Source organism: Osmerus mordax, chromosome 8, assembly GCF_038355195.1.
Source record: "Osmerus mordax isolate fOsmMor3 chromosome 8, fOsmMor3.pri, whole genome shotgun sequence".
In the NCBI taxonomy this organism is placed as follows: Eukaryota; Metazoa; Chordata; class Actinopteri; order Osmeriformes; family Osmeridae; genus Osmerus; species Osmerus mordax.
In genome coordinates this window covers 19257194-19833909 of record NC_090057.1, presented here as the reverse complement: position 1 = coordinate 19833909, position 576716 = coordinate 19257194, and the positions used below count along the sequence as shown (strand labels likewise).

The following is a 576716-nucleotide window of genomic DNA, read 5'->3' as shown; positions in this document are numbered from 1 at the left end:
CACTTCCCTTTTTCCGGATCAGTTGCTGAATTTGATTGGCTGTAACTAACAAACGGTTGCGAAAATCAAAGCTCCAGGGGATACATTTTGTGAGGCTTGGTCTGAAGATCATCTGTGGCAATTTTGAAGAAGATTCGTCAAGAATTGTAGGAGGAGTAGCGAAAAAACGCTTTTCCTTAACATTCAAAATGGCGGAGAATCTATATGACTGGGTATGACGTCATAGAGTGCGTTGAACTTGTCTTGATCCAGGGAATCCAATGATACCTCGTTTTGGAAAATGCGGCATATGGTTCAAAGGTAACGTGTGTAAACACACCTTCAACTTTGACCCATTGGTGGCGCTAGAGGGTTTGAAATGGAGACATGAAACTTGGTGAAATTGATGAGGGGACTGGTCCCAAAGACTGTGCCAAATTTCACAACTTCTGACCATGTGGTTCTAGGGGCTGCCATAGACTTCAATGACAGATGTGTAATAATAATACGTAGAAACCCTTAAGGTGGCTTTGCCGCTTCGCGGCTTGGCCACCAATAATTTTATTTTAACCTTTGCAATGTGGGGGGTCTGAGACAGCCCAACGGTTAAAAGAAAATGCTTCACTTTGTTTTTGTATACGGTAAAGTTGTCGCAATACGACGGTGGATCACAATGACTGATAGGTCAGAATGACCCGAAGATAACACAAGGGTTAACATGAACCAGAGACAGACGGGGTTCAGGGACACACGGAGCCACACAGAGCCGTACCGAGCATCGCCCCTCCGGCCGTTCATCCTCCGGTCGCACCTGGACCATCCACCGCCGCCAGCAGTTCATCACTCAGTTCTGTGTGCTTGTTATAATTATACTAAATAACTTTTCCAGAGGTATCTCTGCTATGAGTTAGTGCAAACCACTAACTTGATATTAGGCTACTCGGTGTAGAATGATGGTATTTTGGTGAAATGGTATAATGTGCTAGAAGTAGTTGGAGAGCTCTCTGTCTGCTGTCTCTGGTGTCCATTTTTACTCCTGTGTTACAGCTCAGGGTAACAATTAATTTATATGCATCTGTATGTTTCACTCATTGAACAAATAAATTATAATTCTATACTGTTTAGTTTGGCTTGACGTAGCGTCCATTATCTGGGTTGTAGGCAGGCAGCGAGGGGCGGAGCTTCAGCTCCTTCAGGCGACATGCCCCCCCAGTCTCAAGCAGAGAAGAGTGCTGATTTCCTCACGATTTCAAAGCCTTATTTAACATACTTGTCTGTTTTTTTTCATTCGAATTTGAAAGGGTAGTTAATAACACATTCTTCTGTGGTGTGGTGAACTTAAAACCCGTTTTCAATTCCACTTCACAGGATCTTTAATGAATGATTAGGTTGTACATTTTGTTGCATATTTGAGTTGTCAGATAGTAATGCAGTCTAGTCTAAGTACTCTGTGTCACTGTCCTTCTGTAGAGCAAGAGTGACATACATTGACTACGAGGGACGGTCTGATGGAGACTCAATCAAGAAGATCATCAATCAGATGAAGCCCCGGCAGCTGGTGATCGTCCGTGGCCCTCCTGAAGCAAGTCTGGACCTGTCTGAGTCGTGCAAGGCCTTCAGCGGCAAGGATATCAAGGTCTACACACCCAAACTTCAGGAGACAGTGGACGCCACCAGCGAGACACACATCTACCAGGTCAGACCTGCAGAAGCCATGCTGTTTTACTTTTCTATACTACTAGACTATACATTGCTTATATCAATAAGATTTCAATCCAGAAGCTATTTTGTATACAATACACTTTCCTACAATGTAGGGGTGTCACAATACCAACAATTCAGTAGTCGGTGCGAATACCAGTAAAATAACATGATTCTCGATGCCGATTTCGATACCACGGTAAAAAAATAAATAATCTAAGATTCCATGTACTTGAAACATTTAACTTCTTTATTAAAATACTTGAAAATATCAAAATGTAATAACAAGACATAAAAACATGTGCAATATGGCATAGAACAACATAACAAACTGCAATTAATGCTCGTAGTACAACAACTAGTGTCCCCAGACAAATTCCAGACATCTTTTCAAAAGGTACTGTGCAAAAACGACAACAGTGCAAAACAAAACAGTGCAGCCATTCAGCTAACCAGATGAACATGGTTTTTTTTTTTTTTCACAGCGTTGCACACCTTTTTTGGGCTAGTTCAAAGTTTTTAGAGAGGAAAACTAACATGTCAACATGGGCTTGGGGTAAATCGATCTCATATTTGAAATTAATTCATCTAGATTAATCACAATTAATTAGCCTAATTGCGGCAAATTTTGAGATCAGTCACTCGCAAATCGTCTTTTACATCGAGTTGGCATCGTAAAACAAGTTTGGGGGGGGTAATCGTATATTGACAAACCAATTGCATATTCATTTGTCACTTTATTAAACTAGGCTATTCCGTGAATTTTGCTAGTTTTGACATGATACTTGACAAGATGTTCTCTTTCTCTCTCTCCCCTTAACCGCTAATGTTAAAACTAATGTATAAGTTACGTACATAACATAAGCCATTGTAACATGTGCCCACCATCCCAAACATCATGTAACGTGTATTTCAGTATGACAGATTTAAAAAAACGGAAAACGTTAATTCTTTGGATGTTGTTAATATGAATCAGAACTCTCATCAGTTCCTGAGACGCAGCACCGATGTTGCTAACACTGGCATCGATTCTAACAATGGCATTGTTGCTAACACTGGCATTGTTGCCTACGGTGCCTCAAAAAATGGGCAATGTCGTGTTTTGTAATTTTAGAACCGGAAGGTTTCGGTAGTATCTGTTCTTGTGACATCCCTACTACAACGATGCCACTAAGTGCCTCGAAAAGGTTGAGCCCCTAAACGTGAGTCTTCTATAAACAGAAAGTACTGTAACAGGGTTTATCGTGTTGTTTATTCCTCTCCAGGTGCGGTTGAAAGACTCGCTGGTGAGTTCTTTACAGTTCTGCCGGGCCAAGGATACGGAGCTCGCGTGGATTGATGGCGTTCTAGACATGCGAGTGGTCAAGGTAGACACAGGTGTGCTACCTGAGGAGGGCGCCGTGGAGGAGGCAGAGGATGGCGAGCTGGCTATGGATGTGGCCCCCGATCCTGGCATGGCTGACCAAAGTGCTGTGGTGGCTGCCCAACAACGGGCCATCAAGACCCTGTTCGGGGAGGACGAGAGAGAATCTTCAGAGGAGAGTGATGTCATCCCCACTCTGGAGCCCTTACCCCCCCAAGAGGTAAGGGGGAAGTGAAAGGACGTAGGGAATAATTGTCCTTATTGAAGATGGAAAGAGGTAGTTGACCCACAAGTTAGTGACAGGCATGAGTTGCTCTCAGGACTGGTCAGATAGATAGGATAAGTAGAGATGTGAGTTGACTCACTAGAGACAGACAGACCCACTTGTGCTGATTGGAGAATAGCATCATAGAAAATTGAAAGGACAGGGTGGATAAGTAGTCAATGGTTTACTGGACATACAAAGTGAAAGATGCATTGTACAAGAGAAAGATATGTTGAGAGGAGTCCACGGACATCAGATAATCTGTTGATCATCTAATCTGGATATAAGCATACTGTGTTTTGATTCTGACTGGTTTTACCTAACCTCCAGATTCCAGGGCATCAGTCGGTGTTCATCAACGAGCCGCGCCTGTCAGACTTCAAGCAGGTCTTGCTGAGAGAAGGCATTCAGGCTGAGTTTGTAGGTGGTGTGCTGGTGTGCAACAACATGGTGGCCGTCCGCAGGGTGAGTGTCTGTCCCTCGTCCTGGCACAGTCAGTCAGCCCCACTCCCTCTGTAATGAAGGCCACTACCAGGCCGTGTATGAGGTTGAAGGAGCTGTTGGAAATGCTATGAAATTTCTGTCTGGATGGGATGTTTGTTTGGATGACATGGGCAGAAATAGAATGCCAATTCCATACGGCATGTGCAAACAAACATTCCATCCAGCCTTGTCTATGTGTAGAGATACTAGGATGGCTTTTCAAGTCTGTTGTTGTGGCTCTTCCAAATTTGCCACCAAGCAAGGACTCGGTTGAAATGACGGTATTAGTGTTGTTAGAGCACATGCTGTTTGGTAAGCTTTGTATTCAGTTTTAATTTGAGGTTGATACTGATTTGCACTTTTGTAAATGTCTTCACATACTGTCCTTCTGTTGGATAAACTGGAAGCGTGTTCTTAGTACCGTATTTTTCTGGAGTATAAGTCGCATCAGTCAACAAATGTGTCATGAAGAGGAAAAAAACATATATAAGTCGCACTGGACTATAAATGGCATTTATTTAAAACTGTATTTAACAAAATCCAAGACCAAGAACAGACATTTAATCTGGAAAGGCAGTTATTCAACTACACAAAAGCACACAAAACACAGGTTAAATAGGTGTCCGGTATGTTAACATAACACATTAACAGTTATTCAGCTACACAATAGCATAAAGAACATACCTTGGAGGCTGAATAGGCTAAATTAACATAACATGCTAGCGAGTCCAACAAGCAAGTTACCGGTTAACTAGTTCACCAAGCTCCCGATCTCATTCCACATCACTGAATCTGTTGAACTCGTCGGTTCATGTCAGTCAGTATGAATTAACATTTCAAAACATGTTAAATTATACATATTTTGTACTATGAAAAAAAAAAGTGTGACTTATGGTCTGGAAAATACGGTAAGTGTTGCATTCATGTGAACCCAGGTGACCCTTTATGTATTCCTGCATCCTACAGACGGAAGCGGGACGCATCGGCCTGGAAGGCTGCCTGTGCGATGACTACTATAAGATTCGGGAGCTTCTATATCAGCAGTATGCTGTGGTTTAGGGGGACAGCAGACACCACTGGTAGAGAGACAGAGCAGCATCGGCTGCCGTTATTCTACAGAGACATTCCGTTTTTTTACCCAGTGGATTTTACCCAGTGGACCACAGTGTACTACTCGGGCTACCTGAAGCCCCTCAGGCATCTCCAGCTGTTTCCACATCCAACCACACTGTGGATCCAGCTTGTTTTTTTCAATTTACCATGTATTTTTATAGTGAGTTTACCTGCCTGAAGTGAGAGGCAGATGCTGTCCCTGAATCACCTCATAGTGTTAGTATGCCTCAAAGCCCAGCTATGCTCCTGTTCAGGCCGGCCAAAACTGTTTATCACTGTTCCTCTGTTCCTTTTGTCATTAAAATGTTTAAAATCATCATTGTCATTTTAATAATTATTTTCCCAGTGAATTGAATCATCCTCACAGAAGTACTGTTCTGGGATGAGAGTGGAGTTTAGTGTGTACTGTATTGTTCTCCAAAAGACCTTGTCGTGTTCCTGCACTGGCTTTGCTGCCTTTTTGTGTTAGCACCAGTTGGAGAGCTGCTTCTGCCCACTTAAGTTCAACTGACACCCTTAATTCAGGGGAATTATTAGTTGTCGCCTAGTTTGTGAAAACAAATTACATGAAATAAAATTTGGTTAAGTTGTCTTCGCACGACACTAAAATCCAAATATATTATTATTATTAGTGCAATGACTATGTCCAAACTTTGTTGAAAAGGCATGTAAGATATAATGAGGTGGTTCTGTGGTAGACGAGGTTCTGAGGTTTTCTGCTTGTTTATGTCCACTGCAGCAGAGTTGTCATATTGTCTCGGTCTATTCCATTCACAGTGTTATGTGAATCCTTGGGGTGGGCCCACTTGGCCAGCTGTGGATTGTCTCTGCTATGGCTATACCCAAAACAAAGTGCCCTCCACACACATAACCATGCGCATTAAAGATCCTGTAAAGTGGAACTGAAAACGAGTTTTAAGTTTGCCAGACCACAGAATATTGTGTTATTAACAACCCATCCAAATTCGAATGAAAAAATAACACGTGAAATTAGGCTTTGATATCGTGAAAAAATCAGCACTCTTCTCTGCTTGAGACTGGGGGGGGCGTGTCGCCTGAAGGAGCTGAACCTCGGCCCCCTTGCTGGAAGGCGCCAGCTCTCTCAAGTAGGCTACCTCCGACCCAGATAATGGACGCTATGTCAAGCCGAACAAAACCGTATAGAATTAGAATTTATTTGTTCAATGAGTGAAACATACAGATGCATAAATGAAATGTTCCCCTGAGCTGTAACATAAAAAATGGACACCAGAGACAGCAGACAGTGAGCTCTCCAACTAGGCTACTTCTAACACATCAGCTACCATTTCACCAAAATACCATAATTCTACACCAAGTAGCCTAATATCAATTTAGCGGTTTGCACTAACTCAGCAGAGATACCTCTGGAAAAGTTATGTAGTATAATTATAACAAGCACACAGAACAGAGTGATGAACTGCTGGCGGCGGTGGATTGTCCAGGTGCGACCGGAGGAGGGACGGCCGGGAGGGCGATGCTCGGTACGGCTCCGCGCTGCAAGAGAAGCCATGTGTCCGCGAACCCCGTCTGTCTCTGGTCCATGTTAAAACTATCCGCTGTGAAATGGTCACTGCATTTAATCGTTTAGCAGACTCTTCTCCACTGCAGAGGCGGCTGTTGGAGTTTATCAGAAGCTTTCCATCAGCGTGGCTCTCCACAAAATCAATCCACCTATTTTTCCTTTCCTCATCAATAGGGAAATTAAATAGTGTTGCAGCGCAGCTGAAGTTTTTGCATCCAGGGAAGATGCAGTTGCGGTTGGAGGGAGACATCCTGAAGCTAGCTAGCTAGCTGATGTAGGCTACAATAACAGTACAGCAGTCAGTTATCTGACGTAGATGGGTCGAAATGACGTAGATGGGTAACTTTTTGGCCCCGCCCATTAAAACCTGATCTGAAAACGGAAGAGAAACTGTTGTACGGTCTAACTACACATTTCGGTGCGACAAAGTTTTAGCGCTTTGCACATGCTTTCAGGAACTCATTTCACACGTATATAATGTACTGAGAAGCAAATCATGGAATTGACTTTACAGGATCTTTAAGTCACCGGCCTCGTCATGTAGTCTCCTCCCTGACCGGTAAAATCGTGGCAGGCACAAACTAGTGGGGCCGTGGGTAAACAACTCGCACATGAGGGAGGTGTGGGCATAATACACATGGATGAAGGGGTTCGGCATGAATACGGATGACTGGCTGACGCACAGGCAAGCCAGTTTTATTGTTGCATAACATACAGTTTTGCACTTTAAAAACATTAAAATGTAAATGCCCTTTTTAATCCATGGCGCAAACAACAAAACTTTCATGTCTGAAATACTCCAATGAAGCTTTCTTTTTTTCTTCTGGGTGAACTTCAGTAACCCCTTCTCTGACAGGCCAAGAGAAGAGAGTGTCTCCACTGGCAGAGCGTGTGCCAGCCCTGCCCAGTCACCGCTTTTCATTTTGATAATTGACCGAGAACGCCAGAAATGTCCATCAGCTAATCCTCTTAGCTTTCATAATGCTGACTCTGTCACAGAAGACCCTGTTTTAATGTAACAAGCAGCTAAGCCTGTCTATGCGACTGATTCGCCCCAGGTCTTACTCTGCCCTCTGGAGGAAGGTGAGGGACCTGCACATTGCATCTCCCCACTACCAGTTCCAAACAATCCTCAAATTATGAGTTATGCCTACGCGTTATTGGAAGTTTTCAGACTTTCCCCTCCAACTCTGCGACCACTAAACTAATTTGAAAAGGTAGGTATTCAGAGGTAGGTATTGGACATTTAATCCTAACAGAATGCCTCGTTGGCTCTATAAGCAAACTACTCTAGTACCATGATGTAATATGTAGAGGAGTGGTTTTCTAGGAAATAAAATAATCTTTAAAATGATATTTCACCAAACCAACCTAGAATTCACAGTTTAGCTTTTGTTGATTGAGCCTTGGAGAGTATGATGTTTTGTGTGGGTGTGAAACACCCCTATATGCGGGTAGGAGGACAGAGAAGGGATCAGCCTGTGCATGTGTCTTTCCCGCCATCTCTTTCAAACGTTCTCTCTTGTTCGCTCTCTACAATACTGTAACACAAAACTCACAAAATCTTTCTTGCTTCCATTTTCTATCTGTTCCCCTCTTTATCCCGTCAGTTGACCTGGGTAATCCCCTAGTGCCAGCATCTTTCTCTGGTAACAGCCCTCAGCAGGGGAAATACCAACCCACTCACAAGACTCACGTAGGAGGGCGCTGGGTTGGACGGCTGGGTGAGCATACCCGCTCTGAATTACACCATTACTGAGGATCACCTCTTATGCAACCTGCTCTTCACACTGGCCCACAATACGGCCATACCCGCAAGCTCAAATCCACAAAGACACTTGCTGGATATTCACAGCCAATAGTACAGTTGCTGCCATGTTTTTTTTTATTTTTATCAATCAATGTTTTGGTATGTGCATTAATGGATACATGCTTGGCTGGCAGTGTGACTAAATATCTACCCCAGATCGAGAGATCTTGTTTAACTTGAAGACAGCCAAGCAGCATTTTTGTGCAGAGCAAAACCAATCACAGCAATTAAAGATCCTGTAAAGTGGACCTGGAAACGAGTTTTAAGTTCGCCACACCACAGAATAATGTGTTATTAACTACCCATCCGAATTCGAATTAAAAAATAACACCGCCAAGTATGTTAAATTAGGCTTTGAAATCGTGACAAAAAATTTGCAGTCTTCTTTGCTTGAGACTGGGGGGGCGTGTCGCCTGAAGGAGCTGAAGCTCCGCCCCTCGCTGCCTAGTGCCTACCTCCGACCCAGATAATGGACGCTATGTCAAGCCGAACAAAACCGTATAGAATTATAATTTATTTGTTCAATGAGTGAAACATGCAGATGCATATAAATGAAATGTTCCCGTGAGCTGTAACAGTAAAAATGGACACCAGAGACAGCAGACAGTGAGCTCTCCAACTAGGCTACTTCTAACACATTAGCTACCATTTCACCAAAATACCATCATTCTACACCGAGTAGCCTAATATCAATTTAGCGGTTTGCACTAACTCATAGCAGAGATACCTCTGGAAAAGTTATCTAGTATAATTATAACAAGCACACAGAACTGAGTGATGAACTGCTGGCGGCGGTGGATGGTCCAGGTGCGACCGGAGGATGAACGGCCGGAGGGGCAATGCTCAGTACGGCTCCGCGCTGCAAGAGAAGCCGTGTGTTGGTGAACCCCGTCTGTCTCTGGTCCATGTAAAAAATGTCTGCTGGGAAATGGTCAGTGCAGAGGCGGCTGTTGGAGTTTATCCGAAACTTTCCATGAGCGTGGCTTTTCACAAAATCTATCCACCTATTTTTCCTTTCATTATCAATAGGGAACTTAAATGGCGTTGCAGCGCAGCTGGAGTTCTTGCATCCAGGGAAGATGCAGTTGCGGGTGGTGGGAGACATCCAGAAGCTAGCTAGCTAGCTGATGTAGGCTACAATAACAGTACAGCAGGAGGAGCCATTCAGTGATCTGACGTAGATAGGGCGAAATGACGTAGATAGGGCATTTTTTGGCTCCGCCCATTAAAACCTGATCTGAAAACGGAAGAGAAACTGTTCTTCGGTTGAACTCCATTTCAGTGTGACAAAGTTTTAGTGCTTTGCACATGCTTTCAGGAACTCATTTCACACGTATATAATGTACTTAGAAGCAAAACATGGAATGTACTTTACAGGATCTTTAATCCTTTATCATCTGAGTTCTACCTGGATGTGGCAGCAGTAGCCCCATAGCAAATAGCTTTCAGATCATTTGGCTGCCAGATAATTACCACTGCGGTCAGAAGAATGGGAGCTGTCTGTCCTGCTGCTTGTTCTATTTGGCACAGTAAAAACGATGGTTATCTGACATGTCTATGTACAGTACCTTGAGAGCTGCCATAAACCCATTGATTCAATTGCATGTGAATATGTTTTCTCAAATAGTTTTATTATGACATGACAGTATTCAAGAAATTCTACAGTAAACTTACCAGACAATGTAATACATTTAGTAGATTTATTTAGAAAATAACAGATTAAATAAACCTAACTTGGCCACTACTTACACATACACAGCATCTGTGGTGTGAACAACATCAAATGACTTGTCTTGTAACTCTAAGACAACTTTCAAGTGTACAGACAATTCTATAATGCACTCTAGAGACCCCCTACAAATGGCTGTACTTCAGTGGTACTGTGGTCTTTTTTGTCTTAAATATTGAGTTGAGCTGAATCGTATTCTGAATCCTGCCTTTGCAACTGTAATGTTATCTTACCAGTATAAATGGGCTACACTGCTTTCTGGAATAACCTTAGTGGTTTGTATTAATGGTATTCTCTGTTGTGCATTGCAATAAGGTTACTTTTCCTTGCCTGCCCTTCTTTTATGCTCAGCAGACAGAGGAAGAATAAAGTTATTCATGTGATGCTCTTTACAAACGCACAACTCTGTCTCAGTTATACCTTCTCTCCCTTAGTCCTCTTTATTCTAGGACCAGAGGGAGTGCAATAGCATGATAATTGTACAGAAGTGGGCCCCCCCAACCCATGCCCTTGAACTAATCACTACATTCAACTTCTAAAGCTTTTGTCTAGATAAATGAAGCCATCAAAAAGTGTCTGTCATTGTGCCTGAGGAATTCACTTGATATTTTGAGGACTGTAAAATCCTGAATGGTTAAAACCTTCCTACCTTTAAGGAATTGAAACTACAAAATTAAATGTTACTTTTGAGGTCTAGGTACTGTTATGCACAGGTGATGTATATTGTAATAATTATTGTGATATTTATTGTGTGGCTTGGTATTGCAGATTATTTCAGTCAGAACGGATGATGGTTGGCTTAAGAATGCATATATTAAGCCCTCTGCTGCTTCCTGTGTGCTGTTTACTCTTCACACCCAAGCAAGCATAAAAACAAACCTGTGTTACTGCCACAGAATGCTAAACGTTGATAATAAATATTTTATTTATTTATTTCTACAGCTGACTGAGGAGGTTTTGGAGGAGTCAATTCAGCAGGTCCCTGGAGACATTTCTGCATCTGCATGTTGCTGTACCGTGTGTTTTTTGTGTGTGTTAACCTAGCCACTGAAATGAAGGGACACAAATCTGGAGACAACCTTTCCTCCCTCTCCACCAGTCTCCTTCACTCGCTCCAAACAATTAACAAAATATTAGTTACAATGCCAGCAGTGCATTATTGCAAGGTGTCTGACTTCCCCTGTCAGCTTTTCATTTGACCTCACCCTCCCTCCAACCAGACTGAAACGTGTGCTACTTCTGACTGGATAGCTTTGTTGCTGGTATAGACCTAACCACTGTTATTTATGAGATATTCCATCTCAGCCTACCCAGCTACTGAACATTCGTCCAAAAGAAAACACAGCACAATATTGTAACCTCCCCACCTCCGCTACTTGCAAATTAATTTCTGTTAGAGATAACTTGTGTCAGACAATGACTGCAAGATGCACAAATAAATGTGAATTGTGCACATGAATCATCACAATAATAGCAGATGTGAAACTAACATATCTGTTGCTAGATTGAACACACCAATTGTTTAGTATGTCACAGTCCATTGTTAAAATCCTTGACACTTGTCATTGCTGTGGAAGGACATGACACATGCTTGACATTTAGTCCCTACAAGCACATTTAACTGTTTGTGTATTTTGAAATCGCTCAGTATTATACCAGTATGCCCAATGAGGTTGCTTCTTTTTTGCTCTTACATCAGGGCCATGACCACAACAGTACACACACACACACACAACATTATCTCTACAGCACATCAAGTCAGGGGCAATGTACTGGGCCCTGCAGAAGGCAGCAGAGGTAGTGTCTGTGTGTGTCTGTTGGAGCTGACCAGGGAGGGAGAGTGTAGTGCAGTGGATAAAACCCTGTAAGCAGGCCCTGGCACTGGTCCCCGATTGCCTGCCTGCTGTGTGGACTCCGGCCTGGAGGGATTAATGACTTGGCATGGGCGTGGGTCACACATGTTGATGTGTATGTGAGTGTGTTTGTGTGTAGGCTCGAAACCCAAGCGGAGGGATGAAGACTAGACCTGCGCCTGATAAAAAATCTCACTAATGACAAATACTTCCTCCACCCTTATAAGCACATTTAGGCCCTGAGAAAACATCAGTGGCGTTTCATCCTCTTGCAGACCACAGAGCCCTTATGTGGTTGATTTGAACTCCATAGAACAAGACTGTAACTTTGGTACAGTATGGGCATGTCTGTGGTCTCAGTGTTCTGACACTCTTACCCCTACGACCTCCTTCCTGTTTTTGCTAAGTGGACAGCAGTGAGTGATGGTGGATGACAAAACAGTTTGGACCCTGTCAACTTGCCCTATAAATTGGTGCATGGCTGCAGCCGGCAGTACTCCTGCCTGTCATCTTGGCAGTAAAGGTGACCTGCGAGCCCAGAACAATCTAACATCAGCTCTGTAGCCTCTAAAGTTTAGCCATTCTAACCCTTATGAAAGAGGTATCTGTGATTTGTAATTGTGTGTTAAATAGGTGGCACTCAAGTGTGTAATTTTTAATTAGTAAAAATGTCATCAAAATTTAATTTTAAGGGGAAAGCGATTATAAGTTAAACAATGGGAATTTAGTTTCTTTATTGTGGAAGCCGTTCATATACAACTGGTTAATAAGGGTTGCCTCTGCACCCAGCAGTGGAGATCTGTGAGTCAATTTTAAGGCCCCAGGTTGTAAAATTAATGAACTAGGGTTCTCACTGACACAATAATGCACTATGCAGTGACACGCATTCTAGCATGTAGTTTTATGCACATATACATGCCACACACAACCAATGCCTAGCACCCTCCCTGAAACATTAAATGTCACCCACATATCATTGTTCTGTATACATTATATGTATGTTCATATGACAATAAGGGAACTTCATCTTGATCGATCTCTCTCATATATATATATATATATAGTCTAAAGGGTCACTTTTACAAGGTGACAACAGTTCACAGAAAATGATGGATATCTGGTGACGAGCAAGGCTTGTGTCACATGTAACATTACCACACACGCGTAACCAAGTTGAATTGGTGAAACTATCTTTTTGCATCTTTCAACTGTTAAAATAATGTGAGGCCTAAATATACATGCATGTGTAACTGAGTTGAATTGTCTTTATTTATTTTTACTTATATAAAACACTATGACTGAAAGAGAAAAAAAAAAACATGTGGGCTTTTAATTCACCACTAATGACAGACAGTTATTTTGATATTAGATGTTTGGTTTTCTCAATGCAACCATACACCAATTGTGTAATGCGTATCCCACTGTGGAGTCATGGAGGAGGCAATTCGTTCAGAACCTTAGGGTTATCAGAGAAGATTTTCAAGGCTGGTTATGGTTTCGTAAAACCAATATTCAACCTATCTGCTGGCAGACATCTATCTTTAACCTATCAAAAAGCAAACACGCTAGACATTTTTAAAAGACAGCTTAAAACCTACCTTTTTACCGAAGCATTTAAGTAATTTGATCTCAGAAGGGTTTTACTACTCTTATTAGTTATATTATTGTTTTTATAATTTGCTATTTTAATTATTACTTTTATCACTTGTATTATTGTTTTTATTGAGTTTATGTAAAGCACCTTGAGCTACATAATTCTTGTATGAAATTTGCTATATAAATAAAGTCTTACTTACTTACTATCGGATTTATGCTGCATTTCGTTGCCTAAGTACTGTACTGACAATAAAGTTGAATCTAATCTAATGCTATTGATGATATGGTTGTTGTTACTTTAATGTGTTTTAATGTGTCTACATGTTCTGTGCTGCACAACAAATTGCCTCAGAGGACATTAAAGATTTCTACTACTACAACTGCATGGTTTATTACATTGGATTTTCTCCAATGAAATATGATTGAAGTATGAATTACGTTTCAGATACTGCATTAGCCTATTTGTTTTAGTCTACCTTATGGCTGCTTGTGGATGGCCTTATCTTTAAGATTCATCCCTCATCATAAGTCTACGTTTGGTCTCAAAGGTAACCAGCCAACAATCGATTATCGATTATATGTAGCCTATGTCTGGAGTTCAAGGTGGACCTCCAGTTACAGTTGTAACAAGATGAAACTGAGAATGACCTATTGCAGCAACTATCACGTGCCTGCGCATTACAACCTCAGAAAGTTGCAGTTATCATGTGGGCGATACGTAAATTAGCCTATAACTTAAGCTACCAGGACAACACTTTGCAGTAACTGATGACTTGATTATAATTTTTTTTGGCGCCGATATAGCCTAGGGCTACACTCCGAATTTTGGAGGAGTGGGAGGTGCACAACATAACATGACTGCAACCTTAATGGGACAATTGGTAAATTCAGATTGGTTGTACTCAATTACCAGGCTGCCGGGTAAATTCTTTACACGGATTTACACATGCAGTTGGAATACTAAAGGAACAACATACCAGGGATATATCTATTCGTATAAAGTGCCATGGAAACCTGTTCGTTGAAATTCTGAGATTGCTAGCTAATAATAATGCCGAATTGATTGGAGAGAATTGCCTGCCCTTTCATTGCACGGTCGTGGCACGGAATTTTCACACGCTGTTCTCGCAATCCAACAGCTGTACAGAATTGTATAGGCGGCACATGCAAACTGTCCGCTCCACTACTTCCCATCTGAGCCCAGGCCACTTGAAATTAGGACCGCGTCCCGAGTGTGTTTTATGTGAAGCGGCGAAACAGGGCAATTCCTTCGGTCTTTCCTGTCCGCAGCGAGGCAAGGACAAAAAGTCGTAGTTTGCCGACCTGCAACCATGGCCCAGGACGAGAACATAAGTGTCTCGAAAAAAACGATTATTGCTAAAATTGTCAAAGTTCGCAAGAGGCGTGAGATGCTTGTTGTGCAAATGTTTTTTATCTGCAGTGTCCTATTTGTGGCATGGAGCATGTCATCACTGCTGACAAAGACAGGTGAGTGTTAGCCGGGGAAACTGCTGATGAACGCTGGGCATGGAGGACGCTTCAAAAGAGATGAGAATTCTGCAGTGTAATCGTGTACTCCCAAACCAGCCAGACTGGTTAGGAATGATTGGATATAGAATAAATTGTCAACTCATAGACACATGTTCAAGGACATGCTAGCTTAATATGGTTTGAATCATGCAACTTGAACTTGCATGTTCGTTTTCTGAGATTCATGCGCTTCAACAAGATAGGCTATGGACTATTGCAAGTGGACCGGTTTTGATCTAACGCTGAATGATAGCCTATGGCTCATATACCATATCATGAGGTGTGCTCCCCTGAAAGTGTTAGCTTACTTAATGAAATGTCAATGCCGTGAAGAGGCAATTTGTGTTGCCTGGGGATTATGTCCAGCCACAAGACACTCAGAAAGGCTACCGTTTATTATAATCTGCCCAGTGATATAGGTCACTGAATAACATTTTCCTCTGCGTGTTGTAACCCACCAGTATGCGTCGGTCTGTCTGTATGCCGCAGTGTGCGCGGCGGCAACGACATGTTTTTAATTTTCAAGCACGGAACTCTAGCTTACACACCTCGGACACCACGACACACCATTTCTAATTGCGATACACCATCGAATCAAGTAATTTTTCTGTTGGTCTCATTGGTGTGAGCGTTGTATTTGTATGGCAAATTTCCCTGTGCCAGGCGCATCAGTCACACAAACGTTTTGGAGCGTAGGCTTGTAGTGGGCAAATGCTCGCATCATTGCATCTTGCCCAGGGCTTCACACACCATTGAACACTGGATAAACTTAATCACTCTCCAGCATCATGCTTCGGGATCCGCATGGTCGAGAGATACAATTACGCAATGGACAATCATTTGGGGAATAAACATAGGATGCTTGTGCTGCCAGGCTGCTGATGCATTATTCACAGCTGTTCTGGTGTGTGCTCAGTGCAAACCTTTACCTTTTCAGATGGCTGATCATGCATGATGTTTGTGCGACATGCCCAAAGTACATAGGCAACGCTCACTTGCACATGTAAAAATCCTCAAGTCTGGTACATCTAATATTTTAATATTGGTTGTCTGTGTGTTGAAATATCGCCTTCTCACAAATACTTTTTCTTTATATCACATGTGAAACATGCATTGTTAGAATCATACATACTTTACACTTTGTAAAGATTATTAATGAATGAATACCTACATTTTGGATTACTTGTTTAAACTTGAGCAACATAAGCCCATCTACAAGTTGAGGGCACCAGATGATCATCTGATTTCAAAAGAAATATTGCAAATGTATTGTTTTGTACACAGTACAGTTGTACTGCTTGTGACTAGCGTGGCAATCTAGCATTCCAGAGATCATGCACAGTTGGGAGCAGCACAATCTGGTGCATCCTTAGACTGCTTTTATCCTTAGCACTCCACTTCTAACTCCATTGTGGGAGCTACACATCTGCTTCCACTTGGACCCTAGAGTATGCAATGGCTGTAAAACACCACTCTAAAGCGAATGTGTGTATATATTAGCCATCTCATATTATACTAATTACAGTAAAACCACAAGAGGCTTATACGATTATTATGCAATCATTTAGCAGACACTTATGTCACGCAATATATCATATAAGATGTGCAAATCTCTGATCTCCAAAGGCTGGTTGGTGGGGACCAAGTAGCTAACCGGTCAGTGAAGTTTAGCATATTCACTTTAATCAAGTTTGTATGACCTGCACAGTGACGATTGCTTTGCAGAGTTTTTATTTTTTATGGGTGAGGACACAAGTTATCAACAGTTTGACAGCCCTGGACCTGCCTTCCATTTGACTTTTAATTTCTGATCAATTGAAAGAAGACTAGGCACCATTCACCATAATGTCCATGTCGGATATCTGACTCCTGTTTCATTCATGTAATACAGAGCGGTTGATATGAATGTAGAGAAATGAAGGAACATGTTGTATCAGGGAGTCAGATGGCTAAACGGTGAGGGAGTCGGGATAGTAATTTGAAGGTTGCCAGTTCGATTTCCAGCCGCGCAAAATGATGTTGTGTCCTTGGGCAAGGCACTTCACCCTACTTGCCTCGGGGAGAATGTCCCTGTACTTACTGTAAGTCGCTCTGGATAAGAGCGTCTGCTAAATGACTAAATGTAAATGTAATGTATCAGCCAGATGGATTTTATCTAAATGTTTAACATTCAGGGTTAGCTTTCAGAGTGCAATATCACATCCTTTGAGGTCTTTGGATGAGATGCATGATGGGAGACACGGGTGGACAGAGCAGGTATTTGTAGAAGATGTCCCTGGTACAGGTCTTACAGGTGTGTGCAATGAAGAGTGATGGTGATTGCCAGTGAGAGAATGGAGACTGTGCAGGACAGTTTCAACAGTGTAAAGGGCAAAGAGGTGGTCGTACTCACGTAGGAGTACGTGCTTGGTGGCACAGGAAGTGACAGAGATTGATTACTGTCCTTGTTCCATCTCACTCTCCAGTTAATAGGAATATTGGGGCATGATATTTCCGTTGCTGTGGTTGTCTCTCTCTCGTTCTCTCTAGCTTGTTGTGGTAGACCCCTCTGTTTGGGGTGATATTTTACTTTTTGCCTCAAAGAGGAACATTTGTTTTGGTTAACAGCCCTATTCTTTGTAACCTATCGTATTCTGTTATGCATTATCATGGTTTTACCCTAAAGCTTAACATAGATGCATAGCATCGCCTCTCTTTGTTACCTGACTTACATTTACATTTAGTCATTTAGCAGACGCTCTTATCCAGAGCGACTTACAGTAAGTACAGGGACATTCCCCCGAGGCAAGTAGGGTGAAGTGCCTTGCCCAAGGACACAACGTCAGTTGGCATGACCGGGAATCAAACTGGCAACCTTCGGATTACTAGCCCGATTCCCTCACCGCTCAGCCACCTGACTCCCCTGACTTGCCTTGAAGCTTGGGTCTGCTGTTGTTGACCGTACCTTTTTGATATCGATACCAAAAAAGATAAAGGATTCAAGCTTAACCCTTGTGCTGCCTTCGGGTCACATGACCCAAAGGTTCATAACGAACCACCGTTGTGTTTACCCAATTTTACCAAATACAAAAAAAATAAAAAATAAAATCTTTGAACATTCTCAATGTGGGGGGTCTGAGAAAAGAAAATGCTTCACTTTGTTTTTTTATGCGGTAAAGTTGTCGCAATACGACGGTGGGTCTCAATGGCTGATGGGTCAGAATGACCCGAAGATAACACAAGGGTTAAGACTATGAATCATCTTCTGTTTGGGGTCAAAACTGAGTCTAATCTAATGAAGCTTGAAATACTAAAACCTGGTTCTATGCTCATTAAAAGCCCTTTCAAAAGCTGTTTTTAAAAACATTTATGGATTTCTGAAAAGGCCTGCGTATGGCTGATTTACACTAGTCACCACCTGCCCTTTTATTATTATCCTCCTAAAACCCCTGAAACATTTAAACCTACATTAAAGTGTAAATAAATTGAGTTTAACAGTACAATGTAACTTGTAATCAATGTAACTACGAATATGAACCCAATCCCTTTTTGGAATTTAGAAAGTGTGACATAAACATAGCTAACTTTCCTTTTAATCACATTGTCTAAGTATTGTCATATGAACTGGCTTCTTAAGGCCTGTTCACACCAAGGTTGATAAAGAGAACTATAACTGACGAAAACATTATTTACGTCCACACCAACCTCGACGATTAGCTCCTCGCAATGTTGTCTTCATTTTAAATGCGCGGGCACTTTAAATTCGGATGGATTCTGTCAGTGTTTTATAATTCATCAGCTGGGGAAATGAATAGTTTTGAAAGTGATTCCAACAATATCATTCCGCTATGTAGTTGTTGTTATCTTTGTGGTGTGGACTGTTGTTTGACATTACGTTTCAGATACTGCATTATATTTGTTTTACTCTACCTTACTGCATTATATTTGTTTTACTCTACCTTATTGCTTCTATTGTTTTAACAATTCTTAAAATTGTATCTTTATAGTTATCGTTCTTGGTGTGAACGGGCCTTTACTTGGAAGTAGGCTCTCAGCAATGATAAGATTTTCTTTTCACAATTACAGTAAGATCAGTTTTAAAATAATATGACATGGGACAACATTTCAGGGTTGAGTAATAAACAATACAATGTATTATTTGACATGGTTTGCATCCATTGTTTCACTTTGAAATGCATGTATACTCTGTAGTTCATATTCGAGACCTAAAACGGTTATATATAGGAGATTGGATATTTCAGTAGATCACATACTTATTTCTAAGCCCCTATTTGTTTGCAATTTTTTTATAACATTTCTGTGTTTCCTGGCTTTTTAGTGACTGACATTAGGGTAAAAACAGAAGTTTGCCTTATCTTTCAGGCCATGGAATGCTTGTGGAGGGGCATGCCGACCATCACCACTGGGGAAGAAGGCTTATGGCCTCAGCACTGGATAATGAGACAGCGGAGAAGAACTGCACAGAGCCAGGTATGTTTCTTAAGAGAAATTATCATTTAAACTGTTCTGTGGATGGGTCTGTGATTGTTAGGTCGCATAAGGAGATGTAACACTGTTCACCATTGTTGATTAGTCATGACAAAACACTCATGATCCTGGTGGAGTGACATGCAGTGACTACCAACAGAGCTGGGGCCTTTAATACGAAGTACGTTTTACATACCCAGAATATATTTTCGTTAGCTGACTTCAACCACAATCTCACGCATAAGCAGTGTCACAATGGTAGTTACCAACTCGTCAAGTCTACCCAGGTTATCCCAATGAGCACATGCACATAAAAGGTGCAGTGTTTGCACCAGATGACCAATCACAAACATGAACAAGTTTACCAGAGCCGCATATTTGGCATTGGATGAGCAAACGATAATATTAAACAATATTGAAGAATTGTAAAGTATAATCCAAGCCAGAAACGACACAGGTGCTGCTGCCGAAGGAAAGCTGGAAAGTTAATTGGCTTAAAATATCACTGCCCCATCATTAAGGCACAAGTAAATCTGACTATAATTACAATTGTGTATTCCATTAGATTTTTTCCATTGCTTTGGCTCAATTCTTGAAACAGAAATTACATTCTCAAAGCTCTAAGTGCATTTGGCAAAATAGCCTATATGGTTCAGCACAACTACATAGATCACCTTCAAAGGGTCATATCTCACCCAAAACAGACAACTCATCAGTCAAAACTAAATCCTTTTCTCATACAAATAGTTAGTGCCCCCAAAGTCCCTTTGGCATTGTGTAAACACTGCAGGTCAAAGTGTTTAGATGTTTTGCCAGTATGGCAGTGGACCATAGAAATATCCCTCATGTGCACTGTGCTACAGTTACTGTAGTAGATATTCTTTCCAGAATACTATGTGTATCAAACAGAAAAAAATCTTAATTCAAGAGTAGCCTACAAGGTTTCACATCACATATTGCATTCACACTGCCATGGAATTTGTTACTGTAATTGCCATACTATATTACTATTGTAATTGCCATGCTATTCTAACAATGTTGTCACCGGCAGTATTTTTCAGATGGAATCGTGATTCAAACGGTACCATCTGCTAACTGAAAATATGCCCCCAAACGCGACTTTTTGGTCTCAGTCTAGAGCCCTGTGGAGAAGCTGAATTGTGCTACGAGCAAGCTAGCCTAGCTGCTGTTGCTAGCCAAACTACACTGAGGGGATTGTTTGAATGCGCGGGAAATTAAAAACGTTTATTTTGACATAAAGTTTAGGCTGTGGCATTGAAGACAGCGACGCACCACACAAGCTTGAGTTTAAATACATTATTTAATGTGACATTGCTTACCTTACATGCAAGTCTTGAATTGCTTAAATGTATAATGCTGCTAGTACACCATGGCACAATACCAATACTTTGTATCCATGCGTCGTTGCTAACGTGTGCTGACGTTGTGACGTAGGCTAGCACTGAGTTCCCTTCATTGACACAAAGCACTTTTTGCCACAAAAACTGAATTTCAGCCAAACCGTCCAACGGAACGCAAATAAAAATACAAGCAACTCAATCGCTACCAAGACAACTTTTGACACCAACGTTGTCTATGTAGTCCAAATATTGACGTATCCTTAGGGGGGCAAAAATAAATTGATTGAGCGATTAGGGGGCAGGGGGCCTCAAGCGCTATTAAGACGCCCCTGCTGGCTGCACTGCATCTACAATTCACTAAATCTCTCTTACTAATTAAACGCCACCCTCGAATAAACGCCGCACCCAAAAAAACATTATGTAATAAACGGCGCATCGTTTAATCGAAGAAATACGGTATTTGTAGTTAGTTGACTCTACCTACCCCCGGCATGGAGCGGAGCACTACGATTACATTAGGCAGGTTCATTATTTATGAAATGCAATATGAGTAAATGCTTACAAATATCACTAGAAAGAAAAAACTTGAGGGGAAGTTTGAGTCATGGGTTCGACCATTTTTATACAGGATTGCCCAATTTCTTTGCTTTGATGCAACTGTTTCAACTACAGTTGGCTGCCACAGCCTATCACCATTTCCTCTTGCACTAAGGGAAATGAGAAGAGTACGTACATGCATACTTACTTAAAATATAAAGATAGTGTTTTTATAATTTTATTAACTGACCCACCTGCAACCGACGCAAGCACTCCTCACAATTTACACAGAAATGGTACAACAACATAGGTTCTGGACTGTTCTGCAAAAGGCCTGAGACTGTGTTTTGGATTTGAATTGTTTTGACATTTTTATTTATATTGGGAAACCACAAAGACTGTGGCTCGAGATACCGCAAAGACTGCGGCCTGTTTTCAGAAGGGTTTAATTACTTATCAGTGATGGGCAGTAACGCGTTACAAGTAACGTGTTACTGTAATCCGATAACTTTTTTCAAGTAACGAGTAAAGTAAGGGATTACAATTATAAAAACAGTAATTAGATTACTGTTACTTTCCCGCAAGCAGGCTGCATTACTAAACCATGATTTTGTTTGTGAGTGTCTAATGACAATCAAGTATGAGCAGTGCGTCGTCAGTGCGTAGTGATGGGAAGTGATTTCAAAATGATTCGTTCATTTTGACTGGGTCTTCGGGTACGAGTCTTTGGATAATTTTTCATGTGACCTGCATAGGCTCAGAAGAGGAAACGGAAAGGATTTGTTTACCTCATTCACTTTCGCGTGACTAGGTTTAGTAAGATGTGAATGATATTCGTTCACAAGTGATAATTATAGGTTTTGTTTTTATTTTTATTTCTTTTCTCGGCCACATGATAATGAACGAATCGCTCTCTGAGACTACTTGTTACTCCCGAGTCATACTAATGATTCGTTCAAAATGAACGAATCGTTCACGAACAACCAGAGGTGTCAAAGTATTCACATTCATTACTCAAGTAGAAGTATAGATACCATGGTTTAAAAATACTTCTGTAGTAGTTAAGTATCAATTCAAGCTTTTTACTCAAGTAAAAGTATAAAAGTACTGGTTTCAAAGCTACTTAAAGTATAAAAGTAAAAGTAGTAAGGGGAAAAAATGCCATTAAGGACGAAAGCTTAAGCACAGGGGTTTATAATGCACGACCCCACCTCCCCCCAAAAAAAACATTTTTCCAAATGCCATAATGACTTGTTATATTGAAATGTTTATGTTGAAATATGTGGGCTGCACCAGTTTATGCCCATTGAAAATGAACGCATTTTAGTACAATGCAAATACATTAATGTAGGCTACGTGTAGCCTACTACTTTAATGTATTTGCACTAGCATTAAAATGCGTTTCATGGAGCGGAAGATCAGATGACTAGTTGCCTATAAGTATTGTAATGCTGCAAAAATTCAAACTTCAGACGCATGTTATCAATAGGCTTTATTCAAATTGGACAGTGAGTTTGTGAAAGCCATTAGCTCGTGGTAGTCTACTTGGGTGCGCAGAGCTTGCAGCGCATTCAAAACAGACCCGGCGCTATGGGCGGGCCTTGGGGTGCTGGGCCCGCCCTGGGACTTGGTTGGGCCTGCCCTTGACGAACGAGCCAGTCAGTCACTTATCACACGTAAAAAAAATATTTCCAAAGTCCAAAACAAGGAGGAAAGGTGCCGGCTGTGGATTAAACAGTGTGGGAGACCCCACTCCCAACTCAATATATCGAAAAACACACATGTCTGCACCGAAGTAAATGAAGATGCTTGCAGCTAGGTAGCTATCTCTCGAAATACGCTATCGCTAGGTATGATAACTAACTATCTAACCGGTCACATAATTCTTTCCTGAAATAACTCACGTTACTGCTACAAACAAATTCTTAGTTTAAAAAAAAAAAGTTTAAACTTTTATTTGACAATATTGACAACACATATTAACCCTCGTGCTGCCTTCGGGTCACATGACCCAAAGGTTCATAACGAACCATCGTTGTGTTTACCCAATTTTACCCAATACAAAATAAAAAAATTATTTTAACCATTCCAATGTGGGGGGTTTGAGACAGCCCGACAGTTAAAAGAAAATGCTTCACTTTGTTTTTGTATGAGGTAAATGTGTCGCAATACGACGGTGGGTCACAATGACTGATGGGTCAGAATGACCCGAAGATAACACAAGGGTTAAGAAACTTGTCTTTACTGATATCGTCTGCGATTTCGATTCGAAGCGGAAAACACTGTGGTATCCTCTCGTGCGTCTTCATGCAGAGCTGGCGTCGCCTGCAGCCCAGCTGTCTTAACCCTCGTGCTGCCTTCGGGTCACATGACCCAAAGGTTCATAACGAACCATCGTTGTGTTTACCCAATTTTACCCAATACAAAAACAAATAAAAATAATTTTCTTTTAACCATTCCAATGTGGGGGGTCTGAGACAGCCCGACAGTTAAAAGAAAATGCTTCACTTTGTTTTTGTATGAGGTAAATTTGTCGCAATACGACGGTGGGTCACAATGACTGATGGGTCAGAATGACCCGAAGATAACACAAGGGTTAAAGCAGCCAATGGCATTCTCAGTTTCAAGTCAGCCGGTGCTGCATAACCCTAACCCAAATAATCCTAACCATAATCCTAACCCTACAGCTATAGCTGTTGGTAGGCCTTTTTCGTGGTTGCTTGATGCTGTGCTGCTGTGCTGCGCTCCGTTTCGGTCATCAGTTTTTGTTTGAAAATCAAGACAATTAAATAAATCAAATTATAAAATTATTGTCACTGTATTATTCGTTTACATTTATTCATTTAGCAGACACTTTTATCCAAAGCGACTTCCAAGAGAGAGCTTTACAAAAGAGCATAGGTCACTGATCATAACAACGAGATGGCCCCAAACATTGCGAGCAGCCAAAACATGAAGCATACATTGTGGAAATCCAAATAAGTGCAACAGGGAAGAACCATAAGAGCATGCAGTTAAACAAGTTACAATTGAACAACATGAAACTCCCCACAAGAGTGTACCTGTAGAAAAAATAATCAACAGTAAAATATTTCACAGGGAGTACAAGAATTTGAAACCGTTACAACTAACCAGCAAGAGCAACAAGTCTCTCAATACGAGTCATTGTGATCCTGGAGGAAACTAACATCAGGTCCAGCCAAGCATTCCTAAGTGCCGTTGTACTCCCGGAACAAGTGCGTCTTGAGCCTTTTCTTGAAGGTGGGGAGACAGTCCGTGTCCCTGATGGAGGTGGGGAGTTGATTCCACCATTGGGGGGCCAGACAGGAGAAGAGCTTGTGTTGGGACCGGGCGCTCTTGAGCGGTGGGACCACCAGACGGTTGTCAGAAGAAGACCGTAGGTGGCGGGGGGGGGGGGGGGGGGGGGGGGTGTAAGGCTGGAGGAGAGACTTGATGTAGTTGGGTGCAGTCCCGTTCACCGCTCGGAAGGTCAGTACCAGACTTTTGAATCTGATACGGGCCGTGATGGGAAGCCAGTGGAGAGAGATGAGGAGCGGGGTAACATGGGAGCGTCTGGGTAGATTGAAGACCAGACGGGATTAGATTGTGAGATTCTAAATAATACCATTTGTCGCCTTTTTGTGCCGGAGTTGGATTATAGGTGAAAAGTTAACCTACTATGCTACCATAGGCTGTAAAAAAAAAAAAAAGTGCCCCCCCCCCCCCCCCCCCCCGTATGGCCCCCTTGCAAATCAGTGCCTGGCGCAGGGCCTGATTCGAAAGGAGTTGTTTTTGCATCCTAACATGTCGAAAAATTCTTCCAGGGATGTAGAAGGGTTGGCTAATCTTCCTAGCTACCAACCTCATCGCTGGTACTTGGTTCGGACATTTTGCTCGAGTTCTCTTGAGTCTCTGCCACGGACATCTTCGTAGGCTACATACGTCTGCTATTTCCTTGCTGGAGTTTGACGTGATTTTGTGTCATGTGCAGCTGAGGGATCACGTATAAACCAATAGGGTGTCGGAATGGTATATGTTTATATTTCTCATCCAACCACAATCAAATTCACTCTACCCGGATGGCGCGTTTTTTCAGGATATTCTTTTTTTGTTTTTTGTTTTTTTACGATGACAAGCCGGAATGAAAACAAGCCGAACTGAAATTGGAGTAACGAGGCTATTTAAAAAAATGTAAGGAGTAGAAAGTACAGATAACTGCGTGAAAATTGAAGGAGTAGAAGTAGAAAGTCGGCTGAAAAATGATTACTTCAGTAAAGTATAGATACCCAAAATTAATACTTAACCCTTGTGCTGCCTTTGGGTCACATGACCCAAAGGTTCACAACGAACCATCGTTGTGTTTACCCAATTTTACCCAATTCAAAAACAATAAATAGCATTTTCTTTTAACCTTCGCAATGTGGAGGGTCTGAGACAGCCCGACGGTTAAAAGCAAATTCCTCACTTAGTTTTTGTATGCAGTAAAGTTGTCGCAATACGACGGTGGGTCACAATGACTGATGGGTCAGAATGACCCGAAGATAACACAAGGGTTAAGTAAGGTAACAAAGTATTTGTACTTGACACCTCTGCAAACAACACATCACTACAGTGCATGTGTATATCAACAAGAGAGAACATGGAATGCAGGAGAGAGTAGGGCCATGCAGCGTTTAATGTGTATGTACACTGCGTGGGAAGAACTTTTATCTGCAGCGAAAAATTCCACCTCAAATCTGAGCAAGCACCTAGCAAACCGGTGTCATGCCAAGGCACAGGATTTGTATCCCCTGGCTGCGGGAGCATGCATGCACTCAGAAGTGCTTAACTGCTGCACTTCGAATTCACCTCTTAAAGGGAACAAATAGCGACGTGGACGACTCGGCAGGGTTTTCCATAGTAACAAGGGACTCATTTATCTACATAAATACGTTTATTTGTCTGTTACATTAAGGTGACTTCTATCTTTTAATCTAAGCTACCTCCATCTGTCCATTCTCTGCGGGTGTGGTCTGACAAGGATGCCCCGTCTTTGCTAACCTCTCCCTCCCTGTAGGCCGTAAGGTGAACCCTGTTATCGTTTCAACCCGCTCCACAGTCTGGCATCTACACAATCTTTAGCTCATAAAAAAGAACGAGTCGTGCTAAGCTACCAAAAAAAAGTTTGTCGCTGAAATTCCAGGCGATTATCGTTGCGTCTATGTTTTATGCAGAACTAGTTTCTTCAGAGCGTAATAGGATTTTGGTGGCACGGTTCGACACGTGATCGTTCTACACCAATAAGGTAGCTGCTTTTTGTCAACATGGATGGATATGGTTGGCAAATAGAGGATGGGACCTTGCACGTTAAAGTGTTTCCTCTCTGTTGTGCCACTCCCCTGAGTGGATTCTTGTATGGTGTGATGAGGGAAATGGGCCTCATCAGACAGGGGTACGCCCCATCACCCAACAAGAAGGTATCAGGGGGTGGGTACGCGGCAGACTGGAACAGGGGGCTGTTGCTCAGGACCTGGGTGTCGTGGACAGAACCTGGATAACCCACAAACGCATCGATGACGCGCCCTGCATGGTCACACACCGCCTGCAGCTGTATAGATGGAAACAATTTCCTGTTGAAATAATCGTGGCCATGGGGCTCTCCCGGGGATTTGATACGAACATGGCAGATGTCAATGGCTCCCATGGCCCTAGCAAAAGCCCCATGCCTAGCCAGTCGGGCAAAACCCTCCGATACCTCTCTCAGCCCCTCTGCAGTGGAAGGTAACCTGATCACCCTTGGCATCGCCACGACTACACAGCCACAGACCCTATGGACAACGTTGTGCACCGTGGTGCTGGGCATGTCGAATGCCCTCGACACCACGCGGTACGACGCACCTGTTGATAGAGCAATTCACAGTTTCTGACAAATATTTGTTGAGTATATTGAGATTGAAAATGAGCCTCTTGGGCACATTCCAATGCCCGAGGGCCCAGGTAAGACGTACCGCTGGCCACCCAAAACAGAAACACCAGGACCTCTATGGTTGGCCCCCATCCATGGCACCGCTCCTGGTTGAGCAGCTGCAGCAGACCGGTTATGGAGGCTCTGCTGAGTCTTCCCCAGCAAAATAATGCCGGAGAAGGGGCACTGCCCTGTTCAGGCTGGCATACCGTACACCACCCTGAAATTGATGATATGTAAACATTGTTAAACAGTTGTTCATCAAAGATGTTATTTATTCATGAATTCATCCATCCATGACATGGACAGTGCACATTAATGAACATAACTGTAAATATCACATAATATGTAAATGATTGTACGTGATAGTTGACATTTTACTATAATCACGGATAGTATGAAACTATTGTGAGCGACTACGTGCCAGTTAGTCACTCTACTGTACTGTATTTACCTCAGGAAGGTAATGTCGACGGTAGCTAGATGCTGTACGTGGTGATTGTGTCTCGACGATAACTACATACTATAGCAGAATTATGTCACACACAGTGATAATTGACATTTTACTATAATCACATATTTCCAAAATGATGTTTTAAAAACTTACCTCAAAGGAGTACGCTGCCAGCATCTCTATCCTTGCGCGGTAGGCTCTGCGCTGACCCCTGTCCTGCTCCATTCGACACCTCTCCTCTTCCATCCACTCCTGCAGAAGCGGATGGACAATTGCAATGTTCGCCATTCTCACCATTTTTCATTTTAAAGTATTTTAAACCTTACAGTTTTAAACTAACTAACTAAAGTTTAACTTCTCTTAATAACTTCACTTAAAAACGACTTACCTTAGTTTAGTTTACATTAGCTTACCTAAAGATAGGATGTAGTCATCGCGCTGCGTGTACTTATGTGCTCGCACTAGCACGCTCTGTCAGACGGCAGTCAATTGCATCTTCCTTCAACGTACTTTGCAAATTGCATTTGTTTTCGAGAGTTTATTGTCACACTAAGTCAAGTTAAACTGTAGTGTATTTAAACTTAAATTAAGCTAAAATGTAAATTAAGTTAGATTCCTTTAAGTTACGGCAAGGTAAGTTAATAGACTGTTCGAAATCAACGGTTTTGGAGATACCTTCCCCCGAAAGGACCTGTCTCGTCAGACTCGTCTCGTTAGCGTATTCAGATTGGGCATCATGTAACTAAGTAAAGTAACTAATTACTTTTGAAAATAAGTAGTCAGTAAAGTAACTGGATTACTTTCTTGGAGAAGTAATCAGTAACTAATTACTTTTTCCAAGTATTTTGACCAACACTGCTTATAATATTGTTTTTATTGATTTTATGTAAAGCAATTTGAGCTGCAATTCTTGTATGAAATGTGCTATGTAAATAAAGTCTTATTATTACATTCTCTAGTTCAGTGTTTCCCAACCTATTTTCAGTCATGGCACCCTTAGAAAGGTTTCTAAATGTTGTGGCACCCCACCCCACCCCCAAAATGAAAAGGACTTAACCCTGCATATCCCGAATTCTCCTGATTGAGGACATTTTTTATCTCTTCCCTCAGTTAGTAGAGTCGTGCCAAAACCTTGCCGCGTGATAGCCATCGAACGGCCATATGTAATCAGGTCTGTTATGGGGTCTTGTACAGCAACAAGACCTAGACTTGGATTCAAAATTGTATTCATTTACCAGGCACTTTCATCCAAAGCGACATAGAAATGGTGCATACAGAAGTACATGGTTCTACAGTATTTGTGGTCAGTCAAGGAATGGTCTGTATTTACTAGCCTCATCATAAAGTAACCACCAGCTACCAGACATGGTGAACAAAAAAAGAATACTACAGTGCAACAATGACATGTCAAATATTGCTGCAAGCAGCAATGAGGTGGCCAAGCATTCAAATGACCCAGAAAACAGGTCAGTGTCAGAGTCAGGTGGCTGAGCGGTTAGGGAATTGGGCTAGTCATCTGAAGGTTGCCAGTTAGATTCCCGGCCATGTCAAATGACGTTGTGTCCTTGGGCAAGGCACTTTACACTACTTGCCTTGGGGGTACTTTTACTGTAAGTCGCTCTGGATAAGAGCGTCTGCTAAATGACTAAATGTAAAATGTAGAAAACGTTTTAGACATCCTAAGAACAGGGTTCCGAGTGCATGCAGCAAGTTTGGTGTGAATCCATCAAAGATTTGCTGACATACGACCCAACTTCCTGTTTCCCGGGTTAACGGCACATTTTGATTGCCTGTACCGGGCAAACGGTTTCGAAAATCAAAACACCATGTGATAGCTTTTGTGAGGCTTGGTCTGAAGGTAATCTCTGTCAAATTTGGTGAAGATTTCACAACATGTGTAGGAGGAGTAAAGAAAATACGTTTTTTTTCAGTAATTCAAAATGGCGGCCGCATCAATACGGCTGTTATCACAAGTTATCATGTGTCACACACGGGATGTCCCACGATATCATGAGACAAAGGAATCACTTAACCCTTGTTATCTTCGGGTCATTCTGACCCATTAGCCATTGTGACCCATCATCGTATTGCAACAACTTTACCGCATACAAAAACAAAGTGAAGCATTTTCTTTTAATCGTTGGGCTGTCTCAGAGCCCCCACATTGCGAAAATTATTTTTATTTGTTTTTGTATTGGGTAAAATTGGGTAAGCACAACGATGGTTCGTTATGAACCTTTGGGTCATGTGACCCGAAGGCAGCACAAGGGTTAATAAAGGCAAACAAATCATTTTTGCTTCCTGCGGCCACGCGAAACCAAATTGTATGGACATCCTCAGAACAGGGTTCCGAGTCAACATACCAAATTTGGTGTTGAGTTCTCAGAGTTGCTGAGATATGACCCAACTTCCTGTTTGGTTGCTTTGTTGCCGATTTTGATTGGCTGTACCGGACAAACGGTTTTGAAAATCTTTGGATAACTTCAGTGAGGGTTGACGATGATGTGTGCCAAATCTGGGGAAGATTGGACAACAATTGAAGGAGCAGTAGCGAAAAAACGTGTTTTCTTAAAATTCAAAATGGCGGAAATCGAAAATTGACGCCATTGACGTTGAACACGTCTTGATCCAGGGAATCCAATGGTACCTCATTTTTGAAAGTCGGTCATACGGTTCAAAAGTTACGTGCATAAACACAAGTCCAACTTTGACCCATTGGTGGTGCTAGTGCTCCAATGGGAGACATGAAAAATATAAAGAGGGGACTGTGCTTAATGTGTGCCAAATTTCACAACTTTTTACCATATGGTTCAAGGGGCTGCCATAGACTCCAATGGTAGAGGAAGATTAATAATAACTAGAGGGTACAATTTCTGGGGAAATTGTAGGGTGTGCTTGCTTGCGTCGGTTGCAGATCGGTCCGTCCCCTTAAGTTTTTCTTTTCTAGTGATATTTTCAAGCATTTTACTCATATTGCATAATTCATTAAGAACCCCCTTTGAAACAAGCTATTGTAACAACGTTGTCACCGGCAGTATTTCAGATGGAATCGCGATTCAAACAGTACCATCTGCTAACTGAAAATATGCCCCCAAAAACGTAAATAAGCTTGACATTTATTTAGGGGGAAATGGCTAATTCAAAAGAAGTTTGCTACGAGCAAGCTAGCTGCCTTTTGTGATTGTTTGAAAGCGCCGGAAATTACAAAGTTTCTTTTGACAAAGTTTATGCTGTGGCATTGAAGACAGCGACGCACCACACAAGCTTGAGTTCAAATACATTATTTAATGTGACATTACTTACTGTAAATTCAAGTCTTGATTTGCGTAAATGTACATATGCTGCTAGTACACCATGGCACAATACGATACTCGCTGTGCAACAGCAATGCACGTTGTATCCATGCGTCGTTGCTAACGTGTGCTGACGTTGTGGCGTAGGCTAGCACCGAGTTCCCTACGTTGACACAAGGCACTTTTTGCCACTAAAACGTAATTTCAACCTAAACCGTGCAACGGAACGTAAATAAAAATACAAGCAACTCAATCGCTACCAAGACGAAACTTTTGACACCGACGTTGTCTATGTAGTCCAAATATTGACGGATCCTTAGGGGTGCAAAAAGAGACGAAAATAATAAATATATATGTGAGAGGACATTGGTTGTGCTCGCCGAAGGCGTAAGCTGCAAAAACAATAAATGCAACATTAACCCCCATAGGTGCAGTTTCTTGCCAGATCGTGTAACATCAGGATTTTGAATACTTATGTTGTATGCTGAAAGAGGCCTTAACAACCCTTAATAAAAGGGTATTCCAACTATAAATGTGTTAAATTAAATAACCATTGTGAATTCTCATGGACCAAATGGTACACACAGGAAATGATTTGTATGTAATATGAATATAAAGAGAATAGCTTTTTTGACATAAAATCTATGGTACCTGTAAGACATCCTGACATTATAGAGGACTGGCCTAACATCTATATTCGACATCTAGAGGGTGACGTTAGGAGACGGATCCTTTGTCATGGAATGTGGGTGCCATATAAAGCACTTTTGTGACACACTGATTGACTGAGACTGGGTGTCCATTTCCTTATTATTGGCCACAGGTTGCAAAATCCTGTAAGTGCATTGTCAAAGCATGTATGATATCACGTATACAAATTAAATTTGATTTGATAACTTAAATGTATACTCTACATCTACTTTTGCACATTATGCAACCCATTTTTTGGATTGTACATTTAGATGTTTTTGTTTCAAGTCAAACTTTATTTATATAGCGCATTTCATACCAGAAGCATTTCTTTTTACAGCAAAATGTAAATATTTTATTGACCTGTATTGGGTTCATAAGTATCAAAGTCTGACATTGCAAATCAAAAGTAATTTGAACTCTGGAAACGGAATGAAACAATGAAAAACTTTTCCCCCCCCACCTATGTCATCTCGAAGGTGTGGTTGCAACTTTGAGGATAAATTGCCAACTGAGGTAAAGTACAGTGGTAGGAATAGCCTATATTGCCCATAAGTGACCAATGCGATAAACGTTTAGAGGCATAATTAATATGCTTATATTGTATATTTGAACGATTAGAACTACTAGAAAACAGCAAAGTTGAAATGAATAATGAATCAAATGTTTTAGTATGGATTGGCTTGTAGTATGTGATAATCCCTCAGGATTTTGATTAGTGGTTTTAGATACTGCATCACTCTTATCTGCAAGGGGGAGATGTGTGAGTGCATATACAGGAGTCAGGTGGCTGAGCGGTGAGGGAGTCAGACTAGTAATCCGAAGGTTGCCAGTTCGATTCCCGGTCATGCAAACTGACGTTGTGTCCTTGGGCAAGGCACTTCACCCTACTTGCCTCGGGGGGAATGTCCCTGTACTTACTGTAAGTCGCTCTGGATAAGAGCGTCTGCTAAATGACTAAATGACTAAATATACAGTGCATCTGTAAAGTATTCACAGCGATTCACCTTTTTCCACATTTAGTTTGTTACAGCTTTATTCCAATATTCTACACACCCCATAATGGCAGTCAAAAATTAGGAATGAAAATATAACATATATAACTAGAGAGGGTACAATTTCTGGGGAAATTGTAGGGTGTGCTTGCTTGCGTCGGTTGCACAGGGGTCCGTTTTTGAATGAAATTTTTACAACTGATTTCTGTATATTTTATATGAAAATGCATACTTATTATTTATAAAGATTAAATAGATTTAAAGGAAAACAATTTTGCTGCTCATTTACAACTGAAAATACGAGTGAAGTGTAGAATGAAATAGATGTCTTCTCATTTCCCCTGCAAGAGGCAGCCTCATCGTTGAATCAAAACGAATAAATTTGGCAGACCGGTGTAAAAATGGACCTAATCTCTATGACTTAAACGTAATTTTAAGTTTTTCCCTTCTCGTGATATTTTCAGGCATGTAGCCTACTCATTGCATTCATTCATTAATAAAGAACCCCCTTTGAAGATTATTCTACGACGTTACCCGGCAGTAGAAGAGGGAGTCGCGATTCAGACAGTCCCATCTGCTAACTGAAAATATGCCCCCCAAAATGTAAATAAGCTTGACATTTATTTAGTGGAAAATCGCTCATTCATAAAAAGCTCACTGGTAGCGATCATTGTCAGTAACAACGCAAAATGCGATATAGCCCTGTGTGGAGAAGCTGCCCCGGTAAATTGTACTACTACGGTACAGTACTAGTAGACTACTGCTGTGTTCGTCTTGGTAGCGATTGCGTTGGTTGAATTGGATTTAACGTTCCGTTGTACGGTTTAGGCTGAAATTAATTATTTTCATGAACAGATTGGCAACGTTTAGGCTGTGGCAATGAAGTTCAGGTTAGTAGTTAGATAGACTTTTGATTAAGTAAGGGGAGCACATTGCAGCATTGCAGCATTGCAGTGAGCAACACTGGTTTGAAACCACAGGTAATGATAATTTCACCCACAAATCGTTTACTTGTAATGTAATGTCGTAATAAATCCTACAACGAAAATGTATTTGTGAGGAATGTTTATTTTAAAGATTGAAAACAGATGCATCATAGACCACTGTATTATGTGTTGCCCGGGCAACAGAGGCTAATGTCATGATGCTAATGCTTCAGTGAAATAGTAGACTACCGTTTCCAAAAGTAGATGTGGGCCTACTTCCTTAATAATATCAGCTAATATTGTACATTACATTTCATAATTGTGTTTCACATCACAAAGTAAAATGAGTAAATAGTTATCACCCTGGCCTCTTTGCTTGTGGCGTTCCTGCAGCTGCCTTGCAGTAAAGCTATAGTTAGCCTAGCTATCCCCCAAGTTAACAGATGTGAAACGAATGTTCTGCTACAGGTAGTCATGCGTGTTTTCGTGACGTTAGTGACGTTAGTAACGTCAGTGACTGTGGCTAGCAAATTAGCCACCGTTAGCTTCACTTTTCACCACAAAAACGCAATTTCTACTTAAACCATGCAACGGAACGTAAATAAAAATACAACCAACGCAATCGCTACCAAGACGAACCTTTTGACACCGCCGTTGTGTATGTAGTCCAAATATTGACTGATCCTTAGGGGGGCGAAAATAAATAAATATATATGTGAGAGAACAAAGGTTGTGCTCTCGCCGAAGGCTTGAGCACACCCAATTATTCACAGCCTTTGCTCAATACTTCGTTGAAGCGCCTTTGGCAGCAATTGCTGACTCAAGTATTTTTGAGTATGATGGTACAAGCTTGGCACACCTGTGTTTGGGCACTTTCTCCCATTCTTCTTTGCAAGACCTCTCAAGCTCCATCAGGTTGGATGGGGAGCGTCACTGCACAGCATTGTCAGATCTCTCCAGAGACTCTCTACCATATAGGCCTGATTGGTGGAGTGCTGCAGAGATGGTGGACCTTCTGGAAGGTTCTCCTCTTCACAAAGCAATGCTGGAGTTCTGTTAGAGTGACCATCGGGTTCTTGGTCACCTCCCTGACTAAGGCCCCTCTCCCCCGATCGCTCAGTTTGGCCGGGCAGCCAACTCTAGGAAGAGTCCTGGTGGTTCCAAACTTCTTCCATTTACGGGTGATGGAGGCCACTGTGGTCATTGGGATCTTCAATGCTGCAGAACTTTTCTGTACCCTTAAACAGTTGTGAGAAAGAGAAAGGGCGAAAGTTGAGGTGGAAGGCTTCTCGCATGTCAACACAAAAACAATACAGCTGAGTAGATGCCAAAGAATATGCACATACTAGTACCAAAGTCTCTGAACTGTGACTTAGCAACCCAACACCATGGTGCCTCAATTTTATTCATGTATTGCATTTTTGTTCTCTTGCTTCACTCTCACCTGTTGTGATTTGATTACATCCTTTTACTTCCTGTGAACCAATGAAATAGCTGTTTGTCAGTAGGGATCGTCATACTACGCTTTTGTCCATCAATCCGACATGAAAAATATTTCATCATAAATCAGAGCATTAAAGAATCAGCATCTACGTACTGTCACGTATTTGCCTCATTTGTTGCATAGTCTACCCAGGAGGGAGTTTGGCCTATTTGTTCTTTACTACAGCTGAATACATGCATTACACAGCATTGCCCCCTTTAGGTTATTGAACCTGTGGTTCAGCAAGTGTGCTTTGTGTTTAACTGGCTGTCAGTGTGGGAGAGAGAAGGAGGAGGGGGTGTTAGAATAAAAGTGGGAGGCACAGATTAGACTAGACGTCAAACTGCAATTACCAATTGGGGAATTTGCTCTGTTGACATTGTTTTCTGTGCGCCACGCTGAATAGCAGAAATTGGCCGTATGACCTGACCCAAACGGAATCTGCGGGGTTTTTTCACTTTCTGCGGTAATTCAGGCCGAAAATCTGCGTAATAATGCGTAATAAGTATAGCTTTAAAGAGATTCAACTTTTTTGATATTTTTATTGCAACATTCCTCATGGGGAAATAAACATTTAATAAATATGTAATAAACATTAAATATACTGTATATATTTTTTATAAATACATAAATATAGATTTAACAATGAAGTGCAAGGACATAAATATAAATATAACATTTATAAACTAGAGAGGGTACAATTTCTGGGGAAATTGTAGGGTGTGCTTGCTTGTGTCGGTTGCACAGGGGTCCGTTTTTGAATGACATTTTTACAACTGATATTTCTGTATATTATATATAAAAATGCATACTTATTATTTATAAAGATTACATAGATTTAAAAGCATTTTTTTTTTGCTGCTCATTTACAACTGAAAATACGAGTGAAGTGTAGAATGAAATAGATGTCTTCTCATTTCCCCTGCAAGAGGCAGCCTCATCGTTGAATCAAAACGAATACATTTGTCAGACCGGTGTACAAATTGACCTAATCTCTATGACTTAAACGTCATTTTAAGTTTTTCCCTTCTCATGATATTTTCAGGCATTTAGCCTACTCATATTGCATTCATTCATGAATAAAGAACCCCCTTTGAAGATTATTCTACGACGTTACCCGGTAGTAGAAGATGGAATCGCGATTCAAACAGTACCATCTGCTAACTGAAAATATGCCCCCCAAAACGTAAATAAGCTTGACATTTATTTAGTGGAAAATCGCAAAATCGTAAATTGTACAATTTACCGGGGCAGCTTCTCCACACAGGGCTATATCGCATTTTGCGTTGTTACTGACAATGATCGCTACCAGTGAGCTTTTTATGAATGAGCGATTTTCCACTAAATAAATGTCAAGCTTATTTACGTTTTGGGGGGCATATTTTCAGTTAGCAGATGGTACTAGACTACTGCTGTGTTCGTCTTGGTAGCGATTGCGTTGGTTGAATTGGATTTAACGTTCCGTTGTACGGTTTAGGCTGAAATTAATTATTGTCATGAACAGATTGACAACGTTTAGACTGTGGCAATGAAGTTCAGGTTAGTAGTTAGATAGACTTTTGATTTAAGTAAGGGGAGTGCCGAACATGTTCTGTCATCGTTTGACTTCCTAAACAGCTGTGTAGTATAGATGTTTTTGTAGCGTCTCGCGTAAGCTACAGCGTTGCAGTGAGCTACACTGGTTTGAAACCACAGGTAATGGTAATTTCACCAACAAATCGTTTACTAATGTCAGAATAAATCCTACAACGAAAATGTATATGTGAGGAATGTTTATTTTAACGATTGAAAACAGATAACGCTACATCATAGACCACTGTAGTATGTGTTGCCCGGGCAACACAGGCTAATGTCATGATGCTAATACTTCAGTGAAATAGTAGACTACTGTTTCCGAAAGTAGATGTACTTCCTTAATAATATCAGCTTATACTGTACATTACACATCACAATTGTGTGTCATATCAAAAAGTAAAATGAGTAAATAGTTATCACCCTGGCCTCTTTTCTTGTGGTGTTTCTGCAGCTGCCTTGCAGTAAAGCTATACTTAGCCTAGCTATCCCCCAAGTTAACAGATGCGAAACGAATGTTCTGCCAAAGGTAGTCACGCGTGTTTTCGTGACGTAGTGACGTTAGTAACGTCAGTGACTGTGGCTAGCAAATTAGCCACCGTTAGCTTCACTTTTCGCCACAAAAACTTAACTTAAGCCTAAACCATGCAACGGAACGTAAATTCCAATAGAAGCAACTCAATCGCTACCAAGACGAAACTTTTGACACCTACGTTGTCTATGTAGGCCAAATATTGACTGAGTTTTAGGGGGGCAAAAAAAAAAAAAAAAAAAAAAAGAGAGCACACAAAAGGTTGTGCTCTCGCCGAAGGCTTGAGCACACCCAATAAAACAAGGAATATATCTACGGTATCTAACAAACATCAAACGACAAACCAATTCACATTTGCTAAATGTTTTTACATTTGAGATTTTTTAAATGATTTAAACAAAATGTGTGGTGTATGTTGAAGTGTGTGTGTGTGTGCGCGCGCGTGTTTAGGGCTGAATGCTGTTGAACTTTGCAATTAGCAACATTTTTACATTTTTCTCAGTGAGGCTCCTATGCTGATTAAGAAGCATCTGATAATGAGAAAAAACTCTACGTCTACTGAGGTAGTGGGGAGGCAAAGATGGATGGCTGCTATGTTTGCTAAGACGGGCATTCTGTCCTCTCTAGCTGCCCACCAGTCCACTGCACTGACTCCTCTGGCATCTGCGCCACTCTTCTGCAGACACCTGGTTTAGAGAGGGGATAGCCTCAACGTGGTCCTCAATGTCCTGTCTTGCCCCTATCACCTGGGCTGGATCAAGGACTGTTAATGACCTGAACAGGTCAAGGCAGGGGTGCTTCTCCAGCACGGCCTGGTGGAGCATGCTGCCATGGCAGTCTGGAACAGCTCACTGCAGGTCAGCCTGTCTTCCTCTGGCAGCTCCTGCAGCAGCTCTTTGGTATGAGGGTGCCAGTCGTCTGCTCCTGCTGTTCTGCCATACTCGAACTGCATTTGCAGGTCCTCCAGCTTGCTGGCAATGGTTTGTGCCATGGGGACAGAGGTCTTCTGCAGCTTGGTCAGCAGAGAAACTATTTCACTGCTGTGTTCCACAATGAACACTGCCTGGGCCTTCAGCTGGGCCTTTTGTTCCTCCAGCAGTTCGCAAAGGTCCCCCACACACGTCGCTGTTTTTGGTAGAGTAGCAGTGAAGTCGCTGAGCACATCAATGTACTCAGCCAAGTACTCTACAGCATGTACCCAGGCGCACCACCTGGTCTGGACAGCATAAACAGGCATTACAGAAGTGTCCCTTCTCTAGCATGAATGCTCTAAGCTGCAGACGACGCTGAGGTGCCTGACAGAACACCTTCTTCACCAGAGCACAGAGCCTGTTTACCTCACCAAACACATCCGGGAAAACCTCCAGCACCAGGTTAATGAGGTGGGCAAAGCAGGTTATATGTCTGGAGTTTGGAAAGAGACCTTCTAGGATGCAAGTGAAGGCCTTCTTCATGTAGCTAGCTGAGTCACTCACAAAAGCCCAAACTCTATTAAAGTCGACTGCAAAGTTGTTGAGACAGGAAATGACAGCCTGGGACACAGTGGTGAAATTAACTTTTTCTAAAAAAAGCCAGGTCTTCTACAACAGCTCGCTCACCCACTGGTTGGAGCAGGATGGCCAGTGCACATCTACCACAAGCATCTGTGGTCTAATCAAGGACAATGTAGATGTCCTTTCCTGCTACGGCATCTTTGATGTCCTGCTCATATTGTGGATAAAGCTCTGGCAGGTACTCTGTACGCAGGTGGGAGGGTGCTGGAATAGACCCACCCTGCTTGCAGTGTTTTTGCAGAAACGTTGACAATTTGGGGGCCTTTTCAAGTGGTATGTCTGCCTCTATTAAGGTTCTGGTAAGGTCCAAGATGAATTATTTTCTCTCTGCTGTAGAGGGGGTCTTTGCCAGACAGGAAGCCAGAGTTTGTGTTCTTGTTTGAACTAAAAAATAAAAGAGAAAATTAAAGTACAGAATTAAAGAATGTCCATGTTTTGAGCTCATCAACATGCTTATGAAGTCTCTGAGCAGTGAGCACCCAGAAACACACACACACACATATAGTCTACTAGGCTACAGACCTTTATATATGGGGTGGCCAGGGCTACTTCAGGGGGTCCACAGACCAAGACCTGAAAATGTGTGTGTAACCTTAGCCTGGCATCTAAGCAGTTATTATTAGCAATTATTAATATGATCACATCGGAGAGGGCGTTCCACATCGGAGAGGGCGTTCCCTGTGTCCATCTCCGTGAAAACGGAGTAATGTAATTCGGCCTAAATTCGGCCTTTATACTACTCCGTTTTCACGGAGACTGAGTGTGGTTAATAAACGGCAATTCCGGAACTTCATCTTATTCCTGGACGATTGTTCCTCTCTGACCTAGTCAGGTCATTACAATAGATTTCAAATGGCTAAATGATAATGTTTTTGTTTTAAAAGTGTGCTATATAAATGAAAAAAACGAAATTGAATCAACTACACCACAGTACGACAACTGCGCTGTAAGCTAGCCTACTAAGCTCTAAACAAAAACAGAGACATTTCTCTTATCTGAATCTGTTATGTAACCAAATTGCCAATATGCATCTTTTTATATGGCTCTGCGGCCCAGCAACTCAACTTTCATAACATTTTGTTCAGGAAGCCTCAACCCCAATGCTAAACCTTAAAACGATAATTGTAATATGATGCGCTAGGATATTGATTGTCAGGTATTGGATGTCTAAACCATCCAAGGTAGACTGACCACGAGCTACGAGGTTGTGAAACGAAAGTTTCTGCTCCTATAAAAGCCACAAGTCCGTATGAAGTCAACCTTGTTATTTGCGATCTTCTGTTGAAATACTACACTACCCACAATCCTAAGATAAACAACACTGACCAACACTGATCTCTGATTGGTCAAACTCGCGGTTACCATGGTGACGTTTACCGCCCCCGCGACCGGCTTAAGCGATCTGAAGGTTAGAATGTTAGTTTGAGGAAAATAAATGAAATGTACATATGCCAGTGGTGCTGAAAAACTAAAGATATCGGACAACAAAATAAAAGCTTTATTCAGTCTACCAAAAGTGACCTCTTTCTTTGGTCCAGCATCTGTAGAGCTAGCTAACCCTACCGGCGACAGATGTGCGCGCACCGCGCCACTGTCCACGGTGCTGAAATAACGCGGAGCCCATCGTATTTATGATAAGTTCGGTTCAGTGTCAGTCAGACTCTTTTTCTTCTTTGCTTTTGTTAAATAATTCAAGTTGAGGGAATGTTTGAGCTGTTTATTTTTAAGTCAGCCTTAAAGGAGTGTCCAAGGGCCCCCAGATGCTTGAGGCCGCTGCTACTAGGTTTATACTCATTCAAGGATTTTACTGACTGTATAGCCTATATAGATCAATAGTGAATACATTAAATCTGTAAGACACCACACTGAATTGTAAAAAAAAATAACATTAGTATAGCTACATCCCTTATTTAGTTGTAGCCTACACACTCTTGACGTTCTCTTAAATAGGCCTAACTTTTCGGGACTTGTAGGCTACTCTTAATGAACTGCGCTAGATTAAATAAAAAATAGCTGATTTAATAAATACACAGTAGCCTAGGCTACTACTCCAATAAATAGTTATGCTTACCTGGTCCGCCAGCCTTCTTGTTCTTGTGTCGGAGCGACCGAAGATGTTCCACAACTGTCTGACGGCGAATATATTCAATTGAGTGCTGACAGACTTTACAAAAAAGTTTTGATCCATCTTCATAAAAGTCGCCTGAAAACTCCCTGGCCCTGTCTCTTGCAGTTATTTTCGTTGATAAGTGTTTCCTTCTCAATTCTTCTGGGCTGAATCTCTGCATTTTGGCTGACGTTTGAAAAATAGAGCCGTAATATGATGTGAGAAGTTCATTTACATTTTGCCTCAGACCAATGCGTTCTATTTTAAATTCCCTGGGTTTTCGTCGGAATTCTGCGCCCGCGTATTCCATTTGGGCCTGCGTATGACCCAGCAATTCTCCAGAGAGTATCCTGTGACACTACCTTTGCCAGTGACGTCCTCTCCTTAATGTGTCGATGTCAAACTTGCAAATAATGTAATGGTTTTATGAGCATTCATCTGAATGTTCTCATGTTTCCTCAATTATATCTGAACTGCATTGGACATGTTACTGGCACATGACAGCCGTGGTGGGAGGCATTTCTGTTCACTGTCCCACTGGGGTCTGCGTTGACAGCCCTTTAAATTGAGCCAATATATAATACCTTAGCATCGGACAGATTAACAGATTAGAGGAATTGCACAAATGTACAGCATAGTCTAATGTCTGCCTGTGATGGTCTTGATTAATGTTAATGAATATCACTGGTGTTTTGTGAATGAGATGTGGGATAGTTAATGCCATTTTTTGGGCTTGATCACTGCTGGAGAATCTTTGTTTCATAATATTTTTTGACTGGTTTTAATCTACTTAATGTGAATGTAAAACTAGTTTCAGAATGCCTACATTATTATATTTTATATAGGTTGATTTTATTTCCTCATCAGAAAGTGTGTGCTCGGTGTGTGCAGTGATTGTGTGGAACTGGGCACTAGCAGGGACCAGAGGTGCCATCCACTTGCGTAGCCTCACTGGATCTAGCATCAGGCAAAGATGGATTTGATTTGCTGCAATGAATTAATGTCTTTGGATGAAGAGGATGTGTAGCGTCTATAGTCTGAATGGTTTTGCAGGGCAGTTCAGCCAGATACAGCCTCTAAACCTTACTTGTGTTGACTCTGCTCATGCAGTGAAACACCGAAGAAGGGGAAAGCGAGCGGGAGCGCTAGTTCGGCTTCGCAGACGTGGAATCCGAAAAGTGCTTCCAAGTTTTTTCCTCTCCAACGTACGTTCACTGTGCAATAAAATGGACTAACTTCAGCTACTGATGGTGAAAAACAGAGACTTTCTTTCATCTTCGGTTTTGTGCTTCACGGAGACATGGCTGTGCGATTTGATCCCGGACACTGCATTACATCTGTCAGGCTTTCAACTCATGAGAGCTGACCGGGACACTGCACTCTCCGGCAAAACCAAAGGCGGTGGTATTTGTTTCTACATCAACAGTGGCTGGTGTGTAGATGTGACAGTGATTCTGCAACATTTTTCTCCGGATCTGGAATCATTTTTTATAAACTGTAAACCTTTTTACTCGCCACGAGAATTTGCGTCACTCATTTTGGTCGGAGTTTACATGGCACCGGGTCCACAGGTTAAAGAGTCCCAACGCATGCTCGCCGACCAGATTCTGAGTGTGGAGCGAGCAAACCCGGATTCCCTTGTTATCGTACTCGGCGACTTTAACAAAGGTAATCTCAGCCACAAACTCCCTAAATACCGACAATTCATCAAATGCCCAACCAGAGAAGAGAACACTCTGGATCACTGCTACACTACAGTCAGTAGAGCCTACCACGCCGTCCCTCGTGCAGAACTGGGTCACTCTGACCATACCATGGTCCATCTGATTCCTGCATACAGGCAGAAATTAAAGCTCTGTAAACCTGTTGTGAGGACATCAAAACAGTGGACCAGTGAGGCTATGGAGGATCTGCGGGCGTGCTTGGACTGTACTGACTGGGATATGTTCACGACTGCTACCAATAGTCTGGATGAACTCACAGAGGCTGTGACATCATACATCAGCTTCTGTGAGGACTGCTGTATTCCAACACGCACCAGGGTGAACTTCAACAACAACAAGCCCTGGTTCTCAGCAGAGCTCAGAAGGTTGAGGTCAGAGAAGGAGGAAGCATTTAGGAGTGGGGATAGAGACAGATTCAAGGAGTCGAAGAACAGGTTTAGCAAGGCGGTGAGAGAGGCTAAACGACTGTACTCAGAGAGACTGAAGCGTCAGTTCTCTGCTAACGACTCTGCTTCTGTCTGGAGAGGGCTCAGGCAGATTACCAACTACAAGCCCAGAGCCCCCCACTCCACTAACGACTCCCGCCTGGCTAACGACCTGAATGAGTTCTACTGTAGATTTGAAAGACAATTGGACTGTCCTGAACTACCCCTTCCCACCCACGGGGCCTCCTCCCTCACCCCCTCTACAGTGACAACTCTCTCCATTCAGGAGGGTGAAGTTAACAGACTTTTCAAGAGGCAGAACCCCCGCAAAGCAGCTGGGCCGGACTCTCTCCTGCCACCCTCAAGCACTGCGCTGACCAGCTGTCTCCGGTGTTCACCTACATCTTTAACTACACCTACACCATGTGCCAGCCTGTCTCAAGTCCTCCACCATCATCCCTGTGCCCAAAAAGCCAAGGCCAACAGGACTCAATGACTACAGACCCGTCGCCCTGACCTCTGTGGTAATGAAGTCTTTTGAGCGCCTTGTGCTGGCACACCTCAAAGCCATCACAGACCCTTTCCTGGACCCACTGCAGTGTGCCTACAGAGCCAACAGATCTGTGGATGACGTCGTTAACATGGCCCTCCACTTCACCCTACAGCACCTGGACTCCCCAGCATCCTACGCCAGGATCCTGTTTGTGGACTTCAGCTCTGCCTTCAACACCATCATCCCTGCCCTGCTTCAGGACAAGCTCTCCCAGCTGAACATGCCTGACTCCACCTGCAGATGGATCACAGACTTCCTGTCTGACAGGAAGCAGTGCGTTAAGCTGGGAACACAAGTCTCTGACTCCCGGTCCATCAGCACCGGATCTCCTCAGGGCTGCGTCCTTTCCCCTCTGCTCTTCCCCTCTGCTCTTCTCCCTGTACACCAACAGCGGCACCTCTAGTCATCCGTGAAGTTTGCGGACGACACCACCTCATTCTCTGACGGGGATGAGTCTGACTGTAGGTGGGAAGCTGACAACCTGGTGACCTGGTGTAGCCAGAACAACTTAGAGCTCAATGCTCTTAAGACAGTGGAGATGGTTGTGGACTTCAGGAAGAATACAGCCCCACTCACCCCCATCACCCTGTGCGACTCCCCAGTCAACACTGTGGAGTCCTTCCGCTTCCTGGGCACCATCCTCTCCCAGGACCTCAAGTGGGAACTGAACATCAGCTCCCTCACCAAAAAAGCACAACAGAGGATGTACTTCCTACGGCAGCTGAAGAAATTCAACCTGCCAAAGACAATGATGGTGCACTTCTACTCAGCCATCATTGAGTCCATCCTCACCTCCTCCATCACCGTCTGGTACGCTGCTGCCACTGCCAAGGACAAGAGCAGACTGCAGCGTATCATCCGCACTGCTGAGAAAGTGATCGGCTGCAATCTGCCTACCCTCGAGGACCTGCACACCTCGAGGACCCTGAGGCGTGCGAGGAAGATTGTGGCCGACCCCTCCCACCCTGGTCACTCCCTGTTCCAGCTACTCCCCTCTGGCAGAAGGCTGCGGTCCATCGGGACCAAAACCTCACGCCATAAGAACAGTTTCTTTCCATCTGCTACTGGCCTCTTCAACAAGGCCAAGGACTCCCGTTGACATTCATTCGATTGTTTTACTATTATAAGTCCATCTAATTGCAATTCAGTATGCATAAGCCACTTTATCTCAGTATCCGATTGCACTATGTTGACCATTCACGCTGCTCATTCTATTCTTATTTTTATATATTTTTTATTTTATTTATTAAATTATTGTATTCTTAGATTGTTTAGTTCTTAGAATAGTTAAACTTTTGTACTTTTACTTACTTTAAGATCTGTATATGTTTAGTGTTTTGCACCTCCCTGCCACAGTAAATTCCATGTTTGTATAACATACATGGCGAATAAACCGAATTCTGATTCTGATTTGCTCATTTTACTTTGTGATATGACACAATTGTGATGTGTAACGTACAATATAAGATGATATTATTAAGGAAGTACATCTACTTTCGGAAACAGTAGTCTACTATTTCACTGAAGCATTAGCACTAGCATCATGACATTAGCCTCTGTTCCACGGGCAACACATACTGCAGCGGTCTATGATGCATCTGTTTTCAATCGTTAAAATAAACATTCCTCACAAATAAATTTTCGTTGTAGGATTTATTATGACATTAGATTACAAGTGAACGATTTGTGGGTGAAATTATCATTACCTGTAGTTTCAAACCAGTGTAGCTCACTGCAACGCTGTAGCCTACCAGAGACACTAGTGAGTAGCTAACAAAAACATCTCCACAGCTGTTTAGGAAGTCAAACGGCGACAGAACATGTTCGGCACTCCCTTACTTAAATCAAAAGTCTAACTTCTAGCCTGAACTTCATTGCCACAGCCTAAACGTTGTCAATCTGTTCATGAAAATAATTCATTTCAGCCTAAACCGTACAACGGAACGTTAAATCCAATTCAACCAACGGAATAGCTACCAAGACGAACACAGCAGTAGTCTAGCCCTATAGCGCCATTTGTGTCATATTTGATACATGAGTTTCAGAGACCTCTACGTCATTATCATGAGCAATACTTTCCTTAAAAAAACTGTTGCATACAATCCTAGATATGTCTTCTGCCAATTGGTAGATTTTCAATGCACTACAGGCAGTATCGGGCATTTAAATACCATTTCCAAAATGGCCGCCGTCACAAAGTGACGTTTTCGGTAGGGACGATCGTTGCTAATTTTGAAAAGTTACAGTAAGAATAACATTTATAGTGTTTCTGACTTTTCAATATGAATATTCACTGTGTTGAAGCAGCCTATAATTGCTTAATGTTTCATTCATTATTTTATAGTAAAATCGTGTTGAAAATGTATGTATCAAATATGATACAGCAGGTTTATAAAGTAATATTTTACTTTATAAAATATTTAGTTAATAAAAAAATTTAGTTTCCCGCATACCCAATATAGTGTATTTCATGATGCAATCTGGATTTTGTCATATCACAATGCCAAATACACTATTTTGTTAAATTTTTAATAAATTAAAAGTAAGGATGTCATAGTAAGACATATTTAGATTGGAATTTGTGTTTTTTATGTACAAAAACAAAGCTGTGGACCTACTTTCTTCATTTTTTGGCATTAAACCCCTGGGAAGTGTGAAACACTGTGATTGAAAATCCAAAACTCACATATTAGTTCCCAGACCAGCCATTGTTGAAACATAAAACAAGTTCATGGGAGGTGTTGACCTCCCAGATATGCTGTCTGCACTTTACAAGTTCAGCTTCTGATGGTATATGTATATTACAAAGACTGTAAAAAGGTTCCTGTTTGGGAAAAAATAACAACCAAACCACCTCAAATGTTCCAAAAGCAGTGAAAATCATTTGTTATTGTATAAAAAAAAATAGTGTTGCGATAAATACATTGACGAATATGCCTGATGTATCAAATGTGATAAAAATTAAATATCATATATGTAAAAAAAAATTCTGGATATTAGTTGATGTGTCAGGCTTCACAGGGCTAGTACTGTACTGTAGTAGTACAATTTACCGGGGCAGCTTCTCCACACAGGGCTATATCGCATTTTGCGTTGTTACTGACAATGATCGCTACCAGTTTTTATGAATGAGCGATTGTCCACTAAATAAATGTCAAGCTTATTTACGTTTTTGGGGGAATATTTTCAGTTAGCAGATGGTACTGTTTGAATCGCGATTCCATCTTCTACTGTCGGCTAACGTAGAATAATCTTCAAAGGGGGTTCTTTATTAATGAATGAACGCAATATGAGTAGGTTAAATGCCTGAAAATATCACGAGAAGGGAAAAACTTAAAATGACGTTTAAGTCATAGAGATTAGATCAATTTTTACACCGGTCTGCCAAATGTAATCGTTTTGATTCAACTATGAGGCTGCCTCTTGCAGGGGAAATGAGAAGACATCTATTTCATTCTACACTTCACTCATATTTTGAGTTGTAAATGAGCAGCAAAATGCAAATGCAAATGATGTCACCTAGATAGGAATGTGTAGACTTCTACCTTTTTGTATGAAAGCACTACGATTGCAGCTCTACGATTTTATACATGTGTGTTGAACAAGAAAACAAAGATTCATGCATTTTAAGGACTGACTGTTTAGGTTCGTAGATAACATCTTGAGTTAAGAGAGAAAAAGAGGACTACTTGTTAGCAACCCACATTAAAAGTCAGGACGTTTCATACTGTGAGAGACTGTGAGCCTTCACTCTTTGCAGCACAGTTCTTGCCTACAAACTTGTATTCAACTCAATCGAGCCTCAGAACTCTTGGTAAATTGTTACATAGTAGCATTCAGAACCAACTCAGCAAAGATTAGATTGACTTCAATACATGGTTAAATTCCTTTATATAAAGATAAAAGTGTCTGTTAAATTTTCATTTAATATTCAGCCTGATCTCAGGGATTTATCTACATGTTTGTCTTGGGCCAGGTATGGATCTCCATAGGGAATTACAGTGTCTGGTTTACTGTTTACACTGCAAGTGAGGAAACTCTGAGCTGTCGTTGCTTCCCTCTAAGTACCTTTTGCACTTTTACCTAAATGCTCAGATCCCACTGTATTTTATTGCCAATGGAGATTGCCACCCAGGAGAATGATGCCCGGTTATGCCATTTATTAGGCTAATTGATTAGATTCTCTGAATCTCAGGTTGGTAATTTGACAGTCGACGTTGGGACCATGTCGCAAGGAAATATCCTTAATCCTAAGTGGCTTGGTTTAAGTTTACAGGTAATTCTTTACTTAGACAATGTTCATGACAAACTATGCTTTTAACAAATCAGGTTATATGCTACAACCTAGGTGCTAGTGATGAAGAAAGTGTTTTGTCCGTCTCTTCATAAACGGAGTGACTAAGTTCAGTTAAGTTCTGGATTTTAATACGTATTTATCAATCTGCAGATTGGGAGAGAGTCTTCTGACCATAAATGACAACACAACACCAAGCTTAGGTCTCAACCAGGTCTCTCTCCGCTCCGAAAGCCGGAGGACCATCTTTTATAGGGCACAAGAATGTAAACATAGATTGTGACAGTCAGGCAGGAATGACGTTACAACAGTCTCAGAGAAAAAGATTCACTGCTCCCAACACATAACAACTCTCACACTAGAGAGTTCATAGTTGGAGCTCTCCTTGTAGTCATGACAAGGACCGTTTAGCCAGTACTTTCTCCTGACCCCGAACATCTATTAACCTGACACATAGACACAATATACTGTTATTAATAGCAAGCTTACATGATAAATGTACTAACTAGTATCCAATGACTAGTTCTAATGATTAGTGATTAATGTAAGCACACAGGAAATCCCAATTTCTTCCACACTAGTTACAGCTGTAGCCACCGCCATTCCCCCCCGCCTTACTGATCTTATGGGCTATAGCCTACACAACAGAATTATTACCACAAAACCAACCCACAGAAGAGCAAAAGCTGTATGGGTGCTATTATTATAGCATTCCACCCAGCTGCTAGTCCAAGCACTTGTCCTCTCAAAGTTGGACTACTGCTGCTCGCCGGTCTCCCAGCATGCGCAACCCGCCCTCTCCAGAGGATTCAAAACGCAGCGGCCCGCCTGGTCTTCAACCTACCCAGACGCTCCCATGTTACCCCGCTCCTCATCTCCCTTCACTGGCTACCCATCACGGCCCGTATCAGATTCAAGACCCTGGTACTGACCTTCCGAGCAGTAAACGGGACTGCACCCGACTACATCAAGTCTTTCCTCCAGCCTTACACCCCCAACCGCCACCTATGGTCTTTTTCTGACAACCGTCTGGTGGTCCCACCGCTCAAGAGCGCCCGGTCCCTACACAAGCTCTTCTCCTGTCTGGCCCCCCAATGGTGGAATCAACTCCCCACCTCCATCAGAGACACTGACTGTCTCCCCACATTCAAGAAAAGGCTTAAGACTCACTTTTCCGGGAGTACAACGGTACTTAAGAATAATTTGCTGGACCTGATGCTAGTTTCCTCCAGGATCACAATGACTCTTATTGAGAGACTTGTTGCTCTTGTTGATTAGTTGTAACTGATTTAAAATTCTTGTACTCGCTGTGAAATATTTTACCGTTGATTGCTTTTCCACAGGTTCACTCTTGCACTTTTTGAGGTTCATGTTGTTCAATTGTAACTTGTTTAACTACATGCTCTTATGGTTCTTCCCTTCGGCACTTGTTTTTTTTCACAATGTATCATTTTTAGGTGAGTGGGTGTATTTCACTTGTCACACTACTGACGTGGCAACTGTCATTTTCTCTCTTCAGCTATACACGAGTTCCCAGATGACCTTTTCTCCAATGATGAACGCAAGAGTGGGGCTGTTGCTCTGCACATATTGGCGGTGAGAGGGCTCTTTTGAATTGCCTGTTACCCTCTTAGCCCCGTAGTAATTTGTCATTAGTTTTCCAACTAATGACAGAGGTAGCGCTGCTGTGCTTGAGACTGGGTCGCTGGACATTTTCTTTATTAATCCCTCTCACATTAAGTAACAAGTATGAGGCTTAGATGAGGTATCATCATTGGTAAACATGGATTTGAGAATAAGAGGACGTGGGTGAGATTCATAGCCAAATACAGGGCAATCCTGCAGTGCCCCCTGTGGACTACAGAGAGCACAAAAGACAGTAGCCTCAGGAGCTGATGTCAGGCCTGATCTATCATTTATATAACTTCATGTCAGCTGTAGAAAAAAAAACAATTCTCCTCAGTGGTAGAGTATGCAGGCTCCAGATATTTGTCAAAACAATTATGTTGATCTATAGTGCTTTCTGTTCATCCTTCTTCAGAGCCATATACCCTTGCCATTTCTTCCAAGTTTCCTGTCAATGGATTTCTGCTGCATTAACCCTTGTGCTGCCTTCGGGTCACATGACCCAAAGGTTCATAATGAACCATCGTTGTGTTTACACAATTTTACCCAATAAAAAAACAAATAAAAATAATTTTCTTTTTACCTTCGCAATGTGGGGGGTCTGAGACAGCCGAACGGTTAAAAGAAAATGATTCACTTTGTTTTTGTATGCGGTAAAGTTGTCACAATACGACGGTGGGTCACAATGACTGATGGGTCAGAATGACCCGAAGATAACACAAGGGTTAAGAATTGCATGGCTTTGGCCAGTAAGCATGGCCTTACTGTCCTCTTCTCTCAAAAGGCACTCTACATGTTCCTTGCCTTGGCCATAATCTGTGATGACTACTTTGTGACATCACTGGAGAAGATCTGTGAGGTGAGAACCATGTTTTCCTAATCTTCAAAGAATGCACCATTCTTTATGCAGGATGTTTAGTATTATTGTATAGTATCCAGTTTGACAACTCCACTTTCTCTGTTCTTGTTCTGTCTGTTAGAAACTAGACCTTAGTGAAGATGTTGCTGGAGCGACGTTCATGGCAGCCGGGAGTTCTGCACCAGAGCTTTTTGCTTCTGTTATAGGTACACGCGCGCGCGCACACACACACACACACACACACACACACACACACACACACACACACACACACACACACACACACACACACACACACACACACACACACACACACACACACACACACACACACACACACACACAATGTTTGGTGGCAGGGCTGGTTCTGATTGGCTGCCTCCCCCTGCGCAGGTGTCTTCATCACACACGGTGATGTGGGGGTAGGGACCATCGTTGGCTCAGCGGTCTTCAACATCCTCTGTATCATAGGCGTATGCGGGATATTTGCCGGACAGGTATGACTGTGTACATATTTGCCTCGTGGGCAAATGTGTAGGAGCACTCCAACTGGAAAGAAAATATCCAGATAACAACATGACCTGTGAACTACCAAAACATTTTGTTTGGTCTTTGCTCTAATCAGTTCCTCTGTATAAAAATGCCTTTCAACTATAATTCGTGACAGTTATTGTTTCTGTCTCTAGGTTGTAATGTTAACTCGGTGGTCTGTCTTTAGAGACTCCTTCTACTATATCTTGTCAGTAGTGGCACTCATTGCGGTAAGTGTGGCAGCAACATGGCCTGTAATTTACTTTACCAAACTGCAATGTACTTTACATTGCAAGTGCAAAAAGACAGTTGTCTTTTGCATAAACATGACCAACTTGTGTGACACACTGAAGTTATTAGTGCCAATAAGTAGTCCACAGTTACTAGCGCACATTTGTCATGAATAGCCCAACACCTTAAGAATATTTGGTACATATTTCATGTTTTTACCTTTTTTCCAGTTTATCTACGACGAGAAGATAGTATGGTAAGTGCTTGTTTTCAATTGGACAAGGGTGATAATAATGCTGTGATACTACAATAATGATGCAGCCAATTAAAGTTTGAAGTGTGTCTAAACAATGACTTCTCTGTCAAAGGTGGGAGAGCCTTATCCTGGTGCTTATGTATGCTGGATACATCCTCATTATGAAGTAAGTGTTAAATGTTCTCTTACAGGGTACATAGTAGGGGTGTAACGATACACCAAAATCATGGTTCGATACATACATCGGTTTTGAGGGCACGGTTCGGTTCATTTTCGGTACATTGGTGACAGCGGTGGTGCGTCCTGAATGAATAGATTTATTTCTAGATAGTTTTGTGAGAAGTAAGTAGTGTTAGCTACTAGTGTTAGCTCAGCTGGTGACACGTTTGCTGAGTCTGGCATGCAAGAGAAGAGAAAGGGATAATCATATAAATAACATCTAGTCTACACATAGCAATACTGAGATGCGCCAAAGACAAGATGTGGTTTGGTGACGAGGATCCCCTCGTGCAAATCAGAGAGGCAGAAGCCATACATCAAGAGAGAAAGTGAAGATTGATTTGCCACCTTTTTTTTGCGGTGAGGGGAGTGACAGCTTCCATAGCTGGTCGAGACAATTTGAAGATGACAGTCAGAGCTCCGATGGCTATCATTATGGTCGGGGCGGCTGTGGCTCGGGGTAGAGAGGGTTGTCTGTTAATCGCAAGGTTGGCGGTTTGATCCCCGACTCCTCCTCGCCCTGTAAGACCCAAACATAAAAATAATGTCAATTTCTTTCTTAAGTCAGATGATGTAAGAGTCTTCTGATGAAGATAATGAAGGATTTATTCCAAAAATGTTTTTGTAAGTTTTTAAGGAAACGTAATAATGCAACGTTTGCTCTCATACTGTCAGAACAAATACAAAAAACAAATATAGCTGCAAGCAGCAATGAAGTGGCCAAACCGGTAAAGCAGGTAAAATGAACAAAAAACATTTTAGACATCCTCAGAACAGGGTTCTGAGTAAATGCAGCTTTTAATCCATCAAAGATTTGCTGAGATATGACCCAAATTCCTGTCTGCCTGCTTTGCTGCAAATTTTGATTGGCTGTACCGATCAAACCGTTTTGAAAATCTAAAATAATTTTGATAGTTTGTGTGAGGATTGCCATGAATATATACAGCTAGACTACAGGGAGCTAGTGACTGCGTTGTACCTAGGGATGAGTATTGATAAGATTTTAACAATTCTGATTCCTGCTTATCGATTCGATTCCTTATCGATTCTTATTGGCCAGGGGGGGGGGGAGAGCACAAACGGTGTTATTTACATTAATTTTCTTTTATATAATTTTCTATAATGCTACACACCATATACAGTATGTATACATACACATTTACATTTTGTCGTTGGTTTTCTATAGTTTCTATAGCTAAGCTATGTCAGTTTTTAGCTACGCTAGCTTAGCTATAGAATCTTCCATTTTCAGCCAAGGTCAAATCATATAATATGACAGTGTCGCTCAGTTTAATATTGGGTTAACACGACAACGCGAACATTTGCTGATAACACACGCCCTCCGATAATTAACGTGAAGTGATCAATAATGGGAGACGAATGTCGGAGCAAAAATGTATGCTTCAAACGACGAGACAGAAGATAACTTGATCGACTACATACAATAAAGGCAAATTGCTTAACACAGTGACAAGTGGTTGTGATCACTTTTGAGGAGTTTAGCTCTACCTTGGATAGTTAGAGATGAAGCACGAACGTTAGCTGCGCAGCTGCATGCATCGAACACATGACATTCCAGTAACTTCATTCCATGCTGTGTGTTCAAATGCTTCCTTTCCTCCCTTTGACGAAATATACTTTTTACACGCGTTACAAGTGGCGTTGTCATTTTGTTGTGTGAAATACAACCAAACTTTAGAACGCTTCTGTCAGCTGGTATCACAAGTTAACATGTGTCAGACACGGGATTGCCCCCTAGCGGTTAGATTACACAACCTTTTGTGGACCTCTTTGGAACAGGGTCCCGAGCACCTCTACCACGTTTGATGTCAATTCAGCAAATATTTCCTGAGATATGATCTCACTTCCTCTTTTGGCGGCTTCATCGCCGACTTTGATCAGCTTTACCGGAAAAAGTTATGAAAATCAAAAACCATGTGAAAAACCAAATTTTTGCTTATTGCAGCGCCACCTAAAGGTGAAATGGCATGACCTATTGGACCTCTTTAGAACAGGGTCCCTAGTCCTTATACCAAGTTTGGTGTCAATGCAGTAAAGAGGTGCTGATATGACCTCACTTATTTTATGGTGGCTTGGTTGACGACTTTGATTGGCTGTTCCAGTCAAAAGGTTTACAAAATCAAAAAAACATTAAATGTCTTTTGTGAGGCTTGGTCTGAATATGATCTGTGCCAAATTTGGTTAAGATTGGACAAACTCTATAGGAGAGTTAGCGAAAAAACGTTATATTCAAAATGGTGGCCACATCAATTTGATTGGCACTAACAAACGATTTCGAAAAAAAAAAAATCCATATGATAACTTTTGTGAGGCTTGGTCTGAAGATTATCTGTGGCAATTATGAAGAAGATTCGAAAAGAATTGTAGGAGGAGTAGCGAAAAAACTATTCTCCTTAACATTCAAAATGGCGGAGAATCTATATGACTGGGTATGACGTCATAGGACCAAGTAAACGATTTGTGGGTGAAATTATCATTACCTGTGGTTTCAAACCTGTGTAGCTCACTGCAACGCTGTAGTCTACGCGAGACACTACAAAAACATCTACACAGCTGTTTAGGAAGTCAAACGGCGACAGAACATGTTCGGTACTCCCCTTACTTAAATCAAAAGTCTATCTAACTACTAACCTGAACTTCATTGCCACAGCCTAAACTTTGTCAATCTGTTCATGAAAATAATTAATTTCAGCCTAAACCGTACAACGGAACGTTAAATCCAATTTAACCAACGCAATCGCTAACAAGACAAACACAGCAGTAGTCTAGTACTGTACCAGTAGTAGTACAATTTACCGGGGCAGCTTCTCCACACAGGGCTGTGTCGCATTTTGCGTTGTTACTGACAATGATCGCTACCAGTGAGCTTTTTATGAATGAGCGATTTTCCACTAAATAAATGTCAAGCTTATTTACGTTTTGGGGAGCATATTTTCAGTTAGCAGATGGTACTGCTTGAATCGCGATTCCATCTTCTACTGCCGGTGACGTTGTAGAATAATCTTCAAAGGGGGTTCTTTATTAATGAATGAATGCAATATGAGTAGGCTAAATGCCTGAAAATATCACGATAAGGGAAAAACTTAAAAGGACGTTTAAGTCATAGAGATTAGGTCAATTTTTACACTGGTCTGCCAAATGTATTCGTTTTGATTCAGCTATGAGGCTGCCTCTTGCAGGGGAAATGAGAAGACATCTATTTCATTCTACACTTCACTCGTATTTTGAATTGTAAATGAGCAGCAAAAAAAAGATGCTTTTAAATCTATGTAATCTTTATAAATAATAAGTATGCATTTTTATATAAAATATAGCCTACAGAAATATCAGTTGTAAAAATGTCATAAAAAAACGGACCCCTGTGCAACCGAGGCAAGCAATCACACCCTACAATTTCCCATTAGCGGTTAGAACCGAAACTGTACTGTAGCGAGTGGTACGTGACAGTGGAGCGAGTGGTACGTGACAGTAGCGAGTGGTACTAGGGGGGGTGATTAGTGCCCTCACTATGGGGGTTGATCAGTGCCCTCACACTCCAGAACAACATACAACCGTCGCTACGCCTGACAATCACGGACTCCGCTACGCCAAGCGTCTGACAATCACAGACGCCGCTACGCCAAGCGTCTGACAATCATGGACGCCGCTACGCCAAGCGTCTGCAATCACGGACGCCGCTACGCCAAGCGTCTGACAATCATGGACACCGCTACGCCAAGCGTCTGACAATCACGGACGCCGCTACGCCAAGCGTCTGCAATCACGGACGCCGCTACGCCAAGCGTCTGACATTATGTGGATAGCTAGGAAGATAAGCAGCTAGCTCACTATTATGCCATATCGGTATTGGCCGGGTTTCCCAGATTCGTTAAGAAGCTCTTAATGCCAAGAGCTTCTTAGGAGCGTTCTAAGAGCGTTCTAGAGTGTTCTTAGAACGCTGTTAAGAAGCTCTTAGCGTTAAGAGATTCTTAACGAATCTGGGAATCAGAATCAGAATCAGAAAGGGATTTATTCGCCATGAAAGTTTGCACAGACAAGGAATTTGCTTTGGCAGGAAGGTGCATACAATAAACATATACCTAAAATTTAAATATGTGGACTAACTATACTAAGGGTACATAAACTAGCAGTACTAAGTGGGATAAATATAAGTTGCCGTAAATTACAATATAAAAATACAAAAATACAAATATTACAAAAAATACAAATGTACAAGATACCATGTTATGGTGCAGTGCAAAAGCAGTGCTTTAGGCAATAAGTCATTTGAGTCAGTGTGGTCCCTTGGCCTGGAAACCCGGCCATTATCAGAGAATGTCTAGTATTATCATCTCGTGAGACCGGAAGTGACCATGTGAGGCGATCCTTCGATTAAAGTCAAGTTTTGTTGTCAATTTTGTCAATTAAAAGTTGTAACTAACTGTAGCACCTCTAACCTGTATTAGAATGATAGCTATATATCTATTACCTAGGCTCTGAGCAGTAATTGACAAGACTCACAAGGAGACTTTACCTTTTTTTTTTTTACAAACAGCTGGCAGGTTTATTCCACAATCATCAAGCAACACACTATTCAACGAAGTGCTTTATCTTGCATTAGAAAATCCCCCAAAATAAAAGAGCTCTTTGATTAGAAAAATGTATGAAAACAAAATAGATTGTCCTTGGGCAAATGGAAAATCACTCTACCCGGGTAGTAACCAAAATCACATTCAAGTGTTCCTTATCTGGAATCCAGAATTCGGTACCCGAGATCTGGATACAAATCTGTTCAGTCACTATAGGAAAGGATCCGACACAGCTGGCCACACTGTGTCCAAACGTTCCTCCTGTAGAATGTCGTTCACTGGGACAGGCTCGCGATCTAACGTCACTGTGTCCAATCCCGACCGCTGTAAACTACTATTGTCCAAACCCGAACGGGGTTTGGACACTCAGTTTCCGGTCTTTTTGCCAGCATTTTCTTTTGCTATCGGCAGCAAAGTGTAAGTAGTATTATTTTAGGCATACCAAACAATCTACGTGTAAAATTTCATGAACATATATGGGAGGAGTGGGAGGAGTTCGGCGAGGCCATGGAGAATGACTTCCGAACGGCTTCGAAAAGGTTCCACCATCCGGCGACTCAGGAGGGGGAAGCAGTGCACTGTCAACGCTGTATATGGTGGGGATGGTGCGCTGCTGACCTCGATGGGGGACGTCCTGGATCGGTGGAAGGAATACTTTGAAGACCTCCTTAATCCCACCAACACGCGTTCCGACGTGGAGGCAGAGTCTGGGGACATTGGGGGGGGCCCTTCTATCTCTGGGGCTGAGGTCGCCGAGGTGGTTGAAAAGCTCCGCGGTGGCAAGGCCCCTGGGGTGGATGACGTCCGCCCGGAGTTCCTTAAGGCTCTGGATGTTGTAGGGCTGTCTTGGTTGGCACGACTCTGCAACATCGCGTGGACATCAGGGACAGTGCCTCTGGACTGGCAGACCGGGGTGGTGGTTCCCCTCTTTAAAAAGGGGGACCGGAGGGTGTGCTCCAACTTTAGGGGGATCACACTCCTCAGCCTCCCTGGGAAAGTCTATTCAGGGGTGCTGGAGAGGAGGGTCCGTCGGATTGTCGAACCTTGGATTCAGGAGGAGCAATGTGGTTTTCGTCCTGGCCGTGGAACTGTGGACCAGCTCTATACCCTCGGCAGGGTTCTGGAGGGTGCATGGGAGTTCGCCCAACCAGTCTACACATGTTTTGTGGATTTGGAAAAGGCGTTCGACCGTGTCCCTCGGGGGCTCATGTGGGAGGTGCTCCGGGAGTACGGGGTACCGGACTCCCTGATCGGGGCTGTTCGGTCCCTGTACGACCAGTGCCAGAGTTTGGTCTGCATTGCTGGTAGTAAGTCGAACTTGTTCCCGGTGAGGGTTGGACTCCGCCAGGGCTGCCCTTTGTCACCGATTCTGTTCATAACTTATATGGACAGAATTTCTAGGCGCAGCCAGGGCGTTGAGGGGGTCCGGTTTGGGGACCTCAGGATCGGGTCGCTGCTTTTTGCGGATGATGTGGTCCTGTTGGCTTCATCGGGCCGTGACCTCCAGCTCTCACTGGAGCGGTTCGCAACCGAATGCGAAGCGGCTGGGATGGGAATCAGCACCTCCAAATCTGAGGCCATGGTTATCGACCGGAAAAAGGTGGAGTGCAATCTGCGGGTCGGGGAGGAGATCTTGTCCCAAGCGGAGGAGTTCAAGTATCTCGGGGTCTTGTTCACGAGTGAGGGAAGAATGGAGCACGAGATTGACAGGCGGATCGGTGCGGAGTCCGCAGTGATGCGGGCTCTGCATCGGTCCGTTGTGGTGAAGAAGGAGCTGAGTCGAAAGGCGAAGCTCTCTATTTACCAGTCGATCTACGTTCCTACCCTCACCTATGGACACGAACTGTGGGTAGTGACCGAAAGAACGAGATCACGAATACAAGCGGCCGAAATGAGTTTTCTCCGCAGGGTGTCCGGGCTCTCCCTTAGAGATAGGGTGAGAAGCTCGGTCATCCGGGAGGGGCTCAGAGTAGAACCGCTGCTCCTCCGCGTCGAGAGGGGCCAGTTGAGGTGGCTCGGGCATCTGATAAGGATGCCTCCTGGACGCCTCCCTGGTGAGGTGTTCTGGGCACGTCCCACTGGGAAGAGGCCGCGGGGAAGACCCAGGACACGCTGGAGGGACTATGTCTCTCGGCTGGCCTGGGAACGCCTCGGGGTCCCCCAGGAAGATCTGGTGGAAGTGGCCGGGGAGAGGAAAGTCTGGGCCTCCCTGCTTAGGTTGCTGCCCCCGCGACCCGACCCCCGGACAAGCGGAAGATGATGGATGGATGGACATATATGGACGTTTACATGTCTAAATAATATAGGACAGTTACTTTGGCCGAAAGACCACTCGGCGACACTCGGGCGACGATCTTTACTCTGACAAGTGTGTCTTTGTTGTCATCGTACTGCTACTATCGGTGAGCATATGAGTGTATTTCAATGCTAGCTTAACACTACTTTGTCTTGCCAATGAAAATACACGATCATGTGTGACGTGATCTGTAGTCGAGGGGAGGAAGGGATGGGGGCTAGCAAACTTTGAGAAGAGTTCAACAAAACATCCAGCAGGTGGTGGTATACAGTCAAATTGAGATTTTATCGCATAGTTTGGAGATGTTGAAGCGTGATATCTTATTGTGGAGGACATAACTACGTCCCCGGATATGTTGACAGCATTGATGGTCAGTTTGGTGACCCTGGATCAAGTTAATATCCCCAGAAAAACAGCAGCGGCCAGTGTTTAGAAGTGCGGTCGGGTTTGGACAAGGGTAGCGCACGGCTAATTTACCGGCGCCAACGTCTTTTGACCGGCTCTAGTAAAAGGCTAAGCTAACTCTACATTTTTTTAACAATATTTAACTCGAAAGGTAAGAAGTTAAAGCTTAACGTGAAATCAGTAAATCAGCTGAAAACGTGATACGATTATTTTTATCAATATTTGAAGTGGCATTTTCTCAGAATGTTAGCTAAAAACCGGTCGGGATTGGACACAGTGACGCTAAGTCGTTATGGTTTGGAACCAACCTAAATCCAGGATCAAATAAAATCAATCTGTACGTAGTAGTACAGAATGAATAAAATAATTACAATCATTTATATTTCCTTTTCCATATATGGTTATTTTCTTTTCTCAATAAACAGTTACACATTTAAAACCATTTGCTATGGTTATACAAGAACGGTTCAGCTCACCCTACAACTATGCGCCAAGTCTGTTTGACTAGAGACCATAGTTTGCATTGGCAAAGCCAAAGCATGGTACAAAATTAAACTAACATTTCCACATTTCTTATCCTAAATAAATGATATTCCTTACAGGATTAATGCATTTTCCTATCATAACTTAATTAACTGTATGCTATTTAACTATTAAACAACATGAAATAACTACTCTATTTCTCCCATAGTAATTTTCCTTCCGTAACACATTTAGAAAAATAGTATTTAGCTGAATGCTCAGTTCAGCAAAACACAAAACTCACACATTATGAACTAAATGCAATTTAACCATCTTACTATACTCTCATGGAACTCCGATTGGTTTTATTCAAATATCATGAGTTCTTAAAATCTACTATTGTCCATGGGTAGCATTACATCGTGTTAGCTAGCAATATGGTAAGCTAATGAGCACGTTGAAACAACTGAAACTCACCGGAGGTTTCGGCAAAGAAACACGGCAAAGAAACAACACAAACGTGTCTCCCACAATGCAGTCCTCGGATTACTAATAGGTTATCTTATCCACACAATACTTGATTAGAATTTACTAGATACTACACTGTTTTCTAATTTATTTTCGCCACATGAACTCCAGCTTCGTTCTAATGCAACTTGCTACAACGGAGAATCCCTCATCAAAAAACAATAAGAACCGCGCTAGCGCGCCCTCTACTGGTATCATGTAATTTGACACATGGCTAATTAACCCTTTAGTGACAGCATATTCTATGTGGGTTACATAACCAAGAAGTCGGCTATAAGAAACAATTGCCTGACACATACAAATTCAAATGGTCCAACCCCGGTACTTGGCTGCAGTAAGCCAAATATTCCTTTGCAAGACAAGATAATATGTAAACACATTTTGGGCCTCTGCATGACAAAACTCTAGGCTATCAAACCAGCAAATATACATTTTACAACACTGAAAACATTACTAGACACTAAAGATTAAGAATCCTTCAAACGTGATGCATAAAATACGAAATTAATACCAAACATGACATGAAAACTTGCTTCAAACTATATTTACACACAACACAATTTTCTATGGTAATTTCGGAGTCTAATTCAGGTCTGCCAATACAGCCCAACACTAGCTAGCTGAAATAGCCACACTTGATCATGTACTTTCATGTTTTTCTCCCATTGATAGCTAGCTAGCCACTTAGCATACAGTTGCCAACTTGAGACCGGTTATAGCTAACTTACCACATAATAGCATAGCTAACTTACCACATAATGTCAGACGCTTGGCGTAGAGGCGTCCATCATTGCAGACGCTTGGCGTAGCGGCGTCCATCATTGCAGACGCTTGGCGTAGCGGCGTCCATCATTGCAGACGCTTGGCGTAGCGGCGTCCATCATTGCAGACGCTTGGCGTAGCGGCCTCCATGATTGCAGACGCTTGGCGTAGCGGCCTCCATGATTGCAGACGCTTGGCGTAGCGGCCTCCATGCTTGTCAGACGGGCTACACGTCACACGCACTAATGTAACGTTTACAAAGATAACGTCGCCATATACGTCGCCGCTATCAAAGTTCCCTCACGTACTACGTCGCCGCCATCACCCCCATTGAGAACCAATGATAAAAAGGCTGAGACGACACACACATTGTGGGCAAAGTTAGTACGCAGTGTATGTTGTCCGAGTGTGTGAGGGCACTAATCACCCCCCATAGTGGTACGTGACAGTAGCTAGTGGTACATGCCAGTGCCTCTACTGGCACCTAGTGGTACGTGCCAGTGGAGCTAGTGGTACGTGACAGTAGGTAGTGGTACATGCCAGTGCCTCCGCTGGTACATGACAGTAGCTAGTGGTACGTGACAGCGCCTCCACTGGTACATGACAGTTACTGTTCTGTTGATAGTGGTACGCAAGTGTCTCGTGGCAGTTGCATTGGGTGTCTTGCAGCTTTTGTTTACTGTCGTGTAACTGCCCCGCGGCCATTTTAGAATAGGAGAACAGGCTATAAACTTTTATAAAAAAAGTTTTCTGCAAGCTAGTTCACTCGTGTAAAGTAAACCCATGTGTAGTCCTCTGGTTGCCATGGATAATACAAACAAACTTTGTTAACGAATCATAAACGTCATCAACATGCGGCGCGACGATCTGAACAACTATTCCGCCAGTACAATCAAAGAACTTATACCAGAGCCCAAAGGTTTGTTTGTAGTATCCATATACGATATATACAACTATTTCGTATTATATCAAAAGTACGTTTTCTTGCTGTACCAGTTAACAGAAACAACACCATGGTATTCAATTTAAAAGCTGCTACTTTAGCTTATTCAGAAAGCTAGTCTCAACAGCTCCCTCATCTAGCTAGCTTTGACAAAAAAAATCTGACAAAGTTTAGTTTGAGGGCGTTTTGTCTGAGAATGACGCTGTTTAGTTTGAGAGCGTTTTGTCTGAGAATGACGCCGTTTAGTTTTAGAGCGTTTTGTCTGAGAATGATGTCGTTTGGTTTGAGAGCGTTTTGTCTGAGAATGACGCAGTTTAGTTTGAGAGCGTTTTGTCTGAGAATGACAGAGGTTTTTCTGACACTGAAGCCGTTTCGCCTGAGTCTGACGACTTTTGGTATGAGACTTGACGCCTTTTGGTATGAGACTTGACGCCTTTTCGTTTGAGTCTGACACTTGAGTCTGAGATCTGAGGATGTCCTAAATTGAACACCGTACTACTACTGTGTTCGTCTTGGTAGCGATTGCGTTGGTTGAATTCGATGTAACGTTCCATTGTACGGTTTAGGCTGAAATTAATTATTTTCATGAACAGATTAACAACGTTTAGGCTGTGGCAATGAAGTTTAGGTTAGTAGTCAGATAGTTTCACCTATTGAAATTATTTTGATTTAAGTAAGGGGAGTGCCGAACATGTTCTGTTGCCGTTTGATTTCCTAAACAGCTGTGTAGATGTTTTTGTAGTGTGTCTCGCGTAGGCTACAGCGTTGCAGTGAGCAACACTGGTTTGAAACCACAGGTAATGATAATTTCACCAACAAATCGTTTACTTGTAATGGTTCACGAAGTCCAACTGGCTATCTTTCCCTGCCCCAGCATATCATATACAATGCAATTGAAAACACTAGTATCAAAAAAGGGTTGAGCTTGTTCTCTCGTGCGTCAGGGAGTTGTTCTTGCCTACGCGCGTCCCACCTGCTCGGGTGCCATCTCCACCCAGTTTCAAGGTTGTTTCTGAAAATGAAGAGATAGAGACACAAAGAACAGCCTGCTTCCCACACTCAGTGTGAGACCCAATGTTTAAGCACAATGCATAACTTTAATAAGCACAATATATTCTTTAATCCCTCTTTTGATCTCTGAAAACACCAGAGATCAATCAACATAGCCCGGACCAACCACCGCCTCCTCGTCCTGGTCAGCCAGCCCCAGCAACGGCATTTGGAACCCCTTCGTCGGGTTCTCCACAGCCGAGACAATGATCCGGTTGCACATGGACCTGATACACGGGATACAGCAACAATCATGTTGATATTGATATAGCACACTCTTAAGTAAAATAGCAGAAACCTTCTTAGTCCAGTACAATTCTAGTGTGGTCAAGCAGTATCACTCTTGACCTAGTCGTAACCCTCTTTTCCGAACGGTTCACTGCCCCTCCTGGCCCTTCTCCACCAACTCCTGGAACGTATGACTGGATTCTGGAGCAGCACAACACATGCTCCAGTGGTACCACGTACTTCCTTTCCCCAGCACCCTTAGGGCGTGCAAGGTTCTCTCGATGACCTTGAATGGTCCTGTCCATAAATGTACAACAGGCTTCCCCGAACATCGGATGATGTATTGGGGCAGGTGGGATAGGGTCTTCAAGGGGAAGGGGGGGGGGGCAGACCACTCATAGGTCTGATGAGGCATAGGGGCAGATGGGGCAGGGTCTCCAAGGGGAAGGGGTAGATCATCCAGTGAGAAAGGGGGGGACATGGTCTCCAGGGGAATGGGGCCTTAGAACAGGGGTTAGGTAGTCAGACCCGCCTGACTCGTCCTGAAGCAGAAAAGAGTTACAGTCCCAGCATCACCTTATCTCCCAAGATCAAGCAGTAACTGAGTCAAATGAGATGCGAACAGTCGAACACCAATGATTAAACACAGATATTGAAATCAAGAACCCATTCGAGGATTTAACCCTTGTGCTGCCTTCGGGTCACATGACCCAAAGGTTCATAACGAACCATCGTTGTGTTTGCCCAATTTTACCCAATACAAAAACAAATAAAAATAATTTTCTTTTAACCTTTGCAATGTGGGGGGTCTGAGACAGCCCAACGGTTAAAAGAAAATGCTTCACTTAATTTTGTATGCGGTAAATTTGTCGCAATACGACGGTGGGTCACAATGACTGATGGGTCAGAATGACCCGAAGATAACACAAAGGTTAAAGTGGATATTTTTAAAGTTCAAATAAATCCCTCCTTTCACACCCTTTTAGGGTGTGACAACAAACACAAATAAAAAAAATATCCCATTACTGATTACACAATGTTGACATACAAATCAACAATAATGATGAGACTATGCAGCATTATGGCCAAGTGGTGAGGACACACTGGACACAGTGGGAAAACCCTAATGATGTTATAGGAGAAAACCCACCGTCACTCCGCAGAGTGGACATTCGACATCCATGTATCCACGGCAGACCTGGACATACTCACAGGCCCCCTTCACCACATACGTACAACTTCAGCCAAGCTTTTAGAATTGTAATAAAATAAAATAAATTCGAAACATATAGAAAAACCAGAAATTAGACAGGATATTTTTAAGTTTTCATAAGATTCCTCCTTTCATTGATAACTTTAATCAATACCCAATCTCCTCGTTTGACTCCTCCACTCTCTGGTTTACTGCTTCACCTGGAACAGAATTTAGCAGAAGATATCTCTTTTCTGGTTAGCATTTTTTATAAAATTGGTTAACCATTTGATTCGCCTCTTCATCATGCTATGTGAAAGGTTTAAGTTGTGGTATTACATATGATCTCCAATAAATCAATTCAAATGGTGTTATGCATCTGGTATAGGACTGGGAAAGACTTCAATTCACATAGTAAACATACTGTATCTATAATTACCAGGCAGTATTTTCCCTTCAGTTTTCTTATTGTTGAGCAAACACATGTAACAGCATCTAATAACGAGCCCCCATATTCAACTCCTATTAGTCATGCCTAGAAATGACAATCTGTTTCTTTGTTCCCTTCTTTAGAAAATCAACTGTTAGTCTAATTTCTTTCACTCCAAAAAACCTTTTCTGTCTTTTAAAACAGTTAAGTTTAAGACCTATATTGTTTTAGATTCTCTATTTTACCAAATCACAGCTCTTTTTATCAAAGATATGATAAAAACCAATTTTCATTGTCAAACCAGAATCCGTATGCTTCTTAAATGAAATATAGACTAAATAATGTTCTTAATGTAGCTATTAACCAAACATTTTTACCAAATATATTTTCTATAAAGGTCAGATAGGTAGAACTTCATAACTCGTTTTGCTGCAGTTCAAAACAAGCCAATTAGCTCAAACCATCATAACAACAATTTATCAGACTTGTTGAGTCTTCCCAAATTATTTCATAACTGAATGTTATAATAACCCTCTTCATGCACTAATACAATTTTTTAATACAACATTATCACAGCCTAACTGTTTATCCCAAACAGTATGCCAGGCTCTGATAAAACTCTCAAATAAAACTTAAAACCAAATTACACAAATAAAAATACATTTTGTTATTTTCTCTTTCTCATTTTTAACCAAATTACATTCCTCAAACCATTCTCTGACCAACACAGCTGTTTAGCGTTTACCGTCTATTCACTTAATTTTGCTCTAGTATAACTCTTCCAATTGTATTAGAACCAATTTATAAACCAGGGGTATACCCTCTGGGATAACCTTTGTAAGATCTCAACGTAACAGACTCTTTTAGCCCCCACCTTTCTCCATCTCTCCTCTGGATTTCTGTAACTTCTTGGTCAAAGGAAAAAACACACCACACTCCTCTCTATTTTTATTCAACTCAATCTGACTCCACAAAAATATACAGTGTTCAGGGACTCTAACCCTTGGAGAGGACTCTAACCTCCCTCTTGACAAAGACAACGTGTTCAGGGACTCTAACCCTTGGAGAGGACTCTAACCTCCCTCTGGACAAAGACAACGTGTTCAGGGACTCTAACCCTTGGAGAGGACTCTAACCTCCCTCTGGACAAAGACAACGTGTTCAGGGACTCTAACCCTTGGAGAGGACTCTAACCTCCCTCTTGACGTGTTCAGGGACTCTAACCCTTGGAGAGGACTCTAACCTCCCTCTGGACAAAGACAACGTGTTCAGGGACTCTAACCCTTGGAGAGGACTCTAACCTCCCTCTGGACAAAGACAAAACTTAAACACGGTTGATTTCCCACCACTGTTGGTTTGATTAGGTACAATGAAACATAGTAATCGTCTAAATTTGGTTCTCAGTTCCGAATAGCAGTACTTTGAATTAACAGGTGTCTGCTTACTTTTTTTTTGTTGAGGCGCCTCTGACGATTACGTCTGCCTCCTCGTACCGGTGTATGGGTCTTTCTCCCGATCCGTCGGTCGGGCCGGAACCCTCTGGACTCCCTCTTTTCAGCGTCGGGGTCACCAGTTGAAGGACTTAAAATGTATGTGTCAAAATCAACAAGTACAGAGCTCTGGGGTTGTCTAAGTTTCCCTACCCGCAACAGAGTTTGGGCTGGTTCACGAAGTCCAACTGGCTATCTTTCCCTGCCCCAGCATATCATATACAATGCAATTGAAAACACAAGTATCAAAAAAGGGTTGAGCTTGTTCTCTCGTGCGTCAGGGAGTTGTTCTTGCCTACGCGCGTCCCACCTGCTCGGGTGCCATCTCCACCCAGTTTCAAGGTTGTTTCTGAAAATGAAGAGATAGAGACACAAAGAACAGCCTGCTTCCCACACTCAGTGTGAGACCCAATGTTTAAGCCTGAGCACACTTCTAAGTTCATAACTTTAATAAGCACAATGCATAACTTTAATAAGCACAATATATTCTTTACTACCGTTTCCGAAAGTAGATGTGGGCCTACTTCCTTAATAATATCAGCTAATATTGTACTTTACATTTCACAATTGTGTTTCACATCACAAAGTAAAATTAGTAAATAGTTATCACCCTGGCCTCTTTACTTGTGGCGTTTCTGCAGCTGCCTTGCAGTAAAGCTATAGTTAGCCTAGCTATCCCCCAAGTTAACAGATGCGAAACGAATGTTCTGCTACAGGTAGTCACGTGTTTTCGTGACGTTAGTGACGTAGTGACGTTAGTAACGTCAGTGACTGTGGCTAGCAAATTAGCCACCGTTAGCTTCACTTTTCACCACAAAAACGCTATTCCTACTTAAACCATGCAACGGAACGTAAATAAAAATACAACCAACGCAATCGCTACCAATTCGAAACTTTTGACACCTACGTTGTTTATGTAGTCCAAATATTGACTGATCCTTTGGGGGGCGAAAATAAACAATAAATAATAATAACATATATGTGAGAGAACAACGGTTGTGCCCTTGCCGAAGGCAAAGCACACCCAATAATAATATTTGAGAGAACAAAGGTTGTGCTCTCGCCGAAGGCTTGAGCACACCCAATAAGTACAAAAATAGTATATAATACACTGCTACTTTAAGTAACATGATAATACTATACTTTTTATACTAAGTATACTTACAAAATAAACTTGAAGTATACTTCTTTTTTGTAAGGGTAAGCCTATTCATATTGCATTCATTCATTAATAAAGAACCCCCTTTGAAACTTATTCTAACACCGGCAGTAGCTATCTCAGATGGAATCGCGATTCAAACAGTACCATCTGAAAATATGCCCCCAAAAACGTAAATAAGCTTGACATTTATTTAGTGGAAAATCACTCATTCATAAAAAGCTCACTGGTAGCGATTATTGTCAGTAACAACGCAAAATGCGATGTAGCCCTGTGTGGAGAAGCTGCCCCGGTAAATTGTATTACTACAGTACAGTACTACACTACTGCTGTGTTCGTCTTGGTAGCGATTGCGTTGGTTGAATTCGATTTAATGTTCCATTGTACGGTTTAGGCTGAAATTAATATTTTTGTATTAGACAGATTGACAACGTTTAGGCTGTGGCAATCAAGTACAGGTTAGTAGTCAGATAGTTTCACCTATTGAAAGACTTAAGTAAGGGAGTGCCGAACATGTTCTGTCGCCGTTTGACTTCCTAAACAGCTGTGGAGATGTTTTTGTTAGCTAATACTGTCTCGCGCGTAGGGTACAGCGTTGCAGTGAGCTACACTGGTTTGAAACCACAGGTAATGATAATTTCACCAACAAATAGTTTACTTGTAATAAATCAAATCAAATTTATTTGTATAGCCCTTTTTACACGCAAGCATGTCACTTAGGGCTTCACATATGCCCATAGAACTGCCCCTCAACCAACCTAAACCCTCAAGGAAGACAAGGAAAAACTCCCAGAAAAACTCAACAGGAGAAAAAAATGGAAGAAACCTTGGGAGGAGCAATTCAGAGAGGGATGTCCTCCTCCAGAGACGGTTGGTGAGAGAGAGGAGCAGAACACAGGCTAAACATAGTCATACAGTGTCGATGGGTTTTTAAAACACCAAAATCCATTGTTCAACTTTATAGATGTAGGACAGGACCGGGAGACTCGCGACCAGGTCCAGCGTTGGCTGACCGACGACCAGGCAGGTGCTGACAACTCAAACCCCCCACACCACAATATATACCGTAATATAATGGCTTAATAAATCCTACAACGAAAATGTATTTGTGAGGAATGTTTATTTTAACAATTGAAAACAGATGCATCATAGGCCACTGTAGTATGTGTTTCCCGGGCAACAGAGGCTAATGTCATGATGCTAATGCTTCAGTGAAATAGTAGACTACTGTTTCCGAAAGTAGATGTACTTCCTTATATCATCTTATATTGTACATTACACTTTACATTTACATTTAGTCATTTAGCAGACGCTCTTATCCAGAGCGACTTACAGTAAGTACAGGGACATTCCCCCGAGGCAAGTAGGGTGAAGTGCCTTGCCCAAGGACACAACGTCAGTTGGCATGACCGGGAATCGAACTGGCAACCTTCGGATTACTAGTCCGACTCCCTCACCGCTCAGCCACCTGACTCCCTACTTTAGTTATCACCCTGGCCTCTTTGCTTGTGGCGTTTCTGCAGCTGCATTGCATAGCTATAGTTAGCCTAGCTATCTCCCAGAAGTTAACGAGCTGCTAAACTAATGTTCTGCTAGAGGTAGTCACGCGTGTTTTCGTGACGTTAGTGGCGTATAACGTCATGTCAGTGACTGTGGCTAGCAAGTTAGCCACCGTTAGCTTCACTTTTCGCCACAAAAACATAATTTCAACTTAAACAATGCAACGGAACGTAAATAAAAATACAAGCAACTCAATCGCTAACAAGACGAACCTTTTCACATCGACGTTGTCTATGTAGTCCAAATAGAGGCATCCTTAGGGGTGGGAAAATAAACAATAATAATAAATATATATGATAGAGAACAAAGGTTGTGCCCTTGCTGAAGGCAAAGCACACCCAATAATCACCCAACAGTCATATTTTGATGAATCAGAATTTATAAAAAACTCCGGGGTCCATTGTTCACGTGCAATGGTAGTCCCAAAAGCAGTTCCTTTCCTCTGAAAAGCAGAGATGGGGATTGCACTTTCTGCAGAGCATATTAGAATATCCTTTTATGCCGTGTCTGCAACGTCTCTCGTTGTCTTCACCGGGAAATGTGCGACCATGTCCCTGCGCAAATCCGTTGGTGGTTCACATGCACTCTTGGCTGGGACCCCATTTGGTGGACCCCCATTACCTGAGGATGGTCTCTTCTGAGCAGTCACAGGTCTCTGAGGTGTCACAGTTATCAATGTCAAAGGGCTCCCACTTGCTGAAGATGGCCGCCCTCTCCTTGGTGTGTTGACAGCTGTTTTTGTCAGGATGAGAGAGGAAGCTAGTTGCGCCTGAAACAGTCTCCTGTTCAACATCTTTTTCTTGGGGATATTGAGAGCCTTGCAGTCCCGTTTGTAGAGGAGACATGCGTTGATCACAGCAATGATAATAGTGTGCCAGAAGATGTAACTGTATCAGCGGCGCAATTTCATGAGGAACTTGTATTTGGCTCCAAATGAGTCCAGCAAATCCACACCGCCCATGTATTTGTTACATTTACATTATATTTAGTCATTTAGCAGACGCTCTTATCCAGAGCGACTTACAGTAAGTACAGGGACATTCCCCTGAGGCAAGTAGGGTGAAGTGCCTTGCCCAAGGACAAAACATTTTTGCACGGCCAGGAATCGAACCAGCAACCTTTGGATGACTAGCCCAATTCCCTAACCGCTCAGCCACCTCACTCCCATTAACCCTTCGACTGGGCTCCGGAACATGGCAGCATGTGTTTCATGTGCTCCGGGACACTACACAGGCCGTCCTACTGGGCTGGGATTTTCTTTGTAAAAATCACGCCCTTATTGATGTTGGACGGGCCCAGCTGCAACTGTGGGGCATCAGTGTCCCCCTGCTGACGGGTAAGGACATGATCCCCACCTGCTGTATTGTGTCGCTGGTTTCTGGATTGACTATTCCCGCTCTGAGTGAGACAATAGTGTCTGTAAAGATCAGTCCGCCTGGTTCTGCTGACTTAACCCTTGTGTTATCTTCGGGTCATTCTGACCCATCAGTCATTGTGACCCACCGTCGTATTGCGACAAATTTACCGCATACAAAAACAAAGTGAAACATTTTCTTTTAACCGTTGGGCTGTCTCAGACCCCCCCACATTGCAAAGGTTAAAAGAAAATTATTTTTATTTGTTTTTGTATCGGGTAAAATTGGGCAAACACAACGATGGTTCGTTATGAACCTTTGGGTCATGTGACCCGAAGGCAGCACAAGGGTTAAACTGTAGCGACTTTGTGGGCTACTTAGAACCCAATGTGCATGAGACAGCTGGACTGGTTGTGGCGCACACTGTGAAGAATGGAGTCACAGCTACCCGTGTGCTTAACCCCACATGTAATGACTTAACACTCAAACACGGAATGCACTTAGGTGAGTTTTACCATGTGGAAGAGTCAGATCTCACTCCACTTCCTCAGAAAATTGTAAATTTTGGCAAATACAAACATACCAGTGCCCGCTATGTCACTAGACGATTCTCCTATCACTGAAAAGGAGAGAGCAGAACTAAGCTTTTACATAGGTTAGGTGGTGTTTTCAATGCATGCAAGGAAAATACAGGGAAATGAAACATTCCAACGGATGATGGAACTTGTCCTGAGATGCCTACCCTGGCAGATGTGTATGGTCTTCCTTGACGATATTTTGATATACAGCAACACGTTTGAGGCCCACCTCTCTAATCTAGAAGAGGTGTTTGCCAGATGGGACTGACTTCTTTCACCATCATTACGGATCTTCGGCCGTTACTGGGCCTGCGTCATATGTCTATTGACAATGATCCATCTGGCCGGAGGTGTAGGTGGGTACTGGAGCTGGATCCCCTGCACTGGGTCATCGAACACCGAGAGGGGGTTCGTCATGCTAACGCGGATGCTTTGTCCCGCCGGCCAGTATCGACGCACGCCAGGGAGGACAATGGTGTGACTCATGTGAATGCCGTTGACTCGGGACATACCTAACCATCCGGGGACTTTCCATACTCAACAGGAAATTCTGGATGGCTTCCCTACCTCTCTGCCCATAGGCCAATCGCAACCAACTTTAGACCGGTCGGTGGACTTGGGACCAGTGAACCTGCAGGCGTTGCAGCAGTCCGACCCAGATATCTCCATGGTGTTGGACTGGATTGAAGGGGTTGCGCTGAAACCACCCCGCGGCCGTCTGAGGGGGTCGTCTGTGTGTCTTAGGAAGTTATGGACTGAATTTAGTCAACTCGCAGTGATTGACAGACTTTTGTGTCGGTCTGTGCACTCTTCACCAAGGGGTGAAAATTTAGTGCAGACTGTTGTTCTGTCGTCTCTCGTACCGGAGATTCTGCAGCACCTCCACGGCGGGGCTGTTTCGGGGCATTTCTCTGCAGAACGGGTGTGGGAGAAAGCTCGTAAAACATGTTATTGGCCGTCTATGTTTAGATACATTAAACGACGGTGTGAGCAGTGTGAGGCTTGTCAGACTCTACGGTTTCCTGTCCCTAAACAACGGGCCCCAATGGGAGGGTCTCTGGCCAGTCACCCTTTTCAGAGAGTGGCGGCGTACATCTTACAGTTGCCGGTGACAACTAAGGGCAATAGATATGTGCTTGTAGTAGCAGACTATTTCACAAAGTTTGTTAACTTGTATGCTCTTCCCAACCAGACGGCACAGACCGTGTCTGTTTGAAGATGATGTGCTGGTGCACGGGATTCCTCAGACTTTACACAGTGACCAGGGTTGGCAGTTTGATTCCAGGCATCCAGAGCCTCTGTCGTCTACTAGGGATAAAGAAAACGCGCACCACCGCCTACAATCCGAAGTCGGATGGCATGGTGGATTGTCATAATCGTACCCTGATTGACCAGCTGGCCAATAGGCTGCTGTCACATGGGGGTGAGTGGGACTATTTTCTGAGGCAAGTGGCTTTTGCTTATAACACTTCGAAACCCCATTTTACCTTGTGCATGGGAGAGAAGCATGAGTTCCAGCAGATGTGTTGGTGCCTCTGAGACTGTTCCAACTCTCAGGTGCCCAGGATGCAGGCAGAGTTTGTGTCCTTTATGGTAAAGGGGCTGGAGATTGCCTTCGGTGATGCAAGACTGAACTGTGCGATGGCCCAGGAAAGACAGAAACTACTATGATGTGGAGGTGCGTCATCGGCCATATGAGATGGGTGACATGGTGTGGCTGAACAACCTGACAGAGAGTCGCATGAAGCTGGCGCGTCACTGGAAAGGACCTTATAGGGTTATTCAGGTGCTTGACTCACACCGGATTGAGAATCCTTTGGACTATGATGACCGGGAGCAGGTTGTACACTACGATAGATTGAGGCGATACAACTTTCCCGTAGCCCCGGGGCCCCAGAAGGTGGCGCCTGTTTCTTCCCCAGGCTTTGCTCCTCCTGCCACGCAGACGGAGCCCGTTGACCTGGTGGGCGAAGGAGGGATGTGTACAATGCCTGCTGATTCTGACGAGTAGGCTCGGGTGACGACTCGGACCGGGAGGACAGTGCGTCCCCCTGGTCGTTTTGAGGACTTTGTGTTGACCTGAGAATTGTTCTTGTTGTTGTTCTATTATGGGGGGAGGATAGATATACTATGTATGCATATGAGGTTTGTGTGTATGTATATTTGTGATTTTTTTTCTTTCTTCAGATGTACTTCTGCCTGTTGGTTTTGTCATGCCCATGCTGCTCTGGGGCGTAGTGGGGCCTCTTTCAGGGGGGCCTCCAACTTCCTGTGTTATGTGTCAGTGTTATCTGGTATGTTTGGGGAGTGCGTGAATTGTCATCTGTATGTCTTGGGGTGGCCATTGGTGTCTGATTCTATTGTATTCTATTGTTTTTTTTGGCTGCCTGCTGTTGCATATGTTCCCAGGATTTGTGATCTGTTTGTCTGACTGTTCTGTTGGAACGGGGACGTTCCATGTTGAGGGGGGGACGTATGTGACAGACCTTTCTATGTGTAACGGGAAAGGGGGGCTTTTGTCCTTCAGGAGTTCCGTAGGCATGTTGCTACGGCAGTTAGGTGAAGTAAGTGGAGGGCTGTTCGAATGCTAAGTCTGAGAGAAATACAGTAAACAAATACAAGTTGTGCTTGAAGACCGTGTCCGTATATAATTATTTACACAACAGTAAGTGAACCCACAAACAGATGGCTACAACATTATACAAAATATGAAAAAGAAAAAAATAAATATAATACTATTGCAAAGTGCTGCCTGGTAATAATTTATATAAAATATTCTCATGTAAACAAAACGGTCTTAGATCCGCTGCTATAAAAACTCAGATGGCAGTTGTTATAGCTTTGGCCCGATCTGAATTGCTAGGGAGAGGCTGCTTGAATGCCGAAGTCAGCTGTGTTTGCACTAAGGTTTTTAGTTTTTTTCTTGTAGCAGTGATATTCACACTTGGGTGGTGCCGTTTCAGGTGAGTTAGCATGTTTGTCGTGTTGCCGGAAACGTAGGCTACCCGATCTTAGCTGAACAGTGTCGGTACTACGGTGTTCATTTTAGGAAATCCTCAGATCTCAGACTCAAGTAAGTGTCAGACTCAAACGAAAAGGCATCAGGTCTCAGAAAAACTACTGTCAGTCTCAGACAAAACGACGTCAAACCAAACGGCGTCAAACCAAACGGCATCAGAAAAACCTCTGTTAGTCTCAGACAAAACTGTCAGAAAAAAGTTGTCAGAGTTAGAGGCAGCTGTTGACTACCTTCTGAATTAGCTAAAGTAGATGGCAGCTTTTACAGTGAATACTGCTGTGGTGTTGTTTCTGTTAACTGGTACAGCAAGCAAACTATTTGTGATATAATACAAAATAGTTGTTTTCTGCAAGCTAGTTCACTCGTGTAAAGTAAACCCATGTTTAGTCCTCCGGTTGCCATGTATACTACAGTGTTAGAAAGTGAAGTAGCCTAATGCAATTGACATTTTTATGAACATTTAAAATGAATGCCTCCACTTGTCGCTAACATAACTTCGCTAGCTAGACAAACATAACAAACTAGCAGTAGGTCTGTGATAGTAGGCTACACAACATTGTTTGAATCGTTCCTTCATGGTATACGTTAATGGCGATTGTTTTACAGCCACAGAGTAATTCTGAAATAGCAATTTTACATTGAAACTGTGCATAGCCCTAGGTAGGAGTAAAATTTAAGATTAATTATTAACATTTACCCACAGAATTTATGTACTGAAGCATCTGACAGCATTGTCCAGAAGCCAAAATTTGAGAGGCTCAAAATGTTGTGTAGCCTACTATCGTTTGAGTCTGATACTTGAGTCTGAGATCTGAGGATGTCCTAAAATTAACACAAAGGCCGTGTTCACACTTGACTTCTTTTTTCAACTGCCAGCGCCTTTTTTACATGCAACCCTATGGGAAAAGGAAAAAGGCAGCCGCCTTTAAAAAAATGGGCGCAGGGCACAACGCTTTTTTTTATTTCAATTTTCTCAACTTTTCAGAAAAGCGCTGGGTGACTACTTTTTTTCTGAGACTGTCAGAGGTTTTACTGACGGCATTTGGTTTGACGCGTTTTGTCTGAGAATGACGACTTTTGGTCTGAGACCTGACGCCTTTTCGTTTGAGTCTGACACTTGAGTCTGAGATTTTAGGAGGATGTCCTAAAATGAACACCGTAGGTACTGTTCACACCAGACGCGCATTTCTCCGCGCCAGTCACCAAGCCTTTCAGCCAGAGAATGTCTAATATAGAGCTCCGGTCGTCACGTGACTTTACTGTTTACGTCGCCATTTTGGCAGGAAAGTAGTGGCAAAAATAAACGGCGCCAGCACGGATTTAAACCTGTCCGAGTTCACTGCGCAGTTATAAAGCAAAACTTGATCAATTAAACATTAGTGATCCATATAATGCTCCCAGAGTTATTTTTACGAGTGAAACGAAAGGCTTCCCCGACCTTCTGTATCCAGATATTTACAACTCTCTAACTTTCATTCATCCTACCCTGCATCCATTTATATCCCTCCAGGCTTTTGTAGGCTTTCAAAGACTCTAATCAGCTGGATTAGTGATGAATATTCAGCTTTGAAGTCTACCGGCTACAAATTGCTATGTGTAACGTTAATGCAGTCAGTTTTATATTTCTATAGCTAGCTAGCGTTAGCTAGTCTGTAACGTTCGTCAACGGTTAGCTACTAACGTTGGCTAACGTACATTATACCAGTGCACTTTTCACCACAAAAATGCCAGTACATATTTATAACAGATAAGTAATTCCAAGAGACTGAATGATCCTCAGTTGAAGCCATGGGTGGTTGTCAGGAATTATGGGGTTCTTCTCTCTGGATCTTAGGAATCCTATAAAATGCTTTTCCCCGATGGTTCAGGCATCCCGGCGCACAGCAGCTATCCACCATGTTGAATCAATGTTTATTGAAATAGGCAGATTAAACTATGTATAATATGTATGTAAGTATATATGTATGTACACTCTGGCGCTCCACTTGGCTCTCCACTTTCCTGCCAAAATGGCGATGACCGGTGCATGCTGGGATTGCGTGACGTCAACTCCTGGAGCTATATAGGGAGAACTGCCACTTTCGGGAAACTTCCGGGTTCTGAACTGGTTGCAGTTCCACTCTAGGTCCATATGAGGGCACTAACGAGCTAGTGCAGAATGAATGGAGGTCTATGGAGCTATACCCCTCAAAATCCACTTTTCTCAGGATATCATTTTTTGTTTAGTAATTTGAATTCTGAATTCGAAAGGGGAGGCAAAAAAAAATACACACTGCTGAGTGTTAGATCTTTTAGAAGTCGCCTTTCTGTTCTAAAAAGCCTTTTTAAATGTCAATGACGTCATACACATCATACGACCAGAGATACTTCTTTACGGCAAGCTCTGGACACTTCCTTTTTTCTCTCGAGGCATCGACAACACAGCTGACAGGTTAGGCTCTCCCCATAGATATATATAAAGGGTAGATGTCTTACGGCGGAGTCTAGAACGTCTGCACATGGCAGCCATCTTGCTACAGTCAACTCGCTCACCCATTAAATTGTGTTGGTGCTACATGTACTTTTTAAATGACCACAACTTGCTCAATTTCCAACCAATTTTTTAACTTTTTTTTTTTAATCAACGTCAGAAATGTCGTTATGCCACTGCATGCTTATGAATAATTATATATATATATATTTTTTTTATAGAATAGAAGTGTGCAGTGGCATAACGACATCTCTGACGTTGATAACAAACCAAACAGTTTAAAAATCGGTTGGAAATTGAGCAAGTTGTGGTCATTCTAAAAAGTACATGTAGCACCAACACAATGTTATGGGTGAGCGAGTTGACGGTAGCAAGATGGCCGCCATGTGCGGACGTTCGACTACGTTGGCCAGCAACGCGGACGAGACAACAAGCCTTTATATATATCAATGGCTCTCCCTGTAAATACACATGCTAGAAAGAGTTTTGGCTTGCTAATTTTGTTGCTAATGCTTTGACATTCTGATTCTGCTTCGGATGCTATCAAGCGGGATCTCTGGTCGTAGTCAGTCCTTCACTAACCAATCAGCATTCATTAGCAGAATGCTAGCGTATTATGGGCAACAACGACTCATCTTGTAAGAAATCGAAAAGACATAAGTACTCGTTCATTCAACTTTCGAACTATAATCCATGTTGAACATGCAAAAACTACAATCAAATCTGAGATTTCTCAGCGACAATCAGGTGAAAGAGACAAATTTAGCCGTTTAGCTCCATAGACTCCCGTTCAGCATGCGCTCGCTCGCGATCACCCCCAATGGAACTCTGGTGGAACTGCAAACAAATTCAGTACAATGGGGCTTAATAGGGAGTGGACAGACTCTCCTTAACCCTTGTGTTATCTTGGGTCGTTCTGACCCATCAGTCATTGTGACCCACCGTCGTATTGCGACAACTTTACCACCTACAAAAACAAAGTGAATCATTTTCTTTTAACTGTTGGGCTGTCTCAGACCCCCCACATTGCAAAGGTTAAAAGAAAATAATTTTAATATGTTTTTGTATTGGGTAAAATTGGGTAAACACAACGATGGTTCGTTATAAACCTTTGGGTCATGTGACCCGAAGGCAGCACAAGGGTTAAACAGTCTCTGCTTTCAGCTACTCTGAGCTTTACGCTGACATGATACATAAACTTATTTAGCCTATGTTGTCTTTATAAAATTGTTGCTGGGGGTCATACAACTCCTTGTGCTTTTCAACTTCGAGAATTAATTTGATGTCATCCATCTCCTTGAATTTCTCACTGATTTTAGTAATCGACTTGGGGGTTCTCTCTCGGTAGACTATGTCTGTACGCGTGTGTGTTGTGTGCAACGCGTGACAACTCGTTTCTCTCAAACAAAACAACTACGGGCATGCTAGATCAACAGATCAATCCGTTTATTTTCATTTATTTTCATCAGGGTAACCACATGTAAAGGTCGTTCGTTACCAACATTGTGTAGTTAGGTTTAATATAGGGTGAATATTGGTAAAGTAGGCTTTGTAGGCCTCCAAAGTAATATAACAAAAATCATTATAAAGTTTACAACTTTACAAATGTTCACCGTAGTCTACAATTGATGTAGTAAATTCTTAATAACATGTTATTAAGGCATTAACTAATATGGTGTCTTTTATCATCCTGCAGCCGATTTCACAAGTGTCTCGCAAAAGAATTAGACCAGCTGCCGAAACGATCGCAGCGTAAAAGGCGGCGCTTCCAGGCGCGTTGCAGCAGATCGCAGGCAGTGTGTCCCAGGTGTAATGCCGTTTCGCCTGAGTCTGACACTTGAGTCTGAGATCTGAGGATGTCCTAAAATGAACACCGTACGGCACACTGCCCTTGTTTTATCCACTTGTCTTTCTCCTTTGCAATATTTGACTAGAAAGCCGAAGTGTTCCCAAGCAGGAGACTTTAGCGACAGGGGAGGGTCTTGAAGCTCCGGTTTATCGCTTGCGGTAGCCATGACGCACACGGGCTGCATGTGTAGTTGCCAGCAGAAAATAAACCACTCAACTTCCGTTCTGGGAACTCACCCGTGCACAGCCCTGTACCGAACCGAACGCCCTGTACCGAAACAGTTCACTATAAATACATGTATCGTTACACCCCTAGTACATAGTGGGTGAAATAAGAGGATTATAGCTATTTTCATCAAGAATCCTTTTAGAATGTCCTTTCTGTCACGGCTCACGCACAGAGGTAGACCCAGATGCAGATTCAGACACTGTAGGTAGCTTCCAAGAACAAGAGGGTTTATTTAAGGCAGAGTAATCGGGGACAGGCAGGTGATCGGTAAACAGGCTGGCGGCGAAGGTACAATCCGGTATCAGGTAGAGTAGTCGTGGACAGGCAGGTGATCGGTGCACAGGCAGGCAGCGAAGGTACAATCCGGTATCAGGTAGAGTAGTCGTGGACAGTCCAATTGAGGTCTAAGCACGGGAAATCTGAGCACAAGGCAGGAACAGAACAGGTAACAGGTACGCGGGAACGCTCGGTAGAAACACACAAGACGAAGTGGCACAGGACAAACATAACCCAACGGACTAAATACCCCACTAACGAGCAGACAAGACTAAACACACCTGGAGGGGGCGGGGCCAAACAAAACAGGGGAACACACACACACACAGACGTGTAACTTTCTCTACACAATTTTTGGTGGTATTGCAGAAAAGATGGCACCTTGGAATGTTTAATGCTGCTGAGATTATTAATTGTAATACCAATGTATGACAGATGTAGAGCAGCTTTGTAAATATGTAAGTTGTATTGATGTGGGTGTTTGTGGTAGATAAAATCCTTGAAATCACCAGTATAAAAGCCCTTGGCTATTATGATTTAATGTATCGCTGGCATTCGCATAACTAGACATGTAGCCATATACAGATGTGATAAACGAGTTGTGTGCATGTGTCATGGTCAGGTCACTCCCATGGTAATCTGTGTGTGTCTCATCTACAGCTTGCTCTCTCCCTGCCCATAAGAGTTTAATCTTTCCCTCTGCCATGGCTAAGAAAACAGGCTTAGTTGTTTCACTCTTCTCCTATCTAATTTGGAGGGGAAGGAGTTCTTTCTCCTAGATGGGTTCTCAGGCTTACATACACTGACCGTGTCAGACTTGTTACCACTGTTGTCAGGCTTACACACACTGACTGTGTTAGATTCCTTACATCTGAGGTCTACTCAGTGTTTAAAACAATTATATTATAATTTCATTTTTTTTAGCTTTGCATTTATTTCATAAAATATGCTAAGTATCTTTTGACTACTTGGCCTAGTGAATAGTTGTGAAAGTAATGTTTCTGTGACTTTTCTCAACACAATTGTCCAGGTTTAACTCCAGCATGCAGAAGTTCTTCGTAGGAAAAGGGGGCAAGAATGTGGCTAACGGTAATGCGGCAGCCAGCAGCGAGATGGAGGATGGTAAGGCTTGTTCTGATAGTGTGTGTGTGTGACCCACTGTTGCCACTACTCCCAGTAGGTAAGGCTAACTAGACAGGCTGCAAATGAATAACCTGCATTTAGGACCTCAGACCCCCAAGCAAAAAAGCATCGAGTAACATTCTGAGGGGATGAAATGAAGGCCATGTTGAAATGGCATGTTTGGAGAAATGGAATTGTTGACCCACTGTTCCTTCTGGTAATGGCAAAGGCTAATGTGGAGGACTGCTTTCTGTCAGCAGAGTGGTTCATCATTTTTACCAATAGACTCCAAAGCTAACTTGTGCATTTTCTTTTGTCTGCTCCCTTCTCAAATGTCTGTGCACAGGTTGCTTTCCTTTCACTCATATAAGTGCCTGTCTCTTTAGCCTTGCTAAACCCAATATTGCTTATTAAGTGTCATGAGTTTTTCTGCATGTTAGCTTGTCATATTCAGCGGTTTTATATATATATATATATATATATATATATATATATATATATATATATATATATATATATATATATATATATATATATATATATATATATATATATATATATATATATATATATATATATATATATATATATATATATATATATATATATATATATATATATATATATATATATATATATATATATATATATATATATATATATATATATATATATATATATATATATATATAGTGTGTGTGTGTGTGTGTGTGTGTTTGCACCTTGTGTGTGTGTACAGACACACACATATAAGGTGTAATACATGTCACCGGTTAATATGCAAAGCACACGGTATCGCCTGTACACGCCTGCGCGATGATATCAAACCTCTGCACGCACGCAAGAACTTTACATTGACTTTCAGTTGACACAGGCGTTCACACATCACGCTGGCGTTGTGCACACGTATTTTATTGACGTGTGAACAATGTGTACGTGTTGTGTACACTACACCTAACATACGCCTCGAATACGCAAGGCCTACGTGAACACTAAAGGCTTATATATGCTTCTGCGTTTTTCGAAAAACGGACACATGGGAACGCCCTCTTCTCCGAGGAACGCCCTCGGAGAGCCCCGGAGAGCTCGACGTGCACCTCCTATCCGTCGTGAGCGACGGAGAGCTACGGAGACCCCCTTGGCTGTGATTGGTCAGTATTAGGAATCGCTTGCGTCAGGGGCGGGGTTGCCGGGATAAACAGGACGAACAGAATCCTTTGACCGCCATTGTTGTAAGTTTTCACAATTTATATTTCAGCATCAACAGTACATGTAAATCAGCTTCTGAATTAAAATGTGACGAGAAATGGGCAGTGTAGTTGCTGAAAATGTGCGTATTTTATTGATGAAACGGCTAATTTGTAAATTTGCTCCTACTTCTCAATAACCTAGGTAAATAAACACTCCACGACGATTTACAAAAAGACTTTGCGCCACCTACTCTTCTGGCGGTGAATTGTTTTCAGCACCCACAGCCTACGGAGAACCATAAACGCAGTCTATCCGTCCGTATCCGTGCGTATCCGTGCGCCCGCCCATCCGTAAACGGAGACGCAGAAGCATATTGCGGCCTTAAGCCTAACTGTTTGATAGATATTTAGTCGTGCGCACATGCAGGTGTTGTGTGCTTTGCATACTGACACCATTGCACAGAAATGCCTGCGAACACCTACCCGCTTAGACGCATGAGATCTTTCAGCGTGGGTGAGATCGCTGTTTTGAAATTCATGTTTTCGAACATGAATTACAGATTGACCTAAGGCAAGTTAATTTTGGGACAATAAGTAAAAGAGAAAATGAGAAAATGGTTCTGCGATTCTAGTGATGAGGATGTTCATCACTGAACAAAGTATTCGAAGCACATATAACACGTGCCTATACGCACGCCTTATCAAATGTAAGATGCACAAATTACGTCTGTTTATGCGCACACCAAATTTTCTATCAAACTGTAAGGTGTAGTATTCATTTCGCACTTTCTAAATCTCGCCAGAGTAGCCCACACGTAATTCACCCGTATCAGGTACGCGTGAATGCACTGTGTGCAGCTACGCTGACACAAATTAAACCCCATACGCACCCCCCCCCCCCCCCCCCCCCCCCCCAAAACTACTGCACCAAACAGCCCTGACCCGCTGAGGCAAGGACTCCACTAGACCTTTGAAAGTGTATTGTGGTATCTGGCATCAATATGTTAGCAGCAGTAAGTTGCAAGGAGGGGCCTCCATGGATCAGATCAGTATTATTCACTTCACCCAGGGTTTTTCCTGGGTCAAAATGGGTCTTCGGTGCTCCAAAAAAATATATATGTGTATATATTTCTTTTTTTATCTTCCTTTTTCTAATCAATGTATTTCTTCCCGGGTGTTTTGCATCCCCCCCCCCGCCGAAACTAAACCTATATTTCGGAACAGGTTAATGTAATAGTCTAATAGCTAATGTAATAGGGCACATATTTTAGTCCTATTTCCCCTAAACAATAAAGTTAGGCTACTTAAAGACACCTTACACTCATAAAGTATGTTCTAAATGGCATAAATGCTGCCAATTCATAATTGACGTAACAACTTATTGTAAATGGTCAGTAGCCTAGTCTATCGATTAAGGTAGGCCACTCTAAAGCATGTACACTGTCTGCTTCATTTGATCTTGATAGGCTAAGCATTCTGTAGAAAATAATAACAATAAACCCACTTTTTATTAATTAAAACTCCTTCAGCATAATAATGCACCTGAAATACAAACCTGAGCAAGGGCAGCAATCGCTATCGAATCAACAGACATGTGCAATTTAGCTAGCAGGGGAAGAATACAAACAACGAAAATCACCAGTTAACTTGATTTAAATTTGCAATAACTATAGACTTATACAATAACAGGCTTAAATGAACTGACAACATAAGTTATACGATTTACAGTTCTCAAGGACGCACACACGCAATCTCAACTGCGGTGTGAAGCGTGTGTCCGTGCAATTCTCCGACATGCACTCTAACAATCACTGCTGATAGACGGCCTAAAATGTTGTACAGCCTGATATCTGATACCGTGGCGGCAGAAATGTAGCCATAGAGGAAACACTGCACTATATATTATCATTCCAGGTTAAGAATACCAATGGAGGCTGCGTTGGAAATCGTAAATCAAACTTTTGTCAGCATTTTGAGTGGAAATTTCATTTGCATTTGTACAGGTGTATTTGTTCACGTCAGGCTGGCCCTCGCAGCGGAATGACAGTTTAGTGGCCACTCTGTCCATTCACGCACCTCACAGTTGCGTATTGATCAGACAAGAAGACACGCTTATCAACTCGATTACTATTGATCAAAACAGAACTAGGGTTTGGCTGTAGCCTACTTGAGAACATATTCGCTGACATGCATTGCACGCGTGATGAACACAGCTTTTTTTCTTTTCTTCATCGCAGACTTTTTTTGGCCTTTGGCGCTCGGAATTTGTCATTGGCGCTCGTGAAAACGGCTTTGGCGCGCGCCAACATTTTCTCTATGCAGGAAAAACCCTGACTTCACCTGTCAGTGGTTGTAATGTTATGGCTGAGACGCGCGCACACACTACATGGCCAGAAGTATGTGGACACTTACACATTACACCTACAGGAGTTTTTATGGCCTCCCATTCTAAATCCATAGGCATTAATATGGAGTTGGTCCCCCCCTTTTGAGCTATTACAGCTTGCACTTGTTGGAAGGCTTTCTACAAGATTTTTGAGTGACTGTATTCATCCAGAGGAGCATTTGTGAGCTCAGACACTGATGTTGGACGAGAGGGCCTGACTCGCAATCTCTGTTCTAGTTCATCACAAAAGTGTTCAGTAGGTTTGAGGTTAGGGCTCTGTGCGGGCCAGTCAAGTTCTTCCACACCAGACTCATCCAACAATGCTATTCTAGCATTGCTTTGTGCACTGGATCATGCTGGAACAGAGAGGGGCCTTCCTAAAACTGTTGCCACAAAGTTGGAAGCATAAAATATACCCAACTGTCTTGGTAAGCTGAGGCATAAACGTTTCCCATCATTGGAACTAAAGAGCCTCGGCCAACCCCAGAAAAACAACCCCATTCCATTATTCCTCCTCCGCCAAACTTTACAGTTGGCACAATGCCGTCGGGCAGGTAATGTTCTCCTGGCATTTGCCAAACCCTGACTCATCCTTCCCTGCCAGAGAGACAAGTGATTTGTCACTCCACAGAACACGTTTCCACTGCTCCAGAGTCCAGTGACAGCGTGCTTTATACCACTCCATCTGACGCTTGGCAATTGTGCTTGGTGATGTAAGGCTTGCGTGCAGCTGTTTGGCCAGCACAGGTTTTGTGCTGATGTTAATGCCAGAGGAGGTTTGGAACTCTGCAGTTATGAGTGCTCAAAGCTTTGGTAACTTTTACACACTGTGCCTCAGCACTCTTTATGGGGGTCTGTCACTTTGTGGCTGGTTGCTGTGATTCCTAAACACTTCCACTTTGCAATAATACCACTTACAGTTGAATATCTAGGACAGAAGAAATTTCATGAATTGACTTGTTGCAACGATGGCATCTAGTTACAGTACCACACATTAATTCAGTGAACTCTTTCGAATTTCCCATTTTTTTCATATGTTTGTAAAGGCAAACTGCATGGCTAGGTGCTTGATTTTATACACCTGTGGCTATGAGACTGAAGGAAACACCTGAATTTAATGATTGAGGTATCAGTGTGTGTGTCTTGACATGCCGACGATACTGTGTTTTATATAATATAAAGATCAAATTAAGCCTTTTTAGACTAGTGCACAAATAACTGGAATTGAGTTGAACTAGGCATTTTACAGCGTAACATCAACAACCATTCAACGCTTCACACAGTGTGGCATCCTTTTACACAAGGTTTTCGAAACGCTCTTTCTCTCTCCTAGTCAAGCCCAGTAGAGCTTACAGTCGTGGCTCTGTGGTGATGGTAGATGAAATTATGAATACCAGCCCTCCCAAGTTCCGCTTCCCTGAGGCCGGGCTCCGGATCATGGTCACCAGCCATTTTGGCCCCAAGACCCGGCTCCGTATGGCCAGTCGCCTTATCATCACTGAGGTATTGTGGGGGTGTTTGTGTAAAGATGTACTCATGTTTGACTTGATAGGTCTGTAATGATTTGCATTGTGCTGTTAGTCACATGGTGACCTGTCCTCTGAAAGCGACAGAAGCTGGTCCAGGCCGCCAATGGCGTGGAGACTGCAGTAATTGATGGGAAAGTGGACATAGAAAACGGAAACGTGCCTGAAGACAAGCCCAGCGAACAAGAAGAGAATGACACCATATCTCCCTTCCATGTGCCAGGTTTGTGTGTACACTTGATGTTTTGTGATGTTTCTTTGTGTATAACTTTTCCAAGTATAATAATTAAACTTTTTATTGCAGTAGTTCATGATATACAGCAGGCAGATGAACCTAATCCTAACCAACCAAATATATAGCTTCCAGTTCAATACACTTGGTGCCCATAACCCAAATTATCCTTACTTATTAGAATACTTAGAATTGACTAATTGCCTTGACTAATTATCATTCTCCCTTCACATTTGAACATGGCTGTCATATTATCTGTCATTGGGAATTGCTTCCAACTATAAACAAGATCCAACCCCAGTAGACAGGTCTAATATCAGCCTCACGGCTGACTTTTTCTCCCGTTCTTCTGTTTGTCCTTTAGCGGGCATTGGTAGTAAGTTTAAGTGGCTGATCTCCTGGCCCCTGCTGCTGCTTCTCTTCTTCACTATCCCCAATTGTGGAAAGCCCCGCTGGGAGAAGTACTTCATGCTCTCATTCATCCTTTCCACTGTCTGGATTGCTGTCTTCTCCTACTTCATGGTGTGGATGGTGAGTTGCACCGTTGCAGGTGTGTGTGTGTGCGTGCAAGCTCTCACAATTGTTTTTTTTGTAGGTAACCATAATTGGGTTTACACTTGGCATTCCTGACGTCATCATGGGCATCACTTTCCTGGCAGCTGGCACTAGTGTTCCTGACTGCATTGCCAGTCTGATTGTTGCTCGGCAAGGTACACATCAATCTACTCTGTTCTTTGTCTACTATGGTGTTTGTGTGTGGATATGCAAATCATTTATGTAGACAGTGCAGCAGAAGATCAAGCATCTGAAGTACATATTTATACAGTAATGATTACACTAACAATACTTTCAGTGGTCAGTCAATGACTGTTCTGTATTTATTAGTCGTAAGTAACCACATCTCAGCTACCAGGCATGGTGAACAAAGAAGAATAACACAGTGCAACAATACTATCTGGATTACAGTAGCTAGCTTTAGTGTTTGTATGGTGAACAAACATTTGATACCAACTGAGTGTGTGAGACATACACACGATACACAGGTCTGTCAGTCAGGTCCAAAAGTCAGAAGCTCTTTGGAACATAGTGCAAAACGTGATAATCCCAACATGATTTCACATGAAATTGCATGCCAGCTCGAGTACATGCTGTCATTAAAGCAAAACGGGGATGTACCAAATACTAAGATTGTGAAATTCATGGTCATAGTCCAGTAAAACAAGATTCAACTTGTTACTTAAGCTAGCTATTCACACGTTTGGCTGCTAGTATTAGCAGTGCTTTTATTAAACATTAAGTCGCGCTGCTACAAATTCGGCTCAACACCTTTATCAAGCTGATATTATAATTTGTCATTAATATTAGTATTTAGAAACAAATGCTTAATTTAAGTATTTTGACTTGTGGTCTCAGACACTTGGACCCTACTGTGTACAGTGTGTACACACACTCATTTGGGTATATACAGCAGGGGTGGCCAACCAGTCAGAGACTAAAAGCCAATTTTTTTTACTGTGTTACTGCAAAGAGCCACATCATACACACGGGCACACATGAACATCGCCCCTCCCTTCCTCACACGCACACACATACATGCACACAGACAGACAGACACAGACCTCTGCTCAGCCAGTTTTCCTGTAAATGTCACACACCAACATGATGACAAATGGACTTCTACCGTATTAAGACCACAGGCCAGTCATTTTCAAAAATGAACATTGTGTGCACTGTCTCACACACACAAACTCTCAGTTCAACCAAGTCCACAAATACAAATATAACAATTTACATCCAATCATGGCTGGCGCTCCATCCGTAGCTATTGCAGTTAGCTTCGGTATGAGCAGATTTGCTTTCACAAATGCAGCCATCATTGTTTCTTTCAAATCTATGCCACGTGTTCTGTCTTTTAATGGCACAATATCAAGGAGTTCTTCTTTGATCACACAATCGTTTGCCAAAGACCGTGCAAATATTGCCAACTGAGGCTTGTCTTGTATGTCACAAGACTCATCCAATGCAACATTAAAATACTCGCATGCTTGGAGATCAGAGTGCAACTGTGATTCAATAGCCATGTTAATTTCCAATATTCTGTGTTCAACAGTTTGGCGAGACAGTTGGACATCTGATACCATTCGTTTTAGTTTGTTGTTTTCAGGAGACAAGATTTCAACGTCTCTGAGGCATTTTTTAACGAACTCCCCTTTATTGTATGGCTTTTTAGCTTGTACAATGTTCCAAGCCAGTTGATATGATGCAAGTGTGGTGGAATATTTTAGCGGTACTGTGCATTTCGAATAGTCAAGATGGCCGTTTCAATACAATTTAATTAGTTTGTACAAACACCAGAAAACAGAGTACTCTGGGCCTCATGTACGTACATTCGCAAACGTAGCGTTATTAGCGCCATAGCCAACCTGCACGCTGTGATACTTCAGTTTCTTATATACTAGTGTAATAATTGGAACAATACGCTGTTCCTATTGGTCCAGAAGACGTTCTCAAAAGTTAATAAATCCGTTTATATACCTCCTGAAAGTTCGCAGAGGTAAATAAACGTTTTTACGGACCTAGCAACAAGCGATTGCCTTAGAGATGTAGCAACTGACCTTAACAACGTGGCATCTGCTCGGCAACAAAGTATCCTAAATTGCCTAAAAAACCCTAAAACAACCAAATATGGTTTTTGCACAGGTCCGCAAATGCCCCGCAAACGCTTCCCGTTTTAAAGAAGTATCTGAAGCAGACAGAAGACGAATTTATGTTGTTGATATGTTGCGTTGGAGATGTTGTGACGTCACCAGTGCCAGTGCAGCTGATTGCTCTGACAACATGGCGTCTGCTCCAGATTCGACGTGTTTGATTTGGGATCTTCCCACGTATTGTTGTAATATATAAGAAACCAAATGTTAACTCCTCAACAGGTCAGCAAACCCTTTGTCGCCTCGATTTGTTCGAATGAATCTCGGTTTACAAAGGCGTTTGCAGACCTGTTGAGGAGTAAACATTTGCAGTTTACGTCGTATTTACGAAACCTGCAGGTCATTGGGTAATCAGCGCCTTTCTCCGCCCACTATACCGTACATTGCAAGCATTTAAACGCGCAATTGAATGGGCCTCCTTCTCTCTTTCTATCATGGATCAGCCACCAAAGTCAAAACAGCAATGACTTTCAAACTTTTGGTTTGAAATGATCCTGATTCCAATATTTGTAATATAGCGAGGAGTTTAAAAATCCTGTAAAGTCAATTCCATGATTTGCTTCTCAGTACATTATATACGTGTGAAATGAGTTCCTGAAAGCATGTGCAAAGCGCTAAAACTTTGTCACACCGAAATGTGTAGTTAGACCGTAGAACAGTTTCTCTTCCGTTTTCAGATCAGGTTTTAATGGACGGGGCCAAAAAGTTAGCCATCTACGTCATTTCGACCCATCTATGTCAGATCACTGACTGCTGTACTGTTATTGTAGCCTACATCAGCTAGCTAGCTAGCTTCAGGATGTCTTCCTCCACCCGCAACTGCATCTTCCCTGGATGCAAAAACTTCAGCTGCGCTGCAACACTATTTAATTTCCCTATTGATGAGGAAAGGAAAAATAGGTGGATTAATTTTGTGGAGAGCCACGCTGATGGAAAGCTTCGGATAAACTCCAACAGCCGCCTCTGCAGTGGATAATGGCTGCAATGGGAGTCAGGTGGCTGAGCGGTTAGAGAATCGGGCTAGTAATCAGAAGGTTGCCAGTTCGATTCCCGGCCATGCAAAATTGACGTTGTGTCCTTGGGCAAGGCACTTCACCCTACTTGCCTCGGGGAGAATGTCCCTGTACTTACTGTAAGTCGCTCTGGATAAGAGTGTCTGCTAAATGTAAAATGTAAATGGATAAGAGAGTCTGCTAAATGACTAAATGCAGTGACCATTTCACGGCAGATAGTTTTAACATGGACCAGAGACAGACGGGGTTCGCGGACACACGGCTTCTCACAGCTCGGAGCCGTACCAAGAATCGCCCTCCCGGCCGTTCCTCCTCCGGTTGCACCTGGACAATCCATCGCCGCCAGCAGTTCATCACTCTGTTCTGTGTGCTTGTTATAATTACATTACATCATTTTTCCAGAGGTATCACTGCTATGAGTTAGTGCAAACCGCTAAATTGATATTAGGCTACTCGGTGTAGAATGATGGTATTTTGGTGAAATGGTAGCTAATGTGTTAGAAGTAACCTAGTTGGAGAGCTCACTGTCTGCTGTCTCTGGTGTCCATTTTTACTGTTATAGCTCAGGGGAACATTTAATTTATATGCATCTGTATGTTTCACTCATTGAACAAATACATTCTAATTCTTTACGGTTTTGTTCGGCTTGACGTAGCGTCCATTATCTGGGTCGGAGGTAGCCTACTTGAGAGAGCTGGCGCCTTCCAGCAAGTGGGCCGAGCTTCAGCTCCTTCAGGTGACACGCCCCCCCAGTCTCAAGCAGAACAGGATCTTTAACAACTGCTGGAATGGAATGTGAACGCTGAGTCGGATATTCGATGTAATCTTTGATTTCTTCCAGTAACTGTAATATTGCATGGCTGCTTAATCTGTAACGCGTAATTATTTCGTGTTCACTCAACTCAAAAAGTGTGATCCTTGTGGCAAAAATCCTTTGGCCTATGTCTTCGTCTTGCTCGGCTTACGGTTGCCATTTCACCAGGAGGCATATGCGCATCCTGGTTTACGCCTGTTTTTAAAAGGCGGAGAATTTTCACGGCAAAATAGAGGTGCGCTTTCACAGGCGTTTTTTGTACATATCGCACAATACATAATTAGTCGCACTTTACGCATCCCCTCCCATCTCTTTATGGGAAACTCCCACTTTCCCCTTGACCTTCCCGTGAATGCATATGCATGACACGGAAAAGCGCAATTTGCCATTTTCAGTACCCTCGACAGGCAGTATGCGCTTTTACCTCAGTGCGGCATGTTTGTACATACCTCTCCTTTCCACAGGTACGCTTGCACTTATAGCTGTTCATGTTGTTTAATTGTAACTTGTTTAATTACATGCTCTTATGGTTCTTCCCTTTGGCACTTACTTTGGTTGTTCACAATGTGTGCTTCATGTTTTGGCTACTCGCGATGTTTTTTGGCTATCTTGTTGTTATGATCAGTGACCTATGCACTTTGTAAAGCTCTCTCTTGGAAGTCGCTTTGGATAAAAGTGTCAGCTAAATAAATAAATGTAAAATGTAAATGTAATGTACCTCTCCATGCTTTTATGCGCAAATTGCGAAACAAATACGCCTTAAGTGGGCGCAAAAGCCTTAGTACATGAGGCCCTCTGTGATCAGTCATGACCGAAGGACATGTTACAGGTCGTTCGGTAGAATGATAAAGAACATGAGAAAAACACTGCCTTATAGGAACTGAGAACAGATGTTCTTAGATGGTCAATCAATCAATTCAGCGGTCTCCATAATTGGCTAGCACTGGTCAGTGACAGTCTAAGACAATATAACCCCCAAGCCAAGTGTCCCACAGTCCCACAGTCGTTTGATACAATCTCCTTGGCCAAAATGTCAGAGCAGCTGGGTCAACTACCCAATCCCTAGGTCACGAGAACCGAAGGATCCCCCAACCGCCAGGCCTCTGGCTCTCAGTTAGATATAGGTCATAAATACCTTAGGACAATCTGCTAAACTCATCCTACAGAGCATGCATCCTACAGAGCCTCAGTTTCTTACATTTCACTGTCTATATAAAACACATACATTTTAACTATGTCCTAAAATTCTATCACAATTCCTTTTTTTTTTTCTTTTTTTTTTACAAGATGAACCCGAACAGTCCATTAAGAAAAATAAGACTCAAACATCAACATAAGCATGCAATAAAACTCAGTAAAGGCATCAGAATCAGAATGGGTTTTATTCGCCATGAAAGTTTGCACAGACAAGGAATTGTATCAAGTTGGAAATACAATCACTATTTTGAGTATTTGTCAGCTAAAGATGGAAATATCAAGGTTCGTTGTACACTCTGTGCTGGTGGCGACAAAGTGCTATCAAGCTACAAAAACAAGACTTGAAGAAATATTTGGAGTCGCAGCACTGCACAGTCAAACTTATAGAGCCGGTTGTCAATAGGTGTGTTCGACTTCATGCAGCACCGGCGGTGCCGACAACCGGCTGCCTTGAAGTTGAGAATGCCATTGGCTGCTTCAAGTCAGCTGGGCTGCAGGCGATGCCGGCACTGCATGAAGTCGATATATAACAAGCACACAGAACAGAGTGATGAACTGCTGGCGGCGATGGATTGTCCAGGTGCGACCGGGAGGAGGAACGGCCGGGAGGGCGATGCTCGGTACGGCTCTGCGCTGCAAGAGAAGCCATGTGTCCGCGAACCCCGTCTGTCTCTGGTCCATGTTAAAACTATCCGCCGTGAAATGGTCACTGCATTTAGTCATTTAGCAGACTCTTATCCACTGCAGAGGCGGCTGTTGGAGTTTATCCGAAGCTTTCCATCAGCGTGGATCTTCACAAAATCAATCCACCTATTTTTCCTTTCCTCATCAATAGGGAAATTAAATAGTGTTGCAGCGCAGCTGAAGTTTTTGCATCCAGGGAAGATGCAGTTGCGGGTGGAGGGAGACATCCTGAAGCTAGCTAGCTAGCTAGCTGATGTAGGCTACAATAACAGTACAGCAGTCAGTGATCTGACGTAGATGGGTCGAAATGACGTAGATGGGTAACTTTTTGGCCCCGCCCATTAAAACCTGATCTGAAAACGGAAGAGAAACTGTTCTACGGTCTAACTACACATTTCAGTGTGACAAAGTTTTAGCGCTTTGCCCATGCTTTCAGGAACTCATTTCACATGTATATAATGTACTGAGAAGCAAAATATGGAATTGACTTTACAGGATCTTTAAACCAATTGCAAACGACAATCAAACTTTCAACGACACTGCACTTTGCGTACAGCTCGGAAATGTCTTTGGTTGTACGCAGAACGTGTGTCCTCTCCTTCCGTCGCCATGGACCCACAATGCTCTCCCCTCAATTATCACCGCTGAATTTGTAGTCAAGAGAATTTGGAATGATCCCTTTCACCCCGGATCTGTCCAGGATTTTCCATTTCAAATCCATCACCATATCTCCTTCACCTGCCTGTGAATCTCACACAAAGTAGACTGCAAGAGGTCGCAAAGTGACAAACAATCACATTCTCACAGAGGTCAGTTAAAGGTAACTGACTTGTCGTCTGACTTAATCTTCAAGGTCCCGTTCTCTCATTCAACTGAAGTAATTAACACCATGTGGACTCCTATAAACACCTACACAACTTCCTTATCCAAGTGTGACCCATATCATTACATATTGTCAAAGAAAAATCCCAAGTATAATCTTAATTAACAAAAGCTTGAGCACTGACCCCAAATCTGCCTGAGAAGTCTAAAACTTCTTCCCATCTAACAACCATCAACAATCATTAAAACAGTATCTCTTCTACAAAATGTAACTCTACAAAATCCATCTATCAATACTCAAATGGTTTCTCTAACCTAAACTGTGAAGCTTATCATGTTTAAATTCCTTTTCCCATATTACTTGTCCCACATGGCACTGACAAAAGGACTATGCATACTTGATATCACACAAACTTTAGAGGCATGATCTTTCCATGTGATAACTGAGCAAAATCTCAAGATACATGTTTTATGCAGACCATACAACCAACCATACAACCTCCATTTTTATTCTCCTTTTTCCAAAACGTATTTTCTTGTGGTTAACCCAAATTCAAATCTATTTTAACCCTTTAGGAACAGTTAAAATTAATACCTTTTCTATTTTAGATTTCTCTTTCTTTAATCTAAATTTACCAAATCAAATCTGTCTTTTCAAAGACATGAGGACAACTATCACCACTACCCCAAAACAGAATTTAATCTGTAAGATTCCAAAATGAAATATAGACCATAACAGTTTCCCAATGTAGCCATTAACCAAACATGTGTCCCATCTATATTTCTATATAGGTTAGATAGCTAGAACTTAATGGGTGTTTTGCTGCAGACAAAACAATCAGTAAGCCCCAACCCTTCATAACCATAAAAGTTTATAAAATCATCAGACTTGATGATACTTCCCAAATCATTTCAAAACCAAAAGTTATAATAACCCTCTTTATTAACCAATACCATAATAAAAACAACCTTTCTAAGCCTAACTGATTATCCCAAACATTGTACCAGGCCCTGATAAAACACCCAAATAAAAGTATATTGTAGTTATCTTTTCTTTCCCATTCTTTACCAAATTTGATCTAATACCTGTATCAAAACTCTATTAAATCCCAAGACTTCACTATTTTGACCTAGAATGTTTAGCCCATATACTTCTTCAAAGAATATTCATTGTTCCCTTCTCGACACATAAGTGTGTAAAACAACCTTTCTAATCACGTCTTCATAACCCTTTACATATATTTCCTTAAACAACAGTAACATCTGTGAACTCCCACAAAAACAAAAATGAAATAAAAACCATCGATTGCTTCCATGTCAATGGATATTGACATTTAAGTTTCCTGACTTGTTTGTAAGTGGGTTCCTCACCATATGAGAGTGAAATTAGCAAATGTAAGATTTATTTGTGACGGAAACCAGTTCAAGCCCAAGCTCCAGTTCTTCAGCCTGGCCTAGGCTGCAGGAGCAGCCCAATAAACACCAGGCAAGGCCCAGGCTTCAGTAAGCTGCAAATGGCCAGCTACCAGCGCCTGTAGGAGCAGCTGGCCACCATTGGGCAGCGGCCAGCCACCACTGGGCAGCAGAAGCAGCTAGCCGCCGGGCCTAAGAGAAGCCAGCCACCACCAGGCAGTAGCCAGCCTTCACTAGGTAGCAGAAGTAGCTAGCCACTAGGCCAGCCACCACAGGGAAGCAGCCAGCTACCACCAGGCAGCCAGCTACCCACCACCAGGTAACACCAGCGAGCTGGAAGCAGCTAGCCACCAGGCCGGGCCTAGGAGCAGCCATCCACCATCAGGCAGCAGCCAGCTTTCACCAGGGAGCGGCAAGCAGCTAGGGAAGATGGCTGGAGGAACAAGAAAGAAGCAGGGCAAGAACAACAAGAGTGATGAACAAGCCAGTGAATATGAGGGAGAGGCCTCCTCTCCGGCTGAAGAGGAGGCTGAGCTGGTCACCATGGTCTCTGTCAGAAAGCTGATCAACCAAATGCTGACACAGCAGAAAGACCATTACGTGGAGATACTGGACAGACAAACTGATACCTTTAATAAGTTTGTCAGGGTGATTCTGGACTCCACCAACGAGCGTATTGACTCTATGAACAGGAATGTACAGGAGATCAAGAACAGTATTCATTACACCCAGCGAGAAGTAGATGAGATTAAAGCGAATGTATCCAAAATCTCTGGTGACCACAACACCGTTGAAAATGGTATGCGCACCATTTGTGACAGTCTGGTCACGTTGGAAAACAAGGCTGACTATCTCGAAAAGCAGTCGAGAAGAAATAATTTGATTTTTGAAGGGATTGAGGAATCGGCACGGGAGAGCTGGGCTGATACTGAAGGTAAAGTCCACAACTTAATCTCTGAAAAATTTAAGATGGATGCTGGAGCCATGCATATTGAAAGGGCTCACCGCAGTGGAAAGCCAGATCACAGAGCTGAGAAGAAGCGTCCCATTGTAGTCAAGTTCTTAAACTGCAAGGACAGAGAGCTAATCTTGAGGAGCAGAAAGGAACTGAAGAAGACCGCCCCTGGGATTTACATCAATGAGGACTTTTCCGAGGCTGTACGGCAGAAACGAAGAGATCTTCTGCCTAAACTTAAGGAGGCATGGGATAGAGGGGACATTGCCTACTTAAGATATCAGAATCAGAATCAGAATGGGATTTATTCGCCATGAAAGTTTGCACAGACAAGGAATTTGCTTTGGCAGGAAGGTGCATACAATAAACATATACCTCAAATTTAAATATGTGGACTATCTATACTAAGGGTACATAAACTAGCAGTACTAAGTGGGATTAGAATATAATTAAATATACAATAAAATATAAGTTGCCGTAAATTACAATATAAAAATATAAAAATATAAAAATACAAAAATACAAATATTACAAAAAATACAAATGTACAAGATACCATTATTGTAATGCAGTGCAAGAAGCAGTGTGTTTTAAGCAAGAGTCATTAGAGTCAGTGTGGTCCCTTGGCCTTGTTGAAGAGGCCAACAGCGGAAGGGAAGAAACTGTTTTTGATGTGATTGCCTTGTGACCCACCCACCTAGGGAGCGAGGGGCTGTGTCGCCTCAGCACTTGCCTGAATGAAGAGTGGGTATGTAGGACTCAGAGATGAGGACTTTCTGTTTTTTATTTATCTTTAATGTCTATTAAACTACCGAAAAAAGGTTTGAGGTTTGCTCATTTAAATGTCTGTAGTTTAAAAAACAAGGTTCAAGAGCTATGTACTATTTTACACGAAAATGATATTCATATTATGGCTGTGTCAGAGACTCACTTGGAAGAAGCCATAGGGGATGCAGCTGTTTCAATTCAAAGTTACAATATATTTAGATTTGACAGAGACAGGTATGGGGGAGGTACTGCTTTCTACATTCAAAATCATATTCCAGCCAAAATAAGGAAAGATGTAGGTATGGTTGGAGTAGAAGCCTTATGGCTCCAAGTTCATATCCCACATCTGAAACCTATATTGACATGCTGTTGTTATAGGCCACCATGCTCTAATGCTGAATATCTGAATAACATATGCATGATGCTGGAGAATGTAACTGATAATGAAAATAATATTTACATACTCCGTGATATGAATATAGACTGGTTGTCCAGTAATTGTACATTGAAAAGGAAGTTGAGCGATGCAGCCACATTATGCAACTTATCTCAAGTCATAGGTGTACCCACAAGAATTAATGTCAATAGGGACGGAATGGTCACGTCAACGTGCATTGATCACTTTTTTACAAATTGTTCTGAAAAATGTTCTAAAGCTGTGTCGGTTCCTGTGGGCTTCAGTGACCACAATATTGTCGCTTTAACTGTGAAAACAAAGGTTCCTAAAGCAGGGCCTAAAGTAATTCATAGAAGAACATATAAGACCTTTTTAGAAAATGATTTTATTGCTGATGTAGAAAATATCGAGTGGGATACTGTGCTTGAGAAGATGCATGTAAATGCTGCACTGGACCACTTTATGAATTTATTTTCTGCAGTGTGTGATAAACATGCTCCAATTAAGAAACTCACTGTTAGATCACTTAAAGCACCTTGGCTGGATGAGGAATTGAGAAACTTGATGAGAGAAAGGGACCTACTGAAAAGACCTGCCATCATGTCAGGTAATGTAGCAGATTGGCAAGCCTACCGCTCACTAAGAAATATAATAACTAAATTAAATAGACAAAAGAAAAAATATTACTATCATTCTAAATTTGAGGAGTGCCATGGAGACAGTAAAACACTTGGGCAGAAGTAAAATGGCCAAAACACCTTCATTTATTGAACTGAATGGAGAATTCATTACTAAACCATCTGATATAGCAAACTACTTCAATAATTACTTCCTCAGTAAAGTGAACACACTAAGAAATCAAATGCTGCCTGTGAGCGGTGGGCTGTACAAAGCTATAATAAAAAATCATATTATGTGTGGTAAGGATTGTGTGTTTGAATTCAAGCCAATCAGTGCTGATTTTATGGTTAAGATACTTCACACAATCAAGTGTGATAAACCTTGTGGGTTTGATAATATTGATGGCAGACTGCTTCAGTTATCAGCTAAATCAATTGCTAAGCCTGTAGGCCATATTTTTAATTTATGTTTTAAGGAATGTGATTATCCTGATTTGTGGAAAATTGCAAAGGTTACTCCTCTGTCAAAAAACAGTAGGGAGCCATTTATAGGTTCAAACAGTCGGCCTATCAGCATCTTACCTGTCTTGAGTAAACTTTTGGAGGGAATTATATTTAAGCAGATCCAGCAATATCTTGCAGAAAACAACATTAACTCAGATATACAGCATGCATACAAAGCAGGTTACTCTACAAGCACTGCACTGACATGTCTTACTGACGAGTGGTTCAAACAGATTGACATGAAGTCAGTTGTTGGGGTGGTGCTCTTGGATTTCAGTGCAGCCTTTGATATCATAGATCATGAGCTATTACTCATGAAACTGTCGGCGTATGGATTCAAAGATTCCGCTATTGATTTATTGAATGGCTATTTAGTGAACAGAAAACAATGTGTTATGTTCAATGGCTCCCTTTCAAATATTGAGACACTTCAGTGTGGAGTTCCTCAGGGAAGCTGCCTTGGCCCCCTTCTCTATTCTATTTTTGTAAATTACACAAATTAGATTATTATTTTAGGTATTTAAGAGATTTCAGGTATTATTTTACTTTTAATGTAAATGTTGTTTTCTAAGTCTGTGTTTTTGTGATAATTGATCATGCTGTACTGCATTTTATGTATTTATATTGTATTGTAATATTTTTTGCCTGGACCCCAGGAAGAATAGTCTCCACCATGGTGTAGACTAATGGGGATCCTTAATAAATAAATAAATAAATAAATATCAATATGCACGTGCTGAAATCAAATGTAGATATTACAGTAACCCCATTCACATAACACAAAACCGAAAGCAACATTTCCAGATAAATTCAATACGTAAACAATTTCTTTTCCTTAAACAACATAAACTGACATTTCCGTTTGAACACATAAAAACTTTCTATAAAAGTTTCAATAACCTGGGATTGTAATTATTAAATTAATCTTGCTTTTGTTGCCAAAACTGGCCTTTACCAATTATCTGACCCAAAATTTAGCAGCACAATATTATTCAATATCGAATCAAGCTCATAATATAGAAAATCGGTCTGTACATTCCAAATCAACTCGTAGGGTAACTCACGTTTTGTTAAGTTTGACAAAGAAACAGAAACAAACATGTTTTCAAACCAATACATAAATTTCTCTTTTCAACGTCAAATTCTCTTTCATACTAAACTCCTCAAAGAAAGTTTGGAAATGTTATTTTGGTCGGTTATTCCTCCCCTTCAATAATATCAATTGGTGTTGTATTTTATATCGCTGGAAAGCCTGATTAGTCACCTTTACAATGAGGTACAACCTGTAAGGATCGTGCATTTATGGAATGAGCGACACAGCTAACCGTGTGGGAAGCGGCCAAAAGAAATATGCCAAAATCCCCTGCAATATTCTTCTGTTGGTATTCACTCTCGTTTTGTGTTGCTTGGTGGATTGGATGATTGCACTGGATGGTTCCTGTACCATCCAGAAAAACCTGAGTCTGTGGGGAAATAAATGAAAAACTCCCCACACTATATGGTTCTAATATTTCTTCATCTCTGACTATACCTGCCTCCACCCAATCAGAAAAAACCCTCCAATCGGGTTTAAATCTATTCTTTTCTTTTTCCTTTTTTTCGTTACTATACTTTTGTTTACATACATTATAATCAATGTTTTTTTTTGTAATTTTGGCGTTAATCTAGATTAATCTAGATTAAAATGGCTAATTTGAGAAGCCATTATAATCAGAAGCCACCTCCCGGAAATGAGTCTCTGCAGGTTGGGATGTCTGCCACTCTGTTAAAAACATTTTGTGTTCATCTTCATATTTTCATTTTGCAGAGCATTTTTGCCCTGCCATTTTCAGAGCGAACTTGACACCAATTGTTTACATTTACATTTAGTCATTTAGCAGACGCTCTTATCCAGAGCGACTTACAGTAAGTACAGGGACATTCCCCCGAAGCAAGTAGGGTGAAGTGCCTTGGCCATGGACACAACGTCAGTTGGCATGACCGGGAATCGAACTGGCAACCTTCGGATTACTAGCCCGATTCCCTCACCGCCCGATTCCCTCACCGCTCAGCCACCTGACTCCCTACATACATAATACAATTTAAAAAAAACACTAAATTCAATATGAATGTAAGAACTCGGGAGCTTTGGGTTGGCCAGTCCTGATATACAGTAATTACAGTAACTACAGAGGGTACAATTTCTGGGGAAATTGTGGGATGTGCTTTGTGTTGGTTGCAGAGGGGTCCGTTTTTTTTTTTTAAGACATTTTTACAAATTATATTTCTGTATATTTTGTATAAAAATGCATACTTATTATTTATAAAGATTACATAGATTTAAAACATTTGTAAAACATTACATTTGTTGCTGCTCATTTACAACTCAAAATACTAAGTCAAGTGTAGGATGAAACATTTACATTTATTCATTTAGCAGACGCTTTTATCCAAAGCGACTTCCAAGAGAGAGCTTTACAAAGTGCATAGGTCACTGATCATAACAACAAGATAGCCACAAAAACACTGCGAGTAGTCAAAACATGAAGCACACATTATGAACAACCAAAGTAAGTGCCAAAGGGAAGAACCATAAGAGCATGTAGTTAAACAAGTTACAATTAAACAACATGAACCGCTATAAGTGCAAGTGTACCTGTGGAAAAAACAAGCAACAATAATAAAAACAATATATCACAGCGAGTACAACATTTTTTAATCAGTTACCACTAACCACAAGAGCAACAAGTCTCTAAGCAAGAGTCATTGTGATCCTTGAGGAAACTAACATCGGGTCAAGCGAACCATTCCTAAGTACCGTTGTACTCCCGGAACAAGTGCGTCTTGAGCCTTTTCTTGAAGGTGGAGAGACAGTCAGTGTCTCTGATGGAGGTGGGGAGTTGATTCCACTACTGGGGGTCCAGACAGGAGAAGAGCTTGTGTTGGGACCGGGCGGTCTTGAGCAGTGGGACCACCAGGCGGTTGTCTGAAGAAGACCGTAGGTGACGTGTGGGGGTGTAAGGCTGCAGGAGAGACTTGATGTAGACGGGTGCAGTCCCGTTCACTGCTCAGAAGGTCAGTACCAGGGTCTTGAATCTGATACGGGCCATGATAGGTAGCCAGTGGTTGTCATCTCATTTCCCATGCAAGAGGGAATGGTGATAGGCTATAGCAGCCTCATAGTTGAAAAGTTTAATGAAAACAAATATATTGGGCAATCCGGTGTAAAAATGGTCTTAACCTCTATGACTTAAACATCCCTTTAGTGTTTTCCTTCTAGTCATGTTTTCAGGCATTTACCCTCCTCATATTAGCCTGGTCCTACCAGACTCTCGTACATTTCATTTTTACAGAGAGTCTGGGCTCTCCCAGAGCCTGTTTAACCCTTGTGCTGCCTTCGGGTCACAATGAACCATCATTGTGTTTACCCAATTTTACCCAATACAAAAACAAATAAAAAATATAGCTGCAAGCAGCAATGGAGGGGCCAACCTGTTGCACTCATGCAACACACCAAGTTTGGTTGAAATATATGTTTTTAAGAGTACTGAGAGTTCAATGTTATTTTTCTGGTATAACACTGCAGGCCTCCTCTGCACCTCATTTTTGAAAATGGGTCATACGGTTCAAAAGTTGCGTGTGTAAACACAAGTCCAACTTTGACCCATTGGTGGCGCTAGAGTGCCAAAGTATGGGACATGAAACTTTGTGAATTGGACCAGGGGACTGTCCCCAATGAGTGTGCCAAATTTCACAACTTTCGACCAAGCGCTTCTAGGGCCTGCCATAGACACCCAGTCTTAATAATAATAATAATAATAATAAATATAGCTGCAAGCAGCAATGGAGGGGCCAAGCAGTCCAGAGCAGGAAATGGCCTCCATAGCACTTGTGCAACAATTAAGTCACAACAACCTGTTGCACTCATGCAACACACCAAGTTTGGTTGAAATATATGTTTGCGTTCAAGAGTACTGAGAGTTCAAAGTTATTTTTCTGGTATAACACTGCAGGCCTCCTCTGCTCCTCATGGGAACGATGGAACCCAAGTCTGGTGACAATCGTGCAAATGGTTGCTGAGATATGCTCTTGCGCCTCGTTTGGCGGCTTTGCCACCGCTTTTGATCGTCTCTACCGAACAAACGTTTTTGAAAATTGAAAATTCATCTGATTCCTTTTGTGAAACTAGGTCTAAAGATCATCTTTGCCAAATTTGGTAAACATTGGACAAAAATTGGGGCGTGCAAAAGGTTTTTACACTTTTCCATAAAATCCAAAATGGCGGCCACGTCCATTCGAAGTTTATGAAATGTTATTAATAGTCAGGCTTGATATCTCACAAGACATCAAGAGACAAAGAAATTACTTTATTAAGGTAAAAACTTCAACAGTTATTAGCCAAAACACGTTTATGCTTCCGGCCACGCCCCCTTTTAGTCACATGACACAATTCTTGGAGGACATCCTTAGAATAAAGTTCCGAGTAGGCGTACCAACTTTGGTGTCACTGCCTCAAAGAACTGCTGAGATATGGTTTCACTTCCTGTTTGGCGGCTTTTCTGCAGAATTTGATTGGCTGTACCGGAAAAACGAATGTGAGGATCAAAGTTCTTTTCAATAACTTTTGTGAGGCTTGGTCTGAAGATCATATCTGGTAATTTTGAAGAAGATTTGACAAAATTTCTAGGAGGTGTAGGCTTTCAAAGGTTTTTGATAAAACCGGAAATATCGGAAAATCTATAAACCGGAAATTGACGCCATGGTGTGCATTGAATTCGGCTTGATCCAGGGAATCCAATGGTACCTCATTTTTGAAAATGGGTCATACGGTTCAAAAGTTGCGTGTGTAAACACAACTCCAACTTTGACCCATTGGTGGCGCTAGAGTGCCAAAGTATGGGACATGAAACTTTGTGAATTGGACCAGGGGACTATCCCCAATGTGTGCCAAATTTCACAACTTTCGACCAAGCGCTTCTAGGGCCTGCCATAGACACCCAGTCTTAAGAAGAATAATAATAACTAGAGAGGGTACAATTTCTGGGGAAATTGTAGGGTGTGCTTGCTTGCGTCGGTTGCACAGGGGTCCGTTTTTGAATGACATTTTTACAACTGATATTTCTGTATATTTTATATAAAAATGCATACTTATTATTTATAAAGATTACATAGATTTAAAAGCATTTTTTTGCTGCTCATTTACAACTGAAAATACGAGTGAAGTGTAGAATGAAATGGATGTCTTCTCATTTCCCCTGCAAGAGGCAGCCTCAACGTTGAATCAAAACGAATACATTTGGCAGACCGGTGTAAAAATTGACCTAATCTCTATGACTTAAACGTCATTTTAAGTTTTTCCCTTCTCATGATATTTTCAGGTATTTAGCCTACTCATTGCATTCATTCATTAATAAAGAACCCCCTTTGAAGATTATTCTACGACGTTACCCGGTAGTAGAAGATGGAATCGCGATTCAAACAGTACCATCTGCTAACTGAAAATATGTCCCCCAAAACGTAAATAAGCTTGACATTTATTTAGTGGAAAATCGCTCATTCATAAAAAGCTCACTGGTAGCGATCATTGTCAGTAACAACGCAAAATGCGATATAGCCCTGTGTGGAGAATCTGCCCCGGTAAATTGTACTACTACGGTACAGTACTAGACTACTGCTGTGTTCGTCTTGGTAGCGATTGCGTTGGTTGAATTGGATTTAACGTTCCGTTGTACGGTTTAAGCTGAAATTAATTATTTTCATGAACAGATTGACAACGTTTAGGCTGTGACAATGAAGTTTAGGTTAGTAGTTAGATAGACTTTTGATTTAAGTAAGGGGAGTGCCGAACATGTTCTGTCGCCGTTTGACTTCCTAAACAGCTGTGTAGTGTAGATGTTTTTGTAGTGTGTCTCGCGTAAGCTACAGCGTTGCAGTGAGCTACACTGGTTTGAAACCACAGGTAATGGTAATTTCACCAACAAATCGTTTTCTAAAGTCAGAATAAATCCTACAACGAAAATGTATATGTGAGGAATGTTTATTTTAACGATTGAAAACAGATAACGCTACATCATAGACCACTGTAGTATGTGTTGCCCGGGCAACACAGGCTAATGTCATGATGCTAATACTTCAGTGAAATAGTAGACTACTGTTTCCGAAAGTAGATGTACTTCCTTAATAATATCAGCTTATATTGTACATTACACATCACAATTGTGTGTCATATCACAAAGTAAAATGAGTAAATAGTTATCACCCTGGCCTCTTTTCTTGTGGCGTTTCTGCAGCTGCCTTGCAGTAAAGCTATAGTTAGCCTAGCTATCCCCCAAGTTAACAGATGTGAAACGAATGTTCTGCCAAAGGTAGTCACGCGTGTTTTCGTGACGTTAGTGACGCAGTGACGTTAGTAACGTCAGTGACTGTGGCTAGCAAATTAGCCACCGTTAGCTTCACTTTTCGCCACAAAAACTTAACTTAAGCCTAAACCATGCAACGGAATGTAAATTCCAATAGAAGCAACTCAATCGCTACCAAGACGAAACTTTTGACACCTACGTTGTCTATGTAGGCCAAATGTTGACTGAGTTTTAGGGGGGCAAAAAAAAAAAAAATATATATATATGTGAGAGAACAAAGGTTGTGCCCTTGCCGAAGGCAAAGCACACCCAAATATAACTGCAAGCAGCAATGGCGGATTCCTCCAAACATTGCAAACCACTGAAAAATGTATATTCTTTACAAATTGTCACTGTAAAATTCCATAATGCAGACTTACCAATGGGATACCAAATCTGAAATGCAATACCATCAAGATCCACAAGGGCTTTTATTTCAAGCCAAGGAGTGAAGGGAGGGGGCTTGGTGAGCCTACCCATTCCAGAAAGCCTTGTATCTTTGTGTATCAGGGCGTGGCCTGTAGCGTCACGTATGGGTGATATTGGGCCATTTGTGGTGTGGTAGTTACTCTTGGCCTATACTATCAATGTTTCAGGATTTTGAGAACTTTTTACCATTGTATACAAAATCGGAAATGCAATACCATCAAGATCCACATTGGCCTTTGCTAAAGACCAAGCAATGAGTGGGGGCTTGGTCAGCCCACAATTGCCTGAAATGTTGTGTATGCGTCTCGTCAAGCTTGCGCGTGTGTCAAGGGAAAGGCTGAGTGTGTAAGAATGTGGAGCGCGCGCGCTGAGGAGCAGGGGAGACATTTCATTGGAAATTTCCTTAACAATTAGCTAAGCATGCATTTTTCAAATATTCACCAAAAATCACCTTTTCATCTTACAGTCAACTTTTTCTGAGATTTGTGTACTAAACATTCTCAAGAGTCTTCATGAACTTGTGATTGTATCAGAGTATCAGTTTTGCACCGGCGAATGTGTAAAGAATTATTTAAGCGTTAGAAATAAATTAGATTTCCTTTATTTAAATCATTTCTGAAGATATTAATTTGCCTCTCACATGGGAACATGATGTAGTGTCTTCCACGTGACACACCAAGTTTGGTGTTGATATTTCAAAGATTTGCAGAGATTTGATCCAACTTCCTGTTTGGTTGCTTTGTTGACGATTTTGATTGGCTGTACCGGACAAACGGTTTTGAAATTCATAAATCTGTTGAAGAATCCAGTGAGGGTTGCTCTGACGATGATACCTGCCAATTCTGGGGAAGATTGGACAAACATTGTAGGAGAAGTAGCGAAAAAACGTGTTTCCTAAATCTTTATTGTACAAAAAAATCCAATATGGCGGCCGTTATAGGTTATTGAGGCTTTTTTGTTCCTCATGAGAAATAAGGCATATCTAATGAATTTCAGAATTTTGGGACAAATGGGATGCGAATGGCATCACTTTGTAAATGGACAATTGGGGCTTGGCCGTAGCGCCACCTATGGATAATGGTGCGTCATTTGTGGTGTGGTAGTTACTCCTGGCCTATACTATCAATGTTTCAGGATTTTGAGAACTTTTTCTAAAATGCATTACCATCAAGATCCACAAGGGCCTTCACTTCAAGCCAAGGAATGAGTGGGGGCTTGGTCAGCCCACAATTGCCTGAAATGTTGTGTATGCGTCTCGCCAAGCCCGCGCGAGTGTCAAGGGAAAGGCTGAGTGTGTGAGAATGTGGAGCACGCGCGCGCTGAAGAGCAGGGGAGACATTTCATTGGAAATTTCAAATATTCACCACAAATCGACTTTTCATGTTACAGTCAACTTTTCCTCAGATTTGTGTACTAAACATTCTCAAGAGTCTTCATATGAACTTGTGATTGAATCAAAGTATCAGTTTTTGACCGGCGGATGTGTAAAGCATTATTTTAGCGTTAGCGATAAATTCAATTTGCTTTATATCAACCATTTTTGGAGATATGAAATAGCCTTTGCACATGGTAACATGTTGTAGTGTCTTCCTTGTGACATACCAAGTTACGTGTTGATATCTCAAAGATTTGCTGAGATTTGACCCAACTTCCTGTTTGGTTGCTTTTTTGCTGATTTTGATTGGCTGTGCCGGACAAACGGTTTAGAAAATCAAAACGCCATGGGATAACTTTTGTGAGGCTTGGTCTGAAGATCATCTCTGGTCATTTTGAAGAAGATATGACAAAAATTGTAGGAGGAGTAGGCTTTCAAAGGTTTTTGATAAAACCGGAAATAGAGGAAAATCTATATAACTGGAAAGTGACGTCATAGGGTGCGTTGAACTCGGCTTGATCCTTATGGAGGAATCCTAATAAAACTAACAATAACAATAGGTTTCCTCCTTACGGAGGAATCCTAATAACTAGAGAGGGTACAATTTCTGGGGAAATTGTAGGGTGTGCTTGCTTGCGTCGGTTGCACAGGGGTTTTGAATGACATTTTTATAACTGATATTTCTGTATATTTTATATAAAAATGCATACGAATACATTTGGCAGACCGGTGTAAAAATTGTACTTAGAAGCAAAACATGGAATTTACTTTACAGGATCTTTAACTCCAGTCAACAAATCTAAAACTATCTCCCCCAATAATTTTTGTTCGATTCTCAAACCTGGCTCATATTACTAGCCTTTTCCTAGATTTTTTTGTTTGAAACCAATCCGAAATGGGTAAACTAGCACCCAATTTATTTACTTACGTCAAGAAAAGTTGCCTGTAAACGCGCTGAACCCTAACCCTAACCCTTTGACACCAACATTGTCTATGTAGTCCAAATATTGAGGGATCCTTAGGGGTGGGAAAATAAATAATAATACAGAAATAAATGTATATGAGAGAGAACAAAGGTTGTGCCCTTGTCGAAGGCAAAGCACACCCAATTATTAGCACGTGTGGTAAATGAGTAAAAAGGGTTTGAAAACATTAATCTTTTGGTAATTTCGTAATTTCACACTGAAAAAGATTAGAACAATTGTTGAAGTAAATCTATTGAGAAAAAAGTATTATCAAGAAGTTGTTTAACAAAATCGTGTGTGCCACAATTATTGGATTTAATACTTGCATTTAATATTTTGTACATCCTTTCTTTGCCAAATCAACAGTCTTCTCCTGTAACATCTATTGAGGTTGGAGAAAACAGAGCAAGGAATGTGAGACTCAGAAAACTCAAACTCTCTCCTGTTCATCCAGGGTCGTCTTTCATGCACTCGTCTTCAACTCAGGCCACAGGTTTTCAATGGGGCTTAGATCAGGGGACTGGTCACCGTGGCAGAAGCTTGATGTTGTTTTTGGGTATGTTTGCTATTCAATGTAGCCTGACGTTGTCATACTCATAATTCTAGTCAGAATATGAGTCTGATACTGTGAGTATGGGGCGTGTTTCAACCGAACCCTGAAAAAAAATGCCTCTTCGCTCAATTGGATAGACCTACAACCAATCAGAGCAACGTAGTATGTTAACTTTTACCGAATCCCGTAGGAAGGACGGCAAAAACATATTTTCCATCGACAAATGCCTTAATCGCGTTTCTCTGTTCTCTTTCAAAATTAATGCGCTGTCGATGTCTAATAAAACAGACTCGAAGGCAGAATGTATACATCTCAGCTCTCCAGCGGCAGCCATGTTTGTTGAAAACGAATTCAACCCAAGTGCTCTTTGGTGACGTGGTTGATTATGTTACTGTTGATCATCTGTCCATCATCGTATAAAGCCCGCCCTAACAATTTGATTGGTCCAAACAGCTCTTGTTCGGACATAGTTTTTCCCCAACCGAGTGACCCCAGACCCAACTTCCCAACCAAAACTGTTTTGTGGGCGGGGCTAAGTTCGGCTGGCACCCAGGCTATATTCAACGATGACCCAGTTTTAGTTTAGTGGCAGAGTTTCAGATTTAAAATGTTTTTGGTACCGTATTTCTTCGATTAAACGCTGCAGCGTTTATTACACAATGTTAATTTTTGGTGCAGCGTTTATTCGAGGGCGGCGTTCAATTAGTAAGAGAGATTTAGTGAATTGTAGCTGCAGTGCGGCCATAGACAAACAAAGAATAAACAAGGAGGTCAAACACAAAGCCTAGTGTAAATTTGAAGCCGGGCTTTTAATCGGGAGTACAAGTGCAGTATGAGTGCGGCAACTCCCATTCTCATTGGCTATCAATTAGGTGTGCGTTGGTAGTACTTTAACAAGTCTCAAATACAAGTGTTCTACATTGTGTAGAAATCTGAAGTAGCATGCCGGAACTTACTTACACATTAACTTTCAAACAGAAAGTTGTGCAGAAAGCACTCACCAGCAGCAACAGATCTGTACACGCGAACTTGGGGTTAATGAACTAGGTAGGCTCTCCTGCCAAAGTAAATTCCTTGTCTGTGCAAACTTTCATGGCGAATAAAAACCCATTCTGATTCTGAAAGGCGAATTTGCGAGTGACGAATTACATTTTATATTGTACACTTGTGATTTAATAAATACTGTGTTTTAATTAAACCAATTAAATAACCATTTTCTGATTTTTTTGGTGTGGTGTTTAATCGAGGGTGGCGTTCATTACACAATGTTCATTTTTGGTGCAGCGTTTATTCGAGGGCGGCGTTTATTTGAGTGCAGCGTTTAATCGAAGAAATACGGTATTTCAGAGTTCATGATGCCATCTACCGTAACAAAGTTCCCAGGGCATTTGGAGAAAAAACAGCCCCAACATTACAGAACTATCTAAGCTCCGGCCTCCATTAACTGCTAGGTAAACTAACCAAAAGTACAGGAGTTATGTACCCCTACTAGGGAGTCAGGTGGCTGAGCAGTTAGGGAATCGAGCTAGTAATCAGAAGGTTGCTGGTTTGATTCCTGGTTGTGCAAAATGACGTTGTGTCCTTGGGCAAGGCACTTCACTCTACTTGCCTTGGGGGAATGTCCCTGTACTTACTGTAAGTCGCTCTGGATAAGACCGTCTGCTAAATGACTAAATGTAGTAACTAGGGTGTACACTCACAGAAATATTTAAGCCTAATCTTTTAGATTTATGTAATTTAATTGCATATAGAATTTCCATTCATTTACATTACATAGTTTGAATTTAAACAAACTAATAAACTTAATATGATTTGTATTTGTCAATGTAATAAAATGTATTAGTTTGAAATGCATAAAAGCAGGTTTATGTTAATAAAGACTATTTGTTTGAAATGCATTATAGGCGGCAGGTTTACAGGATAAACCCTATTTATTCAAAATGGATAAGATGCATGTACTTTTTATTAATACCCTAAGGATTTTAAATCCCATAAAATTTATGGTAAAAAACTGGCAGCTGTGGTTGCCTGAAATCTACTGTAAAAAATATGGTTGAAATGTTCTTCTGTTAACAGTATACTTAAAAGTGAACTGTAACATTTACAGTAAAAACTGGCAGTTGTGGCAACTACTTTTTTATTTACATGTATTCATTATTTAAATACCACAAAGTCAATACATACTTTGGATGTTGGCTTCAGCTTGCAGAAGAAACATTTTGAATAATTACAATCTTTACCAGAAAGCCACACATTCAATAACCTTAAGACAATGCATTCTACAGAATGGATTAATGAACCAAATTCTTGGGTTAGGGTTACATTTAGTCATTTAGCAGACGCGACTTACAGTAAGTACAGGGACATTCCCCTGAGGCAAGTAGGGTGAAGTGCCTTGCCCAAGGACACAACGTCAGTTGGCATGACCGGGAATCGAACTGGCAACCTTCGGATTACTAGCCCGATTCCCTCACCGCTCAGCCACCTGACTCCCCGGGTTAGAACTTTGTTATGGGCAGGGGGTGAGGGGTTCGGACAGACCTTCCCCAACTGCAAAAAAAAAAGATAGGAAACACTGCATAAGTACACATATAAACATAACTATTGCTATAGCCATCCTTTTCTAAACCAAACACTGCAATCTAAATGAAAACCCAGGCCCATTCCAACCTATTGAGTTTACAGGCTTACAATAAACAGCCTGCTTTAAAAGCATTTAGGACACACAATATGCTATAACTTACTTTAACTTAATGATGGATTTACTGGATTTGATTATTCAAAATAATGTAGTACGGTATTAACTGCACAAGTAAAACATAAGTACGCACACGGATTACTAGCAGATAAATTGGATGACTGCAGATATCTTACCGTTACAAAGCAAAAGTCACGATCCTGGCAGGCAGAGCTGAGTTGAAATGGTGGAAAAGAAAAACGGTTGGGAAAGCGCGAAATCTGACGTCATTTCCACCTCAAAACGATTTCACTTCCCGAAAATTGCATGTAAACCAATCTCATACGTTTTAACCACTTGAATCTTGCTTGTTTCACAGTTGACCATATTTAAAACATTTTAGTAAGTTTTAATTGATTATGTTTAATATATTTAAGAATTAATAGACTTGTGCTAATTCAAAGACATTTTAATGAATACATTTTGAGACAATGACTATTTAAATAAAATCTAATAGATGTAAATACTTAATTATAAAATATGCCATGATTCATTTCTGTGAGTGTATATTCCTCACCTACACACCATTTCTCCTGGAAATGAACCGTGAGACAACATTATACCAAACTTAACCAAATAACAAGACAGATCGGACCGAAGCAGGTATGAAATGGTACAGTGACTGACGAAGAGTTGAGGTTTGGTTTGAGTCCTGGGGACTGTGCAGGCTTTTCAGGTAAATTGATCATGTGCTGAGCTTCATTCTGAATCTTCCTTGTGACATGGGAATGACGCATCCAGTGTCCATGTGGTGACGGGTAAACTTTAATGATGAAAGGGTAAACTGGCTACGAGAAGTTTGCATCTGGTCAGAAATAATGTTGATCTTCATCTGATCAGACTAATTCTTATGTCAAATCCTGCCATCAAATGAAAGTGTTTGAATGGCTTTTTTTGGTACAATAAATAGTCATTGCAGATGCCCTTACACCAAGGAGCTAAAGAATTTGCAATTTTTTCACTCCAACCCTGTTTGTTCAAAGGACTACAGTTTACTGGATCTTTTTTGTCATACCTTTCTTGTAAGCCTAGTCATACCATTCTTGTACAGAGACACTGCTGTACTTTGAAATCCCCTGGGTGATGGATGTCTCTCAGTTACAGACACCGGCAATCACACCATGATAGCAGTCACTTAGGGTACACGTTATGTACATGTAATATCCCTCATGTTTGATCAAACTGAAACTGAATTTCTTAATCCTCTTCAACCCTTTGCAAAGCAAGCCACGGCTACATGACTCACTGTTAGAGCTGAATGCCTCTCTCAATACAGGACTTGGCGACATGGCGGTTTCCAACACAATTGGCAGTAATGTGTTTGACATTCTGGTTGGACTGGGTGTGCCCTGGGCATTACAGACCATGTGTGTCAACTACGGTTCAGAGGTAAGTCTTTTATTATGGTAGTTTTAAGTACCATACCATTCATAGTAAGTTGTGTTGTAGAGCTACATTAGTTAATGGTTTGGCAGCAAAATGAACATTGGAGGCTTGAGGAACTTAAATTGTCAATAGCTTTATTTGAATGAGCTCTGGGGTGCTTACTCCTGTTTTGAGAGAGGGAGTGAAAATAATGAGTTGTTGAGGACGAGTCTTTGACCCTCTCTCAAGTTTTCTTCTCTCCCACACACCTTTTTTCTTTCTGTTCTCTAGGTGATGATCAACAGTCGTGGGCTGCTATATTCTGTAGTGCTTCTGCTTGGCTCTGTGGCTCTCACGGTGAGCTAAATGTCACTGGTTCTTAAACCAATGTGGAAGTCAGCTATGTATTCCATTGTGGCTATGGGTGTGGAATTGAATTCATGAAAACGACTGCAAACTGTGTTGTAATTCTTTTGACTTTCAACAACAACAACATGCAGTTTGCCTTTTCAACAACCATGTTGCTTAAAAGCTAAGCTAAAGTCAAGGACATTTATGAAAGTTGAGTAAACTTTCTTCCGTTCACAAGCGCGCGTGTGTGCGTGTGTGTGTGTGTAGGTGTTGGGGATTCATCTGAACAAGTGGCGTCTGGACCTGAAGCTGGGGATATACGTTCTGGTTCTTTACGCCGTCTTCCTCTGCTTCTCAATCATGATTGAGTACAACGTGTTCACCTTCGTCAACCTGCCTATGTGCCTGGATGAGTAGACCGTTCCTCTGATCCGAAATTCTCAGCTCAGACACCAACCTACCCCCCCCCCCTGCCATACCACACCTCATTTTCTCCTTCCTTCACTACTGTCATACAGGCTCCTCCCCTTGCCCTGGGTCATCCCTCTATAGTACCCAAATTTATATAATCAATCCCTGGAGCACAAAAACACTTTTTAGTAGACCTTCAGTCTACCTCCCACGAGCAAGGTAGAGAAATAATCATCTCCTACAACCCATGTCACCAATCAACTATCTTCCATAAACCACCCACCAAATCTCAAACTTTTTCTGAGCCTCCCACCGTACATGCTATTTTATCCATATAAGTAGAACTCACCTCTGACCTATTCCTCTTTCTCAACTCTATTCCCTCTGACTGGGAGGAGGAACTTCTCCTCGGCAGCTCTCCTCCTCCATTCCAGACCAGGGCTCATCTGACGTGGCTGCATCTGGGATGGACACTCTTCATTCTCTTCCTCTCATTTTCCTACCCACAACAAACTTCTACTAATCTGCTCCTTGGCTTTTTCTCTTTCACATTTTAAGAAGGACAGTTTGTCAGGAAGCTTTGTGTGAAATGAGCCACACAACAAGTCAAAGCTATCTGTTAGAGCGTGTATGTATATGCAGCACTTTTTTATTATTTATTTAAAATGGTGACTTGTATGAAATACAAACACAGCTTGTTGCAATCATAGGACACAGCCCTGTTTGTACAGTGAACAAATTGCACATGGAAATGCATTTCTTGCTTTGTGCTGTAAGGAGATTTGGCCCTTAAAGGGGTGTCGTCTGTCTGATGAAACAACTCCATAACCTGTTGTGTTGAAGCTCAGATTTTTTTTAGAAACTGATCTTTTCAAATCAACTGCACAACACTAAAGAAAAAGAAAGTGCTCCAAGTCTTAGGGGACAGTCTCATTTTGCTACCGTTGATGGTGAATTATTTGTCTACGTCTTGGGACAACAGTGTGGAGGTGTATAGTCGTACAGATTCAAAGAACTGGACAGATCTCCTCATCCTCTGTCTGCTCTGACCCCCTCCCGGAACCAGGGGGCAATGTAACCCACCTGATCTGTGCAGAAGGGGTTAGAAGGGGTCTCAACCACAGCCAATCGGTTATCAGGGATACTCGGAGCCTTGCAACTCCAGGAGGTGGCAGTGGTGGTATTCTCTTGATGTGAATTATATGTAGATATTGCACTTTAACAAGCAAGCAGTCCTCTCATTCTGAATCATCTAGTGCTTCCCTCTGTATGTATGTGTGTCTGTACAGTGTATTTGTATGTTTCCGTGTGCATGTGTGAGAACAGCAGTGGTATTTGCAGACTGCAAGCCCCGCCAGGTCTCTCACACCAGCCTAAAAAAAAGAAACCTCCAACAACGTGAGCACATCCGTCTGTTTGCAGTGCATGCTGGGACATTCAATGCTACTCCGCAACAGCAGAGCGGTGGCTGAGGGTGTCTCCATGGAAACAGCCCGAGCCCAGTTCACAAAACCGGCAGCTACAAGCTACACTGCAATCTAGACATTTGACATCATGCAAAAATGCCTGCGGGGAGTTTGGAACGAGGTTAAGAGACTGAAGTTGAAATGGGGGGAAGGGAGGATTGAGTTACTGTTGAAAACATGTTGTCTTGCCAATGTGGCAGTAGATCTTGTATATGCAATCTCAATGTATGTGATGGAAGGGGCCCACAGAGGTTGCCATATTGTTAGGGGGATCCTGTGAAGGCACCACAATGGGGACATTTATGTAAGAATGTCACAGCTCACAGGTACGGAAGACAGGACGACAGAACCAGGAAAGCCCTGTATTATGAGAAGCAGAGCAGTACGGAGTCCAACCCTCTTTCACAAGGGCATTAATCTCTCAACTACTATTCCAGCTGAGGAGCAGATTCCGGCTGAGGGACAGACGCAGGCTACATGTGGTTTACCCCACTGTCCTCTGGACTCCTTCCATACTCCACCTGGAGAGGAAACTTTGGAGACTTTCTCATTTTATGTTGATGGACTCAGACCAGGAGCATACTTTCTCAGTTGCACGGACCTCCTAAGCTGCTACTCTGTGGGGGTTTGATTGCCGCACTCTGGAAGGAGGTGATTGCACAGGTCCAACAGGCTACCAGAACAGTAACCTGCCTCCTTCAGACACACACACAAACCCTTTGTACAACCTGAGTGCTCTCTTTATGACTCCACCCTCCACCACGCTCAATATGTGTACTGCTTGACCTTCAACTTTGTCCCCCCCTCACTGGGTTTTTTCCTCCTTAGATGTGTGAAAGGGTATTCTCTACCAGTGCCATTCTGAGTATCGTTAATTTATTATCACAATTGCTGCATTCTCAATCTTTTCGGTGAATCTTCTGTACATACATACTATATATTTTTGAACTTCTATGATGTGCAATCAATGCTCACTTTGGCCCTTGGGCAGTGTACTGTACCTATGTTGATTCAGAATGTGGAATGTTTGTGGTTTTGTTGATTTAGTATATTTCAGTTAATGTTATTGGTTTGAGCAGGTGGGTGTAATGTGTGGTCACATTCCTGTTTCCAGGTCTAGAGAGTAATGACTGTAAAGCAGGTAACACCGATCCTCTGTTTATACCCCTCATCCATCACACACCACCACCATCGACTATCTCACCGGTTTGCTGCCGCATATGTTTATTATCAAATCTCTTTTTAAAAAGGTAGAATTCAGATGCCATAATTGTTGTAGCTCTGCATAATAGATTGTATGGAAACGTGTACAAATAAGTGCACACACATAGACATGTTAAATAAGGCAACTGAACATGGAGAGGGACCGTATGTAATTCTCTTGAATGAATGCGACCTGATGCACTGTGAGCTCAATGTGATGTGGAAGTAATTTGTCAACAATAATAATGAAATAAAACAATTCTAAAATATTTATTGTAAAGTTAGTTACTATGAAACATTACTGAGGACATCTGTATAACTTATATGAATGTATTGTCTTGCTATACTGGACATATCCAACTGATGCATTTTACTGTAAAGCAATAATGTGAAAAAAATAAAATGGCAAAATAATTCCTGTACATTAATCTCAAGTTCTTGGTTCTGAGTTTATTTTTGATGTACAATATGTTGTATTTCTAATACAAGTAATAAGAATACACAATCAATTAACATAATAGGGTTGTTACTTACTGCATTTTAGCAGAAGTCGATTTTGATCCGATAATCTCTAGTCAGATGGCTGAGCGGTTAGGAAATCGGGCTATTAGTCAGAATGTTGTTGGTTCGATTCCTGGCCGTGCAAAATGACGTTGTGTCCTTGGGCAAGGCACTTCACCCTACTTGCCTCGGGGGAATGTCCCAGTACTTACTGTAAGTCGCTCTGGATAAGAGCGTCTGCTAAATTACTAAATGTAAATGTAAATATTGAAATTCACCTGACCTGAAAATAACCTGATGGCCAGTGGGTGGTGCTCTAAGAGAAGGATATTCTGTCAATAAAAGAACAAATGGTATAGAAGTAAATGTTATAGAACGTATACTTTTAAATGATAAACTCAACTAAATTATTCAATGTAAAAATAAAACGGTTAAAGAAACCTATTCTTTTTATAATAATTGTATTTTTTGGGTCAAGGTTGGTTTTAATGTAGCTTCAAACATTCAATGGTTTGTTACATATACAGTACCTACCTTATTACCAGATTAAACCACTCTGTAATTATTCCCTTAAAATGGATGACCACATTCCCATCTCTATGCACATGCAGCCTTCTGGACAGAGCAGCAAGGCCCAAGTAGGCTGTGGTGCTTTTCTATAATGAGACACCCTCTTGGCTAGCATGCTGCAGCTAACAAGCTTTCCTATCTCAGCCCTGATCTTGTGCTCCAATGAGTTCTTTTCTCAGTGCCGCCTAGCAAGTACTCTGTTTGGGCAGTCCATCCCTGCAGAATTGTCTATCCGTTCTCTTCCTTACAATACTTCTACAAATCCTGGCCCATGGATTTTGCCTTATCAATGCTCACGCTACAGTTTTGACAGTAGCAACAACTGCGCTTTTTCCTGACTAACACCTTGTTGACAAAGTGTTTAAGACATTATGTTCCATATATTGTATGTGCTCTGTGTGTGTTCTGTGTTCACATGTTCTGATATCACATGTGTTTTGCTGCCGTGTTCTTGTTTTGCCTAAGTAAAGTCTGTGTTCCTGCTATCCTGCGTAATCTCTTTTCTCTTTGGTCCATCCCTCCTACGCTCACCGTTACAGAGGCACATTCATAATGTTCCCTTAAGGTCATTCAGAGGTACTGAATGTTGCCTTTTTGGGACATTACAGGTACATTCATAATGTGTGAATGGGGAACGTTATGAATATACCTATAACGTCCCAAACAGGCTGTGACAGTCAGTATCAGTACCTCAGAAAGACCTTAGGGAACATTACAAATGTTTTGTACATCATGACATTTATCCCCTATTTACACTGGACGCGTCTGTGGCGCGGTACGCCTGCCACGCGACTGTCGCGGCTGATCGCGGCCACTCTAGTCAATGGTGCAGTTCAAACCAGATGCTCTGCGTTTCAGAAGCGTCCCAGATGCGGGCCTTCACGCAGCTTCGCGAGAGAAGTAGCTTTTCTACTTTTGACGCAGGTCGCGTCCAAGCCGTGAAGTTAAATATAAAATACGTCAGAAAATCGAGGGCCTGTTCCATAAAGCGAGTTTACCAAATACAAATCTCAAATACTTTGGGGGGGACAATTACATGACATTTTCTCAAGAGCAATTTCTGAGGGGGGACACCGAAAACAGTGCTGTAACACATTACCTACGTTGTAATATATATTTAGGAACCATAATGACTAGGCCTACTACAGGATTATTGATAGGCAGTTACTGATGCATGTTGTAATGATTATTTTTTTAAATTTGTGGGCCTAAATAGACTGAACAATAGCTAGAACCTACTAGTGGAAGTTTACGGACTCGGTACTTTGAATCTCGTTCATTAATAAGAATCATTTTTTCGAGTCATTCGTTAATTTCAAAAAGGGAGGGGGGGGGTTGCTCAACATTTGATAACCAATTCTCTGACCTGAATACGGCCACTATTGCAAACATATACATATAAACAAATACTTTTTAAAATACATTTCCCGCAATTTTCCACAAGATTCCCAGGAAACAGGGGAAGAGTCCAGGTGGACTCTGATATTCCAACTCCAACTGATATTGCAGGACTACTGCAATGTCCTGCAGCTCATTCTGGGCAATGGGACCATCATGCAGGGCACTCGCTGCAGCTGGTGGAGGTGAACCAGTCGACCCTCTCACAGTGGTTCAACCGCAGGGTGAAGAGGCAGGATCTGGCTGTGCTGCTACAGGGAATAAACTTGCCAGGTCCTTTGTCTGGCTGCCGAGCCTCTCCCGCCTGCCAACGTCGGCCCCTGCTGTTGCTCCATCTCAACACCAGGGAGCAGCTCACATCTACCACCTGCCACAGAGAATAGCAGGGAAGGCAAAGACCAAGAGGCAGGCAACTGGTGCAGCCCCAACACCACCTCCAGCGGTTCGATCAAGGCTGTTCACTGCCGTAACCGTGCCTTCAGCCGCCCTTGGAGTCCCCACTCCCATCCCTATCATGCACCCTACCCATATGGCCCCTCGCCCTGCTGCCATCCACACTGCGCTTTTTGTTTCCCAAGCCCCTGGTATGAGGCCACCCTCTGCCCCCTCTCCATTGATGGTCCCCCAAGCCCTGCATTTTGTCCCACCCTCTTCCTGCACCACCCAGCTTCATCCTGCTCCTGGTCCAGCTCCCTGTGCCTACCAGAGGAGAGTGGAGGCCAACAAATGCTGGAAGTGTGGCCAGAACAGAACAGCACAGACTGGCCACTGCCAGTATAATGGGACTGTTTACTGCCACTCAGCAGAGACTCTTTCCAGAGAGCAGTGGCTGGAGGAGCAAAAGAAATGTTAATTATTTTTCCCTGTGTATATAGTTTTCATTGTGTAAATAGTGTAATTGGGTGTGCTCAAGCCTTCGGCGAGAGCACAACCTTTGTTCTCTCACATATATATTATTATTATTATTTTTATTTCTTTTTGCCCCCCTAAAACTCAGTAAATACTTGGCCTACATAGACAACGTAGGTGTCAAAAGTTTCGTCTTGGTAGCGATTGAGTTGCTTCTATTGGAATTTACGTTCCGTTGCATGGTTTAAGCTTAAATTAAGTTTTTGTGGCGAAAAGTGAAGCTAACGGTGGCTAATTTGCTAGCCACAGTCACTGACGTTACTAACGTCACTGCGTCACTAACGTCACGAAAACACGCGTGACTACCTTTGCCAGAACATTCGTTTAGCATCTGTTAACTTGGGGGATAGCTAGGCTAACTATAGCTTTACTGCAAGGCAGCTGCAGAAACGCCACAAGAAAAGAGGCCAGGGTGATAACTATTTACTCATTTTACTTTGTGATATGACACACAATTGTGATGTGTAATGTACAATATAAGCTGATATTATTAAGGAAGTACATCTACTTTCGGAAACAGTAGTCTACTATTTCACTGAAGTATTAGCATCATGACATTAGCCTGTGTTTCCCGGGCAACACATACTACAGTGGTCTATGATGTAGCGTTATCTGTTTTCAATCGTTAAAATAAACATTCCTCACATATACATTTTCGTTGTAGGATTTATTCTGACATTAGAAACCGATTTGTTGGTGAAATTACCATTACCTGTGGTTTCAAACCAGTGTAGCTCACTGCAACGCTGTAGCTTACGCGAGACACACTACAAAAACATCTAGCTACAGTACACAGCTGTTTAGGAAGTCAAACGGCGACAGAAAATGTTCGGCACTCCCCTTACTTAAATCAAAAGTCTATCTAACTACTAACCTGAACTTCATTGCCACAGCCTAAACGTTGTCAATCTGTTCATGAAAATAATTAATTTCAGCCTAAACCGTACAACGGAACGTTAAATCCAATTCAACCAACGCAATCGCTACCAAGACGAACACAGCAGTAGCCTAGTACTGTACCGTAGTAGTACAATTTACCGGGGCAGCTTCTCAACACAGGGCTATATCGCATTTTGCGTTGTTACTGACAATGATCGCTACCAGTGAGCTTTTTATGAATGAGCAATTTTCCACTAAATAAATGTCAAGCTTATTTACGTTTTGGGGGGCATATTTTCAGTTAGCAGATGGTACCGTTTGAATTGCGATTCCATCTTCTACTGCCGGGTAACGTCGTAGAATAATCTTCAAAGGGGTTGTTTATTCATGAATGAATGCAATATGAGTAGGCTAAATGCCTGAAAATATCATGAGAAGAGAAAAACTTAAAATGACGTTTAAATCATAGAGATTAGGTCAATTTTTACACCGGTCTGCAATAATGTCACGAAAACACGCGTGACTACCTTTGGCAGAACATTCGTTTGGCATCTGTTAACTTGGGGGATAGCTAGGCTAACTATAGCTTTACTGCAAGGCAGCTGCAGAAACGCCACAAACAAAGAGGCCAGGGTGATAAATATTTACTCATTTTACTTTGTGATATGACACACAATTGTGATGTGTAATGTACAATATAAGCTGATATTATTAAGGAAGTACATCTACTTTCGGAAACAGTAGTCTACTATTTCACTGACATATTAGCATCATGACATTAGCCTGTGTTGCCCGGGCAACACATACTACAGTGGTCTATGATGTATCTGTTTTCAATCGTTAAAATAAACATTCCTCACATATACATTTTCGTTGTAGGATTTATTCTGACATTAGTAAACGATTTGTTGGTGAAATTACCATTACCTGTGGTTTCAAACCAGTGTAGCTCACTGCAACGCTGTAGCCTACTGTACCCGAGACACTAGTGTGAGTAGCTAACAACAACTCCTCAGCTGTTTAAGTCAAACGGCAACAGAACATGTTCGGCACTCCCCTTACTCAAAAGTCTTTCAGTAGGGAAACTATCTGACTACTAACCTGAACTTCATTGCCACAGCCTAAACTTTGTCAATCTGTTCATGAAAATAATTAATTTCAGCCTAAACCGTACAACGGAACGTTTAATTGAATTCAACCAACGCAATCGCTATCAAGACGAACACAGCAGTAGTCTACTAGTAGTACTGTACTGTAGTAGTAGAATTTACCGGGCAGCTTCTCCACACAGGGCTATATCGCATTTTGAGTTGTTACTGACAATGATCGCTACCAGTGAGCTTTTTATGAATGAGCTATTTTCCACTAAATAAATGTCAAGCTTATTTACGTTTTTGGGGGCATATTTTCAGTTAGCAGATGGTACTGTTTGAATCGCGATTCTATCTTCTGCCGGTAAAGTCGTAGAATAATCTTCAAAGGGGGTTCTTTATTAATGAATGAATGCAATATGAGTAGGCTAAATGCCTGAAAATATCACGAGAAGGGACAACTTAAAAGGACGTTTAAGTCATAGAGATTAGGTCCATTTGTACACCGGTCTGCCAAATGTATTCGTTTTGATTCAGCCTGTCAGCTGCCTCTTGCAGGGGAAATGAGAAGACGTCATATTTCATTCTACACTTCACTCGTATTTTGAGTTGTAAATGAGCAGCAAAAAAAAGATGCTTTTAAATCTATGTAATCTTTATAAATAATAAGTAGGCCCGATGCATTTTTATATAAAATATACAGACCCCTGTGCAACCGACGCAAGCAAGCACACCCTACAATTTCCCCAGAAATTGTATCCTCTCTAGTTTAGCATATAATTTGCCTATATATAGTTTGAATTAGTTGTTGTTGTTGTTCATTGTCCATTTTTGCACTTGTTGATAAATGTTTCTATTTATTAACAACCATTTGTTGGTCAGTCCGTCTTTATTTCCCAATCACTACTCTTTCTAGACAAGTCTACAAGAAGTACGAGCAGCAAAAAGTGCTTTGAGTGAAACGCTTGCTTGCGCATGTTGTTTTAAAACATTTAATTATACGGATCATGCAAATGTTGATATGGTAAGTGCAAAAACAAAAAAGGGTGTTGGAGTAATATGTAGTATCTCCATCAAGCTTAAATTGTTACATTTTGATAACATAAACATTTGGGGACTCAAGTGGTTGTTTATAAAAATAGTCAAAGGTGCCGTAGGTGGGACACGAACCGCAGAACATTGGTTCCATTCTACCTCTGCCCCACGCTGTAAAACTCTGCTTTTCTGATGTTTTTTGTATTTTCTAAAAATATAATGGGTTAAAAACGTAAAAATTATGAATAAGGACTCTCAAGTTTTCCCCTTTCTCCCTTTCCCCTCTTTTTTCCTCTTTTTCTTTCTCCCTGCCTTCTCCCTCTTCTTCCCCCCTCAAACAGGTGACTGTTCCCCAGCTTTAGCTCAATGGGCTGAGACGGTGGTTTAAATCTAGCCACAGCCTTTGGGCCTGTCATGCCTTTGGGCCTCCCACCACGCGCATTACTCGCTGTGTGTAGGGCACCAGAGGCCTGTTCCATAAAGCGAGTTTACCGAATAAGCCAGAATAATGTCAGTTAGTCTGACTCATTTCTAGTTCATTTGGTTCCATAAAGCTAGGTCAACGTAGTTCGAACTCGGTAACTTATGCTTCGAAACTAGCCTGGTCCGGGTCAGCCTAATTGTCAGGCTTAGATCGTGTTCTTGCTTAACCAGACGTTCCTGTAACACTGACCCAACGGGAAAACGATGATTTACCACAGACATTCTCATTTTCTTATTCTCATCAGTGCAATATGTAGGCTACATTTATAGAAAATCAACTTAAATAGCCGACATAGGCTACAACATTTAGCCTAATGCATTATTAAACAATGGACAGCTGGATTGGACACACACTACGAAGAAACATAAAAGCAATAACAAAACAGGCAGAGACATGGAACCCACAAGGCAAACGGGGTAGAGGACGACCCAAAAACACCTGGAGAAGGAGCACAAAGCAGGAATTCAAGAAGGGGCTGACGTGGAAACAGCTGGAGAGGATGGCTCAGGACAGACGAGCAGTGTGCGAATTATACAATGACAATCGGGGGGTCAACTCAGTGCCCCCCGGAACGAAGTTTACCCCTGCCGCCACCCCAACCAAGTAAACGGCAATGGCACACACAAATTAAAACTACAAACACTATTGTAGTAATTTCTTTCTGAAATAAAAAAGTTGATCTTTACAAAACTACCAGAGAAACATATCTGACTGTTCATCACAAAATACGGTAGTTGGAAATCTCTCCAGATTCTGACAAGCAATGAGACAGATAAATTAAGCTATCTTGCTTGATACAGAGCTAGCGATCGCTATCTTTTAAGTTGGTGGGTGGTTAACCATGTTTCTATCATTAACATTATTGTGAATATTCTACAGCTAATTGCCATTACAAATACATTCGTGACAGATTTTTTGGGGTCGCTGGGACCGCTACGTAGCTGAGGTGATTGAACCAGCACTGGTCACTCGTGCTGTTTCTTGAGTTGTATTGGGCACTTGTCACTCTCGCTGTGTTTATTGAGTGAATTTTGACTAGATCAGTCAGTGTACTGTGTGTGATATTCCCTGCCATAAAGTCAACGTTTCTGTGTATTGCCAAACTGTTACTGAATGAATATGGTAAATATATTGTAATATTTACGATTACAGGTAAGAACGATATATAAATGTATCGACCCCCCCGACCTGTGGTTTTTACCTCTTTTGGGGTGGTCCGAGCCTTAATCGGGGGGGTCAGACCCCCCAAAACCCCCCGTAATTCGCAAACTGCCAGACGAGGGTGGAAACAATTAATCAATGGCCTATGTTCCGAGAGGAATACAATGGCCTAACTAACTAACATTATTAAACAATTATGAACAATGCTTTGATGGCTACACACCATAGCCTTTAAATGTATGGATATGGTAGTTTGTGATTTCAAATTTTTAGCCATCAGGCATAGGCATATATCTCAATCTACATTAGCCGAGTATAATTATCATAGCTATATAATTGTTAACAGTAGCCTACAATTGCAAAACAAACCTAAATCCATACCCTCCATTTCCCCGACACAAAAACCATGTTAAAAAGTTCGGCTACTGGATAATGTATTGATTAATAGTAGGCTATTTATTTTAAACGATGTCAAAAAAGTAAATTTACATGTGTTTAGAGGGTGTCTGTTTTTTAATCAACGAAGTAAAGGTCTAAAAATGTCCTCGGCCTACGTAGCCTATCGTTCAGGTCATGAACATTTCATGGCATGTCATTTTATTTTGATGAAGCGGTGGATGAGGGCGCTGTCATTGTACACGATTTAAAGGGAACGTTCTTTCTGGAAGAAGTCACGTGGCCGTGTGCATTGCTTTTGCCGTGGTGGATTGTATGATCCATGTTTTACCTCTCGGGCTGCTTAAGAATAGGGTGCACGCGCAATTAGCTTGACTATTTAAATCTGACTTGAATTAGTAAGAGTGCCTGAGCTGAAATTGGCCTTTGTGGAACCGCTTTACAGTACGTGTCCACTACAGCGTTTTTTAACGCTCTGCACTGCTTGCCTTCCCACAGTACACCACGCTCAGGGGCGTGTTAGACTAGTTAATACAGAGTTGTAGTTCACTAAGGTCACTGTTGTAGTCATGGCCAAGCGTGCAGACTTAGGTATATGTACTCACAATATCAATCCAAATACCACTTTCAAACAACATTAATACTGAAATTTTACTAGTGCAAGATTACAGTAGAATACATGTTACGCCACCGGTCACTCAACCAGTCATTTGTAGGCTGGGCTAGCAAGCTAGCAGTGGCACAGAACAGTCACGTAATGTGACAAGACTGAATTTAAAACTATAAAAACACACTAGGGACACTGATAACGTCGGCAACCCTGCACCATGCATTATTAGTTTAATGTAATCTTTAAATTCAGGCTTGTCACATTACGTAACTTTGTTCTGAACAGAACTGGGTGTGCAGACACATACGATAAGTTTCTCCTCCATCTTGAAATTGTAAAACCTAGAAATGTTTACCATGACGAACAGTTGTTACTAAAAACTAATACATGCATTTGTTACGTCCCGATTGGACTATTGCAATGTGTTGTTCTCTGGCCTCCCAATTACCCACCTAAAAAATTTACAGCGGGTGCAAAATGCTGCTGCTAGACTATTGACCAGATCAAGAAAGTTTGATCACATAACATCTACTCTTATCTCTCTACACTGGCTCCCTATCCAAGCCAGAGCTGACTTCAAAGTTCTACTACTAACATACAAATCTCTGCATGGATTGGCACCACTGTACCTCTCCGGTCTCCTTGCACCCTATTGCCCCGCAAGGACACTTAGATCTCAAAATGCCGGCTATCTGGTGGTTCCCAAAGTTAAGAAAAAGACAGCTGGAGGTAGGGCGTTCTCATATAGATCACCACAAATTACCCGTCTCAATTAAGGAGTCTGATACTGTTTCGACATTTAAAATTAGGTTAAAAACGTTATTGTTTAGTCAATTCTACGACTGTTAAAGGTAAGTATGTTACTAGTTGGAGGCAATGGGGGACGGGTTGCTTCCATCCTTATTCTATAAGTATAACTTATTTTAGAGTTCTCTTCCCCTGGAACAGATTTCATGTTCCAAATGGGGGGGGGCTGTCGCTGTCTTGGTGTGTGGGGTTGCATCAAATTCCCCTTTTTTGCTCTGTTAAATTGCTGCACCAGTCCACACTTGACCGGTGGGGATCTCATTCTATTATGACTGTAACTGTTATCTGCTCCTGGCATCCTCTAATCCCTGCTCTCCTCTCTCTGTCCCCCCCACACACATCCCTTGTGGTGTGGGGGGTTTGAGTTGTCAGTACCTGCCTGGTCGTCGGTCAGCCAACGCTGGACCTGGTCGCGAGTCTCCCGGTCCTGTCCTACATCTATAAAGTTGAACAATGGATTTTGGTGTTTTAAAAACCCACCGACACTGTATGACTATGTTTAGCCTGTGTTCTGCTCCTCTCTCTCACCAACCGTCTCTGGAGGAGGGGATCCCTCTCTGAATTGCTCCTCCCAAGGTTTCTTCCATTTTTCTCCTGTTGAGAGTATTTTGGGAGTTTTTCCTTGTCTTCTTTGAGGGTTTAGGTTGGTTGAGGGGCAGTTCTATGGGCATATGTGAAGCCCTCTGTGACATGCTTGCGTGTAAAAAGGGCTATACAAATAAATTTGATTTGATTTGATTTGATTTGCTACGTTACAAGAAACCAATCCGATTGGCCAACGCTAGCGTTTTCACGCTCCTCATTTACATAAAGTTGATAAAAACCAACTTGCAACGCTCCGCTCCGCTCGCCTTCCCACAATGCGATACGAGAGCGTCAACGCCCGATTTCATTGAAAATGAATTGGAAGCCACGCTCCGCACCACTCCGCTCAGTGGTCTGTTGGATTGCGCCTGACGAAGTTTGACAGTTGGCTAAAAGTCAACCTTTTTGGAAATGGCCTCGAAAAGACAGCCAGAGTCAGGAGCAGAGAAAAGAAAGAAGAAAAAAATGTGAGATGATGCCCATGCATCACTTGCAGGTAAGTTTAATTAATGTTTAATCATTCTTAATCAAATCAAATTTATTTGTATAGCCCTTTTTACACGCAAGCATGTCACAGAGGGCTTCACATACGTCCATAGAACTGCCCCTCAACCAACCTAAACCCTCAAGGAAGACAAGGAAAAACTCCCAGAAAAACTCCCAACAGGAGAAAAAATGGAAGAAACCTTGGGAGGAGCATTTCAGAGAGGGATCCCCTCCTCCAGAGACGGTTGGTGGGAGAGAGGAGCAGACCACAGGCTAAACATAGTCATACAGTGTCAATGGGTTTTGAAACACCAAAATCCATTGTTCAACTTTATAGATGTAGGACAGGACCAGGAGACTCGCGACCAGGTCCAGCGTTGGCCGACCGACGACCAAGCAGGTGCTGACAGCTCAAACCCCCCACACCACAAGGGATGTGTGTGGGGGGTGGGACAGAGAGAGGAGAGCAGGGATTAGAGAATGCCAGGAGCAGCTAACAGTTACAGTCATAATAGAATGAGATCCTCACCGGTCATTCTTAAATACATGCTGCTAATGTAATGGTTAGCCTATGCATACACTCCGTGTCAGAGCCGGGACTCGAACTCGCCTCCCCCGTGTGAGGGTCCGACTCACACTTCTTGAGCCACTGGAGGATGGTGAACCCAACAGTAAGACGCACTTAGAACTGGAGATGCTGAATATGTTTTAATCAGTTTGAGCAATAATCCATAGGTAGGCAAAGAATAGCAAAAGTAGTACTCAAAACAAACCAGTCCCAAAAGGACGTTCTACAAAAATATTTCACAGGCAACAGAAAACACAACTTTGGAGAACTTACTTAGGCACACAAATACTAGTTTATAAATAAGTAATAAAGGTGGAGAGCTCCTTGGCTGCATGCTTTCAGTTTTAAATGTTTATAATAATTTTCGGTATAAGATTCCTTTTTCTTCGTATTTCTAAATTAATGCAAGGTCAAATGCTGAGATATGTACAAGGAGGAGCACGTGGTCAAGAGGAACATACAGACGACGAGCAACCAACTACAAGCAGTTCACGAGTTCAGTAATCACACCATTGATTGAATAGATAGCTTTTATTGAACTTGGGCTGGTAGCAAAGCCAAGCCTAATGCGTTGTGGTACAGGCTGGTAGCAGAGCCGAGCCTGAGGCTGGTAGCAGAGCCAAGCCTAATGCAGGGTGTCGCAGGCTGGTAGCAGAGCCGAGCCTTGAGTGGTTGGTGGAGGCTGGTAGCAGAGCCGAGCCTGAGGCGGTTGGTGGAGGCTGGTAGCAGGGCCGAGCCTGGTGCTGATGGAGGCCGGTAGCAGAGCCGGGCCTGGTTCCTGGGAGGATGAGAGTGTGATTAGGGGATGCAGAGATGGTGGAAGTGATGTGGATGGTTCGTGAATAGGTACCGGGTATGGACTCGGGGTGTGGCGGAGAGTCCTTATGGGTCACGGCCGAGCAGCGGCTCAACCGGATCCCCAAAGGAACACTCACCTACGGGCTGCTGCGAGGCTGATGAGCGCTTGAGTGTGGTGGAGATCGGGGAGGTTGGTCCTGACGTATAGGCGGTATGCCTGAGAGGACCAGCGACCCAGAAGCTGGATAGTGTGGTCAGCGACGCCCTGGCTAGAAGCAGAGGAGGCGGCGCCGATTCTGAAGGAATGTGCGGAATAGTGTGTGGGGTCTATGCCTGATTTGGTGAGGATGAGGCGGAGATGATGGTGGAACCAGAACCGGGAGGCAACGAGTCCTGATTCCGTGATGAATAGTGGGCTGGATGGGTGGGCGTGGCTGCCGGATTTGGAGTGAATGAGTTTCTGTAGAGACTCGAAGGGGCTGAGAGGAGAATTGAGGCGGAATAGGAAGATGGGGACTGTGGGCCCGCTCTGATTGGTCTTGCTGCGTTTCAGAGAGAAAATGAGTGTCGGGGGAGTGTAGGGTGATGTCAGAGACGCATGGGTGAGCAGAAGGGTCGAAAGTGGAGGAGGTGGACGTGAATTCGGAGCACCTCAGAAAGCCAGGAGGAACATAGCCTCCAGGGTGGAGTCAGTGGAAGGGGAGGAGTAGCCAGACCGCAGTGTGGTGATGCAGGCGGCTAGTAGGTCGGCGGTGAGGGGGAGTCGTGCAGAGGGAGAGCGGGGTTCCAGGCGCTTCAGACCCTTCATGAGAAGGGAGGTCTGGCTGTTGGAGATGGCTGTGCAGGGGGAACCGGAGAGCAACTTGCAGAAGAAGTTGATGCCGCTGAGGTATGTGTGGATGGTGGAAGTGCGGATAGAGAGGTGCGCGTGAGCGTATGAGATGAAGCTGGTGATGGAAAGTAGGTTGAATGAGGGGAATGTGAGGTGGTGAATGGTGTGGAAGGACCTGAAGCTTTTCCAGGCTGTCCAGTAGGTGGAGAGTGTACGGGGTGACAGACCTTGGAGGATGACGTCCTGGGTATGGAGGTGGAGGTCGTGGAGGCTCTGATTATGAACTGATGTGTGACTGAAAGCCAGGTGAGGCGACGGATGAAGGGCATGGCGGTGATGGAGTCTGATCGGCCTTTGTTGATCCAGGAGACGACGGCAGTGTTGTCGGAGTGGATGAGAATGGATTGGCGTGACCATTCATGGCCCCAGAGGAGGGCGGCGATGATGGGGTAGACCTCGTGAAGTGCAGATGAGGGGGCCAGTGAGGGAGAAGGGCAGGAAGGGAACTCGGAAGGCCATGGGGAGGAGAACCAGCGGCCGTTATAATAGCAGCCGAAACCAGAAGAGGGGGCGGCGTCGGTGAAGAGCTGCATGTCGTTGGGGTTGGATACGAGATCGTTATAAAAGAAAGTGATGCCGTTCCAGTGGGAAAGGAGATGATGCCAGAGCTTCAACTCCATGAGACAGGAAGCGTCCAGTGTGATGGTGTGGTGGAGCGACTGTACGGATGAAGCCAGGAGGAGGAGGTGGGAAATGAAGGAGCGGCCTTGGGGGATGATGCGGAGGGCGTAGTTCAGATGGCCGAGAAGGGAGAGGAGTTGGCGCAGGTGGGGGTGATCAGGTAATTGGAAAGAAGGAGGGTGATGCGGTCCAGTTTGTCGGTGGGAAGTGAAGCTTTGAAAGCCACGGAGTCCAGTGTGATACCGAGGAACTCCAGTGTTGTAGCTGGCCCTTCTGTCTTTTCCAGGGAGAGGGGGACACCCAGTTGTGAGAACACCGTGGTGAGAGCATGGAGGCCTTGCGCCGGTGGGGATGAAGGGGGGCCGATGGTGAGGAAGTCGTCCAGGAGATGGACTAAGAAGGGAACCTTGGACTCGTTGAGGAGGATCCAGCAGAGTGCTTCGGAGAGGCAGTCGAATAAGCGTGGGCTGCTTTTGCAGCCGAATGCCAGTCGGACGGCAAAGTAGTAGGAATCCTCCCAGCAGACCCCAAGAAAGCCCAGTAGTCTGGGTGGATGGGAAGGACCTTGAAGGCGGTCGTGATGTCGGCCTTCGCCAGCCAGGCGCCGTGGCCGGCCAGGCGGATGAGGGAGATGGCGTGGTCAATGGTGGTGTAAGCCAGGGAGTAGTCCGGGCTGGGGATCAAGCTGTTAATGCTGGGGACGGGTCCGCGACGGGGAGCAGAGAGGTCGATCACGAGCCTCTGCTTGCCCGAGTACTTCCGGGTGGCGACGTCGATGGGGCTCACCCGGTAGACAGGGAACGGGGGAGAGGCGAACGGGCCAATCATGAAACCCTGAGACACCTCCTTGGCCAACAGGGCAGAGACCACGGCGGGGGCCTCGAGCGCCGAGCGGAGGTTTGGGCAGGCAAAAGAGCAAGCGGGCAAGGACACCAGGCCGGGGGAGAAGCCAAGGACCAAGCCGTCCAGGAGGAACCGCACAGCGGCGGGGTCGGGGTGGCGGCGGAGGGCCGCAGCCAGGGCAGGGACGACGATGGGGGTGGACAAATGGGCAGACAGTCAGGGGGCCGGCCGGCCGGGGGGGTCAAGGAAGCAGGAGGAGCGGGAGTGGGCCCCACCGCAGAAGGAGCAGACGTGGAGGCTCCGGCAGGATGACAAGGAGCAAGACCCGGCGTTGAAATTGTTGCAGATCATGCGCCCCTTTTGCATCAGGATGGGGCGGCCCTGGCGGTCGGTGCCCGCAGGGCCGGACATGAGAGGCCGCGGGGTGAGAGGAGGAGAAGGCAGGCCGGGCGGGGGGCCGCGGGCAGGAGCCGAGGGGGCCGCAACCGTGCACTCCAGCGACGGATGAGAGGGGGCGCCGCACAGGGAACAGGGCAGGGCGGACCGGGCGGCGAAGACCCGGCAGTAGGCCTCGCTGTCCAGCACGCCCCAGTAGGTGGACTCATTAAACTGCTGCAGCCGCCCTGCGGCCTCGGAGGCAAACCGGACGTGGTAGGTGTAGAAGCCGGAGCCCCCGAACCGCAGGGCGAGCTGCAGGACCAAGGTGAGGTAGTCGTCCAGCTCCGCACGGCGCCCGGGAAAGGAGGAGCAGATGACGTCCCGGTACAGGGAGAAGGCGTAGGCGAACTCCGCAGGTGTGAGCTCCCGGCGCCGGGCGGGGTCGGGGTGACGAAGCAAGACGGGGCCGCAGGTCCCGTCGATGGTACGGGGGGCGGAAACCTGCGAGGGGAGGAGAAGGTCAGCCAGGTCCACATAGTTACCCAGCAGGATGGTGGCCCTGAGGGCAGAAGACACGGGGGAAGGCCGGGAGGCAGAGGGGGCCGCGGGGCGGACCGGGGGAGGCGCCGTGGCCAGCGTGAAGGGAGGGGCGGGCAGGGGACCTGCAGGAAGGTCAGCAGCCAGGGCGGGGGGGGCGGCCGGAGCGGAGCCATCTGCACAGGAAAGAACAGAACACACAGTCAGGGGAGCAGGGCCCGGAGCAGGCGCGGCCAGAACGCCGAGGGCGGGACCGGCGCTCCAGCCGGGAGGGAAACTCCTCGTCGGATGGGTGGAGGTCCAGGACGTCCATGAGGGCGGGAGGCGAACAGCCGGAGCCGGTAGAACGGGCGAGCCGGACCGCAGCGGAGCGGGAGCAGCAGAGGCGGCGGCGACGAAGCAGGTAGCAGAGTCGGCAGTCGGCAGGCAGAGCAGCAGCAGCGGGGTGCATGAAAAGTCGAACGACAAAAACATGCTAGCACAAGGATCAGAGCAACGGAAGACACTTTATACAAGCCTCGTAATTGATACCGGGAGTTTGGTCGCATTCTTCCGTGCTTTCGCTAGGCTGATGCGTATGAAGTTGATTGGAGTTGGTGCGCATTCTTCCGTGCTTTTGCGATTTGCTTGATTGGAGTATAGGAGGAGTCTTGGTGCGCTATCTTCCTCCCGAACTTTAGTTAGTTAATCTAACTCCCTTTCAGGCACACATCAACCCCAATGGGCCAGCAGGTCTGTAGACTCCACAACAGTACCAAGCCCTGATCAACCACCCTCAACAAGCAGTTTAGGGACAGATACACAGCAGAGAACCACCACCTCTGAATAGGTGTTACATTGTAATGCTGCTATTGTATCATTGGTATGGAGTTATATGTTTGGTAATAAAAAGTTAAACTGACGAAAACGTTTTTTTCTCGGGGGGCGGGGGGGGGGGGGGGCATCATAAAGGAATAATGCTTAGGGCACCAAAATGGCTAGCAGCGGCACTGGTCATGATACTGATTATCTGTTTAGTTAAACAGGAATCCAGTTACACCACAGTAGCTGCACAATCATTACGGTAACGCTGTTTCATTCTGAGGGGATTACTACACCATTACTACATCCCTTCATCTAGACAGCGCATCAGATTTTTTGCATCATGTGTGTAGAAAACCTACATTTGTTGTAGATGTGTAGGATACATGTCTTTCAAAGCAATATTTAGCAAAAATTAATACAAGACAATATGGCTGAATTCAATGTCCACATTGTCTATGTGTCAATGACTGAATTACAGCTGCTTAAACTTTGTCCCAAAGCTGACCAAAGCTAATATACTGCCCTTTCTATTCATATAATCTCAACAGTTGATGTGTAGCAGATAGGATAGAGATACAGTGGCCCTGAAGTGCAAAACACACCCACTAATACGAGTACATTCCCCAAATGAAAACACTTTCCCCAAATACGAGTCAACTCCCCCCAAATATGACAGAGTTATGTGGACCAGGATAGTTGTTTGGCTATCGATTTTTATATTTAACACGCAATTTAGACTTTTGCATAAGTACTTCCAAATGCTTTGATAGACAAACAATTGTCCTGGTGCACGTAACTCTGACATTATCGCATTTCGTACTTCTGTCGATCAATTTCTTATTTCCTGTTAGTTGCTGTGCATCCAATCAGCGACGAAACTATACCTACCCTGAGTTACCCTTGAGTTAATGTAATGGCGTTTCCCATTTGGGGGAGCGTGTCTTTGTATTCGGGGGGAGGTGAGCAAGTCATCCTATTTGGGGGGGAGTTGACTCGTATTTGGGGGGAGTGTTTTCATTTGGGGGATGTATTCGTATTAGTGGGTGTGTTTTGCACTTCAGGGCCACCGTATAGAGTCCATTGTCCATCTCTTGACCTTCTACAATGTACATTTTTATAATATTTTGCCATTTTGAGGAGGAACCGCATTGCTGCTTGCAGCTATATTATATATTATCATTATATTATATATAAACAATATAAACTTTATTTTGAGTATAGATCAGTTAATATTTTTCATTTTGACAATGAATTAATGCATTTACTGACAATCCATGATATCTCAAATTGAACTGTGAAATCTTTTTACTTGTGTAAACAAAGCACCATTAAGTTAGCACCAAATCAATTGCAGTAACCAACATCTTCATCACCGTATCACAGGCATTGTACTTCTATCCATAATTCTAAGAATCTCTATGAGTTTGTATGTGTCACTAACTAACCGACATCTTAATCATCGGCTGCTTCACGGGCACTGCACTAGTACAATCAATGGGAAAATCACTTGAAAGTATAATAACACAAAGAATATAATTTTAGTTTTAATCTAAGCGTTATAAAGTTTATTTTGGTTTGCAGTTTGTACCCTAAAAGTTGCTTATCCTTCGGGTAAGACGTTGTGGTTTAGTGCCATATTTTTAGTTACAATGTTTTCTTCATTTAAATGTCTGACACAATGAAAGTGGAAAAGTTACATTTAATATTTTGTTCATTTTATCCAAAGCGACGTACAAATAGTACATATACAAAGGTAAATTATAGAAGATCAAGGATCAGAAGTGCATAGTTCTACATATCTCGGTGTTCAGAGTCAAGGACTAGTCTGTATTTACTCGCCGCATCGCAAAGTAACTACATCTCAGCTAACAGGTGCGGTGGACAAAAAAATACCACAGTGTAGTAGGTACTACTGTACTACAATACTACAGTAATAGTACAACAGTGTAACTACAGTGAAACATCAAACGTCTAAATTGCCTAAGTATAAAGCAACAATAATGTCTCAACTATGTAGCTAGCTGATTAATGTATAGTGAACAAAATAATAACACTATAGTACAATAATAACATATAAATTCCTCAACTACAGTCTTACAATGACGTCTCTATTACAGTAGTGCCTATGTCACAGGTGTAGTCATGCGCTTGTCAGTATTGCATCCTCCCGATTTTGCCCACACCAGGGTTTGAACTACAAATGTATCGACCACCCTTATATACACTGCTTTAGCCAGCTACGCCACCAAAAACATCCTTTGATGGCATGGATATTACACAGAGGACTGAGTTGAATCAACTTGGTTCCTCCTAGTAAGAGCAGTGGCTAGTACAGTGCAACAGAGGGGGGCAGGTAACAACATATCTTAAGTGCAACATCAACTACTCCTTAGGGCATTTCCAGACAGTGTAGCAACAGAATCACAAAAACAAAGTGCATTGGTGGAACAAAGTCTTGGGTATCCTAAGAAGAAATGATCTGCAGAGTGCTGCTTTCAGTGCCCTTAGGCCGAGGATAAAAACAGAGGTTAGACTTGAGGAGGAGCATCTGGAGACCATGATGGAAGGATCGTAGGGACGGTGAGGTGCGTAGATGAACGGGGAGGTAATTCCACCACTGTGGAGAATGGAAGGAGAGTCACCACATGTTAGGAGTACGAAGACCCATTTTCTTTGTGCTAATGTTGCAACCAATGTTGCAGAGCGAAGCGCCTGAGTCGGTACGGACGGTTATAGGTAGAATGGATTACTTAAATAACTTTAATATAAACTACAGTTAGGTCCATAAGTATTTGGACATTGACACAATTTTCATCATTTTGGCTCTGTATACCACAATGGATTTGAAATCAAACAATTCAAGATGTGCTTTAAGTGCAGACTTTCAGCTTTAATTTCAGGGTATTTACATCCAAATCAGGTGAACGGTGTAGGAATTACAATACATTTTATATGTGGCCCCCCCCTTTTTAAGGGACCAAAAGTAGTTGGACAATTGGCTGCTCAGCTGTTCCATGGCCAGGTGTATGTTATTCTCTCATAAAGGGAGTTCGTTATTTCATTGACAAGGAGCAGATAAAAGGTCTAGAGTTCATTTCAAGTATGGTATTTGTGTTTGGAATCTGTTGCTGTCAACTCTCAATATGAAGTCCAAAGAGCTGTCACCATCAGTGAAGCAAGCCATCGTTAGTCTGAAAAATCAAAACAAACCTATCAGAGAGATAGCAAAAACATTAGGTGTGGCCAAATCAACTGTTTGGTACATTCTTAAAAAGAAAGAACGCACTGGTGAGCTCAGCAACACCAAAAGACCCGGAAGACCACGGAAAACAACTGTGGTGGATGACAGAAGAATTCTTTCCCTGGTGAAGAAAAACCCCTTCACAACAGTTGGCCAGATCAAGAACACTCTCCAGGAGGTAGGCGTATCTGTGTCAAAGTCAACAATTAAGAGAAGACTTCACCAGAGTAAATACAGAGGGTTCACCACAAGATATTTTGAGACTCACCATTGGTGAGTCTCAAAACCAGGAAGACCAGATTAGAGTTTGCCAAAAAACATCTAAAAGAGCCTGTACAGTTCTGGAACAACATCCTATGGACAGATGAGACCAAGATCAACTTGTACCAGAATGATGTGAAGAGAAGAGTATGGAGAAGGGAAGGAACTGCTCATGATCCAAAGCATACCACCTCATCAGTGAAGCATGGTGGAGGTAGTGTTATGGCGTGGGCATGTATGGCTGCCAATGGAACTGGTTCCCTTGTATTTATCGATGATGTGACTGCTGACAAAAGCAGTAGGATGAATTCTGAAGTGTTTCGGGCAATATTATCTGCTCAGATTCAGCCAAATGCTTCAGAACTCATAGGACGGCGCTTCACAGTGCAGATGGACAATGACCCGAAGCATACTGCGAAAGCAACCAAAGAGTTTTTTAAGGCAAAGAAGTGGAATGTTCTGCAATGGCCAAGTCAATCACCTGACCTAAATCCAATTGAGCATGCATTTCACTTGCTAAAGACAAAACTGAAGGGAAAATGCCCCAAGAACAAGCAGGAACTGAAGACAGTTGCAGTAGAGGCCTGGCAGAGCATCACCAGGGACGAAACCCAGCGTCTGGTGATGTCTATGGGTTCCAGACTTCAGGATGTCATTGACTGCAAAGGATTTGCAACCAAGTATTAAAAGTGACTTGATTTATGATTATGTTAGTTTGTCCAATTATTTTTGGTCCCTTAAAAAGGGGGGGGGGGACATATAAAATGTGTTGTAATTCCTACACCGTTCACCTGATTTGGATGTAAATACCCTGAAATTAAAGCTGAAAGTCTGCACTTAAAGGACATCTTCATTGTTTCATTTCAAATCCATTGTGGTGGTATACAGAGCCAAAATGCTGAAAATTGTGTCAATATCCAAATACTTATGGACCTAACTGTAAATGTAGTAGATGTTTCCCTGCTCCAACACACCTGATTCAAATGAATGGGTAGTTATCAAGCTCTGTGGAAGCCTGATAACGACCATTCATTTGAATCAGGTGTACTTGCATTAGTAAGCATTAATTACATCAGTGAGTGTTTATAAAATTACATATCCATTAAGCATTAGTGTATATTAAAATAAATATGTGATATAAATCCATCATTAAAGCAAATGTAAATATGTTGTTAATCATTAACTTTATAAATGGTATAAAATAAATTCTTGACTTGGCTAGACCTCATATCCTCATTTTGTAGTTCTGGTTGGGAACTATATTTCAAAGAATAGTAGTATTAGTAGTATAGTAGAAAATTAATAGTAGAAAGTAGTATTTTAAATATGAGAATACAGGTATAAAACCTAGAAGTGAACCTAATAATTAAGAACAAATACTTTGTAACTGTGTTTATCAGTTCTTAACGTAGTGTCTATATCTAGCTTAAAGGCAGGGTAGGCAATGTTGTTGAGAAAAACTTTTTGTCATATTTGCCGAAAGTAACTTTGTAGTTGTCTTGATAGCAACCAATATATCTAAAGGTTTGAAGGTAATATGAAATCATTTCGACATCTGTGGGCGTCGCAATACTGTAATAAACACGACCAATCATTAAGGGCTACCCTGACTATTGATTGGACCGGCTACCTGTCTGTCTACCTACCTACCTGAGCGCACTCTGCCCCTCCACTCAATGCTTGTCACTGTAGTTTTGTGAGAGTGGCTTTGAAGGTAGGAGGTGGGATATTTTGGTTTGAATCCTGTCAAAAAGAAGCTAAAATAGCTAGCTTCACACAACTTGCCTACCCTGCCTTTAATGTTTAAACAAGGGTTTACAATCAACAATGAATTATGTTTCATGAATTATGAACTTACTATTAACTAATTCTTTGCAAATGTTTCATATTACTATCTATTATGAAGTGTTACCAAATAGGCAGTGTCTCTTATGGCCATGAGTGTGGCTGTCCTCTCTGTGTTTGTTAGGGTATACCACACACATCTGTCATGTCACAGGCACATTAGTGTTGGATCCAGCCCAAGGTATACATTTAGTGCTGGAATAAAGATTCATGAAATGTGTGCACAGACTATTATATTTGTGACTGTGAATTGCTTTCTCAGATTGTTTGCATAACTCTTGATTGAAACCATACATATAGTTGCTGTATATGATCCGTATTTTTGGCTAATGTTTCATACTACCAAGGGGAAAATATTCTATGCATTCAATGCATCTTTGTCTTAAAATTCTAAAAGCAGAATGCAACATGTAGAATGTTGACAAAGTCCCAAAAACAATGCCTGTTTGATAATGTTGACCAATTTATTTACGTTTGTAAATATGAGTATAATGACTAGAGCAATTCAAAATTATGATTATAAAATCATTATTAAGCATGTAAGTGCACTTTAGAAAAGGGTGCTATTGGGCAGTAGAACTGAGTGCAACAGTGTACGGATTCTAAATGGAATTTGGAGGGTATAGTAGAGCAACAAAGCAAGAGAAAGCTAACAATTCAGAAACGTGAGACTGGTCAACAAGGGGAAGCAAAAAAGTTTATCAAAGGCACCCACAGGGATCTGAATTCATCTTATGAAGATGGAATATTTTAGCAGTTATGGACCCAGAATAAATCATTGGTGGAGAGAAAAGCTTTTTGACGACCCCATTACATATGGAAAGGGCACAATTAATTACTTGATGCACAGGCTAGGTGATTTATGAATGAATCTCAAGCTAAGAGGGTCCGATAGGTGATTTATTGCAGTGTCGGCTAAAGGAATTAATTTTATTCCCAAATGTGTCATTGTTTTTTCTCTTTAAACACTTGTGGTGGTGAGATTTATTTCAACAATAGATGCATTTTAAGAGAACACTCAGAGAAGACAAGTAACAAAAAATAAAAGCCATAATTCAACATAAACAAATATTTAAAATGGTACTATGCTGTCTCTCTTTCTTTATTCTTTCTCTGAGTGTTGCTCTTTCTTCAGTCAGTGGTTAAGGGCACTAAGGTTACTCCAGCTTGGCTCCAAGTGCTGGTACAGGTAATTAACCTTAGGAGTTTTGAGCACTTTTGTAGGCTTATTTTGAAAAGTGTATTATTAATATTAGTGTGTGTGTAACATTTGTCTGTTTTCAGTGAATTTGCTAAGAGTTTGAGGCAAGGCCAGCTGTGGCTGTGCAGTGCATATATAGACTACTCTGGGTCACTTCCTTTTTTTCAGACCTTCCTCTGATACCCTGATAGCCTTTCACCACTAAAAAATAACATGACACTTAACGAATAACACCTAAGATCAACGTTCCACATGTAGACTGACTGTTGACAAATGTAGGTCTGCAACTGTCTTTTGACAACACTATGTTTTTCATCAGATTTTATCAAATTTGAAAGAAAACTTGTAAAGATGCTCAAGGATTGGGGGCCTGAAACAACCATTCAAAGTGAGCACTCTCACACTCACGCAATTGTTCCGTTCAAATTTGACTCTGAGTATTGAGATTTCAGTTTCATAAGCTAACAGTACAGACCCATTTTAGTAGTTTTTTTTCAATACATTTATTAAAACATCACTGGCCTCAAACATACAAGTAAGATAATAATGTACATAATAATAACACCAATAATAATAATAATATGAACAAAGCTTTAATTAGAAATTGTTCTCCCTCAATTGGATTGTACATGTATCCTTTTATTGTTCATCATTGAGGCAATGTCTGCACTTTTCTGCATTCTCTGAATTCAAGGCTTAGTTGTGGAGGAATGTACAGTAACAGAAAATTAAAATTAAAATTCCCATCAGTACTGACATCAACACAAATGAACCTCTCTTGCACTCTTTTACTAATTGCATTTGTCAACACAAGTACAAATACAATTTGAAATACACACACAAACACGCACACACGCTCAGACTTCTAGAGTAGATTGTAGAGCTCTGATGCGTCCTGTTGGTTGTAAAGTGTTACACTGACAGAGGTCGCAAGCTCCAGATCCATTCTCAGCCGAACCAAGCAGAGGCTGAATTCTAATATTTTTCGCCACCTTTTACACACTTTAACACAAATAAACCCTAATGATTGATTTTCATGACAATCCCCTCCTGGTCTACCACTTCAAATACATTTTCTGTTCAAGGTGAGAGGTACTCTCAGTTGATTTCAAAAGAAAAGTTGTTTCCAAAATATTTGAAGGAACGTATTGTCCAATTTACACAATAAAGGTCACCGAATGTAAAGATAATTTCTGTTACTTAAAAAAAATGCAGTACAATAAAAACATCATATCCTTTTACTCAGAATAAAGGGGAGTGTAACCATCCAGAAACAGGCTAGGCTGGAAATATTCCACTGGTATTTCCACAGTTTACGTTCTCCTGACAGGAGCAGAAAACCATCCTGTTACAAACATTCCAAATTGAATCTGAGGGCTCAGTAACTCAGCCACAGCCGTGGTGTGTACCTGGTGAATCCAGTGCTGACGGTTATGTGTCGATGATGTCCTGGGCAGGCGAGGGTTCGTGGGGCAAGCTTGTGGCGTTGGGCAGCGGTTGCGTGTGGCTTATCGAGTTTTGCTGCAGCTCCAGTGCCATGGCATTCTGAGGATGAGGGAACTCCTTTACCTGCTTACGGTACTCCAGGAACGTCGAGACCTTGGTGGCAATAGCCACCACGTTCTTACCAACAAAGATGGTGGAAACACGGCTGTCCTGGAAAAGCACCATGTTGACACCACGAATGAGGATGGTGACCACATTTATGGTGACTAAACTGAGGACAGGGTATAGCATCATCTTCTGTGGCGACACATGCTCGCCCTGCATGCTAATCTCACTGAGGGACACACAGGGCAAGATGAGCAGCAGGATGTAGCAGTAGAAGAACATAAGGCCCTCTGCCCAGATGGGCAGGCCCGTCCGCTGGGGCTCCCACAGGTTGGCCTGGATGTCAAGCAGGTCCAGTAAGTCCAGAGCTACCCAGAACAACCTGCCCCGCATGTCCTCCTTCTTCCGGAACGTTCTCACATACTCCATGCTGTCCAAAGCAACCAGGACTAGGTAGAGACCTGGCACGCATACAGACAGCAGCAAGGTGAGAGCCTTCCGGGCTACTGTCTCGAGACTTTTCCTGTCCGCTTTGCAGTTCTGGAAGACGAAGTAGAGCTTGATCTCCAAGACAAATATGTAGAGGAACCAGAGGATCATGGCATAGCCTCGGCGGGCGGTTCGCACCTCAGCGCCCACCCACACAGCCACATAGCGCAGCACAATGAGGAAACACACATCTCCTACCAGCACAATGATACACACGCCGATCTTCCTGGGGCCCTGGTTCTGCTCCACCAGGTAGGCGTCCATAAAGGCCATGCTGGTCATGATGACAATGGTGGTGAGACACACGTGACGTTTGTCCGGGGGCGGCAACACCATGGCGAGGGCGCCAGCTGTCTCTATCTCTCAGTCCACAGCGTTGGGATGTTGAAAAGAGCAGTTTAGGAAAGGGACACACTTGTGTCAGGTAAAAATGTTTGGTACAGCAACTCAAAGTGTTTGCAGAAGAGCATGAGTCATTTAGTTCTTTGAAATGGTCTGTGCTGACAGGTGATCCGTTTCAGGCCATGCGAATGCAGGAACATTCCCTCATTACTCAGCGCAGTTCCATTGATTCTGCTCATCCACTAAGCAGCAACCAGTATGAGGGCTGATGTGCCATGACTGAGATGGGGTGCTAATCCACATTAAGCCAGGGAAGAGGAGGCTCACACAGGAGGCTTGTGGTGAGGGCTGTGTGAAGGGTATGGGTCACACAGGTTAGTTCTTGTGTGTCGGTGGCCTTGTGGGGAACAGCAATGTAACGCAAGTGTTTGTTTATGTGTGTGGAGGTTAAAGCTCAGTGTGTGCCAGGAATCACACTGCAGATTAGGACTGGGCACTGTGGTTCAGTGTATGTGTTCAGCTCTTTACTGTGGTGCAGTGTGTGTGTGGCTCCTTTTACTATGGTGCAGTGGTCTGTATGTGTGTTTGTGTGAATGAGAAAGAAGAGGCCAGATCCCCAGCAGCCATAAATCACAGAGACAGTGGGTCAACGGCCCGTGGGGCCCTGCGTCCAACGACAGCTTCCCCGGGGGGAGGCTCTTACACTGGCCCACAGGTGCATCCTCTCCCCCCTTTGTCACGTGCCAGCCAAATCACAGCCTGGAATAGAGAAATTGAAAGAGGGGGAGATAGTGGGGTACAGAAAAAGAGAGGCAGTAAGATGGAAGAGAGAAAGAGAAACGGATGGAAAAAGAAGGAGAAAACATTGTCAGATGACTCAAGTGTTGCCAAAACCATCCACATGCAAAAAGACAAGTAATATAACCTGGCTCTAAATACAGCCTGGTCTTTCTTACTTTATTATAAGAAGGATCAGGGACGGAGCCAGACGTTGTAAATATTAGGGGCTTAGCCCAAATCTAGGACCTAGTCAAGGTTTTATTTGAACTTAGAGATGGACTTCCACAGGTTATGCGAGTGCGTGCAACATGCATAATGATAGTTTTTTGAGCTTTATGTAATATAAACATTACGGTGGACTCATATTGTCGAAAATTACAACCCAAATTTTAACTAAATATTTTCTGGATTTTTTAGAAAACCAAAGCCCCAGAGGCCACCATATAAAAAATATATAAAAAAATATATATTTTATGGTCAGAGCCTAAAGGTCTTCATTGACAAATTCAAATACAATTTTGTAATTGTACACCATTTCAATGACACTACAGCTTTCAATATTGATATCCGTGTGCAAATCTCTGGGAAATACATTTTGTCTAATTACGTCCTCTCATGGCATTGAATTATTCCTGGAGAAGTGTCAAGTTTGACCTGTTTTGTATTCTGTATGTATGTGTTGAGACGCATGACAGCTAAGGTCACAGGGGCACTCAACAGTCTGCTTTGACATTTACAGCTCTTTGTAAAAATATTATGGATGCCAGGCATTTAGCATTGGCAGCAGTAGCTGGCCTTGTGCCAACTTCCTCCATAAATATCCTGCTATATGTATAAATATTAGCTAGGAAAGAGAACAGGAAGTGAAAAACTGATGTGGGGTAATTGAGCAGTAATGTCTCCTTTCATGTAATGTATGTGCCACAGTCAAACTACCACAGTCAAACTACACCAAGACATGGTTACGTCTTACCAAAGTTCAAAGAAGTATGTAGGTATTTAGGAATCTGGATTGATTAAAATCTTTCCTTTGAGACTTATCAATTGAATGTTTACAGATAGATAGTCATGTCTTTCCTGTGTAAATGCAGAACCAATAACATTAACCTTAAGTGACAATTTTTCTTGTACTTGGTTTGGGAAACATATTATTATAGATTACAGTATACTTAAAAAACACTTTGTTTATACTACTTCATCACTATATGCCTACAATACTATGACTGGAGAAACTAAAAAGCTCATGACTTTATACTTTTGAGTTGGTGTGTCCTGCAAGGTCCACAGAATTACTACCTAATTTCGTAAACACCTCTAAAAAAACCTCTACCTCACTTTGCTTTTAAACTGGAGACTCCAAATACAGAGAGTTGCTTCGTGCAAAAGTAGTGTAAATAAAAAAATGAAAACATTCAAAATTCAAAGACAGTGCTCTTGACTTTTAACTTTGAGGTGTCCTTCGGTGTGCTATCAATTAGGGTGTACAATTTAGTATTCCAAGCAAAAACAATCCTGAAATGTAAAGTTAATTAACATGCATACAAAGTAATGATGTCCAAGATTATCATCATGCTATGTTATTGACAATAGGAATACATGTTAGTAGCCTCCATAGAGACATATGGCAATGGCTGGGCCAAAGGGAGAGAGAGACTTGCCTACATAACTCCACCTTGCCATCTGTGAGTACATGCTTCAAATAGCACCTGGTGCTAAACCAAGCTTGCGATTTATTAGTGAAACTCTGTGCCACTTTCCATTATCTTAATCTGATTAGATCTGCAAAGGGTAATGTATAAATGTGTGGAATTATTTTACATGAATATGTGAAAATATTGTCTGTAACTAAAAGAAGGTTGTGTGCTGTTATCCAATCCAAAGTTATTGCTTTTGGAATTTGTGCATAAGTATAATATATTGTATAATATATATTGACATTAAACAGCTCTTGCTAAGCTTCTTTTGGAAAGCAGCTTTTTAGAGAAGTACGCAGACACCATTAGCCTTCTTTAAAATCCCAGTGCGTTTGAAGGTTTAAAAACTAATATGTAGAACAGTGAGTGAGAGATTACATTTTTTTAAAGGTGATTAATTGACTGATTACGAGAATGCTGTGGGTCATTAACATGCTATAAGAAACAGTGCTCGGCATATACATCCCATCATCATCATTCAGATTACATTAATTCTGAATGGACTTTCTGATTGTTGCTCTAATAAATGGATTACAGTCAGAATGATGATATGAGTCAACTAAATTGGATAATTTGGCTCTCTTAGGAATTAAGACACCAACCATTAAAACAGGAATCCTGGTGGTGATTTTTGTGACAGAGCATGGGGCTTGAAACAGATAGTCTAATTAACTTTGAGAGTTTTGGAGGATCATTAATATGACACAAAAGAAGATAATCAAGTCAATAGCCATAGCAAAAGGAAGTATGTGATGCCTTGAATGATTACATAATTATTAAAGACACCTATGGAGCCCTTACCTGGATCTCCAGATGGTTTGTTAAAAATCATCCAAACCATCTGGGAAGGCACAAAAAAGAAAGAAGCTTGGAAGACCATCTGTCTATCACTGTCTATCACAAGCTAACTTCAACCACGCCCGTAGCTGCCAGTAGTTCCCCATAGGACGCTGATTGGTCAACTGTCTTGATGTTGTTGAGAAGCACTTTTTTCCATATTTTCTCAAATAAACTTCACATCCTGATAGCAACCAATAAATCTAAAGGTTTGAGAGTAAAATTAAATAAATCCGATATGTGTGCTTCGCTGTAATAAACGCAACAAATCATTAAGGTCAGACTGGCTCTAATGATCTACCTACCTCCCAGCAGTAGTCAGGCAGCATGTTCATGTGTTTTGGGGGTGTGATATTTTGGTTTAAATCATTTCAAACTAATGCAAAAATGTCTAGGTTTGTAAAAGTTGCCTATCCTGCCTATGACGCATTCACGCAGTCTGCACATTTTTGCCAGCTGTCATTCCTTTTTTTGGCAGCAAAAACTGTTTCTTTTCGTCTGTATTACTTGTTTGAATTCTTCGTATTTATGTAATATCATAATTTGCTCTTCTTGAGTGAAATATGCAGTTCTGCCCTTTTCCATGTTGCAAACACCGCCCCTTTTATGTGTAAACACCCATGGGTAGATTGGGGAAACCTGGGGTGATTTAACAATTTGATAACCACTAGTGACATTGCCTATGCGGCATTGCAGTTAGGCTTCGCGAAGCCAGCTAACTAAAAGATATCAGTGTTTCCTTCTGTCTGTCCGAACAACAATCCCACTATATATAAACCCACTATTAATTACATTACCTTAATGCAGTGCAACTACTTAAGCATAATAATGCACCTAAATACAAATGTGAAACTTTTCACTTTGTACAGTGTAAGTCTACTTAGTGAGTAGCCTTTCCTCTGTCAGTTTAGCAGTGAGTGAACATTACCCAATACAAAATTATGCCTGTTAAACATAACCATGTGTTTCCTATTCAGATCCAATACTGAAATATAGCTGCAAGCAGCAATGCGGGTTCCTCCTCAAAATGGCAAAATATTATACACATTTACATTGTAGAAGGTCAAGAGTTGGACAACCAGAGAGCAAAATGTATTAATACTTGGCAAATAACAGCTGAATGGAGATTCGAACTCAAGAACATGAGCTTGCAAGTCAGCCTCTCTATCCTCTCTGCTACACATCAACTGTTAATGAATAGAAAGGGCAGAGTATTATTGTGTCCTTGGGCAAGGCACTTCACCCTACTTGCCTCGGGGGGAATGTCCCTGTACTTACTGTAAGTCGCTCTGGATAAGAGCGTCTGCTAAATGACTAAATGTAAATGTAAATTAGCTTTGGTCAGCTTTGGGACAAAGTTTAAGCAGCTGTAATTTCGTCATCTTTTGACATTTTAAGGTGAAATTGCGCATGGTATTTCAGAATGATGTCATCCTGTTTAACTAAACAGATAATCAGTATCATGACAGGCCCAAAGGCTGTGGCTGGATTCAAACCTGTGACCATGCACATCGCAGTGCACTGCCTCAGCCCATTGAGCTATTCTCAGTGTTGAGAAATAGAACGGTCAGTTACTATTTTTAAAAAGTACGCTGTTTCTCCTGTGGCAAGCATTGTTAGATTTGGCCGAAGTTTAAACAGCTGTAATTCAATCATGTTTTGACATATCAAGGTGAAATTGTGTATGGTACTTCAGAATTATGTCATCCTGTTTAACTAAACAGATAATCAAAATGATGACAGAACCAGAGACTGTGGCTGGATTTAAACCTATGACCTTGCACTTTGGAGTCCACTGTCTCCCATTGCACTAATCTCAGTGTTGGCAGTTCCTTTGGTCAGTTACTGTATAAAAAAAGTAAGCTGTTTCTACTGTGGTAAACATTATTAGATTCGGACAAAGTTTAAACAGCTGTAATTCAATCTTATTTTGACATATCAAAGTGACATTGTTTTTGGTACTTCGGAATGATGTATTCTTGAACCCTATTATGTTTGAAAAACCTATCAGTCAAAATAAAATTTGATTTATTGACACAAAGATATTGAGGCAATGTGGACATTTACATAAATACACCCCTTTCAGCCATTTTGTATTCCACACATGTATTCTACACATCTATAACAAATTTCAAGTCAATTGGATCTATGGTTCATGAGGAGAATGAAGGTTTCGAAGGTTGTACCCAATTTGGACAGTACAGCTAAATCTATCTTGGCGGACCTTATGGGTCCTTGAGGCTCCCCAAGAGACATTTTCAGGCATTTTGGAGCAAGGGGAAATCACGTAGACTTTGGGCTTGGCTTATAGCGCCACCTATGGGCATATGTGGACCTTTAGCGGTCAGGGAGTAGTGAGTGACCTGTTGTAAATATAGCTGCAAGCAATGGCGGATTCCTCCAAAACATTGCGAACCATATAAAAATGAATATTCTTCACAAATTGTCACTGTGTAGAAAAATCCATGCTGCAGACATCATGAGTTCTATAGACTTTTTTGTTCCCCATGAGTAATAAGGCATGCATACCAACGTGCAGACATTTAGGACTTATGGGGTGGAAATGCCATCACTTTTAAAATGTACAATGTTTGCGTGGCCTGTAGCGCCCCTATCGGCAATGGTCTGCCATTTGGTGTTACGTGTGGCCTAATGTGGACAACATTTTACCAATGGGATACCAAATCTGAAATTCAATACCATCAAGATCAACAAGGGCCTTTGCTTCAAGACAAGGAGTGAGGGGTGGGGGCTAAGTCAGCCCACCTTAGATGTGTGTGCGTCAGGGCATTGCCTGTAGCGCAACCTATGGGCAATGGTGGCCATTTGTGGTGTGGTAGTAACTCATGGCCTATACTTTCAATGGTTTATAATTTGGAGAACTTTTTACCATTGTATACATAATCGGAAATGCAATACCACCAAGGTCTACAAGGGATTTTACTAAGTGCCAAGGAGTGGGGGTGGGGGCTTGGTCAGCCCACCCTTTTCCAAAAACCTTGGAGGTGTGTGCGTTTCGCCAAGCTTGCGCGTGTGTCAAGGGGCAGGATGAGTCTGTGAGAATTTAGAGCGCGCGCGCTGAGGAGCAGAGGGAGACAGCTATTTGGAAGAAGCCCTAGCAATTAGCCAAGCATGAATATTTCAAATATTCACAATAAATCTACTTTTCATCTTACATTCAACCTTTTCTCAGATTTGTGGACTAAACATTGTCAAGAGTCTATATATGAACTTTTGATAGAATCAGAATATCAGTTTTTGACCGACAGATGTTTAACGCAAATGTTTGCGTTAACGATAAATTAGATTTCCTTTATTTCAATCATTTAAAAAAAATGTAGTTGCCTTTGCACATGGTAACATGTTGTAGTGTCTTCCTCGTGTGTGGAACAGATCAAGTCCCCAGGGCATTGTGAATTTTTTTTTTACAGTTTTAGTAAATGTTCATAATTTGGCAATTCTGTAATATATTCCTTATTGCTTCCCAAACTATAGAAAGACATGTATCCTACACACGTAGGGCTCAGATATGAGTCGATCGGTATTACGGTTCACAAGGAGAAGAATTTTGTAGGTCTGGACAAATCTTTATTGTACAGAAAAATCCAATATGGCGGCCGTTACAGGTTCTTAAGGCTCTTTTGTTCCTCATGGGAAATAAGCCATGTGTAATGAATTTCAGAATTTTGGGACAAATGGGATGCAAATTGAATCACTTTGAAAATTGGCTAATTGGGGCGTGGCCTGTAGCGCCACCTTCTGTCAAAAGTGGCCCATGTTTGGTATGGTAGTTACTAATGTGCTGCAGTTTCAACATGCCAAATTTCAAAAAAAATTACAGTACCGGTCTAGGGGCTGCCATTGACTCCCATTGCACCAACTTAATAACAATACCACCAATAACAATAGGGTTCTCCTACCGGAGGAACCCTAATAATAAAACGAACAATAACATTAGGAAACCTAATAAGAATACTAACAAAAACATTAGGTTTCCTCCTACCGTAGGAACCCTAATTACAGAAATTGCATAACATCTAACAAATTGTATCAGTAACATCAGACATCCTTTGACACCTGACATCTCCCAATCCAGAAGGAAACCAATATTTTTGTAAACAGAATTGAGGCTCCAGAACTCAATTTACCATAAGAAACTTAAGTCATCATGCATGCATTCATGATGATGTAAAAATCCTGTTTATATTTTTTTTATTATCAGCTGCTTCATAGATCCTTGCTGCCAGATCCAGGGTCAGGCCAACCAGTGGCAATAATGCAACTATTTACAAGAAAAGGAAAGGCTCCCTGGAGCTTTTTTACATAATCTACAGATGTAGCGAGCACTAAAGCTGTCCGTTTGTATTTTTTTAACTAAGAGGGACAGTTGTCTAGGTGTTAGTTAACTTAAAGATATTTGCTCTGTTTAATTTGGTGTGTGCACTTTGTCTATTACACTTGTTTGTAAGTCAACAAATGTGTTTCCACTCCTTTCTCTCCTTAAGGATACCACATCTTAAAGTTTTAGCAATTGTTGTTTTGACATTTTATTTAGCTAGGTTAGCCTTGAAATATTATTTTATTATTTTGATGGCAACACATTTTTCATCCCTTAGACCTTGTAAAGTCCGCTACCTTCCTTGGAGGCTCTGTGTCCTCAACCCCAGTATCTATTTACTCACAGAAATGATAAAAATCTATTGTAGCGTCATGAGAAGAGCTGACTAGAGCAGGCAAGAGTGAGGCAGTGCAACAGGGTGGGAAGGACCACGCAAAAACAGGTTCCACAAGAAGAGGGCACTTTATTTTCCAGGAGCAGACCAAAAAATAAACTCAGGCAGGTTCCTGAGACAGTCCAACAAAAATCCACAAAAGTTAAACAAAAATGACTTTCCCCTTCAAAGCCGTCCTTCACTCACCCAACAGGGCTTAGTATGCCACCTGCTTCTCTCTGGTCCAAACTAACCAGCCGTGTGGCCTTTGTCTCTCTGGTTTCTTCCCCTGCTCTTTCCCCTCCCCCCTTTTCTAGTCCTAACTTAATTAGGTGGCTCACACATCTACACCTGTCCACTTGGTGAGGGATTCTGGGAGATGTAGTGTGGGCCATTGCCACCATTTTGGGGTGTTGCCACCTCTCTGGTCCAGGGATGTAACATCCCTCCACTACCTGTCCCCTGGTGATGTCACACTATATATTGTACTTATGGGTGAATGTCTATACCATATATTAGTCAGCTCCAGTACAGTACTGTCTTACAGAAACACCATGGCTTTCTAAATGACAAAAAATATCTGAAAATCAACCTCACAGTAGTGGGACAACAGCTTGATTGGACTCTATCTCTAGAGAAGTCAGTTTTGTCTGATATTTATGTCTGGCGATCTTCATTAGGATGAAGATCTATATGTGGGCATGGCCCTCTGCCATCTCCATCATCTCAGCAGGTGCTCTTTGTATCCTTTTGTGTTGGCAGGAGCAGTCAACGCTCTGATAATTTTGTGAGAAGTGGCAGGTTTATTCTGAATGCAGCAATATGGTACACATATACAGTACATGTACGCACGCACGCACACACGGATAGCTATTCCCTTCTTAATGTCTCATTGAGAGGGAAGATGCTGACAGGAATGCAATGTATGCATTGCATCTTTATCTATACCATCATTTCCTGATCACATGCTGTAGCCATATGCTGATCACAAACCTCTTCTGTTGTTTCTACTGCTCCATAACTGGACTGCCTTTTTCAGAAGATCACTTTTTAAGTTAGCCCTTCAACATGCTGGGTGTGTGACACGTTATATCAATATAATAAAGTTTATATATATAAAAATTTTATATAACATTTAAACAGATATGGCAAAAGTACACACAGCCTTCCCTTAAGTAGAAGTACCGATACTCATGTTTAAAATACTATAGAAAAAGTTGAAGTACTGACTACACCTTTTCACTCAAGTAAAAGTGAAGAAGTATGGGCTCTGACATACACTTAAGTAAAAAGTAGCCATTACTACTACCTGTTTTAGTGTCACGCTGGTAACTGGACCTCACATAGAGTTGCCAACTTTATCACTATGAAATACGAGACAAAATGTTGCTTGCCGCAGCAGTGTGAGGTTTTGTGTAAATATAGGCCTACAGTGTATTGTTTAAGCCATTTGTCATAACAAAAGCTATTTGGCGAATTGCCTCATTTACTTAACGTATGCTGATGCGCGTGAGGGGGACCTGTGATTGGATGATGACAGGTGTCTGTGATCATTCTGAAGTGTCATGATCAGCACTGCTACTGTTGCTGTTGTGTCAGTCAGTGGTTAGATCAGCGTAGCAGTCAATAAAAGGGACAAGGGAGGTAACATATGGGGACAACTTAACTACGCCCAATATAAGGGACGTCCCTATAATGAGATTGATAGGCTGGAATTTGGACAATAGTTGCTGCAAGCCTCTTATAATCAACCAATTGGTGTGCGAGAAGGCAGGACTTATGAAGAGGAATGCAAATATGTGCACACACACAATGAAGCATTAGACCAGATGCACATCATCAGGTAGATAGTGGATGTACGTCACCCTATGGTTTGTGAAAAGCTTCAAAAGAAAGAAAATTCAAATGACCACCACAATCCTAACTCTATAGATGCACAAACAAGGTTTATTCCAGTACACAGCTTGTACACCTGTTACACCTTTGATGCAAAGTTTGTCTCCTTCATAAAACAAGGTTGACTTGGAAAAGTCTTATGTTCCCCGAGGGATCCTGTGGGGGTACTGTGGGAGTATGGGGAACCGGAGCTGTTGCTACTAGCTATCCAGTTGAGAGCTGTGGGAATGCCTCGGGATCCCCCAGGAGGAACTGGAAAGCATTGCTGGGGAGAGGGACGTCTAAACCCTGTTAAGCCTGCTACAACCGCGACCCAACCCCAAATAAGCGGAAGAAGATGGATGGATGGATAAATCACAAAACACATTGTTTCTGCATCGGTAGAGTGTCGAAAAAATTGAAGATTTAAGCTTTTATTCTGTATAAAATTATACTGTGATTAGCTTTGTGTGCAAAGAGAGGCCTACCCCCAAATCTGAACTCTGGGAAAACAAACAAGACCCTTATCTTGGAGCTGAGGACTAAGAAGAGGGGGTTTGTTTGTTTATTTAAAGCTCCATACTTTGAAGACCTCCTTAATTCCACCAACACGCTTTTCCGAGTCTGGGGAGGGGCCCTTCTATCTCTGGGTCTGAGGTCGCCGAGGTGGTTAAAAAACTGGATTAGGTCCGCCCGGAGTTCCTTAAGGCTCTGGATGTTGTAGGGCTGTCTTGGTTGACACGACTTTGCAACATCGCGTGGACATCAGGGACAGTGCCTCTGGACTGGCAGACCGGGGTGGTGGTTCCCCTCTTTAAAAAGGGGGACCGGAGGGTGTGCTCCAACTTTAGGGGGATCACACTCCCAACCTCGGATTCAGAAGGAGCAATGTGGTTTTTGTCCTGGCCGTGGAACTGTGGACCAGCTCTACACCCTAGGCAGGGTCCTGGAGGGTGCATGGGAGTTCGCCCAACCAGTCTACACATGTTTTGTGGATTTGGAAAAGGCGTTCGACCGTGTCCCTTGGGGGCTCATGTGGGGGGTGCTCCGGGAGTACGGGGTACCGGATTCCCTGATCGGGGCTGTTCGGTCCCTGTACGACCGGTGCCAGAGTTTGGTCCGCATTGCCGGTAGCAAGTCAAACTTGTAGTGACCGAAAGAACGAGATTGCGAATACAAGCGGCCTAAATGAGTTTTCTCCGCAGGGTCCGGGCTCTCCCTTGGAGATAGGGTGAGAAGCTCGGTCATCCGGGAGGGGCTCAGAGTAGAACCGCTGCTCCTCCGCGTCGAGAGGGGCCAGTTGAGGTGGCTCGGGCATCTGATAAGGATGCCTCCTGGACGCCTCCCTGGTGAGGTGTTCTGGGCACGTCCCACTGGTAAGAGGCCCCGGGGAATACCCAGGACACGCTGGAGGGACTATGTCTCTCGGCTGGCCTGGGAATGCCTCGGGGTTAAAGAATATATTGTGCTTAATAAAGTTATGCATTGTGCTTATTAAAGTTCTGTCTTATGATCTGAGAAGTGTGCTCAGGCTTAAACATTGGGTCTCACACTGAGTGTGGGAAGCAGGCTGTTCTTTGTGTCTCTATCTCTTCATTTTCAGAAACAACCTTGAAACCGGGTGGAGACGGCACCCGAGCAGGTGGGACGCGTAGGCAAGAACAACTCCCTGATGCACGAGAGAACAAGCTCAACCCTTTTTTGATACTTGTGTTTCAATTGCACTGTATAAATATATGCTGGGGAGGGACAGATAGCCAGTTGGACTTCGTGAACCAGCCCAAACTCTGTTGCGGGTAGGGAAACGTAGACAACCCCAGAGCTCTGTACTTGTTGATTTCCAACTGCTGCATTAAAGCTGATATTATCGGACCTCTGCGACTCCAGACCACTCTTTCTAGAACACAGATTTGTGTCATTGAATACCATCATTACATATTGGAATAGACACATAGACTATGAATCCTTCAAATGGTGACCCCAACGCTGAAAAGAGGGAGTCCAGAGGGTTCCGACCCGACCAACAGATCGGGAGAGAGACCCATACACCGGTACGAGGAGGCAGATGTAATCGTCAGAGGCGCCTCAACATTAAAAAAAGGTAAGCAGACACCTGTTAATTCAAAGTACTGCTATTCGGAACTGAGAACCAAATTTAGCCGATTACTATGTTTCATCGTACCTAGTCAAACCAACAGTGGTGGGAAATCAACCGTTTTTGTGTTTTGTCTTTGTCCAAGGGGAGGTTAGAGTCCTCTCCAAGGGTTAGAGTCCCTGAACTCGTTGTCTTTGTCCAAGGGGAGGTTAGAGTCCTCTCCAAAGGTTAGAGTCCCTGAACTCGTTGTCTTTGTCCAAGGGGAGGTTAGAGTCCTCTCTAAGGGTTAGAGTCCCTGAACTCGTTGTCTTTGTCCAAGGGGAGGTTAGAGTCCTCTCCAAGGGTTAGAGTCCCTGAACTCGTTGTCTTTGTCCAAGGGGAGGTTAGAGTCCTCTCCAAGGGTTAGAGTCCCTGAACTCGTTGTCTTTGTCCAAGGGGAGGTTAGAGTCCTCTCCAAGGGTTAGAGTCCCTGAACTCGTTGTCTTTGTCCAAGGGGAGGTTAGAGTCCTCTCCAAGGGTTAGAGTCCCTGAACTCGTTGTCTTTGTCCAAGGGGAGGTTAGAGTCTTCTCCAAGGGTTGGAGTCCCTGAACTCGTTGTCTTTGTCCAAGGGGAGGTTAGAGTCCTCTCCAAGGGTTAGAGTCCCTGAACTCGTTGTCTTTGTCCAGGGGGAGGTTAGAGTCCTCTCCAAGGGTTAGAGTCCCTGAACACGTTGTCTTTGTCCAATGGTGGTTAGAGTCCTCTCCAAGGGTTAGAATCCCTGAACACTGTCTATTTGTGTGGAGTCAGATTGAGTTTAATAAAAATAGAGAGGAGTGTGGTGTGTCTTTTCTTTGTCCTCTCCGGTACAAGAGGGTTACAGTCCCTGAAAAAGTAATATTTGTGTGGAATCGGGTTGAGTTGAACGGTATTTTAAAACAGATCTGTTGTTCTTTATAAATAAATAAATAAATAAATCCACTAGGTGTCCTCCAAGGACCATAATTGCCTTTAGTGCAAAGTCTAACAAGTTTTCAAATTGTGAAATCACTCACTTTTATCAATCTCGTGCTTTTTTCTTTGACCAAGAAGTTACAGAAATCCCGAGGAGAGTTGGAGAAAGGTGGGGGCTAAAAGAGTCCCGTTACGTTGAGATCTTACAAAGGTTATCCCAGAGGGTATATCCCTGGTTTATAAATTGGTTCTAATACAATTGGAAGAGTTATACTAGAGCAAAATTAAGTGAATTGACGGTAAACGCTAAACAGCTGTGTTGGTCAAAGAATGGTTTGAGGAAATGTATGTGAAAAATTATGAGGAAGCAATTGGAAAGTTACATAAAGGATTGGTTTAGGGAGGATCATGGAAGGTTATGAAATAAAACAAGACCGTTTTGTGGATGTGAAGAGATAATTGGTTTAAACGCTGATGTTTTGAAGAGGAAACTATGAATATACTTTGAAGGTATATGGGATAACATTTTAAGTCAAAATAGTAAAATCTAGGGTTTTTAAGAGTTTTGATAAAGTTATTAGATATAATTTGGTTAAAAATGAGAAAGAGAAAATAACTAAATGTACTTTTATTTGGAGTTTAATTGTAATTTGGTTCGAAGTTTTATTTGAGAGTTTTATCAGAGCCTGGCATACTGTTTGGGATAAACAGTTAGGCTGTGATAATGTTGTATTATGAAGAGGGTTATTATAACATTCAGTTCTGAAATAATTTGGGAAGACTCATCAAGTCTGATAAATTGTGGTTATGATGGTTTGAGCTAATTGGCTCGTTTTGAACTGCAGCAAAACGAGTTATGAAGTTCTACCTATCTGACCTTTATAGAAAATATAGTTGGGAAAAATGTTTGGTTAATAGCTACATTAAGAACATTATTTGGTTTATATTTCATTTAAGAAGCATACGGATTCTGGTTTGGCATAATGAAAATTGCTTTGATCATATGTTTGATAAAAAGAGCTGTGATTTGTTAAAATAGAGAATCTAAAACAATATTGGTCTTAAACTTAACTGTTTTAAAAGACAGAAAAGAGTGAAAGAAATTAGACTAACAGTTGATTTTCTAAAGAAGGGAACAAAGAAACAGATTGTCATTTCTAGGCATGACTAATAGGAGTTGAATATCAAATGATGATGTATGGTCTTATTAGATGCTGTTACATGTGTTTGCTCAACAGTAAGAAAACTGAAGGGTCAATACTGCCTGGTAATTATAGATATGTTTACAGTGGATTGAAATCTTTCCCAGTCCTGTACCAGATGCATTAACAACATTTGAATTGAATTATGGAAGATCATAATTCCACAACTTAAACCTAATGCTCACGAGAAAAGAGATGTCTTCTGCTAAATTCTGTTCCAGGTGAAGCAGTAAACCAAAGAGTGGAGGAGTCAAACGAGGAGATTGAGTATTGATTAAAGTTATCAATGAAAGGAGGGATCTTATGAAAACTTTAAAATATCCTGTCTTATTTCTGGTTTTTCTATTTGTTTTGAATTTATTTTATTTTATTACAATTCTAAAAGCTTGGCTAAAGTTGTATGTGGTAAAGGGGGCCTGTGAGCATGTCCAGGTCTGCCGTGGATACATGGATGTCGAATGTCCACTTTGTGGAGTGACGGTGGGTTTTCCCCTATAACATCATTAGGGTTTTCCCACCTTGTCCAGTGTGTCCTCACCACTTGGCCATAACGCTGCATAGTCTCATCATTATTGTTGATTTGTAAGCCAACATTGTGTAATCAGTAATGGGATATTTTTAAATTTGTGTTTGTTGTCTGGAGGGATTTATTTGAACTTTAAAAATATCCACTTTAAATCCTTAAATGGGTTCTTGATTTCAATATCTGTGTTTAATCATTGGTGTTCGACTGTTCGCATCTCATTTGACTCAGTTACTGCTTGATCATGAGATAAGGTGATGCTGGGACTGTAACTCTTTTCTGCTTCAGGACGAGTCAGGCGGGTCTGACTACCTAACCCCTGTTCTAAGGCCCCATTCCCCTGGAGACCATGTCCCCCCCCTTTCTCACTGGATGATCTACCCCTTCCCCTTGAAGACCCTGTCCCACCTGCCCCAATACATCATCAGATGTTCGGGAAAGCCTGTTGTACATTTATGGACAGGACCATTCAAGGTCATCGAGAGAACCTTGCACGCCCTAAGGGTGCTGGGGAAAGGAAGTACGTGGTACCACTGGAGCATGTGTTGTGCTGCTCCAGAATCCAGTCGTACGTTGCAGGAGTTGGTGGAGAAGGGCCAGTGAACCTTTTGCTATTGCTACGAATGTGAGAGTCCGGAAAAGAGGGTTACGACTAGGTCAAGAGTGATACTGCTTGACCACACTAGAATTGTACTTGACTTAGAAGGTTTCCGCTATTTTACTTAAGAGTGTGCTATATCAATATCAACATGATTGTTGCTGTATCCCATGTATCAGGTCCCTGTGTAACAGGATCATTGTCTCGGCTGAGGAGAACCCGACGACGGGGTTCCAAATGCCATTGCTGGGGCTGGCTGACCAGGACGAGGAGGCTGTGGTTGGTCCGGGCTATGTTGATTGATCTCTGGTGTTTTCAGAGATCAAAAGAGGGATTAAAGAATATATTGTGCTTAATAAAGTTATGCATTGTGCTTATTAAAGTTCTGTCTTATGATCTGAGAAGTGTGCTCAGGCTTAAACATTGGGTCTCACACTGAGTGTGGGAAGCAGGCTGTTCTTTGTGTCTCTATCTCTTCATTTTCAGAAACAACCTTGAAACCGGGTGGAGACGGCACCCGAGCAGGTGGGATGCGTAACCCTTTTTTGATACTTGTGTTTCAATTGCACTGTATAAATATATGCTGGGGAGGGACAGATAGCCAGTTGGACTTCGTGAACCAGCCCAAACTCTGTTGCGGGTAGGGAAACGTAGACAACCCCAGAGCTCTGTACTTGTTGATTTCCAACTGCTGCATTAAAGCTGATATTATCGGACCTCTGCGACTCCAGACCACTCTTTCTAGAACACAGATTTGTGTCATTGAATACCACCATTACATATTGGAATAGACACATAGACTATGAATCCTTCAGGGTCCCCCAGGAAGAGCTGGTGGAAGTGGCCGGGGAGAGGGAAGTCTGGGCCTCCCTGCTTAAGTTGCTGCCCCCGCGACCTGAACCCCGGACAAGCGGCAGATGACGACAACGATGACGACGGTGTTTGGTTTGGCCTCTGTCGCTTTGCTGAGTAGCAGATACTGCTATTTTTTTTAACAGCCCAATATATTTTTTTCCGTCACTGTAACATAATTAAATATTGATAACAATTTTTGTCATGTTTTAATGTAAAATATAATGTGCAGCGTTCCCAATGAATGGAAATAAAAAAAAAATTTTGTGCACAAGGACTTTGAGCTTTACTCACATTTTAAAAAACACAGCTATTATTTTGAACACAACTGTAAGAGCAGCTCTATTTATGGAACAGAGTGGCATCCTCTTCGGAAATACAAGGAGCACTGATCTTGATCTCATTTACCACACAGTAGAACAAAAAACAAAGGAACGAGCAGCACAGACTAATATGTTCTGAGAGTGCAATCTGGACAATACCCATTCCTCTTTCTCCAATTATATTTATTATTTACAATTATTTTTCTCCAGTTTCCAAATGTGATTTTCACTGTGAGTTTCATTAGAGATTAAGAGACAAAGATTAACTGAGAATTAGTGATTTATAAAATCAGTGTTGGTGGTTGGACCTTGCCAAAAAGAGTCTAAATTACTCAAGTCACGATGACCATTTAGCAGTGTTATTATGACATGTCATGATATGAAGAAAAGTGAGGCGGTAGTTTGTCCTAGTTTTTTCGTAATAGCCTTTGACAGAAGCAGGATTCTTTTTCCAGTATCCTGTTGATAGGGAATTTAATAATGCATAGTGAAATACACCTTGGGGGACCCTTACCCCCAATAATTTACGTCTCAGGAGAATGCCATAAGGTTAAGGGACAGACTCAGGGTGACCCTAACCACTGACATAGGGTCAGCTTTAGCTAACTGAATGCATTACTGTGGATGGCAAGATTACTCAAATTTAGCCAAGTGAATATGGCCTATTTATACATTGTTGGATCTCAATATGTAGAATTCCACTGGATTAAAATACATTGTTAAATTTAATTGTGCAATAACTTGGTTATTGCTTAATGTTTTTTTGTTTTTTTTACATACTTGTTTGTTTTAAGACAGTTTGCTGTTAGTTTTTTGCAAGCGTTGGGACTTAAGTTGGGAACTTATATTGCCATAGGCAACATAAGTTCCATGTGCTCAGCGGCGTTTAATTATGGCCTCACAAAGTTTGATGTTCTGCATTGTGATGACATTGTTGTCTAACGCCTGGGACACACTGGCTGCGAAGCTCCTGGACGCGCCGCGCAGCGCCACGATCGGCCATGACTGTTCACACCAGACGCACATTTCTCCGTGCCGGTCACCAAGCCTTTCTGCTACTCTGAGCTTTCCTTTATGCTGATATGGTACATAAACATGGCATTGGCTATATCCCAGCATTTATCCTTATCCATATTGTCCTTGTAAAAATTTTGCTGGGGGTCATACAACATCTCCCTGTGCTTTTCAACTTTGAGAATTCATTTGATGTTGATTTTAGAAATCAACTTGGGGGTTCTCTCTCGGTTGACAACTCGTTTCTCTCAAACAAACAAAACAACTACGGGAATGCTAGCTCAACAGATCAATCTGTTTATTTTCATTCGTTTTCATCAGGGTAACCACATGTAAAGGCCGTTCATTACCAACATTGTGTAATTATAAAGTCTACAACTTTACAAATGTTCACCGTAGTCTACAATTATTGGAGTAAAAGCTTAATAACATGTTTTTTTATTCAAATATATCAACTAATATGGTGTATTTCATCATCCTGCAGCCGATTTCGCAAACGTCTCGCGAAAAAATTCGACCAGCTGCCGAAACGATCGCTGCACTTCGCAGCCAGTGTGGTCGGTCCCATTTGATAACATGGCCACCGAAAGAAAAAAGGCGGCGCTTCCAGGCGCGTCGCAGCAGATCGCAGCCGGTTGCAGGCAGTGTGTCCCAGGCTTTAGCCTTGATATAAAAACCTTGATATATAAGACTAGGGTCTATTTGGAAGTCTTTTTTAAATGTTCCTTTAAAGTTACAAATGGCTCTTTATGGCAACATTTTGTTTTCAAGTATATGCATAAACAGGAGAGGTGAACAAAACATGCAAGCCATTCACTAACAGATAATGATTCCTAATTACTAACAGCTTTAAAACTACTCTACTCCACTACTTTTTAAAATGATACAACTCTATGACATGATCTGGTCCAGGTGAGGTGACATCATCAAACATATCTGGATAATATAACAGACAACACAGAGCATTCATCCTGGAGCAGACACGCTTAAAGGATTGCAGTTCTGGTAATTGGGTTTTGTCTACGCTGTCTTAGAGTGTCACTGTCTGACAGTGTTAATTGGGCTCTGTTGCTGTCTGTCTCCTACTGTTCCCCTCCAAGGCTGAGACCACTCCTGCTGTGTCACACCAGAGCTGGACAACTCCAGAGCTGTGGAGGGATTTCAAAGCTGAACTATAATGGCAGTGTTAAAGAGAGAGAATTCACGAAGCAGCACTAGATAAAGGAACTGATGCTTTCACGTGCAAGGGCTCAAACAGACTAACGTACACCCAAATAAATAATAAATCCACATATGCTTTCACGCACACATACACACACAATAATGGAGACAACTCTCACACATCTAGGCTGAAATGTTAAGTATTCACCAGGGGAATATGCCCCAATTCTACCATTTCTTCTTCTTGACTGGACTCAATCCACAGCTCCTTATTGACTTTTCTGCTTCTTGCTGTATTTCATTGTGTTTTGGACCAACTCTTAAGAGATAGCTCTGCACTCCTGAACCTTTGCTGTTAAGATAACACACATTTATCTGAGATGTTGCCTCTTTTGTCCTTTGCAATTATAATGCTCAGCTCAAGGTCTTCAATATAGTGGGCCGCATAATGGAAATGTGTAACATACCTACTGAAGCCACAGAAGGTATGAATGAGTAATATGAAGTAAAGAATGAAGCACATTTTATTGCATTTCACAATCATGACAGGGAGATGTAGCTTCTAAAAAAGACTTAGCTCCATGGCTAATAAACACTTTTCCCTTGTCTGCAGCCAGGTCTCCATGGAACTCCATGGACTCAAGATTTAAGAAAAAAAAACTCACAAGTAATATCCCACGCTTATATATCAAGTCAAATAACCCCAACCGTCTAGTTCTCTGTTATAGATTTTTCAAATTAGTTATCCCTCATCTCAGGAATTGTTGGCTGTGGACATATCTAGTAATAAATTATCTTTATCCGATAACACACTCTTACCCGAACATGTTTCCATGATATATAACAACATCTTGTGTGTCATAATGCACTATTACTCCACTCAGAACTGGGTACTAAGAGCTGCGTCCGTGTCATCAACCAAGATTAAAACCATAAAACCTACAGCAAGGGGATGAAGTGACATTTCACCAGACTGTAAAACTGCATGACCTGATCACATTTTCACCCTGTCAGTTCCCTGCTAGCGGAAAGAGCTTTGGTTCAAGTAGGTATTTGCATTGTGGTAACCAGGAGCTCGCTCAGGCAAGGACCACGTTTGACCGAAGAAGGAGAGCACAACCAGGCACGGTTTAACCCAGGTATGGTGTTCACCAAACATAAAAAACAAAAAAACTTCCCAGGGGAAAGAGAGGTCCGCTGCCAACCTCCGTCTTGCTGTGACCCTCTAGTCCTGTTTAAAGATCCCATGACATGCTGTTTTTGTATGCTTTTATATAGGCCTCAGTGGTCCCCTAATATCTGAAGTCTCTTTCCCGAAATTCAGCCTTGGTGCAGAATTACAGCCACTACGAGCATTCCCACAATGAGCTTTCCTCAGGATGTGCCATTTCTGTGTATGTAGCTTTAAATTCTATGAGGAAGAAAGAGGCGGGGCTAACTGCCATTCTTCGGTCGTTTGCAAGCCATTATGTCTCTCGCGTCGCACGGTCGTAGCTCACTTTCTCATTAGTGGGCCAAATTGTCTGTGCAGGCAAAGCAGAGAAAGGGGAGGTAACCTTCCCTATTATGACGTTATTATTATTCCCTATTATGACATAATAGGAACATTTTCAAAACCGAGCGTTTCATTTTCTCAAAGGCGGAGAAGAATACCCAGGGCTTGGTTTACACCTATACCTATGGGGGACCAAAGGCAGGCTCATAAAGTGAAAATGTCATGTCATGGGACCTTTAAAGAGGGAAACAACGTACAGTTAGGTCCATAAGTATTTGGACATTGACACAATTTTCAGCATTTGGGCTCTGTATACCACCACAATGGATTTGAAATCAAACAATCAAGATGTGCTTTAAGTGCAGACTTTCAGCTTTAATTTCAGGGTATTTACATCCAAATCAGATGAACGGTGTAGGAATTACAATACATTTTATATGTGGCCCCCCCTTTTTTAAGGGACCAAAAGTAATTGGACAATTGGCTGCTCAGCTGTTCCATGGCCAGGTGTATGTTATTCCCTCATAAAGGGAGTTCGTTATTTCATTGACAAGGAGCAGATAAAAGGTCTAGAGTTCATTTCAAGTATGGTATTTGTGTTTGGAATCTGTTGCTGTCAACTCTCAATATGAAGTCCAAAGAGCTGTCACCATCAGTGAAGCAAGCCATCGTTAGGCTGAAAAATCAAAACAAACCTATCAGAGAGATAGCAAAAATATTAGGTGTGGCCAAAACAACTGTTTGGTACATTCTTAAAAAGAAAGAACGCACTGGTGAGCTCAGCAACACCGGAAGACCACGGAAAACAACTGTGGTGGATGACAGAAGAATTATTTCCCTGGTGAAGAAAAACCCCTTCACAACAGTTGGCCAGATCAAGAACACTCTCCAGGAGGTAGGCGTATCTGTGTCAAAGTCAACAATTAAGAGAAGACTTCACCAGAGTAAATACAGAGGGTTCACCACAAGATATTTTGAGACTCACCATTGGTGAGTCTCAAAACCAGGAAGACCAGATTAGAGTTTGCCAAAAAACATCTAAAAGAGCCTGTACAGTTCTGGAACAACATCCTATGGACAGATGAGACCAAGATCAACTTGTACCAGAATGATGGGAAGAGAAGAGTATGGAGAAGGGAAGGAACTGCTCATGATCCAAAGCATACCACCTCATCAGTGAAGCATGGTGGAGGTAGTGTTATGGCGTGGGCATGTACGGCTGCCAATGGAACTGGTTCCCTTGTATTTATCGATGATGTGACTGCTGACAAAAGCAGTAGGATGAATTCTGAAGTGTTTCGGGCAATATTATCTGCTCAGATTCAGCCAAATGCTTCAGAACTCATAGGACGGCGCTTCACAGTGCAGATGGACAATGACCCGAAGCATTCTGCGAAAGCAACCAAAGAGTTTTTTAAGGCAAAGAAGTGGAATGTTCTGCAATGGCCAAGTCAATCACCTGACCTAAATCCAATTGAGCATGCATTTCACTTGCTAAAGACAAAACTGAAGGGAAAATGCCCCAAGAACAAGCAGGAACTGAAGACAGTTGCAGTAGAGGCCTGGCAGAGCATCACCAGGGACGAAACCCAGCGTCTGGTGATGTCTATGGGTTCCAGACTTCAGGCTGTCATTGACTGCAAAGGATTTGCAACCAAGTATTAAAAGTGACAATTAGATTTATGATTATGTTAGTTTGTCCAATTATTTTTGGTCCCTTAAAAAGGGGGGGGGGCCACATATAAAATGTGTTGTAATTCCTGCACCGTTCACCTGATCTGCCAAAAACCCATACTGGAATGTTGGGCTCCTAAACATCAGATCTCTATCCACAAAGGCCGTTTTGATTAATGATCTAATGTCTGAATACAGCCTGGACTTGATTGGACTCACCGAAACCTGGTTAAAACCTGATGAATATTCCCCCCTGAATGAAGCATCGCCTCCGGATTTTGCGTACTCACACATCCCTCGTGTATCAAAGAAAGGTGGTGGTGTTGCTATGATATATAAAGCTAGCTTCAACCTCAGCTCTTCAACCTCAAAATCTGTAAATACCTTTAAATCATTTGAAATAATTTGCATGAAACCACCAACTATTTTAAAAATGAATAATGCTACTACTCCTGGCCCCCCTCCCTCATTTTGTATAGTTACTCTATACCGGCCCGTATTCCCTCTTCCTGGAGGAATTTGCAGATTTTAGTGCTGATCTTGTGACATATACTGATAACGTCTTGATTATGGGTGATTTTAACATTCATGTGGATGACCCAAAAGATCCTTTAAGTAAGGCCTTTACTGCTCTAATGTATTCCACAGGTCTCACTCAGGTGGTTTCCAAACCTACCCATCTTCACTCGCATACATTGGATTTAGTTCTCACGCGGGGAATTAAGATTAGTGACGTCATTGTCCACCCCCACAATCCTATATTATCAGACCATTGCCTGGTCACCTTCAAAATGGACCTCTGCCAGAGCCTTGGAGGCACTAAGAATATTTTTACTAGCCGCTGCATAACCCCAAACACAGCTCTGGAACTGGCTAATATTCTACCCGCTGCACTAGAAGTCCTTGACGTCCCAAATAAATCATTAAATACTAAAACGAGGGATCTGAATTTGGTTCTTCAGCTATCCCTAGACTCTGTTGCCCCTCTCTAACCAAGGAAAAGAGAGGACAAGAAACTGACTCCATGGTATTCAGAGGAAACCCGCACTCTTAAGAGGTCCACTAGAAAACTAGAACATAAGTGGCGTACCACTAAATTGGAGGTTTTCCGCCTGGCCTGGAAGGACAGCCTAATGGAGTACAAGCAAGTCCTCATCAGGTCCAGATCAGATTATTTCTCTAGGTTGATTAGTAAGAACAAACACAACATTAAGTTCCTATTTGATACTGTTGCAAGTCTCACTAAGAAAAGTACACTCTGTGTTAGTTCAGATTTCTCTCCCAATGATTTCTTAGATTTCTTTGACCAAAAAATCTATGCAATAAGGGACAAACTACAGACTAGTCCTGGAGGAGTGGCCATCAACACTGAACTTTCCCCTATACCAAGCATGCTGCATGTTGAGGCTCTCACTCACTTTAACCCTATTTCTATGGAAGCGTTCATCGAGCTGATAGACTCCTCGAAACCCACTAGCTGCCTTCTCGATCCCCTCCCTGCTAAACTCTGTAGGGAACTTCTCCCTATTATTGGACCACCCATGCTTAGTATTATTAATGAATCTATTGTAATTGGCCAAGTCCCCAACGATTTCAAACAAGCTATTATTAAGCCCCTTCTTAAAAAAACAAACCTGGATCCAGGTTGTCTTAGCAACTACAGGCCAATTTCAAATTTGCCATTTCTCTCCAAAATTTTAGAGAAGGCTGTGGCACAACAGCTCACTGAGCACCTCTCCTCAAATCAGCTTTATGAACCTCTCCAGTCTGGATTTCGTCTCCACCACAGCACTGAAACTGCATTAGTCAGGGTAGTCAATGATCTACTGTTAGCCTCTGACGCGGGTTCTATCTCTGTCCTGGTTCTTCTAGACCTAAGTGCAGCTTTTGACACGGTGGATCATGAGATTCTCTTGGAACGTATGGAGAACTATGTTGGGATTTCTGGTACGTCACTTCAGTGGTTTAGATCGTATCTATCTGATAGATCACAATATGTCCACTATGATGGCTGCTCATCCAGGAGCTCCACTGTAAAATACAGAGTACCACAGGGTTCAGTTCTAGGCCCTATTTTCTCTCTATATGCTTGCTGCCTTTAGGAAACATAATTAGAAGCTCTGGGGTAAATTTTCACTGTTATGCAGATGATACTCAGCTATATATGTCTATAAAGTCTGGAGAATTTCCACATGCTATGGAAAAATGTGTTTCTAGGTTGAGAGCTTGGATGACTGCAAATTTCCTTCTTCTAAATTCGGATAAAACCGAGGTTCAAATTTTTGGTCCTAAAAAATATAGAAATAATTTTCCCAATCTGACCTTAGACCTAGACGGCGTCAAAGTCTCTCAAAGCCAGCTAGTAAAGAATTTAGGAGTCACAATGGACCCAGACCTTTCGTTTGAGTACCATATTAAGCAGATTACCAGAACTGCATTTTTCCATCTACGTAATATTGCCAAAATACGAAAATTTCTCTCAAAGGATGATGCCGAAAAACTAATACATGCATTTGTTACGTCCCGATTGGACTATTGCAATGTGTTGTTCTCTGGCCTCCCAATTACCCACCTAAAAATTTTACAGCGGGTGCAAAATGCTGCTGCTAGACTATTGACCAGATCAAGAAAGTTTGATCACATAACATCTACTCTTGTCTCTCTACACTGGCTCCCTATCCAAGCCAGAGCTGACTTCAAAGTTCTACTACTAACCTACAAATCTCTGCATGGATTGGCACCACTGTACCTCTCCGGTCTCCTTGCACCCTATTGCCCCGCAAGGACACTTAGATCTCAAGATGCCAGCTATCTGGTGGTTCCCAAAGTTAAGAAAAAAACAGCTGGAGGTAGGGCGTTCTCATATAGAGCACCTCTTCTCTGGAACAAATTACCCGTCTCAATTAAGGAGTCTGATACTGTTTCGACATTTAAAATTAAGTTAAAAACGTTATTGTTTAGTCAATTCTACGACTGTTAAAGGTAAGTATGTTACTAGTTGGAGGCAACGGGGGACGGGTTGCTTCCATCCTTATTCTATAAGTATAACTTATTTTAGAGTTCTCTTCCCCTGGAACAGATTTCATGTTCCAAATGGGGGGGGCTGTCGCTGTCTTGGTGTGTGGGGTTGCAGCAAATTCCCCTTTTTTGCTCTGTTAAATTGCTGCACCAGTCCACACTTGACCGGTGGGGATCTCATTCTATTATGACTGTAACTGTTAGCTGCTCCTGGCATTCTCTAATCCCTGCTCTCCTCTCTCTGTCCCCCCCCACACACATCCCTTGTGGTGTGGGGGGTTTGAGTTGTCAGCACCTGCCTGGTCGTCGGTCAGCCAACGCTGGACCTGGTCGCGAGTCTCCCGGTCCTGTACTACATCTATAAAGTTGAACAATGGATTTTGGTGTTTTAAAAACCCACCGACACTGTATGACTATGTTTAGCCTGTGTTCTGCTCCTCTCTCTCACCAACCGTCTCTGGAGGAGGGGATCCCTCTCTGAATTGCTCCTCCCAAGGTTTCTTCCATTTTTTTCTCCTGTTGAGTTTTTGGGGAGTTTTTCCTTGTCTTCCTTGAGGGTTTAGGTTGGTTGAGGGGCAGTTCTATGGGCATATGTTAAGCCCTATGTGACATGCTTGCGTGTAAAAAGGGCTATACAAATAAATTTGATTTGATTTGGATGTAAATACCCTGAAATTAAAGCTGAAAGTCTGCACTTAAAGCACATCTTGATTGTTTCATTTCAAATCCATTGTGGTGGTATACAGAGCCAAAATGATGAAAATTGTGTCAATGTCCAAATACTTATGGACTTAACTGTATATCATCTGTCGGCTGTAGCACCGACCGTGGTTGCTCTGCCCCCCTGCCTCCCTGTACTGGCTAGGGGTGCAAAACGAGCCGCAAAAAAACGAACCGCGGTTTTGCGGATCTACGAGAAAACACAACCTAACACCCCTACTGTCACGGCCACAGCCGTGCCCCCCCCGGTTTCTGTTTTTTGTCCTGCCCTAGTGTTTCCCTGTCATTGTCTTCACCTGTTCTCGTTAGCGTTATTGTGTCCACCTGTGTGTCGTTTGGTTCTGTGTATTTAGGTTTCTGTTTTGTGTCCAGTCTTTACCATACCTGTCCGTGTGAGTACCCTATCTGTTCCCAGTTTTTGAGAATAAACCCTTGTTTCAACCATGCCTCGCATCTCTCGTGCATTTGGGTCCTAACCCTTCTCACACCCTGACACCTACAGCCTTTCCCGTAACCTTTCCCGGAGAGTACCTGTCCAATGAACTGTCAGTATATCAATAACAAGTCACGTACTGGAAGGAACTGGAGAGCAGTGTTGCCAACTTAACGACTCTTGCTATATCTAGCGACTTTCCAAACCCTCCTGGCGACTTTTATTGTCAAAAGCAACTACCGACAAATCTAGCGACTTTTTCCGGTGTTGTTGGAGACTTGCTGGTGTTTTAGAGACTGATGTGAAAGCTGGGATCGTTTTGCAGTACTGTCCTCAACGATGCTGCCATGAGCTCCTCCGCCGTCCCAAAGCACTCACAGGCGGTCAGTCTCACTATAGCCTCGCGCAGCACTGCTATTTTCCTTACTGAGGAGTTGGCAACACTGCTGGAGAGGCAAATCATACGAAGCTAGGCACGTTTAAAGTATGCTTACGGTAATACATATAACATGATGGGACATCTACACTGGATATACAGAAAATACACCGAAAATACAGAGAGATCACTGAAATTGTAATGTTTTTGGCAATACAAACTGAACCGTGGGCTTGTTGAATTGTTGCACCCAGAGTATAGGGAGTGCAGGTTGGTACCAGTGCCAGTGTGTGCTTGTGAGTATGCATGGCCATGTATCTGTTTATCAAGGGACAATGGAAGAGACAATGAATGACATTGACAAGTTGCAGCATGCTGTTGTACATTCCTCCCTCTCCCAGGGACAGCGGAGAAGATCACTGATAGCAGATCTCTAATTGCTGAGGGAAACTCTGGCCATGTCTCTGTCTGCTCTCCCTCTCCTGCCAGTAACTACGCACCCCAGAGCCCTAATCAGGGCATCTAATTAGAAGCCTTATCTCTATCCATCTCATGCCTCTGCAGCCCCACACTACCAAGGAGGGAACTAGGGTGGGAAGCAATGTGGCAGAAAAGAGGTATGGAGAGATACAGGACAAGGGACAAAATGGTGCTCTGGAAGGGAAGGAGGAAAAGGGAGGAGTAGAATAATTTGGTCCCACTGAGAGAGAAGGATGTATAGGGAATGACAACATTTGAGTATTTAAGTTGGTTGAGACAGAACAAGGGACCAAGAAGAGGGGGTGAGAGAAGGTTAGAAGGATGTATAGGGAGATGCAGACATAGAGGGAACCTCTGCATCCATCTCCACTGAACGTCTGTGCTGTCTGGGCACCTCTTCAAAATCAATTTAAGAAATTACCATGCAGCCAGAGTTCCATCATTAGGATTTTATAATTTCATCTTCCTCCTCCAGTGCCTTTATCCCCTGGCCTCTCAGTTCATCTCTGCAGCATAGCCCTGGTGAATAATTAACTGTGGCCGTGAGTAGGAAGACGATAAGCAGCACACACACTCCATCTTTCACACGCGCACACACACACACAAATGCTTTTGCTGTCGCTAACATGCAAGCTTTTGCACTCTTTTCTCACTCACATACAAATACACTTGCGGGTAAAAAAACTGATGCGGGTTATCATTCATATGCACACAGCCACACACAAACACAACCATATCATCCACACACTCCGACCCTCTGTCTGCTCTCTTCTATTCCCTCCTGGCGTTTTAGCAGAGATCAGAGAGAGCAGAGGGAGATGGAACGGGGGGTGGGGTGGGTAGGGCAAAGCTGCTCTGCATCTTTTGCTGTTCTTGATCCCTGCGTGAGTGGGCTAGCTTGTCTGGACAGTGGGAAAGAGAAGGGGGAAAAGACGTGCCGGATAAGGCAGCCCCCAAATGTTTTCTTTTCTCTTGTCTTACTCACTATAGGACATACTGTAGCTCGGTGTGATGCTGCAGTACCTCACCAAAGGGATTTGGCCTGGCAACTCAGTGGCACACAGAGGGGCAGATGCTTACCTTTTATATGTTTAATTATACACTCACTTGTGTAGGTGAGTTACTGTGTCTTAGGTACACCTCGCTAACACCGGGTTGGACCCCCTTTTGCCTTCAGAACTGCCTTAATTATTTGTGGCATTCTTTCAACAAGATGTTGGAAACATTCCACAGAGATTTTGGTCCATATTGACATGATAGCATCACGCAGTTGCTGCATTTTTGTCGGCTGCACATCCATGATGCTAATCTCCCGTTCCACCACATCCCAAAGGTGTTCTATTGGATTGAGATCTGGTGACATTGGAGGCCACTGGAGTACAGTGAACTCATTGTCATGTTCAAGAAACCAGTTTGAGATGATTTGAGCCTTGTGACATTATCCTGCTGGAAGTAGCCATCAGAAGATGGGTACACTGTGGTCATACAGGGATGGACATGGTCAGCAACAATACTCAGGTAGGCTGTTGTGTTTAAACAATGCTCAATTGGTACTACGGGGCCCCAAGTGTGCCAAGAAAATATCCCCCACACCATTACACCATCACCACCAGCCTGAACCACTGATACAAGGCAGGATGGATCCATGCTTTCAAGTTGTTTACACCAAATTCTGACCCTACCATCTGAATGTCGCAGTTGAAATTGAGACTCATCGGACCAAGCAACGTTTTTCCAATCTTCTATTGTCCAATTTTGGTGAGCCTGTGCGAATTGTAGCCTCAGTTTCCTGTTCTCAGCTGACAGGAGTGGCACCCGTTGTGGTCTTCTGCTGCTGTAGCCCATCTGCTTCGAGGTTCAACGTGTTGTGCGTTCAGAGATGGTATTCTGCATACCTTGGTTGTAACATGTGGTTACTGTTGCCTTTCTATCATCTCGAACCAGTCTGCCCATTCTCCTCTGACCTCTGACACAACTTCCTCTCACTGGATATTTACTCTTTTTCGGACCATTCTCTGTAAATCCTAGAGATGGTTGTGCGTGAAAATCCCAGTAGATCAGCAGTTTCTGAAATACTCAGACCAGCCCACTTGGCACCAACAACCATGCCACGTTCAAAGTAACTTAAATCTCTTTTCTTTCCCATTCTGATGCTCGGATTAAACTTCAGCAAGTTGTCTTGACCACGTCTACATGCCTAAATGCATTGAGTTGCTGCCATGTGATTGGCTGATGAGCTTTTTGTGTTAACAAACAATTGAAGAGGTGTGCCTAATAAAGTGGTCCCGGTGAGTGTACGTCCAGGTGATCAGTTATGAGGCACTGGTGGATAGCTACAACACTCCAGCCCATCTCACACACTTTTGGGAATGCTGGATTGTTAGTATTGCAGGACTGTTGTACTCTATATCTATTTATTTTTTTGATTTGCCTCTTGACTACAGTATGCTTTATCATTTTAATTGTATGTCCAGCATACTTTATAAACAAATAATTATCTCTACTAGTACACCTAAAATCTAATCCTTCATAAGACTGTTTAAACTATCAGACTACACGTTTTGATGGCCCCTAAATGTTTGCAGATTACAAATTAGAAATGGTGTGCGGAAGATATAAATTATGCACATTCCCCAAAGTGTTGACTAATTGAAACCATTAGAAACCTGACACTGCTTGTTCATTAGTTACTCTGTGTATTTATAGGGATCGTTTGTTTGGGGGAAAAGCTCCAATAAAACCTGAGCTTGTCATTGTAGTAAGTGAGTTTGATGAAGTTGGAACTTGGGAGCTGTAGGATTGAGTGGGATAAGGGGGGAGGCCCCCCACAGACCCATACCTCAACTTCCCCAAGCCTGCTCACTCATCCCACATTGACATCTGGTGCTAATGAAAATAGCCACCCATTATATGCGAAAGCAATGAGACCTTCATAAGTCTGTAGCAAAACAAATGAGAGAATGACCAATAAACCTTTTATGAGATCCGTGATCACAGAAAGCTGAAATATTGTAATTAGTGTGAGATGGACTTACTCGTCAATGTGGCTAGCAGAGGCACTACAATAAGAGAGTCAAGCAGGCTCTCCTGTGTAGTATCATATAGTAAGAACAAACTAGAGAGGATACAATTTCTGGGGAAATTGTAGGGTGTGCTTGCTTGCGTCGGTTGCACAGGGGTCTGTATATTTTATATAAAAATGCATCGGGCCTACTTATTATTTATAAAGATTACATAGATTTAAAAGCATCTTTTTTTTGCTGCTCATTTACAACTCAAAATACGAGTGAAGTGTCGAATGAAATATGATGTCTTCTCATTTCCCCTGCAAGAGGCAGCTGACAGGCTGAATCAAAACGAATACATTTGGCAGACCGGTGTAAAAATTGACCTAATCTCTATGACTTAAACGTCCTTTTAAGTTGTCCCTTCTCGTGATATTTTCAGGCATTTAGCCTACTCATATTGCATTCATTCATTAATAAAGAACCCCCTTTGAAGATTATTCTACGACTTTACCGGCAGAAGATAGAATTGCGATTCAAACAGTACCATCTGCTAACTGAAAATATGCCCCCAAAAACGTAAATAAGCTTGACATTTATTTAGTGGAAAATCGCTCATTCATAAAAAGCTCACTGGTAGCGATCATTGTCAGTAACAACGCAAAATGCGATATAGCCCTGTGTGGAGAAGCTGCCCCGGTAAATTCTACTACTACAGTACAGTACTAGACTACTGCTGTGTTCGTCTTGGTAGCGATTGCGTTGGTTGAATTCGATTTAACGTTCCGTTGTACGGCTTAGGCTGAAATTAATTATTTTCATGAACAGATTGACAAAGTTTAGGCTGTGGCAATGAAGTTCAGGTTAGTAGTCAGATTGTTTCAACTATTGAAAGACTTTTGAGTAAGGGGAGTGCCGAACATGTTCTGTCACCGTTTGACTTGAACAGCTGAGGAGTTTTTGTTAGCTACTCACACTAGTGTCTCGGGTAGGCTACAGCGTTGCAGTGAGTTACACTGGTTTGAAACCACAGGTAATGGTAATTTCACCAACAAATCGTTTACTAATGTCAGAATAAATCATATAACGAAAATGTATATGTGAGGAATGTTTCTTTTAACGATTGAAAACAGATACATCATAGACCACTGTAGTATGTGTTGCCCGGGCAACACAGGCTTATGTCATGATGCTAATACTTCAGTGAAATAGTAGACTACTGTTTCCGAAAGTAGATGTACTTCCTTAATAATATCAGCTTATTTTGTACATTACACATCACAATTGTGTGTCATATCACAAAGTAAAATGAGTAAATAGTTATCACCCTGGCCTCTTTTCTTGTGGCGTTTCTGCAGCTGCCTTGCAGTAAAGCTATAGTTAGCCTAGCTATCCCCCAAGTTAACAGATGCGAAACGAATGTTCTGCCAAAGGTAGTCACGCGTGTTTTCGTGACATTAGTGCAGACCGGTGTAAAAATTGACCTAATCTCTATGATTTAAACGTCATTTTAAGTTTTTCCCTTCTCATGATATTTTCAGGCATTTAGCCTACTCATATTGCATTCATTCATGAATAAACAACCCCTTTGAAGATTATTCTACGACGTTACCCGGCAGTAGAAGATGGAATCGCGATTCAAACGGTACCATCTGCTAACTGAAAATATGCCCCCCAAAACGTAAATAAGCTTGACATTTATTTAGTGGAAAATTGCTCATTCATAAAAAGCTCACTGGTAGCGATCATTGTCAGTAACAACGCAAAATGCGATATAGCCCTGTGTGGAGAAGCTGCCCCGGTAAATTGTACTACTACGGTACAGTACTAGACTACTGCTGTGTTCGTCTTGGTAGCGATTGCGTTGGTTGAATTCGATTTAACGTTCCGTTGTACGGCTTAGGCTGAAATTAATTATTTTCATGAACAGATTGACAAAGTTTAGGCTGTGGCAATGAAGTTCAGGTTAGTAGTCAGATTGTTTCAACTATTGAAAGACTTTTGAGTAAGGGGAGTGCCGAACATGTTCTGTCACCGTTTGACTTGAACAGCTGAGGAGTTTTTGTTAGCTACTCACACTAGTGTCTCGGGTAGGCTACAGCGTTGCAGTGAGTTACACTGGTTTGAAACCACAGGTAATGGTAATTTCACCAACAAATCGTTTACTAATGTCAGAATAAATCATATAACGAAAATGTATATGTGAGGAATGTTTCTTTTAACGATTGAAAACAGATACATCATAGACCACTGTAGTATGTGTTGCCCGGGCAACACAGGCTTATGTCATGATGCTAATACTTCAGTGAAATAGTAGACTACTGTTTCCGAAAGTAGATGTACTTCCTTAATAATATCAGCTTATTTTGTACATTACACATCACAATTGTGTGTCATATCACAAAGTAAAATGAGTAAATAGTTATCACCCTGGCCTCTTTTCTTGTGGCGTTTCTGCAGCTGCCTTGCAGTAAAGCTATAGTTAGCCTAGCTATCCCCCAAGTTAACAGATGCGAAACGAATGTTCTGCCAAAGGTAGTCACGCGTGTTTTCGTGACATTAGTGCAGACCGGTGTAAAAATTGACCTAATCTCTATGATTTAAACGTCATTTTAAGTTTTTCCCTTCTCATGATATTTTCAGGCATTTAGCCTACTCATATTGCATTCATTCATGAATAAACAACCCCTTTGAAGATTATTCTACGACGTTACCCGGCAGTAGAAGATGGAATCGCGATTCAAACGGTACCATCTGCTAACTGAAAATATGCCCCCCAAAACGTAAATAAGCTTGACATTTATTTAGTGGAAAATTGCTCATTCATAAAAAGCTCACTGGTAGCGATCATTGTCAGTAACAACGCAAAATGCGATATAGCCCTGTGTGGAGAAGCTGCCCCGGTAAATTGTACTACTACGGTACAGTACTAGACTACTGCTGTGTTCGTCTTGGTAGCGATTGCGTTGGTTGAATTGGATTTAACGTTCCGTTGTACGGTTTAGGCTGAAATTAATTATTTTCATGAACAGATTGACAACGTTTAGGCTGTGGCAATGAAGTTCAGGTTAGTAGTTAGATAGACTTTTGATTTAAGTAAGGGGAGTGCCGAACATTTTCTGTCGCCGTTTGACTTCCTAAACAGCTGTGTACTGTAGCTAGATGTTTTTGTAGTGTGTCTCGCGTAAGCTACAGCGTTGCAGTGAGCTACACTGGTTTGAAACCACAGGTAATGGTAATTTCACCAACAAATCGTTTTCTAATGTCAGAATAAATCCTACAACGAAAATGTATATGTGAGGAATGTTTATTTTAAGGATTGAAAACAGATAACGCTACATCATAGACCACTGTAGTATGTGTTGCCCGGGAAACACAGGCTAATGTCATGATGCTAATACTTCAGTGAAATAGTAGACTACTGTTTCCGAAAGTAGATGTACTTCCTTAATAATATCAGCTTATATTGTACATTACACATCACAATTGTGTGTCATATCACAAAGTAAAATGAGTAAATAGTTATCACCCTGGCCTCTTTTCTTGTGGCGTTTCTGCAGCTGCCTTGCAGTAAAGCTATAGTTAGCCTAGCTATCCCCCAAGTTAACAGATGCTAAACGAATGTTCTGGCAAAGGTAGTCACGCGTGTTTTCGTGACGTTAGTGACGCAGTGATGTTAGTAACGTCAGTGACTGTGGCTAGCAAATTAGCCACCGTTAGCTTCACTTTTCGCCACAAAAACTTAACTGAAGCTTAAACCATGCAACGGAACGTAAATTCCAATAGAAGCAACTCAATCGCTACCAAGACGAAACTTTTGACACCTACGTTGTCTATGTAGGCCAAATATTGACTGAGTTTTAGGGGGGCAAAAAGAAAAAAATAATAATAATAATATATATGTGAGAGAACAAAGGTTGTGCTCTCGCCGAAGGCTTGAGCACACCCAATTATAACTAGAGAGGGTACAATTTCTGGGGAAATTGTAGGGTGTGCTTGCTTGCGTCGGTTGCACAGGGGTCTGTATATTTTATATAAAAATGCATAGGGCCTACTTATTATTTATAAAGATCACATAGATTTAAAAGCATCTTTTTTTTGCTGCTCATTTACAACTCAAAATACGAGTGAAGTGTAGAATGAAATATGATGTCTTCTCATTTCCCCTGCAAGAGGCAGCCTCATCGTTGAATCAAAACGAATACATTTGACAGACCGGTGTAAAAATTGACCTAATCTCTATGACTTAAACGTCCTTTTATGTTTTTCCTTTCTCGTGATATTTTCAGGCATTTAGCCTACTCATTGCATTCATTCATTAATAAAGAACCCCCTTTGAAGATTATTCTATGACGTTACCGGCAGTAGAAGATGGAATCGCGATTCAAACAGTACCATCTGCTAACTGAAAATATGGCCCCCAAAACGTAAATAAGCTTGACATTTATCGCTCATTCATAAAAGCTCACTGGTAGCGACGCAAAATGCGATATAGCCCTGTGTGGAGAAGCCCCGGTAAATTGTACTACTACGGTACAGTACTAGACTACTGCTGTGTTCGTCTTGGTAGCGATTGCGTTGGTTGAATTTGAATTAACGTTCCGTTGTACGGTTTAGGCTGAAATTAATTATTTTCATGAACAGATTGACAAAGTTTAGGCTGTGGCAATGAAGTTCAGGTTAGTAGTTAGACTTTTGATTTAAGTAAGGGGAGTGCCAAACATGTTCTGTCGCCGTTTTACTTCCTAAACAGCTGTGTAGATGTTTTTGTAGTGTCTCGCGTAGGCTACAACGTTGCAGTGAGCTACACTAGTTTGAAACCACAGGTAATGATAATTTCACCCACAAATCGTTTACTTGTAATCTAATGTCATAATAAATCCTACAACGAAAATGTATTTGTGAGGAATGTTTAATTTAACGATTGAAAACAGATGCATCATAGACCACTGTAGTATGTGTTGCCCGGGCAACAGAGGCTAATGTCGTGATGCTAATACTTCAGTGAAATAGTAGACTACTGTTTCCGAAAGTAGATGTACTTCCTTAATAATATCAACTTATATTGTACATTACACATCACAATTGTGTGTCATATCACAAAGTAAAATGAGTAAATAGTTATCACCCTGGCCTCTTTTCTTGTGGCGTTTCTGCAGCTGCCTTGCAGTAAAGCTATAGTTAGCCTAGCTATCCCCCAAGTTAACAGATGCAAAACGAATGTTCTGCCAAAGGTAGTCACGCGTGTTTTCGTGACGTTAGTGACGCAGTGACGTTAGTAACGTCAGTGACTGTGGCTAGCAAATTAGCCACCGTTAGCTTCACTTTTCGCCACAAAAACTTAACTTAAGCCTAAACCATGCAACGGAACGTAAATTCCAATAGAAGCAACTCAATCGCTACCAAGACGAAACTTTTGACACCTACGTTGTCTATGTAGGCCAAATATTGACTGAGTTTTAGGGGGGCAAAAAGAAATATAATAATAATAATATATATGTGAGAGAACAAAGGTTGTGCCCTTGCCGAAGGCAAAGCACACCCCATAATCAGAATAAGAGAAGTGTCAGAGGCTTGACAGATATTGATTGGTGATTACATCCCATGCTGTAATTTGACAGAGCCTTGTATTTAAAGTTTTTATATGTGGTCAACCGTATTCATACCCCCAGGCAGTGGCCCATTCTGGGAGGACCATATTTGCATCCACAAACTGTAAGACCAGTAGACATACTGCAGGACCATATACACATAAACATACTATTGGACCATATACACTTACTATAAGACCAGTGCACATACTGAAGGACCAGAGACACATTTATCTTAAAGCGGTCTCAGATAAAGAGGTACGGCCAGACTGTTTGAGAGGTAGCATACTGTGTGTCGAAACAGTCCTTGTAAATGGTGGTCAAAATGAGGTATAAATGACCTTGAAAAAAAGCTGGTTGATGTGGGTTACTTCCAGACGTGCTTGCTGTCAGTCAGCATGCCACTATCATATTAAGCACATCCAATCACCTCTCCTACATTAACAGGACCTGGAAGTCACACTCCAACATAGCTCCTAGTGCGATACACTATGCACTTTGCTTTTCTTGCATCTACCAACCCTGCATCCCCTCTGGGTTCTGTCTTGCTATCTGCAGGAGAAATGTCTGCCATGGATGTAAAGACATAGTCAGTTGGGATTCTCGGCCGTTGCAAGCAGAACCATATGGTACAGTCAAAACTAAGTATCTGTACTGTCAATAAAGTGTAGCCTATACTAATAGTCTTCCTGTCTGAACCATTCATCATAATTATACCATTGTGGCCTCCTTGAAAAAACATTTAAAGACAACTGTTCAAATTAACTACTAAGAAATTATTTTCAAGTTTTCATGGTCCACTTAACTTCTTAAAAGAAGGCTCTGCTCTTGACAAATGAGACAGCTCCACATTCAAACAATGTAGCAGAGTCACCTACATCAGACCCCACGGAGCCAGCTTATCCTGTTCACACCACCCAAATCCAATCAACATTAATCAACCCATCGTCTCCTCTGAAGGAAAGAGGGAGAGGGGGGTCACACCAAATAGCTCCCCTACTAGCCTAGACAAATCTCAAAAAGTGTTCAGTGGTGCCAACAGACAAACCCAATCAACATAAATCACCTCTTTGTCTCTTCTGATCAAGAGGTATAACCAAGACAACAGATTTATCAAAAAACTGGCTTTTATGGATACTTTTGGACAAAAAGGATCACAATTGACACAATAAGGATTATGGGAATTGATTTGTGACATGTGCTTTTCTTTTTATATTTTGTTAAGTCAGTCAATCTTGGTAACCAACATGCAACTCACTGACTGACATTACCTCAAACTCAGCCTCATAGGAATTCTTTCACAAAAGAACCTTTCCACAGACCTCGAACGACGACCTAGGACTTCAGAACTCCACAGGAAGCCCCTTTTTTACCCACAGATCTACACACAGACAAACCATAAATACGTTTTTGGTTTGATTTGGTTGAGTTTGTTTTAGGTATTTAAGGCTTATTCATCATTGCAATTTAAATATGGATTAAAGGATGCATTGGGGATTGAGCATAACTATTTTGTCATCAGCATAGTTGTGCTTTAGGGGGTATTCTAGGTAGCGGGTTTAACAAACTGTCAGCCTAACCCTGAACTCTGAGTTGAGTTACTCTAAAATGGGAAACTCAGACTTTTCGGTTCCAGAAAAGCTGATTTGAAGTCAACTCGGAGTACGTCCTCTCTGAGTTAAGCGCAGGCATGAGAATTATTAAAAGCCAACATCAATGGAGCTCCGATACTAGGATCCACCATGACACCGGGCGACAAAAAACGTCCTACTTCACCACACTTCAGATATAAGTTTTATTACGTGTTTATGGTCAATCTGAGCATATAGCCTATTCCAGGGAAAAAGCAACACGGCTGTAGCAGAGTATACAATTGGTGTGGCAGGGCTCCAGACTGCGACCAAATAGTCACATTTTGCGACCAAATAGTCACATTTTGCGACCAATTTTTGAGACAGTGCGAGGTGTGCACAACGTCAGCACACGTTAGCAACGACGCATAGATATGATGTTCTAGTAACGCCTGGGACACACTTCCTGCGATCGGCTGCGATCTGCTGCGACGCGCCTGTAAGCGCCGCCTTTTTTCTTTCGGCGCCCATGTTATCAAATGGGACCGACCACACTGGCTGCGAAGCGCCGCGATTGCCTGCGACCGCCAGCGATGTGCAGCGATCGTTTCGGCAGCTGGTCGAATTTTTTCACGAGACGCTTGCGAAATCGGCATCAGGATGATGAAATACACCATATTAGTTTATATATTTGAATAAAAAATATGTTATTAAGATTTTACTCCATTAATTGTAGACTACGGTGTACATTTGTAAAGTTGTAGTTTTTATAATTACACAATGTTAATGGTAACGAACGTCCTTCCTACATGTGGTTACCCTGATGAAAACGAATGAAAATAAATGGATTGATCCGTTGAGCTAGCATGCCCGTAGTTGTTTTGTTTGTTTGAGAGAAACGAGTTGTCACGCGTTGCACACAACACACAGGCAGACATAGCCTACTGAGAGAGAACCCCTAAGTCGATTTCTAAAATCAGCATCAAATGAATTCTCGAAGTTGAAAAGCACAGGGAGTTGTTGTATGTCAGCAACAATTTTACAAGGACAACGTAGATAAGGATCAATGCTGGGACATAGCCAATGCCATGTTTATGTACCATGTCAGCGTAAAGGAAAGCTCAGAGTAGCTGAGTGTGAACAGCTTTTGCTCAGTCGTAGCCGATCGTGGCGCTGCGCGGCGCGTCCAGGCGCTTCGCAGCCAGTGTGTCCCAGGCGTAAGACAGCGATATCAGCGAGCCCTCAGCATTAGTACCGTAGCTAAAACTCTAGGAAAGTTGAGGCTATTTTTCGCTAGGTTCCTACGAACATGTCTTAATCTGCCAGACAAGTGGGATTCCCTTCGTTCTTTTGGTGATCAGTTTCACGAGCCCTTCTTACCAGGGTTCTAAATTAACTTTTTGGATCACCAGCCAATGTGGCTGGTAACTTAATCAGAATTTCCACTAGCCAAATTCTTTCCGGTGAAAATAAGAACAATTATGAGTTTCAGTGAATGCATTTGATCATTTTATTAACATTGTTGGCATGAAAAACACAGAAAATGAAGTAAAATGAAGCACAGAAGTATGATGCAAGGGTATGTGAAATCACCAACACGTGACTAAGTAAGGACACGATTTATTGTAAATGGCTAAAACGTCCATTCGCGTCATGAGATTGTCTCCTGCCCATGCATTTACAGTAACGTTTTGTCCTAAGCAGGCATTAATTAAACTGACCTAATATACTCTTTATTAAGAACAGTGTATTTACATTACAGAAGACTGTGGCTGTAAGCAACATAATCTTTCTCATGCGTAGACTACATGCGGCAATCCTTACAAAACATGACAACATTTTCATTGTCAAACACAAGCCATTCCCGACCCGTCAGCCCTTTGGCATTACATTTTCTTTTCTTCGTTTCTCTAGTGCTATCAATATCCTCATCACCTGCCTCGTTCCTCTTCTTGCCCCCAGAAGTTTGTCCTAACCACCGCTGCATTAAGTTAACTTTTTACTTTACTACTCTAGCTAGCTCTTATTACCTTCTATGATCCGCTATGCTTCGTTTTACTTCTTCCTTGTGTTTTATGGTGGACGCTCCGTTCGTTTCCACGGTTTCTCGTTCTAAAAATAGTCATCTATGTTATTATCTATCCTCTTACAACTGATTATTAATATGTGTATAATATATCTGAACTATTTTTGTGAAATATCCCTGTGACATATGGTTTATATGTTTTTCTCTTTTGCTACATGTGGGGGCTAGCATTAAGAGTGGAGCTAGCAAACGGGAGACTCACCAAACTGTGTTTCTGTTGGTGTGCTTACACAGGTGTGATAACGTTTTAATTTACCTTTCTTAATATAAATGTTACATATCTCTTTCCTGTTTGATATATGCTGGGAATTAGCATTAAGAGTGGAGCTAGCAAACGGGAGACTCACCAAACTGTGTTTCTGTTGGTGTGCTTACACAGGAAGTAAATATAACGTCTCAGCAACGGTTGTCCACGGGTCACATTTATTACACAACGCAGAAGTTACACCGGGTAACTTACACATGGTATCAGAAATAGGGCTGTACAAAATTTTAGGACGTCTATGTGATTGTTAGAGTGCATGTCGGAGAATAGCATGTCACGCTTCACACCGCAGTTGACATTGTGCGTCTTTGAGAAGTCGTATAGCTAACTTGTCAGTTAATTTAAGCCTATTATTGTATTAGTCTATATTCTTGCTAATTTAAATTAAGTTAACTGGTGATCTTCGTTGTTTGTATTATTCCCCTGCTAGCTAAATTGCACATGTCTGTTGATTCGATAGCGATTGCTGCCTTTGCTTAAGTTTGTATTTTCGGTGCAACTATGCAGAAGTAACTTTAATTAATAAATAGTGGGTTTATTGTTATTATTTGCTACAGAATGCTTAGCCTATCAAGCTCAAATGAAGCAGACAGTGTACATGCTTTCGAGTGCCTTAATCAATAGGCTAGGCTACTGACCAACGTCAATTATTAATACGTCAATTAATAATTGGCAGCATTTATGCCATTTAGAACACTTTATGAGTGGAAGGTCTCTAAGTAGTACCTTATTGCTTTAGGGGAAATAGTACGAAAATATGTGCAATATTACATTAGTTATTAAACTAGGCTATTACATTAACCTGGGGGGGACAGACAGACAGACTTATGTCGTTGTTGTAACATTCATTCTTCCACAAATGAAAACACTGATCAACCATAAAAACAATCGTAATGAAAAATATGAAATATGATATATAAAACTGAACAAAACAGAATAAGGAATAACAGATTAAGGACACTCAGTCCTCACTGTCAGTGTCAGGACAGTTATCTTCCAGTTCCTCAGTTTCTTTTGTGTTGGCACAATTACAACAACGACATATAAGTCTGTGCAACACAGTCCTGCAGAAAAACATGAACATCTGCCTGTCTCACACGCAATTTTGCGTGTATCACATGCAAAACACTGTCAGGGGCCGAATTTCTGTTACATGCAAGGTCCCATCCTCTATTTGCCAAACATATCCATCCATGTTGACAAAAAGCAGCTACCTTATTGGTGTAGAACGATCACGTGTCGAACCGTGCCACCAAAATCCTATTACGAAACTAGTTCTGCATAAAACATAGACGCAACGATAATCGACTGGAATTTCAGCGACAAACTTTTTTTTGGTAGCTTAGCACGACTCGTTCTTTTTTATGAGCTAAAGATTGTGTAGATGCCAGACTGTGGAGCGGGAATCATTTTCTAAAAGACTTTTCGTGGTTCACCTTGCGGCCTATTATGTATCATCATGTAATGCCTCATGTATCACCGGCCAAACTGGCTAGTGAGTATTTATTAACACCCGCCAAAATGAATTTTTAACCCGCATTTGGCGGGTGTTAATTTAGAACCCTGCTTCTTACCCTGCGTCATGGAGCCGAGCAACTAAATACTTATTTAGCACTAGCGTTGCTACTGTATCCCTGCCTGTGTTTGCGCTGTTATACTCGGCATGTATCGTGTCGTGGTGTCAGAGCTGATTGAAAAGCGCATCATACATTTAAGTCATTTAGCTAAAACTTGCATGTACAGTACGTAATGTCACATTAAATAATGTATTTAAACTCAAGCTTATGTGGTGCGTCGATGTAGGCTACATCAGTTGTAAAAATGTCAGCAAAAAAACAGACCCATCTGCAACCGACGCAAACACACCCCACAATTTCCCCATAAATTGTACCAGGGGCGATTCTAGGATCAGACCTTTAGAGACCCCAATGAAAATGTGACATGAATACAGTGCCTTGCAAAATTTCTAAACCCCCTTGCTAATATAAATTCCTAATTTCACTGGATAACAACTAATACATTTATGTATTATTATGCAAAATATTGAATTAATGAAAAAACTGAGGATGTCCCTTTCTTCAGGAACTACCAGCATCAAATGATAATAAACAATATATTTTTTTATTATTTTATTATTATTTTTAGGGGTGCCGACATGACATTTAGGGGTGCTTGAGTGTAGCGGAGTTAATGATTTCACTTGCCATCACTGTCACTGGTTAATGATTTAAATATTTATTTTATAGAAATTACTATCACGGATCAACTTATTTTTGCAATGCTTTAGATCTTATTTACATTAGTTTATTACGGAGATTTATTGTAAAGGTGTGGTTGCCATGGAGACCTGGTTGTGTGTATAGGGGGCGGCTCTGCTGCGCCCCTACAGACTTTAGCGGTGAACCCCGAAACTATTTACAGTCTGCATGTGCTGTTTTCATGTTTCGTGTGTTCATTTCGTGTTTTTCTTATAATCGCCTTTCTATGGGTATTCTGTAACGTTTTGCTAGCTTCATTTAGCCGTATGTTAATTTAGTTTATTTCATTGTTTTACATGGTGTTTACTTTTTATTCATGGTCAACATGTTTAAATGTATTACATTTTCATTTATTCTAGCATTTGGTGACTGGCTGCACGGTGCTAAATGACTTATGTGTTCATCACCAGTGAAATAAATGGTTGGAGCCAAAGAATAAGACTACGTGTCATAAATAACACAACGCATGAAGAGTAGAAATCCACTACAATGGTGCCGTGACCCGGATTTCTGTTCATCTGCTGACGGCGCTCTCAACGTGAACGGACGTCTCGGGGATTTCTAGCCTGTGTCTCAGTTTCTCCCTTGGGACCGTGAGTCGCAATTGGGAGTCGAAAGCAATTCTATATATATTGTTCTCTGTAGGCAATTTTTTGGGGGTTTGTTTTCTGGTCTTAGGTGTAAAAACAAAACAATTATGGATGAGCCTAATGTGTCAGGTATCGGTAGGGGCACTAAAATGTGGTTTAGTCAAATCACCCCTCTAGGTGCACGCTCTGGGGAGAAACCTGTTACATCTACACCTCACCATGCGAGGGTGGATGATATAATGTGTGATGATGCTTGTGCTGCTGCACATGTAGGAGAAGAGGAGCAGTATGCACCTTCTGCTGAAGATGTTGATCATGTCCCAGTTACTGCTCTTAGTGACTTAGTGAAACAGATAGGGATCAGTATCGGGGAAAATATTGTTTCATGTCTGAAGTCCATTCCAGCAAGTAATGTTTCTTCCACAACTGACTTTTCTAAGGTTAACCTGACAGTTAATAGCGGCCGTGATAGCTATGATCCACATCCTTTCAGGGGAGACAAAACTGACAGTCTTACAATCTCTGAGTGGGAGGAGTCTGTTAATGTGTATCTGAGTAAGAGGGGCATTGAGCTCTGTGACCAGGTCGGGGAGGTGTTGAACAAGCTACGAGGGAGGGCGCGTGATGTTGTGAAAGTTGGGCTACGTAGTAAACCCTCTTTAGACTTGAAATCAGGCCCACAACCTGTGTTTGATATTCTCAGACAACACTTCAGCGACTCTGTAACCTCTTTCATGCCCCTTGCTGACTTTTATGACACAAAGCCCTACCCCACTGAGACTGCTGTTGACTATTGGATTCGGCTTAACAAAGCCATTGACATTGCGGTAGATGGACTGGAGAGGCAGGGAAAGACACTTGACAACCCTACACGTGAAAAGACAGTTATGTTCATCACCCATTGTCCTGATGCGGAGTTATCTCTAGTCTTCAGCTGTAGACCCCTGGAGAAGTGGACCGCCTCAGATGTTCAAACAAGGCTGGATGAGCACCACCGAAAAAGGCATCTCCTACAGCGTCAGTCTATGGGCCCAGTTGACAGTCTGCAGCCCACTCTGCCTGCCAGGGTCCTGCACAGCCACGTTCAGAACACCGAGAGCACTTCCACTACTCGACCACAGGCAGAGAGAAGACCACTGCCCACGGAGGGTCACTCGCTTGAGCATGTCATCACGCTTCTTGAACGCTTGCTGCAGCGGGAGTCCTCACAGCGTTCCACAAGCTGGACTGTGGCAAAGCCAAGGAATTCGTCCATCGCATTCGTCTGAGTGACAGCAAACCTTTCAGGCTCCCATATCGCCGCCTGTCACCATCGTATTACGAGAAGCTAAGGGTTGCATTGAGTGAAATGGAGGAGTGTGACATCATCAGAAAGTCTACAAGTGAGTACGCCTCGCCCCTTGTCTGGAAAAAGAACGGCGACCTGCGGCTCTGCACCGACTTTCGGTGGTTGAATGCCCGCACTATCAGGGATGCACACCCCTAACCTCATCAGGCTGACTCCTTGGCTGCCCTTGGAGGGAATGCGTTTTTCTCGACCATGGACCTAACCTCTGGCTACTATAACGTGAAGGTCCACGAAGAGGACAAGAATTTCACAGCGTTCATCTCTCCATTTGGGCTCTACAAGTTCAACAGACTGCCGCAAGGGTTGTGCAACAGCCCAGCCACATTTATGAGGATGATGATGGCCATCTTCGGTGATCAAAATTTCTTGAGCCTCCTGTGTTACCTGGATCACGTACTTGTGTTTGCTCCAGATGAGCAGTTGGCGCTGCAGAGGTTGGAGATGGTGTTCGAGAGGTTAAAGGAGCACAATCTAAAGCTTGTGCCCAAGAAGTGCTTCTTCATTAGACCATCTGTGAAGTTTCTTGGGCATATTGTGAGGAAAGATGGCATCTCTACTGATCCTGAGAAGGTCAAAGCCATTGTTGATCTGAGTGAGAAGGATTTGATGGAGAACGGCACCAACATTCCTTCGGCCTCCAAAACCAGATCTTTTCTCGGAATGGTGGGATTTTATCAGCAGTTCTTTGAGGGATACTCCCAAATTAGCAAGCCTCTGATCGCACTGACATCTGGCGTGAAGAAGCCTCGACGTGCCAAGGGACAAAGGAGCCGGCCTGTGTCCAAGCAACTTTTCTCTGCTGATTGGACACCAGATGGTAGTGGAGCATTCAATGAACTGAAGAAGGCCTTGTTGAATAATGCCACTCTCGCACATCCCAACCTCGGTGAGCCATTCCTCCTTTCAGTCGATGCCTCCTCTAATGGCCTTGGGGCTGTGTTGTCTCAGTTGGTCGAAGGTGATGACATCGCACGTCCCATTGCATTTGCCAGCAAATCACTCAACTATGCCCAGTCACGCTATCCAGCTCACAGGCTGGAATTCCTCGCTCTTAAGTGGGCTGTTTGTGACAAATTCAGCCACTGGTTGAGAGGCCAAAGGTTCACAGTATGGACTGACAACAACCCATTCACTTATATTCTCACTAAGCCGAAACTGGATGCCTTTGAACAGAGGTGGGTGTCGAGGTTGGCCCCATATGACTTTGAAATCAGATACATCCCCGGGCCTAAGAATGTGGTAGCGGATGCCCTTAGCCGTGAGCTATTTGTGCGACCCAGTGCACTTCATCGCCTTACAACAGTCCCCTATGGTGTACTTCTGGAAGAAACAAATGCCCTGGATCTTGACTGTGTGCAGGAAGCTTTCCGTTTGTCCTGTGATCCACTGAGCCGGCTAAATATGCGTCATCCTTTGCCAGTGGCCTCAAACAATGCAGCTGCGGTACTCCAGCATCCATGTGTCACCTCGCAAGCAGTGTCGGCAGTTTTGGAACATTCCTTGGAACAGGACCGTGTGCCTTCCCACGCTCTCCTCTTGCCACAGCTTATTCAGTCCATCCAACCACCTGAGCTGCCTGGTTTCCGTCCTCTGCCCAAAGACGAACTGTCAGCCATGCAACGTGCTGACCCCTGTTTGAGTCGGGTGCTTCACTTTGTGGAACGTCAGAGGAGGCCTTCAAGACGGGAACGCCCACATGAAACTGTTGAGGCTCTGCGACTCTTCCGACACTGGGAACAGCTCACCGTCAACATGGGGGTACCGTATCGCACTTCCAAAGATGCGGTTACAAAGAAGAGGACTTTCCGCTACGTCGTGCCCTCAGCTTTGAAAGAAGTTGTTCTTAGGGGCGCACATGATGAGGCAGGTCACCAGGGGCAGAGGAGGACGCTATATCTGACAAGACAACGGTTCTACTGGCACGGGATGGACAGGGATGTCAAGGGGTACGTGCGGCGCTGTCGGCGTTGTGTGGTCAGCAAATTCCCTGAACCTGAAGCTATGGCACCACTCGAGAGTGTTAGGACCTCCAGACCGCTTGAGTTGGTGTGCATTGACTTCTGGTCGGCTGAGGACTCCTCCAACAAGTCTCTTGACGTGCTGGTAGTGACTGACCATTTCACAAAGCTGGCCCAGGCATATCTCTGCCCCAACCAGTCAGCTAAAGCTGTCGCCCGACAGCTTTGGAACAACTTCTTCTGCATCTACGGCTTTCCGGAGCGAGTGCACTCAGATCAGGGTGCACATTTTGAGAGCAGTCTGATAGCAGAAATGCTCCAAGTTGCTGGTGTTGAGAAGTCCCATACAACGCCTTACCACCCCATGGGTAATGGAGCGGTGGAGAGGTTCAATCGCACGCTTGGTAATATGATCAGAACCCTTCCACCGAGACCCAAACAGCGATGGCCCCAGTTACTGAGATCTCTCACCTTCTCCTACAATGCCACAGTCCATGAAACCACAGGCTTTGCTCCCTTTCAGCTTATGTTCGCGAGGACTCCCAGGTTGCCTGTGGACATGATGTTTGAGTCGGTGCTTATGGATGATCAGGTGGTGGATTATGATGCCTATGTGCAGTGTCTCAGGTGTGACTTAACAGAAGCTATAAGGATTGCTCAGGTTTCCACCACAAAGCAGAAGGAGAGGCAAACTGAGCTGTACAATCGTAAGCTGATGCACCTGTGGATGTTGGAGATAGAGTCCTGTTGGCTAACAATGGAGAACGTGGTCGCCGGAAGTTGGCTGATCGTTGGGAGAGCCACCTCTACACTGTCGTGGAGAAACAGGAGAACACTAATACCTTCAAGATCATGAACGGTGAAACAGGGTAAGTGAAAGTGGTCCACAGGAATCTTATTATGCCAGTGGATTTCCTGCCTGTGTCGACGGAGCCTGAGGATTGTGGCTCTTCTGTCAGTGTCCCGACTGTTGTGGAGGAGTCTGTTCTGGGTGCGGGGGATGAGTCTGTCGTGCTTCCTGTAAGTGGACCTGAGGAAAGGACTGTCTCATGGATCTCTGAGCTACCAGTGCCTGCTGGAGATGGGTTGACTGCTATGGTGATGTTCCTGCTGCTGCTGATGTTGTGCGTCCTGTCGGCGGGTCAGAGGCCGCGTCAGACTATCCAGCCGAGACTGGACCTGACAAAACGACCCTGACTGCTCATGACAAACCTGACCGGTCCTTCTCTTGTGACCCTGCTGTTGACGCTGTCTGTTCTGTGGACTTGACTGACTCTCGGCCTGCTGTCCCTTCTTCTCCTGTTAATTCACTGCTTAGTGATACACGTTCTGTAGTCACATCAGGGGTTGAACATTCCTATTTCAGTGACAATGTACAGGGATTGAGAACGAGGTACGGGAGGGTTGTTAAACCTGTTGTTAGGTTTATTGAACACCTGCGCCAGAAAGTTGTTGCTGATGTTTAGAGCAATTTATGTTGGGTACTTGCCTTTGTACATACATTTGTGTTTATCTTTCTGCTGTAGTCGAACACCTGTAAGTGGTAGTCCTGTGGATTTTAGGTGGTTCGGGATTGTACTGTTTGGATGATGGATACTTGGGTAGTTGGGCATGTTTTCCTGTGGGTGTTGGAAGGCTTTGCTACCCTTTCACATTCTAATTCTTAAGGAATGGTCTATCTGACTGGAATTCTGTGTATCTTTTATTGGCGCGGTACTGTGTACACGAGGAATTGTGTTTTCTTATTTTGCTCTGGTATACTGTTGGTACCTGGTGTGTTGGTTTTGAGGTCGTCCCGCAGTTCCGTCTCCCTTCTGTGTTCTTTTGTTTTGGATGTGCAAGTGAAGATCAGTAGGGGGGAATGTAGCGGAGTTAATCACTCATCAACTTATTTTTGTAATGCTTTAGATCTTATTTACATTAGTTTATTATTGAGATGTATTGTAAAGGTGTGGTTGCCATGGAGGATTTGCTGGCATCCATGCTCTGCTGCGCCCTGCAGACTTTAGCGGTGAACCCCGATACTATTTACAGTCTGCATGTGCTGTTTTCATGGTAAGCTGCCTAATAGTAGCTCCGTTGTGTTTTTCTTATAATCGCCTTTCTATGGGTATTCTGTAACGTTTTGCTAGCTTCATTTAGCCGTATGTTAATTTAGTTTCTTTCATTGTTTTACATGGTGTTTACTTTTTATTCATGGTCAACATGTTTAAATGTATTACATTTTCATTTATTCTAGCATTTGGTGACTGGCTGCACGGTGCTAAATGACTTATGTGTTCATCACCAGGTACATTTTGTGTTGAGATAAAACCATTGACAGTCTGCATGTGCTGTTTTCATGCATTTGGTGACTGGCTGCACGGTGCTAAATGACTTATGTGTTCATCACCAGTGAAATAAATGGTTGGAGCCGAAGAATAAGACTACGTGTCGTAAATAACACAACGCATGAAGAGTAGAAATCCACTACATGAGCACCCATAAAAAGGGTCTTAAATCGCCACTGAATTGTACCCTCTCTAGTTACATTAATAATTGCATTGCAGGTTAATATAAGCCGTGCCCCTAAATTTTCTGCTTGCGCTCATTGACATTGATAAGTCCTTGTTTGTTGCAAGATCTGGAATGGAAATCAACCTTTCTTCCCACAAACTCAGTCTCTGCATGAAGTCAACGATGGGGTGAGTGTTTTCACTTTGTCTCTGATGTGTATTGTCTTTGATGGAAGGACCTTCGCTATGACTTAAAAAACAACTGTTTCTTTACCATAATGGCGTATGGTAAAGTCTGCACATGACTGTGCAATGGCACCGTAACTGTCACCCTTTTTCCATGCCAGGCGGTGAATCAGGGAGCCACCGTCAAGGACATAACTCTCAGTTGGTGGGATGGAATCCAGGAGAGTTTTGTTAGATTTCTTACTTGAGAACTCAGTGACTGCCTGCGCTAGTTGGGGCTTGTTGGCTATACAGAAGATTTACTTTCCTTCGAACAGGCTTGCAGGAAATGAGCTCATCATTACATCTTCCAGTGAAAACTGTTCAGTTTTCGACATGATCAGGAACCGTTGGAACAGCAAAGCAGGTTCAATGATTCGGTCTTGGGCAACTTTGATGGTGTAGCCCCCCCTACTGCAAGACTGCGGAAAAATACTGTTCCCAGGGAGGAGGGGTGGTGGTGGGGGTGGTTTACGTAGTCAAAGATGAATTTTGTTTGAGCAAAATGGTATACACTGTGCTGCCAACAACATTTCAATGAGGCACGCAATATCAAATGTCAGTATTGTCTTCCACCATCTTCTGAATTGCTGAAAATTGTGAATTTAGTTTTGTTGGGTTTAGTATAATGTCACCTCTATACTCAAAAACATCTAGGATGCATTACATATGTATTACTTTATTCAAATTGAAATGAGTGACCATTTTAGAGTGTTCACACACAGGCCTCTGTTCGGGCTAATTAAGAATGAACTTTTACATTGAATGTCAAGTCTATGTAGGGAGTCAGATGGCTGAGCGGGTAGGGAAGAGGGCTAGTAATCTGAAGGGTGCCGGTTCGATTCCTGGCCGTGCAAAAAGAAGTTGTGTCCTTGGGCAAGGCACTTCACCCTACTTGCCTTGGGGGTAATGTCCCTGTACTTACTGTAAGTCGCTCTGGATAAGAGTGTCTGCTAAAAATGACTAAATGTAAATGTATGTTTTAGCAACAAAAAAAAAAGGGTATGTGTCCAAAAACACGTACTGAGTAGGAGTTACATGACATAGGCTAAATCGTTTACATCTCTGGTTCACCCCAAACAAAGATAAAACCTTACAGTAATCTCACAAAATCATGTATTCCATAAGTATGTAATCATGTCAGTGCAATTTAGACAAGTCCAATGGATTCATAGACCCAGAAAACATGAGGTTAGACACCAAGATTACTTGGCTAGGTCAAATAATGGAGTTAGGATATTTTAAGGGTTTACAGCCCATCTAGGACACCATCTTGAAATTTACACCTTTCTAGTGGTCAAACTTTGGTTAAATTTTAGTATTTTAAGAACACCTAATACTACAAAAAACAGCTGAGAAACCCTTTGTTACAATTTTTTTAGGGTTAGGTGTTTTTTTTTCATATATGCAGCCGCTGAAGTCCATACATTGAACATTTAACCCCACTGTTCATTAATATTAGAGGAGAAAAAGTGGTGGACTTAATAAAATAGCATGTTCAATGTTATATTAAATATAAAAACAGACTACAAACAGGTAAGGCATATTTTGCTTAGGTCTATACGCTAGTGATTGTAGCCTCTACGTCCCCTTGGTTTTAATCATATTCGACGTGATACAAAGTAAATATCAGTTGGTGCCTATTTCAAGTTGTAGTAGCAGTTACCCCCAACAGAATGCTTTTGATCACAGAATGATGATGATGATTACGATGACGAAGAGACATTGACTGCTGCTGCAGAAATGGATGCAGAGAATTATGTATGGTAGTAGTTACTGGTAGTTCTCTCCCCATGTACTTGTATTTACAGGCTTGTGTGAAATTGTCAGTTACACTGACATTATGAAAATAATGAATATAAAAACTATTTGCACATTCTGATCCTGTTGAACAGAGCATGGATGCTGTATACAGTGAGATGTTCATTTAATGGCAGGTGAATTCTGCATGTGGAACTGTGAACTTTAATGTAATCTTATGTATTCCCAGTCACAAGTAAATTAGTTGTACAAACTGCACCTCATAAAGAAAGTGCCAAAAACTGACCAAGAGATGGTGTAGGCCTATTTAGGGTAGAAGATAAAAGGCTAATCTTGAAAAAGATTAGCCTATGAATACTAATTGTTGACATTTGCTGAATTTCTATTTTGACCAAGAGATGATGTATTTAGGGAAGAAGAATAAAGGCTGATCTTGTAAGGCTATCAACCTGCCCCCACCTCTCATATGGTAAAATATGGAGTTACTGGATGGAGTCTCAACTTGATGGCTCTCACACATCATTGTGTAACTTACTGTAGCATTGCTAGTCATATGTTAAGTAAGGGTCAAGAGTGTGGTGTGATTGGTTGTTCTTGGGTATAAAAGGAATTGTGAAGCATTGTTTTGTGGATTCTTGATCTCCTGAGACCTTCTCCTAAGCTCTGGCTCGTCCTACTCCTCCTTCCTCACCTCTTGCTTTCTATCTCTGGTTTACAATACTCATGGTAGAGTGAGAGTTAACCTTCATTGATTTCATTAATTTGCAATATGATTAAATGATTATTTTATTTAACCTTTTGTATTATTTAATATTGACCCCCTACAATCTTGAAATAGATTTGCTGAAACACCAGTTACAGGACAGTCACGGTACATGGTCAAAGGTGAATCATGTAAATTTCAGGAACAATAGCCGATAAAAATACTAATTGTTGGATTTCTATTTGTAGGCCATGAAGAAGACCAAATACAATTTCAATTATTTGTCTTTATTTCAGTGCCAAAAAGCATTTGACCGGTTCTGAGTGCACGTCCACGGTGTCTAACATTAGCGATCTAAGGGCTGAGAATGTTGCTAAAATAAACTAGAAAGTGCATTTCCTGCTGAAAATACATTGGAATGCTGAAAGCTGAAATTCTTTTTTTTAAATTGCTGAAAATATAGACATGAGAAAATACCCACAAGCTGAAATGAATTTAAAAAATGTGTGAGTCACACAAAAGAGGCAGTGTGGAAACGGACCTGCATCATCTAACAATGCTAAGAGCTTAAATACAATGCGGGAGAAGCTGAAAGCTGAACTGTTAAACTGTAGAAGTAGAATATTTGTTTTAGTAGCTGAAATTATAGTGCTCTTAGTCTTTAAATGAGACGAGTTGACTGAATAGCTCTGTCTTATGACTCCACTAATCGATTAATACCAATCACTTGTGTAAGAGACTGAGTCGCGTGTGTGTGGTTGCCACGGTGATGGTGCAGCTATGATTGCTAACGCGCTGAGGGCGAGAATAACAGAAATTGAGCTAGAATCCACACCTCAAACAAGTTAACATAGACGCAAAACTATACATCTTTATACGTCTGTGCGGTCAGAAATACGACTCTACCGGCAGTTTCAAAAACGTGTAACTTCTGCTTTCTCTAAGAAATGTGTCACCAGATTTGCATTGGTCTCTATGGGGCAAGAGATGGACCTTGTCTCGCTTTCGTGGGGCTCTGAACAAATGTGTACGTCTGTTGGATTCCACAGACAACTGTCTACGACCAACAGCGGACATCCCAAGTCTCCCGGAAGTTCCGGAGAAGCCACCTCCCGGAAATGAGTCTCTGCAGGTTGGGATGTCTGCAACACAAAATTTGCTATCTATTGATCCAAAAATGAAGCATGAAGAGTGAAAATTGTGGCAATGCTGGCAAACTAGAAATACTTTTTGAAACTGATTTCGAAGCTCCCCTTTACTCTGTTTCAGTCAGCTCTCACATACAATGGATGTAAATCTCAGAAACGTTTTGAAAAACTCATGAAACATAATCAGTGATATTGAAAAAAGTTGAATAGATATCAAAAAGATGATTAAAAAAAATAGTTTAGGGTTTTTTCAACATTTTAAAGTTTAAGTGGTGGCTGTAGCTGAAGGATTGAGGAAGAAGAAGGATTTGAAAGTTGAAGAAGTTTAAGAGGATTGAGAGGATTTGAAAAAAAAAACTCCATTGGAAAACCATGTTAAAATAATATGAATATTGATTTATATTAATTCAAGCATAAGAGGTACAAAGCTGAAAAGTCATAGCACCCATGGCCTGAAACTGCTGATTTTTTTGATATCTTAACGGTTTTAATAGCTGAAGATTTGAAGGCACTGAAAGGTGTCGCAGAAGAAATAGAATAATAACTAGAAAGTGCATTTCCTGCAGAAAATGCATTGGAATGCTGAAAGCTGAAATTATTGTTGGAATGCTGCTTCAGCATTCCAAGTATTGTTATTTGAATCTTTAATCAACTTATTATTTTTCTTCTATTTCTTCCGTGGCACCTTTCAGCGCCTTCAAATCTTCAGCTATTAAAACCGTTCAGCTATCAAAAAATTCAGCATTTTCAGGCGATGGGTGCTGAGACTTTTCAGCTTTGTACCTCTTATGCTTGAATTAATATAAATCAATATTCATAATATTTTTAACATTGGTTTCCAATTGAGTTTTCTTTCAAATCCTCTCAAACTTCTTTAAACTTCTTCAACTTCCAAATCCTTCTTCTTCCTCAATCTTTCAGCTAGAGCCACCATTTAAACTTTAAAATGTTGACAAAACCCTAAACTATTATTAAATAATTCAGCTTTTTGATATCTATTCAATTTATTTCAATATCACTGATTATATTTCATTTTCAAACCGTTTCTGAGATTTACATGGGTGTGTACGTTAAAGCCTAGAGTGCAGACTGAAGTGTGTAGCTGGAGTGGAGCTTCGGATGTCGTTGAAAAAATATTTCTAGTTTGCCAGCATTGCCACAATTTTCGCTCTTCATGCTTCGTTTTTTGGATCAATAGATAGCTAATTTTGTGCTGGTCGTAGACAGTCTTTTGAATCCAACAGACGTACACATTTGTTCAGAGCCCCACGAAAGCGAGACAAAGTCCAACTCTCGCCCCATAGAGACCTATGCAAATCTGGTGACAAAATCGTCAGAGAAAGCAAAAAGAACAAGATTTTGAAACTGCCGGTAGAGTCGTATTTCTGACCGCACAGAAATATAAAGGACATCTCTGGTTTCGGCAGAGTCTTGGGTCTCGGAAAATATCCTTATTTTTTGGATTGGACGTATAGTTTTGCGTCTAGCTCAACTTGTTTGAGGTGTGGATTCTAGCTACATTTCTGTTATTCTCTCGCCCTCAGCGCGTTAGCTATCATAGCTGCACCATCACCGTGGCAACGACAGACACGCACCACTCAGTCTCTCACACAGGTGATTGGTGCGTTTACTTGACCATGAGAAACCCGATTACTAGCAATTGTCGGTTCATGCCAATAATACGATTACTCCGTTTACATGTTTAATTAGTTTGGCGATTACTCAATAAACGCGTCTGCATGATTCTTTTGTTTTAATCGTTGTATGCTCCACGGACAAAACTTGCACCATCATCCTTCTGCAACAAAGTGTCGCCGTGTCTTCCTGTATCGGCCCTACTGCTGTATGTTTCATTCAATCAACACATTGAATCCTACTAAGAAAGCCGAGTAAACGCACTCAATGGTAGGCTACATCTGATACTGATATTACTATCCCAACTATAATTTCAGCTGTTTAAACGATAATATTCTTGTTACGACTAAATAGCTATACTTCTTCTGTTTAACAGTTCAGCTTTCAGCTTCTCCCGCATTGTAGGCTATTTTAGCTCTTAGCTTTGTTAGATGATGCAGTTCAGCTTCCACACTGCCTCTTTTGTGTGACTCACACATTTTTGAAATTCATTTAAGCTTTCAGCTTGCGGGTATTTTCTCATGTCTCACTATTATACTTTTTAAAATATTAAAGATCAGGTAAAGTGGACCTGGAAACGAGTTTTAAGTTCGCCACACCACAGAATAATGTGTTATTAACTACCCATCCGAATTCGAATGAAAAAATAACACCGACACCTATGTTAAATTAGGCTTTGAAAACAGCAGTCTTCTCTGCTTGAGACTGGGGGAGCGTGTCGCCTGAAGGAGCTGAAGCTCCGCCCCTCGCTGCCTAGTGCCTACTTCCGACCCAGATAATGGACGCTATGTCAAGCCGAACAAAACCGTATAGAATTAGAATGTATTTGTTCAATGAGTGAAACATAGAAATGCATATAAATTAAATGTTCCCCTGAGCTGTAACAGTAAAAATGGACACCAGAGACAGCAGACAGTGAGCTCTAGGCTACTTCTAACACAGTAGCTATTTCACCAAAATACCATCATTCTACACCGAGTAGCCCAATATCAATTTAGCGGTTTGCACTAACGCATACAAGAGATATACCTCTGGAAAAGTTATCTAGTATAATTATAACAAGCACACAGAACTGACTGATGAACTGCTGGCGGCGGTGGATGGTCCAGGTGCGACCGGAGGATGAACGGCCAGAGGGGCGATGCTCGGTACGGCTCCGCGCTGCAAGAGAAGCCGTGTGTTGGTGAACCCCGTCTGTCTCTGGTCCATGTTAAAACTGTCCGCCGTGAAATGGTCAGTGCAGAGGCGGCTGTTGGAGTTTATCCGAAGCTTTCCATGAGCGTGGCTCTTCACAAAATCTATCCACCTATTTTTCCTTTCATTATCAATAGGGAACTGAAATGGCGTTGCAGCGCAGCTGGAGTTCTTGCATCCAGGGAAGATGCAGTTGCGGGTGGTGGGAGACATCCTGAAGCTAGCTAGCTAGCTGGTTAAGGCTACAATAACAGTACAGCAGGAGGAGCCATTCAGTGATCTGACGTAGATAGGGCAAAATGACGTAGATAGGGCATTTTTTGGCTCCGCCCATTAAAACCTGATCTGAAAACGGAAAAGAAACTGTTCTTCGGTTTAACTCCAAATTTCAGTGTGACAAAGTTTTAGCGCTTTGCACATGCTTTCAAGAACTCATTTCACACGTATATAATGTACTTAGAAGCAAAACATGGAATTTACTTTACAGGATCTTTAAGGTTTTTGTGCAAATTATTCTCCCTTTAAAAGTAATGGTAAATCCTTTCAAATCATTGTTGGAATGCTGCTCCAGCCCCTTTCAAAAATACCTTTCGGTTGCTCTGAAGCTTCAGCTTATAACTTTCTAAAAAAAAAACACTATTTTCAGCTTTTTTAGCATGGTCAGCTATCCCCATTCAGGTTTTCAGCATTCTCACTGCTGTTTCGCAGCAACAGCCTTTTCTAGTTTTTTTTTTATTGCTGAAAATACAGAAATGAGAAAATAACCGCAAGCTGAAATGAATTTCAAAAATGTGTGAGTCACACAAAAGAGGCAGTGTGGAAACTGAACTGCATCATGTAGCTGAAATTATAGTGCTCTTAGTCTTAGTCGGTTCAATCCAAGATGGCGCCGATGATGGCTGCCTCGGTCGTTAGGTGCGCTCTTTTTTGTCTTGTTTTGTCTGTTAATTCAGTGTTCTGCCAAGATTTCCGGGGTTCTCTAACTAGAGAAGTACTTCTAAACATCAGGACTACAACCCACTTTTCTGCTTCCAGCGGCGGAATTAGTGGGAATTATAGTCAAAGCCACCCTCGGCTTTGTCCTAGCAGCGAAGCGCCGTAGGAGAGGCAAACGAGCCGGTGCTCTGGTGCGACTCCGTCGGCGTGGGGCACACACAGCGTTACCGGGGATATTTCTCTCCAACGTGCGTTCACTGAGCAACAAACTGGATGAACTTCAGCTACTGGTGTGGAAAAACAGAGACCTTCATTCATCTTCCGTTTTGTGCTTTACGGAGACATGGTTGAGTGAACTGATCCCAGACTCTGCGCTACAGCTAGCAGGTTTCAAACTGCTGAGAGCGGATCGTGTCCCTGTGCTCTCTGGCAAAACAAAAGGCGGTGGTATTTGTTTTTACATTAACAGTGGCTGGTGTGAAGATGTGACAGTGATTCTGCAGCACTGTTCTCCTGATCTGGAATCATTTTTTATTAACTGTAGATCTTTTTACTCGCCACGAGAGTTTGCATCATTCATTCTGGTTGGCGTCTACATGCCTCCGCAGGCTAGCGTCAACGAGGCTCAACGTGTGCTCGCCAGACAGATACTAAGTGTGGAGCATGAAAATCCGGATTCCTTGGTTATTGTGCTAGGCGACTTTAACAAAGGCAATCTCACTCAAGAACTCCCAAAATATAGACAATTCATCAAATGCCCTACCAGAGAAGGAAACACCTTGGATCACTGCTACTCTACAATCAGCAAAGCATACCATGCGGTCCCCCGAGCAGCACTGGGTCACTCTGACCATACCATGGTCCATCTGATTCCTGCATACAGGCAGAAATTAAAGCTCTGTAAACCTGTTGTGAGGACATCAAAACAGTGGACCAGTGAAGCTATGGAGGATCTGCGGGCGTGCTTGGACTGCACTGACTGGGACATGTTCCCGACTGCTACCAATAGTCTGGATGAGCTCACAGAGGCTGTGACATCATACATCAGCTTCTGTGAGGACTGCTGTATACCAACACGCACCAGGGTAAGCTACAACAACGACAAACCCTGGTTTACAGCTAAACTCAGAAGGTTGAGGTCAGAGAAAGAGGCCGCGTTTAGGAGTGGGGACAAAGACAGTTTCAAGGAGTCGAAGAACAGGTTTAGCAAGGCGGTGAGGGAGGCTAAACGACTGTACTCAGAGAGGCTAAAACACCAATTCTCTGCAAACGACTCTGCTTCTGTCTGGACAGGGCTCAGGCAAATTACCAACTACAAGCCCAGAGCCCCCCACTCCATTAACGACTCCCGCCTGGCCAACGACCTGAATGAGTTCTACTGCAGATTTGAAAGACAATTGGACAGTCTTGAACTACCCCTTCCCACCCAGGAGGCCTCCCACCTCCCCCCCTCTACAGTGACGACTCTCTCCATTCAGGAGGGTGAAGTTAACAGACTTTTCAAGAGGCAGAATCCCCGCAAAGCAGCTGGGCCGGACTCTGTCTCTCCAGCCACCCTCAAGCACTGTGCTGACCAGCTGTCTCCGGTGTTTACCTACATCTTTAACACCTCCCTTGAGACATGCCATGTGCCAGCCTGTCTCAAGTCCTCCACCATCATCCCTGTGCCCAAAAAGCCAAGGCCAACAGGACATAATGACTACAGACCCGTCGCCCTGACCTCTGTGGTAATGAAGTCTTTCGAGCGCCTGGTGCTGGCACACCTTAAATCCATCACTGACCCTCTACTGGACCCCCTGCAGTTTGCCTACAGAGCCAACAGGTCTGTGGACGATGCAGTTAACATGGCCCTCCACTTCACCCTACAGCACCTGGACTCCCCAGCATCCTATGCCAGGATCCTGTTTGTGGACTTCAGCTCTGCCTTCAATACCATCATCCCCGCCCTGCTTCAGGACAAGCTCTCCCAGCTGAACGTGCCTGATTCCACCTGCAGGTGGATCACAGACTTCCTGTCTGACAGGAAGCTGTGCGTTAAGCTGGGAACACAAGTCTCTGACTCCCGGTCCATCAGCACCGGATCACCTCAGGGCTGCGTCCTGTCTCCTCTGCTCTTCTCCCTGTACACCAACAGTTGCACCTCCAGTCATCCGTCCGTCAAACTCCTGAAGTTTGCGGACGACACCACCCTTATTGGGCTCATCTCTGGTGGAGACGAGTCTGATTATAGGTGGGAAGCGGCCAACCTGGTGACCTGGTGCAGGCAGAACAACTTAGAGCTCAATGCTCTTAAGACAGTGGAGATGGTTGTGGACTTCAGGAGGAACAAAGCCCCACTCACCCCCATCACCCTGTGTGACTCCCCAGTCAACACTGTGGAGTCCTTCCGCTTCCTGGGCACTATCCTCTCCCAGGACCTCAAGTGGGAACTGAACATCAGCTCCCTCATCAAGAAAGCACAACAGAGGATGTACTTCCTTCGGCAGCTGAAGAAGTTCAACCTGCCAAAGACAATGATGGTGCACTTCTACTCAGCCATCATTGAGTCCATCCTCACCTCCTCCATCACCGTCTGGTACGCTGCTGCCACTGCCAAGGACAAGAGCAGACTGCAGCGTATCATTCGTACTGCTGAGAAGGTGATTGGCTGCAATCTGCCTACCCTCGAGGACCTGCACACCTCGAGGACCCTGAGGCGAGCGAGGAAGATTGTGGCCGACTCCTCCCACCCTGGACACTCCCTGTTTCAGTCACTCCCCTCCGGCAGAAGGCTGCAGTCTATCAGGACCAATACCTCACGCCACAAAAACAGTTTCTTCCCTTCCGCTGTTGGCCTCTTCAACAAGGCCAAGGGACCACACTGACTCAAATGACTTCTTGCTTAAAACACTCTGCTTTTTGCACTGCATTACAACATGGTATCTTGTACATTTGTATTTTTTGTAATATTTGTATTTTTATATTGTAATTTACGGCAACTTATATTTTATTGTACATTTAATTCTATTCTAATCCCACTTAGTACTGCTAGTTTATGTACCCTTAGTATAGTTAGTCCACATATTTAAATTTTAGGTATATGTTTATTGTATGCACCTTCCTGCCAAAGCAAATTCCTTGTCTGTGCAAACTTTCATGGCGAATAAATCCCTTTCTGATTCAGATTCAGATTTTAATGAGACGAGTTGACTGAATAGCTTTGTCTTGTGACTCCACCAGTCGTGGAGCCAGAGGGGTGGCCGGGGTGGCACTGGACCCCCCTGATATCGGACTGGCCGCCCCAGGTGCCACCCCAAAATGTCATTTGCTATCCCTGGCAATTGGATGCTGATTGACATTTAATTTATCTTGTTAAAATAAGTGTTTCTTTTGACATCTGGCAGCGCATTTTTTCAAATCGGGGATATTTCCACAGTTTACCAGTCAGTCACACATCACTATGCCAGGGAAATCCCAACATTTATGCAGTAATTTAACTACATATTCACATCGTTACACTGGGCCGCAGAGCCATAGAAAAAGATGCATATTGGCAATTTGGTTCCTTAACAGATTCAGATAAGAGAAATGTCCCTGTTTTTGTTTAGCACTTAGCACTACCTTAGTAGCTAACAGCGCAGTTGTCGTTTTTTCATTTTCATTTATGTAGCACACTTATAAAACAACAATAGTATCATTTAGCCATTTGAAATCTATTGTAATGACCTGACTAGGTCAGAAAGGAACAATCGTCCAGGCATAAGATGAAGTTCCCGAATTTACGTTTATTAACCACAGGCTACTAGTAAGCCAAACAGCTGTTTGGCCCTAGCCCACGCTAAATAAAAGAAAGGTAGCCCACAAAACAATAGTGACCGTCACTTGTGAAACTCAGACGTAACAGAAAGAACAGACGCTAAACCTGGTCTTAACTTCGAATGCTCCATCCCCCCTGCCCAACCCCCCTCCATGCCCCTTCGCCAACCACCAGGATGCCCGGCATCCAAACATTCCGGGCATTCCCGTGATTGGCACACAGCAGGTTGATTGGCATGTCGGACCCTGCGAACACTACCGGTACACAACACATCTTTCTGTGTGGGTCGCTACACTATTTTTGTACTTTAACTGGTAAGATTCCTTGATGAGATGCCTTATCAATCTATTAACGTTACAAAAGATGAACACTGCAGTCAGATAGCTACTCTGTTTGCTATTGTATAATGCCTGTTTGACATACGTATTTCAGAGTAGGGCTCGCCATGATCTAGTAACTTAAAGGCTGGTAGTTGATTGAAAATAATAATGGGGATATGTTTAAGATTGAGATCGGACTCAAATGTGGGTAATTGGATGTATAGGCCTACATGTTATTTTTGCTTAGGGTTCAATTCAAACACTAGAAAATGCATTTCCTGCAGAAAATGCGTTGGAATGCTGAAAGATTCATTAATTTATTTTTAATTGCGGAAAATACAGAAATTAGAAAATACCCGCAAGCTGAAAGCTGAAATGAATTTCAAAAATGTGTGAGTCACACAAAAGAGGCAGTGTGGAAGCTGAACTGCATCATCTAACAAAGCTAAGTGCTTAAATACAATGCGGGAGAATACGTTTGAACGTTGTGAAGCAATCGAAGAAATTGTTGAATTTCAAGAGGCAGTGTGGAAGCTGAACTGCATCATCTAACAAAGCTAAGAGCTTAAATAGCCGACAATGCGGGAGAAGCTGAAAGCTGAACTGTTAAACAGAAGAAGAAGTAGGCTAGCTAGTCGTAACAAGAATATTATAGTTTTAACAGCTGAAATTATAGTTGGGATCGTAATAGTAGTAGCACATTGTAAACACACATTGAGTGTGTTTACTCGGCTTCCTTGGTAGGATTCAATGTGTTGATTGAATGAAACATACAGCAGTAGGGCCGATAAGCCTACAGGAAGACACGGCGACACTTTGTTGCAGAAGGATGATGGTGCAAGTTTTGTCCGTGGAGCATACAACGATTAATAAAAAGACACATGTAAACGGAGTAGCCTAATCGTATTATTGGCATAAACCGACAATTGCTAGTAATCGGGTTTCTCATGGTCAAGTGAACGCACTCAATGGCGTAGTAGAACAAAACAGTTCCATTAGCAATAGTAGTAAAAGAGATATTAAAGAATATATTGTGCTTATTAAAGTTATGCATTGTGCTTATTAAAGTTATGAACTTAGAAGTGTGCTCAGGCTTAAACATTGGGTCTCACACTGAGTGTGGGAAGCAGGCTGTTCTTTGTGTCTCTATCTTTTCAGTTTCAGAAACAACCTTGGATCTGGGTGGAGATGGCAACCGAGCAGGTGGGACGCGGAGGCAAGAACAACTCCCTGATGCACGAGAGAACAAGCTCAACCCTCTTTTCATCTTTCTGTTTTAATTGCACTGTATATTATATGCTGGGGCAGGGAAAGATAGCCAGTTGGACTTCGTGAACCAGCCCAAACTCTGTTGCGGGTAGGAAAACGTAGACAACCCCAGAGCTCTGTACTTGTTGATTTCCAACTGCTGCATTAAAGCTGATATTATCGGACCTCTGCGACTCCAGACCACTCTTTCTAGAACACAGATTTGTGTCATAGAATACCATCATTACTTATTGGAATAGACACATAGAAAAATGAATCCTTCAAATGGTGACCCCGACGCTGAAAAGAGGGAGTCCAGAGGGTTCCGGCCCGACCGACAGATCAGGAGAAAGACCCATACACCGGTACGAGGAGGCAGACGTAATCGTCAGAGGCGCCTCAACATTAAAAAAAGGTAAGCAGACACCTGTTAATTCAAAGTACTGCTATTCGGAACTGAGAACCAAATTTAGACGATTACTATGTTTCATCGTACCTAGTCAAACCAACAGTGGTGGGAAATCAACCGTTTTTGTGTTTTGTCCTTGTCCAAGGGGAGGTTAGAGTCCTCTCCAGGGGTTAGAGTCCCTAAACTCGTTGTCCTTGTCCAAGGGGAGGTTAGAGTCCTCTCCAGGGGTTAGAGTCCCCAAATTCGTTGTCCTTGTCCAAGGGGAGGTTAGAGTCCTCTCCAGGGGTTAGAGTCCCTAAACTCGTTGTCCTTGTCCAAGGGGAGGTTAGAGTCCTCTCCAGGGGTTAGAGTCCCTAAACTTGTTGTCTTTGTCCAAGGGGAGGTTAGAGTCCTCTCCAGGGGTTAGAGTCCCTAAACTCGTTGTCTTTGTCCAAGGGGAGGTTAGAGTCCTCTCCAGGGGTTAGAGTCCCTAAACTCGTTGTCTTGTCCAAGGGGAGGTTAGAGTCCTCTCCAGGGGTTAGAGTCCCTAAACTTGTTGTCTTTGTCCAAGGGGAGGTTAGAGTCCTCTCCAGGGGTTAGAGTCCCTAAACTCGTTGTCTTTGTCCAAGGGGAGGTTAGAGTCCTCTCCAGGGGTTAGAGTCCCTAAACTCGTTGTCTTGTCCAAGGGGAGGTTAGAGTCCTCTCCAGGGGTTAGAGTCCCTAAACTCGTTGTCTTTGTCCAGAGGGAGGTTAGAGTCCTCTCCAAGGGTTAGAATCCCTGAACACTGTCTATTTGTGTGGAGTCAGATTGAGTTTAATAAAAATAGAGAGGAGTGTGGTGTGTTTTTTCCTTTGACCAAGAAGTTAAAGAAATCCCGAGGAGAGTTGGAGAAAGGTGGGGGCTAAAAGAGTCAGTTACGTCGAGATCTTACAAAGGTTATCCCAGAGGGTATACCCCTGGTTTATAAATAGGTTCTAATACAATTGGAAGAGTTATACTAGAGCAAAATTAAGTGAATAGACGGTAAACGCTAAACAGCTGTGTTGGTCAAAGAATGGTTTGAGGAAATGTATGTGAAAAATTATGAGGAAGCAATTGGAAAGTTACATAAAGGATTGGTTTAGAGAGGATCATGGAAGGTTATGAAATAAAACAAGAACGTTTTGTGGATGTGAAGAGATGATTGGTTTAAACACTGATGTTTTGAAGAGGAAACTATGAATATACTTTGAAGGTATATGGGATAACATTTTAAGTCAAAATAGTAAAATCTAGGGTTTTTAAGAGTTTTGATAAAGGTATTAGATATAATTTGGTTAAAAATGAGAAAGAGAAAATAACTAAATGTACTTTTATTTGGAGTTTAATTGTAATTTGGTTTTAAGTTTTATTTGAGAGTTTTATCAGAGCCTGGCATACTGTTTGGGATGAACAGTTAGGCTGTGATAATGTTGTATTATGAAGAGGGTTATTATAACATTCAGTTCTGAAATAATTTGTGAAGACTCATCAAGTCTGATAAATTGTGGTTATGATGGTTTGAGCTAATTGGCTCGTTTTGAACTGCAGCAAAACGAGTTATGAAGTTCTACCTGTCTGACCTTTATAGAAAATATAGTTGGGAAAAATGTTTGGTTAATAGCTACATTAAGAACATGATTTGGTTTATATTTCATTTAAGAAGCATACGGATTCTGGTTTGGCATAATGAAAATTCCTTTGATCATATCTTTGATAAAAAGAGCTGTGATTTGGTAAAATAGAGAATCTAAAACAATATTGGTCTTAAACTTAACTGTTTTAAAAGACAGAAAAGGTTTTTTGGAGTGAAAGAAATTAGACTAACAGTTGATTTTCTAAAGAAGGGAACAAAGAAACAGATTGTCATTTCTAGGCATGACTAATAGGAGTTGACTATCAAATGATGATGTATGGTCTTATTAGATGCTGTTACATGTGTTTGCTCAACAATAAGAAAACTGAAGGGTCAATACTGCCTGGTAATTATAGATACAGTATGTTTACTATGTGAATTGAAGTCTTTCCCAGTCCTATACCAGATGCATAACACCATTTGAATTGATTTATTGGAGGTCATATGTAATACCACAACTTAAGCCTTTCACATAGCATGATGAAGAGGCGAATCAAATGGTTAACCAATTTTATAAAAAATGCTAACTAGAAAAGAGATGTCTTCTGCTAAATTCTGTTCCAGGTGAAGCAGTAAACCAAAGAGTGGAGGAGTCAAACGAGGAGATTGGGTATTGATTAAAGTTATCAATGAAAGGAGGGATCTTATGAAAACTTTAAAATATCCTGTCTTATTTCTGGTTTTTCTATTTGTTTCGAATTTATTTTATTTTATTACAATTCTAAAAGCTTGGCTGAAGTTGTATGTATGTGGTGAAGGGGGCCTGTGAGCATGTCCAGGTCTGCCGTGGATACATGGATGTCGAATGTCCACTCTGTGGAGTGACGGTGGGTTTTCCCCTATAACATCATTAGGGTTTTCCCACTGTGTCCAGTGTGTCCTCACCACTTGGCCATAACGCTGCATAGTCTCATCATTATTGTTGATTTGTATGCCAACATTGTGTAATCAGTAATGGGATATTTTTAAATTTGTGTTTGTTGTCACACCCTAAAATGGTGTGAAAGGAGGGATTTATTTGAACTTTAAAAATATCCACTTTAAATCCTTAAATGGGTTCTTGATTTCAATATCTGTGTTTAATCATTGGTGTTCGACTGTTCGCATCTCATTTGACTCAGTTACTGCTTGATCATGGGAGATAAGGTGATGCTGGGACTGTAACTCTTTTCTGCTTCAGGACGAGTCAGACCGGCGGGGCTGACTACCTAACCCCTGTTCTAAGGCCCCATTCCCCTGGAGACCTTGCCCCATCTGCCCCTATGCCTCATCAGACCTATGAGTGGTCTGCCCCCCCCTTCCCCTTGAAGACCCTGTCCCACTTGCCCCAATACATCATCCGATGTTCGGGGAAGCCTGTTGTACATTTATGGACAGGACCATTCAAGGTCATCGAGAGAACCTTGCACGCCCTAAGGGTGCTGGGGAAAGGAAGTACGTGGTACCAGTGGAGCATGTGTTGTGCTGCTCCAGAATCCAGTTGTACGTTGCAGGAGTTGGTGGAGAAGGGCCAGTGAACCTTTTGCTATTGCTACGAATGTGAGAGTCCGGAAAAGAGGGTTACGACTAGGCCAAGAGTGATACTGCTTGACCACACTAGAATTGTACTGGACTAAGAAGGTTTCCGCTATATTACTTAAGAGTGTACTATATCAATATCAACATGACAGTTGCTGTATCCCATGTATCAGGTCCCTGTGTAACAGGATCATTGTCTCGGCTGTGGAGAACCCAAAGACGGGGTTCCAAATGCCGTTGCTGGGGCTGGCTGACCAGGACGAGGAGGCAGTGGTTGGTCCAGGCTATGTTGATTGATCTCTGGTGTTTTCAGAGATCAAAAGAGGGATTAAAGAATATATTGTGCTTATTAAAGTTATGCATTGTGCTTATTAAAGTTATGAACTTAGAAGTGTGCTCAGGCTTAAACATTGGGTCTCACACTGAGTGTGGGAAGCAGGCTGTTCTTTGTGTCTCTATCTTTTCAGTTTCAGAAACAACCTTGGATCTGGGTGGAGATGGCAACCGAGCAGGTGGGACGCGGAGGCAAGAACAACTCCCTGATGCACGAGAGAACAAGCTCAACCCTCTTTTCATCTTTCTGTTTTAATTGCACTGTATATTATATGCTGGGGCAGGGAAAGATAGCCAGTTGGACTTCGTGAACCAGCCCAAACTCTGTTGCGGGTAGGAAAACGTAGACAACCCCAGAGCTCTGTACTTGTTGATTTCCAACTGCTGCATTAAAGCTGATATTATCGGACCTCTGCAACTCCAGACCACTCTTTCTAGAACACAGATTTGTGTCATAGAATACCATCATTACTTATTGGAATAGACACATAAAGATTTAGAATCCTTCAATATTCTCAGCACTTTGCAGAGTCACCTCTTGTAAATTGTATTAGGTTGAAATACTATCAAACTCTGTCTTGTGACTCCACTAATCAGCTAATCACCTGCGTGAGAGACTGAGTGGTGCGTGTCTGTCGTTGCCACGGTGATGGCGCAGCTGTGATCGCTAACGAGCTGGGCAGAGAGAATAACATACATTTACCTAGCATCCACACCTCAAACAAGTTAACCGAGACGCAAAACTATACGTCCAATCCCAAAAATAAGGACATTTTCCGAGACCCAAGACTCTGCCGAAACCAGAGATATCCTTTATATGTCTGTGCGGTCAGAAATAGGACTCTACCGGCAGTTTCAAAATCTTGTTCCTTCTGCTTTCTCTGACGAATTTGTCACCAGATTTGCATTGGTCTCTATGGGGCGAGAGTTGGACTTTGTCTCGCTTTCGTGGGGCTCTGAACAAATGTGTAAGTCTGTTGAATTCCACAGACAACTGTCTACGACCAACACAAAATTAGCTATCTATTGATCCAAACATGAAGCATGAAGAGTGAAAATTGTGGCAATGCTGGCAAACTAGAAATACTTAGTGATGGGACGTATGGCACTGACACATCGATGCTTGTGTCGCAAAACCAATACGCAGTTTCGAAAAAGTGTTTTGGAGCTCAAATTACGAAACCACGTGATAGATGAAGTTCAATGCTTCAAACGTCACGAACTGGTTCAAAGTTTTGCTGCTCTTCTGAACCAGAGCCATTGAGGGAACGAAGCCACCGATTCTTGTCACAGTTTACAATAGGCCTACATATCACAAATGTTAAGAATATGAAAAAATCAGTGTAATCTAGTTTAATTGATATAAAAACCGTATCGTATAAAGTCTGTCCACCCGCATCGACAAGTAACGGCTTTTTCGGTGGTGTAGCTGGTTAAAGCGTTGTACGCCAATGTAATAATGATGCGAGTCTAGATACCTGAGTTCGCGCAACAGTGCAGGGAACCTCGGAAGATATTCTTTAACTTTTACTGTGAGAAAATGACATAATTCTAACGGCCTGCAGATGTATCACAACATTTTAATGTGTGATCACTAATATCGGATAAAAATGAACAAATTCAGCCTTAATTAAAATATTAAATAACGTAGGGTAGTCTACCGTCGGAGACAACCACTACGCCCCATTCAGCCAGTTTAAACGGCTGCTAGATGACGCTGTTCACTTTCAATGCGCCGATAGTTCGGCTCTTTGGGCCGGCACAATCCGGAAGAAACACCAAAGTTTAACAAGGCATAGTTCGCCCATCCCTAGAAATACTCTTTGAAACAGATTTCGAAGCTCACCTCCACTCTAACGGTGCGTGTCCACTACAGCGGAGCAGCGCGGAGCGTCGGCTTTCAATTCATTTTCAATGAAATCGGGCGTTGACGCTCGCGTATTGCATTGTGGGAAGGCGAGCGGAGCGTTGCAAGTTGGATTCTCAACTTTATGTAAATGAGGAGCGTGAAAACGCTAGCGTAGTAACGTAGTAACTGTTGCTCATGGTAAACATTTCTAGGTTTTACAATTTCAAGATGGAGGAGAAACTTATCGGATGTGTCTGCACACCCAGTTCTGTTCAGAACAAAGTTACGTAATGTGACAAGCCTGAATTTAAAGATTACATTAAACTAATAATGCATGGTGCAGGGTTGCCGACGTTGTCAGTGTCCCTAGTATGTTTTTATACTTTTATATTCAGTCTCGTCACATTACGTGACTGTTCTGTGCCACTGCTAGCTTGCTAGCCCAGCCTACAAACGACTGGTTGAGTGACCGGTGGCGTAACATGTATTCTACTGTAATCTTGCACTATAAAAATTCAGTATTTCTGTTGTGTAAAAGTGGTATTTTGATCGATATTTAGAGTACATGAACCCAAGTCTGCACGCTTGGCCATGACTACAACAGTGACCTTAGAGAACTACAACTCTGTATTAACTTTTTCTAACACGCCCCCGAGTGTGGTGTACTGTGGGAAGGCAAGCGGTGCAGAGCGTTAAAAAACGCAGTAGTGGACACGTACCGTAACGGTGCGTTCACACTGCAGCGGAGCGGGCGGCGCAGGGTGTCGGCTTCCAATTCATTTTCAATGAAACCAGGCGTTGACGCACGCGTAGGGCATTGGGGGAAGGCAAGCAGAGCGGAGCGTTGCAAGTTGGATTTTCTCAACTTTTTGTTAATGAGGAGCGTGAAAACGCTAGCGTTAGCCAATCGGATTGGTTTCTTGTAACGTAGCAAAAATTTCTAGGTTTTACAATTTCAAGATGGAGGAGAAACTTTTCGTATGTGTCTGCACACCCAGTTCTGTTCAGAACAAAGTTACTAATGTGACAAGCCTGAATTTAAAGATTACATTAAACTAATAATGCATGGTGCATGGTTGCCGATGTCGTCAGTGTTCCTAGTGTGTTTTTATAGCCTACTTTTAAATTCAGTCTCGTCACATTATGTGACTGTTCTGTGCCACTGCTAGCTCGCTAGCCCAGCCTACAAACGACGTAGTGGACACGTACCGTAAGCGTTTCAGTCAGCACTTTAGACTCTCACATACACACCCATGTAAATCTCAGAAACGGTTTGAAAAACTCATGAAAAATAATCAGTGATATTTAGTGATATAATCAGTGATAAGTTCAATATATATCAAAAAGCTGAATAAAAAAAAAATTTGATTAGGGTTTTTTCAACATTTTAAAGTTTAAATGGTGGCTGTAGATGAAGGATTGAGGAAGAACAAGGATTTGAAAGTTGAAGAAGTTTATGAGGATTGAGAGGATTTGAAAAAAAACCTCAATTGGAAAACCATGTAAAAAATATTATGAATATTGATTTAGATTAATTCAAGCATAAGAGGTACAAAGCTGAAAGGTCATAGCACCCATGGCCTGAAACTGCTGAATTTTTTGATAGCAGAATGGTTTTAATAGCTGAAGATTTGAAGGTGCTGAAAGGTGTCGCGGAAGAAATAGAAGAATAAGAATATGAAGAAGTTGAATAAAGATTCAAAGAACAATACTTGGAATGCTGAAGCAGCATTCCAGTAATTACAGATTGTGATGGGAAACGGTAACGTTAACTTAGGTATTCATCAGGGAATTAAAGCACATCGAATCGCAGTCTTAAAATCCTCTCCCGGCGTATAACTAAGCGAATTAAATTTGTTAGAGATTGGTCGTCTGAACCAGGAAAGGATATCCCATGTCTGCCAACGTTATCAGGCTCAGAAAGTGGGAGGGGATAGGTAGAAACGCAGTTTGTCATGGAAAACATGCAAGCGAGCAGGTTAGGTTCACAGAGTAAGTTACCATGGACACTGACCAAAAGTTTTTGTTACCTCTCTTTCTGGAACGGAAAACCCGGAGTATGCCTCTTTTCAGGGTTAACCAACTCAAAGTTTTCACTAAACCCGCTACTTGGAATACACCCCAGGTCTCATCAAGACAGTATTACATGTCTGTCTTAATGAATCCAGAACTTTTCTTGCCTCATCTGTTTTGACAACTTTGTCACCTAAGTTAAGAACCAAAACAATTTGTTCAGCTCCACTATGTAGGCTCAAAACTGAGATCACACCTAATATGAGACGAGTGAACTTGAAGAATAAGCGCTTTGGGAGAATCCCCTTTAGTCTGGTGGTAGATTAATCTAGGAAAGTTACAGCATATGTAAAAATTTTAAGAGCAGAGATAGATGCAAAATAAAGAGCAAAAGCAAGGGAGGGAGAGAAACAGACAGGGATGCAAAGTGAAAGAGACATTTTTCTAAAAAGACGAAAGATGGGGAGAAAGAAAGATATAGAGAGACTGGCTAGAGTAGGATAGATGTGTGTTTTGCCTTACGCTGAGGGTTTTCATCCATGTTGGCTTTGAACTGCCGCAGCCCTCTTTTCCTGGATCTCAGATTAAACAGTGGGTCCCAGCCCCGCCACACACTGGTAGTGAGCTATGGACCAGTACCAACCCCTGGTCTGTCTCACTCAATACCCACATAAATGGTCTACATGAGTTATAAGGTGCACTGGAACATGTTGTCACTTTGTTGATGTGTTTCAAGAATTGAGTGTGCAAATTTGGTTGAAATAAGCTTACACCAGTGGAAATAGTGTTCAACTTCAAATGAGGTCTTTGGAATGGGCTAGGTGTAAGTTGTTTCATCTTTGTTTATCGATGTTTTTTTGTGGTTTTCAACTAATTACTATGGGGCTCTGTTCTAAGAATACCTATTAGTACCTTGCTGTGTTTAGGAGTACAACATGTAACAGCTAGGAAAACATGCTCTTCACTGAAGTGGAAAACACACAAACAGGCACACAGCCACACATAGCCATCCACATGCATGTCCACACACAAACATAAATATACACAAATACACAATTTTGTATTGTCAAATCTCTCTGACCCCACTTGTGAAAGGTTAATAAGTACATGTGAGTGTACAGCACTAGTGGCAGCCTGTGTGTCCTTGTGTATCTTATTCCTGACAGGACTGATGTCAGAGAGAAAAAGAGAGCGAGAGAGAGTGAGGAGGGCCTTTGGAGTTTCCAATGACACAGCCATAGCCCAGAGGCAGCAGCTGCTGCTACTGAGCCTCCACAACAAAAGTGGCGCAGACTGATTTCCTCCTCGCAACCAACAGAGCAACTACTACAGTCCACCAGCACCCCGCCTTTACTAGCTTAGCATAGCCCAGTTAAACCTAACCTTACAACCAGTATGCAAACCAGTCCAGCGCTATTCCTGGTAAGCCTGGCTTAGCCTGACTCTCTCCATCTGCCCATCTCAAACACAGGACTAACGCACAGGGCTACAATGTACTTTATTGTTGCTGTGACAGCAGTGCGCACACTGGCCTGAGACAGACCATGGGCAATCATGTTCTACAACCAGGTCAGGGAGTGTCATACAACAGGGTTAATTCCCTTTTGCTGCCCCCCTTAGCCCCTCTACCATCCAGTCCATCTTTCCCCTCTTCCCTACCCCAGCCTAGAAATCATGCAGGGTTGTTGAAGGACAGCAGGTGACCAACAAAGGGCAAGAGGTGTGAGTGTGACATGGATAGGTGTGTGTGTGAGAAAAAGGGAGAGAGATTGAGAGGTGTGCATATTTGTGTGTGTGAGTCCTCATGTATGTGTAGGTATGTGTGTGCTGTAATTAAATCAGGCTGGCCCCCTTTGACAGCATTGTACAGAGAGAGGGAGATGGCAGCCTGACACTGTGGACCTTACTTAATTACACCAGAACACACAGTGTAATTATACACAACTACACTTGCCCAGCAAACTGTCTTTTAGTCTCACTGAGCCAGAACAAACAATAGATTATTCTCCTCTCCTGCCACTCCAATCACATTCCTTAAACATTCTTGGAACATGACTTGTATACATATGAAAAAAAAATTATGAAGAAAAAATCAATCAAATATCCCATTCGATTTACAATGTAATTTAAGCATAATATAACTCAGTCTTAGTACAGGCTTACTTGTACCATAACCACTCTCCCTATTTTACACACAGCAACTCTGTTCCATCATCCAGTTCAACACACAGACACACACACACACAGAACATTTACAAACCAGGCTAAGCCCATTTGCAGACGTCCTCACTGTGAGATCTACATTCGTCTTGCGTCTTAAACGGCATGGCAAGAAGGGGCACCAGACGGCCTGGCCCCTTCCTCACCCCCAGAGGAGCCTGCTGCTGGCAGCCAGCTGTCAGTACCCCCCACCCCCTCCCCATGCACACACCCTGGGTCACCTGTCCTCCTCTGCTTCTATCCCAGCACACCAACCACCAGGACCCACGGCCAGCGCACACACACACTCCCAGGCATGACAGGAAACTGAGCAGACACATATAAGTATGAATATTATGTTATGTTATGCATGTAGCCTGTCTGTTGGCATTAAGAAGAAGCTGTGGCAATGCGGCGCCTTGCTCGTCACACACACGTGAGCAGACTTGCACATGGATGCACAGCAGACATGAACACAAGCGTTAAGACACACACACACACAAACACACACACACACTGAGACACTGATAAATGCATCATTCCAAAGCGTATCGTAAATGAAACTACCACCATGGAATTAAGTGGTATGGTAATGTCTAAAGCCACTATTAGCCACCAGATCACCAGCAAACCTACCATGCTCTGTCTGTGAATATTCCTCAGTTCTAATTCCTCTCCTTCCTTCCCTAACCCCTGGACACAGCACACCAGGCCCTGGGTAAGGTAGAGAGCTACCAAAGAATCAGCCATAAAAATACATTAAGCAGCTACTGGGCAGGTATAAATGAATCACAGTATTGAGCTATTCAAGATGTGTTATTATATGAAATAGCAGACATAGTGGAGGTATACAATTCTATAGTCATGTCATGAAGCCAACATCATAAGTCATGAGCCAATTACAGAGGCAAGAGGGCTAATAGTAGGGCATAAGGCACAGTATAGAGAACAGAACAGTGGATGCCTGAGAGAGAGAGAGAGAGAGAGAGAGAGAGAGAGAGAGAGAGAGAGAGAGAGAGAGAGGAAGGTCCTCTCCCCTCCACACAAGGCAGGGCACACCACTTGAGCTGATTGATTTCCCATCAGTTCTGTATCTCTGATAACTGCATGCCTGGAGGGCTGCAAGGTCTCCAATATTTCACTGCAGCCTCCACTCGTGTGGCTGTGTGTGTGTGGGGGGGGGATTCTTCTGAATGACAGAGAGAATGGAAGTGTGTGTCGGCACATTTAGAAAACTGAAAAGCTGAGCTGGATGTTCTCTTACCTCTCTGTAGTAACATTTGTGTATTCTCTATGATACCACGATCTCTAAAACATGCTTCATTAATAAGTTTGATATTTTGGTACAGAATTAAGAAGTATATTTTCCAAAGGAGTCCAAAAGCTAAACTGAGTCTGTAGCCCATGGCCCTTTCCCCCCTTTGCCTCCACCACACTATTGTACATTACGGTAGTTATTGATTCTGTGTGCCATTTGGCTATATTGATTGGAGTGGACGCCATTATGTCAGGGAGATTATAGCTTTCCGAAGCACGCTGTCTGTGGAGCAGAAAAGCAGTGGTAGAGAGAACAGATGAGTTGAGCCAATCCCACTTACTGCCCTAGATGCCACAAAAACTGTGGGTTTCAGATAATGATAGCAAAACACAGACCAAACATAAAACTATACCCCAGCCACACATCTCTCCGTAACCACCCAAACAAGCAAGATGTTCAAAATGAAAGGTGGCGTGAAGGAGTAAGCATTCTGGATGTACTCTCTTGACGCTTTGTAAATGTGGCTCATTGCCGTTCAAGATTTTCTGTGACAGCCATTGGCATTGGGATAGATTTCATTAGATCATTCCGAGTGAATTGACTACGCTGAGGAGATGGGGAAGGAGGAAGGCACTGAGAAGGATGTGTGTGTGTGTGTGGATTGGTTGGATGGGGGGCTTCTCTGACTTACCCTGCTCTCTGATGATCAACCTGCCCTCTGATGATCAACCTGCCCTGTATTTATAGCAATGCTAGATTTAGTTGCATTTTTCTCGCATGCCCCTGTAATTTTTAAGAGACTCATAAATGCAGGTTCCAGGCATGAGAGAACATAACCCATAATAGAGTAAGTGATGGTAAATCACTGGACCTGCAATATTTGTAATGAACACTTTTCATCCTGCCAGGTGTCATACATGCCTACAGTATGTCTGATAGTAACCAAAAGTAACCATCGAGTTACATCACAGTCTGTTTAGTAAAGAGATTGCCTAAGGCACTGTACCAATAATGGTATAGAAATGATTCTCTCTAGATAAAAGCATTTTCAGTCAAACAAGTTTTATGCATTTCATACAATCCATGAGGAAACCACCCCGTCAGTCTCCCGTGCCCCTTGGCCATGATATTTCATTTTAAAGTTTATAAAAGCATTGAGTGAGACATGTCATTGTGTCCACACTCAGTGGGTGACATATTTCAATTATTATTTATCCATTTATCTATTTTCCAATTACATTTCAGCAGATTATTTGACAAAACAAATAACAACCCAAGGTTAATAACAGAGATTCTCAAGTTTGATTCTCAAGGATGCAGGGAAGCCTTTGGAACAAATGATTTGACTTCTTACTACACTAATATGGGTTCATTCACGTTATAAAGGGCTGCTAAAGCATTCGGATTGAAAGGTTTCAACATGTTCCCACATTTTAGTCCAATCAAAGAGAAATGGATGGTATATTTATCAAATATATTTGATTAAATACATCAGAGATAGGTAAATGTGAATGAGGCACACAAGGTTATGGGGTCCCCAAATTCCATTGTATCCAGCATCATGGGAGTATCACAAGGTGCATCATGTGGTCAAATATCATGAAAAACAGATGGACAACTGTCCTGTGGGCTGGAAGGAACTGTACATTTTGAGTAGTGAATGTTTCTGGTATCCGGCTTTGTTTTTTAAACTAATTACTGTAATATCAAAAATAATGTGAGCTCAGCGCACCTCTGGTCAAATACAGATTTTGGGGAGGGACTCCTCTGGACTTCTTGCAGAGATAACATTTCGAACCCCAACACTAGTTAATTTCCTATGCAGACTGAGGCACGAGCTGCTGCTGAGTGGACACGCGCTGACTCCTCAGAATAAATAGCTGCCTTAAATGAACGGAGGACAGTTCTTTTCTAATCCCCCAACGGAGGCACACGTTATATACATGGCCACTACAGGGTGCATTTACCATCAAACAAATACGCACGTCATACGGACAAAGGCTATACAAGAATCACTAACTCAATATCCGAGCTGAAAGTGTGAGATGGGGGGAATGTAATATCTAACAGTAAACTTGGAAGCGCAACGGCAGGTTTATACTGTAGCCTCGGTTACTGCAGCGATCGGATTCGGCAAGACGAGTCTCGACACCTATATAGATATTTCTAATCAACCCATTGACCTATAGCAAATCATCGCCTTTGTAGATGTTTGACCTAGTACTAATTTCTACGAAGCAATATGCATATAGATCTTCACCACAATACACTTTCTAATTAGCAGAACAAATCCGAATGAAGCCAAAAAACGAATAGCTGTTGAAAATGACTAAAAAAAATGTAAATGTAAATGTTGATCTGTTGAACAACTGTATTCAGCGGTTAGGTTTACCTCTATGATTAGTTGGTGTCCAGGGAGCGGAATTTCCCTATTCCTCGGCCGGCTCTGGAAACAGCTTTTAATCCGCCGAGAGGCACACAGATGTGGCTAAAACGCAGTCCGACTGATTTAGCCGTAAATTACGTTAAAGGAAATCCATTTCAGCAACCTGCATATGTAAAAGCCAGGAGAGGAACCCGCGAATTTGCGAGTTGTAAAACCGACGTGTTATGGCTTGCCTATATCGCTCTACGGTTACGGGCCGGTATTGCCGGTCTAATTGGCGTTTCTTTCCTATTTGCTTCTTTCCCGGATATGGCCTCTCTCTCTTCTCTGCCTCTCTAACTGGTTGACTCTCTCTCCCGCCCGCGCACCAGGGGATTGGATTTATAGTCAATTTGCTTATGTAGGGTAGGGAGACCGTCTGTTCCGCACACCCCTGCCCTTTCCCTTTGCCTCTCTCCCTTTTTATTAGAGCAACAGTTTCCTGCGGAATCGCCAGTGGTAAATGACGGTTAGATACACCCGTGAAGAGGCGAGGGAATCAGATGCTCCTTCCCTGGGGGTGACGACACTCTCATTAGCTTTCCGAGCCACACAACTATAGAGCCACAGACTGAACGCCGCCGACCGCCAACAACACTTCCTCCAAAAATCAAGAAGGGATTTTGGCTTGTCATTAAACGTATTCAGAAAACACACTCTCATGCTCGCATCACATTAAAAATAATTTCTCTGATTGAGGCTTTCATGAGCCAATCAGTGTAAATTAGACTGAGGAAGAAAATCTGACTTGAATGTATAAATGGGTGAAGAAGAGAGGAACAGAAATCTGTACCTGGCGTAATCAAAGGGAATACTGATTGATAGGTCATGATATGGAGGATTCTCTCTGATCACAACTCACCTGCATTTATTGTCACTGTTACACAATCCATCTTTTAAGTGATACTAATCATTTATGTGAACAGAAGAGGCATGTTTCTTTGTCCACTACTCTAAAATCATGATTAGTATTCTTGAGTAACCCTGAAGAAAATATGTATTTCACACCCCATACACTCACTGTGACAGCTGCAAGGGACCCTCCAGCGGCCAGCACCACAGCAGCAGTCTCTCCAGACTTGCCCTAATTTGAGTTTGTGCTCAGAATTTGAGTTCAGCCTTGGGGATCATCAGTCAAGAAGCTGGTGTAGGTTAGCGTGTCATTGGCTGCATGTGTCTGGTTAGCTTACCAGGACTTCCTCCAGCACTGTTAATTCGTTATTTTAACCACCTTTAACTCCTTGTTGCCATATAGTTGGACCAAATTGCTCTATGGCTTAGCCCAACCAGATTAGTGTCTGTGGTGACATCATGTTTTTTTCCCCACATAAGTGTGATTTGCCATGCTCTCAGCCCAACCTTTCTGCCTCATTACTGTCACAGACACATCAGGGGATTGGTGCTCTAGTTAGTGTATGTAAAAAGAGAGTGTGTGCATTTGTGTCCAAGTGGGTCTGTTTCTTGTGTCTTTGTATGTGTGTGTTTCTGCCCACAAAACTGTGTCTCTGTGGGGAAAAGTGTGTATGTTGGTGTCTGAATTAACATTATTTGCTGCTCTCTTGTCCTGTGTGTGTGATGTAGTTTGTCTAGTAGCATTGCACTGTATTCTAACTCACTATATAATTCATGTCTCCAAATACTCTTTCTGGCTTTTCTAACTTCTTAATTACTCCCTTTTTTTAGACTCACTTTGTTTATTCTGTGCACGGCTTTGATTCCCCTTGCTTAATGCAAGCACCAGCTCGTCCCAGTCTCAGCCTTACCCTCACTCCCCAGCTCATCCCAGCCTCAGCCCGAGCTCCAGTCCCAGCCTCAGACCCAGCATGTGGTTATGAACTGATCGAGGGTAACTACTGTAGTGCAGCCAGATAGATGGAGACTGCAGCTCTCCCCTATCCCCAGGCACAGCTATACAACAAGTAGACACTATAGTAGACAGCCAGACAGGGCTATAGAATTTTCTTTTTGAAAATAGCAAACACTGTCATCTGTGCAGTGTGTGCACATAATATTGTGTGTATGTGAGAGTGTGTGTGCGGTTATCTTTCTGTCTGTTTGCTCTTTACATTCCATATCACACCCATGTTATGTTAACTACCCAAAAAATTGTTCTTAGCAGCCAGCCATAAATAGTCTCAAGATAAACTAGGCAACAAGCTAAAAAAGAGCCAAGAGTTGCTGAAAGGATGTTCCTCCCTTTGCTCAACGTCCCTCTTTACTTCTCTCCCTTCATCTCTGCCCAGTTGTTACCTGCCCATCCTGCTCTTCCCTTCTCCATGCCATTATGTGACAGGGCAGGCTTGGGCAACGTGTTAAGTATGTGTGTGTGTTGGGGGAGGGGGTCGTTGTATGTTGAGTGAGAGGAGGTCAGTGTGTGTGTTTGCATTGGGTATACAGTCGACATATTCTACAGTATAGTGTGCTCTAATCTTATCTGTGCTAGGCTGGTCAGTGGGTACATTTGTGTACCCATTTGCAAATTGTATTTGCAGTAAATCGGACACGTTAGGAATATACTTTATTACAAACAAAAAAACTGTTTCATGTGGTGAGTTATGGTTTGTGAAAAGCCTCAGAAGAAAAATCGAATGACTGTGTACTGAAAAAACGTTATTTGAATTTCCTTTGTTTTTAAGGCTTACCAAAACTAACCAAGTAAAAAAATAAATAAACTATCTGCATAATTCTATTCAGTGTTTAATATTTGTCTTTTTTGCAGTAAGTGATGAGGCGTTGCCATGAATTGCACATGTATTCATCATTGCACAAATTTCATTGGAATCATTGACTGCAAAACCGAGTTTACCTTGTCATAGTTGAATAAAGACAGTTCAGTGGGTAAAATGGACATACAGTGAACCTCAAATTACATTGACACCTCTTTCCTATGCAAATCTCACAATAAAAAAATGTAGCTGTAAAACAGTCGGTTTCGAAAAAGTGGAGCCAAAGGTGGCTCCACCTTTTTTGGATCTGGTCTGTACCTTTTTTATGTGCGTTCGACCTCATGCAGCGCCGGCGTCGCCTGCAGCAGCCCGGCTGACTTGAAGCAGCCAATGGCATTCTCAACTTCAAGGCAGCCGGCTGTTGGCGCCGCCGGTGCTGCATGATGTCGAACACACCTATTGTCACGCCGCAAAATTTAGATCTCAGACCAGACCCCCACCCCTCGCCCCTCGGCTTGAAGCAACGGCCGCGGTGGATGTAGGTGGTATTGCATTTACGGTTAGGCACCCGGCTCTTCCGGTCGTTTTTATTATATTAACTCCAATCAACATTTACAAAACTATCTCCCCCAATAATTTTTGTTTGATTCTCGAACCTGGGTCATACTATTAGCTTTTTCATATAAGAATTTTTCCAGATTTTTTTAAACCAATCCGAAATGGGTAAACTAGCACCCCATTTATTTGCTTACATCAAGAAAAGTTGCCTGCAAATGTGCTCTCGGATACGAACAGGGGACGAGCACAAAAGGGAACATCAGCAAATTGCTGATTTACCTGAGCTGAATGAGAACAAGGAGAAAGGACTTGATAATGTACAGGACTTGATAATGTACAGTTGCCTGCCTTTATTGTAGCAAGTTTTACAAATGGTTGCACACATACATGACGGTTGTTTGTAGAGTTTATTTCTGTTATTTTAAAGCAGATTTAACCAACTAATGTGTTCATTTTTGTAATGAACGCATATTATGATCATGGCATGACAAACGTAATTATATAAATATAGCTGCAAGCAGCAATGGGGTGGCCAAGCAGGTCAGATGACCCAGAAGAAACTTTTGACATCCTCAGAAGAGTGTTCCGAGTACACGCAGCAAGGTTGGCGTGAATCCATCAAAGATTTGCTGAGATACGACACAACTTTCTGTTTGGCGGCTCTGCTGCCGATTTTGATTGGCTGTACCGGACAAACGGTTTCGAAAATCAAAAATCATTTTGATAGTTTGTGTGAGGATTGCATATACTATAGCTTGTAGCTTGACCAGAGGTATCTACCTGGCTTCCTTTGCAGTGGCTTACAGTGTCGCTAAACAGAGAATAAGAGACATGACAAGCTTGTTGGCTTTGGCTGGATTCGAACCTCTGACGTTGCCGTTGCCAGGACACCAACTTATCCTAGTGAGCGATTCTCAGTGCTGCAAATCACAGTTCAGTTACTGGGTAAAAATATAAGCAGTTTTTCCTGTGGCAAGCGGTTGTCCGATTTGGCCCAAGTTTAAACAGCTGTAATTCAGTCCTATTTTGACATGTCAAGGTGAATGTGGTCTGAAGATAATCTGTCCCAAATTTGGTAAATATTTGATATATTTTGTAGGAGGAGTAGGACAAAAACGTTTTATTAATTCATTCAAAATGGCGGCATCAATTCGGCTGGTATCACAAGTTAACATGTGTCAGACATGGGATCGCCCCCCTAGAGGTTAGAGGACACATATCGACAAAGCACAATAAATCTGACTCTTCTTGAGTATAAATCCCCTGAGAATGATAATTGGGTGTGCTTTGCCTTCGGCAAGGGCATAACCTTTGTTCTCTCACATATATATTATTATTATTATTATTATTTTTATTCTTTTTGCCCCCCTAAAACTCAGTCAATATTTGGCCTACATAGACAACGTAGGTGTCAAAAGTTTCGTCTTGGGAGCGATTGAGTTGCTTCTATTGGAATTTATGTTCCGTTGCATGGTTTGGGCTTAGGTTAAGTTTTTGTGGCGAAAAGTGAAGCTAACGGTGGCTAATTTGCTAGCCACAGTCACTGACGTTACTAACGTCACTACGTCACTAACGTCACGAAAACACGCGTGACTACCTTTGGCAGAACATTCGTTTCGCATCTGTTAACTTGGGGGATAGCTAGGCTAACTATAGCTTTACTGCAAGGCAGCTGCAGAAACGCCACAAGCAAAGAGGTCAGGGTGATAAATATTTACTCATTTTACTTTGTGATATGACACACAATTGTGATGTGTAATGTACAATATAAGCTGATATTATTAAGGAAGTACATCTACTTTCGGAAACAGTAGTCTACTATTTCACTGAAATATTAGCATCATGACATTAGCCTGTGTTGCCCGGGCAACACATACTACAGTGGTCTATGATGTATCTGTTTTCAATCGTTAAAATAAACATTCCTCACATATACATTTTCGTTGTAGGATTTATTCTGACATTAGTAAACGATTTGTTGGTGAAATTACCATTACCTGTGGTTTCAAACCAGTGTAGCTCACTGCAACGCTGTAGCTTACGCAAGACACACTACAAAAACATCTAGCTACAGTACACAGCTGTTTAGGAAGTCAAACGGCGACAGAAAATGTTCGGCACTCCCCTTACTTAAATCAAAAGTCTATCTAACTACTAACCTGAACTTCATTGCCACAGCCTAAACGTTGTCAATCTGTTCATGAAAATAATTAATTTCAGCCTAAACCGTACAACGGAACGTTAAATCGAATTCAACCAACGCAATCGCTACCAAGACGAACACAGCAGTAGTCTAGTACTGTACCGTAGTAGTACAATTTACCGGGGCAGCTTCTCCACACAGGGCTATATCGCATTTTGCGTTGTTACTGACAATGATCGCTACCAGTGAGCTTTTTATGAATGAGCGATTTTCCACTAAATAAATGTCAAGCTTATTTACGTTTTGGGGGGCATATTGTCAGTAAGCAGATGGTACTGTTTGAATCGCGATTCTATCTTCTGCCGGTAACGTCGTAGAATAATCTTCAAAGGGGGTTCTTTATTAATGAATGAATGCAATATGAGTAGGCTAAATGCCTGAAAATATCATGAGAAGGGAAAAACTTAAAATGACGTTTAAGTCATAGAGATTAGGTCCATTTTTACACCGGTCTGCCAAATGTTTTCGTTTTGATTCAGCCTGTCAGCTGCCTCTTGCAGGGGAAATGAGAAGACATCATATTTCATTCTACACTTCACTTGTATTTTCAGTTGTAAATGAGCAGCAAAAAAAAAATGCTTTTACATTTACATTTAGTCATTTAGCAGACGCTCTTATCCAGAGCGACTTACAGTAAGTACAGGGACATTCCCCCGAGGCAAGTAGGGTGAAGTGCCTTGCCCAAGGACACAACGTCATCTGGCACGGCCGGGAATCGAACTGGCAACCTTCTGATTACAAGCCCGCTTCCCTAACCGCTCAGCCACCTGACTCCCATTTTAAATAAATCTATGTAATCTTTATAAATAATAAGTAGGCCCGATGCATTTTTATATAAAATATACAGACCCCTGTGCAACGGACACAAGCAAGCACACCCTACAATTTCCCCAGAAATTGTATACTCTCTAGTTATTACCATTATACTGTTAGACAGCTACTGTGGCATACCTGGCTTCACTAAACAGATAAACCAGTATCATGACATGCTTGACGACTGTGGCTGGGTTCGAACCTATGACCTTGCACTTCAGAGGAACCCATCTTATCCCAGTGAGCTATTCTCACTGCAGGGAAATGCTGTGTTCAGTTACTGTATAAAAAAAAGTAAGCAGTTTCTCCTGTGGGAAGCGTTGTCAGATTTGACCCAAGTATAAAAAGCTGTAATTCAGTCCTATTTTGACATGTCAAGGTGATTGTGGTCTGAAAATGATTTGATTACATGTCCATGAAAATAGGAGCAACGGCGAACAAGGAGTTTGTTTTTAATGAAAATTCCAAATGGCCAACGTCCAAAATGGCAGACACGGGACAGTGTGATATATTTCGAGTTAGTATGCCACTTAGAATCAGAAGAGACCAATCTTGTGATTTATGACAAATCTGTAAAGAAGTTATGATGCAAGAAATCCGATGCACTGGCTAGATGTAGCATCACTATATATCGACAAAGCACAATAAATCTGACTCTGAGTATAAATCCCCTGAGAATGAAACATTATCGTGACCATTATGATTATACTGCTTGACAGCTACTGTCGCATACCTGGCATCACTAAACAGATAAACCAGTATCATGACATGCTTGAGACTTTGGCTGGATTCGAACCTACGACCTTGCACTTCAAAGGAGCCCGTCTTATCCCAGGGAGCCATTTTCAGCGCTCAGAATTGCTGTGTACAGTTACTGTATACAAAAAGTAAGCCATTTCTCCTGTGGCACGCGTGGTCAGATTTGGCCCAAATTGTTGCCCCAACAGCTGTAATTCAGTCCTATTTTGACATGTCAAGGTGATTGTGGTCTGAAGATAATCTGTGCCAACTCTGGTGAATATTGGATACATTGTGTAGGAGTAGGGAAAAACGTTTTATTAATTCATTCAAAATGGCGGCCTCATAAATTCGTCTGGTATCACGCATTAACATGCGTCAGACATTGGCTCTCCTAAGATATCACGAGACATAGGAATCACTGAAATACAACAACAACAAATCAACAGTTGGTCAAAACACAATTTTGCCTATTGTAGCGCCCCCTAGAACTCAAATGGCCCTACCTTTTTCGGACCTCTTAATAACAGGGTCATGAATCCATACACCAAGTTTGGAGTCAATGCATCAAAGATTCACTAAGATATGACCTCACTTCCCTTTTTCCGGATCAGTTGCTGAATTTGATTGGCTGTAACTAACAAACGGTTGCGAAAATCAAAGCTCCAGGGGATAACTTTTGTGAGGCTTGGTCTGAAGATCATCTGTGGCAATTTTGAAGAAGATTCGTCAAGAATTGTAGGAGGAGTAATGAAAAACGCTTTTCGTTAACATTCAAAATGGCGGAGAATCTATATGACTGGGTATGACGTCATAGAGTGCGTTGAACTTGTCTTGATCCAGGGAATCCAATGATACCTCATTTTGGAAAATGCGGCATATGGTTCAAAGGTAACGTGTGTAAACACACCTTCAACTTTGACCCATTAGTGGCGCTAGAGGGTTGGAATGGGAGACATGAAACTTGGTGAAAGTGATGAGGGGACAGGTCCCAAAGAGTGTGCCAAATTTCACAACTTCTGACCATGTGGTTCTAGGGGCTGCCATAGAATCCCATTGCAGATGTATAATAATAATAATTATAAGAAAAGGTAGAAACCCTTAAGGTGGCTTCGCCGCTTCGCGGCTTGGCCACCAATTATAAGAAAAGGTAGAAACACTTGAGGTGGCTGCGCCGCTTCACGGCTTGGCCACCAATAATAAATATAGCTGCAAGCAGCAATGGCGGATTCCTCCTAACATTGCGAACCATTGAAAAATGTATATTCTTCACAAATTGTCACTGTGTAAAAACATCCATGCTGTAGACTTACCAATGGGATACCAAATCTAAAATGCAATACCATCAAGATCCACAAGGGCTTTTATTTCAAGCCAAGGAGTGAAGGGAGGGGGCTTGGTGAGCCAACCCATTCCAGAATGCCTTGTATCTTTGTGTATCAGGGCGTGGCCTGGCACTTATGGGTGATATTGGGCCATTTGTGGTGTGGTAGTTACTCTTGGCCTATACTATCAATGTTTCAGGATTTTGAGAACTTTTTACCATTGCATACTAAATCGGAAATGCAATACCATCAAGATCCACATGGGCCTTTGCTAAAGACCAAGCAATGAGCGGGGGCTTGGTCAGCCCACAATTGCCTGAAATGTTGTGTATGCGTCTCACCAAGCTTGCGCGTGTGTCAAGGGAAAGGCCGAGTGTGTGAGAATGTGGAGCGCGCGTGCTGAGGAGCAGGGGAGACATTTCATTGGAAATTTCCTTAACAATTAGCCAAGCATGCATGTTTCAAATATTCACAATAAATCTATTTTTCATCTTACCGTCAACTTTTTCTGAGATTTGTGTACTAAACATTCTCAAGAGTCTTCATGAACTTGTGATTGTATCAAAGTATCAGTTTTGCACCGGCGAATGTGTAAAGCATTATTTTAGCGTTAGAAATAAATTAGATTTCCTTTATTTCAATCATTTTTGAAGATATTTATTTGCCTTCTCTCATTGGAACGTGATGTAGTGTCTTCCACGTGACACACAAAGTTTGGTGTTGATATTTAAAATATTTGCTGAGATTTGATCCAACTTCCTGTTTGGTTGCTTTGTTGACGATTTTGATTGGCTGTACCGGACAAACGGTTTTGAAATTCAAAAATCTGTTGAAGAATTCAGTGAGGGTTGCTCTGACGATGATACCTGCCAATTCTGGGGAAGATTGGACAAAAATAGTAGGAGAAGTAGCGAAAAAACGTGTTTCCTAAATCTTTATTGTACAAAAAAATCCAATATGGCGGCTGTTATAGGTTCTTGAGGCTTTTTTGTTCCTCATGAGAAATAAGGCATATCTAATGAATTTCAGAATTTTGGGACAAACGGGATGCAAATGGAATCACTTTGTAAATGGACAATTGGGGCGTGGCCGTAGCGCCACCTATGAATAATGGTGCGTCATTTGTGGTGTGGTAGTTACTCCTGGCCTATACTATCAATGTTTCAGGATTTTGAGAACTTTTTCTAAAATGCATTACCATCAAGATCCACAAGGGCCTTCACTTCAAGCCAAGGAATGAGTGGAGACTTGGTCAGCCCACAATTGCCTGAAATGTTGTGTATGCGTCTCGCCAAGCTTGCGCATGTGTCAAGGGAAAGGCTGAGTGTGTGAGAATGTGGAGCGCGCGCGCTGAGGAGCAGAGGGAGACATTATATTGGAAATTTCGTTAGCAATTAGCCAAACATGCCTGTTTCAAATATTCACCAAAAATCTACTTTTCATCTCACAGTCAACTTTTTCTCAGATTTGTGTACTAAACATTCTCAAGAGTCTTCATATGACCTTGTGATTGAATCAAAGTATCAGTTTTTGACTGGCGGATGTGTAAAGCATTATTTTAGCGTTAGCGATAAATTCGATTTGCATCATATCAATCATTTTTGGAGATATGAAGTTGCCTTTGCACATGGTAACATGTTGTAGTGTCTTCCATCGATATACCAAGTTTAGTGTTGATTGTTGATATCTCAAAGATTTGACCCAAATTTCTGTTTGGTTGCTTTTTTGCCGATTTTGATTGGCTGTGCCGAACAAAAGGTTTAGAAAATCAAAACGCCAAGGGATAACTTTTGTGAGGCTTGGTCTGAAGATCATCTCTGGTAATTTTGAAGAAGATATGACAAAAATTGTAGGAGGAGGTTTTTGATAAAACCGGACATGGCGGAAAGGGTGACGTCAAAGGGTGCGTTGAACTCGTCTTGATCCAGGGAATCCAACGGTACCTCATTTTTGAAAATCGGTCATACGGTTACAAAGTTGCATGTGTAAACACAAGTCCAACTTTGACCCATTGGTGGCGCTAGAGTGGTCTAATGGGATACATGAAACTTGGTGTAGGTATAGAAGGAACTGTCCTTAATGAGTGTGCCAAATTTCCAAAAAATGTATCGAAGGGTTCTAGGGGCTGCCATTGACTCCCATGGAACTAGAATAATAATAATAATAATAAAACTAATAATAACAATAGGTTTCCTAATTGGTGGCTTCGCCGCTTCGCCACCAATTAGTTATAATATCGTGGAATGTTACGGCGTCATTATAGATTGTTGACATGTTATTATGGAGCAAAGACGAATATTAATAAATCATGTCTGATAACCAGAATCAGAATCGGTTTTATCCGCCATGAAAGTTTGCACAGACAAGGAATTTGCTTTGGCAGGAAGGTGCAACATTAAACATAGGAATCTAAAATTTAAATATGAGGACTAACTAAGGGTACATAACTAGCAATACTAGCAATACTAAGTGGAATTAGATTAAAATAAACTATACAATAAAATATAAAATAAAATATAAGTTGCAGTAATTTACAAAAAAAAAATACAAATGATACAAGATTGTATTGTGCAGTGCAAAAAGCAGTGTGTTTTAAGGGCATTGAGTCATGAAGTCAGTGTGAACCCTTGGCCTTGTTGAAGAGGCCAACAGCGGAAGGGAATAAACTGTTTTTATGGCGTGTGGTATTGGTCCTGATGGACCGCAGCCTTCTGCCAGAGGGGAGTAGCTGGAACAGGGAGTGACCAGGGTGGGAGGAGTCGGCCACAATCTTTCTCACTCGCCTCAGGGTCCTCGAGGTGTACAGGTCCTCGAGGGCAGGCAGATTGCAGCCAATCACCTTCTCAGCAGTGCGGATGCTACGCTGCAGCCTGCTCTTGTCCTTGGCAGTGGCAGCGTACCAGATGCTGATGGAGGAGGTGAGGATGGACTCAATGATGGCAGTGTAGAAGTGCACCATCATTGTCTTTGGCAGGTTGAATTTCTTCAGCTGCCATAGGAAGTACATCCTCTGTTGTGCTTTCTTGGTGAGGGAGCTGATGTTCAGTTCCCACTTGAGGTCCTGGGAGAGGATGGTGCCCAGGAAGCGGAAGGACTCTGTCACAGTGTTGACTGGGGAGTCACACAGGGTGATGGGGGTGAGTGGGGCTGTATTCTTCCTGAAGTCCACAACCATGTCCACTGTCTTAAGAGCATTGAGCTCTAGGTTGTTCTGGCTGCACCAGGTCGGCCGCTTCCCACCTATAATCAGACTCGTCTCCACCAGAGATGAGCCCAATGAGGGTGGTGTCGTCCGCAAACTTCAGGAGTTTGAAGAACGGATGACTTGAGGTGCAGCTGTTGGTTTACAGGGAGAAGATGCTGGTGAGTCCAGGTGCCGTAGGGTGAAGTGGAGGGCCATGTTAACTGCATCGTCCACAGAACTGTTGGCTCTGTAGGCAAACTGCAGGCGGTCCAGCAGGCCTCACCCTCCTGAATGGAGAGAGTCGTCACTGAAGAGGGGGAAGGTGGGAGGCCTCCTGGGTGGGAAGGGGTAGTTCAGGACTGTCCAATTGTCTTTAAAATCTGCAGTAGAACTCATTCAGGTCGTTGGCCAGGCGGGAGTTGTTAGTGGAGTGGGGGGCTCTGGGCTTGTAGTTGGTAATCTGCCTGAGCCCTCTCCAGACAGAAGCAGAGTCGTTTGCAAAGAATTGGTGTTTAAAGGCCGATTTATACTTCGTTTTTACGGAGACGGACACAGGGAACGCCCTCTCCGACGAGGAATTCCCTCTCCGTGCCCTTTCCGAGCCCCTCGGAGAGCTCTACGTGCACCTCCTGATTTTCCTGACTATCCGTCTGTCCGTCCGTCATTTTACGGATACCCCTTGGCTGTGATTGGTCCGTATTAAGAACCGCTTGCGTCAGGGGCGGGGTTGCCGTGATAAACAGGACGAACAGAATCCTTTGACCGCCATTGCTGTAGGTTTTTACAATTCATATTTCAGCTAAACAGTACATGTAAATCAGCATCTGAATTAAAATGTGACGAGAAATGGGCAGTGTAGTTGCTGAAAATGTTCGTATTTTATTGATGAAACGGCCAATTTGTACATTTGCTCCGACTTCTCGATAACCTAGGTAAATAAACACTCGACGACGACTTACAAAAAAACGTTGTGCCACCTACTCTTCTGGCGGTGAATTGTTTTCAGCACCCACAGCCTTCGGAGTACTATAAATTCAATCAATCCGTCCGACTCCGTCCATCCGTCTGTCCGTAACGGAGTTGGAGAAGTATAATTCGGCCTTTAGTCTCTCCGAGTACAGTCGTTTAGCCTCCCTCACCGCCTTGCTAAACCTGTTCTTCGACTCTTTGAAACTGTCTCTGTCCCCACTCCTAAACACGGCCTCTTTCGCTGACCTCAACCTTCTGAGTTTAGCTGTAAACCAGGGTTTGTTGTTGTTGTAGCTCACCCTGGTGCGTGTTGGTATACAGCAGTCCTCACAGAAGCTGATGTATGATGTCACAGCCTCTCCAGACTATTGTACCAGTCAGTGCAGTCCAAGCACGCCCGCAGATTGTCCATAGCTTCACTGGTCCACTGTTTCGATGTCCTCACAGCAGGCTTACAGCGCTTTAGCTTCTGCTTGTATGCAGGAACCAGGTGGATCATGGCGTGGTCAGAGTGACCCAGTGCTGCTCGGGGGATCGCATGGTATGCTTTGCTGATTGTAGAGTAGCAGTGATCCAAGGTGTTTCTCTTCTCTGGTGAATTGTCTGTATTTGGGGAGTTCTTGAGTGAGATTGCCTTTGTTAAAGTCGCCTAGCACAATAACCAAGGAATCCGGATTTTCATGCTCCACACTCAGTATCTGTCTGGCGAGCACACGTTGACGCTAGCCTACGGAGGCATGTAGACGCCAACCAGAATGAATGATGTAAACTCTCGTGGCGAGTAAAAAGATCTACAGTTAATAAAAAATGATTCCAGATCAGGAGAACAGTGCTGCAGAATCACTGTCACATCTTCACACCAGCCACTGTTAATGTAAAACCAAATACCACCGCTTTTCGTTTTGCCAGAGAGCACAGGGTCACGCTCCATTCTCAGCAGTTTGAAACCTGCTAGCTGTAGCGCAGAGTCTGGGATCAAGGTCAAGGTAAACTTTATTATCCACAAGTAGGAAATTCATATGGTCACCATTACACGCTCCATTGTTAGATAGCCTGCTGCATACAAATAAAAACATAAATACATAAATACAAAAATAGTTAACATTGTAACATATGTAATATATTAAAATAAAAAATAAAGTAGCTGAATGCTAGCTGATTGTTGTACAGTCTAATTGCTGTAGGCACAAAAGAATTGCTGTACCTTGTGGTCCTAATTTTCCTTTGCAGTAGTCTGCCACTTGACCTGTTGCTTTTTAAGAAATTCTGATGAAGAGGGTGGGTTGAATCATTTATAATTTGTTTTGTCTTTTTAAGACTAAGATTGTTGTACAATTGGGCTACAGATACCTGATCAACTCCAATGATCTTACTGGCTGTTTTGACAATTCGTTGCAATTTATTCTGATCCTTAATATACATGTTACCAAAGGCACAAATAAGACCAAAAGATAAGACACTCTGCAAGAGAGCTTTGTAAAACATCTGAAGAATACAGCTGTCTATTCTAAAATGGTTAAGTTTCCTCAGCAGTTCATTGATCTGATCCAGGAACTGGATCAGTTAATTCAGCCATGTCTCCGTAAAGCACAAAACGGAAGATGAATTAAAGTCTCTGTTTTTCCACACCAGTAGCTGAAGTTCATCCAGTTTGTTGCTCAGTGAACGCACGTTGGAGAGAAATATCCCCGGTAACGCTGTGCGTGCCCCACGCCGACGGAGTCTCACCAGTGCACCGGCTCGTTTGCCTCTCCTACGACGCTTCGCTGCTAGGACAAAGCCGAGGGTGGCTTTGACTATAATTCCCACTAATTCTGCCGCTGGAAGCAGAAAAGTGGGAAATAAATCCACAGGAGTTGTAGTCCTGATGTTTAGAAGTACTTCTCTTGTTAGAGAACCCCGGAAATCTTGGCAGAACACTGAATTAACAGACAAAACAAGACAAAAAAGAGCGCACCTAACGACCGAGGCAGCATTCATCGGCGCCATCTTGGATCAAAACCACAATATTGTTAGAACTTTATGTCAGTTAACACCACCACGATGGCACTAACAATAAGCTAGTAATAGAAAGGAAAACTCATCATCATTATAATAGTAACATAGGTATAGGCTTAATTTAGCTTGCTTTGCTGAGCTAGGACGACGCAGCCATATTCAAGTTTACAGTTTCTTTAATCCGAAACAATACTTAAGCAGTCAAACTAAAAACACAAAGCAAAAAGAACAACGTATAGGCCCTGCACGTATAATAGTACAGTACCAATAGTATTGATTTTCATAAACTTCAGATGTGCGTCTTGATCGGACTTGTACCATATTCTGACAGTTTTCTGCAATGCCTTAGCTCCAGCTCACAAGCTCGCTACTGGTTGTCGCAAAGTATGACGTGTACAGCTAGTTGCAAGAGTGCACGAGTCTCAGAGCTAGGAAAAAGGCGAGCCACTGTTCTACGCTAGACCGGAAGAGCCGGAACTGGAAAGATGGCGTGGTCCGGTTTTGCACTCTCGCTTGCCTCACTGCGCCACTGAGCACTTTTCATAGAAATGAATGGGGACGCCATCTTGGAAGACAGAAGTAGCTGTGTCTATTAATATATAAGTCTATGTCTCAGACACTGGTTTAGCTACGCGCTTCTCTGTGGACTTCCACGAGAATTACAAAGATGAAAGTTTGTATGTTTTTCAAGGATATTGAAAATGAACCAACAGTATTAAATTCAGTGTTCCAGGCTGTACAGGGAATGCTGACACTTTTCATAGTCTTCCCAAGGAACCAAACACTCAACGACGGGCATCTTATATAAGAAGATCCCTGTGAAGTTTGACACTCAATTATTCATTTGCTCTAACCATTTCACCAAAGACAGTTTTGAAAACCTTTAAAGCAGGATTTGCTAAGCTGCTGTTTCTGAAGAAAGGTAGCCTGACGTTGTCATACTCATAATTCTAGTCAGAATATGAGTCTGATACCGCTCCGTTGGGCTGTGAGTATGGGGCGTGTTTCAACCGAACCTGGATAGACCTACAACCAATCAGAGCAACGTAGTATGTTGTTTGTTGGAAACAAATTCAACTCAAGCGCTCTTTGGTGATGTGGTTGATTACGTTACTGTTGATCATTTATTGCATTTATTGATGATTTATTGCTTAAAACACACTGCTTTTGCACTGCACCACAACATGGTATCTTGTACATTTGTATTTTTTGTAATATTTGTATTTTTGTATTTTTATATTGTAATTTACGGCAACTTATATTTATCCCACTTAGTACTGCTAGTTTATGTACCCTTAGTATAGTTAGTCCACATATTTAAATTTTAGGTATATGTTTATTGTATGCACCTTCCTGCCAAAGCAAATTCCTTGTCTGTGCAAACTTTCATGGCGAATAAATCCCTTTCTGATTTCTGATTTCTGATTTCTGATCATCTGTCCATTATCGTATAAAGGCCGCCCTGACAATTTGATCGTTTTTCCCCAACCGACCGACCCCAGACCCAACCAAATTATTTTGTGGGCGGGCTATGTTTGGCTGGCACCCAGGCTCGAAGAAAGGTGCTGTTCCGACCGTATGCTCATCACAACCGCAAGCTATAACCCAGATAGCACACGTCTTGCCGACGTCGGCTTGAGATCGAAACGTTGTGTTCTATTCATAACGTCGGATAAGCATCGGCAAATGATCGGATTTCTTATCTCTGTGCTCTATTTAAATCGTCGCAGATACGACGGCTCATCGTCGGCTCGCGTGGATGCCATTATGAGCATCCACGCTTTTTAAACCGTCATTTATCTTCACATTAGAAGGAGCAATATTATTCGTTGTTAGGTAAGTAAATGGAAGTAGAAAAATATCAAAACGTTTTGCGATAAGTATTGCTTGTAGCCTATGCCTACAACAATGTGTAAAGTTACTGTAACTAGAGAGGGTACAATTTCTGGGGAAATTGTAGGGTGTGCTTGCTTGCGTCAGTTGCACAGGGGTCCTTTTTTGAATGACATTTTTCAACTGATATTTCTGTATATTTTATATAAAAATGCATACTTATTATTTATAAAGATTACATAGATTTAAAAGCTGCTCATTTACAACTGAAAATACGAGTGAAGTGTAGAATGAAATAGATGTCTTCTCATTTCCCCTGCAAGAGGCAGCCTCATCGTTGAATCAAAACGAATAAATTTGGCAGACCGGTGTAAAAATTGACCTAATCTCCCCGGTGTAAAAATTGACCTAATCTAATGACCTATTTTTCCCTTCTCGTGATATTTTCAGGCATTTAGCCTACTCATATTGCATTCATTTATGAATAAAGAACCCCCTTTGAAGATTATTCTACGACGTTACCGGCAGTAGAAGATGGAATCGCGATTCAAACAGTACCATCTGCTAACTGAAAATATGCCCCCAAAAACGTAAATATGCTTGACATTTATTTAATGTTCCGCCATTGTTATTAGATCTGGACGAGCGGAGCGCTTGGACCCAGAAGAGGCTAAATGTCACGTGTGACGTCAGACTTAACAACCGAATAGCGCGCACAGTAGCCTACAGTAATTGCGCCAACATGTTTTAGCAGACGGACGCACAACGCTTCGAAAGCGATTCAAGTCCTGTCCTCTACTATAGAGGACAAGTGGAACAAAGAAAATGCAGAGAAAAATGTATGATATGTTTAAAAGAAAAGTCCATAGCAATGAAACAGAAAACCCAGGTAAAGTTAGCAGAATTCAATTCAAGATGAAGATGATTCAGAAGACGATTCAGAGGAAGTTCAAACCCAGGAGTCACAAAGTCAGGAGAATGAAATAACTGAAGGATCTTCAGGAAGAAGTACAGCAGGACCAGGTGATAATGATGATGTTAGGCCTACCGCTTACCCCTCAGTATGGAAAAAAGAACAGTACAAGCAGTTCAAGGAAAAAAATGAATGGTTGTATGCTAAATCAGGAATGCTTGGCTGTACCCCATGGCAAGAAGTGAAAGATCTTGGTGTCATGGCATCCAGTGGTGTCAATATTGCTAATCAGTGGGCTAAAGGAAAGATAGCCCCATTTGGTACATCAAGGGATGTTCAACTTTCATCACTGCGAAATTTTTTTTGTGAACATAGACAGTCTGCAGCACATAATGAAGCGATTAAAATTCAACTAACTGCAACAAAAAAAACATACTTTTGAGCATGAATGTCGCCAGTGAGGAGGCTACATATGAGACCACTGCAAGAGTATTTAGGACAGCTTATTATGTGGCCAAAGAAAGCAAACCTTTCACAGACTTCGAGAGCCTAATTGACCTGCAGCATGCCAATGCTTCTGATCTAGGCCGTGTTTTGCACAGTAAGACTGTCTGTGTTGATATAATTCATCATGTATCTTCACAAATGAAAACTGCACTTCTGAAAAAGATAATAGAAAATAGATGCAAGATCACATTACTAGCAGATGAGTCAACCAGTTCTGGACACAAATCATCACTAATTGTGTTTTTGAAGACCAGTGTTGATGGAAACATGGACCCCGTTGCCTTTCCTTTGGTCCTGATTGAGCTGGATAGTCTGCTGCCCATATCAAAGACAAGATAATGACTTGCCTGTTCAAGAATGGTTTCACTACTGAGTTGCTGCAGGAAGTCTTCATAGGGTTTTGCAGTGATGGGGCCAATGTAATGTTAGGTGTGAAGTCAGGTGTGGGGTAGCTGCTCCAGGATGACTTCCCAGGCATCATGCTGTGGCACTGCCTTAATCACAGACTGGAGCTTGCTGTGGACCAGGCACTGGACTCAACAGGGGGAACAAAAGACTTTCAGGCATTCCTTGACACCCTGTATTCTTTATATAGCCAGTCACCGAAAAATGTGCGACAGCTGAGTGAATGTGCTCACAACCTGCACATCACCCTCAACAGGATTGGGAGAGTGTTCAGTGTCCGCTGGGTCGCTTCTTCATGTAGGGCAGTCACAGCTGTATGGCAGTCTTATCCAGCCTTGGCACAACATTTCCGGGAGGCATCAGAGGACACTTCCAGGGATGGCAGAGAGAGGGCCAAATTCAAGGGGCTGCTTACAAAATTGTGCTCTGTTAATTTCCTGACAAGTCTTGCACTGATGTTAGATGTTCTCATTGAACTGAAGAACTTGTCAGAAATTCTTCAGGACAGGAAGACCACACTTCAGAAGGCCCATGACATCATGTCACTGTATGTGAAACGTATCGAGAGCCAAAGTACACACCCAGGCCAACATGTTGTTGAAGCAAGCAAGGCAGAAGAAATTATGGAATTCAAGGGAGAAAAGTTAGGTGTTGGCAAGTCCCCCATCATTGACTCCGTGAAGCTCATCAAAGCAGTAGCAGAGAGTATGAAAGACAGACTCTTCACCACCACAGCAAACAGGGCACAGGCCAGTGTCAAAGCCACTAGGGGGGGTTCTTAATGTTGCGGGACGGTAGGGATGGACTGGGAGTAAAAATAGGTCATGCACATTCTGTTTGATGTGATGCTAGTTCATGAGAACGCTAGGATACTTAATGCGAGCACGCGTAGCACGCAAGATCTTTTTTTTTTGCCTTTATTTGAGCACAAAATTGTTTTTTGAGCTTTATGTAAAATGAACATAGCCGTTTTTCAATTGGTAAAACCTTGTCTAGTGAAGGTGATGTCTTTTTGTCTCTTAATTTTTCAGCCCCACCCTTACGTTTCTTAGCCTGGTTTTCCATTGTTATCCTTCTCCCGGTGCTCCCGATGGCCAGTCCGCTACTGCGGGGCTGGGCTGTGCCGCGGTGGTGAATTTTCAAGTCATATCATTGGAAATTCTCGTGCTGTCAGGGGGTGCTACAGCACTCCTAGTTCCCACGGCCATGATAGTGACGTTTCACATTAGCTACCACTATTGACAAGGGCAACCGTCTCATTAAACACATCAGATTTGTGCGCCCCACCGGCAGCACAAATGCATACTTGTCTAAAATTAGGTATTTTTTGGAATCAACTTTTCGCTGGGTTTAGAGCACGCCATGTTTTTCGCTAAGGAAGAAACAGGTACTGTTAGCAAATCGATTAGCCTGCGTTGTTGCGAATGACACACACAACCTGACCCACAGAGGTTGCAACAAACTTTCAGTGAGTGAGTTGTCATGGTGATTACAGTTATTAAAGCTCCTGATTGGACCTTTGTATTGGACAAGTAAGATAGAAACCACATTTAGTTGGAACAAAAAGATGTGCCGGTTAAAATGGAAACGTTCCGTCAAAATGAATTCATTACATAATAATATATCGGTTATAGGTCCGGGTCCGGATAGGGAACCGCCTGGGTCCGGACCCGGACCGCGGTCCGCCAATTAGTGACCCCTGTCCTAGTGAATGCTTGATAAGTAGACTATAATACAGTAAATAAACAAATTAATAAATAATAAGGCTAAGTGAAATTTTCGCATTAAACCTATATCATAGTACCACCAAGTAATAAAAACTACTTTCACCCCTGAAATTAACCAATGGGCCGCTGTCAGTTCGTTATGGGCCGGCCCGACCAAAAACAATTAACCAATGGGCCGCTGTCAGTTCTTTATGCGCCGGCCCGACCCCCCCAAAAAAGGGCCTATAAATCATATCGGTGATTTGTCCCACCTGGGCATTTGCCCGGTATGCCAGATGGCCAGTCCAGCCCTGCATATACATGTTATGTCAAAGCGTTGTATTGTAATAAGTAACCTAGGCATACACACACATAGGATAATACATTCTGGTTTAACAGTTATATGTCAGATTTTTTTTCTTCTAATTTCGGCAGTTATTGTAACCAAGGGAGTCAAGACAGAGTCGGAGGGCGGCGGAGACCAATCGAAGACGCGGAACTGTAGGAAAAACGTATTTATGTTACTCTGTTCTGTTGTTCTCTCTTTCTGTGATGGATTTATTTAAGAGCTTGATGGCATCAACATCCAGTCTGATAATAAAAGATCATTAACCCTTGTGTTATCTTCAGGTCATTCTGACCCATCAGTCATTGTGACCCACCGTCGTATTGCGACAACTTTACCGCATACAAAAACAAAGTTAGGCATTTTCTTTTAGTCGTTGGGCTGTCTCAGACCCCCCACATTGCGAATGTTAAAATATAATAATTTTTATTTGTTTTTGTATTGGGTAAAATTGGGTAAACACAACGATGGTTCGTTATGAACCTTTGGGTCATGTGACCCGAAGGCAGCACGAGGGTTAACTTGAATTGTGTTACTCCATTATTACATTTACATGTATGCATTTTAGCAGACGCTTTTATCCAAAGCGACTTCCAAGAGAGAGCTTTACAAAAGTGCATAGGTCACTGATCATAACAACGAAATAGCCCCAAATATTGCGGGTAGCCAAAACATGAAGCATACATTTTGAAAAACCAAATAAGTGCCAAAGGGTAGAACCATAAGAGGATGCAGTTAAATAAGTTGCAATTAAACAACATGAACCTCAAAAAGTGCAAGAGTGTACCTGTAGAAAAGCAATCAACAGTAAAATATTTCACAGCGAGTACAATAATCCTTTAACACCAACCAACAAGAGCAGCAAGTCTCTCAATAAGAGTCATTATGATCCTGGAGGAAACTCGAATCAGGTCCAGCAAATCATTCTGAAGTACCGTTGTACTCCCGGAACAAGTGCGTCTTCAGCCTTTTCTTGAAGGTGGAGAGACAGTCAGTGTCTCTGATGGAGGTGAGGAGTTGATTCCACCAATGGGGGGCCAGACAGGACCCCCAAACACAGACAATCCAGGTTGAATCAAGTAGCTAGCTACTGCTAATAGCCCATTTTTGGTGGTCAAGCATATTGTTTTTCATTGTCTCCTATAATCCTATCTGACATTTCAGATTGGTTATGGATAGTGAAATATTTGCTGTCTGAGAGATCCGATCTAAATAAATAAATGTAGTTAAGAGGAAATGGGAAGTAGGTGATGATTTTGGTCGCTAACAGTTATTAGCTATGCTAACGTCTCCTGTAGCTCTAGCATAGGTAGAATGTGTGATGATTTGGTTTATTGGCAATGGGGATAACGTGATTTCATTTTCCTGACTGTGTTTCATTCGAATAAATAACCTGTGTTGTCATGCAAATCTACAATTCACAATGCATGTTTGGCTATGCTGCGTCTTTGCTCTGCAGCTTCGCTCGTTGTAAACCAACCAATCAGTGTGCGACTCACCTATATATTCATGAGCATACCATAAAAAGGAGAAAACCTCTCGTTTCATTATAGGGCTATTTCACAGGGTGCATCAGGGCGCATAGAACAGCACCTGGGCCATTTTCAGCCAAACCAACATTACATTCCCTATTCGGAGACCTTAAGGAACAGTGTGAAATACCCTACAAAATCAGTCAATGACCCCTTTAAATTAGACAGCTAACTAACTAATTAATCTAGCTCATTTAGCCACATATGTAGTACATGCCTGGCTGGTCATTGCCACTATATAGCTAGAGTACCCTGCTCATATTACAATGAAACACCAAGTTTGTACGAAGGATATTGAACTTCTAGCGTTCAGCTTAAGGCCCTATCACCTGCCTAGAGAGATACATCAAATCAGACTTTTTGTTGTGTATATCGCACCCTCTGCCGATACACAAGTTGCTGCTCCTACTATCCATGAACTTGTAGCTCAATCGGAGTCAGAGGTTCCAGATTCTGCTAACTTTGTATTGGGAGATTTAAATTAATGTAGCCTAAAGGAGCACCTACCCACATACCAGCAATATGTCACTTGTTCTACCCGCGACACATCCTGCCTCGACCGGTGCTATGGAAATCCAGGACACCTTTTACTCTAAAGCACTGCCCGGCTTAGGGAACTCGGATCACAACATGGTCAAACTGATGCCCGCCTATGTGTCTAGGCTGCGGCGTGAGAAAGTCAGAAAGGTGGAGGTTAAAAGCTGGACTGCTGCTGCATCCGAGGCACTTCAAGATTGCTTAGAGCGCACGGAATGGAACATAGTGACCGACGGGACCGAAAACGTCATAGATGCGGTGCTTGCTATCTCGGGGTACATAACTTTCTGCGAGGACGCAATCATTCCCAAAAAGACTGTTAAGATGTTTCCTAACAAGCCCTGGGTAACTCCAGAATTGAAACAACTTCTTAACCAAAAAAAGCAACTGTTCAAATTGGGAGGGAACAGAGACGAGAAAAGGGCTGTGCAGAAAAACATAAAAGGCATGATCAGGGACTGTAAAGCAGCATATAAACGTAAATTAGAGAATTTTTTTAGACATGACGCGAGGAGAGCCTGGCAGGGGGTCCAGGCAATCACAGGATATAAGCCTAAGAGGCATCTTAAAGCAGTGGAAAATGAACTTGAAATGGCAAATGACTTGAATGATTTTTATTGTAGATTTGATATTCATGATTTTACAGCTGAACAGGAACTGGTTTATAAAGAAATCAGTAGTATGAAGTGTGTGGATATGGTCATTTCTATAGACGATGTTAAGTCTTACTTTAGACATGTGAATCCCCGTAAGGCTAGTGGGCCTGATGGTATTAGCAGCAGGACATTAAGGGTGTGTGCGCAGATCAGCTGGCACAGCCCTTTCTGTTCCAGTCAATAGCCAACAAGACAAATTTAACTCATGTGTCTCATCGTTAAAAGCCATAAACACAGGGGCACCACAAGGGTGTGTTCTGTCCCCTATTCTATACACCTTAACAACTGCCAAGCAACCATCTCAAACCACACTTTTTTTTAATATGCTGATGATACAGCATTAGTGGGTTTTGTACAGTCCAATGCTGCATCCCTAGAAGGCTTCGAGAGGGAGGTGCAGGGTTTTATTAATTGGTGTACAGATAATTTCCTTGTGGTTAATTCGAAGAAAACAAAGGAGCTGATCATAGATTTTAGTAAAAAGGGAATTATAGTTCCACCCATACTCAAATGTAAATGGTGTAGTAGTAGAGCGGGTTACAACATACACATATTTGGGTGTTGAAATAGATAATAAACTGACTTATAATGAATGTGCACAAAATAATTCCAAAAAGTTGCAGAAGAGGATGTTTTTTCTGAGGAAACTTATTTTGACAGTTTTTGCTGTATAATAATAGAAAATGTACATCTTACTCCAGAAGAAATGTATACCATTTTCTGTTTCTAAGCATACTTCTTTAAAGTATATCAAAAGTGAACTATTTTCAAAGCATACTTAAAAGTACATCAAAAGGGAACTATTTTCTAAGTATACTTCTTACAAAAGTGAACTATTTTCAAAGCATACTTATAAGTATAGCAAAAGTGAACTATTTTCTAAGTATACTTCTTACAAAAGTGAACTATTTTCAAAGCATACTTATAAGTATATCAAAAGTGAACTATTTTCTAAGTGTACTTCTAAAAGTATATCAAAAGTGAACTATTTTCTAAGCATACTTCTTAAAAGTATATCAAAAGTGAACTAAAAGTGTACTAACCACATTTTAGTATACTTATAGTATACTTTAATATACTTATTTTTTGTAAGGGGTGTAGATGTGACAGTTATTCTGCAGCATTGTTCTCCGGATCTGGAATCATTTTTCATAAACTGTAAACCTTTTTACTCGCCACAAGAGTTTGCGTCACTCATTTTGGTCTGAGTTTACATGGCACCGGGTCCACAGGTTAAAGAGGCCCAACGCATGCTCGCCGACCAGATTCTGAGTGTGGAGCAAGCAAACCCGGATTCCCTTGTTAGCGTACTCTGTGACTTTAACAAAGGTAATCTCAGCCACGAACTCCCTAAATACAGACAATTCATCAAATGCCCAACCAGAGAAGAGAACACTCTGGATCACTGCTACACTACAGTCAGTAGAGCCTACCACGCCATCCCTCGTGCAGCACTGGGTCACTCTGACCATACCATGGTCCATCTGATTCCTGCATACAGGCAGAAATTAAAGCTTTGAAACCTGTTGTGAGGACATAAAAACAGTGGACCAGTGAGGCTATGGAGGATCTGTGGGCGTACTTGGACTGTAATGACTGGGATATGTTCACAACTGCAACCAATAGTCTGGATGAACTCACAGAGGCTGTGACATCATACATCAGCTTCTGTGAGGACTGCAGTATTCCAACACGCACCAGGGTGAACTTCAACAACGACAAGCCCTGGTTCTCAGCAGAGCTCAGAAGGTTGAGGTCAGAGAAGGAGGAAGCATTTAGGAGTGGGGATACAGACAGATTCAAGGAGTCGAAGAACAGGTTTAGCAAGGCGGTGAGAGAGGCTAAACGACTGTACTCAGAGAGACTGAAGCGTCAGTTCTCTGCGAACGACTCTGCTTCTGTCTGGAGAGGGCTCAGGCAGATTACCAACTACAAGCCCAGAGCCCCCCACTCCACTAACGACTCCCGCCTGGCCAACGACCTGAATGAGTTCTACTGTAGATTTGAAAGACAATTGGACAGTCCTGAACAACCCCTTCCCACCCATGAGGCCTCCTCCCTCACCCCCTCTACAGTGACAACTCTCTCCATTCAGGAGGGTGAAGTTAACAGACTTTTCAAGAGGCAGAACCCCCACAAAGCAGCTGGGCCGGACTCTCCTGCCACCCTCAAGCACTGCGCTGACCAGCTGTCTCCGGTGTTCACCTACATCTTTAACACCTCCCTGGAGATATGCCATGTGCCAGCCTGTCTCAAGTCCTCCACCATCATCCCTGTGCCCAAAAAGCCAAGGCCAACAGGACTCAATGACTACAGACCCGTCGCCCTGACCTCTGTGGTAATGAAGTCTTTTGAGCGCCTTGTGCTGGCACACCTCAAATCCATCACAGACCCTTTCCTGGACCCACTGCAGTTTGCCTACAGAGCCAACAGATCTGTGGATGATGCCGTTAACATGGCCCTCCACTTCACCCTACAGCACCTGGATTCCCCAGCATCCTATGCCAAGATCCTGTTTGTGGACTTCAGCTCTGCCTTCAACACCATCATCCCCGCCCTTCTTCAGGACAAGCTCTCCCAGCTGAACGTGCCCGACTCCACCTGCAGGTGGATCACAGACTTCCTATCTGACAGGAAGCAGTGCGTTAAGCTGGGAACACAAGTCTCTGACTACCGGTCCATCAGTGCCTCCATCACCATCTGGTACGCTGCTGCCACTGCCACTGCCAAGGACAAGAGCAGATTGCAGCATATCATCCGCACTGCTGAGAAGATGATTGGCTGCAATCTGCCTACCCTCGAGGACCTGCACACCTCGAGGACCCTGAGGCGTGCGAGGAAGATTGTAGCCGACCCCTCCCACCCTGGCCACTCCCTGTTCCAGCTACTCCCCTCTGGCAGAAGGCTGCGGTCCATCAGGACCAAAACCTCACGCCATAAGAACAGTTTCTTTCCATCTGCTACTGGCCTCTTCAACAAGGCCAAGGACTCCCATTGACATTCATTCACTTATTTAACTATTATAAGTCCATCTAATGGCAATTCAGTATGCATAAGCCACTTTATCTCTGTATCCGTTTGCACTATGTTGACCATTCACGCTGCTCATTATTCTTATTTTTATATATATTTTATTTTATATTTAAATTGTTGTATTCTTAGATTGTTTAGTTCTTAGAAATAGTTAAACTTTTGTACTTTTACTTCATTTAAGATCTGTATATGTTAAGTGTTTTGCACCTCCCTGCCACAGTAAATTCCGTGTTTGTATAACATACATGGCGAATAAACCGAATTCTGATTCTGATTCATGTCAGAAGTCAGGGACACAGAAGACATTCCTGTGTGTGCTAGTTTTAGGATCAAATAAAGTTGTGCTATAGTTTTTGACAGATTCACCAGCCTCCAACAACAGGCAATCACCCACCACAAAGTGGTTTTTTGTTTCTTTGTTTGAATAAAACATTCAAACTTCCTGCATGTTTGGTGCTGTAGCGTATGCTTTTCTACTTTACCCACATTATATGCATCCCAGTCCCAGATGTGATCCAGTAGATAGTGTAAAGTGTGTCAAATCTAGGTGGAGATGAATACAAGGTTAAATGCCATACCAAGTTGTTTGTAGTTTATTGATAAGAAATGATGCAATAAAACAATGAATACAACACACCATGTCTTTAGTCTAGAAAAGTAAAACAGTCAATGATACAAGTGCAGCTTCACAAAGTAAAGAGTCACAGATGGAGAAAACGAAGGCCTTCGTCAGAACTATCTTGAAAGAAGTCAAGCTCATCTGTTCTTAAAAGAATACATTGATGCCATTTGGAATATATGTTTAGTACTGTTATTACACATATTTATGATTGAGGTGGTGATTGATGAAGCAGCATTAGATTAGCAGTATAGATATCATTCCTTCACAATAGCACACGTTTTGATTTTGAAATCAATACAATGTTTTTTTTATGGTACCATAAAGTTGTTTGCGACTATTGGCCTACTGTGTTTGGATCAGTCACACAATCGTTGCCTGCAACTGGAAGTTGAAATCTGCGTCTCTATCTAAAAGTCTGCTAAATGAAACCGAGAAATTCTCTCCCCTTTATTTGTATGTTTATGATATAAATGTGGTTCTAGCCAGCTAATTTAATAATTTAAAAACAATATTTTGTGATAATGTTCGTAATGTTCGCCATACGTAATGCTAGCCGCAATGCTAATTTCCGCTATGTTAAACACTATTGATTTATGCTAAAACCGAAGTTCAATGTAAGTTAGCCTGTAAATATAAATAGCCTACAGTATCCTCCGACCAGCTGTGGCGCTAATACCTCGGATACACATGAAAAGAGGGGCCTGAGGAGAGAGTTCCGGCTTCAGGGGCCTGAGGAGGGAGTGCTGCAGTTTGACCCTATTGCTTTGATGACGGACTTGAACACGTCGTTGCTTGATTTGAAACTGCCAGAGTTCATTATGTCAAATGTAGACAAGTGACGTGCTATCCCTGCCCTAAGTGCGATGTAGATTGCAACAGGGGTTATGCGGAAAACACTTCCGTATTCGGTAAAACAGACATCATCACTTCCAGTGTTGTCGCCCAACTGGTTTCATTCATCACAAATTCACAAACATATTACTGGCGATTTTCAAGTCTGATCTCATATTTGCTGCGGCGAATATTAAAGTATGAAAGTATAGGCTACGTGCGCACTATATTACATCCATTCATGACAAAATAAATGGCGACAAAATAAAACATTTGCAGGCTCGCATGAAGTGGGATTCGATGTTACCTAAATCGTTACGTATTTAATAACTACGTTGGCCTTCGGGTAACAGCTTGTTTTGGCTTCTTCTGAAACAACTGGTTCCCATGGACACTACCCGAATAAAGGCTACTAATCACGTATTTGGGGTTGTTTCGAGGCAATAGCCGTATTTTCCACGACATCACAGCTCCTTCTGACACGACATATTAAAAATTCATACTAAGAACGTCACTGCTAACCCAGAAAATACGATCAAAATAGCCTCCGCGTAACCCTTTGAAACACAACATGGGTCTATTCGTTTCCTATGCGATTTCGTGTATGGCTGAGTGTTTCTTCGCTGTATCTTTTGAAATCAATTTCATAGTTGTATATGTAGCGACCACTACATTACAGCCATTCACGCCATAATAAATGGAAGTTAAGTAAATAAAACTTTCGCAAGCTCGCATGAAGTGGGATTCGATCCCACGAGCAAAAACACGTAGCTCACTAAAACCCACTGCTTTACCTTGCGAGCTATTCCAGCTCATAAAATGGTTATTAAATCGTTAAATATTTACTAACTACGTTGGCCTTCATGCAACATGTTGTTTTGGTTTTTCTGAAATAACTAGTTACCATAGACACTACCCGAATGTAGGCTACTAAACCCATATTTAGGGTTGTCTCGAGGCAATAGCCATATTTACCAAGATATCACAGCCCCGTAATGACACCACATACTGCAAAGTAATACTTAAATTGTCGCTGTTAACCCAGACAATACGATCATCTTAAATGCGAACACTGCCTGAGTAGTAGTCTATACATGTGGTAATATTCTACCCGCAACACAGTAGGCTACTTAGTGTCGCATGCATTTGTGAATAGCATACAGGTAACTTTGTGAGGTTTCTATGATACAATTGTATTTTGTTTCTAACAAACACACAACACATGTCAACATCATATTTCCTTTATTATGTGAAGCACTACACATGTTGTGTGAAGTATTATAAACAATTATTTAATTATTTAATTGAATATCCCTTCCCCCTAACATCAGCACCTAGTTTGGGTTCATCCAAAACAGCTGGTTATCTGTTATCTGGGTTAAATTGCTATGATTGTCAAAATTAGGATAATGTTTGAGCCCACGTTTCTATATCATTCCACTTATCATAGGAGTCAATCAATCAATTAAAGTAATTGCACATATCTGAACAGCACAATTGAGCGAGTATAAATGGGGCAGGTGAAAGGTTCTTTTCTCAGGAGCAACAGTGGGTTGAGGGTTTTTGCACTAAGTCAGTTCAGTTCTTCAGTAAGTCAGTTCAGTTCGTTAGTAAGTCAGTTCAGTTAGTCAGTTCAGTTAGTCAGTTCAGTAAGTCAGTTCAGTTCGTCACTAAGTCAGTTCATTCTGTCAGTCAGTTCATTCAGTTCAGTCAGTCCAGTTCAGTCAGTTCGTTTAGTCAGTTAGTTAGTTAGTTAGTTAGTGAAAGAGCAAATATGGATCCTCAAAAAGTCAAAGAAATTGTTTCCCTGAAGATGAGCAATATCTATCCTCCAAACTCCACCAAGAGTGAGAGATATGTTTTGAAAAGAAGGGCAGAGAGTTATCAAGTCATTGGTAAGGCAAACCACACAACAGCACTTTACCCATTGCATTATAACATTTTGAAATATGTTTAAATGTTAATGGCAATGTGTCCCTATAGATGGAGAACCAGTGCCACAGGAAGCAAGATGAACAGCAACATCGCCTTGCAAAGGTTGTTCTCACTCCACTGCAGGCCAATGATCTCTTTGTGGCGTTTCATGCCAGTGCCATTGGGGCTCACCGTGGAGTAGACAAAACCTTGCATGCCTTTTAGTGATGGGTCGTTCGCGAACGATCCGGCTCTAAGAGCCGGCTCTTGAAGGTGAACGTCGGGAGCTGGCTTGCATATCTGAAGAGCCGACTCTATTTTTAATAGATTAATACAGCCTATAAAAACTAAATGATTATGAAATAATGAATTTTAATTGTATTTAAAATTATTGAATAATTCAAAGAACAACAAAAAAATACTTGTAGGCTTAAAGGCGCACACGATCATCCTCACATTCTGTTCCTGTCAATCCTGCATGAGGGAGGGCCGAGCCAACTCACACACAGTCAGAGAGTAGTCAAAACTCGGAGGAGAGCCATGACAAATCAATGCATTTTTAAAGATATGTGGTTATGGTCGAGTATGATTTCATTTAATAATTTAATTCAAATTGTTTTCACACCTATCATAGTCAAATTCATAGTTAAAACATGTATTTTTTAAAGAGCCGTTCGGGAGCCAAAAGAGCCGGCTCTTTTAAGTGAGCTGAGCCATACGAGCCGGCTCACGAAAAAGAGCCGGAATGCCCATCACTAATGCCTTTCATCTACGGTATTATGGCCTGGGATGAAGGCAGACATCACAAAATGGGTGAGTGGATCATTCATCCATATTTCTGTGGCACCCATGAAAATATGTAGCCTATATATTTCATGTGTGTTGTCAAAGGTTTTACTTTGTTAGATTGCCCAATGTGATGTGTCAGAAAAAGAGGACCTCTATCAAGGAGAAAACCCAGAACAAACCCATACAGGTGAATTATCATTAAACATGTTTCAATTAGTTTTTGAATGTGTCTTGGAGCAGTGAAATATCTAAAACATGCAGGGCAGGGAGGCCCAGGATCAGGTTGTAAAACTCTAAATGTCACACTTATGCTTGCATTGAAGGTGTCGGAGCCCTTTGAGCTTGTGGGGATGGACCTTGTTGGGAAACTTAAGTGCTCCAATACTGGAAATCAATACATGTTTGTGATGGTGGACTACTTCACCAAATGGATCGAAGTATATCCATTAAAAACCAAAAAGGCAGAGGAAGTCACGGATTGTATTGTGGATTTATTTTATAAGTATGGCGCACCCAAACAAATCCTCACTGACCGGGGCAAAGAATTTGTCAACAAAGTAAGTTGAATTCTGAGATGAAATTCTACTTTTGTACACAGCAACACTAGGGGGGAAACAAGATGGTGTCGCAGAACATTAATATTTTTCGTGTTCATATCCAATGCATATTTTAGATCAACTTGGACTTGTGGGAAAAGCTTGGTATTGTCAGAAGCTTGCGTGCACCATACCACCCACAAACAAATGGTTTGGTTGAAAAGCTCAATGGCACCATTCAGGGGTAAATCATGATTTTTTTCCTATATAACCTACACCATCTCTTATTGTAAGGAATTACTGTATGTTTTCCAATTTCAGGGCTTTGAAAAAATGGTACAGGACAACCCAAGTGACTGGGACAAGTACATCAAAACTACAGTGTTTGGACTACAGACAAAAAAGCAAATGACCACTAAGTATTCACCATATTTTTTGATGTATGGAAGAGAGGCCCGTTATCCATCGCAAATTCCAGACAAGTGGCAGGTATGATGGCATTTCCCTGCAGTAGCAGCTGATTTGGCAACAATATCTATGTATCTGCCTTAATGTGTGCTTGTTTAACCCTTGTGCTGCCTTTGGGTCACATGACCCAAAGGTTCATAACGAACCATCGTTGTGTTTACCCAATACAAAAACAAATAAAAATAATTTTCTTTTAACCTTCGCAATGTGGGGGGTCTGAGACAGCCCAACGGTTAAAAGAAAATGCTTCACTTTGTTTTTGTATGCGGTAAAGTTGTCGCAATACGACGGTGGGTCACAATGACTGATGGGTCAGAATGACCCGAAGATAACACAAGGGTTACATTTTTCTACACCAATGTTACAGATAAGTGATGAGGACTTAAATGCACTAGTGGAGAATGAGGATCTTTGCAGCCGGATAGCTAACCTGGAAGATGTGTACCCTAGGGTGGAGGCGAACATCAAAGAGAGACAAGAGAATGTGCGGAAGAGGAAGCTTTCGAAGGGGGAAGATGACAGCTTTATGGTGGGGGATAAAGTTCTGAGAAAGAACATTCGTCAAGAACAGAAAAGGGGAGTCAGACTTACTGGGTCCATTTGAAATAACAAAAATCGATGACAAAGTGCTGATCTGAAAAACCATAAAGGAAAGATCATGGAAAAGATCAACATTGACCACCTAAAAAAATATGTGGAACCACAGCCACGCATCCCAGCCAAATGGATTGCCACTGCTTCCACTCCTGCAGAACCACAGCTTAGCCTTGTCAGCTGTGTCACAGTTCCCCAATCACCCACTTTCACACCTAGTCCACAAACAGACCCCTTGTCCTCTGATCTCAGCAAGATGGTCGACTCAACTGACAACAGACCCTCAATGTCAGTCACTCCAAAGGAATGTAAGTATAGATGCAATTTATTTCTAGCGACAACATACTGAATACATGCAGGAGTGTCATGTCCCACAGTAGGACTTGGGATTTTTCGGAAATTGATGCTGCATTCAATTACCATTAAGGCTTATATCTAGAGGACTTGTCAGCGCTTTGCCGAGCATGTGGGACTGCAAGCCAAAGTTCAGAAATAAATAAAGAGGCGCATGATAACTGGGTAAGTACAAACTTAAGTTCTGTTACAATTGTATTGTATTACCAATATACTTCATGCTTCTCTTTAGATCCAGTGTACAACATGCCTTTGGTTTCACTGGCTGTGTGTTGGGAAGCTACCATTGGGGCAGGACTTCCATTGTCCTTCATGCACTCTGTAAAGGTCCGGCCTGCCATGGCACTGCAGGAACCATATTATTAGATGCATTATTCATTGGCAGCAGCACTATTTTACAGTTGTTCTCAATTGTTTACACACAAATACTGGTACTTGAGACAGAATGACCACAACATGTAACTCATGCACCAACCCCATGAACCAATTCTGCTAAACTACAAGCACAATTCCTGCTTTACACTTAAATTGCAGTTCTAAAACACACTTTTCAAAACACTACACACAATTCTCTGCATTTGGCACAATTTTCATTAAGAAAAGCTTTTGTTTTCACAAGGAACACACTGCCATTCAAATATGCACACTGACTCATCGCATGGACAAACACCTGTCACACAGTTTTACAATTAGCAATCAGAGCTTTAGCATAAAAGGGCAACAGGTGACCTCTTCTGTTTTTGAGCAATGGATGCCAACATTGGAAACAGAGGCAGAGGAGTGAGAGTAAGAGGAGGAGGACGGGGAGGACGAGGATGAGGAAGGCCAAGGACCATAATCTCTGATGAGATCCGAGCCGCTTTGGTTGACCATGTGGTCAACCATGGTCTAACAATGAGGGAGGCTGGGCAAAGAATACAGCCAAATTTGAGCAGGTACACTGTAGCATCCATCATCCGGACTTTCTGAAATGAGAATAGGTAAGAAATCTACTCTCACTACAAAATTGAAGTAGGCCTACTGCATATCAATACAGTACTCAATGAGTACAGTAGTACAGTATTGCCTGTGGATTGTTCTGTATGACTGTAAAAATAAAGTATGTTTCAAGTATTTGGAAAATGTATTCCTACTTTGTATTCCTACACAGTATTTACAGTATTTTACTATTTGTTTGGCAGAACTGAAAGATTACCAACACAAGGTGATCGGGAATGTCTTCTGTCTCCTGAACAGGAAACTGAAATCTTGAACATGGTCCTTGAAAATAACGCCATAACATTACGGCAAATACAAAGAAAAATAATAATAATGTAACTGTATACACTATACAGTAAATGATTCTGTTTTTTGTATGTAGACCACTGTATGTGCAACTTTGTGTTGGTTGGGATGTACACTGTGTACATTGTTTTTCTGGGAAAAATACGTAAAACAAAAATTTGTTACCGTGTATTTCTGTGTTCTGAGTATAAAAATAATATTTTCAAATATTTTACAACACACTTATGTATGTACTGTCTGTAGTAAGTGTAACACTGAACAAAAAAAGGCCTAACTCACTATGATGAATGAAGAAGTGTTTTCCATTCATCATAGTGTTTTACATTGAGCACATTAGTGTTGAAATGGTTCTTATAAATGTCTATTCATATGATGGTTTGTGTCTGTCATTTGAAAACAAAATACCATTTTGAGATTAAATAACATTGTTTTGAATGTTAAGTTTAATTTTGCAGGAGAAGTGAGGGGTTTTGCCCATTGTGTGTGTGTTTTTTTGATTTGTGTGTAGAGTTCTGAGAGTATGAGGTATGCATTCAGAAAATGTGTGTAACCAATCGAGAAAAACTGTAATATGTGGAAGAGGACCGTGGAGGCGTGCAGCGTTGCGTACCAATGTACCAAATATTTACGCTCGCGTGCTCGCTTTACAGTTTTTCACAATTGTTAACACACTTTTCTCAAAACAATAACGGCTTTCTCAAAATTGCACACACAAAACTGAAAACCTCACACACAAAATGCTAAACCTGACACTCCCTTTGCAAGATGACTCTTTGCCATCAAATCTCTTACCTGTTCACAATGCAACTTGTGTTCTCATTTGGTACACACAGCCATATTTTCAAATGACACACACATACCATTCATAACAGTACACACAATAAGCATTTGCTGCACACTACCAAGAATTCACAGCACACAGTAGTGCAAAATTGAAAACACACCATACGAATGACTCTGGGGAATGGCCATTTCAACTTTTGTAAAATGTCTCAGTGTAGGCCTAATTTTTTCAAACATAAAACAGCACACATATGCGTCAAAAAAAGTTTTATGTCTGAACAGTACAGTACTGTCAATGGGCCTGCTCAACCCATTGCAGCACACAAAGTGATGTTTCCATCACGCTGGCCAGGGACCTCAACAATGGCGCGCTGACCAATGACATTTCTGCCCCGGCGCCTCCTCTTCACCAGGTTGAATCCAACCTCATCAATGAATATGTATTAATATAGCTCATTAGCTCTGTCATGCTCCTGGATCCGCTGGAACAGACAGCATGGTAATGCAAGTTATAGTATGGACACAGATGGGTCAGCAGTGGGCTACAGTTAGACACTGTAGAAAAGGAACTATTGGATTACAGGTACAATACATGCATGTGTCAGTGCTGAATGTATGGGACTTACAAGCACAAACTCTTACCGTAACTCCTTGATGTGGTCTGTGTTTCAGTCGAATAGGACCCTGTACACCTGTTTCATCCACATGGCATTCCTGGGGCATTCCATTCCCCCATGTTTCTGAATGTGGCATGGTCAGCCAGGATCCTGGTTTGTATCTGTCGGAGTGTGACAGTGTTGTTTTCACTAACCATTTTCACAATGTCAGTCTCCTGTTCGGCTGTGAAAGTGCATGTTCTTCCTCCACGGTGTGGTTCTCTTTCAGTCCTGCAAAATACAAATACAGTGAGCACACTGTATTCTATTGATATGCAGTATTTCAGTACACAAGGCAAACATAATTCACACCTGTTCTCCATTCTAAAGGTTCTAATGATGGCAGCAACTGTGAAGCGGCTGAGATTTGGTTGGACCCTCTGGCCAGCCTCCCTCATGCTCAAACCATGGTTGAGCACATGGTCAACCATGGTGGCCCGAATCTCAAAACAAAGGCTCAAGGCACTTTTAATGCTGCAGTCCTGATCGCAAATTGCTCACCAGACCTGAGTGTTTAGAGATTTTAATATTTGTGTGTTGTAGGTTGATGCTTTGAGACTTTACTTGAGAAGTGTGTGCAACAACTGAACATTGTGTGTAGTGTTTTGACAACAAGGTGATGTGTAATTGACATCAGTGTGTAAACAAGGAAAGTCAGAGTCTAATGCAGATAAGGGAGTGTGAAGTAGTGCCAAATTGGGTCGAGCAATTGGTACATGAAGTTAAGGTTGTGAAAATTGTGCCAAATTTTTGCTTTTTGTGTGTTAACAATTGTGAAAAACTGTAAGTGTGGAATTCCTTTCTAGCAAATCAAACCCAGAATACGTTGTTAAGCCCCGAATGTTTACAACGTATGGCTCCGCGCCTGATTAACACTCAGATCGATAAGCAGTCTCAAAAATGGTAGCAACATAAAATATAATACGATCCCTTTCCGTAATCATGATACCCCCCAAGAAGATGTTCGATGCACCCCTAGTCAAAGCAGGCTGCATCCGTGCCAGCTAACATCACAAACCTCACCAAAGAGAAGCAGCTCCAGCCATCACATTAGGGGTGAGTTAATTAAATATTTGACCAAATATAGCAGGCACATTTTTAAGTTGATAATTCTGTACGGCCCCCGAATGATTTTATAAATATCCAAATGGCCCTTGGTAGAAAAAAGGTTCCCCACCCCTGATTTACAATGTTACTGGAAACATTGTTTAAGTGCTAGCTAGCTTGCAGAAATTGTAACTATTACAATACATTAATAATAAAAATAAGCGTAAACACTATAAATACAACATGGACCATAGACAACTCTGTATTCCAGCCGGCACAAGACCGGTTACATATAGTGCGGGTGGCATTTAATCTTTCACTCGGCCTAAAAAAAAGGGGGGAAAAAATAACCTATTGTGTGCAGTAGATTAGATCATGTCAGATCTAGAAAACGTATCGGATTTTTGCTTAATGTGTGTAAAAGTTGTATTTTGTCTGCACACTTTGCCATGACATCATACGAACTACAGCAGTGACTTTAGAGAACTACAACTCTGCATTAATCTGTCTGACACGCCCCCGAGCGTGGTGCACTGTGGGAAGGCGAGCGAAGGCGAGTACGCGAGGGTTGGAAAGTTACCGGACTACTTGCGGAGTGCTACGAAAGACGTAAATCCGAGTCAAGAAGGCAACTTCCCTTGACAGCGGTCAATTATTATGGAGAGAGATGTCTCAAAAGTATTCGTAAATGCAAGTACCATGATCCACAAATGTTTCACGATTTACAAATGTGTTTTGCGATCCACAAAAACAAAATTCTTATTTGTGATTTGTAATTTGGCATTTACATAAATGTGCTATGATTTGTACACATAGATGTCCATTCGTGAATATATCGTTAGTAATTTCTTTAAATACTTAACATTTCGTGTGTGCATTTCTCATGGTCTGTCACTTGTAAATCTACAATTTGCGTGTGAAGTGTTGAATCTGCATTTGTGGGTCGCCCAATACACGCGTGCAATGCTTCTTCCAATGACGTAATTTTGAGACATTAGGTGCGTTCGACATGGACTGACTTCATGCAGCGCCGCAGCCGGCTGCAGGCGTCTGACTTGAAACAATGAATGCTGGTTAGACTTTTTGTCCCGACTTGAGACGAGCGCATTTTCTAAAGAGCAACTGTACGGGTTCTAATGACGACACAGCTATTTCATAATTGGCCAGACTCACACACGACAACTTTGACGCGTGTTTTGTCATTATTCTGACACCTTCAGTTTCGCCAATGCTCAAATCCGGACCAAACAGTTTAATTTAATTACAAATTTGTTGAAGAAAGGGTTTTAGTCCGCCTCTTCACTAACAGAAAGACTATACGTTTAATTATAACTAGAAAGGCATTTCCTGCTGAAAATGCGTTGGAATGCTGAAAGATTAAATGATTTTTCTTAAATTGCAGAAAATACAGAAATGAGAAAATACCCGCAAGCTGAAATGAATGTCAAAAATGTGAGTCACACAAAAGAGGCAGTGTGGAAGCTGAACTGCATCATCTAACAACGCTAAGAGCTGAAATACAATGCAGGAGAAGCTGAAACCTGAACTGGTAAACAGAAGAAGAAGTAGGCCTAGGCTAGCTAGTCATAAAAAGAATATTATAGTCTTAACAGCTGAAATTAAAGTTGGGATAGTAATAGCAGTTAGCAGATGTGTGCATTGAGTGCGTTTAATCGGCTTTCTTAGTAGGATTCAATGTGTTGATTGAATGAAACATACAGCAGTAGGGCCGATACAGGAAGACACGGCGACACTTTGTTGCTGAAGGATGATGGTGCAAGTTTTGTCCGTGGAGCGTACAACGATTAATAAAAAGAATCACGTAGACGCGCTTATTGAGTAATCGCATAACTAATTACACATGTAAACGGAGTAATCGTATTATTGGCATAAACCGACAATTGCTAGTAATCGGGTTTCTCATGGTCAAGTAACGTACCAATCACCTGTGTGAGAGACTGAGTGGTGCGTGTCTGTCGTTACGGTGATGGTGCAGCTATGATTGCTAACGCGCTGAGGGCAGAGAATAATAGAAATGTAGCTAGAATCCACACCTCAAACAAGATAACCTAGACGCAAAACTGTACGTCCAATCCATAATCTAAGTATATTTTCCGAGACCCAAGACTCTGCCGAAACCAGTGATATTCTTTATATGTCTGTGCAGTCAGAAATACGACTCTACCTGCAGTATCGAAAACGTGTTCCTTTTGCTTTCCTGGTGCGTGTTTGTTTGGTTGCCACGCTGATGGAGCAGCTGTGATGGCTAACGAGCTAGGCAGAGAGAAAAACGAACATTTACCTAGCATCCACACCTCAAACAAGTTGACCTAGACGCAAAACTATACGTCCAATCCAAACAGTAAGGATGTTTTCCGAGACCCAAGACTCTGCCGAAACCATAGATGTCCTTTATATTTCTGTGCGGTCAGAAATACGACTCTACCGGCAGTTTCAAAATCTTGTTCTTTTTGCTTTCTCTGACGATTTTGTCACCAGATTTGCATTGGTCTCTATGGGGCGAGAGTTGGACTTTGTCTTGCTGTCGTGGGGCTCTGAACAAATGTGTACGTCTGTTGGATTCAACAGACAACTGTCTACGACCAGCACAAAATTAGCTATCCATTGATCCAAAAACGAAGCATGAAGAGCGAAAATTGTGGCAATGCTGGCAAACTAGAAATATTTTTTCAACGACATCCGAAGCTGCCCTCCACTCTAAGCGTTTCAGTCTGCACTCTAGGGTTTCACGTAAACACCCATGTAAATCTCAGAAACGGCTTGAAAAAGTCATGAAACATAATCAGTGATATTGAAAAAAGTTGAATAGATATCAAAAAGCTGAATTATTAAAAATAGTTTAGGGTTTTGTCAACATTTTAAAGTTTAAATGGTGGCTCTAGCTGAAAGATTGAGGAAGAAGAAGGACTTGGAAGTTGAAGAAGTTTTAAGAAGTTTGAGAGGATTTGAAAGAAAACTCCATTGGAAACCCATGTTAAAAATATTATGAATATTGATTTATATTAATTCATGCTTAAGAGGTACAAAGCTGAAAAGTCATTGCACCCATGGCCTGAAACTGCTGAATTTTTTGATAGCTGAACGGTTTTAATAGCTGAAGATTTGAAGGCGCTGAAACGTGCCACGGAAGAAATAGAATAAGAAGAACATGAAGAAGTTGAATAAAGATTCAAAGAACAATACTTGGAATGCTCTCGCAGGTCGTTTCATGCAGCCGCAGTCCATGTCGAACACACCTAATCTTTTCGGTCTTTTGCGATCGACACACAAATAGATTTTGACTTGTAGTGATCGGGAGGTTATGCCTGTTCTGATGATAAACCATGTTATATTGTTGGTTCGAGGTGCATTGTTTGGGTCTCCTCTCCCTTGTCTTCTGTTTGTGTCTTTGTTTCTGTTGCAGGATGCCAGGCAGGTACAGGAGCTGTGATTGCTGCAAGGGCACACCTGTGATCTGTGCCTTGGTCCTAAGTTGTGCCCTAACAACCTGGGTCTCTCCATTACTAGCAGGAACATCACTGTTTGCCTTTTAGTTTGTAGTGATTCTCTGAACTTGTACTGATCTCACACCCATTCCCTACAATACTAATTTACATGACCCTCACATCCAACCTTTGTAAGCACTTTTTATTGAATACATACACTGTTATCCTTATTTCCGTGGCTTGTAATTTCCTGAAGTTCCTAAGTATCTATGTAATCTTTCTATGAACCCGGTTATGACAGCTTTAAACAAGCACTGGTTGGCTACACACCTCATGCCGGGCTTATACAGATGTGTGTATTGGCACTTTGAAAGGTTTGAATTATTATTTGAATGTATATTTGTTATATCCACTGCAACAATATACAGTTTGTAGTATATTCCCAAAATGTGAATATACTACAAACTACCTCCCGTGGTTTGCTGCGTTTACGTCAGTCATCATGGTCAATCAAGTGCTGTTTGCTCACTTTATTGCTGACAAACTGGACGCAATAGAAATTCCTTTTTTTTTTGGCACAAAATCAAAATATTTTATTAAAATGTTCAGTTTAATCTGGATTTGAGCATAAGCAGAACTGCAGGTGTCAGAATAAACACAAAACATGTCGTGGTTGTCGTGTGTGAGTCTAGCCACTCATGAAGTAGCTGTGTTGTCGTCAGAGCCCAATGAACCTCTTTGAATTTTAATTGTGCATCCCTGCCCTACACCATGAACTAACAATGCTCAGCTGGCTTATAGTCTGTCAAATGAGTTATAGTTATTGGTGTTTTTTGACATACAAAGTTAATCTTCTCTTGCCTAGTACATCTGATTACAATGAATGGTAGATAGTTCCAGAGGGTATGGAATCGAGTCACATGACTTGGAAACGAGTCAAACTCGATTAGACTCAACTTCACAAAATCAAAAAAAGACTTGCAACTCGACTTGGACTTTAACAACAGTGACCGTTGTCTTCACTTTGACTTAAGCTCTTTGACTTGAAAATACTTGATACTTTCCCCCAAGCCCAAAGAAGAAAAAGTAGTCTGTTATTTTTAAAAGTATGCCATGAATTAATACATTTCCTGACATTAACACTAAATTCCCAGCAGCAATTCGACACTTAATTCAGAAACCACAGCATATTAAAAAACAAATAACTTTGCTACAGTAGCTAATGCTAGTTATTTAAATCAACATCTGATTCGGAATGAAGCCATTTACTTGTATATATATTTTACATTAAAATATAAAGAAATATGTTATTTATGCTCGGCTTAGGGCTAATAACTGCTGGACAACCACCTGTCACATGACTCCAGTAACAATGATCAAAAGTTAGTACTAACTTTCTGTCAATAACTTTGCCCAAAAGTGAATATGATCTGACAGTATTGTTTAACCAGACTGGTGTGTTAGCCAGACCCCTCTTTGTCCCCATATCAATAATATGATGATACTTTTTGAACTTATTTTAACAAATAAATGCAAACTTTGAAAAGCATTCATGATTTGTGTAACTATAATATTCTTTTACTCTGTTATCGATATGGTATTACATTAGGTGAAGAGCGCATAATGACTTTAAACTCAAAGTTTAGGACTTGTGACTTGTCAGTCTAGACATGGGACATGCCTTGGGACTTGGCTTTCTTGAATTTGGACTTGACTTGGGACTTTAGTGCAAAGACTTGAGACTTACATGTGACTTGCAAAACAATGACTTGGTCCCACCTCTGGCTAGCTCAACTAGATAACATGGATAGTGTGCGTCTAGAAAGGTTGTTCCTTGGTTAATTCAGTCATTACACACAGTTTGCTAGGTACTGTACTGTACCAGCTGCGCCAACGAAGAGCGAGCTTCTCACTGGCGCGGGTGGTCTGTACTTATACTGAGGAGTGAGTTTAGCCAATCCACATAGGCTACACTTGCAAGCCAGCTATCTATAAAGGATCCAAAAAGCAATTGTCAGGCTGGTGGTATGACGAAGAAGCTGGTGGAGAGATGCCCAGGCTGATGCAGCAATGGCAGGTTGGTAAGTGGGGCTGGTGGAGAGCTGGGGTGGCTATAATATTACATAATATGGAATGTTTATTGTTCCCCCCAAAAATCACTTCAACATACTGTTTGTGTAGGAGCAATGGCGAGACTAGTGGAGCGATTCAGATGCTGGTGGAGCAATGGAGAGGTTGGTGGAGCTTGCCATTCCTGTAAACGGTGGATCAATGACGAAGCTGGTAATGAAGGACTGAAATTCTTTGTGTCTATTCCAATATGTAATTATGGTATTCAATGACACAAATCTGTGTTCTAGAAAGAGTGGTCTGGAGTCGCAGAGGTCCCATAATATCAGCTTTAATGCAGCAGTTGTAAATCATCAAGTACAGAGCTCTGGGGTTGTCTACGTTTCCCTACCCGCAACAGAGTTTGGGCTGGTTCACGAAGTCCAACTGGCTATCTGTCCCTCCCCAGCATATATTTATACAGTGCAATTAAAACAAAAAGATGAAAAGAGGGTTGAGCTTGTTCTCTCGTGCATCAGGGAGTTGTTCTTGCCTACGCGTCCCACCTGCTTGGGTGCCGTCTCCACCCGGTTTCAAGGTTGTTTCTGAAAATGAAGAGATAGAGACACAAAGAACAGCCTGCTTCCCACACCCTGTGTGAGACACCATGTTTAAGCCTGAGCACACTTCTCAGATCATAAGACAGAACTTTAATAAGCACAATATATTCTTGAATCCCTCTTTTGATTTCTGAAAACACCAGAGATCAATCAACATAGCCCAGACCAACCACCGTCTCCTCGTCCTGGTCAGCCAGCCCCAGCAACGGCATTTGGAACCCCGTCTTTGGATTCTCCACAGCCGAGACAATGATCCGGTTGCACAGGGACCTGATTAGGGATGGGTATCGAGAACCGGTTCTTGTTTAGAACCGGTTCCCAGTGAATCGGTTCCTTGGAAACGTTAGCAAAATTTGCGCATGCGCGAACTTTTATAGTTTATTTTTTGATAATGGAAGATGACCAAAAGTTATCTAATACCACTGGAACCAGGGCCGGAGTGGGGCCACTTTTCAGCCCGGGAGTTTCAGGCCCAAGACCGGACCTTTTTTTTATATACCAAACAGTGCTGGATGCAGCCTGCTTTGACTGGGGGTGCAGTGAACATTTCTGGGGGGTATCATGATTACAGAAAGGGATCGTATTATTTTTTATATTGATACCATTTTTGAGACTGCTTAACGATCCGAGTGTTAATTTTTGGGCCATTATTTGACCGCAAAATAGTTTTTTGAGCTTTATGTAAAATAAACAGACGTTTTTCAATTGGTAAAACCTTGTCTAGCGATGCCATCACTCCGGCCCTGCTCCCATCCATCCTCCCTGATGCGTATCGTTACGGTAGACCCGCCCGTCCTAGCTATCGGTAGCCGATCTGGGAAAACTTTTTGGAAAAGACGGGCTATGGACCCAACCAACTCTATTTGGGAGGGGAGAACTCCCTCACATGGTACAACCCATGCTGAGGATGAGGTGTCAGAATGCGTAACGTGTGTAGCCTACTTTAAGAGAAGATAGACTAACGTGACAAATGTCAACAAAAAAAAATCCTCAACCGGCCCAAAAGTGAAGCGGCCCACCGGGAACTCTCCCGATTCTCCCGATTACCCACCCCGGCCCTGACTGGAACGTTTGATGATATCACATCAAGGACAACCATGTTTTTTGATTTTCCTATTCTCTCCCTCTCTATATTTGATGCTGTCCTCTCTAAGTGTCGAAAACAATATGGAACTCATCACAGATGCCTCCAGCTTTGGTGACCATAAATTTCAAAGCAAAAGTAAAGGTGTGGAAATGTCTTGACAGGTGGATCAAGTTTCTTTAAGGAGACTTTTCTCACCAATACTATGAAGTCGATAATGATGGCGTGTGTTTGCGGGTGGTATCTGGACCTTTTTTATATATTTGTGGACACAACTTCAGCAGCTCAGTCCCAAGTTTTAAGTGGTACTCTTCCTCAAGTAACCGTCTTTGTCAACCAAGAAGAATGCAGAGTTGGTGTTCCCATGCTGGAGTAGCTCCTCAACTCTGAACCCCCGGTGACACCCATACTCATGACAGCTTTGATTGTCTCATCTTTGATGTCTGCTTTGGAAGCCAAATTCAAGGTGGTCTTTGTCAAAGTAAACTTGACTTTACTAATGGAGTCTGAACACTTTAATGTTGTTAATAGTTCTGTTAATGTTTTCTGTTATTGTCTATAGTTGCTGTTTAATAAGTGAATGGAGGGATTCACTACTCTTCTGTATATATTTAAGTTATTGTCTATAGTTACTGTTTAATAAGTGAATGGAGGGATTCACTACTGTTCTGTATATATTTAAGTTATTGTCTATAGTTACTGTTGAATAAGTGAATGGAGGGATTCACTACTGTTCTGTATATATTTAAGTTATTGTCTATAGTTACTGTTTAATAAGTGAATGGAGGGATTCACTACTGTTCTGTATATATTTAAGTTATTGTCTATAGTTACTGTTGAATAAGTGAATGGAGGGATTCACTACTGTTCTGTATATATTTAAGTTATTGTCTATAGTTACTGTTGAATAAGTGAATGGAGGGATTCACTACTCTTCTGTATATATTTAAGTTATTATCTATAGCTACTGTTGAATAAGTGAATGGAGGGATTCACTACTGTTCTGCATATATTTAAGTCATTGTCTATAGTTACTGTTGAATAAGTGAATGGAGGGATTCACTTACTACTGTGTAATGGCTTTGTGATGACTGAAAATAAAAGTTTGATCACAACAGAAATGTATCTTCCTAGGCTTCGTTTGTGTGTTTTGTGTATAAAAGTTTCTGATAAATACATCAACTTAATTTTAAATATTCATTTAACAGTTATTAGTATCATCATTGTTTTGTTATTAACCAAACAGTGATTAGGTGATTTCCCCAAAAAATATATAACCACTTGAATTTCTGGCAACAATTTAGTCAAACCAGAACCCTGGGATTAACTTTTATCCCATATACTATATATGTCTATAGAAATAGAAATATAAGGTTTTAATTGTGATTCCTGATATACCTCAACATTTAAAAAACATTGGTGATGTAGGTCTGGGCCATAAAAATTCCTTCCTTCTCTTTTTCTCTCCTTTTTTCTCTCTTTTTTCATTTTTTTCCCTCTTTTTTCCTCCTTTTTCTTCTTCCCCCCTTCTCCCCTCTCCTTTCCTTTCTTCCCCCCCCAAGGTAGACGAATGTTCCCCAGCTTTGGCGCGACTCCCTCACCGCTCAGCCACCTGACTCCCTATACATACAATGAATGACACGTAAATAACGTACACCAAGCAAATACAGACTCAATCAACATACCTCATTGACTGCATGGCTTGTTAGTTCTTCCACGCAGAAGCTTCCCACAAGGCCTTGCGCGAAGACTTCAAAATAAAAGCACTTTACTCTCAACCAAATAGTTACCAAATAATTTTTTTGCCACTTTCTTTATAGCAAATCAGAATACTTACACTCTTCTATGACCTTATAATCATGGTCATTGTGAACATTGTGATCACCTCAGAAAATCTGTAGCTTCAAGGGTTTATATGTACACATATTTAATGAGATATTGCCTAATTTGCATATTCTATTTTTAAGCCAAAGTGTAATACAAAAAGTATTTCTCTTAATATGCAGATTAATCTGGTAGAAATGTATGAGGATATATATAAGGGGAAAAAAGTCCCATTCACCTGTAGTGGAATAATAGTGTCACCTGTTGTGGTCATTTTCAGGACTTTCGTCCCGGGTAGAGATTTTGGCACACATCCCACGTTGATAAATGGGGTCATATTAGTCAATAACAGTTGAGATATTCTCCGCTAAATGAAACACATACATATCTTACCCAGGACCTACACTAGTATGATAGTTTAAGTATGTGGTAAATCAAGCAACAAAGAAGGTGACTGCTTTCACAGAAGGCCTTATTTTATTTTGGCTCCACGTTATGTATATTTTGTTAATTGTCTCCAGTTAATAAGAGCACAATTAGGGGCCGGGATGTGGGAGCCGAAAATAAGTTATATTGGTAAATGTTTCTTTAAGAGAAAGAACTTTGAAATTGTTTACGTAGGAAGCATGTTTTGGGTTTTATCAAGTAAGGGCTGAGCCACGCAGCTTTCTTACCGCAGTACCATTCTTTTGATGTGAATAACTTTATTTAGAACATTCCTTTAAAAAGAAGACACAAAACTGTATTTAAGGCTGTTTATTCCTTTTGCATCGGAGTCCTTTGGAAGTCAATACATCATCCAATGGATGTACACGAGTAATCAAAGAGAACGTATAACTTCAGCCTCAATAGGCATTGTTTAGAGAATGAGGTTACACATTTGGTAATTGTGTCTAAGTGATTAAGAAAAACAGTTATTCAGTGTAAACAATTATCAATGATGTGTATGTTTTTTGGGGGACAAAATAATGCAACGTTAATAGGACCTTATTGCAGGTTTACAAACTGGGATGTTTTTATATTATCATGAACTAGGGGTATCAACTAACCGACATCATAATCACTGTCTGCACCATGGTTATGGTAGTATAAATAAAGCCCCCAAAAGCCCCCCCAGAAAAACAGAGGTAGGGCCAGGGTGTCTCCCTGCCAAAAAGCAGCCCATTCTCAGGTGTTTTGACTCATTGTCCATCTGCCTCTCAGCTCATCATGGTCTTCCACAGTGAGTCAGGAGATGGAGGTGCACATAGAGGGAGAAGTAGATGCAGGTAGAAAGGGAGAGGGGGTGAAGGGAAGGGGAAGTGGGGAGAGGAAAGGGAGGGGGGTCTTAACCCCAGTATTCCTTCAGATCAGCCAGCAATAGCGTGGATGTGTTCCAGCTAAAACAGTTGAACTTCCCTGCTGCAATGGAACAAGACTTTATACCATGATGAAACCTACTGCAACATAGTCAGATGTCTTTTCCGGTTGTTTGATTGTCTACCATGATGACAACAGTCCATGCTCTGTGTGGCCAGCAGTGCATTAACATCCTTAACAATCCTGTGGCATGCTGTAACTCTTAGGGGTTGTAGGGGTGTAACTTGTAGGGGTAGAATCAGAGTCCAGAATAAGGACATGGAATGGATAAGAAAGAAAGAGAGGAGCAAAGAAAAGATGATGATGGAGGGGAGAGGAGGAGAAAACGGAATAGAGTGAAGAAAGCTTGTGAGACAGAGAATAAAGGAAGTAGTAAGTAGAGGAAGTAGCTGTGATACGAGACAGAGGAGACAATCTGAAGAGGAGGATGTGCAAGTTATAAAGGCTGGAGAGATGACGGAGATGTGGAGAGCCAACCTGCTCGTGTGTGTTTGCCCAGGGGCAGCGTAATGATAGATTTACACAACTCTCAAACGCTGACCTTTCAGTCTTGCCAGAGCAGCAGAAGACACCCACATTCCTTTTTATCTTCCCCCAGCCTGAACCTCCTTCCTGGGCCTGACAGAATCCAGAAGAGACTTGCTCTCCCCACCCGCCTCCTGCACTCACTTTCTGTTGATTATGGGAGAGTTTTGGGCTGATTGAACCACCAAGCTGCTCTTAAAGTAGAACAGAGAAAGAGAAGGAATGTGTGGGTTATTGGTGCCAGTTCTTCAGAGATGATCTCTTACCAAGAAGGGATTCATCATTTCACTGCTCCGAGAAACCCCTCTGAATCCATGCTGGAACTAGAAAATCGAAATACATTTCAGGAGATGTCTTGTAGATAACATTAGGAGCTTTGGAGCTTTATTTTCCTTTTTTTAATCTTACCCACTATCTACCCCTCTACCCAACACACACAGAGACACACATGCTCATGGCAAAGTGAAAGTTGTTCCAAGGCTGCAAATGCCTTCGAACAACAAAATTCAGCTTTATCAGCGTTTGGGTAGGTTGCCTATGGTGTCTTGTCTACAGAGAAAATGTGACGTTTTAACTGAAGACCCGCCTTGATGAGAGGTTTGACGGACTGCATTTTCATGTTCGTTTCATGTAGTTTTCATTTCCATTTTCAAATAGTTAGAAAGTGCATTTTGATTTTAATTGAGACTCAAATAATGCTTGCACAAATGGAAAATTAGGTTACATTGTGTATACTGCATTTACATTTGGATAATTTGAATATAGTCCATTATACACTTACATATATTTAAAATGATAATGCAATATCAGAAATGCATAATCATTTGAATATAGTCCCCTATGGGATTCCATAGATGTGAACTGAACATTTATGCTGTAATGAGGACTAGACGGGGGTTGGATCCAAGCGCAGAGTATATTTAGAGTGGTCAGAGACAGGCAGAGGTCATTTCACAGGCTAACAGGGCAGTATAGGAAATGCAAGTGCGTTGGTCAAGATACAGGCAATGGTCGATGTAAACAGGCAGACTGGGCAAGATGGGTGATCCAAAGACGGGCAAGTAAAGACAGGGTAAGGTCGAGACACGGTTTGGCACAAAGTTTAGAGTAGGTGAATAACTCTAGTATCGAACTTACAAAAGAACAAGACTTCACACAGGACTGTCAGGAATATTTATCTATCAAGCATTGCACAGTCAGTCGGTGAACAAGTTAAGAAAGCTTTATTGCTCGCGGCCGGCCCACAAGGAGACAAAAACATCACACGCCATTGTGCTACAAAGTTTGTCTGGTTCACAAGTCTTCAGGTAAGACCATTTATTGGTGAGAAGTCTCCTCCCCTGCATATCAGCTGTCAATATGATCAATCCCAGAGACAGAGTGCGCGTTCACGTGGAAACTTACAGAGTTCTCCGACCCTAGGCTTGACCATATGATTCACTCAACATAGATAAGGTTTATTGCGCCTCTAGTATGATAATGGTCAACCTAGGTCAGTTTGTTTATGTAAGCCTAGTGTCATCTATAGGTCATGACCGATGCATGGAATGCAATTACTCATGCAATGAACGCTGTATCTGGAGAAGGGCGCAGAACTGATGAAGTGAAAATAAATGGTTTAACTTTAATCTGAATTCCGAAGCAAAAAAACTTATTTCAAAACATAGCCTCGAAGACAGTTGACTGTTACAAATATCCATGAGGACTGCTCTTGGTAGCCTTAGGGTTAGAATCCCAACAGGTACTCTTCATTCTCTGCAAATAAATCGGTATGGTCACGGAAGATGCGTTCCCTCCTCAGGGCACGATCTGCAAAATTTTGCAGCAGCAATAAATACGCCATTGTGTGATGTTTTCCTAGTGTGCGGAATAAGCCTACTTTGTGCCTATAAATACTGTGATAAGTCACTTATTATTGGATGGCAAGGTTCCCCGTTAACATAATTGATGTGAATTGAAGGCAAAGCAAGGCCTAGCACAATTCATACACAATGGCAATTCAAAGTGCTTTACAAATGAGCCGAAGTGTAAGTGTAGTGTGTATAAAAACAAACAAACAAATAATTATGTGTAAAATAATGAAAATTATTAGTTGCAAAATTATAAAGGAGAGAAATATTCTATTTTAAATTAGAACGGACGAAAACGGTATAACTACTTATTTTGCAAAAACATGTCAGCTCTCAATTGTGTGTAAGAGTGCTCTTGGGTGTGCGTAAATTCTGTTCTTACCTAAGAACAAATCCCAAATAAGAAAACATTGATGAATGCCAGAATCTTCGTGAAAACTGCATAAGTGGGATTTAAGAACAAATTAGTTTGTAAGAACATTTGGTGAATGAGGCCCAATGGCCTACATTCCCTTTTATACCTAAGATAAAATCAGACCACATCTTGACCCTCATTTATCACCATACATGACTGCCAATGCAACAGGAGGTCATTCAAGTCTTTAGCATGTAAAAGGTGATGCAAGGTGTCTTCCAGCCTACACACACACACACACACACTGTACAGGACTGGCATATATAGACAATTATATCCTCTGTAGTAGCTTCACATCACACCTCCTGTCTTTGTTGCATAATCCGAGACAGGATTGTCCAACCCCATCATTAGAATGTGATGGCAGGGGCTGGTTTCATGGGAGTGTTTGTAGTTATCGTTTGGCAGAATTTACTTTGTACCGCAAAAGTAATGATAGTCAAGTCTACTGAAGATAGCTATTGGTTGTTGAGAATATTGATCAAGATTATGGAAGGGTATCACAGGTGCAGACTGCACTTGTGTAAAAGGACTCATTTTAGAAGTGTTGTGCATCAACAATCATTAATGGTTTGTAATGCATAAGAGATGATAAAAACATAGTAAACAAATGTAGCACCTATAATGGTTAAACAGTGTGCTAAGGACCAATTCTAGATTCGAAGGGAGCAGTACTAAGATTGGGTTATATAAATAAACAGACCACAGTATAGATTTAGATTTGCCAGCGTGCTTTATCTTGTAATATTTTACCAATGGATATCCCTTATCATTTAAACCTTTTAGTTTGATTTGGATTATGTTAATCCATATGCAATTTAAATCTGTTTTGATATATATCTATTAAATTCTATTTTTCCCATTAGTTTTTCTTTTAAGTATTCTCCTAATTAGCTCTAAACATGAGGAACCGTTCAGCTAATCAATTGAAAACACTTCATATGTACTCACAATAGACTGTAATATACAAAAACTATTATGAAATCAAAACATACAATGCCAAATCAGTTCAAAATCAGCCAGTCGCTGTTTTGCAACCCTTCACTGTGCAGTCTTTCGATACAAACGTTGCAGTTCTTTTATGTGCCGTCTTCTTCCGCTAGGGAGGATTCTATGTGTGTCTCGCCATCCTGGTCTTCCCACATGCAGTGGACCATTCAATTCCAAAGAAACCAAAATAGGCTACTCTTAAAGAGACATCACACATATTTTGACTGTATCAAGCCTATTGTTAAACCTATTACGTTATGTTTTAACTTATTCAAGTTATACAAACGTCTAACACACACACACTTGAGTGCACACACAGAAACTCTCCGTTTAGTATTAGAATGTAAATGTGATTATGTTAGCTTTCCCCAACATATTTATCTGTCAGCTCAGCAAAGGCTGACCAGCAAATGGCATAGAAAGGAAAGAAAACTGATTATCCCCAAGTCTGTAACCAGATGATTCAATAAACAGTAATTGATAAATGGAGATGTGGATAGATGTAATTGTGCCTCTAATTCTGATAATTGGTTTAATATGGAGAAATGCTGAAACAATTCATATGATAACCCACTCCCTGGCAGGTTCGAATGGGCTAGGTGGATTCTGTTGTCAGAGAAAGAATTTCTCAGCCTCTTTGGTTCTTGTGTATCTCCTTAAAGCCTTCTTGCCTTGAGAATTCTTCCTAATGCCTCTCACCACTGGCTGGATGCTGGCCCGACAGCTGCCTGTGGAGTTGATGGGGTTCAGAGGTTATCTCCTTGTCTGATACGTTGAGATGAAACCCTCGTGTCACACTGCTCTCTTTAGAGAGGAAAGAAATGGGACAGATTATAGAAGTAGGGTTAATTTGAAGAAAGAAATTCAATGTGTTTCTGTGGTGTGTGTTTGTGTATACTTATATGTGTGTGTGTGAATCAGATTGTGTGTGTGGGCTCCTGCTATATGTGCCATGTGTGCATGTGTTGCTGTGCACCCGCTACAGAGACGAGAAAGACAAAGAGCCCATTGAGCCATGTGCATGGTGCTCCCTGCTAGGCACCCATTAGAAGCAATGGCTCCTATTTTCAGCACTCTCCTGCTCTCATTACTGGCTGCACACAGGAGACAGAATATGGCTGACATTTAGCCATTATCCTCTGCAAGCGCCCTACCCTGTCCTATCTCCACCATGTTAATCGACTGTGTTATAAAGCAGGTTAAAAGACCATAGCCAACTGCATTATTGATGACATGTAAACATTGTCAAGGAGAGGATTTATCCATAAATGTATCACAGCGGAGCAAGGAGCTTTGTTTGTTGCTGAGGAAACAGCGAAAGAGCCAGTCCACCCAGCCAAAGTCAAAATGTCCATGGTAAAGTAATTAACATGGAAGGCCTCTTTGACCTGACTGCAAGTGGGTGGGAAGCTGAGCCTTGACACATAGCCTACACACTAGACATGGCTAGACAGGCCTGCCACACTGCATTAGCCTCTTCAAATCTTGTACAGATGGGATTACGGTCTCTAGTCTCTGGCTAGGTTTTTTAAAATAGTTGACTTTAACTTTTAAAACACTCATTATATTGCAATTGGGATTTTAAGTGCATGAGGTAAATTAATATTTAAAAAGACCCCAAAAGAATGTTAGCTCACCTTCCACCTCACAGAATTTACCAAGTGTACTGTACTATTAGGCCTACTGAAGATCTGTCCCCTCCATCTTCATCTTGTGTGAGAAGTTGCCCCAAGTCTTCACTCCAAGTCTAAAAACAGGATTAGAAAAACAATACCTGATTAAAATGACCTAATGAAGAGGTCTGTCTTTAAACCACTGATCCGTTAACAACAATTAAAGATAACGATTACTTTATTATTTCTATACTGTTTGAAATGTTCTGAATATAATAAATAACGTTTGATCTATACCTTGCAATATTAAGCTTGTGAGCACATGTCCAGGAGAAAAATATGCCTATCTATTAAAGATCCTGTAAAGTGGACCTGGAAACGAGTTTTAAGTTCGCCACATCACAGAATAATGTGTTCTTAACTACCCATCCAAATTCGAATGAAAAAATAACACTGACAAGTATGTTAAATTAGGCTTTGAAATCGTGAAAAATCAGCAGTCTTCTCTCCTTGAGACTGGGGGGGGGGGGGGCGTGTCGCCTGAAGGAGCTGAAGCTACGCCCCTCGCTGACTAGTGCCTACCTCCGACCCATATAATGGACGCTATGTCAAGCCGAACAAAACCGTATAGAATTAGTATTTATTTGTTCAATGAGTGAAACATACAGATGCATATAAATGAAATGTTCCCCTGAGCTGTAACAGTAAAAATGGACACCAGAGACAGCAGACAGTGAGCTCTCCAACTAGGCTACTTCTAACACATTAGCTACCATTTCACCAAAATACCATCATTCTACACCGAGTAGCCTAATATCAATTTAGCGGTTTGCACTAACTCATAGCAGAGATACCTCTGGATAAGTTATCTAGTATAATTATAACAAGCACACAGAACTGAGTGATGAACTGCTGGCGGCGGTGGATGGTCCAGGTGCGACCGGAGGATGAACGGCCGGAGGGGCGATGCTCGGTACGGCTCTGCGCTGCAAGAGAAGCCGTGTGTTGGTGAACCCCGTCTGTCTCTGGTCCATGTTAAAACTGTCCGCTGTGAAATGGTCAGTACAGAGGCGGCTGTTGGAGTTTATCCGAAGCTTTCCATGAGCGTGTCTCTTCACAAAATCTATCCACCTATTTTTCCTTTCATTAGAATTAGTGAACTTAAATGGCGTTGCAGCGCAGCTGTAGTTCTTGCATCCAGGGAAGATGCAGTTGCGGGTGGTGGGAGACATCCTGAAGCTAGCTAGCTAGCTGATGTAGACTACAATAACAGTACAGCAGGAGGAGCCATTCAGTGATCTGACGTAGATAGGGCGAAATGACGTAGATAGGGCATTTTTTGGCTCCGCCCATTAAAACCTGATCTGAAAACGGAAGAGAAACTGTTCTTCGGTTTAACTCCACATTTCAGTGTGACAAAGTTTTTGCGCTTTGCACATGCTTTCAGGAACTCATTTCACACGTATATAATGTACTTAGAAGCAAAACATGGAATTTACTTTACAGGATCTTTAATTATGTTTCTTGTACCATTGATAAACTGTCATTATACCGTTTTATTATGCCTGCATAGCAATAAGTTGGGTCTTTGCAAGGTGTGACTAGGAAAGGCCTGTGTCGCTGATATAAGTCAGAGGTCACAATATTACCAAAGTGTATAATGCCATGCAACTGTGAATGAGGAAAATAGGAGCGACAAGACCATTTCTAGGAGCCCTATCTCAAGACCTAAACTAAAGCTATCTGGCATTCTGTGTCCTTTTTCAGTGCCTGTGAAGGCAATGTTAATCATATGGTATCCTCCCATATTGTGATACCACATACTCTCTTGATTTCCTGTATTCATTGTCCAGTCTTCTGTGATTCTCAACTTGAATGTAACACCTGCACCTTACATTTGTAATAAATACATTGATTTTGTATTGAACTCATCTTAACTATTCCTTTCATTGACTTGGCACTTTCAGAGAAATTGGGTATTATCTTATACGTCTTCACTAACCAACTAATTAAATATGACTAATGTTACAGGAACTGCAATAAAATCACATTGTCAGGTTTGGCATTGAAGTAGGTGAGACTGAGGAAGATAAACTTTGAAACAGAAAGTTGGGCTGGATGGCAAAATGCTGAACTTGAGGCGGCATGTTCCACCTAAGACCATGGGTTTGGGAGTTTCTAAAAAGAGAGAGTCAGAAAGTCAGAGAGAGAATTAGAAAGAGACTGTGCAAACAAGCTCATGGCCAGTCACCATGGTAACAATTTGACATGCAGCTGAGATACCTGCTACCAACATAGGAGGTTTCACTACTCCCCCATAATTCATTTTACAGATGTGTGTATGCTATTGTAAGTGTGCACTCCTGTGTTGTTTGTGCATGATATTGGCTAAAGTTTATTAATTTAAACCAACATATTATCAACCTTGTCTGTGTATAGCGTATCCAATCTATGATTGAGTTGGATTCATTTAGAATGTATAATATTGCTTTTGTGTGTGCCTGTAAATTTCACTTGACATTTTTCAAGATTTTTTGTATGTGGGTGTGTCTATGTAATTTGCTCTTCTGTTGATGTGTTTTTGTAACAACAGACATTTCAGATTAAAGGCCTAGCATAGTCTACAGGCACAGAGTATGGCATCTCATTTACAGCTATTAATTTTCCTCTTGAAAACATAGTCACAAAATACCATGGAAGGACAAAGTAACTGTCACATATTCTGCTTTAGACTGACCAGCAGGTATGTAAGGTTGGGCAGGGTAGATTTCCACAGCTATACAGATCACCTTGGGTTGGAAACTTAACCCTTGTGTTATCTTCGGGTCATTCTGACCCATCAGTCATTGTGACCCACCGTCGTATTGCGACAGATTTACCGCATACAAAGACAAAGTGAAGCATTTTCTTTAACAGCTAGGCTGTCTCAGACCCCCCACATTGCAAAGGTTAAAATAAAATTATTTTTATTTGTTTTTGTATTGGGTAAAATTGGGTAAACACAACGATGGTTCGTTATGAACCTTTGGGTCATGTGACCCGAAGGCAGCACGAGGGTTAAGTGATCCTGTCCCTAGTGTTGTTTTTGAATCAGAATGGGTTTTATTCGCCATGAAAGTTGGCACAGACAAAGAATTTGCTTTGGCAGGAAGGTGCAAACATTAAACACATAGGAATCAAACATTTTAATATGAGGACTAACTATACTAAGGGTACATAACTAGCAAACTAAGGGTACATAACTAGCAATGGAATTAGATTAAAATAAACTATACAATAAAATATAAAATAAAATAGAAGTTGCAGTAATTTACAATATAAAAATACAAATATTACAAAAATACAAATGGTACAGGATTGTATTGTCCAGTGCAAAAAGCAGTATTGTTTTAAGGGCATTAAGTCATGAAGTCAGTGTGAACCCTTGGCCTTGTTGAAGAGGCCAACAACGGAAGGGAAGAAACTGTTTTTGTGGCGTGTGGTATTGGTCCTGATGGACTGCAGCCTTCTGCCGGAGGGCTGAAATAGGGAGTGACCAGGGTGGGAGGAGTCGGCCACAATCTTCCTCGCTCGCCTCAGGGTCCTCGAGGTGTGCAGGTCCTCGAGGGTAGGCAGATTGCAGCCAATCACCTTCTCAGCAGTGCGGATGATACGCTGCAGCCTGCTCTTGTCCTTGGCAGTAGCGTACCAGATGGTGATGGAGGAGGTGAGGATGGACTCAATGATGGCTGTGTAGAAGTGCACCATCATTGTCTTTGGCAGGTTGAATTTCTTCAGCTGCCGTAGGAAGTACATCCTCGGTTGTGCTTTCTTGGTGAGGGAGCTGATGTTCATTTCCCACTTGAGGTCCTGGGAGAGGATAGTGCCTAGGAAGCAGAAGGACTCCACAGTGTTGGGAGTCACACAGGGTGATGAGGGTGAGTGGGGCTGTATTCTTCCTGAAGTCCACAACCATTTTGGCGGCCTGTTTTAATTTTAGTTTTAGTCTAGTCTTTGTGTCAAGCTGTAATTTGAGTTATTAGTTTTAGTCACTTTCTTACTCTTTTTAGTCTAGTCAAGTTTCAGTCGACTTATTAAAGTCTGAGAATTTTAGTCTTATTTTAGTCAGACTTATTCATGACTATTTTCGTCTAGTTTTAGGCTACGAAAACTGCTGACATTTTAGTCTAGTTTTAGCCTACTAAAACTGATGACATTTAGTCTAGTTTAAGTCAATGAAAATTGTATTTTTGTCTCTTTTTATTCAAAACAGAAGTAGTCTAAGCAGTAATCTCGGGAGGCATGTTAACGCCAAAACCATTTGTTTAAATTAGTGCTGTCAAACGATAAAAATATTTAAAGGCCATATTGCAGGTTAAACACTACTGTTGATTAATGGGTACATGAAGCACTCAAGATATGTATATCATTTAAAATATCTCCAAATGGTGTCTCCAAAGGGTTTCACAAAATGGTGTTAAAGACCAGTTTTTGCCGTTTTTGGTGTTAGCATTAGCATATTAGCGCAAATCGGCGATGACGTCACGTTGGGGAGTCGTGGAGGAGAGAAGCCTCAGCCTAGCACTATAACTATGGCGACTGACTGGGATGAAGAAGAGATGGCAAAAACCACTAATGTGTATGATGGCCCGCAGCCGTATAATTTCGAACCAAGTAGACATGAGAGGACAAATGAGGAATTGCCGAGACCTGATGGCCGTCAAAGCCAATTAAATGGATGGTCCGAGGAGAATGAGTGGAGAGTTGGTGAAGTGTCCTGGTGAGTTGCTATCATTTAGCAACACAGCAACAATCTCTGGAGTTATTCTACGAACAGCAGTGCACATATACAATTTTTTTTTACTGTAAGTGAATAGCACCGAGTGAAAGTCAACGTTTTCTTTATATCTAGTGACAGTGATCATTCAGGGCCTGACATAAAAAAAAAATTACGTTTCCGTTTCCCTTTTCCATGCACAAAAGTCTCGTCCGGGTAAAGATTGTGCCTTTGATCAACGAAGATGAGCTGTAATATTATAGAAATGATAACAATTGAGGTGTTATAAAAAAAAATATTTGTTACATTAAACATTTACACAATTTTTGCAGAATGAAACACTTTCTGTTATGTACTGTATTGCAGCTTTGTCCCAATATCTCTACAGACCGTGCAGCTAATTTAATGCTCAACACTTGAACGGGGGCTTATTACTTGAAAGAGGAATTACTGCGTCTTCTCAGTTACACTATCAGGGCTTGGAAATACTGTGACTTGCAAACGTAGGCAAATGGCTAGTAGAACATAACATTTCATAATCATTTCAAGACCCAGTGAAATGTTATATAAAGCTAGCAAACTAACGTTAGCTAGCATCGCTAACGACATTGGCTGACTCAACTTCGGTAGGCTATCCTCAGTATTTGCAAGCTGGCCAGTGCAAGTACAGTAACATGTCATTTTATTTTGTTTGAGTTTAAACTTGTCCAGTGGGGCAGGTACATTTCTCTGCCCTACAAGAAAATCCACTTGTCCCGGACAATCATGTCGTTAGCTGTAGTTCAGATAAGTAGACTAGTACTACATTTACATTTATTCAATTAGCAGACGCTTTTATCCAAAGCGACTTCCAAGAAAGAGCTTTACAAAGTGCATAGGTCACTGATCATAACAACGAGATAGCCACAAAACATTGCGAGTATCCAAAACATGAAGCACACATTGTGAACAACCAAAGTAAGTGCCAAAGGGAAGAACCATAAGAGCATGTAGTTAAACAAGTTACAATAAAGTAAAAAAAAAAAAAGCAACAATTATAAAAACAATATATCACAGCGAGTACAAACAATTTTAAATCAGTTACCACTAACCACAAGAGCAACAAGTCTCTGAGCAAGAGTCATTGTGATCCTTGAGGAAACTAACATCGGGTCAAGCAAACCATTCCTAAGTACCGTTGTACTCCCGGAACAAGTGCGTCTTCAGCCTTTTCTTGAAGGTGGAGAGACAGTCAGTGTCTCTGATGGAGGTGAGGAGTTGATTCCACCACTGGGGGGCCAGACAGGAGAAGAGCTTGTGTTGGGACCGGGCGGTCTTGAGCGGTGGGACCACCAGGCGGTTGTCTGAAGAAGACCGTAGGTGACGGGTGGGGGTGTAAGGCTGCAGGAGAGACTTGATGTAGACGGGTGCAGTCCCGTTCACTGCTCGGAAGGTCAATACCAGGGTCTTGAATTCGATACGGGCCATGATAGGTAGCCAGTGGAGAGAGATGAGGAGCGGGGTAACATGGGAGCATCTGGGTAGATTGTAGACCAGGCGGGCCGCTGCGTTCTGAATCCTCTGAAGAGGGCGGGTTGCACATGCTGGGAGACCAGCGAGCAGCGAGTTGCAATAGTCCAACTTGGAGAGGACAAGTGCTTGGACTAGCAGCTGGGTGGAGTGCTCAGACAGGTAAGTAAGTAAGTAAGTAAGACTTTATTTATATAGCACTTTTCATACAAGAATTGCAGCTCAAAGTGCTTTACATAAAATCAACAAAAACATTAATACAAGTGTTGATCTAAAACGTTTAACAAACCAAACTACCCGCACTCTATCTGCGGTCTCTCGAATCCATCTTAGATCCGAGCTGCCACTTGCAGTTTCTAATACACAAACATGACAAGGGGGTAGACAGGACGAGCATAACATGAGGAGAGAGGAGGAGAGAAAAAGGCAACACCCAGACAATGCTCCTAGAGGAGTACAGTGTGGGAACAGACAAAAACCTCAGCACATAAGCACAACAACATTTACAAAAACACGTGACTTGCAACGGGGAGTGGGGGGGGGGGTAGACAAGCAGCATCTGGACCTGCAGCCATGGTAGGCGCTGGACACAGACCCGCCAGACACCCTGGGGAAACAAGCAGGCGAAGGCGTTGGATGGGGGTGGGGGGGTGGTGATATCTGTAGTAGGTGAAAGTTAATGTGTGAGTAGGTCTGGGTTGGCGCCCTCGACCTTGGCCAAAATCAGTCCGATTCTCCCTATGCAGATTGTGTTGGCCAGGAGACATCCTTGGTCATGACCCGGGCAGAGACCAAACCACAGATGTCGGTGGGGGGGGGGGGGGGAAGGGAGGAGATAGATAGTCTCGCTTCAGCGCTCTCCAGGGGAGTTGTTTTCCAGCGACGGCCTTGGCCAAGGCCTGTGCTGGTTACGGGGCCGAAAGTGGATAAGATTGGGGTAGTTGTTTTGACGAGTAGCCGCAACTCAATTTTCACGTCCACCCTTCAGGAAGGTCTCCATGTCCTCCATCTTCCTTTGCAGAGCCGCAAACTTATCCCTGTTGTAATCAATGCTGCGTTGTAAGTTCACAGTCTGAACTCCAACAACTCTGCCCACCGCATCAATCATATCGGGCAGCCTAACGGGGCTTTTGATGGCTGCAGCCGTTTCCTTAATTTTCCGATATACAAAGCCAGCGCCTATTCCAAACAGCAGAAAGCCTGTAATCATGGTTCCGAATATGAAGATGTCTTCAACGTCCTCCACGGAAAGCGCCGCTAGACACACGACACGCCAATTCTCCCACGCGTCCATCGTGTAGCCAGCTGCGAACGTCCCGTCCGGACAGTTGGGTTCCCCCGAACCCGAGCTTCTCTTCGAGAAGATGGTGTCAATAGCATTGAGAGACCAGCTAATTAATTCCATGCTTCTAGTTTCGGAGAGTGATGATGAGAGAGTATCTTGAGACAAGACAAGACACAAGACAGGTATCTCCTGATCTTCCGGATGTTGTAGAGGGTGAATCTACACGACCTGGAGACCGCAGCAATGTGGGCCGTGAGGGAGAGCTCGTCGTCCATGGTAACCCCAAGGTTCCTGGCAGAGGATGAAGGGGTCACCGTCGCAGATCCCAGGGTGATTGAGAGATCGTGGGAGATGGAGGGTTTAGCCGGGATGATGAGAAGTTCTGTTTTGGCGAGGTTCAGCTGGAGGTGGTGCTCGGTCATCCAGGCGGAGATGTCTGTGAGGCAGGCCTCAATCCTAGCTGAGATCCCCGGATCGGTCGGGGGGAACGACAGGTACAGCTGCGTGTCGTCAGCGTAGCAGTGGTAGGAGAAGCCATGGGAGGTGATGATTGGTCCAAGTGAGGTGGTGTACAGAGAGAAGAGGAGGGGTCCAAGGACGGAGCCCTGTGGGACACCAGTGGAGAGCTGGCGAGGGCCTGACAGTTTGCCTCCCCAGGAAACCTGGTAGGATCTTCCCGACAGGTAGGATGAGATCCACTGGAGTGCAGTGCCAGTGATGCCCATCTCAGAAAGTCTGGCGAGCAGGATCTGGTGGTTAACCGTATCAAACGCTGCAGAAAGGTCCAGCAGAATGATGACGGATGACCTGGAAGCCGCTCTGGCAGACTGGAGGGCAGTGGTGACTGAAAGGAGGGCAGTCTCTGTGGAGTGGCCAGTCTTGAAGCCTGATTGGTTGGGGTCAAGCAGGTTGTTCTGAGAGAGAAAGTTAGACAGTTGGTTAGATACAGCACGTTCAATTGTTTTTGAAAGGAAGGGTAACAGTGATACCGGTCTGTAGTTCTGGAGGACGGCAGGGTTAAGGGAGGGTTTTTTGAGTAGAGGGGTAACTCTAGCCTGTTTGAAGGCAGAGGGGAAGGTGCCAGAGGTAAGAGAGGAGTTTAGGACATGGAGAAGAAAAGTTATGATGGAGGGGGAGATGGTTTGAAAGAGAGGGGAGGGGATAGGATCAAGGGGACAGGAGGTGGGGCGATGAGAGAGAATGAGGTCAGAGATCTCTGCCTCAGACAGGGGAGAAAAAGAGTTTAGACATTTAGTTGGGTCAGTCATGGAGGGTGAGAGGGTAGGAAAGGTGGGTTTAGGGAACCGACTGCTAATGTTGGCGACTTTTTTCTCAAAGAAGGAGGAGAAGTCGTCTGCTGAAAGGGTGGAGGGAGGGGGTGGGGGAGGTGGGTTAAGAAGGGTGGAGAAGGTAGAAAAAAGTTTGTGGGGGTTTGAAGCAGAGTTAATTTTGTTCAGAAAGTAGAGGGTTTTAGCACCAGTTATGTGAGAAGAGAAGGATTTGAGGAGGGAGTGATACTTATCAAGGTCCAGACCGCCACCAGTTGCAGTGTTCTCAGGGCTGATCCATGTCTCTGTCAGCGCAAGGGCATGAAGAGAAGCATGAGATGCAAACGCTGGGATGAAGTCTGCCTTGTTCACAGCAGACTGGCAGTTCCAGAGCCCTATAGAAAGAGAGAGGGCAGGTGGAGAAGATCTGGATAGGTAGTGAAGGTTAGAAGTTGACCGTATATACTTTGTGATATATCTACGTCTACGGATAGTGTAATGAACGGGAATGCTGATGAAACACATGCTAGCTATGAATATGTTCTAGGTGGATTAGAATACAAATAGGGTGATGCTTATCAGAAGAGGTGATCCGCCTCGTCGGCCATCCTCGGTGGACTCCCGCAGGTAGACTCCCGCAGGTAGACTCCCGCAGGTAGACTCCCGCAGGTAGACTCCCTGTCTTTGTTCGACCGAGTCTTCGTGCACCGAGGCTGCCAGACGAGGCTGCCTCTGCAGTGCTAATCGCCTAAATATGCTAAAGGCGCAGCTGACAATGGCCCTAATTATGTACACAAAGCCAGGGTCTCACTCGGTGGCAAGTACCCTGAAACTCGATCTCTAGCTAGCTACCTATTGACCAATTTACATTTACATTTAGTCATTTAGCAGACGCTCTTATCCAGAGAGACTTACAGTAAGTACAGGGACATTCCCCCAAGGCAAGTAGGGTGAAGTGCCTTGCCCAAGGACACAACGTCAGTTGGCATGACCGGGAATCGAACTGGCAACCTTCGGATTACTAGCCCGATTCCATAACCGCTCAGCCACCTGACTCCCTAGCTGCTATACCCTTACCCTCTGTCATTGAGGCAAAGTTTTAGCAAAACACAAATGAATGAAACAAACTCTGGTTACTTACAGTCAGATGGCAGTCACGAAGTACACTCAGTAAGACACTATTCGCTCTGAATCTGATTACAGAAGTCAGGGCTGATTTAACCAAATTCTACAATGGCCCTAATTATGTAAACAAAGCCAGGGTCTCACTCGGCGGCAAGTACCCTGAAACTCGATCTCTAGCTAGCTACCTATTGACCAATTTAGCTGCTATAACCTTAACCTCTGTCCTTGAGGCAAAGTTTTAGCAAAACACAAATGAATGAAACAAACTCTGGTTACTTACAGTCAGATGGCAGTCACGAAGTACACTCAGTAAGACACTATTCGCTCTGAATCTGATTACAGAAGTTGGGGCTGATTTAACCAAATTCTACAATGGCCCTAATTATGTAAACAAAGCCAGGGTCTCACTCGGCGGCAAGTACCCTGAAACTCGATCTCTAGCTAGCTACCTATTGACCAATTTAGCTGCTATACCCTTACCCTCTGTCCTTGAGGCAAAGTTTTAGCAAAACACAAATGAATGAAACAAACTCTGGTTACTTACAGTCAGATGGCAGTCACGAAGTAAGTATCTAGTATCTAGATCTAGAAAGAAGACGTCATGCTAGCTATGGGCTAGCTATGGGCTAACTTGCCAGTCCCACCTAGAAATCCCCCCAAGATTATCCCTAATTAAATATTTCCCCCGACGTTGTAAACACATTTCCGATTAGATGTCCCATGTTTTGATGGTACTAGCAGAGACCATATTAGACATTCTCTGGTACTAGCCTAGTGTTTATTTCTAATCAATTTCAATGACCCTAAGCGGGCTTTGGTCGGTCGTCATGCAATGCATTGTGGGGGAAAGAAGAATCATTGCAAAAAGTAGCTACTTTTTCGTATTATATTCCGTTTTGTGTCAACCAACAACATCAAATACAATGGATAACAGTTTAAATGTTTATTACCAACAAGCAAATAGCGCAAATTCGTTGGACAAATAAACCTGCCATATGGCCTTTAATCGAGATTAAATCGCATTAATGTCATAATTAACTCGCAATTAATCGCACATTTTTATCTATTCTAAATGTCCCTTGATTTCTTTTTGTCCCATAATTTTTTCAAATTTTAATGCTCTTTTCAACATGGAAAAGTGGATCGGCTTGGTTAGTGAAATGTTTTTTTTTATTGAAAACAACAAAATCGCCTGGCTTTGACGAGGGGGCGGAGATTTTGCATCAGCTGTGTGCTTGGCCATCAAGTGGTATTTCAAACTGGATGTGCTGCGATGATAGCTGAGTTCACAACGACAAAACACACAGATTACTTTGGTCTTGTCAATGGAACCATTTGGCAACTTTTTAATAGTAAACTTTCCATTAAGAGTCTTATTGGCATCCATTTCAGCATCTCGCACTCACCAGCCACTCAAAACGTAACGTTAGCCTACTACTCTTAGCCGTCTCGCAAGCCCAAACAAGTCTGTGCGGCGTGCCTGTTGTTTTTTCTAACGTCACTGGTTGTTGCAACAGCATGTGAAAAAAACTACAAAGTTTGCTAGGCCCAAAAAAACGTTCATCTCGCGATAAAAAAATTACGCCGTTACAATGGGTTTGCGTTAACGCTGTTAGTAGGTGCGTTCGACATCGACTGCATGAAACGACCGGCGAGAGTTGCCGCAGTCGGGGAGAAGTTAAAAATGCCTCCTTAAAGTCGGACATTACTGCTTCTCGTGGTTTGCTGCGTTGACGTCAGTCATGGCCGATCAAGCGCTGTTTGCTTACTTTATCGCTGACAAACTGCATGGTTGCGAATTTTATTGTTTTCGCATTAGAACTTGCAAGAACCAATGCACTGAAATTTGCAGATTGATAATACAACCAGAACTCAATTAATCTTAGTCTTTCCGTTAGTGAAGAGGCGGACTAAAACACTTTCTTCAACAAATATTTCATTAAATTAAACAGTTTGGTCCGGATTTGAGCATTGGTGAAACTGAAGGTGTCAGAATAAATACAAAACAAGCGTCAAACAGAGCCATAGAAAGAGAGAGTTGCGACATGCTTTGATCTCGCCGACACGTGGTCACGTGGTTAAAGTAGCTCGCTGTAGTTCCAAAAACCCCACTGCTGTCAACCTGTTTGAATGGTTTTCAATGCAACTGGCTAACGGAAGTCGCTTTCTCAGGCAAATGACTAATGAAACTAGCCTGGTCCTAACCAGACTCTAGTACATTTCATTTGTATAGAGAGTCTGGCATCGCTCCATTGACAAGCGTTGACTTCCTGGTAGGCGGGTACTCTGTTGAAGTTTAAAACTATTGGATCTGCCCAGAGCCACTCTGATCTGCCATAACCAATCGCTAGCGTTCGCCTTAGCCAATTCCTTCACCCTACTGTAACAGAGCTAGCTGCCGTAGCTGGAAAATAAAACCGTTTCCGAACCCCGTGGGGAGGAGGGCCACAACATCATGGCCACCAACAAAACTCAGCAAAACTTGTTCTTGCTCTGGCTTTAGCTTATGGATTTTCGGCAGCGTTGCCACAACGGACTGAATGGCTTCGCTCGCATCTTTCTCCGCCGCCATTACGGAACTACAACACAAACTAGCGCACGACAGCCACTCCCTCTGTTCGCTGATTGGCCGGTAGAAAATTAACCTGAGACATCTGACTTACTTACCTCATGGCCAGACCTAGTACAGAAGCAAAATCAAAATTGAGCAGAAGTACGTAGGAGGGCAGAGCCAGGCTATAATGAAACTGGCTCGGTTAAAGAAATCCGAGATTCTGGCTATCTTCAGCAGAAAAAAAAGCAGTCCTCCCTGACGTTTTTGGTGTAGAATGGAGTGAAATACAACATTGTGAACACTCACTGCCAGTGAAACAGAGGAAAAAAGCTAGAGCTTTTTTTCACGTGGTTCCGGTAGCTCGCTGTAGTTCCAAAAACCCCACTGCTGTCATCCTGTTGGAATGGTTTTCGACGGCACAGACAGCAGCACCATCTCGATTCACGGACATTTTCGGTATGTTAACACATAATATCAATTGGTCACTGGTGTGTTGTATCATGTATATGTCTGATACTTTATAACATTTATGTATATTACATTAACTTATAATACATAAAGCAATATTGTGAAGCAGAGAATGGCTATGCTAGTTACTATACTGTATCATACTGTACATACCAAACAGTAGCCTAATGAGGACTATATTGTTTCACTTAACGTTTAACCTTCGACTGTTGAAGTAAATATGACTTGTTAAACGTTTTTTTATTCATCAGCCCACTTACAATTTACCACATTAACAACACTTATTTTTGTAGTACTTGATGCAAGTTGAATCTAACCATTATCACCAACAACAGCTCAATTTAAGACAAGAAAGGAGTTTGGTAAATAGAATAGAATATACAAGGCAACCAATTGCATTCAATAAAACATTTTATTGTACAATATGTCCAATGTTCTTCCACTCCTTTTGTTTGTAGTGATCCGGTGATCTTCTGGCTATGATACACGTAGCTTACTCTCTAGCTAGTGTAAGGCTGGGTGTCAAACCTGCCCCCACCTCTCATATGCTAAAGTCTGGAGTTTCTGGACGGTCTCAACTTAATGGCCCTCACACCCCATTCAAGATGTGGTCTGATTGGTTGGTCTTGTGTATAAATGGAATTGTAATGCATTGTTCTGTGGATTCTTCATCTCCTGAGACTTCTCCTCAGTTCTGGCTTGTCCTACTCCTTGCTCACCTCTTTCTTTCTCTCTGATTTACAATGATCATGGTAGAGTAGGTAAGATTTAAAGCTTTCATATTGTAACATGTTTGCCTTGTAATTGATTTCATTCATGTGCAATGTTATTAAATGCGTATTTCATTTAACCATACTTTGACCATTCTTGCTCTGATTTAACCCATAGAGTCAAATACCTGGAATTCTACTGGTATTGGCATGATTTGGTTCATGCTAATACACTGTTCAGTTTCCCATCTTCCTTTAACCAATAGGGGAATTTGTTTTGGTTGTTTGGCCAATATTTAACCCCCTACAGTTTTGGTGACCTTGACTATGTGATATGTTTCGAGCAATTCAGTTACAGTTTGGTATACCGGCGTTTCAAACCATGGTGCGGTGAGTAGCATTTACAAATGTACATTAATTGTGTTCCGCCTGGTTCTGTTGGTAGAAGCCTATTACTAGTTTCTGATATTAGCTCCTGCATGAAAAGAACAAAAAATGGAATGGGAAACTGAAGTTAACAAATGACTTAACCTGTGGGAAGAAGTTAGCGTTAACCGAACGTTATCTGAATTGGACAAGAACGGTCTTAAAACTGATTTTACGCTAGCTGAAATAATTGAACATTGGTGAACTGTAGGAGTCCATAAAAAGAAAGCAGAAAAGAAACAAACATTGAAGATTACTGTACATTTAATTGGCAAATGTCTTCTCAACTCTGTCCTCAAAGCAGCGACCCCTTTTTGTGCCACAAGGCAACACACCGCTAACAACAGCAGTGAAGAGACCAGCCATGCTGGCTCACATTCTACTACTGAGTGTTCAGACACAGACAGTGGAATTGGTGCTCAAATTCCCAAACCGCGTTCTACAAAGAACCGTCGTGCTCCTGATCCGCCACGCATTGCTGCCATAAAAATGGTGACAGAGGCAAAACCCAAGCCCCAGCAGCCCCCTCATATACAGTGTAACTTCTGTAAAAGACAAGGACACACCGAAATGCGATGTTGGGATCTTGGTAGAAATATGCCTATTCCACCCACACGCTTGTTTTATGCTAACAACAAAGTTAGATTTTGTCATGCTTGTCTAAGAAGTGATCACACTGAGTCCAAATGTTGGGATCTGGGAAAGGGTAGGCCTCCCCCATTGTTCATGCAGCATAAGCTGAGCCTTTATCAAGACAAACAAACCTTAAACTTTTTAACGTGATTACATGCAATTCCAACTCTCTTTTACATTTACTTAATTCAGGTCCAAATTGTGATATTGCTTCATTCCTACTGTATTACCCCTGTGTTTAGTCTTTGTTGTAGTTCAAAGATTAGTTGGGGACAGTTTATTTGTTGCTGCTCCAGTTCCTTTAGCTGCATATGCATAGTGCATATGGTTTGTCCATCCATGAGTTCCTATGTTGGTTTGTGTGGATGAGTATTGGGTATTGTGGATCAGTATGTACCTTTGTGTGTTTTATAGAGTTGGTGGTAAATGTTCTAGGTTTTAGCTAAACTCACAATGGTTCCTGACCTGCAAATGTAGATTGGTATAACTTGTATTTTATTGCTGTGTAATTTATGTTTTGTTTATTTTGGACCCAAGAACACTGTTTTGCTTTAATTGCCATTTTCATCTATGCTAGATGATATGTTTGTGTACCTCTCATCTATCAAAAGGGAGGACTGTTCACCTATTTTTTCCATTTGAGTTTTAGGACACTGTCTCACTAATTTCCATTTGTATCCAATCCGACTCTCTCAGACCCCAGACCACTCCAAACGTCACTCCAAACTTTACCATTTTCATTGTTAACCAAGTGCTGCGCTCCAATTGTGTTCTGCTGTAACAGGACAAGAACTTAAGTAGCAGGAATATGCTAACCAAGGGCACATCTGCATGCCAATACAAAGGTTCTTCCAAGTGATCCTCTGAGCAATAGCCATGATCCAAAAGTGGTCCTCTGAGCAATAGCCATGATCCAAAAGTGATCCTCGGAGCAATAGCCATGACCATTAGAATCTCAATGCTGACCTGTCTGCAATCAAGTTCCTTTTTCCTATGGGTGCAGGTTATCACACGATGAACACTGCAGCTTTTGCCTGTGCTTTTGTGTCCAAGAGGGAGGATTGTAAGGCTGGGTGTCATACCTGCCCCCACCTCTCATATGCTAAAGATTGGAGTTTCTGGACGGTCTCAACTTGATGGCCCTCACACCCCATTCAAGATGTGGTCTGATTGGTTGGTCTTGTGTATAAAGGGAATTGTAAAACATTGTTCTGTGGATTCTTCATCTCCTGAGACTTCTTCTCAGTTCTGGCTTGTCCTACTGTCCTACTCCTTGCTCACCTCTTTCTTTCTCTCTGATTTACAATGATCATGGTAGAGTAGGTAAGATTTAAAGCTTTCATATTGTAACATGTTTGCCTTGTAATTGATTTCATTCATGTGCAATGTTATTAAATGCGTATTTCATTTAACCGTACTTTGACCATTCTTGCTCTGATTTAACCCATAGAGTCAAATACCTGGAATTCTATTGGTATTGGCATGATACACTAGCTACAGTTAAGGCCGCAATATGCTTCTCCAACTCCGTTTACGGATGGGCGGGCTTACGGATACGGACGGATACGGACGGATACGGACGGATACGGACGGATACGGACGGATACGGACGGATACGGACGGATACGGACGGATACGGACGGATACGGACGGATACGGACGGATAGACTGCGTTTATGGTTTCTCTGTAGGCTGTGGGTGCTGAAAACAATTCACCGCCAGAAGAGTAGGTGGCGCAACGTTTTATTTAAAGTCGTCGTCGAGTGTTTATTTACCTAGGTTATCGAGAAGTCGGAGAACATTTACAAATTAGCTGTTTAATCAATAAAATACGCACATTTTCAGCAACTACACTGCCCATTTGTCGTAACATTTTAATTCAGATGCTGATTTACATGTACTGTTTAGCTGAAATCTGAATTGTAAAAACTTACAGAAATGGCGGTCAAAGGATTCTGTTCGTCCTGTTTATCACGGCAACCCCGCCCCTGACGCAAGCGGTTCTTAATACTGACCAATCACAGCCAAGGGGGTATCCGTAACTATCCGAAATGACGACGGATAGTTAGCACATCAGTGCTTGGCCCGGCATTTTCCGCATTAGCTAAGGGATGCTTTGCGTTTAGGTGGTATTTGAGACTGGAAGAACTCCTACAGTAAACTAATTCCGCATAGCACAAGGTGCAAACAACCCTAGTCTTGTCGAGGTTTCCATTGGGAAGCTTCTTAAAAATACATTTTCCCTGAAGCAAGCCAGGCGGCTTCATAGCTGCATCCATGTTAGAACGTCACGTTTGATGTGATAATTTCATACACAAGGCATACACACAGGTTCTAAGACTCGTTCTTGCCCCCTACAGTGCAATTCGGCTAGGTATACATCCGCGCTAAAATATCAAGGTGAAAGTCATCATAGCTTGCGTAGTATAGACCCAGCTCCCAACCCAACTTTGAGAATAGATTAACGGCGATATTTTTTTTAATCGCCCGATAAGAGTCTTGCGTTAACGCAGCGCGTTAACCCCGATAACGGCCCACCACATGTAATGTTTAAATTCAGGCTTGTCACATTACGTAACGTTGTTCTGAACAGAACTGGGTGTGCAGACACATACAATAAGTTTCTCCTCCATCTTGATATTGTAAAACCTAGAAATGTTTACCATGACGAACAGTTGCTACGGTACAAGAAACAAGAAACCAATCCCATTGGCCAACGCTAGCGTTTTCACGCTCGTCATTTACATAAAGTTGAGAAAATCCAACTTGCAATGCTCTGCTCGCCTTCCCACAATGCCATACGCGAGCGTCAGGGCTAGACTGGGAAAAATCGGCCCTGGCATTTTTGGGCCAGGCGGCCCACACCCACACAATCGTTCTATTGACGATTTGGAGGCCATATAGTACACAATGTCCATACTCAAGTGCAAGTAAGAGTGGAAAGCTGGATGGCCTTTGAACAACATTGGATTATTAATGCAGGCATCCGCCTGTAGATCTTCTTAGCTTTTTTGCGCCTCCCTTGCGCTTTCGTTTCTCCATTTTAACGATGCCAAACGATGTTAGGCATTAGCCAACAGCTCGTGTCTTCCTGGATTTGATTGGGTCAGGCGAGTGCCAATTAAGGAAATTAACCAATGGGCCGCTGTCAGTTCTCTATGCGCCGGCCCGACCAAAAAACAAATCCAATGGGCCGCTGTCAGTTCTTTATGGGCCGGCCCGACAAAAAAAAAAATATTTCTTTTTTAAAATATGTTTTTTTTTTGTTTTTTATAGCGATTCGCCCCTAAAGTGCGTCGGCCCACCGGGCCAATGCCCGGTATGCCAGATGGCCAGTCCAGCCCTGGCAAGCGTCAACGTCCGATTTCATTGAAAATGAATTGGAAGCCGACGCTCCGCTGTAGTGGACACGCACCGTAAATGTTGCTTACGTTAGATACTAGACCTACAGTCTACAGAATTGTCTATCTGCAATTCATTGTTGCTAGCTAACTAGAGAAGACTAACTTTGTATGCCAACGAACACCAATAGCTAGATCTAATTTGACAGACTGGGAATTCTGCTTTTAGCCAGCTGGTCCGATTATTTTTGTGATTTGTGTAAAACTGGCAATCTGAGTGAGACTGCGTCCCCGTTACACTGTTTTGACGTCGTTAGCCTTAGTCAGACTCGGGTCGGTCACTAGTAGTGTGCACAATGTTGTATTTCACTCCATTCTACACTATAAATGTCAGGGAGGACTGCCTTTTGTCAAGCCTGCTGAAGATAGCCAGGATCTCGGATTTCTTTAACCAAGCCTGTTTCATTCGTTATTTGCCTGAGAAAGCGACCTCCGTTAGCCAGGCTAGTTTTGCCCGATCACTAGGTCAGGCTATTTAAAGGTATCGGGGTCAATCCCGATACCTTTAAACGCGGAACGTACCGCTACGTAGCTACACTGAGGTGATTGAACCAGCACACTGCCTGGTCACTCGCGCTGTTTCTTGAGTTGTATTGGGAACTTGTCACTTGCGCTGTGTTTATTGAGTGAATTTTGACTAGATGGCTGTCAGTGTAATACTGTGTGTGATATTCCCTGCCATAAAGTCTAAATTTCTGTGTATCGCCAACCTGTTACTGACTGAATATGGTAAATATATTGTAATATTTACGATTACAGGTAAGAACGATATATAAATGTATCGACCCCCCCGACCTGTGGTTTTTACCTCTTTTGGGGGGGGGTCCGAGCCTTAATCGGGGGGTCAGACCCCCCCACCCCACCCCCGTAATTCGCACACTGAGTCAAGCCCTTTCTCCTTGTTCTCATTCAGCTCAGGTAAATCAGCGATTTGCTAATGTTCCCTTTTGTGCTCGTCCCCTGTTCGTATCAGCGAGCACATTTACAGGCAACTTTAATTGACGTAAGCAAATAAATGGGGTGCTAGTTTACCCATTTCGGATTGGTTTCGAACTTAGAAAAAATCTGGAAAAATTATTCTATTAAAAAGCTAGTTGTATGAGCCAGGTTCAAGAATCAAACATTTTTTTGGGGGGAGATAGTTTTAGATATGTTGACTGGAGTTAATAGAATAAAAACGACCGGACGAGTCAGGTAGCAAATCAGAAATGCAATACCAACTACATCCACCGGGGCCGTTGCCTCAAGTCGAGGGGCGAGGATCTGGTTCAACCCCATTCATTTTCAGTGTCTCAGAAGCAAGTTAGCTGGTAAATTGATGAAAATCCTGCATTTTTTCATATTTCATATTTTCAGTGTAGCTATGTAGCGGTACGTTCCGCGTCGTGAGAAAGTTCAAGAAAGCCAAGTTAGTTATCTAATACCCCCAAAAAATCTGTCACGAATGTATTTGTTATGGCAATTAGCTGTAAAATATTCACAAGAATGTTAATGATAGAAACATGGTTAACCACCCACCAACTTAAAAGATAGCTATCGCTAGCTCTTTATCAAGCAAGATAGCTTAATTTATCCGTCTCATTGCTTGTAAGAATCTGGAGAGATTTCCAACTACCATATTTTGTGATGAACAGTCAGATATGTTCCTCGGGTAGTTTTGTAAAGATCAACTTTTTTATTTCAGAAAGAAATGACTACAATAGTGTTTGCAGGGTTTTTCCTGCATAGAGAAAATTTTGCCGCGCGCCAAAGCCGTTTTCCCGAGCGCCAATGACATATCCCGAGCGCCAAAGGCAAAAAAAAAGGCTGCGATGAAGAAAAGAAAAAAAGCTGTGTTCATCACGCATGCAATGCATGTCAGCGAATATGTTCTCAATAGTATGTTTCAAGTAGGCTACAGCTGAACCCTCGTTCTGTTTTGATCAATAGTAATCAAGTTGATAAGCATGTCTTCTTGTCTGATCAATACGCAACTGTGAGGTGCGTGAATGGACAGAGTGGCCACTAAACTGTCGTTCCGCTGCGAGGGTCAGCCCGACGTGCACGAGCACGAATACACCTGTACAAATGCAAATGAAATTTCCACTCAAAATGCTGACAAAAGTTTGATTTACGATTTCCAACGCAGCCTCCATTGGTATTCTTAACCTGGAATGATAATATATAGTGCAGTGTTTCCTCTATTTCTACATTTCTGCCGCCACGATATCAGAAATCAGGCTGTACAAAATTTTGGGCCGTCTATCAGCAGTAATTGTTAGAATGCATGTCGGAGAATTGCACGGACACGCGCATCACACCACAGTTGAGATTGCGTGTGTGCGTCCTTGAGAACTGTAAGTTGTATAACTTATGTTGTCAGTTCATTTAAGCCTGTTATTGTATAATATGTTTTTTTTTTGGAGAACCGAGACCCATTTTGACCCTGGAAAAACCCTGTGTTTTTAGTTTTAGTAGTGCGTTTGTGTGTGCAATTGCCGTTTACTTGGTTGGGGCGGCGGCAGGGGTGAACTTCGTTCCGGGGGGGTCACAACTTTTTATGACAAAAACTGTAGTAAAGAAAATGGGGAAACAGAAATTTGCTAAAAAACCGTGTTTAACAAAGGGAATCCAAAAATCATGCAAACGGAAAAATGCATTATATAAGCTCTTTATTAAAAAAATAACTAAAGTAGCAGAGCAAGCATATAAGTTATATAAAAACAAACTGACTAATATTATTAGAAACAGTGAGAGAGTATTACAGTAAAACATTGGATTATAATAGAAATAACATAACAAAAACACGGAAAATATTAAATAAAATAGTAAGAAATAACGTTGGAAGGACAGAATGCCCAACCCATTTTATGACAGAGAAAAGTATAATTATAAGGGTTAAGGAGCAAATTGCAAATGAATTTAATGATTTTTTTTGTCAATGTTGGTCCCAGTCTGGCTGGGGAGATTGTAGGAATTGATAGGAAAAGTAGAACGGAAAGGGAAACGGGTAGTGTAAATAAGCAATCAATGTTTATAAGAGGAACAGATGGAAAATAAATAATTGATATTGTTAAATCATTTAAAAATAAGAAGTCAACCGACTGGAATGATATTGATATGTCTGTGGTAAAACAAATTATCGAGTGTATTGAGAAACCCCTGGTACATATATGCAACTTGTCTCTTCAAAAAGTTTTTTTTCTAATAAAATGAAAATCGCAAAAGTCATACCCATATATAAAACTGGAGATAGACATACCTTTTCAAATTCTAGGCATGTTTATTTGCTTTCAGTTATCAAAATATTGGAAAAATTATTTTATACAAGATTAAATTATTTTGTTATAAAATACAACATATTAAGTGAAAAACAATATGGGTTTAGAAGTAATAGAACAACCTCACATGCATTAATAGAATTTGTGGAGAAAGTATCTAACGCAATAGAAAATAAACAATATACAGTTGGGGTATTTTTAGATCTGAAAAAAGCATTTGACACTGTTGACCTTGACATCTTACTAAAAAAATGAAACATTATGGCGTAAGAGGGGTAGCTCACTCTTGGATAAGTAATTACTTAGAGAAAAGGCAACAATATGTCCAAATAGATAATTGCAAGTCAAAATTGGTGCAGGTAACATGTGGGGTTCCCCAAGGCTCTGTGCTGGGCCCATTGCTTTTTCTGTTATACATTAATGATATATGTGAGGTTTCCAAAGTATTACATTTAATATTATTTGCGGATGATACAAACTTATTTTGTTTTGGTGACAATCTGAAACAACTTGGATTTGGATACAATGGAAAAAGAAATGTAACTTATATCGACAGAATTTCTAGGTGCAGCCAGGGCGTTGAGGTGGTCCGGTTCGGTGACCTCAGGATCGGGTCGCTGCTTTTTGCAGATGATGTGGTCCTGTTGGCTTCATCGGGCCGTGACCTTCAGCTGTCACTGGAGCGGTTCGCAACCGAATGCGAAGCGGCTGGGATGGGAATCAGCACCTCCAAATCTGAGGCCATGGTTATCGACCGGAAAAGGGTGGAGTGCAATCTCCGGGTTGGGGAGGAGATCTTGTCCCAAGTGGAGGAGTTCAAGTATCTCGGGGTCTTGTTCACGAGTGAGGGAAGGATGGAGCGTGAGATCGACAGGCGGATCGGTGCGGCGTCCGCAGTGATGCGGGCTCTGCATCGGTCCGTCGTGGTGAAGAAGGAGCTGAGTCGAAAGGCGAAGCTCTCTATTTTCCAGTCGATCTACGTTCCTACCCTCACCTATGGTCACGAACTGTGGGTAGTGACCGAAAGAACGAGATCGCGAATACAAGCGGCCGAAATGAGTTTTCTCCGCAGGGTGTCCGGGCTCTCCCTTAGAGATATGGGGGTCAGGTGGCTGAGCGGTTAGAGAATCGGGTTAGTAATCAGAAGGTCGCTGGTTCGAATCCCGGCCGTGTCAAATGACGTTGTGTCCTTGGGCAAGGCACTTCACCCTACTTGCCTCGGGGGGAATGTCCCTGTACTTACTGTAAGTCGCTCTGGATAAGAGCGTCTGCTAAATGACTAAATGTAAATGTAGAGATAGGGTGAGAAGCTCGGTCATCCGGGAGGGGCTCAGAGTAGAACCGCTGCTCCTCCGCGTCGAGAGGGGCCAGTTGAGGTGGCTCGGGCATCTGATAAGGATGCCTCTTGGACGCCTCCCTGGTGAGGTGTTCTGGGCACGTCCCACTGGGAAGAGGCCCCGGGGAAGACCCAGGACACGCTGGAGGGACTGTCTCTCGGCTGGCCTGGGAACGCCTCAGGGTCCCCCAGGAAGAGCTGGTGGAAGTGGCCGGGGAGAGGGAAGTCTGGGCCTCCCTGCTTAGGTTGCTGCCCCCGCGACCCGACCCCCGGATAAGCGGAAGATGATGGGATGGGAAAAAGAAATGGTAAAACTAAAAAATGTGTTTGATTCGAATTAACTAACATTAAATATAAGTAAAACTAAATTTATTGTATTTGGTAATCGTTCATTGAATACAATAGGTAAATTAAAACGAATACAATAATGATTAATGAAGTTGAATTAGAAAGGGTGTCAGCTATTACATTTCTTGGAGTAATTATAGATAACTTAAATTGGAAGCCCCATATATCTTATACTAAGAACAAGATTTCCAAATCAACTGCAATATTATAAGGTTAAATATTTCTTAAATGAAAAGTCATTATATACTTTGTAATGTTCCCTTGTGCTACCATACATTACTTATTGTGTGGAAGTATGGGGAAATACAGTTAGGTCCATAAGTATTTGGACATTGACACAATTTTCAGCATTTTGTCTCTGTATACCACCACAATGGATTTGAAATGAAACAATCAAGATGTGCTTTAAGTGCAGACTTTCAGCTTTAATTTCAGGGTATTTACATCCAAATCAGGTGAACGGTGTAGGAATTACAACACATTTTATATGTGCCCCCCCCCCTTTTTAAGGGACCAAAAATAATTGGACAAACTAACATAATCATAAATCTAATTGTCACTTTTAATACTTGGTTGCAAATCCTTTGCAGTCAATGACAGCCTGAAGTCTGGAACCCATAGACATCACCAGACGCTGGGTTTCGTCCCTGGTGATGCTCTGCCAGGCCTCTACTGCAACTGTCTTCAGTTCCTGCTTGTTCTTGGGGCATTTTCCCTTCAGTTTTGTCTTTAGCAAGTGAAATGCATGCTCAATTGGATTTAGGTCAGGTGATTGACTTGGCCATTGCAGAACATTCCACTTCTTTGCCTTAAAAAACTCTTTGGTTGCTTTCGCAGTATGCTTCGGGTCATTGTCCATCTGCACTGTGAAGCGCCGTCCTATGAGTTCTGAAGAATTTGGCTGAATCTGAGCAGATAATATTGCCCGAAACACTTCAGAATTCATCCTACTGCTTTTGTCAGCAGTCACATCATCGATAAATACAAGGGAACCAGTTCCATTGGCAGCCATACATGCCCACGCCATAACACTACCTCCACCATGCTTCACTGATGAGGTGGTATGCTTTGGATCATGAGCAGTTCCTTCCCTTCTCCATACTCTTCTCTTCCCATCATTCTGGTACAAGTTGATCTTGGTCTCATCTGTCCATAGGATGTTGTTCCAGAACTGTACAGGCTCTTTTGGATGTTTTTTGGCAAACTCTAATCTAGTCTTCCTGTTTTTGAGACTCACCAATGGTTTACTTCTTGTGGTGAACCCTCTGTATTTACTCTGGTGAAGTCTTCTCTTAATTGTTGACTTTGACACAGATACGCCTACCTCCTGGAGAGTGTTCTTGATCTGGCCAACTGTTGTCAAGGGGTTTTTCTTCACCAGGGAAAGAATTCTTCTGTCATCCACCACAGTTGTTTTCCGTGGTCTTCCGGGTCTTTTGGTGTTGCTGAGCTCACCAGTGCGTTCTTTCTTTTTAAGAATGTACCAAACAGTTGATTTGGCCACACCTAATGTTTTTGCTATCTCTCTGATAGGTTTGTTTTGATTTTACAGCCTAACGATGGCTTGCTTCACTGATTGTGACAGCTCTTTGGACTTCATATTGGGAGTTGACAGCAACAGATTCCAAACACAAATACCATACTTGAAATGAACTCTAGACCTTTTATCTGCTCCTTGTCAATGAAATAACGAACTCCCTTTATGAGAGAATAACATACACCTGGCCATGGAACAGCTGACCAGCCAATTGTCCAATTACTTTTGGTCCCTTAAAAAGGGGGGGGCCACATATAAAATGTGTTGTAATTTCTACACCGTTCACCTGATTTGGATGTAAATACCCTGAAATTAAAGCTGAAAGTCTGCACTTAAAGCACATCTTGATTGTTTCATTTCAAATCCATTGTGGTGGTATACAGAGCCAAAATGATGAAAATTGTGTTAATGTCCAAATACTTATGGACCTAACTGTACATATAAAAATATAGCTGCAAGCAGCAATGGGGTGGCCAAACAGGTCAGATGACCCAGAAGAAACTTTCGACATCCTCAGAAGAGTGTTCCAAGTACATGCAGCAAGTTTGGTGTGAATCCATCAAAGATTTGCTGAGATACGACACAACTTTCTGTTTGGCGGCTCTGCTGCCGATTTCGATTGGCTTACCGGACAAACGGTTTCGAAAATCTAAAATCATTTTGATAGTTTGAGGATTGCATTGACTATAGCTTGTAGCTTGACTACAGGTAACTAGCGACTGCAGTGTACCTGGCTTCCTTTGCAGTGGCTTACAGTCTCGCTAAACAGAGAATCAGAGACATGACAGGCTCGTCGGCTTTGGCTGGATTCAAACCTCTGACGTTGCCGTTGCCAGGACACCAACTTATCCTAGTGAGCGATTCTCAGTGCTGCAAATCACAGTTCAGTTACTGGGTAAAAATATAAGCAGTTTTTCCTGTGGCAAGCGGTTGTCCGAGTTGGCCCAAGTTTAAATTTCAATCCTAATTCAGTAATTCAGTCCTATTTTGAAATGTCAAGGTGATTGTGGTCTGAAGATAATCTGTGCCAAATCTGGTGAATATTGGATACATTGTGTAGGAGTAGGGAAAAAAGTTTAATTCATTCATTCAAAATGGCGGCCTCATCAATTCGTCTGGTATCATGCGTTAACATGCGTCAGACATGGGATCTCCTAAGATATCACGAGACATAGGAATCACTTAAATACGACAAACAAATCAACAGTTATTGGTCAAAACACAGTTTTACCTATTGTAGTGCCCCCTAGAGCTCAAATGGCCCTACCTTTTTCGGACCTCTTAATAACAGGGTCATGAATCCATACACCAAGTTTGGAGTCAATGCATCAAAGATTCACTAAAATATGACCTCACTTCCCTTTTTCCGGATCAGTTGCTGAATTTGATTGGCTGTAACTAACAAATGGTTGCGAAAATCAAAGCTCCAGGGGATAACTTTTGTGAGGCTTGGTCTGAAGATCATCTGTGGCAATTTTGAAGAAGATTTGACAAGAATTGTAGGAGGAGTAGCGAAAAAACATTTCTCCTTAACATTCAAAATGGCGGAGAATCTATGACTGGGTATGACGTCATAGAGTGTGTTGAACTTGTCTTGATCCAGGGAATCCAATGATACCTCGTTTTGGAAAATGCGGCATATGGTTCAAAAGTAACGTGTGTAAACACACATTCAACTTTGACCCATTGGTGGCGCTACAGAAACTATTAGAAACTGCAAGTGGCAGCTCGGATCTAAGATGGATTCGAGAGACCGCAGATAGAGTGCGGCTAGTTTGGTTTGTTAACCGTTTTAGATCAACACTTGTATTATTATTTTTGTTGATTTTATGTAAAGCACTTTGAGCTGCAATTCTTGTATGAAAAGTGCTATATAAATAAAGTCTTACTTACTTACTTACTTACTTACAGGGTTTGAAATGGAGACATGAAACTTGGTGAAATTGATGAGGGGACTGGTCCCAAAGAGTGTGCCAAATTTCACAACTTCTGACCATGTGGTTCTAGGGGCTGCCATAGACTCCGATGGCAGATGTATAATAATAATAACTAGAGAGGGTACAATTTCTGGGGAAATTGTAGGGTGTGCTTGCTTGCGTCGGTTGCACAGGGGTCCGTTTTTGAATGACATTTTTACAACTGATTTCTGTATATTTTATATGAAAATGCATACTTATTATTTATAAAGATTACATAGATTTAAAAGCATCTTTTTTTTGCTGCTCATTTACAACTCAAAATACGAGTTAAGTGTAGAATGAAATATGATGTCTTCTCATTTCCCCTGCAAGAGGCAGCCTCATAGCTGAATCAACGAATACATTTGGCAGACCGGTGTAAAAATTGACCTAATCTCTATGACTTAAACGTCCTTTTAAGTTTTCCCTTCTCGTGATATAATCAGGCATTTAGCCTACTCATATTGCATTCATTCATTAATAAAGAACCCCCTTTGAAGATTATTCTACAACGTTACCAGCAGTAGAAGATGGAATCGCGATTCAAACATTACCATCTGCTAACTGAAAAAATGCCCCCAAAAACGTAAATAAGCTTGACATTTATTTAGTGGTAAATCGCTCATTCATAAAAAGCTCACTGGTAGCGATCATTGTCAGTAACAACGCAAAATGTGATATAGCCCTGTGTGGAGAAGCTGCCCCGGTAAATTATACTACAGTACAGTACTAGACTACTGCTGTGTTCGTCTTGGTAGCAATTGCGTTGGTTGAATTCGATTCAACGTTCCGTTGTACGGTTTAGGCTGAAATTAATTATTTTCATGAACAGATTGACAAAGTTTAGGCTGTGGCAATGTTCAGGTTAGTAGTCAGATAGTTTCACCTATTGAACGACTTTTGATTTAAGTAAGGGGAGTGCCGAACATATTCTGTCGCCGTTTGACTTCCGAAACAGCTGTGTAGATGTTTTTGTAGTGTGTCTCGCGTAAGCTACAGCGTTGCAGTGAGCAACACTGGTTTGAAACCACAGGTAATGTTAATTTCACCAACAAATCGTTTACTTGTAATGTAATGTCATAATAAATCCTACAACGAAAATGTATTTGTGAGGAATGTTTATTTTAACGATTGAAAACAAATGCATCATAGACCACTGTAGTATGTGTTGCCCGGGCAACAGAGGCTAATGTCATGATGCTAATGCTTCAGTGAAATAGTAGACTACCGTTTCCGAAAGTAGATGTGGGCCTACTTCCTTAATAATATCAGCTAATATTGTACATTACATTTCACAATTGTGTTTCACATCACAAAGTAAAATGAGTAAATAGTTATCACCCTGGCCTCTTTGCTTGTGGCGTTTCTGCAGCTGCCTTGCAGTAAAGCTATAGTTAGGCTAGCTATTCCCCTAGTTAACAGATGCGAAACGAATGTTCTGCTACAGGTAGTCACGCTTGTTTTCGTGACGTTAGTGACGTAGTGACGTTAGTAACGTCAGTGACTGTGGATAGCAAATTAGCCACCGTTAGCTTCACTTTTCGCCACAAAAACGTAACTTGAGCCTAAACCGTGCAACGGAGGGTAAATACAAATACAAGCAACTCAATCGCTACTAATACGAAACTTTTGACACCTAGGTTGTCTATGTAGTCCAAATATTGACTGAGACTTAGGGGGGCAAAAATAAATAATAACTAGAAAAGGCTGTTCCTGCGAAACAGCAGTGAGAATGCTGAAAACCTGAATGGGGATAGCTGACCATGCAAAAAAAGCTGAACATTTTGTAGAAAGTTATAAGCTGAAGCTTCAAAGCAACCGAAAGGTATTTTTGAAAGAGGCTGGAGCAGCATTCCAACAATCATTTGAAAGGATTTACCATTACTTTTAAAGGGAGAATAATTTGCACAAAAACCTTAATATTTTAAAAAGTATAAAAGTGAGAAATGAGAAAATACCCGCAAGCTGAAAGCTGAAATGAATTTCAAAAATGTGTGAGTCACACAAAAGAGGCAGTGTGGAAGCTGAACTGCATCATCTAACAAAGCTAAGAGCTAAAATAGCATACAATGCGGGAGAAGCTGAAAGCTGAACTGTTAAACAGAAGAAGTAGGCTAGCTAGTCGTAACAAGAATATTATCGTTTTAATAGCTGAAATTATAGTTGGGATAGTAAGAGCAGTAGCAGATGTAGCCTACCATTGAGTGTGTTTACTCGGCTTTCTTAGTAGGATTCAATGTGTTGATGGAATGAAACATACAGCAGTAGGGCCGATACAGGAAGACACGGCGACACTTTGTTGCAGAAGGATGATGGTGCAAGTTTTGTCCGTGGAGCATACAACGATTAATAAAAAAGAATCATGTAGACGCGTTTATTGAGTAATCGCATAACTAATTACACATGTAAACGGAGTAATCGTATAATTGGCATAAACCGACAATTGCTAGTAATCGGGTTTCTCATGGTCAAGTAAACGCACCAATCAGCTGTGTGAGAGACTGAAGGCCGATTTATACTTCTCCGTTTTTACTAGTGATGGTCCGCTCGGTACTGCGGTGTCGATACTGTCCCGACACATTCAACACTCACTGCATCGAAACAACATTTCGAGACGGGTTTTGAACACACATACGGTCACGTGTCAACGTGTTTCGAAACGTTTTGTGACGTGATCTTGAACGAAACCTGTCAAAAGACTCTGACGTGCCAGGGTATAAAATGAGGCGACAAAGCCAAGGTTTTGAATGCGTGAGACCTTGGTTGAGATATTTTAGAGAGTTTGAGACAGTTAGAGAATGTCAGAGACAGTTAGAGAACGTTAGAGAAAGTTAGTTACTTGTGTGCCATTACCGAAATCCTGTTTGTTTATTTGTCTGTTTGTGTGCTGTTGTGTGTATATAAAAAAAATATATAAATATATATATATGAACAGGGATGGATGTAGTGGCGGCTAAACGCACGTCTGCGCACATATACATCTGCGCTGTATATGGTCTGTGACCGTCCAATCAATGCGTTGCGGCTGCGGCGGAGACACCAATCAGGATCCACGAAGGTATGTATATGTAAACACACGTTGTGGATTAGCCTACCTGTTCATAATGGATATATTAGCCATGGATATCAGCCGATTTTTGAAGAGACCATCGAGTGCTCCCACTACCACAGATGCCTGCAAAAGGCCTCAAGTACAGAGTAAGATCAATTCACGTTTGTAAACGTTGTTTTGGTTCGCACAACATCGCATTAAGAGAGGGACAAACGCTAGCGGCTAGCCTAATAACGTGCTTTCAAATACGATGATGCAGGTACAAGTCAACCTTACTGGTTCCATCTAAATAGGCCTAATGAAACGTAAAGTCGAGAAGTCGGAGCAAATTTACAAACAGGACGTACAGAATCATTTGTCCGCCATTGCTGTAAGTTTTTACAATTAATATTTCAGCTAAACAGTACATGTAAATCAGCATCTGAATTAAATGTGACGAGAAATGGGCAGTGTAGTTGCTGAAAATGTGCGTATTTTATTGATGAAATGGCTAATTTGTACATTTGCTCCGACTTCTCGATAACCTAGGTAAATAAACACTCGACGACGACTTACAAAAAACCGTTGCACCACCTACTCTTCTGGCGGTGAGTTGTTTTCAGCACCCACAGCTTTCGGAGTACTATAAATTCAATCAATCCGTCCGTCTGTCCGTAACGGAGTCGGAGAAGTATAATTCGGCCTTGAGTGGTGCGTGTCTGTCGTTGCCACAGTGATGGTGCAGCTATGATTGCTAACGCGCTGAGGGCAGACAATAACAGAAATGTAGCTAGAATCCACACCTCAAACAAGTTAACCTAGACGCAAAACTGTACGTCCAATCCAAAAAATAAGGATATTTTCCGAGATCCAAGACTGCCGAAACCAGAGATATTCTTTATATGTCTGTGCAGTCAGAAATACGACTCTACCTGCAGTTTCAAAAACGTGTTCCTTCTGCTTTCCTGGTGCGTGTTTGTTTGGTTGCCACGGCGATGGAGCAGCTGTGATCACTAACGATCTGGGCAGAGAGAATAACTAATGTAGCTAGAATCCACACCTCAAACAAGTTAACCTAGACGCAAAACTATACGTCCAATCCAAAAAATAAGGATATTTTCCGAGACCCAAGACTCTGCCGAAACCAGAGATGTCCTTTATATGTATGTGCAGTCAGAAATACGACTCTACCGGCAGTTTCAAAATCTTGTTTCTCTCGCTTCAAGGCTCATAGCTGAAAATCTGTAAATGTGAGCTCTTTAGTAGTTACATTGGCTGAAAGAGGACAATATTTCCTACATTTTAAGGTATAACTTGTTTCTGTAAGTTAAACTATATGAACGTTAGAGGAATTTGTTTGACAATTTAGTTGAATACCAGAAAAAGAAGAGTGTGCCACTCTGCTGGCTTTAGGATTTACCATTACTTTTAATGGGAGAATAATTTGCACAAAAACCTTAATGTCTTAAAAAGTATAATAGTGAGAAATACCAAAAGTCATAGCCAACATCTCCTGAAGGAGCTGAACGTTTTGATTAAAAAAAAATTGGAATCGGTGAAAGTATGCAGGACTAGTTAAAGGCCAAAAAATGGCGGAAGAACTAAGAAGTTGAAAAACAATAGTGACCCATAATAATAATAATGAGAAACAGGAAAATAATAATAAATATATATGTGAGAGAACAAAGGTTGTTCCCTTGCCGAAGGCAAAGCACACCCAATAAGAATACGTAGAAACCCATAAGGCTCCGTGGCTTGGCCACCAACAAACACCAATCCAATTTTTATGCTTCAAAAGAGAGCCATACGAATAGTAAAGAAAACCACCTATAGGGAGCCAACAAACTTTTTATTGAATTAAAGGCTCTAAAATTTTAAGAATTAGTAGAACTAAAAACATTACACATCATGTACAAAGCAAAAAACATCAGTTGCCAGAAAGTATTCAAGGGTTGTTCACGGGAAGAGAATGCCAACATGACTTAAGGGGATCTTGTATATACAAAAAGAACCAAGTGAGGACCAATGATAAATACCATTGTATTTCTGTTAAAGGTTCTTAATGCATACGAAATATTAATGTGTTTGTATTCTTTTCAGATCTGATTGTCATTATAATAATGATGTAAGACAATAATTATTTCTATTTATTTTATTAAGATATGAGATGTTTTCATAAAGGGTAGGCATTATAAGCATGAGCTTTAGCCTACACCTGTTTCAGACTGCTGTAAAAATGCTTTTGTTTGCCAGCTCAACTGTGTGAAACTAAGTTGTTTGTCTGAAATAAACCAAAACCAATTAAATAATCTACAATTGCCAGCCTTTATAGCAAGTTTTACAAATGGTTGCACACATACATGACGGTTGTTTGTAGAGTTTATTTCCGTTATTTTAAAGCAGATTTAACCATTTTGTAATGAACGCTATTATGCTCATGGCACGACAAACGTAATTATAGCCTAATATAATAAGTTATAATATCGTGGCATGTTACGGCGTCATTATAGATTGTTGACATGTTATTCTGGAGCAAAGACGAAGATGTATAAATCATGTCTGATAACCACAATATTGTTATGGTCGTTATTCTTAGAACTTTATGTCAGTTAACACCACAACAATGGCATTAACAATAAGCTAGTAATTGTAAGCAACACTCATCATCATTATAATAGTAACATAGGCTTAATTAAGCTTGCTTTGCCGAGCTAGTACAACGACAGAGCCATATTCAAGTTTACATTTTCTTTAATCCGACACAATACTTAAGCAGTCAAACTAAAAACACGAGGCAAAAAGAAAAACGTATAGGCCCTGCACGTATAATACTACAGTACTAATAGTATTGATTTTTGTAAAGTTCACATGTATCTGCTTCTTGATCGGACTTGTACCACATTCTGACAGTTTTCTGCAATGCCTTAGCTCCAGCTCACAAGCTCGCGACTGGTTGTATTAAAGTATGACGTGTACAGCTAGTTGCAAGCATGCACGAGTTTCGGAGCTAGGAACAAGCTTCTGCGCAAGACCGGACGAGTCAGTCTGGAAAGATGGCGCGGTCCATTTCGCGCTCTCGCTTGCCTCACTGCGCCACTGAGCACTTTTCATAGAAATTAATGGGGACGCCATCTTGGAAGAAAAATCTAGCTGTGTCTATTAATATATAAGTCTATGGGTTGAACTGTGGGAAATACAATGTTTGGAACAATGGGAGTCTATGGAAGTGTTGCAACTCTCTTTTTCTATGGCTCTGGCGTCAAAGTTATTGTGTGTGAGTCTGGCCAATCATGAAATAGCTGTGTCATCATTAGAACCCGTGCAGTTGCTCTTGAGAAAATGCGCTCGGCTACACAGCCGGCAGTTCTCGAATCGATTTCACGGTACTTTGATGTCTACGTCACAGTGACCTAGCCTCGGTGCCATCTCAAGTCGGACAAAAAGTCTAACCAGAATTCACTGTTTCAAGTCAGCCGCCTGCGGCGCTGCATGAAGTCAGTCCATGTCAAACGCATCTAATAACACATTTAACTGTATGTATTGGTCTAGAATAAGGTATTCAAAGTCATGTTGTTGATGATGCCAAATTCAGTTCAGTGTGATTGCTATGTGAATGACAAAACTAGCTACAGTATTTGGCCAACAAGGGATGCTTAGTACACATGCAGTCAGTCAGGTAAGAACTAAGAACCCACTTTACACTGTCTCATATAAACAAATACACACACACACACATTACACACACTAGTCACATGTGTTAACCAACTTTACACTCTCTCACAAACAAACACACACACGCTAGTCACACGTTTGTCTCAGTCGTTTTCATCTCCAGGGGCTAACGTTTAAAGCTAACGTCTAAAGCCAACGTTATGAGACACATTAACCACAGTCTCATGAGTTGGCTAATAATAATGACGTGACTGAACAAGACTAAATAACTAGGGCTGTCCCCGACTAAGATTTTCTTTGGTCGACCAAGACTGGACTAAACACTTCTGAAAATCGACTAATCGAAATTGGAAAGGTTTTTTTTTTTCCCAGAATCAGAATTCGCCATGTATGTTACACAAACACGGAATTTACTGTGGCAGGGAGGTGCAAAACACTAAACATATACGAATCTTAAATTAAGTAAAAGTACAAAAGTTTAACTATTTCTAAGACCTAAACAATCTAAGAATACAACAATTTAAATATAAAATAAAATATATATAAAAATAAGAATAGAATGAGCAGCGTGAGTGGTCAACATAGTGCAATCGGATACTGAGATAAGTTGGCTTATGCATACTGAATTTCCATTAGATGGACTTATAATAGTTAAATAAGTGAATGAATGTCAATGGGAGTCCTTGGCCTTGTTGAATAGGCCAGTAGCAGATGGAAAGAAACTGTTCTTATGGCGTGAGGTTTTGGTCCTGATGGACCGCAGCCTTCTGCCAGAGGGGAGTAGCTGGAACAGGGATTGACCAGGGTGGGAGGGGTCGGCCACAATCTTCCTCGCACGCCTCAGGGTACTCAAGGTGTGCAGGTCCTCGACGGTAGGCAGATTGCAGCCGATCATCTTCTCAGCAGTGCGGATGATATGCTGCAGTCTGCTCTTGTCCTTGGCAGTGGCAGCAGCGTACCAGATGGTGATGGAAGAGGTGAGGATGGACTCTTTCTTCTATAAATGTCACAATGTTTTTCATCAAACCCTTTTGTGTGATGTTTTACCTCACTGTTTTAAGAAATAATATCAAAGAAATACATATGTAAGAAGGGAGATTGACAACTAGACAAACATAAATTTGGGGAGTCAGGTGGCTGAGCGGTTAGGGAAGCGGGCTAGTAATCAGAAGATTGCTAGTTCGATTCCCGGCCGTGCCAAATGACGTTGTGTCCTTGGGCAAGGCACTTCACCCTACTTGCCTCGGGGGGTATGTCCCTGTACTTACTGTAAGTCTGGATAAGAGCGTCTGCTAAATGACTAAATGTAAATGTAAATAAATGTACAAACATTTTCCCAATCTGACTCAATTTAGCTGCTGGATTCAGCCGCTATAAAATAAGCTAATTACTAATAATAAGTCTTGTGTCACCAGTCCTGTTGTTACCGAATGCAGATATAATACAAAATGCCTGATTGGTTATTATGTATTATCTCTTACAATGTACTACAAATTAAAAATAGTTTGTTTAGGGAGTCAGGTGGCTGAGCGGTGAGGGAGTCAGACTAGTAATCCGAAGGTTGCCAGTTCGATTCCCGGTCATGCCAACTGACGTTGTGTCCTTGGGCAAGGCACTTCACCCTACTTGCCTGTACTTACTTACTTACGTAAGTCGCTCTGGATAAGAGCGTCTGCTAAATGACTAAATGTAAATGTTTAACATGCAAATCATCTGAGCGCACTGATCACTGCCTGAAAACGTGCAGCATGCAAACTTACGTAGAAGCAGAGTGGGGAAAGGTGCAACAGAGAAAGATTTTGTTTTCTTGGCCGGAGAAGATAATTTCTTCGATTTGGATGTGATTCTTATAATAGGCATATTAATTTTCCAACCCAGCGCGTTAGCATGAGCGAAGTAGGCCAACTTACGTTTTTCAGGTGGTAGGCTACATCATCGATGTCGAACTGTGAAAAATAAACCGTTGTTGGCCGAGTTTGCATTCAACGTTTTTCAAGTCACCCGGTACTTTGTAAATATACAAAGCACAGATTAACGAAAGGGGAAACAGCAACACTTTTTCTTTTAAATTATATATTTTTAGATTTGCTTTATTTGTCTTGAATAATATAATCTACAATTTCTGTAGAACATTTCTTTAATTCAGCAATGGTGACACAAGCGGGAATCAGATCTCACACTGCCATACGGCAGCTCGATTAAAAAAATCTTAGTCGACCAAGAGCATATCGACCAGAAAATCGACTAGTCGATTGAGTGGGGACAGCCTTTCAAAGGAGTAGCCTGGATGCCAGCCCAATTTAGCCCCGCCCCCCAAAAATGTTGTTCGGGAAGTTGGGTCTGGGGTTGCTCAGTTGGGGAAAAATTATGTCCGAACAAGAGCTGTTCGGACTAATCAAATTGTCAGGGCGGGCTTTATACGATGATGGACAGATGATCAACAGAAACGTAATCAACCACATCACCAAAGAGCGCTTGGGTTGAACTCGTTTTCAACAAACAACATACTACGTTGCTCTGATTGGTTGTAGGTCTATCCAAATGAGCGAAGTGGCATTTTTTTTCCGTGTTCGGTTGAAACACGCCCCATACTCACAGCCCAACGGAGCGGTATCAGACTCATATTCTGACTAGAATTATGAGTATGACAATGTCAGGCTAACAAAGGAGAGTCCAGGAAGTTAAATTTGCAACTATGGCAACAACATTTAACCCTCGTGCTGCCTTCGGGTCACATGACCCAAAGGTTCATAACGAACCATCGTTGTGTTTACCCAATTTTACCCAATACAAAAACAAATTAAAATAATTTTCTTTTAACCTTTGCAATGTGGGGGGTCTGAGACAGCCTAGCTGTTAAAAGAAAATGCTTCACTTTGTCTTTGTATGCGGTAAATCTGTCGCAATACGACGGTGGGTCACAATGACTGATGGGTCAGAATGACCCGAAGATAACACAAGGGTTAAGCTGACAAATTTACAGACAGACTCAACAGCGATGGCGGCGGTTACAGGCTAGTAAAGGAATTGCAGCTTGACATTTGAGATCCAGGATAGCTAACCGCATGACACATGCGCAGACAGAAATTGACAGACACAAATTTAGAGAAATAGACGAATTTGAATCAAATTTGATATAATAATTTGGTAACACTTTATAATAAGTCAACGCTTTTTGGCATTTACAAAGTGTTAACTAATAGTTAGTTAATCCTTTATAAAATATTTTGAAACATTAACAATACATTATTAAATAGTTAATAAGCTTATTATTAAATGCTATGTTAATCATTAATAAACACTGTTAAACATTATGGATTTGATTCATAATACAATTCATAAGGTGTTTGATAACTGCATTACCATACTTTATAGACAGCTTGTTAATATAGTTGCAAACCAGTAGTTTATAATCTGTTAATGGTACATGCACTGGTATAAAAAGCATTAGCAAATGGTGAACAAACCATTTACATTACCTTTACAAAGCATGAGTAAATAACTAACAACATATTTAATTATGTCTTTAATTAATGTACGCCAAGTCGAATACATGATGTACACTAATACTTAGCAGATGTCTTAACAACTATTTTATAAACACTTACTTATGATGCAACTTGTGATTAGTAATGCAAGTTATAAAGCATTTACTAACTGTTAGTTAAGGCTTTTGTGTTATTTATTAAGGTGTTCTTGTCCATTCTCAAACCTCACATTCACAAAGGTATCATAACAACTATTTTATAAACACTTACTAATGATGCAACTTGTGATTAGTAATGCAAGTTATAAAGCATTTACTAACTGTTAGTTAAGGCTTTTGCGTGACCTAATCTAAAGTGTGAACTATCTATGCCTTATTAAACATTTATAAGTTATTTATTAAGGTATTCTTGTCCATTCTCGAACCTCACATTCACAAAGGCTGAACATACGTTTCTCAAAAGGAAACAGACACAACACAATGTGATACACAAAATTACAATTTTATTGAAGTAATGACAGGCATGTGTCTTAATAACTACAGTACTTAGCTCTACTAGCCGAGAGTGACAGCGGTCGATACTTATAACCTCAGTTTGATATTTCCCGGCATGACCGAACGGTCGAGGTTAGTAAGTTGTTTATTATATGGCATTTTTAGCTCTTTTCATTTAAAACATGTCGTTTTGTTCAGCTCTACTCAAGTCTTCACACGGTGTGTTTCAGGTGTTAGCACCTACAGTACCTAGCAACCAATCTGAAATCTGAGCAACCAAACCTAGCAATCTGCCTAGCGCTTGTCGTTTATCTCTCTGTGTTCACACTTTTCTGCTCTTTTAGAAAGTTAAGAATTTCCTCGTCGCTGTTGATGTCTTCATTGTCATCTGGATAGTAAAACTCCTCGATCTCGCTCATTTTGAAGATGACATCAGCGGAGGGCAATAAGAATACGTATCAGACCGCAGGTCAATACGCGCATAGAATATAAAGACTTAATACGCGGCTGGCATGACTACCCATTAGCCAATCAGAACGCTCCTACTGTTTTGCAATTGAACCAATATGCTGTTCTTATTGGTTCAGAAGACGTTCTCAAAAGAGTTGTTGATATGTTGCCTTGGAGATGTAGTGCCGCTGATTGCTCTGACAAGATGGCGTCTGCTCCAGATTCGCCGTGTTTGATTTGGGATCTTCACACGTATTGTTGTAGTATATAAGAAACCAAATGTTTACTCTTCGACAGGTCAGCAAACGCTTTGTCGCCTCAATTTGTTAAAACGATTTGTTTGTTTGTAACCCTCGACCTACGGTCTCGGTTAACAAACGTTTTAACAAATCTCTGCTTTCAAAGGCGTTTGCAGACCTGTCGAGGAGTAGCTAAACATTTGCAGTTTATTACAGCCATTTTTTGAAAATAAAATACAGCTTTGGTAACCAACTTTTATACCAATTCTACTGTATCGCTTCTTAATGGAAATAAAATACTATTTTATTACCCAGGTAAATAAATTAACAGCTATTTCTTCTAAAAAAACAAAAACACAACATCTATAAGCCTATAGTCTTTCTATAAATGCTTAATAAGGCATAAATAGTTCACACTTTAGATTAGGTCACGCAACAGCCTTAACTAACAGTTAGTAAATGCTTTATAACTTGCATTACTAATCATAAGTTGCATCATTAGTAAGTCTTTATAAAATAGTTGTTAAGATATCTGCAAAGCATTGTGTACATCCTGTATTCGACTTGGCATACATAATTTAAAGACATAAGTAAATATGTTGTTAGTTATTTACTCATGCTTTATAAAGGTAATGTAAATGGTTTGTTCACCATTTGCTAATGCTTTCTATACCAGCTCATGTACCATTAACACCTTTTAAACTACTGGTTTGCAACTATATTAACAAGCTGTCTATAAAGTATGATAATGCAGTTATCAAACACCTTATGAATTGTATTATGAATAAAATACATAATTTTTAACAGTGTTTATTAATGATCAACATAGTGTTTAATAATAAGCTTATTAACTATTTAATAATGTATTGTTAATGTTTCAAAATGTTTTATAAAGGATTAACTAACTATTAGTTAACACTTTGTAAATGCCAAAAAGCGTTGACTTATTATAAAGTGTTACCAATAATTTGGTTAAGTGATGAGTATTTTGATACAAATGCGTGATCCACATTTGTTATAATTCCTAGCCAAACAGGGAGGTGAAGCCTTCCCGACCAGAACTTGTATTTATAAGCGGCAAATCTGTGATGTGTGACGGTATTAAATAAAAATGCAGAAATTAAACCCCTGGTTTATAAATCGGTTCTAGTTAAATTGGAAGAGTTATACTAGAGCAAAATTAAGTGAATATAAAGTATACGCCAACCAGCTGTGTTGGTCAAAGAAAAAAAAAGAGAAAAAAGGTTTAGAGTTTTTGCTTTGTCCCAAGCCCCTCCCTGAGTCACCACCTTACCGCGGTGGAGGGGTTTGCGTGTCCTAGTGATCCTGGAAGCTATGTTGTCAGGGGCTTTATGCCCCTGGTAGGGTCACCCAAGGCATACAGGTTCCAGGCGAAGGACCAGACAAAGCGTGGCTCAAAAACCTACCATGAAGAAAACAAACAATGGTTCCCAGTTGCCCCTGCCAGGAAGCGGGTCACCGGGGCCCCCCCCTGGAGCCAGGCCCGGGGGTGGGGCTCGATGGCGAGCGCCTGGTGGCCGGGCCTTTTCCCATGGGGCCCGGCCGGGCACAGCCCTAAGACACAACGTGGGACCCCCTTCCAGTGGGCTCACCATCCGCAGGAGGGGTCATGGGGGTCGGGTGCACTGTGAGACGGGCGGCGGCCGAAGCCGGGGGCCTTGGTGGTCCGATCCTCGGCTGCAGAAGCTAGCTCTAGGGACGTGGAACGTCACCTCCCTGGCGGGAAAGGAGCCGAAGCTGGTGCGCGAGGTAGAGAGGTTCCGGCTAGATATAGTCGGCCTCGCCTCGACGCACAGCATCGGCTCCGGAACCAGTCTCCTTGAGAGGGGCTGGACTCTCTTCCACTCTGGAGTTTCCCCTCGGTTCGGCGCCTGTACGTTGGGGTTCACCCCGGTGGACGAGAGGGTAGCCTCCCTCCGCCTTCGGGTGGGGGGACGGGTCCTCACTGTTGTTTGTGCTTACGCACCAAACGGAAGCGCAGAGTACCCACCCTTTTTGGAGTCTCTGGGGGGGGTGCTGGAAAGCGCTCCTCCCGGAGATGCCCTCGTCCTCCTGGGGGACTTCAATGCTCATGTGGGAAATGACAGTGAGACCTGGAGGGGCGTGATTGAGAGGAACGGCCCCCCCGATCTAAACCTGAGCGGTGTTTTGATGTTGGACTTCTGTGCTAGACACGGCTTGTCCATAACAAACACTATGTTCAAGCATAAGGGTGCAGCTCACGACTACAAAGTCAAGCATAAGGGTGTCCATATGTGGAGGGGTTTGCGTGTCCTAGTGAACCTTGGAAGCTATGTTGTCGGGGGCTTTATGCCCCTGGTAGGGTCACCCAAGGCAAACAGGTTCCAGGCGAAGGACCAGACAAAGCGTGGCTCTAAAACCTACCATGAAGAAAACGAACAATGGTTCCCAGTTGCCCCTGCCTGGAACTGCCCGGACACGACTTTGTAGTCGTGTCGTCGGATCTGAGGCCGAATGTCTTGGACACTCGGGTGAGGAGAGGGGCAGAGCTGTCAACTGATCACCACCTGGTGGAGAGTTGGCTACGATGGTGGGGGAAGACGCCGGTCAAGCCTGGCAGTAGTAATGTGAGGGTCTGCTGGGAACGTAATGTGAGGGTCTGCTGGGAACGGCTGGCAAAATCCCCTGTCAGAAGGAGCTTCAACTCCCACCTCCGGGAGAGCTTTGATCATGTCTCGGGGGGGGCCGGGGACATTGAGTCCAAATGGGCCATGTTCCGGGCCTCCATTGTTGAGGCGGCTGACCGGAGCTGCGGACGCAAGGCGGTCGGTGCATGTCTTTGTTTTGTTTGTTTGTTTTGTTTTATTTATTTGCACAAAATATTATATAAACACATAATACAAAAACAATGGGTAAAACAGGTGCAGGAGGAGGGAAGAAGCGTAAAACACTTATACGAGGCCCTCCTCCTCTAAACTAAACAAAATGTATAATAATAAATAAGTGCTAAAGCAAACTAATACATAGAAAATGAATGAATAAAATGGGGATAATCAAGTAATGAAGTAAATCGAATGGTTTGGATTACAATAATAAAAAAGTAGTAGTAATGAAGTAATACATAGTAAATGATAATGATGTGGAAAGGGTAATCAATAATTAATGGTATGGTATATAAATGAGTGACAACTACAACGGGGTTGGATTTTTTAACAGGTATGTTTTAAGATAATTTTTGAAGGTCAGAAAAAAGGAAGTAAAATTCTTGAGAGAGGGGGGAAGATCGTTCAATATTGTGACACACTTGTCGCGGCGGTAACCCTCGGACCCGGTGGTGGACGCTGGAGGTGAGGGATGCCGTCAAGCTGAAGAAGGAGGCCTATCGGACTTTATTGGCAGGTAGGACTCCAGAGGCAGCTGATGTGTACCTGCAGGCCAAGCGGAATGCGGCTTTGGTGGTCGCGGAGGCAAAAACCCGGGCGTGGGAGGAGTTCGGCGAAGCCATGGAGAATGACTTCCGAACGGCTTCGAAAAGGTTCTGGACCACCATCCGGTGACTCAGGAGGGGGAAGCAGTGCACTGTCAACGCTGTATATGGTTAGGATGGTGCGCTGCTGACCTCGATGGGGGACGTCCTGGATCGGTGGAAGGAATACTTTGAAGACCTCCTTAATTCCTCCAACACGCTTTCCGACGTGGAGTCTGGGGACATCGGGGGGGGCCCTTCTATCTCTGGGGCTGAGGTCGCCGAGGTGGTTGAAAAGCTCTGCGGTGGCAGGTCCCCTGGGATGGATGAGGTCCGGAGTTCAAGTATCTCGGGGTCTTGTTCACGAGTGAGGGAAGAATGGAGCATGAGATCAACAGGCGGATCGGTGCGGCGTCCGCAGTGATGCGGGCTCTGCATCGGTCCGTCATGGTGAAGAAGGAGCTGAGTCAAAAGGCGAAGCTCTCTATTTACCAGTCGATCTACGTTCCTACCCTCACCTATGGTCACGAACTGTGGGTAGTGACCGAAAGAACGAGATCGCGAATACAAGCGTCCAAAATGAGTTTTCTCCGCAGGGTGTCCGGGCTCTCCCTTAGAGATAGGGTGAGAAGCTCGGTCATCCGGGAGGGGCTCAGAGTAAAACCACTGATCCTCCGCGTCGAGAGGGGCCAGTTGAGGTGGCTCGGGCATCTGATAAGGATGCCTCCTGGACGCCTCCCTGGTGAGGTGTTCTGGGCACGTCCCACTGGGAAGAGGCCCCGGGGAAGACCCAGGACACGCTGGAGGGACTATGTCTCTCGGCTGGCCTGGGAACGCCTCGGGGTCCCCCAGGAAGAGCTGGTGGAAGTGTCCGGGGAGAGGGAAGTCTGGGCCTCCCTGCTTAGGTTGCTGCCCCCGCGACCCGACCCACAGACAAGCGGAAGATGATGGATGGATGGAGTTTCTAGTCTTCTGGGTAATCCCGGTGTAACTATCTATTATGTCAATTGTACAATATTTTGCCATTTTGAAGGAGGAATCCACCATTGTTGCTTGCAGCTATATTTTTTACATATATTTAAAATATATTCTACCATATATTAAACATACATGTGACACTATATCTTTACATATATTACCAATACATTTTCCCATATAAATCGTAATACATTATGGTGGTATTTATAAATATAAAATTGCATATATTGGATGGAAATATAAACACATATTATATATTAATAATGAATATGTTGCAATGTATTGTAAAATATAAATATTAAATCCCATATATGAAAATATATTGGCTAATATATCACATGATATTTTCCAATATACGGCAATATATTTTCCTTCCATAAGGGTTGCTCCTCCAAAGTGCCAGTGCCTGCTTTGCTGGAGCCTTTGATCCATGAGCTATCAAATACACGGCACACACACATCACAGACATGCACATGTACACACTGTGCTAACAAACACACAGAAACACATGCATGTACTGTATATACAGTACATTAACCTACGCACTGATCAGAGGTGGCTGTTCCTCAGCATATTAAAAAAACCTCAATAGGAATCATAAATGCACATATTAATAAATAATGCCACTGTCACACACCTCCACCCACTTGGTTGTATCCAGGCAAAAACTCAGCTCCTAATGCGACACAGGCTGTCACTCACTTTCTCCTCAAAGGTGTGGAGTAGGGGACGAGAGAAACAACAAAGCGAAAAGTAACTTTAAGGGGAAGAAGAGTAGATATGCTGTGAAATTATTAGCTGAAGGGGTAGGAGGGTCAATAATGTAGCTGGGAGGGACTCACGCAGACACACATGCATACACATACATATTTTGTTCAGGGGGGACGTTAAAAGAATACTCCCTGTGGCCCCCTTAAAAGTCTGCTGTCATGTGGTGACTCCAAGGTGATGTCTTTGAAAGAGAGGTCAAGCATTAGAATTTCCTCAGACATCAAAATATCAAGAGAAAAAGTGTCTGTGGACACAGAAAGTAAAAGGCACTCACGTCAGAAGAAAGGTTTCTCTCCTAAAATCTCAGACTTTGTTAATCTCAATTCTCACCCCGTCAGACTGGGAGAAAAGGTGGAAGGAATACTGAATATGTACACTCCCTGGCTGTGTGTGTGTAAGTGCATATGTGAGAGTATAGTTTAAAATTGAAGCACCCTGAATTTCAGTAGTCTATTTGTTCCTGCTGTTCATAGTAGTATGGTAACAGAGATAGAGGTTCTTTTGCAGTTCATGTCAATAGACAATTAGGCATTTACTGGATTCTTCCCGCAAGCTAATTTGAAGGCTGTAATTAGCAGGAGTGAGGCTTAAGTGTTCCCAAATGAAACAGCAGATAGCCACTTAATGCTGTGCTGGGCGCTTTGGCCTGACACCTGTTCACGTATCTGGACCTGAGAGGTACTCAGAAAAGGACTTGATGAGCAGTAAGAGGGTAAACTCAGCGTTAAGTCTGCTAAGTAGTGGCCAAGTGCCAAGAGACACTCAAAATGTGGTTCTAAACATGCCTCTTGGGAGGGGCTTGAGCAGTTGTGGAGGCCATGTCACTTCCTGTCCTGTGTAGAGTCTCCAATAACTATCAAATTATACAGAAAATGCTCTGTGTTCAGGATACCACTGGAGGTCCCAGATATTAATGACAAAAAGGTTGTGAAACTTCTATCGGGGATCTCAAATCAGAGCCTGATTAAAAAACGATTCCACGACACCAAACCTTGCATGCAGTCCCATATTCTCAACTCTGTCTCTCCAGTCAATTCCTTATATCTCTCTCAGCACTTCCCATCTTCTCTCCTGGAGACTACACTTTTTCTTTCTCTGATGTCACAGCTCCCTGCCATGATGCAAGGAGCCTCCCTTTCTCCTCTATGAACATCAGTTCTCTTCTCTGGGTTTCTTTCTCTTTTCTTACTGTCTATGTGTCTTTGTGCTTTCCTGTGTACTAGTCTTTCTAGTTCTGCCACGTACTGCTCATTCCCTACACCCCCCCAACCCCCTTCCTTTTGTTCTCTCCCTCATCTCAATCCATCATACTGTATGCAGTCCTGCTTGGTCCTCCACTCTTGCTCCCCCACTCGCTCTTAACCAATCTTTTTCTGTCCTACTTTGACCCTCGGGTGGAGGAGGGGAGGACCATTCGGTAACTTATCACAAATTGCTGTACATGTGTTTGTGGCAGACAGCAGTAAACTGCACCAGTATCTTTGACATTTCTATTTGGACAGACCAACCTAGTTAGTTGATTAATTGAGAATAAGTAACCTCACAGACACTGATGTAAAAACAAGGACTTTAGACACCAAAACCCTTTAAATTATATTCTTACATTATCTTTAAGATTGTGGTGTGTTTGTAGTCGTTGATGCTGCAGTTGTTGGTGTGTTTGGGGCTGGCTTACTTCATGACTGCTTGGGTTAGAAATGTGGTTGTGAGGGGCTGTTAGTGGTCTCTGGAGATTGACTGTCAAACTATCAAATTGCTTTAAAAGCTTTTTATGTAAGACAGTCAAAAATATTGGCAAGTATTCTCGGACTCTCTCTTATGTAACACATCCACAGTCAGCTGGACCATGCCACTGGCCATAACCAGTCATCTACCAATGACTTTGATTCATCATTCCAAAGAAAAATTAGTCTCTATTTTGAACTCACACTTCCAAAGGAAATGGTTTGACACTGATGAGGCATGTGCACATCACAGGTTGCCAGGCTCTTAAAATATTCCCTACTGGATTCACCTGCTATCTGCTATCGCGAGCCAGATGCTGATGAAGACTGTGATGTGGTTCCCACCCTCCAGCAGTATTCCTGCTCTTGTTCTGTAGAATTTCCCAGACCTAGTCTATTTGTTGCAATAGGTCTGTGTCCTATTTTTTCTCTTTTTTTTCTTCTCCTTATTCCTATTCTCCCATTATCTCACCTCATCCATTCTTCTTTTAGAGATCTCGGTAAACCCACGATCTTCCTCTTCTTCCAATAAACTGCAAACTGTCACCTATGGCCATCGTGAATTGCATTCAGCATGCCTCCCAGGCAAAATGAAAAAAGAGCCTCTCTCTCAGACCCCAATACCAACTCTCACACATGGGTATATCACACCAAGCATAAAGAATAATTTGTGTGCGTGTGTATTGTGCATTCTCGTATGTGGTTGTGCTTCCCCAACCCTGTGTTTACTTCATCTCTTCATCTTTGTCCTGTGACAGTGGAGGCTGCGGGCGTGACAGTGTGAAGGGTGGGTCTACTTTGCTGTTGTGTAGCTGTCAGCTTGAGGCCAGGGTAAGATGTTGACAAAAAGACAGCAGACTGTCACACTCGATGGCGCAAACTGCTTTGTCATCAAGACCAACACAACACTCATCACGTTAGAGGGAGATAGAGATGCATGAATGGTGTACAGATGCATGGATTAAGTTGTACAGGGACATGTTAGAAGGTATCTGCATGTTTATTTAAAACGATGCATGTGTCTGTCTGTCTGTATATGAGAGAAAGAAGGAGAAAGTGTGTGTTTGTGTAGATGTGTGTGTGTCAGTGTTTTTGCTGAAACGTGTTGTGAGTGTTTGAAAGCGTAGTAGAAAGTCTGAATGAGAGTCTCAGCTGTTTGAGTGGGAGTTGTTCAATCTACCTGTCCTCTATCGGCTGTGTTTTGGACTAGGTATCCTGTACAGTAAGTTCCCTGAGAATGCTTATAAGTCACTGAATTGTATCAGCAAGTAGTGTCAGAAGATACAGTTTGTTGGGTAAGTGTGCAGATACTGTGCAGACAGTATAGGCTTAGCTGAATGCCTGCATGTTTGTTTTTGCATATTTTTATCTGCGCAGATGTATGTGTGTGTGCGCGCATTTGTGTATAGGGTAACGTGGCCCGTCTTACCTGACACTGATAAATGACAATGCTCTTTTAGAAGCGGCTCACAGAGGCGCAATCCCTCCTGCCTGTCTGTGCATATTGCTCCCTCCTATTATTTATGTGTTAGGATAGGTGGAGGGGCTGGGCTGTCTGTCAGAGTAAAATCACTGTCACTGTAGAGCTGGGGAGCTACTGACTTGCCACCAACTTGGCTTTAACTTCTGTACCAATGCTACAGTAACTCACTTGAAATTGTAGTGCTTCCAAAAGCCTTTAGTTATAGCGAGCAATTAGGTATCGCTATTCTGCTACAACTTATTGGTCCTTGTAATGTAGATATTATTGTTATACCTGTTGTTCTACATAGCTAATGAAGACTAATTAATGCAACATGGAGAGCAGGGTGTGCAAATGAGCAAATGAGAAAGGCTGTTGTTTATTCACTTCAAAGTGGTATTGTTCGTTCCCATCAGTATTTTAATTATCTAGGTCAAGGACCAGATCTAGTCTGGTGAGTGTAGAAAGAGAAAAAGAGGGAAGAACAAAAAATAACAAAAACAACAGAAGTAGAGACAGAATGACAGGCAGTAAGAGCAAGATGTAGAAAAAGAGAAAGACAAATGTAAGTATGCATCAAATTCTGGCTCCCGCTTGCATGGCTCATCTGGTTTGCGGTTGTGTCTTTCAGAGAAATAACAAAAATCATTTCAGACATGGCTCATTTTTCACAGACAGCTGGATACAGCACAGGGTAAGTCTAACATTGTAGTCGCCTCTGTTGGAGGGTAAACAATTTCTTAAGTGGGGTTGAATGATGGCTCTTTTTACAACCCAGATGTTGTCTTGCTGTGGGATTCAAGCATGTTGGGTCAGGAGAAGAATAGAAGAATTTCAGCAAGTCTTTCTTTTTCTCTCTCCTCTCCTTCCCAGTTTCCTCGGTTGGCTCAAACTGTAGGAACCCGTTTCCAGAATCAGGTCTAGTCTGCCAACCTGCCTTTTGTCCTGATGACACCTTCTTCATCCTACCTTCCCTGCCTCCCAGCTCATAGTGAATCATGCCAGCAGCTCGTTGATTAACTATGGACAAGAACTCTCCTGTACCCCTTTTTATGGTTATTTATTTGCTTCTAATTTCCTTAAACATATGCAAATCCTCTGATTAAGCTTAATAAAACTGCCACTCAACGCATATGTGTGAATGGCCTTCTCGATTTAAATGTACATTATATTTGGATTACATAGTATGTGTTCAATAATCATTTAGACATCTCCCTATAAACAAATTGTTTCTCTGTTCTTATTACCTGTCTGGGTCTGTGCTACCAGTCTGCAGTGATATGATAGGCTGGCAGATGAGAGTACCCTTGCTGTCATAGCTAACGAGATCCTCTTCTATCAGCTATCGCTTTGAAATGAGCTAATTTGCTTGCCTACATCTCCGCTCTGAAGTACACTGCCAATGGGTGAATTCCGTTGTCATGGCTTGAGCATGAAACACCAGCACTTAATTGTTTTGCTAACACTGCTCATATCATTCTCTGCTCAAATTAACTAACAACAAATCTCTCAACCCTACCCCCCACCCACCCCACCCACACACACAAAACCTAGTGTGGTGATGCCACTAATGAATCATCCTTGTCTGACTGAGTGTGCTCTTATTATATGAGTTGAGAGGAAAGGTAGCCTTGCCGGGTTAATGAGGGTCAACCCTCTGTGAGCCTGTCTGCTGCCTAGGGCCACAGAAGATCAAGACCGTTCAGGCGGCAAACTAATCGGTGACCATGGATGCAACACCACCCTTGCCGGCCCTCCCCATGTAGGGCCAGAGTAGATCAATGTTATGTCTACGCTGACAAGATCCAGGCACCTAGACTGAATGGATGCACCAAATTATTTTGAGTGAATTTTCTGTACATATATGTGTATCTTCATGAGAATGTAAAAGACTGAAACTCTAAAATTGCATTTATATTCTGTCTGTCCAGTCAACAAATGCTTAACTGCGGAAACATATGGCTGCTGCTCGTTGGCCTAAATGCAGAGGCAGGGTTAAAGATGTCAAAAGTCACAATATCACTGCATTTAAATACTTATGGTAGGTTGTGCTACATGGAACATTAAAACAAAAAGGCCACAGACTACAGTTGCGGCCAAAAGTGCTTTAGTTGTTGTGGTGTTGATTCACATTGTTACTCAATTATTGTGCAGAGTGATCAGATGGATTTTAAATAAAAGCTTAATTGGCCTCCAAAAATTTAATTTATTACAAAAAGCCAAATTTCACAGGTTTTGGGCCCTGGCATTGAATTACTGCTAAAATAATTTCACTAAGTCATATGATCAGCACATGGGAAAGTGTGAACTAGTTCTAGTCAGGTGAAATCACTCTATTATTCTGATCGGATTTTAAGAACAGATTGATTGCTGTAAAAGAGGAGACTATGTGTATATATTGAACGTTTTGCCAATAAAAGCTTTTAAAACCTATGAAATGTGTTTTATTGTTTTCCAGTAGTTCCCAGCAAAACACAAACTTTGTCACTGCCAATACTTTTGGCCACGACTGTAGTGCAGGTTGTACTGCAAGTAATCTGTACACATTTTAAACTAGAATTTCAAGCAAGAATGTAAACGTTTAAATTGAAAAACTAAAACAAAAAAGATATGTTAAAATAAATAAAATGACAGATGTGCTATAGTTTCATCAACAAACCCACAATGTAAACTGTTGGTACAGTGCAAGAGGTTTTCATGCACAGATTCTTGTTTATTCTCACTGGATTCTTTGTGCCCGGCATATTGTGTGTGTTGTGGATTTGATAGTTTAATCAGTGGATCCACCACCCCCTAGGGGACCTGTCTATCTGTTTCTCTGGGAAGATGAGAGACTTGTGATGGCAGTGAACAACATGAGTATATGACAGGGAAATTTAATCAAATGCAGCAGCCATGGCTTATCACGACAAATTGGCAAATTACTGTCTGTGTTACTTCAATAAACAGACAAACAGCAATTCATTTCTTTAGCAAGTCAATTCACTTCCTATTTTCTGCTGTGCTTGTGCTTTTGCTCATCTTTTTTTCAGTTTTCCTTTTGTTGTCCTAAGTGTCTGAGGGAAGATGAAAGGTGTCGCTAGCAGCATCAACCTTGAACGTATTTCCAGGACACATGTTCACGCCTACAGATAAGCACACACACACACGCACTTGACTTGAATCCTAAGTCATTTAGGTTGTGATAGGGGCCACTACTGGGGGGTATTCTAGAAAGCAGGTTATGCAACATAAGTAAGTTAACCCACCAGCTGATTCACAATGTTGCAGCAACCGACTGGCAATGTTGCCAGAGTGCTGGGTGTCAGCTGGGGAGTTAACTTACCCAGGTATGTCACATAACCTGCTTTCTGGAATACCCCCCAGAACTAGTTACATGGTATTATAAGGAAAAACAGTTGCCAGCAGCTGCTCTATCCTGTCCACACCAACAAAGGAAATACAATTAGTTAATTATTTACATTGTTTTTTCTTCTTCAAATCAGTTAAAACATTGAATCACACAATAACAGCTAGCTCAAAAGTTTCAGGTGCTACGAAGTATGGCTGATCACAAGCCTCTTGTGTATGCTTCCCGTCAGTGGCAGTGCCAGCTAAAACACCAAAAGGCCACATTTGGGCACCTTCCCACACATACAGTATTATCCTGGTTATGGTTGCATGGTACCACCTTGGGCAATCCTGCCATTTATTTATCTCTCCATCTCTAACTGGAATCCCAAACAGGAATGCCGTTGTCTCCCCAACTGGAATGATTACTGAAGATTTAGCAGCAGCAGCAGCAAAAAAAATGCCTGTCCATGAATGCAAATACATGTCCATGAATGTAACTGAAGTCTTCTGTATGCATCAAGTTGGAATCTTCCTACTGGTAAGAAATAATAAAAGAAGCTCTAGTGTTATGTCTACGGATGCACCGAATCCAAATTTTTGGGGTTCGAATCCGAATACCGAATCCTACTCCCATCCTCAGTCCATTAACACAGTAAACACATTAATGAAGTAAATAACGTCCACAGCAGTGTATTTTATAAATGTTTTACTGTAAAAAAAAAAAAGAATAGGCAATATTATGCCAGAAAGACGAAGTGGGAAAAACTATATTGACAATTACCATATGCCTATGTTTGCCCTATCTCAAGATCCAATCAATATCCAAAATATTAGACTCCAATACAACTCCAATATTCGGCCGAAACCGAATCCTGGATTTGGTGCATCCCTAGTTATGTCCTTCCGGGTCATAACTAGGGATGACCGCCCGGTCCCAACACAAGCTCTTCTCCTGTCTGGCCCCCCAGTGGTGGAATCAACTCCCCACCTCCATCAGACACACTGACTGTCTCTCCACCTTCAAGAAAAGGCTCAAGACTTACTTGTTCCGGGAGTACAACGGTACTTAGGAATGGTTCGCTTGACCCGATGTTAGTTTCCTCAAGGATCACAATGACTCTTGCTTAGAGACTTGTTGCTCTTGTGGTTAGTGGTAACTGATTTAAATTTTTGTACTCGCTGTGATATATTGTTTTTATTATTGTTGCTTGCTTTTTCCACAGGTACACTTGCACTTATAGCGGTTCATGTTGTTTAATTGTAACTTGTTTAACTACATACTCTTATGGTTCTTCCCTTTGGCACTTACTTTGGTTGTTCACAATGTGTGCTTCATGTTTTGGCTACTCGCAATGTTTTTGTGGCTATCTTGTTGTTATGATCAGTGACCTATGCACTTTGTAAAGCTCTCTCTTGGAAGTCGCTTTGGATAAAAGCGTCTGCTAAATGAATAAATGTAAATGTCCTTGCAGCACACTTGCAGTCACTTGGTGTCAAGCCCCTGCCTGCTCTGTGCAGTACCTGCAATTGCTTGTTGGTATGTTCCAGATATTCAACACTGAGTGATATCCTGCTCCTACCTTTGTGGTGCTTTGCATGGACTCTGGCTGTTTCTCTACCATCTCAAGTTCCTCTGTGGGAGCCACGTGGCATTTTCTGGTGACAGAATCAGGACAGTCGGAAGGATCAGGGGATCAAAGCCACAGAGAAGATGGATTAATAAGTAAAGAAATGCATGATAGAAGAAAATAAATCCACATCACACATAAGAAATCCAGTGATTTCTACCTCCTGAAGGAAAAAGTTTTAACCTACATGTTCTTTCTGCCACAAAGATACCACAGTGTCCCCATCTTTGTCAGTGTGTGTGCTTTCTCAGGAAGATTGCCTATTGTGAGATGTCTGCTAGGTAGCAGTAGAGTAGGACATATTTTTGCCTGAGCTTTCCCAGCATGGTCCTGTTCATTATTCAGTCAATATGTCAGCCCCCACTGGTGTACCATGAGGGTGTCCTGCTTAACAGGAGTCTAGCTGTTCAGAGGAGCGGATAAGGCTGTGACATCAGTGTTGTGGGACTAAAGAAAGAGATTCCCAGAGGCCTTTAAGGATGTGACGAAACTTCAAGAGAACCAAAGTAAAGCATTGGTGTAGGAAACCCAGAATGACAATGCAGATTTTCAGACAACTTCTCTCTTCATCTGCTTCACCTCCCCCGTCTTTCTCTGACTCTATCTTTCTCTGATATGTTCATCTCTCTCCTTATCCCCTCCTTTTTCTGTTACACATCTGCAATCCTGCTCACTGCAATCTGTGTATCCCAGTAGTGTATTTGTATATGTGTTTTTTTCTGGCTCAGAGCCTGCTTCAGGTTCCAGTATCAGTGTGAAGTAGTCTCTGCCCCCAAACTCTATTTTCCTGGCAGTCAATCTAGCAGGAGTTAAACTCTATAAAAAGATCTCTAGCCATTGATAAGGGATAACACTTTTTCATCAAATGTGGCCCTCGACAACCATGGGTTACTAGATGCTCTGGGGTTTATGAGGCTGCAATGTTTGTCCGCAGTTATCTGGTGCTAAAATATAATCTTTATGACACCGAAAAACAGCTGTGAAAATTAAGTGCAGCGGTAAGGTCACCCCTTTGCTACTGTTAACTGCTGTTTCGTTTATGTTGTGCTGTCTCGCTGGCTCTGTGTGCAGCCAGCCAGATCTTTTGGTGGTACAAAGCCACTGCAAACCCAGCCAAACCAGCTTAACACCTGCCGTGGATTTTACTGATATATACGGTGGCCCTGAAGTGCATTCTGTGATGTGCACTTCAGGGCCACCGTAGATATACAGTACACAGGCACACACACACACCTAATGGACATATCACAAATTGCATATGTCCAAACTTGAGACAATTTAAGGAGACATAATTTTAGGAGACACCTTAACGGTTCTGTTGCTATCAAAATAGTAACGGTTGTAATTGTAATGCTATTTTTCTTGCAAAGATCAAATAATCTTGTTGTTAGGTTTAGTAGTTGTCTATTGTGCTTTGCATATTGATTTTTAAATGCTGTGGCATTTGAATTACATTACGATTACAAATGACCCCCAATGGCCACTCCTTTTGTCATATTTTACAATGACAACTATAAACCGCCTTAAACCTCCCATATCGGCACTAAACAGGGCACCACCACTGCCCCCCAAAAACGCTAAGGGCTGCTCCCGATACCGTTAGTTAGCACTGTCAGACACCAGTATCCATACAACTTTAGGTGAAACTGTCAAATCCAATGAACAAACAAGCATCTGTTTCACACCACAGGGAGTTAGATTAACTAACTAAAGTTCGGGAGGAAGATAACGCACCAAGACTCCTCCTATACTCCAATCAAGCAAATCGCAAAAGCACGGAAGAATGCGCACCAACTCCAATCAACTTCATACGCATCAGCCTAGCGAAAGCACGGAAGAATGCGACCAAACTCCCGGTATCAATTACGAGGCTTGTATAAAGTGTCTTCCGTTGCTCTGATCCTTGTGCTAGCATGTTTTTGTCACACTCCCTCCCTCCCCTTTTCTCTGCTTCTCCCTGTCTATCCAGGCTCCCCGGGGGATCCGGTTGAGCCGCTGCTCGGTCGTGACCCAGCCTGAGACACCCTGCATTAGGCTTGGCTCTGCTACCAGCCTCAGGCTTGGCTCTGCTACCAGCCTGTACCACAATGCATTAGGCTTGGCTTTGCTACCAGCCCAGCTTCAATAAAAGCTATCTATTCAATCGATGGTGTGATTACTGAACTCGTGAATGGATAATTAGAAGAGGAGGGAAAACGTCACCAGGACAGTGTTAAGTAGAAATAATAAAAGTGCACATTACAGACTAACACACATTGTTTTGGATATTTAGACTGGAGTTAATAGAATAAAATGGCTGGAATAAGCATGTTGCCAAAATAGAAACGCAATACCACCCAGATCCATCTGGGCTTTTGCTTCAAGCTCAAGAGCAAGGTGTGGGGACTTGACCGAATGGCTTTGTTGGTAACATTGACAATAGACGCGCCGTGCCAATTTTCCTTACTTATACCGTCTTATAGCTTTCATCTTCAGACAGGGATGCAGTTGTTATAATAATAATTGTTGGATGAAACTTCTTGCATGGAACCAAAGGCAAGGTTGTAAAATGAACTTGCACTCGTCAATTTGTCATTCAGCTCAGTGTAAATAGTAATTATTTAATTAAAACATTTGTTGTTCATCAAAATATTTGGCAGACCGACTTCTGAAATATTGGTTTCACCTACTTCCGGATTGGGCTAATTGTGTGAGCAAGATACCAAATACTTTACATTTTGCCTTATCATTATCAGACCCTTAATTATTATTAATATGTTTTTAAAGAAGCCCCCTTCCAGTAAGATGGCTACGGGCTTGATTATGATGAGGGAAGGGACCAGGAAACTTGCTGTTGCCCGTCATGGAGACTGGTTTCCGGTTGGCGACTAGATCCAGCTTTGGCAGACTGTCACAGATCGACGTCCACTGGCGACCAGGTCCAGCGTTGTCCGACCCACGACCAGGCAGGTGCTGACAGCTCAAACCCCCCACACCACAGGGATGTGTGGAGGTGGGGCAGAGAGAGGAGAGCAGGGATTAGATAATGCCAGGAGCAGCTAACAGTTACAGTAATATTAAAATGAGATCCCCACCGGTCAAGTGTGGACTAGTGAAGCAATTTAGTAGAGCAAAAAAGGGTATTTGATGCAGCCCTAGACACTAAGATAGCCCCAGCCCCCCTCGGTTGGAACATTAAATCTGTTCCAGGGGAAAGAACTCTAAAATAAGTTATACTTATACGAATAAGAATGAGAGTAGTATTTTGCAGTATACAGCCTCACAAAATGATCATTACACCAGTGTGCAAACTCATCAACAAGAAGCCCTTGACATGTCTCTCCATCTTTGAGTAGACTGATGATAATTATCTGCAAATTTAAGGATGTGTCTTATCAATATACTGATTCCTATTGTTGATGTATGTGTCAAACTCAAGGCCCACAAAAAAGGAAAGTTTACATTAAAGGCAGACAATTTGGATAAATGGACTGAGTACTTCTTTACTGATCAAGAATAGAAGCCTGTGAGTCTTAGTTCTATTTGCCTGAGACGATCTCCGGCTTAAAAGAATAGGATATCATTTGCGTCATCATTTTGAAACCACAAACCAGCAGAGATATGGAGCCATGGAAAGGGAACATAGAGGCTTCAGAAAGTTGCTGAACTGGAGAAAGCATTCAACTATAGCATTACATTTTACATTTAGTCATTTAGCAGACGCTCTTATCCAGAGCGACTTACAGTAAGTACAGGGACATTCCCCCGAGGCAAGCAGGATGAAGTGCCTTGCCCAAGGACACAACGTCAGTTGGCATGACCGGGAATCGAACTGGGAACCTTCGGATTACTAGCCCGACTCCCTCACCGCTCAGCCACCTGACTCCCATAGCAACATATGTTTAGTCTAGACAAATCTCAGTGATAGACCTGTAAAGTCAAGTTTCATAGCAGAAGAAAAAGCCAAATCAGGGAGGCCATAGGTATTTTAAAAGTTTTCCACTGACAAACGACAAGCATTTACAAATTTCAGTCTTGCTAGACATTTTTTAAAGAACACATCCTTGTGGTGCTCCAGTGGAAGATAGGCCACAGAGGGTCCGGGTAAGAGTCTAAGTGTCATTTTAATAATAAATATATTTTGTCATTGCCCTAAGTTGAACAAAACGAAAAAAGCTTTGGACCACCCTTAACACCAAAAGGAAGAACTTCTTTAAAGATACTCTTTTCGTCTGATATGAGTCTTCATTGTGTAAAATAATCACCGATTACACTGCCTGTGGTTCTCATGCTTCTTGACTTAAACACATCTCTTCATAAGGTTGCCACAGTATGTGCATTCCTTAGAAAGTATAGAAAAGAGTAGTTTATTTTTTGGACTTGTGACAAATTAGTAAAACATTTGTGCATTTCCAATTCCAGTTTGCATCCTCAAACAGTTTTTGATTCCGTTTCAATTAAATTCGAAAAAATTAAATTGGATCTTCATAGCAACTCCGTATTGACCTTAGGGGCCGGCCTCAGGGAACTTTTTCGCTCTCTGACACACATACACATGCACATACACACAGCATAAACCTGCGTAGGTAGTTAAAGAGTTTAGTGTGATAAAGCCATTCCCTGCTCTCCTAATCTGTGCTGACAGGCCCTGAGTCCAGGAGTATGATTAATGGGAGTTCCTATTGCAGCCGGACGCATTTAATGTCATCCGCAATATCACGCCACTGCAACAAACGAGAGCCAGAATATCATAAATCCTGTGGCATGTTGTCCATTTCCATTAGCAGGAATTTATTATTGAGTCTCAGGTGAGTTTTGTTGTTATTTTTCAATGCGGCACTCATAAATCCATTGGTTTGAACTGGGGACCCATAAAGGTAAGATGGAGTGATGGAGGGAATGGGAGACAATGTCCGAGAGAGAATAAGAGTCAGAGAGTTGTGTACTCCTGCTTTGACCTTCCACACTTGTTCCATATTCACAGTTTTGGACCCTATCTTGTATTTTCAAGAATATTGTTTTTCTTTGTGTTTCAAATCTAATGTCCAGCCCTACGTGTCTGAGAAAGGGGTAGGGTGGACATTTTAGGCTTTCAAATCCCACTCCATGCCTTTACTGGGTAATTCAGCAGTCTGATAAAGTTAAAGTAAAAAAAAATGTACCTTGTAAAATGTAGCCTATAGTGCAAAACTAAACTGAATGTGTTTACTTAAACTCAACAATTTAATTGAACTTCTTTATTTAAAATAAATCAACTTAAAGTATAACAGGCTGCTGCTAAGTCATGGCTCGATATTAAGGCTTGTCCGCTTGTCCGGGACAAGTGGATTTTTTTTGCACCACTGGACAAGTTTAAACTCAAACAAAATAAAATGCCATGTTACTTCACGTTATGTTCCGCGTTATGTTTATTTTACCCATATTTTCGATACTTGCATTGTATCAAAAGAATCGATTTTCAATTTGAAATATCGATCCTACCTGGGATTTGTAGGCCGTATAGTATAGAAATGTACTTAAATAAGAAAGTCAATGGGAACTATTTTTTCTTCCGCTGTGTCTGTGCTTATCATGAGTTCATCATCGGCAGTGCACCACGCTCTCTCACTCTCACTCAGTGAAAGCACACTCAGCGCAGATTCGAGTTCATCGCTGCGGTCATGACTGAAAGAAAAAGAAGCATAATCTGGAGTTATTTCACTCCAGTTAACAACGATGAAGCTTTATGTGACATTTGTCAAACAACAATACGCCATTGTGGCAATACCACAAAACATGACAAGCATCTAAAAGTTAAACAACCTAAAGAGCACAACGAAGTTCAGCTGATGCCGGCAGAGGAGGCAACACAGACACGTAATGCTTATTGCGGTTTATTTAATATTAATAACGATGGCTTTCAGAATGCATTATAAAATTACTAAAATAAAAATATTTCATAGAAGTATCGGTATTGATATCAACGATACTGGTCTTGAAAGTACTTGGTATCTGATCGAAAAGAAAATGATTGGTATCGCCCATCCCTAGCTGTAAACCAAAAATTATGTTTTTAAGAAGTTATTTGGAGTCAGGGAGTCAGGTGGCTGAGCGGTGAGGGAATCGGGCTGGTAATCCGAAGGTTGCCAGTTCGATCCTGGTCGTGCAAACTGACATTGTGTCCTTGGGCAAGGCACTTCACCCTACTTGCCTTGGGGGAATGTCCCTGTACTTACTGTAAGTCGCTCTGGATAAGAGCGTCTGCTAAATGACTAAATGTAAATGTATTTGTCCGTGGGATGAAAGTAAATATCTGCAAAATAACTGTTAAAATAGCTAGTTTTGAAATTGTGTTTTACAGAATACGTGTTTTTTCTGTAATTCAAAATGGCGGCTGGATCAATTTGGCTGTTATCAAAAAATTATCATGTGTCACACATGGGATGTCCCAAGATATCATGAGACAAAGGAATAATTTAATACAGGCAAACAAATCAACAGTTATTGGCCAAAACACATTTTTGCATCCTGCGGCCACGCCCAGTGATCACATGACACCAAATTGTTTGGACATCCTCAGATGAGGGTTCCGAGTCATCATACCAAGTTTGGTGTTGATTTCTCAAGGATTGGCTGAGATATGACCCAACTTCCTGTTTGGTGTCTTTGCTGCCGATTTTGATTGGCTGTACCGGACAAATGGTTTTGAAAATCAAAAATCCTTTCAAATTTTTTAGTGAGGGTTGCTGTGACGATGATGTGTGCCAATTCTGGGCAACATTTGACCAAAATTGAAGGAGGAGAAGCGAAAAAAGTTTTTCCTTAAAATTCGAAATGGCGGAAAATATATATAACCGTAAATTGACGTCATGGGGTGTGTTGAACTCGTCTTGATCCAGGGAATCCAACGGTACCTCATTTTTGAAAATCGGTCATACGGTTCGAACGTTACGTGCGTAAACACAAGTCCAACTTTGACCCGTTGGTGGCGTTAGAGTGCTCGAATGGGAGACATGAAACTTGGGGAAAATAAAGAGGGGACTGTCCTCAAAGAGTGTGCCAAATTTCACAACTTTACCATACGGTTCTAGGGGCTGCCACAGACTCCAATGGGAGAGGAAGATGATTAATAATAATAAGAAAAGGTAGAAACACTTAAGTGGCTTCGCCGCTTCGCGGCTTGGCCACCAATTAGCAAGAATATAGACTAATACAATAACAGGCTTAAATTAACTGACAAGTTAGCTATACGACTCAAAGACGCGCAATCTCAACTGCGGTGTGAAGCGTGTATCCATGCTATTCTACGACATGCACTCTAACAATCACATAGACGTCCTAAAATTTTGTACAGCCCTATTTCTGATACCATGGCGGCAGAAATGTAGTCGTGGCGAGCCGCCACGGCAAAATAAACATAGGAAACACTAACGTGCAAGGTCCCATCCTCCATTTGACAACCATATCCATCCATGTTGACAAAAAGCAGCTACCTTATTGGTGTAGAAGGATCACGTGTCGAACCGTGCCACCAAAATCCTATTACGCTCTGAAGAAACTAGTTCTGCATAAAACATAGACGCATCGACAATCGACTGGAATTTCAGCAACAAACTTTTTTTTGGTAGCTTAGCAGGACTCTTTTTCTTTTTTATGAGCTAAAGATTGTGTAGATGCCAGACTGTGGAGCGGGTTGAAACGATAACAGGGTTCACCTTACGGCCTATCTGAGTCGCCACTTTCCTCAAGCCCCTTTGCTCCGGTGCCATCTCGATTTGATTATATGTGACAAATAAGAAAGACAAATAACATGAATAAACTACTACATGAACAAATGCAACGAACCGCAACTAAATCCATGTTTTTTCTAAAAGTAATGGTTCGCAAATTATCTCAGATTTACTGTACTCGGGGCCTTTTTTATGGTTTGTTTTTTCCCCCCCCAAGTAGGCCTACGACTTGAGTCATTTTCCAAGTGCGTTCTTAGGTCAACATTTCAAAAGAAACTCTTGTCTATAAATCAACATTACACTTGTGTCTTGCCTCTCATCGGCTAAGTTACAGTGGAGATGTTTGGAGACAATTGAAGTACCACGCAGCGACACAAACAACAATGGTGGAGGAGAGAGAGAGAGATGCGCGTTTCCGAGTTGGAAATACACATTGATGCTGGTAACTAATCTGACCACTTTTTTCAGTAACGAGTAATCTGTAAAGTAACTAAATTACTTTTTAAAGGAGTAATCAGATTACTTTTTCAAAGTAACTGTGGCAACACTGTTCTCTGGTACTAGCCTAGTGTTTATTTCTAATTGATTTCAATGGTCTCAAAGCAGGCTTTGGTCTGTCGTCTCCCCAACGTGACGTCATGCAATGAATTGTGGGGGAAAGAGGAATCATTTAAAAAAGTAGCTACTTTTTCGTATTATATTCCATTTAATGACACCCAACAACATCAAATACATGAATAACAGTTTAAATGTTTATTACCAACAAGCAAATAGCGCAAATGTGTTGGAAAAATAAACCTGCCATATGGCCTTTAACATTACCATACTATTGGTTGTACTTTGTGAAAAGAATAACCATGTCCTGTATCATAGCTACATGTATGACCTTTGCAGCAAAGCAAAACGTGTGAAAATCAGTTCGGTATTGAGTTCGGTATGATTATTTAAATGCGCTGACAGCTCAGCCAAACAGATTACACTGAGTGGAGCGGTTGCCCGTTCCAAGATGGCGGCCCCACGGCTCGTCAGCGCCAGTAGCGCTCGATGCGGCGTCTACTCTTTATTATGTCTTTGGTATAGCCTACTTTACAGTTGAACATTAGCTGATATTTAACTACGTACATTTAACCGATACAAATGCTGCCGACGCTAGCTAGGTAGAAACGTCAACACAAAAAAAAATACGATACATCTTTACCCGGACAAGTGACTTTTGTGCATGGACAAGTGAAACGTTAATGTACTTGTCCATTTTTTGAGGCACAAAAAATTAATGTCGAGCCCTGTGCTAAGTATTGTAACTTATGTATATGCTTAAAGAAGAAAAAACACGATTTTGGGGCGTCTGTGGCTCGGGGGAGAGAGGGTTGTCTGTTCATTGCAAGGTTGGTGGTTCGATCCCCGACTCCTCCTAGGTCATGGGCCGAAGTATCCTTGAGCAAGACTCTGAACCCCAAGTTGCTCCCGATGGGCAGGCCGGCGCCTTGCATGGTAGCTCGCTGCCGTCAGTATGTGTGAGTGTGTGTATGAATGGGTGAATGAGAGGCAAACATTGTAAAGCGCTTTGAGTGTCGCTAAGGTAGAAAAGCACTATATAAATGCAGTCCATTTACCATTTAAAGTGGTATGGATTTTGGAAAAAATTGATTTTAAAAACCTGAATTAATTTACTTATATTTTGATTGTGTCAACCCCTCCTCCCCCTCCTTCTATTCCTCCTCCTATTCCTCCCCCTCATCCTCCTCCTATTCCTGCACTTCGTCCTCCCCCTCCTCCTCCTTGTCCTCCACCAGTTTGTCCGGAATAAACACCTGCAACAATTAGCTATTGTTAGACAACAGAGCAATTTTACCTGCTTTTACCTAGTGAGAATTATAATGTAATGCATTAGTATGTTAACATAAATGTTATCTTATTGACTCTTATAGCCTACTCACAATTTGCAATAACGGATTTCCATATTCTGCTTAATCAACATCAATCAACTGTTGCATCAACATTAACACAATCGAAACAAAATTGGTGGCATGGCAATAGGAAAATGCATTACAATGTTGCTATACATTTGCACCAATCCACCCCCTTCAATTGACTGATCCATACGTATGTATGTATGAGTGTATATAATGTGTACTGTATACTTTTAGTTTATTTCCTCCAGGAACACAATGACACTTACTGAGGGACTTGTTGCACTTGTTGGTTAGTTGTAACTGAGTTAACTACTTGTACTCGCTGTAAATTATATTATTGTTGCTTTCTTTCCTACAGGTACACTCTTGCACTTTTGTGTTGTTTCATTTGTAACTTGTTTAACTACTTGCTCTTATGTTTCTTCCCCTTTCTCCCCTTCAAACTAAAGCTCTTCCATAAATCATTAGTCCCGATTTTTCGTAGGATTCTTCTAACACCATTTCCAATATTATTGCCTCCTGGAAGGCTCAGGTACTGAATGTAAAGAAATAAATTTAAAATCACATCAAAACCATTTAATTTCAAACCACATAATTGACACACTTTTAACAGGTTGTATATATTAATGTTCTGTTAAAGAATGTGTCACATCAATATAAAGATAAAAAGAAACTTCATTGTAGGTATATTTTCTAATCTTTTAATCTTTAAAGAACAGGTCTATTACCTGCTGTGGCAATTCAGATATGTGTATTTTTGCCATTACTTTCAATACGATGTTCTTGAACGTTTGTCCGACGTAGCAACAGTAACTAAGAGGGGCGGGGCTAAGCGATAGGTCACACTCCAAATCATAGACATATATACATGTATATATGTCTATTAGTCCATGAGCCAGGGGGGTTGATCGGTATCATCAGGGGGACAAATGCTATCATTGTTTTTTGGCAAGGTATACACCCCTAGTACTAGAAAAATCACGATAGCAGTGCAGGGGTGGTGGCGAAATCACTTTTTTTCAGCTCATGAAGTTACTAACCCCCTAAGATAAATTCCGTTTTTGAGATCTGGTGTATATCTGGTTTAGGCTCATGATAGGTATATTGTCAATATTCTATAATATGGTGCTTGGTATCACTGGAAAGGGGACCTTTTTAGGCTTTCATTTAAGCCCAGGACTGAATCTATCTGACAAACACAGAGGTCATATGACGTCTTTAAACCAGAAATAACACACATTTTCTCACAATTTCCGCCTAAACTGTATGCTTTCTTTTATCCCTGGGGCATGAAGGAACATCAGGGACACAAAACTCAACAACTTCAATACTCAAGGCACTCTGATGATTCAGAAAATGTATAATATACCCATACTATTTATTTGTGAGAGCCTTAAATTAAATTAAAGTCTTCAAAATAGAATGGAGCCAATAGAGTGGACAAATAGGATGGAGCCCTATTCATTGTAAAAGTCAAAGAAACAGGTTGTAAAGTGAATATATTTAATCAAAGACTGGTTTGTATGTTGATATCCATTTTTTTAAATTATCTAATCATCATCATTTTCCATGTCGTCCTTGTCTTCATCTGAACTTTCTACACAGGTCGCCTGGTTTTCACACTCTGTCAGTTTACACGTCTGTGCACCTGAAGCCATTTGCAAGACACATACATCGTGGGAGTGAACACTTTTTTGTGCAGTTGCAGGCGAGTAGATCCACCACAGCTTCAGGTGCTGGCCGGCCTTCCATCCAGTGCAGCACCAACTGTTCACCTTCCTCCTCTTGTCTCCATCTTCCATCCTCTGCCAACAGGGCTTGGCACTTGTGGGTCCTTTTCTAAACATCTTCTCCAAATACCCGCCTGATAGTTAGCTCGCAGTGTGTGTTGCCTCAAGCTATCCTTGCACGGTGGGAGTTGATGACTCTCGATTTCACCTTTCTTTGCACAGAAAATGTGGTACCTGAGCTTGTTGATCATGGTGGTTGATGCTTTTGGGGCATAGAGGACACATGTAAATGCTTCCAGTTTGTTGCTCAGTTCTGGTGAGAGGTCCCATTCCTGGCCCAACTTCAAGACTGTGTCTTGTGTTTCTTTGTTGTTCATCAGGAGTGTAAGTGCCCTTGTCTTTCCTTTGCCTGCAAAAGCGCTTACAGTGTCACATCCTGTGTAGGCGTGCAACCCAATGAGAGCCCTACAAGTGTCCATGCCAACAGTGGCTGCAACCTTCCTGATAGCTACCAGCCTTGTACGGGTTCTTGTGCCACACTTCAGGAACAATGGGGCCTCAATCTTGTCACAGCATGCTAAAGACATGATAAAGACATCTGTGTCTTCTGAACAGATAACTATAGATTGGTATCCCTCTCTTGCGGCATGGAGAAGTAGTCGTCCATCTGCTTCTTCTTGTTGACATTGAAGAGTTGACACCTCACTGTCTTGATATGTGATTCTGTAGCATTTATCAATCACAGTTGCATATAGAATCTTCTCCTGTAGCTTTTCTCTGTATTCTGGCTTCCTCCATTCATTCACTATGAGGCTAATGAGACTAGTTTTGTTATTGACTTTGGTAAGGAAGCTCCTCCACTGCCTCACCATCTGTGTGCTTGTGATATCCTGCAACTCATGGCCAGTCTCTTCACCCCGTAGAGATCTTTCACTATTCTTGATTGAGTTCTGCTTGTATGTGTCAAACACAACATCTATTCTTCTACTCTGACTGCCTTCCCTCAGAGCCATACCCTGGATTGTTGTGGCAACATCTCTGAAAGTAACTTCATCACCTTTCACTCATTGGACTAAGTGCATCCCATCAACTACTGTGGCAGAGTTTTCTGGGTGTTTCTCCTGTAGTGCTACATTTTTCTGCAAGGCTGTGGCCAAATTAGCTTTGTTTGTTTTTCTCAGCAATCCATCTGGTGTGGAGAGTGCCCAGGGCAATGGACCAAGAGGATGAGAAAGGATATCCTCCATGTTAAGACTACGTGCTTGTGCCATCACTATGATGCGTCCAAACAGAGACCTGTCTGCTTTCAAGATGACTGTCCTCCCACTTGATTTCACTTCTCTCTTCTTACACATATCACTGAATGTTTTCAGCTTGTTGGTTTTCATTGGGTCGTGGAATTTCTTTGCTGGTGTTTCTTTGTCTAGTCTCTCATCCTTGAAGTGTGCATAGCATTGCTCGCCAATCTCATATGCCTTCATCAGGTCAGAGGCAATGTCTTTGGAAGCTGTCTTTGCCGTAGAGATGCTAATGAGGTCCCGCTTCTCTGCAAATAAGAATATATTTTATTGTCACCGTACTATGTACAACAAAATTGAGTGCTCACAGTCCTTGTTTACAGTATTAAACATTTTATGGCAGCATTTAATGTGACTACTGCTGTTGGGTATAAACTGTGTTTTGTCTGTTTGTGCATGTTTTGATTGATATATACCGTCAAACGGGTTTATCCATCCTTGTATGAGGCTAACCACTGCTGAAACTGCTTCCTCATCTTTCTGGATTCTTGGTGACTGTAGCTCTGAATGAGAAAGCTGTGATTTGTTGCCTTGTAGCATCTCCCTTAACTGTCCTAGGAATGCACTGCGGTGCTCAGCTGTTAGGTAGTAACGCCTGACCGCTCCAGCTTTCAGGCTAAACCGTGATGTGCCTCCAGGAGTCTGTGTGTCTTTATTCACGGTGACGTCAATAGCCTGGTCTACAGGAATCCTCCCAAATGTGTTGTTATTTGACAGCTGCACTGAGAACTGGCCTGTCTTGAAGGCCTCATACACAGAAGGATACTTCTCTGGGAGGTTGGTCATCTGAGCAAAGTAAGGGGACAGGTATCTGAGAGATGAGAGATTGAATTTAATATTTTGGCTAGCAATCTTTACAAATTGAATCGATGCAGAATATTCAAACATACAGAAATGCATAAGAAATGTACCTGGCATAATTCATCTTATCGTAGGCAAAGCACCATGGGATGATGGTTCTTATAGCGTGGAGGTGCAACTCCCAGTCCCCCTCACGAGACACACGCAGAAGGCCAAGTACTACATCCTCTACCATGTCAATGTATGACATCCAGAATGCAGAGAGCTCTCCATTGTTGTGACGGGGGTGTTCTAGAAAGTCTGTCCACAGGGTTATCGGCTCAGCTGAGAGTGGACTTTGCAGCAGATTGGTCATCTTTTCTTGGTTCAGGTCACTGGTCATGTCTTTCACATCCTCCAAGAATGATTTGATCATCTCACTCCTCTCTGGAGCATTTTTCTCAACCCAGGGTGTGAACTTTTCCCATGCAAGTCTCATCAGTGCTTCTGAGATGTACTTGTGGACCCTGACTGCACGGTTATAGTGTTTACCGTCAAGGACTCCATTGATGGACCCCTCTGCGACAACTCCAGCCTCTATGCATATGTCCTTTAGACCAGCATCTCTAAACCGCTTTCCTATGATGGCTAAGGCATTGCATATTGTATGGAATGTCCCCATCCTGAGAAGAATGTTGGAGAACCATTCTCTGTGCTTCCAGGTTATCTCAGCGGCTTTTGCATAGTGCGCTTGATCCATGACTACAACTATTGTCTCTAGGTGCAGCTCCTTCCTGATTAGCTGGCAGATATTGTTGGCAGATACCCAACAATATCTTGGGAGATTGGTTCCTGGTCCCTGGTGCTGATATTAAAACCAGTCCAGCTGGGGATTGTCTGATTCTCTGGATCTGTTTGCCTTGCAAGTGCCCACACCATTGTCTTCTTTCTTGCAAGAAGAGCAGCCTCCTTGGTTTCCTGGAAATAGTGTTCCCTGGTTGGAATAGGTTGTGGGCCCACACGTGCACCTGGATGAATGAATGAATTAATTATTGAATGAATGCTTTATATGGAATGTATATCACAATTAAATTGAATACATAGAAAATAGATACATGATTATAGCTTCATGCTAATTTTCAAACCTGCTCACCTGCTACATATACGTACTTCCAGGCTTTGGTCTTCAATGGTGACTGATCTCTGCTTCAGTTTCTCAATGTGTGGAAGATCAGTTCTTGACAGATGTGGTCCATAGACATTGGCCTGTACCACTATGCCATTAACTCTGTGTGATGTACCCTTTCCAGTGAGGGTTTCCTCAAGTCTATCAATATTATCCCATGCAAGATTGGTGAAGACATGAGGCTTGATGGAGGCTGGAAGTACAACTCTTTGGTTAGAGGCTGTTGCTAGTTTTTGGAGACACAGAGCAGTGTTGTTCTCTTCAAGCTGGGAGTAAGACACCCCATGCCCCAACTTGTTCAGTATTTGTATGAGCTCAGTGTTACCTGTCAGTGTTTTTACAGCATACGTGAGTAGAATGTGCTTTGGTGTTTTATGTTGACCACCTGTGACAGCGTATATTATGTCCTGACTAAATAATTGAACCAAAGCAGTGATCTTCTGTGTTTGAGTTTTGGTGTCAGGATTTCCAGTGAGCAGTCCAAAGAGAAGCCGTTCTAGTTGATCTGGTAAGGTGATATAACCACTATCTTTCACATCAGATGGATGGAATGGCCAGGGGGTCACTGTCATCTCCTGTTTAATGATTGATCTGATATGTGAAGATGTCTGATCTATGATCTTGTTGACATTGGTTGACTTGGCCCTCCAAACGTTGAGTTCCGTGAGCAGATTTTGATTTTCCAAGACAACATCCCTTCTAGAAACAGTTTGAGGAACCATCAGCAATTTGGCTTTGTCATCTGGAAATATATCGACAGAATTTCCCAGCTCATTTTCAAGCGTCCTTCGAATGTTCTTCTTTGTTGAATCCCGCAGGCTTGTAACTCCACCAGATAGCATCAATGATGTGAGCTTTGTGAACAAAGAAGTGACCACCTGTACAACTGTTTTGTTGGGTATGATATCAGTTCTGATATACACAAAAGGTTTTTATAGGCTTCCCTTTCAATCCTTTTATACTCTTCATCACCATCTGTTCCTGCATTGTTATCTTGGTTCTTGGGCTCCTTTTTCTTGATTCTTGTGTATTCCTTATAGCATGAACGATGATAGTGGGCCTCTGCAGCAACTACATCTCTGCTTGTTACAGCTAGAATCTTTTCATCTCTTTTTTGGGTGGCACATTCTCTTAGTGTTTGGTCAGCATTTAATGTTACAGCTTGTGCGAGTTTTTCCCTTGACTTGGAGCCCTTTACAAACTTCTCTTTATTACACAAAATGCAGATTGGATGATATACTCTTGCTCCATCTGAAGATGTCCTGCTTGGTCTTTTTGGTAAGCTATTCTCTCCAGCTTCATCTGTAATGTTTTCTGTGGCTTTCCTTTTCAGAGTCTCTAATTCTCTTTTCATTGTGAAGAGGCTCTGGCATTTTCTGTGGTAGTGGATTCTTGTGACTTCTTCTTCTCCAAGGTCTTTAGCAACATCTGTAATAGGGGCATAGTTTCTCACTTTGGCTGCGTCAAGCAATGTTTTCCAGGATTCATAGTCTTTAAGACCAAAGACTCCATCATCTTCTTTTGATGTTTCATGGTGTATGATACACACTTCAGATTCTTTGTACTGGCTGTCCATTCTGAATCCAGATATAAATCTCCTCTACTCAGTTCTATTGTGCAAGAGTATCCCACCATCACAGTAACTAAAAGAAAATCACAAGGGTGGTGATGTAAACATTACAGGTTAATGAACATTTGTGTTGAAAAAAAGAAAGAAAAGGTTTGTTACTTGACATTACTTAAACCCAACCCATCATAACATAAGCTTAACCTGATGTCACTTACATCTTCTTGGAAATGTTTGGAAGATGTCAATTTTTTTCACAGTATGTTTTTGCTTTTTCCAACGTTTTAAATTGTTACATTTTTCTTCTACACATTTTCAGCGCTTATTTCGACATCCCATATTTTCTGATCTAAAACAAAAAATGGGTCAATTTGACCCGAAGTCAACACAAGGGTTTTAACCTGCTAGCTAGCCTGCACTGTAGCAGTTTCTGTTTCACTGTTTAACCGACAAGCTAGTTACTAGCTTACATTAGCTACTGTTACAGGTACAGCTGTAGGTATAATCTCCCTCTGTCTATTCCCCATCAATTCAAATCAATCAAAAGCATAAGAGAAAAAGTATTTTGTACTTACATTTAATACCCCTGGAATTCACTGGATTGAAGATGGTATAGTTGGTAGTGTTATTATAACCAGTCAACTGAACCAACAATCTTTTCACCAAACTGACAAAACCTTGTTAAACTGTCAAAATCCATCAACATTCCGTGCATGAGCTACTTTCTAACTGAAAGTGGGTGAATATCAAAATACATGATAGAAACATTTTTTTAACCACTTACAAGTGTTATGTTGACAACACTATTGAAACAATTACTTTTTACAGTATTACAACTGTACATGAATAAATAGGCCATTTGGCCCTGGACTAATAGGGTATTCTACTTGTCCATTCTATTGGCTCCATTCTATTTTGAAGACTTGTGCTGGCTGCACAAGTGTAATTTAAGGCTCTCACAAATAAATAGTATGGGTATATTATACATTTTCTGAATCAGAGTGCCTTGAGTATTGAAGTTGTTGAGTTTTGTGTCCCTGATGTTCCTTCATGCCCCAGGGATAAAAGAAAGCATACAGTTTAGGCGGAAATTGTGAGAAAATGTGTGTTATTTCTGGTTTAAAGACGTCATGTGACCTCTGTGTTTGTCAGACAGATTCAATCCTGGGCTTAAATGAAAGCCTAAAAGGTCCCCTTTCCAATGATACCAAGCACCATATTATAAAATATTGACAATATACCTATCATGAGCCTAAACCAGATATACACCAGATCTCAAAAACAGAATTTATCTTAGGGGGTTAGTAACTTCATGAGCAAAAACAAAAGTGATTTCGCTACCACCCCTGCACTGCTATCGTGATTTCTCTAGTACTAGGGGTGTATACCTTGCCAAAAAACAATGATAGCATTTGTCCCCCCAGATGATACCGATGGCCCAAATTTGGGGCCCTGGCTCATGGACTATATGCTCCAAATATCATGCACGTCTGAGTCTCCGTAACCAGGACAACAATGAGATTATGTCTTGCAAAACTCTTGGTTCATTGTAGCTAACTGTCAAAAAGTAGCTAGCTACTCTAGAGCTACTAGACTACAGCTGGAGCCTTCAACTCTCCAAAAGTAGCCCTCAGTTGTCAGCTGTTTTGTATTTTCTGTATCCTTAAAAGGGACAACACCAGTGTGTAGGCATGTTCCTATTTATTGATAACTTGTTATACAAGTTAAGATGATACGACGTCTCAATTTAACTAGCCGACTTCGCCTTCGCAGTTAGAGCTACAGTAGACTAATGTCGAGAAAACCAGTGCCAACTCAAATATATATTTATTTCCGATATTCTTAGATATGGAATATTTCAAATTGGATAAACATAGGCCTACCTCTACATAGATACAGGTAAAGTTTGTATTAAAATATATTTTCCTCAAATTCAGTCCTTCAGGTGGCCCACCTTCACAGAAGTGCACAAAATAACTTTTAACTAGCCAACTACACAGAAACACTATATAAAAAACACAATAACAAAGAACTATACTATCAACACGCTAAAACTTAAGTAAAATATCATATTTAACGTCACTGTGTCCAATCCCGACCGGTTTTTAGCTAACATTCTGATAAAATACCACTTCAAATATTGATAAAAATAATCGTATCACGTTTTCAGCTGATTTACTGATTTCACGTTAAGCTTTAACTTCTTACCTTTCGAGCTAAATATTGTTTAAAATTTTAGAGTTAGCTTAGCCTTTACTAGAGCCGGTCAAAAGACGCTGGCGCCGGTAAATTAGCCGTGCGCTACCCTTGTCCAAACCCGACCGCACTTCTAAACACTGGCCGCTGCTGTTTTTCTGGGGATATTAACTTGATCCAAACTGACCATCAATGCTGTCAACATATCCGGGGACGTAGTTATGTCCTCCACAATAAGATATCACGCTTCAACATCTCCAAACTATGCGATAAAATCTCAATTTGACTGTATACCACCACCTGCTGGATGTTTTGTTGAACTCTTCTCAAAGTTTGCTACATTTACATTTCACATTTACATTTACATTTTCACATTCACATTTAGTCATTTAGCAGACGCTCTTATCCAGAGCGACTTACAGTAAGTACAGGGACATTCCCCCCGAGGCAAGTAGGGTGAAGTGCCTTGCCCAAGGACACAACGTCATTTGGCACGGACACGAATCGAACCAGCAACCTTCTGATTAATAGCCCGATTCCCTAACCGCTCAGCCACCTGACTCCCTACATTTACATTTATTCATTTAGCAGACGCTTTTATCCAAAGCGACTTCCAAGCGAGATGCTAGCCCCCATCCCTTCCTCCCCTCGACTACAGATCACGTCACACATGATCGTGTATTTTCATTGGCAAGACAAAGTAGTGTTAAGCTAGCATTGAAATACACTCATATGCTAACCCATAGTAGCAGTACGATGACAACACAGACACACTTGTCAGAGTAAAGATCGTCGCCCAAGCGTCCCCCGAGTGTCGCCGAGTGGTCTTTCGGCCAAAGTAACTTTCCTATATTATTTAGACATGTAAACGTCCATATATGTTCATTAAATTTTACACGTAGATTGTTTGGTATGCCTAAAATAATACTACTTACACTTTGCTGGCGATAGCAAAAGAAAATGCTGGCAAAAAGACCGGAAACTGAGTGTCCAAACCCCGTTCGGGTTTGGACAATAGTAGTTTACAGCGGTCGGGATTGGACACAGTGACGCTACACAAATTGATTATCAAACAGTATTATTATAAATGAAGGATGCAGGATCAAAAAGTTTCGCTGTAGTCTCTCAACGTCTTCACTGAACAACAGGGTTCACGAGCGGTGACAGTTGGGACCCAACCACGTAACCAGGCAGGTCCGCGAGGGATGTGCTGAAGTAGGCTAGTAAGGAACATTTCTAGAGACGCAGCTGCAGCTGGTGCTTGGATAGGCTGGACCCAGCGCAGATGTTTTGTTTCAGTGATGGTACATCACTATTTTAACGGGTTATTTTTACATAAGGACATTCACTTGACAACAAACCATCTAAGGAACAGCCTGAAAACAAAGCAGATAACGTTTTTTCTCCGGCTTGGGACAGTGCAGTGCGTTCCAAGGACGTCCTAAGGATAACGTCACGGTATAGGGGACCAAATAGGAACGTCGCCAAATGTCCCCAGGACGCCCCTTCTTAGCTGGGATATTTGTCATTGTCCTTTCAGGCTGCACTGAGACAAATGGACTGTTTGAACATTATTTTCACTGTGGCACCTGTTTTTTAAGGCAATCTGTTTACGTCCCTTGTTTTAACAGACACTGCCCAAAGATCTCAGAAATAAATGTAGTCTATGGAAAGTAATAATCTGATGTGATTTCCAACCTATTTATGAAATTATATCTGGTGCTTACACCCTGTGCTAACAGACACACTGTGTAGTGAAAACTGCTGTATTTGAGTTGAAAACAACAGAGTGTAATGACCAGGAATCTTGACAATTATGAAAAAATCATGAAAAAATTACATTATCAAATAGTTCAGTTGGCAAGGAAACATCTCTTTACGGGATGTTTGCCTTTTTTCAATGGTTTCACTACCGTATTTGTGTATTCAGATCACAGTGGAAGTAAAATAACTGAAACAGACACATTTGGCACTTGATAATAATTGTAGATTCAGAGGGTAAAGACAGACAAATAAAAATTGTATTGGTGTGAATAAATCATGGCCAGTCACCTTTTCAATGTTGGTATTGCAACGGCTGGTATATGAGGGCAATTGTCCCCAGGCTGGTGGAAATGTCAGCTCCACGCACCACTGGCCACAGGAGCAGGGAGAGGTGTTAGAGTATTGGGACTGAATGCTATTGGTAGAGGCCGACAGTGAAGTACAAAACATCATCTCAAGATACACCCACACACAAGCACGCATCCACACACACAAAAGCAAACATACTCATATGCACATATACATCTTCTCTTTTACTTTCTCTTCAATTCTCTATTTCTTTCTCCCTGAAACCCCAGTGAAAGACCCACCAGGGTTTTACCGTTAATCAGCTGTCATCTCAGTGCCATGTTGACAGCAGCAGGGAGACAGATCATCTCAGGGAGAGTTAGCCTTTGTTCTACACCTCTGACCTTTGCGGATTACCACTCCAGCGGCGATACACCTCCAGGGAGATGACCAGAGTACTGTTCTTTAGTTCTGTAGTTCTCTAACTCTCACAGCTTTCACAACTTCACATATGGTCTCATTAGCCGACTACTGGCAAACTACATTCACAAGCTACCACCGTAACCTCCTTTCCCCTGGCTTCTTACCTTACCTTACCTTACATGTTTCATGTCTTCTCCCACCACCCACTGTCCTTTCTGCCTCATCATACAGAGTATAACTGGTTCTGTGAGCTGATGGTACTCTGCAGACTGAGATCTATTGATTTTCATCTTTGTGACTTCTGAGTGTTAAGATCCCTGCTTCTCATAGCCAATTGTCTGATTTGATGATGGACTGTAAGAAATAATTTATCAGGGTAAAGAAAATATGTTTACATGTGTGATCAAGGATGTATAACAGAATACTAAATGGTATCATGGAATCTGAGAATATGGGATACTCGGTGAGGGTGTGTGTATCCTTCTCAGTGGCATCAGGCAACCGCGTCTGACCAAGGATTTGATGGTCTGTAGTAAATACCATTTGTTCCTAATGTGCCTCATAAAATTCCTCTATTAGTATTTTTTACTAATTAATTCCCAAGCACTTTTTAATCACCAGACATTTAGACCCTTGAGCGCAATGAACTCTTGTTTCTGTGGGAAAAACATTCCCTCTCTTGTGCAGTATCTGCTAATGAGAGTAAATTGAATGTGTTTTAATTAAAAACTATAACGGATCATATTTTAGACTTGGTGTGCACTGTGAGAATGATGGTAGATCCTGTATACTGTAACAGAGCTGCTTGAAGAAAAAAGACAGTGAGAGAGAGAGGATGAATAAGAGAAGTGTACGAACAGAGTGATTGAGGGAGAGAAGGAGAAAGCAAATGACTATAAGCCAGACAGTAATCAGAACTGGCACATATCAAGCACACGTGTAGTGTTTAATTGCTCCCTCATTACTCTGATTCTTGGCCCTTTGTGGCAGCCTGTTTTAGAGCAGCATGGGTCTCTGGCACCCTGAGGCACTGTATTTGAACTGGTACTGTCTGGCTGGGTGATCATTACTCTAAATGCCCAACTGAGCAGTATTGACAAAGCTGCTTTAATTTTCAATGTGACTGGCAGAAGAATGAACAAAGATCATGCCTGTGGGAAAAGTATTTTTTATTTGCTGCACTAATATATATACACACACACGCCTTACAAGCATGTGCACATATATGGGTGTTTGGAACATCCATTCAGGGAACACACATTCATGCATATTTTCTCCAGAAAGGCCTAGCACAAGGCCCAATATCAGCCATCTATATCTAAGGGGTAAGTTATTGCCCGGTAGGTCTACCCTGTCAAGGAGACCTGTCTTCCATTCTTCCCCACCAGCTGCACCCTTCTGAGCCCTGACTGCAAGTGGCAGCTCGGATCTAAGATGGATTCGATAGACCGCAGATAGAGTGCGGCTAGTTTGGTTTGTTAAACGTTTTAGATCAACACTTGCATTATTGTTTTTGTTGATTTTATGTAAAGCACTTTGAGCTGCAATTCTTGTATGAAAAGTGCTATATAAATAAAGTCTTACTTACTTACTGACAGCAGGTTTCACAGGTTCATGGTGGATGAAACTTTCAATTGGCTGAACCCCCTCCCCCACACACACAGCTGAAGCTGATACAGTAGTAACATACAGTAGACACATTTCTATCCTGCTAGCTACCTGCTGTGTGTGTGGTTTTAGCAGAGTAGCTCCTGCTCAGGCAGATTACTACACTGATTCTGCAACAGCGGACATTGACCTTTGACTCCATTACAGATGATTGGATTGGTTCTCCGTCAGGCTGACTGGCTGTCTGCCCACACTGGTCTGGCTGTAAACTGCAGCCAGTGATGGGCCATGTTCGCTTCCACTCCTTACAGAAGCACAGAGGTCACAGTTCACAGGCCAAAATCTGCATTGTCCCATTCTTCCTCCCAGTTCTTACAGCAGGCTGCTCAATCAACTTCCTAACCAGCCCCACATCTCATATGAGCTGTGTAGCATGCCTACCTGCTTGTGCAAGTATGGGCATGCACATGTGTACACGCAATACATTAGACAATAGTCAGCATTGAGTTTATCATTTGTTGACACAAGGGCACCCTTGATGAACCATTTACAGTACATCCTTGCTTTTACTGAAATTAAAAAGCAACGTGATTTACATGATAATGAGGCCATAGTAGCTCTTTGTCACAGCTCCAAATGGACAAAAAACAAAACAAACATCAAGTAGTTTATAATCCTTTGCAGCGATGTACAGAACCGTACAAGTGACTATAGAGCTGTCTGTCAAAAACACTGAGAGAACAAAATAACAATGTTAATAGTAAACCAACAGGCATTGTCATGAGTTTACATTTACAGTTAGGTCCATAAGTATTTGGACATTGACACAATTTATCATTTTGGCTCTGTATACCACCACAATGGATTTGAAATGAAACAATCAAGATGTGCTTTAAGTTTCAGGGTATTTACATCCAAATCAGGTGAACGGTGTAGGAATTACAACACATTTTATATGTGGCCCCCCCCTTTTTAAGGGACCAAAAATAATTGGACAAACTAACATAATCATAAATCTAATTGTCACTTTTAATACTTGGTTGCAAATCCTTTGCAGTCAATGACAGCCTGAAGTCTGGAACCCATAGTCATCACCAGACGCTGGGTTTCGTCCCTGGTGATGCTCTGCCAGGCCTCTACTGCAACTGTCTTCAGTTCCTGCTTGTTCTTGGGGCATTTTCCCTTCAGTTTTGTCTTTAGCAAGTGAAATGCATGCTCAATTGGATTTAGGTCAGGTGATTGACTTGGCCATTGCAGAACATTCCACTTCTTTGCCTTAAAAAACTCTTTGGTTGCTTTCGCAGTATGCTTCGGGTCATTGTCCATCTGCACTGTGAAGCGCCGTCCTATGAGTTCTGAAGCATTTGGCTGAATCTGAGCAGATAATATTGCCTGAAACACTTCAGAATTCATCCTACTGCTTTTGTCAGCAGTCACATCATCGATAAATACAAGGGAACCAGTTCCATTGGCAGCCATACATGCCCACGCCATAACACTACCTCCACCATGCTTCACTGATGAGGTGGTATGCTTTGGATCATGAGCAGTTCCTTCCCTTCTCCATACTCTTCTCTTCCCATCATTCTGGTACAAGTTGATCTTGGTCTCATCTGTCCATAGGATGTTGTTCCAGAACTGTACAGGCTCTTTTAGATGTTTTTTGGCAAACTCTAATCTGGTATTCCTGTTTTTGAGACTCACCAATGGTTTACATCATGTGGTGAACCCTCTGTATTTATTCTGGTGAAGTCTTCTCTTAATTGTTGACTTTGACACAGATACGCCTACCTCCTGGAGAGTGTTCTTGATCTGGCCAACTGTTGTGAAGGGGTTTTTCTTCACCAGGGAAAGAATTCTTCTGTCATCCACCACAGTTGTTTTCCGTGGTCTTCCGGGTCTTTTGGTGTTGCTGAGCTCACCAGTGCGTTCTTTCTTTTTAAGAATGTACCAAACAGTTGATTTGGCCACACCTAATGTTTTTGCTATCTCTCTGTTAGGCTGAAAAATCAAAACAAACCTAACGATGGCTTGCTTCACTGATGGTGACAGCTCTTTGGACTTCATATTGAGAGTTGACAGCAACAGATTCCAAACACAAATACCATACTTGAAATGAACTCTAGACCTTTTATCTGCTTGTCAATGAAATAACGAACTCCCTTTATGAGGGAATAACATACACCTGGCCATGGAACAGCTGAGCAGCCAATTGTCCAATTACTTTTGGTCCCTTAAAAAAGGGGGGGCGACATATAAAATGTATTGTAATTCCTACACCGTTCACCTGATTTGGATGTAAATACCCTGAAATTAAAGCTGAAAGTCTGCACTTAAAGCACATCTTTATTGTTTCATTTCAAATCCATTGCGGTGGTATACAGAGCCAAAATGATGAAAATTGTGTCAATGTCCAAATACTTATGGACCTAACTGTAGTCATTTAGCAGATGCTCTTATCCAGAGCAACTTACAGTAAGTACAGGGACCTTCCCCCGAGGCAAGTAGGGTGAAGTGTCTTGCCCAAGGACACACCATCATTTGCACGGCCGGGGAATCGAACCAGCAACCTTCTGATTACTAGCCCGATTCCCTAACCGCTCAGCCACCTCCTGACTCCCATGTTTACAGATACAGTTTGACAACTAAAAAAGTATTTATTTCAAATAATAAATGCAAGGACTAGGGCACAAGTTCACTTGAGGGACTGTAAATACCATGTTCCTTTATGTAAAAAATGCAGCAGAACAGTAAAACTGAATGTGGGCTTTCAAGCAAGACAACAATGGGGGAATCTGCAGTATGAATCTGTCAACCCTTGAGTTGAAGGGAAAATTCCCTTACCCATAAAAATACTATATTCACATACCCTCCTTTCCCATCGAGGGAAATGTGTGTGTGGGTGTGTTTCTGTTCTTTCTCTTTTCCTTTCTGTTTGACTATTAAAAAAAATTCTTCCTCTTTATCTATCTCTCTCAGCCAATTTATCCTTTCTGTATATTGAATACAAAATAAACAGCCCTTTCAAGAATAATGTCCAAGGAGCAAGGGCGTAAACATGCATTCTTTGGCGGGGTCGTGTCCCCCCCAATATTGAGAAAATACCAATCTGTCCCCCCCAATATACAGCAGAAAATATGTAAAATATATGTTCTCCTTTTATGAACCCTGTCAATGGATCGGTCTCTTGTTATGTTTTATTTATTTTCCATTTATTTCCATTTGTTAAGAAAAACATAAGTGTGTGAATCCCCCCTCCTAATTGTACACTTGTGTGATTTTGTTTGAATCCACCTTGCGTCGTTCTGCGTCGTCATGGTTACCTAACACTTTTTCTTCAGTCAGTTGAGAGCAAAGAAAGTAACGTTAGTTAACTTGTTGGAGAGGAGGTAGAGTAGGCTAATGGAGGATTTTAGGTTACCTAAAGGGAGTCAGGTGCCTGAGCGGTGAGGGAAGCGGGCTAGTAATCAGAAGGTTGCCAGTTCGACTCCCGGCTGTGCCAAATGACGTTGTGTCCTTGGGCAAGGCACTTCACCCTACTTGCCTCGGGAGAATGTCCCTGTACTTACTGTAAGTCGCTCTGGATAAGAGCGTCGGCTAAATGACAAAATGTAAATGTACCTAAAAAGCGGAGAAAAATGGACCAGCAGCCAAGCATACGCGTTTTTTTTCAGACAATAAGTAACTTGATACCGAGCTAAATGTGTAAGCAAATAAAACGAGTAGCCTTGTAAAAGCAGAATATTAAATGATAGATTATGAAGGTCAGTCGCTGTTCTTCTGATATAATGACATGTGGTCACAATGCAGGCAGCACAGAGAGACAAGGAGAGAGACAGGAATGCTGAAAGCAGGGGCCAGACAGGGACATGCTCTGGACATTCAGGTGAGAAATTTGCATGTGAGACTACACTAGAAAGTAACGTTAGTTAACTTGGTGGAGAGGTGGTAATGGAGGATTCAAGTTACTTAAAAAGCAGAGAAAACTGGACCAGCAGCCGATCATATGCGTTTTTTTTCAGACAGTAAGTAGGCTAACTTGATACCGAGCTAAATGTGTAATCAAATCAAAAAATTAAAAATGGACCCCCCCAATGTCTAAACCATGGTTACGCCCTTGCCAAGGAGTCACTTTTCCAAATGAATACTTTAACTCAGAATACTTTAACAGACTAATGTCTGTCATAGCCTCTCCAACAACTCTTTTAATTGCCTGTCCTTCAATGCATCGGGAGACTGCAGAAGTGAGCAATAGACCACAAGGAGAAGAAAATGGTGAGAAGGCACAGAAATAAAGATATCTAGAGAGGGAAAGAAATACCAGAAGACTTAATCCTTCAAAGAAAGCAAGTTAGACCTGAGGGCTATTGTGTGAGAGAGAGGAAATAAAACTGTTCACACACTCATTAGAACTATGGATTCAGCTACAGAACAGAATTATTGAGTTTTTGCCTCAGATTAAGCAAGCAAATGTCAAATTGGTCCTATAATTAGCTAGTCAACCATTAATATAGACACAATGAAAAGTGAAGGTGCTGAGTTGATGATGTTGGGTAGAAGCACTGAGTGGGAGCTTCCATTGTTAACTCAGCGCCATCATCTCCTGTATAATTGGTATAAGTGCTGTCATCACTGCTCTACTGAGCTACAGAGGGAGTGGAACTGCAGAGAAGTACACTATGGACTCTGGCATTGGAAGTTTCAGCCTCAAACTATATTCAACTACACAATTAATTTTGTGCGTGAGTGCTGTTGTAGTGGCCACTGCAGGTGAGTCATCTGTGTGTGTCTGTGTGGACTCAATGTTTGTTTACCTTCCCAATCTGTGCCCACGAGCACCTGCCGCCTCCACAGCTCCAAAGTCGCCTTAACTTTCAGCACCATGGACAAAACCCCCCCCAAGGAGGGACACTGATACTAAAGGACACCTGAATGTACTCCTGCAGCACCATGGACAGTGCCAAGACCACATGGTCTTACAGTAATCACCCACAGTTGGTTTCTCATCACCAAGACCAAACAAAATCTGCGGATAAAAAAAAAAAAATCTGCGGTTATTCAGACTGAAAATCTGCGGAATTCCGCTAACCTTCCTGTTCTTATGTCGGAGCGACCGAAGATGTTCCATAACAGTTTGACGCCGGATATGGTCGATTGAATGTTGACAGACTTTGCAAGAAAGTATTGATCCATCCTCATAAAGATTGCCTGAAAACTCCCTGGCTCTCGCTATTGCTGTAATTGTGGTTGATAAGTGTTTCCGTGTCAATTCTTCAGGGCTGAATCTCTGCATTTTTGGCCGACGTTTTAAAATTGGCTACAGTAACTAATCTAACGTGAACGTTACTGTATCGGTTTCAGGGTTGACAGACTTCCTTCGATTGCTATCACAGACCTACCTACACTGGTAGCAATGGGCTCTGTTTACAGGGTTGACAAGTTTCATTAATTTTGCCTCAGACCAAAGCATTCTATTTGAAATTCTGCGGGTTTTCGTCTGAATTTTGTGCTCATGAATTACGTTTGGGCCTGCTCATCACCCACCACACTGACAGTACAAGGCTCTATCCAGCAATGGAGAAGAGGGATACCTGGACCTCTTTACTGTTTTTCACCCCTCTCTCCCATTCTTAATCCCTTCTGAGCTTACCATCCTTCAGCGCCTCTCTGGGAGAGTGTCCCAAAACTTGGCTGTAAGGGAGGCAAACCCATATGTAATCAGAACAGAGCACATTCAATTCTTCAGCAACCATGGAACATGCAGAGCAGTGCACCCTGGGAATGAAAGATGTTGGAAAATTCGTAGGCCTCTGCGTGATTTTGGTGGCTGATGATTCATATTTGCATGGCTGCTTTTCTTTTCTCCCCTGATCCATGATGCAGTCTCTCTCACACATCTACAGTACGTGCTTATACCATTTCATTACCATTGTGCATAGGTGTGTGCGCTAGCACAAACATACTCAAACACCAACACACACTGCAGTAAAGATTCCTCATGATGTTGGTTCATTTCGACAGTCCAGGGAAACAGAAACCCTAACCCTAATAAATAAACAATGTGTCTTCCTGAAGATAAAGTGGCACATCTTTACGGCCCAGCAAATGAGCCTCCCTGGGCTGTATGGGCTTTGATGAATATTCATGAGAACGGCAAGCATGGGCGGGTGCATAACTAATATTTACTCCTGTGAGGAGTTAGATGGGTTGGGTAGGAGGGGGGCAGGCGGAGGAGGAGAGAAAGACGGACGATTTTGTCTGCCGCGGGGACTCATGCAGGGACTACAGATACACTGCCTGGGGTCAGGGGTCACCCTGTGTGATGTGAACATTGACAAGTGCTTCAAAGGGTGGGGGTGTGGTACTCACTTGATCTAGCAAGGTTTTACAGCTCAGCCCCAGAGATTGGCTGCTGGGGCTGGATCAATGAGGGAGGAAGCCAAGGCTCCTGCTTCACAGAAAGGATTATAGTGTGATAACTACACATTCTGCCTGACAACCTAGAGCATCCCACTATTGGCTATCTAGTATTTTTATGACCTTTCCTCCTTATGTATTACTCATTCATTAAGAGAGGCCAGAACAGTGTAAGATTTCGCTTTTTTATGAGTGTGTGTGTGTGTGTCTAGGTGTGTATATGCGCATGTGTGTGAGTATTTAAAATGTATATAAAGGTTCTTCAAAATTGTATTCCAAGTGCATTACATGTGTTGTAATGTTCACTATAATGTTATATGCCCCACCTCTCCATATACCCCCTATAACACTATATGCCCCTCACCCCACCCTCTTCTTCCCGCCTCACTCTCCTCCTCTCCGCCCACTTTCCTACCCTCTTCCTCCCTGATCATGCCAGCCCATGTCATTTGCTCCACTTCCAGTGAGCTGAAAGACCGGTTTGAGACCAGAAGCATGTAGAATGGAAATGACCAACCATGCAGCCAACCAATGGGCAGGCAGAAAATAAATACAGACGCTGAGGAATCAATTTAGCCGGCCTGTCAGCGGACTGTCAAACTCCCCTCCGTGATGGACAGTCTGGATGTTCACAGTCTATTTGCCGTCGGGCCTGGTGGCAGAGAGTAAGTGAACCATGCCAGCCCGAGCAGAGACCATATGAAGAGTGAGTGCAGAGCAATATCTGCTGTTGCCATGCTATATCAGCATAAACATCAATGCTGCCCACCAAGGCCTAAGGGCTCTTTAGCCTGAGATGCAGGGAAAAGTGTGTTTGTATGTTTAGGTGGTGGGTGTTGGTGTTTTTATTTTAATTTATGTGTATTTTGCCATAGAATGTACATTAATGGTGTGTGTGTGCTTGTGGCCGATATAGGATTGTGCATTCATGTGTAAAATGTAAACATAAATCATTCTTGAAATCTCAATTACTTCCACATATGTAAACACATCACATTTAATTCTTTCATGTTCTACAAGCACTTTTGCATGACATGATTGAAAGTCTTGGAATGTTGGCCATAATGATTAACATTCTTTCCACGTAATTATGTGGCGCAACATAGCGCACAGGTTATTACACAATTATTCACAATTATCCTCCATGTCGAACATGGTGTCAGAAACACAGCACAATGGCCATGGTGCATGCTTACAATTTGTAATGGAATCCCTCCACAAAGCTAATATAATGTATATTATATATTCCATTATTTGTTTGTGTTTGCTCGATTTCACTGACAGTATTAAAGGGGGTTTCTAGACTGGTCAGTGCTATCATGGCGGGTGTTAGTCTTCCTGCTCCACTGCTCTGGTCTGGATAAAAATGAAGCTGTGGGACTGGAGGGTGCGTCCTGTAGCCAAGCCCGTAAATCTCCTTGACGGGTGATGGCTATTGATTAGGTATTCACATCCTGCTCTGCTCTGAGTGCAGCCTGGCCAGTCTTGGCCTAGCCCAGCCCAGCCTGGCTCATTTCATCTCCCCTATCCACTGCATTTACACAGCAGACTCCCCAATCCCATTTTAACAGTGCAGCTATGCACACCTTAGTATATTATCTTGTCTCACTTCTCTGACTGGCTTATTGAGTGCCTGTTTAAGCATGAATACTCATGTATTTCCACATCAGTACATGTACTCATCTCCTGCTCGCGCGTGCTCATTCTTGTTTACCTTTTATCCTTATTTTCTCTCTCGTCATCTCTCTGCTGAGGATTACTCTTTAGTATGGTGCCCTCCATAGACTCTCAAACACAACACATGTTGTTGTAAAAAACAAAATTATATCATGGTAATGTATGTAGATGAGCTGATGAATATGGAATCAATTGCATCCCTTGAAAGGTATAAACTCTGCTGACCATGATTTCACTTCAACATCATAATCAGTCTCAAAGTGCTGACAAAAGACAGCTGATGTAGAAATTAGTGCTGTCAAACAATTAAAATATTTAATCGCGATTAATCGCATTAATGTCATAGTTAACTCGCGATTAATCACAATTAATCGCACATTTTTATCTATTCTTTTTGTCCCATTATTTTTTTCTCATTTTAATGCTCTTATCAACATGGAAAAGTGGATTGGATTGCTTAGTTAGTGCAAATGTTTTTTTTAAATTGAAAACAACATTGCAACATTGCCTGGCTTTGACGACCGGGCGGAGAATTCGCATCAGCTGTGTGCTTGGCCATCAAGTGGTATTTCAGACTGGACGTGCTGCGATGATAGCTCAGTTCACAACGACAAAACACACAGATCAATTTGGTCTTGTCAATGGAACCATTTGGCAACTTTTTAAAAGTAGCCTTTCCATTCAGAATCTTATTGGCATCCATTTCGGCGTCTCGCGCTCGCTATCCACTCAAAATGTAAAGTTAGCCTACTACTCTTTAGCCGGCTCGCAAGCCCAAACCAGTGTGTGCGGCGTGCCTGTTGTTTTGTTTCAGGTCTAGCTAGATCCGGTGTGGTGTTGTCGTTTTTCTAACGTCAGTAGTCGTTGCAACAGCATGTGAAAAAAACTACAAAGTTTGCTAAGATAAAAAAATGAACGCCGTTAAAATGGTTTTGCGTTAACGCCGTTAATAACGCATTTAACTGACAGCACTACTAGAAATACATACAGTACATATTATATTACATTATAAATTAAAAGTAAGATTTGACTGTAGCTACGGAATACACACAAGCCCACATAAACACACATATACAGTTGAAGAGTACATAAAAGCAATTGTACAGCTTATGCACGAGACCGTGCTCCCGCTCTTGTGTAATACAGCTGTCAAATGGATAATGCTCAAGGCATCTGATATGATGCCACCTAAGGTGTGTTTGCATTGATTTTGCCAGTTGTGTCGGGAGGACTAGCAGCGCTAATCAGTGCTGCTCCTCGTTCCAAATTGCCTCTTTATCAGCAATTTCTTAAGCAACACACAAAATAATAAACATTTTGTGAGCATTAAACAATAGCATTAGACTATACACCAGTACTCCAGAGCCTTTGTGTTTCCTTGTTCTCGGCCATCGTGTGTGATTGTGTGTGCATACACATTCCAAGACTATGTGACCCCAAAGGCCTCCAGAGTTATAAATGCATAAAAGGCTTCTTTATTAAGCTTTTTCATGTAGCTTTATTTTCATAAATCACTGTCTGGTCTCACATCCACATGCATACATTTCTCAGAACTAAATCACAACAACACATCAACATTATTTTTTTTGACCTCTTCTCAATCTTAATAAATGTCTACATTTCTGGTAGGCTAATTACATCCATTGGCATTCTCTTACCAAGTAGAAAACATCATTTTGGCCAAATGGTTCCAATTTTCCCTTGCTGAGGTCGTCTGCAATCTATTTATGTATTTTTCTCCATCACCCCTTTGTGATATCCACTTGGCCTCATTACGCATAGAAACAGAGTTAGACACAGAGGCTGAGACGAGACCATAGCGGTAACATTCCCAAAAGGATGCACTGGATTTTAATTGCTGTATTTGAGGTACTCGCCATTCGGAAAGACATTTTCATGCAGGCAAATACTCTTTCTTTTTCCACTCAGGATGTTGACTGCCAGGCTAGTGCACAACCAGGGGTGCTAGTTTCCCCATTTTGGATTGTTTCAAAATTAGTATTTTTGAGCCAGGTTTGAGAACACATAAAACATTTTGGGGAAGAACGTTTTGGATATTTTGACTTGAGTTAAAAGAATGAAATGTACGAGCAGGGTACCAAAACAAAATGCAATACCACCAAGATCCACTGGGGTATTTGCTTCAAGCCGAGGAGAGCAGTGGGGGCTTGTTTCAATGAACTGTCCACTGGCTGGTTAGCTCCTAATTCATCATAAGTGCCTTGGCTCGGTATGTCTACTGCAGCTACGTGACATTACATCAACATACGCATAGGAGCAACCAGTTAGCTAACATACAACATTGGTTTACTGGCGAGTGTGTGAACCAATTCTACCACCTGCTACTGTTTTTTGTCTAAAGTTCATCCCCTAATAACTGAAATAGATACAATAATTTAAAACAATCGGTCGCTACCTAGCAGTTACCCAAAGCTGTAGTAGTACTAGTTTGGAATATATTGTTCAGCAGCAACAGTGCACTTATGCTGTAGTTACAGTGCATCCGGAAAGTATTCACAGCGCTTTACTTTTTCCACGTTGTTATGTTACAATCCAAAATGGATTAAATAAATGTTTTCCCTAAAAAGTCCAATGATTGATTGGAATGATTTGTAAAGGCACATAACCTCCCACAGTTGACAGTGCATGTCAGAGCACAAACCAAGGAATTGTCTGTAGACCTCCGAGGCAGGATTGTATCGAGGCACAGATCTGGGGAAGGGTACAGAAAATTGTCTGCAGCATTGAAGGTCCCAATGAGCACAGGGACCTCCATCATCCGTAAATGGAAGTTTGGAACCAGGACTCTTCCTAGAGTTGGCCGCCCTGCCAAACTGAGTGATGGGGGGAGAGGAGCCTTAGTCAGGGAGGTGACAGAGAACCTGATGATCACTCTGATTGAGCTCCAGCATTGCTCTGTGAAGAGAGGAGAACCTTCCAGAAAGACAACCATCTCTACAGCACTCCATCAATCAGGCCTGTATGGTAGAGAGGCCAGACGGAAGCCACTCCTCAGTCAAAGGCACATGACAACCCGCCTGGAATTTGCCAAAAGGCACTTGAAGGACTCTCAGACCATTAGAAACAAAATTCTCTGGTCTGATGAAACAAAGATTGAACTCTTTGGCCTGAATGCCAAGCATCATGTCCAGGAAACCAGGCACCGCTCATCACCTGGGCAATACTATCCCTACAGTGAAGCATGGTAGTGGCAGCATCATGCTGTGGGGATGTTTTTCAGTGGCAGGAACTGGGAGACTAGTCAGGATCGAGGTAAAGATGAATGCAGCACTGACAGAGACATACTTGATGAAAACCTGCTCCAGAGCGCTCTTAGACCTCAGACTGGGGCGACGGTTCATCTTCCAACAGGACAATGACCCTAAGCACACAGCCAAGATAACAAAGGAGTGGCTTGGGGACAACTCTGTGAATGTCCCTGAGTGGCCCAACCAGAGCCTAGACTTGAACCCAATTGAACATCTCTGGAAAGATCTGAAAATGGCTGTGCACGGACGCTCCCCATCCAACCTGATGGGGCTTGAGAGGTCCTGCCAAGAAGAATGGGAGAAACTACCCATAAATAGGTGTGCCAAGCTTGTAGCATCATACTCAAAAATACTTGAGGCTGTAATTGCTGTCAAAGTTGATTGATCAAAGTATTGACCAAAGGCTATTAATACTTGTTCTAAATCTTTGCAAATCTATTTAAAATATTAAACAAACTTTTTTACTTTGTCATTATATGGTTTTCCACAAAATGTGGAAAAAGCGAAGCGTTGTGAATACTTTCTGGATGCACTGTACATTAGCTACACAAAGTATCAGCTCAGGAGGTCTGTTCATCCTTTCTACATTCACATTAGAAGAAAAGAAATAGACTACATTTCAGAGAGCCAATAGCGACTTCTGGTGAGATATTTTGAGCAACACTGCCTCCCAGGGCAGTGCATGTGCCTGTTGACAGCATTCATTGAACTAGCCAAAGAAGTTTGAAGAAGAAATGTAAGCTTATGCCTCCTAGTGCAGTCCTAATGCAGTTGGTGATTAAGATGTCAGTGAAACACACAAATACAGATGACTTGGAACTATAAATCGTGCACAGTAAGTAAGTAAGTAAGTAAGACTTTATTTATATAGCACATTTCATACAAGAATTTTAGCTCAAGGTGCTTTACATAAAATCAATGAAAACAATAATACAAGTGATAAAAGTAATAATTAAAATAGCAAATCTTTAAAAACAATAATATAACTAATAAAAGTAGTAAAACCCTTCTGAGATAAAATTACTTAAATGCTTCGGTAAAAAGGTAGGTTTTAAGCTGTCTTTTAAAAATGTCTAGCGTGTTTGCTTCCTTAATATTTATGGGTAATTTGTTCCATAGTTTTGGGGCGTAATTGACGAAGGCCGAATCACCAATCTTCTGATGACTGCTTCTGGTGACCTCTAATAGGCCTGTATTTGATGATCGCAGTGTTCTAGCTGGTGTGTATGTCACAGGCCAGGAATAACCCTAGGTAATTGTTGATTAGATACACCTGTGGCAAATTAGATAGGGAGCGTTGGATTGGCTGTGTTCTGATATATAATACTGCAATGGTTGTTTGTGGAGGACGGTGGTTCAGCAGGCATGCTGACCGTATGTATGTTTATTATTTCCCTGGTAGGCCGCAAGGTCAACCCTGTTATCGTTTCATCCCACTCCACAGTCTGGCATCTACACAATCTTTAGCTCATAAAAAAGAACAAGTTGTGCGAAGCTACCAAAAAAAAGTTTGTTGCAAAAATTCCAGTCGATTGTCGAGGCGTCTATGTTTTATGCAGAACTAATTTCTTCCGAGCGTAATAGGATTTTGGTCGCGAGTGGTGGCACGGTTCGACACGTGATCGTTCTACACCAATAAGGTAGCTGCTTTTAGTCAACAGAGTGGCAAGATGGCGGCCACCGTGCTGTCATCGAGCAGTACGGACAGCGAAGAAAATACACCAGAATGTCTTAATAAATCTAAAAGTAAACATTGTTACATGCATATTACTTCAGTCAAGCACGAGGAGGTAAATTATTTCACCAGTACACGATGGAATACATACAGGACAAGCCTACAAACGTGGCTCGGGTTGAAGGGTGAGTCTCGGGACGTGGCTGAGAACTTCAAACACTGTGTTGATGTGGAGTTTGACAATATTCCCAAGGATGCTGGCTTTCATCATACGTGCTACTGTAGATTTACTGACAAAAACGCCATCGCAAAGGTGGAAAGACGTGTCGCACGTGAGAGACAAGAAGCAACGGAAGACCAGGAGGCCATTCCATCAACTTCTAGCAGCACGATTCAAACAATGAAACTGCGATCGAGGTCAGGGATGCCAGGCTCTGGCCCCGTCCTTCCTGCCCTGTGCATAATTTGAAAGTTAATCAACCGAGCAGGCAAACGACAAAGGGATCCTCTGTCAAAGGCTGAAACATTAACAGCAGGTAAACAAACAAACAAACACACACACTGTGATTGAGTGACTGAAAGGTACAATTATGTGTGAGAGATATGTCAACAAACTCATTGAGCTATCCTTTTTGTTTTGTTAAGGCCAATTGCAGAAAGCTGCAGAGTTGAAGGAAGACCAACGTATTCTGATACAAATAAAAGACAAAGACTGTGTGGCTCTGGAGGTGCAGTACCACAAAGCCTGTTACAATCAGTACACCAGGTCTGTAAAAACAGAGAAAGAACAGTAAGTTATTTATTATATTGCATTTCAAGGAGCTACTAACTTAACAATATAAGTAAACATTCAATATGCATTCTGTTGTATGTGCACACAATCACAACACTTAATCATTTCTTTACCTCTCATCCATATGTGTTTTAGGAATGAGCCCATGTTTGATGTCAGCTATAACATATTCTGTGAGAGGATCATTCGCCAAAGGCTGCTTGTCAACAAAGAGGTGCTGAGAATGGCCCAGCTGAGGAAGGCCTTCATTGAACTGGTGAAAGCAAATGAAGGTCTTGATGCTTCAAACTACAGGTAACTGCAATGCATTTTTCTCTCAAGTCTTATTATTTGTCATGTGCAAGGCCAGCTTTACACAAAATGTGTGTGACAGGCCTGTTTGGAGAAACAGTTTTTAAGTCTTGCTGTTTGCACAGACATGTACCAGGTGGCAACAAGGACAACAGCTGATGTGTGTGTGTGTGGTGTGGTTTGTGATGTTGTTTGCCTTTCTTGGGCATCTTTGGTGTTAAATGTGCTGTATGGCAGATAGGTTCTAGCCTGTAACGTCTTGTACCACCTCCACCACTCTTTGCTTTTGATGGTACTCTTGTGACTCTTAATTGTCACTGTTTTGTTGTGTTGCAGACAGGATATGTTGAAGAAGAGGCTGACTCGTGATTTCCCCCAGCTGGTGTTTCACATTCCCACCAAGCGCAACATCTGCGAGCTGGTTTTTGCAGAGACTCTGTCAACAAGTACACTCGTGGACATGCTACCTCATCCATCAGGTGCGGAAACCACACAGTCTAGTGAGTTGAGCCAGGCAGACAGCAAGACTGAAAAAGGGACAACAAAGTGCCAAACAACACAAGAGGACGCAAGGAGACTATATACAGCAGCGTTGTTCTTAAAAAGACATCTTAGTGACACTCCTGGCATGTCATGCCCATGGCCTCCAACTTCTGAAAATTTGAATGTCACTGAAGCACAAACTGTTGTTCCCCTTGCACTATACAATGTGGTTAGCTGGATTATAGGTGCCACTGAAGAGCCAACACTGGATCATTATGTCAACATTGCTGATGACTTGCATTTGAAAGTGTTGTCTGTTTGTCAAGACATTGTGTACCTTGCTTCCAAGGGCCGTAAGCAGACACCTAAGTCCTTGACTTTAGGTTTAACCGTTCGACATTTCACAGGATCATCACGCATTGTGTCACTGCTTAACAGACTGGGACATTGTGCTGGGACACAGTTTTGAGTCTAGACACTAGCCTTGCCCAACTGACACTAGTAGAAGGCAGAGACAAAATCCCCAAGGGATTCTCATAGAGGGCACCCACAACACTTGTGTGGGATAACATTGACTTTGGGGAGGAGACTATCAGGTCGTGGAACTACTCACCATACAAATGGAATTATGCTCCAGAGTTTGGCCATCGAGCCCATGTCCACAGCAATCAGACAGCCACTAAGGAAGGGAGTTTCCTCATTCAAAGCCCCCCCCAAAATGCCTATAGAACCGTACCATCAGTCCAAAAGGCAAGGGCCACAGAACTTGTCTCAACCAGTGCAGGCAGCGACATGCAGAATGGACACCCACTTTGCTGCACAAGCTGAAATGGCATATGTTTTTGTGAAGTCCACATATACGGATAGATGTGAAATCCCAAGCTGGACAGGGTTTCATACACTGCTTCAAGGTGAAAATACTCTGCAGAAGTCAGCATTGTATTATCTTCCAGTAATTGAGGCCTCACCAACAGAGATGTCAACTGTGAACACTATCCTGAAGCGAAGTGTCCAGATTGCTGACCAGCTCGAACTGGATCATATAGTTTTAGTGTTTGACCAGGCTATATATGCCAAGGCACAGCAAATACGCTGGAAGAATGATGGCTTTACACAACGTTTAGTGATTAGATTAGGCGAATTCCATACATGCATGTCCTACCTGAGTATTTTAGGCAAAAGGTTTGGAGATGCAAGACATTCTCATTGAATCAGAAGTTGTTGCCCCAGGATCCATCAATGGGGTAATAAATGGTCATCACTACAATCGCAGCATGAGGGCTCATAAACTTCTCTATGAGAGTCTGCAGCACATCAGGTTTATCAGCTTCTTGGAGTCCTTGCCACCACAAGAGAGAGCTGTGTGCATGGATGTCATCACTGACATGAAATGTGTCTTTCCAGACAGATTGATGGATGTTTTGAGTGAAGATCAGAGGTTTGAAAGTATGTGTTCCAAATATGCTGACTTTGTCTAGAGGAAAAGTACAGATAATGCAACATTTGCTTTCTGGAGCTCATACATTGACATGATGCAGCTACTGCTCCTGTTTGTGAGAGCAACGCGAGAGTCAAACTGGCAACTTCCCCTGTCAACAGTCCGATTAATGATGCCATGGTTTTTTGCCTACGATCGAGTAAACTATGCTCGATATTTACCTGCGTACTGGCTGGAAATTGTGAATTTGCCCATCACACATCCCTCTTGCCACAGTGAGATGAATGTGAAAGGCCAAAAGGGTGAAAATGCCGTAAAATAATTTATGGACCAGAGACTGTTATCCAATTCAGTTGACATATTTGCCCCCATAAAATCACAAAAACTCAAGACCTTCAGTGATCAGGTAAAGCCCCCCAAAAAATCTGCAGCAGGCAAGGAAGTGATTTTGCGTGCTGACAAGAAGTTATTTTCCAGGCTCCTCATCCTTGGTCAGAGCAGAAAGATTGAAATGAGGGAAATTCTGTCATATTCCTTGGGAACTGTGTCATATCCATTAGCAAGTGCTGATGGTTTACTTGCCAAAACAAATAAATCAGCTCTCATGGATCTATTAGAGAACAAAGGTGGAGACTGCTTGGTTGACCAAGTTCCAGTGGATGGTGCCATTCTTTTTGATGGCATGGCAGTCATACAGGCCATGCGATCCAGACCAGGTACATTTGGAGAGCTTGCAGAGACCATACTGCAGAACATACTCCAACTCGCTTTGCAGCACAAGTGTACACGCATTGACTTTGTCACTGACCAGTATCCACTCATCAGTATCAAAAACCTAGAACGGTCACGTAGAGCTGATGCAGGGTCACAACGCATGCAAATCTTTGGTCCGGATCAGAGGACCCCAACCGAATGGAAAAAGTTTCTCCCTGAAGGAACAAATAAGGAAGCACTTGCCAAATTCCTGTATGTTGCATGGAAAAATGCAGACCTTACAATAGTGGGCAAAAACCTCTGCTTGTACATCGCACTTAAAGATCAATGTCACTGTGTGACTGTTAAGGAGGGTGTACAGTCTGTTCATGTTGTTGAAGACCTGCAGTCTGATCATGAAGAATGTGACACAAGGGTGTTTTTACATGCTCAACATGCTGCACGGGAGCATAAAGCTGTCCTTATCAAGAGTTCTGACACTGATGTGGCAGTCATTGCTGTAAGTGTGCAGACAGATTTGCCATGCAGCTTATATGTTTTCACAGGGACTGGCAACAGGACACGTATCATTGACATTACCCCTCTGGCAAGCCCTCTGTGACATGCTTGCGTGTATAAAGGGCTATACAAATAAATTTGATTTGATTTGATTACCAAGGTGTCATCAGCTCTAGGAACCAGTGTGTGTTCAGCCTTGATTGGAATTCACACATTCTCTGGGTGTGACTCCACAAGTGCCTATTATTGCAAAGGAAAACGAAAGACATTTTCTGTTGCATGTCAGAAAGATGAGTACCTTAAGGCTTTTAAAAGTTTAGGTACTAACTTTAACTTGGAGCAGTCAACATTTGCACTTCTTTGCCAGTATGTATGCCACTTATATGATCAGCCAGCTGCCGAAAATTTAAATGAAGCTAGGTACAAGGCTTTCTGTATGGCATCATCGGCCTTGCCAGAATTATGCATTCCCCCTACTACTGATGCCCTCCATCAGCACTGCAAAAGGGCAAACTACCAGGCAGCAATAATGAGGTCCTGTCTCAAAGAAAATATAAGTTCTCCATCACCTGCTGGATATGGTTGGCAAATAGAGGATGGGACCTTGCACGTCACCTGGATGACCAGAAATCCGGCCCCTGACAGTGTTTTGAATGTGATCCACTGCGGCTGCAAAAGTTCTTGTGAGACGGGCAGATGTTCGTGTTTTTCTGCAGGACTGTGTTGCACAGACCTATGTCATTGTTTTAATTGTGCAAACAAAAAAGAAACTGAGGAACTGCAAGATGACTGTCCTGACACTGACAGTGAGGACTGAGTGTCCTTAACCCTTGTGCTGCCTTCGGGTCACATGACCCAAAGGTTCATAACGAACCACCGTTGTGTTTACCCAATTTTACCCAATACAAAAACAAATAAAAATAATTTTCTTTTAACCATTGCAATGTGGGGGGTCTGAGACAGCCCGACAGTTAAAAGAAAATGCTTCACTTTGTTTTTGTAGGAGGTAAATTTGTCGCAATACGACGGTGGGTCACAATGACTGATGGGTCAGAATGACCCGAAGATAACACAAGGGTTAAGCAAAATTATAGCTCTAGTCAAGTGCTTGCTAATGTGACATGTGTATTACATTGTTTTTTGTCTCTTGTGTACTGAAACACAGAAGACATTGATTGTTTCATATTTAGAGCACAAGGACAGTTATGCTGTTAAATTGGTAATTAACCTTCTTGGTTACTATGATGATGGTTTTAGTATATGGAAAGTAGCCTGTTGTTAAGATACTGTACATCAGTCTGTCTGTGAACATCATCCAAATAAAGGTTAAACTAAATCACCATATAAATGTATCTTAACAGGAGAAGATGCCTCAAAGTTTATATAAAATAAAAGTTCAGAAATAAAGCTTTAATTGTTGATACAAAATTATATTTGATTCATTTGCAATTACATGCTCCATCGGAATAGGTAGTTTGCTTCACTAATACAATTTCAAGCTAACAGGGAAACATAAAGCATTAGTCTTTTTACACGCAACTTTCATTATATTATTAAATGATATTATTTCAGTGGGATTACAATTTATTCACTAAACACTAACATTATTGTTAGGCTCATGAACCTGTCTATTATATACGAAGAGAACGATCTGAAGAATCTAGGCTGTTACAAATGTGACTAAAAGCAGCTACCTTATTGGTGTAGAACGATCACGTGTCGAACCGTGCCACCACTCGCAACCCAAATCTTATTACGCTCTGAAGAAACTAGTTCTGCATAAAACATAGACGCCTTGGTGATTCGGCCTTTGTCAATTACGCCCCAAAACTATGGAACAAATTACCCATAAATATTAGGGAAGCAAACACTCTAGACATTTTTAAAAGACAGCTTAAAACCTACCTTTTTACCGAAGCATTTAAGTAATTTTATCTCAAAAGGGTTTTCCTACTTTTAAAGTTGTTTTCTCTCTTGAACAGAGATCTTATTTACATTTACATTTATTCATTTAGCAGACGCTTTTATCCAAAGCGACTTCCAAGAGAGAGCTTTACAAAGTGCATAGGTCACTGATCATAACAACAAGATAGCCAAAAAACATTGCGAGTAGCCAAAACATGAAGCACACATTGTGAACAACCAAAATAAGTGCCAAAGGGAAGAACCATAAGAGCATGTAGTTAAACAAGTTACAATTAAACAACATGAACAGCTATAAGTGCAAGTGTACCTGTGGGGATTTTTATTTTTGTTTGAATTGTTTATCACTTGTATTATTGTTTTTATTGATTTTATGTAAAGTACCTTGAGCTACAATTCTTGTATGAAATGTGCTATATAAATAAAGTCTTACTTACTTACTTGGACCTATGGTCTCCTAAACTAACATAAAACTTCCTTCCTGTGATATATGATTTCATCCAGTTCAATACATTAACATTTGATTGTATCCTGTGCACCAGGCTAGGACTGGGTTCCTTTAGTCTCTCTTTCTCTCTCTCCTCTGTGCGCTCTTTTCCAGTGCCAATGACGTCACTAATTGGGAGTGGAGTGGGCGTCTAGTGGGCCACTTAATTGCCGTAGAGGTAGGCGTATATAAATAGACACCTGGGGTCCTTACACCGGTAGGGTGTCACTCTGCTGCTGGCACTGGTGTGATGTAAGCCATGATCTGGGTGCTGTCTTAAAATACGAAGGTATGTCGAACCGTTTTTGTCCTCGACTATGAGTTTACTGTGGGTGAGCGTACTAAAATGTTTGTTTCAATAGTGTGTGTGTGGAGGTGCAGACGCTGACCAAACCGTGGTGTACCAGTGGTTGCGTGACTGTCCGTAGACAAGCACCCGCTGGGTATTGTGGCTGCCAAACGCTACAAGCATAGCGCTCCTCGCAAATTGTGACGTAGACGGCAGGTACGAGTTATGCTCTGCCCGCAGTCGTGTAGCTCATTTTCGCTTTGTTGCCCTGATGAATGTGCGTAGATATGGGCGCATTGGCGCTATGGCATATTTATTCTGTAATGGGTGATGACTGAATCCAGATCACATTGTATTAACTATGAAATGTGACCGACCCGTATTAATTGTCTATGTTTTTAGACTTGTTCAACTGCAGCCGGCATTGTTGGTTGCTGTTCTCTACACGCATGATTGTGGTGTTGCTCATAGCCTAACTAGTGTATTGATTTGCTTTATTTGTTTTACCTGTTGATCAACCAAACCAACACCTCTATACTAATAAAGACTATTTTTATACTTTTCTAAGAACCTGTGTCTGTACAGATTATTAGTTCAGAGTTCCCCTTGCTCTGGCATTAGCACAGACAAGTTTAGCTCAAGGGGTGGCGTAGTCTGCTGTACACTAGGGGGCGCTACATATTCATTTAGCAGACGCTTTTATCCAAAGCGACTTCCAAGGGAGAGCTTTACAAAGTGCATAGGTCACTGAAAATAACAACAAGATAGCCCCAAAAAACATTGCGAGTAGCCAAAACATGAATACACTATCTGAATACATGAATACACTATCCATGAACCCAATAAGCTTTTCCAGTCTATTGATTAGGATGTCGTGATCAATGGTATCAAATGCTGCACTGAGATCTAACAGGATAAATATAGAGACTTTATTTGCATCAGAGTTTAGTCTGAGGTCGCTTATTATTTTGGTGAGAGCAATTTCAGTACTGTGATATTTCCTGAAACCTGACTGCGAGACTTCCAGGATGTTATTTTCTTCAAGAAAATAATTTAATTGGAATTCTGCCTAAGGGGTGTTTGCTATGTTTACATTAACGTTTGTATTTTTTCCTTTGTGCTATGCAATGCTGTAAAATAGTATTTTCTCTATCACATTCGCATAAATAAGACACGACAACTGACCGAGGAGACTAAATACGTACAAACATTGTTCCTGTCGTATGCCCGTTTGTGGATTGCTATATCCATACCTCAAGAAACCGACCAAGGAGGCTTAGGTTAAGTGGTAAGAATAGTGCCCATGTCGCGATGCAGCTGGTGATTATAATGTCTTAGTTGATTTGGTGTTAGGAGTTTATGCAAATTTGCAATGTGCAAATGTAGAACGCGCCACCTCTGACCTCAAACATTACTACTACCAGCTACACCAACTGACGATTCTTTGGCGTGGGTGGCCTGTATATATACCTGAGGAGTGAGTTTTACCGATATACACCGGCTACATACGCAGGTAGAGTTTGAGTAAACACATTCATTTATGTAACAAAATTCACTGATCTATACTGAAAGTATCCAGTTTATATTGTCATTCTGTTAGCTAGCCAGCATTACATCCAAACCTTTGAAAGCAGCTGATTCATATGCCAGCATTTTGCACTGCTAGCCTGGCCAAAAAAGCGAATGTACTTCTAAATAACAGTAGGTTATAGGGTACCAAAAAACTTGTATTTGTGAATTGCCAATTGAAAAGTTGTCCAGTAAGTGATGATGCCCAAAGCAATGACAATCAAATCCCTGTTGTCTTTCTAGGCTAAACCGTTGTGACTTTGTGTAGTCTACACAGCAACAATTGTAGCTAATTCCTTTCCGGCTATACCTATTTAAATAAACCATCCACTTCAAATATAGTATTTTTCTTAGTAAGCTAGCCAATATTTCATCAGTAAAATTGTCTTGGATTTTCTGTAAAACTGGGGAAATATCTAAATGCTTATCCAAACAATGTCAAATGCGGCACTGCACACTGGATTATAAAAAGAACACCTGCAAAATATGAACTTTGACCGGTTCTCGAGATAATCGTAGGAAACTAGCTGCCCTAAAATCCCACTCAAAAAAATAGACAGACACACACACAAAGATATTCTTGGCATTATTAGAGATGAGGGGGACTATGTATTGTGTGACAAAGAGCCAGATCTTCGCTCTGGGCTGCGTTTCCCGAAAGCGTCGTAAGCCTAAATTGATCGTAGAATCCATCGTAGGACGAATCTTAGTTTTCCAAAGACATTGTAGCTAAAGTGTTTCTTGAAAATTAGTAACTCTTGAAAGCGCATAGATTAGCCTACTCCTTCAGAGCATGTTTGGGAAACGCACATAAGAAATATCGATGGTTTCGTTTTTTGCTCGATCGTTGCTACGATCCATCATTATCGGGAAACGCAGCCCTGGTTTGTTAAAGAAATGTTGAAATGAATGACAGAGTACAGGAGGTTTATCAAGGAGCAGGCTGGCACGAATTTGATGGGAAGGCAGAAGGTCGTTAACCGGGGTCATAGTAGGCAAAAGGTCGAAGGACCGATGGGGATAATCCAGAGAGGTGGGCAGGCAGGCAGGCATGGGTCAAGATACCTAGAAAGAAGTTCAATCTTATCTAGGACAGGAAAATACTGGACAAACAGACTTAGTAGAGTTGCAGTCACACAAACAATACCTCACAAGGACAGAGTGTGAATGACCAGGCTACATAGTCTGCCAGGGAAAGAGGGAGAACACAAGTGAGTGTGGTATTAGCTAATTAGGACTCAGAGGATCAGGATATTCCACTAGGGGGGTGTTCAAGTGATTTGGGGAAAGGGGTCCATTTCCCAGCCTGGTAAGAAGGTTGAGGATGAGTGGTGGCAGACCTAACAATACAGTAGGCATGAGAGATGTAACCTCCAGTGTTGCAAGTACTTGAACATTTACGCAATGGAAATCCTTGTGATCATGAGCAAGGATGACATATTGCTCTAAAAATAAATGTGCTTGGTTGACTGATTTATGGCCTTTATTCCTCCCAACACACCCATAAGCTTTTAACTTTCAATGCCTACTTTGTGGTACGTCCAAAATCTATGCAAATGCACCACCATAGGTGGTATTTAAAATGTCAAATGCCTGGACCGTTACTTATTTAACAGCCACATAAGACAACAATGGCAGCAACATTTATCTCAAAATTATTTAGCCCTGTACTGTATTGTACTTGGTTTTGAAGGTTTTTAGAAGTTGCTAAATCTAGTGACAAAGTTCCTAAATTGGCAACACTGAAGCAGGGCCACAGAGGCACAAGCAATATATTGAAGTTCAACCATCAATCAGAGGCTTTAATCTATACCTTGACTTTTGATGGATGAAGTTGACAGATTAATTTTGCTGCAGCAAGTTACACTATGGATAAATGAAAGTGTATAAAAAAAATACAACAATAAATAAATGTGTTAATTAATGAATAAGTAAATACATATACAAATGAATTCATAAATATACAAATGTGAAAATATACATATGTATACACAAATGCATTTAACATTTATATATGTAATATCTTGTATAATTTGTGATTTGTTATCTATTTTATTACATATTTATTAATTCACTTAAACATTGAATTCCCTCACTCGTGAACAAGACCCCGAGATACTTGAACTCCTCCGCTTGGGACAAGATCTCCTCCCCGACCCAGAGATTGCACTCCACCCTTTTCCGGTCGATAACCATGGCCTCAGATTTGGAGGTGCTGATTCCCATCCCAGCCGCTTCGCATTCGGTTGCGAACCGCTTCAGTGAGAGTGAAGCAGCAACCCGATCCTGAGGTCACCAAACTGGACCCCCTCAACGCCCTGGCTGCGCCTAGAAATTCTGTCCATATAAGTTATGAACAGAATTTACCAGTCGATCTACGTTCCTACACTCACCTATGGTCACAAACTGCAGGTAGTGACCAAAAGAACAAGATCGCGAATACAACCGGCCGAAATGAGTTTTCTCCGCAGGGTGTCCGGGCTCTCCCTTAGAGATTTACATTTAGTCATTTAGCAGACGCTCTTATCCAGAGCGACTTACAGTAAGTACAGGGACATTCCCCCCGAGGCAAGTAGGGTGAAGTGCCTTGCCCAAGGACACAACGTCATTTGGCATGACCGGGAATCGAACTGGCAACCTTCAGACTACTAGCCTGCTTCCCTCACCGCTCAGCCACCTGACGCCTGAGAGATAGGGTGAGAAGCTTGGTTATCCGGGAGAGGTTCATAGTAGAACCGCTGCTCCTCCGCGTCGAGAGGGGCCAGTTGAGGTGGCTCGGGCATCTGATAAGGATACCTCCTGAACGCCTCCCTGGTGAGGTGTTCTGGGCACGTCCCACTGGGAAGAGGCCCCGGGGAAGACCCAGGACACGCTGGAGGGACTATGTCTCTCGGCTGGCCTGGGAACGCCTCGGGGTCCCCCAGGAAGAGCTGGTGGAAGTGGCCGGGGAGAGGGAAGTCTGGGCCTCCCTGCTTAGGTTGCTGCCCCCGCGACCCGACCCCCAGGAAAAGCGGCAGATAATGGATGGATGGCATATATTTTAGTTTTGGCCCTGAAAAACCTCCAGACTTGACCGTTTCTATTGTCAGTGCTGGCGTCAGGTCATCTCCAACTTTTGTGAGACATCTTTATCGAGAATTCTAATGACAATTTGGCCGTGGTTATTCTCACAATTTGCGACAGCTCATACAAAGCCCTGATAAAAGTCTCAGCTTTGTCTCCTGGTCTTTGCATGTGCAGATTGAGACATGCACTCTGAAGGGTTGGAGGGCGGACCAGTGAGCAGTTAAACGGATGGCAAAGAGGAGTATCTGGACACAAGGCACAGAAGATAACATAAGAACAGGCAACAAAACTGATAATCTGGGGCCTGTTCCATAAAGGCCGATCAAAAAGATGGAATTTGTCACGGCCACAGCCATGCCCCCCTGGTTTCAGTTTTTGCCCTGCCTTAGTGTTTCCCTGTCTCTGTCTTCACCTGTGTCTCGTTCAGTTCTCGTTAGTTTCCAGTGATGGGCAAGCTACTTGATATGTGTAGTGAGCTAAGCTACTAGCTACTCTACAATAAATTCAGCTTCACTATACAGATGCTACCACTCATAAAAATATAGCAAGCTAAGTTACAAACATCTGTCAAAAGTAGCTTGATACATTAGTAGCTACTTTCAGTAAAAAAAAAACTGCATACATAGTCAATGCAATTTTAGTGATCAACACAATTGTCAGTCAGATAAAGGCTAAAATATGTTTAGATGTATTTATTGAACAATAGCCTAATCCACAATGCTAATACACAATTGCTGTTATCTAGTCAGACTGGCCGTGCAGGCGCTGTGTGAGTGGAGATGAGACGATGATAGCCCTCGCTATACTCGGCTCTCGTGAAATCGGTTGAAACGTGAACTGCAGAACGGGATATGTGAGATGCTTTTTCAGTGCTTTGTCAACACAATAATCCACCAACCTTATGTATGAACATCAGAAATGTCCAGGAGAAATTAGCTTTCGAGGACGCTACTGCGCTACTTGATCAATAAAAGAGCTTAGCTACTGAAAAGTTACTTGGTTTTATAAATAGCGACGTTACCGCCAAGCTACTGACAAATGTAGTTAAGCTAGCGACGCTACTGCCCATCACTGTTAGTTTCATTGTGTCCACCTGTGTCTTGTTTGTTTCTGTGTATTTAGGTTCCTGTTTTGTGTTTCTTGGCATTACCTGGGGGGTGTTCCATCAACGTCGCTAACGCAAGTCGCGCTTACACGAATAAGTCTCACTTGGGTAAACGTCAACTTAGACTTAAGCCTCAAGCCGTTCCACTAACGTTCCGTTCCACTAACAGACAACGCTAATTCAAGCTAGACCTCAATAAGCTTAGACTGTGCAGCCCAGATCAGGGGATCGTCGAAAAGAGGAGTTATGTCGCAAAAAGCAAAGCCTAAACCAGTAGAGGGGCGTTATTTTCAGCAGCGTAAATCTAGTTTTTTTTGGAGTTGTCCCCAAAAAGAGCAATGTTGCCGCAATTAGCACGGCAAGGGAGACAACTTGTCAAACCATTACGACCGTTAAAATGCGTAAATTGTAGGCCTACCAAATCTCCTTAACATAACTATATGCAGTTAGGCCTACTGATAATTAGCGTAATTTGATGAGCTGTCTGAAACCGTTCTGACAGTAGCCAGCCAATATTCTCAACAGGATATTGAGAATAATAGCCCAAAAAGAACGTGGCAGCAATTGAAAATTGTAGGATAGCTTTCATAGCTAGCATGTGTTTCTTCAGCATTCCCATTCATTACACTACTCGTAGACGTAGATATATCACAAAGTATATACGGTCAACTTCTAACCTTCACTACCTATCCAGATCTTCTCCACCTGCCCTCTCTCTTTCTATAGGGCTCTGGAACTGCCAGTCTGCTGTGAACAAGGCAGACTTCATCCCAGCGTTTGCATCTCATGCTTCTCTTCATGCCCTTGCGCTGACAGAGACATGGATCCGCCCTGAGAACACTGCAACTCCAGCTGCTCTCTCCGTCAACCACTCCTTCACTCACTCACCCCACTCAACCGGGCGGGGTGGTGGGACAGGGTTGCTTCTTTCCCCACATATTAAATACACATCCACACCACTCCCTGTTACTGCCAAATCATTTGAACACCATTATGTGATGCTAACTGATCCTATCAAAGCATGCTTAATTGTTCTTTATCGCCCACCAGGCCCGCTAGCCGACTTTGTGGAGGAGCTGGACATGCTCCTCAGCGTCCTCCCGGATGATGGAACCCCCCTGATAGTCCTTGGGGACTTCAACATCCACCTCCAAGGAACGCAGGCCGTCGACTTCTTGTCTCTCCTGACCTCCTTCGACCTGACGCTGCTGAGCACACCGGCGACCCACAAGGCAGGCAAACAGCTAGACCTCATCCTGACACGTAACTGTATCAACGACTTAACCTCTGTAACCCCACTGCATATTTCTGATCACTACTTTATCCAATTCTCTGTCTCTCTCCCTCCAACTCCCCCTACCTCCCCTCCCCTTGTAACTTTCCGGCGCAACCTCCGCTCCCTATCCCCCTCCCATTTCTCCTCTATTGTAACATCCTCCCTCCCCCCCATTGACGAGTTCTCGTCCCACCCCACTAACACTGCCACCGACACCTTGTTAACCCCTTTAACTGCATCACTTGACTCTCTCTGTCCCCTGTCAACCAGGCCTGCACGATCTTCTCCCTCCTGCCCGTGGCTTACGGATGTTATTCGTGAAGAACGGTCCACCCTTCGGGCAGCTGAGAGGAGATGGCGCAAGTCCAAAGGCAGTCTGGACCTTGATAAGTATCACTCCCTCCTCAAATCCTTCTCTTCTCACATAACTGGTGCTAAAACCCTCTACTTTCTGAACAAAATTAACTCCGCTTCAAACCCCCACAAACTTTTTTCTACCTTCTCCACCCTTCTTAAAACCCTCCCTTAACCCTGCCGTCCTCCAGAACTACAGACCGGTATCACTGTTACCCTTCTTTTCAAAAACAATTGAACCTGCTGTATCTAACCAACTGTCAAACTTTCTCTCTCAGAACAACCTGCTTGACCCCAACCAATCGGGCTTCAAGACTGGCCACTCCAAAGAGACTGCCCTCCTTTCAGTCACCACTGCCCTCCAGTCTGCCAGAGCGGCTTCCAGGTCATCCGTCATCATTCTGCTGGACCTTTCTGCAGCGTTTGATACGGTTAACCACCAGATCCTGCTCTCCAGATGGATCACTGGCACTGGATGATGGATCACTGGCAATGGATCACTGGCACTGCACTCCAGTGGATCTCATCCTACCTGTCGGGAAGATCCTACCAGGTCTCCTGGGGAGGCAAACTGTCAGGCCCTCGCCAGCTCTCCACTGGTGTCCCACAGGGCTCCGTCCTTGGACCCCTCCTCTTCTCTCTGTACACCACCTCACTTGGACCAAGCATCACCTCCCATGGCTTCTCCTACCACTGCTACGCTGACGACACGCAGCTGTACCTATCGTTCCCCCCGACCGATCCGGGGATCTCAGCTAGGATTGAAGCCTGCCTCACAGACATCTCCGCCTGGATGACCGAGCACCACCTCCAGCTGAACCTCGCCAAAACAGAACTTCTCATCATCCCGGCTAAACCCTCCATCTCCCACGATCTCTCAATCACCCTGGGATCTGCGACAGTGACCCCTTCATCCTCTGCCAGGAACCTTGGGGTTACCATGGACGACGAGCTCTCCCTCACGGCCCACATTGCTGCGGTCTCCCGGTCGTGTAGATTCACCCTCTACGACATCCGGAAGATCAGGAGATACTTGTCTGAGCACTCCACCCAGCTGCTAGTCCAAGCACTTGTCCTCCAAGTTGGACTACTGCAACTCGCTGCTCGCTGGTCTCCCAGCATGTGCAACCCGCCCTCTTCAGAGGATTCAGAACGCAGCGGCCCGCCTGGTCTACAATCTACCCAGACGCTCCCATGTTACCCCGCTCCTCATCTCTCTCCACTGGCTACCTATCATGGCCCGTATCAGATTCAAGACCCTGGTACTGACCTTCCGAGCAGTGAACGGGACTGCACCCGTCTACATCAAGTCTCTCCTGCAGCCTTACACCCCCACCCGTCACCTACGATCTTCTTCAGACAACCGCCTGGTGGTCCCACCGCTCAAGACCGCCCGGTCCCAACACAAGCTCTTCTCCTGTCTGGCCCCCCAGTGGTGGAATCAACTCCCCACCTCCATCAGAGACACTGACTGTCTCTCCACCTTCAAGAAAAGGCTGAAGACGCACTTGTTCCGGGAGTACAACGGTACTTAGGAATGGTTCGCTTGACCCGATGTTAGTTTCCTCAAGGATCACAATGACTCTTGCTTAGAGACTTGTTGCTCTTGTGGTTAGTGGTAACTGATTTAACATTTTTGTACTCGCTGTGATATATTGTTTTTATTATTGTTGCTTGTTTTTTCCACAGGTACACTTGCACTTATAGCGGTTCATGTTGTTTAATTGTAACTTGTTTAACTGCATGCTCTTATGGTTCTTCCCTTTGGCACTTACTTTGGTTGTTCACAATGTGTGCTTCATGTTTTGGCTACTCGCAATGTTTTTGTGGCTATCTTGTTGTTATGATCAGTGACCTATGCACTTTGTAAAGCTCTCTCTTGGAAGTCGCTTTGGATAAAAGCGTCTGCTAAATGAATAAATGTAAATGGATAAAATTCAAAACACTGAAAAAGGCCATGGCACTTGATGTGGGATAATAATGTTTTTGTCTTCACATCTTGAACAAAATTAATAAATTAGCCTACTTAAAAATAACTTTGCCACACACATTTATTAACTGATAGGCTAAGTGCTGAGCTTTAAGATAAAAGGGAAAGATAACCATGACTAAAATGGAGATTCACTGAAATAAGTATTATTGCACAGATCCAGCACAAACTTTCAGATCAGAAGGTGACCCAAACAACAAGGGCTCTCACCAGTGTAACAATGGGAATGGGACGACACCCCAATTGTCGTCACAACCTCACTTTGGGAAAGCATGCCCTAGTGGGAACATTGTAGGGGAGACTGTTAGGCACAGCATCTAATCGTCTTCTTTGGAAAGGGCACCATTTGGGACACAGTCATTTAGTAGCATAAAGGGCACTTCATAACAGCACCCTTTTCCATTGGAAGTAAGGGCACGGGAACAGTCAAATATAGACCATTGTAAGAAACAGAATCAGAATTGGTGTTTATTCGCCATGAAAGTTTGCACAAACAAAGAATTTACTTTGGCAGGAGAGCCTACCTCGGCAGCCATTTTCGGCGCCAACTAGAAAGTTACAGCATAACATGAGGAGAGAGGAGGAGAGAAAAAGGAAACCCCCAGACAATGCTCCTAGAGGAGTACAATGTGGGAACAGGCACAAACCTCACATAACCGCACATAAGCCCAACAACATTTACAAAAACACGTGACTTGCAACGGGGAGTGTGGGGGGGGGGGGTAGACAAGCAGCATCTGGACCTGCAGCCATGGTAGGCGCTGGACACAGACCCGCCAGCCACTTTGGGGAAACAAGCAGGCGAAGGCATTGGATGGGGGTGGGGGGGTGGTGATATCTGTAGTAGGTGAAAGTTAATGTGTGAGTAGGTCTGGGTTGGCGCCCTCGACCTAGGCCACAATCAGTCCGATTCTCCCAATGCAGATTGTGTTGGCAAGGAGACATCCTTGGTCATGACCCGGGCAGAGATCAAACCACAGATGTCAGTGGGGGGGGGGGGGGGGGGGGGAAGGGAGGAGCAAGATAGTCTCGCTTCAGCGCTCTCCAGGGGAGTTGTTTTCCAGCGACGACCTTGGCCAGGGCCTGTGCTGGTTACGAGGCCGAAAGTGGATAAGATTGGGGTAGTTGTTTTGACGAGTAGCCGCAACTCAATTTTCACATTCACCCTTCAGGAAGGTCTCCATCTCCTCCATCTTCCTTTGCAGAGCCGCAAACTTATCCCTGTTGTAATCCATACTGCGTTGTAAGTTCACAGTCTGAGCTCCAACAGCTCTGCCCAACGCCTCAATCATATTGGGCAGCCTAACGGGGCTTTTGATGGCCGTAGCCGTTTCCTTGATTTTCTGATATACAAAGCCAGTGCCTATTCCAAACAGCAGAAAGCCTGTAATCACGGTTCCGAATATGAATATGTCTTCAACGTCCTCCACGGAAAGCGCCGCTAGACACACGACACACCAATTCTCCCACGCGTCCATCGTGTAGCCAGCTGCGAACATCCCGTCCGGACAGTTGGGTTCCCCCGAACCCGAGCTTCTCTTCGAGAAGATGGTGTCAATTGCATTGAGAGACCAGCTAATTAATTCCATGCTTCTAGTTTCGGAGAGTGATGATGAGAGAATATCTTGAGACAGACAAGACAGACCCAGACCAAGCAGGGAAGGTCAGGGAGGGGAGGAGAGAAAAATGCGACCGCCTTCGTCGAGAGCCAAGAGAAGGATTGGGGTAAGGGCACCTTATAGGGTACTGCATCACATTTTCTCCACTATAAAGGAACTCCTTAAGACATGTTTTGAAATTTATAGAGGGCACACTATCATTTATTGTGTTTAGGGGCACCCTGGGCACTCAAGCATATTTCACAATGTGAATGGCAGACAATAGGGCACTTGGTTTCATTTTTGCCACTCTAGAGAGCATTTTAGAAACGCTTTTTCAACCATGGGGGCACCAGACAGTCATCCCCTGAGTCTTCCAGTGGGGCCTGGATACACCCATGGGGACAGTATATTGCACCTATAATATTGGGGAAGCCAGAAGGAGAGGTAATATAGAGGCTTGTCAACATATAGGCTACTTTAAACAATGAAAATACTTTATACAATTGAATAAAAAGTTTGCTTTGGAGCAAGGTATACCCTTCATATTTCCTGGCATAGTTTCCAGTTCATGAATGTGCCACATGCAAAGACACACAGAGATGCAGACAGACTGAACAGTGTCAAGGCTTGGCTACAGTGAGTTTGCTTCCTTGTGTGTGATTCCAGTAGACTACATAGTTTAGGCCTACCTACATAGACTGCAGTCTACTACCCTCCTTTCCACTATCATCCCTTGTGTTATCTTCGGGTCATTCTGACCCATCAGTCATTGTGACCCACCGTCGTATTGCGACAACTTAACCACATAAAAAAAAACAAAGTGAAGCATTTTCTTTTAACCGTTGGGCTGTCTCAGACCCCCCAAATTTTTTTAAGAATGACAATTAAATGTATCTAGATAAACTATGCTGGGCCTGCTGAACCTATACTTCTTCCACAGATACTGGTCAGGGAAGCATTACTTCTGTCTCTGAAGACCCTTGGGGCTGGTGGGATAAACGCTCTTTGTATAATCTGAGCACCTGCATCCACCACAGGGTTGTCAAAGAATGGATACGCCAATTGATTGTAACTTGTCTAGTCTAACTGTTGAAAACAGTTAAAGTGACATTATTTCATAACTTGTTTATTTAAATTAATATATTTTCTGGAGATGAAGTAAACATGTAAATCATTCATGTCTGCACTTCAAAAAGTCTGAATTTACGTTTCCAAACACGGGCTAAAGTGAAAGACCGAGTCGGGAAATGAACAAATCGTTCGTTTCCTCTAGCTACCAGTACAGAGCCTATGCAGGTCACGTGAAAAATGATCCAAAGACTCGTAGAAAGACCGAGTCGGGAAATGAACGAATCGTTCCCTCTAGCGTTTCCTCTAGCTACCACTACAGAGCCTATGCAGGTCACGTGAAAAATTATCCAAAGACTCGTAGAAAAGACCGAGTCGGGAAATGAACGAATCGTTCGTTTCCTCTAGCTACCACTACAGAGCCTATGCAGGTCACGTGAAAAATTATCCAAAGACTCATAGAAAGACCGAGTCGGGAAATGAACGAATCGTTCCCTCTAGAGTTTCCTCTAGCTACCACTACAGAGCCTATGCAGGTCACGTGAAAAATGATCCAAAGACTCGTAACCGTTGACCGAGTCGGAAAATGAACGAATCATTTCTGTTTACTTGGACGAGCCTATGCAACAGTCCCGATGCGCGGCCACGAGAAAATGAACGAATCACTCTTTGAGAGGACTCGTTACTCCCGATTCCTTGTAAGGATTCGTTCAAAATGAACGAATCGTTCACGAACGACACATCACTACTGTTTCCGCCTGTTTGAAATTATTTGCAACACATTTTAGTTTAGCTTGACTTTTAGCCGGACACGGTTCAGGCTGGTTCCGAAGTATAAGTTACGTTGGTTACGTAGCTAGAACTAGAATAAGCCACCTTAATGGAACGGAACTCTCCCTAAAGTAAGTGAGACTTGGCAAAATAAGTCTCGCTTTTCCTTAATCGACGTTGATGGAACACCCCCCTGTTTCTTCTTTGGCTCTCGACGAAGGCGGTCGCATTTTTCTCTCCTCCCCTCCCTGACCTTCCCTGCTTGGCTGTGTGTTGTGTCTTGTCTTGTCTCAAGATACTCTCTCACATCACTCTCCGAAACTAGAAGCATGGAATTAATTAGCTGGTCTCTCAATGCTATTGACACCATCTTCTCAAAGAGAAGCTCGGGTGCGGGGGAACCCAACTGTCCGGACGGGACGTTCGCAGCTGGCTACACGATGGACGCGTGGGAGAATTGGCGTGTCGTGTGTCTAGTGGCGCTTTCCGTGGAGGACGTTGAAGACATCTTCATATTCGGAACCATGATTACAGGCTTTCTGCTGTTTGGAATAGGCGCTGGCTTTGTATATCGGAAAATCAAGGAAACGGCTGCAGCCGTCAAAAGCCCCGTTAGGCTGCCCGATATGATTGATGCGGTGGGCAGAGTTGTTGGAGCTCAGACTGTGAACTTACAACGCAGCATTGACTACAACAGGGATAAGTTTGCGGCTCTGCAAAGGAAGATGGAGGACATGGAGACCTTCCTGAAGGGTGGACGTGAAAATTGAGTTGCGGCTACTCGTCAAAACAACTACCCCAATCTTATCCACTTTCGGCCTCGTAACCAGCACAGGCCCTGGCCAAGGTCGTCGCTGGAAAACAACTCCCCTGGAGAGCGCTGAAGCGAGACTATCTTGCTCCTCCCTTCCCCCCCCCCCCCCCCCCCCCCCCCACCGACATCTGTGGTTTGGTTTCTTCCCGGGTCATGACCAAGGATGTCTCCTGGCCAACACAATCTGCATAGGGAGAATCGGGCTGATTGTGGCCTAGGTCGAGGGCACCAACCCAGACCTACTCACACATTAACTTTCACCTACTACAGATATCACCACCCCCCCACCCCCATCCAACAAGCAGCCTTCGCCTGCTTGTTTCCCCAGGGTGGCTGGCGGGTCTGTGTCCAGCGCCTACCATGGCTGCAGGTCCAGATGCTGCTTGTCTACCCCCCCCCACTCCCCGTTGCAAGTCACGTGTTTTTGTAAATGTTATTGTGCTTATGTGCTGAGGTTTTTGTCTGTTCCCACACTGTACTCCTCTAGGAGCATTGTCTGGGTGTTGCCTTTTTCTCTCCTCCTCTCTTCTCATGTTATGCTGTAACTTTCTAGTTGGCGCCGAAAATGGCTGCCTAGGTATGCTCTCCTGCCAAAGTAAATTCCTTGTCTGTGCAAACTTTCATGGCGAATAAAAACCAATTCTGATTCTGATTCCCCGTTTGAGTATTAAACCCGTTTGTTCCACAACGCCTGCCGACTCTCTTGCACTTGGGTCCTACCCCACCTCACGTTGTGACAGAATTAAAGTCTCAAACCTGACTTCAATTAACCTAACAAGTCAGTCGGGGCTAAAGCAGTTCCATAAAGGCAATTCTAGTTCATGCAATCCGACTAATTTGAGTCAAGATAATTACGGGTGCACCATTTTCTTTATCAGCCCGAGAACTAGAACATGGATCATTTAGACCCACCATGGCAAAACGCAATGTTCACGGCCACGTGCACGTGCCTTCTCCCTGAAAGAATGTTGTCTTTAAGCCATATACTATGATAGCTCCCTTCTACGGAGCCCCAGACATGACATCCGAAAAAAAAGAATTGTGCCCACAAAATGCAAATTCGTGGTCACAACATAGGCCTACTAATTTGTGGCCACAAAATTGTATTTTGGGGATAACGACGTAGGCAAACTATAATGCGGGCAGTTCTGCTATACCTGTGTGGGGCACTTAGGCTACCCAGAGCAAGCTAAAGGTGCAGTCATGGACAGAGATGATTTGATTGAATTGCATTTTAGGCTGGGAATGAGTTACAAAGACATTCTAAAAAGCCTGGTATTGCAAGGAATCGTTATTTTCCAAGAGGCATTCAACCCTTTGATACACAAGCTATGCTTACCCCTTCTAATGCACAACATGAGTCCAAAATGACCCACATTAATTTCCTATGACATTTCATGCGTGGCTGAGTGTTTCTTTGCTATATCTTTTTAAATCAATTAATTTCATTATGTAAAATTCGAATTATTACACAGGCGTGTACAAAAATAAATAATAAATATATGTGTGAGAGAACAATCGGTGTGCTCGCGTTTTTTTGTTTATTTTCGCCCCCCTAAGGATCAGTCAATATTTGGACTACATAGACAACGCCTGTGTCAAAATGTTCGTCTTGGTCTCGATTGCATTGCTTGTATTTTTATTTACGTTCCGTTGCACGGTTTAGGAGGTTACAATGTTTTTGTGGCATAAAGTGCCTTTAGTCAACAAAGGGTACTCAGTGCTAGCTACGTCACCACGTTAGCAACGACGCATAGATTGATGTGCAGTTGCACAGCGAGTATCGTGCTGTGGTGTACTAGCAGCACATGTACATTAAAGCAAATCAAGACTTGCATGTACAGTAAGTAATGTCACATTAAACTAGAAAGGTACATTTCCTGAAGAAAATGTGTGTGTTTGCTGAAAGCAGTTGAAACGATTGTTTTGATGGCTTGAATAGTGAAGAAGGTTTTACAAACATCTTTAAAGAGGTATGTGCTTTAAAAACAAAATGGTGAGAAAAAGTGTTAAAAGTTTATCTGTCATTGTTATGCATTGCGATATTTTCTTACTGTTGAAAAAAACAGTGATGAAAAGAGTATCTTATTACATTTTTTTTTTAGTCATTTTTTAGCAGACGCTCTTATCCAGAGCGACTTACAGTAAGTACAGGGACATTCCCCCGAAGCAAGTAGGGTGAAGTGCCTTGCCCAAGGACACAACGTCAGTTGGCATGACCGGGAATCGAACTGGCAACCTTCGGATTACTAGCCCGACTCCCTCACCGCTCAGCCACCTGACTCCTCCTTATTGACTTTCATACATTTTTAAGCGTTAAAAGTATTAAAGAATGAAAGATTGAGAAACAGAAACAAGTTTGAAGTTAGAAAAATGAGCAAATATAGTGATGAAGAGTATATTGCATAACAGTTATCAATATCATAGCAGACAAAAGTATGTCAGCAGTATGAAGGTGAAAAAAAGTGTTGCTTTGAAACCAAAATGGTGAGACAGTGTTAAAAGTATATCTGTCATTGTTATGCATTGCAATATTTTCTCACGGTTGAAAAAGGAGAAAAAAGAGTGATGAAAGGGTATCTTATTTAATTTAATAAATGTTAAAGTGTTATGTTAGAGCCATTTTATTTAATTCTAAACCTTTTACATTTTTAAACCTTAGTATTAGTTTGACTTGTACACTTCTTATTTAAGATTCTTATATGTTTAATGTGTGCACCTTCCTGCCACAGTAAATTCCTTGTCTGTGTGATGTTTCTTGGCGAATAAAACCCATTCTGAAAAGTATTAATAATTGAAAGATGTAGAAACAGAAAAAAGTTTGAACAGTGGAACAGTGAAGAGCGTTGGCCAATCGGATTGGTTCCTTGTTTCTTGTAACGTAGCAACTGTTGGTCATTGTCAACATTTCTAACCTAGAATCTAGGTTTTAGGTTCAAGATGAAGGAGAAACTAATCATGTGTGCCTGCACAACCAGTCCTGTTCAGACACTTAATTTAAAGATGACATCAAAATAATAATCCATAGTGCAGGGTTGCCGATGTTGTCGTTGTCCCTGGTGAGTTTTTTTAATTCAATCTCGTCACATTATGTGACTTTGTTGTGCAACTGGAAAAGCTACCTACTCTAACTCAGAATGCTGCTGCAAAAAAAGCAGAACTATTGTGGGTGGTAAATAAGATCATGCTACATCTAGCCAGCGGATCATTTCTTGCAAGTGTGTCAAAGTGGTATTTTTACAGACTGTATTAACACCGTAGGCGTGAATAATGCATGCATCGTCATTGTCGTCCATCTTTAGCCGAAGAAGCTAGAGAGGATGCAATGGGAGATTTCCTACAGTAAGGTAGATACTGCTTCAAATTGAAAACGGAGACGATCTTTTGATTAAAGACAAGTTCCTTAACCTCTGTTGTCAATATCGCCGATAAAAAGTAAATACTGTTACGAAGCATTTGTTTGTAGGTAACGAACGATAGACGTAGCTAGTTTCGCCGTTCTATGGCAGCTAGTACAGTACTGTATGATAACAGTCGTAGCTAGAGTTGTAAGCACTCGTCACTAGAATGACCAGAACTTTAAAACAAAAGATCATATTTCAAATCTGTCTGCTGTTCTACATTGCCCACACAATTTATGTATATATATCAACTCTAACATGGCCTGTATCTTGTATTGAAAGTGCTCGAAATTAGCTTGTCTAATGTATGGTGGACTGAGAAAACATATTTGTCAAAGCCGAGCGAGCGGATGTCGTGGGAGAATTCCTACTGTGTTAGATTTACGGCTTCAAATTGAAAACGGAGAAGATATTTAGAGTAAAGACAAGTTTCTTAACGTCTGTGTTCAATATCGTCAACTAAAAGTAAAAACTTTTCAGTTACGAAGCTTTTGTTCGTAGTAACGCCAGCTGCAGTAAACCTTTCGTGACCCCGGTTTGGCTGTTCGTGACAGTCGGATATGACAGTGTTGAGCCTCGATTTTTGCAGATTTCTGTGAAACTTTCTTAAAGAAAAATAATCTAGCTAGATTATGTACACTTTAAATTCAATGTACATACCATGTTTGGCCAATTTGGTCGATTGTGGAAAAAAGTAGAACCGTTTTTAGTTAGGGAGAGCCATCGCGCTAGCTTGGAATTGCGTTATCCCACTCATGACTTCAGTGGTCATAACTTTTAAACAAAATAGTCTATCTTAAATCTGTCTGCTGTTCTGAATTCACGACAAACGTACGCACATTTCATACGCTCTAACTTATCCTCTATCTTGTAGTGAAAGTGGTTAAAAATTAGGTTTTCTAAAAAAGTAATGCAGACGGAGAAGACTTTTGTCAGAATGGCTCCGTGAAATCGTCTTGATAAAGGAATATTTGTAAATAAATGACACAATTGTATGTATTTCGTGGCTAAAAAACTCATTTTTGCCAGAGTGACAAATTTATCAACACAGAGTTTTCTGAACATTGGGCCCTTTGTTTGATATTTATGAATAAATATATTAGAAATTCAATAGTTTACAATATTGTTCATTTCCTACAATCAAAGGCTTTTCACATTGTTTCCAGACCTAGGTTAATACTCACAGAAGTTCAAGACTTCAAGGACCAGTAGCCCTGGACTTACAGTCTTATCAACATTGTCATTTAAACTATACCAACATTAAGCTCAGTTTACTGAGGCTCACTGAAACACTGGGTTTTCCTTACTTTGATGGAACATTGGGTTAGAATCACTAGTTGACTCAAGATTAGAAGACCAGCTTGGGAGACTCTGTTTTCCAATTAAATCTTTTGACAAGGCTCTATGAACCAAGTCATTTTTAGCCAATCTGAAGATAATACATTTATCTTGGATTACACAGTCAATTTACAATTTAACACTTGAATATTCATCTTTTCATTAGAGTTTGGGTTACCCCAAGAATAGGTATACACATGTGAAAAACCTTGAATATACCTACCAGCTGAAACCCCATACTAATGACTCATTATGATACAAATATGTAATTTCTTCAAGGTTAATTAGTTCATATGCATGTAACAATTAAACAATTGACAAACAAAAACAACAAAAACACATTTCAACAACAAAAACACATTTCCATCCTTCATCTTTCATATATCTGTTAAAAAAACTGACTGAAAAGGGCAGGATGACATGAATAATAAATACAAGTAGTAAGACCAACAGTGATTTTTTTGTTGTGGTCAAAGAGAGATATTTTACAAAGGACGTGATAACAATTGTTACCTTTACAGCTGGTTTAGGGAGGAGCTTGATGCTGCACAAAGGTGGGGCTGTCACTGTGACAGTGATGACTGACTGATGACTGATCTGCAGCAATTTGTTTCCTTCGTCGTACACCTGATCTCTCGCTTAAGAACCAACTGTAGTTAGTCTCTACTGAACTGAACAGCGCACAGCAATGGATGCACAAATGGAGATGGAGGGTAGGAGGACAGAGCTGGTCCTGACAAGAGAAAACAGGAAGTTATTGTTATAAACTAAAGTCTGAAACTAAACTTGCTAAAAAGGTTTATAATTCACAATAATGAAATACCTTCTTTTCTGCTGCAGGGCAGATCAACATGTATGTCCAGTACAACTGAATACGGCTGCATGATGTTCTGCTTCTTTTATGTGTTTAGCCCTCTGCAGTCCTGAGTGTCTTCACTGTGAAGTGGAGGGATCACAGAGGAGGAAGACCTGAAGGAACAAGTTAATATTACAATGTTATATTAGATGTACAATTAGTGTTATTAAAATGATTGCATTGATACAACATTAATACATGAATGAAAACAGAATTAAAACAAAACATTGGGAATCACATATAAAATGAAATAAGAAAACAATACCTTATTATCTGTTGTGAAGAAACCTCGACACTGGCAGGGAGAACATGTGTCTCTGTGGTCCAGCAGTGATGTGTCCACTGTTGATGAACAGTTAAGATAGTGCTCCAGGCCAAGACCGGCACGGGTCCTTACATATTACTCACAGGAGGACTGTGTCTTCTGTCCATCCGAAAGGAAACTTAACATTAGAGGACACAGGAGGACTGTGTCTCCTGTCCATCAGAAAGGAAACTTAACATTAGAGGACACAGGAGGACTGTGTCTCCTGTCCATCAGAAAGGAAACTTAACATTAGAGGACACAGGAGGACTGTGTCTCCTGTCCATCAGAAAGGAAACTTAACATTGCAGAGGTCACAGGAGAATTAAAATGAAATGAATGGGGATGGAAGTGTGGGGTTTCAGCTGGTAGTTATATCCGTACATCAGAAAGTATGACATCTAGAACACATACTTTCTGATGTATGTCTGCTACACTAAACGTCAGCAGCTGTGTACAGCAGCTGTGTACAATGCTGTACACAGCTGCTGACAGAGTTTTGGCCTGTGCATTTATCAACTCTGACCCAAACCCACCCTGATAAATGCACAGGCCAAAATGTGTTAAAATATTGCTAAACAGAACATGGTTACCTGGAAAACTATATGACCCATAATATTATCCAATACTGTGAACACTTAAAATGACCCTAAAAATGGATTGAAAATGGATATTGTGCAACAATATATATATTGAAAAATTGATACAGTGCATTTTAACCAGATGATTAGGTTTTCTTTACATCAGCAGCTACATGATCCCAGATTAACAACTATGTGGTATTGTTCAAAAATACATGATTCTCAGTGGATGTTGGTCTTACCTGACAATTCTAAGACCTGTTGCAAGAATGTAGACAGAAAACATGATTGTGGCAAGTGATATATTTAGATTTAGTGTACCAAAATGAGACACATTGTAATTGGGTGTGCTATGCCTTCGGCAAGGGCACAACCTTTGTTCTCTCACATATATATTATTATTATTCTTTTTGCCCCCCTAAAACTCAGTCAATATTTGGCCTACATAGACAACGTAGGTGTCAAAAGTTTCGTCTTGGTAGCGATTGAGTTGCCCGGGCAACACATACTACAGTGGTCTATGATGTATCTGTTTTCAATCGTTAAAATAAACATTCCTCACATATACATTTTCGTTGTATGATTTATTCTGACATTAGTAAACGATTTGTTGGTGAAATTACCATTACCTGTGGTTTCAAACCAGTGTAGCTCACTGCAACGCTGTAGCTTACGCGAGACACACTACAAAAACATCTACAGTACACAGCTGTTTAGGAACTCCCCTTACTTAAATCAAAAGTCTATCTAACTACTAACCTGAACTTCATTGCCACAGCCTAAACGTTGTCAATCTGTTCATGAAAATAATTAATTTCAGCCTAAACCGTACAACGGAACGTTAAATCCAATTCAACCAACGCAATCGCTACCAAGACGAACACAGCAGTAGTCTAGTACTGTACCGTAGTAGTACAATTTACCAGGGCAGCTTCTCCACACAGGGCTATATCGCATTTTGCGTTGTTACTGACAATGATCGCTACCAGTGAGCTTTTTATGAATGAACGATTATCCACTAAATAAATGTCAAGCTTATTTACGTTTTGGGGGGCATATTTTCAGTTAGCAGATGGTACTGTTTGAATCGAGATTCCATCTAACTGCCGGGTAACGTCGTAGAATAATCTTCAAAGGGGGTTCTTTAATAATGAATGAATGAATGCAATGAGTAGGCTAAATGCCTGAAAATATCACGAGAAGGGACAACTTAAAAGGACTTTTAAATCATAGAGATTAGGTCCATTTTTACACCGGTCTGCCAAATGTATTCGTTTTGATTCAGCCTGTCAGCTGCCTCTTGCAGGGGAAATGAGAAGACATCATATTTCATTCTACACTTCACTCGTATTTTGAGTTGTAAATGAGCAGCAAAAAAAAGATGCTTTTAAATCTATGTAATCTTTATAAATAATAAGTAGGCCCGATGCATTTTTATATAAAATATACAGACCCCTGTGCAACCGACGCAAGCAAGCACACCCTACAATTTCCCCATAAATTGTATCCTCTCTAGTTTGTACTACTTTACACATTTGTATCTTGTACTTTTGTACAAATTACAATTAAACAACATCAACCTCAAAAGTGCAAGAGTGTACTTTACATTTTTCTATAAACTCAGCTGATACCTTTATGAACTGTTAGAGGACATGACACAGTAGACAGGGTTGTGATAACTGTAGTAGGTCTGCAAAACACCTGAATGGACCAAATGCTGTGGTCTGGAAATAAAAATGTGATCGAGCAGAGTATTTTTCTCAGTGGTGGCAGATTGGATCAGCTGTGTGAACCCTCTACTATGTAACAAGTCTGAGATGGGCTTGCTTGTGTTGGCCAACAGGTCCTCGTTGAAGTCTCCACAGACAATGACTGGGTGGTGATCCAAAATCTCCATAGAGTCCAAGAGGTTACGCAGGTTTGGCAAGAATTGAGTCAGGCTGTAATCTGGGGGTCTGTAAGCGGTTGCAATTAATGCCCTTACAGGGGATTCCACTTTAAGGACAAGAAACTAAGTCGGTTACACTCTGCATGTATTGCACGACATGTGCTTTGAGGTGGTTTTTAACATACATAGCTACTCCGCCACCATTTCTGTTGGACAAATGCTGATAGTTTGTGTAAGACAAATGCCTGTTGCGCTTAAACATCATATAGCCATCTAGTTGGAGATTCTCAGCAACAACAGATCCTGACAAGTGAGTTTCTGTGAAACACAAAACGTCGGCAAGGAGCAGTTCATGATGACTCTTGACATCATTGATATGAGATTGGAGTCCCTCTGTATTGTGTTCGGCTGAGTGCTACATATGCCATACCAGGTTCAAAAATACGCTTACATGACACAACTGCAGACGTGGTTGTCATCCCTTGAACCTTGTGTATAGTGCATGCAAATGCTAGTTTCATGGAGAACTGACGACGAACCACACCATTTCTTTTCAATCTTTCCTCTGTTCTTTCAATGTACACCAAGTTCTCAGGTTCCCCAGGTATTTTATTGCGGTGTCTCTGCCCAGCGCCCGAATGGTCAAGTTCTAAACCAATCATTTGTACAACAGTCTTGCCATCTTGAACACGGGTAACTATTCTACATATCTTGCCAAATGAGCCGTTCACCAATCCATCCTCTACATCTATGTTTCTGGTGAGCATTACACGAACACCAATTGCAGTTTGTAGTGTGTCAGGGAGATCTCCTTTGTGACCTTTAAATGGTGAAGCTTGTCTCTGCATCTGGCCTGTTTGTGGATCCTTTTTGTAATCCTCTGCGTCAATGTTTACAATTTCAGTATATAGAGCAGAAAGGGTGGCTGAATTGTGTTGGTCCACCTCCTTGTTGGTAGGAAAAATATGCAGTTCATCCTTTGATAAATCTGTTGAGTCAATCACAGCCTGGCAAATTAGTTCTTTGTCTGCCACTGATAAAGCATCCTTCTTTTGTTTAGTACGGATTCTGTTCAAGAGTTCTGCAAAAGCAACATCCTCTCTCTGTCGCATAATTTCTGTAAGAGTGATCATCTGAAAGTGGTCTTGCCAGAAGTCAAGGATGTGCTCCTCAAATACACACACAGGTTTAGCCTTTCCAAGAGGTGGCAGCTGATAGAAGTCTCCCACTGCTAGTACAGAAATACCTCCAAAAGGCTTCTTGCTCCCTTTTATTTGCTGTAGCCTCCAATTCACATATGCAAAAAGAGGTTTTGAAACCATTGACACCTCATCAATGATGATTATCTCTGCATTTGACAGTGTTGCCCTCACTTCATCTAAGCAATTTCCAAGTCCTTGGTATGGAGGCTTTAAAGATCGAGGTAGTTTAACCCTTGTGTTATCTTCGGGTCGTTCTGACCCATCAGTCATTGTGACCCACCGTCGTATTGCGACAACTTTACCGCATACAAAAACAAAGTGAAGCATTTTCTTTTAACCGTTGGGCTGTCTCATACCCCCCACATTGCGAAGGTTAAAAGAAAATTATTTTTATTTGTTTTTGTATTGGGTAAAATTGGGTAAACACAACGATGGTTCGTTATGAACCTTTGGGTCATATGACCCGAAGGCAGCACGAGGGTTAAGGATGGAATGCAGAGTTTTGCCTGAAATGTTGAAGGCTGCGGTGCCAGTAAAAGCAGTCAACAGAACAGTGGGCATAGACATGTCACTTTCCTCACGGACTCGGGGGAGTTTGCAGAGTATCTTTGATGCCTCTGTGTGGATGCACTTGATAAGGTGTGATTTGCCAGTGCCAGCGCCACCCGTTACAAAGTTAAAAAACTGATCAGGATTTTGACCACAAACGTGTTTTGTGCACCAGTCTCGGACTGTATAGAATACACTGGCTTGTGTCTGGTTCAGGCTTTGGTACATCTTTCGCATTACTGCTGGGTTTATTTGAGGAACTTCCATTGCTGCGGTACTACTTCCTCTATCTGTGGCAGTAGCGCTATATTCGGGAACATCATCTTGTTCGTTATGTTCGTCAGGGTGTACTTCCTCCCGTTCTGCAATGCTTTCCAACCGAACCAACTCTATTGCTGGAGCCAGTGTTGTCCACGCATCCTCAATGGGTCCATTTTGTTCAAACTCCTCAATGACCTTGTCTACTGCCGTGTTGTGCCTTTCGTACTCGGCCCTGTTCATGTTGACTATATCAAACACAGACTGCAGGTACTCTGTTCCTGGAAGCTGCACAGAGGCGCCAGTTAAAAATTATTCATACGTTGGGAAACGTTCAGTTTTCAGCTGCAAGTCTGAGCGATAGGGAAGGTACAGTTTTAGTAACATGCCGTAAAACTTTTCTGGGTGCTTTTGCTGTGAAAAACGTGCATATCTGATGATTGCGGGTTTCCCGTGTGTTCGTTTTTGAATGGCTCCCATGTCATTTAGAAGGGACAATACATTTTTACCGTTCCTTTGTCTTGAGTAGATAATCCTGTAGGTTGAAGCAAACTCTGCCATGCACATGGTTTCAAATTCAATGCCTTCTGGCCTGGCTTTGTATTTATCTTTCAACCCCGACATCCACACATCCTCAGAATCAGGTGTTTTGTTATGTAGACTGCTCATCGGAAGACTCATTTTTAGCGCATTGTCATCCGTCGGTATGAACACAACACTTCGTGTACACATCTTAAGCTTCAAACTGCATACGCGGGCAACGGCCTCTTGAGCACTGACCTCTCTGTTTTTAGAGTAGAGAGGGAGTCAGGTGGCTGAGCGGTGAGGGAATCGGGCTAGTAATCCGAAGGTTGCCAGTTCGATTCCCGGTCATGCAAACTGACGTTGTGTCCTAGGGCAAGGCACTTCACCCTACTTGCCTTGGGGGAATGTCCCTGTACTTACTGTAAGTCGCTCTGGATAAGAGCGTCTGCTAAATGACTAAATGTAAATGTATGCCTGCATGATCTGTTTCATTTCTTCACGGTCAGTTGTGTCGGCTTGACTCGTGTCTTTCATTATTGTTTTGAGGTATTCACTCATCTCGTGTTCAGCCTTTGAAATGTAGGATAGAATGTACGTGACACAGCAGTAGGGATTCAATATGTATTGGATGTCCATGTTGGCATTCCATGCTCTTAGCAAGTGTGGATTATATCCATTCACCCAACAGTCCTTTGGATCACGCTTCATGACAACCACGCTGGAGTTGGTCAGAGACTCTACACATTGTTCGTATTCGTCATATCTCAAGTTGCACTGTGCAAGCAGCTGTGCAGTGTTTTCAAAGGATTGGTTAGGGTCTGTCAGCAAATCCCACACTGGTTTTAACTTCATGTTGGCATTGTCTGGGGTCATGATCAATTCAGCACTCGATTCAGCCTCGCCACTTGCTTCTCTGACATCCGCTAACAATGGTCGGGTGATCATGGTTTTCTTCACAGGAGGTTTAGGAAATCCAAACCTACAGTGTTTATTACCCTTTTTACAAGACTTTGAGTGATTTTTGCTGTGAGTCTGTACTTCCGTTACAATTTTGTAAAGTTCTGGATCAGTGTTGGGGTTCGGCAGCTGACATGTTATGTGCCTATCGACAAATTCACAAACCTCCTGATCAGAGTTCTCCTCGAATACCGGTGCATTTTGAATCCATACCAACATATGAATATGAGGGCTCCCTCTTGCTTGGTACTCAACACGGTAAAAATAGTCAACCAAGTGTCCCAGGGGCTGTGCAGGTGACATGAGCAGGTCTCTCATTAAAGCCTCAACGCGTTTTTCAAAAATGCACATGGTTGTCACTGGGTTGCTTCTCAGTATGTCGCATTTTGTGGACCAGTCTAGTTCTGAAAAGTTAACTTGTTCACCTTGCTGTGCCTTTATTGCTGTTATCACTTCTGGCCATCTCGTTTCTGCTGCACTAAACGTACAGAAAAAGGTCGGAGTTCCCAGTTGCCCGAGCACAGCAAAAAGATCTTTCAGGGTTTTATCCCAATAGGCTGGAGTCCCTCTCAGTGGCATCATGAATCTGGTTGCATCTTTGTTTTGCACCAATCTTTGAACCTCGCGTTTGTCTTGCAGCAATCTGTTGCATATTCTGCGTCCATCTCTGGTTCTTACTTTCCCTTTGCAGAGCTGTATGCTCATACTGGAAGAAGCCATGTGAATCTCTGTCACAAACTGTGCAAAGAAAATGTAATTTGTGTCCCTGGCAAAACGATTGTCAACACAGAAGAGCCTAGAGTTGAAATATCTGCTCGGTGATATTTTTTTCATTCGGTTGAGCTCATCTAATGTGTTCTCTCCAGTAGGGAACTGAACTGGGAAAGCCATAGCCTCCAATTTTGGAACTCTGAAAAAGCTTACAGGGCTATTTCCTTCGGCAGGGGCAACACAAAATACACCGTCACCGTAACTTAATATCTCTTGTCCAATGTCAGCTGGTTGCAAACATGTGTCTAATACAACACCAGTTGTCTGGTTATTCCCTTCTTTGTCTGAGTTAAGTTCCAGATCATCTTGTCCATGTTCTTCTGTGTTACTTGTTTCATCCCTGCTGTCAGTGTCCATCAGATCGCTTGTGTCATTGACAAAATTACCTTGTGCCATGCTGTCAATGGTTGGATCACAAGAGGCGGCATCATCTCTAACAGATATGTCCTTGTACTCGGAATGAATGTCTTTAAGCTTCAAAATGGCTGTCAAAACTTTCTTCATGTTCAGTGTCTGGAACTGATAATGACCTTTATAGCTCAGACGTCTTTTTAACTTCACTTTCATCAGCTGACTTTGGCTATTTGGTCTTGGTAAACAGTTTACAGTCGTTTCCACCTCTGAAGGTACACAAACCACAGCACCATGAATTGCTCTCTGTTGTCCTTTGGGAAGGGTGATGATTTTAGCAAATGGGATGTGCTTGGCTATAATGTGTCTCTCAAGTATGTTTAGATCAAAGAGTTCAGACGGAATGGGTGACAGCTCTAACTTGTTCACCACAGCTATGACCGGCATGTTTCCCACCTTAAGATTTTCATGACACGCTATGACAGACCCATTCTTCTCTCCTCTCAGGAACAGTACATTGCTCAAGATCAGCGCATGTTTCAGTGCAAACATGAAAATATTCTGTAATTTGAACGAAGTGTGCAACGTTTAGCGTGATTGTGTTTGAAATGTGTGTCTTTTCTGTACCGGTTAAGAATGTACAGTTTTTGTTTTTCTCTGTATTGCATGTCATTTGCATATCGAGATGTGATATAGGATTTCAGTTTCCTTCTGAATGCTTCATCTTGACTATAGCGGTCTGTGACACGAGAGCTCAGTTTCCTTCTGAATGCCTCATCTTGACTATAGCGGTCTGTGACACGAGATTTCAGTTTCCTTCTGAATGCCTCATCTTGACTATAGCGGTCTGTGACACGAGAGCTCAGTTTCCTTCTGAATGCCTCATCTTGACTATAGCGGTCTGTGGCACCAGATTTCTGTTTCCTTCTGAATGCCTCATCTTGACTATAGTGGTCTGTGGCACGAGATTTCTGTTTTGAACGGTATTGTATGTCATGTGAATATCTATGAAGTACTGACTGTTGTTTTTTCACTCTGTACTTAAGACAACTTGCATTTGTTCCTATCATGCAGCAGTTTGTTTTTATATTTACCAGACTCCAAAAAAAAATTCTGCTGTTTAAATGCAGAATCTTCATATTTTTGTCTACATTTCTGCTTCCTTGACTCATTTCTTTGTTGTTCTCTGTTTTTTCATTGTCTTAATTATCTTCTCTTTGCTCAATTTCTTGAGGGGGTTCAATGTTGGAGGTTCATCACAGTTGATGCACAGCTCCTGAGGATTAGATGTATCTTCAATCGCAGGACTCTGAGGATTGGATACGTGTATGTCTTGGTTGTCATTTGCGTAGCTTATTACGCTCTAGAAGGAAAGTGGCATGAAATCATAGCTGCTGACATCAGACACATCTGAAAACATTGTGTGGATCCTATCGATCATTTCACCTAAATGTTTGAAAGTGAGCATTATGGCCGTACCATTCAGACATGCAAACCCCTCAGGCGTTCTTGAGTGAGGATCAAAGATTCCATACCTTCCAGAGCTGTCTCTGAACAGAGTGGTGTTTGAAGCCAGTGTGAGCAATTCATAGTTAGCACCTGATGCGAAAGACTCAAGTCTTGTTGAAAGATTAAGGTACCACTCCTCCATCTCTTTACTCGGGGCAGAAGCTCTCATGTAACCATTCATAACAGGTGATTTTAATACAATGTACCGATGTCCATCAGTCGTTACTCTGCATGGAAGTTCATCAAATGCCAAGTAATTAGATACAAGTTTTCCCTCTTTCATCAGCTTTTTCTTAACCTCTCTGTACATGGCGTCACCTTTCTTTAATATATCGTCAAGGTCCGGTCCTTGCAGATGCTCATTCTCAAAGTGATGGACAAGAAATGTTAGCGCATTACAAGTGCACTGTCGATTATTGGAGAAAGAACCGTATTTATTATCACTTTGACTGTGGGAAGCTTGAACACTTACAACATCCAGTCTGTGGGTGTTTTCTGCATTTTCAATGTGAGTGTGCTGTACCACCTGTCTGTTCCAAGGACCTTGCATCTGATTCTGTAAATCAGGCATGCTTACAGTTGTGAGATCCAACTTCGTCCAGCGCTGCTTTGCGGCTGCAGATCTTTTTCCTTTCCTCTGCATTTTTGTGCAGGAGATTAATTACAAATGGTAAACCAGCAGTTTTCTTTTTAATGACAGTGAAATATTTCAATAAGTGATTACAATAACAAAACACTTGAGTTACAATCAGATGTATTAGTACAACTACAGCAAAACAGTAAAGAACCAATATTCTATAATTCACAAAAAAACTAAAGACAATAATTTACTGAAAGATGAAGGTTGGAGATTTCTAAAATGCTTTCAGGGAATTTCACAGAAACAAGTTAAACAGTTGTCAAGCCTGCAGTAATAAAGTTTGTGTGTGTGTGTGTATATATATGAAGTTGTTTTGAATTCAGCAATATACAAATATATATCAGTAGTATTCAAAGATGGTTGTTAAACTTGTGTGGGGTGTGTAGTTAAACACAATATCACCCAAATGCTTACAGTTGGACACAGTGAATTTTTTCTTCAACCAACAATGATAATTCAGATATTTCAAGTTGTTGTTATAATTCTGGTATTTCAAGAAAGGATTTTTCTGGCAAGGTGAGGTTTAAAGAAAACACAAACCAAGAGAGATTCAGATCTTTCAAGTTGTTGTTATAATTCTGGTATTTCAAGTTGATTTATAATTCTCGTATTTCAAGAAAAGATTTCTGGCAAGGTGAGGTTTGAAGAAAACCCAAACCAAGAGAGATTTATTTCAGTTCAAGGTGAGGTTTTTTCAAACCAACACCGAGAATTTGGTGGGGGTGAGACCAACACACCCAAGACCCAAGGCACACAGCTTCCTCTCTCCCAGGACAGACCTACCAAAGAAATGAAGTAATTTAGTTGACAGAACCATAAAAAATAGTTGAACATCTAGTTCATAAAGCTGTACACTACAAAAACTGAAATCTAAGTAAGATGAAATATCTTAAATCAAGTTAATACATGCTTATTTTTTTCTGATAAGAAATGTTTACTTACCAGACAAATTTTATGTTAGAGTATTTTACTTGTTTTAAGTGTTAAGGTCCTACATTATCCTAATAAGATATTCTAACTTGGTAGTGAGATTTTATGACTTGTTTTGTGTGACTGCATGCTTAAAACTAGAATGTCCATATTATAATCCTCACTGAAAAGTACAAACTGCTTTTTGTTAAGTCATAATTTCTTATTTTAATCAAGAAATAAGAAATTATGACTTTGTTATAATTTAACTCTTCCCATATTAAAAACAGAACATCCAAGTGTAATCTTTAGTTTTATTGTCAAACAGACAATATAAATGATGTACTCATAAAAATATAGTAGGTACAGTACTGGAAATTGGCACATGGCACATCTGATATAATGTTTCAACATTTCATACGTAACATTTAAAACATTTAGCTTCTTAACAGAAATAGCTTATCTTTATACAAACATTCACATCATTTTGTGCACTGCAGCAGGTATGTTTTCATCTGCTATGGACCGTCCTTAAGTAGATATTCCAAAGTCAAATTACAAAGCTACGTTAAAAGCAAAAGTCATATCATATTTGGGGAACACACAATGACTCATTTTTCAGCGTTGTACAATTCTATTACATCCCCAAGATGGTATTTGACCTGTACAAAGGTTTGGCTCTTGCTGCTGATTGTGTGATACGAGGTAAAGTCAACCAGCTTTTCAGCATTCACTAACTCAGTGGCCTGTGCAAGTTGCGGGACCTCAACTAGATATGCCATCATATTTTTATCAAAGTGTATAGTTTGAAATGGTTGGTATTCTAAACAATAAAGTGTAGAATCAACAAGAAATATGTTTTTGACCAATCCAAATTCTGGCATATTATCATTTACTACTTTGGCAAGGATCATTGACTTTTGAGTTATGTATTTATTGCCATAAATCACAAGCCATTTGACTGATACAGCATTCTTTACTTCATCATAACCTAGAAAGTCTCTTAATTTTCCACGTAAATATTGTAGATCTTTAACCTCAGATACAGGTCCCATCTCTCTTTCATTTGAAAAGATTGGGTGCATTGAAGGGTCAGCATTTTGGCAGCCTTCATTCATTTGGTTCTGATTAATCAAAGACTTGCTAATATTTTTAAAATTGAGCTTAGAAGCCCATTGTTTAAAGAAACAATGTTTAGACTCAAACCGCATACACATATGTCTAATCATTGGACCCAGTGACTTAATCTGTGAGGGCAAATGTAGCATATAATGCTGCTTAGGTGTGATATTGTTCTCTGGAAAAAGTTCCTTCCATTTTTTCAAATGATTTTCAATTAGTGACTTCAATCTAGAAACTGTTGCAATGGTAAGAACAGGTGCAAACACTATTTGCACAATCTCTATTAGCTCAATGATCAGATGCACAAATGCATTGGTTTTCAAGCTTTCCAAAACAAATGGCAATATCCTTATCAGGACAAGCATTTGACCAGACGACACCCTCTTTGAACCCTGCAAGTTCATGCTGCGCCAGAGTGTCGCCACAAATAGAGACCATGGCACCATAAACAGTTTTCTGTCCATTAATAGTTTGCATTTTAACACCATTGTACAATGCATCCATATCTTCTTTGATTCTATTCAATATTACATCTACACCACATTGACGGAGGTCTACTGACCTAGCCAGGGCAAGTAGCCTAATAGCAGCAAGTTTAGACCTGTATTTCGGATTTATGTTTGCTAGGGTGTAATACACCATTAATAATTTGTTTTTTGATGCAAATGATCCTAGTGGATTACAGATCTCTATTTCATCCGTGTATACAACAATCTGTAATGCATTTGGTTTCTCTGAAAATAAGGGATGTGATTTTAGAAGGGCACCATCGACAATGTCTATAAAAAAACCTTCTCTGCACCTCTGTGGTCCCTTGTCAATCATAGACCATATCCTTGGGTGTGATAAGAACTGTTCTAGACTTTTGACTAATGGTACATAATGAAACACTTTGTCTTTGATGAAGAAGTCTTTAGATCCTCCACGTTTCGTCCTGCATATGGTTCGAGCAATTGGAATTTCTTCAGCATCCACAATACTGAATTGCTTCTTAATAACACTGTTCTGTCGAAATGTTGTTGCAACACTTGCAAAAGGGTCAATAAAATTGTCAAATATGCCCATTACTTCTTTTTGAAGGTGTCCTGATGAGCTTCCTCAATGATTTTTTAATACTTGCTCCATCTGCCCCCTGAGGTTGTCCAACAATGATGACTGATACTGCTGCACTCCAGCAACAATGTCATTCATGCCTTTCTGAAAATGAAAAAAAGATTTTGATACTTGTAATATACAGTTTTGCTTATGACCTATACATTAGCATTAAGAGATCAACAAAAGTGAAGTGAATAAAATGCTACAAAGATTGACCATCAACCATAGCTGGACCATTACAAAAAAGCTATGTGTTATTGTGTACATAAGTAAATATATACTGTGCTATTAGTAAACAAGCATCTTACCTGTGAGAGACGATGTTTGGCCCGGGCATTTATGACAAAGGCAGTGGCCTGTGTTGTCAGATCCTAAAGCAGTACAAAATGAATTAAGTGTTGTTGATGTAATGTGATCTCTTTTGATTTGTAACTACAACAGAAGAAATGGTTGTGAAGGCTAACCCTGAAGTTTATCCATAAAACATAGTACTCAATAAGAATGTAATGAGCAAAGAAGGATACTTTAACATTCAAAAGTGTTAAACACATAAATATTCATTGTACTTTCCTAAAAGTCATTTTCAGTAGACTTTCACTAACAGTAACTTACTGGTTGTACTGCAGCTCCATCTTCTATTTGCCTTTCATCTGTATCAGGTGTCAGTTGTTGATTGGTGATACCAGAGATACCAACTTCCTCTGGAAGTTGATTGGATTGAACGTTGTGCTGTGTGTCACATATAAGAAACTGAAGATATGACATTTCACCAGTAGATTTCTGTTAGATTTAGGTATGTTCATTCATTGTCACATAAATCGAACTGATAATTTTCACATAAACCAAGTTTTAGATGCGCAGCTATTGTTGTTATAGATTAAACACACATAATAAAGGGTCAACATGATTTTTTTAAGGTTCTCAAAATTGTAAATTACTGCTTTTTATCTTCATATTGAAGTGGGTAATCAAAAAATCTGTCAGTGAATATCAACCTGTATTTTTGTACACCCTTCGACCGGTTAGCTCCTGCGATTCCCACACAACACTAGAACAACGGCGCCGAAGACAAGCAATGCATGCTAGCTAACTTTACTAACTTGTTGCTGGTGTGTTCCTTGACTCTCCTCCTGTGGTTGTTGACCTGCATGGTTGCCATCGCCTGCTCTGGTGTTTTCAAGAAGGTGTTGAGAGTGTCTTCTTTTCACATGATGATAGAATGAGTTATACACTCGATATACCTCGGTACATCCGTCAATACCACAGAGCAACCTGAAATCAGGGCTACGGCTGTGCATTCGATTAATATGGCTCAATAACAGTTTTAGTGAAAAACTGAGGAAAACGAGGCAGATAGCGCAGCGCCAAAGCATCTTGAAGTTAACAAAATACTATCACAAAACGAGCGAAACGTTTCCTCTGCAATCCATGAAAAACATCAGCGGGAAAGTAACTGAAAGGATGTTTCTTATGTAATTGTATTCCATTATCTAGCAGCATAGGGGACATCTGTGAATTAAGTTTTATTTATTTATATTTATAATAATATTCAATGGAAGTAACGTGGCGTGTGATGAATCTTTAAACATTTACATTTACATTTAATCATTTTTTTTAGCAGACGCTCTTATCCAGACATATTATATGAATTTTAAATAATGACATTTAATTAATCACATTCTCCGTTTGTACAACGCTTCTAGTATTAAAGTCACCCCCATTTTATGACATGGTACATTCCAAACGGTAACGCGGTAAAATTGTCAAGGCCGGGTGGTGGTCAGTTGCACTTGCAGCCATCACCGTACGTTAGCTTTTCTCTGCTGTGCAGTTATACTCTCGAGCCTTTGCAAGTCGTCTGAACACTTTAAACTATGGATGAAGATGGAAGGGCTTATCCGGGTATGGATCCTACAACAATTTCAGTATTAAAAGGTAATTGTTTTTATTTTATCTAACGTTATTGATTTGTTTAGGCCTGTTTTATCAAACTAATCTAGCTCTAACAGCTAATTGTGAGGCTGGCTAACCAGTCATACCATGCTAATTTTAGAATCGTGTTAATTTTGGCTATAAGCTAACCACACGAAAAGCCATGTCTTGAAAATGTATTAATAGTACTTTATTGCTGCACCTGCACCTTAACTTTAAGTTAGTCAGTTCGCTAACGAAGTAGCTAGAGCTACCTTAATTTTAGCATTGTTTTAGCTTGGCCTAACGCTAGCTACTGTAGTTGGCGCCCTTTCATTTGTGACTTGACGTTATCAGCAGGCCCAAACGTAGCTAATTAGCAAGCGCTGAATTCCAACGAAAACCCGCGGAATTGGGAATTACGTTTGGGCCTGGTTATCAGTCAACAGCCTTCTCATAGCCTATTTTTGGGGGTTAATGTCCGAATAGTTGGTGTTTTTAGGATTCATGAATTTAGGTGAAAGGGCAGGCAGACAGTAGGCCTTTACTAGATGAGGGAGTTTCAAAACGGACTCTAGCTACCTTTAGTTAGCTTCCGTTACCTAGCAACCTAGCATAATACTCGTAGCAATGCTACTACCTGGTAGTGTTACTTGTTAGCCTCCTAATTGTACATTTTGAAGTCATACTATAGCGTTTGTCATATAGTTTTTGTCTATGGAAAATAGTCAGTTGCAATGTTCTAAATCGCACATGTGCGACGTGCTGTGAGACCCGCATTCAAACGACCACATTTGTGCGACGTTACTTCTTAACGGCTTAATAATTAGTTTTATGTTTATGTTATGAGATTATATATTTACAGTGTGGTTGAATGTGTTTTCCAGCTGCTAGTATAAGCGCAGACATGCTTCCTAGTCTCTCCAAGGAGGACTTGCGTGATCTCTTTCTGGGGCCTGAGCAGTTCTTCAGAAGGAAAGACATTTGGAGAATTTCACAGGATGAAAATGAGGTAATGTTCAATTTAAACATTGTGGAGATAGCGTTATATTATCATACTGTGATATCAATCTGATATCAACGTAGCATTTCCTGGCCCTGTTGTGGTTCAATGCTCTTCACTTGAAATGATAATGAAATACATGTTTGCCCTTTTTTAGGGTGAAGAGTCAGGTCAGCTTAGACCAGGCACCTCCTCTGGAACCTGTGATGCCAGCCCTGTTCCCTCAACCCCATTGTCCTCCTCATCCTCCTCCACCCCTCTCCTCTCTTCAAACCCAAGAAACCAACATGGTAACAGCAGAACCGTACAACTTGTAAGCCCACAGTATGTTGTATACACAGACACAGATGGCGCCGATGATGGCTGCCTCGGTCGTTAGGTGCGCTCTGGAAACACCTTGGCTCACTGCTACTCTACAATCAGCAAAGCATACCATGCGGTCCTCCGAGCAGCACTGGGTCACTCTGACCACGCCATGGTCCACCTGATTCCTGCATACAGGCAGAAGCTAAAGCGCTGTAAGCCTGCTGTAAGGACATCAAAACAGTGGACCAGTGAAGCTATGGAGGATCTGCGGGCGTGCTTGGACTGCACTGACTGGGACATGTTCACGACTGCTACCAATAGTCTGGATGAGCCTCACAGAGGCTGTGACATCATACATCAGCTTCTGTGAGGACTGCTCTATACCAACACGCACCAGGTTAAGCTACAACAACGACAAACCCTGGTTTACAGCTAAACTCAGAAGGTTGAGGTCAGAGAAAGAGGCCGCGTTTAGGAGTGGGGACAAAGACAGTTTCAAGGAGTCGAAGAACAGGTTTAGCAAGGCGGTGAGGGAGGCTAAACGACTGTACTCAGAGAGGCTAAAACACCAATTCTCTGCAAACGACTCTGCTTCTGTCTGGAGAGGGCTCAGGCAAATTACCAACTACAAGCCCAGAGCCCCCCACTCCACTAACGACTCCCGCCTGGCCAACGACCTGAATGAGCTCTACTGCAGATTTGAAAGACAATTGGACAGTCTTGAACTACCCCTTCCCACCCAGGAGGCCTCCCACCTCCCCCCCTCTACAGTGACGACTCTCTCCATTCAGGAGGGTGAAGTTAACAGACTTTTCAAGAGGCAGAATCCCCGCAAAACAGCTGGGCCGGACTCTGTCTCTCCAGCCACCCTCAAGCACTGCGCTGAACAGCTGTCTCCGGTGTTTACCTACATCTTTAACACCTCCCTTGAGACATGCCATGTGCCAGCCTGTCTCAAGTCCTCCACCATCATCCCTGTGCCCAAAAAGCCAAGGCCAACAGGACATAATGACTACAGACCCGTCGCCCTGACCTCTGTGGTAATGAAGTCTTTCGAGCGCCTGGTGCTGGCACACCTTAAATCCATCACTGACCCTGTACTGGACCCCCTGCAGTTTGCCTACAGAGCCAACAGGTCTGTGGACGATGCAGTTAACATGGCCCTCCACTTCACCCTACAGCACCTGGACTCCCCAGCATCCTATGCCAGGATCCTGTTTGTGGACTTCAGCTCTGCCTTCAATACCATCATCCCCGCCCTGCTTCAGGACAAGCTCTCCCAGCTGAACGTGCCTGATTCCACCTGCAGGTGGATCACAGACTTCCTGTCTGACAGGAAGCAGTGCGTTAAGCTGGGAACACAAGTCTCTGACTCCCGGTCCATCAGCACCGGAACAGAACAACTTAGAGCTCAATGCTCTTAAGACAGTGGAGATGGTTGTGGACTTCAGGAGGAACACAGCCCCACTCACCCCCATCACCCTGTGTGACTCCCCAGTCAACACTGTGGAGTCCTTCCGCTTCCTGGGCACTATCCTCTCCCAGGACCTCAAGTGGGAACTGAACATCAGCTCCCTCATCAAGAAAGCACAACAGAGGATGTACTTCCTTCGGCAGCTGAAGAAGTTCAACCTGCCAAAGACAATGATGGTGCACTTCTACTCAGCCATCATTGAGTCCATCCTCACCTCCTCCATCACCGTCTGGTACGCTGCTGCCACTGCCAAGGACAAGAGCAGATTGCAGCGTATCATCTGCACTGCTGAGAAGGTGATTGGCTGCAATCTGCCTACCCTCGAGGACCTGCACACCTCGAGGACCCTGAGGCGAGCGAGGAAGATTGTGGCCGACTCCTCCCACCCTGGACACCCTGTTTCAGTCACTCCCCTCCGGCAGAAGGCTGCGGTCCATCAGGACCATTACCTCACGCCACAAAAACAGTTTCTTCCCTTCCGCTGTTGGCCTCTTCAACAAGGCCAAGGGACGACACTGACTCTAATGACTTCTTGCTTAAAACACACTGCTTTTTGCACTGCATTACAATAATGGTATCTTGTACATTTGTATTTTTTTGTAATATTTGTATTTTTTTGTAATATTTGTATTTTTGTATTTTTATATTGTAATTTACGGCAACTTATATTTTATTTTATTGTATATTACGGATGGGCGATATTACCTAAAATCCATATTGCGATATACATTGCGGCATATTGCGATAACGATATATATCACGATATATAAATTATAATAGAACCATTTCAGTACAGGTTACATAGACCCTAAGAAAGCCAAACTGCTAAATGTATTATTTTCTTTTAATAAAGAAAGAAACGTATGTAGTTTTGAGAACATTTATTGTGCAAAAATGCATTATGTTGTAATTATACAACATAATATTGCAGAGTATCTTTTTAGTTAAGGAACAGACACTGTACTGAAAATACTTTCAGTATTAGGCAAAGAAAATGATTTTTTTTTATGCACAGATACTTTAAATAAAAGCCTTTCAAACAAAGTTTGAACATGCAGCCTAATGTAACGCATTTGAAATGAAAACAGGTGTCTTGTTAATAAAGGAACGGATACTATGAATTAGTACTTCAAATTAAAACATAATAAAGTGCAAAATTAAATAATAACATTTTTTTTGGAATAAAGAAAATACTTCCAGTATAAGGCACATATGTCAACTAAAGAAAATGTTTCAAGAATAAAAGTTTCTTTACAGTAGTGCCATGCCATAGACAGTAAAAAGAGCAAAACGGTGCAGAAAGCACCAAATGTAGTTTTAGTTATTTTCTTAAAGGACACACAAGATGCACAGAATAGGAAAAACTGGTGTCTTCTCAATTAAAAAGCACCACAACAACAAATCTTAAAATCGGGCACTCACTGAGATTGTGTTTACACCATTTGTCATTTGTTAGGCCCTAAAGATAATTTGCCAGGAACACAAGCTTTTCCACAGTCTCTGGCTTCAACAGAGACCGGTGGCATGTAACAATGTTGCCACCAATGCTAAATGCCCTTTCTGAAGGAGCACTTGTGGCCGGGATACAGAGATATTTCTGGGCCAGTCTTGCCACCCTTGTAAAATTAGCTTGGTACACCCACCACCAGTCCAGTGGGTCAGTCTCTCCATCAACCTGCATTGTCTGCAGGTAACTTTTTAGCTCCACTTCGATGGCCTCTCTGTCAGCGAGAGCAGCTGTGCCATCGGAGGCCTTTTTGAAAAAGCTTCCCAGGCTCCGTTTCACCCTCTTGGATTGCCTCTCAACAGCTACTTCAGCAGCTTCAGCACCACCAGCAGCTTCAGCACCATCAGCTGCAGCTTCTGTGCTTGTGTGTGGCTCTGTGACCGTTGCAGCTTGCACCTCCAACAGTGACAATTTCTGCTACCGCTCTGGTCTTTATGAACTCTTGGTGGTCATCAGCTATATATTTACCTTTGAACCGCGGGTCGACCAAGGAGGCCATATCCAGCAGGTCAACCGTTTCTGGGTCTGAGTATTTCTTGTTTAAGTACCCCAGGATGACTTTTTTCATGTCTGTGGTCAGCTCTGTGTCATCATCAGATGCAGCAAGAACAGTGTTGTTGAAAAGATGTAGAACGGGTTTGATGTACGACACACTGACATACTCTTCTCCAGACAGCGCGACTGTGAATTCCAGCAGTGGGCCGAGGGTCTTGCTTATAGATTCCAAGACATCTCTATCTTGCCAAGTGGGTACCAGGTGTCTGGTTTTCCTGTTTGCTTTCAGTACCTGTGATAGGGCCTTCTCTTGTTCAAGCACCCGCTGGATCATCAACTGGCGTGACCCCCACCTTGTTGGTGTTTCTGTGATGAGCCGATGAAAGGGAAGATGGTACTCTGCCTGGGCTTTCTTCAACTCTTTTCTTCTTTTCCAAGAGTGTGAAAAGGCACTCACAATCTTCTTGCATAAGGCAACAGCACGGTCAATTCGGGGGTCTTTCACACTTTTTACTGTTGACAAATTTGTAAGATAATATTAGTTAATTTCATCTATAATCTTCATATGAACATCCCTTAATGTTAACGAGTGAGTTTTAAATATTTCCGACGCTTCCACCAGAGTGAATTATTTGTGCAATACGGAAGCTAGCTAGCTTTAGTTAGCTTCCGTTACCTAGCAACCTAGCATAATACTCGTAGCTATGCTACTACCTGCTTACCAGCCTGTGCCCGAAGCATTGCAGCCTGGTCCAATCATTCAGAGACGCTGCCTTGACCACGTTTGTTCCATTATCAGTAGTGATGCATACTTGGCGTTCTTCCTTTAAACCCCAGGACTCAAGCGATTCCTTGAGTCCATGTGCTATCTCCTCGGCCGTATGTTCAGCAGGAAAGTACGACGTCTGCAAACACCGGCTGCCAAGATTCCAATCGTCCGCTATATAGTGAATGGTCAGGCTGATGAAGGGCTCCATGGTACGGCTGGACCACAGGTCCGTTGTAGTGGCAAAGTATTTCAAGTCACACAGCTCTTTTTGAACCTTTTCGCGGAACTCGGCATATAATTTTGGCATCTCCGTTTCTGTGAAATACTTGCGGCTTGGCACTTCGTAACATTGATCAATAGCCTTGATCATGGCTTTAAAGCCGCGCCTCTCTACAGTTTGAAACGGGACCATGTCCTTACACAAGTAAAAATGTATGGCCCTTGTAATTTCAGTCCATCGCGGGCTCTTTATACAGTAAGGAGTACCTTTTGAAAATGCCTTCTGGATGGAGGTCTGGATCTGTTGTTGTTGGATCTGACGCTGCCCTGCGTTCTTCGAATTGGAACTTGGCTGCATTGCTTGGCAATGCTGGTATTCAGTAGCATGTTTGGTTTTGAGGTGGTAGAAAAGATTGGTTGTGTTTCCTTTCTTAGCCAGAACTGTTACCCCACACACTTTACAAAGTATAGTTTGCTGCTGTTTGTCGGACGTCTTAAATCCGAACCAAGTCCAAATAATGGACGTTGCACCGGTCTTTTTAACCAGCTCCTCCGTTTCGCTTACATCCATGTTTGTTCAAGATGATGAATACGAATACGCGTTGCATCCTTTAAATTTTGCGGGTAGTTTGCATCATCAACATGCATTATCGCGATAGTGCAATATAATTAAAATCTCTATCGTAGGCCAATTTTGTATCGTTTATATCGCATATCGTTTATATCGCCCATCCCTATTGTATATTTAATTCTATTCTAATCCCACTTAGTACTGCTAGTTTATGTACCCTTAGTATAGATAGTCCACATATTTAAATTTTAGGTATATGTTTATTGTATGCACCTTCCTGCCAAAGCAAATTCCTTGTCTGTGCAAACTTTCATGGCGAATAAATCCCATTCTGATTCTGATTCTGACACCGAGCTGGAGCAGTCAAGAAGTGTATTTTTTGAGAAACAGCGGGCTGGACAAGAAGGAGACTATACACTCTCCAAAGATCTTCGTTGTCGCCTAATAAGGAATACGGTAACAAGCATGATTGCCATCAAGAGAGCTGCAAGGGATGACTTCCAGTATCCATGCATCCGTGAAATATCTGTAATGGCTAAGCGTCTCATAGAGTACTACCCAATGTTGCAGGACAAATCTGCAGCCGGTGGAGCTGAGTGGGTATGTCACTACTCAGTTAATTCAGATCAGTGCTTGTATGGCTTAATTTCCACATCTATTTTTATTATTGTGTGTTGTGTTTTTGTCAGGAATCTGTGAAAAAGCAGCTTTTGAAAAGGGTCCAGAATGTGACAACCCCCAAAAAGAAGCAGGGAGCGACTCCTTTGAGAAAGAGGCGTCAGGCCCTTAGCTTTGAGAGCAGCAGTCAGGAGACATTTACTGATGACACTGATGAGTCCAATGCTTCAACTTTGATCTTGGAAAGACCAAGATGCAGTTCCCCGGAGGCTGAACAGGTGGATGGTAAGAACACATATTAAGATTGTGTTTTGGTATTAATGCAACGTTTACTGTTAACAATGGAGAATACCATCTCTTTAAATGAGTTCATCAAAAAATAATGTCATACCTCTTAAACCCTATGGGGTCTGGGAGCTGTGGCTAACCTAAAAGAGAGAGCTTCAAAACTAATCTTGGTCTTTTTGGTTAAACCTCATATTATCTAACAGTTACAATGTTAGTAAGTTATATAGTAGTTTTATTGTTATCAAAAGTGAAAGAGAAAAACTTGGATATGGACTGATGTTGCATTAAAAGCCTTGTCCTTAAGAAACCTTTAAAACAGACCAAACTAATACACTTGGCCTGGTACCGGGCGTATCGGACTTAACAGTTTTTATCCTATATGTTTTTGTATGGTTCCATCAAACTGTAATAATAGAAACTTATTGTAATTTCATTACATCATGATAAACGTTAAACTGTGTTTTCTAGGATCTGAAACTACTACTGATAGCACACAGAACCAGGCAAGACATTACAAACTTCTTCAGGAGCTGTACAAATCCAAGCTCAGACCCAATAAGAAGGATGTTGCCCAGCTGTTGGACCTTGAGTACCAAGCAAGACGGAAATTCATCGACTCTGATGCTCTTAGGGAGCAGGACAGGCCTACCAAGATTCTTCAAGCATATCCCTGCTTCAGAGAACTGGATCATGTAAGCATATATTGGGTTATTGGCTAAGTTCTATTTTGCACATTCTGTTTCAAGTTTTGGGACTTGATAGATGTTTTTACATAACTTTGTGTGGAAAGTGATCATTTTGTCCTGTTTAGTCAAATAAATTTAGTCCGCAAATTCCACTTCCACAGTGGTTCAAGAAATTGATACAAATTAAAAGATATATTAGTTCGATTTTAACTGGAAGGTAGATTGTAATATTTATTTTCTTTATATATTTAATTATCTATTTTTGTCTGTCTCTCTGTACCAGGTAATGGATGAACTCTGGAGGATCCTCAATCAGGAAAACGCTCACTACTTGTCTGAACTAAAGAACCGCTGGGAAACCTTTTTTGAGAAGGCACAGTTTTATGGAGTTAAAAAAAAAGTAATGAGGCCTCCGTTGTCAGATAAAGATAATTGCAGTTTATTGAGAATCCCATGTTAGTAAAAAACCTACGTCAGTGAAAAACAAATCTAATACCGTTAATCATGAGTTCGTAATTACAATGGTGAATTATGTTATTGTAGTTATCTGTAGTCTGTTGTTTTGACTATTTCGGTTCTTGAAGTGGTATTTACTAAAAAGAGACACTCTTACATAGCTGTAGTGTTCCTGTTCATACATGGGAGACTCTGACAGAACACCATCTCTGTAGCACTCCATCCAGTCCAGAACCCGGGGTCCTGAAGTCTCGACTCATACGATACTCAAACGATGTTAATATACCTCTCTGATCTAACGAGTCTGACTAGCTGTCGTGACCTCTCAGGTGGGCTTTGGCTAAGATGGAGAGCTGGAGAGATGGTTGTTCTGTCAGTTCTCCTGTCTGCACAGGAACTGTAGCTCTTTTGCAGTGCCCTATTAAGAAGCCTACCTCACTGACCAGTTCTGATATTACGTGCATTATGCGTCATTTATGCAAAATAATATACTTTCAATTTATTTGTCATCAATTTTGACGTATTCATCATTGAACTTGATTACTTGTATTTTTGTGGATTATCTCATTAGACATAATGCTTAATTGTGTTAATTTCTATATTTTGCAGTGAATGGTGCTATCAGAATCCCATGTCAGACTCCCATGTTAGTAAGGTTTTTTGTGTTTTTTTAGCGATTGCAGTAAAGATAATGAGACTATTTTTCTTTTTCACAGTAAAGCAATCTGTTGCCGTGATTAAGGCTTTGCCAGACCTGTTCCCATCACCTGTGGCTCACAAGAAATTAGGACATGCAAGTGCGGCTATGCTTCACATCCTTAAGGTAAGAAATGTATGCATGTATTTTTCATATTACTTGATCATATTCTCTTAACAGTGACTTGTTTAAGTGATCATTTTTGTTTTTCTATTCTTGTTTCAGTCTGCAGAAGACCCCAACACCTTTCTTCAGGCAAGACCACTCTCCGGCCCTGTTGTGATTGTCTGTGAAACCAACTGCATACTGGCCATTGGAATCATGCCTGTGCTGACCTTCCCAAAGGAAGACCTCTCTGTCAGTGTGATGTACATCCTTGCATGTTACTACACCTTTCACCTTACATATCCCAAGTGCATTGCCACACTCCTCTCTGTGCTGCAGACAGAAGTCCTCATGGACTCCATCCATGACCGAGATATGACTTCGTCATATAAAAAAGCTATGGCTGAGTGGAAGACGTTCATTGCCGAATAGGCTTGAACATTAGTAATAACGTAGATGCCTGACCCTAATACAATGTTTTGGAGGAGCTGTTGTTGTTTTTTCAACCTCCCAGAAAATGTGTGACGTTTCTCTGTCAAATGATATTGTTTAATTTTGCCCATTCAGATTTTCAGCCTTGGGTCTTATGCTCTGCTGATGTTCACCTAAACAAATAATAAAGAGGTGATAAGAAATTCGACTTGTATCTTAATTTTTTAGGCAAGACTTTTACATTTTCTATTATGACAGGATTACAGATTTTTTATCTTTAATATGACATGTATATTTCAGGGATTTTGCCTTATTTCAAGAATTGTGTAAAGACGTATATGCTAAATTTAAGCAGATTATACTACACATTGAGAAAAAACTACTTACATTGTATTGTATCAAGAAAATAATACCTAGTGTGTAGCTTTATGACAAGATTATGACACTAGTATTTACTTAATTTAAGAACATTTTCCAACATATTGAGAAAAGAAAGCTTATATATTTTAATCGTATTAAGGCAAATGCACTCGTTATTAGTAAGAACACACTAGTTTTAAGGTATCTGTAAGTTTGTTGAGGTTAGATATTTTTTCTTGTTTTAAAAAATCTTGGCAAGTCAAATTTTCTTGTTCTGTTGGCAGATAATTTTGCTTATTGTAAGTAATATTCACTTAAATTTGGTACTTTTTTTGTTGTTTTTTTTAAGGCAGCTTTTTGCAGTGTACACAAATGAAATATTACCGCCCATTTAGAGTAATGTGTGTATAACATTTTCAACACAATTTCAGAGCTGTATGTGTCTGAAACATTTTTGTACATTAATCATAATAGCTCATTGTACATACTGTTAAGGAAAAAAATAAACCCTCAAAAAACTAAATTACCAGTTCTTGAGAAGAAATATCTGCCTGGAGAGCGAGTGTCTACTGTTAAGAAAAGGAAATGTATTTCAATGTCATCGTCGTCTTCATAGAAAGATAAATGTAATGGCAGCATTTGTGTGTCTATGCGAACTCACCACAGGTCAATGTAGGACGGTCACCACGATGAGTATCTGCCGTTAAAAGAAGGGAATTCATATTAAAGTCATTGGGTGTGCTCAAGCCTTCGGCGAGAGCACAACCTTTGTTCTCTCACATATATATTATTATTTTTTTTATTTTTTTTATTTTTTTGCCCCCCTAAAACTCAGTCAATATTTGGCCTACATAGACAACGTAGGTGTCAAAAGTTTCGTCTTGGTAGCGATTGAGTTGCTTCTATTGGAATTTACGTTCCGTTGCATGGTTTAAGCTTCAGTTAAGTTTTTGTGGAGAAAAGTGAAGCTAACGGTGGCTAATTTGCTAGCCACAGTCACTGACGTTACTAACGTCACGAAAACACGCGTGACTACCTTTGCCAGAACATTCGTTTAGCATCTGTTAACTTATTCTGACATTAGAAAACGATTTGTTGGTGAAATTACCATTACCTGTGGTTTCAAACCAGTGTAGCTCACTGCAACGCTGTAGCTTACGCGAGACACACTACAAAAACATCTAGCTACAGTACACAGCTGTTTAGGAAGTCAAACGGCGACAGAAAATGTTCGGCACTCCCCTTACTTAAATCAAAAGTCTATCTAACTACTAACCTGAACTTCATTGCCACAGCCTAAACGTTGTCAATCTGTTAATGAAAATAATTAATTTCAGCCTAAACCGTACAACGGAACGTTAAATCCAATTCAACCAACGCAATCGCTACCAAGACGAACACAGCAGTAGTCTAGTACTGTACCGTAGTAGTACAATTTACCGGGGCAGCTTCTCCACACAGGGCTATATCGCATTTTGCGTTGTTACTGACAATGATCGCTACCAGTGAGCTTTTTATGAATGAACAATTTTCCACTAAATAAATGTCAAGCTTATTTACGTTTTGGGGGGCATATTTTCAGTTAGCAGATGGTACCGTTTGAATCGCGATTCCATCTTCTACTGCCGGGTAAAGTCGTAGAATAATCTTCAAAGGGGTTGTTTATTCATGAATGAATGCAATATGAGTAGGCTAAATGCCTGAAAATATCATGAGAAGGGAAAAACTTAAAATGACGTTTAAATCAAAGAGATTAGATCAATTTTTACACCGGTCTGCACTAATGTCACGAAAACACGCGTGACTACCTTTGGCAGAACATTCGTTTTGCATCTGTTAACTTGGGGGATAGCTAGGCTAACTATAGCTTTACTGCAAGGCAGCTGCAGAAACGCCACAAGAAAAGAGGCCAGGGTGATAACTATTTACTCATTTTACTTTGTGATATGACACACAATTGTGATGTGTAATGTACAATATAAGCTGATATTATTAAGGAAGTACATCTACTTTCGGAAACAGTAGTCTACTATTTCACTGAAGTATTAGCATCATGACATTAGCCTGTGTTGCCCGGGCAACACATACTACAGTGGTCTATGATGTATCTGTTTTCAATCGTTAAAATAAACATTCCTCACATATACATTTTCGTTATATGATTTATTCTGACATTAGTAAACGATTTGTTGGTGAAATTACCATTACCTGTGGTTTCAAACCAGTGTAGCTCACTGCAACGCTGTAGCCTACCCGAGACACTAGTGTGAGTAGCTAACAAAAACTCCTCAGCTGTTCAAGTCAAACGGTGACAGAACATGTTCGGCACTCCCCTTACTCAAAAGTCTTTCAATAGTTGAAACAATCTGACTACTAACCTGAACTTCATTGCCACAGCCTAAACTTTGTCAATCTGTTCATGGAAATAATTAATTTCAGCCTAAACCGTACAATAAATACAGTTTAAACACTGGAACAGTGTTTCTAGCTCTTAAATATAGTGATGAAGAGCGTTGGCCAATCGGATTGGTTCCTTGTTTCTTGTAACGTAGCAACGGTTGTCATTGTCAGCAAACCTAGAATCTAGGTTTCAGTATCAAGATGGAGGAGAAATTAATCATGTGTGCCTGCACACCCAGTCCTGTTCAGAAACTGAATTTAAAGATGTCATAAATATAATAATCCATGGTGCAGGTTTGCCGATGTTGTCGTTGTCCCTGGTGAGTTTTTTTTTTAACTTTTAAATTCAATCTCGTCACATTACGTGACTTTGTTGTGCAACTGCAAAAGCTACTCTAACTCTGATCAAAATGCTGCTGCAAAAAGGCTGAACTATTGTGGGTAGTAGATAAGATCATGTTACATCTAGCCAGCGGATCATGTATGTCAAAGTGGTATTTGTACAGAACACCGTACTGTAGGCGTGAATAATGCATGCATGGTCATCATCATCGTCCATCTTTGGCCGAAGCGAAGCTAGAGAGAGGATTCAATGGGAGATTTCCTACAGTAAGCTAGATCTACTGCTTCAAATTGAAAACGGAGATGATATTTTGATTACAGACAAGTTCCTTAACCTCTGTTGTCAATAACGCCGATAAAAAGTAAATACTGTTACGAAGCCTTTGTTTGTAGGTAACGAACGATAGACGTAACTAGCTAGCTACAGTTAGGTCCATAAGTATTTGGACATTGACACAATTTTCATCATTTTGGCTCTGTATACCACCACAATGGATTTGAAATGAAACAATCAAGATGTGCTTTAAGTGCAGACTTTCAGCTTTAATTTCAGGGTATTTACATCCAAATCAGGTGAACGGTGTAGGAATTACAATACATTTTATATGTGCCCCCCCCCTTTTTAAGGGACCAAAAGTAATTGGACAATTGGCTGCTCAGCTGTTCCATGGCCAGGTGTATGTTATTCCCTCAAAGGGAGTTCGTTATTTCATTGACAAGGAGCAGATAAAAGGTCTAGAGTTCATTTCAAGTATGGTATTTGGGTGTGCACAACCTTTGTTCTCTCACATATATATTTATTATTGTTTATTTTCGCCCCCCTAAAACTCAGTCAATATTTGGCCTACATAGACAATCTAGGTGTCAAAAGTTTCGTCTTGGTAGCGATTGAGTTGCTTCTATTGGGATTTACGTTCCGTTGCTTGGTTTAGGCTCAAGTTAAGTTTTTGTGGCGAAAAGTGAAGCTAACGGTGGCTAATTTGCTAGCCACAGTCACTAACGTCACGAAAACACGCGTGACCATATGCGCGTGACTACCTGTAGCAGAACAGTCGTTTCGCATCTGTTAACTTGGGGGATATCTAGGCTAACTATAGCTTTACTGCAAGGCAGCTGCAGAAACGCCACAGGTAAAGAGGCCAGGGTGATAACTATTACTCATTTTACTTTGTGATGTGAAACACAATTGTGAAATGTAATGTACAATATTAGCTGATATTATTAAGGAAGTAGGCCCACATCTACTTTCGGAAACGGAAGTCTATTATTTCACTGAAGCATTAGCATCATGACATTAGCCTCTGTTGCCCGGGCAACACATACTACAGTGGTCTATGATGCATCTGTTTTCAATCTTTAAAATAAACACTCCTCACAAATACATTTCCGTTGTAGGATTTATTATGACATTACATTAAAAGTAAACGATTTGTTGGTGACATTATCATTACCTGTGGTTTCAAACCAGTGTTGCTCACTGCAATGCTGTAGCCTACGCGAGACACACTACAAAAACATCTACACAGCTGTTTAGGAAGTCAAACGGCGACAGAACATGTTCGGCACTCCCCTTACTTAAATCAAAAGTCTTTCAATAGGTGAAACTATCTGACTACTAACCTGACCATTGCCACAGCCTAAACTTTGTCAATCTTAATAATTAATTTCAGCCTAAACCGTACAAGGGAACGTTAAATCGAATTCAACCAACGCTATCGCTACCGAGACGAACACAGCAGTAGTCTAGTACTGTACTGTAGTAGTACAATTTACCGGGGCAGCTTCTCCACACAGGGCTATATCGCATTTTGCGTTGTTACTGACAATGATCGCTACCAGTGAGCTTTTTTTGAATGAGCCATTTTCCACTAAATAAATGTAAAACTTATTTACGTTTTTGAGGGCATATTTTCAGTTAGCAGATGGTAGGCTACTGTTTGAATCGCGATTTCATCTTCTACTGCCGGTAACGTCGTAGAATAATCTTCAAAGGGGGTTCTTTATTAATGAATGAATGCGGTAGGCTAAATGCCTGGAAATATCACGAGAAGGGAAAACTTAAAAGGATGTTTAAGTCATAGAGATTAGGTACATTTATACACCGGTCTGCCAAATTTGTTCGTTTTGATTCAGCTATGAGGCTGCCTCTTGCAGGGTAAATGAGAAGACATCATATTTCATTCTACACTTCACTCGTATTTTGAGTTGTAAATGAGCAGCAAAAAAAATATGCTTTTAAATCTATGTAATCTTTATAAATAATAAGTAGGCCCTATGCATTTTTATATAAAATATCAGTTGTAAAAATGTAATTAAAAAACGGACCCCTGTGCAACCGACGCAAGCAAGCACACCCTACAATTTCCCCAGAAATTGTACCCTCTCTAGTTGTGTTTGGAATCTGTTGCTGTAAACTCTCAATATGAAGTCCAAAGAGCTGTCACCATCAGTGAAGCAAGCCATCGTTAGGCTGAAAAATCTAAACAAACCTATCAGAGAAATAGCAAAAACATTAGGTGTGGCCAAATCAACTGTTTGGTACATTCTTAAAAAGAAAGAACGCACTGGTGAGCTCAGCAACACCAAAAGACCCGGAAGACCACGGAAAACAACTGTGGTGGATGACAGAAGAATTCTTTCCCTGGTGAAGAAAAACCCCTTCACAACAGTTGGCCAGATCAAGAACACTCTCCAGGAGGTAGGCGTATCTGTGTCAAAGTCAACAATTAAGAGAAGACTTCACCAGAGTAAATACAGAGGGTTCACCACAAGATGTAAACCATTGGTGAGTCTCAAAAACAGGAAGACCAGATTAGAGTTTGCCAAAAAACATCTAAAAGAGCCTGTACAGTTCTGGAACAACATCCTATGGACAGATGAGACCAAGATCAACTTGTACCAGAATGATGGGAAGAGAAGAGTATGTAGAAGGGAAGGAACTGCTCATGATCCAAAGCATACCACCTCATCAGTGAAGCATGGTGGAGGTAGTGTTATGGCGTGGGCATGTATGGCTGCCAATGGAACTGGTTCCCTTGTATTTATCGATGATGTGACTGCTGACAAAAGCAGTAGGATGAATTCTGAAGTGTTTCGGGCAATATTATCTGCTCAGATTCAGCCAAATGCTTCAGAACTCATAGGACGGCGCTTCACAGTGCAGATGGACAATGACCCGAAGCATACTGCGAAAGAAACCAAAGAGTTTTTTAAGGCAAAGAAGTGGAATGTTCTGCAATGGCCAAGTCAATCACCTGACCTAAATCCAATTGAGCATGCATTTCACTTGCTAAAGACAAAACTGAAGGGAAAATGCCCCAAGAACAAGCAGGAACTGAAGACAGTTGCAGTAGAGGCCTGGCAGAGCATCACGAGGGACGAAACCCAGCGTCTGGTGATGTCTGGGTTCCAGACTTCAGGCTGTCATTGACTGCAAAGGATTTGCAACCAAGTATTAAAAGTGACAATTAGATTTATGATTATGTTAGTTTGTCCAATTATTTTTGGTCCCTTAAAAAGGGGGAGGCCACATATAAAATGTGTTGTAATTCCTACACCGTTCACCTGATTTGGATGTAAATACCCTTAAATTAAAGCTGAAAGTCTGCACTTAAAGCACATCTTGATTGTTTCATTTCAAATCCATTGTGGTGGTATACAGAGCCAAAATGATGAAAATTGTGTCAATGTCCAAATACTTATGGACCTAACTGTATGTGAACTTGTTTCGCCGTTCTATGGCAGCTATGATGACAGCGTTGTAAGCACTCCTCACTAGAATGGCCATAACTTTAAAACAAAAGATCATATTTCAAATCTGTCTGCTGTTCTACATTGCCCACACAATTATGTATATATATATCAACTCTAACATGGCCTGTATCTTGTATTGAAAGTGCTCAAAATTAGCTTGTCTAATGTATGGTGGACTGAGAAAACATATTTGTCAAAGCGGAGCGAGCGGATGTCGTGGGAGAATTCCTACTGTGTTAGATTTACTGCTTCAAATTGAAAACGGAGAAGAAATGTAGAGTAAAGACAAGTTTCTTAACGTCTGTGTTCAATATCGTCAACTAAAAGTAAAAACTTTTCAGTTACGAAGCTTTTGTTCGTAGTAACGCCAGCTGCAGTAAACCTTTCGTGACCCCGGTTTGGCTGTTCGTGACAGTCGGATATGACAGTGTTGAGCCTCGATTTTTGCAGATTTCTGTGAAACTTTCTTAAAGAAAAATAATCTAGCTAGATTATGTACACTTTAAATTCAATGTACATACCTTGTTTGGCCAATTTGGTCGGTTGTGGAAAAAAGTAGAACCGTTTTTGTTATGGAGAGCCATCGCGCTAGCTTTGCTGCTTTGCTTGCAGCAAACACACTAATAATGTAATTAACTCAAGCTTGCGTGGTGCGTCGCTGTCTTCAATGCCACAGCCTAACTTTATGTCAAAAGAAACATTCTCATTCTGGCGCTTTCAAACAATCCCCTCAGTGACGTTTGGCTAGCAACAGCAGCTAGCTTGCTCGTGGCAAACTTCTTTTGAATTAGACATTTCCCCCTAAATTAATGTCAAACTTGTTTACGTTTTTGGGGCATATTTTCAGTTAGCAGACGGTACTGTTTGAATCGCGATTCCATCTGAAATACTGCCGGTGACAACGTTGTTACAGTAGCTTGTTTCAAAGACCTGAAAACTTCACTTTAGGAGGTTATTTAACATTAATATGAGTTCCCCTAGCCTGCCTTTGGTCCCCCAGTGGCTAGAATTTTCGATAGGTGTAAACCAAGCCCTGGGTGTTCTTCTCCGCCTTTGAGAAAATGAAGGCTTAATTGCTCTGTTTGAAAATCTCTTCCTCTTTGTGATGTCACAAGGAGGAAGGTTACCTCCCCACTCTCTGCTTAGCCCGCCCAGAGAATCTGGCCCGCCCATAAGAAACTGAGCTACGACCGTGCAAGTGTTTTTATTAGTGGTGGGCCGTTATCGGCGTTAACGCGCTGCGACTGTTACCGTTAATCTATTCTCAAAGTTGGGTTGGGAGCTGCTATGATGACTTTCACTTTGATATTTTAGCGCGGATGTATACTTAGCCGAATTGCACTGTAGGGGGCGAGAACGAGTCTTCGAACCTGTGTGTATGCCTTGTGTATGAAATTATCACATCAAACGTGACGTGCTAACATGGATGCAGCTATGAAGCCGCCTGGTTTGCTTCAGGGAAACCCGTTCTCAAAGACTTACTTTTAGTCATTATTTGGGTAGCACACATATTCTGAATGCTATAAAGCAAAACTTGATAGATTAAACATCAGTGATCCATATAATGCTCCCAGAGTTATTTTTACGACCTTTACGAGTGAAACAGAAAGCTTCCCTGACCTTCGGTATCCAGATATTTACAACTCTTTAATCAACTTTCCATCGTCCTACTCTGGAGAGTCTTTGAAAGCCTACAAAAGCCTGGAGGGATATAAATGGACGCAATCAGCTGGATTAGTGATGAATATTCAGCTTTGAAGTCTACCGGCTACAAATTGCTATGTGTAATGTTAATGCAGTCAGTTGTATAGCTAGCTAGCGTTAGCTAGTCTGTAATGTTTGTCAACGGTTAGCTACTAACGTTGGCTAACGTACATTGTGCACTCAGTGTACTTTTCATCACAAAAATGACATTACATATTTATTACAGATAAGTCATTCCAAGAGACTGAATGATCCTCAGTTGAAGCCATTGGTGGTTGTCAGGAATTATGGTGTTCTTCTCTCAGCACTGTAAAAAAAACATTGTAAAAAAACAGGAACAATCTGGCAGCTGGGACGCTAGATTAAACCCATTAAATTACATTATTTCTTTAATTAACATTAATTAACCATAAAATAATTGTAATTTTCCTGTACCAAATTTACAAGATATAGCTGTGATCTTACATCACAGGCTGTTCTTTGCCGGTAAATATGACTTTTATTAATTGAACTCGTTGTGTACGTTCACATTATAAACCCATGTTATGACACGTTCTTTTTTTACTTAAATGTAAAAATACAGCATTTTCAATAAATACAAATATGCCAAAACAAGATATTACAATTTAACATGTTCATTCAAAACAAGTCTTGTGCACAACATACAGATGCTATAATCAGTATTCAGATATTTAAACTGTAGCATCGGCTAGCTATACGAATTGTAGAAGTATATTGCTCACTGCACACATGTTTTATTAAACAGGTTAGATCTCCATCTAACTGGACAACATTCACACTCTCAGGGTGAACACTTAATTTATCCAAACTACAGACCATCACATTACACATATCAGAACAAACACAACAACAAAACTCCAAACAATGCTTATCTAACTAAGCTTAAACCTTTAACGCTGTAGCTTTTCAGCTTGCCGCGGGGAATTCTGGGAAACAGGAGCGTTGCCGCTACACAACTATCTAATCAACTTTCCTTCGTCCTACTCTGGAGTCTTTACATGTATTCATTTAGCAAACGCTTTTATCCAAAGCAACTTCCAAGAGAGAGCTTTACTAAAAGTGCATTGGTCAATGAGCATAAACAACGAGATAGCCCCAAAAAGGCTTTTGCAGGTTTTTGTAGTCTTTGATATTGACTGGTGCATGCTGGGATTGCATGACCCGCGCTCAGCTCACAAGGTTCCTATGTTTAAACCAAAAAATGTATCAAGAAGTTTTTTGTCCGTGGGATGAAAGTAAATATCTGCAAAATAACTGTTAAATTAGCTAGTTTTGATAAAGTGAAATTATATGTTTAAACAGAACATTTTGGTGAAAATGTTATTAATATTTGGTAATTGGTTGCACCAGATCTTATTTAGAGGCTTAATAGCAAAGGGGAAGAATACATATGCACGCACCACTTTTATGTTATTTACTTTTTTAGAATTTTTTGAAACAATTTATTTTTTTAATTTCACTTCACCAATTTGAACTATTTTGTGTATGTCCATTACATGAAATCCAAATAAAAATCCATTTTAATTCCAGGTTGTAATACAAAAAAATAGGAAAAATGCTAAAGGGGGTCAATACTTTTGCAAGGCACTGTATGACAGTACTTGGCATGATTTTCCAACCATCATAACTTCAGACTTGAGGATATCAAACTAGTCACTTTAGTACACTATTGAAATCCTGTGCCTGTGAATCACGTGAACCCAGTTTTTTTTGGGTTGCAAAGTGCACCCTAAATTTAAAGGATAAGATGATTTGAACACCTGTCAATGTTGAAAATAGAACAAGAACAGTAGAAAAAAATAAATGGACTACATTTATATAGCGCTTTTCTACCTTAGCGGCACTCAAAGCGCTTTACAATGTTTGCCTCTCATTCACCCATTCATACTCACACACCGACGGCGGCGAGCTACCATGCAAGGCGCCGACCTGCCCACCGGGAGCAACTTGGGGTTCAGAGACTTGCTCAAGGATACTTCGGCACATGGCCTGGGAGGAATCAGGGATCGAACTGCCAACCTTGCGATTAACAATCGACCCTCTTTACCCCCTGAGCCACAGCCGCCCCAGTTGCTAATTGATTACATTTACATTTAGTCATTTAGCAGACGCTCTTATCCAGAGCGACTTACAGTAAGTACAGGGACATTCCCCCGAGGCAAGTAGGGTGAAGTGCCTTGCCCAAGGACACAACGTCAGTTGGCATGACCGGGAATCGAACTGGCAACCTTCGGATTACTAGCCCGATTCCCTCACCGCTCAGCCACCTGACTCCCAATGTTGATTGCATCAACATTGACTGGAAGCCATGTTGTGACAGTGTAATTGCTTGAGGTTAAGTGGCTTCTGATTTGCATTCCAGGCTAATTGCATTAAAGAAAGCTTGTTAATGAAGATGAAAATTTCAAAAGCCTGACTTCTAAAGAAGCAACCATAGCAACCATTTATTGCAATGTCATATCTGAGATGTGCCGTTGATAACAGTTCAAGTGAGCTTTAATGGGCTCATGCTTGCACTGAGCTATACTGAGATATGCAATTAATCTGACTTACAAATGGTAATATTCATAGGTGATTTTAGTAGGGCAATGCCTCTATAGAAAAAGATATCCATGGGCCCAGATAATGTTTGCCTTTTCAAAACGCTAAAACCACACACGTGCGCATGTGTCCTGAGGGAAAGGAAATGACATGTATCCATGCAGATTTGGTTATATTCTTTGCTAATGATATAGCAATATGACCTTAACAAAGTCTGCAGGGAAAATAAGTCAGAAAAAAACAATGCAAGAAAAACATGTTTACATTCAATGGAAGCTCAATGGTCAGAAGTTTTTTTCCATCTCAAACTGTGAGATGGGATAATTAGCTGGTGATCCGGAGAATAAAACCATCTTGTGTCCTCCCAGTTAAAGGTTGAAACTGTTTAATTAGTACACAAAAAAAAGAAAATTCCCAATATAATCAATTTGTCCCAGCAGTATGGACAGCCAGCAACCACAACCCAATACAGGAAACAAAGGACACCCAACACAGGAAAACAAAGTAAATATTTCAGCCAGCAAATTGTATTGGCTCTGGAACGATGGTTAGTGTTTTTCTGCTATTTTTGGTATTATTGCCCTTATTTGTGACTCTTAAAAAGAAAAAAGAAACATGCATATGTACCTGTTACTTGCCATGTCCTAAGAATTTCTGAATCAGAGCAGGTTGTGTTGTGAAGCAGAAATGGTTGGATTAATTTATGATAGCTTGGATGAAGCCAGTTTATACAAAACCAATGGAGAGTGCCTGAGGGTTTAAGAAAAATAGATGGATGTAGGCTGTATGGTGGGAGAACTGAGAGCCATCGAGACACATTTGAGACAGAATGAGATGTAGAGAAAACTGATATTAAACTGTACAATAGAGACAGACGTGACTGAGGCCATGTTTTTTTCTGCTGAGCCCAATTGGGGGGGGGGGGGGGGAAGAGACACAAATCCATCAGAGTACAGGTACTAATGTGCATAGTAAGACTCGACCATAGAAAAATCGACCAATGGCCGTTGTTTTATAATATGATGCCCAAGTATTCAAAATGGAAGAAATGCGTTTATTGACATTTGAAATGGAAAATTAACTTTCCACCTGTAAGAGTCCTTTTTCAACGCATGGAAATTATGTAGTTTCCCTAGTATCATCTATCACCTATCTATAATCTGTCGTTATTCTTAAAAGTGACACATTACTTATATCCAATAAAATATCTATAAATCCCTTTTGACCAGGTATTCCTGGTCAAAAGGAATACCTGGTATTCCAGGTATTTTGGTATTCCTACACTTGAAAACATATTGCAAGTGTATCATATCAGAATTGCATTACATATTAGCCACAAATGTTGTTTTTTATTATTGGGTGTGCTTGCCGAATGGCAAGACACAATCAGAATCAGAATGGGATTTATTCGCCATGAAAGTTTGCACAGACAAGGAATTTGCTTTGGCAGGAAGGTGCATACAATAAACATATAGGGACCTAAAATTTAAATATGTGGACCATCTATACTAAGGGTACATAAACAAGCAGTACTAAGTGGGATTAGAATTGAATTAAATATACAATAAAATTAAATATAAGTTGCCGTAAATTACAATATTAAAATACAGGAGGTGCACGTAGAGCTCTCCGAGGGGCTCGGAGATGGCACGGAGAGGGAATTCCTCGTCGGAGAGGGCGTTCCCTGTGTCCGTCTCCGTAAAAACGGAGAAGTATAAATCGGCCCTCTCCAGACAGAAGTAGAGTCGTTTGCAGAGAATTGGTTTTTTAGTCTCTCTGAGTACAGTCGTTTAGCCTCCCTCACCGCCTTGCTAAACCTGTTCTTCGACTCCTTGAAACTGTCTTTGTCCCCACTCCTAAACGCGGCCTCTTTCTCTGACCTCAACCTTCTGAGTTTAGCTGTAAACCAGGGTTTGTCGTTGTTGTAGCTTACCCTGGGGGGTATTCGTCGTAGCTCGCTAAGCGGTTTAGCGAGCTAATTTTCAGGCTAAGATAAAAAACGCCCCTCTTTTTGGTTCGTGGAAGCAACTTTCGATAAATCACCATAGTAACATATCAATTAGCACTAACCTGCTCCAGAGCAGGCTAACGTAAGTGTAGTTGGATAAGCTTGCCACACCCCCGGAAAATAACATGGCAGCTCCCTTTTTGAGAGACCCAGTTGACCAAGGAGCTATATTTTAGTTCGATTAGCTTTCCATACCAGTAGAGTTCTTCGCGATTGCCAAGATCCTTTATTTCACACGGATGAGTTCTTGTTTGAGCGATATCGATTCAGCAAGGACTCACTTATTTGCAAGACCTTCTCGGGCCGTACATTGCAAATATCACACGCTGCAGCAAGCTTTATGCTTTATTATGAGCTTATGCTGCTGTATGTGAATATGTAACGCTATGTTTTAGGAAATGTCTTATCTGTTGTGCCTGTGCTTTTTATATGTTTCACTGTGGGAGAGTGGGAAACGTCATATCGATTCCTTTTTATGTCTTGACATGTGAAGAAATTGACAATAAAGATACTTGAAACTTTAACTGTGCTTCAGACTCTGCATAGCCTTGAGGTTTTTTGCGTCAGGTATAGGCTACATTTTTATACAGTATAGGCGATGCAGAAAACATTGGCAAAGCCGCAGCATGCGTTGCTGTAAGAAAAGTGTACTTGGCGCTTAACAAGCTGATGAATCAATTCATCATATTCCCTGGCCATGTCCCAGTCAATGAAATCAAAGAGGGATTTACACATAGGCCTACATGCATATACACATAGATAGTACATGATATAAGCGCAGTAGCCTACATATATCCTCATAAGTGTCTATGAATTTGTATCAATTAGATACTCTTTGGCCTTGTTTTTATCTAGCCTACTTATTCTGAAAGAGTTGAGATCATTATTTTCGCTAGCAAGATCTCATTCGATTATTAATTTCCATTAAGCCTACTGCCAGCAGGCACATTTCTTTAAATGTGATCTGATTGATTGGGGTAATGAGGCACTTAAGATGAGCCTATAAATTTCCCCAAAACTTTCGCATTTAGCTTATCGGCAATTTTTTGCCAAGCTGCTTGTCTTGTTCTGGCAGCGGTGGCAGTGTTTGACTTAGCCATGATAATATGCTTATTGCCTTCGTAGAGACTCATTATAATAGTTTGCTCGGATGGCGAGAATAGCCTATCACCGCTCTCTCTCTTTCGTCTTTTCCACCATTATACCGTTAGAAAATCACGGTTTTGGTGATCGACCTTTCCTGCCTTTTGAAGTAGGACGTGCATGTGCAATTTCCCTGATAAGTGTAGCCTGATTTGATTTGAATTAACCACATGATTTGAATGCGGATCAGCCGTTGAAGAACCGATATTTGCTGTTCTCACTCATCTTGCTAATGTTAACGGGCTAAAGGGACAATTGATTAACTTAGCTTCAACCCTTACGACGAACGGGGCCCTGGTGCGTGTTGGTATATAGCAGTCCTCACAGAAGCTGATGTATGATGTCACAGCCTCTGTGAGCTCATCCAGACTATTGGGTTAGGGTTCGGTCAAACTATATTCTTTCTCATATTTATTTATTAAAATTATTTATAAATTATTTCCCACCCCTAAAAAAATGCCTGCTACTAAGATGTGCTCGGATGTGCTCTTTTGTATCAGATAATCTAGTTCTCCAAATCCCAGAATGTTCCAGCTGTGTTAGCCAGCTCCAGTAAATAGCTACCAAACCAGTTCGCTAATAATCACAGCTTTGTTTTCCCAAGTGGAAACTCTTGAGGTAGTAGTGGTGGGACTGATATTAAATCAATTATAACCACGAGAGGGGTATCAAATGATGATCATAAGTCCTGTAGATCAATGATGCCATTCAATATAATAATGATTGGAGTGGATAAGCGTAAGGCGGTTTTCCCTAATTACAGTGCGGATAGCCGGTCACACCACATGACCCCCTAGTCTTCTTGTTGTTACTGACACATAATGATCACTTCTAGTAAACAGTTTTACAGAAGTATATCTCAAACTTTTTTTCAATTTGCAGAGGGTAATGTTTGAATAGCGGTTCCAGCTAAGATACTGCCAGTGACATCATTTGTATAGGTTAGGACCATTTTTACACAGGATTGCCCAATTTCTTTGTTTTGATGCAACTATGTGAGGCTGCAACATAGCCTATCACCATTCCTCCTTGCACAGACAACAGAAGCTTTTTTCATTCTACACTTCACTCTTAATAGTAAGTGTAAATGAGCAGCAACAAATGTATGCTTTTTAATCTATGTCATCTTCATAAATAATAAGTATGTATGCTTATTTAAAATATCCAGAAATATGAGTTGTGTTGTAAAATTTCACGCAAAAAAACTGACCAATCTGCCACCAACGCAAGCATACCCCACAATTTCCCAGAAATTGTACCCTCTCTAATTAACATTCTAACTCGTCAAAGGGACATTTTAACATGTCAATGTCATTTTCACAAGTGAAAACTGTATTGCAGTCAGCCCTACTGATTACAAGCTACTTGCCATACTGAGTGTGAGTTTGTCTTTGCATTACACGCAGTTTGATGCTCTGGTGGAGGAGACATTCCTCTGCAGATGAATGGGAGTAAACTGCTAATATGAGTGTCCTTGGTGATGACAGGAACTAGGAAGCTCTGCTCCGACATGCCCCTGTTGCACTAGTGTTGGGAGGTCCCTGATGTGGGGTTCCTTCCGCTCCGTTGAGCTGAAATATGAACTTCCTGATCGGGAGTCATGCAAAGACAGGAAACACCCCAGACTGTGGGATTTTGTTGTTAAATCCTGCAGAGTGAAACAGAGCTGCCAGGCCTGGTCATGGGGATCTACAGTTTAACACTGTCATGGTGAGTACAGCTTGTGCTCATGGGTGGAAAAACACCTAATGCATATGTTGAATAATTCTTAAACCCTGAAGCAACTCCTGAGGATATGATCAGCCATTACATTCAGAGAAAAAAGTAAACATGTAGCTAGTTCATTTATATCCGTGAAGCCTGAAAAAACGTAAAAGGAAAGGCGGTTGGTATTTTGTCAATGTATACTTTGTTCCCTTATTTCTCCCTTTCAACAAGGCCCTCTCAATGGACATAAGAAACCAACAGCGCTTGTCAGCAGATCTGGCATCATTGGCATCAATAAGTATGGCACTGCTGTATTTCTGTGAGAAGTGCTCAAGAGAGAGTATGAGTCAGGGCCTTGGTTGGACATTCAGAGGTGCTACTGAGAGATTAGGCCCACCTCCACACACACATAAATTCTAGATACACAAGTTATTAAGTGAATTCATCTTGTTGGGGTCCAAGGCAGGGCTCAATTCCTCCTCACCTTATTGAGTGGTCCCCTGTCAGGGGGTGGAGATGCCCTTGCCAGGAAAGGCTGGCGGGAAAATGACCGCCATCGACATCTTTACGACTTCATCCCCATCCAGTTTTGCATATGGCGAAAGATATGCTTACATCTTACATTGCTGAGTCATGGTGGTTTGCATTTTTTCTGTAGGGGAAATTGTATGTTCAAACATGAACTATCATGTTTTTGCATGATATTCCTAAACCTATGAGACAACTGATCTATGAGGTACAATCTACCTCTGCCCTCTTGGTAGCTTTTAGTGATTCCACAACCCCAGCTCCATCCATGCCTGTCACTCTGGGTGTACTATCATTTACGCTTGGAAGACAGCAGAGATAAGCTATATGTAGCCGCTCAACTGCTTATTTGGCAGCTGTCACCTCATCTCCTCTGTGCTACACTACAAAACATAGAGCTTTCTGCAACTAGGAGAAAGAATCCCTGAAACACTCCCCCATCTGCACTTGCTTGACTGCCCACACCTGCAGCCCTGCCTGAATGCAACACACACTCAGTCTTCCTCTGCCTCAGCTGACTTGACTGCACACACCTTCCCCATCTCAGTTCCAGGAGATCCTTTAAACAAGAACCCCCCATCTTTCAAATCGGTTAGGGTTAGGACTGAGCACTCAATCAGCTAGCTCGGCTTCAGCACATTCTGTAACAGCACTTGATTTGTGATAGCCTGAATGACTGAAATTCTATTTAAATATTTAGTTGACATTCTACAGGCATTAAATGGTGGCTGTGCAGTCAAGCTTGCAAAACTAGATTTTTTTGCTAGTCTGACTAGTCTGGTACCTGTAACATTTGTAATCCTGTAATGTCCCTCCCTTGACCTTGTGTGTGTTTTAATGTTCTGTTAAATTGTTGGCCTTCCCAGATATCATGTACGGTGCAAAATGCTGCTGATACGTTTCATGGTTGCCTGACTTTTGTATTCCATCAGCCCCAAATGTCAGGTACCAGCAGAGCTGGAGGGATTTTCATGTGTAATGCACCAAAAGGCTACTGTGATAGTAGAGCTAAACTATCAACACTTCATAGATGTCTTTCTCTCCACCGATGAAGTTTTAATCTTTAGTCTTGATGGAGACCGGTATGATAAGTTTAGCAGTGAACTACATTATATTAGTGATCATCATCATGGTTTGAAGATGTCAGGACAAATAGGAAAGGGATGGTGGGGAGGAGGGTGATTGTTACGGAAGCTAATGCTGGGTACACACCACAAGATAATCTGGCTGATTTTGGGCCGATTTCCCCCTTCCGACAATCCTAAGTAATGTCCCGACAATCCTAGGTATTGTCCCGATTATCTACAGATTATCTTATCAGATTTTCCCCTTGGTGTGAGGTGTGTTAAGAATGACCGAACTTGCTCGGAAGAACGTCGGAGCCGCCCCGATCGCGTATCGTAAATATTCAACACTATAGGAACAAAACGGTTCAATCTAGGATTTTGTTTTTGTGGTCTCTCACATTTTGAAAGTCTTAAAAGATAAAAAAAATATTTTTGTGTGTACCCAGCATTAGCTAGTCGACCCAATTGCAACACACTAGGACAAAGACAAGGATGTAACTTGATTGGATATGTAATGAGGGGTAAGGAATGCAAGAATGGGCTGGTGGGGCAGAAAGCAGGGCAGGTTGCAAGGCAAGCAGTTGGAAGGGATGAAAGGTGCTGAACGGGAGGCACAGAAGACAACGTTAGTCCACTAGATCCAAGAACTTGTCATCTAATGTAGAGCGGTTGTGGCAAAGGAACAAGCATCAGTGGTCTTACAAACTGGCGGGGAGTGACTGGAAAACCGGGGTTGAAATACTGTTGGTTCTCCAATCCTGGTCCTTGAGGGCCGCTGTCCTGCATGTTTTAGATGTTTCCCTGCTCCAGCACACCCGATTCAAATTAATGGGTCGTTATCCAGCTCAGCAGAAGTCTGATAACGACCATTCATTTGAATCAGGTGTGTTGGAGCAAGGAAACATCTAAAACACACAGGACATTAGGAATTAGGAAATATTAGGAATTGTTAGCATTGTGTGTTAAATGTTCTACATTTTATATTTACTGTAAAGATTGCAGACACTTTTAAGACTCTTCCATGTTTATTGTGTGCACCTGCCCACCAAAGCAAATTCCTTGTTTGTGTACACTTGGCAAATAAACCTGATTCTGACAGTGGACCCTGACGACCAGGCTTGAGAACCACTGCCCTACACACACAGCACAGACACACAGAGAGACAGAGAGATTCAAAGTGACAGAGAGACTGGATGCTGCTAGGAGGCGGCAGTGAAGGGCGTGACTGTGAAAATAGGTGCGTTCATGCAGCGCCGGCGTCGCCTGCAGCCCGGCTGACTTGAAGCAGCCAATGGAATTCTCAACTTCAAGGCAGCCGGCTGCAGCCGGCTGTCGGCGCCGCCGGTGCTGCATGAAGTCGAACACACCTAATGACTGCTCAGAGATCACGTGTCCTCTATGCTCTGGTAAAGTCTCAACTCAGCTCCAGTTGTTTTGTTAAAAGCAGCACTGACATCTGCTGGATGTGATGGCCATCTACAATAGAATCACAGTCTCTTATATGCGTTCATACTTTTCATCCCCTGCAGGCTTGCCACCCCCATTTGTCACCCCCACACTTTTATGTCAAACTGACTCTCAACAAGGCATTGCCTGTTTTCTGTATGAATGTTGGTGACAAGCATGAGCCTTTTCTTAACTTCCAAGGCCGATACGGAATGCCACATCAACATACATACAAAATTACAATATTATTACCTTACCTTTTTACCTTTTCTTTGATTGAACATGATACTATTTGTAACTTTGTTACATTATACTTTGTCGTTGAGACAAGATTTTGTTTTGACAAGAATCTGTGGTCATTATCCCTTGTCTCCAGATGGTAATGTTGCCTCATAAACTCTGGAGGGCACCACTGAGTTTTGCAATCAAAACTATGGTTAAGAAGTGTATTGTTGAAGTATATATATGCCATGCACGTTCACCTTTCTGTAACATGGGTCTTTTGGAGTTTTAAGGTATCAATTCTTATTTCTTTATATAACGTTAAAAATAAAAAGATATCAATGACTTATTATTAGCCTATAATAAATGGAATATATTCTGAGTGGAGATGGGCCTCGAATACACTGATATTATTTGATACAACCGTGTGATTTTATTTAAGGTTTGTATAGAGGATGAGTATCCTCACAGAATACCTACTACTTATATTATTGTAAATTGACCTAATTACTGTAGAAATATGTCTTAAAGCATTTGGAATGTTTGTAAGCATTTTATGTTAAACCAGCAAAGTCGCTAACGTTAAGTAATGAATATGCAAATTCAGCATTAGTCACAAATTAGTCGGCTACTGGGCTCATATTTTTTTATTAATTAATAAAAAAGTATTGATTAGTTCTGACACACAGTTTGAACTGTGAGAAGAGAAGACTGAGTAGGCCATGCCCACGGAGAAAGATAGCTGATAGTATGAATGTGTCCAAGTTTTATAACTGTAGTTTATAGCGGAATTAGAAAAGGTTAAAGGTTAAATAAAGTAGTTTATAAGGAAAATGACTTGCCATGGACCCTGACAAACCTGGTAGTCCTCTATAAATTGTTCATCTTTTGCCTGCGTTGTTTGCATAACCTTGTGGGCGTTAACACTGGCTTGTAATCAAATGCAAGACGTAAACTAGCCTATGAGCGTACAAGGGTCATGTGATAAGAATGTGTGCCAGTAAGTGCTCTCTGTTTGTAGTGTAAAGCTCCCAATTCATGCAGGGGTTGCATGATTATGTGACGTACGGAGCGCTCTGCCCTCTGCCGATGCGCTGCCACTGTGAAGCCGAGCAGACTCTTGGGGACGCAACCCCATCGGTGGCACAGGGCCGTCTATCAGCGGCACAGGGCCGTCTATCAGCGTGGCTGCAGTACAGCAGTCTGGCACTGGCATGCGCACTGCAGCTTTGAGTCAATTCGAATCTCCTCCGGAGCCACAGGCAGCCGGAGCAGTGACTATTCAGACTACGGTCCCTCCAGTTCCTGTTTCCGCCGCAGCTTTTCAACACGATTTCGTATAAAAAAACATAATTGCACCAGGGTCAACCTTGCCTGTCTTGTCGGATCTCACAGGAAGCCAAGTGTGTCACGCAAAGGTACGTGCTTTTCTCTCTTATTTGTGCATGGCAAAAACGCAACGGTTTCAGCTCGGTCCATATGATTCGAGTACATCCCCCGGCCTGTTGACTGCGTCTCTGCTGATCATGGTGACAGAATAGCGGTCATGGATGGAATGACTGGTACCGTTACACAGCGCCCTGGCCCTAAATACCCTGCCTGCAATTGGTAAATCTGAGGTTAGATTTGATTCCCAATCGAGAGATTTTTTTAATCTGGCCAAAAATTCTCACAACATATTCTGAGCATGTACACATCCAACTAGTCTACAATGTATCGCCCAACATAGAGCTTATATTTTGCTTTAGAACAGCTTTGGCCCATAATGTAGCCTACATTTTGAGACAAATGCTTTCAGATGGTCGTAATGTCGTTCCTGGTCGCACAACATAGTAGCCTATATAGGATTGAATACCTCGAGTTGTAAGAACACCTTTGTGTGCTATTTAGAAAGTGCAATTCTGACAGTGCATGTTTGACCTCACCCCTAAAGACGGGATTGAATATGTAGGCTATCCTATGTAGACACATGACATGCAGTATTTCAGTATTAAACTGAGGCTTAATACTGAAATGTTAAGAAGTCTGATGTTGCTGATCTGAGACGTCATTAGAGTAACATACAAAAAAACGGAATTTCACCCAAATATATCCCTATGTGAGCTGCATAGATTTGTAATGTTGAGTGTCGGGATTGATGTCTAAACCCAACCAAGCCACTAACCCTGACAGGAGAAGTCCATAACTCATTTGATATCACTCAGAGGAAGACAGACGTCGGAGATTAATAAACGGTCTTGCATTGTCCGTTCTCGACTATTGTGGTCATTGAAATCATCTATGCGAAGCGGTTTTTAATTCAGTATTTTATGTAAACCAATAGCCTATTAAAAGTTTGAGTACTCTATGCAATGTGGGCTTTACTTAACGGTGGTCGCGCATGAGATTGCAAACCTGCAACTGCCTCTGTAGCCTTGTATCTTGTTGGTCATCATCGCATTCCTTTACATCTTTTTGGCTTCTTTTCTGTTCAAACATGTCTACCTATAGTAGCCTATAATCCGAAAGACTTGTCTTTACTCAACAGAGACAGTTTGATCACTGGTAGCCTGAATGTCTAGCCTGACGTTGTCATTCTCATAATTCTAGTCAGAATATGAGTCTGATACCGCTTCGTTGGGCTGGGAGTATAGGGCATGTTTCAACCGAACCCGGAAAAAAAAGCCTGTTCGCTCACTTGGATAGACCTACAACCAATCAGAGCAACGTATGTTGTTTGTTGAAAACAAATTTAACCCAAGCGCTTTTTGTGGGCGGGGCTAAATTCGGCTGGCACCCAGGCTACTAAATGTCCAGATAAATAACCAATTCGCTATGTGGCCTATGTCAGCAAAAATAGACAGTTAATTTAGCCTATCATTAATGTTGAACAGTGAAGATTTGCTAGCTAAAGTGAATAGCCTACATGGGATAAGCCCCATACTCCATTTAACACTAGTATTGTTTTAACTAGTTAATTTATGCCTACAGTCTGCCGTCAAGCTCTTATCGTTGCCACTATGACATGCCTTAGCAATTGGTTCTCAATGTCCGAGGGACAACAATACCGATTACTTTGATTGTCATCCAATGCTCAGTTGAAAATGCCTGGCCTTAATTGACAAAGTTGTCATAGGGCAGATGAATGATGCAAGTTAATACATGGCCAAGAATGCCTAACAAGGATGTAATAAAAAAAATCCAATCCAGAGGTCCATAGGTCTCCCATTCTCTCACTCTCTGCATCTCATTCCCATCAACCATGCTTTATCTCAATGTCTGTCTTCATTTTACCCTAATGAGTTTATTAAACATATCTGCAGAGAACTGGCATGAAAACTGGGATGAAAACATTAGATATTTCTTAGAAGACCACAGAATGTGAAAGAAAAGAACCTCAGTGTTCAGAGAGGTGCACATTTCATTAGGGATGGGTATCGAGAACCGGTTCTTGTTTAGAACCGGTTCCCAGTGAATCTATTCCTTGGAATCGTTAGCAAAATTCCTTAACGATTCTGTTAACGATTCTCGGTGCCTTTAAACAATTAAAATGCTAAGTTTTATAATGGATTAAAAATCGATATGCTCAGTTTAATAATGGGACACGCAAACGTCTGTCTGAATAAACTATAAAAGTTTGCGCATAGACAGACTGCAGCAAACATGGCAACTAGGAAGAAGCGTTCTAAAGTTTGGTTGTATTTCACACAACAAAATGACAACAACGCCACTTGTAACGCGTGTAAAAATTCTATTTCGTCGAAGGGAGGAAATACTACAAATATGAAGAAGCATTTGAACACACAGCATGGAATGAAGTTACTGGAACGTCATGTTTTCGATGCATGCAGCAGCGCAGCTAACGTTCGCGCTTCATCTCTAACTATCTAAGGTAGAGCTAAACTGCTCAAAAGTGATCACAACCACTTGTTACTGTGTGAAGCAATTTGCCTTTATTGTGTGTAGTCGATCTAGTTATCTTCTGTCCCGTCGTTTGAAGCATACATTTTAGCTCCGGCATTCGTCTCCCATTAGTATTGATCTTATTGATCATTTCACGTTATCGGGGCGGCGTGTGTTATCAGCAAACGTTTGCGTGTCGCATTATTAAACTGAGCATATCGATTTTTTATCCACTATTAAACTTTGCATTTTAATTGTTTAAATAGTCCTGTTAAATGTGCCTGAAAACGCCTAAACAACATACCCAAAGTACATTGAAAGCTGTTGTTGAACCATTTGGAGTACATGCATGTAAATGGTCTTTTTTGAAAGGTGACACTGAAGTTATTTCCCCTGTTGTTAGGACCCCTGTAAGTCCTACTGGTGTTGAGTAATAGAAGCTTGAACACAAGGAAACTGAAAGTTTCTATCTCCGACTAGATTTTGTTTTGAAAACAGAGGCCTAGAGGTGGTAGGTATTAGCTCATTTCAGAGCCAGTCAAAGCCAGTTTGAGAAATTCGTTTAGAACGAGTGTGTGTGTGGGGGGGTGCAGGACGCACAGACCTATGGCTGTAGAGGGGAACATCGATAAGAGAATCGATAAGGAATCGAATCGATAAGCAGGAATTGATTCATTGATTGATTGGAAGGAGTCGGAATCGTGAAAATCTTATCAATACGCATCCCTACATTTCATAGTACTTCTCTTTCACATTCCCCCACCATTTGTTTCTTACCCCTTTCATCTATAGCAGGTAGTTTCTCTTTGCAGACTAAATTTTTTATATCAAACATTGTGTGCTAACTTGATATGCTTGAGCTATGCATACACATTTGTTTTATACAGAAGTACAGTTGGCACAGATATGTCACTTTTTCCAAAAACAGTGGAGGGATTAGAGACCCAAGATGAAAAAAAGTAAAATATTTTGTTTTTATGGAGCATTCCCAGTTTATGGTCCTCATTTTACAAACATAAGGCATGTAAAGTGGAGAATACTCTGAAAGAGCAAGAGAACCAATGCTGCCAAAAGGGGAAGGCTGGCTGCATTGTATTGTTTGTATTGTTAATCTCTATGGAGTGTGTTACTTCGCAGTTCCAGTTTATAATCAATAGAGCAGCACTGAAAAGGAGAAAAACTGCTTTACTGCTTCTTTCTCCTATAGTGGAAGGGAACCTCTCAAAATATCGAATGAATGTGTGAAAGGAGGGTGGTGAGAAAGACAATATAGTATAGAAAGTACATATGAGCTTTAGTCAAATCAAAATGTATTTGTATTTTACAAGCAATGTCACAGAGGGCATCACATACGCCCATAGAATGGCCCATAGCTTTATATGTATCCAGTTGTGTTTGAGCATATGTAGGGGTGCCAGCATGTGTGTGGATGTTTGTGTGTGTGCATATGTGTTGCTATTGGGATATTGGGGTCAGAGAACAATCTTTATGTCAGCTTGTGGCATTTGTTTGTCTGTTTTCTGTTCCTGTACTTTTGAAGATGGTAGGAAAAGACACAAGGAATGAGGGAGGAGTGTCGTCAACCGTTGATGTTAGATGTTTGGCAGAAACATTCAACCCTTCAACATTCAACCCTTCAACATTCAACCCTCAACCTCGATCCTCATACTCAACTTAGATGGATGAAATGTATGTTTGTGCAGGGGTGGCACAGAAGATGTGTTTGTTAAGGTGGTAGGGTGGGGTTTGCTGTCAGATTTTTTATTTTTATGCTTTCTGCTGAGAAGGGAGACTGGTGTTGGGTCATGGTTTGGAATGAAAGGGAGAAAACAGGACAGAGTAACACGGCGGATAACACTCATAAAAAATAAAAATAAACGATGTAGTTAGCTGCAAAGTGCATTCTTCTACTTGCTGTAAGACAGAATGCCTGTCTAGTGAGTGCATGAGCCAATCACATGGCTCGTCTGAGGATGGTTTCCATGGTAAAGCAGGAGAGAGGAAAGGGGGTGGGGATGCTGAGCTGGAGTTAGTCTGATCCAGGGTGATAGCATTCTTCAAGAGCTGAAAGAGAAAGGACACAGCAGGCCTGCCTGCCTGCCTGCTCACCCGCCTATCTACCTGTCGTACTCAGAATTTACAAAGGTAGAAAATATATAAAGGCTATTTTAAAAGACTTCAGACAAAAAACTAAATAGCATGCCAGGGGCTGGAGATAGCAATGCAGCATCAGATTTGTACCAGTACTCTATCTGGATCTCTGAGGGTCTTAGCCACAGATGTCTTTTGAGACTTTGTGGATGTTACGCCTGGGACACACTGCCTGCGATCGGCTGCGATTTGCTGCGATCTTCTGCGATGCGCCTGGAAGCGCTGCCTTTTTTCTTTCGGCGCCATGTTATCAAATGGGACCGACCACACTGGCTGCGAAGCGCCGCGATCGCCTGCGATCGCCTGCGATCTGCAGCGATCGTTTCGGCAGCTGGTCTAATTTTTTCGCGAGACGCTTGCGAAATCGGCTGCAGGATGATGAAATACACCATATTAGTTGATATATTTGAATAAAAAAACATGTCATTAAGATTTTACTCCATTAATTGTAGACTACGGTGACCATTTGTAAAGTTGTAGACTTTATAATTACACAATGTTGGTAACGAACGGCCTTTACATGTGGTTACCCTGATGAAAACGAATGAAAATAAACGGATTGATCTGTTGAGCTAGCATGCCCGTAGTTGTTTTGTTTGTTTGAGAGAAACGAGTTGTCACGGGTTGACAAGCCTATACCGAGAGAGAACCCCCAAGTCGATTTCTAAAATCAGCATCAAATGAATTCTCGAAGTTGAAAAGCACAGGGAGTTGTTGAATGACCCCCAGCAACAATTTTACAAGGACAACGTAGATAAGGATCAATGCTGGGATATAGCCAAAGCCATGTTTATGTACCATGTCAGCGTAAAGGAAAGTTCAGAGTAGCAGAAAGGCTTGGTGACCGGCGCGGAGAAATGCGCGTCTGGTGTGAACAGCTTTTGCTAAGTCATAGCCGATCGTAGCCGATCGTGGTGCTGCGCGGCGCGTCCAGGCGCTTCGCAGCCAGTGTGTCCCAGGCGTTAGGCGTCCTGTGTCCCATTCCTGTTCATGCCATGGAGGAGACCAGTGATCCCCCTGAACTGCCCCCCCCCCAACAAAAGCTGCCCATGCTCTGTTTGTCCCTGCAGGGCTTTCACCCCTTAGTTACTGAGGGCCTCATTTATCAAGCCGTTTGCGCCTGTTTCCAGGCGTTAATTGTTCGCCAAAACTGACTTAACCGATGCAGGCTATTTACAAACAGGGTGCACTTGGGTAAAATCGCAGATTGCCTGCCACATGAGCAAGAACAGGCAAGTTGCGCTTTCAATATGCGTTCGTGGGAGGTTCATGGGGAAAGTGGGAGGGTCATGGGAAAAGTGGGAGGGTCATGGGGAAAGTGGGAGTTCCACCCTAAAAGGTGGGAGGATATGCGTAAATTGCACCTAATTATATATTCTGCGGTATTTACAAAGACTGCCAGTAAGAGTGCGCCTCTATTCTGCGGGGGAAATTCTCCACTTCTTAAAAGCAGGTCTTAACCAGGAGCGCATTTTCCTGTGTGTACAAATTTACCTTATTCAATGGCAGCAGTGATCCGAGCAAGGCGAAGACATAGGCCATTTTTTTCCAAGGGTGTGGATGTTCTTCAAGTTCTTATGCTTCATGTTTTGGTTACCCAAACCCAGGGAGTCAGGTGGCTGAGTGGTTAGGGAAGCGGGCTAGTAATTAGAAGGTTGCCAGTTCGATTCCCGGCTGTGCCAAATGATGTTGTGTCCTTGGGCAAAGCACTTCACCCTACTTGCCTCGGGGGGAATTTCCCTGTGCTTACTGTAAGTCGCTCTGGATAAGAGCGTCTGCTAAATGACTAAATGTAAATGTACCCGCAATGTTTTTGGGGCTATCTCGTTGTTTATGATCATTGACCTATGTACTTTTGTAAAGCTCTCTCTTGGAAGTCGCTTTGGATAAAAGCGTCTGCTAAATGAATATATGTAAATGTTCTTCCCTGTAATATGTTCAGGTTAGCTGTTAAATCAGGCACGTCACAAAATTTAAGCTTGCACCTTCTTTTTCCCATAGGAAGATCCATGATAGAAACATGCGGGCCCATTGTTCTTTTAGAGACGCGCTAATTACGCTTGAGGGTGGAGTATGTGCTGATTGCCTGATAAGTGTCAGGTTTGAATAAATCCTACGCAAAATGAGGAAGCATAGCGGGCGTTATTACCGAACTCGCAGCGTAAACGGCTCAAGACGCACTTGTTCCGGGAGTACAACGGTACTTAGGAATGGTTCGCTTGACCCGATGTTAGTTTCCTCAAGGATCACAATGACTCTTGCTTAGAGACTTGTTGCTCTTGTGGTTAGTGGTAACTGATTTAAAAATGTTGTATTCGCTGTGATATATTGCTTTTATTATTGTTGCTTGTTTTTTTTCCCCCACAGGTACACTTTATAGCGGTTCATGTTGTTTAATTGTAACTTGTTTAACTACATGCTCTTATGGTTCTTCCCTTTGGCACTTACTTTGGTTGTTCACAATGTGTGCTTCATGTTTTGGTTACTCGCAATGTCTTTGTGGCTATTTTGTTGTTATGATCAGTGACCTATGCACTTTGTAAAGCTCTCTCTTGGAAGTCGCTTTGGATAAAAGCGTCTGCTAAATGAATAAATGTCAAATGTCAATGTAAACTGAGCCATTGTTAGTAAATGAGGCCCAGAGTATCAAATAGTAAGAGGTTGTGTGTGTGTGTGTGTGGCATCTCTGGGGGTCACTGTTACTGCCCAAGCTGGAAAGTGGGTTTTGCGACAGATTTTTGTTCAAAGGAAATGTTCAGGAATAGATATCGCCCCTCATCAAACTGTCCAATTCTGTTATTTTCATTTTTGTCCTTTTCAGCAGAAATGCACTTAACTGTCCCAAGCTGTACAGGCCTATGATTGTACATGTGAGTTTTTGTGTGCGTGTGTATTTGTGTGCGTGTTTTCCTAAGGATACTATGCAGCCTTAGATCCTGCCACTGCTTGAGGAACTATATGCACATGGACATGACACAAGGAGACATTTTAGCTCATCAGATCTGGCTGGGCTAGGAGACTTACTGCAGGCCAGAGTAGAGATGCAAAAACAGCTTATCAACTCTGGCATCATGGCACCCCCAGCCCAGTGCTGATAATACATTACCCCTGAAACAGTCCTGTCACTTTCTCCATGCTTACCCTGGCAAGGGGAGATGGAATAAAAGAAGGCAGGTGGGTACTGAAGAAGTGAGAACAGCTGTTCTGCTACAGCCACAGGCAGACCAACGCCCCAAAAAGGAGACCCAGGTGCCGGCCATTATGATCACCGTGACAAAGACCCAAATGTGATTGTGGACACAAACACAAGTTTGAATTGCTTTTCTTGTGGGGAATCACAATTTGGTCCCTTAAAACAAATCCGTAACCCCTAACCAAAACGCCTTACCTTTATCCTCACCCAAAAAATCTAACATGAAACCCAACCCTAGCTCCTAACCCTAACCTTAATGTAATTCTAACTAACACTAATTGAACCCTATCCCCAAAACACAGCACTTGAACTTCACATTTTTCTTGTTTTACTTTTCTTGAAGGGACTTCTAGTCCCACAAGAATATCAAAACAATACCATACACACACACACACACACACACACACACTAACATCACACACATAAAGGGAGTTTTACTGTTTATTGTAACATAAAAACCCACAAGACACACACACTAACAGCATGAGAGACAGTGGACCACTGTGACAGAATGAGTGCGTTCAACACTTTTGTTTTGGAGTTTGTGTGACAGGCCTTCCACTGTGCGTGGGTTCTAGTTCCATGGATGCCAGGTTTTAAGCTTCAATCTATAGTTCTGGAGCCATACCGGGTCTCTATACCACCCTCCTGAGGGGGCCAGTGAATAATATCCATTCAGCCAATGCTACCTGATCCAGGACATAGTAGTGGGCAACCAGCCCTTGAGTTCATCCACAGTCCAGACTCAAGGGATGTGGCTGGACTCTGATGAAAGACCTCCTTTATCACTCCCTGGCACAGCGCTTAGGTCACTGTGGTGCCAGCCATGCGTCCTGGGGGAACAAGGGTTTGTGTTTGGTGTGTGTGTATTGTAGTTCCATGTGTGTGTTTTTGCGTCAAGGAATTCACTATGTCTATGTACGTGTGTGTGTGTGTGTGTGTGTGTGTGTGTGTGTCAGTGATAGTGAGTGTCACAATGGGTGGCTTCTAAGAGGATTCAGAGGAATCGGGGTGGATTGGCCTGATTGGATTTCCCTGGCATGATCCTTGCCACAAGGGGAAGTGTCACCTGGCTCAGCATGGTACACTGTAAGACAGTAGGACAGCAATCAGCCAAAGCACACAAACACAAGTTACACACACACACTGCCTTATCAGCAACAAGCTGATGGCACCTTTGCCTAGACCAGTATCTGCTCTTCTTGGACAGCCTAGCAGCATAGCACAGCAACTGATTGGATGGGGATAAAGTGTTCTTTTTTTTCTTCTTTGAGGCATCAATCACACAAATCTCCAGCTCAACCATGCGTTTAAGGAGAGAAGCAGAGGATTGCCCAATATATGCCAACGCCTTCACCCCCTTTAGCCAAGACACACTGACAAAGAGGGGGAGTGATAAGGTTGACAGGCAGTGAGAGAGACAGTGAGACTGAGCCTCAGAGGGAGATAGACCAAAGGTTCTATTAGTTTTGTGAGCTAGCTAGGCAAAAGCTACTGTTCTACCTTTTGAGGTGTTCACTTCAAGGACCATAGTCCCAGGAAAAGTAACCCCTCCTCTTGTCTCTCTCTCTCTCTCTCTCTCTCTCTCTCTCTCTCTCTCTCTCTCTATAAACCTTTTCTGGCCAACAGTGTTGCTTTCCTGGTCTTTCATCTGTCCGCAAATGAGCCATCTGAGGCTAATGGCTCTCCAACCTCATGTTCACCAGACACCTCTTTCTCCCTGTGGGAAAACAGGGCCCCGTCCTCCGCTGCAACCCCTCATATGTCCCCTCTACAAACCGTTGCTCCATAAGGCTGCCTCTCTATCATCTATCATGTTGGGAGTCAGGTGGCTGAGTGGTTAGGGAATCGGGCTTGTAATCTGAAGGTTGCCAGTTCGATTCCCGGCAGTGTCGGAAATCCTCATGTGGGCAGCGTCCATGCTAGCTCTGCTTTTGATGGAGGTTAGCACTGCTATCTCATGAGTGTGTTGCCCAGGCCCAGGGAAAGTGGTAAAACTGGCTTGTGAGAAGTACTGTAAGAGGCTGAAATAAGACACTGTCTGAGCCATTAGGAAACCAAAGAGGTGTCAGAGTGGGACAAGAGAGGGACAAAAAAGAGGGAGAAAAAAACATGAAATACAAACATGTGTTTGGAAACTTCCCTCTGGTAATGGGAGAAAGAGAGATATGAGGTAGATGAGAGGGTGGGAGAAGGCCAGCAGATTGTGGTTGTTCTGTCCGTGTTCTTGCCGTAGTTGAGTGCAGTGTCCGGAGTGGGGGGGCACCAGGTAGAGGCCTCATGGAAGATAACCAGCAGAAAACAAAGAGTGTCAAAGTGAGAGCCACAATATACAGTATCAGAAAATATCTTCTCCTTTTTATCTTAGATTTTCTTTAATCCTCTGACAAAGTCAATAAAAAACATCTCCATCATAAAGAGCCTCAAACATTTAAAGACAAGTTTTTTATGATACCCTGTAAAGGGATTATTGTAGATGAGGCCAACCTTGTGGTTCTCCTCCAAAACCTGATGTTCACTCAAACGGAATCCTTCATGCCCACGAGGCGCCATGCCCCATCTGAGTCTGAGGGAGAGGCTTCAAAGACAAATGCGAGAATCCACCTTTCAAATAAACACTTTAGCAGCCACAGTTTATAATTACGGTATGAGCATGGAGAATAAGTTAGAGGTGCCCTGGTTGCTACAGGATAATGCTCTTTCAGGGCACTTGACACCTAATTACCTGTTCATTATTTAAACGCTGCTCACGGCAAGCGGCAGGTCAGATCACACAGGAGTGAGAGTTTGAGAGGCTTGCCTACCCTGAGCAAAGGTGCCCCCCTGTCTCCTGTAAACTCAGCCCTCTGTTCCAACCCTCTACTTTGCTGGAATAACAAACGCTTTGACCCCCCCACCCCTGAACTCCCCCATGAAACCCCAATTATCTTTACTCCCCATTGCTCTTGCTTTTCCTTTGCGATCCATGGCACGTTAAATTGAGTCGCTCTCGAGCAATGTTTATCGGCATGGTAGCGTTGCCCCCGCAGATAATCATTGTCTTGTGGATTAGCATAACAACAGAGGGGAGGCTTTACTTTAATTCCTCTAGCGCTGTACCCAGCTCCTCTGTGTTGGCTCGCCTGCAGGGCTTGTCTTAACTGGGATTAGGAGCGTGGGTAGCTGGCTCGCCAGCGCCCGGTGGCCTGATACCCTTGCCGCTGCCTGGTGAGGCCCTCAGGTGAGGCCTTGTGTCTGGCAGGCCCACAGACGATGCCCCCCCCCCCCCCCCCCAGGGTGTCTACCTGCTGTAAAGCTAGCCTTTTAGGAATTATTGGATGTGCTGGCTGGCTGTCTGGAGGCTGGCTGGTTGGGAGACTGGCTGGCTAGAGCTGGTGGGGAGGCTGGCTGCCTGGCTGGCTGCCTGGGAGGCTGGCTGAATGAATGGCTTGCTGGCTGGCTGGGAGATTACTTGACAGTTTGGAAGGGGGTTTGGTCAGTCACAGAAGTGCCTAAGGAAACGGGTGTGCTAAAGTCACGCGCTCCATCTCGCAGTGTGGGCTTAATAGAAGCTGCAGCCTGCCGGTTCCCCCCGAGGGACAAAGCGTGTAAGAGGAATAGGCATGAACAGCGTGTCTGCCTGACTTATATGGCACGGAGGAGCTAGGAGGAAGGGAGATGCTAGGGGTGCAGGGGCAGGATCTAACCCTGTAAACACGAGAGATTTGCAAGAATAATACAAGGGGACTTGGCAGTAATTATACGCACAGTAATCTGACGATGCTCAAAAAGGGAAGGTTAGAAATCTATGTGTGTGCATGTAGGGTGTGTTTGTTTGTGTTATATAAATGGTTGTGGTTGTATAGTGTGTTTGTTTACAGTGTGTTAGTATTTATTGTGTTGGGGGTGGGGGCACACTAAGCACATTAGCCAGCCCATGTTAAAACCCTACAGTCCGTTATTCTTTGAGTGTCAAGACAGAAGTGGTGGAACATGAACTGGGAATTTCAGGCCCTGTGTAAAGAACAGCCCATATGAAAGACTGGCATGATAGTGCAGGTATGCATGTGCACTTGTGCGTCTAACATAATGTATATTGTTGGAACATTGTGTAAAATTCTGTGTGTGTGTGCAGTATATGTGTGAAACAGACAGAGAGGGTAGCAGCTGGGGCAGGTGATATGCATGACACTAAACCCATCGCTTGTGGTGGTAGGGGGCCACATGGCTCTTCCTGCTAGGTTACTGTACTTCAACCCCCCCCCCCCCCACACACACACACACACACACACACACTGATACACACAAACCTCAATAGCTCCTGCTCTCCAGTGAGATGACAATCAGATGATTGATCTAATTCCTAGAGAGTTATTAACTCATTATATTAACCAAGCTATTAGCCATCTGGTAAATGAACTGTTCCTTTAAACAAAGGTTTTGGTGTCTAGCTATTGAATCTCCTTCTTCACTCTCTCTCCCTCCGCTAACCACCAGATCATTAAGAAAGGGGGGATTAACCCCTCTTATTCTCTCCAATTATCTCTTTCTCTCTCTTCCTGTTTTTTTTTCTCTCTCTACCCTACCATCTCGCTCTCTATGTGTCTCTACCTCATCACAACCTCCCTGTAATGTGGGAGTATGGTTTCCTCCTTGTCCTTCCATCTGTTCTGATAAAGCTTACTCGTCATCTGATGTCTGTTATCACGTCATCTCCTCCAAAAGAGAACCTTTTTGTTTGTTTTACACTTCCTGGCGGTGTGTTTTTCTTCTTTTTCTGCTTCCTCCCAGGGCCGATACCCAACTGTCCAACCATACCTTGCCATGGATCACAATTTTCAGAATAGCTTAATGGTGCGTTGACCCTGTTCCCGACCGCCTAATTTATCAAACTCTCATTGCTGGGGAAGTCTGGAAAAGATTTGTTGTTTCGTATTGCTGGCAGTGCAGTGCTGTGCTAACTCTGGCTGACAAAATGTGTGTCCTGGCTGACAGGCTATGCTTGGATGCATCAGGGTAATGTTTCCAGTACTGCTACAGCAAACACCGTATATTCTGCTATACCCATACCATTAAGGCCAGTCTGTTATGGAGAGAGATATGTCTCAAAAGTATTCGTAAATGCAAGTACCATGATCCACAAATGTTTCAAGATTTACAAATGTTTCAAGATTTACAAAAGATTTACAAATGTGTTTACAAAAACAAAATTCTTACTTGTGATTTGTAAGTTTGCATTTACATAAATGTGTTATGATTTGTACACATAGATGTCCGTAAATATATATTTGTAAATATATATTTTGTAATTTCTTAAAATACTTAACATTTCGTGTGTGCATTTCTCATGATCTGTCACTTGTAAATCTACAATTCGTGTATGAAGTGTTGAATCTGCATTTGTGGATCCTCTGCTGTGATGGCTGTGTTCTCTGCATTGATGGCTGTGCCAACATTCAGGGATTTCGCTCCGTTAGGGCGCTATCTAGCTATGGCTGGACAAGAAGGATCGTCTGCTGATGGTGTGTCAATAAAATGTGTAACTTTTCTAAGAGAAGTGATTGTAACTGCTCATAAAAAACATTACCATACTACACATTTTATTAGCTAGCTGGCTTGCTATCTCACTGTTAAGCAAGTAAGGCAATTTCAAGGGATTTTTACTTACTGTCGAAGACACACCATCAGCAGGCGATCCTTCTTGTCCAGCCATAGCTAGATAGCGCCCTAACGGAGCGAAATCCCTGAATGTAGGCCTACTACACAGCCATCAATGCAGAGAACTACACTGCCCCCTATCGGATGTCACTGTCTAAAGGGAGGAGGGGGGGGGCTTGTGTTTGTGGATCAAAAAGCTATTTGTGTGTGGATCGCAAAAGACCGAAAAGAATGTCTCAAAATTACATCATTGGAAGAAGGATTGCACGCGTGTATTGGGCAATCCACAAATGCAGATTCAACACTTCACACGCGAATTGTAGATTTACAAGTGACAGACCATGAGAAATGCACACACAAAATGTTAAGTATTTTAAGAAATTACAAACGATATATTTACGAATGGACATCTATGTGTACAAATCATAGCACATTTATGTAAATGCCAGCTTACAAATCACGAGTAAGAATTTTGTTTTTGTGGATCGCAAAACACATTTGTAAATCGTGAAACATTTGTGGATCATGGTAATTGCATTTACGAATACTTTTGAGACATATCTCTCTCCATAGTCTATTATGTACATGTATGTTTGTGCATGTTTGTGTGTGTGCGAGCATACTGTTTTGGCTGTGCGTGTGAATGTACTCGTGTGTGCAAGCGTATGTGGCCTTATGTAACTACCCTATTCTTGTGAAGACCACACAAGAATTCTATTCTCTATTTCTTTGGCTCTCGACGAAGGCGGTCACATTTTTCTCTCCTCCCCTCCCTGACCTTCCCTGCTTGGCTGTGTCTTGTGTCTTGTCTTGTCTCAAGATACTCTCTCATCATCACTCTCCAAAACTAGAAGCATGGAATTAATTAGCTGGTCTCTCAATGGTATTGACACCATCTTCTCGAAGAGAAGCTCGGGTTCGGGGGAACCCAACTGTCCGGAAGGGACGTTCGCAGCTGGCTACACGATGGATGCGTGGGAGAATTGGCGTGTCGTGTGTCTAGCGGCGCTTTCCGTGGAGGACGTTGAAGACATCTTCATATTCGGAACCATGATTACAGGCTTTCTGCTGTTTGGAATAGGCGCTGGCTTTGTATATCGGAAAATTAAGGAAACGACTGCAGCCATCAAAAGCCCCGTTAGGCTGCCCGATATGATTGATGCGGTGGGCAGAGTTGTTGGAGCTCAGACTGTGAACTTACAACGCAGCATTGATTACAACAGGGATAAGTTTGCGGCTCTGCAAAGGAAGATGGAGGACATGGAGACCTTCCTGAAGGGTGGACGTGAAAATTGAGTTGCGGCTACTCGTCAAAACAACTACCCCAATCTTATCCACTTTCGGCCCCGTAACCAGCACAGGCCCTGGCCAAGGCCGTCGCTGGAAAACAACTCCCCTGGAGAGCGATGAAGCGAGACTATCTTGCTCCTCCCTTCCTCCCCCCCCCCCACCGACATCTGTGGTTTGGTCTCTGCCCGGGTCATGACCAAGGATGTCTCCTGGCCAACACAATCTGCATAGGGAGAATTGGACTGATTGTGGCCTAGGTCGAGGGCGCCAACCCAGACCTACTCACACATTAACTTTCACCTACTACAGATATCACCACCCCCCCACCCCCATCCAACGCCTTCGCCTGCTTGTTTCCCCAGGGTGGCTGGCGGGTCTGTGTCCAGCGCCTACCATGGCTGCAGGTCCAGATGCTGCTTGTCTACCCCCCCCCACTCCCCGTTGCAAGTCACGTGTTTTTGTAAATGTTGTTGTGCTTATATGCTGAGGTTTTTGTCTGTTCCCACATTGTACTCCTCTAGGACCATTGTCTGGGTGTTGCCTTTTTCTCTCCTCCTCTCTCCTCATGTTATGCTGTAACTTTCTAGTTGGCGCCGAAAATGGCTGTCTAGGTAAGCTCTCCTGCCAAAGTGAATTCCTTGTCTGTGCAAACTTTCATGGCGAATAAAAACCCATTCTGATTCTGATTCTGGTGTATAGTGAAACAGCCCTTTTGCTGGCCCCCATAACTTCAATGCTTTTTCCCAGGGGGTTTTAGGGTTAAGGTTAGGGTTAGAGATTACACAATTTTGAATGGGAGTGAATGGTCAGGTCCCACTAGGATAGAAAAACAAACCAGTGTGTGTATGTGTGCATGTGTGTGTGGGTATGTTTTTAGTTAGGGACTGAATTGTGTGTCCCAGCAAGGGCTACACTCCTGTGTGCATGTGTGTCTGTGAGTGTACATGCATTGGTGTTATTTGAAATCCAACGCTAGGGCAGGGTTCAAAGTCCCAGGATCAGAAAGGGAGACCTTCCCTAACCCCAGGCTTAGCCCCACGCGACTCAGGGTTTAGCCTAAGAAGCCCATGTGAGAGCCCATGACCTGGTGTAACACAGAGCTAAGGTCAGCTGTGGAGGAAAGATCAAGCTGTCTAAAGAATAGCTGACCATCCTACACCCTCACTATGGGAGGCAATAGCTCACACTGACTGAGAATTTTTTTTTACCTGCTCACACTGGTGTCTCAGGCATCTAGTGTGCGTTCTAGTTTCCTAGATCAGTTTGATCAGTTGAAGTCTGCACCACGTACAACCAGATTCACTGTATTGTGATTGTTAATTTAATTTGTTTTCCAATCCTCTTTCTCTGTCTTATACTCACATGACACACACACACACACACACACAGGTAATTACACTCCTCTTGGCCCCCGTCTTGAGTTTGTGTGTGTGTGAGGTGGCAGCCAGCTATTTTCACTGTGACAGGCTTTCCAGATGGCCTCACTGTTAGAACTCCACCTATAACCCTGTCCATCTCTTCACATCTCCTCCAACCCCCTCTCTCCTCCTCTTCAGTCCACATCCCATTATCTTCCTCCCATCCTTCTCTTCAGTGCTAGATTTTCCTTCTTTTGATCCTTCTTTTTACTCCTTCCCTTCTAGCGTCATTTTCTCCCCTTTGGTTCTTTTCACCCTCGGTGCTCAGCACACCTTTCTCTATTGTGTTCATTCACTCAACAATCTATTCTGCCTACTTTAATAGGCTCAAATCAGACTGGTGGCTTATTCTCCAGCACTGCACGAGGCCCCATGCCTCCTCCCTCTCTATATCTGTCCACTCCCTCTATCTCTTCTCATCCTGTCCTGCACCCACTCCCCTCTCTACCTTTGCCTCCCTCTCTTCATCTTATCTGTCACTGCTCCCTTCTTACATTTACATTTACATTTAGTCATTTAGCAGACGCTCTTATCCAGAGCGACTTACAGTAAGTACAGGGACATTCCCCCGAGGCAAGTAGGGTGAAGTGCCTTGCCCAAGGACACAACGTCAGTTGGCTTGACCGGGAATCGAACTGGCAACCTTTGAATTACTAGCCCAATTCCCTCACCACTCAGCCACCTGACACCCCTTCTTCCTCTTTCTATCTGCTTGTTGTCCATCCCTGCGTGTCTTAGATGCCCCCCTCTTCCATAGCAGTCTCTCCCAATCTCTAATGTCTATTTATCTTCCCTCTGTTCTCTCCATACATTCTCTCTCCTTGCGTCTACAACTCCCTCTGTCTTTCCCTTGCAGGCGTGAGTCATCCCGTACTCTCTGGCTCATCACATTCAGCTGTATGTGTGTGAGTCCAGGCTCATCACTAGAGTAGTGTGCTAGCCAGGCTTACGCCATGTCTCCGTGCCAGTGGCCTCTGATGTCCATGACGCCAGTACTGACCTGTCCCTCACTCCTCAAATGTCATGACATCATCAAAGAGGGACACATTTCTCAGTCTGAGAGTTATGTATTTTTTACACCTTCTTTATGTGTATACTGTCATTTCCCAACTTAAAATTATTTGTCTGTTCTCAGAAAAGGCACCTCATCAGCATTATTCTTTTGGAGGGTTTCTTCAGGGTGGAACTCAGGCTTCGCTTCAAACAACCCACCTCTCAATAACATACTCCCCAACACTGTGTGTAACGGAATACATGTACCGGTGTTACCAACTGTATTCCGTTACAGTTACAATTTAAATAGTTGGTATTTAAAATACAATTATATTGTTGAAATCAATGGATTACATTACGATACCTTCTGTTTCACGAGTTTATTCACTCTCTAAATAAATTAAGGCAACTCCATGCATTTCCCAGAACTTCTATCTGGTGGTTTCTACACTGTACGAACACAACTACATCTATTGCTTCCATGTCAATTAGGGGTGGCACTGACACACACTCACACACACAGACACACTTATAGACACACACACATACCCTTTACTGCATGGCCTTACACCCACACAACCACTTCTATCCATCCATTCTCTCCAGTCAGCCTGTGCTGAGCATGGGCTCTGATGGCCTCAGTAGCTCTTGTGATAGGTCCTCAGAGTGGAGTGGGGGTGAAAGAGAGAAGGGAGTGAGAGAGAGCAAGAGAGAGAGATGGAGTGTCTATTCGGCTTTACAAACTGTTCTCAGTCAGTCTAAGCTGCGCGACTCCTCAGTTCAACATTCAAATCTATTACAGAAACCCATGTACAGGATATTTCAGCAAAATAATGTTACCTTATGAGTAATAGTAATAGTCAAGTATATTTAGCATCATGGGTAAGGAGACAGTTAACTGTACAGTGTCCCAAAGAGGGAATGACATTGTGTTTTTGTGATGATACATCAAAATTCATGGACCCATGGTTAAGATGACGAGACACCTCTGTTTGCCACAGTCCCCTGGGTGTCTGTGGCTGTCATTCAAATGTTTGCCTCTTAAACACTCTGGTGAAAAGCAATCGGCAGTGTGTATTGACTGTGCTCCTGGCTGCCGTGCGGTTGAAACGAGACAAACAGTCTGAGTCGCTTAACAACGTACTTTGCTTAAGGATGACAAACATAGTTGGCTGTGGACGGACTGCCTGACTGACACACAGTCTGACTAGGCTTTGTGTAGAAGATTGCGTGGGGTGCTGTACTCTGTGTATTTGCAGCAAGTTACATAAGAGGTGGGGGTGGGGAGCATTTAGACATAACCTTTTACAATATAATCCTGGGGGGCTTTCTAGTACAACAATTCAATTCTAATGCACCGAAATGGACTATGTAGAAGGGGACGCAAACTAGCTTGAGTGTTTTCTGAATGATGACAAATCGCCCTGACCAAGCAAGTGTGTGCATTTGTTGTTTTCTGTAATTGTCACACACACATCTTTCAAGAGGCTAAGTGGAGCATACCAGTGCAACCGCCAGGCCCCCTCCCTTGCGTACTTCTCTCTTTAGAGGAACCGGGGGCTATCACATGAGGCAACGGCAGGAGACCACAGCGAGCCATCTCCTATTTAGTGGATGAGCTGTTGTGAGTGACCTCACGAGAGTGTGCGTTGGTGTGTTACAGTGGTTTTGGACATGTCACAATTAACACGCCTCTTTGATTCAAAGCTTCCTCTCTGAATTGGTTCCTGCCGAACAGGCTAGAATGGAAACAGATCATATTTTTCTCATCTGCCAGGAGAGGAGAGCATTGCAGGGTAATGAATTCCAGGAGGCTGAGCATGCTAACAAGTTCATTATTCCAGCCCGGTTTGGAGTAATTACCATTTTGCATCCAAAACCATTCAAGACTAGGGTGCTCTTGTCAAATTAAGCCAAGCGTGAATTTGGATAAATATTTGCATAAGCATGAGTGCACGGGGTGGGCTTCTGTCACAGCTGGAGAAATCAGAGTAGGAGTACTACAATGATGGTTGCCACCTTAGATATGCCAGTGTACATAATAAGTTATGCTTTACGTAAACTAAAGCATAACTACAGGTTCCGTTCGGGAAGGAAGGACAGGCAATTTACAATTAACTTGCTAATTGGGGATGAACTTCTGACCCCACCCATTTAACTTTTTTGTAAGACCAATTTCTTATCTAATCTTATTTGTCTAGTCTAATTTATTCATTTTTTTGTATATGAGACTGAAAACTAAATTATTCAAACAAACAATCTAAGGCAATACTAGTACACACAGAGATGGGCAGTCACTTGTATTTTGAATATGTATTTCAAGTACTTTTAAGATGAGAGCCACTTCAAACAAATAGTGGCAAAAAATCTCTTTGTAAAAAAAGTTCTTTGTACAAATTCAGAATGCCTAATGTTACAAATGCAATTTCCTGTATTTTGAAAACACAAAATCTGAGGGGTATTTTGTATCAAGATTTGTCTTTGCCCATCTCTGTAATCATAAACTGACACCAACTCCTCGGAGTTAGGCGTTTGGGATTTGTAGCTGACACATATCACAATTGGATACAAACTATACCAGCAGAAGGAACATCCCTACTTATTAGTTATGAACTTACTGACGTGCTGTATGGACAATCTGGAATACCTCACACATAGATTGTAAAAACCTTTAATGTAGGATTTCTCATCTGCTTTAGGCCTGCTGTCAAGGTTAGCTTCCTGATATGAAGCACCATATAGACCTTTTCACTGTGTGGTAAAGTTCCTTAGATGGAGAGAGGGCAATATCTCACTATGAATACACTGAATATAGTGCATTCACACTATCGACGATGTGGCAAGCTTTCTGGAGAAGACAAGTCGGTTTCAACTCCTCGCCCTGCTCTGAAGCTCAGTTGTTGACATTGTTTTCAGTCACGTGACATCCGCGGTGACCTGGAAGGCAGAAAGCTGCTGGCGATGGCGGCTCACACCGTTGGGACGCAACAAAAGCAGGTGTTGGACCGAATTCTCACTCCCCCGCAGAATCCCACTCCCCTACGCGTGAGCGCACTGCCTTCCTAGCGAATTGCTAGTTGTAGTTTGACGAACCGTGGCGATTTTGACAAGCCTAGGTTCCCTCGTCTTAGGCTTTGAGGAAACTGTCAGTAGGTTATTTAATTCATGTTTCATCAAAATATAAGTTATGTTGTGCTGCATTTGAGAGCCTATACGATTTGTATGTCGTGCTACTCATAAAATCCGAATGATTGTCTCAAGAAAATAGACGTAGCCTACTTTGGAGCTGCACTTGAAAAACAATGTTGATGTTGTGCTACACTGTCCTATTATCGGAATGAGGGTAATGTGAATTATGTTGTAGTTGCTGTTATGTCACTGTCTGGTAAAAGCGAGCATCCTTTGTATTCATTTGTACTAATCACTTTTAGTAGAAATATTCACTTCTGATTATTGATTACGTTGTACTTGCTGTTATATACTTACTAAATGCACTATATGCCAATTAATTGTCATTTAATCGTCTGGTAAATGAGTATAGCTACATTATTTTACAAATGTAGGCTATATAAAAAGGCTCAACTTCTATTTCCCTCTCAGTAAACTACTTGCCACACAACTGTTTTGTGTTTACAATGATATCCATTTTATAGATCCTGCTTCCCACAGCCTTGTTTGTGTCTTCTAACTTGCAATGTACAGTGCTTGGTTTTAGTACCTGATAAGCCAAGCCTGGACCTTCCCTTTGTGAATGGCTAGTGAAAAACATCTAATAAATGATGACATTTTGATTGGTTCCATCACATTTATTTTAAACAAAAAACTATAATGATATGTTTAACAAAAGGTAGAAAAAAAGAAAGTGATAATTTAAATAAGAGTTTTAACAAGTTTGAGGCTTGATCATGAAAACAGGTCAGGGATGTTTACAGCAGGCAGCACAGACATATTCCTCTCAGTTGGATTTTAGCACAACAGTGATGGAACCTTCTGAGGCAGCTGTCACAGCCAACCTGAGATTTTGGATAAACATTAAGATTAATTTGTGGAATGATAATGATCAAACATTAGGAATGGCAAAAACTGTCACTGTCACCTATAATAACATTACCACTTATACAAAGAAATACCAATGCTTCATTATAAATGTGTCTAGTAGTGAAAAAAGTATTGTATTCAATACCAGTTGACAAGCTATTTCCCAGTTAGTGTCGTAATACAGATTGTCCACATCCCCGCATAGTTGGGGTGTGTCAGATATTATAGCCCCAAGATATGGGGGACATATTGGGACTATATTTTCATTAGAAAGCGAAATACATGTTTTGATTCAAATTGGATACTCGTGTTGATACATAGTCAGGACAAATTCATCATTTCATGTGTATATTTCTTGTTTGTATCTGAACCATATTATCAATAGAAATGATGTCACTCCAGAAGAAACATGAAACATTTTGTAAAATGTGAAATGAGGAAGGAAACTGATGGGGCCACATTCATTTTTGTTGTTTTTTTGTAACTTTGGATTAGAGCTCTCGTCAACCTCCTAGCTGTGAAATGTACCTTGTTGTCACAATAAGCCTTTGTTGTGCAGTGTATACACAGATATATCATGCTGAGATGGATGCAAGATATCGATCTGGACACATAGAATTGATGTTGAGTTATTTAATCCTCCAATCTTCTGCATTATGCATTATTTACGTATTATAATGCATGCATAACATCTAAGCAATACGTAAATCATTATAATGATTGATAGTGTAATAATATAATTACTCATTATAATGTATGAAAACAGAACATAGAAGTCAGAAGAAGTACCTTGCTAACATGGTGCCATATATGGTATGATATATATAAATATACATTTACAAAAATGTTGAACGTGTAGTTGAACTCAACTACATAAACTCATCCTTCAATTCCCATTCCACTACCCCGTAGAATGTTTCATTAAATGTCGCACAGTTCACACCATTACTTAAGCTCTTTTGGGATTTGTAAACTTGGAATTGCTGCATTAAATACTTTTTTCTCTCTGAAATGTGAGACTGGAAAAATAAATAATGGAGTGGATTTCAGCAGGGTGAATATTTTGCTGCTAGGCAACAGTTGTTGGCATTCAACATGAACCTTCAAGTAAAGTGAATGGGGACAGGGGGTTGGATGAGTAGACCAAAATAGGTGATAAGGACAAAACATCCTTTGCATCTAACTGACACACAAATGGTTGTGACAGATGGTTTACATTTGAGGCGGTTGGATATCAATGTTAGATATGTGAAAGGCCAGTTCAACTAGTATTGCCATTGCAACAACCGAATATTTGAAGCTCCTTTATTTGGTCATTCTCCCCAGTTCTTTGAAAGAAAGAATTTCCATTTGACAGAAAGCATTTCCATTTGAGCAACTGCTCACTCCTTGGTCCCTTTAAACAATTTATACAGCTGTTCCCTTTAAAATGGAAAGATTTTGTATATTTGACTCAACAATAACACAGTCATAACAAATGAGTACACATACTTTTATGCTCAACACTGGTCACCTCGGCATAGAAACGTTTTATTTCCCACAGCCTAATTTCAATATACCATAGAAGTTCCTAGTCCTTCACAGTGTTGGGTTAACGCTATGGGTGTCAGCACAGATAGCATGTGGGTTGACATTGACTTTCTCACCCGTCCAGACCCATTTTCTGCACCGGATTTGTATTTGGATATTTATAATCTTGGGGCACAAAATATTGCTATTGCCTGGGCTGGGTGTCTCCACCAGTAGCCCTCTTCTGAGTGCTGGAGGTTTGGCTTTTATTCAGCCTGCTGGGTAAATTAGCCATTGTCATCACATGAACCTCTGCGGGGTGCAGGTGGCTGGTGCTGCAGGGGAGCGGTGACACACAGTTCAGTTGATGCACACACAAACACATTTAAGCACACAGTGAAAACTGCTAGAAGTGTGGAGGTGGGTGAGGAATGTTTCTGCTTTGTGGTGCCTCAAGCGATTGTTTTCCAAACGACTTGAACGGGCGGGGATTTCATTGGTTTGAAGGCAAACAGAATCATTTGTCGCAAGATTGGTCAGGTCCTATTACAACAATTAATGTGTGCGAAAGATCTCAGCAGAAATTATTTAATCTTCCTGGAATTAATTCTAACAGCCACAGGAATGCAGGTAGTGAATGGCTCTAGAAATTATAATGTCTGCAATGTAAGTGGTTGTTTCTGTTCACACTATACTCCTTTGCATGCACATGAAAATAAAGACGAGGCGGGAGCAAATCACCGTGGCAACTGAGGTAGAAACTAGGTGCTTGAGGGCCTGGTATCTCAGCCTGGCTAGCGGAAGCATCGGGAACAGCTGCGCTCCTGAGGAGACGGTAGTGTCGGCTTGGGGGAGGGACATCGGACTGACGACAGGCTAGAACTCCGCAGTGGTTAGTTTACATTCCACAGAATCATCGGAGCCTGCTCGCACCAAACCTTGCAGTGTCATGCAAACTATGCACACACATAAATACATATGCATGCACAAGCAGACATGTGCACAAGCACACTTCCTAACATTCTTACGCAAAGCTACACACACTCCTCAGAAACGCACATGAAGGTACATGCACCCAGAATGCAGTCCCCCCCCCTGCCCCGCCCCCCTCGCAAACATACATGTCTGGATCCCAGAATTGCGTCTGAGGCTACTCCACACTCAACGCCAGCTCCAGCAGCCCCCATACTTCGTCGCCAGATAACAGCTCCAGCATCAGTATTCTATCCCCCTGCCATGTAACCTTGGCGATGGCATCACCTTGCTCCCCCGTCCCAGGGGAGGAGTCAGCGAGTTTACAGCTGTAGAGAGAGAGGCCTCCCCTCCTCTTGGGAGACACATTACCGGGGGTCAGTGCTCCAGCCTGGGGGTGCTCTTCTGCACAGTGCTCTATGTGCTCTACAACTGGTGGGGGCAGCCTGTCAGAAGACAACTACATACATCCCAAGTAATGACTTCCCTCAGTAAAGATATCGTAACATTAATTCATTTTCAATAATATTGATAGTCGATAGAGAATAATTAGGAACAGCAGTCCATTTATTGTATGTGGTGCAGCATGAAGTTGCGGAGAAATGGTAGCCTACGCTCACTAAAATATACTGAGCACCTCCAGTGGAGTAGCTAATGTTAACCACGGAAAATTGTTCTTATTGCCGAAAACAGTGGCAGCGGTAGCCATGGCGAGGGAGCAACTTCCAATGAAGAAATTATTGATAAAAAGGGTGTCTTCTTCAGTTATTGGGTGTGCTCTAGGGGTGGAACGGTACACTGAAGTCACGGTTCGGTTCATACCGCGGTTCAGACATCACGGTTCGGTACGAGTTTGGTACAACGGAGGTAAAAGCAAAACAAACCAGGTTCCTCTACGAGTGAATACGGCGCATTGAAGATGACATGTAAATTCCGATTGCGTCAGTAATGTATATGGCCCTATTTGTATGTGTATCTAATGGCTGGTAAGCTCTGTAGGGAGAAGTTGAATTTTTTATTTGTCTCGTTCCAGTGATTGAAAATGTGTCCAAACTTTTGACTGTACTGTACATGTTGAAGAATATAGGATCGAAGTGCGCAAGTGAGTTTTTCACTTGTCGTCCGCAGTGAACTGACAGTAAAAGCACTGTCTTTTTTTGGTATTTGATTATGCGTAACTGCTACATTCGTCATCGTAACGTCTAAACAATTGCAATAACACACACATTGCATATATAAATCACAAGAATAAACAGGAAAAATACAAATACAAGTTTATTAAATAAAATGATTTAATACAAATGTTTACGTTTGAATTTTGGCAGGGTAGGCATGTGCCTACCTTGCCTACCCAGACTGTATGTCACTGCCCATAACTGCTGAACCACGCCGACACACAGTGCTCGTCTTATCCACCACTCTCTCGCCTGTACTACTGTAACTGAATGGAAAACCAAAGTTTTCCCAAACTTGCAATCTTAAAACGGCCGGCGGGTCCTCTATCTCTCGTGGGTCGCCACCACTCGCCATACTCGTCCTTTGAGCTGCTAGCTAGCCTTTCTCTGACTCACGGCGGCGCCAATCAGAGCTTCAGAGCTACAAATGAGATGTCCCGAAAGAACACGAGTATCTAACAGTAGTTCCGCATTACATTAATTAATTTGCACGAGTTTTATTTATTTTTATACCGTGTATTCTCCGTGTAATTTCATGCACCGAAAAATTTCACGGCTGGAAAGTAGCGGTAGTCCCATGCGATTTCTTGTGTCATCCTTTAGCAGCGTCACCTGGGAAAATGCCCTCTCAACATGAGCGTTGGATATTGGCAGTGTGAGCAATTGAATGGCACCCAGTGCTAATTTCTGAAAACACTGATTTTTCTCTATCTTTGAACGCTTCAACTTCCATCCAAAAAGCGTCAATGGTCTGGTTACTTGAGAAGCCTGCTGATGTAACATTTCTCCATTGGCACTCTAAATTGTCCATTGAGCATGAGAACAACTCAATTGGTAAGTATTTAACTCCTGGCCTGTTTGTGGTAGACATCACAGAGGTCGGACTAAGCAGCTCCAGTTTGCGCAGCATTTCCAGTGATGAAGGTAAGCGCATTTGATATTGCACCAGAACTATTTTTAGAAAAGCCATACATCGGGCTGAAATTCCATCCTTCAACTCAGGCGTTAACGTACTTGCTTCCAGAAGCTGTTGGAATGTGGTACCTAGGTCTGCATCCTGAGGTGACAGGTAGATGTTGGACGATTTAAAATCAAGTTCCCTGAGATGATTGTCAGTGTTCATGCGCAATACGCTGGGCTTTATAACTCTTTTCAGTGTAGACATGTACCGTTTTTCAAGATCTTTAAACACACCCAGCGTGTCTCCTGTATCCAGTTGGAAGTATTTACATTTTACATTTAGTCATTTAGCAGACGCTCTTATCCAGAGCGACTTCCAGTAAGTACAGGGACATTCCCCCGAGGCAAATAGGGTGAAGTGCCTTGCCCAAGGACACAACGTCAGTTTGCATGACCGGGAATCGAACTGGAAACCTTCGGATTACGAGCCCGATTCCCTCACCGCTCAGCCACCTGACTCAATTTATTCACGGTTCTGATTTCCGTCAAAATGGGCCTGAGAAAGTGCATGTAAAGGCTATTCAATTGGTCGCTGTACATTTCTTTCAGTAGCCTAGCTGAATAACAGTGTTCTGCATTTGGTACCAAGTTGAAATGGATATGCTACCAAATCTCACTGCAAGGTTTTTGGAAAAGTTGGCAGCCCTGGTTATAGGTTCCTCAGAATCAGAATGGGATTTATTCACCATGAAAGTTTGCACAGACAAGGAATTTGCTTTGGCAGGAAGGTGCATACAATAAACATATACCTAACATTTTAATATGTGGACTATCTATACTAAGGGTACATAAACTAGCAGTACTAAGTGGGATTAGAATATAATTAAATATAAAATAAAATATAAGTTGCCGTAAATTACAATATAAAAATATAAAAATACAAATATAAAAAAAAATACAAATGTACAAGATACCATTATTGTAATGCAGTGCAAAAAGCAGTGTGTTTTAAGCAAGAAGTCATTAGAGTCAGTGTGGTCCCTTGGCCTTGTTGAAGAGGCCAACAGCGGAAGGGAAGAAACAGTTTTTGTGGCATGAGGTATTGGTCCTGATGGACCGCAGCCTTCTGCCGGAGGGGAGTGACTGAAACAGGGAGTGTCCAGGGTGGGAGGAGTCGGCCACAATCTTCCTCGCTCGCCTCAGGGTCCTCGAGGTGTGCAGGTCCTCGAGGGTAGGCAGATTGCAGCCAATCACCTTCTCAGCAGTGAGGATGATACGCTGCAGTCTGCTCTTGTCCTTGGCAGTGGCAGCAGCGTACCAGACGGTGATGGAGGAGGTGAGGATGGACTCAATGATGGCTGAGTAGAAGTGCACCATCATTGTCTTTGGCAGGTGCACCATCATTGTCTTTAGCAGGTTCTCTAATCATATATTCAAGGTTGCTTGGGAGAAGTTGCATAGCTTTGTTTGCAACTAGATCAAGTGAGTGACAAACACAGCGAATAAGCTGTAGATAGGCTGCTTTTGTTTGAGTAACGTGAACACTGAGTGATTTTTTCCGACCATCACACTTGCCCCACCATGTTTTTTGATGTCCAGGCCACACATCCTCAGAAAGGCTTTGATTGCGTCAGTAATTCCAGTAGCACTTGCGTTGTGAAGATCAACAAGCCCCAAATAAGTACTAACAAATTTGCCGTGTTTCTGTGAGCGGTACTTAACACACAGACACAGAAGTTTACTCATTGATATGTCCGTGCTTTCGTCAAGGTAGAGAGAATAAGGAGACTCGCCAATATCTTGCTGTAGATCCTCTCTGAAGTGTGGTGCCAGGACAGACTTTATAACTAACTGCGGTACACTTGGTTCTGTGCATTTTGACTGTTCCCATCTCCTCGTGCAAAATATCTGACAAGTCATCCACTGCGTTGATGGAAGTGTGGCAAGCTACATAGGTTGCAATTCTGAGTTCACAACGTTTTTGGTCGTAATTTATTGTGCCTCCACTATTACCAGCCATTGGTACTGTAAATGATTTCATGCTGGGCACACAACGGGACTTGTGCTTCTTTGTGGAAGCATGATCTTTCAGATCGCTGAGTTGAACCCTGATCTCCGTGTTACAATATTTGCAACGGACTTTACACTCATCTTGTGGGACAGACTCGATCCACATTTTCAAGTCCGGATCTGTCTCCCACTCTTTTCTGTAATAATAATAGTTTTATACTTCCCCCACTTCGGCATTTTTTTACTTTTTGAAAAACAATGCAAACCCAAGTTATCTACGACATGCTTTAAGCAACTTCATGCTAGGTAGGCCTACCCTATAGGTCAGCCTCTGTCCCTTGCCCTTCCTGTATTCAGTTCCTAATAGTGATTGAAAAATAACACATGCCAATCAAATAGTTTGTTTGAATGTTTTCAGTCTTTAAAAAAAGCGCCCAATTGTAACGAAACCCGCCCAAATTTAATCAACCCGCCCAAGGCTATTTTGCCCCGCCCAGCATTATCAAAAGCAGCCCAATGTGGCAACACTGTTTCTGACCGCACAGACATATAAAGGCAGGGCTGGACTGGGACAAAAAATCGGCCCTGGCATTTTTGGCCCAGGCGGCCCACATTCACCGTGACTAGTCAGACACATTCCCTGCAGACAGAGTCTGCATTCTATAATATGAGTTGCCTAGTGTTCTGCGTTCATGTGATAGTTTTTTATCCTTCAAGGGTCTCAAGACTTATCTGTTGATCTTACACTTAAATAATGAATTAATTCTTAAGTTATGATTTGTATGTTAAAGGTATGTAAAAATATGAACATATTGATATTTGATATTGTTATAAGGCTACTATTTTGCTTAATATTGGCTTAGCAATTTTAAAACAGTTTACTGTTAATTTGAATTATTGTAATATTTATATTTTGTCACTTTGGACAAAAGTGTCTGCTAAATACAATACAGAAAAACACACAGCCTCCCTCCCTTCCTGAGTCCCTGTTAATTTGCCCACTCCTTACCACGTCGTCAACTACTCTTTCTTCCATCTTCTCCTCACTCGCTCCCATGGCCCTGTCATGGTCACTCTCCTCCTCCTCGGCTTCTTCCCTGACCCTGTCAGTATGTTTCTGCCTCTCTGAGCCAGCTACCTCTTCTCCTTCCTCTACAGGTAATGCTGATGTTGAAGCAGCTAAAGCTCCCCCAAACATGTTCGAAATTTTTGCACATTTTGTGGCATTCGCCTGTAAATATTAAAATAAAATATTTTTGTCCCTTAAAGATCCTGTAAAGTAAATTCCATGTTTTGCTTCTAAGTACATTATATATGTGTGAAATGAGTTCCTGAAAGCATGTGCAAAGCGCTAAAACTTTGTCGCACTGAAATGTGGAGTTAGACCGAAGAACAGTTTCCCTTCAGTTTTCAGATCAGGTTTTGATGGGCGGAGCCAAAAAAGGCCCTATCTACGTCATTTCGGAGCCGTACCGTGAATCGCCCCCCGGCCGTTCATCCTCCGGTCGCACCTGGACCATCCACCGTCGCCAGCAGTTCATCACTCAGTCCTGTGTGCTTGTTATAATTATACTAGATAACTTTTCCAGAGGTATCTCTGCTATAATTAGTGCAAACCGCTAACTTGATATTAGGCTACTCGGTGTAGAATGATGGTATTTTGGTGAAATGGTAGCTAATGTGCTAGAAGTAGTTGGAGAGCTCACTGTCTGCTGTCTTTGCTGTAAATGTTTACTCCTGTGTTACAGCTCAGGGGAATATTTCATTTATATGCATCTGTATGTTTCACTCATTGAACAAATACATTCTAATTCTATACTGTTTTGTTCGGCTTGACGTAGCGTCCATTATCTGGGTCGTAGGTAGCTTACTTGAGAGAGGCGGCGCCTTCCAGCGAGGGGGCCAAGCTTCAGCTCCTTCAGGCATGATTTTCTGCTGATTTTCTTACAATTTCAAAGCCTAATTTAACATACTTAAACATACTCTTTAACTTTTCTGCACCTTCCTTGCGTTTTGGTGGTCGTTTCTCCATTTTAGCGATGCTAAACTTTAACAATGCTAAACCAGCATACGCATTAGCCAACAGCTCGTGTCTCAGGGCCTGCGGGACGCGATATTATGAATCAGGGGAAGGGGGTTCCTGGATTTGATTGGGTCAGGTCAGTGCCAATAATGAAAATTAACCAATGGGCCGCTGTCAGTTCTCTATGGGCCGGCCTGACCAAAAACATTTTTACCAATGGGCCGCTGTCAGTTCTTTATGGGCACCGGCCCGACCCCCCCCCCCCCCCCCCCCAAAAAAAAAGCCTTCAAATTATATCGGCGATTCCAGGGGCGGAGCCAATGGAGGGGCACGGAGTGGCACGTGCCCCCCCTGGAATCTGATTGGTTCTCAGGTGCCCCCCTATTTTCATTTTGCTCTGAATGATGTCAATCTCAATAAGAAATCATTTTAGATCCTATAGCGATCTAGCCTGGTCCTAACCAGACTCTCGTACATTTCATTTGTACAGAGAGTCCGGCCTCGCTCCGTTGACAAGCGTTGACCTTGTAGGCGGGTACTCTGTTGAAGTTTAAAATTATTGGATCTGCCCAGAGCCACTCTGATTTGCCATAACCAATCGCTAGCGTTCGCCTTAGCCAATTCCTTCACCACTACTGTAACAGAGCTAGCTGCCGTAGCTGGAAAATCAAACTGTTCCGGAACCCCGTGGGGAGGAGGGCCACAACATCATGGCCACCAACAAAACTCAGCAAAACTTGTTCTTGCTCCGGCTTTAGCTTATGGATATTCGGCAGCGTTGCTACAACGGACCGAATGACTTCGCTCGCATCTTTCTCCGCCGCCATTACGGAACTACAACACAAACTAGCGCACAACATCAACGTCATCGTTCTCAGCCACTCCCTCTGTTCGCTGATTGGCCGGTAGAAAATTAACCAGAGACATCTGACTTACGTACCTCATGGCCAGACCTAGTACAGAAGCAAAATCAAAATTGAGCGGAAGTACGTAGGAGGACAGAGCCAGGCTAATAGCGATCTGCCTGGACAGAACATGACAGAAGCCATATATTCCCGCTTTTCCTAAAGGTTACACTCTGTGGACAGCGTAAACTGAGGTAGGTTTTGATGGTGTGTGTATATAGGATACATGAATTGTAATTATACAATATTATTTAAATCGCACATTCCCCAGATAGCACTGTTTTAGTGCTGAATTGGCCTTTTGCGACGACAACATTTTGCAGCATTATTGTAGATTTTTCTTAGGATCCGTGCTCATTCTCAAGACAACCAGTTTGAATGTTACATACGTCCGTTTTGTAAGTAGCACTTTCTTCCCTTGGTCTAACGGTTAAGATAACAAAGCTATGATAGATATAGTTAGCTAAATAAAATATAAATATTAGCTATTATTGTAATTCTGTTAACGTAATGCAAGACATTTAGGATTTTATGTCGACTTAAATTGCTAGCTAAATGTAACTGCTAAGCTAAGTTAGGGCTATAGTTCTATGTCTAGGTTAACTTGTTTGAGGTGCGGATTCTAGGTAAATTTCTGTTATTCTCTCTGCCCTCAGCACGTTAGCAATCATAGCTGCACCATCACCGTGGCAACCACACAGACACGCGCCACTCAGTCTCTTACACAGGTGATTGGTATTAGCTGATTAGTGGAGTCACAAGACAGAGCTATTCAGTCAACTCGTCTCATTAAAAGACTAACGGTGCGTTCACACTGCAGCGGAGCGGGCGGCGCATCGGCTTCCAATTCATTTTCAATGAAACCAGGCGTTGACGCTCGCATAGGGCATTGTAGGAAGGCGAGCGGAGCGGAGCGTTGCAGGTTGGATTTTCTAAACGTTATGTAAATGAGGAGCATGAAAACGCTAGCGTTGGCCAATCGGATTGGTTTCTTGTTTCTTGTAACGTAGCAACTGTTGGTCATGGTAAACATTTCTAGGTTTTACAATTTCAATTTATCGTATGTGTCTGCACACCTAGTTCTGTTCAGAACAAAGTTACGGAATGTGACGAGCCTGAATTTAAAGATTACATTAAACTAATAATGCATGGTACAGGGTTGCCGACGTTGTCAGTGTCCCTAGTGTGTTTTTATACTTCTAAATTCCGTCTGGTCACATTATGTGACTGGTCTGTGCCACTGCTAGCTTGCTAGCCCAGCCTACAAACGACTGGTTGAGTGGCCGGTGACGTAACATGTATTCTACTGTAATCTTGCACTAGTAAAAATTCGGTATTTTTAGACAAATGTTGTGTAAAAGTGGTATTTTGATCGATATTGTGAGTACATGAACCCAAGTCTGCACGCTTGGTCATGACTACAACAGTGACCTTAGAGAACTACAACTCTGTATTAACTTTTCTAACACGCCCCCGAGTGTGGTGTACTGTGGGAGGGCAAGCTGTGCAGAGCGTTAAAAAACACTGCAGTGTGAACGCACCGTAGGAGCACTATTACACAACTACTATCACTACTAGTGCTGCTACAACTACTGCACCTGCTGATATATCTTATGCCACTACTACAACTACTAATTCTGCAGATGCTGCTAATATCTCTTTTACTACTATTGCTAATGGAACTGTTTTATTCTACTACGCCACTGACACTACTGTATCTGCTACAGCTATTACTATCCCAACTATAATTTCAGCTGTTAAAACTATAATATTCTTGTTACGACTAGCCTACTTCTTCTACGGTTTACCAGTTAAGCTTTCAGCTTCTCCCGCATTGTATTTAAGCTCTTAGCTTTGTTAGATGATGCAGTTCAGCTTCCACATTTCTTCTTTTGTGTGACTCAAAAAAAAATTGTATTAATTTCAGCTTTCAGTTTGCGGGTATTTTCTCATTTTCTGTATTTTCAGGTATTTTAAAAAATTAATTTCAGCTTTCAGCATTCCAACGCATTTTCTGTAGGAAATGCACTTTCTAGTTTTTATTGTTTCTTTTTGCCCCCCTAAGGATCCGTCAATATTTGGCCTACATAGACAACGTTTGTGTCTATGTAGGCACAAATGTAGTTTCGTCTTGTTAGCGATTGAGTTGCTTGTATTTTTATTTACGTTCCGTTGCACGGTTTAGGCTGAACTTGAGTTTTTGTGGCAAAAAGTGCCTTGTGTCAACAAAGGGTAGGCTACTCAGTGCCAACGTCACAGCGTCAGCACACGTTAGCAACGACGGATGGATACAACGTGCATAGATGTTCTGTTGCACAGCGAGGAGCCTATCGTATCGTGCCGTGGTGTAGGCAACTAGCAGCACATGTAGGCTACATTTAAGCAAATCAAGACTTGCACGTACATTTAGTAATGTCACATTAAATAATGTATTTAAACTCAAGCTTGTGTGGTGCGTCGCTGTCTTCAATGCCACAGACAAAACTTTATGTCAAAAGAAACATTGTCATTTCCGGCGCTTTAGCCATTTCCCCCTAAATACATGTCAAGGTTATTTACGTTTTTGGGGGCATATTTTCAGTTAGCAGATGGTAGCTTACTGTTTGAATCGCGATTCCATTTGAAATACTGCCGGTGACAACGTTGTTACAATAGCTTGTTTCAAACGGGGTTCTTAATGAATTATGCAATATGAGTAGGCTAAATGCTTGAAAATATCACTAGATGGGAAAACTTAAGGGGACGGACCCATCTGCAAACGATGCAAGCAAGCATACTACAATTTCCCCAGAAATTGTACCCTCTCTAGTTTGGAAGTGGTTTGGCTTTTTGAAATCCGACAAAGAGCAGAGCAATGTTCGGTGCAAATTGTGTAGTAAACAAACAGGTGGCTACAAAGTCTGGTAATACGACAAATCCCAAATCAAACACGACGTATCTGGAGCAGACGCCATGTTGTCAACATCTCCAGGGCAACCGCTTGCTAGGTCCGTAAATCTTTTGCATACCTCTGGAGAGGTACGCCAACGGTTTTGCGGATTTATTAGAACGTCTCTGGACCAATAAGAACAGCCAATTATAATCCTAGTATATAAGAAACCTTTTTTTACCACCTGAAGCAAAATCACTCGTTGGAAAATGCAGAAAGTGTGAGTTTGCGCCAAGGTATTGATAAAAAGCAACGTTTTAAAAAGCTTAAGTTACTTGACCCCAGGTACGTGCTCCCTGGCTGCAAACATTTTTCTCACACCGCACTGCCTAAACTTTATGCAGAGTTTAGGGAAAAAGTTGAGGAAGAGACTTATTTTGCTACTACTACGGATCTGTGGTCTATCGTCTTAATTATCGTTATCGAATGGAAATATAAATATCTATATCAATAACATTTTAACCATATCGCCCAGCCGCCCGGTCTCTGTTGCTGTGTTTGTTAGCAATGTGCTTACTGTTTAGGAAAGATGTTTTGTTGTTGTTGTTGTTTGTTTATGGTTTTCTGTGTGTATGTATTATTTTGTTGTGTGTGTGTGTTATAGAGACCAACATATGTGTTTCACCACCACGTGTTTAATATCATCTGATGTCCCTTGCTCGGAATTAGAATAAAGTAGAAAACAAAAACAAGGACATTTCTTTGTCAAAAAACAAACCCCAAAAAGAGAACCTTTCTTTACTGTGCCGTTAATCTTTGGAACACCCTACCACCAAACATCAGATCTCTGTCCAGTCTTGCAAACTTCAAAAAGGCAATTCACCATTTGTTCGCAAGCTAGATAAATTGTTGTGGGAATTTTTTAACTGTATATTTTATATGATGATTATGTATGACTATGTTTCTTTGATCTGTAATCTGTATATATATGTCATACATGTGTATTTGTTAATTGTTCGAACCCTGGAAGATTAGCCCTTATAGGGATAAAGGGTATCGCAATAAACAGAAATAAACAGGTGCATACAGCAAGCATATAAGAATCTTAAAAAGTGTGTGCAGTCCATAAATATAAAATGTATGGACTGCATTAAAGATTTACAACAAAATACTAACAACACTGTACAATATAAAATAAAATATAGAGTAAAGGAGTGCAGTAAGGCTGTGCGCAATAAGTGATAGATGAATGATGATTAAATAAAATATCAAATTAATTTCCTTCCCTCTTCGAAGATTTATTTTGATGTGCTCAGCAACAACAAAGATATAAGATTATTTAAACTAGAATGTGCATTTCCTGCAGAAAATGCGTTGGAATGCTGAAAGATTTTTTTTTTAATTGCTGAAAATACAGAAATTAGAAAATACCCGCAAGCTAAAATCTGAAATGAATTTTAAAAATGTGTGAGTCACACAAAAGAGGCAGTGTGGAAGCTGAACTGCATCATCTAACAAAGCTAAGTGCTTAAATACAATGCGGGAGAATACGTTTGAACGTTGTGAAGCAATTGAAGAAATAGTTGAATATCAAGAGGCAGTGTGGAAGCTGAACTGCATCAACAAAGCTAAAAGCTTAAAGATCCTGTAAAGTGGAATTAAAAACGAGTTTCAAGTTCACCACACCACAGAATAATGTGTTATTAACTACCCATCCAAATTCGAATGAAAAAAAACACAGACAAGTATATTCAATTAAGCTTTGAAATCGTTCGAAAATCAGCAGTCTTCTCTGTTCGAGACTGGGGGGGCGTGTCGCCAGAAGGAGCTGAAGCTCGGCCCCCTCGCTGGAAGGCGCCGCCTCTCTCAAGTAAGCTACCTACGACCCAGATAATGGACGCTACGTCAAGCCGAACAAAACAGTATAGAATTAAAATGTATTTGTTCAATGAGTGAAACATACAGATGCATATAAATGAAATATTACATTTACATTTAGTCATTTAGCAGACGCTCTTATCCAGAGCGACTTACAGTAAGTACAGGGACATTCCCCCGAGGCAAGTAGGGTGAAGTGCCTTGCCCAAGGACACAACGTCAGTTTGCATGACCGGGAATCGAACTAGCAACCTTCGGATTACTAGCCCGATTCCCTCACCACTCAGCCACCTGACTTCCTTATATTCCACCTGATATTCCCCTGAGCTGTAACACAGGAGTAAACATTTACAGCAGACAGCAGACAGTGAGCTCTCCAACTACTTCTATCACATTAGTTACCATTTCGCTGCACGAGAAGCCGTTTGTTGGTGAACCCCGTCTGTCTCTGGTCCATGTTAAAACTGTCCGCCGTGAAATGGTCAGTGGCCCAGAGGCGGCTGTTGGAGTTTATCCGAAGCTTTCCATGAGCGTGGCTAAAAACAGACAAAATCTATCCACCTATTTTTCCTTTCATTATATTCAGGGAACTTAAATGGTGTTGCAGCGCAGCTGGAGTTCTTGCATCCAGGGAAGATGCAGTTGCGGGCGGTGGGAGACATCATGAAGCTAGCTAGCTAGCTTCATGATGTCATTATTGTAGCTGATGTAAGCTGATGTAAGCTACAATAACAGTACAGCAGGAGGAGCCATTCAGTGATCTGACGTAGATGGGGCGAAATGACGTAGGGCATTTTTTGGCTCCGCCCATTAAAACCTGATCTGAAAACGGAAGATAAACTGTTCTGCGGTCTAACTCCACATTTCAGTGCGACAAAGTTTTAGCGCTTTGCACATGCTTTCAGGAACTCATTTCACACGTATATAATGTACTTAGAAGCAAAACATGGAATTTACTTTAAAATCTTTAAATAGCCTATAATATGGGAGAAGGTGAAAGCTGAACTGTTAAACAGAAGAAGCAGGCTAGCTAGTCGTAACAAGAATACTATAGTTTTAACAGCTGAAATTATAGTTGGGATAGTAATAGCAGTAGCAGATATAGTAGCAGATATAGTAGCCTATCATTGAGTGCCTTTACTCGGCTTTCTTAGTAGGATTCAATGTGTTGATTGAATGAAACATACAGCAGTAGGGCCGATACAGGAAGACACAGCGACACTTTGTTGCAGAAGGATGATGGTGCAAGTTTTGTCCGTGGAGCATACAACGATTAATAAAAAAGAATCATGTAGATGCGTTTATTGAGTAATCGCATAACTAATTACACATGAAAACAGAGTAATCGCATTATTGGCATAAACCGACAATTGCTATCGGGTTTCTTATGGTCAAGTGAACGCACTCAGTGGCGTAGTAGAACAAAACAGTAGAAGTTAGTAAAAGAGATATTAGCAGCATCTGCAGAATTAGTAGTTGTAGTAGTGGCATAAGATATAGCAGTATCAGTAGTGGTAGTAGTTGTGTTGTGGTGCTATTAGTCTTTTAATGAGACGAGTTGACTGAATAGCTTGTCTTGTGTCTCCACTAATCAGCTAATACCAATCACCTGTGTTAGAGACTGAGTGGCGCGTGTTTGTGTGGTTGCCACAGTGATGGTGCTAGAATCCACACCTCAAACAAGTTAACCTAGACGCAAAACTATACGTCCAATCCAAAAAATATGGATATTTTCCGAGACCCAAGACTCTGCCGAAACCAGAGATGTCCTTTATATGTCTGTGCGGTCAGAAATACGAGTCTACCGGCAGTTTCGAAATCTTGTTCTTTTTGCTTTCTCTGACGAATTTGTCACCAGATTTGCATTGGACTCTATGGGGCGAGAGTTGGACTTTGTCTCGCTTTCGTGGGGCTCTGAACAAATGTGTAAGTCTGTCGGATTCTACAGACAACTGTCTACGAACAGCACAAAATTAGCTATCTATTGATCCAAAAACGAAGCATGAAGAACGAAAATTGTGGCAATGCTGGCAAACTAGAAATGTTTTTTTCAACGACATCCGAAGCTCCCCTCCACTCTAAGCGTTTCAGTCTGCCTTCTAGCACTCAGCACTCTGTAAATCTCAGAAACGGTTTGAAAAAGTCATGAAACATCAGTGATATTGAAAAAAGTTGAATAGATATCAAAAAGCTGAATTTAAAAAAAAATAGTTTAGGGTTTTGTCAACATTTTAAAGTTTTAATGGTGGATGTAGCTGAAAGATTGAGGAAGAAGAAGGATTTGGAAGTTTAAGAAGTTTAAGAGGATTGAGAGGATTTGAAAAAAAAACATTGGAAAACCATGTTAAAAATATTATGAATATTGATTTATATTAATTCAAGCATAAGAGGTACAAACTTCCAACAATCAGCACCTAAACATGCAAAACATGTGGCCCAGCTTTGGGCCCACATCTCTCATAAACCACATCCAAATAGCACATCACAGCAGCATTTGATGGACAAACCTCCAATTTGAAACTGTATTCCGACGTACATGCACTAGTTGAAAGGAACAGCAAGTCTCAAGAACATACATTTCTTTCCTCCAGCAGACCAAACTATAATGAGGGAGGTCCATAGAGTGCTGTGCTGCTGGATCTTGGGTGCAGTTGCCCACAAGGCCCTCCTGCCTCTGTGATAGTCTGAGGAGAGAGAAGCGCCCCTCTCCAGCCACAGACGGCTCCTGTTCTCAGCTCATTATCCAGACCTAATGGAAAGGTGATGGGGAGTGTAGATGCAGGAAGACTTGAACATTCCCCAGAGAGACAGACAAGCAAGCAGGCAGACAGACAGGTAAACAGACAGACAGGCAGTAAAGTGGCAGCAGGCAGAGAGGCAGGAGCAGGGATATAGGATGGACGATCTGGGATAGACAGACAGAGATAGATCCAAACCTGACTCAGACACTGATTAAAACAAGACTAGAATGGACTAAAAAAGCCAGACCAGAACTGCCAGGCAAAAACACACATGCGGTTCACTCGCATCCTGGTGGGAGGGCATAGTCCCACAAAGATCAATGCTAATTTGGTCTTTGTTGGCTGAAACGGGAATATAATTTCAATTTATGAATGCCGGCTGCTCCTTGGGGAAAAACTTAATGAAACTTTCAACACCACCCCAAAAAGCTGCAATACGATTGCTTTTATCCAAGGCAAAATACCCTTCCTCTATTACTAAAATGTTATTGTTATTTATTGTGGATGGTTACACTGCTGTGGTCTGTTCTGAGCATTTCAGTGGTTCTCTCCCCTTCTCAGCTCTCCTCTGTGCACATACACACAATTATATGGAGGACGTGACAGAGTGGCATTATTACGTCTGCTTATTGTGTGCATGACACACACGTCTAGATCAATAACTCATATCTGAGCCAGGCCAACCATCAACATTATGTTGCAGCAATAACATAAAATGGCCCATTTGTCAGCATGCCCGTTTGCTGGGAAATGTCGGGTTGGGAGGGTATTATGGGGTGTCTGTCTCGCCTCCTCAGCCACGGGCCCCAGACACTGGTGGTGTCACCGCTGTCCCTGACAACCATCATCCCACACGCCTGCCTGCCAGCATCAATTCTGTCTCCCCTCTCCTGGCGGATTGGGGAGGAAGTGCTCCTTTGTCGAGACGCACAAACAACATCTGCAGCTGCAGAGTCGTGAACTGGGCCCTCCCTCTGAGCCCTTGCCTCCTGCCAAGTCTGCCCACATTCGTTCTCATCTACTCAGGCCATCCTCCACTCTTTAACCTCCTTTCTCCGGAAGTAGAGATCCCTTCTTTCATGTTTGCTTAGCACAATCCCAGGTAGACACTCAGGACTCGGAAGGGAAAATGTGGTTGCGCTGGCTACAGTGTAGCACAATAACAGTGTATTATATATTGTATTTACGATATTTATGTACCAACCGTGGTACTCGGCAGTCTCTATCCTCCCAGTGCCTATGCATAATTTTGCAGCTGAATTGTGAGAAGTTGGACTTTAACTCAACTATAATGATGAGTATACTTAACTTAGGTTCAGCATCTGTGTTTATCTCTTGGGCAGACAACCAACTTAGTTCTGCACCAGCCCCTTTTGTGAGTGTGTTTATGCTATGAATGTGTTTATGTTTATGTGCGTGAGACAACTGTGTATGTTCTTGCTGGTATGTTTATTTTTATGGTGTGTGTCTATTTGTAAAGTAGTCATGTTGTGCGTTACGCATGTGTGGTCCTGTCAGAATCCGGAATCCTTCATGGAAAGAGTCTTATAGATTCCATCAATCACATAGACGTCCTTCACTTGACACGTGTCACTCCTGCAGGTGATATGCACATTCACAGCTGAACAATAAATGTCACTCAATCAGCTCCCAGAAGACACATGATAGCTGGATAGAGAAGCTTGATACCTACTTCTAGCCCAGCACCTCATTGATGAGTGAAAGAGCTTAAACCAAACCCTATTTTAATAGGAAAACACTAACAGAGGGAGACTGTGATTCCACCTAGAAGGAGATTGATTGACTGACCTCTTATGTTTTTGCCTGTGTGGTCCTCTTTCCTCACAGATGAGTGACACATGAAGCAGTGTAAGTTGTGGGGAGGGGATTATTTCACTGCACCGTCACACAACATCAAAGTGGACGAAACTGAATACCTTATATGGCTTTCCTCTCCTCAATTATCCTCTCCAGCCATCTTTCTCTCTCACTTATTACTTTCCTCTCTCTGGCTTGTGTGTCTGCTGACACTTCCAGCATGCCGATGGTTGTGTATTTAAAAAGTGGAGTTGATGTGTCCAGCAGAAGGAAAATGTCCCACCAGCAGTGTGATTGTTTAGTCTGCCCTCGCCTCCTAGTGTGTACTTGTTGAATCTTGTGGCCCAAGCAAGCTCGAGGTCCTAGCAGCCATTTGCAGCTGGGGTATGAGGTAAAAAGGGATCAGCATTTTGTAAGAGGGTTAGACTGGGTTTAAAGATGAGATTGCATTGGCCCTCTTATTGGTCGTTTTCAGAGGAGTCTGGCACAGTGCTATGAGTCCTTTCTGTTCACACGGTTAGTCAATCAGATTTGAGCCCTATTTAGTGTCAGGGTCTGGGAGAGAGGCGGGGGGAGGCTGTCTTTAAAGCATCCGCTAATAGGGGTCAGGGGAGATAGTGTGCCAGTGTTTGGGAAACACCGTCCTTAAGAGAGGATGGGGGGGGGCATTGGAGTTATTTCTTCCTTATTGTTCTCTGGGGGAACGCAGTGTAAGCACTTTAAGAGTGCTAGAGCTACAGACCTAAACATTAAAAAAGGCTTTTGAGTATGAACATTTTTTAAGAAGGTTAGTTGTAATGCTTCTTGACGTTCCAAATATTATTTTTTTATATTGTCTGATTAAAGAAGAATCGGGATCCTTATGACCTCCCAGCTAAACAAATATTGCAACCCGTCAAATTCAACCCAATCAGATTCAACGGAAGGAGTTTAGAGTAAACTGTACAGATCTGCAGTATCAACCAAAAGTGTATGCACTCCATGACAATCGTTGAACTTATCACCTTACCAGAGCTCCTACAGATTCTACACATGTAATCACAGTCAGGAGTGTACTGTAGACTAATGGTTGACTAACGTGACACATCAAGTGTAAAAGCCATCGAAGTGGAAGCTGATATTATGAACAGACATGCAGAACGGCAGACACAGGGAAGAAACAAGAAGAGAATAATGCAGAAAGGGAGGGAGTCTGAGACAAAGGGAGGAGTCAGGTAAGGGAGGTATGGATTGAGGACTTATAGCTGCAAACCCAGAGTGAAAAGCTGGTTAGGCTCTCTCACTAGGTCCTCTGACATGCGTTCGTCCGGGCAGGAGCAGAGAGCAGGGGAGGGCACGGGACACGCATGGCTGGAACACTGGAAAAAAAGAGACAAAGGAAAAATATGAAGACGAGAACTGAGGAGGGAGGTCTGTAAGACATAAGAGGTAAAGAAAAAGAGTGTTGCAGGCGGATGGAGAGAATAGAGAAATGAGAGGGATGGCGGGGTGAGGAGAGGACAGCACAAGGCTGACAGGCATACTAGCAGGTGGGGATGGGGCTGAGCGAGGCGTTGGGAGATAGGGGTAATGTAGCAGAGAGAAATGAATGGCCCGCAGCTTCAGGTTATTGCTGTTTATAGAACTCCCGTCCTGCTTTAGTCAGGACTTCTAACCCTTAGGCTGCACTCTTCATCTTGCTTTCTCTTTCTCTCTGTTTCTCTCACTCCTCTCTCAGGGCCTCATGTACTAACGCTTTTGCGCCCACTTCAGGCGTATTTGTTTCGCAATTTGCGCGTAAAGGCATGGCGAGATATGTACAAACATGACGCACTGAGGTAAAAGTGCAGACTGCTTGTCGCGGGAACTGAAAATGGCAAATTACGCTTTTCCGTGTCATGCATATGCATTCACGGGAGGGTCAAGGGGAAAGTGGGAGATTCCCATAAAGAGATGGGAGGGGATGCGTAAAGTGCGCCTAATTATGTATTCAGATGTACAAAAAACGCCTGTGAAAGCGCACCTCTATTTTGCGGTGAAAATTCTCCGACTTTTAAAAGCAGGCGTAAACCAGGATGCGCATATGCCTCCTGGTGAAATGACAGCCACAAGGATCACACTTTTTGAGTTGAGTGAACACAAAATCATTACGAGTTACAGATTAAGCAGCCATTCCAGCAGTTGTTAAACTGCTCGCTACATTGCAAATATTGGCATTAGGATCATTTCAAACAGTCATCGCTGTTTTGACTTTGGTGGCTGATCCATGATAGAAAAAGAGAAGGAGGCCCATTCAATTGCGCGTTTAAATGCTCGCAATGTACGGTATAGTGGGCGGAGAAAGGCGCTGATTACTCGATGACCTGCAGGTTTCGTAAATACGACGTAATCTGAAGTATCACAGCGTGCGCAATCTGCGGGTTGGCCATGGCGCTAATAACGCTACGTTTGTAAATGTACGTACATGAGGCCCTCAGTCTCTCCCCCTCTCTCAGAAAGTCTCCCTACCTCCCTCGACCCCTGCTTCACTCTCTTTCTCTAGTCTTCTCTCTCTTTCTCTGTCTCTCTGTATCACTCTCCCTGTTCTTCTTTCATTTATTTCTTTCTTTCTCTCCTGCTCAACACCTTTTTCTGTTCCCATGCTTTTCTGCCCCATCCTCTTTGTTGTGTGTGTAGTTTATGCAGAGGCACTTCCCTGTCCGTCTTCCCTCTCCAGTCAGTACTCCCTCATTCTAACACTGACCTGGAGGAGGGCTCAAGCTAGTCTACTCTATGCCGGGCAAACGAGAGTTTCCACAGGCCTTTAAATTCAGGCTCTGAAGACAAGTGAGGTTACAGAATGGGGGAGGAGACTTACTGCACTGGAAACATAACTTATTGCACGGGAGACTGCAGAGCCCCCCACTCTCCTCAATCATGCTTTTATTGGGAGATTGCAATCTGAGGCAGGCACCGTTTTTCTCTCTGTCTCCTCTGCGGCTAGACCCTAACTAGCACCACTCATATCCGGTCTCTTGCTCACTCCCGTTATTCAGCTTTATTTCCCCTACTCTGTTTCCGACTCTGTTGAAGTGAATGAGGCAGGGCTGTCTTTGAGGGTAGGTGCCCCCTGCTCCGCTGCCCCCCACAGTGCCACTCATTCCTCCTTTACTGATTCCCGTCTGTCCACGGCCCCCGGCCCACTAAAGGTCAGCTGTCGCTAGGGCTCATTATGAATAACAGAAAGTGGAACCGACAGAAACGAAGAGTGTGTAGATGTGGTTGTATGTGCAAGTGTGCATACTGTATGTATGTTTATGGGAGTGGGTGTGTGCGTTTGTGTGTGTGCCTGAATTAATACTATGTGTGTGATGGAGAACTCCATGGAGAATGGAGTTCAGGAGTTGCATCCAATGCAGACTGGGCACTAGACCATGGGTTTTATTTCAATGTTTTCTAAAAGCAATTTCAGTCAAGGCTCTTTGTGTGAGATGTTGTTTTACAACTGGGAGAACTCTGGACAGTGTACATCTGATTTAACACAACGGTTAATGAGGAGGATAGTCCCTCATCTTCAAAGTGAACCTGGTTGAATAGCAAGACTCTTTTCTCTCCAGACACACAAACTCACACACTCCTTGAACTGGGTGTGCTCCATCAACCACCCAGGCTAGTGGTGTCCTTGACTGTGTCTGAGCCCCGAGATCCACCTTCACTCGTCAGAAGCCAGACTGGCCTGGCAGGTGGGCTTTGCACCAAGCTCTACTTTTATTTGGACATAAAAGGTAATGAAACAGGAGAATAATTGGAGTATTTTACTGCTAATCATGTGTCCCTTTGTCCTAATTAAAGCCTTGTTTGCACAAACACACTCACACCTCTACTCTTTTTCCCCTCCACTGTGGCAGCGGGGTTTGTCTGTGTGCGTTTGTGTGAGTTGTGCTTGTATACGCATAGGTGCCTATGTGTGTGTGTTCTGTCAGCAAATTATCCACAGAGATAACCTTGAGGGAGAGGCTGGTGTGCTTAGCTCTGATACCAAGAGCCAAACACATACAGAGCAGTCTGTGCTCGCTTGGCTGGAACTTCGCCTTTTGCCACTTTCACCAAAGTTTATCCTGAAGTTGTAATGAAGGGAAACACTACTCAGCGCTCTAACGCCTGGGAAATGTAGTTTGAAGTCAACTCTGGAATTCTGGAACTGCTCGAGTCACTGGTCGATACCCTTTAGCCTTTAGAATCTCCAGTTACTAGAAACCTGAGGACATTGGTGTCTATGCGACCCTGTCATGTCATCATCTCAGGACCATTTCTCTCTCTCTCTCGCTCTCTCTCTCTCTCTCTCTCTCCTCTCTCTCTCTCTCTCTCTCTCTCTCTCTCTCCTCTCTCTCTCTCTCTCTCTCTCTCACTGTAAGACACCTTCCCCTTAGCCTTTTCTCTCTTGTCATTGTTATTTCTCTCTCTCACTTTATCTGTCTCCTCATCTTTCATGACTGGGTTTTTCACTGCCATTTAAGTTAATGGACTCCTGTGCAGCCAGCCTGGAAATGTTGGGGAGTAAACAGCACCTCATTAAATATTCATCCTGCTCCTATGTGTGCAGCCAGCCAGCCATGCCAGGCCAAGCAAGATGACTCCCAAACACACACACACTTCCGCCCCCCCGCCCACAGGCACAATACACACAGTCCACACCCACACCCTCCCCACACAGAGACAAACAGAGTGCATTTATCAGGGAGATGCACATCCTTGGGAATGAATCAGACAATTGCAAATGTTGGTTACTGTTATTTGGACATGCTAAGGTCTACCACAGATGTGCAAGCTCCTTCTTGCCATTGCGTTGGTGGCATCTTTCACCCCCTTTGGCCGCTATGTACCCTGGGGTCAGACATGCCCCTCTAAGCGGCCCAAGGTGGGGTACAGCCCACACTAGTCTGCGCACACAGTCCTGCACTCACAGAACACATCAAATTTCAGTCTAGCTGTCCTCTAGCCCTGTGTAAAAATAATCCTCCTTTGCTTAGCTCAATGCATTATTCAACAGGGGACTTAATACTGTGCCTATGGCTTGGTGATGGTAGCCTGGTGACAGATGTCCATTTCTAGGGTTACACAACTGTACTATGCTTTAGAGCCATGGTAAAAACATAGACAATCTAGTCGGTCAGCATAGCAGCATATAACAGCATAGCGACAGTCTCCGTTTAACGTCAATGTGGTGAAGACTACAGGCAGATATCCCCAACAGTTGCCTTGACAGCCATGAGAAGGACCCGAAAAAGAAAGACGGGTGAAGATAGGAGAAATGCAGCAGAGACCCACTTATGAGCAGAACGGGGTTCTTTATTCCCCTAGTCATTGGAGTGCACAGTCTGAAAGGGCTTTCATTTAGGTATGGGTAAGGCTTCGCTTTCAATCAGGTTTCTCTTTTTGGGGGGAATGAGAGTACAGGGAAATCTGTAAACGACCAAGTTGTCTGGAATTTCACAGCTCAGCAAAACTGCCACAAACGCCCCACTTCAGATCATTCACATTTTATTTCTATATCTAACATTATTATAATTTTCATTATTTATTTTGCATGATTCAACACCACTCAGTGACAGTCCTGGGAGTCAGTGTAGGTTCAGGGTTATAAGAAAATGCCTAATTGTTATACAGAACAGGCATTGCACATACACAGCTTCTGAGAAAGATGAGAGTGAGAATGTATTTCATCAGTTTAGCAAAGCCAGTATTCTGACACAAGTGTGGTTTCTGTCACTCTCATTGCGGTTCAATTTAGCAGTGTATCCCCATAAGCAGTGCATCCATCCATTCCTGTAAGTACATTTCCGCTCCTTTCAGAGCTTTTAACACTATAACTGAAATGGATCGGAGGGGCAGGCTCTCATATCATTTTGTGGATTTGCAGTCATATTGAATATGAAGGGATTCAAGTCAAGAGGTCCAATGAGCCAGCACAGAATGAAAACCTTTTATGTTTATATGCAAATATACACCGATCAGCCGCAACATTATGATCAGTGGGTGGGATTGGTAAACATTTAGTTTTAGAAAAATGGGCAGGCATAGGGATTTGAGTGACTTTGACAAGGGCCAAATTGTGATGACTTGACGACTGGGTCAGAGGATCTCCAAAACTGCATCTCTTACAGGGTGTTCCTGGTCTGCAGTGATCAGAGCCTATCAAAAGTGGATCAAGGAAGGAAAAGCGGTAAACCGGTGACAGCTCAATGATGCACGTTAGAAGTGAAGGCTGGCCCTGTGGTCCGATCCAACAGACAAGTTACTGTAGCTCAAATTGCTCAAAAGATTCATGCTGGTTCTGATAGAATGTTGTCAGAACACACAGTGCATCACAATTTGTTGCGTATGGGTCTGCGTAGCCACAGTCCACTGCCATAAGTTTCTACAATGGGCATCAGAACTGGACCACAAAGCAATGGAAGAAGGTGGCCTGGTCTGATGAATGTCATTTTCTTTTACATCACGTGGATGGCTGGGTGCGTGTGCGCCGCTTACCTGGGGAACACATGGCACCAGGATGCACTGGTGCCATGTGGGAGGAAGGCAAGCCGGCTGAGGCAGTGGGATGCTTTAGGCAAAGTTCTGCTGGAAAACCTTGGGTGCTTCCATGTGGATGTTACTTTGACACGTACCACATACCTAATTGTTGCAGACCATCTACACACTTTCATGGAAACTGTATACCCTAATGGCAGTGGCCTCTTTTAGCAGGATAATGCACCCTGCCACAAAGCAAAAATTGTTCAGTCTTGGTACCAGATACCACAGCTTCACCTTCAGAGGTCTAGTGGAGTCCATGCCTCAACGGGTCAGGGATGTTTTGACACTAAAAGGGGGACCAACACAATATTAGGCAGGTGGTCATAATTTTATGGCTGATTGTATTTATATATATATATATGAAGTACAGTCAAAGCTGAGCCAATCACAAAAATTGTTGTGCCACAAGCGTTCATAACAGTTCAGAGTTACCTTCAGGGGGGTATTCCATCAACATAGATTAAGGAAAAACCAGACTTATTTTGACAAGTCTCGCTTACTTCAGCGAGAGTTCCGTTCCATTAAGGTGGCTTATTTTATTTCTAGCTACGTAACCAAGGTAACTTATACTTCTGAACTAGCCTGCTCTGTGTCAGGCTAAAAGTCGAGCTAAATTAAGATGTGATGCAAATAATTTCAAACCGGCGGAAACAGAATCTCAAATGACAGTTCTGCCGAGTAAATTCCAGCGTTTAAAGCACTTTAGTCCGTGTTCGGAAACATAAGTGCAGACGAATGAATTTACGTTAATGGAAAGGCTTGAGACTTAAGTCTAAGTTGAAGTTTAAGTGAGACTTTTTCGTGTAAGCGCGACTTGCATTAGCGACGTTGATGGAACACCCCCCAGGTCAAGGATGAAACTCAGTGCCCTCTATGTGTTGATGTTTTGACCTTGCTATCACCAAAATCATGACCTGCTTTCCAATAGAGCAACATGCTCTCAACCAGAACAAATATATATTAATCTGCCAGATATTCCACAGAACAAAATCCCCCAAAAATGGAGATGAAGGATTCTTAGTCAGAAAACCAGCCAACACACACTTACATTTACATTTATTCATTTAGCAGACGCTTTTATCCAAAGCGACTTCCAAGAGAGAGCTTTACAAAGTGCATAGGTCACTGATCATAACAACAAGATAGCCAAAAAACATCGCGAGTAGCCAAAACATGAAGCACACATTGTGAACAACCAAAGTAAGTGCCAAAGGGAAGAACCATAAGAGCATGTAGTTAAACAAGTTACAATTAAACATGAACAGCTATAAGTGCAAGTGTACCTGTGGAAAAAAGCAAGCAACAGTAATAAAACAATATATCACAGCGAGAACAAAAATTTAAATCAGTTACCACTAACCACAAGAGCAACAAGTCTCTAAGCAAGAGTCATTGTGATCCTTGAGGAAACTAACATCGGGTCAAGCGAACCGTTCCTAAGTACCGTTGTACTCCCGGAACAAGTGCGTCTTGAGCCTTTTCTTGAAGGTGGAGAGACAGTCAGTGTCTCTGATGGAGGTGGGGAGTTGATTCCACCACTGGGGGGCCAGACAGGAGAAGAGCTTGTGTTGGGACCGGGCGGTCTTGTAAACACATTGCTAGGGATTTGCTCCCAGTTCTTATTTTCCATAATAAAACACACCTCAGCATATCCACAGCCTGCATGCATAATCACAGGCTTTTCTTCAGAGTTCCTGTAAATGGCCGTGGTTGATTTTCATGCAGGTTTCCTTCAGAACGTGTGGCCATTGTGACTGATGTGTGTATGTGACCTCAGCTGTGCTGGTACAGTGAAAGCAGAGCTGGCTCCAGTGAGGCATGGACAGCCTCCATGGTATTACACGGCACCATTTATGTCCTACATACCAACCATGCTGCATGGTCTACATGGTTAGATGGAGTTAACCTACTTAGGAGTTGCCACGCTAGCCCCAAGAGAAGCTCTCCTCTCTCTTTTTCTTTCTTTCTTTCTTTCTTTCTCTCTCTGTCTCTCTCTCTCTCCCCTGCTCACATGTAGGCAGAGGGAATACTTGAGGACTTTATCAGAACCCCCCCTTATATAGACAAAGCTAAGGGACGTCAAATCATGCCAGCACAGGAGGATATGCGTGCACACACACATACACACACACATGCTGTTCTCCATCCTTGTTCACGCCTCATCTATGAAAAAGCTTTGTTGGGGCTCTCATATACTCAGCACACATCCCATGTATCTCTCTGCAGTGGGACTGAGGGAAGTGATGACACAGGGATTCTCTCCCCTGCTCCACTGAGCTCGCCGCATCACCTTGACAATGTCGCCTTTCGTCATGGAGACTGAGGGGACGGGAGCGGCTGTACGGGCAAAAGCAGGGGGAGCGCTTGGGGATTTAGCTGTCACGGGCTGAATCCATTAGACATTGGGCACAGCCATTCCTTGAGCGAGACAGACAGAAAGTGTGTTTTCAAGCTTACACGTGGATCTGCGTGCATTTGCAATTGTGTGTGTCTTTGTCGGAAAGCGACGGAGAACTAAGATGGGGAAGGGCGGTTTTTATTTATGCATATGTATGTATGTATGTGTGTAGGACGTGGAAGTAAAAAGTGGAACAGGCTGATGTGTACGTGCAGCACTGTATAGCGGAGCTGGGGGAGGACTCATCAGTGTATAAATGCAAATTGCAGTGTCATGCTGATCAATCCTGTGGGCTTCTGAGATTGGGTTGTGTCAGGACTGGTCCCACACACCTCTGCTCTGTAACGTCTGCTGTTCTGTCGCTCCCTGGACCCATGTATATCACAGCTGCTCACATCCTCAGGACATGTGTGTCACCTACTCTGTCTGTCTTTTGCATCTTACCAATTGTCCGTCTCTCTCTTTCTGTCCCCACAGGAGCCAAGCCGAAACACCGGAAACCAGCTGGACTGACAGGAAGTCAGACCTTGGAGCAATTGGAGCAATAAACTCACAGATTGCACTACTAGCTGTGAGTGGAGAACAAGGTTTTAACGTTGAAGCCACACCAAGGCTCAAACCTACCATGCTGGTCGTGCTTTAGCATACACACACAGAGAGAGAGGACTGGACAGCCTTCACCCCCTTCTCTTTCTCCCTCCGGCTCCTTCTCTCTCTCAGTTGCACTCTCCCTCTGCCTCCTGTACCCGTCCTGTATCCCGCTGCAGTGCCAGAGAGGATGTCCAAGGCCCCCCTGCTGCTGTTGTGACGGGGCACGGCAGAGTGTGTGTGTGTGTGTGTGGGCGGGGGGTAGGCCGATTGAAGGTGGGGTGGGGGGGGGGGGGGGGGGGGGAGTAAAGGATGCGGCCCTGGGCAGGTTCATGGCGCTGGATCACTCTGGTGCTGCTGGCCTGGGGCACACTGCTCTTCTACATCGGGGGCCACCTGGTGAGGGACAGTGAGCACCCGGAGCGCTCAAGTCGAGAACTCTCCAAGATCCTGGCCAAGCTGGAGAGGCTGAAGCAGCAGAACGAGGACCTGCGGCGCATGGCTGAGTCCCTCAGGTAGAGCCAGGCTGTTTGTACGTGTGACAGCAGGATTGCATGTGTGTGTGTGTGTGTGTGCCCAATTGTGTGTCGATTGCATGCTTCTGTGTGTCAGTATGTGTGTGTGTGTGCATGCCTGTTTGCTTCTGTGTTTTATGTGTGCATGCCCTCGTGTGAGTATGCGTAGAAGCTTTAGAAAGTGCTCGCAGCATTCCTCTCTGTGATATTCGAATTCTCTTTGAAGGCACGGCCTTCATTGATACACACCAACAAGCACACCCACACACACTCACACACAGACACACACTTACTTCAGACAGCTGGTCTCAGATTAAATCCCTTGCTTTTGTAATTATTCAGTATTGGCTCTGAAACAAAGGTGGAATTCATGGCATGAAAACAAGTAAAGCTCTCAGAGAGGCAGTGTCCAGATGGGGCTCTGACACGGTGCATGCGTGTGCTTGTTATCGCTCACCTCCTTGTCTGAGGGACTGGGAGCTGCTCTGCTGCGCACAGGAACGATTCCACCCTGTCATAATGGCACTGCCTTCGAAAGGCCCCTGATAAAAGGCCCCCTGATAAACTCCCCAGCTAAGTATCCGAGAAAAGTCAAACTAGGCAACTGTGAAGCCATGGGGAAGCTTCCTTGACCATTCAAGCATTCTGTTTCTCTCTGTGTTTACTCAGAGAATGTGTGTGTATATTTGTGTTGGTTTTGTTCACAAATGTGCGGATGTGTGTGTGCGTGTGTTTATATGTGCGTGTGCATGAGAAAGTGTTTATGGGTGTGTGTGTGTGTGTGAGTGCCGAGGAGAGAGTTTCCAGAGTTTCTCTTATCTGGTATTAAGGGAGGCCTAATGGACACAAAGAGGCTGTTAGGGTGCTGTCCATCATCCTAGCCCAGATTCCACCCTCATTCTAATCTTGCGACAAACTGCTGACACAGGCATGGAACCAGGCCAGACTCAAACCCCCAGGTTGTCACTACCTAACTGACTGACTATGTGACGACTTTCTGGCTCACTGATTGACTAGCTTCGCTGACTATGTGCCTTTCCTGATTCACTGAATCATTACTTCACGACTTACTGATAAAGGGAATCATTGAGTCCCTCACCAGATAAAAAAAATCATCTCTTGACTCTGGATAACTAACTAGGAGTAGTCGATTCACTCAAGCGCTGCTAACTTGCAGGTTAGCTGATTGATTCCATCGACTCCATGATTCCCTGCTGATTTGAATGGCAGGCAGCGGATTAGCCCACCAATCACCAAGCAGCATTATTAGTAGGGATGCACCAAATCCAGATTTTTGGGGTTCGGCCGAATACCGAATCCACTGGTTAAGATAAGGCCGAAACCGAATACCGAATCCTACTCCCACCCTCAGTCCATTAACACAGTAAACACATTAATGAAGTAAACACCGTCCACAGCAGTGTATGTTATTAAATTTTTACTGTAAAAAAAAAAGAATAGGCAACATTATGCCAGGAAGACAAGTGGGAAAAACTATTTTGACAATTACCATATGCCTATGTTTACCCTATCTCAAGATCCAATCAATATCCAAAATATTAGCCTTTTAGATTTCTTTAATGTCTTTCGGATGTTTTCATACGCAAAAAAAGTTCTGAAACGTTATTTCGGTGGATTATTCCTCCCGTCACCTTTACAACGAGGTACAACTTGTAAGGATTGTGCGCAATGAGCAACACAGCTAACCGTGTGGGTAGCGGCCCAAAAAAATGCCAAAATCCTCTGCAATATTCTTCTGTTGGTATTCACTCTCGTTTTCAGCTTCAAGTGGGATCAGCTTGGGCGTGCTGTATGTGCCAGAGTGACCAACGCAAACATGTTGGCTGACTTGCGACAAATCCTGGTTGAGGAATGGGATGTCATCCCACAGAAGTGTGTGACCAGGCTGGTGACCAGCATGAGGAGGTGCCAAGCTGTTGTGGCTGCGTATGGATCTTCCAAACGCTACTGAGGTCCCTGACAGTGTAAAATGAATAAAGTGTAAAAATTGCCAATATGTGTTGTTTTTTCCTTATTACTGTGGGAGACTGCATTTATCCAATCCACCAAGCAACTCAAAACGAGAGTGAATACCAACAGAATAATATTGCAGGGGATTTTGACAAAAGATTTTGGGCCGCTACCCACACGGTTAGCTGTGTTGCTCATTCCAAGAATGCACGATCCTTACAAGTTGTACCTCGTTGTAAAGGTGACTAATCAGGCTTTCCAACGATATAAAATACAATACGAAGTGGTATTATTGAAGGGGAGGAATAATCGACCGAAATAATGTTGCCGAACTATTTTTGAGGGGGTTTACTTTTAAGTATGCTTTGAAAATAGTTCACTTTTCATATACTTTTAAGAAGTATGCTTAGAAACAAAAAATGGTATACATTTTTTCTGGAGTAGGATCTACGTTTTCTTTTATTATACGGAAAATACTGTCAAAAATACTTTTAAAGTACATTACAAGTTACATTTTTGATCCATCTGGTACATTCTAATTATTCATGTCTAGAAAAATCTATTATGCATTGCACATTATATATTTTTTGTTACTGAAGCTGTAACCTTAATTACTACCAAAACATTTTGAAGCCCTATACTCTTCTACTATACTAATAATTATCAATTTGGAGTATTAATGGAAAAAATTAAAAAGCTACTTGAGAAAGAAGCAGACAGAAGGGTTGTGTTATGCATTTGAAGGTTATACTATCAAACTGACTGAAGAACGAAATGACGATGTGAAAAAATGAAGATAGCGTGGCAAATTGGCTGGTCAATTCCCATGATGCAAGGCGGTAAATAGTGTTGAAATTTGCTGATAAATTTGCTGTTTGTTCAAAATACAAATGTAGCTTCATGAATTTCGTTTTTGTAATGTGTCTGCTTAGAATGTAGTGTTTTGTTGCGTGGTAATTGTCATTGTTGTGCTGGTTTACCATTGTAACCATGAGTTAAATGACTGTTACGTTTGATAAGAAGAGCTAGATTATTGCAATTTGAGATCATACGCAGTTATGAGCTACTTTCAACTAATAATCTGCAGTTTCATTTGTTTCATATAAATAAGTACACTGCTAGTATACTTTAAGTACTATGATAATAGTATACTTTAAACTTAAGTATACTAAGAAATTAAACTTGAAGTATACTTCTTTTCCGTAAGGGATAAACACCTTCCTGTAATCAACGGGGGTGTCATTATGTCGACCAGCGTAGCGCGCGTAGTGCAAGCGTAGGGTTCGGATTCGGTGAAAAAAAATTCTAAGGTTCGGCCGAAACCGAACCCCGTCAAAAAGCCCAATATTCGTCCGAAACCGAATCCTGGAATCGGTGCATCCCTAATTATTAGAGGTGAACACAGGGTCGCCATAGCGAGCTGTCTGAGGCCTCACCCTCTCCACTGCTGTCAGTCACCTCCGGCAGGAATCTGTGGCTGGCACAGTGCTGACGACTTGCACAGGCGAGACTGCGTGACAGAGAAGCCAGTGAATGGTGAGAGTGGCAGCTGGGTTGATGGATCCCCAGGCTCCTAGAGGAGGGATGAAGGGATGGGTTAGAGGAGAAGAAGAGAAGAATGGGAAAGACGATGGACCATGCAGTGAGTTTTAGGGGTGCAGACTTCTGTTCCTTGATTATCTGCTGTACATATTGCAGTACATGCACTATTTGTATGTTGCTTTGAATCAAAGCGTCTGCAACCAGAATACAATTTCTAAATGTAAATGAGAGAAAAAGGAATTTCACACAAAGAGAACATTACGTGGAAGATAGCAGGCTTTAAAAGAAAGGATTAAAAAAAAATCTTTGACTTCTCATTAGAACATTGACCTCCATTACACGGTCTTCTCCTTCAAGTGCTCGAATGGAATCTGACTGCTTTCATGGAGTAGTGGGCGTAATTGTGTGAAAGTCTAAGTAAGGAGGCAGATGTATCACTATGTGCAACTCAACCATTATTGTGTACGGCGGTATAATGTGTACGGAGGTATAATGTAGAGATATGTCATTTCATTACATATGAGTGTGTGCCTACCTTAGGAATGTCTTGGTGTATGAGATTGTATCTTGTGACTGGAGTGTTCCTGGTCCTCCCGCTGTCTGTGTGAGGTGAGGCTGAGAAGACTCTTTTACTGGGTAATGCTATTAGCTCAGTGGGGCTCCGCTGAGCAGATGTTACTGCCGCCTCCGGTCTGAACTCCCATCGACCTGGCCTTCTCTCAGACCCAGGGAAGGCAGGGGTACTGACACCAACAGTGGCCCCATTGTGGGAACTGTCTGTCGGCAGGATGGCTCTGTCTGCCGGGGTGGCCTGGACTGGAGACCTGGCCATGCATGAGTTCAGTAACACTCAGTCACCATCTCATCTGATCTGTGTGTCTGTCTCTTTCTCTCTCCCCCCTCTCTTTCCCTTCCTCTCTCTGTCCCCTCTATACCCCCTTTCTCTCTCCTCTCTCTCTCCCCTCTCTCTCTTTCTCTACCCCCCCTCTCTCTTCCCGTTATCTCTTTCTCTACCTTCTCTCTCTCTCTCGTTCATTCTGTACATACACTATCACACACACTTACACACACATACACACCCACACATCAAGCGCTGTCCAATAAATGTTCCTCCTTGATGTACAATGAAGGTAAATTGCATTTATGTAGACTACTTTCATCCAAGAATCCCTGAGAGCTTTACATTCCCATCCATATGTATGTCTTCCCAGGTCAGCTCTGGGGTCCTCTTTGAAGTCTGACAGTCAAAGTATGCACTGAATATCTCACAAAGGAATATGTATGCAGTGCCATCTTGGCCCCTTGTTAAAACGGATGTATCCAGCTCTGATCCAATGTGAACTGGTTGCCATGCGCAGGGGAGCCAAGGGGAGGCAGCGAAGCAGCGTTTCCGAGGGAACAGACGTGCGTGCAGGGTCTCACCTGTTTTCTGCTTCAGCACCGTTTGCTGCAGGGCGCAGCACTTCCTGATTCCCAGGCTGACACCCCCTCCCCCCAACCCCCTCTGAATCCAACACTGTCACCCTTCCAATTTCATTAATCTAAGAGGCTGCTTTACCCCCATGAGTGGTACCCACTTTCCCTGCCTACTTTCCTCTCGTTGTAGTCCTCAGAGAAAACAATGTGCTGTGTTTATGCCAGGGATCATTTGTGTGGTGTAGCGATGGATGCCCTAGCTGGCTCACACTGGCCTAAGTGGCTGCAGCTGCACCTGTGTCACAGTCAGTGGTGTGTTTCAAGTTATGTCTTTGTCAGACTTGAGTGCCCGCAGGGGCATGTACATGTATATTTGTGACCACCTTAGCAGATTGTTTGCTTTCTGTAGCGGTATACTATTACGCTTTTATAACCTTTTTAGGGAGATCTCACTTATGATAATTCTGCGAAGGTCAGACAATTCCCCTGTGGGATATCATCACAGTAAACACCCCTCTTCCGGTAGGAGAATTATTGTCGGTGGGAGTTTCCTGACATTGTCAAATTTTTTACAGCCCAGCTGTCAGAACAGATACTGGGAAGGGAACTGGGTCTTCCTCTATGTCAAATTTGTGTCAGACAATAAAAAAGTCACTCCTGAAGTTACGGGGTCTTTAGGAAAGGTGGAATATGATATTTATATATCTGCTATAGGCTATTGAACTATTACAGTCATGTCCCTAATGCAGCGCTCAAGCTGTTCTTACCTACATTTATTCTCACATGTTGCTTTGTGTGTCTTAGGAGGGGAAACAGGGGTGGGGGGTGGGGTCGTAAGGCGATAGTAGGCTGAGTGAAATCTTTAAAACCTTCATCTCTATGCCTGACTGGGCCTGATGTTCCCCTCTCAGGGAGCAAATTTCGTTTGCATGCCTTGATAACTCATTAGCGTGGCCTTTGTCTCGATCCGTAAATGCTGTTATTCCAGTACATGTAAGCCATATTAATACTTTCATGTACACCCCTGTGTATTAATATGCAGTTAAAGGCATTTTGAGTTGCCCTTGGTTGAGGCCATGTGATCAGTTAATGCTTGTGAATTTGTATTGATGAGTTCAGCAGTTGTATTTACACTTAATTGAGATGTTGAGGCAAAATCAAATGCATACCCTGGTTGAAATGTCTCTATTCATTACAGCACATTGTGTAGTACTAAAGAACTAAACACTGGACAAATACAGCATTGTACCATGCAATTACTCATTAGTGAATGACTCTCAATGAATTGCATTTATAAGGAATGCCTAAAAGCAGGCCCAAACATAATTTTAACTGTAATGAGCAATTAGGCTTTGCAAGACTTTTAGCAGCAAACTGTGTTAAGCTCACAGAGTACTGTGCTATTGAGCACATAATGCTTTGATGCATGCTAATATTTAATCAAGGGAGACACAAAAAGCTGCACATATTAACTGTAAGAGAGCTCTGACTCACATTCACACAACGTGGGGAAAATGCATGCACACACATATGTACACAAAGGTACTCTTTTTGTCATATACACTTCAGTGCACATTCATCACATTCATTATTCTCCCATACGCATACTCATCCTGCTTCCAATGTGCAAAACCAAACAGACTCCATCCGTGTCCCATGCTCACTTCATCCCCCCCTCTTGTTCCCAGGATACCTGATGGCCAGGTGGACGTGGGCCCCATGGCTGTGGGAAGACTACGCTCCCTGGAGGAACAGCTGACCAGAGCCAAGCAGAAAATTCACAGTTTCCAGAGGCTGACTGGAGATGGTGAGCAGGGGTACAAGGGCATCGTGGAGGGGTGGGACGAGGGCTCAGGAGTAGGCCTCAGGGGAGGCCATGTAAGAGAATCAGGAAGTGTTGGAGGTAGAGATTAAGGGCCTCATGTACTAACGCTTTTGCACCCACTTCAGGCGTATTTGTTTCGCAACGTGCGCGTAAAACCATGGTGAGGTATGTACAAACATGCCGCACTGAGGTAAAAGCGCAGACTGCCTGTTGCGGGAACTGAAAATGGCAAATTGCGCTTTTCTGTGTCATGCATATGCATTCACGGGAGGGTCATGGGGAAAGTGGGAGTTTCCCATAAAGAGATGGGAGGGGATGCGTAAAGTGCGCCTAATTATGTATTCCGCGGTATGTATAAAAACCGCCCGTGAAAGTGCGCCTATATTTTGCGGTGAAAATTCTGCGCCTCTTAAAAGCAGGTGTAAACCTGGATGCACACCCCCGCATATGCCTCCTGGTGAAATTACAGCAGTAATCCGAACAAGACGAAGACAGGCCGAGGAGACGATCTGAAAGGATTTTTACAGATTAAGCAGCCATGCAATATTACAGTTACTGGAATTTGGAATTTCGTTCCAGATTGCATTTTTTTGTGTCGGTGTGGAATTCCGGCCTTGTATAATATAAAAATTTGCTGTTACCTCATGAACAAGTACATAAATTTCGTTATCACTAAATCTTTGTTTTCGCTGTTTTGACTTTGGTGGCTGATCCATGATAGAAAGAGAGAAAGAGGCCCATTCAATTGCACGTTTAAATGCTGGCAATTTACGGTATAGTGGGCGGAGAAAGGCGCTGATTACCTGCAGGTTTCGTAAATACAACGTAAACTGAAGTATCACAGCGTGCGCAATCTGCGGGTTGGCCATGGCGTTAATAACACTACGTTTGCAAATGAACGTACATGAGGCCCTGAGTGTTTGTGGTTCTATGCTGTTTTCCTTAGCCAGGGGGGGCATGAGCTGAGCCTACTGTAGCCTAGCAAGGTCTTAATAGCTGACAGCCAAGCTGTTGTACGTGTCTCCAAAGAATCTGTGTGTAATGGAAGGGGAAGATGCTAGGTGAGTGGTAAACGTGTGGATAAAATGGAGTGAGAGATTCTTGAAGACAAAAAAAGGGACTTAAAGCAATGGACATGTGAAGGCAAAACTGTAGAGCAGCGTCTTCTCCTTGTTTGCACTGCAAGGGCTAAAAATACCCTTCAGCTTTTCGGTCAGCCTTGGGAGACAGCGAGGGAGGGAGAGTGAGACACTGAAAGACAGAGAGGGAGGTAAGAGAAAACCGATCATTTCCTTCCTATGTTACAATGGAAGAAGACTTTTATCCCAATTGCTGTTGACATTTTTTAAACAGGATTTTAATACAAATTTAATAGGTCTCCAACTACAACAGTTGTGTGTTTTTTTGCTCATATTACAGTTTTTCTCAATTGTTTACACACAAATACTGGTACTTGAGACACAATGACCACAACATACTCATAACTAACAACTAACTCATGCACCAACCCCCTGAACCAATTCTGCTAAACTACAAGCACAATTCCTGCTTTACACTCAAATTGCAGTTCTAAAACACACTTTTTTTCAAAACACTACACACAATTCTCTGCATTTGGCACAATTGTCATGAAGAAAATCTTTTGTTTTCACAAGGAACACACTGCAATTTAAATATGCACACTGACTCATCACATGGGCAAACACCTGTCACACAGTTTTACAATTAGCTTTAGCATAAAAGGGGAACAACAGGTGACCTCTTCTGTTTTGGAGCAATGCATGCCAACATTGGAAACAGAGGCAGAGGAGTGCGAGTAAGAGGAGGAGGACGGGGAGGACGAGGAAGGCCAAGGACCGTAATCTCTGATGAGATCCGAGCCGCTTTGGTTGACCATGAGGTCAACCATGGTCTAACAATGAGGGAGATTGGGCAAAGAGTACAGCCAAATTTGAGCAGGTACACTGTAGCATCCATCATCCGGACTTTCCGAAATGAAAATAGGTAAGAAATCTACTCTCACTACAAAATTGCAGTAGGCCTACTGCATATCAATACAGTATTCAATGAGTACAGTAGTACAGTATTGCCTGTGGACTGTTCTGTAGGACTGTAAAAATAAAGTATGTTTGAGGTATTTGGGAAATGTATTCCTACTTTGTATTCCTACACAGTATTTACAGTATTTTACTATTTGTTTGGCAGAACTGAAAGATTACCAACACAAGGTGGTGTGATAAAGCAGGCAAGGAGTCAGCAGCTTTAAGATGAAAGCGCACAAGTTCTTTACTTGGACATAAACAAGATTTACAAAACAAAGGTCAGATGCCACACGGCCATCAAATATGAAACAAAGAATAAGACTCCACAATGAAGTCAGAGACAGCTCAGCTTATATAGCCATCATAATTAGTCCCAACACAAAACAGGTGCGTCTTAGTATTTCGGTGACGCAGATCGGCGCACCATCGCCGTGTGATTCTTGACATTACCCCCCACTTGAGGGGCATCTCCAGAGGCCTGCTCCAGCCACCGGCGCGAACGACCCCGAGGGTGTGGCGCCAGCCGATCAGGGTGGCGCTGATGAAACTCCGACACCAGCAACGGGTCCAGAACGTCTACCGCGGCTTCCCAGGACCTCTCCTCTGGGCCATAGCCCTCCCAATCCACCAAGTACTGCAGACGCCCCCCTCTCCTGCGTGAATCGATCAACTCCCTGACAATGTATGCCGGGGACCCCTCCACCATGATAGCAGGCGGAGGGTTGTCCGATCCGGAGGGATCAGACACCTGGAGCGGACCTCGAACCACTGGCCTAAGAAGGGAGACATGGAAAGAGGGTGAGATGCGATACTGCGCTAGCAATTGGAGTCTGTACGTCACCCTGTTGATTAGGGATGCAACAATTCAACAAGCCCTCGGTTCGGTTTTTTGGGTCACGGTTTCGGTTCGGTGTGTTTAGCAAATTAGGGGGAAGAAAAAAACATGACCATTTCAGTGTTCTCTCTGTATTTTCTGTGTATTTTCTGCATATCCGGCGTAGAAGTGGAAGGTCCCGGAGCGCACAAGGGGGGTGGATCCGGCGACTCAAAACGGGGGTCGGAGGAAACCGAAAAACCAAACACAAAAAAAATACACTGCCTACATAGCTTCTCTAACTAAAAAAACCTGCTTGTACATCAGGGCAATGTATATTTTTATTTCAGAACATGCACTGCATGGGTGTGGAAAAAAAACACTGCAACAATCGTTTTTACAAGCAGCATTTATCCATCGGATTAAATTAACCAAAAAACGCTGGATGAGACAAACAGTCTATCATGTGACCATGACCATGTAAACAGCACAGGCTACTTGTGGGACTTATTTGAAAAAGTTAAGCACATTTTGTTGTCTTTTTGACATTTTTCCCCTGAGGGAAACGAGGCTAACATCTAGCCTACTCAACCAGCACAAGCGCAAGTGTCACTTGAATTGCCTCCCCCTCTGTCTTAACCTGAAAATTCACCTCAAAACGCATCGAAAATGCAAACACAAGATTTTTGTGGAACTTCAATGGGGAATAAAGACTAACAAGACATATAACAACATTGAACACTACACTACACAAACAGTAATTTTTTTATTTTATTTAGGCAAATAATTTTCCATAGTGACAAAGGTGCCGTATCCAATAAAAAAGGTTCCGGAATAGCCCTGGTTAGCATACTTGACACGTGCCTAGCTTCGTATGATTTGCCTCTCTTCAACAGTGTTGCCAACTCCTCAGTAAGGAAAGTAGTGGTGCTGCGTGAGGCTATAGTGAGACTGACCGCCTGTGAGTTCTTTGGGACGGCGGAGGAGCTCACAGCAGCACCCGCTGCTCGTTGAGGACAGTACTGCGATCCATGCTTTCATGTCAGAGTCTCTAAAACACCAGCAAGTCTCCAACAACTTAAAAGTCGCCAGGAGGGATTGGAAAGATCACCAGATATAGCGAGAAAGTCGCTAAGTTGGCAACACAGCTCTGTGGGTGTTCGGTTGTGTAAAAAAAAAAAAAAGGGTTCTCGTAGATCTGAAAAACCGCGGCTTACATGTCAAAACCGAACAGTGGGTAGTGTGTTGAACGGTTAGTTTTTTTTCGGTTCGGTTTTGCACCCCTACTGTTGATCCTCTTCAGGATCCGGAACGGTCCGATGAACCGGGGGCTCAGCTTTCTGCAGGGAAGTCGCAGCTTTATGTCCCTGGTGGAGAGCCACACTCTCTGTCCAGGATGATAAGACGGGTGCCTCCCGGTGATGTCTGTCTGCCTGAGCCTTTTGTCTCCTCTTTGCCCGTTCCAAATGGCGGCGAATCTCTGTCCAAACGCGACCACTTCTCTCGAACAACTCGTTAACTGCGGGGACGTTCTCGAGTGCCTCATTCCAGGGAAACAGGGGGGGGGGGGGGTTGGTAACCGAGAACACACTGAAAAGGCATGAGATCAGAAGACGAGTGCCTTAAGGAGTTTTGGGCGTACTCCGCCCATGGTAGAAACTGACACCAGTCCCCTTGGCGGTCTCCGCAGTAGCTGTGGAGATGACGCCCCAAATCTTGGTTAAGCCTTTCGACCTGCCCGTTGGCTTGTGGATGGTAGCCGGAAGTTAGACTCACTATGACCCCGAGCCTCTCCATGAATGCTCTCCAAACCTGAGAGGTGAATTGTGGTCCTCGGTCTGTCACTATGTCCTCTGGTAAGCCGTAATGTCGAAACACATGCTTGAACAGCGCCTCTGCTGTCTGGAAAGCAGTAGGGATGCCAGGTAGGGGCACAAGACAACAAGCCTTAGAAAACCGATCCACTATAACCAAGATGGTAGTATTACCTTCGGATATGGGGAGGTCCGTGACGAAGTCCACAGAGAGGTGAGACCAGGGACTTTGCGGCACAGGTAGTGGTTCGAGAGTCCCTATGGGTAGATGGCGTGGTACCTTGGCCTGCGCACACACAGGACATGACAAAACAAAATCCTGGACCTCCCAATGGAGGGACAGCCACCAATAGCGAGACAACAAGAGCTGTTGGGTCCGGTTGACACCTGGATGGTCCGTAGCGGGAGCGGAATGGGCCCAATTAACAATCTTGGTGCGCACTGACCTGGGGACGTAGGTTGTTCCTGGTGGGCACCCCTCTGGTTCGGGGTCTTGCCCTGCTGCCTCTTCAATCTCCCAGTCTAAATCCCAACGGATGGGAGCGACCAAACAGGTCGGTGGAATGATGGTCACTGGTGAAGCAGGGGCCTCTCCATCGTAGATCCTTGACAGCGCATCAGCCTTGATGTTCTTCGACCCTGGGCGATAGGTAATGATGAAGCGAAACCGAGTGAAAAACAGCGCCCACTTGGCCTGACGTGGGTTGAGGTGTCGTGCTTTCTTGATGTACTCCAGGTTCCGATGATCCGTATAAACCATGAAGGGATGTGCTGCTCCTTCTAGCCAGTGGCGACACTATTCCAGAGCCAACTTTATGGCCAGTAACTCCCTGTTTCCAACATCATAATTGCATTCCAACTGGTTAAGCTTACGTGAAAAAAAGGCACATGGATGTAACTTCGCTGGGTTATCTTGTCGTTGGGAAAGGATGGCACCTACCCCCACCTCGGACGCGTCCACCTCCACCACAAACGGCAACGTGGGATCAGGGTGTTTCAACAGGGGCGCAGAGGTGAACCGTTCCTTGAGGACACCAAAGGCCTTCCCTGCCTGAGCAAACCAAGGTAGGTGTCGAGGTGCCCCCTTCAGTAAGGGCGTCAAGGGTGCTGCAACGGTGCTAAAGTTCCTGATGAACCGCCTGTAAAAATGAGCATACCCCAAGAACCGCTGCAACTCCTTGACCGTCTTGGGAGTAGGCCACCCCAGCACAGCTTGCACCTTGCCCTCCTCCATCTGCGCTCCGTCGTGGCTCAACACATACCCTAGACCTGTAAGACCGAACCCTATAATTTCAACATCATCCTTTAGCTCTCCAAAAAAAACATTTGCAAATAAGATTTGTTTGGAACTACTACATTTACATAACCAATGGGTCCTATTGTCTTGCCTTGCAATGCTATTGGATAAATTTGGTCTTTCAAAAAAAAGAAATGAGCAATTAAAGAGCTAAAGGTGACGTTGTAATTTTACAACAAGGGGTCTTACAGGGCTAGGAAAGACACTGAATCCTGGTGGAAAACACATTTCTCGGCCTTCACAAAAAGACGGTGGGACAACAACCGAGATAACACTGACCGAACGTGACCAATGTGTTCCTCAAAGCTGGCAGAGTAGATTCAGAATGTCGTCAATGTAAACCACAACGAACCAATGGAGCATGTCACGCAGAACCTCATTCACGAATGCTTGGAAGACTGATGGGGCATTGGCTAACCCAAACAGCATGACGAGATACTCATAGTGACCAGCAGTGGTGGAGAATGCAGTCTTCCATTCATCACCCTCCCGGATCCGTATCAGGTTGTAGGCATTGCGTAGATCTAATTTTGTGTAACACCAGGCTCCTCGTAGTTGTTCTAGGGCCGCAAGCACCAACGGCAAAGGATAGCGATACTTTATGGTGACCTCGTTCAGTCCCCTGTAATTGATGCAGGGGCGTAATCCGCCATCCTTCTTCTCCACAAAGAAGAACCCTGCGGATGCGGGGGAGGTGGAAGGCCTAATGAACCCCTGTCGTGTAGCCTCCTCAATGTACTCCTCCATGGCTGCAGTCTCGGATAAGGACAGAGGGTACACACGGGAATAGGGTGGCATGGTTCCTGTCAGCAAGTCGAGTGCACAGTCACAAGGCCTATGTGGAGGTAGCTCGGTAGCTTTGGCCTTGCTGAAGACCTCTGCGAGATCATGGTATTGGGGTGGCACAGATGAAGGAACCTGGGCCGTGGGTTTGGCAAGTGCTGTTACACTACACTGCATCGGAACACATCTCTTGGTGCATGTGGGTGACCATGACAACACCCTCTGGCTCGACCACAATAGAAGGGGGTCATGTTTGCGTAACCAGGGAAGACCAAGAATTCGTTGATGACTTGGTGCGTTGATCACAAAGAGAGACAAGCATTCTGTATGTGTTCCACCAAACGTCATGGTGAGCATGTTGGTTCTCTCTGTTACCTGTCCGGAACCTAATGGTTGACCATCGAGAGTGCTCACCAACAGTGGCGGTACACAGGCTGTGGTAGGTATACTCAGGGCTTGAACTAACCTAGCATCAATAAAACTCCCTGCGGCACCAGAATCTATCATGTCTAACACGGAACATGACGACTTTTCCCACCTCAATTCGACAGATATTGAGAACGATTCAGAAGGTAAGTTCTGTAAACAGGGTTCCCGCGGGGTCTTAAAAAGTCTAAAATTCGGAACTTGAAATTTAAGGCCTTAAAATGTCTTAAAAACGGCCATATTTTCATCCGAGGTCTTAAATTTAATTTAGTCAGGTCTAAAAAAGGTTTTACCCTCGTTCATTTCCAGAACCGCTGGCCGCAGAAAGTTATGACAAAGTAGCAAAAAAGTATTGAGTCGCAGCCTACAAAGTGGAGCTCTACAAACGAAACCAGCAGAACGCTGCCCTCAGAACGTTGGTTCGGTGTGTTGTAGTTCTTTCTGGGGGATATTGGTGTTGGTATGTACACGGTGATAAAACTACAAATCCTGTTATAAATGCAATACCTGCCCGCGAAATACATCTGCGCTTCCTCAGAGTTTGTTAAAGTTCGGCTACGTGTGGAAAATGGGAAAGTGTACTTTCAACGAGACATGGCTAGATCACAGCAATTTCCGCTGTTGGTTACAAGCGGTATACCCAGCTCCAGGTACAAGGCTCGCTGCAAACTTATTATTATTATAAAAAATATTTAAAAATTACTAATGTGATTGTTTTATCTGTAAATTACATTTATGCTTTTTCAATGACTGAATTCATTAAAAGAAAATGTTTTTTTCAGAATTTCTTTGATTTGAATATTTTTTGGGGTAATGCGTTGTGTAGGTCTTAAATTTCAATCTTTATGGTCGTAAAATGTCTTAAAAAGGTCTTAAATTTGACTTGCTGAAACCTGCAAGAACCCTGTGTAAAGAGGTACTCACATAGGGCACGGCAGACCCTATGTTGACACTGGGATTTGTAGTGGCCCGCCTCTCCACAGTACAGGCACAGTCCCCTCCTCATCCTGCGTTGCCTCTACTGGGGAGTGATGTGGGTCTCACCGACCTCCAAGGGCTCAGGAGCCTGTTGTAAAGGGAGACGGGAATTGCTGCCTGGGCGTTAGATAGGAAGATGAGAAACGCTGCTTAGGCCCTCTCTCTCTGAGCAAGTTATCCAACCGTATGGCCAGTGCGATGAGCTGGTCAAGAGTGAGGCCATCGTCTCTGCAGGCCAGCTCAACTTTAAGGTCCTTCCTTAATCCCTGTCGGAAAACCACCAACAACGAGCCCTCGTTCCACCCGCTGCTGGCTGCGACAGTCTGAAAAGACAACGCGTACCGTCTTGTCTCCTTGCCGTAATTTCAGCAAACGTTCACCGGCCCCCTGGCCCTCCTTAGGTGATAAGATGTAAATTCTGGAGAAGGCAGGCCGGAAGGAGTCACGACAATTATGAAAAGGGTTGACTCGGTTTTATTAGCTCGACGTCGGATCATGCCACCAATCCAGAACAGAGTGGCTATCATGAGCGAAGACTCTCTCTTACAAGAGTGCTTAAATACAGTATCTGGACATGTTCAAACATAGAATGCACAGAATTGCTTCCTTAACGGGTCTTCAGTGGTCAGTACACTGATACACTAGAACGTTCAGCAGGTGAAGTTGTCGTTAATCACATAAGCCTTATTTGTACATGATTTTCCTCACTGTCTCCCCACTGTCTGGACTGCATGCTATATTCTGCTCAGAGGGAGCCTCGCTGTATGATCTCTTGACCTTACAGAGACACAAGCTGTACATGTACCCAGAAACTCTGCCTTACAGTTCCTTCCTCTTTCTATATTTGTAAATCAATTTTAAGTGATTTGCATCCTGCGAAACCTCTCTACAAATGTCTAATAAGCCTGCACCCTTTAAATCACTGGAATCAAATTAAATTCCCATCACAATTATCAATGATGCATGAGTTATCAGCCATCTGTAACCTATACTCGCATAACCAAAATCCCACTCCACACTTGACAAAGAGTGAGTAAAAGATCATGCGGCTAATCTACTCTACACTTCACACTTAGACAATCCCTTGGTCAAAACTCCTTTCCGGTTAAGGATAAAATCACCAAATGTCATCTAGTGTGACAAAACTAATTCACAACACTCACATGCTAAATATACATAACTCTCAACAAAATTATTACTTCACCCATAAATAGTATTCCTTAATACATCCCTACGACTAGGAAGGCTGTAAACTTTTTTTAATTAAAATTAACATCACACGCAAACAAGTTCCAAGAAAGAGAATGTCTTCTATTCGTGGTTCAGCCGAACTCGAATTCCTCTCTTAGGCAGGATCTTTCCGTCTCCTGTCCTTCTCCATCTGTTTAACACAGTTGCAATCAGAATTAGACATTTCATGACATTGAAGGATTCATATATCTATGTGTCTATTCCAATATGTAATGATAGTATTCAATGACACAAATCTGTGTTCTAGAAAGAGTGGTCTGGAGTCGCAGAGGTCCCATAATATCAGCTTTAATGCAGCAGTTGGAAATCAACAAGTACAGAGCTCTGGGGCTGTCTACGTTTCCCTACCCGCAACAAAGTTTGGTCTGGTTCACGAAGTCCAACTGGCTATCTTTCCCTGCCCCAGCATATAATATACAGTGCAATTAAAACAGAAAGATGAAAAGAGGGTTGAGCTTGTTCTCTCGTGCATCAGGGAGTTGTTCTTGCCTACGCGTCCCACCTGCTCGGGTGCCGTCTCCACCCGGTTTCAAGGTTGTTTCTGAAAATGAAGAGATAGAGACACAAAGAACAGCCTGCTTCCCACACCCAGTGTGAGACCCAATGTTTAAGCCTGAGCACACTTCTAAGTTCATAACTTTAATAAGCACAATATATTCTTTAATCCCTCTTTTGATCTCTGAAAACACCAGAGATCAATCAACATAGCCCAGACCAACTACCGTCTCCTCGTCCTGGTCAGCCAGCCCCAGCAACGGCATTTGGAACCCCGTCTTTGGGTTCTCCACAGCCGAGACAATGATCCTGTTACACAGGGACCTGATACATGGGATACAGCAACAGTCATGTTGATATTGATATAGCACACTCTTGAGTAAAATAGCGGAAACCTTCTTAGTCCAGTACAATTCTAGTGTGGTCAAGCAGTATCACTCTTGGCCTAGTCGTAACCCTCTTTTCCGGACTCTCACATTCGTAGCAATAGCAAAAGGTTCACTGGCCCTTCTCCACCAACTCCTGCAACGTACAACTGGATTCTGGAGCAGCACAACACATGCTCCACTGGTACCACGTACTTCCTTTCCCCAGCACCCTTAGGGCGTGCAAGGTTCTCTCGATGACCTTGAATGGTCCTGTCCATAAATGTACAACAGGCTTCCCCGAACATCGGATGATGTATAGGGGCAGATGGGGCAGGGTCTCCAGGGGAATGGGGCCTTAGAACAGGGGTTAGGTAGTCAGACCCGCCGGTCTGACTCGTCCTGAAGCAGAAAAGAGTTACAGTCCCAGCATCACCTTATCTCCCATGATCAAGCAGTAACTGAGTCAAATGAGATGCGAACAGTCGAACACCAATGATTAAACACAGATATTGAAATCAAGAACCCATTTAAGGATTTAAAGTGGATATTTTTAAAGTTCAAATAAATCCCTCCTTTCACACCCTTATAGGGTGTGACAACAAACCCAAATTTAAAAAATATCCCATTACCGATTACACAATGTTGACATACAAATCAACAATAATGATGAGACTATGCAGCGTTATGGCCAAGTGGTGTGGACACACTGGACACAGTGGGAAAACCCTAATGATGTTATAGGGGAAAACCCACCGTCACTCCACAGAGTGGACATTCGACATCCATGTATCCACGGCAGACCTGGACATGCTCACAGGCCCCCTTCACCACATACATACAACTTTAGCCAAGCTTTTAGAATTGTAATAAAATAAAATAAATTCGAAACAAATAGAAAAACCAGAAATTAGACAGGATATTTTAAAGTTTTCATAAGATCCCTCCTTTCATTGATAACTTCAATCAAATCAAATTCAATCAATACCCAATCTCCTCGTTTGACTCCTCCACTCTTTGGTTTACTGCTTCACCTGGAACAGAATTTAGCAGAAGACATCTCTTTTCTCGTGAGCATTAGGTTTAAGTTGTGTAATTATGATCTTCTATAATTCAATTCAAATGTTTTTAATGCATCTGGTACAGGACTGGGAAAGACTTCAATTCACATAGTAAACATACTGTATCTATAATTACCAGGCAGTATTGACCCTTCAGTTTTCTTATTGTTGAGCAAACACATGTAACAGCATCTAATAAGACCATACATCATCATTTGATATTCAATTCCTATTATTCATGCCTAGAAATGACAATCTGTTTCTTTGTTCCCTTCTTTAGAAAATCAACTGTTAGTCTAATTTCTTTCACTCCAAAAAACCTTTTCTGTCTTTTATAACAGTTAAGTTTAAGACCAATATTGTTTTAGATTCTCTTTTTTACCAAATCACAGCTCTTTTTTATCAAAGATATGATCAAAGCAATTTTCATTATGCCAAACCTGAATCTGTATGCTTCTTAAATGAAATATAAACCAAATAATGTTCTTAATGTAGCTATTAACCAAACATTTTTCCCAACTATATTTTCTATAAAGGTCAGATAGGTAGAACTTCATAACTCGCTTTGCTGCAGTTCAAAACGAGCCAATTAGCTCAAACCATCATAACCACAATTTATCAGACTTGATGAGTCTTCCCAAATTATTTCAGAACTGAATGTTATAATAACCCACTTCATAATACAACATTATCACAGCCTAACTGTTTATCCCAAACAGTATACCAGGCTCTGATAAAACTCTCAAATAAAACTTAAAACCAAATTACAATTAAACTCCAAATAAAAGTACATTTAGTTATTTTCTCTTTCTCATTTTTAACCAAATTATATCTAATACCTTTATCAAAACTCTTAAAAACCCTAGATTTTACTATTTTGACTTAAAATGCTATCCCATATACCTTCAAAGTATATTCATAGTTTCCTCTTCAAAACATCAGTGTTTAAACCAATCATCTCTTCACATCCACAAAACTTTCTTGTTTTATTTCATAACCTTCCATGATCCTCTCTAAACCAATCTTTTATGTAACTTTCCAATTGCTTCCTCATAATTTTTCACATACATTTCCTCAAACCATTCTTTGACCAACACTGCTGTTTAGCGTTTACCGTCTATTCACTTAATTTTGCTCTAGTATAACTCTTCCAATTGTATTAGAACCTATTTATAAACCAGGGGTATACCCTCTGGGATAACCTTTGTAAGATCTCGACGTAACTGACTCTTTTAGCCCCCACCTTTCTCCAACTCTCCTCGGGATTTCTTTAACTTCTTGGTCAAAGGAAAAAACACACCACACTCCTCTCTATTTTTATTAAACTCAATCTGACTCCACACAAATAGACAGTGTTCAGGGATTCTAACCCTTGGAGAGGACTCTAACCTCCCTCTGGACAAAGACAACGAGTTTAGGGACTCTAACCCCTGGAGAGGACTCTTAATCAACATTATCGATGGAATCTATGGATGAGAATGAACTTTCAGAAGAAGTATCAGAACGACCTCTAATAGATTTGATGTTAACCGCAATATTACCCGTAATCCATTGGGGTTGACCTGTAACCTTAACAGCTGTTCTGGTTGCCAAAGGAACCTGAGGTCCAAATCTTGGCTGGTCCTGCTGAGACAATGTTTTTAAACTGCGTACCAAAACATAATCACCCGGCTGAAAATTATGAATACTCTGACCACCTGGAGTAGGAAGAGAATCTGTTACTTGTTGATTAATGTCAGACACAAAAGACCCCAACTGTTTCACATACTGTTGTTGAATTTCCTGCAACAAAGTTAAATCATTTGCTGGTGTCTTGTCCATCAGCACTCCTAGAGGAAAAGGTCTAGCCATCAAAACTTCATGAGGAGCAAATCCTGTGCCTGAATTTGCCATCGCTCTGATAGATAGAATCATCTGTAGAAGGGCGTATATCCAAGTTGTCTGTTTTGTCTGATGTATTTTCACCAGTTTATTTTTCTTAATGGTCCTATTTGTCCTTTCCACTTGTGCTGAGCTTTGAGGATTATAAGGAATGTGAAATGTCCAATTAATCCCTAATGCTGCTGCTAATTGTTTGGTTACTCTAGAAGTATAAGGAATTCCATTTTCAGAATCTATTCCATTTGGTATTCCAAAGCGAGGAATATCATGTTCCATTAAACATTATATGAGCTATACAACTTATGGTCAAATCTATCAACTCTGTAGCCTAAGTAGCATACACAGATCTATGGGCTTTGATACAATTACCTAAATTATCCACTATGGAATATCCGGAAAGAATAGTTTTATCATTTGGTCGCATTGCTGAACCATCACAAAATAGGACAAAATCACTATGTTCCAAAGCTGTTTGTTACAAATCCGTCCTTACACTGGATGTAGAATTAATAATATTCATGCAATCATGAGGATCGACATCATCTGAGTCAGTTTCTATAAATCTTTAAGTGCACAGCTGGATTTGTATGTGTGTGTGGAAGTAGTCAACATTTTTTGAGTTCCTGTCAAACTGTGTTCGTGATTACTACGTCTCGGGCTTGTCATGTGTTGCGTCGTAATATGTACTAAGAAAATGTGCACAGTGAAGTGTGTAATATCATTGGATGTCCAATAACTATTATTTGTGCCTTTTCCACCATTAAAGCAGCGGATGCAACAGCTCTTAAACAGGGAACCATGCCCTTGACGATTAGTGGCAACATTTTACCATAATAGGCTACTGGCCTAACTCCATTTCCATGTTCCTGTCCCAGAACTGCGGATACTATTTCACCATTGTCTGCAACGTACAGATGAAAAGTTAGTTTGTAGTCAGGTAATCCCAGTGCAGGAGCAGTACACAAGAGATATTTGATATGACGGAAGGCATGTTTCATTTCCTCATTCCATTGAATGACTTCAGGAGAGTCTTTGTGTGTGGCCTTGCTCAATTCTGCGTAGTGAATCGTGTATTCAGAAATCCCATTTCTGCAATAGTTCACCAGTCCTAGGAAAGACAACATCTCAGTTTTGTTCCTTGGTCGTACAATGTCCTTAATGCTGTTCACTCTTTCCTGTGACAAAATCGACAGCCATATCCCCGATAGTTCATTGATTCTTGAAAGAATTGGAGTTTAGCAAGAGAGGCCCAGTGTCCACCTGTTGCCAATGTTTGAGCAGGGCTCTCGATTCTGAGACACATTCTGTCTCATTTCTGGCCGCCACCAGAATATAGTCTACATTTTGCAATAAGGTCGAGTTACATGTGAGTGATAATTGTGCCAGATGCCTATTAACTATTGCACTATAGACAGCTGCTGAATCAATATAGCTCTTTGGAGGGCGTGTCCAAATATACTATTGTTGTAATATACTGTCAATAACAGGGTTCATCCCCTCTTCTTTATCTTTGAATAAAGGATAATGTGTAATAATTATATTTTAACATTACCATACCGAATCCGTGGTTCAACGTCAGTCTGTATTGTTCAATAAAGAAATGCCTAGGTTCCAATCCATACGTCCAGATGATACAACTATTAAGATTCCTCCTAATCTGTGGGCATTAATAAATATTGATGAAAAGCAACTATCAAATGAGGGACATCAGAAAAATCCTTCCTGACTGCACACACAACGGTTTCAACGTTATCATAAATAGTCTTCCCCAATAACAGAATTCCATGTGGTGAGATTAATATGTTCCTTGAAACGTCTTGTAAGACCTCAGGATCTATGAGCTTCTCTGAAAAAGGAAAATCAACTTATTTCAAGTAAACAATCCTAGCAGCTGCAGTGACAGTACAAGAGGCCAATTTCTTAATATCACTAATGGTAGAGAAAGTTTTCACAAATTCCACATCCCCTAAAATAGACTTAGCTCTGTGGTATGCCTTTACACTACTGGAAAAAAACTGAGGTATGTGGATCTCTATCCCATCATGAAAACGTAAGATGGTTACATTCAATTTACTCACCAAGCCCAATAATGCCATTGGAGAAGTTGCGCTACCAATAAAATAATGTTGTAATGTGTAATCATCAAAATCTATTTCCTGTTTTCCTCAAACAGGAAATATGGTGGTTTCTACATCAACCATAAAGGGAATTCTTTTTCCTGCAATACTCAAACTTAATTGCGGTATTTCATATGGTATATCTGAAACTTGAAATTGTGGAACATTAATGATACATTTAACATTGTCCAAGTCCATGGCAGTATACAGCGTCACTTCTCCCACATCAAGTCGACAAGTGTGTTAGTCTGGTGTGTGGCCTGTGGTGCCATGTTTGGTCTTGGAGGGGTCGTGTGAGGAGGGACGAGTCTCTCCTTGAGCATATCTCCCTTCTCTCATCTTTCCTCCTAAAGGGACACCTTCGGAACGAATGATTTGCGAATAAAATTTATAGTTGGAACTTGTTTTAAATATAGATCCATTTTTAGTGACTCTGACATGATATTTTTCTCCTTGCGTGGTCTCTGTCCTGAATTTAATTACCATAGGCACATTCGGTTTACTAGATTGGCTCCCCATTTTTTCATGCACGTTTAGTAAAAGAAAAACGTTAGTAACTAATATCCTAAGTCAAACCTTTTATTTCTTTACGTTCATTTGTGTATTTATCTTTTAAGTTTTGATTATCTTTTAAGAAGATATCTCTTTACATATGAATTTAGCACTTGAATGACTGTAATTTATCATAATACGTTTTTAGTCCTTGGGAAACATTGCTCGAGTCTTACACTTCAATTTAACGTGTCTTTCAACGTTTTACTAATCACGTGCGTATCTACAACCATTAACCTAAGTTTTTATATCGTTCGAACCAGCAACGAGACTTGTTAACGGACTTTACAGTACCGGGAATCCTGCCCTTAAATTACTGACCTTCTAACCAAGTTTTGTTAGAGGTTTTTACGGTCCATACGTCTTACCATGACACATCTCATATGTCCTACGCAGATACAAAACTTTTTAACCAATTAGACGTCAAGCGGACCAGCCCTTGCTCATGGTTTCTGTTTGCATCTGTACCGTAGATTATCGCTTCCCAAGAAACTGTTAGGCCTTCTCGTATTTACCATTAATTAACAGTCATCGAGTGAAATAAGATACATTTAGCCAATTCCCTATTAATCTACTAGACTACGTTAAAGTCGTGCCTCCTGCCTTCTCCTCATACAGAACTCATCCATTCCCCTTTTTATAAATATATTTTGAACAGGTTCGTTCTCTTAACAGCTATGGGACCACAGGTAAGCAGAAGTTAATATAACCATTCAAAAATGACAATCAAAGTCTGCTCACCTGCTGGTACCCTTTTTCTGAAGATCACTGTTCGGTGACGCCACTTGATAAGATGTAAATTCCGGAGAAGGCAGGCCGGAAGGAGTCACGACAATTATGAAAAGGGTTGACTCGGTTTTATTAGCTCAACGTTGGATCATGCCACCAATCCACAACAGAGTGGCTAGCATGAGCGAAGACTCTCTCTTACAAGAGTGCTTAAATACAGTATCTGGACATGTTCAAACATAGAATGCACAGAATTGCTTCCTTAACGGGTCTTCAGTGGTCAGTACACTGATACACTAGAACGTTCAGCAGGTGAAGTGGTCGTTAATCACATAAGCCTTAATGTACATGATTTTCCTCACTGTCTCCCCATTGTCTGGACTGCATGCTATATTCTGCTCAGAGGGAGCCTCGCTGTATGACCTCTTGACCTTACAGAGACACAAGCTGTACATGTACCCAGAAACTCTGCCTTACATTAGGGTGATTAAACACTGCCCGAAACTGATCCGTGAAAAGGGCATAGTTATGTCTCCGGACCCTGTTGTTCCCATACAGCCGTTGCCCACTCATGCGCCTTGCCAGTCAATAAAGAAATGAGGAAAGCCACCCTTGCTGTCTCGGAACGAGACTGAGCGGAGTCCTGTGAGAGGTATAACGCGCATTGCAGGAGGAAACCTGTACATCCCTCCGGTGAGAAGCCATACCTCTCCGGTAGAGCTATTCGATTCTCTCTGTGTAAGGGTGGCGCCGCGTCGGGCTGCGCTGGTGTATCGAGACGCTGGAGCAGCCTCCCCATAGCTGTGTTCAGCTGGTCAATCTTTTCCTGTTGTTGACCTAATAGTTGTCCTTGTGACCTGATAGCGTGGCCCATGTCGAGATCCTCGGCTTCATCCATCTGTTGGTGGAGTCTTCTGTGATAAAGCAGGCAAGGAGTCTGCGTCTTTAGGATGAAAGCGCACAAGTCCTTTACTTGGACATAACCAAGATCTCCAAAACAAAAGTCAGACTCCACATGACCATCAAATATGAAACAAAGAATAAGACTCCACAATGTATATATATAGCCATCATAATCAGTCCCAACACAAAACAGGTGCGTCTTAGTATTCCGGTGACGCAGATCGGCGCACCGTCGCCGTGCGATCTGTGACAGGTGGTCGGGGACGTCTTCTGTCTCCTGAACAGGAAACTGAAATCATGAAAATGGTCCTAGAAAATAACGCCATAACATTACGGCAAATACAAAGAAAATTTACAATAATGTAACCAGGGTTCTAAATGAACTTTTTTGATCACCAGCCAATCAGAATTTCCACTAGCCAAATTCTTTCCGTTGAAAATAAGAACAATTATGAGTTTCACTGAATGCATTTGATAATTTTATTAATATTGTTGCCATGAAAAACACATAAAATGAAGTAAAATGAAGCACATAAGTATGATGCAAGGGTATGTGAAATCACCAACACGTGTCTAAGTAAGGACACGATTTATTGTAAATGGCTAAAACGTCCATTCGCGTGATGAGATTGACTCCTGCCCATGCATTTACAGTAACGTTTTTGTCCTAAGCAGCCATTAAGCACGCCCCTACCCGTTGCCTCAGGTCCGCCGGCGCAAACACCCTAAAAACCATCAGGACTAAGCACCGGACCTGGGGTGACAGGGCCTTCTCTGCTGCCGCACCCTCCCTCTGGAATGACCTCTCTCTCCATATCCGTCTGGCTCCCAATATAGCACTATTTAAAAAATCCCTCAAAACTCACCTTTTCAACCTCGCCTTCACCTGAACATCCCCTGCTCCCTCCCCTCCACTATTAGACGTTTTCTTTTTCTGTATAATATTATGTTTGTCTGTTTTGTTCAATCCTTTGTCTTTATATTTTACTGTTGTCTTGTTCTGCTTCCTCACACTTGTAAAGCAACTTTGGGTATTGAGAAAAGCGCTATAAAAAATGAATTATTATTATTATTAATTAAACCGACCTAATATACTCTTTAATAAGAACAGTGTATTTACATTACAGAAGACTGTGTCAGTAAGCAACATAATTTTTCTTTTGCGTAGACTACATGCGGCAATCCTTACAAAACATGACAACATTTGGGAGTCAGGTGGCTGAGCGGTTAGGGAATCGGGCTAGTAATCTGAAGGTTGCCAGTTCGATTCCTGGCCATGCAAAATGACATTGTGTCCTTGGGCAAGGCACTTCACCCTACTTGCCTCGGGGGAATGTCCCTGTACTTACTGTAAGTCGCTCTGGATAAGAGCTTCTGCTAAATGACAAAATGTAAAATGTAAACATTTTCATTGTCAAACACAAGCCATTCCCGACCCGTCAGCCATTTGTCATTACATTTTCTTTGTTTCTGTAGTGCTATCAATATCCTCATCCCCTGCCTCGTTCCTCTTCTCGCTCCCAGAAGTTTGTGTTAACCACCGCCGTATTAAGTTAACTTTTTACTTTACTTTACTACTCTTGCTCTTATTACCTCCAATGATCCTCTATGCTTCGTTTTACTTCTTCCTTGTGTTTTCTGGTGGACGCTCCGTTCGTTTCCACGGTTTCTCGCGCTGGTTTCACTTCAAACTGCACGCAGGCAATGGGCGTATAAAACGTTATCAAGTAGCATTACGGCACAGTGTTCATGGGAAACTAGAAGTACTGCCAGGGGGATAAATGACGAGAACCATGCCGAGAACAGAGCCGTATGTATCATTCATGTAATGCCTCATGTATCACCGGCCAAACTGGCTAGTGAGTTTTTATTAACACCCGCCAAAATTAATTTTAACCCGCATTTGGCGGGTTGGCGGGTGTTAATTTAGAACCCTGAATGTAACTGTATACAGTAAAGTCTTCTGTTGTTTTGTATGTAGACCACTGTATGTGCAACTTTGTGTTGGTTGGGATGTACACTGTGTACATTGTTTTTGTGGGAAAAATACCATATATTTATTACCGTGTATTTGTGTATTCTGAGTATAAAAACAATATTCTCAAATATTTTACAACACACTTATGTATGTACTGTCTGTAGTAAGTGTAACACTGAACAAAAAAAGGCCTAAATCACTATGATGAATGAAGAAGTGTTTTCCATTCATCATAGTGTTTTACATTGAGCACATCAGTGTTCAAATGGTTCTTATAAATGTCTATTCATATGATGGTTTGTTTGAGTCATTTGAAAACAAAATACAATTTTGAAATTAAATAACATTGTTTTGAATGTAAAGTTTAATTTTGCAGGAGAAGTGAGGGGTTTTGCCCATTGTGTGTGTTTTTTGATTTGTGTGTAGAGTTCTGAGAGTACAGGGCTCAACATTAACTTTTTGAGGCACTTGTCCTTTGGACAAGTACATTAATGTTTCACTTGTCCATGCACAAAAGCATGCTCATGGTGACAAGGCAACGCCAACCAAGTAGTCCTGCTAACTTTGTAAACAGTAATGGACGAGGCGCAGGCACACGGAGTGAAGCAACATAGACGCGCAAACACCCGTGAAAGCTCGTCTCGGGACTATTTATCTTATTTTAGATACAGTATAAGTTTATGGAACGCAGAGTTAGTCAAAATTAAATAAATAAATAAATAGGTAAATAAACAGATAAATACATACATAAATAAATATGGCTATGAAAAAAAAAAAAATATTAAAAAAAGATGGCAATACATATATAAATATAGCATTATATAACTAGAGAGGGTACAATTTCTGGGGAAATTGTAGGGTGTGCTTGCTTGCGTCGGTTGCACAGGGGTCCGTTTTTGAATGACATTTTTACAACTGATATTTCTGTATATTTTATATAAAAATGCATACTTATTATTTATAAAGATTACATAGATTTAAAAGCATTTTTTTTTAATGCTCATTTACAACTGAAAATACGACTGAAGTGTAGAATGAAATAGATGTCTTCTCATTTCCCCTGCAAGAGGCAGCCTCATCGTTGAATCAAAATGAATAAATTTGGCAGACCGGTGTAAAAATGGACCTAATCTCTATGACTTAAACGTCATTTTAAGTTTTTCCCTTCTCATGATATTTTCAGGCATTTAGCCTACTCATTGCATTCATTCATTAATAAAGAACCCCCTTTGAAGATTATTGAGATGGAATCGCGATTCAAACAGTACCATCTGCTAACTGAAAATATCCCCCCCAAAACGTAAATAAGCTTGACATTTATTTAGTGGAAAATCGCTCATTCATAAAAAGCTCACTGGTAGCGATCATTGTCAGTAACAACGCAAAATGCGATATAGCCCTGTGTGGAGAAGCTGCCCCGGTAAATTGTACTACTACGGTACAGTACTAGGCTACTGCTGTGTTCGTCTTGGTAGCGATTGCGTTGGTTGAATTGGATTTAACGTTCCGTTGTACGGTTTAAGCTGAAATAAATTATTTTCATGAACAGATTGACAACGTTTAGGCTGTGGCAATGAAGTTTGAATGAAATCGTTTACTAATGTCAGAATAAATCCTACAACGAAAATGTATGTGAGGAATGTTTATTTTAACGATTGAAAACAGATACATCATAGACCACTGTAGTATGTCTTGCCCGGGCAACACAGGCTAATGTCATGATGCTAATACTTCAGTGAAATAGTAGACTACTGTTTCCGAAAGTAGATGTACTTCCTTAATAATATCAGCTTATATTGTACATTACACATCACAATTGTGTGTCATATCACAAAGTAAAATGAGTAAATATTTATCACCCTGGCCTCTTTGCTTGCATTTTTTTTTTGCTGCTCATTTACAACTGAAAATACGAGTGAAGTGTAGAATGAAATAGATGTCTTCTAATTTCACCTGCAAGAGGCAGCCTCATCGTTGAATCAAAACGAATAAATTTGGCAGACCGGTGTAAAAATTGACCTAATCTCTATGACTTAAACGTCCTTTTAAGTTTTTCCCTTCTCGTGATATTTTAAGGAATTTAGCCTACTCATATTGCATTCATTCATGAATAAAGAACCCCCTTTGAAGATTATTGTACGACGTTACCGGCAGTAGAAGATGGAATCGCGATTCAAACAGTACCATCTGCTAACTGAAAATATGCCCCCAAAAACGTAAATAAGCTTGACATTTATTTAGTGGAAAATCGCTTTCATAAAAAGCTCACTGGTAGCGATCATTGTCAGTAACAACGCAAAATGCGATATAAGGGGAGTGCCGAACATGTTCTGTCGCCGTTTGACTTCCTACAGCTGTGTAGATGTTTTTGTAGTGTCTCGCGTAGGCTACAGCGTTGCAGTGTGCTACACTGGTTTGAAACCACAGGTAATGATAATTTCACCCACAAATCGTTTACTTGTAATGTAATGTCATAATAAATCCTACAACGAAAATGTATTTGTGAGGAATGTTTATTTTAACGATTGAAAACAGATGCATCATAGACCACTGTAGTATGTGTTGCCCGGGCAACACAGGCTAATGTCATGATGCTAATACTTCAGTGAAATAGTAGACTACTGTTTCCGAAAGTAGATGTACTTCCTTAATAATATCAGCTTATACTGTACATTACACATGACAATTGTGTGTCATATCACAAAGTAAAATGAGTAAATAGTTATCACCCTGGCCTCTTTGCTTGTGGCGTTTCTGCAGCTGCCTTGCAGTAAAGCTATAGTTAGCCTAGCTATCCCCCAAGTTAACAGATGCGAAACGAATGTTCTGCCAAAGGTAGTCACGCGTGTTTTCGTGACGTTAGTGACGTAAGTAACGTCAGTGACTGTGGCTAGCAAATTAGCCACCGTTAGCTTCACTTTTCGCCACAAAAACTTAACTTCAGCCTAAACCATGCAACGGAACGTAAATTTCAATAGAAGCAACTCAATCTCTACCAAGACGAAGTGAGTTTTAGGGGGGCAAAAAGAATAATAATAATAATAATATATATGTGAGAGAACAAAGGTTGTGCCCTTGCCGAAGGCAAAGCACACCCAATAATAATATATATGTGAGAGAACAAAGGTTGTGCTCTCGCCGAAGGCTTGAGCACACCCAATAATATATATGTGAGAGAACAAAGGTTGTGCCCTTGCCGAAGGCAAAGCACACCCAATTATATAGCTGAATCCATTTACCGACATCAATAAATAAATACATTTATTTATTTCAAAATGACGTTTTTGTAAAGACAACATTTATTTATTTCATGGGACTTTAATTTCCTAATGCCACATTTATTTATTTTTTGAGACTTTTGCACACCACATTTCCACATATATTTCCCCACCACATTTATTTCTGTGCTGTATTTATTTCCGATCTCACACGCAGCTGCACACAAGATCGAAGGCAGATAGATTCAGTAGATGATGGAAGACATTACTCGTGTCAGAGATTGCATGCTGGCCTTATAGATCAAATTGATCAGCATGGCTTGTCAGGATTTATTATTTTGGCAAACATTGTAGATTTAGTATAGGTACTTGGGCCAACAAGTGCTCTACAGAACATAGATATGAAGTCTTAAATACCACCTAGGAAGACGTAGTGGTGGCAGTGATTGTTAGCTTTGCAAACGAGTTACACGTCACACGAGCTAAAGCAATGTTTACAAAGGTAACTTCAGCGCTACGTCGCAGCTATCAAAGACCAAGTCCCCACACGTAGGCTACTAGGTCACCGCCATCACTCCCATTGGGAACCAATGATAAAAAGGCAGAGACAACACAGACATTTTGGGAAAAGCTTGTCTACATTGTAAGGCTCAAGACGCACTTGTTCTGGGAGTACAACGGTACTTAGGAATGGTTCGCTTGACGCGATGTTAGTTTCCTCAAGGATCACAATGACTCTTGCTTAGAGACTTGTTGCTCTTGTGGTTAGTGGTAACTGTTTTCCCACAGGTACACTTGCACTTATAGCGGTTCATGTTGTTTAATTGTAACTTGTTTAACTACATGCTCTTATGGTTCTTCCCTTTGGCACTTACTTTGGTTGTTCACAATGTGCTTCATGTTTTGGCTACTCGCAATGTTTTTGTGGCTATCTTGTTGTTATGATCAGTGACCTATGCACTTTGTAAAGCTCTCTCTTGGAAGTCGCTTTGGATAAAAGCGTCTGCTAAATGAATACATGTAAATGTAAATTGTATGCTTTTCTGCAGTGCGATGCCACTGTCACCCCCCATACAGGTAGCTCTACAGCTATCCCCTTAGCACAGGTGCTGGACACCCGCGGTGTTATCGCCATGGTTTCCAGACTACCTGGTTTCTGTAAGCATGCGAGCTGTGCGTTCACCTAACAGCAGCAGCGGCCGTTGGCCTCTATCACCAGATTCGTCACAAATTCACACAACATTCAACATTATTGGCGAAGTCGCATCTCATATAGCATCTCAAGTCGCTGCTGTAGGCTAAGAAAGAAACCGAAAATAAAACAGTTTCAAGCTGGCATGAAGTGGGATTCGATCGCACTAGAGCAAAAATACATGATTGTAGGTCCTTTGAAGCTATTCAGGCTCATGGATGAAAGGAGCTTGTAGTCACAAATTTATTGGCATTTAAGCAACATTTTGTATGGCCTGGGTTCATCGAAAACAGCTGGTTATCGTGGGCACGCCGCACACCAGAAAATACCCGAATGTGTAGGCTAATCGCGTAGGCCTATTTGGGGTTGTCTTGAGGCAATAGCCAAATTTTCCACGATACCACAGCCCCTTATGAAACTACATCTTACAAATTAGCCTACTTAAATCGTCACTGTGAACCCAGCCAATAGGTTTCGATCAAAATACGCTAAACCCTAAAGGAAGATTCTTGTTGTGGCTTTCTACACTTGTCGTCTTGCACACAAATACGGTGCTTGATAAGTCTCAAACGATTTAAGACTTAGCACTTAATAATACCAAAATAATACATCCTGACAAGCCATGCTGATCAATTTGATCTATAAGGCCAGCATGCGATCTCTGACACGACTAATGTCTTCCATCATCTACCGAATCTAGGTGTCCCTATCTGCCTTCGATCTTGTGTGGAGCTGCGTTGGTCCGAAGATAACCACACCACTCTCGTTTGCATGTGAGATCGGAAATAAATAGGCCTACAGCACAGAAATAAATGTGGTGTGGAAATAAATGTGGTGTGGAAATATATGTGGAAATAAATGTGGTGTGTAAAAGTCTAAAAAAATAAATAAATGTGCATTAGGAAATAAAAGTCCCATGAAATAAATAAATGTTGTCTTTACAAAAACGTCATTTTGAAATAAATAAATGTATTTATTTATTGATGTTGGTAAATGGATTCAGCTATATAATTATATAATGCTATATTTATATATTTATTGCCATCTTTTTTTTTTTTCAGAATTGTTTTCATACATTTACATTTATGCATTTAGCAGACGCTTTTATCCAAAGCGACTTCCAAGAGAGAGCTTTACAAAAGAGCATAGGTCACTGATCATAACAACGAGATAGCCCCAAACATTGCCAGCAGCCAAAACATGAAGCATACATTGTGGAAAACCAAATAAGTGCCAAAGGGAAGAACCATAAGAGCATGCAGTTAAACAAGTTACAATTGAACAACATGAAACTTGTATTTATCTATTTATTTACCTATTTATTTATTTAATTGTGACTAACTCAGCGTTCCATATAAGTTTAGCGAGCTTGAAAATACAGAGGATAGCCTACCGAAGTTGAGTTAGCCAATGTCGTTAGCGATGCTAGCTAACATTAGTTTGCTAGCTCTATAACAATTCACTGGGTCTTGCAGTGCTGCTTGATTTATTGAAATTATTATTAAATGTTATGTTCTACTAGCCATTTGCCTACTTGAGCAAGTCACCGTTTTCCAAAGCCCTGATAGTGTAACTGAGACGACACATTAAATAATTCCTCTTTCAAGTACTAAGCCCCCGTTCAAGTATTGAGAATTAAATTAGCTGCAAGGTCTGTAGAGATCTTGTGACAAAGCCACTTTTGTGTTTTGCTAATTCAGAATTAGGTCAAATAAAATCTGTAAAATAGACATAATGAGTGGAACATAACATGAAGTAACATGGCATTTTATTTAGTTTTAATTTTAACTTGTCCAGTGGGGCAAGTAAATTTCTCTTCCACTTGCCCTACAAAAAATTCCACTTGTCCCGGACAAGCGGACAAGCCTTAAAGGGGTTACTTTTCAACTGAGGCTGCTATAGCTTATCAATATTCCCTCTTTCAGGGGAAATGAAAAGACAACCGTTTCTTTCTACACTTCACTTTTTGTATTTTGAATTCTAAATGAGCAGCAACAAATGTATGCTTTCAAATCTATGCAATCTTCATAAATAAGCACGCATTCTTATATAAAATATACAGAAATATCAGTTGTAAAAATTACAGTTAATAAACGGACTCATCTGCAACCAACGCTAGCAAGCACACCCTATTTCCCCAGAAATTGTACCCCCTCTAGTTATTATTATTATATTAATAATTATTATATTGATTGAAAAGAGTGAGAATAGGATTTAAGGGGGCCCCTTCTTGTCTTCGCCTGGGGCCCCCAAATCACTAAATCCGCCACTGCCCTGGAGTATGAGGTATGCTTTCAGAAAATGTGTGTAACCAATCGAGAAAAACTGTATTGTTGTTCACCTTTGTTTGTTTTGTATTGTTTGTTTGAGACACTGTCTTTAGACATAATGTTCTATTCCTATGGGGATGGACAAAAAAGGTTTTTTGAATAAAATTTGAAATAGAATTGCAAAGTTCAGGAACTAGAACCTCCAGACATTGCATCTGTATGGGGTCAATGCCCTTTGTTTAAGTTCATCCTGGTTTCACTCCGAAGCTAGACTGCAGTACATTTATCCAGTATTCAGTATTGTATTGTACAATATTATTGTAATAATGCTGTAATAAGGTATCAGTTCCTGTGGAATACCATGGCCATATATTTTTCTTTCCCTCTCTCTCTTTTGCCCTCTTTCTCATTCCCTCTCTTGGGAAGAAGGGTTAGAACATTTGTCAGAACAATTTTTGTTTTATCTCTATTTTAGGTCTCGTCATATACTACCTAAGTTGTCATATCATCCTTGACTCTTGGTTCTATTTAACTGTGTTTTGTTCGCTGTTCCTCCTCCCCAGGCCCAGGCCCTACCCAGGAGGAGCTGAGGAGAAGGGTGGAGAATGGCGTGAAGGAGATCTGGTATTTTGTGCGCAGTGAGGTGAAGAAGCTGGCTCATGTGGAGGCGGGCGAGAGACAACAATACACTGACACCCTGCTGCAAGACCTGGGACACCAGCAGAGGTTAGTCACCAGCAGGGTCTCATAGGACTGAGGGTCAGAGATAAAGCTCCCCCCTCCCCCCAGCTATCTGGAAGCCTCCGACAGAGACAAACGAATAAAGCACTGGTGTCTGGTGGGCCAAGTTGGCCCATTGTAATCCTAGCTGGAGTGGCTTAGAGGGTCCATTCTCTTGGGCGGTGCTGTCTAAGCAGCTTTCCAGAAACTTGAGTTGTCTTCTTACACATTCGCGCACACACATTCCCGTACTACAGGTCCTTTTTCTCTGCCCTGCAGTTTCCGTTGTGTGGGCTTTCGTTTCACAGCCCAGAAAAAGCACATATAGCACCTCTCTAGCGTGTTGGGCTATTTACATTTAGTCATTTAGCAGACGCTCTTATCCAGAGCGACTTACAGTAAGTACAGGGACATTCTCCCCGAGGCAAGTGGGGTGAAGTGCCTTGCCCAAGGACACAACGTCATTTGGCAGGCCGGGAATCGAACTGGCAACCTTAAGATTACTAGCCCGATTTCCTCACCGCTCAGCCACCTGATTCCCTATAGTGAGAGGTGGCTATCCTGAGTTCTTTAAAACCTCTATACAACTAATAAAATAGGTGGGATTTCTCTAATAAAATGATCTGCGTTTAGCTGCGTTTAGCTGTGTGTGCGTAATTACTACCTTATTATATGAAATACTCTTTCCCTTTAAATCACCTTTTAAGCATTAATATTCACACTTTAACATGAAATGAAATGTCTAGAAATTACTTTCATACTTTAAACACTTCCACATTTAAACAAAAATACTCCTTTTCTTAATTAACTGAAAATATCAAAATAGTCACTAACACACAGCCGTTTTATAACAAACCCATGTACAGATTTATTTAGAAAAAGTAGGTCAGTAATTAAATGTGTCTTGTCAAAATCACTTTTCAGGTCACAAATGCACAAATGCAGAAATACTCACATTCAAAACATAATGGCCCAAGAAAAGAAAATAGCCGGCAATAACCTCTAATTGTTGGAATGCTGCTTCAGCATTCCAAGTATTGTTCTTTGAATCTTTATTCAACTTCTTCATATTCTTATTCTTCTATTTCTTCCGTGACACCTTTCAGCTCCTTCAAATCTTCAGCTATTAAAACCATTCGGCTATCAAAGAATTCCGCCGTTTCAGGCTATGACTGCTATGACTTTTCAGCTTTCTACCTCTTATGTTTGAATTAAAGATCCTGTAAAGTGGACCTGGAAACTAGTTTTAAGTTCGCCACAACACAGAATAATGTGTTATTAACTACCCATCCAAATTCGAATGAAAAAATAACACAGACAAGTATGTTAAATTAGGCTTTGAAATCGTGAAAAAATGAGCTGTCTTCTCTGCTTGAGACTGGGGGGGCGTGTCGCCTGAAGGAGCTGAAGCGCTACCTCCGACCCAGATAATGGACGCTATGTCAAGCCGAACAAAACCGTATAGAATTGGAATTTATTTGTTCAATGAGTGAAACATACAGATGCATATAAATGAAAGGTTCCCCTGAGCTGTAACAGTAAAAATGGACACCAGAGACAGCAGACAGTGAGCTCTCCAACTAGGCTACACATTAGCTACCATTTCACCAAAATACCATAATTCTACACCGAGTAGCCTAATATCAATTTAGCGGTTTGCACTAACTCATAGCAGAGATACCTCTGGAAAAGTTATTTAGTATAATTATAACAAGCACACAGAACAGAGTGATGAACTGCTGGCAGCGGTGGATTGTCCAGGTGCGACCGGAGGAGGAACGGCCGGGAGGGCGATGCTCGGTACGGCTCCGCGCTGCAAGAGAAGCCGTGTGTCCGCGAACCCCGTCTGTCTTTGGTCCATGTTAAAACTATCCGCTGTGAAATGGTCACTGCATTTAGTCATTTAGCAGACACTCTTATCCACTGCAGAGGCGGCTGTTGGAGTTTATCCGAAGCTTTCCATCAGTGTGGCTCTTCACAAAATCAATCCACCTATTTTTCTTTTCCTCATCAATAGGGAAATTAAATAGTGTTGCAGCGCAGCTGAAGTTTTTGCATCCAGGGAAGATGCAGTTGCGGGTGGTGGGAGACATCCTTAAGCTAGCTAGCTAGCTGATGTAGGCTACAATAACAGTACAGCAGGAGGAGCCATTCAGTGATCTCACGTAGATAGGGCGAAATTACGTAGATAGGGCATTTTTTGGCTCCGCCCATTAAAACCTGATCTGAAAACGGAAGAGAAACTGTTCTTCGGTTTAACTCCACATTTCAGTGTGACAAAGTTTTAGCGCTTTGCACATGCTTTCAGGAACTCATTTCACACATATATAATGTACTTAGAAGCAAAACATGGAATTTACTTTACAGGATCTTTAATATAAATCAATACTCTTTTTTTGACATGGTTTTCCAATTGAGTTTTTTTTTCAAATCCTCTCAATCCTCTTTAACTTCTTCAACTTTCAAATCCTTCTTCTTCCTCAATCTTTAAGCTACAGCCACCATTTAAACTTTAAAATGTTGACAAAACCCAAAACATTTTTTGTTTAAATTCAGCTTTTTTATATCTATTCAACTTTTTTCACTGATTATGTTTCATGAGATTTTCAAACCGTTTCTGAGATGTCCATGGGTGTGTATGTGGAGAGCCTAAAGTGCTGACTGAAATGCTTAGAGTGGGGGGAGCTTCGAAATATTCTCCAAAAAATATTTCTAGTTTGCCAGCATTGCCACAATTTTCACTCTTCATGCTTCGTTTTTGGATCAATAGATAGCTAATTTTGTGCTGGTCGTAGACAGCTGTCTGTGGAATCCAACAGATTTACAAATTTGTTCAGAGCCCCACCAGATTGAGACAAAGTCCAACTCTCGCCCCATAGAGACCAATGTAAATCTGGTGACACATTTCTCAGAGAAAGCAGAAGGAACACGTTTTTGAAACTGCCGGTAGAGTCGTATTTCTGACCGCACAGACATATCTAGGATATCTATGGTTTTGACACAGTCCTGGGTCTCGGAAAATATCCATATTTTTGGGATTGGACTTATAGTTCTGCATCTAGGTTAACTTGTTTGAGGTGTGGATTCTAGGTACATTTCTGTTATTCTCTCTACCCTCAGCGCGTTAGCAATCATAGCTGCACCATCAACGTGGCAACCACACAGACGCGCCACTCAGTCTCTTACACAGGTGATTGGTATTAGCTGATTCGTGGAGTCACAAGACAGCTAATCAGTCAACTCCTCTCATTAAAAGACTAATAGCACTACACAACTGCTACCACCAGGGGCGTCTTAATAGCACTTGAGGACCCTGGGTTATGGATTCTTTTTTTTATGTTGAGGCCCCCCGCCAGCTAATTGCATAATCAGTTTATTTTTGCCCCCCTAAGGATCCGTCAATATTTGGACTACATAGACAAAGTCGGTGTCAAAAGTTTCGTCTTGGTAGCGATTGAGTTGCTTGTATTTTTATTTACGTTCCGTTGCATGGTTTAGGCTGAAATTAATGGTACTGTTTGAATCGCGATTCCATCTGAAAAATACTGCCGGTGACAACGTTGTTAGAATAGCTTGTCTCAAAGGGGGTTCAGCTTGTTTCATATTAAATGGACCCATCTGCAACCGACGCAAGGAAGCCCATTGTACCCTCTCTAGTTTTTGTTACATTTTGTTTAGATAAGGGGGAGGGGGGGGCTCCCTCCACCTCCACCACCAGATGCCACTGTAGAGCATAATGACACGGCGAAAACGGACGTTTATCATCATTATTATTTTGTATTATTATTTAGAGGGCCCTGATTGGTCGAGGACCCGGGCCTAAGCCCAGGTAAGCCCGTGCATTAAGGCGCCACTGACTACCACTACTGATACTACTAGGGCTGCTACTACTACTGCTCCTGCTGCTATATCTTATGCCACTACTACAACTACTAATTCTGCAGATGCTGCTAATATCTCCTTTACTACTATTGCTAATGGAACTGTTTTGTTCTACTACGCCACTGATACTACTGTATCTGCTACAGCTATTACTATCCCAACTATAATTTCAGCTACTAAAACGAATATTCTACTTCTTCTACTACTTCTAAAGTTTAGCTTTCAGCTTCTCCAGCATTGTATTTCAGCTCTAAGCTTTGTTAAATGATGCAGTTCAGCTTCCAACATGCCTCTTTTGTGTGACTCACACATTTTTGAAATTCATTTCAGCTTGCGGGTATTTTCTCATTTCTGTATTTTCAGCAATTAAAAGAAAATCATTTCAGCTTTCCAACGCATTTTCTGCAGAAAATGCACTTTGTAGTTGAGAATGTAGCTTCACGCGTGCGGGATCAACGGCGTCAGCAGCAGGAGATACGACGAGAAGATGCACCACAAAGAGGAAGCGACTGACTAGAAGACTCACGCAGCTGACGGTCTCGGCAAATTCCATCACTCGGAAACGCTATCCGGCTCCGTCAGGGTATTGGTCAACCAGTCTTAACTAGTCGTGGCCGCTGGCCGCTAGCTTGCTAGCAAAGGGAGTTAGGTGGCTGAGCGGTGAGGGAATCGGGCTAGTAATCCGAAGGTTGCCAGTTCGATTCTCGGTCATGCCAACTGACGTTGTGTCCTTGGGCAAGGCACTTCACCCTGCTTGCCTCGGGGGAATGTCCCTGTATTTACTGTAAGTCGCTCTGGATAAGAGCGTCTGCTAAATGACTAAATGTAAATGTAAAGTCCATGCGCAAGCACTAGCCACTTAGTCAGCAGCTAACTAAACTTCTTTCTGTCTTCTGGTGCTGAGCAGTCCACTCAAACAGACAGATATCACCATTAATGTTTTGTATAAGAGTCCTGCTTTAACACTCTCACTAAACTGGTGCAGTACATTAATCTCAAACGTTTATTGTGTCTCCTTCAACAGTCAACACGCTTCTCCCCTCTTTTTCGTTAAGTTGTTCTTCTCTCCCTTTTCCCGCTCCTCCTTGTTCCTTTGAACTCAAATGTGATTGGCTCATTCACAAAGTTTCAGAAATAAAATAAATTCACAAAACATGTGTAACTCTTTCTTCCTATTCTTACAGGCATTTTCACATATATTATTACACAACAGATATAACATTTTAAATGCTGCATTCAGTAAAACATGAACATTACCCAATATGCATTTCTCTCATTGAGCAAATCATAACTTTTAAACCTTAAAGTCTATTTATTAAACTATTAAATTCTTTATTAAAACGTTTATATTTATGTAATATAATACAGTTTAATGTGACTGCTTATTTTTTTAGTACATAAACTAAACCTGTTTATTCTAAGGTTTACCACCCGGGCTACACACAGTTTAACTCAAGCGAGGCCTCTAAGACTGGTTCTGCAATAGACTCTTTTGGATAGGCCGCCCCTGCCTGTAGAAATTGACAACTCCTCCGTTTCACCATCCCCCAAGGTTGTCTGGGTGTCATCCTTGACTGCACACTATCCTTTCAGCCCCACATCAATAACATCACCCGGTCTGCCTAATTTCATCTGCGAAATATCAACCGTCTCCGCCCCTCCCTTACCCCCCACACTGCCGCCATTCTTGTACACAGTCTAGTCACCTCCCGTTTAGATTTTTGCAACTCCCTCCTTTTTGGCCTACCACCCCAACTCATAAATATTGATTCATTTCCCCATTTCAAATCACAACTCAAAACACATCTCTTTACTACTACCTATTCCACATAATGTAATTTGCACTGCTTCCTTCTGTTGTTTTTAATGTTCCATCCATCATCTGTCGCTTTTTCGTGGGTCGGGTTTCGGGGGCAGCAACCTAAGCAGGGAGGCCCAGACTTCCCTCTCCCCGGCCACTTCCATCAGCTCTTCCTGGGGGACCCTGAGGCGTTCCCAGGCCAGCTGAGAGACCCTCCAGCGTGTCCTGGGTCTTCCCCGGGGCCTCTTCCCAGTGGGAAGTGTTTTTAATGTTGTTGTATTTCAAATTGTTCTGCTGCTTTTATTGTTTTTTATATACCTCTGTACGGTGTCCTTGAGTGCCGAGAAAGGCGCCTTGGAAAATAAAATTTATTATTATTATTATATATTAGGTAATTGTAAATAGGCCAGTAATTGCCTCCAATTGGAACGGGTAATCAGTACTGAGATGCTCACTGCTGTGCTCCACCGCCAACCTTGATGCCTATAGCCCGTGGTATGTAGACTCAGCCAAGCTATGGCACTGGGGACCGCAAGCCTGATACACACAGCCGCAAAAGAGATAACCCAGACACAGCCAAGCCCCTGGGGATATATCTGCTTAGTCCCTCTTTACTAACTTTGTGGCTTGTGAGGTCGGAGTTATTCTTCTCCCAGGAAGTGTGTGATGACTCCCTGGTGTGTCGGGTAGAGTGGTTCGACATGATTTCACACAGTCTGTGGTTAAGGCTTCAACATAAGTGTAGTGATGGGATGTACCATGTGCAATATGACTATTAACTAAGAAATAGTACGAACTGTACCCTTATGTTATCATTACATAAAGGAAGACTATAATATCAACAGTGAAAGGAAAGCAGGGTGACACCTAAAAAAGAAGAAATATCGGTCTCACATTACAATGACATTATACAGAAAAAACATTACTATTTATTGATATGATAAACATTGCAGTGTCAAATGGCAGGGACAGTTAAGAATGGGGGTGCTTGATTACAACCCTACAAGTCTTATTCCAAGACTGAGGCAATGCTGACTGATCAGACTAAGTTGAGTAGAAAATAGAAGCACTTTACAGTTCACTGCTACATTTGCTAAATTAATTCTGCCCAGACAGCAGGGCATGACATTGGCACCCGCCCACCCGCCAAATGCGGGTAGAATTCGGCTGTGGCGGGTAAAGCAGTCACTCTTACTAGCCAATTTGGCAGGTGGAATTCTACATATCTCTTGCTATAAGATTTTTTATTGTAGTCTTCTCAAAACAAAATAATAAACTCATTGCAGGGTTCTCAAGCCTCACGCATTGATCGTGAGACGCACGCATTTCAACCAGCACGTATCGTTTCCCCCTGTCTTAAACAGTCTCGGCCACTGTACGTTTGTTGCTAAGCAACATAGACGCGCGAACACACGCGAATGCTCGTCTCGTGGGGCTTTTGATCAAACTTGAGGACCCTGCTCAGTGCAAGGCAAGGATGTGGCGGTAGGCTACATAACAGGCGTAGGAAAACCCGGAGGGCAGACAAAAAAGAGAAAAACTGGTGATGAAAGTGAAACCGAAAATAAAGAGACTAAAATAATTGTGTTTATAAAATTTAACTGGACAAAAAGAAATTCTGTTTAGTTCATGTATTTTCAATACATCTTTACACCCCGTTATATGCAATGATCTACTCTTTTTGTCTTTGTCTTAATCGGTTGCATATTTTCATACAAAAGGAGCTTTAGACACTTATAAGAGCTGAAGATTTGGCGACACATACATTTTATGTTGTCTTGATTTTGGGTGTTTACAATGGTCATTTACATTTGAAAGGATTGTAAATCTAAGTCTTCAAGTAAATTGTAGCAAACCGTAGTCAACTTTAATCAAATAAAACGTAATTTCCCAACAACAAAATTGTGGCTAGTGAAATTGCTGAATGGCTAGTAACTTTGGAAAGCCACTAGCCACAGTGGCTGGTGAGAAAAAAGTTTAATGTCAGGCCCTGCCAGACAGTATTAGCAAATTTACAAAAATCCTGAATTCAATACATTGTTTAATTCTACAATATACTGTTTAGGTGGAGACAGCGTTGATCTTATCGTATTGTCTCCTCTGGCATGCAAAGCAGACCAGGGCAACTTTTCACAGACAAAATCTGGGATCGAGGCCTGCCTCACAGACATCTCCGCCTGGATGACCAAGCATCACCTCCAGCTGAGCCTCGCCAAAACAGAACTTCTCATCATCCCGGCCAAACCCTCCATCTCCCACGATCTCTCAATCCCCCTGGGATCTGCGACAGTGACCCCTTCATCCTCTGCCAGGAACCTCGGGGTTACCATGGATGACGAGCTGTCCCTCACAGCCCACATTGCTGCAGTCTCCCGGTCGTGTAGATTCACCCTCTACAACATCCGGAAGATCAGGAGATACCTGTCTGAGCATTCCACCCAGCTGCTAGTCCAAGCACTTGTCCTCTCAAAGTTGGACTACTGCAACTCGCTGCTCGCCGCCCAACCCGCCCTCTCCAGATGATTCAGAACGCAGCAGCCCATCTGGTCTTCAACCTACCCAGACGCTCCCATGTTACCCCGCTCCTCATCTCCCTTCACTGGCTACCCATCACGGCCCGTATCAGATTCAAGACCCTGGTACTGACCTTCCAAGCGGTGAACGGGACTGCACCCGACTACATCAAGTCTTACACCCCCACCTGCCACCTACGATCTTCTTCTGACAACCGTCTGGTGGTCCCACCGCTCAAGAGCGTCCGGTCCCAACACAAGCTCTTCTCCTGTCTGGCCCTACAATGGTGGAATCAACTCCCCACCTCCATTAGAGACACTGACTGTCTCCCCAGCTTCAAGAAAAGGCTTAAGACACACTTGTTCCGGGAGTACAACGGTACTTAGGAATGATTTGCTGGACCTGATGTTAGTTTCCTCCAGGATCACAATGACTCTTATTGAGAGACTTGTTGCTCTTGTTGGTTAGTTGTAACTGATTTAAAATTGTCGCTGTGAAATATTTTACTGTTTTCTTTTCTACAGGTACACTCTTGCACTTTTTGAGGTTCATGTTGTTTAATTGTAACTTGTTTAACTACATGCTCTTATGGTTCTTCCCTTTGGCACTTATTTGGTTTTCACAATGTATGCTTCATGTTTTGGCTACCCGCAATGTTTGGGGATATCTCGTTGTTATGATCAGTGACCTATGCACTTTTGTAAAGCTCTCTCTTGGAAGTCGCTTTGGAAAAAAGCATCTGCTAAATGAATAAATGTAAAATGTCTCAGTCATCTGAACATCTGCAAAGTATAAGTGGCTGTTTGGTTGGAAGAGTGTATGACTAATATGTGGATATTAGTCATACACTCTTCCAACCAAACAGCCACTTATACTTTGGCCAGCCACTTAATTATGGCCCACCATGGTGGGCCATAATTTTCTTATACCATACACAATAGAACAAAGGCAATCAGTAAAGTGCCTGGAAGTCTTTGGGAGTATGGTCATCATATGAAATCCTTTAATAGTTTGTTGAACGTGTCATTTTCCAGACAAATTCCAATTTTGCTAAATACAGATGCAGGACATAGTACACAGTCAGCCTACACAGTTATTGTGAAAGTCACAATAAATATCTTTCATCAAGCCACACCAAAGAATTTGCTGTTTACAAAGGAAAACTCTACTGAGTGTGTTTGTGTCTGTGCAGCTGGATTCTGGTGTCCCAGCTTGAGGATGTGACTGATTTGGGTCAAATAAATGTTTAATAAAATGAGCAATTGTTTATGAACTGTGACATTGATGTACATTCATGTATGACAAATAACTTAAGTTAAATATCTCTGTCTTTTTGGCCTAGGTCCATCATGACAGACTTGTACTACCTCAGCCAGGTTGATGGAGTGGGAGAGTGGAGAGAGAAGGAGGCCAAGGACCTCTCTCTTTTGGTCCAGAACAGAATTACCTACCTACAGGTAATGCTGAACCTGCTGTTCAGCCAACTGTCCACCATGACACACACACACACACACACACACACACAAATACCCAGGATGGTCGACACAAAGCTGGCAGCCCAGACATGTAACTGTACAGTCACACAAACATATACAGGTGCTGGCAGTCTTACACACACACATAGTGCACCTGTTATTTCCCAGAACCATAGGCAAGCATATTAACACACTGTGTACACTGCAATTTCTATTTTTTTTTTTACATAAACACACACAAATACTAACATGCATAAACACACACACACATGCATAAACACACACTTACACATGTAAATAAACACACCGAAAGAGAAAAACGTAGAAACAGAAACACAGAGAAAAACACACACACTGTCATGTCTTCTATCTAGTCTGTGTCGATACTTCCACCCAGGGAGGCCCCTGAGCGCCCTCTCCTCCCCAGCTCGAAGTGCCGGGCTGGCTGGGGCGGTGTGGGGCGGTGTAGTGTGGGGCTGGGTGGGGTGGTGCAGGGCTAGGCCCTGCAGCATTAATGAGCCTGTGTGTTTGATGAAGAGAGCCTAGTCAGTCTGGCTGGGCGGAGACAGCACCGCTAACAGCTGCTGTCACCACCGCTGAGGGATCACAGCTCCACCATCCACCATCAGTAATTCATCACATATACACACACACAGATACCCATGCACAAACACCCCATTACACACACACACACCCACACACACACACATGGATGTGCACGGCCGGGGACTCCACCCTCCACCTCCTCGAAAGCGGTAGCACTACCTAGCTCAGCCTGGCTTCACTCATCCCTATTGTAGCGGACTCTCTCTGTCTATCTCTCTCCCACAGTCTGTGAGCTGACAACACTGGCGCCTCACATTGTATCCATTAGTGGCATTTTACACTCAACAATTATTGTTTGCCAGTCACTTAGAATTAGATCACACTAACCGGTGTCCCATTGAGTGTAGGTTATCATTTGTGAGTCATTCCTAGCCTATGTCTTATGCATGTTTCGTATTCCAATAGGAATGATAGCCTCTGAAAGGCCTCTTAACCTACAGAGAAGTACTTAAAGGCAGCCTTTGTATTCCATTTACCCATAATGATCATTGAACTGTGCCTCTCATCTCGCTTCTACAAAATGCCAAACAAGCGGCTTCAAGCCAACATTAAACCAGAGTATCTCTCCTTTCCTACGCTATACTGTCTGTCAGTATCATTTAGTGATTTTTAGTTTTTGGCTCTCTTCTCTGGGGTCTGATATGTGGGTCTGAGACATGCTCTCAAGTCCCATTGTAAAGATGCCGCTGTACGTTATTAACGTGTAGATATCACAACATGGTACATACCTATGGGGCCAATACCGAAACTGGAGCAAGTTACTCAAAGGAAACATCCCTGTGGTTGTTTTTGCAGAGCTGACATCTGCTGAGGTTGTTCACATTTATTGAAATCCAGCAGTAATACGTTTGGAACATGAAGGTAGTGCTACTCGCAGCTCTGCTCTCTGAAGCTGGCTGTGAGCGTGACGGCGTCAGATGATGGCAGGCGGCCTGATTACTGTGAACTATCTACAGCTGTGACAGTCTAATGAGAAAAACACTCCCATCGCAGAGTAAATTGCTATTTAGGAAGATGTTTGGCTCTGATGCAGTGCATTTGTGGTGGCTTTTCTTTGCACCACTGCGCATCGTTTTACTACTCCTAAATGCAGCGTGACTGAGCTTTCACAGTCAAGATGAACTTTCTCTGATTTGGTACCATGCCCAGCCTTTGTCCCCCAATGTGAAGTGAAATACATTTTTCGTGAGGGAAAGACAGACATAGAGGAAGAGAAAGAGAGAGAAAAAAGATCGAGAGAGAGAAAGAGAGGCTTGTGATAATAGAAGAGATGTGTTATTACATGTCAGAGAGCAGACAGATACAATATTAAGGTAAAGTAATAACACAAACCAGCACATTTGACTTTTTCTCCCATCTTATTTCACCATCTCTATCATCTGTTCCCTACCTTCGTTGGCCTCTCCCTCTGCACCCAGAATCCGACAGACTGCAGCAAGGCCCGGAAGCTGGTATGTAACATTAATAAGGGGTGTGGCTACGGCTGCCAGCTGCACCATGTGGTCTACTGCTTCATGATCGCCTACGGCACGCAGCGAACGCTCATCTTGGAGTCTCACAACTGGCGCTACGCCACTGGGGGCTGGGAGACGGTCTTCCACCCCGTCAGCAACTCCTGCATAGATCGCACTGGAGCCACCACAGGACACTGGTCTGGTAGGTTTTGACCGTGCATCAGCCACATGCTGACCACTCAACCTGACTACGTAAGGTCCACATTCTGTGACTGTACAGTACATGGATCACACACTGACTAAATGGCGACCGCACGTTGGTCATGCACATGCACTCACTGATCAACCATAACTAAACTGGTGCATAACTAAATTCTGAACACACATTGGCCACACTTTTACCACACATACTTGTTGCAAGCATGGCGTCCTGCTGTAAAGACATTTCTCACCTGAGTACATCTCTCCCCCCAACACTTTTCATTAAGAAAATGTTATTTAACGATTATATCCTCAGTTATATCCTGTCCTACCAACATTTGAAAACGAACCTTCGCCCCAGGTAAACAGTGAGAAGTAATATGGCATGTGACCAACTTCTAGTGCAAGTGCAGACTGGATAAGATACACAAACCTTCAGGACCGAAATAGACTGGTTTGCAGGATCTTGGACCTTCCAGAACCTCTCAAATTCTTGCTTTCTATTGCTAATTTACTCCTGCCTCTTTTTTCAGTAACTTGTGAAACAAGTTTGGCTTGGACAGTATGTTCTCCATGTGGACTGTATGCGTATAAATGAGTAAATCAGACTAGCGGTCACTAGAGTGATTGGGCCCATTGCAAACTGGGAACTGCCCTCCTTTCTGCTCAGTAAATCTGAAGTAAAAGTTTTCAAGTTTCCAAACATCAGTTTATTCATGGCCGTTAGGGGGCAGAAAGTCTTTAGGACAGAGTCTTTGTCCTAATTAGGAAGAAAATGGAGTGTAGGGGGGGGGGGTACAGGACTTTTGTATGCCCACAGTTCCCCCTCTGCAATAAAACACAACCTGCCAATAATGTTACATAAGCAAAGAAAAGCTTGGGAATATTTTCTCTGATAAATATTTAATGCCTTTGCCAATTTATATTCAGCTCATGCTTGGGCATACACATGCACTCTCACATCCAGGCCCCTGTTTTTCAGTCATTTTTTTCATTTACTCTTTCCTTGAAAGACACTTTTAATGAGTAATTATTCAATTTGTCTGAAAAGGGGGTATGAAAGCTGTGTGTTTCTAGTATTAAGTGTGGCAATTAATCTTGTAGAGACCACTCAAGCCTACATACAGTCATGGGTTTTGCATCCAAAGACAAACATCCCAAAAATATATTGGTTCTAAGACTGGAAATGAGTGAAGGTTGCCTGCCAGACATATCCCTTCTGGTGAGATGAGATTAGCTGAAAGAGACAGTGGGAGGGAGAGGGTGAGTAGTGGAAGGAGAAAGAGAGATTGAATTAGAGGAAGTGTTGTGTGTGTATGGGTTTTTGTGTGTGTATGTGAAAGGTGCGTGTAGGAGTGTCTTTGCACTTGCCTTACTGAGGCTTTGCCCTATCTCCCAGGTGAGCATGGCTGGGAAATGCTATCAGGAGCCCAGAGAGAGTGACCTTCCTAATCAGGTCAGCTCAACCCTCGGCCTAGGGCCCCTGCCAGTCACAGGGCACCCTCTGGGGGCAGCTACCGCCAGCCCAGCATAGCAGAGACCGGCCTCACATTGGCCTTTGAAGGTCAGGCAAAGAACAGGCTGGCACACTGGAGACAGGGATATAGAGAGACATTTGGATTTATGTTTGGAAAGGACTAGGGATGAACTCCCTTCAAATTCTCCAGGCTTACCACTCTCTGTTTTTTCTCCTCAACACTTCTGTCTCCCTCCCTCTCCCCATATCTCCGTCCTCTCTCCCCCCCCCCCCACCAGGTGAGGCCCACGATAAGGATGTACAGGTAGTAGAGCTGCCCATCGTGGACAGTCTCCACCCCCGGCCTCCCTACCTACCCCTGGCCATCCCTGAGGACCTGGCCCAGCGACTCCATCGTCTCCACGGTGACCCTTCCGTCTGGTGGGTGTCTCAGTTTGTCAAGTACTTGGTCCGGCCCCAGGCCTGGCTGGAGGCAGAGATCCAACAGGCCACAGCCAAGCTGGGCTTCAGACATCCCATCATAGGGTAAGTGTCGCACATTCCTCTATTCCTTTCTTCTCTCTCTCTCTCTCTCTCTCTCTCTCTCTCTCTCTCTCTCTCTCTCTCTCTTTCTTTCTTTCTTTCTTTCTTTCTCTCTCGTAGTTTCTATTCTTTTCCTCCCTCCTGTCTTTCAGTATACTTTTACTCATCATTTTATTCTCAGTCTTAGTGTTATACTTCTTGGGCTTTCATTACTGCTGAAGCTACCTTTTTCTACATCAACTGACTTTCCTTCTCCCTTGTCTCCTCTGTGAGTCATGATCCTTTCTTTACCAATCCTTCTGCATGTGTTTTCATACAGCTCCAGGATCCATCCTCACCTGCTTTTGTCTTTGTACCCATTTGTTTTTATATTTCAATTTTCTATCTATCTCTGCCCTCCCCCCGCTCTCTTTCTTTCTCTCATTTCACTCATAATTATTCACTCTTCTCTACTTCTGTCTTTTGTATGTTTGCACCCTGCCAACACTCACTCTCATACATATTTTCCAAGTTCCCTTGCTCCCTCTTTTTATAAAAATCACTCTTTCTATGTGTGTCTGTCTCTCTCTCCCACCTCTCATCACCAGAGATCCCACAGAAAGATAGTGCTGGCTTTCCTGTTTCTCTGTGCACTGATGTTGCAAACAAAGTGCCTGAGCACTCTCTCTGCACAGCAGGGGGGAGTGGACTGGGGAGAGAGAAGAAGGGGTGGTGGAGGGGGGAGAGGAATAGTAGAGTAAGGAAAGGGGGAGTGGGAAGAGTTTGAGCTGACAGAGAGAGAGCATAGGGGGAAGGGGAGGCTATCTCTGAGGACACAGGGCCAGGCCAGGGTGGGTACTAATTGCCAAGCTTCCCCCTCCACCAGGGGAGGGGAAGTGGGAGAGTGGGGGAGGGGTATTTTTTACTCTGGACCTGAGACCCACGAACCAGAAGAAGCTAAAAGCAGCCATTACATCTAAGGGTAGCCTGCAGCCGAGCCTAGTGCCAGCTGGGAGAGAGCCAGGGCAGAGGGGAATGGAGGAGAGGATAGGAAAGGAGGGAAGGTAAGGATAAAGCTAGTAAGCACTGCTTTGTGTCCCTTTCTCCCTGGAACAGAGAATATATTGCAGGAATCACACATCACGCTTGAAATATCCAAAAGAGTGAGCCCCTGTATGAGAAGAGAGAAGAAAAGGGACAAGCTGAGAGTCCCCCATCAGATCAGATAGACAAAAATATAGGGAAAAGACAATGAAGAAGGAAAGACATTCTAATGAATTACCTCTCCTCCCTTATACTGGACTCTGTTAGGGTTTCATTTGCCAAGTAAATAAAGGTGTTTGTTGCTCCAGTGAGCATCCTGAAGACTGGTTGACTGATCTCTGGCCAAGTTTGGTAATTAGGCTCAGTCTATTTATTCTCCCTCTATTTCTACTTATTTTTGTACCCCCTCTCTTTCCCTCTTTCCACCCCAGTCTTTCTATCCTCTTTCCCTCTTTCTTACACATACATTCACCCCATCTCTGCTCTTCCTGGTCCTCCCCTCTTTCCCACATTCTCTTTTATACATTCTCACACAGAATCTATGAAGCTTCTTTTTGTGATAAGGCAGTTAAACAAAGGGATTTTTCAGTTGCACAAACATGTAGTGTTGTGTTGGTCTTTAGTTTCTTTATTCCCCCCCCCATCACATTGTGCCACTGGCATTCTTTCCATTTTCAATTGCGTTTTGGCTGGATGGGCATAAATGTTGACATATATATTTAACCGAAGTATCACACCAAAATGAAAATGTATGAGCAATCTTCTCTTTCTCACTCGTTTGTCTTGTTCTTTCTCTCCCTTATCTCTCTTTAGAGTGCATGTAAGGCGAACAGACAAGGTAGGGACAGAAGCAGCGTTCCACCCAATAGAGGAGTACATGGTTCACGTAGAGGAGCAGTTCCAGCACTTGGCTCGCCGCGTTCACGTGGACAAGAAGAGAGTCTACCTAGCAACAGACGACCCTTCACTGCTCCAAGAGGCCAAGAATAAGTGAGTGTGTGTGTTGTATTGTGTATACACCAAGCATGAATAACTACAGGTTGCTCTGCAGTATGTAGCAATTTTTTTGGGGTATTTCCCTTTTTTCAATCATGCATACTGGTTTACAGGATGATATTACCATAAAGAGCTTATGAAAAAACAGTCCATCCCCAGCCTCCTAGCTCCTTACCCAGCCTCCCTCCTAGCTCCTTACCCAGCCTCCTAGCTCCTTATCCAACCTCCCTCCTAGCTCCTTACCCAAACGCCCTCATACCTCTTTACCCTAGTAAAAAAAAACCCAGACAGACACACAGAGATTCCTGGCATTATTAGAGAAATACGCTACTGTGTACATGGATCTTTAAAAGCCCTATGTCCGCTGGGAGGCAGGTCAGCTACAAAACATCAATAACAGCAATAACCGTGGTGACAAATAAGGAGGTATTGTTAATGTATGTCTTTATGTCTAATTAAGAACCAGCTCACATATTTGCTCTTCAAAATGTACCGCCATGCACTACTACTTCTTTGCTGTTTCCTGTTTCCATCTTGCAGAGAATCTTATGAGGATCTTTTGTATATTGCCCCATGATTTCTGTTGGTATTGTACGCTAAGTATGTATACGCATACGTATAATGGCTCCTATGCTGCATTATTTTGGTGCATACTTTCTTCAGCCATTTCACGGAAAGATTCAAACCTGTCTCACGGACTCTCGCGACTATCGCAGATGTGTAAAGTATCTGTCTGCGAGGCTGGTTCAGCTAGAACCGAGGCTATTGGAGGGAGGATGGGGGACGTGCACAGATACATGACCTTCGTTTTGGCAGCCAAGTTGTTTCCAATACGATGTAGCCATGATGGAAGTCATTATGCCATAAATCTGGTAAATCTACAAAAAGCACTGAAGTACTGATGCTAAACTCTAACTCCCACACAGTCTACCTGTATTTATTGGTTAGTTTAGAGGTGTTTAGGGGTGTTGACAGCAAACAGGTCTAAGGCCGAATCCCAATACTCTGTCTTACCCCTACCCCTTACCCCTAGCCCTTAGTTTTGCAGTACTTCAGTGCTTTTTGTAGATTTACCAGATTTATGGCATAATGGCTTCCATTGCGCGTTCTTGTGAGAGTAAGTGGTGTCCCAATACTCTTTTTGAGCTAGGGGTAGGGGAAGAAGTATACAGTACACCCCTTAAAACCAAGTACGGTCAGGATGTTACTTGAAACCTAGGGGTATGTGAATACTGCGCTACCTGCAACAATGGCGGACAGATCCTCCAGAGAGTCCCATAAATGTAATATTTTCTGCTTAAATAATTGATAAAAAACTGATGACAGTCTTGTTGATATCAAACGAAATTCAAACGAATTTCGTTTGATATCAGTGCATAACACTACTTGCTTTGGAGACATCGATATACGAAACCGTAACCAAGTGGTGTCTCATTTCTTAGGTCTATGTAGCCCTTACCCCTCAGTTTCGAGACATAAGGGCTAGGAGTAAGGGGTAGGGGTAAGACAGAGTATTGGGATTCGGCCTTAAAGGAGGGTACTTCAGACAATATCCCTCCTAGTAACCTGGAAAGGTCAGTCATATGTCACAAATTTCTTGAAAGGTTTTTACCCACTAGGGGAAATAGAGACCACCACATAATAAAAAACAACTATTTTGGAAAGATTCGTCAGAATCAAGACCGGACAAATAGTTTAGCTTTGCATTCACCATGTCGCAAATGGTTTGTAAAAAAATATATTCTGGAGTTTTGTTACCTTTTCATACATGATGTTTTACTGCAGGTATCCGGACTATGAGTTCATCAGTGACAACTCCATCTCGTGGTCTGCTGGTCTACACAACCGCTACACAGAAAACTCCCTGAGAGGAGTCATCCTGGACATTCACTTCCTGTCCCAGACTGACTTCCTGGTCTGTACTTTCTCCTCACAGGTGGGTGCCCCTCCTCTACGTGACATCACATTCACCTTGATGAAATACATCAGTCAGTAGATGACCATACTGTTCTATATCAGAATCACAATCAGAAACAGCTTTATTCGCCAAGTAGGTTTGCACAAATAAGAAATGTACTATGGCAGAAAGGTGCATACAGTAAACATATAGTTTTAAATATTAAAAGTAAAAATTTAACAACAGTATCTAAATAATTCTAGCCAACAACAAGTGTATTTGTACTTGTGGTTCACAGTATGTGCTGCAAAAGTATGTACTATCCCTGTGGTCTACACTTCCGGTTAATTTATTCAACTCCCTGTCCTAGGTGTGTCGTGTGGCCTATGAGATCATGCAAACCCTCCATCCTGATGCCTCATCCTTCTTTCATTCGTTGGACGACATCTACTATTTTGGAGGTCAGAACGCCCACAACCAGATTGCCATCTACCCCCACCAGCCCCGCAACATGGAGGACATCCCCCTAGAGCCTGGCGACATCATTGGAGTAGCAGGCAACCACTGGGATGGCTACTCTAAGGGGGTCAACCGCAAACTGGGCCGCACTGGCCTCTACCCGTCCTACAAAGTGAGGGAGAAAATCGAGACCGTAAAATATCCCACGTACTCAGAGGCAGACAAGCTGCTCAACTCTCAAAGAAAGTAAAGAGGGAGCAATAAAGATAAAGACTCAGAACCAGAGATGAGGCTACATTATGTACTTGACAGAGAACATACTGTATGTTCTGAAACTGTGAGGAAGGAGAAAAGCTTGGACCTAAGGTTGAATAGGAAGCACTAAGGGACTGCGTGCGTACTCGCATGCGCGTGTGTGCGTGTATATCAGGTTCTGGAACCTTGCACCCACCATTACCTTGGCCCAATGCGCAAAGTTTGGTGATGTAGAGATGTAGAAATTAACATTGATTTCAAACAGAAAGAAAACAATTAAAGCTTTGTAATGGCCAAAACTCGCTCTCCCAAGGTGGACTGGGAACAGAGACTAGAAACCTGCAGTGAGCACTGGATCGATAGCTGAAAAACAATTATGAACTGGGAGAAGAAAAAAGGATTTCATTTTTATTTAATTATTTTTGGTGTTTTTGATTCTAATCTTGCCTTTTTCTTTATTGTTTTATTGAATGTACTGTATCCTCCTCTTTGCCATGCTCACTGCTTTCATTCCTTATTCCACCCAGACTCACTGTCCCTTATCTTGTCTTATGTGTAATTAATTGTTTACTACCATACTGTGCTTTTAAAACTTATTTTTAATTGTCTTAGTTTCATATCTTGTCTCATGTGCAATTAATTGTTTACTACCATACTGTGCTTTTAAAACTTATTTTTAATTGTCTTAGTTTCGTATGAGGGGCTTGTGCATTGTAAACTGTAGGATATGTGTGTATGTAAGATACCATTCTAAATGTGTCTGTGTGAATGAGTGTGATTTATAAGGCTAAGACATGGTGCCTGTCATTTACGGTGAGGTGTGTTATGGCCACTGGTCTGAATGGTGTTGTTGTACACACAATGAGACTGGTGGTGCCAGTTGGACCGTCCTCTGCAGGCACTTAGAATTGTGAGTTTAGTCATCAATGGTCAATTGTAGCATACAATGGTGAATTACAATGGGGGGCTGCAAAGAGCTAATGGTGCACAAGAGCCCTTTAAAGGCACACCAAACAAAGCACTCCACTGAGCTTATGTCCTTTTGACATATTCTATTCTGTCCATATGTTTGTTGGTTGTTTTTTTTTACTTTTAACATTGTGAGGAAAAAAAGAGATGCCGATGTTGAAGTTGATAATGCCATGTCCTAACATATTTTAGTCCATCAATCACAGACATTTTTCTTAACTTCTGTTCCTGGGCATTGTCTTTGATAACCACAAATTGAATAAACTTGAGAAGCCAAGACAACACTGGTGTCTATCCCATCCCTGCACCTTCTGACCTCATACTGTACCTGACTCCAGCTGCACTCTAAAAAGGATATATTCAAAACATATATACAGTTAGGTCCATAAGTATTTGGACATTGACACAATTTATCATTTTGGCTCTGTATACCACCACAATGGATTTGAAATGAAACAATCAAGATGTGCTTTAAGTGCAGACTTTCAGCTTTAATTTCAGGGTATTTACATCCAAATCAGGTGAACGGTGTAGGAATTACAACACATTTTATATGTGGCCCCCCCCTTTTTAAGGGAACAAAAATAATTGGACAAACTAACATAATCATAAATCTAATTGTCACTTTTAATACTTGGTTGCAAATCCTTTGCAGTCAATGACAGCCTGAAGTCTGGAACCCATAGACATCACCAGATGCTGGGTTTCGTCCCTGGTGATGCTCTGCCAGGCCTCTACTGCAACTGTCTTCAGTTCCTGCTTGTTCTTGGGGCATTTTCCCTTCAGTTTTGTCTTTAGCAAGTGAAATGCATGCTCAATTGGATTTAGGTCAGGTGATTGACTTAGCCATTGCAGAACATTCCACTTCTTTGCCTTAAAAAACTCTTTGGTTGCTTTCGCAGTATGCTTCGGGTCATTGTCCATCTGCACTGTGAAGCGCCGTCCTATGAGTTCTGAAGCATTTGGCTGAATCTGAGCAGATAATATTGCCCGAAACACTTCAGAATTCATCCTACTGCTTTTGTCAGCAGTCACATCATCGATAAATACAAGGGAACCAGTTCCATTGGCAGCCGTACATGCCCACGCCATAACACTACCTCCACCATGCTTCACTGATGAGGTGGTATGCTTTGGATCATGAGCAGTTCCTTCCCTTCTCCATACTCTTCTCTTCCCATCATTCTGGTACAAGTTGATCTTGGTCTCATCTGTCCATAGGATGTTGTTCCAGAACTGTACAGGCTCTTTTAGATGTTTTTTGGCAAACTCTAATCTGGTCTTCCTGTTTTTGAGACTCACCTATGGTTTACATCTTGTGGTGAACCCTCTGTATTTACTCTGGTGAAGTCTTCTCTTAATTGTTGACTTTGACACAGATACGCCTACCTCCTGGAGAGTGTTCTTGATCTGGTCAACTGTTGTGAAGGGGTTTTTCTTCACCAGAGAAAGAATTCTTCTGTCATCCACCACAGTTGTTTTCCGTGGTCTTCCGGGTCTTTTGGTGTTGCTGAGCTCACCAGTGCGTTCTTTCTTTTTAAGAATGTACCAAACAGTTGATTTGGCCACACCTAATGTTTTTGCTATCTCTCTGATAGGTTTGTTTTGATTTTTCAGCCTAACGATGGCTTGCTTCACTGATGGTGACAGCTCTTTGGACTTCATATTGAGAGTTGACAGCAACAGATTCCAAACACAAATACCATACTTGAAATGAACTCTAGACCTGTTATCTGCTCCTTGTCAATGAAATAACGAACTCCCTTTATGAGGGAATAACATACACCTGGCCATGGAACAGCTGAGCAGCCAATTGTCCAATTACTTTTGGTCCCTTAAAAAGGGGGGGGGGGCACATATAAAATGTATTGTAATTCCTACACCGTTCACCTGATTTGGATGTAAATACCCTGAAATTAAAGCTGAAAGTCTGCACTTAAAGCACATCTTTATTGTTTCATTTCAAATCCATTGTGGTGGTATACAGAGCCAAAATGATGAAAATTGTGTCAATGTCCAAATACTTTTGGACCTAACTGTATATTTACATTTAGTCATTTTTTTTAGTTCATCACTCTCATCTAATGTAAATAAAGTTGAGTCAGGAAACCGCCTCATCTCATTCATTATTTTGTCTAACTTTTTTCTCTTCAATTTATTGATATCCTTTTTATGGGTTAGACATTTCTCTGCTCTCTGCTGTTCATCCAAAACTCATGCTGGGAAACAGTTTCCTAATCTGAGATTGTGCTGCCTAACTCCAGTACTCTACTTTAAAAAAAAATCAACCATTTATTAAGTCTTCTTCTCCTAGGGCTTTTTTCATAGGCCCCTCCTTGCTTACCCAGCTGTGGGTGGGTGCTGCAATACATGCCTCCCTTTAATTTCATGACTGATCTGCATGCGTCATTGGACAGCTACAAGATAAAAGCACAGTACTAGAGGAGTTTGGGATGTGCTGGACAGGAAAGTGGTTTTATTGCTTTCCCCTCCCTGACAAGCACACAGAGATGCACTGACACACACATTATTTCACACACAAACACAATCTCTCACTGTCTCACTCTTTCCCCCTCTCTCTCTCTGACTCTTAAAGACACATACTGTCACACACATACAATGTCACACACACAAACACACACAGCCCAGAGCAGTTCAGTGAACATCTCTTATTCACTGGGTAAGAGTGCCTCATGGGCTTTATAAATGTACAACTTAACTGGAGGGCACTTTAATTAAAATACACTCTGTGCTGTCACAGTGCCTTGTACCAGTCATTTAAGAGAGACAGTTCAGTTAATTATTCTGTTAATTGGCCAGTGTTCCCCTGTGGAGGGCATTCTGGTTTTTAACTGACCAATGTGCTGTCTTTATTTGCAGTCTAATTGTTAATGCAGAGAAAGAACATAGAAATGTGTAGGTCCCTTTGTGAGGGTACGACTTTGACAGAGTCAATTCCTGAGGCAAACTAACATGATAAAATTGTCTGATTTAGGTCCTGGATGGTTGTGCCTAGCCCCTGTGATAACAATGTCAACAAAAAATCCTGTACTTTTTCTCTGCCATGAACTTTGTTCTAGGACCTGGGGCCGAGGTACCAGGAAATAGGATATGGGCCGACAAGTCACAAAGAATGTAGGTTGCATGAAAAATAAAATATGACACTGTGTGGAAGTCAATCTTGTAAGGGGCACCTGAAATCATTATGATCCCCCAATGGGAAATAGAGTATAAACATGTATGTGTGTATGTGTGTTTATGTCTGTGTGTGTGTGTGCTGTGCCCTAAGCCTCCGTCTCAGAATTCTGTTACTGCAATAGAAGTAGGTGTACAACGGACCAGATGTGTCCCAGATCAAAGCCCACAGGGATGACTGACACAGGTACTTGGGTGTGACATACAGACTCAGATCTTCATACTTTAGGGCAAATGGATTGGCAGGTGTCCTGCTATGTTTGTGTGTGTGTCAGAAAGAGAGAGATGGGTGCGGGGTGTATGTGGGTGGGTGGGAGAATAACTGTCTGTGTTTGCAGTATGCTTCTATCTTTTCAGTAGCCCTTAAACCCTCCCCCACCTCTCCTATCTTGGCACTGATGCAGGACAAATGGAGCCTGTGAAAGGTACATCACTGCCCAGCAGAGCACAGTCATTTTGTTTGGCACATATACTGAAATTATCTTAGGAGCACATCAAATAAATCAATGACTTTGTTGAGTGCAGAGGCAGAGTTGGAAAGACAGAAAGAAGTGGCAGAGAGAGCAAAAAAGGGGACAGCGAGAGAAAGCTGGCTTTCCCCCAAAATTAAGAAAATGTATCCTAAGCATCTGTGAAATGGCCAGATATGTTGATACTCTTTTGCAAATTAGTAAGAGAATTACATTTCGGACACAATTTTGTTATTTTGCAACTGATGAGGGGAAATGACGTTGCGTAAACAATTTCCATATATTATACCATTCATATATTATATTATAATAAATAAATTAAGTTATAATGTTTTTGTCTTTAAGGAAGTGTGCCTTTTTTATCGTTCAGATCGCACTTTTGTCGAATTGCTTGTGTGACACTTGATTGCTACCACTTTGGTTATGTTGCATTGTAGGAAATTTGGAATCAACTCCAGTGTATCAATTCTGCCAACGGCATTCGGAAACAACATCAATATGTAGCATCAATATGGTGCACTAGGGAATACACATATTGACAAACAGCATGTTCTGGGTTATGGTTGAATACATGGAATTAGGGTTAGTGTTACACACAAACAAACTGAACATGTACCTGCAAAAACCTAACTTATACTTGCACATGCACATAGTGTACCAAATGGAAGAACAACAGAACTTGGATAAGTAACAATGCTTTATGGCTGCAGCTGGATACCTTTCAAAACAACAGAATAATCTGCCTACACCCTTTGTCTTTTCACAAGATGTGGCTAACTAGCTAAAACTATTTTACAGTAAGTTCTATAGCTAACCTACAGTATTGACATTCACCAATGTACAGGCAAACTAGCTTTCCTAGATCTGCAATATGTAGTAGCAAAATGTAAACCATTCCACCGATTTCTGTTCATTGAGATAAGACATGGCAAACTAATTCACAGCTTCAAGTCTATTGAGGGTTGTTTACAACCTGTTTGTGGGGTTAAGATTATCCTTTACACCATCATCCCAGCTCTGCTGCAGAACAAGCTCTCCCTGCTGCATGTGCCTTACTCCACCTGCATGTGGATCACAAACTTCCTGACAGGGAGCAAAACATGAAGCAAGGAAAATACATATCTGACTCCCTGATCATCAGCACTGGTTCCCCTCAAGGAAGCGTTATTTCCCTTCTCTTCTCCCTGTATGCAAACAGCGGAACCTCCAGGAATCTGTCAGGAAAGCACCTGAAGTTAGCAGACAACACCACCCTCATTGGACTCCAAAGCCAAAATGCAAATGCATGCATCCTGAGCACAACGCATCATACAGTTTAAGAGAGAGAGAACCACTGTTATAGTATATGTAGCTGTATAATACAACATCCTAGACCTGGCTGAAGAGATGGTCCTCAGTCACCTCAGTGGGTGACCTATTGCTTGAGGGCTTCTCTGGAGAAATCTTCTCTGGAGAAATCTCATTCAACCCAACCATCCCCCAGGACACAAGGGCCTACAGAAGAGGTTAATTAATAAATTAACTGAGATGTATATTTATCCTTTTCCAAGTGTTTGCACAGTGACACCCATCCATCTTACACAACTTGACACCCTGACTGCCTAGTAGCAGTACAATTTGTTGTAAGTGACTGCTGTTACTTTTAGATTCTCAGTAGTTTTGTCCCTGCCCTAATGTTTCCCTGTGTTCTCCCTGTCTGTTTCAGGTTTTCAGTTTGCTCGTTTGTTGTAGTTTGTCCTTGTGTGTATTTATGGTTGGTTAGTCTTTGTCAGTTATGTGTGAGTATTCCCATTGTGTTCCTGCTTGTCAAAAGAAAATAAATATACTTTGTTTTTAAATCTTGCCTACCTTGCCTCTCCCTGCATTTGGGTCCTCCTCCTGGACTCACCCATGACAAACTGGACACAGTGGATGCCAGCTAGTGACCGAGTGAAGTCACTGGGCCCTGAAGCTTCCTGCAGCTGCGTTGGGGGAATGTCACTCATCCATTTCTTAATGCAATTAAGCAAGCCATGAGTGTTCATAGCCACACTGGGTGGTTTTATCAGAGAAATCCCCATGCCCCTCTTAAAGACGTAGTCTGTTCAATGGACTTGGCTTGCTATCTTAATATAACTGATTGCCTACTTCGTCCATTTTTACTTTGAAATATCATCATCATCATCATCAAAAAAAAAAAATGTTATCAGGAGAACCCTGATGCAACCATGTAAGAGACAAGAGGAGAGGCAGTTGGAGAAAAACCCACACCCTTTGCAGCAAAATATGAGCCTGCCTTATCGTTAAAGTATAATTTTTTTAAGAGCATGAAAGTAATCATATGCACTGTCATGCTGTCTCTATAACTGCACAAGAAAATCACCCTGTAGATGTACAATTGTCCAGTGCTTAGGCAAGTCAATAAGCAAACAAAATGCAGTGTCTTGGGAGTCAGATAGCTGAGCGGTGAGGGAGTCGGGCTAGTAATCTGAAGGTTGCCAGTTCGATTCCCAGCCGTGCCAAATGACATTGTGTCCTTGGGCAAGGCACTTCACCCTACTTGTGAATTAGTGTGTTTAACCGATCTACATTAGCTACACCCAACTTGAACTGGACCTTTCCTCACTAACGAGCAGCGCTCTTTATCCGACAGTGGTTTTGGCCAGAGCGCTGGGTGATCATCTACAGTATAGTGTAGTAGTCAAATCGTGTTGACGGGAGAGATAGTAACTTACATTATGTGGGAGAAAGGCCGTTTCAACATCGCTTTCGTTATCATCAATTGATATTTGTTTTCAGTTACTATAATGTATAAAATTTGCGTTGCCATCATCAGTAGCAGATAGTTAGCTCCTAGTAGCTAACAGCGTGTGCGAGAGCTAACAGCGTGTGCGAGAGCTAACAGCGTGTGCGAGAGCTAACAGCGTGTGCTTTTCTCCTCCAGAATGACTAACCCTACCGAAAATGTTGTGGATTTTTAAATGAAGAATAAAGAATATATTGTGCTTGTAAAGTTATGCATTGTGCTTATTAAAGTTCTGTCTTATGATCTGAGAAGTGTGCTCAGGCTTAAACATGGTGTCTCACACAGGGTGTGGGAAGCAGGCAGTTTTTTGTGTCTATCTCTTCATTTTCAGAAACAACCTTGAAAGCGGGTGGAGATGGCACCCGAGCAGGTGGGACGCGTAGCCAAGAACAACTCCCTGATGCATGAGAGAACAAGCTCAACCCTCTTTTTCATCTTTCTGTTTTAATTGCACTGTATAAATATATATGCTGGGGAGGGACAGATAGCCAGTTGGACTTCGTGAACCAGCCCAAACTCTGTTGCGGGTAGGGAAACGTAGACAACCCCAGAGCTCTGTACTTGTTGATTTCCAACTGCTGCATTAAAGCTGATATTATCGGACCTCTGCGACTCCAGAACACTCTTTCTAGAACACAGATTTGTGTCATTGAATACCATCATTACATATTGGAATAGACACAACAATTAAAGTCCTTCCAGAACCCCTTTAGTTTCTGGGCTACACAGAATAGGTGAGATCGTTAGACCTTAGGAAAATCGGCATCACAGAATCATGAAAGACATCATATATAGCATATAATGCCAACATAGGTTTCAAGCTTCTGAGGCAAAATGGCATCAACCAAATTTGCCTACCTGGTGATTATTCATGAGTTATTATCTTTATCTTAAAATATATATTTCTTAACAGTAAACAGGAGTGAAATATCCTTGAATTAGCTTTTCCCAGTGTGATTTATTAACATTGTTAAATACTGGATGATAAAACACACATATCTAGGAAAAGTCAAGAAAGCAGGGTTCCAGAATTCGATTGAGTGCGAAGATGCAATGTGTTGTTCTCTTCATTGGGCCCAAAGGACCCCTCTTGGCGCTTCTAGTGTTAAAGCATACAGAAAACAGGTAATTTGCTATCTTTGTGGGAAAGTGGGGCAACCCAAACAAAGGTTGCCCCAAGAACGCAATCAAGCACACACAGATGTGTTTTGTACTAGGGCGTAGACTGAGGCCTGAGTGTGCAAGGGAGTCGAATGCTTTGTTCACGAGTTCAGTAATCACACCATAGATTGAATAGATAGCTTTTATTGAAGCAGAACTGGTAGCAGAGCCAAGCCCGATGGTGGAGGAGGCTGGCAGCAGAGCCGAGCCTGGAGCGGTTGGTGGAGGCCGGTAGCAGAGCCGGGCCTGGTGTCCGGGCATGGACTCGGGGTGTGGCGGAGAGTCCTAATGGGTCACGGCCGAGCAGCAGCTCAAGCAGATCCCCTGGGAAGCCTGGATAGATGACAGGGAGAAGCAGAGAAGAAAGGGAAGGGTGGGAGGGGTGACAACAACATGCTAGCACAGGGACCAGAGGAATGGAAGATACTTTATACAGAACTCTTAATTGACCAAGGGGAGTTTGGTCGCATTCTTCCGTGCTTTACTGGGCTGATGCGTATTAGTTTGATTGGAGAAGGAGGAGTCTTGGTGTGCCACCTTCCTCCCGAACTTTAGTTAACCCTTTCAGGTCTAACTCCATTTAGCTAAACTGCAAGACCAACAAGTATTTTTTACAAAACTTTGCACACCCAGAGATGCAGCTGTCAAGACAAGTTATGTCATATCCCACAAAATTGCCATAAAAGTAAGCCGTTTTTTCTGAAGGAGAGTTTATCAAGGAGTGTTTGCTGTACTCTGCAGCACTAATATGCCTGGAGAAAAAGGCAGCATTTGGGGACTTGCCCCTCTCCAGACGCACTGTAACGAGGAGGGTTGAGGACATCACGGGAAATCTGGAGCTTCAGCTGAAGAACAGAGCGGTCAACTTTGACTATTTTTCCCTTTCCAAATCTGACGGGGAAAATGTTGGACTTTTGAAGAGAATGCAGGATAAAGTGACAGAAATGAACCCTGAGCCGAAATTGACATTTTTGCATTGTATTATACATCAGGAGGTGTTGTGTAAGTCAGTGTTAAAAATGAACCATGTTGTTGATGTTGTAACTAAAATAGTTAACTTCATCAGGGCAAGAGCATTGAATCACAGACAGTTTGTTGCACTTTTGGGAGAAAATGAGACTGAACATCATGACATAAGCTACTACACAGATGTCAGGTGGCTCAGCCTGGGCGAAGTGCTGAAAAATGTCTTGGACCTGAGAGGATATTCAGGAGTTCTGTGAAGAAAGGAAATTTTTCCCACAGCTTTCAGCTGAGATAGCCCCAAAAACATTGTGGGTAGCCAAAACATGAAGCATACATTGTGAAAAGCAAACAAGTGCCAATGGGAGAAAATTAATAGTGAGCAGAATTAAGTTCAAGTTATCGTTGGTGCGGCCCTCCAACAAATTTCAGGTTTCTCATGTGGCCCCTTGTAAAAATTAATTGGTCATCCCTGCCCTAGAGGATATTCAGTTTGTACCATCCAATGTGGTTTGCTCTGAGGAGAATGTCCCTATTTGTTGTGTGCAAGGTGATGAGAAGCCTTACCCCACAGCTGATATTTACATAAAGGTACAAAAGCAGCTGTATCTCTTGAAGTAAGTAAGTAAGTAAGACTTTATTTATATAGCACATTTCATACAAGAATTGTAGCTCAAGGTGCTTTACATAAAATCAATAAAAACAATAATACATTGAATGTAGGCGTTGCTGATAACCTGCGATATCCTGCTTGCTGGGCCATGACTCGCAGGTGCTCCTTGACTTAATACGTCCAAGCCAAAGTCGTAATGTGGCAATTACAAGAGCACATGCGAGGCAGCCAGGTGAGTCATCTCATACTCTTAGCACCGTGCCTTTTTACAATGCCAACTTGGATGTAGGGGCAGGGAAGCCCTGCAAGACACGTAGGCAGAGAAGACAGGAGAGGTTTCTGCACACGGCTGTAGATCCACCAGTTGAGCTGACCCTGGAGCTGCTTTTGGGTTTTAATCTCCCTACCAATGTGGTTCAGATGCAGCAAGTTGACCCAAGCCTGGCCCCGTTTCCAAAAAGCTTGAAAGCCAGGGAAGACTAAGATTAAGCAAGATGGCGGTGTTGAAGGCTAGGGTTGGTTATCGTTTGAAAATTTTAGATACCGATACCTTTCAGTTCAATATGATACCTTCACAATACTTTTTTCGATGCTTGATATACTGAAAATCTATCAGGATTTTCAGCAGGCTACTTTTCTATAAATGGTTTTACATTGAGCACCATAGTTCAGGGCTCGACAATAACGATGGCCCGATGGCCTGGGGCCAGTAAAAAGTAACGTTGGGACAGTTAAACTAGCAACTTACTGGCCCGATCGGACCACTGCAAATTATTGATTGAATTTTTTTTTTGGCATTGTAAAAGTTTACATCCTTCATATGTTTTGCTATCTGCTAAATGCATAAATAATGCAGCTCGTGGGGCGCACAGTTGGCAAATCAAGAGTTGAGTAGTGAGTGACTAGTGGTTGTCAAATTGTAATTCTCTAATCTCGATAGATTTTTTAACAACTGGCGCGAGACAATAAAGTGAAGATGGCAGCAAAGTAGAGCTACGAGCTCAAACGGAAGCAACTTTTTTTATGGAACGAAGATGCACTGTGTGTGTCGTATGTTACCGTCTAAAGCAGACAAAAGTGGATATTTTTACAGAGGCAACGAAAACAATACCTGACCAGCCATGCTAGCATGACATGGCAAAGGGTCGGGGCAGGTTCGGAGGTCGACCCGGAGGCAGGGCAGAGGGCCGGGGCTCGACCCGGAGGCAGGGCAGAGGGCCGGCGCAGGTCCGGAGGGCGGCCCGGAGGCCGGACGGGCACAGGGGAAGGGCACAGGGGACAGGAGGCGCCTGGGAGCGTGGACGAGGAGGCACCTGGGAACGCGGACGAGGGGGCGTGGACGAGGGGGCGTCTGGGAGCGCGGACGAGGGGGCGCCTGGGGGCACCTGGGAGCGCGGACGAGGGGGCACCTGGGAGCACGGACGAGGGGGCGCCTGGGAGCGCGGACGAGGGGGTGCCTGGGAGCGCGGACGAGGGGGCGCCTGGGGGCGCGGACGAGGGGGCGCCCTGATAGTTCATTGGACTGATGTTATTTTCATACTGTACTCTAGCACTTTGAGATTGAAAGGATACAATGATGACGAGAATCAATGTGAAGACTGGCAACTTTAATGTGATTGTTTTTGAACCTGTCCCTTCTCAGTCAGTTAGCATTCTTATGGAGAAAGATAACCATGTCTGCCTTGTCTGGGAGGAGACAGGCCCTTTCCACACTAATTGTGTCCCCAGCTGTTGAGAAAGTGCGCTCAACTGGAGTGGAGGATGCTTGGGAACATAAGTACTTAGCACTGAGGTCAAACAAGATTGGTAAAGTCTCTTTTCTCTCCAACCACCAGATCACTCTATTTGTTGAGGTCAACACATCAGGTAGACTCCTGTACAGCTCTAACTCCTTTCTTGTCCTCTCTGCATCAGTCCACATGTTGGTTCGCTTTAACCTTTTAAGGAGTGAGTTCTAAATATTACCGACGCTTCCACCAGAGTGAGTTATTTTTCCAAAACGGAAGCTAGCTAGCTTTAGTTAGCTTCCGTTACCTAGCAACCTAGCATAATACTCGTAGCAATGCTACTACCTGCTAGTGTTACTTGTTAGCCTACTAATTGTAAATTTTGAAGCCATACTATAGCGTCATATAGTTTTTGTCTATCGGAAAACAGTCGGTTGGAATGTTCAAAATCACACGTGTGACGGTACTCTGTGGAGCCCGCTTTCGAACGATCACATACGTGTGACGCTACTCCTTAACGGGTTAAAGCTCCTGTAAAGCAAATTCCATGATTTGTTTCTCAGTACAGTGTATACGTGTGAAATGAGTTCCTGAAAGCATGTGCAAAGCGCAAAAACTTTGTTGCACTGAAAAGTGGAGTTAGACCGTAGAACAGTTTCTCTTCCGTCTTCAGATCAGGTTTTAATGGGCGGAGCCAAAAGATTACCTATCTACATCATTGTGACCCATCTATGTAAGATCACTGAATGGCTGCTCCTGCTGTACTGTTATTGTAGCCTACATCAGCTAGCTAGCTAGCTTCAGGATGTCTCCCTCCACCCACAACTGCATCTTCCCTGGATGCAAGAACTTCAGCTGCGCTGCAACGCTATTTAATTTCCCTATTGATGAGGAAAGGAAAAATAGGTGGATTGATTTTGAGAAGAGCCACGCTGATGGAAAGCTTCGGATAAACTCCAACAGCCGCCTCTGCAGTGACCATTTCACAGCGGATAATTTTGGACATGGACCAGAGACAGACGGGGTTCAGGGACACACGGCTTCTCTTGCAGCGCGGAGCCGTACCGAGCATCGCCCTCCCGGCCGTTCCTCCTCCGGTCGCACCTGGACCATCCACCGCCGCCAGCAGTTCATCACTCAGTTCTGTGTGCTTTTTATAATTATACTAGATAACTTTTCCAGAGGTATCTCTGGTATGAGTTAGTGCAAACCGCTAACTTGACATTAGGCTACTCGGTGTAGAATGATGGTATTTTGGTGAAATGGTAGCTAATGTGCTAGAAGTAGTTGGAGAGATCACTGTCTGCTGTCTCTGGTGTCCATTTTTACTCCTGTGTTGCAGCTCAAGGGAACAATTAATTTATATGCATCTGTATGTTTCACTCATTGAACAAATTAATTCTAATTCTATACTGTTTTGTTCGGATTAACGTAGCGTCCATTATCTGGGTCGTAGGTAGGCAGCGAGGGGCGGAGATTCAGCTCCTTCAGGCGACACGCCCCCCCAGTCTCAAGCAGAGAAGAGTGCTGATTTTCTCACGATTTCAAAGCCTAATTTAACATACTTGTCTGTGTTTTTTCATCAATTTGGATGGGTAGTTAATAACACATTATTCTGTGGTGTGGTGAACTTAAAACTCTTTTTCAATTCCACTTTACAGGATCTTTAAACCATGGATCCATAACCAGTCCCCCCAGGATTTCGCGGGCCTTTTTTGTGATCGTTGCGGGCTAAAATTCCTGATTTCGCGGGAGCTTTTCCAAAAAGTTGCGATGAAAGTTGCAGTGTTTTTGAGGTGTTTGTTGCTATGAAATTGCGGGAGTAAGTGAAAGTTCCGATAAAAAGTTGTGAATTTCCCTCTTTGTAATTTTAATTGAGTTATTGGTTGAAAATTAAGTAATTAACAAACATTCATCAAAGAATAAAACCATTGAGAAATGGTCCCCTAAATAACCTTACCAACATGCCAATTTTCATCATATCCCATTGTTTATCCTTATCCAACCAGGATTTACATTCACATGCATTGAAGGGAGGAATCTCCCTTTTTTTAACAAAAAAGATTGAAATCTCTATCTGCCTGCAATACCGCTCAATACAGCAATTGACTGGTTAGGCAACCCTGGATACAGGACTGTTAACGGTGTTTTTCTCCCTCTCTAGAAATCTGGCACCTTACTGAACGAAATTAAAAAGAGTGAAAGAGCTCACAGACACCAGAATGAACACATTCACAGTATCGTTCATCAGGCAGTAAAACAGTACGTTCAGTTCACGTTCACCAAAATGATCAACGAGTTCATGAACTTTCGTTCAATGATAGCGTTCAGGCGCAACACTGGATTCAACCCCTACTGGAGAGAGTTGTGGGAGACGATGATAATTGGTCAAAGTTGCGGGAAAATTGCAGTGATTGGTTAAAATTGCAACGTCGCGCTGAATTCGCAGGGAATCGTTGAATTTGCGTGATTTGGTGCGATCGCAACATCGCGAATTCCTGGAGGGTCTGCATAACAGTGGCCTCTTCCAGGATCGCCCGTATATTCAGTTCCTGTACAAGACATTTTAAGTCAAATTCAAGTAGTAGGGGCAATTATTCTTAATTGAACCATTACTGTTTATGACTACTTAAAATATTACAATTACATTTAAGCCTTACGGACTCAGACACCATGAACTCACTTTGTATCTCTTAGAGGCTGCATGTTGGGGTATACGCTCCGCCGAAACACAGAGTTGATGTGTACAGGCATTTCATTACACAGACAAAGTCCTCAGCCTTCTTCAGGTCTTGGTCTGTAATTCTTTCCAATCTGAAAGAAAGTGTACAGCTAATAACACAACACACAAAAACGCATCCTTTGGTACAGTAGTGTAGCCTATAAAGTAAATTATATTGCTCTAAAAAGCCGCTACAGCCTTATCTATCTCTTTCCATTGACCTTCTTAGTCGAGGGTCCATACAGGTTGACTGAGTGGCAGGGTATGGCACACGTATATAATGTACTTAGAAGCAAAACATGGAATTTACTTTACAGGATCTTTAAAAGCAGCCCCATTGAAGTCCATGGAAGCTAAGCTTCAACAGGGAAATGCACTGTGACGCTAGGGGAATGTATGAGAAGGAAATCAGTAGGTCCACCTGCTAATATATGTGGCTGATTCTGAAAGAACTCGTCTTCGATATGAACGTGTTCTATATGGAAGCAAATTGTTACCAAAATTCAAATGCAAATGAATTTCCAGAAATGCATTTGCATTTTAAGAATGTGGCTGCATTATTTGACTCATAAATGAAATTAGTAATCAGAGGGACTTCCGGGTCACACTACTGATGGCTGCTTAGTTTTTTTGTGCTCCCCGACGGTTTGACTAAATAACACTGAAAACACCTTAGATAACAGCACAGTGAGATTTTACAAATATGAATAAAAACAGGGTTACTGCAAGGTGCAAGAAACTTCAAATTACGGGTGAAGACATCGAAGAAACGACATTACAAAACATTGCTAGCCGAAGAAGTTCTCCGACCCACGAGGAGGAGGACGGAGCAGACGCTAGCTTGCGAGGTATTCTGAAGGAACTCAAGGATTTCAGACAGGACAATAAACAACACTTCAAGGAGATCAAACAAGAACTACACAAAACAAACAGTAGGCTGGTTGAGGCAGAAGAGCGGATTGATGAAGTCGAAACAACATTAATGGCAGCAACAACTCTATTGAAAAGACTAACCCAACGCCAGGCTAGCATGGAAGCTAAGCTAATCGACAAGGAAGGAAGGGCCCGGCGGGAAAATGTGAGAATCTATGGCATAGCGGAGGATGAGGAAGGAGACAATATGATCGACTTCATACAAACTTTACTAAGAAGCCAAATCGATCTACCTCAAGATATGGACCACATGATTGAAAGAGCACACAGAACACTCTCCGCAAAGCACACGGGCCCGGAGGCAAAGCCCCGTTCCATCATAATCAAGTTCGCCAGCTACAAAGTCAAGGAAGAAGTGATTCGCAACGCCTGGCAGAAGAAAGAACTCTGGTTCAAGAATGCTCGCTTTTACATAGACCATGACTATCCATCTGCGATCCTTAAACGGATGGAATACGCCGAAACAAAGAAAGTACTGAAGGGAAGACAAATCAAGTTTCAGACGCCTTACCCAGCAAGACTACGGACTTTCTATGGAGATGGCACACGTTTATACCAGGCCGCGTCTGAGGCGACGGAGGATATGGCTAAAAGAGGATTTCCAGTCACCATCGTACCTGTTCAAGACGATCCAGACAACCGAGAGATCCTACAACTATCTTCATGGAAAACAGCTGGAAGGCATCGCAGAGCTCCTAACCCGGCGGATAACTAATTAGCCTAATGCAACTTTTCTACTGAGCTACAGATAAGTGGTTATGTTGTTTCCGAAGAGACTATCTTATTAAGCAATGGTCTATTAATCACAGTTGTTATTTGATATGGTTTCTTACCCAAAGTTTAGTGGTAATGCTTTATGGTCGGGACACAATAATAATTCAGCCGAGACTGAATGATCACACAGCCATCCCAAAGGGCCCTCATTGCCCAAAGCAAAAGAGGTTTAACCCTTTCTAGGTGCTCCATTACCATCATGAGCTCCATTAAGGCTTACTTTGAACAAGCCTCACTTTTGGAAGTGAAAGACTATGAGGTTTTAATTTTCGTTTTATTTTGTCTTGTTATACTCTCCATGTTCAAGGGAGTTAAAGGGATGTATATATTTTTGAATACTTACCACACTGAAAGTATTTGTATGGGTTTGATTAGGAAAGACCATGGCTGGAAAAAATATTAACAATCTCAAAGTTATTTATTTTAATGTAAATGGGGTCCTGAACCCAGTTATGAGCAGTAAGATCCTAGGCAAAATGAAAAAGGAGAATGCCCAAGTAGTATTATTACAGGAGACACATCTTAGTTCTGCCGAACATGAAAAACTTAAAAGGGTTGGTTTTTCTAGGGTATATCATTCATTTATCAGATCGGGTCATAGACGTGGAGTAGCCATCCCGATTTCTCATAAAGTCCCATTCGAACAGTTTACAGTAACCAAAGATAAGGAAGGACGATATGTACTAGTTACTGGGAAAATAAAGGGAGTGGAGATAACCTTCTTGAATGTATACGCCCCACCAGGTAGTAATTTTAACTTTTACAGAAATATTTTTGATATAATGACTGGAGCCACAGGTATTATTGTTTGCGGAGGAGACTGGAACATACGCCTTAATCCTAGGCTAGATTCCTCTAAGGCAACCTCCATAACTCCCTTACACAAGAAACTTAAAGCACTCATGGCAGAGCTGGGTGTGATAGACCTCTGGAGAGATATCAACCCAACAGGTCGAGACAACACGCACTACTCTCAGCCACACACAGTATATTCCAGAATTGATTCTTTTTTTATTTTTAAAGGAGATCGCCACAGAATAAACAATTGTGAGATAGGAAATATTGATTTGTCAAATCATGCACCTCTTCAGTTATCTTTGCAAATAAGCAACAACCCTAGAAATTCCTTATGGAGGCTAAACACCGGAATCTTGAATAACCAACTATTTACAGCGAAAATTACAACTTAAATTGAAAGAACACTAGTGGAAAATGACAATGGAGAAGTAGACACAGACATTCTATGGGACACTTTGAAAGCTGTTCTGAGGGGGGAAATTATATCCTACTGCTCGCGCAAAAAGAAAAACGTCTTAAATTGTCAGAATTGAACAGTGAACTGAAAGAACTTGAAACTAAACATAAAGAAGATCCAAAACCAGACCTCGCAATAAAGCTCAAGGAAATTTGAAAATAATTGGATGAGTTATACACACAAGAAATACAAAAAAATATGATCTATACAAAACAAAAATATTATGAGTGGTCCCAAATTTGCAAAGCTTTTAGCAAGAAAACTGCAAAAACAACAAGCAGATAGCACTATTTATAAAATTAGAGACCCAGGGGGTATTCCAGGTAGCAGGTTTAGTGAAAACTTTGAGTTGTTTAACCCTGAAAAGAGGCTTACTCCGAGGTTTCCGTTCCAGAAAGAGAGGTAACGAAACCTTTTGGTAAGTTTCCATGGTAACTTACTCCGTGAAACTAACCTGCTCGCTAGAAGGTTTTCCATGCCAAACTCTGCGTTTTTATCTATCCCCTCCCTCTTTCTGAGCCTGATAGTGTTGGCAGACTAGGGATATCCTTTCCTGGTTCAGCCAACCGATCTCGAACAAAATTTAATTCGCTTAGTTATACGCCGGGAGAGGATTTTAAGACTGCGATTCGATGTGCTTTAATTCCCTGATGAATACCTAGGTTCCTGGGGAGTCAGGTGGCTGAGCGGTGAGGGAGTCGGGCTGGTAATCAGAAGGTTGCCAGTTCGATTCCCGGTCATGCCAACTGACGTTGTGTCCTTGGGCAAGGCACTTCACCCCACTTGCCTCGGGGGGAATGTCCCTGTACTTACTGTAAGTCGCTCTGGATAAGAGCGTCTGCTAAATGACTAAATGTTAATGGCGTCGCCAATTATTGTGTTGTTGAATTGCATCAATAGAAATTATAATATTAATAATTAATAAAACACCACACGCACGCTTTAAAACAACGAAACGTATCTAATATTTTCCACTTTCTCTCATAAAAATGGAGGACTCGGCAAACGTTGATTAACTTGATCACACATGATGAGGCTAGCATATTTCGAGCGCCAAGTTTATATGGAAAAAAGAAAGATTTCTTCACTGACCTGTGTCTTCAACAACTCCTTCAACTACAAATAGGAAACAGACATGTAAAAGACAAAGACAATATGATCGCACCTTCCTTCAGTATGGATTTACTAGCATAACAGAAAACGAGAAGCCTAAATGTCTCATGTGGTAACGTCTTGTCTAGAGAGCATGAAACCCAACAAGCTCAAAATACATTTTGAGACAACACACAAAGAATAAGTAGGCAAACCTAAATCTTTCTTTGAAAAGAAACATGCTGAACTGAATAGGCAGCGAGTCTATTTCAAAAAGGCAATGACTGTCTATGAGCGAGCCTTATGGAATGTCCCTGTACTTACTGTAAGTCGCTCTGGATAAGAGCGTCTGCTAAATGACTAAATGTAAATGTAGGTTAACGTTACCGTTTCCCGTCACAATCTGTAATGTATTTTAGCAACATTGTCAGCCCTTAGGCCAACATCGCTAATGTTACTCGCCGTGGACGTGCACTCAGAACTCACCAAATGCTTTTTGGCACTGAAATAAAGACAAATAATTGAAATTGTATTTGGTCTTCTTCATTGCCTACAAATAGAAATCTAACAATGAGTATGTTTATTGGCTATTGTTCCTATAATTTACATGATTCACCTGTGACCATGTAACTGGTGTTTCAGCAAATCTATTTCAACATTGTAGGGGGTCAATATTGGCCAAACAACTGAAACTAATTCCCCTATGGTTTGAAGGAAGATGGGAAACTGAACAGTGTATTAACATTAACCAAATAATGCCAATACCAATGGAATTACAGTTATTCGACTCTATGGGTTAAATCAGAGCAAGAATGGTCAAAGTAAGGTTAAATAATATAATAATTTAATCATATTGCAAATGAATGAAATCAATGAAGGTTAACTCTTACCTACTCTACCATGATTATTGTAAACTAGAGATAGAAAGAAAGAGGTGAGGAGGAAGGAGTAGGACAAGCCAGAGCTGAGGAGAAGGTCTCAGGAGATCAAGAATCCACAGATGCTTCACAATTCCTTTTATACCCAAAACAACTAATAACACCACAATCTTGACCCTTACTTATCAACATGACTAGCAATGCCACAGTAAGTTACACAATGATGTGTGAGAGCCATCAAGTTGAGACTCCATCCAGTAACTCCAGATTTTACCATATGAGAGGTGGGGGCAGGTTGATAGCCTTACAAGATCAGCCTTTATTCTTCTGCCCAAATTCAACAATTAATATTGATATAGATTATTGTTTCTACAATTAACATCACCTGTTACATGCATCCTCCTGTAACTGGTGTTCCAGTAAATCTTTTTCAAGATTATCCTTTATTCTTCTACCCTAAGTAAGCCTACACCATCTCTTGGTCAGTTTTTGGGAATTCTTCATGAGGTGCAATTTGTACAACTCATTTACTTGTAACTGGGAATACATGGGATTGCATTACATTTCACAGTTCCACATGCAGAATTCACCTGCCATTAAATGAACATATCACTGTATACTGCATCCATGCTCTGTTCAACAGGATCAGAATGTGCAAATCGTTTTTTATATTCATTATTCTCATAATGTCAGTGTAACTGACAATTCCACACAAGCCTGTAAATAAAACTACATGGGGAGAGAACTACCAGTAGCTACCATACATAATTCTCTGCATCCATTTTCTGCGGCAGCAGTCAATGTCTCTTCGTCATCTTAATCATCATCGTCATCATCCTTTGATGAAAATATTAAGTAAATTACCAGAACTGCATTTTTCCATCTATGTAATATAGTCAATATAGCCAAAATACAAAAATTCCTGTATTTTGTAGCAATTCAATGAGGGGATCCCTCATTGAATTGCTCCTCCCAAGGTTTCTTAAATTTTTTCTCCTGCAGTGAGTTTTTCTGGGAGTTTGTCCTTGTCTTCCTTGAGGGTTTAGGTTGGTTGAGGGGCAGTTCTATGGGCGTATGTGAACCCCTCGACATGCTTGCGTGTAAAAAGGGCTATACAAATACATTTTGATTTGATTTGAAAAGCATTCTGTTGGGGGAAACTGCTATTACAAGTTGAAATAGTCACCAATTGATATTTACTTTGTATCATGTCGATATATGATTAAAACCAAGGTGACTTCGAGGCTACAATCACAAGTGTATAGCTTAAGCAAAATATGTCTTACCTGTTTGTAGTATGTTTTTATATTTAACATAACATTGAACATGCTATTTTATTAAGTCTCCCACTTTTTCTTCTGTAATATTAACGGTATGGACTGGCTATTACATCAAATGTATGCATTGACTTGGCAGTTTGTCTCCCACGCCAATTGTATACGCTGCTACAGCCGTGTTGCTTTTTTTCCGTAATATTTATATTTACATTTATTCATTTAGCAGACGCTTTTATCCAAAGCGACTTCCAAGAGAGAGCTTTACAAAGTGCATAGGTCACTGATCATAACAACAAGATAGCCACAAAACATTGCGAGTAGCCAAAACATGAAGCACACATTGTGACCAACCAAAATAAGTGCCAAAGGGAAGAACCATAAGAGCATGTAGTTAAACAAGTTATAATTAAACAACATGAACCGCTATAAGTGCAAGTGTACCTGTGGAAAAAGCAAGCAACAATAATAAAAACAATATATCACAGCGAGTACAAAAATTTAAGTCAGTTACCACTAACCACAAGAGCAACAAGTCTCTAAGCAAGAGTCATTGTGATCCTTGAGGAAACTAACATCGGGTCAAGCGAACCGTTCCTAAGTACCGTTGTACTCCCGGAACAAGTGCGTCTTGAGCCTTTTCTTGAAGGTGGAGAGACAGTCAGTGTCTCTGATGGAGGTGGGGAGTTGATTCCACCACTGGGGGGCCAGACAGGAGAAGAGCTTGTGTTGGGACCGGGCGGTCTTGAGCGGTGGGACCACCAGGCGGTTGTCTGAAGAAGACCGTAGGTGACGGGTGGGGGTGTAAGGCTGCAGGAGAGGCTTGATGTAGACGGGTGCAGTCCCGTTCACTGCTCGGAAGGTCAATACCAGGGTCTTGAATCTGATACGGGCCATGATAGGTAGCCAGTGGAGAGAGATGAGGAGCGGGGTAACATGGGAGCGTCTGGGTAGATTGTAGACCAGGCGGGCCGCCGCGTTCTGAATCCTCTGAAGAGGGCGGGTTGCACATGCTGGGAGACCAGCAAGCAGCGAGTTGCAATAGTCCAACTTGGAGAGGACGAGTGCTTGGACTAGCAGCTGGGTGGAGTGCTCAGACAGGTATCTCCTGATCTTCCGGATGTTGTAGAGGGTGAATCTACACGACCGGGAGACCGCAGCGATGTGGGCCGTGAGGGAGAGCTCGTCGTCCATGGTAACCCCAAGGTTCCTGGCAGAGGATGAAGGGGTCACCGTCGCAGATCCCAGGGTGATTGAGAGATCGTGGGAGATGGATCTAATAGGTGCTCAGATTGAACACGAAATAAAACTTATATCTGAAGTGTGGTGAAGTAGGACAAGGTTTTTTGTTGCTGGGTGCCATGGTTGATCCCAGTATCGGAGCTCCATTGATGTTGGCTTTTAATAGTTCTCATGCGCGCGCTTAACTCAGAGTTGACGTACTCCGAGTTGAGTTAACAAATTCAAATCAGCTTTTCTGGAACTGAGTTTTCAGAGTTTCCAATTTTAAAGTAACTCAACTCAGAGTTCAGGGTTAGGCTCAGAGTTCGTTAAACCCGCTACCTGGAATACCCCCCCAGTCTCTAAAAGTACTGTATATAAACAAAAAGACATCCAAGTGGCCTTCCAAAACTACTATAAACGCCTATATGCACAGCCACATTTGGAGAAAGAGGATCAAACCAGAGGTTTTTTGAAATCCCTGAAGTTACCTGTCTTGTCATCAGAACAAAGCAACAATTTGATTGTGGAAATAACTGAAGAGGAAGTGAATAAAGCAATCTCCAGACTAAAGGCTAACAAATCGCCTGGCCCAGATGGGTTTCCCTCTGAATGGTACAAGACCTTCAGATCAGAACTGATACCCACTCTGCTTAACACCTTTAATGCAGCCTTAAAAGATGGAAAAATCCCACCAACCTGGAGGGAAGCGACCATCTCAGTCATCCCCAAAGAGGGAAAAGATAGATTGGAATGTGGATCATACTGGCCTATTTCAGTACTTAACACAGACTACAAAATATATACTTCTATTCTTGCAAAGAGAGTTGAAAAGATCCTCCCACAGATTGTAAACACTGATCAAACAGGTTTTATCCTGCAGAGACAAACCCATGACAATCTAAGACGGTCATTACATATCCTGAACCATATACAAGAAAACCAAATAGGGGCTCTTCTAGTCAGCCTAGATGCTGAAAAAGCCTTCGATTCAGTGAGCTGGACATACCTATATATGGTTCTGGAGACTTGGGTTCCATAATAACTTTATTAGGGTGATCAGCAACCTATATAAGAATCCTAGTGCAAGAATTAAAATAAATGGATACCTGACAGACAAAATAGATCTGGAGCGAGGTACCAGGCAAGGATGTGGACTATCTCCACTACTTTTTGCACTCTACATAGAGCCTCTTGCTCAATGGATAAGACAAACTGATAGCATAAGGGGTATACCAATAGATGGAGACCAACACAAAACTGCTTTGTACGCAGACGATGTCTTGATATACCTAGGGGAGCCCACCAGCTCACTTCCAGAGCTATTTAAGCTCCTGGATACTTTTGGAAAATATGCTGGATATAAACTTAATACTCAGAAAACCCAAATACTCACACTGAACTATACACCACCTAGGCAGCTTCAAGACGAGTTTCAACTGAAATGGGATCAAACCACACTGAAATATTTAGGAGTAGTGATCCCTAAAGATATATCATCATTGGCCAAGATCAACTATGACCCTCTCACGATGAGAATAAAACTAGACATACACAGATGGAACACTAACCCTTTCTTGAGCCTTGTTTAGAGAGTGGAATCAGTGAAAATGAACATTCTCCCAAGGCTACTATTTGTATTCCAGGCACTGCCTGTAGAAATTTCCACCAAGCAATTCTCAGAATGGGATAAAATGATCTCCAGATACATATGGCAGGGTAAAAAGCCTAGAGTTAGATTCAAAACTCTACAGCTGTCAAAAGAAAAGGGTGGCATGGCAGTACCACATATGAGAGACTACTACCTCTCAGCTCAGATTAAACCATTTCTCAATCTCTGTAACAGAAATTACCAAGCAAGATGGAAAGACATTGAAGTACAACTGATTAGGAACCCCCCTGTACAAACAGTGCTAGGTAATACTGACCTTAGAAAGCTCATTAGCAATATCCAAAACCCATGGATGAAATTCCATCTTAAGATATGTAACTCAATGAAGGAGGACTATAATTTACAAGACAAACTGAAAGTACTTAAGTGGTGTGCATATGACCCAGATTTTCAACCCAACCAAATGGATGGTATATTTAGGACCTGGGTTGCGAAAGGTATCACAACATTCTACTCCATAACAGACAGAGGGAAACTGAAGGAATTCCAAACACTTCAAGAGATCCATGGCTTAGAAAAACAGGACTTTTACAGATACCTACAGATACGTCACTATTTCGACCAAACCATCAAACACCATATAGATAATGATGACCCAGTGATTAAAGAAATCTTATTAGGGGCATACTCCTCTCTAAACAGGGGCAGTATATCTAGATTATATAAAGGTTTTATAACTAAAAAAGCTCACTCCACAGAATACGTTAAGACCAAATGGGAGAATGAAGGTAATATAATGATCTCAACTGAAGAATGGGCCAGTTGCTGCAAATTTCAGTGGAAATGTACTAACACACACAGAGAGAGTTTGGGTGGAAATGCCTAATTAGATTCTTCATAACTCCAAAGCAGAAAATACACTTTGCAAAAGGAAACTCTAAATGCTGGAGACTCTGTGGAAATGAAGAAGCCAATCACTGGCATATATTTTGGGATTGCCCTACGATTGAACAATTTTGGACTGAGATACACAGAACATTGGAAAATGTTTTAAAAGTTAGAATACCCTTTCAATTTAGTGTCTTAATACTGGGAAACACTGGTTTTCACCTTAATGAGAATACGTACTTAAACAAGTATCTGCTTGGTGTTTTGATATCAGCTGGTAAAAAGGCTCTTACTAGACACTGGTTACAGCCTGACCGTCCAACAATGGAGGAGTGGTGAGAGATAGTCAACAATATATATCAGATGGAAAAAATCACTTTCACACACAGACTGCAGATGGATACATTTCTTAAGCTATGGTCTGAATGGATCAGCCTTAACGTAACCAATGGAGGGGTCACTTATGTTCCATAAGGCAGAGTCTGTGCGTCCGCTTTATGCATTTCTCTTTGCTTGCTACTTTTTATTTATTTTTTATTTTTCTAACTGATTGGACCCACTTAAGAAACTGTCTGGTCTGGAATTTGTCTGGTTTCTCACTTATTTATTTTTTATTTACTTATGACTAATTGAGCTGTGGTAAGCATGTTTGGTCAATTGCACCCATACATCCCTTGTTCTTGTCAATAGTTCATAAATGTATGAAGGATTTAAAAAGGGAAAAAAGAGACGATGAGAGGAGATTCAAACATTCTTGTAATGCTTTTACTTATACAGATGTGATGTAATGTTCCCATTGTCTAATAAATAAATAAAAATTAGTTATCAATCATCCTATTTGCATTTTAATTTTCTTCTTCAAGAGTGCTCAATCTTTCACTTAATTAAAATGAAAAAGAAATAGACATTTGAGATTTAATTTTCAAAATATGCCCTAGCATATAGATACCAAAATTCAATTTGAAATGTAAAATTTGAAAATTCAAATGCATTTCCAGAAATGCATTTTCATTTTAAGAACGTGGCTGCAAAATCGTGACCACAATTCAAATTCAAATGCATTTCCAGAAATGCATTTTCATTTTCAAGAACGTGGCTGCAAAATTGTGACAACAATTCAAATTCAAATGCATTTCCAGTCATTCATTTTCATTTTAAGAACGTGGCTGCAAAATCGTGACCACAATTCAAATGCATTTCCAGAAATGCAATTTCATTTTAAGAACGTGGCTGCAAAATCGTGACCACAATTCAAATGCATTTGCAGAAATGCATTTTCATTTTAAGAACGTGGCTGCAAAATCGTGACCACAATTCAAATGCATTTGCCGAAATGCTAAATGAACGAAAAAGCATTCTGAGCGGCGCAGCAGAGTGACGTCAGTAGCCGCTCTTCTTCAGCTCCCTGCTGACCGAGCTACCCATCTTGTTCGGTAGGGGGCGGTGTGCACATCTGCATTGCATTACATTGCAAATGTACCGGCAAATTGATTGAATTGCCGGGTCTTTAGAGGATGCATCACAGACTGTGCAACTTGATGTCAAACAATGACTAAAACAGTGGCAGAGCTACTATTAATGTGTAAATCTGTGACGGCAGAGTATGCAGCCAAGATCTCTATGACATGTTCTACTCGGTCACGGGCATCAGACTCAGATATATTAGGAAACCCTAACCCTATTAGCACACACATATTAGTGTGCTGCAACTTTAAGGGGATCACACTCCTCAGCCTCCCTGGGAAAGTCTATTCAGGGGTTCTGGAGAGGAGGGTCCGTCGGATTGTCGAACCTCGGATTCAGGAGGAGCAATGTGGTTTTCGTCCTGGCCGTGGAACTTTGGACCAGCTCTACACCCTCGGCAGGGTCCTGGAGGGTGCATGGGAGTTCGCCCAACCAGTCTACACATGTTTTGTGGATTTGGAAAAGGCATTCGACCGTGTCCCTCGGGGGCTCATGTGGGGGGTGCTCCGGGAGTACGGAGTACTGGATTCCCTGATCGGGGCTGTCCGGTCCCTGTACGACCAGTGCCAGAGTTTGGTCCGCATTGCCGGCAGTAAGTCGAACTTGTTCCCGGTGATGGTTGGACTCCGCCAGGGCTGCCCTTTGTCACCGATTCTGTTCATAACTTATATGGACAGAATTTCTAGGCGCAGCCAGGGCGTTGAGGGGTTCCGGTTTGGTGACCTCAGGATCGGGTTGCTGCTTTTTGCGGATGATGTGGTCTTGATGGCTTCATCGGGCCGTGACCTTCAGCTCTCACTGAAGAGGTTCGCAACCGAATGCGAAGCGGCTGGGATGGGAATCATCACCTCCAAATCTGAGGCCATGGTTATCGACCGGAAAAGGGTGGAGTGCAATCTCCGGGTCGGGGAGGAGATCTTGACCCAAGCGGAGGAGTTCAAGTATCTCGGGGTCTTGTTCACGAGTGAGGGAAGAATGGAGCACAAGATCGACAGGCGGATCGGTGCGGCATCCGCAGTGATGCGGGCTCTGCATCGGTCCGTCGTGGTGAAGAAGGAGCTGAGTCAAAAGGCGAAGCTCTCTATTTACCAGTCGATCTACATTCCTACCCTCACCTATGGTCACGAACTGTGGGTACTGACCGAAAGAACGAGATCGCGAATACAAGCAGCCGAAACAAGTTTTCTCCGCAGGGTGTCCGGGCTCTCCCTTAGAGATAGTTTGAGAAGCTCGGTCATCCGGGAGAGGTTCATAGTAGAACCGCTGCTCCTCCGCGTCGAGAGGGGCCAGTTGAGGTGGCTCGGGCATCTGATAAGGATGCCTCCTGGACGCCTCCCTGGTGAGGTGTTCTGGGCACGTCCCACTGGGAAGAGGCCCCAGGGAAGACCCAGGACACGCTGGAGGGACTATGTCTCTCGGCTGGCCTGGGAACGCCTCAGGGTCCCCCAGGAAGAGCTGGTGGAAGTGGCCAGGGAGAGGGAAGTCTGGGCCTCCCTGCTTAGGTTGCTGTCCCCGCGACCCGACCCCCGGAAAAGCGGCAGATGATGGATGGATGGAACATCCCAACTTTTGGGGAATTGGGTTTGTATATTACTGATAAAGCAAAAGTTACCTGGTGCTTCAATCAATCACACACGTACCAAATGTCACCCAAATATCCACTGCCAACCATAACATTAACGTATTTTCAAGTCTCCTTTCTCGTAATTGCAGGATCATTTTTATTTTGAATTGAAGAACGTACACTGTACTTAGGAACATAACATCTTATTGGGTGTGCTTTGCCTTCGGCAAGGGCACAACCTTTGTTCTCTCACATATATATTATTATTGGGTGTGCTCAAGTCTTCGGCGAGAGCACAACCTTTGTTCTCTCACATATATATTTATTATTATTTATTTTTGCCCCCCTAAGCCTCAGTCAATATTTGGACTACAACCTAGGTGTCCTACCGGAAATGAGTCTCTGCAAGTTGGGATGTCTGGAACTGCCATCTCAGATTTTTTATTTAGGTTGTGAAAGTCTTTGTAATTTGAGCGAGTGCGCATCGCCCGTGTCGCCTGTGACACACTGGCTGCGAAGCGCCCGGACGCGCCGCGCAGCGTCACGATCGGCTACGACTGAGCAAAAGCTGTTCACACCAGACGTGCATTTCTCTGCGCCGGTCACCAAGCCTTTCAGCTACTCTGAGCTTTCCTTTACGCTGACATGGTACATAAACATGGCATTGGCTATATCCCAGCATTGATCCTTATCTACGTTGTCCTTGTAAAATTGTTGCTGACATACAACAACTTCCTGTGCTTTTCAACTTTGAGAATTCATTTGATGCTGATTTTAGAAATCGACTTGGGGGTTCTCTCTCGGTAGGCTATGTCTGCGTGTGTGTTGTGTGCAACGCGTGACAACTCGTTTCTCTCAAACAAACAAAACAACTACGGGCATGCTCAACGGATCAATCCGTTTATTTTCATTCGTTTTCATCAGGGTAAACACATGTAAAGGACGTTCGTTACCAACATTGTGTAATTATAAAGTCTACAACTTTACAAATGTTCACCGTAGTCTACAATTAATGGAGTAAAATCTTAACATGTTTTTTTATTCCAATATATCAACTAATATGGTGTATTTCATCATCCTGCAGCCGATTTCGCAAGCGCCTCGTGAAAACATTCGACCAGCTGCCGAAACGATCGCTGCAGATCGCAGGCAATCGCGGCGCTTCGCAGCCAGTGTGGTTGGTTCCATTTGATGACATGGGTGCCGAAAGAAAAAAGGAGGCGCGTCGCAGCAGATCGCAGCCGATCGCAGGCAGTGTGTCCCAGGCGTGAGACTGCCTAGGCGGCAGCCATGCAAGCGTCATAGTAGTTTAGTATTTTCGTAATTTTATAGTTCGGTCAATTCTACACCAAAAAACAGAAGGAGGGCAATGTTATGACGATATGACTATTGTGAAGACAGCCAGGTGGTGAGATTTTAATGTAGGTTGCTGTAAAAACTTTGGTTTGCTACGTGAGAGCCCCGTCAGCCTCCGTTGACGATTGCGTCAGCTGTTGTCGATCTCTGATGAGTGTCTTCTTAATTTCGTACCAGGGTCAATTCTACATCAAAAATCAGAAGGAGGGCAGTGTTTTAAAGATATGGCGATTGCGAAGATACCCAGACAGCAAAATGTGTTTGGGCCAGATGTGGACCAGGTCTTCATTAGCATTTGGCGCAGATCCGCGACTCACATCAAGAGCTCATCTGGCCCTGGTCTGTGATTCATACTATAGGCTATCAGACAATTATGGGCCAAACAAATATCCACGCAATTTGTAATTTTCAAACGTTTTATTTTATTTTAAAACAGGCAAAAGAGAACATTACAGCATAAAAAAAAACATGTTATGGGATTATGCACCGGTTCATTTAAATTTTATTTCATAGTGTGTTGATGTTGAAGACTATATGTGTATAATACAGTGAGACTTTGGATATGGTACTGATGTCCGAACTAGTTAATGTATTTGGATGTGAGAAGTGGGCGCTAGCAGTAGCTAGCAGCGATCCCCGCAGGCTACTAGCAGCTAGGCTAGCTACAGACAAAAGAGTGGGTATAGTGGCTAGCGCTAACATGGCTACGATGTTGCAGCTAACACACAATGGACACGATATTCAGCAATGTTGGTAAATAATAAGCAAAGATAACCGTTTTGGCCTTATGTTCACATTAGTTGTGTAGTTGTGTTGTGTTAGCTAGTTGTGTTGTTTAAAAGAACCTACTGTACCAGCTAACCGTATATGCTACTAGCTTGTCTAGGCACGTACGTCTGAGGTTGTCAGAATAATGTGGTGTAAACTAAGTTTGTAAACTTTTATGTTTAATATAAATATTTAACAGACTAACATGACATCAACACCAGTTAACTTTTACATTTTTACTTAGGCCTATAATGCACTTACCAACAATCACAAATCACAACAATCACAAAGACGGTGCAGCCCGCGATCTTCCACTCTACAGTCAGATAGAGTGGCAGGTTTATGTGGGGGAAAAGCGTTCCGTTAGTTGTGGCGCGTCTGGTCTGCGCAGCTCCCGCGGATCCGGCCCACACCCGCCCGGCGGACTCGATTCAGTTGTGGCGCGTCTGGTCTGCGCAGCTCCCGCGGATCCGGCCCAGAGCCATAGAAAAAGATTTTTTAGCATATTTGTATATGGCTCTGATCCGGCCCACACCCGCCGGGCAGACTTGATTTAGTTGTGGCGCGTCTGGTCTGCGCAGCTGCCCCGGATCGGCGCCGCAACCGCCGGACGGAATGTTACAGCCAGAATTGCTATAGAGGTCTGGCGCAAATTTGGTGCAGATCTGCATAGTGAGTGCGACTGCTGCGCGAATCTGCTGATTCGAAAATGGATCTGGCACAGATGTAAATGCTGTCTGGGTAGCCAGCGGGTCAGCATATTTTTGTGATTTGTGTAAAACTTGGAATTTGAGTGACACCGCGGCTTGTTTTGACATTAGCCTCAGTCAGACTCGGCTCGCCCACTGGCAGTGTGTCGTACTGTCTTCAAAGCCACAGCTAAACTTTATGTCAAAAGAAACATTCTCATTTCCGGTGCTTTCAAACAATCAGTGAAATGTGGAGCAACAGCAGCTAGCTTGCCTCTAGCAAACTTATTTTGAATTAGCCATTTCCCCCTACATTAATGTCAAACTTCTTTACGTTTTGGGGGGCATATTTTCAGTTAGCAGACGGTACTGTTTGAATCGCGATTCCACACTGCCAGTGACAACGTTGTTACAGTAGCTTGTTTCAAAGGGGGTTCGCAGTTGTTTCAAAGGGTGTTCTTAATGAAATATGCAATATGAGTAGGCTAAATGCTTGAAAATATCACTAGAAGGGAAAAACTGAGACGACGGACCCACCTTCAACCGACGCAAGCAAGCACACCCTACAATTTCCCCAGAAATTGTACCCTCTCTAGTTATTATTCTTTTTGCCCCCCTAAAACTCAGTCAATATTTGGCCTACATAGACAACCTAGGTGTCAAAAGTTTAGTCTTGGTAGCGATTGAGTTGCTTCTATTGGGACTTACGTTCCGTTGCACGGTTCAAGTAGAAATTGAAAAGTGAAGCTAACGGTGGCTAACTTGCTAGCCACAGTCAATGACGCCACTTACGTCACTAACGTCACGAAAACTCGCGTGACTAACGCTACCTCTAGCAGAACATTAGTTTAGCAGCTCGTTAACTTCTGGGAGATAGCTAAGCTAACTGCTTTACTGCAAGGCAGCTGCAGAAACGCCACAAGCAAAGAGGCCAGGGTGATAACTATTTACTAATTTTACTTTGTGATATGACACACAATTGTGATGTGTAATGTACAATATAAGCTGATATTATTAAGGAAGTACATCTACTTTTAGAAACAGTAGTCTACTATTTCACTGAAGTATTAGCATCACGACATTAGCCTCTGTTGCCCGGGCAACACATACTACAGTGGTCTATGATGCATCTGTTTTCAATCGTTAAAATAAACATTCCTCACAAATACATTTTCGTTGTAGGATTTATTTAAGCAATAAGGTACGAGAGGCAGTACATTATCGTCAATAAAGTACGTGTTCCAGGGTGTTGTTAGGCCCGACGCGCACCTTATTGCTTTTATAATACGGTTATCAGCGAAATTATAAATAGTAAATAAATATTAAGCTGTCTTTCAGCACAAAATAGTTATAGCCAACAAACGTTGTGTATCCATTTCAGTAGCCGAGAGAAAAGTCCCGTACGTGTGGCTGTTGCTATGCAACGGACAAACAGCATTGTGAACTTCACATTTGTTAGCCTAGCTAGATCTCGCACCATCTCATTCATTCTCAATGCTCGTTTTATAAAAGTTGCCTTTAAAATAACAACAATGACAATGGGACACTTTCAATAAAATAATATTTAATTTAAACATTAGGCCTAAACATTCTAAATCATTCAAATGTAGGCACTGGGTATAGGCTATACTATAGTTACGAGTTACTCGATAGAGTAAGGCTGTTGTTAAGATTTGGTTATATTGATTTGGATAGTTAACTTCGTTTGGCCCGAAGAGACAACGTGGGACCCCCTTCCAGTGGGCTCACCATCCGCAGGAGGGGTCATGGGGGTCGGGTGCAGTGCGAGATGGGCGGCGGCCGAAGGCGGGGGCCTTGGCGGTCCGATCCTCGGCTGCAGAAGCTAGCTCTAGGGACGTGGAACGTCACCTCGCTGGCGGGAAAGGAGCCGGAGCTAGTGCGCGAGGTAGAGAAGTTCCGGCTAGATATAGTCGGCCTCGCCTCGACGCACAGCATCGGCTTCGGAACCAGTCTCCTTGAGAGGGGCTGGACTCTCTTCCACTCTGGAGTTGCCCTCGGTGAGAGGCGTCGAGCTGGGGTGGGAATACTTGTTTCCCCTCGGTTCGGCGCCTGTACGTTGGGGTTCACCCCAGTGGACGAGAGGGTAGCCTCCCTCCGCCTTCGGGTGGGGGGACGGGTCCTCACTGTTGTTTGTGCTTATGCACCAAATGGCAGTGCAGAGTACCCACCCTTTTTGGAGTCTTTGGGAGGGGTGCTGGAAAGCGCTCCTCCCGGAGATTCCCTCGTCCTCCTGGGGGACTTCAATGCTCATGTGGGCAATGACAGTGAGACCTGGAGGGGTGTGATTGGAAGGAACGGCCCCCCCAATCTGAACCCGAGCGGTGTTTTGTTGTTGGACTTCTGTGCTAGACACGGCTTGTCCATAACGAACACCATGTTCAAGCATAAGGGTGTCCATATGTGCACTTGGCACCAGGACACCCGAGGTCTCAGTTCGATGATAGACTTTGTAGTCGAGTCGTCGGATCTGAGGCCGAATGTCTTGGACACTCGGGTGAGGAGAGGGGCGGAGCTGTCAACTGATCACCACCTGGTGGTGAGTTGGCTACGATGGTGGGGGAAGACGCCGGTCAGGCCTGGCAGGCCCAAACGTAATGTGAGGGTCTGCTGGGAACGGCTGGCAGAATCCCCTGTCAGAAGGAGCTTCAACTCCCACCTCCGGGAGAGCTTCGACCATGTCTCGGGGGAGGCCGGGGACATTGAGTCCGAATGGGCCATGTTCCGGGCCTCCATTGTTGAGGCGGCTGACCGGAGCTGCGGACGCAAGGCGGTCGGTGCATGTCGCGGCGGTAACCCTCGGACTCAGTGGTGGACGCCGGAGGTGAGGGAAGCCGTCAAGCTGAAGAAGGAGGCCTATCGGACTTTGTTGGCTGGTAGGACTCCAGAGGCAGCTGATGTGTACCGGCAGGCCAAGCGGAATGTGGCTTTGGCGGTCGTGGAGGCAAAAACCCGGGCGTGGGAGGAGTTCGGCGAGGCCATGGAGAATGACTTCCGAACGGCTTCGAAAAGGTTCTGGACCACCATCCGGCGACTCAGGAGGGGGAAGCAGTGCACTGTCAACGCTGTATATGGTGGGGATGGTGCGCTGCTGACCTCGATGGGGGACGTCCTGGATCGGTGGAAGGAATACTTTGAAGACCTCCTTAATCCCACCAACACGCGTTCCGACGTGGAGGCAGAGTCTAGGGACATTGGGGGGGGCCCTTCTATCTCTGGGGCTGAGGTCGCCGAGCTGGTTGAAAAGCTCCGCGGTGGCAAGGCCCCTGGGGTGGATGAGGTCCGCCCGGAGTTCCTTAAGGCTCTGGATGTTGTAGGGCTGTCTTGGTTGGCACGACTCTGCAACATCGCGTGGACATCAGGGACAGTGCCTCTGGACTGGCAGACCGGGGTGGTGGTTCCCCTCTTTAAAAAGGGGGACCGGAGGGTGTGCTCCAACTTCAGGGGGATCACACTCCTCAGCCTCCCTGGGAAAGTCTATTCAGCCGTGGAACTGTGGACCAGCTCTATACCCTCGGCAGGGTTCTGGAGGGTGCATGGGTGTTCGCCCAACCAGTCTACACATGTTTTGTGGATTTGGAAAAGGCGTTCGACCGTGTCCCTCGGGGGCTCATGTGGGGGGTGCTCCGGGAGTACGGGGTACCGGACTCCCTGATCGGGGCTGTTCGGTCCCTGTACGACCGGTGCCAGAGTTTGGTCCGCATTGCCGGTAGTAAGTCGAACTTGTTCCCGGTGAGGGTTGGACTCCGCCAGGGCTGTCCTTTGTCACCGATTCTGTTCATAACTTATATGGACAGAATTTCTAGGCGCAGCCAGGGCGTTGAGGGGGTCCGGTTTGGGGACCTCAGGATCGGGTCACTGCTTTTTGCGGATGATGTGGTCTTGATGGCTTCATCGGGCCGTGACCTTCAGCTCTCACTGGAGAGGTTCGCAACCGAATGCGAAGCGGCTGGGATGGGAATCATCACCTCCAAATCTGAGGCCATGGTTATCGACCGGAAAAGGGTGGAGTGCAATCTCCGGGTCGGGGAGGAGATCTTGACCCAAGCGGAGGAGTTCAAGTATCTCGGGGTCTTGTTCACGAGTGAGGGAAGAATGGAGCACAAGATCGACAGGCGGATCGGTGCGGCATCCGCAGTGATGCGGGCTCTGCATCGGTCCGTTGTGGTGAAGAAGGAGCTGAGTCGAAAGGCGAAGCTCTCTATTTACCAGTCGATCTACGTTCCTACCCTCACCTATGGTCACGAACTGTGGGTAGTGACCGAAAGAACGAGATCGCGAATACAAGCGGCCGAAATGAGTTTTCTCCGCAGGGTGTCCGGGCTCTCCCTTAGAGATAGGGTGAGAAGCTCGGTCATCCGGGAGGGGCTCAGAGTAGAACCGCTGCTCCTCCGCGTCGAGAGGGGCCAGTTGAGGTGGCTCGGGCATCTGATAAGGATGCCTCCTGGACGCCTCCCTGGTGAGGTGTTCTGGGCACGTCCCACTGGGAAGAGGCCCCGGGGAAGACCCAGGACACGCTGGAGGGACTATGTCTCTCGGCTGGCCTGGGAACGCCTCGGGGTCCCCCAGGAAGAGCTGGTGGAAGTGGCCGGGGAGAGGAAAGTCTGGGCCTCCCTGCTTAGGTTGCTGCCCCCGCGACCCGACCCGACCCCCGGACAAGCGGAAGATGATGGATGGATGGATGGACTTCGTTTGGCAAACAGTGTGTCTTTCGTTGCGCAACATTTCAAAGACCTCAATTTCTTTTTTGTCTATAAGAGCATGACGTCCACCTGAATCATCCTCTTCGGCTAACCATTGATCAAAAGTCATCCCCCCCAAAAGATCGAAGTTAACATGAAACATGTTGTTGATGTGATTACTGTCAAGCTTGAAATGACAACTAATAACGTCGCGTTATTTTGATAACGCACCAATATGGAACGCTCCTCAGCTTAATTGTAAACAGGTGTACAGTTACTTTTTGAGTGCGCACTAATATGGAACGCTTCCCTTTTAAGGTAAATGTAAAAAGGCGCACAATACTTTATCGCTCAATAATGCACACCCCGGAACTCCCTCTCAACCAATCAGAATGCTTGATTTCATCCACCCGTATTATAATATGACATTAGATTACAAGTAAACGATTTGTGGGTGAAATTATCATTACCTGTGGCTTCAAACCAGTGTAGCTCACTGCAACGCTGTAGCCTACGCGAGACAGCCTAAACTTTGTCAATCTGTTCATGAAAATAATTAATTTCAGCCTTAACCGTACAACGGAACGTTAAATCGAATTCAACCAACGCAATCGCTACCAAGACGAACACAGCAGTAGTCTAGTACTGTACTGTAGTAGTACAATTTACCGGGGCAGCTTCTCCACACAGGGCTATATCGCATTTTGCGTTGTTACTGACAATGATCACTACCAGTGAGCTTTTTATGAATGAGCGATTTTCCACTAAATAAATGTCAAGCTTATTTACGTTTTTGGGGGCATATTTTCAGTTAGCAGATGGTTCTGTTTGAATCGCGATTCCATCTTCTACTGCCGGTAACGTCGTAGAATAATCTTCAAAGGGGGTTCTTTATTAATGAATGAATGCAATATGAGTAGGCTAAATTACTGAAAATATCATGAGAGGGGAAAATTTAAAAGGACGTTTAAGTCATAGAGATTAGGTCAATTTTTACACCGGTCTGACAAATTTATTCGTTTTGATTCAGCTATGAGGCTGCCTCTTGCAGGGAAATGAGAAGACATCATATTTCATTCTACACTTCACTCGTATTTTGAGTTGTAAATGAGCAGCAAAAAAATATGCTTTTAAATCTATGTAATCTTTATAAATAATAAGTAGGCCCTATGCATTTTTATATAAAATATACAGAAATATCAGTTGTAAAAATTTCATAAAAAAACAGATCCCTGTGCAACCGACGCAAGCAAGCGCACACTACAATTTCCCCAGAAATTGTACCCTCTCTAGTTTTCTCTTTTTTCACTGTTAATTACCAGATTCACCATCAGACAACTTGAAGCTAGCTATTGGTAGAGCTCAGTGACGCTGTTTGGTGGCACAGTTTCACCAACTCTTCACCAAATACCTATGGCTGGAATGTTTGCTTGACTCCCCTGATGTGTTTCAAGCTAAAGCTAGCTAGCTTGCTAGATTCCAATGAATGAAAATCTTAATTTCACTGTAGTAATCATGCAACTTACGATTGTAGTTTGGCTTGTTAATGGAATTCTGTAATGAATTGGAGGTGATGACATCAGGGCTCTCAAGTTTTGAAGACAGGCAAGAGTGACATCCCCCCCCCCCCCCGCCAGGGGGTCAAAATTAATTAATTAATTGCTTTTTACCTGACATCTTTGAAAGGCAGCAATGATTAATGCATCCATGGCCAGGATATAATTATAAAATATGACATTATTTTAAAAGGGACCTATAACATCGACTATGCAAAACACTTAAATGTATTTAGTGCTAATACAATTATTAAGCCTATTTGGAGAGAGATGTTTATAATGTGACAATATGTCAGTCATCGTGTGATAACGAAAATATCACTATGCCTAGAATACTTGTTCTGAGCAGGTGTTGTCAGTGAACAGGCTGTACAACTGTTGGATAAGTTACAGACACTCATGAAAAACTGGTGCTAATTATCTGGGAAACATTTTCTAACAGCAGTCAAGTTGTCATTGTTTGTGTCAAACAAGTTGGGAATTTGTTGTAACATTAAAACAGGAGATCATGACTGTGCTCAAAGTGATGCTCGTGCTCCAGTGGTTTCCTCTGTGGGTGAACGAAACTTTCGGAAGATGTTGTAGCAGAATCACGTGAACAATTCCAGGATATGCTTTTTTTCATTGGTTGTTGCGTTCAATCTTACCCAGATACAATAGTGCTATTTTCTTATTGGCTATTATGTAGCCCCTTTCTGTTTTTTGATTGGCTGATAAGTGGCAGGCTCGACTTAGAACTCCAGGGGAGACGGGCTTGATTCCTGCCGGTTCCATAGTGAGAGCGGCACGGCCAGAGACATTTCGGTTGGGCACTGCGGCATATTAAATATATTATAAATAGTTTTTCCGCGTGAGAAATACAATGTGTGGCGGGAGTGCGTGACAAAAGACCGAAATGAGTGACTGTCACGCTCAATACGTGACACTTGAGAGCCCTGTGACATTACGTTGTAAAAACCTTTGTCCCCCTAGTCCAGTGGTTCTCAACCTTTTTTGGCTTGTGACCCCAATTTGACGTCACAAAACTATAGTGACCCGAAACATTCAAAACAATCTATTACAAAAGTGTTTTTGACCATGTACCATATTTCTTCAAATAAACGCTGCCGCGTTTATTAAATAACGTTCACTTTTGGTGCAGCGTTTATTTGAGGGCGGCGTTTATTCGAGGGCGGCGTTTAATTAGTAAGGGTGATCTCGTGAATTGTAGCTGCAGTGCAGCCATAGACAACTTCGTTGCTGGCATTGTGACAAATGAATCATGCTGCTAAAAACGCAAGTTTCATTTACTACCGCTGACCTCCTTGTCTATTCTTTGTTTGTCTATGAGTGCGGCAACTCCCTTTCTCATTGGCGATCAATTAGGTGTGCGTTGGTAGTACAACTGTCTCAAATACAGGTGTTCTACATTGTGTAGAAATCTGAAGCAGCGTGTCTAAATGTTCATACACGTTAGCTTTCAAACAGAAAGTTATGTAGGCCCTACATGTGTAATAAATACTGGGGTTGAATTTAACCAATTAAATAACCGTTTTCAGATTTTTTTGGTGCGGCGTTTATTTGAGGGCGGCGTTTATTACACAACGTTCATTTTTGGTGCAGCGTTTATTCGAGGGCGGCGTTTATTCGAAGAAATACGGTAATAGACCTTGTAATGATATATTTAAGTAAATGTTCATTTTAAAATAAAATTTGAATACCGACAACTTCCAAAAGTTTTGTATGTCTGCGCCAAACATTTCAGCGATGACTGTTTCCTCAACTTGGGCCAATACAAAGCTGGCCTTACTGACCATCTGAAATTAAAGTCTGGATCAGTACCAACTCTGCTTGGTCCAGCTACAAACCTTGGACAAGTAAGTCAACTAACGCTATATCAGCTACTCTACAATCAGCAAAGCATACCATGCGGTCCCCCGAGCAGCACTGGGTCACTCTGACCACGCCATGGTCCACCTGATTCCTGCATACAGGCAGAAGCTAAAGCGCTGTAAGCCTGCTGTGAGGACATCAAAACAGTGGACCAGTGAAGCTATGGAGGATCTGCGGGCGTGCTTGGACTGCACTGACTGGGACATGTTCACGACTGCTACCAATAGTCTGGATGAGCTCACAGAGGCTGTGACATCATACATCAGCTTCTGTGAGGACTGCTGTATACCAACACGCACCAGGGTGAGCTACAACAACGACAAACCCTGGTTTACAGCTAAACTCAGAAGGTTGAGGTCAGAGAAAGAGGCCGCGTTTAGGAGTGGGGACAAAGACAGTTTCAAGGAGTCAAAGAACAGGTTTAGCAAGGCGGTGAGGGAGGCTAAACGACTGTACTCAGAGAGGCTAAAACACCAATTCTCTGCAAACGACTCTGCTTCTGTCTGGAGAGGGCTCAGGCAAATTACCAACTACAAGCCCAGAGCCCCCCACTCCACTAACGACTCCCGCCTGGCCAACGACCTGAATGAGTTCTACTGCAGATTTGAAAGACAATTGGACAGTCTTGAACTACCCCTTCCCACCCAGGAGGCCTCCCACCTCCCCCCCTCTACAGTGATGACTCTCTCCATTCAGGAGGGTGAAGTTAACAGACTTTTCAAGAGGCAGAACCCCCGCAAAGCAGCTGGGCCGGACTCTGTCTCTCCAGCCACCCTCAAGCACTGCGCTGACCAGCTGTCTCCGGTGTTTACCCACATCTTTAACACCTCCCTTGAGACATGCCATGTGCCAGCCTGTCTCAAGTCCTCCACCATCATCCCTGTGCCCAAAAAGCCAAGGCCAACAGGACATAATGACTACAGACCCGTTGCCCTGACCTCTGTGGTAATGAAGTCTTTCAAGCGCCTGGTGCTGGCACACCTTAAATCCATCACTGACCCTCTACTGGACCCCCTGCAGTTTGCCTACAGAGCCAACAGGTCTGTGGACGATGCAGTTAACATGGCCCTCCACTTCACCCTACAGCACCTGGACTCCCCAGCATCCTATGCCAGGATCCTGTTTGTGGACTTCAGCTCTGCCTTCAACACCATCATCCCCGCCCTGCTTCAGGACAAGCTCTCCCAGCTGAACGTGCCTGATTCCACCTGCAGGTGGATCACAGACTTCCTGTCTGACAGGAAGCAGTGCGTTAAGCTGGGAACACAAGTCTCTGACTCCCGGTCCATCAGCACCGGATCACCTCAGGGCTGCGTCCTTTCTCCTCTGCTCTTCTCCCTGTACACCAACAGTTGCACCTCCAGTCATCCGTCCGTCAAACTCCTGAAGTTTGCGGACGACACCACCCTTATTGGGCTCATCTCTGGTGGAGACGAGTCTGATTATAGGTGGGAAGCGGCCAACCTGGTGACCTGGTGCAGCCAGAACAACTTAGAGCTCAATGCTCTTAAGACAGTGGAGATGGTTGTGGACTTCAGGAGGAACACAGCCCCACTCACCCCCATCACCCTGTGTGACTCCCCAGTCAACACTGTGGAGTCCTTCCGCTTCCTGGGCACTATCCTCTCCCAGGACCTCAAGTGGGAACTGAACATCAGCTCCCTCATCAAGAAAGCACAACAGAGGATGTACTTCCTTCGGCAGCTGAAGAAGTTCAACCTGCCAAAGACAATGATGGTGCACTTCTACTCAGCCATCATTGAGTCCATCCTCACCTCCTCCATCACCGTCTGGTACGCTGCTGCCACTGCCAAGGACAAGAGCAGACTGCAGCGTATCATCCGTACTGCTGAGAAGGTGATTGGCTGCAATCTGCCTACCCTCGAGGACCTGCACACCTCGAGGACCCTGAGGCGAGCGAGGAAGATTGTGGCCGACTCCTCCCACCCTGGACACTCCCTGTTTCAGTCACTCCCCTCCGGCAGAAGGCTGCGGTCCATCAGGACCAATACCTCACGCCACAAAAACAGTTTCTTCCCTTCCGCTGTTGGCCTCTTCAACAAGGCCAAGGGACCACACTGACTCAAATGACTTATTGCTTAAAACACTCTGCTTTTGCACTGCACCACAACATGGTATCTTGTACATTTGTATTTTTTGTAATATTTGTATTTTTGTATTTTTATATTGTAATTTACGGCAACTTATATTTATCCCACTTAGTACTGCTAGTTTATGTACCCTTAGTATAGTTAGTCCACATATTTAAATTTTAGGTATATGTTTATTGTATGCACCTTCCTGCCAAAGCAAATTCCTTGTCTGTGCAAACTTTCATGGCGAATAAATCCCTTTCTGATTCTGATTCTGATATCATTTTGTTGCTTTACTGTATAGCCTATGATTACCTAGCTTGTTACTCTTAGAATGTGGCTGTAACATTATCTCTGCAGCTAACAGCCCAGTTACTGTTGCTAATGTAAAGGTAGATAGCATCAAGTATGTGTGTGAATACACACACTGTAACGACAGTGTTGTACCCTTTGTTATTTTGATAACCGTTCTGCTGTTGGTGTTATGGCGCGTGCGATATCCGCCTCTCCCCTCCTCATTAGCATTTAAAGATACAGACACAGAAACGGCACGTCCTGAGGAAAGCTCATTGTGGGACCACGGCTGAATTTCAGGAAAGAGATATCACATACAGTATTGGGGGACCACTAAGGCCTATATAAAAGCATCCAAAAACAGCATGTCATGGGACCTTTAAGGCTCGCTCATAGACAGTCATTGCCTTTTTGAAATAGACTCGCTGCCTATTCAGTTCAGCATGTTTCTTTTCAAAGAAAGATTTAGGTTTGCCTACTTATTCTTTGTGTGTTGTCTCAAAATGTATTTTGAGCTTGTTGGGTTTCATGCTCTCTAGACAAGACGTTACCACACAAGACATTTAGGCTTCTCGTTTTCTGTTATGCTAGTAAATCCATACTGAAGGAAGGTGCGATCATATTGTCTTTGTCTTTTACATGTCTGTTTCCTATTTGTAGTTGAAGGAGTTGTTGAAGACACAGGTCAGTGAAGAAATCTTTCAATTTTTGTTTGTTTAACGCCGTTCAGAGTTCCATATAAACTTGGCGCTCGAAATATGCTAGCCTCATCATGTGTGATCAAGTTAATCAACGTTTGCCGAGTCCTCCATTTTTATGAGGGAAAGTGGAAAATATTAGATACGTTTCGTTGTTTTAAAGCGTGCGTGTGGTGTTTTATTAATTATTAATATTATAATTTGTATTGATGCAATTCAACAACACAATAATTGGCGACGCCATTAACATTTAGTCATTTAGCAGACGCTCTTATCCAGAGCGACTTACAGTAAGTACAGGGACATTCCCCCTGAGGCAAGTAGGGTGAAGTGCCTTGCCCAAGGACACAATGTCAGTTGGCATGACCAGGAATCAAACTGGCAACCTTTGGACTACTAGCCCGATTCCCTCACCGCTCAGCCATTCAATTCCATTCGACCCCACTTGGGGTCGTAACCCCAAGGGAACCACTGCCTAGTCCATTCTCCAGCTCTCCCCCCCTTTCTGCCTTCCCAGTCCTCTGTGCCTAGTTCTCTCACCCCTTTCCCCTCCTTTTCTTCACCATCTCCCTTAGCCCCTTCTAGCCTAGTGTCCCCTGGTCCCCTACCCCAGGGGTGCAGCGGCAGCCTACTGTGATGACCATTAGCATCTGGCTGTGGCTGTGGGAGATAACAGGTGATTTAGGGCTCAGTACCCCAGCACAGCCAGAGAGGAATGACTGCTCGCCTCTTATCGCCCCATCCGCCATACTCCACACACTTTTACATTAGGCTCTGCTATTTACTGCCATCTGTCTTCCCACTCAGGGTTTGATAAAACTGCCTGCGTGCCTCACCACGGGAAGGACTAGCGACTGAGGAGCACAGAACACCACCCCACCTGCATACTTATACACTCCTACTAGGAGGAGACAGCTTGGGACCATGCTGCAAACTCTGTCTCATAACAGAGCCACACTTGAGTCTGTGATGCTCCCCTACTAAACTAATTGAAAATGAATCATCATAAAACAGATGCATCAGGGGTATTAATTGGTCTCAAACAGATAAACCATTCGTCACTGGAGGGAATGTAATGGGGATTTGAGATGTTATCATTTTCACAAAGGAAAAGGCAGCCAATTTGTGGTAAAGTAATTTTCTACCTGGGAATTCCTGGAGAATGGGAGATGGTAATGATGAGCTATACCGTGGGCTGCAGGGAGCTCCACCCATCTTGGACACTTCTATATGCATGTGATTAGATCTTAATGCTACAGCAGCTGTGGGAACCTTGGGTAGGCATGTAAAGAGGATTATACCGTCTTGCCTGATTGCATGTGCATGTGACAAAAACGTCCTCTGTCTGCAGGGGTTGAAAAACGCCCAGTATTTGAGAAAGGAGAAAGGCACATTGGGAATCAAGAAGATTGCTTCCAAAGAAAGAGCATGAAATTAGGCTTTTCTGTAAATGACTAAACGTGCTGATTTTGTTTTCTTCTGGTGGCATTGCGAGCGTTGTTTGGGGGCTGCTCTGTAATTATGGTGTCATTGTGTGACAGGAGAATGGCTCCATGATGAGCAAAGGGACAGCTACGTGTCGGGAGTCTAGACGAAGGCTGAAAAGGACAAACCCAATTGAGTGTTGGGGCACTGCCTCGTCTGCTCATTCTTTCTCTTTCCTTCTCTCATCCCTTCCTTCCTTCCCCTTTCTACAGTCCCATTCCCCACCACTACTTTACCCATCCCTCCATCTCTCCCTGTCTCCCTTGTTAGCCCTTGTCCCTTTGATTTGATGACTAAGCAGAAGTGAAGCGCGCTTGTGTAATTAACTGTGATGCTAAGGTTAATAAGTCCCCCCCCAGCTATGCCTGAGTCCTGCAATAAAGCGCATGTTGCCGCTGGCTAGGTAGCGCAAATATGGCTAAGTGCTGTCACTTATACCAGGAATAAATCAGGAGACGGCTTTCTACTTATCTTACATTATAGTTTCTCATCAACACACACGGTGTGCACTCTTTGATCTTACTGTAAACCTAGCTCCTACTTACTCAAGGTATAGTAGTGATGGTTGGCATTTTGGGTGTCTATAGTTCTATAGGGTGTCTGTGTATTGACCATTTCTATACCATTGGTCATTTTAAAGCCGCCTGAAAAGACTTTATCTGGCAACTACAAATAACTGCTGAAGGATATTATGAGGGTATTTACAGTCTGATGACACAGTGCTTGCATCCAGCACATTAGTGAAAAGTGTTGATTTGTGTTCAAAGTAGCCAGGTGGTAAATCAGTCACGGCACTGAGTCCTACTGTTCCTCAGCATATTGCTCATCTGCTTTACAAGCTTAGGTTTACTCATCACCCATTTTGTTTTTGTGAGCCAAGATTAATCAAACCCTCTCCTTCTCTAGGTGTGCACAACAGTTTTTTATTTTCTTTAAGAAGTTGGCAAGCCTGTTAAACTTCTAAATGTTTTCTTTTACGTCATCTTTTGTTTTCTTATTTTGTTGTTGTTGTATCTATTGATTTAACTCCAGTAATTCCTTTGAATGCCGGTGAAGAGTACAGTGCTGTTAGATAGGTGTATATATTTATTTATTTTGAAGTTTCACCCAGTGTGTGGGCATTACAATTCATAGCAGGTTTTATCCATAGTTGAGTGAAATCACATACTTGGAGGTTTCGATTATACATGCTGCTAGATTACTGCCTGCAGCTCCACTCTCCCTGGCCTTGATTCTGGCCTTGCCATTGACCTGACTCAACAGTGAACACATCCCTACGGATGATGATGTGTCTGTATGTAAGCGTGTATGTGCATGCTTCTGTGTATGTGATTGTGTGTGTCTTCAATGTGTGTGCATACTTGAACACCTCACGAGTATGCTTTCATACGTCTTTGTGTTAGGGGAGTACAACGGTACTTAGGAATGGTTCGCTTGACCCGATGTTAGTTTCCTCAAGGATCACAATGACTCTTTCTTAGAGACTTGTTGCTCTTGTGGTTAGTGGTAACTGTTTTAAATTTTTGTTCTCGCTGTGATATATTGTTTTTATTACTGTTGCTTGCTTTTTTCCACAGGTACACTTGCTCTTATAGCGGTTCATGTTGTTTAATTGTAACTTGTTTAACTACATGCTCTTATGGTTCTTCCCTTTGGCACTTACTTTGGTTGTTCACAATGTGTGCTTCATGTTTTGGCTACTCGCAATGTTTTTTTGGCTATCTTGTTGTTATGATCAGTCACCTATGCACTTTGTAAAGCTCTCTCTTGGAAGTCGCTTTGGATAAAAGCGTCTGCTAAATGAATAAATGTAAATGTGTTGATTTGATTGTGCATTGAAGAGCGTTTTTGTGCATATATGTATCTGGCTCAATCCAAACTGTATGTGTGTTTATTACCTCTCCTCTGGTCATCCTTGAGGTTTCAGATTCTATTTAGCTGAAAACAGTAGTGATGTGTTGTTCGTGAACGATTCGTTCATTTTGAACGAATCATTAGTATGACTCGGGAGTAACGAGTAGTCTCAGAGCGATTCGTTCATTTTCTTGTGGCCGAGAAAAAAATAAATAAGTTAAAATAACAAAACCTATAATTATCACTTGTGAACGAATATCATTCACGTCATGCAGGTCACGTGAAAATGATCCAAAGAATCATACCCAGCAGATGAACGAATCATTGATCCGAAGACTCGGTTGGCAGAAAAACGAAACATTGATCTGAAGACTCGGTCGTCAGAAGAACGAAACATTGATCCGAAGACACGGTTGGGAGGTGAACGATTCGTTCATCTGCCGGGTACGAGTCTTTGGATCATTTTTCACGTGACCTGCATAGGCTCAGTACTGGTAGCTAGAGGAAACAGAAATGATTCGTTCATTTTGACTGGGTCTTCGGGTACGGGTCTTTGGATCATTTTTCACGTGACCTGCATAGGCTCAGAAGAAGAAACAGAAAGTACAGTCAGGTCCATAAATATTTGGACATTGACACAATTTTCATCATTTTGGCTCTGTATACCACCACAATGGATTTGAAATGAAACAATCAAGATGTGCTTTAAGTGCAGACTTTCAGCTTTAATTTCAGGGTATTTACATCCAAATCAGGTGAACGGTGTAGGAATTACAACACATTTGATACGTGGCCCCCCCCTATTTAAGGGACCAAAAGTAATTGGACAATTGGCTGCTCAGCTGTTCCATGGCCAGGTGTATGTTATTCCCTCATAAAGGGAGTTCGTTATTTCATTGACAAGGAGCAGATAAAAGGTCTAGAGTTCATTTCAAGTATGGTATTTGTGTTTGGAATCTGTTGCTGTCAACTCTCAATATGAAGTCCAAAGAGCTGTCACCATCAGTGAAGCAAGCCATCGTTAGGCTGAAAAATCAAAACAAACCTATCAGAGAGATAGCAAAAACATTAGGTGTGGCCAAATCAACTGTTTGGTACATTCTTAAAAAGAAAGAACGCACTGGTGAGCTCAGCAACACCAAAAGACCCGGAAGACCACGGAAAACAACTGTGGTGGATGACAGAAGAATTCTTTCCCTGGTGAAGAAAAACCCCTTCACAACAGTTGGCCAGATCAAGAACACTCTCCAGGAGGTAGGCGTATCTGTGTCAAAGTCAACAATTAAGAGAAGACTTCACCAGAGTAAATACAGAGGGTTCACCACATGATGTAAACCATTAGTGAGTCTCAAAACCAGGAAGACCAGATTAGAGTTTGCCAAAAAACATCTAAAAGAGCCTGTACAGTTCTGGAACAACATCCTATGGACAGATGAGACCAAGATCAACTTGTACCAGAATGATGGGAAGAGAAGAGTATGGAGAAGGGAAGGAACTGCTCATGATCCAAAGCATACCACCTCATCAGTGAAGCATGGTGGAGGTAGTGTTATGGCGTGGGCATGTATGGCTGCCAATGGAACTGGTTCCCTTGTATTTATCGATGATGTGACTGCTGACAAAAGCAGTAGGATGAATTCTGAAGTGTTTCGGGCAATATTATCTGCTCAGATTCAGCCAAATGCTTCAGAACTCATAGGACGGCGCTTCACAGTGCAGATGGACAATGACCCGAAGCATACTGCGAAAGCAACCAAATAGTTTTTTAAGGCAAAGAAGTGGAATGTTCTGCAATGGCCAAGTCAATCACCTGACCTAAATCCAATTGAGCATGCATTTCACTTGCTAAAGACAAAACTGAAGGGAAAATGCCCCAAGAAGAAGCAGGAACTGAAGACAGTTGCAGTAGAGGCCTGGCAGAGCATCACCAGGGACGAAACCCAGCGTCTGGTGATGTCTATGGGTTCCAGACTTCAGGCTGTCATTGACTGCAAAGGATTTGCAACCAAGTAATAAAAGTGACAATTAGATTTATGATTATGTTAGTTTGTCCAATTATTTTTGGTCCCTTAAAAAGGGGGGGCACATATATAATGTGTTGTAATTCCTACACCGTTCACCTTATTTGGATGTAAATACCCTGAAATTAAAGCTGAAAGTCTGCACTTAAAGCACATCTTGATTGTTTCATTTCAAATCCATTGTGGTGGTATACAGAGCCAAAATGATGAAAATTGTGTCAATGTCCAAATATTTATGGACCTGACTGTATTTGTTTACCTCATTCACTTTAGCGTGACTAGGTTTAGTAAGACGTGAATGATATCCGTTCACAAGTAATAATTACAGGTTTTGTTATTTAAACTTTTTTGTACTTTACTGACAGTTTAGTGTAATTGCTTGCCGCGATAATTAAATGAAATGACCATTTAAAATCATACAAACTGTCATGATGCATTATTATAATGCATGAATTTCTTTTAAAATAGGCCTCATTTAGGCCAGGGAATTGGCTATAAAATTGTGAGCAACAACCCCCCCACCCCCATTGAAATGAACGAATGACTCGAAAAAAGATTTGTTCAATTTACTGAACGAGATTCAAAGAACCGAGTCAGTAAAATTATCCGAACTTCCCATCACTAGAAAACAGCATATTTTCCTATTCTCTCTCTAAAGTTACCTATTGTTGGCCTCCTCATGGAAGTTTCAATTTCGTAGTGCTTGTTGTAACCGGGGAGTCTGGAGCGATGGATGCAGTTTTACTGTAGATATTCTGGAGGACATGCAGCCTTGAGCTCTGGTCTCACATTATTTGCATGGTAACAGAATTTAATGACAAAAGAACAAAGGGCAAATCCTTTTATCCTGCACTATTATGTATTCACACTCACGCCCACATATGAGTGAATATGCATATGTCCCTACTGGAACATTTAAGACCCAACTGTAAATCTGTGTTGTCCCTCCCAGGGAGGAAATTAACAGGAATTACGAGAATAATTTATTAAGATGCCTGAGTACGACATTTATCCACGCCACAGCAGGGATTATGTCATTACCAAGGTTTATCCAATTCCACCAAATTCATATTGTCACAGAAATGTGCCAATTTACTGAATACCTGTAATACTCCAAAGCAAACAGCCCATCCCCAGCCAAGCCACTCTGAGAGAATGAGGCGTCATTGGCATCTATGGCGTCAATTCAGTGCCACAATTCATATGTGCAAAGAACAGCTGTAGGGCAAGTAGACAAAAGCCCGAGAGAGCAGTGGCACAGGCTAGTGAACACAGAAAGTATGTAGAGCGAGCAGAGACACAGTCCAGCAAGCGCTGAAAGCACACCTATTTCTCTCCTAGATTACCCTTGTGTGCTCACAGTCATTACATTTGCGCTCATTTGTCACTGCTGCTTACTCTAAAATTAAAAGATATATTTTTCCAACAGATTTTGATTTTAAATCTTTTTTTAAAGATCCTGTAAAGCAAATTCCATGATTTAATTCACAGTACATTATATATATGTGTGAAATGAGTTCCTAAAAGCATGTGCAAAGCGCGAAAACGTTGTCGCATTGAAATGTGGAGTTAGACATAGATGGGTCATTTTGACCCATCTACGTCATTTTGACCCATCTACATCAGATCACCGAATGGTTCCTCCTGCTGTACTGTTATTGTAGCTATTGTATCTTCCTCCACCCGCAACTGCATCTTCCCTGGATGCAAGAACTTCAGCTGCGCTGCAACGCTATTTAATTTCCCTATTGATGAGGAAAGGAAAAATAGGTGGATTGCTTTTGTGAAGAGCCACGCTGATGCAGAGCTTCGGATAAACTCCAACAGCCGCCTCTGCAATGAACATTTCACGGCGGATAGTTTTAACATGGACCAGAGACAGACGGGGTTCAGGGACACACGGCTTCTCTTGCAGCGCGGAGCCGTACCGAGCATCGCCCTCCCGAGCATCGCCCTCCCGGCCGTTCCTCCTCCGGTCACACCTGGACCATCCACCGCCGCCAGCAGTTCATCACTCAGTTCTGTGTGCTTGTTATAATTATACTAGATAACTTTTCCAGAGGTATCTCTGCTATAATTAGTGCAAACCGCTAACTTGATATTAGGCTACTCGGTGTAGAATGATGGTATTTTGGTGAAATGGTATAATCTGCTAGAAGTAGTTGGAGAGCTCTCTGTCTGCTGTCTCTGGTGTCCATTTTTACTCCTGTGTTACAGCTAAGGGGAACATTTCATTTATATGCATCTGTATATTTCACTCATTGAACAAATACATTCTAATTCTATACTGTTTTGTTCGGCTTGACGTAGCATCCATTATCTGGGTCTTAGGTAGGCAGCGAGGGGCGGAGCTTCAGCTCCTTCAGGTGACACGCCCCCCCAGTCTCAAGCAGAGAAGAGTGCTGATTTTCTCACAAGTTTTTTTTCATTCGAATTTGGATGGGTAGTTAATAACACATTCTTCTGTGGTGTGGTGAACTTAAAACTCGTTTTCAATTCCACTTTACAGGAACTTTAATCTAAAAGATTTTTTATTTTTTTAATCAATAAATACTCTATAATTAATATTAGGGATGCACTTAACTGAAATTCCTTGGCCAAAACCGAACATGGTTATTCGCAGTTTTCTTTTTTTTTTTCTTTTTTTTTCGCCATTGCATACATTATGCAATATCCTGTTATATATGTTATATCCTAAATGTGCTTTTTACTTTTTGGTCTTGCTTTTCAATCAATTACAAAACTATCATTTAAAAATATTTATTGAACAACAACAACATTAAATTCCAGCACACTTTAATACTAACCAAGCACAATATATTTAAATACATTTGTAAAATAAAATACCAACTAATATATCAAAAAGCACAATGTAACTTTCAATAAATTTGTATATTTGTAAACATTTTATTTTAACTGACTGCTGAAAGAATGGAATAAATGTACTTTCTACATTACACTAAAAGCAAAGAACACTAGAACCCAGTTACAAAACAATTATAATCTTCGCACTCGATCAAGTTCCAGGACCCTGCGTACTTGACTTTTCCTAGACATGTGTTTTATCACCCAGTATTATAATTTTTTCAAAATCACACCAGGAAAAGCTAATTTAAGGCTATTTCACTCCTGTTTACTGTTAACCCTTGTGTTATCTTCGGGTCATTCTGACCCATCAGTCATTGTGACCCACCGTCGTATTGCCACAACTTTACCGCATACAAAAACAAAGTGAAGCATTTTCTTTTAACCGTTGGGCTGTCTCAGACCCCCCACATTGCGAAGGTTAAAATAAAATTATTTTTATTTGTTTTTGTATTGGGTAAAATTGGGTAAACACAACGATGGTTCGTTATGAACCTTTGGGTCATGTGACCCGAAGGCAGCACGAGGGTTAAATAGCTGCCAGGTGCACGTTCAGCCATTTTCTTACCTGCATTTCAACGCTGCAATTCTCTTTTCTATCAGCAGATGTCGCAAGGGCTCCCTTATGCGAGCCTTCTCTTATTCAGACAAAGTTTAATATATTTACATTTATTCATTTAGCAGACACTTATCCAAAGCGACTTCCAAGAGGGAGCTTTGCACCAAAGTGCATAGGTCAATGATCATAAACAACGAGATACCAAAACATGAAGCATACATTGTGAAAAGCAAATAAGTGCCAATGGGAAGAAACATAAGAGTTGTTGTTAAACATATTACAAATTAAAAAACATGAACCTCAAAAGTGCAAGAGTGTACCTGTAGGAAAGCAAGCAACATAATAATAATTATATATAATAATATAATTTACAGCGAGTACAAGTAGATAAATCAGTTACGACTAACCAACAAGTGTGTTCAAATGCATCTTCATATTTGTTGTATTTCCTCCATTCGACAAAATAGACTTTTTACACACGTTACAAGTGGCGTTGTTGTCATTTTGTCGTGTGAAATACAACCAAACTTTAGAACGCTTATGCCTAGTTGCCATGTTTGCTGCAGTCTGAATAAACAATAAAAAGTTTGCGCATGCGCAACGGCACAGAGAATCGTTAAAGAATTTGGCTGACGATTTCAAGGAATCGGTTCACTCGATACCCATCCCTACTAATGGATGTGGGGAGATGATTCCACCATTAGGGGGCCAGATAGGAGAAGAGCTTGGGTTGGGAGCAGGCGCTCTTGAGAGGTGGGACCACCAGACGGTTGTCAGAAGACCGAAGGTGGCAGGTGGGGGTGTGACTGGATGCAGGCAGGTGCAGTCCCGTTCACCGCTCGGAAGGTCAGTACCAGGGTCTTGAATCTTATACGGGCTGTGATGGGTAGCCAGTGAAG

General features: G+C 42.4%; 5 protein-coding genes, 2 long non-coding RNA genes and 5 pseudogenes across 10 annotated transcripts in view; 6 read left to right on the top strand and 6 right to left on the bottom strand.

Annotated features, from left to right (window-relative positions):
* The window catches only part of cpsf2 (cleavage and polyadenylation specific factor 2), an 11774-nt gene extending 6554 nt beyond the window's left edge, over window positions 1-5220 (top strand). For all 4 annotated transcript variants that reach the window (XM_067241059.1, XM_067241058.1, XM_067241057.1 and 1 more), the window contains exons 12-15: window positions 1450-1675; window positions 2946-3263; window positions 3639-3773; window positions 4758-5220. In XM_067241059.1, coding sequence (XP_067097160.1) covers window positions 1450-1675; window positions 2946-3263; window positions 3639-3773; window positions 4758-4850 — 772 coding nt within the window. In that variant the 3' untranslated portion in view covers window positions 4851-5220. The remainder of the gene's footprint in view (window positions 1-1449; window positions 1676-2945; window positions 3264-3638; window positions 3774-4757) is intronic.
* A 9546-nt stretch (window positions 5221-14766) lies between these two features.
* Window positions 14767-111386, top strand: slc24a4b (solute carrier family 24 member 4b). The gene is made up of 17 exons (XM_067241061.1): window positions 14767-14923; window positions 19328-19435; window positions 49395-49471; window positions 50286-50360; window positions 50482-50566; window positions 50754-50857; window positions 51047-51121; window positions 51353-51378; window positions 51491-51544; window positions 79497-79588; window positions 84498-84667; window positions 84772-84913; window positions 85287-85453; window positions 85518-85632; window positions 110530-110642; window positions 110910-110975; window positions 111237-111386. Exons 1-17 carry the CDS (start codon window positions 14767-14769, stop codon window positions 111384-111386), a joined length of 1776 nt encoding a protein of 591 aa, XP_067097162.1.
* On the bottom strand, window positions 26602-28025 carry LOC136947497 (putative nuclease HARBI1; annotated as a pseudogene).
* A 15074-nt stretch (window positions 111387-126460) lies between the features above and the next one.
* On the bottom strand, window positions 126461-128668 carry LOC136948160 (uncharacterized; annotated as a pseudogene).
* An 8789-nt stretch (window positions 128669-137457) lies between these two features.
* Window positions 137458-139326, bottom strand: LOC136947946 (transmembrane protein 121). The gene has a single exon (XM_067242187.1). It carries the CDS (start codon window positions 139324-139326, stop codon window positions 138382-138384), a length of 945 nt encoding a protein of 314 aa, XP_067098288.1. The 3' UTR covers window positions 137458-138381.
* A 4572-nt stretch (window positions 139327-143898) lies between these two features.
* LOC136947173 (uncharacterized) lies at window positions 143899-278713 on the bottom strand. Its single transcript, XR_010877001.1, has 3 exons — window positions 278590-278713; window positions 179916-180087; window positions 143899-143978 (listed from the first exon to the last, which is right to left on the bottom strand). It is a non-coding gene; the product is annotated as an uncharacterized lncRNA (long non-coding RNA).
* LOC136947174 (uncharacterized) lies at window positions 199921-533141 on the top strand. The gene is made up of 3 exons (XR_010877002.1): window positions 199921-200014; window positions 460085-460208; window positions 533048-533141. It is a non-coding gene; the product is annotated as an uncharacterized lncRNA (long non-coding RNA).
* Window positions 365607-368040, top strand: LOC136948078 (uncharacterized; annotated as a pseudogene).
* fut8b (fucosyltransferase 8b (alpha (1,6) fucosyltransferase)) lies at window positions 472628-526698 on the top strand. The gene is made up of 10 exons (XM_067241060.1): window positions 472628-472968; window positions 473007-473245; window positions 479863-479981; window positions 506729-506891; window positions 516425-516539; window positions 518582-518819; window positions 520574-520820; window positions 522654-522830; window positions 524622-524772; window positions 525104-526698. The coding sequence occupies exons 2-10, from the start codon at window positions 473043-473045 to the stop codon at window positions 525440-525442; spliced, it is 1752 nt and encodes a 583-aa protein (XP_067097161.1). The 5' UTR covers window positions 472628-472968; window positions 473007-473042; the 3' UTR covers window positions 525443-526698.
* Window positions 514493-515456, top strand: LOC136947495 (uncharacterized; annotated as a pseudogene).
* A 13431-nt stretch (window positions 533142-546572) lies between the features above and the next one.
* LOC136948159 (uncharacterized) lies at window positions 546573-552751 on the bottom strand. Its single transcript, XM_067242476.1, has 2 exons — window positions 552559-552751; window positions 546573-547544 (listed from the first exon to the last, which is right to left on the bottom strand). The coding sequence occupies exons 1-2, from the start codon at window positions 552749-552751 to the stop codon at window positions 546856-546858; spliced, it is 882 nt and encodes a 293-aa protein (XP_067098577.1). The 3' UTR covers window positions 546573-546855.
* A 23682-nt stretch (window positions 552752-576433) lies between these two features.
* The window catches only part of LOC136948158 (uncharacterized), a 6038-nt pseudogene continuing 5755 nt past the window's right edge, over window positions 576434-576716 (bottom strand).

Excerpts from the sequence above, each read along its gene's own strand:
- slc24a4b (XM_067241061.1), top strand. The coding sequence starts at position 14,767 with ATGGCCCAGGACGAGAACATAAGTGTCTCGAAAAAAACGATTATTGCT. Across the intron at positions 84,914-85,286 it reads ATCTCCCTTCCATGTGCCAG|CGGGCATTGGTAGTAAGTTT; the intron begins GTTTGTGTGTAC and ends TTTGTCCTTTAG. Across the intron at positions 110,976-111,236 it reads TTGGCTCTGTGGCTCTCACG|GTGTTGGGGATTCATCTGAA; the intron begins GTGAGCTAAATG and ends GTGTGTGTGTAG.
- LOC136947946 (XM_067242187.1), bottom strand. The coding sequence starts at position 139,326 with ATGGTGTTGCCGCCCCCGGACAAACGTCACGTGTGTCTCACCACCATT.
- fut8b (XM_067241060.1), top strand. The coding sequence starts at position 473,043 with ATGCGGCCCTGGGCAGGTTCATGGCGCTGGATCACTCTGGTGCTGCTG. Across the intron at positions 518,820-520,573 it reads CACCACAGGACACTGGTCTG|GTGAGGCCCACGATAAGGAT; the intron begins GTAGGTTTTGAC and ends CCCCCCCACCAG. Across the intron at positions 520,821-522,653 it reads TTCAGACATCCCATCATAGG|AGTGCATGTAAGGCGAACAG; the intron begins GTAAGTGTCGCA and ends ATCTCTCTTTAG.
- LOC136948159 (XM_067242476.1), bottom strand. The coding sequence starts at position 552,751 with ATGCCCGAGCCACCTCAACTGGCCCCTCTCGACGCGGAGGAGCAGCGG. Across the intron at positions 547,545-552,558 it reads CCCACAGTTCGTGACCATAG|CACCTATTAGATCCATCTCC; the intron begins GTGAGGGTAGGA and ends GTTCAATCTGAG.